We start from the raw sequence: 576,716 nt of genomic DNA on the forward strand, positions 1-576,716 counted from the left end.
TGTCAAATTCAATTCTCCTGGGAACTAGCAAAATGTCAGGGACTCTTAACATCTATAGAGTTTATAGTTATCAAAATGCACATATACACCACCCTTGAAGGCATATTGATAAATACCATTTCAGATCTTAGCCTTACTACTTCTTAAAAAGCTCCCAGATTTATCCTTTTGAATAATGGACCAGTTGTTGCTTAATAATAATCTAAAAACTAAAAAGTTTGCCAAGTCTATTAAAAGCCTTAATTTTTGACTACTACATCACTTTCACTAACTGCAATGAAAACTCTGGAAGATTGAGAAGCCTGTTCTAATAAGTAAGTTTAAATTCCTTCAATCATGAAAAAGACGCACGCACTAAACTCATAGGGCATTCCAAACATTTTCTTTCTCCAGTTATTGTTTCAATAAGATAACACAAGTAAACATCTTACTCATATCCAGTATGAGTTGTTGCCTTCATTAATATAAATTCTACTTATGTAGCTGATAACTCCTTTGGCTTAAATATCAAATGCTAATAAGATATTTCCTTGATGGAAAAAAATCAAAGTCAATGGACTTGACTAATCCCAGAAGCAGAGGTCTAAAGCTCACCCATGGTGCTGAGCTCAAGTTTGTGTTCCTCAACGTACTCCTTGAGCTCATGACCTTGCATCTATTTTCAGAATATGGTATTCCTGTTTTCAAGATCCTCAGTGATGAGATTTACGGGGAAATTGGGAATTTGCATCTCAACTGAAAGGCCTCTACTTGTTAAGGCATAACATGCCCCATGGAGGAATAGAATTTATCATCCTCTAGAGAGTCTTAATTATTTGGCCACTACATCATTTTCATTAACTGGAATGAAAAACTCGGGGTGATTTTGAGAACCCAGTCATAATCACACAGGATATACTGACATCTGGTGGCACTGATTAAACAAATACTTGAAAACTAATAGGCAGTCTTGTGACTTGAATTACTGCCTGAATTGTTTTTAAATATTCAGAACTCTCTTGGTGCTTTTCTAAACTCCAAGAGCCTTTGATTTTCCTCCTATAATATTTATCATCTGACCTAGTCCGTTCATTTAAACATTCAGTGAGAAGCTATATTTAATTCGATTTTTTAATTCTACATTAATAATGATAAGTGTGAACTCTTAACTAAATTAGGACTTCAGTTTTAATAATATGATCTTAATGATAATCAATTTGTATGGGGTTATTTTAATATTTTTTGGTTTTGTTTTCAAAGAGTACTTTAACATGAAGTAGACTGGATTCTTCCAGTTTCCTGCTTAGAAGCCAAGAGCAGAGAGCTGCTTACAGTAACAATGGGGTGTGGTGTGTGCAATTTCATGCTACTAAATCATTTGACTTTTCAAAAACACATCTAATCAAATCTAGGAGAGAATTACCACTGTCTCCTTATTAGCATGACTCTCTCCAGGGTTGTCCATCTAGAGAAGTAAAACAATAGTTTCCACCCTGCTTTCATACTGAAAGATGAAGACAGATTTTGACTTGTCCGAAGTCAGCATCAAGTACACAAATAGAATCCGGGAGTTGCTCACCCTTGGTTCTTGCCACCTTTTGATGTGTGTTTCCATTTAAGATGAGTGACGTGTAGTCAGTTGTCATGGTTTTAAAAAGATCTCTGTAAGGTCTGGCTTTTGCATCAAATTCTGGACTAAAATTATGTTTAAACTTTGTTTCCTCTCATCTTTCCCTGGTTTTGATTATTTTTAAGAATAGTTGATGGTCTCATGACACAAGCCTTCTATTTTGTATTTTGCGTCCCATGTTTTGAATTTTATGTGAAATTGTGGATTTGATCTTTGACCTCTGTTTACTATAATACTGATTTGCCACTAATTTGATAGCAAGCCATAGGGATCTACTGTAAACATGCTGCTCACTTTACATAGCTCTGTTTTACTCTTAAGTGAAGAAATATGTGTGTAGAATATAATTGAGAGGCTCTTGCAGAAGTAATAAGAGCCACATAAGTTTTCAACTTCCCAGGTAGCACTTAGATTAATATAATCACTTTCTGTGATGGAAGGACCTAGTAAATTGAGAGGAAGTCATCAATGTAAATAGGCATAACCTACCATTTAGTTTTTGCTCGGTCAATACACTCATCCAGAAACATGGAAATATGGTGTAGACCACACAGCTCTGTCTGAATTGGCTGGGGCTCTGAACCCAGAGAACTCTGATCACAGGTGTGGTCAGCGTGGGAGGCCAGATCAGCCCTGAATCATTTCATGTACAGATCATGGAGGACCAGGGCCACTGGGAAGGGGAACACACAACTCAGAGACACAAGGTTGTGGGCGTGTTGGCACCAAGTGACTGAAAGTGAGTGTGTAGCCCATTCTGCAGGAGGCACCAGACCTGTGAGGTGATGCTTCCATGATTTTTATTTCCCATTTACCAGACTTTCCAAAGGCAACTGTGTTTAACTCTCAGTCCAAAAAGAGATGAGAAGGCGACCTTGGAGAAGCTCCAGGCAGGGTTTGCCTCATTACAGCTGCACCTCTGGCATGGGCCAGGAAAGTAAGGAGCAGCACTGATCTCAGGAAGGTGGAATATGGCCAGGTCAGTGCTTGGCAGTTAGGGAAATACTGTCTTTCTCCTTCTCCATGTTATGCCAACTGCCTGTGAGTTGCTGGCCTGAGAAGTAAAAGGCACAAGAGGCTTGTCTTATCAGTATATATTCCAAGTCTTAGTTTCCTAAGGGCTGGTTTACGTTATGCCCAGTTTAAGATTGGTCAGCTCTTATGACTCTGGGTCTCAGCTAAACATGGAGCCTTGGTTGTTGCCCTTGGAACACTTTGATTCAATAGAAAAGAATGTGCTATTAAAAACACATTTGTCATATTCAACCTGGTCCACTTTCTCAGTTTCGTCTAATTTCTCTTAATCATATTCAGAGATAGCATGAGAATAGAATCATTTGTTTGTCCAACAAATATGTATCGAATCCCTGCTTTCTTTATGCATCGTGCAAGATGTTGTGGAAGAGAAAAGAAATATATGGTACATAAACACACCCTCCAAGAGCTGCATTTCCATTGCAGATGTAGGACATATGCAAAGTTAAAGAGCATTTCAAGAGCCTCACTGTGCAATACAAATATCCAACAAGATGCCACAAAGCTTGTCAGGCTTCTAAGGAAAAGTAGTGATGTCAACAACAATAACAAAAGCGTGAATTTAGAGAAGAAAAGGAGCACTAGGAATGGGGACTCAGGAAGGGTTTGACTAGAGACAAATTAAACTAGAACTTAAAATGTGACTTTTCACATGGAGAAGGGACAGATGTGTTTTGGGAACAAATGTAACTTAGAGAAAAACCTTTGTGTACATGTTGTATGGTACAAGAGACACAAAACTCCAGTCCTGACTTCAGTCACTTACTGATGTACGACTTTTAGCCAATCCATTCAATCAACCATTCCTCAGCTTGTGGATCTGTAAAATGGGAATGCTAACAGTGCCTATGACTTGCATGAGGGACACTGTACTGATACAATGAGGTAATAGGCATAATGGGCATGAAAATTCTGTGTGATACCAGCATAAGGGACAGATTAAAGCACACCAGAACTGCCAGCCCAGTTTGATTGTAATTCTTTAAGTAATAAGAAGTCACTGAAAATCTTTGAAGAAAGGAGCGAATGACATGATGAACAAGGTGTAAGGAACTTTAATTCCCTTCTCCAACTCCCTCCCATAGCCTGGCAATCAGTCTCTCTTCTCTGCTGACAATTCCCTGTGATGTCAATTCAATATCTCCTGCAGGCGCTGGGAGGAAAATCCATCCCAGCTCTGGGGAAGGGCTGTGTGTGCCTTGAAATAATCATGCTATGTAAATCAAAAGATTTGCTGCAACTCCATCCTCCCATTCACTTGAGCATATCTATCGTTTTTGGAACTTCTTCCAATTTATTCACATTTCAAGATGCTTCATGCTGTGTACAGAGCATTTTTGTACTGTATCACCAGAAAACATCGTTGTTTTATGATGTGCTGTCTTTGGCTGGGTAGCCATGAAGATCACCAGCCCTTTCCTCCTCATACTGCCTTGCTGAATTCAAACACAACTCTAAACCCCTATCATCTTTCTAATATTACTCACCTTTTGAGATGAATGTTTCTGAATCTGTTTACTTCTTCTCATATTTGAATTTCACTGTAATCATGGAACACTAAGTTTATGATATCACATAGAGTACAGAGCTGAACTTAGTGCTGAATTATTTTGCTGCAATGAGTTGGAGCATCATTAAATCTCCAAAATCATCATCAAATAGTCAATTTAAAAATATATATTATCTGATGGGTGCAGTGGCACATGCCTGTAATCCCAGTGGCTCAGGAGGCTGAGGCAGGAGAATTGCTAGTTCCAAGCCAGCCTCAGCAACAGCAAGGTGCTAAGCAACTCAGTGAGACCCTGTCTCTAAATAAAACACAAAATAGGACTGGGAATGTGACTCAGTGGTTGAGTGCCCCATTCAATTCCCCAGTATCAAAAAAAGAAAATTACATATATAAAATCCAATTTTATCATTCTTTTATTTGTTTGAAATAATTGAAAGATTTGAAGAAAATTAAAGGCAATATCTAAAGTCCTGCTTAACCCCAAGAGCATATCTGTGATTTTTAGTTCCTGTTTCTCAGAGTGAAGCTGCTGACTGAGTCTGAACTTAGACTTGCAATCCTGTCTCAGTCTCCAGAGTCCTGTGATTATAGGCATGCATCGCTGTGCCTGGTCCCCAAGTGATTCAGATGCAACAAAATTTGAGAACATCTGCTCTTTTCTCCTCAACAAATGCAGCTCCAAAATCTATCAACTGCTGAAATTTTGATAACAGACTCATAAGAGGCAGATTTAGACAAGAAAATCAAAGTTGAACCAATGAAGATAAGCATATTTTAAATGGAAAAAATAAATCAATTTCTGAATTTCAAGGTCCAGTCATTTTGTTCCATTATTCTAGCATCAATTTCTGTAAAACATCTAGATGGTGATATTTAAGTTAATTGCACAACAATAAGTAGAGCCAAATAATATCTTGGCATTAGTCTTTAAGGTGTAAATTGAATTTAAGTAATCCAAACTGATTTTAAAGGTTTATTAGCCTTCCAACCTCTATGATAGTTTACTACTATCATTATTAAAATTATCGTAACCAAAAAATTATTTAATAATAAGAGCTTTACAGCCCATAAAATACCACATTGTTTTAGCATAGCATCAGTTGATACTTTATAAATCTGGATCCCTACTTTTTCCAAAAGCTTGTTGAAAGCTACTCAGCAAAGCAATGAAAAGATAGAAAATATTTTTTTCCATATAGAAACTGAGAGGAGCATGGGTCCCACCCTGTACAAAAGCATTTCTCATACCAAGAAAAGACACTCAAATTATAAACAGATGGACAATCACATGGCCATCAATTAATATATATCAGGTGAGGTCTGCTTCCAAATTTGAATTCCATTTTTGTTGGCTAACCTCACGGTTTCCTTAACAGTGGGTTGAGCTGCTATGTGGAACCATGAGCTTCAGGCCACTCCCTGTCCTCCCCTTCCTGGATGGCAGGAACAAAGACCACTGCCTAAGTAAAGAGCCTGGCATCTACAGAGCTTTCCATGTCTCCCCAGCCCATCTGCCAGCTGGTAGTGATGGATGGGAGAGTGGAGTGAAGCTCTTCTTGGCTATTGGATGAATTTTCACTTGGTGCTCCTTTGTTATTCAACTCAAAGCTCTTAATTTTTTAGTTTTATTGTTTTCCCCTTTTTTCTCTTAGGAGCATGCTGCCTGCCCATCACATTGTATAAATACAGAGTAGTTTCGAAAAAATCAGTTTAATTATTTTAAACAGTGAATCACTGAATATATTTAACCATGAATTGCCTCATTTCCCTGCACTTGAATTTTGGATAAATGGGAAAAAATATTAATTTAATTATGAGACAACAAACAGGTTAATCCTGGCTGTGAGGCAGTTGGACAGAGGAAATTCAATAATCTGACATTTTGTTTTTGTAAGGGATACAAAACTGTTTTAAATATGTGGTTAATGATGCAAGACTTTAATGCCTGTATAATTAAGAAATGATTTTTATATTTGCATTTGGCAAATATAAAATAACTTATAAATGCATACTTAATAACTTAATAACATAATAATGATCCTTGTATGTGTCCAAATCCTCTTAAAACCCAGAGCACCACCTCCCAATGATGACACATTTAGTACTCCTTGGTTTTTATTTGAAAAAGCTGCTAATCCTCGCTTGTCCTCACTAATGTGAATACTGATGAGCTCATTGGCTTTGTTCAAAGCTAGGTGAACTACTCTGAGACCATCTGTGAAGCACTGCTGATGTGAGTGTCCACAAGGCCACCACTGCCAGTCCTGTTCCAACACAGGGCTAGCAATGCCACAGTATTCTGGAACTCATTCTTAGAGGTCAATCTCATAAATGGTATTTTTCCCCAAAATTGTGGAATATGATAACTTTCTTTGACTTCATTTTTTTCCCCTAAAGAACAGCATCATGGCCCCAAAATGTTGGTTTACTACCAAACATAGTTCATCTTTACAGTCAGTATTCTGAACAGTTACATTCCTCTAGATTGTATTCTCTGTGTCTTTCTTCATTGAAACCAACTTCTGCATTTCTTTCCTGTTGTGATCCAAGATGCACATTCATATCACATCTAATCTACACCTCCCAAACCTCCTCAGTTTCACTTTTGATTTCTAAGCTGAACAAAGAAATTGCTTATTTGTACCTCCTACCTATAAAGTGGAGGGTGCGGATTTAAGTGGTTGCTTAGCTTTCTACTTAAGAGCCTACTAAGATCCTTAAGAATAACGTTAAGAAGAATCTTTTTTTTTTTTTTAAACAGATAAAGCTTGTTTTTATTTCAAGGAGTGAGACCACTATGTACAGACACAAGAGGGGAGCTTTATTTCTTGGTCTCTTCTTCCTTGAACAGTCTTGATGATCTTTTCCTTCTTGGCCTGGAGGCGCTCCTTGGGCACTTGCGTACCTCCTTGGTCTTAGACCTGCCGGCCTCAGCCTGGTCAGCCAGGAGCTTCTTGAGGGCCTTATCTGCCTTCAACTTGTGGATGTGTTCCATGAGAATCCGCTTGTTTTTGAACACATTCCCCTTTACCTTCAGGTAGAGACTGTGATGCACGTGATGGTCAATCTTCTTAGATTCACGGTGCCTCCTAAGCAGCCTCCGCAGAATCCTCATCCTCCTCATCCAGGTTACTTCTCGGATTGGAGCATTAGCCGTGCCCTTTCGCTTACCTGTGCCCGGGGAGCCAATGTTGTACTTTTTTGGCATCAAGCCCTGGAATGGACAGTCACTGGATTGCGGATGATCAGCCCATCTTTGATCACTTCCGGATCTGCTGATGAGAGTTGGCATTGGCGATTTCCTTGGTCTCACTGGGATCCAACCAGACCTTTTCCGCACAGCGGAGGACGCTGAGGCAAGCCTCTGCTGAACCCTGAGCACACTCATGGCGCGGGCGCGGCTGCGGCTGCGGCAGCCAAAGGAAAGCTAAGAAGACTCTTGCTGAAAACTTTTGGAGTATATTTCTAAAATGAAAGTGAATAAAGAAAAACATTTTACGAGTCATTTACCCTAACGGAAGACTCTTCATATAAGTGCATACTTTCCCCCCTTTTTTTTCTTTTTTTCCACCAAGAATCAAACTGTAGCACATCAACATCTCAAAATAAACAAGTCCTTTTTCCATTTCAAAATAAGGAAAAGGGAAACACAAAGATTCTTCTCTCAGGGGAATTTATACTTCAATTCTGTCTTCTTCAGATGAGGAGTCATCTTTTTTTTAGAGCGATGATTTCTCCCTCACTGTGTATCTGTCTAATTCCTTAGGCACTCTCTTCAAGTTCTGCATGCCCAGTCGTTTTCTCAAATGTCCTTTATCCAGGCAACTGCCCTTTTTCTGACTTGATATATCTCTGACTGTCTGCTGCACACAGATTAGACACCCATGAAAGTCCATGGTTGCTGGTTGCAGATTCTCTGATCTTTCTTTTCACACCTTACATCTCTTTGACCATCATTCTGATATTTGCTTAGAAGGAGGTAGAGGTTGTCCTTTCCCCAAAGATCTGTACCTTAGTACTTCATGAACTGCCAAACTAATATGCCTCTCTATGAGTTACATTTTTCTTACTGGTTCTGATCCTTGGATTTTTCCTTCTTTATCTCCTCCATAGGAGTTTCTCCAAGTTTATTACCAGTTTTCTTTTTCTTCGTGTTCTCTAATCAATGACTTCATTTATGCCCAGGAGTTTAACAACAGCCTTAGCCAGTTTAGACTACTTAGTTCAAGACTCCAGACCAGGTTCCACTACAATATATTCTGGTGCCTGAATAACATTGACAATATGTTTTAGAGGACAAACTCATCATTCCTGTAACAGCTTCTCATCCTACTTTACCAAGTTCATCCAAGTTAAAATGTCAAAGCCCTCTTTTCCCTCATGTATCCCCACTCCAATCATTAGCCTAATCTTCCCCATTCCTAGTGACATCTCCCTGACTCAGGTCCTTGTCATCTCTCTTCTGAACAACAGCTCTAGATACCTCTTTTTTTCACTTCCAGTTGTCTCCTGCATTGACTCTTCTACATATCACTTGAAGTCAGAAATGGAAATGATAGCAAAGCAAAGGAGGTAGGGCTAGGCAAGTACCTTGGCCTTCAAAGAGGAAAAACCAATGTTTTAAGGATCAAGGCAGAATCGTTTTTGAAAAATATTGGAAAATACAAGTAAGAAGAGAAAAGGGGAGGGAGAGAGATCCTGTAGTGATATCCTGAAAGCCACAGAGAAGTAGAAAGTGGCCAAAGACTGAAGAGGGAAAAGGACATATTTCTCTATCTCTGATACATTCTATTTTTTTAGCATCTATCTTCTTATCTTATCAACAATAAGAAATATCACCTAACTCTAAAGCCAAAACCCAAAATGGTTAGCCATTTTGTTTTGTCTTTTGCAACTAGTATCTGTCAGAGGAATGGTTCTCCAAGTACTGGCACAGCAGGAAATCATAAGAGCAAACAGAACATAAATTTAACTTCAGTGAATACAGTAAAGTTCTTTTAATGAGAATAATAATTACTACAGTACCAGACTCAACATAGCCTCCTTTATAAGGTTTTATTGTGTGTATCTATCCATAATGTTGAAGAAAGAGCATCAGATTTTATAAACTCTAGGTAAACATTTAGACTTTCTTGGAGGAAATAAAATCACAGAGATATTTCATAATAATATACACATTGCATCTTTGAAACAAAATATTTTTCATTTGACTACACTTTAAAATTATTTGCAACTGAATCAAGAAATGGCACTATAAGTCACCCAAAATTCCTGGGTACATTTAGTTTCAAACCGAAAGTAATTAGACTTTAGAAGGATTTATCTATTACAAAACGAAAGTATCTTTATTTAGAACAGGTTTATTTTTATTTATTTATTTATTTATTTACTTATTCATTTATTTATTTCCAGCCATGGTTTCCATGTAGTTTCCAAACTATTAGTGATTTGTAAAATCACTTTAGTGGGTCATGACTAACATTTTTAATGAAATAGATTAAAATATTTTTAAATGCTAGAATGCATCACAAATTATAAGGGTATTATTCCTCATAAACTTTTATTTCAATAAACATATTTGTATGTACAGATGTATACCACATCAGAATGTAATAGATATTTCTTCTTGTGTGTTAAAGCCAAAAGAGTTTGGAAAACTGATTTAAGACTCTGTCAGTCAACTTTTTGTTGCTATGATCAAGATACCTGACAATAATAACTTAGAGGAGGAAAAGTTTATTTTGGGATCATGGTTTCGAACTTCAGTCCTTGATCGACTGACTGCATTTCCCTGGGCTTGAGTGAGGCAGAACATCATGGCAGAATGGCTTGGCAGAGGAAAGTTTCTCAGCTCATGGCAACCAGGAAGCAGAGAGAGAGCGAGGAGCCTGGGACAAAATATAAACCTGTTTTAGTCAGCTTTTTTGCTGCTGTGACCAAAGGACTGGAGCAGAACAATTTTAGAGGAACAAAAGTTAATTTGGGGCTCACAGTTTCAGAGGTCTAGATCTATAGAGAGTTGACTCGATTTCTTGGGGCTCCAAGTGAGGAAGAACATCATGGTGGAAGGATGTGGCAGAGGAAAGCACCTCAGGACATCACACAGGGAAGCAGAAAGAGATTCCCCTCTCCACAGACAAAATTACCTCAAAGTCACAGCCCCAGTGACCCACCTCCTCCAGCCACACTCTACCTGGTGACAGTGACCACCCAGTTAATCCTTATCAGGAGATTAAGTCACTTATTAGGTTAGGATTCTCATAACCCCACCATTTCACTTCTAAACTTTCTTGCATTGTCTCACACATGAGCTTTTGGAGGACGTCTAATATCTAAACCACAAAAAATCCCCAAGGGTATGCCTCCAGGGCCCTACTTCCTCCAGCCACACCCCACCTGCCTACAATTACTACCCAGTAGTCCATTCAGATTATTAATCCAGCAAATGGACTAATCCATTGATTAGGTTACAACTCTCATCATCTAGTCATTTCACCTCTGAACATTTCTGCATTGCCACATGAGCTTTTCAGGGAACACCACATATTCAAACCATACCAAGGACAATCTAATTTGCTTCCTGCTCCTTAAAAAAAAAAAAAAAAAAAAACAGCTAATAATTGCATTAAATTATATTGCCTTAATTGTCCTACACATAGCTGAAATAACCTCTTTAAAATGATATCCTACCTTCTCCTGTGCTCTACTTTCCGGACATTTCTTATGCCAGTGGTTCTCAAAGTATTGTCAGTGACACCTGGGCGTCCCCAAGAGCCTTTCAAGGAAGTCTACAAGTTCATACTATTTTCATAATAAAATAGGATATTATTTGCTTTTTCACTGTGCTGACGTTTGCATTGGTGGTACAAATGCAAAAAAAAAAAAAAAAAAAAAAAGTGTAAAATTCCTGGGTAACATGAATAAAACAGCACCACCTAAGACAGTGGCATGAAATTGCACTAGCAGTTGAGTGTACATGTCACTTCCATGCACCCACAGACTTTTCTTTCAAAGTGCCAATTCACTTAACAGTGACATTGATTAAAAAGTAAAAAGTATTCATTTTATTAAAATGTTGACTCTTGAGCACATATCATTTTGATATGCTGTGTAAGGAAATGAGAACCTCTCAAAAAGACCTCAATGAATACTGGTTATGATTTTGATTTAAGGACAATCATGTGTGTGATTATTTGAGTTGTGTGCTGAACTAGTTGCTCTTTTTTAAAAAAAATGAAATTCCATTTTTACTTGAAAACAAACTATGGTTATTCAGATGTGGGTATTTGGCAGACACTTTCCCTACAATGAACAAAGTAAGGCTATCACTTCAAGGAAAACAATTGAAAGTATTTATTGCCAATAATAAAATTCCAGCTTTCAAGTGAAAATGAGAATTTGAGAAAACTTGACAACATACCAATACTTAAAGAATTTATGATGAAATCAGTGGTGATATTAATGAAAGTGATTATTTGATATTGAAATGTGTCAACATTTGGAAGATCTGCATAACTCAACGAATTGATATTTTCCAAATGACCAATGCTTGATACCAGTACAAGAGAGACCAAAAGATTTTAATGCAGTGGAGGACAAAAAGTCTTCCATATGGTTTCAGAAACCAACCATTAAGAAACTACTTCTTGTCAAGTTTTGGTGTCAAATCAGAAAGGAGTAACCACAATTATCTAAAAAGGCTGTTAAAATACTCTTCTCTGTTCCAGTTACAGATTTATGTGAGGCCAAATTTTCTTCATCTACTTCAACCAAAACAATGTATCCCATCAGATTGGATGCTGGAGCAGACTTGGAACCACAGCTGTTTTCCATTAAGCCAGACATTAAAGAAACTTATAAAAATGTAAAACAATGCCACTCTTCTCACTAAAAATTTCATTAGAAGTATCTTATTCATGGTCTTAAGCCATGACTCATTATTTTCATGAAGAAATACATTTTAAATTTATTTCATAAGTGTAATTAGAATTCAACAAACTTTACTTAGATATAACCCATGAAAACAAAAGCTCTTTGGAGTCTTCAATAATTTTTGAGATTATTAGGGGGTCCTGAGACCAAAATGTTTGAAAAAGGCCTTGTTCTCTCTCAAAAATCACCATAACTGAACTCCTGAGTCAACAATCAATTGTATTATTTAAGAAATGCTTACTACAAGGTATGGCTTGGGAATATTTGAAACCATTTCTGGGTTTAAAACAATGAATTTTCTAACTGAAGAACATTTAAAGTATGTGTCATATGGTAGGCAAGGATGACTTACAGCCCTAAAACAGAAACTTAATGTTTTTTCCCCTGCTGATCTGGAGGTTAAAGTCTTCTCTTCTAATTACTATACTGTCAGGCTAGATAATAATGTACAAACATAACCTTTATTTGTCAATAGAAGCCACAACTCTAATCTGACACTTTAAATGCCTCATCCTGCCCAAGATGTATATCATGAATGATGCAAAATGCCTGCCACCAAGAGCTCTTCTTGATGAAATGCCAATGTGAGAACCCAGGCGCCCATACCCCAGAACATTCCCCAACAGACGGTATCCTGCAGTGAGAGTCCGTATGAAATCAACATGACTTAATTACATTCATCACACTGAAAATCAAGTTCTATGCCAATGATACATGGCACTTGGAGCTTATTTTACAAACATTAACTAATTAATCTGCAAAACATCCCTGAGAGGCAAGGCATAATGATATATGAGCTGACAACCTCATTATGTCTAATTATTCCTAAGATTTCCCCCTTCTAAGTGTTTTCTATTGCCAGTTCAAAGAAGTGGGTCTGCTAAGTTCTTAAGTCAGATGTGGAAATTGACTATCTGTTATTCCCCTCTGGAATTCTCTAGCTACAGAGCACCCACATTTCCCTTGTGAAACAGATCAAGCTGTCCCATTACCCAGAGAACAGAGCATAGAAGCTCTGAAGCCTCCAAACCTTAATCTAGTGCTGAACTAACAGTTCTATGTCTTAACTACATTCTTTGCTCCTTTTTTACCCCCAATTAGTTTTGATGGTTACCCCCCACTGCTTTTGCCAGTCTTATTCTACTGTGCTCTTTCTTTCTAGAGTATCTTTTCAATGTGAAGATACGCTCAGGCACAGGGCCTACTATGCATGCAGTTTCTTTTGCCCAGATTCTAAAGTCAAAAGACCAGAATTGCTTTCCCTATGCTTTCTTTCCTGCTGTCTCCCTCTCTTAAGTCCTTCTTAAGTTTCCTCACACTCTGAGCATTGCCTCATTTCTCATTCCACCAGAAAGTCAATTTGATTTCATTTGATAAATCCATATGGGCTCCTAAATTCTCTCTTGTGCAGCAAGGTGGACTTTCAAAGTGCAAGCCAAGCATTCACAAACATTGCTAGAGGGCATATTGGTAAGTGGAATGTTACCATTTGTGAAAAAAGATATTAGATATTGATGTTTAAAATGCATAGATTAACTGGTTGCGGTGGTGCCCGCCTGTAATCCCAGTGACTCTGGAGGCTGAAACAGGAGGATCATGAGTTCAAAGCCAACCTCAGCACCAGTGAGGCACTAAGCAATTCAATGAGACCCTATATCTAAATAAAATACAAAAAGGACTGGGGATGTGGCTCAGTGGTTGAGTGTCCCTGAGTTTAATCCCCGGTACTCCCAAAAAATAAATAAAATAAAATCAGATGCATACATTATGTCCAAAATGGGAAATAAATACCAATTCCTATGTGAGCTGTGTTAGGGTTCTCTGGAGAAACAAAACCAACAGGGTGTGTGTGTGTGTGTGTGTGCATGCACACTTCTGTATTAGAGAGAGGTTTATCTTATGGAATTAGCGCATCAGATTGTGGGGGGACTTCAAAGGTCTAAAATCTGGAGGACAGGCCAGTGGCTGGAAATTCTGAGCATATATTGTGGCTTTGAGTCCAAAGGCAATCCGGAGGCAGAATTCTCTTTTCTAGGGGAAACTCAGTCTCAGCTTTTAAGGCATAGATAGAATGAGGCCCACCCATGTGATGGAGAGTAGTCTGCTTTACTCAAAGTCTACTGGCTTCTATGTTAATCTCAACTTTAAAAGAATAAAACCAAAGGCTGAATGTTTTCCCTGATAGTGGATGATGATATAAAATGGGGGAGGGGGTGAGGTAAGGGGGTGAGAGAAGAATAGAGGAACTTTAGATTACATAGAGGGAAATAAGGGGGGGCTATGAAAAATGGTGGAATGAGTCAGACATCATGACCCTATGTACATGTATAGTTACACAAATGGTATGAATCTACATTGTGCACATAGAAATGAAAAGATGTACCCCATTTGTGTACAATGAAACAAAATGCAGTCTGTAAAAATAAAAAAATAATTTTAAAAAAAGTATCCAAAAATACTAAAAAAAAAAAAAAAAAAAAAAAAAAAGATACCTTTAGCAGCATCTACACTGGTGTTGGACCAAACAACTGGGCCCCATGAACTTGCCAAGGTCACAGATAAAACTGGTCATCACAAGGGCCTACCGTATTTGAGAAAGTATTTAGATCATTGTATTTTCTTTTTCATTTTTGTAATCTTCCCACCTAACAAAGTGCCTCCTCTACTAGGAATTTGCTCAGTATTTACTTGGTGGTAAAGTTAATGAAAGTGTGCTAGGCTTGTGTTTGCAATAAAGTTATGAGCTTGAGGGACAATATTTCTTTGCATTTCCTGTAACTATGGCAATCACATAGCCCAAATTTTCCAGGATAATACCGATCTCAAGTGCTCTGTCCCACTGGAACACCATCATGTGTCTTGGCTTTTAGTTTTGGGAAGTAGGGTTACCATACATTTAACAAGTGGTTGCATGCTGAACACGGTCCATAAATCTCAATAAACACTTACTGATTGAAATGGAATTTCCAGCCAGTGAATATTTTGTTTAAAATATGACAAAATACAACTGGGGGAAATTATCATTTATTCCTGAGACACAAAATGCAATCTGGTTCTTGTGTTCTAAATGTTCCATGTCCAGTTTTCAGGGTGTGGTTATAATGAATTGCTGAGCCAATATGAGGTAAGATACATGGTAATCAAGGGCAAGTTTAAACAATGTTGAACTTTTTTTTTTTTTTTTTTTAGGGTGAGTCAACTTGCAGGTAATGTATCCAGGGAATACAAAGAAAGGGTGAGACCCAACTAGAGAAAGACAAGCCCTTGTTTATGGTTTTTGTATGCAGGTACTAAAATAATATGCCTTCAGGAGGAGGGTGGAACTAACTTTCTACTACCTAAGAAGACAGTAGAATCTAAGAATAAACACAACATTAAGAATTATCTTTTTTCCCAATAAAAAATTACTTGGGACTTCTCTGAATCATGGAAATTATTTCCCTACTTTATAATCTGGTGTGATTTTTCAAACTGCTGGTTTGTTCCAAACTGATATCTCAAAAGAGTACAAATTATACCACTTGGAATTTTGATAGCCCTGGTGAAAATTTCAAGTTATTATTTAAAAATGAGTGATGAATTATTTTCAGGGAAGCCAAAAAGTATCTGAACCAAAAGCTTTCAGATACTCAGATAATTTTTTTCAGTCAAAAAATTAACAAGATTTAGTGACAGTGGGTGACATATGGGAGGGATGAAAGATGTCTTAACTGTGATAGGAGTCTGAGATGATGCTGATCCCACTATTAGAGGCACAAAAATCAAGACAGCATCAGTTTGGAATATGTAATAGAGGAGTGAAGGTGCTGAGTGATATTGAACAAGTCAAATTTACCCTGGAACAGGGTAAACAGCTAGAAATGCAGAACAAAAATGCAGGTGAGAAATCAGAACTAGAACTGACGTTTCCAGGACCTTCATTATAGAATTTAAATATTTCCAGACTATTGACCATGATTATCCCTGGCCACCCTCACTCATTCCCTAAGTCACAGATTTCCTCTTCTTGGACTCCAGTTGGATTTAGTGGTTTGCAGTCCCCTCCTGGGACACGTGCATGCTCTTCCCTGACCTGGGATGCTGTCCTCCTTTCCCCACCCCATGTCCACAGCCCACACTCCAACTTAAACTCAGTCTTCAGGTCTCACATTAGATGTTGCTTCCCTGAATGTCTCCTTACGTGTGTGCATGAACACACACACACACACACACACACACACACACACACACACGTCTGCAAATAACACTTGCATGCATACACGCACGCCCCACTGCTGCACACACTCCTGGACTAGGTTATCCCCCACCCAAACATCTAGTATTTACTTTCCCCATTACACTGTGTTATAAGGTCCTGCCCAACCCACTTGAGTTTAAGTTTGCCCAGGGCAGAAGATTGTATCCTTTCTGTGCCCTTATTGTTTTTTTAAACTCTATTTCATATATTGAATGAACAAATGAATTAGCAGAGAAGGTTCAATGCAAGCAAAATCACCTTGGATAAAGCTCTCCAAAGGTATATTAGGAAAAGAGAGAGGTGATAGTGGCCTACTTCAGATAATGAGCTTGAAAGTGTTTGGAAATGTTAATCCCTTGTTGTGTCTGTGTACCTTGTCTAATGAATGTTGATATTTTGATGTTCCATTCTGATGTGTTTTTTTCTGGCAAGGTGAGGAAGGTAAAGCACATCCATGTGGGCAGTGGACGTATCTTCCAAGAAGCCAGAAGCTATTCTCCAGAGCAGCCACCTGGGAAAAAAGTGGGTCCTCATACAGAAGTGAGCTGAGTGGTGTGCTTTCTTGGCCTGGAGCTGTGGTTCCTCACAGATCTAGACCCATGTGGCTACTGAGCACTTGAAATGTGCTCATCTGAATTAAAATGAGTTCCAAGAGTGAAATTCATACCAGATTTCGAACTTAGTACAAAAAAATTAAGTTTTATATTGATTACAAGTCAAAATGAGAATATTTTAAATATAACGGGTAAAATAAAATCCATTATTAAAATTAAGTTCAACTCTTTCTTTTTGCCTTTTTCATTATGTGCCTTTTTCATTAGTTACAAAAATGTTTAAAATCACATGATTTGCTTTGTATTTCTAGTTGACTGCACTGATCTAGACTTAGGAGGAGGTCTGTTGGGAAATTGCTATGGTTTGGATCTGAAACATCCCCCAAAGTCTCTGTGTGGAAGATGTGGTCCCCAGTGCAGCAATGCTCAGAAGTGGAGCTGTTGAGAAATAATTGGATAGTAAGGGCCCTATCCTCATCAGTGGATTAACCAATTTATGAATTTATAATTTATTGGCATTATTAGGGAGTGGTGGAAACTGTAGGAGGTGTGACCTAGTTGAAGGGAATAGTTCCTTGAGGCATGACCTTGGGGACTATTCCTTATCCCTGGGTCTTACTTTCTCTTTCCTCTCTCTTCTCTCCTCCTCCTCCTCCTCCTTGTTCTCTTTCTCTTTTCCTCTCTCTCTCTCTGGCTCCCCCAGCCCACCTCTTCCTCTCTGCTTCCCAGCTGCCATGAGCTGACAGTTTTCCTTTGCCACACCCTTCTGCTGTGATGTTCTGCCTCACCTTGGGCCCAAAGCAATGGAGCCCATAGACTATGGACTGAAACCTCTGAAACTGTGAGCCAAAATAAATCTTTCCTCCTTTAAATTGTTTTTCTCTAACATGTTGTCTTAGTGATGGAAAACTTACTAACATGGAGGTAGTGAGATCTTTAATAGGTAAGGCCTAGTGAGAGATCTGCAGGTCCTTGGGGCATGCGCTTAAAAAGGATTTCAGGATCTCAACCCTTTCCTTCTTCTTTGCTTCCTGGTTCATGATATAACCAGTTTCACTCCACAACATGCTCCCACTATGATGTGCAGTCTTGCTACAGGCCTAAAAGCAATAGGGTCAATCAATCATGGACTGTAACCTCCAAACCTGTAAGCCTTTTCTTTTCAGAAGTTAATTATCTCAAGCATTTTGCTAAAATAATGAACATTATTTTAATTTTGTTGTTGTTGTTGTTGTTGTTTACTGTGATTAAATGCATTGTATGTTGACTCTGGGTCAGGCATGGCTAAGTACTTTTAATTGTCTTGTGGAATCCTCATTAATCACCCTACAAAGCAAGAACTATTACCATTCCCATAAAGAGGAGGAAACTGGGACTTGGGGGAAGTAAAATAATTTGCCCAAGGTCACAGACCTGGTCAGGGACAAAGCCTGAGTTGAAGCCCAGGTCTGCCTGAAAACCATGTGCCACAGCTAATCACCATGCACTTCACTGTATTTCCATGCAAATAATAATAATCACACTCCAGTGTTTTGAAATTTAGTAACTTCTAGAATCATCCCCGTGGATGCAGATTAACAGGACAAACAGGACAAAAAACATTAACTCAGTGCATGAGGACAAGGAGAGGGATTTTCTTCTCTTGCTGGTCTTTGTTTTAAGCATGTGCACCACAAGAAGGACTTTTCCCAGGGAGCCTGTGTGAGCTGGTGGAGTAGCTATGGTACTTGACTGGCTAGACAGGTTTAGGAAGCTGTGTTTGGAAGGGGAAGCCTGCTGAAGATGCAGATGACACTCCATGCTGATCCTGGAAAACTTCACACACAGTAAAGAATTCTAATTAGCAATCTGGGCCTAAAGCTGTTCCTGGAGGCTGCTCTCCAGGCATCAAGCTGTTCAGTGGTGCAGGTGCCGCCCAAGCTACCACTCACCATCCCTGCACACATATTTGTACTTTCTGCTTTCATCAGGGGTGTTTGGTATTCCTTCCATATTCTCCCTGTCCCTACACTTGTTTCCGTCACTCCTTATCTCAGTCCCTTCCCGGGCCCTGATCTCTTTGAAGTTTTTCTAGACCATGTCTTCTCTGGACAATGTCTACTTGGGGCATTCTCTCATCAGGAGGAGTACAGAGCAATCAGAGACAGCAATGCCTCTGAAGGTTTTGGCCCAGAATTGTCACGCTGTCACTCCATCCACTTTGCACTGACCAAAGCAAGCATGTAGTTAAACCCGACATCACTGGGAAGATGCATCTAGTGGGAGGAATTGGCAGTCACTGAGCAATGGGTGGGGATTATCATGCAGAAATCTCTGCAAGTCTGGGCATGAAAAGCTGGGACTCCTTTTACCTTTCTGAACCCAGGAGGTAAAGACAGACACCAGGAGCTGCTGTGACTATGATCTCACAATGTGAATCTGATCTGAGGATGAAGCCTAATCCCCACAATCGTGTTCTCACATCCCATGGCCAAGATCACTCCACCTTCACAGGTTTTAAGCATAACTTATTGAATTTCCCTTTGAACTGGGATCCTGTTATTCAAATGTCATGAAACCTAGCAAGTATATTCTCTTACCTCTCAAGTGTTGGATTTTCTTTTTGCTTTGTTGTTGTTGTGGTGGTGGTGGTTTTTTTTGTTTTTGTTTTTGTTTTTGTTTTTGTTTTGGTCTTTTGTTCTATGCTTGACTCTTCTCTTTCTAGAATAGGAGTGGCAAACTGTGACCAGTGGGCCAAATCCAACCTGCTTCCTCTTATTGTAAATGAAGTTTTATTGGAGCACAGCAACATCTATCTAGTCACATGTCATCTGTGACTACTTCCACATGGCAATGGCAGCACAATTGTGACAGAGATGATATGGTCCACAAAACCTAAAATATTTATTACCTAGTCCTTTACAGGAGAAGTTTGGTAAACACTGCTTTAGAGCAGAAGTTGGACTTATGATTTCTCTGGTGTAGGTGACTTCCATATCTGTTTCCTGGACCCTGCTCTTACTGGAGCACCTTTGTATAACTCTGCACATCTATTTCTGCTTGAATACTCCACAAGCTCCTCAAATTCAGAGTATCAAACACACTGAAGTCACCCTTTGTGGGATTCATGCACTGGGTAGCTCAGGTTCAGACAGTTTTTATCACTATATAGTATCCTATCACCTAAATATATCAAAATTCATTTGCCTACTATTCCTGCTGGTGGATGCTTGAGCTGCTTCCAGGTTTCTTTCTATTATAAAAGTGCTTTTATCCTTGTATGACTTCCTTTCTGTCCATGTGCAGATGTTTCTTTGGGGACGTACCTAAGAGTGAAATTGACATACACATCTGTATCTTTACAAGAGATTGCCAAGTTTCAACATCAGTAGCATCAGCATTGAATAAGAATTTCTATTGCTCTTTATCTTTACCAATGCATGGTATATAAATTTTAAAATTTTCTTTTTGCCAATCGGTGGGTATAAAATTAGTTCTCATTGGGGGTATTAATTTGTATTTTTCTGGTTATTGGTGAGAGAGAAGTATTTTTATATTTTTTCCTTTTGTGGGGGTACTGGGGATTGAACTCAGGGGCACTGGACCACTGAGCCACATCCCCAGTCCTATTTTATATTTTATTTGGAGACAGGGTCTCACTAAGTTGCTTGGTGCCTCACTTTTGCTGAGGCTGGCTTTGAACCCAAGATCTTCCTGTCTCAGCCTCCCCAGCTGCTGGGATTATAGGCGTGTGCCACCGCACCTGGCTTACATTTTTTCTTATTTAAAAAATGACCATGTATGTTTTTGCCCATTTTTCTAGGGTTGTATGATTTTTTTTCCTTTTTATTTCTTTCTTTATTTTCTTGCCCCTCCCTTTCTGGTGCTGGAACTAGAACACAGGGCTTCATGTATGCTGAACAAGCACTCTACCACTGAGTTATGTCCCCAGCCCTGATATTTTTTCTTATTGACCCGTAAGAATTATTCATACATTCTGGATGTAAATTGTCAGTCATATGAGTGACAAATAAATCTTTTCGGTTTGTGACTTATTTTTTCCCACTTTATGCTATCTATTGATTTATAGCAGTTCTTAATTTTATTTGCATTTCTCAATCTTTTCTTCTGTGGTTTGTATTTTTGTATCTGTTTAAAGAATCCTTCCCTCTTCTAAGGTTATAAATAGTAATGGCCCACACTCATCCAGCACTTTTAAGTGTTTGGTACTCAATATTTCCCTTTTACAGATAAATGAATGGAAGTTTCAGAGAAATTAAGCATCTAGATCAAAGTCACCCAGCAAATAAGCAGTGGAGTCAGGATTTGAACACAGTAATCTGACTTTATTATTTCCATTCTTTAACAACTGCCAAACTATCTTTTGTAGGGATTACCTCATAATGTTATTCTAAAAGATATCAAGTTTTGCTTTTCTCATTAAAGTCACTAATCAGGAATTGACTTTGTATATGATGTGAGAGTTTTAAATTAATCTTTATCTTAGATTGTTACACAGTCAATAACTAGGGTTGACTGATTCTTGCCAAATATAATTTTTTTTAAAGAAATTCATCTTTTTTTCATCTTTTATGTTGCAAGTAGAAGATCCTAAGCATGGTGGGCAAATTTGATCCTGCTCTCCAAGTTCATGGCAAAGTGCCACTTCAAATGATGTGGTACCTGAATAGAATTCTTCAAATTAATCAAGGAAGATAGACCTCCAGGTTGCAGCACTGAGGACGGGAGGCTGATCAAACACTTTTAGCATCCTGTAAAGTGAACAGGATATCCCCTGCAGAACCCTGCAAGAGGCAGAGGCCACCACAAAGCACAGAACAGTCTCCACAGCTCTGCCTACACAGCTGGGACCAAAATAGTTCACACGGCATTCCTGCCGCCTCCCTGTGAACTGTGTGGGAAGGAACTCTGGTCACGAATTCTTCATTTCAACCACCCACACACACTAGGACAGCAGCAGCAATGGCAATGGCATCTTGGAATCCGCTGAACACCAACGTCATAGGCTATACATCATATATTCCTGCAGCAAATACTGTTTTCCTCCAAAATTAGGGTTTTAAACAAATATAAAGAATCTGAAAGTGATTTTTTAAGTTAAAAAGAATAAAGTGAGAACGAGTCGAGTGCAGCAGAGAATAGGAGCCGGATCATAAAGGATTTCATGCCAGGTTTAAAACATGAACTTTATTGTGTCAAAGGTGAGAATTCGAGGCATTTTAAACTGGAAGGGAACATGATGTGTTTAGTATTTTGCTTGTTAGAGACTGCAAGAATACTTACATACTGGCTGATAAAAAATACTTAAAAAAAAAGTGATAATGCCAGGCTCTGCTGGTTCCCTCTGCCATCCCCACTCTTGTTCTTCCTGGCTGGCAAAGTTCACCTACTCTCAAGGCTGGAAAAGCCCCAGAATCACTTTCCCAACCTCCCTTTAGTGTAGAATACAGGCATGTGACCCCTTCTGACCAATGGGATCTCGGGGGCGGAGAGTCTGGGGGGGTGGGGTTCTGGGGAAAGCTAAACTTTTTAAAAGGACTAGGCCAGTATCTCATGACAGAGCAGAAAAATCCAAGTGGCAACATCATAGAACCATGCGTAGAGAAACATTCCTTTTAATACAAAAGATGCTTATTGCTTAAGTCACTTTTATTTGGATCTTCTGTTATTTGCACCCTAAAGCATACGAAGAGAAGGAGGCATTTAATAAAGTCAGCCAAGATGAATTAATGTGGTTATTAAAAAAAAGAGAGAGACTTTTCCTTCAGATATTTATTTCAGATATTTATTTGAGATGAATTGGGCTCTTTGAATTAGGAATAGTTAACTATCATTATTAACTGTTCATTGAATGTTTTTGTTGCTGGAGCAAGAAACTACACAACTTCTGAGATGATTCGTCTTGTTTTTTGTTTTTTTGTTTTGTTTTGTTTTGTTTTGTTTCTGTATCTGAAATGACTGTTCTCTCATTTGCACATTTCCCCTAAGAAATAGTCACGACCTTCACTATTCCCTGCTAAGGCGCAGTTATCTTTCTCCAAGGTCTCTTTCATGAAACAGCACATTATTTAAGTATATTACGTAGGAAGAATCTCAGCATTGTGTTAATGAAAGAATTCCAAGTCCCAACGCTTCAGGCAACAATGTAGAATCATGGAATTCTTAAAGTGAGAGATACCTTACCGATCACTGCAGTAACACAGAATTTGACAACAGGTAAAACCAGAACATCTGGTTAGAGTTCTTAACATCATTCCTTTCTCATTTCACATTTCTGCCCTGTCCTAAAATTTTATATGGAGCAGCTGGCAACTTTTCAGCCATTCCTTCTGGTCCTTTCTGAAACAAACCCCATTCAGTCATCAAATACATGTTAGGTCCTCCAGTTACCACTGGGGATTCCGTCTTCATTCCAGGAACAGTTAGTAAGAATCTCGCAAGTGCTGGCACTAAGATTTAATTGCTGAGATCTTTATTCGCACATCGTTCACAATATTTTGAGGAACTCTTGACTTTTCCATATGCAAACAATTTAAAATCCATATATGCGAATCCCTGCACATGTAATAAAGAACTGAAATTGCCAGGTGCCATCCGGCTAAGGTAGCGCTTTGGATTATTAGCCAATGGTTCCTTTCTCTCCCATTCACTCAGAGAGATATTTGCAGAAGGGTATTGGAGACCAAATTCTCGCCCGACAAGGGCAGGTTCTGCCCCGCGGCGTGGCGCCGGCCGCTGCGGGCTGGAGGCCGCAGAGCGCGGGGCTCCGGCAGGGGCGCGGGAGGCGGCGGCGGCGCGGGGCAGGGCTGGCGGAAGGGCGCCGCACCTGCCGCCGCGCGGGGGCGGGAGCCAGGTGGCCGCGGCGTGCCAGCTCGCAGGGCCACCCAGCAGGAAGTGGCTGCGGCGCGGCCTGCTGGCGGGGCGGCCCCGCGGGGAGACGGCCGTAGCCCGGAGCCCGGCGCGGGGAGCAAGACCTAATGGCGGCGCTGGCGCCCGCGGGCCCCGGGGACGCCGCCTCGGCAGCCCTGGACGAGCTGTCCAGCAACTTCACATACTGGGCGCCGGACGCGGGCAACGGCTCGCTGTCAGGCGAGTGGTACCGCAGGAACCAGGTAAGGGCAGCCGCCCGCGCCGCCCGCCATCCGCGCGCAGGCCGGGCGGAGGCTGCGGGCGCCGGTGCAGCTCGGCCGCCCTCCTGCCCACTCTCGGAGCGAGGCCGGCCCTGCGAGTGGGACGAGCTGACACGCGTGATGCCACACCTGACTTGACTGCCTGTCGTCTGGAAGGGAGGGGGACCCCCCTTCCCCACCAGGCGTCTCACTGGGAGAGGAGGCCAGTATGTGGCCTTGACCTCCGAGGCTCCTCGCAGGGCCCAGCGATCCCGCCTCCCCCGCCCAAGTGCACACCCTTCTCCTAGAAGGATCCCCAGGGTGTGGGTGAATCTTCACTCATTTTCACCCCAGAACCCTTGTACAGTCAAAAAAAAAAAAAAAAAAAATGTGACACCGGGTTCATTAGGGGCATCCAACTGTCAACCCTCTACACAGATGCTCAGGTGGTGTGTCCCCAAGGACCACAGCATAGTGCTTCCGTTTCCACTGATATTCTCAGGTCGTAGTTGCATGGGTCTCTCTTTCATCAAGGACCCTTTGGGAAAACATCAGCATAAACAACGCCGGTTTACGCTAGAAACACATACATTTAACAGTATCAACGGGGACTGGAGCTGCCTTTTTGAGGGGGGAGGGACTGAGTCTGATTAAAAAAAAAAAAAAAAAGAAAGAAAGAAAAGAAAATAGAGCCCTGGCCAGCCCTCAGGCCTGCCTCTTGCAGCATTTATATTCTTTTACGTGGGGGCAAGTGAGTTTGATGCAGTGGGTTCCAAGTTGCCTTCTCTTTTCCTAAGTGTTACTTTATTATTCTTTAACAAAACCACGAATCTTTTTATTTTACAAATTTTAACCATAAAATATTTGTTGCTGTTGGAGTAAGTGTGGGATTTTAACCAATATCAAAGGTCTAGGTTCCTTTTATGCTTGAATGGTGTTTTGGATGTTTCTGAACTCAGATGATAATTTATTTATATAAAGACTAAATACGCATGTCCACCTTATAGGTTTTCAACAGACGGAAGAGTATTGTTTCAAGTCTGCTTTGTCACAGGAGGTATTAAAATGGGAAACCTGGGGGGACTGAAAGATTTATTCTGTCCCCTGCCTTACACCCACAGGAGTTACAAAGAAAAGAGTCACTTTTTACAGAAATTTCTTGGAATCTGGTATACTACGCTTATACTAGAAGCATTTCCAGTGAAAGTTTAGGGATGAATTACCCACTCTTGGTGAAGAAATTAGAGTTTAGTAGATATGACCTACCATGGTATCATCCAGAATAGAAGAAAACATTGTTTTCACAGTGGAATCATCTGCAGTCATTAATGTTCTTTAACATTTCCTGGAATTCTTGATTGTCTTGGCTCCTGTTACCCAAACACAGATTGTCATGTGACATTAAATGTAAGGCAAATAATGTTTGCAAAGCTTTTAACTTGCCTTTGACAGTTCATGTTTGTACATGTTAGAAAGGGTGTGACCTCCATATGCTAAGTGAAATTACTGAGCTGACATCTAAACTATTGGTTTGAAATAAGACTGTATCAGCTTTTTCCCTTATTGTGCAAATTTAGACTGTCTAATACTACCGTAGTATTTTTTCCTTTCAGTAATTGCTGAAAGGATAATTACTTTTGTGTTAAGCAAGAATAAAAATTGATTTTTTAAAATCCATTCAACACACATTTTAGTGTGTGCCCCTAGTGTTGATCAGGCCAGTAAAAATTAAATGGAGTCCAATTTTTCTTTCTTTTCTTTTTTGACACTAACTAATTAGAGATGGCTGAACATGGGTGCAGCTCCAGAAAAAAAAAAAAAAAAGCGTGAGATATAAGTTTCTCACTCTGGCGATCACAATTATCCTTGGTTGCTGGCTAGCCAAGGTTTAGTGATCCTTTTTAGGGTTCATTGGTTTTATCACGTCTGAAATATTTGCACAGTGTCTGTTTGCTGATAGTCCAGTTCTCTGTACCGTTCACAGTGATTACCATCAGATCTGATTAATTAATCTTACTCTATGGAGAAAGACGACTCCCCTGAAATGCTTTCTTGTAGGACATGGATATTTAACAGTAACTGCTTAGAAACAAAGTCTGAGTCAGAAACATGAGTGCTTCTGGAGGAGGAAATCTCAAAGCAAGTAGGAAGTGATAACTCAGTAAGGGAGGATGTCTTGGGGAGCCAGGAAGGTGAAGTGGTCATCCTTTTGCATGCAAGACCCTGTCTACTTGATAAAAGCCCCGCTATAGAAGTATGGATGTGACAGTTCTGCACAGCTGGATCCACAAGTTTTCAGTACACAAGGAGTGTTCCTAAGATGTTTATTGAACGTACTATGGGGATATTCAGTATTATCCAAGACCCAAACCTTTCCTTCCAGGAATGTTACTAGGTGACTGGGAAGATGTAAGTAACTCCAAGACAAGGGGTATATGGTAGTGTGTGTAAGTGATAATAAAGTCCTGTGGAAATTCTGAGCAAGGTGGCTTTCAACAGAAGTCATTCGGGATGTGTTCATGGAGAATAGTTTTGGAACTGGACATTTAAGGATAGGCAGGGTTTTGTGATAGAAATGCACAGGTGGAGAAAGCCTAGAGACCAAGGAGTAGGCCTGGAGAACTGGGCAAGTGCCTTTCTGCACATTTTTATATGTAAAGGACAATACATTGGTGGTTGTGGCTGCAGCAGAAGACAGAAACGGACTACAAGGTAGAAGTAGGACTTGGGACCTTGGCTGTGGTCCTGGATTGCCATAAAGGACTGGTGGGGGAGTTTAGACTTTATCTACAATCAGGAGCCCTTGAAGATTTTTGAGCAGGGTGTGCAAGAATCAAAGCAAATAAAATACAATAAATTTAAATTAGGCTGAGTAGCAGACAGAGCCCTCCACTGGCCAGCTGTGGACTAATTCCCATGCATAGATCTGTCTTATTTTACCTGAAGAGACATTTTCAAATGTTTAATATATTGTCAACATTTGCAAATGAAATTAACCATAAAATTTCAAGTTTCCATCACCTCCTTAACTATTAGAAGTCCTAGCAATACAGAGCCCTCTTTCCTAGAAGATCACTGTAAACTGGATGGAGCTCATGTTCAGAATGACCCAAACACCCCCTGCCCCCCTCCCCGCTTCGACCCCTACCTTTGCTCTCTCTCTCTTTTTTTTTTTTTTGTGGTACTGGGGATTGAACCCAGGGCCTTGTGCTTGCAAGGCAAGCACTCTACCAACCGTGTTATATCCCCAGCCCTGCTCTCATTTCTTTTACCTGCTGACCCTGTGGGCATCTGATTTGTAACCAGTAAGGATGAGCAGGATTTTGTATTAGGAATGACCAAGGAGTAGCCCTGATGAGGCTGTTGTCTTCACCATTAATTAGCTGAGTGTACCTGAGCAAGTCACTTCCTTTCTCTGGGCCTCAGTTTCCTTACCAATAAAGTTAGGTTTGGAGTGGAAGCGCTCCAGGCCCCCTTGTGCTACATGGTCGAACAAATAAAGACTAACCCAGAGAGGTGGTAGAGGGAACAGAGGGAACAGGCAGGAGAGGTGGAAGGCAGAAAATACTGCAAAGGACGGTTTTTGTTGTTGGTTCTTCAAGTTTATGCCCAGTGCGAAATAGCTCAATTCATGAGGACATTGTCAGAAAGGATTATTCTGCATAGGGTGAGATGAAAACTCAGAATTTTTTATGTCCTTTCTTTGAACTTTTGATTGTCAATGGCTTGAATTTTTAAAGTCAATGGTTTGAAAGAAAATTGATAGAAGTTAGCAGGGAAGAGGCAAAGCGAAGAGACTGACATTTGTTATGCATTTACTATGTGACACTGTGTAGCTATTATCTCATTTGAGCCCCCAACAACTTCGTAAGGTACATTTTATCCTCACTGTTCATGTAGGGAAGCCTGTGTTGAATAACTTGCCCCAAGATCTTAGAGCAAGTAGGTTTAATGGCAAAGTTATTTTTATTCCATGCCCGAAGGCCACTGCTAGAGACTGGGGTTTGAAAAGAATGTGGTGGTGAGAGTGAATGCAGAGGGAGAAATGGGTATGGCTTGTCTCGCTGTACTTAAGAAAAATCAGCAGTTTTGATTTTGCTTTGATGTCATATGTATTTTCTGCCAGTAGCTGCATAAGACTACCTCTTAAAGAAATAAAAGTGCCAAAATGTTCAGTTAATTGAAGGGTTGGATAGAAGTTGCTGGTCATTTTCATTTTCTCCCTAAGGAAAACATCCCTTTTTTGTTTTTTGTTTTTTGTTTATACTTATTGATTTCTTTGCCTGCCTTATATATCCAATGTGGCATTTTTCCATTACCAGATTTTCTTGGAAATGAATGTATAAGGCATCAGTAAGAAAGAAAGAGGCAGGTTACCTCAAAGCAACTGTATCCAAGCTATGTTAAAAAAAAAAAAAAAAAAAGAGCAACATTTTGTTAGAGGAACTGAGTTTTAATGTACTTATGAATTTGGCAGAACAGGTGTTTGCATTTAAATCTACCTGACACCCTCCTTATGACTTGATTTTTACTAACTAGTTATAATATTTGCATTGATACACTCAGCCAAATCCAGGCTATGGAAAACTGCCAGTTTACAGGTTTGCAAGGTCTGGTTTATTCAAAAATCTTTTTTTACAAGGGGAAGTGGAGAGAGAAAGAAGCTGTAGACTAAAATAGACTTGAAAGACATAGTAGAAAAAATGGACAACATTGAGCTACAGTCTTCGGGAATACACATTTGGGTGACAAACCTATAAGGAAAAAGAAAGGATTGTCAAAATCAGGCCTGTGGTTCTTTGGCACGAGGGAGGTCACTGTGGTGGAATGGGGCAGAGAGGCTTGGTGGAGGCCCAATTTCCCTTTCTTTATCTGAATAGTGGTTTTAAGAGTGTTTGCCTTGTAAGAATTTATTGTAGTAATTTATTCATCTAGATAATTCTATTTGCAGTTATATATTCTATGATTTTTAAAGGTTTAAGAGCATTAGCATTACTATGACTATTCAATTTACATGTCTCACTTAGGTAGTTTGAAAAGTGTATGCCTTTTGCTTGCCTAAAAGAATTCTTTAAACAATTTCTTTTGAATATGTGACTGATGTTCCAGTTGACCTTGAAAGTTCACCGTGGAAAGGATGACATTCTCAAAACTTATTTTTTGTTCCTATATAGTACAGTTTTTAAAACTCAACCTCTTTGCTCTGTGTTGACTAGTTTCTTGATTTCTCCATTTCTTGGCATTCTCTATTGAAATAGAAATAACATTTCATGCATACACACATTCATACAAGGTATGTATGTGAGGTTATAAGAATAAAATAATAGATGTCAAAGAGCAAAGTGCCAGACACACAGAAAGTGCCCAATAAGTACTACCTATTATTAGTAATATTATAATCCACCTATATTATATGAAATTTCATAAAATATAGATTTCTAATAATTTTTGGACATAGCTCCTTGCAAATGGAAATCAGAAAAATCATGTCAGTTATTTGATGTCACTTTGCTTTCTTTAACCCACTGTTTCTCTATACTTAGTGTCTTCCTCATGCCCTTTGATGTTCACTTCCTCTTTATTCTCCAAGAGTCACATTCCAGAAAACTTCCTAGTTAGAGTAGTTTTCTAATTGGAACACTTGGTATCTTGATGTGCTAAGCCAAGAATTCTTCTCAGGTCTTCTGCCATTTTCCAGACTTCTAGGTTGGGGAGACAGGATGTATAGCATTGGTAACAGCTTACAGAGGTGTTTGGTGGCAGTAGTGTGATCATATTTCATAGACCCTGACCATATTTTAACCAACCAGGAGACCAATACTCTGAGAAGGCTTATTCAGAATTAAGGTAAGACTTTGTGCCTTTTATTTTAGCTTAGGTTTTTGTTGGGTTTTTTGTTTTGTTTAGGTCGGTTTTGTTTTTTTCCTGAAGAACCTGTATTCCTCTACTCAGTTTATTTCTTTTATTAACCTCCCTTTCCCTTGCTCTGTGTTCCAGCTGACTTAGGTTTTACATAAAGTCAAAGCTCTTTACTTGGTCTTTCATGGACCACCAGTGTCCTGATTGCCAGGGGGCTATCAAGTAACACTCAATTTCCCTTCACAAAGCTCTCAGAAAATGTATACCCATACTATCTTTCCCCCCAGTATGGGGGATAGAATCCAGGTGTGCTCTACCATGAAGCTACACCCCCACCCCTTTTTTATTTTTTATTTTGAGACAGTGTCTCACTAAGTTGCTCAGGCTGGCCTCCATCTTGCCTTCCTCCTGCCTCACTTTCCAAGTAGCTGGGGTTAGAGGTGTGCACAGCCACATCCAGCTACAGCTGTACCTTTGCCTCACCTTGTCTCTTGCCTGGCCTATGGTCACTCTCACCATGGTCTCCTGTCATCGCTGGCACACATCAGGAGGTGCTGGCTGATGAGTCCTAATGTTAATACAAGTAGATATATGTTTAGCCATGTGCTCCATGCCTCATTGAGGATTGGGTTTCATCATGATTCCTTCCAGACCCACCCTGAGCTTGGCAGGTCATACCAGATCTACATAAAGTGAATGTCCTGCTGCCTGCCTATGACCTCAGCACTGTTTTCCTAAATCACCAGACCTTCCTTTCTTTGCGGCTTTAAACTTGTTTCCCTCTTTCAAGAACTTGAACCACTGGCCTTATTTCTTTATCTTACCGTAATGGTCAATCTTTCCTCTGTCTTCTGATTGAACCTTTCCTACCAAGAATGCTTTGAAAGTTAAGAGACTTTAGATTGCGCATTATACAAAACTTAACTTTAACTTGCTTGAATAATACAGGTAGTTAATCCATTGGATACAGAACAAAGCTAGAAGAATTCAAGCTCAGACCGGCCTTGATCCAGGGAATCAAATTGTGAGCACTATTTCTCACTCTCAGTTTCAGCTTTTGTTCTTCAGGGTTGTTTCCTGCTTTAGCAGACTTACCTCTAGGTTACATGCTTCTTGACTTCCAGGAGAGAAGAGCTTGGTCTTCTCTACCACTAATGAGAAAACATGGACTTTACTCTGGTTGGATGAGTTTTGGAGAATGTTCTGTCCCATGTAAGTGGCCATGGTCAGAATAACTGGGATTAGAGTACCTGAAGCATATGGGTGCCCTTGGAAAGGACTGGATGCCCCTACAAACTAGGGGGTTCTATAACTAAGAGAAGGGGATACTGTATGCCCCAAACAGCAGTTCCTACTAGTGGACTCAAGTCCTCCTACTGTGAATCATTGTCTTAGTGGGAAAACCTCAGGCTAATGCCTGTCTTAGTTTCTTCAGGACATTCCCTTTCTGTATCCCGGCTCACATGATTGTCCCCCACAAAACAACTCCCCATTTGGGCTGTCTTGACTTTGTGGGTAGGACCTAGGCAGTAATCTCTTTAAAAGCTTAGATTACAGGATTACTTTCTGAAACATTTTCATTAGCATCATCTCCAGGCAGTGACTTATTTCTAAGTTCTAGACTTATCCCCTCCCCATCAAAGAAATTCTAGAAAGGCCTCTGGTCTTTCCTATTGATGGGAAAATCAGAGGGAGAAATCATGATTAACTAATCAACAACAAGGTTCAGAAATGCAACCAATAGGTCATCTGATACAAATCATGAGCAGAAAGCCCTTCTCAATAGGGCAGTATGGGCAGTGATCAAATAAGTGAGAAAACATGGACTAGGTCTTCACAATGTACCTGCATTTTTATGCTACCTGGGGCCGGGGGAAGAATACTTTAGATATACTTGAGAAACTGCCTCAGAAAAACTAAAAATAGATCTACCACGTGATCCAGCAATCCCACTCCAGGATGTTTACCCAAAAGATTTGAAATCAGTATGTTGAAGAGATGTCTGCACCCCCATGTTCATTGCTATACTCGAAATTCATAATAGTCAATAAAGAGAATCAACCTACGTGTCCATTGAGAGATAACCGGAAAAAGAATATGTGGTATATATACACAAAGTAATACTATTGAGTCTTAAAGAGGAAGGAAATTCTGTCATTTTCAACAATATTGAATTAGAGAACATTATGCTAAGTGAAATAAGCCAAGCACGAAAAGGGAAATACCACCTATTCTCACTTCTATATGGAATCTAAAACAATCAGTCTCATAGAGACAGAGTAGATTGGTGGTATACCAACTGAGAGGTGGGAGGCCTGGAAGACATGGTCAAGGAGTAAAGTCTCAAGGGGAATAGGGTGAGGTTAGTTTTAGGTCTGTTGCACAGGTGGCGAATAGAGTGTATTATACATTTCAAAATTGCTAAAAGTAAATTTAAAATGTTCTCACCATAAAAAATGATAAACACTTGAGGCAATACCTATATTAATTAGCTTGATTTAATTATTCCACTTTATTCACAAATCATAACATCACTTTGTTACCCCATAAATATACATAATTCTAAATTATCAATTTATAATAAGAATTTTAAATTTATTAAAAGAACACTGGAAAAACAACTTTTGAAGTGGCGCTTTCAAGTGAAGTCATCCTTATTTATATAATTTGATGGACTCTTTAAACTCATAGGACTAACATAATATTGATGTGTGAGGAAATATTATAACATGCCTTTGCCTGTGACTGCCTGAGTCACTGTAGTAGAAAAGTAGGCAGGCCATTCTTTGTGAGCAAGATTTAAGCAGACCTGTGTTATAAGCCACTGCCACTGCCATAAAGTAGAAGGAAATTGTGATTTATATTCTGAACATTTACGAGTCTTTTGACCCAAATAACAATTAGCATTGACGAGACCTATGGGTATTATGTGTGTGCGGACCATGAGGTGTGTTGGGACCTGACTACCGGGCAAGTGGGATGTGAGAGTTTTGCTGGGAGAGGGTTTGGAGGTAGGGGAATTTAGCTCAGCTGTGAGGGCTGGTCCTCTGGAGGCAGCAAAGAGCCCAGGTCATAATGTCCAAGACTTGTAGCAAACTTGAACTTGATTCTTGCCTTGATTTCAGATAGATTTGGTCTGGTGGGTGGCCTCAGGAGTCTGCCAGAGGTCAGTCATTAAGTGGCAACCTATGAACCCTCTTACCTTAAGGTAGAAACTCAGGCAGTGGCTAGCACCTGATAGAGACCATAGAGTTCCATCTTCCTGGGAAGTTGCTGGCAAACTACAGTCGGATTTCAAGGCAGACACTGTTTGCCAAAGGGGAGTGTCCGCTGGAAACGCAGGCAGGTGTGGAGGAAAGCAAGGCAGCTGAGTGAGCTCACAGCTTTAGCGGGGGAGCCTCATCCCGAACCCTGGGCTGGGCCTGCATAAAGCAACCTAATTCCTGTTCCACTGGAAACAAAGAATTGCATGTTTAAAAATTTATGATTATAAATAGGTTCTTGCAAAATATGAAAATTATAGGACCCTTTATTGATCTGAATGCAAACAATAGCATACTTTGTGTTCAGTACATCTGTCCTTGTTTCAAAGATTCCCTTTCCGATATTATACAGAAGTAATTTGTTTTGGAATGGAACCGATTAAGACCTTCTCAACTGCAATTTCTCCTTTTCTCCACTATTGTTTTCCTTTTAACAAAGTGTTAAAAATTCCCAAAGGATGTGGCTATTAAATATGCTCCTTTTCCCATAAATTGGTCCTGCTGAAACTTAAATTTCTCAGAAACAAAAAACAGAGTGGCCTCTTAAACTAGAGCTTATCCTTAGTAGAATTTCACTTTTAAAAATAAGGAATATAAAATTATGTAAGTAAATGTGTTCCCAGTTTTTAGAAAAAAGGAAGAAGAAAGTAATAGTTCTTAATTGTATGGGGAAGCATTATGTTGGGTTTTTCTGCCTAAGTTTTAAGGTTGATTAGAAATTGGCACAGAACAACTTGTAGAATAGCAACAATATATGGTGTTACATAACCTTGACCTTTTCTTTTGGCTTTTAATCACCAGACTTGGATCCAATGTCATGAAACTTTCTCAGGATAGGAATGCAATAACCTTATAGCATGCAATAACCAAGATAACAAATTAAAAATCTGTTCCTGACTGAAAATTTTTCTTTCTTCTTTTTCACATATGGGATTATAGTTTTAACTCTGGATTAGTATTGCAGACAACTCAATTATCTACAAGAATGAAGAAGATTAGTGATAAGAATGGTCCAATGCATCTAGTAATCTAAAAGGCATTACCATATTTCAGGTTGTTGCCAACATTTACTGCTATTAATATAACTTCTTTATAGCCTGTTGTAATGGCCTGTCCTCATTGCACTTATTTTTTTTATAATTTTTTAGATGTTGATGGACCTTTATTTTATTCATTTATTTATATGTGGTGCTGAGACTTGAACCCAGTGCCCCACACATGCTAGGCAAGTGCTCTACCACTGAGCCACAACCCCAGCCCATGCACTTATTTTTTGTGTGAGCCCCCAAAGCAGTCTCCTAATTGACCTCCCTCTCTGCTGTCAATCTTCCACATTTGCTGAAATTTGTATCTCAAATGTCCCCCAAAGGCCTGAGTGTTGAAGGCTTGGTTGCCAGCCTGTGGTGGGTAGAATCTTTAGGCTGTGGGTCTAGTAGGGGAAAGTTAGGTCATTGGGGACATGCCCTTGAAGGGGATGTTGGGATCCTGGCCCCTCCACTTCTCTCTTTGCTTCAGGCCACCATGAAGCAAACAGGTATCCTCTATCATGCACTCCCACCATGATGTACTTTGCTGCCATAGGCCCAAAGCAAAGGGGGTCATTCAATCATGGACTGAAACTTCTGAAATTGTACACCAAAATTAACCTTTCCTCCTATTAAGCCCATAATCTTAGGTATTTTGCCACATATTGGAAAGCTGCTTAACAGTACTACCAGAAGTAGGAGTCTCTTCAAATCCAAAGCTGGGCCTGTCTTTCTTTAGTTTAGAGCCCTTCATGTCTTAGCACTGCTCGCAGATCTTTGGCCCAACAAGGCTTCCACCTGCCTCCTCAACTGTGCTGTGGTCCTCCATTGCAAACCTCTTTAGGACATCTTGTTACTGCACCTTTTGCCCTTGTACTTGCTCTACCCATTGCCAGAATGCACTCACCCTGGTGAGGTACCTGTGAGGTTTCCCTAATTCCATCCCTCAGGTAGGCTGAATAATGATCTCCCAAAGGACATCCATCTTAATCCCAGGGTCACCAGTGAATGTTACCTTGCAGAGCATAAAAGAACTTTGCAGATGTAATTAAGGAAAGGATCTTGAGATGGAGAGATTATCCTGGATCACTCAGGTGGACCTAAATGCCATCACATGTAGGCATTAGGGAGCACAGGGCGATTTGACACAGAGCAGGAGAGTGATGTGAACACAGAGGCAGAGATTGAACTGATGCTGCCACAGGTCATGGAAGCCAACAAAAGCTGAGAGAGCAAGGGATGGATTCTCCCCTAGAGGCTCTCGGGGAGCACGGCTCTTCCAACAAAACTGATCTTGGACTTATGGCCTCCAGAACTGTAAGAGGGTAAATTATGTTGTTTTAAGCCAGCAAGAGGAGTGACCACAGGATATGAGAACACTCCCCAACCTTGGTAGATTTGCACTGTCCTCCATTCCTGTAGGTTTTGAGGAACATGGTTGTATTACAGGCTTGGAAACATGGTTCTATTTGACATACTGTGGTCCGTTTGTTATTGGTTGCTTTCTTTACTTCTTCTGAGCTTTCTTCATGTCCTTGATTCCTGATAAGATCTAATATTTAGATCTGGATAAATGTTGAATAGATGCATGAATGAATGAATAACATCTGATGTGCCCTTCCCTGCTGTCTCCTGTATCTACCATCTCTCTGATCACTTTCATTTCATGTCCTTTTCCTCCACATTGTATGTTTTTTTCAAGCAGTATCTACATGTGGTTTTAAATTGTGCAGTGGTTTTGTTTTTCTCCTTTGCATCTTTTCTTGTTATCATCTCCCCTTTAAACTTTATTTTTAAGTAAATACTTATTCTTTTTAATTTCATCAAACCTGCAGAGCAGTTTTTTCAACTTCTTGGTTTGAAAATTTTCAAACCTATAAAAAAGTAAAACAAAACAAAACACAGTATTTTTCACCTAGGCATTCATTAATTGTTAACAATGTGAGCTATTTCTTAGTTCTATGTATAGATATAGGTAATAGTTTGAAAGTCAGTTGCACACATTGCTAAATATTAATGAACTCATTTCTAAGAATTTGGCTGTCCTCCTTTCCCCTCATAACTGTTTTGGAGATGGGCAGTATATGTACGTGTTTACTACATACAAATCCAGAACAACCCCAGCTCCTTACCATGAGTTCACTATGGAATGGGCTGAGCTAAATGCCTGTTTGGCAGATGTACCCCCTCATCATGCACACCTTTTTTTTTTTTTTATTAAAATCTTTTTTATTTTTACAGACACACACCTTTAAGATCATTCCTGCAGCAGTTCACTGACTCCCTGTATTGGAGATACTCAAGATTAGAGCTCTCATTTCAGTTACATTTTACTGTCTAGAACAGGAGGTAGCATTATTCCGCTCAGGAGTTGAATAGAACTGTTACTGTATTCAGAACCAGCTCTCACTCTCTGGTTCTTTTGAGCCATGTACTAGCTCCATATTGGTCTGATTCTGAGTTTCTGTTTTGAAGGTAGGGCCTGGAATATGGTTGAGTTCAAAGCCAGAACTGACACAAACTATTACCAGCTTCATACATTCCTATGTTATCATATCCCATCTCCATCTAGCCAAACTGCCCACTCACAGATTATAGGTCATAACATAATAGCACAGGTCAATATAAAGTATCTAAAGAACACTGGCTCCCAAGAGTAGGATAGAAGATTGTTATTTCAAATAAAATTAAGATGTAATACTTATTGGTGCTGACATTCTGAACCTCATTCTAGATAAATTGTTTGCTGGGGCTGCCACCATCTGTTTGTCCTGAAAAAGCCAGAGACTAAGCTACAGTGGTGACAGCAAAGATCACTAAAAATCAAGGGCATCCTCCTGTGTTGCTGGCCTCTTCTTATAACCATACTATCAAGATGTAAAGCAGCCTTTTCTAACTCTTGTTGTTTTATTTTATTTGCACTGAGAACAAGAAATAAATTCTACCATTTAAGAAAATGGTGCATTGCCACTGAATAGTCAGAAGGTTACCTATTGCTGTCCGTGAAAAGTGATTTAGACCTGGCCTGGGTACCTTGGGGCCAAAATGTGGCTACTGTCTACCTGTGTGACTTTGCTTAAGTCACCTTCTTTGTCTGGTTCTCTCTTCTTTCTCTTGACTTGTCCCTAGATTAGTAAAGGGGTAAGTGTGAGAAAAGAAAGTGGGGGCGGGGGACCTAAGCCTCCACTAATTCTAAAATTTTAGAAAACACATTGTTTTTAGAATTAAAAAGCATATTGTTTTTCTAATGTGCTGAATAAGTAATGATGTAAAGTAGACATCTTTAATCTAATTGGATAAAAAATGTGTAAGCGCCTGCTTGCCGTACACAGATGATATTTCTGATTGCAGTTGAGGATTTTTGTAGTCATTAAAGCAAATTTACCAGAGACTCCAATTGGAAGCAATATTTAATAGTGGTGACGACAGTTCCTGTATGTCCTTTGAATGTAATCAAAACACCTCCCTTATTTTTTGAATCTTGCCTCTCCAACAATTAAGAGCATTGTGTTCGTTTTCTGTCACTAACAAAATACCCAAGATGATTAACTTATAAAAAGAAGTTTGTTTTGGCTCACGGTTTAGAGGTTCCAGTTCATGACTGGGCAGATCTTTTGCTTTAGGCCTCTGATGGGGTGCTGGGTGACAATGGCTGAGTCCACCTGGTGGAGCAGACTGCTTGCACAGTCACCTTCAGGGGCATGCCTCCAATGACCTAGGACCTGCCACGAGACCCTCCCCCAAAAAGGTCCAAAGAACCTCCCAGATCCTACCTGAGAACCAAACCTTTACTCTATGGACCTTTGGGAGACATTCAACATCCCAACCATGGCAGGCATCAGTGAGGCCGCCTGTATTACTGCTCCTCACAGGTACATGTTGAATGAATTTAATGGGGATATAATCAACCCTTAATTAAATTAGGGAAAATCTCAGGAAAATAAAGAATTACATATACCAGTTTATATTGAGTATTATCCAGAAACTGTTTCTAATACCTGCCTTGTACCTATATTTTTCTTCTTCTTTCAGTGTACTGAAAATTCACTAGATGTTAAAAGTCAGCAAGCAAGACTGGGATTAGAATACGATACATTCCATGCTTGTATAAATATATCAAAATAGAGTCTTCTGTCATATATAACTAAAAAGAACAAATAAATTTTTTTTAAGTCAGCAAGCAGTTTTTTATTGTACACTTTTGGCCCCTCTTAATTGTTGAAATCTGAATTCTGGAAGAAATTTTTGTTTTCACAAAAACTGGTAGATGCAAACTCCAGTTAATTATAAAATAGTTACTCCCTTCAGTATCCTTCTATAGCCAATGGTCAAAATTTACCATTTCTAGATGGTTTATAATAAGTATGATAGTATTTCAATTCAAATGGTATTTAATAAACTTTCGGTGTCAGCTCTTATACTAGTTATTAAGGTTATAAAGAAGATTTCTTGAGGCGATCACAGCTCTGCCCTCTCAAGAGCTCATGGTGTAGAGGGAAAATGGACTTGTGAAAAAGTTGTGTTTCAGTATAATATGTGTACTGACCTAATAGAAGTACCTAAGACTCAATTCAGGGGAGGGAGGTCACTGATGGAAAGCAAACTAGAACATAGATCTGAGGAAATAATCCAGATTTTAGCATAAAGAGATAAACAAATGGAAAATATGATATATACTGAGAAACAAGAAGGATAGAATGAAAAGGTCTAATGTACTAATAGGAAGAGTTCAATATGGAGAAAATAGAGGATAAATTGCATTCAAAGAGATAGTGGTTGAGAACTTAACAAAATTAGTAAAAGACATGAATCATTTAATTGAAGAAGCATGAGCTCCAAGGGAAAAAAAAAATCCACACAAAGAGAAATTGTGGTAAAACAAAAGAGAGAGAAAGAAAATTTTAGCATCCTGACAAAAATGACAGAGCAACAATTAGACTAACTACTTTAACTTCTCAACCACAGTTGTAAGGGCCAGAAGATAATAGGATGATATTGTCAAAGCATTGCATGAAACAACCGTCAGCCTGTTCTTTCTGTACTTGAAAGATAACAAGATATTTGCTAAGTGACAGAATTTGACTTCAAAGAATTTCATTGAAATAACTACTAAAGTTTCTTCAAGAAGAACACTGAACCCAGAAAAAAGTAAGATACAAGAAAATAATATCCAAAAAGTAGAAACAACCCATGTATCTATCAGTTGACAAATGGATAAATAAAATATGGTATGTCCATAAAATGGAATATTACATAGCTTTAAAAAGGAATGATACATGCTATTGTGTGTTAAATGCTGATACAATGTATAGCTTGAGGAACTTCAAAAACATTATACCAAGTGAAATAAACCAAACATTAAAAGGCAATGTCAAACAGAGAAACAAGATGTATCCCATTTGTTTACAATAAAAATTAATAAAAAAAAAAAAGGCAATGTACTAGGACTGGGGTTGTGGCTCAGTGGCAGAGCACTCGTCTAGCACACGTGAGGCACTGGGTTCAATCTTCAGCACCACATAAAAAATGAAATAAAGGTATTGTGTTCACCTACAGCTAAGATATATATATATACATATATATATGTATATATATATATATGTACACACACATACATATGTTTTAATAATAATATATATATAGATATTTTAAAGACAATGTACTGTCTTATCCATTTATATAAAATGTTTAAAGTAGGTGAATTCATACCAACAGCAGAATTGGTTGCCAGGGACTTCAGGGAATGAAAGTTACTGCTAATGGTTGAGTTTCTTTTTTAGGGTGATGAAAATATCTGAAATTAGATAGTGGGATGACTGTACAACTCAGTGAACATACTAAAAATAATTGAAATTTAGACTTTAAAAGGGTGTACAGTGATGAGAAAAGAATTGGGTAAACATGAATAAGTAAGACAAGTATTGTATTAAAAATAGTAACAATGACAGGAATTTTCATTCATTGCTAGTGGGAATGCAAAATGGCATAGTCATTTTCAAAGATAGTTTGGCAGTTTCTTATAAAACTGAACACAGTCTGACCGTACAATCCAGCAGTCATACTTTTTGGTATCTACCCAAAGCAATTGAAAACTTAGGTCTATACAAAAACCTGAATAAGAATGTTAATAGCTTTATTCATAATTGTCCAAAACTTGATGGCAACCAAGATACCTGTAAGTAGGTGAATTGTTAAATAAGCTGTGACACGTCCAGAAGATGGAAGTTAATTCCATGATCCACAAAGGCATGAAAAGACATGGAGGAACCTTAAAATCATATTGCTAAGGGAAAGAAGCCAATCTGAAATGGCTGTGTACTGTATGATTCCAACCATATGACATCCTGGAAAAGTGGGGTTGGGGTGAGGGAGGGATGAATAGGCTTAGCAAAGGAGATTCTCAGGGCAGCAAAACTACCCTGTATAATTCTATGACAGTGGATACATGTCTTCATACATTTGCCAAAACCCAGCAGAATGTGACACTCAAGGGTGAAACCTAACATAAACTAAGGATTTCATGTGATGATCATGTGTCCGTGCAGGTTCATGAAATGTAACAAACATACCATTCTTGAGATGGAGACAGTGTTGAAAATGGAGGAAGCTGTGCTCTTGTGGGGGTGGAAGGTAAATGGGAAATCTCCATGCCTTCTGCTTAATTTTGCTGTGAACCTAAAATCGCTCTAAACATAAATTTTTATTTAAAAAATAGTAACAATGATTAATTTGAGAATATTGAAACAAGGCAGAACTAGTCAGTAAGCTAATATACTAGTGAACACCATCTAATATAGGAGAGAACAGATAGTAGTTAATGCAAATGGAAGTTTTTATAGTGCTCAGGAGGATGGGAATATTGATTATAGAATTTATGTCAAGAATGCATGATAAATTTGTGGAGAAACTAGATCTCTCATACATCACTGATGGGAATGTAGAATTATAAAACAGTCTTGCAGTTCCTTTCAGAACTAAAAATGGACTTACCCACAACCCAGCAATTATATTCTTGGGCATTTATCCCAGAGAAATGAAAATGTATTTTCAGGAAGAATTTGTACATGAATGCTTATAGCAGCTCTATTCATAACAGCCCCAAACTGGAAACTACTCAAATGCCATTCAATGACTGAATGGTTAAATGAACTATAATATATCCATACCATGGAATACTACTCAACAATTAGAAGAATGAACTATTGATACAGTAACCTTGGATGAACCTGAAGAAAATTATGCTGAGTAGGGAAAAAAAGTTAACTTCAAAGTATACATACTTCATGATTCTACTTATATAACATTTGTGAAATAATATGCAGATGGAGAACAGATTAGTGGTTGCTGTGGTTTAGGAATGGGGAGAAGAGAGGGTAGTGTATCTCTAAAAGGGTAACGTCAGGGAGTCTTATGGTGCAGATGAGTATCTTGATTGTGATAGCTACACACTCACACACACAGATGAGTGTGTGTATGAATGAAGAAGATGAATTTGTTGGGTTTCCTATTTACTCTAGTTACATAAGATGTTCACATGTGGATGTGGCTAGAAGGATGTGTGGGACCTACTTGTGGAATTCCTTGCAACCTATTCTGAATCCATAACTATTTCAAGATAAAAAGGTTTTAAGTTAATAGTAATTACTAAAAGAGTAGACATAAGATATACAGCTTTCTAAACAGAAGAGTAGGGAGAAAAGAGAATAAAGAGAACCCAACTAATTCTAACAGAATGTAAGAAAGAAGAAAGGAGAAGTCTCTTTTTTTAATTAATTAATTTTTTTATTTTTATAGACTGCATTTTGTTTCATTGCACACAAATGGGGTACAACTTTTCATTTCTGTGGTTGTGCATGATGTAGATTCACACCATTCGTGTAATCATAAATGTACATAGGGTAATGATGTCTGTCTCATTCCACCATCTTTCATACCCCCGCCCCCTCCTCCCTCTCATTTCCCTCTATGTAATCTAAAGTTTCTACATTCTAAGGAGAAGTCTCTTGCAAAGAATAATCAAGATACCCTGAGTTCAATCTCTGGTACAAAAAAAAAAAAAAAAAAAAAAAGAAGAAGAAGAAGAAGAGAAAAGTAAAAAAGAAAAGAAGGATAACTACAAACACACACACACACACACACACACACACCACACACTAGTAGAAATAAATGAAAATATATTGATAGTCCCTTGGCAATTGAGAGACAAAGCATCCAAAATTTAGTGAGGATTCTGAAGATTTGAGCATGGGGTTAATGGAAGTAGAATAGATATAGAAAACACAGATAGAATATCTATAATCTTAACAATGAAATACTTAGCTTTTCAAGCATACCTTGGGTGCTTACAAAACGTGACCACACATTACTAAGTAACAAAATGAATTTTACTTTATACTATGTAGTAGACCATAAAACCAATGCTGATTTAAATGCAGCATGTTTTCTAACCACAATCCTATAAAATTAGACATTAGTAAAAAAAAAAAAAAAAGTGATAACTAACACCTCATTCATTTAGAATTTTAAAAAACACCCTCCAAATAAATAAATCCCAGGTAAAAGCCATCAGATATTTAGAAGTGAATGGCAATGATTGTACGTGTCAAAACTAGGCATGCAGCTAAAACAGAAGGTGTATTTACAGGGAAAGTATAGCTATACTTGCACATACTTTTTATTTAAAATTTTTTTCATACATGTATGTAGGGTAATAAAGTCTGTCTCATTCTACTGTCCTTCCCATCCCCGCCACCCCAGCCTTCCCCTCACTTTTCTCTGCACAATCCACAGTTCCTCCATTCTTCCCTACCACCCCATGAACCAGCATCTGTTTATCAGAGAATTGCACAGATTATTAGATAAGAAGAAATAAATAAAAATAAAATGTAGTAAAACTCTGGAAATGAAAGAATTGTATGTTTATCAACTGTAGAAAAAAGTTATTTTTCTCATGGAGGATGAAGAGACTGGAATAAACCTAACTACATTCATGGTATTTTTATTTCCTTGAGTAAAAACATTATATTTATTTATAATTTATATGCATAAATTTATTTTACATAGCAACTTTATTTAAACATGATTCACACATCATACAATTCACTCATTTAAAATGGACAATTTGTTGGTTTTTAGCATATCCACAGAATTATGCAACTATCAGCACAATGAACTTTAGAACAGTTTATCTCCTTATAAGGAGACCCCCCATTCGTTAGCTGTCATCCCTAAGTCTCTCATCTTCACCCACCTTAACAAGCCACTAACGTCTTTGTAAATTTGCCTGTTCTGGAAATTTCATATAAATGCCTTCCTGTAACGTGAACTTTTGTAACTGGTTTCTTTGACATAGCACAGACTTTTTAAGACTCATCCATTTTATAGCATGTATTAGTACTTCATTCCTTTTTATAGATAAATAAGATTTCTTGTTTTACGTAATTGTTTATTTGTTCTTTTTAGACATAGATGACAGTAGAGTGTATTTTGACATATTGTACAAACGTGGAGTATAACTTAATCTATCTGAGATTCCATTCTTGTGGTTGTACATGATGTGGAGTTTCATTGGTCACGTATTCATATATGAACATAGGAAAGTTAAGTCCAACTTATTCTACTGTCTTTCCTAGTCCCATCTAAATAAGATTTCATAGTATGATCATACCAATTTTGTTTATTCACTTATCAGTTAACAAACATTTAGGTCATTTCTACTTTTGGCTATTTTGAATAACACAACTACTACGGAAATTTCTGTACAAGTTTTGCATTTACATATGTTTTCATTTCTCTTGGGTATATAGCTGGGTGTGAAATTGCTGAATCAGATGAAAATTCCATGATTACTTTTTGAGGAAGAACCGAACTGTGTTTCCAAGTTGTACTGCTTTACATTCCCACTAGTAGCGTATGAGGGCTCCCAATTTTTCTACTCCTTGCTAAGATTTGTTATTATCTGATCTTTTGATTATTATCATCTTACTTGGAATACCATTATAGATTTTGATTTGCAACTCCCAATGGTTACTGATATTGAGCATCTTTTCATGTGCTTTTTGGCCATTCATGTCCTCTTTGTTGAAATATCTGTTCATACATGTCCTTTGCCCATTTAAAAATCAGGTTGTTGATTTTTTGTTGTTGAGTTGTAGGTGTTTTGTATGTACTATATTCTGGATATCAGTCTTTACTGGTTTATATGATTTGCAGGTACTCTCTCCCATTCCATTGGTTTCCTTTTCACTCTGTTGATAGTGTCCTTTGATGCACAAGTTTTTAATCTTGACAACGTCCAACGTACCTATTTTTTTCTTTCGGTATCATAGCCAGGAAGTCATTGGCAAATCCTGCCACCAATTTTTAAACACCCAGCCTGATGTCATTGGAACTGTTCAGAGAATGATTTAAAGAATTTTGAAGTCAGTTATTTCTATTCAGCAATTTATTTTAGGATTATGGAAGATTTTCATAATTATCCATTCGATGCCAAATTTCTTTTGAATCTTTATTTTCCTGATTACTGCCAAATGCATTAGATTGTAAATAGAAAGCATGGAAATAGCACATTGTATCATGATACAATTGTTCCCCATGAGGAGTAGTGATCAAAATTATTGCCAAGTGCCTTTATTAGGAAAAGAAAATTCTTAACTGATTAAAGACCATGGATATTATATATCAACTATAAAATGAGTTTTCAACTTTTCTGCTTCAGTGTTTTTAAACGCCGAATTTCATTTCAGCTTATATAATAGAGCTCTAAGACTTCAAAGACATTTTGCATTCTGCAAAGGATTTCTTGTGGTTGTAATGTTCATTTGAAATGCAAATAGCTTCTTGGGATTTGAAGCCCGTAGAAGTTACATACTGTAGAAAAAAAGAGGGAAAGATCCCTTGTATCACTGCTAATTTATGCTTACAGAAGATATTTTACCTGTGTACTGAGATGGGAGTAGCAAATCCATCTTTTGAAGTCGTCAAATAATGCATGAGCTATCTATGATAAACATCTTAGGCAATGTGTAAGAACTTATTTTTCTAACCTCATAGTTCTTATTTAAACCATTATATAATACTAACTTGAAGTTAGTATTTGTTGAACTTCTTATTTTGTATAGTAGATTGACGGGGTTTCCGGGACCCCCAGCCTTGGGCACGGTCAAGATGGCGCCTGGCGCTGAGCCAAAAGCGGCCAGCTATACAGTAAACAACCAGCGAATTCCAATGATTGGCTAGTTAACGATGTGATTAGAGCATGCCCCCCTCGTGTACCTATTCTATGCCTGCAGCTGTCCGGGCGTTTACCTCGTGTGCTCTCCCCTGATTGGTTGAAGTGTATATAAGCTTGGTGGGTGGGGGAGTAGAAGGAAGCTGAAGCGGAAGCTGGGAGTAAGAAGAAGCTGAGAGAAGAAGAAGCTGAGAGTAGGAGAAGAAGCGAGGAAGAAGAGTGCGAGCGAGGACGTGAGCCGAGCGGGAGAAGCGGTGCGGCTGAAGTAGGTGTGAGCCGAGCGGGAGGAGCGGAGCGACCGGAGCAGGCGAGAGTTAAGCAGAGGGAAAGAGAGCGAGAGAAAGAAAAGAGAGAAGGGGATAGAAAAGAGGGAAAGAAAGGAAGACTGTGCACAATAAACTTCCAAAGCTTCAGACGTTTGTCGTGTCTCTCTCTGCGGCCAGAGGGAACGCGATAGTAGATGATGTAGAAGACTCAGCAGAAGCATAAGAATTGGTTCTTCTCCTTCAGAGAATTTGCCTTCTCTTTGTAGAGCCTAATGACACTCTGACAATATCAAAGAAGCGAGGGTATTTACCATGTAGAGTCCACAAAAGTAAAAATGAGTCAAGGTGGCCTAAGAAGGTCTCAAGGAGGCAGGTTAGGAGGGTGAAGTTCAGTTGGAGTGGGCTGAGGAAGGGAGCTTCACCAACCCGGTGAGTAGAGTGGCATGAAGTATCCCACCTGACCAGAGTGGGGCAGGCGAGGCCAGTCAACTATGCCATAAACAGCTGGAGGGTCAGGGAGAGGGCAGATGATGGGAGCTAAGTAGTAGTTTTGTATTTTATGTAGTCAACTACAGAGAGAGATTGACCAGGGAAATGGTGGGAAAATACAGTGTCTCTCTAGTGGAGCTCCTGGAACTTCAGAGGTAAAGGGTTTTCTGTAAACATCCAACATCACCTTTTCACTGAGTGAAATAACTTGTTCAAGGTCACCTGTACAGAAAATAGCAGGTCTATATCTCAGATTTTTCCTTTATTTACAAGTCCTATGGTCTTTCTTTCATTCTACAGTCCTTCAGAATATATTTAGAGAATAGAAAATGAACGGAAAGGATAAGAAAGAAGTATTAGTGGGAAAAAGTTGCAATTGAGAACTCTTTTCTTTATTTAGTGAATGAGGCAGATAAATACCTATAGAATTCAGAGAAGGACCAAATTACTTCTCAAAAATAATATTTGATTAATATGAAAAACTAATCCTAATTAACCATATTTACATCCAAACCTACCCTGGCAAATGGATTCTAAGTGAAGCTGAAATGTTTGAGTGAGTGAATGAATGAATAAATGAATGAATACATCAATTTAAATGTCTATTTTTTTAGTAAATATTTTACAAGTGCTACTCAAAATATCATTTAAGGAAAATATTTTCTCTTACAGGTTCACCTTTTTGGAGTTTTGCTGGCCATTTTAGGAAACTTCATAATCAGCATTTCCCTAAATATTCAGGTAAGAAACTTTTTCTAACTTTGTAGTTTGATCTAGGAACATTCTCTGACTTTCATTAGATTTGGTCTCTTTAGCCTTTATAGCTCTTTCTTCCTTAAACACTATAGGAAAAAATTGTATTTTTCAAACTCATTGGTATAAAGACAAATATAATTTAGGCTGGATTGCACTAACATTTTTTTCTTTTTCTGATTTTAAAAGAACTTAAATGTTTTTTGTTGGTCCCTAGTAGTATTGTGGACTTTAAACATGGTGCCTACTATGTCTAATGGATGAATCATCTGGTTTGATTTTTGGTGTCTTGATTTCTTTCATAGACTTCACTGCCAAGTGGGATACAAATATTTTTTAGAAACAGTTTATAGGAGTACAGAGCTTTTTTTTATTTCTTTAAAATACTTTTAAGTATGTCTGTGTGGAATAAAGTTCTGAGAAAGAATATAGAATATAAAGTAGGAACTTCACCTAAAACATGAATCAAAATCCTGGAAGAATTGCTGATTTATTAAACTGAAAACTGAATGAAATATTAATTTTGAATCAAATCATGAATGAAATAAAATTTTTTTGACTTAGTTTAAAACAGAATCAAACTAATACAGTTTCTGGACTTTTGAATCAAATAAACCTGAACATTGAATTATCTCCCAGATCATTATATAATTTTATACAAATGTTTGCTAGAAAATGGCCTAATATAACTGTCAATAATTACTAAGAAATTATTTGTTACTGGAAAAAATTACAAAAATAAATGATTTTCCCTATCGTGTTAATCAGATTTCCATCACTTGGGGAAAATCAAGTAATAAAGAAAAGGTTTCAGAAGTTTTATCTTTGTCATTTGGCTCTGTTGCTTTGGGCCTGTGGCAGCACAGTACATCATGGTGGGAGTACATGGAGGAGGTCTGTTCACCTCCTGGTTGTGGGGAAGCAGGGAGAGGAAGACAGGAAGGGGCCAAGTCCTGTATCCCCTTCAGTGGCACATCCTAGTAACCTAACTTCCTGTGAATAGGCCCCATGTTTCAAAGGTTCCACCACCTCCTGACAGCACCATAAACTGGCAGCCAAGCCTTTAATACCTGGACCTTTGGGGACATTTCAGACCTGAACTATAGCACTTATTTAAAAAAAAAGAAGAAGGAGGAGGAGGAGAAGGAGGAGGAGAATCTAAAGCATATAAAAGAAAAACTACCTCAGAAGTAACCACTATTGAGTATGTGTTTTTTCCAAATTGATTTCTATGTATAAACAGCATACATACATTTGAGTGGGTATTCCAAAATGTATATAACCATCTCTTACTAAAGGATGCACTACAGGACACACAAATTGGCTTTTCTTATTATAAGTAATAATAAAATGAATATCTGTTTACATAAAGATACATGTACTTTATGTACTTACGTGACTATTCTGTAAGTCAAAGTGTGTTTTCATTTTAAATATTGCTAGGATCATACAAATTGTTTTCTGTAGGGGTCATACCATATTACACTCACATAGCAGTTTGACTGTGACCATTTCCCATATTCTCAATATGACGTATCATTAGTTATTAGGTGAGGGCAGGGAATGATGTCTGACAGAGGAAAATGATATTTTATTGTCTCAAATTATTTGCATTTCTTTGTTCATTAGGTTAAAATCTTTTTGCACTTGTAATTTTACTTCTATAAATTACTGTTTCATATCCTTCATATATTATCTCTTGTATTCCCTGGGGGTGGGGGGTTTCCATTTACTTGTAGGAATTCTCTTTGTATTAGTGATATTAAACCTTTGTCATTTATGTGTTGTAAATGTTTTCTCCCCCTCTGTTCTATTGTTTGTGCCTTAAATTTGTTTTTAGTATTTTTCTACATAGAAGTTTATTTTTTGCCTCTGTTTATTTTTTTTAATTGGTTCCTAATAATTGTACAGAATAGTGGGTTTTTCTGTGGCATATTCATATGTGCACATAACACAATTTGATCAATTTCAGTCACAGAACCTTCCCTTGGCCTCCCCTCTGCCCTTTCCCTGTTTCCTTTTCTCTACTTAACTGGAGAGAAGATTTTGTTAATACAGTAAAATATTTGCTTTTCTGGCTTATAGATTTTGTATCATACTTACAAAGGTGTTCCTTATGCCAAGGACTTTTTTGTTAATGTTTCATGTTTTCTTCTAGTACTTTCATTTTTGTGTTCTTTTAAAAAATTATGTAATCTAGAATTACAATTCTCATAAGAAATCATCTTAGTTATCATAAAATCATTAGGGAAAATGTCTTCATTTAATGACCCATCTTTCATGAATTTATATTTGGTTTGGTTTTGGTTTTGCAGTACTGGGGATCAAATCCAAGGACTTGAGCATACTAAGTAAGCATTCTACTTCCAAGCTACATCCCTAGCCTGTTATGTTTTTTAAATACAAAGAAATATTCAAATCAGACATAAATAGGAGTCAGACTATATCCATTCACAATTCCCTGCTGCTAAAGTATTCTGCCCTGCTGTACTAATTGTGGTGGGTACTTTGACCCATAAATCTGAATTCCTTTCAAAAAGTTTCTCTTTAGTAATTTATTTTAGTAATATTTATTTTGGCATCTGGACTTACTTAACATTCTAAAAAAAATGTTTTTGTTGTACTATTCTAGAAGGTCCCTTGACATCTTAACATACATCTCACTTTTAAATAGTAATAATGATATATATTTTACACAGTTGTTATGAAAAGAAAGCAATGTGCATATGTTAAAAGGCCATTCAGACTATAAAATACTATATGAATATGAATTACTTCTGCCACTAATATGTTTGGGACAAATAAGGAATCGTAATTGCTCTCTAATCTGCAAATAAATTTAAAAGCCATAATGTAAATTTAGGGGACCCAAAATTTCAAAGCAAATTTTAGTTGGGTGGAAGTGTTTTCTTATTTGCATTCTGATTTACTTCCAGAAATATTCTCATCTTCAGTTGGCACAACAAGAACACTCAAGGCCATACTTCAAGAGCATGATTTGGTGGGGTGGAGTCTTCCTGATGGCTGTCGGGGAGACAGGGAACTTTGCTGCCTATGGACTTGCCCCCATTACCCTGATTGCACCATTAGGCTGTATGTCTGTTGCAGGTGGGCCATTTTTCTGTATTGTGACAAATAGAAATGTTAAGAGTTTGGAATAATTGGAAAAAAACATAAAGCACAGAAGAAGAAAATCTATCCTCTGTTTTCTTAGTGTATTAACATTGAATTATGCTTCAGATCATATTTACCCTCTCAAGCTGATATATTAACCATAAAGAAACTTGTGTTTTGTAGCTATCCCATTTACATTTAAAAGACTAATCCTCAATGTCTGCATCTTATAAGTTAATGGTAGTAACTGAAAATATTATACTATGTTTTTAATCATTAATGGATTCTTTTTAATCATTAATGGATTAGCTAAAAGCATTTATAATGTGGCTATATTTTATTCAGATGTTAAGTTTACATTTAGAGTCTGATGTTTGATCTTGACTCCATAGTTTAGCATCTCTTTGACACTAAAAATTAAATATTGCTTATTCTCTATTGCCATAAAAATGTACAATTTTATAGTATTGTCACAATTTTCTACCTTCAAGATTTGTATGATTTACTAAATACATTCAGAAGAGAGTATAATGAGATGTTGCTGAAAAGACTTGTTTTATAAAAGAGCAAAAATCACTGCAAGAAAAGAGAACAAATTCTCTAAGCCCGGTTAAAATCAATAAAATCTTTTTGGTTTTACTCTTTATCTGTTGCCATGGAAATAGCATGTTTTTAAATTTCTGTGAATTTAGATCCTTCATTGAAATAGAAACAAGTTGATAGTCATTGTGAACAACTATAGCAAGCAGATCATATCTCACATATCCCAATTTTAATACAGCTCTTAAAATATGATATTCCTAAAGAAAGCATAGCTTAAACTGAAATAATGCATATCCAAAGAGAATTTCATTTTATTTTGAAAGTGGCTTCCCTTATTAATCTTTTAAAATATTTTAAAATACTTCCCTGGTGTATGATAGAATATTTTACAAAGAACATGCATTTCACTTTCTAGAAATTTAGTTAAAATCCCCATACTGATATTACCCTAAAGAGACAAAAATTGATGTAGTCTCTTCCCATTTTTGACTCCCAATGAAATGTGCAAATTGCTTATGCCATTTTCTATTTACTGCTTATAACACATTCTTGGGCAGTCTAGATTATTTTTCTTCCCAAAATCTAGGAAATATGGGGCTGGGGTTGTAACTCAGAGGGAGAGTGCTTGCCTAGCACATGCAAGGCACTGGGTTCGATCCTCAGCACCACATAAAAATAAATAAATAAAATAAAGGTAATGTGTACATCTATAACTAATTTTAAAAATACAAGAAATAACAGATAAAACAGCCTGTTAGATTGTCATCTTGGTATTTTTCCAGTTGTTTTGAAAATCTATTATTCTTCAGATTGTGCATTTAGTGCTGGTCTTTACTTTTGTTTCTTACTCTTTGTTCAGTTTCTGTGAAATAGGTGAAGGAAAAAAGCATCTGGGCATATCAGAAAGACACCTAGGAGTGGGTTGAGTGCACCACATTGTATTGAAATTCTCCATTTAGCTCATGTCTTCTGGTCTGGGTTAACTGGGTTTTTGTTTTTGTTTTTGTTTTGTTTTGTTTTTGTTTTGCAGGAGTGGGGTAGAGAGGAGAATTTGGAAATTGCTAGATCTGAGGGTCGACAGTAATAACCCTCGAAGTCCTTCAGTTACATTATGAATCTGCCCAGCCTTCCCTGATTTGATCAAAGCTCTCACAAATAACCAGAATCAGGACAGGCATGGTGGCACATGCCTATAATCCCAGCAGCTCAGGAGGCTGAGTCAGGAGGATTGAGTTCAAAGCCAGCCTCAGCAACAGTGAGGTGCTAAGCAACTCAGTGAGACGCTGTCTCTAAATAAAATACAAAATTTATTTAATATGGCTAAATGATGTGGCTCAGTGGTTGAATGCCTCTGAGTTCAATCCCTGGTACCTCCCCCAAAAGAAATAAAGAATCTGTTGTTCCTTTCCAAAAAAGAAAATTAAATGTTCAAGGGGAAAAAATTAACCAGAATCTTGAGTTTTCCAACCTGATCAGAAAATGTCTTGTTCTCCAGAGTCCTCTGCAGGGCCAGTCCCCACCTTCAATCTTGGAGTCCGCTGCTTTGACACATGGGTTTTCTTAATGCTGCAGTCATTCTTCCTGTGTGCTCTTAGTTCCAATAAATGTTCCAGCTTCAGGACATGTTTAGTTACCCACTTCTCTGACCATTTAAAATGTTTAAAAAATGTGAATTTATAGCTTCAAACCCAAATCATTCCTCCTTGACAATCTTTGCAAACAGTTAATATATGCTCATAAGTAGTATTCCCACAGCACTGCAGAGCTGAATCTGAGGTTATTGTGAGGTGCTATGGAAGGAAAGAGACCACTGGTGATGGAGGATTGCTCTAGAACACCCCCTTGATACCCTTTATAAAGATTCTGGAAACTTTAGAAAACTTGAAACAAAAGGGAAAGCATTGTTAAAAGAAAGGCCTGCAAATGCCATAATATTATTATTCTTTATGACAATAATATTCCATTGTCATGCTAAATGAAATAAGCCAATCCCAAAAAACCAAAGGCCAAATGTTTTCCCCGATAAGTGGATTATGATATATATAAAGGGGGCAGCGGGGATGGGGGTAAGAAAAGAATGGAGAAACTTTAGATTACATAGAGGGAAATGAGAAGGGGGGTATGAAAAATGGTAGAATGAGACAGACATCATTACCCTATGTACATGTACGATTACACAGATGGTATGAATCTACATCATGTACAACCATAGAAATGAAAAGATGTACCCCATTTGTGTACAATAAATCAAAATGCAGTCTGTAAAAATAAAAAAAAAAATTAAAAAAAAGAAAAGAAAGTGCTGTGTCTACAGTTCAGCAGAATGAATAGTGTCCACACTTCTATGCTAGAACCCTGCCTCCATTATTTCTTGGGAGCTTTAAGAAAGAAATCAAGGTTCCCGCTAAGTGAGATAAGCCAATCTCAAAAAACTAAAGGACGAATGATCTCGCTGATAAGCGGATGAGGACATATAATGGGGGGTGGGATGGGCTAGCATTAGGTTTAGGGTTAGGTTTAGAGTTAGGCTAAGGAGAGCGGTAAGAATGAAGGAAAGAAGGACTGTGTAGAGGGAAAAGAGGGGTGGGAGGGGTGGGGGGGAGGGGAAAAATAAAATAAACATCATTACCCTATGTAAACGTAAAAAAATAAAAAATATATATATATGTGTGTACACACATGTGCATACATACATAGTAATTTTGAAGCATTCAATTTCATATGCTTTAAATAAAAAAAAAAAAAAGAAATCAAGGTTCCCTTTGAATTTATAGAAGGGAATAATATCTTGAACTTTCACATGGGAAATTGTATATTTTCTGATTTTTTTTCTGTCTTTTGCTTTACAAATTAAAAAAGACAGCTAAAATTCAGATTCTTCAAAAACTTTTAGACCTTAAATTGAAATGAAAGGTGCTTTCTTCCATTTGCTACTCTTGCCATAGATGATCTGATTCACATCAGTACCAACATACTGTGTTCCTTTTGTTCATTCTAGAAGTAAGGAGATATTGTGTGGGTAGACGTGTGCACCAGTCTTATGTGTGTAAGATGGCTAATATGTCAGATCTGCTCTTTTGTCTTACATAATCACATTCCTGCTTATTTTTTGCATATGTTAACAGATAAATATATATACACAATATATATATATATATTGTGTGTGTATATATATATATATATATATCAGCCCTGAAAAAAATATATACATATATATGTGTGTGTGTATGTATATATGTGTGTATATATATATATATATATCATAAGGACTGGTACATAAGAAGCATCATGGGGATTTTAGTTTGCTTTTTCCTCACATTTTCCCGACTTGGGCCATCATCCTTTCTATCCTCCCTTTCCCTCTCTGTGTCCTTCTGTTCCTCACTGACATGTTACCCTCAGGTAACATTTCTCAAACATTAGTTTTACAGGCTGATTCATAGGTGTTCTACGAAACAAGGAATTCTATAATTGAACAAGTTTCTGCAGTTTTGGATTTAGAAAGTTATACAGGTTCATTAATATAAGGGCTTCTCCGGGCCCTGGAAAGGGCCCCTGGCACAGTGAATCCTTCAGAGGCAGATGCAGTGAATCAAGTCTCCAAAACCTATTGACCACAAATACTTTTATGTGGAGCATCTCAAAGGCCAACAGTTTCTGCAGAAAACCTCTAGGCAATGATCACAAGTAGTTACATCATGCTAGAGATTCAGCCTAAATGCCAATGCTGAGCAATGGAGATTGTACAATAGGGAATAATTATAGCACGTAGGTGGGTCTCAGTGTCCAGGTCTGGCTCCGCCGGTTTGAAAGGAGTGTCCGGAACCTTTATATCTTTATGTTATCCCTTTACTTTTCTTGCTAAAGATCTTTCTCAATGAGTCATAGCTTATTCTGACTAAAATGCTAGCTATACTGGCAGTGTGGTTAGTTCTAGGTGTTGATTTGTGTTTGTATTTCCATGAAGAAAGCTCCCTGGCTTCCAGTTTCATCTAAAACCTAGGCTGACTATTCCTCAATAAGCCAGTCAGTGGAATGGTTAAGGGACACCGTGCCAGGGTTCAGTTCTCATTTCTGCTCAGTTCTATCACTTCTTGCAAGTTGTTTTAACCAATGTAAGCCTCACATCACTAATCTGTAAAATGGGAGTAAGAATAACTCCTGTGTCTGAGGTTGTTCAGAAGCGCTGAGTAAACACAACCACCTAAGAAAAGTATTTGACATAATGACAACACTACCTATTGTCACTGAGATTTATCATTATTATTATTACACAAAGTACAGTATTCTTTCTAATGGAGTTTACTCCTGTGCCCCCAAAATGACTAATGGTTACATCCTCTCAAATGGATGAACCAATTCAGGAAATGCTTTTTTATTGTTCATATCCATGCAGTGATTCATTTATAGGGAGCAGAAAAGTAAGATCCTTTCAACTCATTTGTTCAGCTTAATTACCTTTCAACTCTTCCACACTGTCTGTACAGAAACACGTTGGAAAATACCAGCATTCCCAAATAACAAACTAAAATGAGACACATTTGAAGAAACAGGAATGGCGTTCGTGTAGCAGTCCAGCCGGCTGCCACAGGCCATCTTCTCCCCCTGCCTTCATAACACTTTTATTCACTTGCAAATTAACTCGAGGCTGAAGGGCAGATTTCTTTCAAGTCCAACTGTGATTTGAGAATGTATTTTCTCCGAAACTGTCGTACCAGAAATTCACTGAAAGGATATTCTGTAATGCAGTTTTAAATGGCCAGTCCTTCTTGTTTCAGGTAACCCCACTTCCTCAGGAGGCCTTCCCTGGCACCTGGACTGTGTTAAACAGCCAAATCCCCTGCACTCGGCCTACACAGGCCCTCCTCTCATTTATGTGGTACCATTTTTTGAATTAGAAAAAGACAAGCCCTTCCTCAGGATACCTTTATTTCTGTCTAGAAATTATTGTGATACATTGATTTTATTAGAGCAGGTCACTCTAGTGCCATCTGTCAGAAAACTGTCCTGAGAAATATTTGAGTTGACAAGGTCTAAGAGACAGGTGGTGACTCATGGAATGTGGAGCCCGTGTGCACCACACCTGCACGGCCTGCACTGTGACCCAGTGGCCTTGAGCTATGCTTCCCTCCAGCAGTGCTCGCCTGCTAATGATGATCCTTCAGTGTTTGTCCTCACCGCTCAGCTAAGATGCAGGAGATGGGAGGCTGTACGTCATTTGTGACGTCTGCTCTCTCCTGGAGAACACAGCACAGGAAGTCACACAACCCAACCTGTAGAACTGGTGTGAATTTGAATTTTGATAAAACAGAGATAAGATGTTCTGTCCTAGGGTGTAGAAAGAGCAAAACCCTTGCATAAAAGATTGCAATTCCTGATGAAACATGGTGGTTAAACAGTTCATTGCAAGGCACTCATGAATATTCACTCTCGTGAATACTTAAAGGTTTCTGAGCCTGTCCCTTGGGTGTTGAGTTGGACTATGTGTGCATCTGCAAAGTGTGGCCTTTTATTTAACGTCTGTTTTCCATTTATCCCTATGACTGTGATCTACATTCTGCCTCAACATTTAGAGACAATTAAAAATAATGAAGCTATCAATAATCCAAAGAACTGAAGCCCATGGAATTAAGGTGTTCCATGATAGACCTCAATCAGTATAAAATTTACTTGTCTGGGGGTGGTAAAGGAGTAGAGAAGGAGAAAGACTGCTGCTGCAGGGACCAGGAGCACAGGAGGAAGACAGGAAGCACCAATGACATTTTTCACTTCTGTTCCTCTGACTATACTGATTTAAAGTCACTAGGAAAGAATTCATCAGACACACTAACCTTTCCAAGTTAAATTTAGTTGAAGTAGTTAAAGGTAAGAAACTAATACTGAATGAACCTCTACTATACCAGGTGCTACGTGGGACACATAAACTTGTTACCTTATTAATATGGCCAAGCTTAATAGGAGTAATAAGAAGATTAAATTTAGGATGAATGATATGAAATTAAACCCTTGGTATTTTATGTGGAAAGATAAAATTAATAGCAGTAAGTTCTCCTTGGCCCTAAAATAATTTCCTAAGAGAAGTAGACATCCTGATACTGGGTTAATTGGGATTGAGGATGGAGAGTGAACTTCACTGAGAAAATGAGGGGAGAGTAAGACCAGCAATCAACAAGTCTTCTCCATCTCTAATTTTCTCTAACATGCTAACTGTTGCCCAAACTGAAATTCAGGGTATAGAATACATGCTGTTTCATATATTTCTGTTCTGCTGCTCTGAAGCCCTAAGCTGAAAAGTATCTGCAATCCATTAGATGATGGTCATAGTGTAGCCAGAAAGCCCTAGTGAGGCCTTTTGGAATTTCAAAGAGGTTGTGTCAAGCAGAAACTTTGGTCTCCAAGATTTTTATTAGAAACAAATGAAAGGAAACACAAACAGACCAAAGAGCAAGTGACCTGTAGTGTTACACAAACCTAGATGCCACAAATGCTCTGTTCTTTGCAGCAGTGAGCTTAGAGCCAGCCTGGACCAAGTCGCTGCATCTCCAAAACCTCCCGGATGCTTGTGATACTGGCAGTTCACATGGACGTTGATTTTAATGCTTGAAACATGCAGAAAATATTCCTTCACTAAGTGGCTTGCTGAATTGTCTCTTCAGCACTTCTGTCCAAAAACCAGCCTACATAAACTGTGGAATAAAACTCTGACGTTTTAATTTTATGTCTGCTCATACACTCTAGGCAGAAAGCATTCCTGAAGCCTAAAACTTTATTTGAAACATCTTTTCCACCCATCTTTATTTTTTGAGAATGCCACAAAGTATTTCTAGAGAAATTGCTAATGATGAAGTAATGTGCTATTACACTTATAATATACTATTAATCTTGTCAGTGGTGGTATTTTTACTTTTTTGGAGTCTTTTCAAGTTTAATCATTAGTGCATGCCAAGAAAAAAATGTAGAAAAGAAAGGATTATTGTTCTTAATCCAGGTAAATTTCCTCATCTGTATTTATGTAAATTTTCTCCCAATAATCGTTATGTCTTCTTTATCTTCAGTAACTGACAAAAGCATTTTTTTAATCAACGTGAGTTTCTCGACTCTTTTCTTCTTGCCAACGTGGATGGTAGAACAACTTTTCTTTCTGTAAGCAGACATTTTTCAAACTGTCACATCCTCAGAGCTTCAAATCCTGACTCCATGGATTACATTGTAATTGACATACTCTTCCCCTAAAATTCTACAACTAATGGGGAATGATAATTATAGAGCCATACCTCATATGGTTAGAGTTGGTGGAGCCTGTGAGCACGCTCAGTATGCCCACGTGCTTGAAGCTTGATTGTGACTGACATGAAAGGGTTTTTGTGGTCTGCTTTTTAGCAATACAATAAAGTTGCCATTATAAGTGGTCAGAAACCACAAGCCAGATATTTACATGTGAGGTTCTGTTTGTAGCATTATTATGTAAATATGTTTCTTTTCATGTCATCTTTTTTTTTTTTAATAAAAGAAAGGTTTTTTTGGTTTTGTTTAAACTATTTTGTCTTCTACTTTCCTATATTCTAAACATATATCCTGGTTTCTCCTAAGATCATAGAGGTTAAGCACTAAATGGAATGTCCTGAAAATAAAAGTTGATGGAATTTTTATTTGCAGATTAGATCAGAATTCACACACTGGTGGCCTGTAAACTGTCACTGGTCACTGCTGTGTGTTGTTTAGCTCAAACAATACTTTTAAAGAATAGAAATTAATTTACCAGGTTTAAAAATGAGCCCATGTTACACAGCCTGGATTTTTGTCTTGCAGAATCAGATTTGGTACACTGGACTTGCAGTTGGCTAGGCCTGAATCATGACTGCCACTTTTCACGAATCTTGCTTAGTTCACCAAGGCCACCAAGGCCTCATGACCACATCCCACCATTCCTCATTGTTTTACCTCTTTAGAGGTTACCTAACTGGCCCCTACAGGCATCTGGCTTGTAACATTTTGACAAAGGACTTTTTCCCTCCCCACAAAATCAGATAAGAATCATATTCATAATCACATCTGAGTAAAATATAATCAATAGATGTTTTAACTTTGGGTTAGATTTGTCTCTAAAAGTGGTATTAGTAAGGCTGGGGATGTAGCTCAGTGGCAAAGCACTGGCCTTGTAAGCACAAAGCCTTGAATTTCATTCCCAGTACCACCAAGAAAAAAGAAAAAGGTAAAAAAGGGCAAAAAGCAGAGAGAAATGAATAAAAGCAATCAAAATCACTTTAAAAAAGCCATGTCACAGACATTTAAATACTTCTTATAACTCTCTTCTGTATTATTAAAATGTTAAAGATCACTATGGGAAGGAGAGAGTTTAAGTAAAAAATACATGTCATGATGTTACAAATTGAAAAAGGGAATGCCCACATCTATTATTTCACAGACATAAAGATCTAAACTAATATGTTAAGATTTGACTTTGAGCTTTACTACTAAGAGAAATGTGGTGCTTAGGTTCTCATTTCTTAATCCCCATTAGTAGCAATGACAGAAGAAAACCCAAAACAAGTTTCTACAGCCTTTCTGAACTCCAATGCACCAGATTAATCTATAGTGTTTTTGTTTCTCTCTCTCTCTCTCTTCTGTGACCCGCTGTGGATTTAAAGCATCAACTCTTGACCACATTAAGCTAAATAACTTCCAGGATAACAGCTGGTCTTAGAACCACATAAACTGATATCAAAGTGGAGGTAAATGAAGGACAAACTCAGGGTTGATTCTTTTTTTTGTTTATTCTAACTAGTTATACATGATAGTAGAATGCATTTTGACACATCATACATAAATGGAGTATAACTTCTCATTCTTCTGGTTGTATATGATGTAGAATTAACCCTGGTCATGCAATCATACATGCACATCGGGTAATGATATCCCATCCATTCTACTATTCTTCCTACCCCCCATAACCCCTCCCCTCCCTTCACTCCCCTCTGTCTAATCCAAAGTACCTCTATTCTTCCCTAGCCACTCCTGCCCCACTTTATGTGAATTAGTATCCACATATCAGAGAAAATGTTCTTTGAGTTTGGATTATTTTGCTTAGCATGATATTCTCTAGCTCCATCCATTATTCGCAAATGCCATAATTTCATTCTTCTTTAAGGCTGAGTAATATTCCTCATTTTCTTTATCCATTCATCTGTTGAAGGGCACCTAGGTTGGTTCCATAGTTTAGATATTGTGAGTTGAACTATAAACATTGATGTGACTGTGTCACTGTAGTATGCTGATTTTAAGTTCTTTGGGTATAAAGGAGGAGTGGGATAGCTGGGTCAAATGGCAGTTCCATTCCAAGTTTCCTGAGGAATCTCCATACTGCTTTCCAGAGTGGTTTCACCAATTTCCAGTTCTACTAGCAATGTATGAGTGGACCTTTTCCCCCACATCCTCACCAAGATTATTGTTGCTTGAATTCTTGATAATTACCATTCTGACTGGAGTGAGATGAAATCTTAGTGTAATTTTGATTTGCATTTCTCCAATTAGAGATGTTGAACATTTTTTCATACATTTGTTGATCAATTGTATTTCTACTGTGAGTGTCTGTTCAGTTCCTTAGATTGGGGTTGATTCTTAAGGAATCAACACCTAGCACCAGGGCACATCCCTACGCTTGCGACCAGCTCCCCTACATAGAGACTTGGTTTGCCTGCAGCCTTGGAACTTGCTTGACCTTTATTTTCTCTATTTTCACTTGGAAATCTGAATCAGAATATCCACGTATAGGTTATCTTATGTCAGTCTTGATCAGAGTGACTCTCTGTTCTGATTGCTAATCAGAGTGACACTTGATGGCCAAAAAGAGAACAGATGACTCACCGAGAGAAGTTAATCTATTATAATTGTTGCTGAGCTTTTTCCTGAACATAAAGCATTAGAACCTCAGGGCTAAGTAAATACATTAAAAGAATACCCTTGCCCCAGCACCGCAAAAAAAAAAAAAAAAAACAACAGCAACAACAACAAAAAAACCCTTGTTTTGTACCAGAGAAAATACTAGAAGATAATATATTATGTCTTTTACCCTATGCATAGTATTTGTGTTGTCTTTTATACTCCACCCCCATGTTGTACAGAACTACTGTTTGAATTTTGGTGTAATATTTTTTTAATTTTTACTTTTAGTTTTTAAATTTAATTAATTTTAAAATTTTTGATTGACAATAATTGTATATTTCATAGGATAGGATACAAATAAGTATTTTGATATACATTATATATTATAGAAAGATCAAATCAAAGAAATTAGCATATCTGTGGCAAGAAGGCTTAAAAATCTATTTTAGCAATTTGAAATATACAATACAAATGAACTATAGTCACCATACTGCAATAGACCACTAAAATGTATTTCTAGTGTCTAATATAAATTTCTTACCCATTTTGTATGACCTTTCATCTTTTTTAAAAAAACGTATTATGGCATCTGTGGTTCAGTGCCTGGCTCTGGAATTACTGTGTGACTTCTTTGAGCCTCAGCTTTCTTATTTATAAAATGAATATAATGATACCTATCTCCCAGGAAAGATAGAGTTAATTATTCTATGCCAAACTCTCAGTAAACTATTTAGCCACTATTATTTTATATACATTTTTATATATCATTGTATAAACATAATTTCCTACCTTAATATTACAGCATAAGCTTTTTTATGTCACTAGGTAATTTTGCATCCTAATCTTTATTGACTACTTAATATTCTATCCATTATTGCTGAGCATTTAGATTGTTCAGTTTTCCACTATGAAGAATAATTTTGTAGTGATAGGCTTGAGCCTCTTTTCTGCTTTTTGGAACACTTCCTTAGGACAGATTCCCAGATGCATAATTACTAGGTCAAACAATTTGAATAGTTTGATGCTCTTGAGAGGCATTGTGAAATCACTCTTTAGAAGGGTTGTATCAATTTACAATGACACTAACAATTGGAGGAGGACTGAGTCCTTGTCAGCACTCAGCCTTGCAATCGTGTGTGAAATAGCACCTGGCTTTATCTAGCCTGTTATTACTGGTGAAATTGGACTTAGTTGGGCTTTTTCTTCTTTGTCTCCTCTTATTTGTGAACTATTTGTATTCTTAACCGTTCACTCTCCACTGGGGTTGTTTTTTCTTTCCTTACTGGTGGGTATACCTGGTGTATCACTTAGTAAGGAAAGGGCAATGTCCCATACCTTGGTGCTTCAAGTCACACCTGCACACACAGAACCTGGCTATCCTGGAACACAGAGGACCTGACTCTTGCTTATCCCTCAGATACTGCAAGCTGCTTGAAAAACACAAAGGGTACAGCTTGATCTATGTGCTCTTAAATAACTGGCTGTTTATAACATATCAAACAAAATGGGTAATTGGAAACCATAGAACACATGTGCTTCATCTCACCTGTTTAAGAAATAAAATCCAGCAGATAAGAAGTTAATTGTGTGCTATTTCATAGCTTATTCTTGAGAGTCAACTCGAGCTGGTGTTCACCCCTCCCAGCTCAGTGCCTTGCCTCTTCTGCAGTCTCTTGGCTCCAGAGTCCTTCAGTGGGACATTTAGCTTTTCACCCACAGTGTTAGTTTGAGTAACAAGAGAAAGGACATCTTTTTGGTTAATTCCTGTCCTTACTCCACTTCACAGCATTCTCATGACTCAAACTTGTCTTTTCCAACTGAGCATTTTCTTAAGGATAATAAAATAAGGAGTTGAAGACAGGTCAACTCAAATTAGGCCCCTGTCACAAATTTTTACATCGGCCCTAAGATAAGATGATTCTTGGGGCACCATCAGTTTTGATAAGCTTGCAGGGAAAGGGTGTCAGTTTTTGTAAACATTTCTCACTTGCCAAGAATAACAGTTTATTAACTGAGGGCAGCGAGTTTTGCCTGGGAAAATAGCCTTTATGAGTGGAGAAACATATTATTGGTTAATAAGAGTTAACCAATAACAACCAATTCCAACACTATTGAGTACGCATTTTCCTCCTGGTTTTCTTTATTCATTTTTAATTTTTTTCATTGTAGATGGACACAATACCTTTATTTTATTTATTTTTATGTGGTGCTGAGGATCCAGCCCAGTGCCTCACATGCACTAGGGAAGCTGCCCTATCACTGAGCTACAACCCCAGCCCCTCCTCCTAGTTTTCATTACACCCATCTTTTCTCATAAAGGTACTTAGCAATTAAGCACCAAGGTCAATGAGCATTTCATGTTTTTTTACTTTAGTCAACTTTTTCACGGCTATAACCAAAAGACCTGACACAAACACTTTTAGAGGACAAAAAGCTTATTTTCAGACCATAGTTTCAGAGGCCTAAGTCCATAGATGGCTATATCCATTGCTCTGGGTCCAAGGTATAGTAGAACATATGGCAGAGGAGTGTGGTAGAGGAAAGCAACTCAGGAAATGGCATAGGAAACAGAGAGAGACTAAGCTCAGCTCACAAAATATATTCCCCAAAGGAATGCCCCCAATGACCCAGCTCCTCCAGCCAAACCCTACCTGCCTGCAGTCACTCAGTTAATCCCTATCAGGGTATTAATGCACTGATTAATTAGGTTAAGGCTCTCATAACTCAATCATTTCACCTCTGAACTCTCTTGCATTGTCTCACATATGAGCTTTTGGGGGACGTCTAATATTGAAACCATAACACTTCTGAAGGCCACATGGAAAAACATGCATGAGCTTCTGCCCAAACATGCCTTGAATTAAAAAGCTACACAGAACTGAACGCTGAAGTAAACCTCAGTAATAACTATAGTTTAATAATACCTATTGCACATCTGTTATTTTGCAGATGTGTTCCACTTTAGTGCTTTTTAAACTGCTGATTGTGAAATGCTCTATTTTTGAATATTGAATTTTGCTATAGTAATACCTTCCTAGTTGTTCATCAGGCAGTGGTTATTGTTATAGCAACTACTCAAGAGGGTTGAGTTGGACAGGTATCTGAATGCAAAGATGTATGGGAGTACTTTGGTTTAATTTTTTCTCATTTAAAAAATTTACTACTCTACTTAGAAGCCATGCTATTAGCTGTTGCTCAGATATTCTCTTTTTGCTCAGCACAGTTCCTATTTTACCACAATTTGCAAGAAATGAGTTATAAGTAAATGTCATGGTAGAGTGTTCTTTTTTATTATTTTTACTAGGTAAATCAAACTAAAAATCTTATTCTCTTACCTAAAAACTTTAGAGAAGGTCGTGGTCTCTTTAAAAAAAAAAAGAGGAAAATGTCATTAGATCGGTGTATAAGTACATTAGACTTAAATTCAGAAAAAAGGGGTAGCATATTTATGTTTCATAAAACTTTTAATTATTTAATAAAAATTGATACAGTTAAATAAATGTAGTATATTTCAAGTTTTCTGTTTACAATCATGTCCTCTGTGCTCTAAGCAAGGAATTTATTTCCCATGTTACATTTTTCCCTCTTCCTTCTGAAAGTAAAATGGTTTATGAAACTGTGGCTTAGCAACAAAAGGAAAAGAAAATGCTGTTTTTTCTGACTTCAAGGGAAGTAATGGCATGCAGTGTACTAGAAAGAGCTCTGCATTATGTTAAGCAAAGTAAGTCAGACTCAGAAAGTCAAGGGTCATATGTTTTCTCTCATATGTGGAAGCTGGAGAGAAAAATGGATCTCATGAAGGGAGCCAATAGGGTAAAGGAAAGGGGCCGAGGAGGGAGGAGCGGAGTTACTGGGGAATGAAATTGATCAAAGTGTGTTATGTGCATGTACAGATATACCACCATGAAAACCATATTCTGCATAATTATTATGTAGCAATAAATATTTTTTAAAAAATGAGCAAGGTCTGGACTGGGAAAAGGCAGATATGGATGCTGGGCTCCAGCTCTGCTGTAAAATAAATGTTTGTTAGATGAGTGGATCAGAGAGTGAATACACAAACTACCTCTTTGGACCCAATTATGAATTTTAAGATGTGGAGCAGATATTTCCATGTCTCTAAAAGTTCTTCATTCCATCTAAACAATGTCTCCCATCTTATTGGACTCAATCACTGTAAAAGCCATCTCAAGGATTGCTATAATGGAATGCATTGGTATGTTTTAGTGTAATGATACATCATCTATTTTTTATTGATAAGCTACCTCTTTCCACTTGGAAACCTTCCTTACCTAATTAAGAAAGAAGTCAGTGATGGAACTGGTTTCCAGGGGGGTTGGGTCTCTTCTAATACCCTGATATGTAAATTAGGTTCCCTGAATTATTTTTGTCCAAATCTGAAATGGAAGCTTTTTGTATGCTTTTTGTACCTGTCCCAAACTCAATTTTTCATTTAATAAGATACATAGCCATACCTTAATCTACAAAAATCCTGCTTAAATGTTTTAGAACCATGTCACCCAGTTAAACACATGCTTGGTGAACATTTCCCATGCTCAGTTTACTTTGTGTGAAACTTCCATTTCTATAAATAACCTGCCCAGGAAAAGTTTGCCGGGACAAAGATCAATTCAAATGAGAAAGAGCTAGGCTGAGGGGGAAAAAATGGAAAAAAGCATATGAGCATCCCAACTTATCTTTTTTAAAGTTTTATTTGTTCTTTTTTAGATATACATGACAGCAGAGTATATTTTGACATATTTCTACAAACATGGAGTATATCTAATATACTCTTATTCTAATTGGGATCCCAGTCTTGAGGTTGTACATGATGTGGAGACTCATTGTGGTGGATTCAGATATGTACATGGGAAAGCTGTGTCAGACCCTTCCACTGTCTTTACCATTCCCATTCCCCTCACTTCCCCTTACTCCCCTCTGTCCAGTCCATTGAACTTCTATTTTCCCCCCTCCCCTGCCATACACCTTGTTGTGTGTTAGCATTCACATATCAGAGAGAATATTCAGCCTTTGGTTTTTTGAGATTGGCTCATTTCACTTAGCATGATAGTCTCCAGATCCATTCATTTACTGGATTTACATAAAGTCATTCTTTTTTATGGCTAATATTCCATTGTGTGTGTATGTATGTATGTATGTGAATAAATATATACAAAACATTTTCTTTATCCATTCATCTGTTGAAGGGCATCTAGGTTGGTTCCATACCTTAGCTATTGTGAATTGAGCTGCTATAAACATCTATATGGCTGTGTCACTGTAGTCTGCTGATTTTAAGTCCTTTAAACCAAGGAGTGTATAACTGGGCTCAAACAGTGGTTCCATTCCTAGTTTTTTGAAGGGATCTACATACTTCTTTCTAGAGTGGTTGCACCAATTTGCAGTCCTGCCAGCAACGTATGAGTGGACCTTTCTCCCATATCCTCACCAACATTTATTGTTACTTGTGTTCTTGATTGTTGCCATTCTGACTGGAGTGAGATGAAATGTCAGTGTAGTGTTAATTTGCAGTTCTGAAATTGCTAGAGAAGTTGAATATTTTTTCATATATTTGTTGACCATTCATATTTCTTCTTCTGTGAAATGCCTGTTCAGTTTCTTTGAGCATTTATTGATTGGAAATTTTGGGTTTTTTTGGTTCCAGCTTATCGTAAATGAAGGTTTCTTGTGTAAACTTGTTATTTTGTTTTAAATAAATTGCCAGAATACCAGACATAGTCATACTCAAATTTAACTACAGCATCCATTTAATGGATTATTATGCAAACATTAAAATTATGTCTGTGAAGAATTCTTAATGACATGGCAAATTATTTCTAATATGGTAACTGAGAAGACAGAAAATTATGTATTATAGTTTAATCCCAGCTAGATAAAAATAAAAACATCAACAATTAACTATAGTTTTCTCTAGATAATGATATTATTTAATGATTTTTCCCTCTATTTTTACTTTAAAAATTGCCAGCTGAAATCCCAGAGGCTAGCTGATATCTTCTGCATGTAAAATATCCTGTCACAGTCCTGATAAGCCCTTCTAGGCCTCCTGAATAGTTATGAGATAGCCCCAAACTAGGTAGAAAGACATAGAAAGCCTAAAGGGTAAAATAATTTATAAATTATAATCATCCCTCATATAAGTAAAAATGGATAGTTTTAAAATAATGTATTTATTGACATTCCATAGTATATTTATTGAGCTACCTTTATAACTAGTGAAAACATAAAAAATGAATAAAATACAGATTCTAGAGTGTATTGACTCAGTTGAACATAAGAATAATGTGATTTATGTTTTTTATTTTTTTCTTTTTCATTCTAATATCCTTTTTTAAAAAATCCCAGCTAGTAATTTTTGGTAAAATTTTAAAAGACAAATTATGTTGTGCATTTTTTTTATTATTGCAATTCTGAGTTATCTTATGCCTTTATTCATAAAGGAACAGCCCCAGATGGGGAGCAACACAAAGAGGTTCAACTTAGTCCTGGTCCCTGAGACCATAGCAGTAGGCCATGTCTCAGGTATAGGGATGCAAGTTCAGCAGCATTGGTCGTGGCAAAAAAAGGTCAAAAACATGACAAGAGTCAGCAACTGCAGGGCTGGGAATCTACTTATAGTTGTTCATTTCATGCAGTAAACATTTATTGAACTTATGATATGCTAGATCTTAAATGAGTAAGACATCTCAGGCTAAAAGGAACTGATAATCTTTAGGCAAAAACTAGAAACTAAATCTTAGTTATCATGAAAAACTATATGTGGGGGTCATCCCAGCATAAGGGTAGAGTGATCCACTCTGCTGGGAGATTCTGGAAGTGATGCTTGAGAACAGAATTGATCACAGAATGGGGACAGAGTTGCATGTGTCAAAACCTCCTGAAGGAGTTTGAACACAAAACTACACAGAGGGTCCTGGGAATTATGGTTGCATATTTCCCTCCCTGTCGTTCTTCCTTTCCATTCACTTAGTAGTCATTCAGGACTTTATCAAGCTCTCCTTTTATACCAGGCATTATCTCAGCCACACTCTCCTAGATCTCCTGTAAACCAGGCCAGTTTATATGTATCTTCAGCCATCAGGGAGAAGAAAGTGACTTTTACAGCCATAACTGCTGGGTGTCTCTGCACAGGACATAGCTAGTCAGGCCTAAGACAAAATATGCTTAACTTCTTTCAAATGGAATTGCACAGTGCATGTTTTTGAATTGGAACTAGCACTAATGGCCATTTTCTTTATAGGTAGTGCCATTATTTCTGTTATGTTTCTGAAAGAAAATTTGAGAGCCTCAGATTTACTAGGTGAGTAATTTTTTAAATTCTTGTAATTATAACATTGCTTGACCAGGAAATAAATAATACTATCCATAAAAATGTGTGCTTTAAAACTGGGGAAAAATTATGTAATGGCTGCAGATCTCATTTAGAGGTGAATGTCATTCTGCCCTGGAGCTGCCATCCCTTCTCACATGAAGTACTCCTGTTTTCATTGTGACCATTGCTCATGCTATTGGCCACAGCAAGTTATCATTTTGTAATATTGTTATTAGTAATGTTGTGAAATTTTATGAATGTAAAATTCAATGAAAATTCCTGTGTTACCTAATAGACTATTCCACTGCAAAGGACATGCTTTCTATATTGTTATATCTGTGTGGTATAAAAATGAAAATCACACAAAATGAGATGCACAAAGCAATTACCTATAATATTTAACTCCTTGCAAAAGTAACACAGAAGGTTGCTTTTCCAAATTTTGGAAATACAGTTGTTAATGGAAAACAAAGAGAGTAATGGAGGAAGGAGTAACTAGGTCTAAAGTCAGTGAAAAAATAAATAACTACGGTGAATGATGAATAGAAAATGAAAAGAAAATAACAGTAGTTTTCCTGGCTGTAAGGGAGATTTCTTTTATATTGCGAAGCTATCATTTATTCATTGTGTCTTCTTGCTTTTGTTGGAAATATCATTGGTGAGAAGAATTATAGAGTTTCATATTTTCTTCCTTGACAAAATTCTGCTTGAATTGCTGCTGACATATGATAATGAATACAGATACTTTAGGCACTTTAAATAAAACAATGCCTGCCCTCTTCCAGGGAGATCATATTTTTCGAAAAATGTGAGCTCTAAATGTGACACCAGTGTTGGTATGTTGAGTATTTGTTCTCCCAGATCATGTTTCCCTTGAGCCTGATGTCTTGAAAGTGTTTTTACTTTTTCTTTTCCTTCTTGGTTTGATTCTGCTAGTAGAGTTTTTAGTCAACATTGTCAAATTTTTCATGGTTAAAATGTTTTTTAAAATGTATTCATATGTGAATTGTATCTTTTCCAGCATGTTATTTTTTCTATATTCTTTTTTTTATATGTTGTGGTTTATAGAATCATTTGGGAAAGTCATAGGAAATCAGGAATAAGAATGACCAAAAAAAAAAAAAAAAAAAAAAAAAGAGGAATGACCAATGCCTGAGTTAATAAATTAAAAAAGCAGGTCCTATGTTGTTTTTGTCATTTATCAAATGTCTTAAGGAAACATTGAATACTTTAATATCTTTTGTAGTGTATAACCATACCAATTAAATTAATATGACTTAATGAGATAATGTAGATGGATATAATGGACGATTTGCTAATTATCTTGAATATTGTAAGTAAAATGACAATTATGGCTGAATCCCTGCCCTTAAATAATTTACAGTCCATAATAAAACACATAAAAGCCAAGTGCTGTGCGATAGCTCAGAAGACTGAGGCAGGAGTATTGCAAGTTTAAAGCCAGCCTCAGCAACTTAGTGAGGTCCTAAACAACTTAGTGAGACCCTGCCTCAAAATCAAAAGTAAGAAAGGCCTGGGGATGTGGCTCAGTGGTTAAGCACTCCTGGGTTCAATACTGGTAACAAAAAAAAAAAAAAAAATATATATATATATATACACACACACACACACACACACACACACACACAGATAACATTTTTTAGAAGTAGAAAATACTGTATATTATACTGTTGTGAGCCATTAGTTTAGAATAGTGTTTCTGAACCTCAGTTCTACTGACATTTCAGGCTTGCTAATTTTTTGCTGTAGGGGGTTATCCACTGTGTTGCTGGGTGTTTATCACCCTACAGTCCTTTACGTACTAGATGTCTCTAGCACCCTCCACCCCACTTACTACAACCAAAAATGTCTCTAGATATTACCAAAGGCCCCCAGTTGAGAACCACTAATTTAGAAAGAAAAATTATTCTGGGAAGATCAGAGAAATTTTTTTATATCAACATTGGGATCAGTCCTGACTACTAAATAGGACAGGCATAGGCCACACCCAAGGATATGAAGGGGACATATAGAGGGACCAACCCAGGGGGTGTCAACAAAGTACAGCAATGGCAAAGTAAGTGTCTGTTTACTACTGTACTACAACTGCTGCCTGTGAGGGTTAGGAGAAAAATAAGAAAACTCATAACTATGGAAAAGGAAAAGATGGAAATAGCAGTAGGTACAGATGGCTTGCTTATGTACTTAAAAAAAATCCAAGATCAGCTAAACATTACTAGAAACAATAACTAAACAAATTAAAGAATTTAATTTAACTCACTCTTTTTTTTTAATTTAACTCACTCTTATGGATTCAAATCTGGATTCAACTTCTGCTTTCTACTATATGGTCAACCTAGTATTACTTAATCTCTCTAAGCTTCAGTTTGCTAACAAATATATGACTGTTTTGAGAATCAAATTGGATCATTCACATAAAAGCACTTTGAGAAATGTAAAACTCTCATTGTAATTGTTATAATTACTATGATCACCTTCATTCCAAAGAGATTCCCAAGAGTAATACTAAAACAAATGAAATGGGGAAACACACACAAACACACACACACACACAAACAAAACAGAACCTCAAATTAATTCTTTGATAATTTTTATATGTTAATAACAACTAATATCTCTTAAACATTTATTCTTACCAGGTACTATGTTGTGCTGTTTATTGGATTATCTCATTTAAATGTAGGAATGCCCCATTTCTAGAAGCAAAATCCAAAACTTAGGTTAAAGAACTTGTCCAAGGTTATCTAACTAGTACACATGATGGGCCAGCATTCTAACAGTGGCCACCTGGAGCATAATGGTTTGGGGTGAGTCTTTAGTATCAGGAAGCTGTGTGGCCTTTGCAGAGTTAATAAAATAAGTTCTATAAGCCTCAATTTCCTCATCTTTAAAAGGAAGGTGAATATTACCTGCCTCACAGGATTGAATGAGTTCATGTATTAAAACTCTTAGAACAGGGCTTATCCCATAAGAGCTCAAAATGTTAGCTGTTCCTATTACCACTTTTACAACCAGCAGCACCCACCACTGTGCTCTGCTAGTAAATCAGAGGAAACCTGGATTAGAATAGTTTTCAAACTTTAGTAGCCCAGGTAACATTTCCCAGAACTCCGGGAATTTTTTCGCCCTTCTAACTGAATGTTTTTGGAGTGTGGCTTCGTTACTGGTGTCACATTTGTTTCATACCACAACTAAAAATGATCAGTTCTTGCCTTTAATCAGTGACATACACTAAAACGAATTTAGTCACATATTCCACACACTTTCCTCCAACAAGCAATATCATAAGATCACTTTATCCTTACAGAAGTCCAGGGAAGGACTTTTCCCCAACTGTATTCAGTAATGTGTTAAGTCACATGTATTTCCTTTGGTTCTTTATTGCTGTTGCCTTGAGAAAATTAAACTTTTTCTGTTAAAATAAAAAATTTATTTTTTTTCCCTTTACAGGCACTAAAACCAAACAGGGAAAAAAGAGTAGTTACTGGTGTTTATTAAAGATTAACATATGAGTATGCTAAAAATTAAATTGTCAAAATGTAAGAAGAAAAATCATTTATTTTTCCCTGCTTCAAGCAAATGAAAGTTTGTTTTTCATGATGGAACAAATAAAGATTTTTTGGGGCCATGTGGAAACAAGATGAACTAATTTATTGCCAAATGTTACTCTGTGGCTATGAAGCTTTTCACCACTAGCCTCAAAAAATGACCTCACAAAAGCTATGTCTGAAAGGAATCGCCAACAATTATTAACTCAATGACAAGCATTGGACTCTGCTCTGATTCTTAGTGGATTAATAATTTTAAATTATTTTAATGATTATTTTTCCTTTTTAAAAGCACCAGATTTCTCTCCCCTTTGACCAGCCAAAAACTATAGTATTTTCCTCTCTCTTCTCCCAGTCATCAAAAGTATCAAATCTAATAGTCTGTGAGATCCTTGTTGATTTGAGCCCAGATAATGTCATCATAGAAATAAAAACTTCAGTCAACTAACTCATCAGCACTCCCCAGAGACCAGTAACTGGATTACTTCAAGTCACCTACAAAGGGTTTCCCCAGATGGGAAGCCAGGGAATTAATAGTGAGATGAAGGCCACCTCCTTCCTTCCTTCTCACACACCCGAGGTCAGTGTGGTTTGGGTCCAGTATCTAGAAGAGTATTCCAGCCAAATGAAGCATCATTTCCAATTGAAAGAACAGATTGGACATTTTGGTTTCAGACTGCCTCAAAAATGGGAGCCTTTCTAATGGCAGCACCAGGACCATTTGGATTCCCTGCATCACTGAGACTTCCCAGTCTAGGGCTCCATCAAGGTTCGGCTGCATGGGCCTGAGGAGTCTGGAATGACTGCACTTGTAGAGTAGTCCCAAATGTCTGGTGTTAAGCAGTCCAGTTGATTCTCTGACTCCTGGTGTCCCACAGAGCAATGACTGGTTCCTGTTAATCAAGAAACATCTCTCTAGCACTGAAGTAATCAGATAGTTAAATATTTGAAAACTCTGAAGGCTCCCAAAAGCCAGGTCAAGTCATAAAATAGACTGTTAATACTAGTTGGCATCCTACTGGGGAATGAGTTCAAGATTCAAGGAGATTCCAAGTTTTAGTGAAGGGGAAGATTAGTCTGGAAAACAGGATGTTAATTGAGGAAGAAGTGCGTATCGTTGATCCTGAATGCTCGGCAAATGCTATACCACTGAGCTATACCCCCAGCTCTGCACATCAGTCTTGAAATGCAAGACTCCTCTGGGGGAGGAATTCAGCTCATTGGAGGTGCCAGCAAACAGCAGCACCAGGAGGAACCCAATTCTACACTTGGTTCCCTCGATCACATTTGTACTTCATTTCTGTCCACAGGTGTCTCCAGGAGACTCTTGCAATAGGAGACCAGGCCCCTCCTGAAACAAGGGGCTGCATTCTCACAGCCAGGCCAGTTACATGTCAAGTATTTCCCACAGTAGAAAATATTCCCTAAAGCACTACTTCAGGGAAATACAAATGGTCAAACAATTTGGAAATAAGCAAATCCTTGGTGAACATTAACACATTAGTGGATCTGAGAGGTCTTCCAGTGAAAGAACTATGCAAATTCATTTAACTTTCCTCTTCCCAAATATATTTGACTTACTTGGGGCTTTTTTGGTGGAACCTCCACCTTTTGAAAACTGGTTTCAGCTAACACCAATTTGGGAATGCTCTTCTAAATGAACTTAAGAGCCCCAGAAATTACGTGAGACTAGTCAGGGACCCCAGAGACCTCTGCCAGAAGGAATTGGTTCCTTCCATCCAGCCGGTTCCAATCCAAGTTCTCAACTTATTAGTTGGAAAACTCCAGGCAAAATAATTATTCTCTTTGTGATTCAATTTCCTAATTTGTCAAATGTAGATAGTAATAGTTAAAGATTATACATTAAATATCTTGTATGTTATGTATTATATACTGTATGACATATATGATATATGTTGTAATAATATAATTACACAATAGTGAACAATAGTCCTCCCCTTATCCAGTTTTGCTTTCTGTGGTTTTAGTTACCCATGGTAAACTGCAACCTGAAAATATTAAATGGAATATTGCAGAAATAAACACTTCATAGTTTTAAACAACTTTTATTAAAGCATATTATAATTATTAGATTATATTTTTAGTTATTATGGTTCATCTCTTACTTTGCCTAATTTATAAATTAAACTTTTTTATAAGTAAGTAGACACAGGAATAAAACATAGTGTACATAGGGTTCAGTACTATGTGAGATTTCAGGCACCAACTGGGGATCCCTGTGGATAAGGGGGGACTACTGTAATAGTTTTTCATAGATTTGTTGTAAGGATTAAATTAGTTATGTATAAGGCATATAGAATCATGCTTATTAGTATTAGCTATGTAGTTTCTATTGTATTTTAATATGTTGCTGATCATAATACAACAATCGTGTCAGCTATGAAATCAATAGCTTTAAGAACATCACCTTTAAAAAAAAAGATTACCTTGCCTTAGTACATCCTCTCCCAGGATACCTAGTCCATCTACTGTAAAGAGTAGGTATTAGCTTGTATACCTGTTTTGCACATAGGCAAAGTTTATAGGAGGAGGTTTCATCATTTGTATATTGTGTCAAGCTAATGTTAAACTTCCACTGTAAACTTTTACATGACTTGCTTTATATTTGATCAGAAAACATAATTGATGCAGGTTTGAGCATGAGAGAGGAGGATGAGGCACAACCCAGCATGCAGACATGGATTCCCACCTGAAGTTTACCCCAGCTGCCAGCTGCTGTGTTTTAGGCCACCTCCAATATCCAAATTTTGGTGCACCAATTCCCAAAGCTAGCTGTGGATAGCAAACATAGTTTTGCCATATTTGCTTCTCTGTATTGTGTTAAGTAGATCATTTCCTTCCTTGTGTTTCCTTTTAAGACCAAGTTTTCACTAAGCAATCAGAAGATGCCCACTGATTCCTTCCTGCCCATACCTTCCACTGTCAAACGGGGTTGTTGCCTCATTATAAACAGCTCCAGTGACAGTTCCTGATCATCCTGAAGTATACCATTAGGGATAATATTTTAGACTAATTTTTATGTTGAACTTAGATGACCTTTAACTCAACATCCTGAGTGGATCAATTCCAGGTTCTCTGTTGCATCAGGCCTTCAGGTGAGCTTTCAAGCATTTTCAGCTGCCCAGAATGACCTCTTGGGATCTAGAAGATATGATGACTTAATTCATACCTAGAGATCAGGGAGACTCGTTCAGTTACAGCCAGATCAATAAATTATCAGACCTCTTCTGGCTAACAAGTCACAATGAAATTTGAATTTTTCAGAGACAGTTTCAGCTTTGATTAGACTTGCAGGAATCCAAGTCCTGAACAGAAATGTAACCACTCCTGTGAGCCAGAAACGTATGTCCACACTGCCTGCTTCCTTGGGATCTTACAAATCCATATCACTCCTTTGGGTAACTGGACCAAAGAAGATCAACTAGCAAGTTTTCTCAATCGGAAATCTGTGTCCTCCATAAGAGTATTTGTGGTTTCATTGAAATAAAGATAGCAGGAACTGACATCCCATGCTGCTTTTAGTGAAATATAGATATAAATAAATTTTAAGGAAATTTATTTAAGGAAGTGCAAATGACTATCTTCAACACTTTTAAGTACCTTTGAAAAATATGCACATGACTTAAAAGGAGACAGTAAATTACATTTAAAAATGCAAATGGCACGAAATAAACAAGCATACAACTGTTAGCAGCTATCTTGAATGCTTTTGCAAGTGTCGTGGGTAGCTGAAATTAAAATTATCAAGAAAGAATGGGTCTCGAAGAGTTACTAGACTCACAGTGATGTGAGGCTCAAATGAAATAATGTATGTGAAAAGTAGCTTTGAAAGTATAAAATTGCAAAATCATCAGAAATGTTTTTAGTTTCAAAATGCAGTGAACATTGGTGGAGATGTGCATATGTGTAAATCAAAGACAATATAGAAAGTTAAGTTAAATACTGCTGCCATCATATCATATAATGGAATACTATGCAAGCCTCAAAGAATGAGACTGCCCTGCATCTCCTCCAAGGTGTTCTGTTAAATGGAAATAAAAGGCAGCAAGTTGCAAAACAGTGTATATAATATGCCATTATTTGTATAAAAAGATAAAACTCATGCACATTCACACACTTATGCATAAGACATCTCTGAAAAGAAAGCCTAAGGACCTAGTGGTGGTTAATGTTGGGGAGGAGAACAGATGACCTCAGGGTATAGGAGAGATTTAACTTTTCACTGATCACCTTTATGTATCTGGAATTTTGTATCACATACCTGTGATTCCAACTCAAAATGAAATTAAAACACAGGAAAGTTTATTGATGCTAGATTCTCTTGGAGGAGATCAAATCTGATAAAGGAGCTTAAAATAAATAAGAAATATGGATTTCCCAAAAGAAACAGGTGGAAGACTCTGAGACTAATTAAAGTATATTAAATTGATTGATTCCACTTTACCACGTTTAGAAAATTGTTTTTTAAAATCCCTTCCTTCTTGGAACCTAATTTGGAATAATTACCTTACATAATCTTTTTTTTTTTTTTAAGAAAGAACATGACTGACCAATAATTTTCCTCCAAGTTCTTATGTATGGATCTTATTATTTTGCTTTTATTACAATATTTAATATTATATATTGTTTTCATTTTAAAAGTTCTCATTAGGAGTAGCTTTTAAAATTATGTATATAATATCTGTCTTCACAAAGTATTACAGAATAGATTAGAGGAAACTTATTTGTAGCTCCTACAAATAAGTGTTGTCTACCTGTATGAAAAATCAAACACTGTTCTCAGAAACTGGAGTTCAAAACTTAAATCATGTGGTTAAGAGAAATGGGAAATTAGTGCCTTCAAACCATGAGATTTTATACAAAACCAAATTGTCTCAGGTTGGCATCAATGTTGTCTGTAAATTATATCCACAGTGTTAATCTCAGTGATGAAACAAGCTGAATTTTGTGTAAGTGTGGTATCTGAAAAATGCTACTTTTATCAGTTTTTCTTAGGAGGCTATTTATACATTAAAAAGCTGTTTTCAGTGTTATTGGGAAAGACAAGTCCTGACCCTGCTCCTGTGGCCACCAATTCCATGCCTCCCTCTCTCCTCCTTCTTGTTAAGAACGGTGACAGAAACACACTCCTGTCATTGGGTTGGTGTTGTGATGCATTTTTACTAAGCTAACCTTGGAACCCTGGGTCCTAGATTAGAATAATTAAAATTCTACAACAAGGTCAGCAGCCCCGTTGTCATTTCTGCTGAACCGACCCCAACAGATGGCAGTGATGAAGGCTCTCTTTATGAGTTTCACAGTGTGAAATCACTGGAGTGAGCGTAGGGGCTCCAGAGATGCTCATGTGCAGAGCAGATCATCATATAGTGGACTTGCCTGCCCTCTGGGTTCTGAGATCCAGATCTAGGTGGATCAAGGTTGGGTATGTTTTCCCATCCCCATGTGCACAAGTTCTGGTCTTCTCTACTGTGGGACGCCATCCATGTTTAGCAGAATCAGGCTTGGCTGAGCCCTGGAATACAGAGGTCTGACGCCCAGGAACTGGCAGTCATGAGAAACTGTTTCAGACAGCTGGGGAGTAGTTGGCTCACCATCTGAGGAAATGCTAATTCTCTAAGCAAATGGCTTCCCTAACTCCACCCCATCCTGTTCCTCACGGAAGAGGCCCCTCCCAGTCTTGGCCCCTTCACCTATGTGATTATAAATAAAAGTGAAGGTGGGCTTCTTCATCCTGTTGGAGGCCAGATCTGGCATGGCCTGATCCATCACACCCCCTTCCATTTGAAAAGATTATTGACTCTTGTGTTTATTGATTAGATAAGTTTATTAGTAATTAATTGATAGCCAGCACCATCCTCCAACAGAAATTCCTTCCCTCATCCATGCTGGACATGGCTGAACCGCCCCACCGTACTCTACCTTTGGGGAAAGCTCCAAAGAGGCCAGGATTCATCTGGAACAAAGAAAAATCAGAAGTTATTTTCTGGTCCATCTGTTCCCTAGATGTTATGTCTCTGTAAAGGTCATGCCATTTGGTGAACATGTGATATTACAGGATGGCTTGATGAATCATATTTTAATAGGGAGGAGCTGCCAGCACTTTTACAAGTAATGTTCTGTCTCTAGGTAATATTTGAGTCAACAAAAAGTTTTAAGTGTCCCTTTTCAACTGGCTTTGTCTTTTCTGTTTTATTTAAAGGTATGACATTGGCATTTGCAGGAACATATTTATTGGTGAATTTTGCTCCAAATATAACTCAGGCTGTCTCAGCAAGAACAGTACAGTATTACATTGTTGGCTTGCAGTTCCTGGTATATGTGGTAAGAATTCTAAAATTCCACTATTCCTGAAGTGATATTATCTAGACCACATGTCTGCAGATGTTAGAGAGCTAATACAACTTTTTCTTCTCAGTGCTGATAACTTATTAAAATTAAAATCTTTTTGACCAATACCAAAGTATTTGAAATTCTAAGTCAACAGTAGAAGCCTCTTCCAAAAAGTCCTCATTGAGATCAACAGGTTGTCTGAGCAGGTATGATCCTGAGAGACATGTTAAAAAGAATGAAAAGAGCTGATACAGGCATTTGAAACCATTAATCGGGATGCTTATTTGGTACAGTGATTATAAAGGTGAGTGTAAAGAGAGAACATGATTGAAATGGTTGATATGTAGCTTGTTACAGAATTTGGCAAAGATTGGAGAGTAAGAATACGCTAGAACAGGCAGATAGTAAGAAGACAATTGGGATAGTATTGCTGAGCATTTAACCATGATTTGGATTGGTAAAATAGTTGTAAATTCAATAAAAAAGAGTCAAAGTATACAGAATCATGTAGTCTTAGAATTAGAAATGACCTCAAAAAGTTGTCCCGTGTAGTCCTCTGCTACTAAAAAAAGCAAAACAGTGTGATCCTAATTTATATGCCTAGTATTTAAAAGTGTGACATTGGCACTTACAAGAATATGTTTACTAGTTTTGATCTAAGTGCAACCCAGAACAGTATAGCAGCAGTTCCTGAACTATGAATTCTGTTTATCTTACCATCTCTGACATATAATTTGGACCACTGGGACACAAATATTCATAGGTCTTTCCTATTTATAGTCCCCCTCTTTACTCCTTTCACTTTCTCTTACCCTGTAAAGATACTTAACTTTACCTGTTTTTAAAACATACCATTTAATAATCTTTCCTATTTCCCTTCTTCCCTTCACCACCAGAAACTGTATTCATATAGTCCACTCTTGCCAACCCTGTCCACTCTCTGAGCTCCATCTGCTCCTCTCCTTACAACCTTGTAGATTAGTCCCCACATTTTGCCATGTGGAATTGCTTTTTTTGCTCCTGACACCCTTGAACCTTGTGCTGCATCTGCTGTCTGCCTCTTCTAGAATCCCCTCCTTCCAAATCCAGACTTATCTGTCCTTCCCAGGCCTCTGCTAAGCGCCAGGTCTGCATTCTCTTTTGTCCACTTATTACTCATCCCTGTTTGGATATTCCATGGGTTTCTCAAATGTCAACTATCTGAAATTGACCCAGTGCCCCCAAAACTCACTCCAATATTTTGTGTGTCAGTCTCCCATACTGGAAATTTGAGCTACACGTAACTTCTCTCACACCCTCATTCCCCACTCTACCTCCCATCCTATTGGAAGTTTTAAAGTTTCTTGAACTTAACCCTTCTTTTATATTCCCATTGCCTTTTCATCAGTTCAGGCTGTCATCATCCCTTGCTCAGACTATACCAGCTGCCTCTTAATGAATCTGATTCCCTTGCTGCTCATCATCAACACTGTGGCTGGAAGTATTCTCCAAAAAGAGAGATCTGCTGAGTTAGTACACTCCAGCCACATATCCCAGTGCCACTCTGTCTGCAGTTCCCTCTGCCAGCAGAGTCCTAGCTCCTTGGATCCACATCTCCATGTCCTTGCAAATCCCTCCAAACTAGCCCTCATGGGCACAGCTCAGATGGGGTATCTTCTGTGAAAGAGCATATTACCAAGTAAATTGCTCCATTTTCTGAGCTTTCTAAATGATACATTATGTTTTAATCACCTGTTTTCCTTTCTATTCTATTCCAGTAGACTCTGCACACCCTCTTGGAAGAATCATTATTGGTTTATAAATAGGTCAGCTATCAGTCATAATGCCCTGCCTATCGAAACACCCGTTCTTGATATGTTATGGCCCTGATTTTTATTCTCAGGACTTTGATTTTACCCTAGCTCTGTCACTTCTCACCTCCTCCCCTAGCCCCTGCTCCCCACCCCAACCTTTAGTACTGGGCTCTTCCCAACTCAGATTAGCCTTCCCAAGGTCATTTGGACTTCATATCTTCCACCCACTCATTCATTTTCCTGTCTGTCCACCAAACTCAGTCCTTTAACTATCAGATTTCATCCATCAGCTATACACACTAGAAGTTTTAATCCCTGTGATTTACTTCTGTTCTTTAAACTCTGTTGAATATTTCATGACAGTCCAGGCTTGAAGTCCTACCAACGCATTACTACTTTCTGCCTACAGGCAAAACAGTCTTCATCCAGTAAGAAAAGAGTGACATAACCTGTGATCAGAAAATTAATAGCCCGAGTCAAATCCTTTGGAGATTAAAGAATAAAGATCAAGTCTTATTTCTGGAATAATTTGCATTGCTTCATGATGATGTGTCTTGTATTAACACCAGAGAAAATATTTGAAAAGAACAAAGCCTCATTTTATTAAACCTTATATTTCCACAAAAATACTCTGAAATTAATTACATTTTGTCATTTTCCAGAGTCAACTCTTAAATTCATTCATTTATTTATTCACTCATCCATTCAACTGACTAGATACCTTGGTTACAGAGAGGAATTCCTGTAGCAGGAATTTTATAGTACCAGGAGAGACCTATACTCCAGGAAAATCCTATAAGAAAGTATATTTGAAAATAAATGCCACACAGAAAAAAATGTAGCTAATTCTAGGTATTTATAAAATAGCACAAAATAAGTCTTTAATAAGGTCACATTTGAACAGCACTGGATGTTGGATTAGACTCTAAGGGGAATAGGTTCATGTTATATTAATGTGGAATTTAATCCATTATATATAGTTTCATCTCTAAAGACTTTGGGAGTGATCAATTATAGAGGAAGTTTCACTTAAGAGGAAGTTTGGTTTAAATCTGTTAAACATCTAAGTAATTAACATTTAATCATCAGGTGTGACAGATTCAGTGCTCTTTCTGCAAAGTGTGACTACAAAGATCATAATTACGCAATCAAGACTACTCTTTGACAAACATTCATCTGTTTATGTATTACACTGCATATAAATACAGCACCAGAATTGCTTTTCAGGACTGATCAAATACCTTATAAAATTAATTAAGATATTTAATATTTTAATAAGTTTTGCATTCCTCAAAACAGGAATTGTAAAATGGCGTTGCAGGCTGGGTCATACCATCCCCTTACCTTACATGTTACCTGGACAGATGGGTGTCTGTTTTATCTTCAAGGTTTCCATTAAGTGGAAACCTCACAGCAGCAAGTCCCAGGAACTTGTCCTCTAGTCTAGCACTCTTTTGCAAGAGGATTTGAGAAGGCTGGTGTAGGCTAGTAGCAGAAGAATGAAGTGCCCTTTGTTCACCACTAACATAACTTCTCCCCACCTGTCTGCCTCATATGGGTAGCTCCCCTCATTGATACCTGCCAAAAATAAAAAAAAAAATGAGTGGGGATTCAAGCCCAGACTGGCTTGGAGAGAAATGGCATAACAGGGCCCTCTGTGGAATCCATCATCTCTGTCAGCAGGTTAAAAGCCAGAAGTCTTTGAGGAAAGAGATAGGTTTAATTTTGTTAGTCTTGTATGCCCTAAGTTTATTTGACCAAAGAGTCCTTTTCCAAAGGATCTTTTTTGAGTAATTCATATTAGCATGTTCTGCAGAGTCCACGTGAGGAAATGCAGCCCTAAGCCCCAGTTACTTCATGTTCTTTGGCAGGCTTGATCATAGCCATTTTGCCCACCCAGATTTTCCAAGAGACTATTCAAATTGAAACCTCTGTAGTGAACATAAAATCCTTCACAAAACAATCTGCATGGTGCTCATTTTAACTCCTCTGGACAAAAAATTAAATGAGCAGAAGCAAGGACCAAACCTGTCATTTGGGGTAATCCTATTCCTCAAAGCTGATTATTAAGTCAAACTTTCTGGCAATGTTCCTTCACAACCCACTGTCAGGTGTTAAAAACCTGAAAGGAGAAAACTGCATGGTTTTATAAGACATCAGTGTTGCTTTGTTTTCTGGATGCAAACAGCACCCGCGTGCCTGCAGTGCAGTATACCATACTCATGGAGCACCTGAGCTGTGCATAGCTTGGGCTGCAGCCTGTGCTTTACCTGCTTAATGACCCTATATTTGGGGCACCATTATCCTCTCCATCTCACGGATGGGGAACCTAAGGCTTAGAGAGATCCAGTAACTTGCCCGAGGTCATATAAATGTGAAATGGGAGAGCCAGAATTCAAAACCAAACTGTCCTCCACGGGTGGAGGTAGGGACACACTTCTCTAAACCCCTCTCTATGCAGAATTAACAAAGCTGATTACCAGGGATCAAATCTTTGTCCAAACTTGACCTAGGAGAGAATATGCAGGGCCTATTCTTTTGGACAAAGATGCTGTATCAAAGGCTATGCTTCCAAGAAACATCTTGGTGAGAGAAAAGGAGGTAAACTCATGCTTGGATTTTTGTACCGGAAGTGGAGCATCCAACAGGGGAAGCATATCTGTCTTTGCCACATCACCCCTGAACTGCCAGTGCCCTTTAAACCACTGAAAACAAGGTGACTAGTGCCTCTAAATCTGAATAGACTAGAGAACCAATCCAGAAAACCTGAAGTCCTGGAGGGAGAAAGTCAATTCAGAAAACTCATCCCAAATATTCCATTCCTCTGGAAAGATTTCAGGTAACAGAACCTGAATTCATTTTCTGTTATTCTATAACAAATTGTCATAAACTTAGTGACTTAAAATAACACAAATTTATGACTGTAGTTTTCTAGCTCAGAAGTCTTACTCAGGTCTCACTGGGCTAGGTAGGCTATGCTCCTTGCCAGAGCCTCCAAGGGAGAGTTTGTCTCCTTGCCTTTTCCAACTATTAGAGGTCACCAGTGTTCCTTGGCTCGGGTCTTTCCTATGTGGCAGCTCTCTGACTGCAGCAGGGAAGGTTCTCTGCTGTCATGGACTTGTGTAATTATGTTGGACCACTTAAATCATCCAGGATCATCTCCCCCATCTCAAGGTCCATAACCTTAAATCTGCAAAGCCTCTTTGCCATATAATAGCATGTGGCCACAGGTTTTGGAGATTAGGACCTGGACTTCTTTGGGGAGCCATTATGCTGCCTACTGGGGCTGCATCCATTTAACCCCCAAGCCTCAATTTCTTCACCTGTAAAGTGGGGATAACTATAGTTTATACCACCTAAAGTGGTTGTCAGGATTCCATGAATTAGTACAAGTAGAGAACAGTTTGCAGCATGCAGTGGATGCACAGTAGGACCTGCTAACCTCAGAGATAGCAGTCAGCAAGGCAGCTCCTTCTTGGGGCACAACAACCATGAAATTCCATCTTCTTTAATATTGATATTTTGAAAAAAGTTATTTAAAAAATTAACATTAGTTCATACAGTTTGAATATTATATTCCTGGGACTTGGCACAGGTAGAACCCAAGTCAACTATAGTTATTCTGTGAAAAATGAGAACTCATGCTTTATTTATCTGAAGCCACAAATATAAAATTTGCAAAAACAAAAGAAAGAAAGAAAAAGGTCATACATGATCTTTAGAACTTAGAACCAATACCCTCATTACGCCACCCCCCAAATTAACAGCTGGCATGCAACTAGATATAGCTACCATGCTCCATGCTTTAGTGCAGGAAGAGCTTTCTGGCTTCCAGCAACGAATACAGCACTGCTGTGAATAATCCATGAAAGCATCAGTGTGAAATGGAAGCCTGTGCCTGAGGACACCAGGCCAAGAGGGGCCTTTTAACTGGTAGTGAGGAGCACAGAGATTGGGACACCCAATGTTTTGATGGAAGCTTTAGGGAAGACAAAGAGATGGTACTCTAACAACTTTTGCAGCGCCACTCAGTTGAATTAAAGGCCCAGCAAATGAGTCCTACAAGGAAAATGAAAATAATTGGCTTACTTTACTAGGAGAAGAAAAGTCCAAAGGATGATTTAATCTTCCATATTAGATGAGAAGCTTTTTAGAATGAGGAAGATATGGTCCTATGGCTTCCCATGCCCATACAGGATTAAAGGAAAACACAAATCAATAAGTAAAACCTTGAATTCAGACAGATTTTAATTGATTTTTGGAGGGCTCTGTCAGTAAAATGCGATCCTGGTAACAGTAAAGTCCTTAACTCCAGTGATTTTTAAGAAAAAAATGTAATGATGTACTTGTCTGCTATCAGAAAATAAGACTTCACATTTGATTTCAATCTAGGGATTCCCATCTATTATCAAAAAATAATAATAGCCTGGCTTCTGGTTATCTTAAAGGCTACCAAAAAATGTTTTTAGTGTTAAAACAAAAATAAGGGGCCTGTGGTTATGGCATGCACGAGGCACTAGGTTTGACCCTCGGCCCCACATAAAAATGAATAAATAAAATAAAGGTATTATGTCCATCTACAACTAAAAAGAAATATCTAAAAAAATTTAAAAAAAAAACATTTTCAAAACTACACTGGAGTTTTTTCTTCTTAAGGGTAGGAAAATTTCAGAATTTCAATTACTACTTATTGAACACTGTTTATTAGACAATGTTTTATTTATTTGCAAGTTGTTTATAATAAATTTAAGGTGTGTTTTACTTATTAATTTCATAAATATTTGTTAAGAGACTGTGTACCAGGTCCTGGAGATAGAGTGGCAAACAGGACAGATAAGGTCCCTCTTTTCATTGAGCTGGCATTCCAGTGGAAGAGGTAGGCAAGAAATATAGAGTATATGAACGAGAAATATACCAGGCGATGGCATAGCGGCCACAGCAACCTAAAACTGTGGGTGTGACAGGATGAATGACTGGCTCTTTTAGATCAGAGTAGTGAGGAAAGACCTCTCAGAAGAGATGATATTCTGAGAGCTAAGTGACTAGAAGGAGCCATTGTGCCAAGATCAAGGAAAAGAGTCTTTTAGGCAGAATATAGTTAGTACAAAGGCCCAAAGGCAGGAGCAATCTGAGGATTTCAGAGAACAAGAAAGGAAAGAAAGGAGGGAGGGAGGAGCAAAAAGGAGGAAGAGAAAAATAAGGAAAAAAGAAAACAGGGTCCTTGCAACTGGCCTTAGTGGACCATCCCAAAGCAAGTGGTACAAACTTGGGTCCAAGAAGTTGGTTGGGGCTTTGTGATCCAAGAAAAAATTTGGATCTTAATCTAAATGGGATAGAAAAACCAAAAGAAGTTTAAGCAAAGGAATAACTGGATCTAATTTTTATTTTTACTTCCTGTGTCATCCTGGATGAATTTCATTAGCATAATGCATAGTGAAAAAGCAAACAAGGGAAATGATCCCACATGGATAAAATCCAAGCACATATGAAAATAAACATGGTGTTTGGGAATATATAAAAATGTGGTAAACAATAAAGAAAGTGAATGGTAAATGCAAAGTGCAGTGTAGTGGTTCCTGGGGTGCTAGAAGACTTCCAAGGTATTGGTAGTTTCTGTTTCTTAGATTGGGCAGAAGGCACATGAATTCTTGATATATTGCTACATATACCCAAAATGTATGTCATACATATTCTCCTCTGCAATTTAAATATTTCATTATCCCACTTGTATGTTTAAATGAATCTTCGGGCTGCCAAATGACTGGCTTCTTGAGAAGCAAGAGTAAAATCAGAGACAAATTGGAAGATTATTGCAGTAGTCCAGAGAGAGCATGGCGGAGGGTGAAGAATGACAGAGGAGTTTCTGGCTTGTACAACAGAATGTATGGTGAGGTCATTTACTGAGGGGCAAAGGCCCCAGGAGGAACAAATTGAAAAGTAGGGAAATCGAAATTTAAGTGTTGCCCATATCCATGTGGTATGTCTACTAAACACACACATGGACATGTCTAGTAGTCACAGCATGGTGAGTCCCGGAGAGCTAGATTTGGGTGTCACTGGTGGATTGGTCGTGTGAAAACTCTGAATCTGGATGGCTGGGCTCCTTATATTGTTCTATGTTTATAATTGTCCCTGGGAACATCAGTCACCCTCAGCTCTCATGAAAACTGTTGGGAAATCAAAAGAGAAAGAAGTGTGACATTGTGAAGATTTTGTATAGAATAACTTACTTGCATTTTTTTCATTTCTAGATTTTAGAAATGTTAATTTTCTGCATTCTTCTATATTTCCTTAAAAGAAAAGGAATGACACATATTGTGATTCTGCTTACTCTGGTGGCACTTTTAGGTAAGGGGATATATTGTATTCTTATTCTAATTAACCCATGTTAAGTCATAAATAAGTTTGAAGGAAATACTTGGGCATTCTATTACTTTCATACTGTTTCTATTTTTCAACTCTGATCAATAGAAAGAAATTGAGTCTAAAGTATACAGAGTATGCTTTGCACACCCATTATACTCACTTGGGACATATTTAATTCTTTATAAAATATACTTAAAGACTTTTACTCCTTGGTAATTTTATGTACTGTATAAAAACTTGCAAATTTTTTAAAGCAAATAATCAAAAAAGATTAAAAGAATAAACTAATGAACCTAATTTAAACTTTTGGGTCAGGAATCAGTTAACAAGATCTACCTTGTTTATGTATTTTTTAAAAACTTTAAAATATAGCTAAAACGAAGCATAAACATAAGCAGTATGATTTTATAAATACCATATTTCTTTCATTCATTTTTTGCCAACACTTTTACTTCTTTTACCAGAGACTTCTTATAGGATTTGAAATCTGATACTTAGATAACCCAACATATTTTAATTTATCATCCCTCCTTTCACCCTCTCCCCAACACATATTCACATATACCAACACAAGGAGATATTGCTAAACATTTGGGAAATTCCTTTTCCAAATTTTATTTAAAACCCTTTCTTTACCTCTTCTTTGCCAATAAGATGACCCATATATCCTGTATTGTTGGCTATAACTGTACATTATACTTATACCATTGGACAGGCTATAGCCCTATGTAAATGAGGTACTGGGGTTTTCATTTTTCCATCTCATCAACTAGTTCTCTCCTTTGTATTGGAGGATTTGTGTTTAAGATGGTTACTTTTAGAAACAAATTCAAGTATGGTGTTGATCAAGAGAACAGAAAGGGAAATTTATTTCTTTCCAAATTACCAACTAGGGAGAACAAAAGCAAATAACAGAAAGAAAATGTACATTAAATAGGAAATATTGAAAATAAATCTTAAATAGGACAAAATTAGAAAATTAAGATCATACATTATCAATCATGAGCATAAATGTAAATGGCCTAAGTTTACCTAGTTAAAAAAGAAAGATTCTCAAATTGCACTTCAGAGAAACTCTTGGATAGATATTGAAAAAGATTCTGAAATTGAATTCAGCCCATTGCCCTGGGTACAGCTCTGTGAGAGTTATTGAAATAGACACCGCCCAAGCCTTTGGGGTGCTTCCTTCACCAATACCTCTTCCTCTAACCCTAACCCTGCCATGATTAGTCACTGAGCATTAATGCAGGGAGCCTCAGGCCTGTACCCTTTCTGATTGGCCTTATTGGTTGTGAAACATTTTGGCTGTATTCATCAATTTTTTCTAAAACAAGGTAGCTCAGGTTGAAAAGAGAAGAAATCAGGGATTAAGACATTACTATCTAAGTTAAAACAAAGATAGAAAACATTAAACATAACAAATGGGAGTAATCAATTCAGAACATCATACATAAGATGCTATGAAAAATCTGCAGAGACATTCAAAACTACATTAATAGAAATATAAGGAGAGTAGAGACTTAGCACAGGGAAGATAAGTAGATGTACAAATACATCAAGATAGGGGATCTGTATACTTAAAGTCATACTAATATCTAATATTGAACTCCACATCCCGAAAATAGAGAATATGCCTTCTTTCCACTGCCCGTATATCATTTACAAAAGTTGATTATATAATTGGTCACACACACACACACAAAAATCCTTGATCAATTCCAGGAAATTGAAAGAGTACAGACCACATTCTCAAGTCACAGTGAAATAAAAACAGAAAATAATAACAAAAATAAAAACCAGTAAAATCTTCCCACCTGGAAATGTTAACAGTACTCTTAAACTGCAGCTGGGCAATGTAGAAACCAAGACTTAATTGCAGCACATTCTTTTTAAATTACTGTGAAAACACTTGATATTAAAACTTACAGTTAATGACTAATGCTGTATTCAGAGGAAATTAATTGCTTTTGATGCAAAGTGTTCAGTTCAAGAAGTTAGAAAAAAAAAACACTGAAATAAAGCTAAGAAAGGCAGAAAGGAGCAATTGATAAAGGCAAAAACAAATGAAATAGAAAACAGAAAAACAGTGGGTTGAAAAAAACACCCAAAACCAGTTCTTAAAAGACAGTTAATAAAATAGATCCTCCATCAGGAAAAAAATTTACAAATACTCGAAAAATAGAAATGAGAGATGAAGGGAAAGATAGGTGTATACACATACATTTAATACAACTTAAATTACTCATTTAACTTATGTAAAACTTAAATAAACTGTATTTTTTAAGCAAAATAACCATGAAGAAATAAATGAGTTGTTAAAAAATCACATTCTAAAAAAAGAACCAGGTCTAGACAGTTCCAAAGGTTCAAATCTTTAAGGAACAGATTATTCTGATGTTGGTGGAACTATTTGAGGACTTCAAGAAGAAAGCCTTCCCTCTTTAAAATATAATCAGATAAATACTGATTCCAAATCTGAAGAAGATAATACAAATATAGAACACCCTGAACTAATTTCACTGCCAACTATTGGTGGAAAAATCCCAAATGAAATATATTAGCAAGTGGAATCCAGAGCAAATCACACTTCATGACCAAGTGATCTTAATGAAACTGGTTCTTTTTCTTTGTAACACAGCAACTTGGTATTTACATTCTACATGTATGTTTAATGCATCGTTTTTGAGCTTATCTTCCTTGCCAGGTTCAACTCATGAAGATAGAACATGTCTTTTATTTGTACTATATATACTCTACCTAGAACTAAGCCAGTGAGCACACAATAAGCATTTGAATTAATTAACTAAAAAAGTATGAGTCTTTAAGAAATCCTCATGTTAATGAATCAAAAGGGAAATATTAAGATGTCGGTCAGATGGTACAAACTTGCAGTCATAAGACAAATACATTCTGTAGATCTGATATATAACATGGTGCTATGGTTATCAATACTATATCACATATTTGAAATTTGCTGAGTGTATATATTAAATGTTCTCACCATATACACAAAAAGATGGTGGCTGTGTAAAGCAATAAATGTATTTTCCAACTCAATTGTAATAATCATTTCACTAGATATGTATAGCAGATCAAATATACAGCACCGTACACCTTAAATTTATCAATTTTATTTTTCAATGATGCCACAATAAACCTGGGAAAATGCATAAAAAATGGAAATGTGAAATGATCTCAATAGGTGCTGAAAAGTCGTGTTGAAGTTTATTCATTCCTAATTAAAAAAAAAAAAACCTTAATAGTGAATACCAAAAGTGTCCTCATTACCATAAGAAATGAGAAAGAAAGATGTCCACTCTTCACAGTGCTCATCTTGCTCCTTGAGTATTTTACAGTGGTCATTAAGGACTTTTACAAGGAAAAACAATTATGAAAACCATGTGGCAACTTTGAAGAAACTATGTATAGTATCATATAAAATGGAAGAAGTAGCCCATGACATTACTCACCTGTGGTGTGATTGAAAGTACACACAAGGCAAAATCTGGGAATAGACTAGAGAAAGGGAAGCACATACATGGGAGGTTTTCTTTATCGCTGCTATAATATTGGTTGTGTGACAGATGTAAAAAAAAAGAACTGAAAAAGAAATAGAGTAATCAGGAAGAAAGAAATCTGGCTTCTAGTGAGTTCCTTTCTCTATATATACACTATACACATACATATATTTCATATATTTGTTTAATTATAAATTGAAACATAATTCTGTGTATTTATGGAATATAAAGTGCTGCTATGATTTATGACTATCATGTGGAATAATTTAATTGGCTAACGTATTCATCACCTCAAATGCTTACCATATTTTGTGATGAGAACATTTGAAATTTACTTTCTCAGCAACTTAAAAAATGTAGACAAAATCTCAGTTAGACAGGAGAAATACAGTGAGGAGACTTGGGTGTGTGGGTGGTTGTTCTCTCGTGTGCTGGAAGTTCTATTGCAGTCTCATGACCTCCTTTTTTAAAGGAATCTGAAGCCTCTTAGCACAGCTCTTCTGGCAGGGCAGAAAGCTGCAAAAGCTGGGAAGTCCTGCTCTGTCCTTAACATATTCTGGTTGTCAAAGCACAATAAATAAATGAAATATTGATGAATCTAAGAAGACATTGATCTAGGATCTGGTCATCTAGGAAGTCCTTGGAACAGGATGAGGAACTAAGAAAAGACTGAAAGGGCCAAATATCAAAGACTGGGCCAGCGTATGTTGGAGGAAAATGGTGATGTTATGTTGATGAAAGCAATATGTTTATTGATGAAAATTAAGAAAATAGAGAAAGATACAAAGAAAAACATTAAAAAGCATGTCATGGGGCACAGCAGCACAGTACAACAGTATGCCTGGTATTCTCTGCAAGGCAGTTTATCAGGATATTTTAGAAGCCTTCTCAGTGACTGTCAACACAGTAATTCCCCTTCAGGTAATTTTCCAAAGGAAATAGGCAGAGTGATAGACAGATTTATGTTCAAGAATATTCACTGTGGCCTCATTTTAATAGTAAAAGAAAATGGATTCAATTCAAATATCAAAAAAAAATAGGGAATGGTCAAAATAAATTGTACATTCACACAAAAGCATTCTTTACAGCAAATAAAGTCAGGCTTTAGAAGAATACTTCATGGCACAGAAAATATTTAATTGTAATGGAAAATAGATTCTAAGTAGTGTATACCATATGATTCGCATGTTATGATACATTAATACTTACGAATAGAAAAAATAATGGTGAGTCCAAATGTTAAAAATGATTTGGGAGCAAGTGTTGAAATTACAGATTATTTTAATTTTTTTCCCCCAGGCTTTTCTGCACTTCCCACTTTTTAAAAAATGAACATGTACACTTTTACAGATATTCCCAGTGCTATAGATAACAACCAACAGTATCTTAATGTGGTTTTTTAGCCATTTTCTCTGCATACATAAGTACTTTCTATTTATATGTATATAACATTAGAATTGCATGTTTCAAAATTGCATTACAATTTTTTTATTTCCACCTATCCACATCAGTCCCCCTACAAAAAAATCTTCAAAGTGCCTGACACCGTCCTAGAAACAACTTGCAGTTACAATAGTGATTAATCACTTGGTGACTATGTGCTTTGACAACATAAGGATTATAGAAATTGATAGTTTATCAGTTGAATAAATAATTTTAGTTTTGCTTTTGTTTTGTGTTCAAGTATAATTTAAAATCAGATTGTGGTTAAATCAGATGACCTTTAAGGTTCTTTGAAATCCCAAGGTTCTGAAGCTAATGGAACAGTGTGTTCAACTCCTTCTCGGTTAATTATCCCTTTGGGAGACCTGGCTATTCAGACCACGAGACTATAGCCATGTTATGCTCCAATTTCAGGCAAAGTATTTTAGGAGGAAATCAAGGTCCCTGGAGAGCTGACCTACAAACTTAAGCCTCAAGTGACACACAGATCTCTATAGATATTTAAAATTCCTAGATTAGCTAAGACATGACTATTGTCACAATTAATCAGATATAACATCTGAAATATGTAAGAAGACTAGGTCAAAAGACATTTGAAGATAGAGAGGGAACTGTTTTTTTTAAGGCCTCTTTGTTCTGATTGGGAGGGTTGCTTTTAGAATTTATCACCTGGTCTCCTCTGCTTATTAAGACTTTTAACTGGAAGAAAATGCCTAATTTTGAGTGTATCCTAGAGTCCTTCAAGTTAAAGTACATTCTCAGGTTTAGAAAAGAAAATTATGGGAGGCTTTTTATGGTTGACCTTCACCTGCTATTTTAAACACATTCCTTATATATATCTAAAAAGAAATAATACCTTTCCAAAAACTAAAAGGAAGAAAGTCAGCTATATTGTGACCAGGTAGCTCAACAGCAACAAAGGGAATATTTCTCCTTCACTTGCCTTTGCCTTATAATTATTTGTTTTCATCTAAAAATTATTTTTGAATTTTCTATGGATTTCAGTTAAACCAAGGAATTATTTTCAACAGTAACTTCAGAAAGAAAGAAAAGCACTAGGTTCCTCCTACAGAAAGAATCGTGGGGAGAAGATGCTCATTGCTTTCACAATGATAGAACCTGGTCATTTGTCTTAATTGATATTCAGAACCTATGAAAAATGTGTTTGTGTAAGGATGGGTCCCTCTTTAGCACAGAAAATAAATGGATATTGTTTATGGAAGTCTCAGATTTATGGTTCACTCTGAGAAATGACACTTCAGCTGTGGTCCTGCTTCCAATTATTGTCTTTGTCAAAACCCATTTTTAATGTAACCTCTAGGCGTGTCCTAACAGAAAGGCTCACACATATACTTCAGGCAAGTCTCAGGAAATGAGACTTCCCACTTCCCTGTCTTCGCATCTATTTGGCCTTAAATTTTTCCTATAGTTTGATAGTTATTTCCCCACGAATGTCAGATGGACAGTCTGAACCTTCTCACCTCCTCCCCTCCCTGTTCTTACCCTTCCCGTCCACTAGTGAGCATAATCTTTGCAGCACCCTTTCAACAGAGCTGAAAAATAAGCATCTTGTTCCAAAGATAAAAAGCACCCCGTCCACAGATCTTTAGCTGATTTAAACACATTTAAAGGCTGACACAACCTGAGCGACAAGAGGGGCTCCTTGGTGAGTTTCACGCCTTCCCCTGCCCCTCTCACCACCGTTTTCATTCTTAAAACACAATTGGCACATATGCTACTCCACCACACAAACTCAAGATATGTATCTGTAATTCTGTCTCAAATATGTTCTTTATTCGTGTTTGTGTTTTCTTTTCCAGCCTCATTGACTGTTATTTCAGTAAAAGCTGTCTCAGGCATGATCACTTTTTCTGTGACGAATAAAATGCAGCTAACTTATCCCATCTTCTATATCATGTTTATCATCATGATAGCATCTTGTGTTTTCCAAGTCAAGTAAGTTAGCTTCTACATACTCACTAATCTTTCAACATTCCTGTGCTGCTTTCTCCAAGCGTTGATCTTTATTGGCTTCAGATGATAATTAAGATGAGCTGCCATGGGTTTCTAAGGGTGAAGGACCCGCAGGTTACCCACAGCCAACATGCCTTGCTTTGTCCTTTGCATATAATAAGAAGTTTTTACTGAGCATCGCCTTCATGTTCTGTGCTTTCTAAAATGTGGTCATAATCCAGCTAAGTGCGCTTTGATGCTTTCCTGATGCTCTTCTGCTTGTAATTAATATCCATCGTACACAGGTTGTCATTAGCAATAAATCAAAGGGGCAGGTCCACGTCCAGGATTTCATTCTAAATATAGGAAAGACGTGAACCCTTCACCTTCATTTCTTAGCTCATGCTCATTAATTGCCCAGAGATGGACAAAACCAGACGTTTGGCCGGGAGGAAAATCCTTTCCCCAGAACTCTGCATCTTTGGCCAGAATTTTCTTTGCACCCATGGGATTGCAGAATGATTGTTTTATGTTTCTCTTGGGTCCTAATAGTGGTGACATGGAACATTTTTAATTTCTGCTTTTCTCTGCCCCCACTTCCCTCTGCTCTAATCAATCCCCCTCCATTTCACGTTGTGCTTATGTCTTTGTCTGCTAGGCCCTCTTGAGTTGGCCAGAGAGTTTTCTATTCACCCCCGAATGCTACACAAAAGCATCACCCGGTGCCAGTCAGTAAATCAGAGCTCTGAACATGACTGATGCCTTCTGTATGTGGGAGATGTAAAGTCTAACTGTTATGGGCTGGATATAGCCCCAGTGCAAGGCCTCTGGAGGGTTGCTGGAGAAGCCCAGCACTCTGTCACTGTTTTGTCGTTTCCTTACAAGACTGATTATGTTTATAATATTGAATCTTGCTATTTTGATTCTTCTCTCTTTCTTCTGAATTAATCGGTACTGCTACAGTATCTTAGGGGATTTAGTGGTTAGTGTCATTATCCTTATCCTTAGCTTCTGTGACTTTAAAAGGCACACACGGTGGAAGGTAAACTCCATCCTTTTGCTCCTGCTGCAGTCCCTGTGCCTGTCGCACTGTAGAACCTTGGTTCTCAGCCTGGTTTCCCATTAAAATTACCCAGATTGCTGTGTTTGGATGTGTACGTGAACATGAACGTGTACACACACACACATTCCTGCAGTTATGTGGCCCTCCATACATATATGTGTGTACAACACCTCAGTTCTACCCACAAAGGGTTTTTTTTTTTTTTTTATTTTAATTGCTCTAGAGTAGAACCTAAGCATTAGTGCTTTTTTAAAGCACCCAGGTGATATCTATGCAATTCACTGCTTTAGAAAAGCCTAGTCCTTGGCAAGGCAGCACAGCACAGAGTGGGAACCTGAATTCCTGTTGGTGGCCAAAGCTGAGCTCCCACATGTGCTCTGCAGCTGGAGCACTGAGCATTGTTTTTGAAACATTAAACATTCCTTTACTTTTCCATCTTCTTTCTTGGCACGTGGCCTGTCAATGGATAGCTATAGTATTCCCCAGATATGATATTTAACAGATTCAAGGGTCTATCCTAATGAATCAGCCCCAGTATGATACTGGGTCCAGCAGCTTGAATCGCTTCCAACTCAAACTTCTGTGGCCTCAGAATATGATTAATTGCTTTTCATTGTTACTGTTGTTGGTTTAAACAGACCATAAAACCTGACATCTGATCTCATACATCAGATGCACATAAGCTATGACTGCTGATTGGAAATGCCCTTTCGCTGCACTTCCTTTCCCTTTGTAGTTGTAGCTACAGAACATGCATCTCTTGAAGTTATTGTTAACTTATTGCTGAGCTTCTCGAAGCCCAAGCTCTAGTAAGTGCCTTCTGCTCTAGGTTCCTGAATCAAGCCACGAAGCTCTACAACACGACAGCGGTGGTGCCCGTTAACCATGTTTTCTTTACCACCAGTGCCATCATCGCAGGTGAGTTTTGACTTTCCATACGTAGGGGGTTCCACCCCCACCTGCATAAGTGAAGCTTCTCTCAGGGTAAATAAGAGAATCAAGGGATGTTGAGGTCATAGGAAACTGAGGAACCCATGTCCCCCCAGCCTGCACCCAGTGCCTGAATTTCCCCCATGACATCCTCCAGGACAGGCTATTCTTGGTGTGAATGCTTCCCGATACCGTCTCCTGAGACAGCTCAGTCCTGTTTTGTATCTCTCGTTATTCAGAGAGTTCTAATTATTAGAAAGTTTTTCCTCATACTAGAACTGAAATCAGTTTCATTGGAATTCAAGACAATCATCTTTGTTCTGCTTCCGGAAGTCTTCCCCTTAATAGCCCTGCCAATAATCAAAGAACCAAAAACTCCTCTTGAATCTTGTCTCTGGGCCAGACTTGGCCAATTTCATGAACTCTTCCCTATATGCCCCTCACTAGCTTGATCGAGTGGGGTCTCAAAACCAATTCAGCATATTAGGCAAGGAGAGACAGAGAAGCATGGGAACTACTGCCTTCACTGTTCTGGCCTCTATTTTCTTCTGTTACAGTTTTTATGTTTTGATGGACAGTTTTTTAACATTACAGACATAATAGTGTTCAAAAGTACAAATTTAAAACTTGGTCCAAATCAAATATAGTAGATTCAAATAGATTACTTCTAAATGTAGTACTGGTACGCCCTAGTCCTTGGCTTATCTGATATGTTTACCACCTTCTTATCTTGGGAGTTTATCTCTCAATGTAATTTTTTTGTATTTTGGAAGTAATTGGGGATTATCCACTTCTGAATTGGTGCATCTCTATTTTTTTTTTTAATCTCATGGCAAACAGTGGACAGGTTTCTTTTTTAAATATTCTTTTAGTTGTCAATGGACCTTTATTTTATTTATATGAGGTGCTGAGAATCAAACCCAATGCCTCACACATGCTAGGCAAGTGCTCTACCACTGAGTTACAAACCCAGCCCGACAGGTTTCTTTTATTAAGTAATAATGTATTTTCTGTTTCCCAAAATTGAACCTTTTTTTAAAGAAAAAGATTATATTCCAAGACATCTAAATTTTTTTTCAGTATTTTACACTTTCTGATAAAAGAAAGTGAGAAAAGATTGTATACTGTTACGTCCTAGAATCACTAGAAAGTGAAAATTAAACCCAAAAGAGTTATAGGAATGATATCCAACCTATAATTAATATAAATATGCAGAAAGATGTGTAGAGAATGTAGTTCCCTGGGCATAGGGTTTTCTAGGAGGATGACAGGGCTGGGTCTTAATACTCAACACATGGAGTAATCGATGAGTCAGAGAGGCTGGGGCTCTGGGAGTGTTAACAGTTCATCTTATGTTACGGGTGGAATGGAAGTGAAGCTTCTCAATTAACTTCTCTCCGCTTCTGTCACAGAGCATAGCTTAAAGTTAAATATTTGCCTACTAAAGTAGTCAAGTTTTGCCTGTTCCTTTTACTGCTAGAGCCAGTGCAGATGAGGCTACACTATCAGAGGCACCCTCATGAGTTTGGGTAGGTGACCCCAGCCCCCTAGAACTGAGGTCCATAGTTTTTATCAAGGCCTTACAAATGTTTCTACTCTACAGTTCTACAACTCAACAATAAAGACACAAATGACCTGATTTTAAAATGCACAAAGGATTTAAATAGATGTTTCTGCAAAGAAAATATAAAATGGCCAACAAACATCTGAAAATATGTTCGACATCACTAATCACCAAGGAAATGTAAATCAAAACACAGTTGGATATCAGTTCACATCCATTAGGATAGCTGCTATTGAAAACAGAAAATAGCAAGCATTGGAGAAGATGTGGAGAAATTGGAACTCTCATGCATCTTTGGTAGAATATAAAATGGTGCATCTGTTATGGAAAACAGTATGGCAGTTCCTCAAAAATATTTAAAAATTGAATTCCCATATAATCATCATTTCCACGTGTGGGCACATACCCAGAAGAATTGAAAGCAGGGTCTTAAAGAGATTTGTAATATCTATGTTCATAGCAGCAGTATTCAGAATAGCCAAAAGGTAGAGGTAGCCCAAGTGCCCATTGACAGATGAATGGATAAACAAAATTTGGTTTATATATATAATAGAATATTATTCAGCCTTTCAAAGGAGGAAATTCTGATACATTCAAACCACAAATGAATCTTGAGGACATTATTCTATGTGAAGTAAGTCACAAAAGAAAAATACTGTACTATTCACTTATCTGAGGTATCTAAAAGAGTCAAATTCCTAGAAACAGAAGGTAGAATGGTAGTTACCAGGGACTGGAGGGAGAGGAAATGGGGAGTTGTTTAATGGGAACAGAATTTCAATTGTTCGAGAGGATAAGTTCTGGAAATTGGTTGTGTACCAATGTGAATATACTTAACACTATGGATCCATATATTTAAAAATGATTAAGATGATAAATTTTACATTATTTACATTTCACTATATTTTTTTGTTTGTTTGGGATGGAGTCTCACTGTGTTGCCTTGCCTGATCTTGAACTCACAATCCTCCCATCTCAACCTCCCAAGTAGCTGGGATTATGTGCATGTGCCACTGCGCCTGGCTTACTTGTCTATAATTTTTTTAAATAAAATGTGTTTCTACTCTTTGAAATGGAAATTCCACTTCTAGAAACCCATTCTAATGCAAAAAAAACCCACAAAACTCTGGGGAAAACATGTAAGAGAAGTTCATTGCTACTTTACTAAAGAATAAGCATTTAGAAACAACTTAAAATGTCCTCAGAAATGAATATTATGGTGCATCAGTTTAGAATAATATGGACACAATAAAATGATCATGAAGAAGTATATAATAATATGGAAAATGTTCAGAAATATTCATTCAATCAATGAATACTCATTAGAACTGGATGTGGCTTCTTCCTGGAAGAAGTCCATTCTCAGAGTGAGGAGGTAAAGTTGAGGCTGAGGAAGCTTTGTCTCCTGTGGGTGGGACTCCTCTCGTTCACAGTGGGGTCTCCATCACCGAGTCAGTCATGCACAGGAGACACTTGGTGAGTATTCTTTGACTGGCTCCCGAAAGGAAAACTCTAATTCCAGGTGCTTCATAAGTTAAGAATATCTTGTTTAACAAAAACCCTACGAAGACTTGAGGACCTTAAACCAACAAGAAATCATTGAGACCAACAGGGAGAAGAAAAGCTCCTCAAAGCAAATGCTGCATGCTTGCTTTCCACTACCTAGAAGGGGAGGCCGGAGAAGGAGATGGGAGCAGTCGGCAGAGGAGAATGGAGCTGGGGCAACACCCCGTTAACAGTGTCCTCCTGTGCCTGCATGGGCATATGGCCAAGCTGGCAGATCACAGGGCATAGCCAAGAGTGACAGAAGGGGCTGCAGCAGCTGGCCTGAGGTGGGCCTGCCGTGTCAACGACCCCATGGTTCATCCAGACTCAGACCAGATGCTGACCCTGGTCTAAAATCGTAGGTGGGAAATAATCACTAGGGTTTTGTTCTCTTGCATATTCTGGTGAGGAATTCTTGGACTAGGTAAGAAATTTCTGCTTGCAAAAGTTATGTCAAGCTAGGCACAGTGGGCAATACCTGTAATCCCAGCAACTTGAGAGGCTAAGGCAGGAGGATTGCAAGTTCAAAGCCAGCCTCGGAAACTCAGCAACTTAGCAAGACTTTGTCTCAAAATTAAAAGAAATTAAAAAGGACAGAAGATGTAGCTCAGTGGTAAGCACCCCTGGGTTCAGTCCCCAGTATCAAAAAAAATTTTTATGTCTATTGTGTTGATTTTATAATGTTGATGATCTATTACATAAAATCTGTCTCTATTCCTTTGGAATAATGTAAAATGTAAGTGTAGCATGCAATTTTTTAAAAAAATAAACTACTGAATGTGCATTTTAAGAGTAACCATATTTAGAAAAAATATATTTACATAATTCTAGAAATAATATGTAACTATTGTAAATACTCCTACCCTAAAATTAATTTTGCCTTCTATTCCTATATAGGTATCGTATTTTACCAGGAATTCCGTGGTGCTGCTTTTCTCACTGTATTTATATATCTTTTTGGGTAAGTAAATGTCTCAGAGGTAAGGTATGTGAAATTCTATTACTTTTATATAGGATTTTTGGCATTGCACCTAAAATATAGAAAATTGGAAAATAATGTAAGAAACACCAGTTTCCTTCACTCTTAAAAGAAACATATTTTTCAACTTAACACCCTACACAGGGCTTGGTGTCTTTGGCTTTTGATTTAGGTATCCCTCTGAGTCCTGAAGCTTTGGGGATTTTCAGTCCCAGCCAAATTCGAGATAAATCCATTGGTCTTCGTAGTTACTGCACAGCCTTTTACTACTGTACCAAACCTACCTCTTGCCCCAAGATTAGATCTCAATTAGAGAACCAAGATGCTTCTAGGATCACCCAGAATAAAAGACCAAGACTGGAATAGATCCCTAGATTTGGACCTAGGAACATGAGGTTGGCCCATTCCTCTCTTGTGTTAGAGTGCCCAGCTTAACACCTCCTAGAGATTTGATGGACACCATCACTAGCATTGCTGACAGAGAGCAGAACCTTGACAAGATATGGACAACATATAGAAGCTCCCATTGGCTTCAACTGGCAGTCCATTAATGCTTCCTCCTTCTTGATCTGGTGTTCAGCATGACCATTGTTATGCAAACTTGAGCCTAAACTATTTTCAGCATAGGAAACCATCTATCTTGAAAATTCAATTTCATAAGACATTTGGGCGAGGCCAAACTTCTGGGGTCTGGAAACTATGACTACTCTTATGGCCAAGGACAATGAGATTTCTTAGAAAATTAAAGAATAAATTGTTTTTGCACTTGTGTTTGCATGCCAGTAATGGGTCTGGGCATGCATGGATAGAAAACGAGACCTAGTGTCTACCCAAAGGGTTTAGAGACTGAATTAGCCTCCAGATGGTAAAAACCTGGGGCAGAGATTTTTTGGAAGCTGCCCAAGTCTTGGTTCTGGGTACAAATATTATTGGCTCCAACAATTAAGACAACTTCTAGGCAGCTTACCATGAGAAACAGGATAAACAAAACTGATGGAATTTATGTCATCATGTAGGATATGGAACTTGGTTATTTAATAGCATGAGCTGTTCCAGTGTTCCTGTGTTCTTTATTAATATTTTTCTTACAGGTGCTTTCTGTCATTCCTTGGTGTGTTTTTGGTCACAAGAAATCGAGAGAAGGAACATCTGCAACAGAGCTATATTGATTTTGGAAATATTCCTGGTAAAAAAAAAAACAAAACATATATATATATATATATATATGTATATATATTCTCTCATTTATATTAGAAGCTTTTATCCTTATAAATTAACAATTTTGGACATTATTTTGGGGGTATTGAGTTAACATAAAACATAATTTTTACCCCCCAAAAAAAATACATTTAATGATGAAGCAAAAATGATGTTTTCAGTGTAAATGTTAATAATGATTTATGGGATGTCAGAACACTGGAGTTAAAAAATTGTGTTTTCTTGATCTGGGAGATTTGGGGATTTTTTTTTTTTTTTTTTTTTTATCTCTTTAAAGCGTAAAAGGATAGGGGAACGTGTGGGGAATGGCGACCAACAGCATATCCCTGCCACTTGAGAGACTTTGGAGGTACAAATAAGGACTGAAGGTTAGACTGCTAAGGAACATCACTCCTGGAGGACACTGAGCTGGCCTTTGAATCATGTGCCAAGAGTGACATCATCACAGTCACCAGAACACAAGTGGCTTCTTCCCTTCCTCCTTCTCTCACGTCTAGGTTCGGTCAACATGCATCCACTTTCCAGTTCTTATTCCCTCTGAGAAATAACTCTCCAGTCATCTAGACAACAGAAAAAAAAATCCAGAGCAAAGGAAACAGCCACCCACACACTCACCACTTTGCTAGGGATTTGGGGTGACCTCTTCCTAGTTTGCTTCCCCTGATTTCCAGGAAGGAAGTGGAGAGATTTTCAGAACCTCCTCCACCATTCAGTTAGTACCATGCCTTTGAAGCAAAACCCACTAAAGCCTCGTCCCTAAGACTGAGAAATTATGGCCCTAGGAAATGAATTCCGCGTTCTCTTTCACATGTGAGCCATCTAATCAGCTAAGGGCATTCTGTGCAAGAATAGGCATTTGTGGCAAGGGTTGCATTAGAGACAGCTTGGGAACCAACATGTGGTAGGAAGTCAACTTCACTGAAAAATGAAGTTTACTTATTTTTAACTCTGTTTTCCACTTCATAAAGCCCCATATACAGAGGCAGCTTTTGAAGCCTCAATTAAAGTCTGATTTTCTGTGTTGTCATATGCCTTAGACTAGACATAGAAAAGAAGACAAAGCCCTTGGGAGAAAGGTTTGGAGATGAGTGACTGTTTCACAGGAAGCTCCTGACTGGCCAACCTGACTTCCATGTCCAGTCAGGAGACAGCCCTCTCGCATGGAAGTGCGTGACCACACACCCAGTGATGTGGAATTCCTCGGGCCTTTCTTCCTTGACGTTATCTTTTCCGTTTAGAGAGTGACCACATAGTACCTTTTTTAAAAGGGAATAAAATGTGGCCTAGACTGAAGAGAAATTATTAGGACTTTTTCTTCTGCAAGAGCTCAAAAGATTTTTTTTATGATTATTATCTCCACAGGGAAACAAATGTTGGACAAAATACAACCAGATTCAAATGGCTTATCCTATGGAACCTTGCCTGATGGAAGTGACTCAACAAAGAGCCAAAGTGGAGAGAAGAAAGAGGTCTGAAGTGCCGAGAGGGACGGCTGTTGGCCTGTTATTTGATACCACCTTTTTAAAAAATTGCACATGTTCAATTTGTGTCAGCAGCTATTTCATGCTGACATGTGCTCACATTCGTTTCAGTCCTTCCCCACTGTGGACAATCAGAGCCTTCCTACGCATTGACAGTCTAATGTTTTCATGGAATGTAATTTGAAGTGTTCCCCACACCCTGGAACTCTCCCTAGTGACCATCTAACCCGTTAGATCTTAATTAGAGCCTGACTGCTCAGGCAGGAATGTCACACAAAAATGTGCATTCGCAATTTGGTCATAGAAGGCATAGGTTGCTTCTCCCATGTGGCTTGTAGGCAGTTGCTTGGCTTCAAAGAGACCCCTTAGCCCTGCAACCTCTGTCCTGAAAGACAGTTCTAGGGCACCTTTTATGAGCCTCCCGTAAAGAGCTCCCCTTTTCATTCCTGAACTAGAATGGCAACTCATCTTTTCAGAAAACTAACACTATTAAAATCCTCCTTTGAAAATAAAGGGCCTCTTTATAATGAGAATTTACAGGTGGCATTCTGCAATGGGACATACCAGAATTCAAAGACTGGGACAGTGTACTTTTTTAAGCCTAAAAGGAAAATTAAAAAAAATAGGACTGTGCTCATTTCCAAAACACATATACTAAAATTGGAACAGGACAGAGAAGATTAGCATGGCCCCTGGGCAGGGATGACAAGCAAATATGTGTAATGTTAAGGGGAGAAAATGAATTAGGTCTAATGTTCATTTATTTTTAGTAAAAATATAGAATGGTGGTATTTTCTTCAGCTGTATGGTCCTATTATACTTGAATTGAAAATGAAGAAAAACTTCATATTCTATGCCTTTAATTGTTACAGATCTCATAATTTATCAGGTGGGTTTATGTTTTAACTTTCAACACAAGTCTCAAAAATCACATTTAGATTCAAAGTGATGTTTGCATTATATGCCATTTCTTCCTCAAGTCATTGTCTCAAACCTAGTAGATTCTTCTAGAAGGGTTATGACCAAAGATGTGGGTTTCAGCCTTTTGGGGGAAGGAATTTAACCCAGGGGCAATTTACCACTGAGCCACATCCCCAGCCCTTTTTATTTTTTATTTTGAGACAGGATCTCACAAAGTGGCTGAGACTGGCCTCAAACTTGTCATCCTCCTGGCTTAACCTCCCAAGCCGTTGTGCCTGGCTGGATCTCAGCCATTTGAATCTGCCCAGTAGTGCTCCTGTGTCCTTAATGGCTCTCTGCTGCTATTAATCCTGGGTCTACTGACATAGGTCTGCAGATTGACTCCATTGTAATATCTGTTGTTTATAATCTACCTAACATTTAAATGAGAAGAAAAGAGGAAGTCTTAATTGTAATCAAATGATAAAGCCCTATCCTTAATGGCATTTCAAAGCCTTCAGATCACTCCTGACCTGTCAGTCTGATATTGTTCTGGTCAATGGTCTCTCACTAGTGTAGGGGTTCAACTCAGAGCTATTGAGATTGTGATCTTAACTGCTTCAGGTCTTTCAGTTTTGTTCTTCATCCTAACATTTTTTTTTTAAGCTTAAGATATTGCCACTTGTTATTATAAAATAAAGGTCTGCTAAAATATAGAAATGGATCTAAAGGATATAAAATTAAACTTAATTTCCTTATTCCAAAACAGATTTGTGTGAATAATTCCAGAAAATTTCTGTGCTAACCTATACTCTTGACTAGACTGGCCAAAATTAGCCACAAAGGAGAGAGAGCTAAATCTATCAGCAATGTACAAAAAATAATCTCGAGTCCATGTCTGGCTTCTGAACTCCTGGTAACAATTTCTGCCATTGTGGGAAGTGTCCCATTGGTTCACATACAGCAGTCATCTAATTTATAGCATGTTACACTGAACAGGTACAGCATGTTGACACTGGGAGGCTCAGCTGAGAACTGTGTCTGAGGCCTTAAACTACAGATTTCCGGTGAATCTTGAAACTGGTTTCTAAGATTGGGAAACAATTAGACTGAAAAGTTTTACAGGAAGTAGGACTGCATTTATAGCTAGAGTGCATAGTTTTGAATATTGTGGAATTTTGCAGACAAAAGCACAACACCATTATTTTACTGGCTGCCAACATTTGCATCTATTAAAAGTACCAAAAAATGACATTGACTTATATAATCCAGCGATGCTTTAGAAATCCAGATTACATATGAAATACACTCAAATCTAATTTTGTTTTCCATATTCTGCCCCAAAGTAAGGTGAATAGTAGGAATTTTAGTATACTGACTTGTAGGATTTTTAAAAAGTACTAGTGTATAACAACCACCAAAGCCAACGCAGTCCTTGTCTTGGCATTGTGAGTTGGGGACCTTTAGCCAACATTTGGCTCATTTGACTATTTGTCTAGACAAGTGATTGGCAAACTTTTTCAGTAGAGACTTAGAGAGTAAATATTTTGGGGTCTGTGTTGTCCATACGGTATCTATCCCAACTACTCAACTCTGCCATTGTAGCACAAAAGCATCCGCAGACAATATGTAAACATATGAGCATGGCTGAGCTCCAGTAGAACTTTATTTACCAAAATACACCAATCCCTGGACTGTATTTGCCAACCCCTGATCTAGATTCTTCTACCCTTGCTATGCACCTTTTTCTATTTCTTGGGCATTGAAGATTTTAAAAAATAACATTTCATTGTTCATGATAAATCAGATACTATGGGAGTGTCTTGATAGTTACATTAGGGTCTTTTTGCTCATTTAAGAAATAAATGAGAGCATGAGTTTACTCTTAGAGTTCAAATTTCTCACTTTGGAAAGCAGTGATTATTTTGTGAACGCCACTCATTGTACTTGGAGAGCCTCTCCGATCCCACACCCCAAGTTGATATCTTTGTAAATTACCTCTTGTGTAGTGTAAACTAAAGCAGAGATCTTTACCATCTGATTGTTTTTCAGTTTAAATGTTTGTTTTCACTCTAATACTTTCATTACCAGAATTCCTTGAAAACTAATACAAGAAAAAATTTCTCAGGCAGCAACTCAGAATGTATTCTTCATCCCCCTACAGACACACACACACACACACACACACACACACACAGAGTCCTGGAGATTTCATCCATGGCAGAAAAAGAGAAGAGACAGATTTCACAGATGAGTGCAATTTCAGTGCTATTAAAGAGCAATGGTGGTAATGTGTAAGTCTGGCTCCAAAGGAAGCAGGTGCAATGGTGGACATGACTCAAATGGATAGAAATGTTGAGCCAAGTTCCTAAAGCCAAGAGTCCTCTTTGCACTCCTTGTTCCAGAGCACAGCGCATCCAGGAATGGTGACGGTACACACTCAGCCACTCTGAAGGCTGCCTCATGCCTGCCAATTTAACAGTGATATGATGGACATAAATATAGCAGTTACTAAAATGAACCTTTCCAACACCCTTCCAAACTGCTTTACGTAAACTCCGTTACTTTGACTGGTTACTGAGCCAATCCTTGATCGGGGCAGCTGCAAACCTAATGCACGTGTTTGGCACCAGTGAATATGAGTTCTTTAGTGAGGTTGCTAGATAAACACCACACATTTTGAACTATTAGAACAAGATCCTAAAATTGAACCCAACATGATTGTGCAGGGAATTTCGAGGCTGCTTCTAATCATTAGACTCATCAACAATGGTCTGGCTCTTATTATGGCCATCTTGAAGTATAAAAAGTAAAATAAAATAAAATTCCACACATACAGTTTCCATGCAAATATAGACCAGTCTTGGACTATTAAATATAGTATTTTAGCAATTGTGGTAAATGCAAGGAAGAGCCCTTCCCACCCAAGAATTCTTGAGTCTGTCCCCTTTCTCACCAGCCTCAGGGTACCACACAACATGCTGTCCCTGTGCCAGGAGAACAAATCAGTTACAGGAGCTGTGACCCAACCTAGGAGATGTTTTTTGCTAGAAAGGGAGGCAGCTCCTTCAGTGTGGATCCTTGTTGAGAGTTAATGAGTCTCAACCACAATGTAAAAGAGAAATATCAATCCCAATATCAAGTGTGGTGTTTCAGGGTACACCCAGCTGGGCCAGGCATTGCTGAGAGTTTCAGAGAGTTCCAGGCAAGATGCAAGATAGTCTTGGTGTTCCAGGAAAGAATCTCCTTCCCAGGGAGCTGGCAAGGGAGACCGGGAAGGAACCGGTCCGTTCCTGATGGGACCAGTTCACATGGACAAAAGCCACTTTGCACATTTGAGCTGCTGTTAGCCAGACGTGAGCCAGTCCTTCCAGCACGCATGCAACCTACTTCCAGAGCCTTTTCCCTCATGGTTCTAATTTGAAAACCAACCTCAGAAATTTTCTGAGGTTTGGGCTCTACTCCCTTTGTCCAAAGCGCCTCACCTAAACCTTCTAAACACATGCACGAACAAGGGGATGAATCAGCTCAAGAGCTCTTGATCCACAGACTCCCCGAGCTTAGGTTATTTGCCTGATTATAGACTACTCACCCAATGACCAAATGTCTCACACTTAGCAAATATTCATGGATTCATAATAGTCTTAGGCATTATTGATTACCTGCTGTTTTTAATGTAATGCATTTGGTTTGGGTTTTTGGTGTTAGAACCATTTCAGTTTTGCTTCTGCAAAGTTAAGCAGAAGGTACAGAGATTTCCCGTACACTCCCTGTCCCCACACTTGCGTAATCTCCCCCACTATCAATAACCCCCATCAGAGTGGTAAATTTGTTACAATTGATGGACCTAGGTTGACACACCACTGTCACTCAAAGTCCCCACTCCACGTTAGGGTTCACTCTTGCTGTTGTGCATTCTCTAGGTTTGGACAATGTACAATGACATGTGTCCATCATTATAGTTCTCCTTGGTGTCCTGTGTGTCCATTTTTTCCTCCTCCCAGCCCCGGATCTTTTTACTGTCTCTGACATCTTGCCCTTACCAGATGTTATATTGTTGGGATCATACAGTGTAGTCTTTTTAGATGGGCTTCTTTCATTTGGTGATGTGCACCTCACTTCCCTCATGACTTTTCACAGCTTGCTGGTTCTTTCTGCTTAGTGCTGAATAATATTCCATTGTCCAGATGTGCCACAAATTATTTATCCATTCTTCTACCAAAGGTCACCTTGTTTGCTTCCAAATTCATGGTTATTAGGAATATAAAAAGTCTTAAACATGAAGACCAGCTTTTCAGGAGCTAGTCAGAGAAGCAATGGCTCATTTACTGCATCCTTGCCGTGTGTAGGCACTGTGCTTCGTCCTTTATTATTCATTTAATCTTTATAATTTCTCTGTCAGAGAGGTCCTTGTCTCCACTTTACATATTAGAAAATCAAGACAAGAGACAGGGCAGGGAATAGATTAGAGTAAGTCAAGAGAGGCACCTAAGGCACAACATTTGAGGAAGTTCATGAAAATCTTACATTCAGGTGATAAGAGTAAGTAGTTCCGTAAATCTTGTGATCTAGGCACCTCACGTGTCCTGGACCTAGCAAGAGGGGCTAGATGATGTGACCAGTGTCATTCAGCTGGCAAATAGCAGCTGGGATTTGAACTTGGGACATCTAACTCTTACTCTGGTGTCAAAGTACCTACAGTGCACAGCAGAATGTCACAAGGACCTAAGAAAGGACACAGGAGTTAAGAGATCTAGGTCACTTTAGGCTAGAAGACAGTCTTCAAAGGAATTGCAATTATAGTGGTTAAACGGTGGCCTCAAAATAGTATGTTCACCTTCTAACCTAAACCACAGGAACATGGCCTTATTTGGAAAAAGATTCTTTGCCAAAGTAGTGAAATCTCCAGAGATGACATCAACCTGGATTACCTGGGTGACCCCTAAATCCAGTAAGTGTTCTTTTAAGAGAGAGAAGAGGGGAAGACCCAGACACATAGAGATGGTCCCATGAAGGAGGAAGACACTAGAGTCATGAAGCCACAAGTCAAAGAATTCCTGTACCCCCCAGAGACTGGAAGAAACAAGGAAGGATTCTTTGGAGATTTCAGAAGGATAACTGCCCTACCAACACCTTGATCCTGGACTTTTGGCCTCCAGAAGAGAATAAATTCCTGTTTTTTTCAAGTATCAAGTATGTGGTAATTTGTTGTGGTGACCCTAGGAAAGAAAAACAGGGGTTGAGCTGGTCTTTGAAGCACAGGTAGAATTTAGATACAAGAGAAAGTCCTGTGAGCAAGGAAGAATCGGAGCAGCAAGCCTAGTGAACATCTGACGTGCGGTCACATGGAGAGGAAGGTGGCTAGGTGAGACCAGAAAGAGCTCAGAAGCCCCCGAGCAGCAGCTCTGGTATAGATCAAGAGTCTGGCTGTGATTGGGAAAATAAATTATGGCATTTACTTCATTTCTGGGGGTGCAGAATGAACATCAGAGCCTAATCAGTATCTTTTCAGAAACTCACCTATCAGTATTAAATGACGTTTCCCTGTATCCTTAGTCTTCACTGTCAATATAAGATGGCATAATAAGTGTTCATGAAGTAAAAATCGAATTCAAAGTGTGCATTTGTGGTCCCTCACATCCTACCAAAAATGACCATGTATAGTTGGGCCTTGGGCTGAACAGGGACCTCTGGGATGGCCTTGGGAAACAGCTGTGCCCAGAGAAGAACGTGCTGCATCAATCAGAACTTGCTTTTCAGAATTTGAATCAGTAGGAGAGGGACAATCAAGGAGTGAGGAGTGGGTGGTAACTCTGGAAGTCTCCCTGGAGAGTTCTGAAGGTACGGGGTCAACAAAGGCCCTGCTCAGCCAAGGGCATTGGTAAACAGAAGTTACAGGGAAGAGGGAAACATGAGAGCAAAAGAATCAAGAGCCAAACCTGTCAGCAGAGGAAGGAGAAGATGAATATGGCAAGAGAAGCAGAGACTACGTGAAGGGGCAAGCAGTACCACTGTGCGTTAGAGAGCCATCTGGCACAACAGGACCTGTCTCCAGGAGGCACAGGTGTCTGCAATTCACCCCCAACTCAAGGGCACACTTTCAGCAACCACAAAGCCCTCCTCTAGCTGGCCAACACGCTACCCCTGCCCACCAAAAGGGCCTGATGTTCACAGGATTTGCTGGGCCAGAAGACAGTAGTCACATGGGGCTGCAGGCACCAGAACAGGAAAGGACAAGCCCATGAGATGTGCTTCACGAAAACCCAGAGGACAGTCTTTCCAACTTCAGGGCAGAAATTCTCAATGGGAGTCCATGAGAGGTAGGGAACCGTCTTCAGATAGGAGACAGGGAAAGGGGAGCCAAGAGAACGAACAGAAGTCTCAGCAGACCCTGGGCCTAGTCTCAAATGAGCATTCCAACTTCGTTGCTTTTTAAAGATATAGTGATCCCAATGAGCGGTCATTTAATGATGACTTAGGCATTGCCAAGTGAGAAAAGGAAGATAGAAAGGGACATTGAGTGAGCAGGAGACAGAATGAGAACCCATTTTTTATATGGAAAGAAAGGTCGGTCTCCTAGGCAAGAAGAACCCAGTGCACAACAGCAAAGACCTTTAAACACCTCATTCCTAAACTCGGTCCACCAGGGAGTGCAAATCTGAGTAGGTGGGTCTTACAGCTAAACCAGAGAAATGAACAAGGACAAGAGGAGGCCCTCCAAGCCCTGCTCAATCCCCAGGCTCTTGTCACCCCAAGCCAACCTAGGAATTCCTGTACCCAATTAAGGCTTGGCCACTCTGCCTTCAGGAACTAGGCGGGCACCCTCTGGAAGCCTGGCACTGTAGGCCCTCTTCATCCCTCAGCATCAGACCTCAGGGTGGCAGCCTGGGACACTGCCGATACCCAGGACATGACAGAGCCAACCCCTCTTCCCAGCTGCTGATGGGAAAACAGGTTCCTGTGGAAGAGGATAGACATCTGTCACCAGGGCATGGGGCTGGCCTCGCTGGCCGTTCCACCAGCCCGCTCTAAAGCAAACCACCTGTTTCCTGCTCGGGCTCAAGCCGGAGCCTTCCAAGGTCTCCACAAGGAGGAAACGCGTCCAAGCCACGGCTGAGGAATGATGGCCTTGGCACCGACTCCAGTGAGATTTGTTGTTCGCTAAGGAGTTTTGTGGAATCCAGACTCATTTTCCAATGAAACTAGGGAAAGTAAAGACGGCACCAAATAAAAATAGCTTCCCCGAGCTTCCTGTTTACTCCACTCCGCTGCTTCTCCGCAGCCCAGGGGCTTCACTGGATGTCTGGGGACAAAGTCCCTCTGCAAAGACCTCTGAAAACGATGAGTCTTTTTTTCTTTCACATTTCTATTTCCCTCCCTTTTGTTCCATGGAAGTTTATTTTGGGGGTCTTTTGGGGATTAATTCCCAAATCTCTCTTTTCTAGTCCCATTTAGAGGGACACAGGTTACTGGGTGCTGTCTGCCTCCGATGACCCCATTATCTCATTTATAAAGTTGAGTAACTATGTCTGACCTGCTGGGTCACAAAAGGAAGAAGTCGGAGAACAGTAGGTGACGCAGGGCTTGGAAAGAGGGGTCTGTGCTTGGCACCAAGACTCCACATTCTCCTTCAGAATAATGCACATGCATGAGAGATCAGAGTGGACAAAAAGTGACAGGCAGAGAGTCTCATCCAAAAGAAATGAGCAGGACTGCCCAAGACATCAGGCCTCACAACACACCTGTGGCTGTAAAGCCCTTTTCTAAAACCATCAGGACATCAAGCATGTTTGGGGAGAAGGTCTGACCAATGAACAAGACATTCCTTGGGTGGGCTGCGGGTGACAGGTCTTTGCTGCAAACTGGTATTTGGCCGCTTCGCACGACCCACGTGCTGAACATGTTCTCTTGGTCCAAAGGCAAACGGGAACAGTTCACTTTCCTGACTGATTCTTGCACCACAACAATAAAAGTTCATAATGGAAAAAACATTTATCCCACGGCCAGGGACACTCTAGGCAAGCAGAGTATTGGATCTACATTCTATCAACAGAAATTGCTGAGAGCAAACCAAAGCTTGTTAACTGATTTTTATGAATGATTGAAACAGCAAAGCAGATTTATTTAATTTTCATAATTTAAAAATTGACAGTTGCATAAATATCTTTCTAAACCCATCAGGATGAAAACCATCATGTTTTTGAGAAGAAGAGAAGTGGAATAAAGTCACAAAAAAAGCCAAACTAACATGGGAACTGTCCCTAGAGAAAGAAGCAGTGAAGTCTTAACCCCACTCTCTCAGGTGTGATCTTATTTGTAAATAGGATCTTTAAAGAGGCTCTGATCCAGTATGACTAGTGTCCTTACAGAAAGGAGAAGTTTGGACATGGACCGAAGGCCATGTGAAGACACAGGGAGCCTGCCATCAGTAAGTCAAGGAATGCCTATGGCCACCAGAAGCCTGCAGAGAGGTGAGGTACTGATTGTCCCCTGCAGCCCTCAGCAGGAACCAACCCCAATGACACCCTGATTTTGGACTTCTAGACTTCAGACCACAAGATGGTAAATTTCTGTTCTTAAATCCCTCAGACTGTGGTCCTTTGTCATAGCGGATGAGGCAAATTAATACAAGGACTTTTGTGTTCTGTAGCTCCCAACAGCTATGATTCTGTGCTGTGTTTGAGGACTCTACTGTAGTGTATATCTTACTGGGAAGCAAAAATTCCCCAACCCCTTCTACTGTGAAAGTCAAAAAGGCAAGACTCCCTGTCCCCCACCCTGACAAACTGATGCTTTATCCCAGAACATAGAAACTGGAGCGTGGGCCATATAAAATGTATTCTTCAGTCACCAGCAGGGGTGACAACCAGTGTGCACCACCCAGCACTTGCTAGAGGCCTGACCTTGGTCACAGGTCCAGCCATTCAATTTCCCATGGTTCCTGCCCCTTTTTTACACCTAATCGTACAGGCTTTGCATTGATTCTGTGAACATCCCAAAAAATAGTCAAATCACAGTCATCAACAGAGAGCTCAGCAGGACCAGCTTTCCACCCTCTGCTTAACCTCTGCCTCTGGACATCTAACCTCAGTACTATATGTCCAAAGCCAAACTCATCACCTTTATCCTCCCTCTTTTCTGCACATGCCCCCGCCACCACCTGACATTTGCTAGTGGTGCCTCTGTGCTCCCTGACCATCACGTAACAGGCGACACACAACCCACCTCCCCAGCATCTATTCACATTCCCCTCCTTCCCAGTCCTCCAGCCCTCGTCAGAGGATCTCCTTGCCTCCCACCTGAAATACCCCCACTAGTGTGACCCACTGTCAACTCCCCAGATTCCTGTGCTCCCTGTGGGTTGGGGAAGCATCCTGGGTAGGAAAAGTCCAGGTCCTACCCCTCCCTGTGCCACCTACATTTCTGCTGCACCCAGGCTGCCCTCCCTCCTGTCCTAATTACCCTACTGCCCTCCTCTCTGTTGGAATATACCCAAACCGTAAAGCTCATCTCTAATATAGATGACAGTTTGGTCCGGGGGGGCGGGGAGGGGATGACACTGAGAACCCAGGGGTGCTTAACCACTAAGCCACATCCCCAGCCCTTCTTATTTTTTTTACTTCAAGACAGGGTCTTGCTAAATTGCTGAGGCTGGCTTTGAACTTGCCATCCTTCTGCCTCAGCCTCCTCAGCTGCTGGGATTACAGGCATGAGCCACTGCACCCAGGATAGATAATGATCCTATCAGCCAAAGGAGCTCCCTCCTTCTTTCGAATCCCTCCCACATTTGAGGCTCCAACACTTAGTTCTTCCCACCTTGAATTACAGTAATCTGCGCGCTCATCTGGTTCCTGTTAAACGCAGTTGCTGCTGTTTGTGGATCAGCAAGTGGCTGGAACTCATCTCTCCACCTCCAACATCACCACCATCCTCCCTACCTGGATTATTGCTTTAGCTCCTAATGGGCCATTTGGTAGAAAAGCCCAAGAAAAAAGATCCATAGTGAGCTGACCTCCATCACCTCTCCATCCTAAAAACCAACACCTCCCTCCCTTGCTCTCTCTCCTCTCCAGCCCCACTGCCTCCTCCCTGTTCCTGGAAAGCATCAGGCCTCAGGGCTTTTGCAGAGGCTGTTCTATCAAACTAAACCCCTCAACTTCTTTAAGTCTTATCTCAAATATCACCTTCCCAAGGAGGCTCACCCTGACCCCCTTATTTGAAACCCATCCCACGTCTACGCAGCATCCTCAATCCCCATCACCCTGCTTTTTGCCCTCTATCCATAGCACAGACTGGCTCCTGAAATACTGTTTAATTATGTATTTATGATGGGTACAGTTCATTGTCTTCAGCTCCATCCCCACTTGCCACAAGGTCAGACTCTCAAGAACAGGGATCTCATCTCTACACTCACTGATGTATTCCATTAACCTTGCACATGGAAGGTGCTCAATACAGGCATACCTCAGAGATATTGTAGGTTTGGTTCCTGGCCACTACAATAAAGTAAATGTCACAATAAACTGATTAATCTGAGGTTTTTTTCCCCCTTTGGTTTCCCAGTGCATACAAAAGTTCTATAGTTAACTAAGTGTACAATACCATAATGTCTAAAGAGCAATGTATATGACTTCATTAAAAATACTTTGTTTCTAAAAACTGTTAATGATCCTCTGAGCCTTTGGTGGGCCATCATCTTTTTGGTGGTGGAAGGTCTTGCCATGACGTGGATACTGCTGACTGATCAGGGTGGTTGGTGGCTGTTGAAGGTTGGGTAGCTGTAGCAAGTTCTTAAAAAACAGCAGTGATGTGTACTGCATTGGTAGACTTTTCTTTCACAGGGGATTTTCTGTAGTGCACAATGCTGTTTGACAGCATCTTACCTGTGGTACAATTTCTTTCAAAATTGAAGTCAGTTCTCTCAAAACCTGATGCTACTTTACCAACTAAGTTTATGGAATATTCAAGATCCTCGTTTACAGCATCTTCACTGGGATAGATTCTGTCTTAAGAAACCATTTCCTTTGCTCATTCAGAAGAAACAGCTCTTCTCCCATCAAGGTTCGTCATGAGATGCAGCAATTCAGTCACATCTTTAGGCACCACTTCTAATTCTAATCGTCTAGCTATTTCCATCACACTTGCAATTACTTCCTCCACTGCAGTCTTGGACCACTCAAAGTCATTCAGGAGGGTTGGGATCAAATTCCTTCAAACTCCTGTTAATGTTGATTTTTTTTCTTTTTTAAATATATTTAGTTGTAGGTGGACACAATACACTTATTTTATTTTTATGTGGTGCTGAGGATCGAACCCAGGGTCTCACGCATGCCAGGCGAGCACTCTAGAACTGAGCCACAACCCCAGCCCTGATTGTTTTTTATACTGGAAATTGAGCCCAGGAGTGCTCTATCACTGAACTACATCCCCAGCACCACCCCCTTTTTTAAAAATTTTGAGACAGGGCCTCACTAAGTTGCTTAGGGTCTTGCTAAGTTGATTAGACTGACCTCCAACTTGTGATCCTCTTGCCTCAACCTCCTGATTTTCTGGGATTGTAAGTATGTGCCACCTTACCCAGAAATAAGATTTGACCTTCTATGAATCAAAAAATGTTTTTAGTAGCTTCTAGAATGGTGAATCCTTTCCAGAAGGTTTTCAATTTACGTTGCCCAGATCCATCAAAGGAATCACTATCTATGGCAGCTATGACCTTACAAAATATTTTTTTCCTAAAGAATAAGACCTAAAAGTCAAAATTACTCCTTAATCCATGGGCTGCAGAATGGCTGTTGTGCCAGCAGGCAAGAAAGCAACATTACTTTCATTGTGTACCTCCATCAGAGCTCTTGAGCGACCAGGTGCATCGTCAGCACGGTAATACTTTGAAAGGAAGCTTTTATGCTGAGCAGTAGGTCTCAACAGTGGACTTACAATATTCAGTAAACCATGTTGTAAACAGATGTGCTGTCATCCAGGCTTTGTTATTCCATTTATAGAGCACAGGCGGGATAGATTAAGTATAATTCTTAAGGGCCCTAGCATTTTTGGAATGGTAAATGAACATTGGCTTCAACTGAAATCACCAGCTGCACTAGCCCTGAACAGGAGAATCAGCCCATCCTTTGAAACTCTGGAGCCAGGCACTGACTTCTCCTCTCTAGCTATGAAAGTCCAACATGGCATCTTCTTCCAAGAGAAGGCTGTTCTGTCTGCACTGAAAATCTGTCAAAGGCAGTGCAGCCAGCTTCATCGACGATCTTAGCTCGATCTTCTGGGTAACTTGCTGTGGCTTCCCCCTCAGCACTTGCTGCTTCTTTCCCTTGCACTTCTATGTTATAGGGACAGCTTCTTGCCCTCAACCTCAGGAACCAACCTCCACCAGCATCAAACTTTTCTTCTGCAGCTTCCTCACTTCTCTCAGCCTTCCTAGAGTTGAAAGAGTTGAGGCCTTGCTCTGGATTCGGCTTTGGCTTACAGGACATTAGCATTTGTGTGTCCATTTTTAGTTTCCTTCAAGCACTTTTCCTTTCCTTTCCCAACTTGGCTAATCTTTGGTGGAAGAGGCTCAGCTTTTAGCCTGTCCGGGCTTTCCACACGTCTTCCTCACTAAGCTTAATCATTTCCAGCTTCTGATTTCAAGTGAAAGATGTGAAACTCTTCCTTTCACTTGCACACTTAGAAGCTTACTGCAGGGTGATTAATTGGTCTAATTTTACTATCACTGTGTCTCAGGGTATATTGCGGCTCAGGTTGAGGGAGCGATGCAGGGGTAGGGGTCGGGTAGCCTGTGAGTAGAGCAGCCAGAATTCAAATGACAGTTTTGGACTAAGTTCACCGTCTTCTGTGGGCAACATTCATGGCATCCCAGAATAATTACAACAGTAACATCAGAGATCACAGCTCACAGGTCATCACAGCAGATACAATAATGATGAAAAAGTTTGGAATATTTGCAAAAATTGCCAAAACGTGACAAAGACACGAAGTGAACCCATGCAGGATTGCCACGAGCCTTCAATTTATAAAAACACAATATCTGAGAAGTGCAATAAAATGAGGTATGCTTGTAAATATTTGTTATATAAATGAACCTCTCTGATTTCTGTATACACGTAGTCATGACAGTCACTAGGTTCCCAAATCATGCTCCCTTTTTTAAAAAGCATAACTGCCTGGCTGCTTGGCTGCTCTTCCCTATGCTGCCATGGAAACCAACAGCCCGGGGACAGGTTGCTTTTCATCAAGTCAGGCAATGTATACCACACCCCACAGAACACAGGACGCATACAGGTGCCCCCTGCAGCCCGAGGGCAGGAGGCACCAGCCAGTCAGCTGAAGCATTGGGGTGCAATAGCCCAGGGACCAGCACTCCTTTCTGCTCAGTTGGCCTCGGGATCTCCCCAGGAGCCTCTCGCGGTGAGCAGCAGAGGCCCACAGGAGATCCGCCCCTGCCATACATTTGCCCACACAGACCACACATTCTGTTCTCAGGAGACTCTCAAGTCAAAATGTTCCCAGTGCCTCCCACGTGCATTTCTTTCTCTATCCCCAATAATAGCCGGCATTTATGGAGTACCTACTACGAATGAGGCACTTCACATACATCCTCACCAGTCCTGGTAGCACTGCAAAGTCAGCATCATCCCCACTTTCACAGTCAAGGAAACAGAGGCCCAAGGAGACAGTAAGCCTTGCCTTCGGTCAAAGAGCGACCCTGCAGGGGAGGTGGGTTTGCATCCAGCTACCCAAGGGTGACCTTGCCACAGGCTGCGGAGTTCCACGGAATCTGCTACTCTGCATCTCCTGGCAATTGTCTCTGCCCCTCCCTGGGCCTGGAGAAGGAGGGAGAGGGAAGGCAAAGGAGGGCAGACATCTCAGAAATCCTGGAGTGTGCACTTCACAGGCATGCACACACGTGTGCACACCTACACACCTGATCAACCATGAGCCACAGGAACATTGTAACACTGGAGTTGATCTCTGAAGGAGGCTGAGCTCTGAGCTGTCTCTGGAGATCTTTAAAAAATAATAAGTAAAAGATAATCCCATCTTTCTGGAATGACGTAGGTGTGGTTGTGCCTAAAAGCAGAGATTAGCTGACCCCTAATGGACCTGTTTAGCTTTATGAGTATGATGAACCGTTACTGGACAGGCAGGCTAACTGGAGCATTACTAAATCTGTTTTTAATAATGTCACCATCCCAGGACCAAACCCTGACCCGTCGCTGCAATAAAGGTTCATCATTGCTGGAGAGAGCACTGGGTCACTCAGGGTGGAGGTGAGAAGTGGGGACGGCCTGTTTGTTCTCAAGCGTGGGGCTCTGTGAGTCATAGAGTAGCTCGGGGAGGGGTGGAGAGCTTGAAGATTTATCTCAGAGGAGGTCCACAGAATAAAGAAGAAAATGATGGCAAGGAGGCTACAGTGCATCAGGGACAGCACCCCAGCTCGGAAACTGCTTAGCAAAGGGACACTGAGACTTTGTTGTTGTGGGTGTGCACATAACATGTACAGTGTGCAAATCTCAAGCACTCCTAAGACATCTAAGATTACCAGACAACATTTGTCCTGGGCAGAAGTCACCCAGCACCTATTACATGACTCATATATTTAATGTTAAGCTGAAGGTCCACCATAGGCAAAATTCTAGTAGGCACTGGAGATGCAAAAAAAAAAGGGCCAATGGAGGAGAATAGAATTGCTGGTCCCTTGAGGACCAGCAAACCAGGTGGTGCTGGGAGATGTGACCAGAGGAGATGAGAGCAAATGAAATATCAGCAAACAGCGACACCAGTGGCCAAACATGAGCATCCAGGGCATTTGACCAGCTGGCCTGGGGCCTCTGACCCTGCCGGTATTGACAGCCCCTGTGGCCTCTTGCCCCTGTAGAATCTAGGCCCCTCTGTATCAAATAAGTTCATGGCAGGAAAAGATTGGCCCAGTGCTGGGGAAGGCCTGGGCCCCCAGGTTGAGTTATCAGATGGGGGGAGTCAACTCTGGGGTGCTGCTTGGCAGAGAGATGGGATTAACTGGGTCCCACAGCAGTGTGCTTGGGCACAGAAGAGGTGCCACAGATGTCACAGAGCTGCGGGGACATGGTCTCTTTCCCTCCTGCACAGAATCTGTACTTCAGTTCCAAGGGATAAGTAAGCATGGAGCACCCACACTGGTGCTCCCATAGGGACTTAAGTAGCAGGGCCACCATGGGGCTGCTCCAAGTGGCCCCTTGGAGAATGGGTGTCAGACATTAGAGCAGGAGAGGCTCCATTTGCACACCTGCACACCTGTGTATCTGTTACCTGCAACCCTATCCCGGGGCCGTGGGCATAAATACACCTGCCTCATGAGCAGATGGGGACTGGAGCTTTAGATTCCCGCCTCCATCTACCAGGAGACCATGAGGAAAAGGAGACACGGGCTGAGTGTCATGGCAATAAGACACTCTGGTGCTCAAGACCCGACTACCATTGTCCCGCTCCCAGTTCACTTCAAGTAAAAGCCCAAGTACTTAATCTTCCCCTCTGGCCCTGTCACCTCAACCCTTTACTCTGGTGCTTGCTCACTCTGCTCCAGCCACATGTCTTCCTGCTGTCCCTTTTTTTTGGGGGGAGGCGGGGGCCATACCAAGGATTGAACTCAGGGACACTCGACCGCTGAGCCACATCCCCAGCTCTATTTTGTATTTTATTTAGAGACAGGGTCTCGCTGAGTTGCTCAGTGCCTTGCTTTTGCTGAGGCTTGTTTTGAATTCTTGATCCTCCTGCCTCAACCTCCCCAGCCACTGGGATTACAGGGAGCAACACCGCACCCAGCTTCCTGCTTGTCTCTTGACAGTTCCTGGATGCTCCCACCTCTGGGCCTCTGCACTGGGACATTCTTCCCTTAGCATTCACAAGCCTCAGTTTTCCCTCTCACCAGCCTTTACTCTGAGGTTACCTGCTCATCAGGATAAACTGCTGACTCACTAAAAATGGCAACCACCTTCCAACACTTACTCTCCCCCCATCTTTTTTTCCCACAGTAGCCCTTGCTATTAAATATCCAGCTGAGTGTATTTTACTTTTTGTATTGTCTGTTTCCTCAACCAGAACATCAGCTCCCTAAGGATAGGAATTATACTGTTGCTACCTCCAGTACTTAGCCCTGTGCCTGGAAAAAGGGGTCATTTGTGCATTGCTGAATGAATGAATGTATGAATGGACACTCAGTTCCTGTCCTGAAGGCCCTTGCTATCCGGTTGAGCAGTTCCTTTTGCTTAGAACAACTTAGGAACAACACAAGCTCATTCCTCTTAGAAGATTTGAAATTCTTCAGCATTTTCAGCTTTTCCTTTCAAAACCCAAGCACAAAATTCCACCTGTTCCGGTCCTTTTCTCCTGGAACAATCATAGTGCATGACTGGGTATCTGAAAGGATTCGGGAAGAAAGTCATCTGTGGCATTGTGGTCTTCACCCAAGCCAGCTGGGCCTGGGGACCAAGGCAGGATCCTGAAAGCAAGCAGAAAGACCATACCAATGGTGCTGAGTGCCTGGGCAGATGCTGGAAAGTTCTGGTGACACCCAGGAGTGGGGAGCAGACATCTAGGCAGCCAAAGGGAAGGGCTGGCGTGGAGGCAACAACATGAAGCGTGAATGGCACTGAGATGATTTTAACGTGCTCTCGGATCACGTAACCAGCCTTACTCCATGGGTGGGCAGCTCAATTCTGGAAGGGTCTTGCTGTCTGAAGTTCTACCATTTGTATCTCTGTCTGTGTTAGTTAACTAAAGCTGCATAACAAATTGCCCCAAACCATAGAGACTTAACAGTAGCCATTGATTATCCCATATTGTTTCTGTGGGTCAGAAATTGAGGGACAGTTTGGCCAGGCAATTCTGGCTCAAAGTCCCTCTGAAGTTGTAGCTAAATACCAGCTAAGGTTGTCATCACATAAAGGCTGGACTGGAGTTGAAGGGTCCCCTTCCAAGGTGGCTCACTCCCATAGCTGGCAAATTGGTGCTGGCTCTTGGCCAGGGGGCCTCTGCTCCTGTCCATGCAGGCCTCTCCACAGGGCTCTGGAGTATCTTTGTGGCATGGCAGCTGACTTCCTCCAGAGCAGGTGATCCAAGGACCAAGGCAAAAGCCACAACACTCTTTTTAGCTAGCTTTGGAAGTCACCACCTTCACTTCTTCAATATCCTATTCATCACTCGGGCTGCCCCTGGCTTAGGAGGAAAGGGGATACTCAGTGGTGGGAACAGCCCTAGAGGAGGTCACTGGGAGCTTGCTTGGAAGTCAGTTACCACACTGTCTTTCGTGACATCAAGTCACTGCCCATGGTTGGGGTACAGAAGCCTCTGGGCAAGGCAGCAACTAAATCTTAGCAACCCACTCCATGTCTTACTGGGAATGACTTTATGAGGTCCCTTCCAAGCAGATTTAATTCCCACCTCCATGGAGAAAGGAAGTCTAAGAGAGGATAAGAGGACATGGCAATGATCGGTAATCTATGACTGGAAAGGGAAGTAAGAGGAAAAGTGGAACTCAGGTCTCTTCTCCTCCATGTCTAGGGCTCCCTGTTCACCATTCACCTACTTTGGGTGCTGGGGATCGAACTCAGGGCCTTGTGCTTACAAGGCAAGCACTCTACCAACTAAGCTATCTCCCCAGCCCCTGAACAAACAAACATAGTTGAATTGCACCAGTAATGAATGTGCTAGAGACCCAGCAGTGACCCAGAACTCCCGTCCAAAATGTGGTTCACTCTCTCCTGGGTGTATGGGTGTATGTTCAAGGTCCACCAGGAGCACCGAGGAGGAACCGAGTGATGTTCATGCTGGGCAAGACCAGGAGGGCTTCACAGAAGAGGTGTCACTCCATGCACAAATGAAGGCAGATTCCCCAGACCTTGAACAGTTGGAAAAACACATCAGTGTTTATCAAAGTGTTGAGCTGCTGGGGTAAAACCTAAAGTTCCCAGGGACTCTCATCATTACCTGGGCAGAACCCAAAAGGCCCCAGTGAAAGGACGCTTGTGTCCCAGATACTGATGAGCCTCCCAGGAGATGGTGAAGAAAATCAACCCAGGGTTTCAAATCTTGGCTTTTTACTGTTTTGCTTTTAAGGCATGTTTATTGTTACAATTGACTCAAATATTTGAATTCCTACAAAGATGTGTCAACCCCAGTCTCTGCCGTGTCAAAATGTCATCAGGTGAGCTCCCCCAAATTGCAATTCACCTCAGTGGCAGCATCGACACCCACGCAGGGTGGCACCGTGAAGCCCAGCTGCAGTGATAGGTGCTGTCGCCCCCTCTGCTGCCTCTTGAGAGCTGTTTCCATAAATACTCAAACTCATTATAAGACGTGAAACAATGGCCTCCACCACACAAGCTAAATCTTGCAAAGATTATGTCTCACTGTGAGCCACCCAAGAACGGCTTGTCTCCAGAACTTCATTATCCTCAGAAACAGTGGGAACATGAGCATCTCCCCTTTGTCATCAAATGCTGTGCCTCTCCCAAAACATCTTTTTTTTTTTTTCAGTCCTAAGCATAATACTTTGCTAAATAACGGAGGAAGGAGGTTCTTTTTTTTTTTTTTTTTTGTGGTGCTGAGGATTGAACCCAGGGCTTGCAAGGCAAGCACTCTACCAACTGAGCTATCTCCCCAGCCCAGAAGGAGGTTCTTTAAGGAATTCAGCCCTTACAATTGCAGCCTGAGGATTATTTCACCCATGTCCTTCTCTGTGGCACATGATGCTCTGCAGGCTCTGCGTGTCTCTGCAGGTGGTTTCATGTTCATTGCTGTGTTGGAACATGAGTCATAGGTGTGTACACTCGTGCTCACACACACGTACATGGGTGTGTGTGCATTGGTGGCTGTGTGTATGTAGGTGCAGGTGTGGTGGTTTTGCATCTGACTTGGACAGAGCCTGCTGAGTGTGTATCTTCTCCTCATGTTTCTCAGTCCCTCCTGCTTTTATGCCTGACCAACATGGCTAGTGTTGCAAACAGAAGTGACTTCTAGACCAGGGCAGCTCAGTGTCTATGTGCCCTTGAAGGGGCAGTGATTATGGACTGAATATTTGTGTCCCCCAAAAATGCATATGCTGAAGGCCTGACCCCAGTATGATGGTGCAGGGAGGTGGGATCTTTAGGAGGTGATTGGATTTAGGGAAGGCCATGAGGGCGAGGGGCCCCATGATGGGATCACTGCCCCTATAAGAGGAAAAGAGACCAGAGTTCTCTTTCAACCATGTGAGGATGCACATAAGCCAGGAACAGGACCCTCGCCAGGAACCAAAACTGCAGGCACCTTGATTTTCAACTTCCCAGTCTCCAGAACTGTGAGCAATATTTGTTATTGCCACCCAGTGTGGAGCTGTTATGTTATGGCAGCCAAGCTGACTAAAGCAACAGCCTGGAAAGATGTATTCTTGGTGAAGTGGAATCAAGATGGAAGAACTGTGAGGCAAGTGTGCCTCGGTGTGTTGGGATTTCAGACTTTATCTGTCATAGCAACTCTTATGGCCTTGGCTATAAAATAATGCAGGTAATACCCAGGATGCAGGGTTGTTGTTAGGATTGAATTAGAGAATAACTTCAAAATCACATGTGATTTCCTCTCAAGTTACTCAATCAAATGAAACAAGTTCCTGAGGAGTGTATCACTTGCCTGGCACTGTGCCAGGTGCTGAACACAGGGACCCTGACATTTTAGTCTAGCAGGACAGATGTGGAAACAGACATATTACTACATAACTTGGTAAATGGACAATTACAGAGAGGTCATGGTCAGGAGGGAGGAGCTAATTCTGGAGGATTCAAGAAAAGAACTACTATGTCGGGCACAGTGGTGCACGACTGTGATCCCAGCAACTCGGGAGGCTGAGACAGGAGGATCGCAAGTTCAAAGCCAGCCTTAGCAACTTAGCAAGGCCCTAGATAACTTAGTGAGAGCCTGTCTCAAAATAAAGAAATAAAAAGGGCTGGGGATGTAGCTCAATGGTGAAGTACCTCTGGTTCAATCCCTGGTACCAAAAAAAGAAAATAAAAAGTAACGGTATAAAAGGGGGAAGTGGGCAGCATTTTAAGGAAGAAAGAAAGCTTGTAGGTTAAGTGAGTAAGGGGTCAGCCCAGGTGAGAGGGAGACCTGGTTAGGGATGATGGCATATGCGTGAGAAAGTTCACGAAGGCCATGACTTCTAGACCAGGGCAGCCAAATATCCATGTGCCCATGGAGTGGCAGTGGTTATGGACTGAATGTTTGTGTCCCCCAAAAATGCATATGCTGAAGGCCTGACCCCAGTGTGATGGCACTGGGAGGGATGGCCTTTAAGAGGTGATCTTTAGAATATTCAGGAAGGCCTAGAATACTAAGATTTACTCTCTACTGGAAAGGGTCCCTCAAGTAAGCAGCCAGGGATGGGTGAAGGTCTGTTTTAGTCAACTTTTTCATCACTGTGGCCAAAAGACCTGACAAGAACAAGAGGAAAGGTTTATTGGGTTCATGTTCTCAGAGATCTCTGTTGACAGACAGCCTACTCCATTGCTCTGGGCTTGAAGTAAGGCAGAACAACGTGGCAGAAGGGTGTGGCAGAGGAAAGCAGTTCAGAACATGAAATCAGAAAGCAGAGATACCTGCATGGGGAACAAAATGTAAACCCCAAAGGCACTCCTCCTTTGGCCCACCTCCTCCAGTCACACCCTACCTGCCTACAGCTGCCACCCAGTTAATCCGTATTGTTTTATTAACTCATTGATTCGGTTAAGGCTCTCATAACCCAATCATTTCACCTCTGAATGTTCTTGCATTCTCACATATGAGCTTTTGGGGGACAACAACTCATATCTAAACCATAACAGGGTCTTATTTACCCTTGGTAAAGCAAACTCAAGTTTTAATTTCTTTAAGCCTATGCCATAACGTCCCACTTTCTTCATATTCATTTGGAAGCGGATGTTAATGTCAGTGTCTGCCTCCTCAGACATACTGTGAGGTCTTAGGGCAGGGACATTTCTGGTTCTGTATCCCTCTGGGTTCCCCAAGCCTAGGCCCTGATCTGCAGCCGGAGCTGCACAAACGCCTGTTGAATCAAAATGAACCTAAGCCCCAGCCCATTCCCTAACTGCAGCACTGAACAAACAGAACTGAACATCCCTCCAGGAGCGGAATGCACGTCAGGCCCAGGGCTGAACTGGGGGTTTCCTGCCTGCGGACTCTGGAGCGTGTGTGTGGTCCGCTGCGCCACCCTGCGGTCACTCCTGGGAACTGCACGTTCTCAGACTGCTCCCAGTATCGTCTTACCGTTGGTCCCAGAGTGGGAGGAAAACTGGGCTCTGGAGATGTTCAGGCTCCGTCCCACCCCTTCTTTCCATAAGTCCCAGGGGATAACCATGGTTATTTTGGCCTTGATGTCTTAAGCCCTGTTTTACAAGGGATTATTAATGGGAAGTCAGATGTGAGAGAGAAAGGGCCAGTTAGATTGTGGTAAACCCTTACTAGAGAGCTTTGGTTAAGACGCTGGCAGATGGGTGTTTGATGCCTCTTTACCACTTCCTAGTTCTGTGACCCTGGGCAATGACCTCATCTCACTGAGCCTGTTTCTTTCTCCATAGAAAGGGGGTGACCCAACTTGAAGAATTACTACAAGGATTAAAATAACTGATATAAATTAAGCTATAACTCCATGACTAGCACCTAGTAAGCATTCAACTGTATCAGCATAGGCACTTGGGTTCATTTGAGACTCACTTCAAGAAGGCAAGGTAGACATACTGCCATTTTGAGGACAAGAACACTGAGGGTCAAGAGAGTTTAAGCCACTTGTCTTTCAGCAAGGGAATGACAGAACTGGAAGCCATGCCTTCCCATTCCGACTTGCATTCCAGGAAGCCCCTGAAGAAAGAGATGCGGAGGGCAACTTTGCTGAAGAAAAGTTGCCAAGTTCAGAAGAGGGAAGATAGAGGAGAAGCAGAACTGGAATCCAGCACAGCAAACTGCTTGCTTCGTTTGTGGATGTGAGATCCTTTCTGGAAAAGGGCTCCATTCAAAACGCTGGTCCTGAGAAGCACCCAGTGCTGTCAGGAGACCTGGGCTCTGGCCCACGAAGCTATTGTGAGGACTTCGCCTCTCTGATGTTCAGTTTCCTCCTTGGCAAAATGAGGCAGAGGGCAGTCAAGACACCTGCTCAGGAGCCTTTCAACCCCACATCCCATCATTCCACGGTCTGTGCCTTTCCGATACCCTGCAGATGTTCATGGGGGTGGGGGGCAGTGTCACTATTTGCCCTCAGAGACCTCTGGGTGGGACGTAGAAAGAACCCAGAACCCTGCCCTGGGGGGGGGGGGGTGACAGATGGAAAGAATAACTCTTTATTTGGTCACATGAACAAGAGATTAACATTAATCCCCAGTTGGGACTGAATAATTCTGCCCACAAAGGCCCTGCACAGTGGGGCCAGAGAGCTTCAGGCGCAGACAGTGGGTCCAGGAGCCAGGCGGGTGATTTACGGGCAAGATTAAAAGAATTCAAGGAGCGGGACCCGGAAGACCTACACGGGGCAGAGCAGCAGCGGCAACTGCTCCAGAGTGCCCTAAATTCGGAAAGAGAACGCATGCAGTGCCCCACTCCTCTTGGATGGGGGACGGCGTGTGTGTGTGTGTGTGTGTGTGTGTGTGTGTGTGTGTGTGTGTAATTGTTTGGCTCTGGGCTGATGTTTTCAACATGAGCAGGCCACTTGGGACATGTAATCGTGGTCCTTTCATACACGCCTAACGAGGGCAAGATGAATGGTGTGGGTGGTGCTCAGGTCATAAATATCAGTGGCATATCAGGGCAAAATTAGAAAGAGAAAAGCAAGTGAAATAAATCTCTCAGGACTCCAGGGCCATCTTTCCGAGAAAAACATCAAGATGAGAAAGACCAGATTCCTGTGACAGACCCAGAGCCAGAATCCCTGATACTCTTCACATGGCACCAGAGTGAGGAATTGTTGACCTTGAACTGCTTACGAACAAGGCCATGTCTGATGCATCTGTGCATCTGACCCCTCCAGTGCCCAGCACAGAACAACAGGCCCGACTCCGGTCCTGAGTAGCGACAGAATGGGAAGAAGCACGTGAATGTGGTGAGGAGCTCAGACTCTGCTGCCAGCCGGCTTGGGCCCCAACCCTCAAGGCTCTGTTTTACCAGCAAATCATTGAAATTCTCTAACTCAGTTTCCTCATCTGTAAAATGGAGATAATAGGAAGACTGACTCAGAGTGTTGCTGTAACTATTAAGTGGAATATTGTTCATAAAGCAATGGTGATGGCTCTGTGTCCCCCATTTTACATTACCAAGGACTGAATGAAGTGGCGGGGAGTTTTACAGGGCCATTCCACATGCCAAGCTGATTGGCCTGGTGTTTTTGTTTTGTTTTCTCGCTCAGGGATATAGAGGCTGAGGAACCCTGGTGGCTATGATGGCGATTTTATACTGGGATTTAGGGGCACCCTAGCTGTCCCTGTTCTGCCTTGATTCTGTGGTCACCACAGTAGGGGTGGACACTCCCCTCTGCCCATTCTGACTTGGGTAAGTGTGATGGGAACATGGTGGAGGCCCAGAATGCCCTCACCCCCAGACTCCGGGTGGGTATGGAGGCGCAGAGCCAGGCAGCTGTCTGTGAATGACGCTGACCCTGGAGGAGTAAGCCCCACACACCAACCTTATTGGCCCGTGCTAAAGGCCAGCTTCCCCTGGTTGCCACTTGCTTCCCCATGGGGGGCCCCAGCTTGAGTGACAAGCCTGTTGGGGAGCCGAGCTCTGCCCTTGATAAGGATCAGTTCCTGTTGCCCCTGCTCTGCCTATTCCAGAGGGCCCTACAGACCACTCACAGGCAGAAAATGGTGCCCCAAATGAAGTTGAGGAACGGGTCTCTAGACCTGGATGACAGCCCAAGGCCCAGGAGGACCCTGTGAGGGAATCTTTCTTTTGGTTTGGAGCCTCCTGTCACTTCTTAGCCTCTGGCCTGGCAGGGGTACTTTGAGGTCTTTGGCCTCCCCCTCACCTTCAATTGCTCTACATGCTTGGGGCCAATTAGCGCCGAGCCTGCTGGGTTTTTCTCCCCTCATGAGGGTGGATGACTCTGCAGACACCCAGACAGGGCTCCCAGGCAGAGGTCTGGAGTTGCTCCTGGAGGGCCACTCTGGATTCTGTGGACATGATGATGATGGACAGGCATGACTCCTCAACACTGCATGAAACCAGATGCAAGTAGACGCTCTGGCCTCTCTCGGCGGCTGCCTGGGGCCCCAGCTCTCTCAGCTCTCCATCTCTCAACAGCAGCACCAGGGCATGGGGACCTTGGCGCTCAGACACAACCCCTCCAGTACCTAATGGCTGAGGAACAGAGGCCTCCACCAGTCCAGCTCCACCAGAGCTTCCGTCAGCCAGGTCCCCGAAGCATGAAGCTATAGGAGCTTTTAGGACGTGGTAAAGTACCCATAGGTTATAATTGCTAGATATTGAAGAAAGACAAGTTCCTGGCCAAGATAGTTAATAGTTCACACCAGAAACCAGGCCTCACTATTAAAAAAGATAATAATTAATAAATTAAATTAAATTAAGTTAAAAAGCCCACAGTGGCCCAGAAACTAAGTCTTACTGTTTAAAAATCTAACAAACAAAAAGCCCTGTAGGTCCCAAATATAACATCGCAAAAAAAGTGATATTCAAATTGGCAAAAAAAGTCAATGGCAAAAACAGAATTTCGGAGTGGATGAAGACGACCTGGTGATTCTTAGACATGAGCTGGTGAAATTGCATAAAAGCTAAATAAAACCACAGATTGCAGGGTCACACCACAGATCTGGTGGAGCTGTACCCTCCAGGGACTGATGACCAGAAATGTGCATATTTGGCCAGCACCCGAAGTGCTCTGATGACACCTGGATTTGGAGACCTCTGGTTCTCCACAGCTCCTGAACCTCCCTGGGTGTGGGATCGCCCAGTGCTCCTGTTCACGTGCAGTCGACCCCAGGTCTGGGGCAGGGCCCGAGCTGCTGCATTCCTATTGCTGAGGTTGCTGGTCCTAGGACCACAAATCAGTCAGACCATTCTCCAGCCTCCCCCATTTCACTGAGAAACAGAGATCAACTGAGGGCAGGTGTGGGGGAAGTCCAGAGGGAAAATCCTGAGTTTAGAAGGGAAAAAAAAATTGAGATGGCTAGGAGGAAAGCAAAAGGGAATACGCAAGGTAGTTGAGTAAGAATGAGGTTGAAGTGGGTCCCCAAATCAGTGGAGTGTCTCTACTTGGTTAGTTTCTCACCAGGCAGCAGTCCTGGGGATTGTTTCCTAAGGGAGGCATAGAATGGGAACTTGTCAGAGGGCACAGGTCCCTGGTCTGAGAGTTTGCTAGGCAGCTGGACACGGCTGCCCCACATTTTGGCAAGATCAGCATTAGCGTCCACAAACCAACTTCTGGCACTTGTTCCAGAATGTTCTTCAGGAACGCCCTGACACCTATACCATCTCCCCAACTACATCCAAATGCGCACATGTACATAACCACAGACATGGCTCTGCAAAATTTGCAATAGGAAACTGTTACCCTGTCTCCAGAGGGCCCCATGCTAGACATCTTTTATCCAGCTTCACGTTTTCCTGACCCAACTTAGCTCAACCCCTACTGCAGCAACCTGCTGGGAGCAGATGAAGCCCAACGGCCCCTGGCCTTAGCTGCCCCTCTAATTTCCTGCCCTTGGGGCTGCTTGGCTGGCCTTCCCAGAATACTCAGGGACAGCCCGTGCCAGCACTTGTGCAAACCAGGAAGTGCCAGGAAATGAACACTCCCTGAAATAACCCTTGGCCAGTAGGCATGGGAGATGGTAAAGATTTCCCCTTTCTGGGACTCACATAAATAACATGGAGGTACACTTAACTCCTCAGTGTGTCCCTTGTGGGAGGGAGCCCTAGTAGTCCCAGAGAGTAGCCAGCTTCTAATGCATACATGGATCATATTTCAATTCTTCCCTGACCTCCACACTCCTGGTCCCTTAGGTCACTTCCTAAAATAAACTCTCTGCATGTAAGGGTGCAGCTCTGCTTTTAAGAGAAACCAAATTAACACATGCAATAGCAGCTAAATCCTATAGATCATGGAAGAAGGAGGCTGGAAATACAGAGGGCTCATCATTACCCAGAACATTCCACGTTGTCCCTCACACCTGCAGCCCCTGCCCAAGGTTCACACAGCTGTGCATGACTGTGAGAACAAGTCTTGTCCAAAAAACAATTTAAGATTCTCTGTGAGACACTGGAAAAAATCAGAAGGAAAGCTAAAGAAATGTGGTTTGTTTAGCTTGAAGAAAGAAAGGATAAAAGGTTAACAACTGATTTCATGAAAATAAAGGGATGGTGTTTTAGTCAGCTTTTTTTTCACTGCTGTTAATAAAAGGACCCAACCAGAACAATTACAGAGGAGGAAAGTGTATTTAGGGGCTCACAGTTTCAGAGATCTCAATCCATAGACAGTAGGCTCCATTCCTTAAGGCTGGAGGTGAGGCAGAACATCATGGTGGAAGAATGTGGCAGAGGGAAGCAGCTTACATGATGATCAAGAAACAGAGTGAAAGGTCTCCACTTGCCAGATACAAATATATACCCCAAAGACACGCCCCAATTCCCACCTCCTCCAGCCACACCCCACCACTTCAGTTACCACTCAGTTAATCCCTATCAGGGGATTAATTCACTGATTGGGTTATGACTCTCACAACCCAATCATTTCTCCTCTGAACCTTGAACACATGAGATTTGGGGGACACTTCACATCCAAACCGTAACAGATGGTTCCCAATGTTAGTTGTAGTAAGACTGCAGGGAGGTAGAATTAAACTGGGGTTGAGGGGACATTTTAACCATGTTAGCTGTCAAGGGAGAGATTGGCATCTCCTAGTGAAGTCGTGAGTTCTCACTGTAGTCATTCAGCTCGTGGGACGATATGATTGGGATTCATTCTTTAAAGAAAAGCTTTTGAAATTGTCTCTTCTCTAGATACTGTTTGAAAAGTCATGGAGTCTTGGACTTGGGTGTAGCTCAGTGGTAGAATGCTTGCCTAACACGCATGAGGCATTGGGTTTGATTCCCCAAGCACTACAAAAAAAAGGGCGGGAAGTCACAGAGCCTTTGGAAACTAGGATTTTGCTAGTATAGATCTTCCCCCTAAGGAGGGAATATTGACTGTTCTGTGACCTCATCCTCCACCCACCAAACCCCAGTGATGCAGTGATGTATGCAACTGAATCGTGTTTTAATTCCGATGCTTTTCCCAGAGTGGGCTGTTTACTCATGAGGTCTTGGCACCACCTAGTGGTTAATTTGTTCAATACAACATGTGCCCAGCCCACAACAGTTTATTACTCTTAATGATTTTTTTGTCAATTCCACAAAAAAGCATTCAACACAGTTATGGGTTAAACACTGTGCTAGAACGTGGAGTTAAAGAGTAAACAAATAAGACATGGTCTCGCCTTCATGAAGTTCACAGTCTAATGGAGTAGATGAATAAGCAAACAACAAAAAAATTAATGATCATGCATTGTAATGTCATCAGGAAATAAACCCACTGTGGGATAGAGGATAATGTAGGCAGAAGGAGCATATTTTGAATTGGGTAGTCAGAGAAGTTCTCCCCCAAGAAACACTGCTCAAGCTGGGAAGGATGGGATGAGATGGGGTAGCTGAGAACATTCCATGAAGGCAGAACGTACAGAACCATGGAGGGGCCCGGCGCAGCTGTGGGAAGAGCTGAAAGATCAATGCATTTACAGCACAGTGAGGGAGGCACAGGGGAACACAATGGGCCTGGAAACTGGGAGAGTCTCTGCCTGTAAACATTTCCTCGGGAAGGTGGGATAATACCTTCACGTGATCTCAGCCATTTGCTCAGCTCCAGCAGGATCCCAACTGGGAACATCAATAACAGCTGCTCTGCTTTCATGATTCCCATTCCTGATAAGCTGTATCTTTGGTTGATAACAGGGGAATCTCCTTTTAAAAGTCAGGACAGTGGTTCTCAACCTGGGATGCAAGTTACTGGAGAGATCTTAAGAATCCCAATGTCCAGGCCACAGCCCCGACCAGTTTAAGCTGCATTCCTGGGCTCCAAGGGTGATTCCAATGTGCTGCTGAATTTGAGGAAAACTGACCTGGAAGGATGCTTGTGAAGAGAAAAAAAGAAAAGAAAACAAAACAAAACAAAACAACTCGTTTGGTACTCTCAAGTAGTGAAAGCCATATACAAATAATGAGCCAGGCTGTTTTGCTTGTTTGTTTGGGGTTTTTTCCCCCCAGGAGTAGGCCCACTTCCCATCCAGCCCTCTGCTTGACGCTCTCATTAAGTTCCACCTGGACACTTCACACTGCAGTCAAGAGCCCCTGGGGGCTGATGTTACAGGAAGGTCAATTTCAGTGGCAAGCAGGTCTGCTAAGGGCACAGAGTTATGAGGTTTCCATGGCCTTCAATCTCACTTCCCCACAGTCAGAGGGTTCAAATAGCCAGACCTCCTACAGCAGCACGTCCTAGCCCCAGCTGCACATCAGTGGCCTAAGGGGCTTTTTAAACATACTGATGCTTAGACCCAGTTCAGATTGATCTGGCTGAGGTTTGTGCTATCAGGTGATTCTAACATGCAGCTGAGATTGAAAGCCACTGTTGCCAAAGAAAAGACAGCACCTGTGGTCCCTCATGTTTGGGGAGACCTGCAATAACTAGAACCTCTGTCACTGGGGTTGCTTCCCCAAGTGATCTACAGATGGTACTATTTTTTGCTATGGGCTGAATATTCCTTATCCAGAAGACTTGGTACCAGAAATGTTTCAGATTCTGGATTTTTTAAAATTTGGGAATATTTGCATATGTATATGAGGTATCTTGGGGAGGAGACCCAAGTCTAAAAATGAAATCCATTTATGTCTCATACACACCTTATATAGCCAAAAGCTCATTTTATACAGTATTTTTAGTGCATATGTGTTTTGACAGTGACATATCACTTGAGATCAGATGTGAAACTTTCCAACTTAGCAATGTCAAATCAGTATTCAAAATGTTTTGGATTATGGGACACTGCAGATTTGGGATTTTTGGATTTTGGATGCTTAACCTGTATCTGCTAAGCAGCCCAGTCCTGAATCTAGCTCTGTACTCCCCAGGCCTCAAATTGGCTATAAGCACTTAAGACTACTTCCCACAGGCTGGGGAGAAAGAACTCACCCTAGGCATGTGGCATGGAGACAGCAATGCTACCTTTATACATAAAGCACAATTTCCCATTAACTGATTTTCAATAAAAGGACAATTAACATCAGGGTTCATGCTAATCAAGTTCCATAAGGAACTGGCAACATGAACACTTGTATATGATTTATTTAAGCAATTGCTTTTTTGTTGTTCTTTTCGGATACACATGACAGTAGTGTGACATATTATACATACATGGAGTATAACTTGTTCTAATTAGGATCCCATTCTTGTGACTGAACATGATGTGGAGTTACACCGGTTGTGTATTCATATATGAACATAGGAAAGTTATGTCCAATTCATTTTGCTGTGTTTCCTATTCCTATCCTTCCTTCCTTCCTTCCCTTTATTCCCCTTTAACTAACACTTTTTTCTTAAGAGATTAATTACCCACATCGATCTTTGCACCAAATGGATATGCACCAGAAAGGTTAATTGTGATTACATCTGGGTGGTGAAATCCAGGTGATTTAAATTTTGTTATTGTTGCTTGTCTCCACTATTTTTCTATGATGAATATGGATGATTGATATAACATTACTTAAGTAAAACCAAAAAGAAAAAAATTAAAAGCTAAGCATAGAAAGAATTATGTGTAACTGGTCTGAGTATTCAGCTCACAACTCTGCCTATTAGGATACTTTCTGACTGAGTGGAACCTCAAACCACTGTCCCCTCAACAAGAGAACAGGGGTCAAATTGTATTAAGTGACTATGTGACTCTAGTAAAGTGTAGCAGGCACCTGACAAGATCAAAATAAACATGTTAATCAATTCAGTGGCTATAGAAAATAAAGTCAGTACCAACCATCATTTTTGGTCAGGGATATGGATTCTTTATAGCATGTGTGCAGATTCTATTAGACTTTCAAATTATATTCCACAAAATTAGTGTTTCCTGGACAATAAGTACAAAAATAAGAGTGTGTAGAGGAGTCTCAAAAAGATTTCTTTCCTACAGAGATAGAGAACCTTGACTGCAAATATTCATTGTGGATCTGCAACAGGAGGACACCTTATCCCTCTTTCCAAGTTTATTTAGTCATGAAACACCTTTTTCCAGAGACCAGCTATCCTTTCAGCGCATGACTCTTTGACCTTCCACCCACAAACCAGAGTAACTGAAATGTGACCTGTCCCCTGTAACCAGGGCAGAGCAGCAGGCCCCAGGCAGGGTGCTGTACAGGACGCTGTCAGGTGACACACAGCACACTCAGACTTCTGTCATCAAGAAAGCTAAGCCACTGACGAAGTGGCTCAGAGCCTAGAAAGCAATGAGAAATGGGCCAAAAAATATTCACAGCTGAATATCAGGTGATATTTTAATTTATTCTGTTTACAGACAGCACTTAGATACACTATTTTCCTTGATCTCATTTGGGTTGGACACAAAGACGCTGAGAGGCACAGTGAGAGGAGAAACCTCAGTCATTTATTGGCTCAAGGGCTTTCCAACTACTGAAAGGCTTGCTGGGTTGTCCCCAACTCATCACCCCCAAAGACCTTTTCAGCCAAATGCTACTGCAAAAACACAATGCATTTATTTACATGAAATGATGCCTAACTGCACATGTAAATTCAAAACATCTCACTCAGACTCTGCTAGAAAAAGGACGGCAGGAAAGGGCCAAGGCAGCTAAAGGTTAATGAGTTTCTCCAGGTGAAAAAAGCAATCATGAGCCTGCTATGGATGACAGGTTTCTTTTATGCCTTGCTCAAGACCTGCAGTGGATGATGTGACTGCATTGGTGGTGGTTCAAAAGCAGATGGTCACTTCAGTCATCACTTTGCAGAGGTAGCTATTGCACCACACAGCCACGCTGACCAAAGCGTGTTCCTAAGGATGCTGATCCCACCAAGTGCTCCTCACAAAAGGAATTCGGGGATCAAAAAGATTTTCAAAAAAACACTATACACTATTATCTACTTTTGAAATCTCTCTCTTCTTTTAGATAACATATTCCATAGAACATGCTTTAAGAATGCTCCTTTATGGCTTTGAGAAATTCTTTACAGAAACAAAAATAAAAATTTTTTACTTAAAAAAATTAACTTCTAGGTTCACATGTTGGTCAACAACAGAGAGGTCAAGGTCATAAAGTCATAGACCCTCATTTAAATTCCAACCCAACACTTTTATCATAAACAGGCAGCAATAAATTGTCCATGATTTCTTTCTTTATGACACAAGGTGTTAGGCATACTGATTACAGTACAGGTTTGAGCACAGCTCACACAGGGCCTGTGTCTCAGGCACAGAAGCCCGATGTTTATAGTCTTTTCCTCTTCATTAAACAGCTACTGTTGCTTATCACATGACTATGAAGTCAAACTTTGCTCCTAACAAAAAAGGGACAATAAGAGGTACAGCTTTAATAATACTTTTCAGCAAGAATTATGCAGACCAAGAGATCATAATAAAAAGCTTTTGGCCACATGTGCCAGACAATTTCACAGCAAGGACAGGGAGGGACAAAATGATGTAAATATTTCATCATTTGCATAATATATATTTTTTTAATTCTTTTCAAGGAATTTCAGGTGATTTTAAAACAGAGGACAGAGAAAGCAAGACTCCAACTACGGGACTTGGCAAACAAAATCACCTGCCGTGCTAGGCAGTGAACCAGCATTCACACCTCAATGGCAATCCTGGCAAATCGGTACTGCAGCGAGGCAGCAGACCTCAGCAGCACCAAGCCCCTTCCAGCCTCAGGCTGGCTGAGCAGCATGTCCAGCAAGCCTGTCAGACTCACGAACCCCAGGGCTTCTCCACAGCCAACAGCCATGGAAAAATCTCCCTGGGTGACAAAGCCTAGGAGGACTCTGGAGCAGTGGGAGATCACACCCGGGAGGGGACCTGACCACAACCCCCGAGTCAGAGCTCCCTGCCCAGCAGCAGGGGACCCCACTGCCACACCCGTGGAAGCAGCAAGCCCTCGGTTCTGCCTCCTCTTCATTTTCTTCTTCTCTTTCTGTTTCAGGATCATGCTCTTGAATGGGTCGCTGTGTCTGGCTTCCTGAGGCCCAGAGTAGTGGTGATCCTGGCTGAGTTGGAGGAAGTCCTCCTCGGTTGGGACACAGATCATGGTAAGTGGCTCTGGGCTGCCCTTCCTGAGCAGGGACAGGCTGACCCATACCAGGGCCCTAGGAAAGCGGTCCAAGATGGACAGGCGGGCCTCTGTGGTCAATTCTTGCTGGCCTCTGCTGGCAGCCTGCCGGACCACCCGACTATTCTCAACACTGGGCCCACACCAGGCTGACAGCTGCTTCAATAATTTCCTACTCCTACAAGAAGTCAAGAGACACACATTTGAGTATATTCTGTTCAAAGAAAAAATATGCAACTAGAAGATTAAGCATCACTAGAGTTAAAGTATCAAAACTCTGATTTTTTTAAAATTTAAAATACACATTAAATTACATCAGTAACAATATTTTTCTTTTTATGTACCTGCCATTCTGAAACTGAAGGTCTAAAGGCTTAAGAAGTTGAAGGCTAAGAAATATCAGATAGTGGGATAGAAAATACTAAGGCTGTAATCACAGTGAGAAGATGAGAATAAAGAGGAGCTGGTATTTTGATAAGAAAAATCTGAAGAGACAGTATATGTAAAGTAAGAAAGAAGATTATGAAATCATGAGATTACCACACAGAAAAATAAGTATGAGCCAAGAGATGTGAGTACTTTTTAAAATCAGAGCATATTGCACAGGGCATCTGATAAGCAGAACTTTATCTGCAGAAGTACAGAGGGCAGAACACATTTCATATGGAAGCTGCTGTAAGAGCACGTTCCACTGAAGAGGCTGCTAACATCCCACAAACCCATATAATTGGAAAGAAGCTAGAAGAGTGCTAATCAGTGATATCAAGCAAAGCAAGCCACTCTGTGCACAGAGTACCTTGTTACCTAGAGTCATGTAGTGAGGGTACTTCTTTGTGAGCAAAGACTAAATGCAGTAGGTCACAGGAAAAAACTCTCTTGGTTTAGGACTGTGGATGACAACATTTTCAATCAGGTCATCAGTTAGCATCATGCCTCAACTGAGTATCATGAAGGTGACTTCCTGGGCCCTCTATGAAACATCAAAAGACTGGCTTTCCTTTCCAGGAAGTCCCTAAATTCACTGGGTTTTGCATAAAGGAACAATAACATTCACACCGTGTAGCCTGTTCAACACGAAAATAAGCAATCCAAAACGTATCTAGAAGTCACTTACACTCACCTGAGAACGCAGAATTGACTATTGGTGGCAGCAACATGGTTCTCACCAGCACCCTGGTCCATTACCATCTTAGCTCCTGCCTGGTCCTGACAGTCTGTGTCCATGACTTCTGGCTCCCCCGGGTCATTTACTGATGTGCCCACTTCATCAGATGACTGATGAGATTTTTCAGGAGCAGGAGGCATCCAGTGTCTTTTCAGGTCACCCTCCTCACCACTTGGAGATGATGCTACTGAAGACACATCTTGGGCCTGTACTCTGGACTCCCAGTCCCGAGTTAACTGCTCCCAGGGACAGCAGAAAGGTGCCAGTGTGCCAAGTTTAACATAGTTAGGCCGTTTGGCAGGAGGGCGTCTAATGAAAAATGAAGAGGAGAACTGATTTTGAACAATTGAGAAAAGGACAATTAAAATAATCATCACCATTATAATGCATTTTTATTTAAACAACAATCACACAAAAAAAGTTTTCCAAGAAATGTATGACAAAGAATAACAGCCAACTCTACTGGTCAAGTTCTTTTGTTTTCTTTGTTCTTTAACAGATACTGCACCCACAAAGCAGCCCCATGTGGCTACTGAACAACCCCAGGGAGGACCATTCCTGAGAGCTCCAATTACATGGTGCACCTGGAGTTATGCAGTGTTCCTGTACATTTCAAGACTCTAAGTTCAAGGTTATAGTGAAGTTTTCCTCTCACTCCTCACCTCTAGTGACCCTGCTTCCCTCCAGGAAGACAGCATCATTATCAGTTTATGTACATACAAGCACATATGTACATATTTTTGTTTACTTATCTTTATACAAATGGTGGCACACTAGATATGGTACTCTTTGCTTAACTTCACTTCTTACATTTAACAAACTTTGTCTTGGAGACTGTTTTATATCAATACATCAAGCTCCCTCATTCTTTTGTAAAAGGCCATGTATCTTTTCGACCCTAATCTATTTAGACAGTCCTCTTTTGAAATGCTTTTGGTTATTTTCACGCTTTTGCTTCTACAAACATTGCAGCAATGAATGACTGTGAATATGTTGTACACACTCAAGGTTTATCCATAGGATAAGTTCCTGGCAATGGAACTAAGGCAAAGAATAAAAGCACTTTAAAATTTTGATAGATGTTTCCAAACTGCTTTCCACAAGGGTTATACCAATTGACCTTTCTAACAATGTATGAATGAGGAAGAGCCTTTGAAAAATACTATAAGCTAATGAAAACCAGGCCTGACCCAAGAAGTAGTAGATCAGCCTGCGGCTGGCTATACTGGCCTGGGCACTCTTAAGACTGATCCTTAGGCTGACTGATGATCTACTCTGGGACAAGTCCACACAATCCTCCCCTCATTTACTTCTCATTATGTGCTACATCCTTATTCTCACCTGGAAATGATCCTGTAGGCATAATGGGACCCACTGAGCCTAGGCTCTCAAGGTTGAACCAAATGTGTACTGGCCTCCTAAGAGAAGCACCTGACCTACCCAGACACCTCTTAACGTGGTTATCCAGAGGGATAACCACAGCTGCCTCTCTCAATTCCTCCCATAAGAAGCCCATCTATACAGCATATGTAGTGCTACAACTTGGTTAAGAAGAACATGATATTCGAGTTTCATAAATCCATATGAAATATACACAAATTTTGATTAGGTTTTTTAAAGAAAAAAAATGTCCTTGGCTGGGGATATAACTCAGTGTTAGAGTGTCTGCCTAGCATTCGAGAGGTCCTAGGTTTGGGTTTGAGCTTAACACCATGCATACACACACACACACACACACACACACACACACACACTCCTTCATCCCATGAAAAGGGTATTTAAAGGATTTCTCCCCAAATTTCATATTAAGTAAACAGACACAAGGTCATGAGATAGAGGGGGTTCATGCCTGACTCATTACCTCTGCTCTCAGTGCACAGCAATACTGGATAAAGAAGAAAAATACAGAATGTAGGAATAAAGGGTGGCATTTGAGTCAGAAATGGCTTCCTTGGGGCTGGAGTTGTGACTCAGTGGTACAGTGCTTGCCTCACATATAAATAAATAAAAATAAAGATCCATCAACAACTAAAATAATATTTTTTAAAAAATGGAATGGTTTCCTGTTTGGCAATACCATCCTGTTTTAACTAACATAAATTCAGGAAAGGCTGGAATGATAACAATAACAATAGCTAATACCTACTGAACACTTAGCATGCTGTTCCAAGTGTTTTGTACATCCTAACTTATTCAACCGTGTGCAGCCATTACCTAGGGTTTTCACTGAACACATTTTCTCTTCCTCCTGAACACTGCTAGTTTGCACATCCTAACCTTCCTGTGGCCAAATGACCAGGACAATAGAATGTGACCTGCCCACCTCTCCTAGGCCTAGCCCATATTCCTGCATACTCTTTCCCCCTGCCAGCTGTATGCAAAGACCCTGTGTCCCTAGGCAAATGGTAAAACCACAGGATGGAAGCTCCCCAGATCTCTGGAACTCCATCCCTTGATCAAGAACATTATATTCAATTATTCCATGAGTAAGAAATAAAATGTCTTTGTGTTAAGCTTCTGACATGTGGGGTTTGTTTGTGCTAGCAATTAGCACTGCCCTCATTTATACAATTCTCACAGCTACCCATGGGGTAAGGTTCCTATCTAAACCAAGACCCCAGAGCTATTAGTGGCTGAACAAAGATATAAACCTAGGTAGTATGGTTTTGTTAACCACTGCTTTATGTTTAACACTGTTTAATGTCTTTTAAACAGGTAAATCTTTTCATAATCTTGCAGATGGAAAGCAGAATATTGAAGTCTAAAACCACATAAAAAATATGTTAATATACACACAAATTCAAAATTGTAAGGTAAATAAAGCAGGGAATAGTATTTGCAATGCATATGAGAAAGGAGAAACCAAGAAAACTCTTAAAAATCAATAAAACAGGGCTGGGAATGTAACTCAGTGGTAGAACACACACCTAGCATGTGTGAGGCTCCGAATTCAATCCCTAGCACAGGTGGATGGATGGATAGAAGGAAGGAAGGAAGGAAGAAAAGAAGGGAGGGAGGAAGTGAGGGCAGATAAATGCCAACAGAAAAAGAAGCAAAATAAATAAACTAGCAATTTGCAAGAAAAGAAGCATAAAATGATGAAAAACATAAAAATAACCTCACTAGTAAAAAAAAAAAAATTTAAAAAATGATTAAAAACTTAAAAATATCTAACCTCACTTGTAAAAAAACAAAACATTTAAAAAATCATTTCTCACCTATCTTAGTTGGCCAATATTAACGGACAGACAACAGCCCACACGGGTGAAAGTGACAAGAGCTATTCCCCTCACTACGGGTGAAATTCTAAAGTCAGTATACAGGCAATGGGCATGTAGACCAAAAGCCTTAATGTGCACAATTTTTTTTTAAAACCAGATATGTCGCTTACAGGCATTTAGCACAAGGTCTTTTCTGCTGTCCTATAGCCCCTTTCCAACAATGGCTGTTTCTTTCTCACTGCCCATGGTCCTTGATGGGCAGATGATCTTGATGTGCTCAGGACATTTCTCTCCTCCCTCTTCCTCCAGATTCTTATTTCCCTGAAGCATGCGCCATCAGGCAAGCCACAGGCTTTCCCTCCAGCAACTTCCCGGGTGCCCCATTCACCTGCTACACCACCTTCCCCTCTGCCTCTTGGCCTCAGCATCTACAGTCATATCCTTCCAATGCCCTGGCCTACGTACTTCACAGTTTTTACTTTACCTCACCTCAAGCACCCACACCCCTGGTCATTCCGTAGGTTTGGTCATTGCCAACACTTTCTCCATCTTAAAATCTCAATTTCTTGCATGCTACTCCTCTAGTTTTCAGCCCACTTACCCTCCCCACATTCCTCAACCATGGAGCCTCCCATTCATCTTTGCTACCTCACTGTTCACCACATCCCCTTCATCACCCTCATCCCTCTCTATCAGCCTGGACTCCAGGGTTCACAGGACAATCCCTCCCTTACATGTGCGCTCAACCCTCTCCACCTGGCAAAGCCCATCCCTGTTAAGTGACGCTCCAGTGTCCCCAGTTCTCAACTGGGAGAACACAGCTGAAGAAGAACACGTGATAGTCCTGAATCTTAATAAATAAACACAAAACTCAAGTGAATGCTCTCTTACCCTTCCTCTGAATCGCCTATTTCTCCAGTCAATTCAATCTTCCACTCTCCCAGAAACCTGGTTACAATTCCTCTCTCCTTACATCTCCGACAGCCCTACTCCCCTTCTTTCACCTCCCCTCTTTGTTCACTGAGAAGACAGTCACAATCCAACGAGTGCCATCTAACCCCCCCACACAGAGTCTAAGGTACCTAGATCTGTGGTCAGACTTCAGAGTCCACCCTCCAACCTATTAAAATGGAAGAACTGAGCCCAATCCTATCAGATACCACCCTGCCCTGCTCCCTGCTCAAGGACTCTGCTCTCAAATTTTAGCCTCCCTGCCCTCTCCAGGATCCTCCCACTAGCCCAGAAATATGTGATCCCACTAAGAATAGAGGCTCCACAGGATCACGAGTCCACAAAGTCAGGAACAGACTGCCTTGTCCTTGCTGTAGTCTAGAACAATGCTGGGCCCACAGAGGCTCTAAGTAAATATGTGTGAAATGAGTAAGTCACCAGATAAATATAGACATACACAGAGAGATGTTCACAGAAGCACACAGCAAGAAATCAGAAATAACCTAAAGGGCCACTGATAAAATATTACCAGGTTACAATCCTATGGAATCACTCAAGCTCTATTCTGAGTGAGAGCTAGAAAACGATAGGACTCACAGATCAAATCTGGCCCACTGTCTGTTTTTGTACAACCCATGAGCTAAGAACAGTTATTACATTTTTAAATGTTTGCAAAAAGCAAAAGAATATTTTACAACACATGAAGGTTATATGAAATTCAAATTCAAGTTTCCATAAAGGAAGTCTGATTGGAACACAACCACACTCATTCATTTTTATGTCATCCATGGCTGCTTTCATGCCAATATGGCAGAGCTTAGTTGTCATGGAGACAAAGGGTCCACAAAGCCAAAAATATTTACCATCTGGCCCACTATCAAAAAAGTACTAAAAAAAAAGTTTGCCCACATTTGGTCTGGAGTCATATTTATCAAAATGGGTGTGGTGGTGCATGCCTGTAATTCCAGCAGCTTGGGAGGCTGAGACAGGAGGATCACAAGTTTGCCAGCCTCAGCAAAAAGCAAGGCACTTAAGCAACTCAGTGAGACCCTGTCTCTAAATAAAATACAAAATAGGACTAGGGATGTGGCTCAGTGGTTAAGTGCCCCTGAGTTCAATCCCCAGTACCAAAAAACAAAAAACAAAAAACAAAAAAAAAGAAGGAAACGATCCACAATATATGTTAAATGAAAAAGGCAGATTTCAAAATAATATGTATAGTACAATCCTTTTATTAAAAAAATGGTACCAATGGAAAATGTACATGAACTAAAAAGTCTATATGGTGAAAAATAGTAATGTCATCAATTATTATTTCACAAACACATAGAGGACCTCCACTATGTATTATGGGGGGGGCACAAGGACATACAAGTGGCCACTGCCCTCAAAGAGCTGGTGACCTAGCAATCCAGGAATGTATTGTATCACCATTTGTCCTCTCAGTCACTCACCTGTCCATCAGTCAAGGAACTACAACATTCAATTATTCCCTTGTTCATCAGACAAAAAAAATGAAAGCTGTTTCTTTTTAAATGAAAACTATTAAGGCCTACCATGCACCTGCACTGGCTAGACATGGCAGATGCCACAAGAAACGAGAAAGAGAGAGAGAAAGAGAAAGAGAGGGAGAGAAAATGGGTGCACACACAAGTGCTTTTCTGTGCTAGAGCCTACAATTAGTGGGAACACAGGCTCCTAATGTTCATACGTACTTCCCTACATAAATGAAATAAAAGCCCTCATTTGCTCATCTCCAATGAAGGACAGAAAAGGAAAAAGTTTAGAAAAATAGATACTAAATATAAAACAGTGTTTACTTCTCTGGATGGCAAGACTACATCAATTTATAAGGAATTTTTACCTATTTCAATAGTTTCCTTAAAATTTTATAAATAAAGCTGGGCGCAGTGGCACAAACCGGTAATCCTAGCAGTTCAGGAGGCTGACGCAGGAAGACTGCAAGTTCAAAGTTAGCCTCAGAACTTAGCAAGGCCTTAAGCAACTCAGTGAGACCCTGTCTCTAAATAAAATACTAAACAGAGCTGCGGATGTAGCTCAGTGGTAAGCACCTCTGGGTTCAATCCCTGGTACAAAAAAAAAAAATTATAAATAAGTATTGTTTTTATAATCAGTTCTTAGAAAACACAGCTTCCATGGGGTGAGGGGAGGATGTGATAATCTATTGGCAAGTGTCTGAAACCCATGTCCACAGTTCAGGTGTTAACTAATAACCAAGAGGAGGATGGTAACCCAGATGGGCCAATAAAAGTCATTTAGATATAAAACAATCTTGTGATTTAAGTAATGTCTTCTTGCTTACTTCATTTTTCTGGGGGTGCAGGTACCAGGGATTGAACTCAGGGGCACTCGACCACTGAGCCACATCCCCAGCCCTATTTTGTGCTTTATTTAGAGACAGGCTCTCACGGAGTTGCTTAGTGCCTCACTGTTGCTGAGGCTGGCTTGAACTCTCAATCTTCCTGCCCCAGTCTCCCAAGCTGCTGGGATTACAGGCGTGCACCACCACGCCCAGCTCCTCCTTACTTCTTGGTAACACAGAAGTCAAGGGCAAGCCTATGAAGACTCCACATCACATATCAAGAGTTACTGTAGCCTCCCCCAACTACCAGTTGAGGAGCTCAGGCACTTCTCATGCCCTTACCATTACCAGACTAGAGAGGGCAGCTCTTTACCTTTTGTACTTTTCAAGAAGATTCTTGGCTTGTTCTTCAGCAAACAGAGCCCCTGCAGGACAGTCTGGGAAGTCACCTGGGATGTTAGGTGACCTTTTATACTGAGAGTGCACCACAGCCTCTTTTAATCCTCCAACTCTTGCACCTCGGTAAATCTAAAAGAAATGTCAAAAGCTATTTTCAATTTAACCAACTTAGTGAAATTGCTTAATTGTTTGGGGGTGGGAAATGGGAAACAACAAAAATGTACATCAAGAAGAAAATGGATAAACATGGGTCAGAAAATTCTAAAAACTGATGGCCATACAATAGTAAAAATGAATGAAATCGAACTTCTTCAACCAATGTGGATAAAGCTCAATATCAGGAAAACATACCAAGAAAGAAAAGCATAAGTACAATGAGGTATGCAGTTTAAAAACATGTCACATATACTTATTTTACTATGGGACACAAATATTTACAATGCTATAATAATAAGCTTGGTGGTGACAAACACCAAAATCAGAATGGTGATTATTTTAGGAGGAGGGGGAGAATGAGACTGGAGAAAAGGACACAGAGTACTTCCAGGATATCTGTACGTTTTATTCTTCAGCTGGATGGCAGGTGGGGTCCTTCATTATATCAGTATCTTTTCTTTTTTGTATGCTTGAATTTCACAATAAAAAAATTAAGTGGACTTACTTTAAAGTATTCCCACTTCTGAATGATTTAATTAAATGAATGTCCCTTGTACTAGGCATACTTGCTAAAAAATTAACTACCTACATGAATCTAACATTCTGACATGCCTTTTAATATTCTGACATAGCATCAAAGTATATTTAAACTAACGAGAAAAAAAAAAACCAACAGATTTTAAAAAAAGATTTTAGCTGCACTGAATAAATAAGAGTACTACATGGTAATAGGTAACAAAAAAGTATATTCCATATATCTGTGAAAGTTGTCTTTTGCTTTTAAACTATAATGGATTTCTTCAAGTTAAAAACACAACATTTTGTTGCTACTAATAAAAAAAAATCAGGCCACCTTTTAAATGCCTCAAAAACTCATGATATGTCAGCACAGGTCTTAGTAAGGAGAATGTGGCTCCAAGAACAGTTTGCATGAAGTATCCACATCCTAGATTACAGCTCTAAGGGCAGAAATATACCACTCAGATTCTAAATTGTACCCCAAGTCTGTAACATTTTTGGCATTTGGTATTTATTAGGTATGTATTTAAAATGTTGCAACTGTTAGAATCAAAGAGTAACTTACAAATGGAATCCAGAAAGCCATGCCCCAGCCCTTGGGGAGTAGGACATCCCAGCCACTTCCCCAGCCCAGTCGCTCTTCACCAGTCACTTTTCCTGGCTGCTGAATCAAAAGGATAGGTATCTTGGATTCATGGGGACCTAAAACAAGCTGTGACCCAGGCACCAGCAATTCACTTCTCATCCGGTTCAAATCCTAAAGTGGAAGAAAACAATTCAAGACAAACAAGTAAAAGAAGTAAAAAGTAAAAGAAGATACAATTAATGACATCTTCTCAAGGATGAACAATTGGAAAAATACTCTGGCTCTTGAGAAAATTTCTCACCAGCCTGAATGATTTGAAATAGAAGATGCTATAAATGATTTGTTAAGTGGAATGTCAGGAGTGGAAAAAATATCCTTTCATCATTTCAAATATTTGCTGAGCAAATATAGTGACAGGCAATTTTCTTGAACCTGGGGAAAGCAGTGAATAAGTTAAACATGGTTCTGGCTCTCTTTTAGTTGAAATTCTAAATTCAAGCTAAAATGTGAGAAGCTACTCTACAAGTCTCCTTTCCTATTTTCCACCTTCCAGTCAACCACCAAGTCTTCTCAAATTCACCTTCTAGATGGTGTCTTAAAAACCCCAGCCCTACTCCAGCCTCACTGCCACAATTCAGACTTCTGTCATGTCATATCCAGATTATTTCAAGGCTCTCTTCTGCAGCCATCCAACCCATAGACCTTCCTCCAGATCCCACCAACTCCCATTCCTTCCCTGTCTAATCCACTTGCAGCATGGCTGCCAGGGTGAAATCCCATCATGTCATGGCCAAAATCTTAAAAGGTTCAAAGTCTTTTATGCTGTGATCTCTATTTATCATTTCAGTTTCATCTCCTAACCTCCTACTGACTCCTAGCTCCTGACCTGCTTGGAGATATATGAACACAACATTCCATCTTGGCCTGGGTCATTGCACACACTGTTCTCATTTCCTGAAATCCTTTCTCCACTACAGCCTCAACCCTACCTGGCAAGAAGTCTGGTTAATTCAATTCTGACTTCTGATTGAGAGTAAGTGCAAATACCAGCTCCTCCATCCTGGAAGCAGGCCTCAATTTCCCTATTCTGGGAAATTTTGTAGGCTTCCCTCAATATCCTATGCCTCAGCCACATCACAGTCCTCTATCCCAGTATCTAATACAATGCCAGGCTTTGGTGAGAGCTCAATAGTTGTGAAATTAGAGACAGAGATCATTTAAGGGGACAAAAATGATTAAAGAACAATGTATTTAAACCATAGGATTATCACTTTGGAAAAAAAAAAAGCATACATTTTCTAGAGATCATTCTTCCCTAAGAACAGAAAAAATATCACAGTATATATCACAAATCCACAAAATGTTTGAAAATATAGTCTGTGAGCCTCTGTAAGGTACAAAATCACTTTTTATGGTGTCTAGAATGTGAGTTTCACCTGTCATTCATGATTTTACCAGTAATCCTTACACTATTAGTTACCTGATCCGAGATTTTATTCTCTGTGACACTCTTACAGATATCTTGGTTCCAGATAAAGCTATGCGTACACTCCACAGGCACACCCTCCAGAAGCAGCTGTCTAACTTTCTCATTATCTAAGAGGGAAAAGAAATATCCTTCAAACCACATCCTAAATCAATGAATCAAACTCTAAATGCTGGTAATAGACCTTTTATGACAAGAAAATATTTGATAGGCTTTTTTCTTATTTATATATTTTTTTGGGTACTGGGGTGTTTTACCCAGAGGTGTTTTACCAGTGATCCACATCCCCAGTCCTTTTTATTTTTCATTTTGAGACAGGGTTTCACTATGTTGCTGAGGTTGACCTCAAACTTGTGATCCTCCTGCCTCAGCCCCCCAAGCCACTGGGATTATAGGTGTGTGCTACCACACCTGGCTTGATAGGCATTTATTTAATTACAGAACTTACTTGATGAGAAATTAAGTATTCTTATCAGTTGGTTTCAAAGACTATGAAGCAGCAAAGACTGCTAAGCTCTTTAATAGTGATTTTCATGCATTGGATGCAAATATCACATTAAATTACCTCTAACTACCTAGTTCCACGTTTAAGATAATGCTAAGAGATGCCTTCTTCTGCCCCTTATCTCAAGTCTCTCATAACCTATTTTTATGAAACTATTTTTGTGAAAAAACATATTTCTCCATTCCTTTACAATGAGCATATTTTCTGGGAAACATAGTTTTGTCCCTTTAAGAAAGGCATGCCACTCTAGAATTCTCTCCTGGAGAAGGGGGAGTTTCAGTGATAAACACCTATATTGGTAGAGGATACTTCCTACATGCAGTCACTTAATCACTAGGGGGAAAAAAATCTTTTAAGCCTAATCTTGTTGAACTGAAGAATTTTTTTAAAAATGGTTAGACAACTCATGAGTTTTGGCTATGATTCTAAAGTGCCAACAGAAAAACATCACTCAAAAGCACATACCTGTGTGGGTCTGATGGCTGGGAAAAAAATAAATTGGAAGTGACCAGGCCACAGGGTGAGAGATTTCAGGGGAAAACAAAGTTGGAGAAAATTAAATTAACGAACAGCTCTGAGATCTAAATTACTTGTAAGCAGCAACTGCTTCCATACGCTGCTCTTCCTCATACAGACACTAAACAACCGAGTCTCCAGCACCAGTGCTATGTGCTTCAAAGGTTCACATCCTGTCTAGGAGTGGCACGATCCCTTCCCAACAGCCCTGGTGTACCCAGAATGCTTTGCTGTGGAACTGACACAGATCTGAATGATAGAACTGGGATGTTGTTCAGACTGAGTTGCAGATAAAAGAGATGGCTGATACTTAGGGTGTAAAGGCACAGGCAAACACTACCTCATCTTCATGATATTCATATATCATGATATATGATGGAATACTATCCAGTACCAAAAAGGAAATAAGCAATCAAGTCATGAAAAGGCAGGAAGGAAACTTAGGTGCATATTTATATAAGAAAAAGGGGCAAACCTGAAAAGATAATATACTGTAAGACATTCTGAAAAAAGGCAAAATTATGAACACAGTAAAAAGATCAGGGGTTGCCACAGGGTGGCAGGTAGAAGGCTACTGCCTTCAAATTCAGTCTGTTTTATAAATTTGCAGACAAGTTTACGTTGCCCAGCTGAAGTTATTGGGTATTTTCCATTCAAAAGCAGAAACAGAGAAGTTGTGGTAAAATGACATTAACTGGGCACTCCCAGAGGTCAAGTGCAGCTCTGTGCTCTAAAAGTGTTTGTAAGAGCTGTAAAAAGTAAAGGAATGATCTCCCACCTACCATTCTAGACTCTTCCCATGCTTTGGGTAGCAAAGTCATATAGCCAAAGAGTGTTTAAAGAGAAGGATTAAAATAATTTCACAAGCACAGTGTAAATTCAATATTTTCTTCTCCCCCCGGCCTTTTTCTTAAAGGGAGGAGGGTGATGAGGATTGAACTCAGGGCCTCACTCTGCATGCTACCACCGAGTACATTCTACACCCCATGATCAATGTTATTGTGAACTCTTCTCTGGCAGACAGGACTAGTTAAAATAATCTATCAAAGCAAATCAGCAAATGCTTAGGAAAGCAAATAGGGTAATGGATAATAATACACAGATTTGGGTTTCTGGTAGTTTTTTTTTCACCCTACATTGCTGGGTGTTGAGCCCAGGGTCTTGTACATGCTAGGCAAGTGCTCTACCACTAAGCTACACTCCCATTAACAGATTTATATTTTTAAATCTCACCAACAAAGTCAATTACTTACATAGTGAAATGCTATGGTAATGAAATTGAAAAGATTTGCAAAACACATTATTAATACTAAATTTGAACTTAGGAACTCAATGATTAATTAAACTTTTTCAAAGCCTCCAAGAATATCTGACATCACCTCAGGTTCTTCATGTACCTTCTCTTTGAAAAGCTCTAATTTCCAATACAACACAAGAAAATAGTCTGTCATCCAAAGCAGGCAACCCCTTTTCTTTATGGCTTAAGTCACACCAGAAATGATCTTCACCAGAACTGATCTTTTTGATCTAAGTCAACATAAGCAAATATACAGATAGACTGAAACTATATTAGAGAACTAAGTTTAAAATTCTTCAAGGATTAATATTTTAATTGACCCAGGCTATCAAAGTACCCCTCATTTTGACTTGTTTTTCTAGATGAGATGTTATACTTACTAATAATATTGATATAATACTAAACCCTTAAAAAGGGTTTAGTATTATATCAATAATACTACTTCTTTATATAGCTCATGTTTCTTCAAAGGAATTATAGTACTTAAACAGGTTCTAATGGAACACCACAATGACTAACTAGATGGTTAGCTTTTATAGTGGAATTAAATCATGTTTTTCAAGGCAGACTTTAATATTCCTTGAACTAATTCATATTAAAATAAAAGTCTTAGGAAGATATTAACATAGGATTGCCTCATTCCAAAAAAGGATTTGGGGTAGCAAGAAAAACAAAGTAGAGCTTAACTACAGCTTTAAGGTGGTTATGATAGCATTTAATAGCACAGCAAATGCTGCAGCTTTTATTGTTGTATTGGACCACACTGGCATTAAAAAAAGAAAGAGGCAGTGACTCACTGATTATAAAGTCTTAGGCTCCATAATTAACTAACTTACCTATGCATCTTCAAACTCCACTCTCATGCTATCCACCTTTTATGTGAAGTTCTGACAGGGTAGTTTATTATCCCCTTAATAAGTTATCTAACTACATGTGGAGAAGTTAAAAAAAAAATTCTGAAGTTGTTATGAACACACACCTGTATTTTTTTCTCCCCAAATTCACAAGCTAATTTGAATTATTCTTCCAATTAATGGTGTTTAAATGACAGTAAATACAAGAAGACATTATCACGATTGTTGCAAATCCCAGATTAAACTAAAATTTTAGATAGCCCCACCCACACAACTACTCCCTCCTCCAGTCAATGAGCTTTCTCAGGCCTCTCTACTCAGTCAAAACAAGAAATCTGATACTTCAGCACCTGGGATGGCCTTGCCAGGATTCGAACCTGGATCATCTGTATGGTCAAACAGAGGCTTCCAATGAGCACAAGACCAGCTGCGGGTGCAGATCCCTTCCTCACAATTAAAATTCTGAAACACCAGGCATTTGAGAGAATTCAGTTTACAAAGAGATAGGTTTTACTAGATACTAAGAAATAGAGAACTCAGAAAAAAAAATTAAAAATGAACATAACCTAATGGTTTATAACTGAAAGACACACTCACCATGTCTTCTGATCATAAATGCCTTATAACAGAGCTAGGTAAAGATCCCCAATTTTTTAAAAGAATTCTTCTAACAGGACTGGACTGCTCAACATAATGAGGAAAACCAGGGGTGCTGCAATCACTTTACCTTGGCACTTTTCTGGATTGGACAAAGCTCTGGATCGCTTTGGAGGCAAATTTATTCGTGGATCCCCAACTGTCAGTCCCAGAATAGTACCTGCTGGAATTTCTGCCGGTGATGTTATTCCTTGAAACAAAACAAAAACAAAGTAAACAAGCAAAAAAGCAAGCTTATAGAGGGTAATTCACAATACATACAGATTTGCTTGTATTTTCAAATCTTCCAAATTTTCTAATAAAACTTTTTTCTTGGACTAATTATTTAAAAACATGTATTCCCTTCCCCCCCCCATTGATAATATTAGAGTATATCCTTTTTTTAAAAAAAATGGAGTTTTTTGCAAAAAAAAAAATTTCAACCAACATAGAATAAGGTTATTTTACAATGTGAACACGGAGGCTTCTCTCCATTATGACTGCAATATCTACGAGGACAAGTGAACATGGGCAGTAAGCAAAGATTGTACGTCAGAACCCGATATATGCACTTACTTATAATATCGGAATGTCAATTATTTAGACATTACTACTATCTCATTGGTTTGTTGTTTCATGAGCAAACATGAATGCTATGCTTTATTCATCGAGTCAAAGTACCTCTCTACTTGCTTCTCTTGTTGTAACACTAACAGTAGCAAGATAAAAAACAAGACCACTCATCAGAGACTCAGTTGCAAAATGCTCTCTCAACCCACATGCCTCGCCTTCCTTCCTCCCCAGTACAACCCAGTATTTCCTCCATGTACCTCCCAACAATTCAAAAACAGCTTCTTGTCTGTGATGAAGGGAAACGCTATCAGGGTTTTTACACATATCACTCCACCAACGGTGAGGTGTCTCCTCTGTGTCCTCTTCCCCCTGAAAAAAAAGAGCTCCTCTTCACCAGGTGCATAATGAATCAGACTTAATAATTATGGTTATGGTTTCAGCCCTCACCCCTTTTGTTTCTGTGTGTGGGAATGACTATTTCATGAGGGGTAGCAGGCAAGTTGCTACTATATGTTAAATAGTAATTACAGCCAGACTAAGTACTCTTCTAGTTAGGAGCATGGACACGGTATTAACAATCCTCTCAGAATTTCACACACTAGAAAACACAGCCATAATTTTCAGAAAGACTGCCTACCTAAGCTACTTCACACTCCCAGTCTCTCTGGAGCAAGTCCCAACAAGAGAGGCCTTGTCCTCTTCCCATCACCACCTTCATTATCTCCAACTTAAGAAAAAAACATTCCTCACCAAAGGAAAAACAAACCTGTACCTTTAGATGACCTCTTCAAGTAAAGGATATATTACTACTATAACATTCTTAGAAATGTTGATAAAATGCACAAGCACCTCACTTTTATGGACACAACAAGGATATGAGCAAGGTTTCAAGTACTGGGTGCATGCTAAGAGAACTATCATCTGTGATTCATTTGGAGGTTCACTGAAGAGGACATGTTCCTACAGATCCTACAGAAGCAACCTGTAAGACAAGCACCATTCACCTCATAGAACTCAGGTAGCAAAGCTGAGCAGTCTGGAGTACAGGTTGTGGAACCACACTTTTGAGATTCAAAGTTTCGCTCCAAAATTTATGAGCTACTGTGGAGCACCTTCTCCATCTGGGCACTATGCTAAGAACCTAGGACAGACTAAATAATAGGACCAGCTTGTCCTTGCTATCATGAAGCTTACTCTAATGAGAGAAGCAGATGTTACATAAATATACAAACATCTGAGCAGATAAATTAAGGAAACACACAAGATGCTATGAAAACAGAAGGGACATAATTTAACTTGAAGGATCAGGAAAGGATTACAAAGGGAAATAATACAAACTGAGTGAGACACTGACACTTAAAGAATGAGGAAGGTTTAGCCAAGCAGAGTGGTGGAGGCAGCATGCTCAACAGGCAGAAAAAAAAAGGTGCAAAGGCTCTGAAGGAGATGAGAAGTGACACATTCTAGGACCTGAAAGGCCAGCATGGCTAAAGTGCAGAAGATGAGGGAAGGTGAGGCCACAGAAGCAAGAAGGCCCAAGATTATACAGGTCACATTTAAAGCTTTGGATTTCACCTTAAATATCATGAGAAGTTACTGAAGAACTTTTAATCAGGAAGCAACAAGAAATGAATAAATTCCTAATCTAGTCTCTATGCCTCAGACCTGTACTGTCCAACACTATAGCCATGAGCCACAAGAAGCCACTTAAAATAATTATTAATTAAAATTAAATAAAGGTACAAATTCAGTCCCTCAGTCACGCCAGTCACAGCTCATATTCAACAGCCTTATATGGCTCATGGCAATAATATTGGAATGCACAAAGGAACATCATCCTTGTAGAAAGTTCTACTGGAAGAAAGGTTACTATACATAAACTTTCTGAGAATCAAAGAAACTGATCCCAGAAAATATGCATCACATAAGTCAAACACTTAAAAACTGGCATACACTTTCAGGGATTTTCAGGGACGCCCTATTACCCACCTATGGAGCTGAGTTTAAGACCCTTCTACAAGACACAGCCATGAGGACAGTTGGTATGTAAGAAAGAAATCAGTTTACTATCATATCCATTTAGATTTGGTCTTTTAGAAGTAAAAGATTTTTTTTTTAAAACTTTGATAACAAGTAGGGAAAAAGCCAGGCACAGTGGCACATACCACTATAATCTAGTCTGTCAGGAGGCTGAGGCAAGAGATTCACAAGTTTAAGGTCAACCCGGGCAGCCTGCCTTAAAAAATAAAAGGGCTGGGGATGTAGCTCAGTGGTAGAGTGCCCCTGGGTTCAATCATACCCCCCAAAAAAGAACAAGGAAATGAATGTTTAAGAGCCATGGCCCAAAATGTTATGAACTGATATATTAGACTTCACAAATTTGCCAGGAAAAACATGACAGTCACATTTGCTCTTACATTGTGTACAGAAGCAACTTTCAGCGTCTCAGTTAGGATACAGTGAGAAAGGGGACCGATCAGCCGGAATCTGTTCATCTCCATGGTCAAATCACTGAAAGAGAGAAAAATCTTGGAATGGCAACTTCCACCATGCCAGTCTATGCCACTGGCAAAAAGGGGGTGACTCTTTACTGAAAAAGTTCAGTAGGTTCACAATGAATTCAACTCGTACCTGATCACAATACCTGTGGTTGGAGAGATCCAAGAATATGGTTGACATGAATCTCTGGTTCCATCACCAATGACTTTTTTAATTGATTTAGCATTATCTCCATCATCTTTCCTTTTTCTTTTCTTGCCAATTTTATCATCAGCCAGTTCATGTTGACTTTCTTCTTGGGATGGTATCAGAAGTGGGTTAGGAGTGCAGATATTTGATTTGACAGGTTCCATACACTGGCATGCTGTTTTTATTTCTTCTAAGATATCCTAAGGATATAAACATTTACTTTAAATTTTGAAACTTAATATAGTATTACAAATTTGACTGGTTTAATTTACTCTTTTTTTTATTTTTTTATTTTTTTTTGTGGTGCTGGGGATCAAACCCAGGGCCTTGTGCAAGCACTCTACCGACTGAGCTATCTCCCCAGTCCATAATTTATTCTTTATACCTTTAAAATTTCACATTTTTATCTCTTCACAAACTAAACCAAATTTATCATCATCAAAAAACTTTTTGATAGTGCCTTGAACAGAAAAAAGAAATGCCAAATATGAAAACAACATAACCACTAACATCAAATTTTTAAAGTTTAAAGAAAAAAACTGGGAAAAGTTTACAGCATATGGTATAAAAGCAATGAGAATGCTTTAAAAAAGGAAGCTAAGCTAAATGAAGATTTAAAAAAGCTAAATGAAGATTAAAAATCATCAGAATTACTGGAAACGGTTTCTCATTATCAAATAGGCTCTCACAAGCAGCAAGCCCTCTGAAAATCAATGCAAACAGGTAGAAGTATTAATCCAAACGCAGCATCTCCTATCTTTAGCATAATAAGGTTGGTTTTCATCTCTAATTCTGCTTATGAGTTACTGCAAAATGAGAGTTCAAGATTTGCCTGATCTAATGGACAATGCTGGGGGTCTAATGTATAGCACGAGTGCACTAATTAATTTGACAGTGGTAATATTTTTACAATGTGTACACATATCAAATCATCACTTTGTATACCCTGAATATATCTACACTTGTCAGTTAAATGTTTTTAAATAAAAAAATTTCAAATAAAAAATAAAAATAAATTTGCTTCTTTCAGAATTCACATACCTTTCCCCCACTATATCCTATCAGCCAAAACTATCAGCCAAACTTTTATACTATTTAAATTTCTGTACTATTGACTTCCAATGGTAATTTAAAATGTAGTGACAGAATGATGGGGAAATGATTTAAAGGACTATACCTGCTTAAGAGTTGGATGAAGCCAGATCCACAACTGCCTGCTCTCAGAAGTGTTGCCAGGGGTCCTCTCAGACTTCCAAATAAATGTAACAGGCCCAAGCATTTCTCTGGGATACTTATTTGCTCGGTAAAGCATGAGGCTCCCTTGGCGCTTTCCAGACAAGCAGTGAATTGCTGCAAATGTCAATCCTGACATAAACACAAGCAAAGACGGAGATTTCAAGTGTCGGCACTGTGATATCACCTCCTTCTAGCCACTGTTACTTACTGTCTGCCCAGGAGGGAAGAAGTTTCAGTTTTGATCTTGGTTTAGATGATATGTAAGTTCTCAGTTGATATTTATTAAATGAATATTGAATAAGAGTTTCAAGTTGTTTCCTAAGTTCATTCCACAGAATCATGACTCATTTTATACTTAACAATGTTATAAAAAATTTAAATGCCACCCCAACTCTTCTTAAATTAACAAGCTCACTGGGAACAAGAACTGTCTCCCACATTTTTTATGTTTAAATTCTAAAATGTTTACAGCATACACTCAGTTCATGAAATGAATAGATATCTAAGACTAAAATAGGACCCAGCTTTGAAACAAGATTACCTGTGTCTAAGTTACACATTTGAGAAACTGCCTTTAGTATTTCTTCCTCTTTGCCCTTCAGCTCCAAACAACAGTAGTAGGATAAATCCTGCATACAGAGAGAAGCACAATTAAATTCCTTAGAATTTACATGGGACAAAACCGCTGAGAAGGAAAAAGCCACATCAGTCCAAGAGACAGAAAAAAATATCAGAACTAGCTTTCTAATACTTCAAAAACTGAAACCTGCCCATTCCTATTCCATTAGTAAATATTCTTAAACCAATCAAAACCAAAGTGAATCTCCATTTAAAATGTACATTACTGTGTCCTACTTTTAGTAAGCAAATTTGTTTTATCTCATAATATTAATCAAGTTCAAAGTAGTTCAAACTACTGCTTCTAAGTAAAGGCTTATTCATCCCCCAAACCTATATAAGGTAAGAAGCTAGAACAAGCAAGACAGTAATAAACTGCAAAATTAGGCTCAGATTGCTTATTTTGGTTAGCTAACGCAAGACTCCAAGATTATATAACACTGAGTCTAGAGACACAACATTATAATTAATTTTATACCATCTTCATTTTTGGCCATAATATACAATTCTGACTATCCAATATATAAGGAAAACTGAGGATAAAGAGAGTGTGACCTTACCAATTTAAATACAAAAGAGAAATTGGATTGAGTCAGTAAAATCAACATATTAAAGGGTAACAATATTTAATTGTCACTGAAAAGTTACCAGGTGCCAGGTAATGGGCTAACTCCTTACATGGATTGTCATTTAGTCCTCCCAACACCCCAACAAACCAGGTATTACTGTTCGTATTTCACAGATGAGGATATCAAGGCACAGAGATGGTTACTTGTGCAAAGTCACATGGTCAAGGGCAGTCAACATTCAAATCAGGTTCCCTGACCACAAACCAAGTCCTCTGCCAGAACATCTGTAAGCAATTTCCGTACGCTCAGCAACTGGTCCTAAAAGGTGAATTACAGCTATAATTCTGGCAAATTCTGACTAATTGACATCATCACTAACACAGAGGAATCTTCCTACCAACAGTCCCTTACTCTCAGTTAACAGTGGCCAAAGGAATCTCACCAGAATTTGTACAACTGGGTGACAGCAGAGAATAAAGTTTAAAGAGTGTGGAACTCTGAAGTCTGACGATCTGGGCTCAAAGTTCAACTTTACCCCTCAGTGTATGGTCAGAAGTAAATTACCTCACCTTTGTGTACCTTATGTTTCTTCATCTGTAAAACAGAAATAATGATAACTATCTACCTTGTGCTGTTGTTGTAAGAATTAAATGAACAAACACATATAAATCGTTTAAAATAGGGCTGGGCATATATTAAGCACTCGAAAGTATTTGTTATTATTAGCTATCACTTTCATTACTTAGGGTTGATCAAATGTGAGGAAAATATTTGATAACTTCAGTCAAAAATTCTGCCCCAAATTAGAAGTAACTCATTCGGAAATAACACTGTCTTAAAACTTGAGAGGTGGCAGAAAATACTAGAAAAACCACAGGTCAGGTGAATCAGGTGCTCAGGTGCTATCCAGGCCACCAACAAGCTGGGGGGCCCTGGGTAAGTCACTTCATTTAAAACTCAATTTCTTCAATGTAAATGAGGAATTTGACTATAATCTATGATTTCTGCTGCTGAGTTCTCAAATCAAAGGTTCTTAAAAGTTTTTTGTGTTCACTTCACCCCCATTAAAATGGTTATCATAAAATAACCAGTGCTGACATGGATATGGAGAAATCTGAACCCTTGAGCACTGCTGGCAGGAATGTGAAAGGATGTAGCTGCTATGGAAAATGGGGCAAAACCTCAAAAAATCAAACACAGAACAATCACATGATCCAGCAATTCCACTTCTGGTAGACATCCAAAACAGCTGAAACCAGAGACCTGAATGATATTTGTACACCCACGTTCATAGCAGAAGAGCCAAAAGGTTAGAAGCAAACCAAATGTCCAGACAGTTGGATAAACAAGATGCACACACAGAATATTATGCAGCCTTAACAAGGAAGGAAAGTCTGATGTGTGCTACAATATGGATGAACTTTGAAGAACTTTATTAAGTGAAATAAGCCAGACACAAAAGGACAAATATTATATGATTCCACTCATAAGAGGTATGTAACAGAGTCCAATTAAAAGAAAGTAGAACAGTGGTTGCCACAGCAAAGGGAGGAATAGAGAATTAGGGTCTAGTGGGTAGGGAATTTCAGTTTGGGAAAATAAGAAAGTTTTGGAGGCAGACGATGGTGACACAATTAGAAAGTCCCAATGCCCAAATCTATACACTTAAAAATGGTTACAATGCTGTAAATTTCATGCTGTATATTTTACCACAATTTTCAAAAAAAGTTTCTTATATTGGTTATTCTACTATACTGCTCTCAAGAGATATCAGAGGACATCAAAACCAATGGCTTTCAAAACTTAGCCAAGGCCATTCTGCTAGGAGCAAATTTATAAATATGTACTGAAAGAGAGAGAAAGTAACCGAATTGGCAACTGGGGAGAACGACAACAGATAAACAGGACTATGAGGCTCGAGAACAAATTGTCCTCTCAAGGACACCAAATCACACACACCTAGAACAGCACTGTGAATGTTGTACAGAGTATCTCAAATACTTGCTATTGATGAATAACTGCTAATCAGTACTGAGTAAATCTTTACATGACCATAAGACCTGCATGAGCTGATTCCTACTTATTTCTCCAACCTATCTTCACCCTAATGGTAGACCCACTCTTATTCTTTCCACCTTTGTCACAAAGCATACATTTCAATTTTTCATGCATCTGGTTTCCTTCTGACTCCCTCACTCTCCCATCTTTTTATCCATAAAGCTCAGCTCAAACATTGCTGCCAAGAAAAGGCTTCCTGTTTCTGTTAGGAATGTTCACAGTACTGGATACTTTTCCTTTACTACCACATATATGGCTAAAAGTTTAAGTCTTCCTCACTTATTTATATGTATTTATTTATTTATTTATTTTTCCCAGTGCTGAAGATTGAACCTAATGGTGCTTTACCACTAAGCTACACCCCTAGTCCTTTCATTAATTTTTATTTTCAGACAGGTCTTTCTAAGTTGCCTAGGCTGGCCTTGAACTTGTGATCCTCCTGCCTCATTCTCCCAAACAGCTTGGATTTTAAGTGTGCACCACTGCATGCAACTTCCCAGTTAATTTAAGACTGTTAATCTCTAGCACCCAGCAAAGCACCTGAGTAATAATTTTTAAGATGGGTAACTTCACAGATAGCATTTGGAATAACATGAACTAGTCAAAAGGTCAACATTGTGGCAGGCACAGTAGTACACACCTGTAATCCCAGAGGCTCAGGAGGCTAAGGCAGGAGAATCACAAGTTCAAAGCCAGCCTCAACAACTTAGCAAGGCCCTAAGCAACTTAGCAAGACTCTGTCTCAAATTTTAAAATAATAATAAAAAAGAGATGGGGTTGTGGCTCAGTGGTTAAGTGCGCCTGGGTTCAATCACCAGTACCAAAAAAAAAAAAAAAAATCCATCATCATAAAGGGACTAAATAGGAAGAAACCCCACTGGAAAAGCATACCTGGAGGAGGCAAAGGTTTGTCATGGCTCGGTAGCAGGCTCTGTGGCTCTTGACTGTTGGCTTCTCCCCAAGGCAGTAGCCCCACTTCTTCACCATGTGAAACCGTTTGGCATGCCAGATGTGAGTTTCTAACCATATGTTCTTCTTTTGTCTACGATTAAATTCTTGTATCCGGTTTATGTGACATCTTCGAGCCTTATGGCATTTATTTTTGGAATGTTCTTTTTTCTGATGTACAGCCTTCTCTGCCTATAGGTTCAAGAGAGGCAGATCCTAGTTTGCAAGCATCTTAGAACAAAGTTAAATGTCAGGAATTCAAACAACTACCTTTAGATTAAGTAGAGTACTTTACAGATCCCATTCATTTCCCTAATTTGATTAACTCAGAGGTTTCTCTAGTTTTTGTAGAGAATGAAGACCACAGAAAGAGTAAAGGTTTTAGAGACAGGCACAGATCTAATGCTCACTAATTAGACAACCTTCTTGGACTACGAAGATAAGAGTATAACATGTTTAACATAATACCACTAGCTTAATGTGGCTATAGCAGAGAGCAAGAAAGAGTAAATCAAATGCTAGCTCATTGGGTTTGGGTTTTTGGGTTTTTTTTTTAGTTGTAGGTGGACACAATACCTTTTATTTTCATGTGGTGCTGAGGATAGGACCCAGTGCCTCATCCATGCTAGGTGAGCACTCTACCACTGAGCCACAATGCCAGTCATAGCTCATTGGTTCTGTTGCTGCTGTTGTTGTTTTAACCTGTACAACTGTAACTAAAACCAAAAACTTAAGACCAAAACTACTAAAGTGGGGGAAATCCACTCATTTTAATTAAGTTACACTACAGATAAAAACTAAGTGCTACTGCTGGGAAAAGAGACCTTACATTAAATTTAGAAAGTACAAAATTACTGCTGGGCATGGTGGTGCATGCCTGTAATCCCAGCAGCTCGGGAGGCTGAGGCAGGAGGATTGCAAGTTCAAAGTCAGACTCAGCAAAACCAAGGTGCTAAGCAACTCAGTGAGACCCTATCTCTAAAAAAAATACAAAATAGGGCTGGGGATATGGTCCAGTGGCTGAGTGCCTCTGAATTCAATCCCCAGTAAACCCCAACCCCCAGAAAAAAAAAGGAAAAATTACTGGTTAGTCTTCACTCTTAAAATCTCTTCCATAGTCAAGCTAAACTTCTGGGAAAACAATACTCTATTAGTTTGTGATCCTATTAAGGATAAGGACTTTAGCTTGTTGAACTATAATCCCAGCACCAGGAGAGTACCAGTACAAAAAAGGTCACTCAATAAATCAATCTGGAATTGATAGGTAAAGATATGAGCAGCTTAAACAATCTTAGAATGTTCCAAGTCCAGAATTCTGGTAAAACCAGTTAGTTCAAGCCGGGTGCAATGGCACACACCTGTAATCACAGAGACTTGGGAGGCAGAGGCAGGAGGATCATAAATTCAAGGCCAGTCTCAGCAATTTAGTGAGGTCCTACACAAGTTATGTGAGACTCCATCTTGAAACAAAACATTTTAAAAAGGGCAGAAGACTTAGCTTAGTGGTAAAGTGCCTCTGGGTTCAATTCCCAGTACAAAAAAAAAACGAAGTTCAAGTTTTCATTTTTGAAATAGCAAATGACAACAGATGATGCTGCTTAAAAAAAAATTAAATCTACAAGGGGAACCTCAACTATTTTAACAGTATTAAAAAAGAGAGGTTCCAAATGCTACATTTTAAAAGCATCTATAATACCCAACTGCCTAATTGGTTTAGGGAGGGTACAGAGGGCTGGAAAGGATTAAACCAAAAATATGCCAAGAAGAAAAGGATGCCATGATGACTATGTTGTACTCTGGTTTTCCTTTTAATAAATTCTTTTAGGCCACTACATCTCAATTCCTTTCAGGAACTACTGGCCTGAAGCTCTACCCTGAACATTTACCTCTTTCTGGGCCATCTCCTGTAACCGCCTAGGGAGGCGTTTGACGTTGTGGCTCATGGCTCTTCGTCTCATGTGTCGTGGCAGAGTCTGGAAAACCAGCGAATTAGAAGACTTCTGGGTCACAGCTTTTAACATAGCACTGATTTCAGCAGCTCGTGCTTGAGCAAAAGTAGAAGCTGTCGAAGGAAAGGACGTCATTAAAAACAGCACCTTTTCTGGTGGATTTCAAAAGACAGGTTTGAGGAGTGTGCACGTTCAGTTCACCGACTACTCAGACCACAAACTAGACGCAAACGCTGACAGTGGTTATTCTGTTAAACCTCTGTGAGAAGATTCTTCTTCAACTTTCAGACTTTTCAAGTTTTCCATTATAATTGTTTTGCTTTTTCAGTCAGAAAAAAGAGTTTAAAAATAACTTACAAAGAATTTTTTTAAATAAGAATCTACATACAGTGTATGTGTGTAATAAAATCACAACCATTTTCGTTGGGGTTTTTGTTTATTTTTAAAGACAGGTCTTGTTGAGTTGACCAGACTGGCTTTGAATTTCTGGGTTCAAGTGATCCCCCTGCCTCAGTCTCCTGAATAGCTGGGACTACAGGCACATTTCACAATCATTTTTAAGTGCAATAATCACACAAGAAAACAAAAGAAGAACACAAAATTTTAACAGAAGTTTTAACTCCAAGGGGTTCTTTCCTAAAACGTTCTGCTTTTTCCAAACATATAACAATTATTGGTTTTCTTTATTATGAAATTCTTTACTGCAGATTCTTTTTTTGAAGACTAAACAGGGTACTGGAGAAATTCAAGTGAATTCATTCAAGAAGGTATGGAGAGAGCAAGTATGTGCAAGGAATACAGGGTTTATATGGTAGTGGAGATGGGGATGATAAAAAGACAACGGGAGATGAGTTTGGGAAGGCTGGTGACAGGCCTTTAAATTAAAGTCTTGGTTGCTGTTAGGAATATTAAATTTGGTTTTATCTTTGGAGAATAAGAGTCTTTGCCATGCTGAAGAGTGTGGACAGCACATTTACAGGAGTTAAGAGTTCACAAATAAAGGCTTATGAGATAGGTAAGAAAAAGGAGAGAAAATGAAGGAGGGAGAGTCATCAGGCCTAAGAATGTTGTTGCCAAAGTCCAGGCTGGAGGTGAGAAGGGCCCGAGTGGGTACAACAGAGGGGGAGGCAAGGGAGGCAGAGCCAAGGCAGTGCAGGGGGCAATGTGTCGGCCTAACTGCTGCAGTAGGAACACGCTCCCAACACAATCGAATGGTACTTCCTTCAATACCCACCGGTTATATACTTCGGGATCTCTTGGGTAGTGCCATCGGAACCTGCTTTCCAGCCTCCCTTTTTTTTAAACATGATTTTGGAGGAAGACTGCTCATTCACATCAGGCTCATGCAGTGAATGAGGGATCATCTTGGTTTGCCGCTGTTGTGAAGTTCCAGAATGAGGTTCTAGTACGTTTTCAAAAAGAAAACAAAAAGAAATACATCACTCTTACCAGGGATAAAGATTACAGTGCAGAAGTAACATCTGTTGGGTTGTGACACTGATTAGGGCTTTATCTGAAAACTACTCCATAAGATGACTATTACCATTTCTTTTTTAAAAAGGAGGGACTTAAGTAAGGAGGTGAAGTAACTTGTCAAGGTCAGAAAGCTGCAGGTGGCACAGCAGAGAATCAAGTCAGCATGATAAAAACCTTGAATATAAGAGATACAAGAAAATTTTCTCTACCAAATATTACATTACAACATGCACTTTCAATCTAGGCTCCTTGCTATGGTCTGAACGCTTGTGTCCCCACAAATTCACATGTTAAAGTCCTGAAGGTGATGCTCTTAAGAAGTATGGCCTTTGGGATGATTAGATCATGGGAAGAGAGTCCTCATGAAGGGACTACGGCCCTTACAACAGCGGTTCCATAGAGACCCCACACCAACACTGAGGACACTAGGAGAAGATGCCATCTATGAACCAGACAAATAGCCCTCACCAGACACTGAGTTGTTGCTTGATCTTGGACTTCTTAGCTTCCAGAACTGTGAGAAATAAATCTGTTATTTAGAAGCTACTTAGTTTATGATATTCTATTATAGCCACCTGAATGATGCTCCCTTAAATACTATAATCCACATGTTTTGTATATTTGGTCTTATCCTAATTATCTGGCACAACACAGAAGCTATTACAGAAGGAATGAAAAGTAAAGACCCTACACAAATGACAAGGCATTAGAACCATTCTGACTTTAACGTAATATCAGACATCTGTCTGTGAAGTGGGGGAGGGCTCAGGGGAGAATTTTATGGTGTTCCTGCTTATTTCCACTGGGCTGTGAATTAGTACATCATGTAATCTTGAATATGTTACATGTTTGTCATTCTGCAATTTAACTGAAATAATATGTATCAAAGGCTTATCACATGTCATGGCAGTCCTCAACTACTGGGCCTGAGTCTAGATCTTGTGAATTTAGATCTAAAATTTATTTAATCAGACCTAATACACCAGCTTTTTTTTTTTTTTGCCCAGGGGCACTTAACCACTGAGCCACATCCCCAGCCCTATTTTGTATTTTATTTAGAAACAGGGTCTCACTGAGTTGCTTAGGGCCTCGCTAAGTTGCTGAGGTTGGCTTTGAACTCGTGATCCTCCTGCCTCAGCCTCTGGAGCCACTGGGATTATAGGTATGCACCACAGCACATGGCTTGTGCCAGCTTTTGCTGTCTTCCCAAGATAGCATTTTCTACTGCTATCCTCATGAATAACTATCATCTTCCTATCACCTCATAAGGTTCTAAACTCAGCACACAAGTTAAATACAAATATGAAGATTACTGTATTTCTCTTAGGAAACAGAAGAATAAATAATAATAAATTTTAAGGTAGTAATGAAATATATCAGCTTCAAAACATGCATAGTCATACTATAGTTGTCATGTTCTATAAAGTCAGTGAATACTGAAACTCTGTTCCAAGAGGGAATAGATAGACGACAGATGGATAATCTCACATACCCTATAATTTTAAATGCTACAAACAACTCATTCTGTAGATTCTATTTCTTTTCTTTTACAAGAGAAAATGAAGTTCAAAAGGGTTAAGTGACTTGCATGAAGCCACCCCACAGATGAGATTCAAGCCCCAGGCTGAGCTCGAGCTTCTTTCTCCACACTCTACTGACGGATGAACCCCACCCTCTGGCCATCTCTGTGTGAGAGCTGAAACACGAAGGCAGCTGGGAACTTATGCATAGGGCAACCTGAATTTCTTCCTGTTCTGTGCTGTCCAGGAATGACAGCCAAAGCTCCATAAATGTTGATTTGAGGGTTACAAATAAACTTCACCAACTTGGCAAATTTGCCAATATAAAATTTGAGAATAATGAGAGTCTGTTGTATCTGGTTTTAATTCAGTCCATTTACTATTTAGGTAATGACTATCAAAGATCTGGAGGAAGCATTTGGAAGTGGAGAGAACATGTCATCTTACCTTGCTGTTGAGCTTGGAAAGGTTTCCCCCCACCATTATGGAGCTTTATACCTCTCTCAGCCGCAAAGCCAGAGGATAAAGTCACATTAGTGGGCTGGTTTCTCATTTTCTTAGCATGTTTTCTTTCTTTTGCATTAGACATTTCTGGAATGGAAGAGATAAATTTAGTACAAGGAAAGGAAACTCCCATTCAAAAATAATAAATTCAACAAATATTTATGTAACTCAGAGTTGGATTCTTCAATATGTCTTCATTTACTATGGTTAGATGGATGGTACCAAAATGTTGCCATATTGATCTACAGCAGGGACTCCTATAGGGAGATTTAAAGGAGGTTGTGAATGGCTTCAACATCAAACACTGGTTTCGAAAGAAAAAAAATGAGTTTATTGATGGAAGACTCCCTATTGGAACATTCCAAGTTGGGCTGCCAAGTAATTAAATCTTATACAAATGTTGATACTGCATAAAGTCTGTGGGACGAATAAGATAGGAAATGAGATCACTACGCATGATAAAAAATTGAAATTAGTTAAAACATTTCATATTGATTCTTAGGTGAAAAAAGTCACCCAAATCAATGAAATTTAGAACACTCTATTCCAAACTGAACATAAGTTATTGATGTTTTCAGTTTTACTGCTGAGACAAGAGTTTAAGAGTTATGTTTAATCTACAACAGCAATAGAAAATGATTTCAACTTGAAGTAAAAAAGGATAAAGGATAAAAGCCTAGGGGAGTCTGATTGATTCACTCAGTGGTTCCCAATTCTCAAACACAACAGGTCCCTTTTTCCACTGAGTCAGTCTGAAACACTTTTTACTTTGAAATGAAATTCACTAATAATAACCTATTGGTGACATAACTATTATCAACACATACCCTATAACACATGCCCCAACTATAACAGAAAGAGCTAAAAAGTAATTTTAATAAAACAATATGCATTTCTATATGTAACTACTTCACCACTATACTAGATGACATGAAGAAACAGAAATTTTGAATCCAGAGAATAATCACATCAACACAGACACTGGCAGCACAGGCACTAGAACAAGCCATAAAGCTAGGTCCTGAAAGCTCCCACCCCAAGCAAGTCATTAACTCTTTCATTGCTGACTGTAGGGAAGTGCAAAAGGTCCTGCAGGTGACACTAGGAGGTAGGGAAGCTCAGAGTAGCAGATACTTACCAAGTTGTTCTCAATGCATTTAAATATTCTAATACTATTTCTACCTATACATAGAACGACCATGGAGGCAACAGCCTCAAAAAGAACAGTGCCACTGGTGATATAGTTTTCCACGCTGGTGAATACTCCTTGGTACAGTACCCTCCTCAAAAGTACAACCTGCCTTTGACTTATTTCATCCCTGCAAAATTCAGTACACATTAAAAGTGTGCAACCAATACTCTTACATAAAACAGATTTTGGCACTGCATTACTGTGGGACTTTTTTGCATACACAAGGTGTCTAACATCCCTGACCCTGGCCAACAAATACCAGGAGTGTTACCCCAATCATTATGCTAACCAAAATATTGTACTAACTTCCAAAATCCCATATCAGGATTTAAACCACTCCTACAGAGAGCTACTCGATTAGCTACCACCCCATTCATTACCCACTTTTCCAGTGCAATACACATACAAAATCAAGAGTTGCCTGAGTGGCGTAGTGTTTAGAAAGTTTTGGATTCAAAGACCTGCTTAACAATTTTTAGTTTACATAATTGTAGGAAAATTACTTTCCTTCTTTGAATCTCAATCTTCTCCTATACAAATGGGAATGATCACAAGGTAGTTGTGAGAATTAAATAAGTCACATATACATATATGTACTGGCTTTACAAAATGCATATACATAACTCAGCATAGGGCTTTGTACAAACTAAATGATCATAGTTGCTATCATTCTTAAATAATATATCTACACTCTGAAATATTTTTTAAATTAAACAATATGTAGAATGTAGAGTTCTGCATAACTGGTTGGCTAATGAAACACATGATTCAGAGTTTGTATTAAGAACCATTCAAAATAGTTTACAAAACAATTTAGTCCACCGACTGTTACCTACTTGAATCCAGAACTTACCCAAGAAGACAAAACACCACAATAGGATCCCTGGATCAGGATTAGAATGGGCCAAAGGCAGGCTGGTGTTGGGACATTACAGTAACCTTGGGATACAACATCTCTGAACTTTGGTTCTAGACTAAAAAATGAGCACACTAGCTAGCAGCAGTCCTCAAACAGTTCTAACAGCAGAAGAGAATGAATAAAGAATATCCTCTGAGGTCTGAGATTTCACTTAAAACAGCTTCCAGAAGGAATCTTAATGCTTATAACACTCAAGTGAATTTTACATCTATTCTTAATATTCATAATCTATCTGTTTTCATGTTCATTCATTTCTTTTTTCTATTTTGCCTTTTTTCTCATATTCATTCAGTCAAAACTTTATTGAGTATTAAATATGTCAGCTTTACAAAAATGCTTTCCCCAAGCAGTATGTAGATTCCTTAGAAAATGTGGAATGAAACCACCATTTGATCCAGTTATTCCACTCCTCATTCTATACCCAAAAGACTTTAAAACAGCATATTACAGTGACACAGCCACATCCATTTTATAGCAGCTCAACTCAAAACAGCCAAGCTATGGAAACCTAGGTGTCCTTCAACAGATAAATGGATAAAGAAAATGTAATATATACACAATGGAATATTACTTAGCTATAAAGAATGAAACTATGGCATCTGCTGATAAATGGATGGAAATGAAGAATACCATGCTAAGGTGGAATAAGCCAATCCCAAAAACTCAAAGGCCAAATGTTCTCTCTGGTTTGTGGATGCTAACCCAAAATAAGGGAGACTGGGGAGAGGAATAAAAGAAATAGATTGGACTAGACAAAGGGAAACCAAGGGAGCAGGAAGGGGAACAGGAAAGACAGTAGAATTATCTGGTCATAACTTTCCAAGCCTTGTATTCGTATGCACTGCATGACTTGGATAACTTTATATCATGTATGATCACAAGAGTGGGAACCTAAATAGAATAAGTTATGCTTTATGTATACATATTCTGCCAAAATACACTGTACATTCTACTGTCATGTATAACTAAAAATAAAAAATTTAAAAATTAAAAATAAAATTCAAGTATTCAAAAAAATGCTTTCCTCAAATCTTCAAATAAAATGGACATGTTATGTTTTCACATAGAGCTTAGAATCTCAGGTTGAACAGATACACCCACGTACGGTGTACTCCAGTTTGAGAATATAGGAACAAACCAAATAATCTCCATTCTTCTTCCAGATCTAAAAAGTTGGATATTCCTACTTGATATAAAATCTGCCTTAAGCACCTTGTTTCGCAAGTAATATTTTACACAAATTATTTGTAATGCTCCAAGAGCTCCTTATTTAAAGAATCATATAGTGAATTATTTTATAAATAAAAATCGTCTCCTAATTATACAGTTTAACCAATATAACAAGCTTTGGGGTACCTACAATGTGTCTAATAGTTTCAGGTCATGTGTAACACCACAGTAGTATCATGATGTGGTCTTTTTCCTTAAAGAATTGTCATCTTAAATAGACAACATTAACAGAATTCTGTGCCAGGCACTGTTCTACATGCCTTATTTTCATTTAATCTTCTCAACTGTATGAGAGATTCTAGAGTTATCTCATTTGTAAATGAAGAAATTTAAAACCAAAGCAGTTATAATCCACCCACATCCACTAAGCTTATGACTGTCCTGGGATTCAAACCAGGCAGTCTGGGTCTCTTCACCATTTTTTGAACACAAAATAATTAGAAAATAAGACCACATATAATAAAATACTCTATTTTGCAGTATAGCAAAACAGGAAACTGGAAATGAGAAAGAAAACAATGTATGTCAGCAGAAAAAGTCAGTAAGAACATAGAATTTCAGTTAGTTGGAATTTGGGCAGATGGGAAGAAAGAGTATTCAGGAATCTACTGTGTGAACACAGGATTCAGAAAGGATGACAAGAGTGGGAAGACAGAGGAGAAGAGGATGAAATTGAATAGGCTAGGGAAGGTCAGACTCTAAGATCTCGTCTTCCAGGCTGGAGATCTAAACCTATGAAAAAGATTTGAAGGTTCCTGAGCCAGAAGTAGGAAAGTAAAACCTTGTAGGCCAAATGAGAGGAATAAAGGGGATTTTCTTATAGAATATTTTGAAAGCAGGGAGGACAGAGTGCTCACCTTTTTTTAGTTTTATATAAATATATGTTTATACACTATAAATATATATATATATAATGTACATATATATAATGTACATATATATAATGTATATATATAATGTACACATGCATTTCATAAATGAAATGGAGCGTGCCTGTAATACATATATTAACAAGATAGGAGATATTTAACGCAGTACCATTCCTTTTTGACAAAGAATGACCTGTTCAGAGACCAATTCTGGGGCTGCTAGCCACAGCAAGATCGCTCTTTTTTTTTTTTTTTTTTTCCAGTCAGATCCCAGATCCTACAGCTCTGTTCAGATCGAAGGAAACCCTTTAAAGTATGAGAAGCACTAGAGAATTTGGGAGGGGTGGGAAGAAGAACAACGCCAGTCGGCGTTCTCCCCTGAATGACTCATCCTTTAGGGTGGCCCTTGGGGTGCAAGCCCATTGATTCTCAGGACGGCTTCCACCTGCAGGGGCAATGCGGGGAAATAACCAGACGTGGTGCACGAGAAGGTTCGGGACAGGGAAGAGGGGTCCCGGGCGCAGGCAGGGAGGAAATAAAAGGTCTGCACTGAGAGAGAGACCACGCGCAGGGAAGCCGGGGCGGGGACAGGCACACACACTACCCCCAAATTCGAGTACCCTGGCAGCAAGCACCAATGCTTCACGACCTACCTACCCGACGTTCTGAGGGCTCCTGGGGTCAGAATGACAAGCCTCTGCGACAGTCCCCTCAAGAGGCGACCTGCGCGGCGAGCGAGCTGGAGGGCGCATGCGCCGGCCCGGCCGCTTCCTCCACGTGGCGCGGAGTCGCGCGCAGACTACAGCTCCCAGGATACCCAGCGGGCCCGCTCCCGCAGGCCCTCGGGCAGAGTCTGCCCGGGGCTGGTCAGTTGTGGGACAAGTAGCAGGCAGGGCTGGTGAAGGGGTTTCTTCTCCTGGAGGGACGTGAGGAGAAAAAGGACTAGATATGTCGTCCCTGATCAGAAAAGTGATCAGCACCGCGAAAGCCCCAGGGGCCATTGGTCCCTACAGGTAAAGTGGCTTGTAGGAGCATTGAGGGACAAGAGGCTTGCGAGGTGGTGGGGACGGAGCTGGGGCCCCGGGCAGGCTTCCAGGATTCCGACAGACCCCATCAGTCGCGCGAGAAAGCTGAGCCCAGAAAAGGGGCAGCGCTCCCGCAGCCCCTTTAAGAGTTTGGAGCCCCCGTGAGACCGCAACTTGCTCTTTAGGGACTTTGCCCTCACCTGGGGCTGCCTCGCTTGGGAGCTCAGCCTGCCAGAACGCTTTCTTTAGTTAGATGTGGTCTGACCCGGGTTTTTACTTTAGCAGTTTCTATTTTGCGGGGTTTTTTTGTTTGTTTGTTTGTTTAGTCTTCGGTAACAGCTTTATTGAGATAGAATTCATAAGCCACAAAATTCATCGCTTTAACGTGTACAATTCAGTGGTTTTTACCATATTCCAAAAGTTCTGCAGTCCTAATGGCTTTCTAGTCTCAGAACATTTGCATCACCCCCAAAGAAACATTAGCATTTCTCTTTCCATTCTCCCCCGCCCCCAGCCCCTGACAGTCATGCATCGTTCTCCATCTCTGGATTTACCTGTTCTGGACTTTTCCTACAGATGAATCAATCATACAATGTGTAGTCCTCTGTGACTGGCTTCTTCACTTAGCCTAATGTTTGAGTGTTGGTTTAACCTTTTTCTTCCCCCAAACTCCCATGCTGAGGATTGAACCCAGGAGTGCTCTATCACTGACCTATAGCCTCAGCCCTTTTCCTTCTCCATTTTGAGACAAGGTCTAGCTAAATTGCCCAGGCAGGCCTGGAACTTGTGATCCTCCTGCCTCAACGTTCCTAAGAAGCTGGGATTATAGGCACGTACCACCACTCCCTACTCATATAACCCTCTTAATCTGAAGGAGTAAATCCCGTCCCAGATGTGGTTATCTTTTATAGGGACAGCTGAGACCTTAGAAATGCTTTGCAAATCCCTGCACACCTACCCAAGCCCCTGGCTTTTACAACATACTAGGAGTGCTTTGTGATATTTATGAATTCATTGTGCAAATAAATGCAAATCACAACAAAGATAACCATTGGATCTTATCCTATGCATTCTTGGATTCTTTTTTTCCAACATAATTGTTGTTATTTTAAATTCTTCACTAAAGTATAACCTATAACCATTTTTCTTTTTTAAAATATAGTGTCTGGACTGGGGTTGAGGCTCAGTGGTACAGCATTTACCTAGCATGTGTGAGGCACAGGGTTCGATTCTCAGTATTGCATATAAATAAGTGAATAAAATAAAGGTCCATCAACAACTAAAAAATTTTTTAAATATGTATATAGTGTCTGTTCACTGTTAAAAGAAGCAAAACTAGAAAATTTCTATAGCTGGAACATTTTGAACTATGACCGACATATGTTGAAGAGGTATGTTGAGGGATACAAAAATGCATAAGAAGCAATCCATTGTGAAAGGCCTTCACACATATGGGGGAAAGAAAAAGAAAAGTTAGTTTAGTGCAGGCTTTACTGCAGTCACTGAGGCAACCACCTTTTTCTATTCATTCCTACCATATTTTACAAAAAGAAAACTGAAGCTTGACAAAGTCAAATTGTCCAAGGTCAGTTAATCTGTAAGTGACAACTTGCTTTGAACTCAAGCCTTAGCTCCCTTCTCTCTACCACACTGCCATGAGAAATAGCTGTCATGTGGCAGAAAAGTAATTATTATAGTAAGGTTGAAATAAAATGTATTGGTAAAGGAATAAATGGGGAAGAGGAGAAAAAGACAAAATAATTCTAATGGGCAAAGAAAGAAAAAGATTTAGGGATGCTCCTTATGAGAAGTAGTCCCTCAGTTGGGTTTTGAAGATTGGTTTTGTCACATATAGTAGTGTCGTAAAGTTTGATTTTTAAGTTAAAGACATCAACAAGATGTTATGAAGTGCAGAGCATTCCAAATAGAAGACCACTGAGAAGTGGCCTAACAATTTGAATTTTAGGCAGTGGGCTCCAGAAATTGATCTTAATCATTTAGTTTGCTATCCTCAGCATAGAAGAATTGAAAGAGAATTGAAAGGGGAATAATTTTCATTTCACTGTGTGTGACTGACCCTTTGGGAAATAACTCCTTAAGGATCGAATTATAGCTGGGCACAGTGGCACACACCTGTAATCCCAGCGGCTGGGGAGGCTGAGGCAGGAGGATCAAGAATTCAAAGCTAGCCTCAGCAAAAATCAAGGTGTTAAGCAACTCAGTGAAACCCTGTCTCTAAATAAAATACAAAATAGGGCTGGGGATGTGGCTCAGTGGTCGAGTGTGCCTGAGTTCAACCCCCAGTACCCAAAGAAAAGTCAGATTTCAGATTTGAATTTTTTGTTTTACATGTCTTTAATTGTATGACCTTGCTAGTCTGACTAACCTTTCTTAGTTTTCTTAGTCTTCTAAATGGACATAACTATAACATTATTTCATAATATTACTGTAGGGATTAAATAGGAAATGGCAGAAATTAGATTTTATCAGAGAGTTCAGTTTATGATGGTTTCCATTGCTAATAGAAGAGTTTATTTTGTATGTAGTGAGAAGCCATAGGTGTTTCTGAGCCGGAAGTAACATAACCAGATATCTCTATCTCTCTCTCTCTCTCTCTCTCTCTCTCTCTTTTTTTTTTTTTTTTTTGTGGGGGTGAGGTACCAGGGTTTGAACTCAGGGGCACTCAACCACTGAACCACCTCCGCAGCCTTATTTTGTATTTTATTTAAGAGACAGGGTCTCACTGAGTTGCTTAGTGCCTCGCTTTTTGCTGAGGCTGACTTTGAACTTGTGATCCTCCTGCCTCAGCCTCCCAAGCCTCTGGGATTACAGACATGTACCACCACGCCTGGCAACCAGATCTCTTCTAAGAAGAGAATTCTGAGAATAATTTGGATAGAGATAGTGAGGAAAAAAGAGAGTATAGTTAGGAGATATTTCAATATAACCAAAAATCAATAATCTTTTTTCTTCTTCTGCCCTAAACTCTCTCATAGTGATAGCATTTAGAGTAACACTTTTTTACCTCAGAACAAAAGTGACCCTTAACAAAAACCAAAGTGATTATAAAAGACACTTTGTCCCAGAACTTGCTAAAAAAGCATTCACCTCTGTTGACCTATTTAGAAATACTGTGTTCTTTGTTGAAGAAAGAAAACACATCATTAATATTCTTCATTGACTTGGAGGTGGTGGTGGTGAACTGTCTTTATAAAGCTGCTAACAGAACAGAGGGGAATCTATGAGTGTGCCCGTGTGACTGAAAGGCCATTAGCTTCATGATAAAGACTTTCCAGGACCTTGTCTCCAAATACAAACACAGATCACTAAAAACGGACCTTATTTTCAGTATTTTATGTTGAAGAAAAACACACTCCAACTGTTTATCTTAATAAAGTTAATTGGACATATTTTAAGAACCATTTGGAAAGAAGAGTTTTTCTGCATGAAGTTTGTAGCAAGTACAGTTTTTGAAAATTCTGGGTCCTCTCCAGAAAGAATTCGAGTGTGTTGAACAGTCAGTGCCTGACCTTGAGATGGATGGGGTGCTGTCATTAATTAGCTAATAAGTTCAACACGTTCTGAAATACTTCAGGACAGAACCTTGAGATATTGCAACATCATGATGCTATTGCGTTGCTTTCCATTTTGCTATCACACCCCCAAGCAATCATAATGCGACATAGATTACGACATGAGAGTTAATGGTTTTGAAAGTGCTATTACCCTTTGACCTGGAAGTAGAACAACATACTTTTAAATTTTTGGAACCTAACAACTTATCTATGTGAATAGTAGGATTCTTATACTCAGATAGTATCAAGTAAGCTGGGGGTGTTTCAGAGTACAGTGGTATACTCCCAGCATTTGCCTAGCGTGCACTAGGCTCTTGGTTCCATCCCAGCATCACGAAAAAAAAAAAAAAAAAATCAAGTTTCTAATTTTTGTGAACAAAACCTCTTTAAGTCTCTAAGAGATGACTCACAAAACTCAGATAGTCTGAATTCCAGTTCTTGTAATATTCTGGAAATAAGTGGATTTCTTACAAAGTTTTTGATAAATGATAATACATACAGGCTTATAGTATGTTTCAGATATGGGGAGAACTGAAAGTACTTTGCAAAGGGCCTAGAGCATATGGCCTAATTTTACATAAGAGTTAACAGACATGTTAGTTAATGGTACTGTTCAACCTGAGAAAAGGTTACAAATTAACAAGCTCAAAGTTATTTATTTGGGAATTAGACTGAGAGCCAAATAGTTGAAAAGACTTCCTTGACTATTTTAATCCTATTACTAAATTTAAGTCTATCTTCTCAGCTCTCCAAAGCCCACCCACATCATGAACCAACAGATACTCCTAAAAAGATATTGATAGCCAAAATTGTTTATGCTACTACGTAGTGAGAAAGCACAATATCAGCAAGTAGTTATAGCATGCCTGCTATGTATGTGCAAGGGATCAACTAGTTCCTGCACAGCTACAGAAACATTACCAGACACTAGCCCCACCCTCAAGGAGTTTAGAGTCTAGGATACCCTGGGATATAGGAACTATGAGACAATTTACTGTACTGGTGTAAGAAAGACTCAACCAGAGGATCCCTGGGATATGGGCTTGGTTACTTGCTTAGTGGAAGTGTGTGTTTATGTGATAGTTTTGAGTGTAGCTTGATTTGTAATAAAATATTGGATGTAAAGTTGACCAGGTAAACAAAGTATACATAGTGAAGTATTATGTAGCTGTTTTTAAAAAATCAAGGAAAAATTCTACATATAATTATAGAAAGATCTTTGTGATATATTGTCGAGTGTAAAAAACAAGTGTTCAGTAGTGTTTACTATATTTTGTGTAAAAGGAGGGAGAAAATACATATTTGTTTTATTCATATATGCATGAAGAAACTTGGGAAGCATACTTTTTTGAGTGCTCTTGGCATTGCATTTTTCTGTTTTACAGCTTAACTGATGTGTAAGTTACTTATAAAAATAACACTTTTAGGTATAGAGTTTCATGAGTTTGGGTAAACATATAGAGTCATATCCACTACTGCAATCAAATTTTAGAACATTTTCATCATACACACCCCGCCAAAGAAAATTCCTTCAAACTTGTTTGTGGTCAGTCCTCACCCTTGGACCCAGCCAACAACTAATCTACTTTTTGCTACCATTTTGTCTTTTCAAAAATTTCATATAGGGGCTTGGATGTAACTCAGTAATAGAGCACTTGCCTAGCACATCTGAGGCCCTGGCCTCAGCCCCTAGTAATGGAGGTGAGGAGAAAGAAAGTCTAAAATTCCTGTAATTGAAATCAAACAATTGGATCTTAGTGATTTTTTTTCCCATCATGAACAATGCTGCTCTAAACATTCATGTAAAGGCTTTGGATGTACATTTTCATTTCATTTGGAAATTTAGTTGCCTAGGAAAGAAACTACTAAGTTGTGTGTTAAGTGTATGTTTAAATTTTTAAGATAATGCCCAAATTTTCCCAAGTGGATACTATTTTGCATTCCTACAAGCAATATATGAGGTTCTTATTGTTCCACATCCTCACCAACCTGTGTTATTATGAGTGAAGTGTATACATTTATTGTTATGGTTTGCTCTGCTTACATACCTCTAGTGACTGATGTTGAACATCTTTTACGTACTTCTTAGCTCTTCATGTCTTCTTTTGTGAAGTGTCTAAATCATTTGCCCATTTTTTTAAATTGGGTTGTTCATCTTAATACTATTGAATTTAAAGAGTCCTTCACAAATTAAAAAAAAAAATTGAACAAGAAAAAAAAGAGTTCTTCATATACTCTACCTACAAGTCATTTATTAGATGGATGTTTTGCAAATATTTTTCTCCCAGTCTTTGATTTGTCTTTTCATTATCTCAAAGATGTCTAATGATAATTTTTTAAAATTTTAATGAAGTCTTATTTATCATGTTTTATTTTATAGTTTGTACATTTTGTGTCCTAGCAAAGGATTCTTTTAGCAATGCATTTTATGTTTATATTTTATATATACATCAGCTTTCTGTTCATTGCAGTCAAGCAGTGTTAGTGGACAGGACCATTTACATCTCTGGACAGATAGGCATGGACCCTTCTAGTGGACAGCTTGTACCAGGAGGGATAGCAGCAGAAACTAAACAAGTAAGTCATTTTCCACCTTTGAATTTTCCTTGCTGCTACTTTTTAATATCAAAAAATATTAATAACCCCCCACCTGACTTGTGTTACAGACATTAACAGATAAATGCCTTTTAAGCTGTTCACTACTTGACTTAAGCCAGATTTTGATTGAAGAGCTTTGGAAATTTAGTGAACCATTTAACAACCAAAAAAGAATATTCCATCTCCTGCCAAGATGCAGTGGCACACACCTGTAATCCCAGTTACTCAATAGGCTGAGGCATGAGGATCACAAGTTTCAGGCCAGCCTCAGCAACTTAAGGAGGCCCTCAGCAATTTAGCGACACCCTGTCTCAAAATTATAAAAAGCCTGGACATGTGGCTCGGTGTAAAGTGCCCATGGGTTAAATCCCCAGTACCAAAAAGGAAAAAAAGTATCCCATCTCCTAATCTCTAAGGTGACTTTAAACCAGAATTATCAAAATCAAGTAACATGTTGCCACTTCCATGTGAATTGGGAAATTTTCTTTTCAGGGCCACTGATCACCAACGCACACAAAGTAAAGCCACCATCACAGAAGTAAAAAGTCAGATTTGTTACTAAGGAAAAAATATTAACAATTACACACACTGTGTTTGGTTGGGTTGGTTGGGTTGGGTTGGGTTGGGTTTTTTGATACCAGGGATTAAACCCAGGAGTGTTTAATTACTGAGCCCTTTTACTTTTTATTTTGAGCCAGGGTCTTGCTAAGCTGCTGAGGCTGGCTTTGAACTTGCAATCCTCCTTCCTCAGGCTCTCAAGTCACTGGGATTATAAGTGTGCACCACCGCACCTGGCTACGCACAGTGTGTTTTATAAAAAGAATGAGGAATCCAATTATATTTTAATAACAGAATTAAGTTATAATTTAATATTTTCACTAAGTTGTTTGTAATAACCAAAGATAGAAAATAACCTAAGAGTTCTTCCATAAAGAACTGGTTGATTAAATCATGCTAGATCCATACAAATAAATTGCTAAGGAAAGATCTCAAAGATAATTTGTTACATGATAAAAACCAACCAAGAGGGACTGGGGTTGTGGCTTAGTGGTACAGCTTGCCTAGCATGTGTGAGGCACTGGGTTCAGTTCTCAGTACTGCATATAAATAAATGAATAAAATAAAGGTATATCAATATCTAAAAAAATTTTTTAAAAATATCCAACCAAGAGCAGGACAGCATGCACAATATGGTGCCAAGTGTGCATGTTTGTGTGTTTAAGAATAGGCTGAGGCAGGAGGATGGTGAGTTCAAAGCCAGCCTCAACAACTTAGCAAGGCACCTAGCAACTTGGCAAAATGCCGTTTCTAATAAAATATAACAAAAGGGCTGGGGATGTGGCTCAGTGGTTAAGTACATCAAGTTTCAATTCCCAGTACCAAAAAAAAAAAGAGTATATTCATTTATGCTGGCATAAGCATGAACTCTCTAAAAGGATGCATAAGAAACTAAAAACAGTTTATTACCCTGGGTAACAGGAAAGTAAGGAGAGGATACATTATTTCACTGAATGTGCTTTTTCATAGCTTTTAGACTTTTGTCTTATTCATGTAGTACCTATTTAGATTAATTATTATTTTAAAACACAAAAATGGGGGCAGGGGTTGCAGCTCAGTGGTAGAGCGCTTGCATAGCATGTGTGAGTCACGGGATTGATTCTCAGCACTACCTAAAAGAAATAAATAAAATAAAGTTATTGTGTCTATCTACAACTAAAAAATTTTTTTTAAAAACACACAAAAATGTAATTTATTTTCAACAGTAAAGGAGAAGGAAGAATAAATTGAAAAGAATAAGTTAAGGATATAGTAACATACTGATGTTTTTCCAGAAGCCAAAGAGTCAAACATACATAATTCACAAATACTGTTTTTTTGAGAAAAAGAAAAAGGAGCCCTCTAACACCAAATATTACTTTAACAAGAAAACTTTTTAATACTTGCAAGTTCCTTAAAGTATGCAGAATCATATAAAGTAGTGATATAGAATGAGGAATCCCAGAAATTATTTCTGTTTCAGCTTGGTAGATGTTGACTGAAAACTTGACACACTTTAACCCTGAGGAAGGGACTTCCTTCTAGTCTTTTCACTACATTTCATAAAGATTCATTCCACTAAAGGAAAACCAAGAAGGATTTGACTTTATAGAAGCATTCTAGAAAGAGTGGGGGAGAATTTTTCTGCAACATGAGCTACTCAGGGAGGTACTAGTAAAAGATGATTAACTGAATTTAATTAAAATTTAAGTATAACACCAGTGTCTTAGGCCTTTCTGTCTTGGTTTACAGGCTCTCACAAACATGGGTGAAATTCTGAAAGCTGCAGGCTGTGACTTCACTAATGGTGAGCAACTTGGTTTTACTTCACTGTTAATTTATTTGATATTTCCTTGGTCTTTTTGAAAAACAGCATTTAGTAGTGTCATACCATGTTGTTTTTTAAAGTTGTTCTAATAGTCTAGGAAATAACACAGTTCTAACTTCACTTATTCAGACCCATTTCAGTCCCATTTTAATCAAGACAGAATTATATATTGTTTTTCTAAGTAATGTTTAAATAGGACCAAGTTGCTTAACCTGATGAGAATGTACATATCTTCTAGTGGTCAAAGCAACTGTTTTGCTGGCTGACATGAATGACTTCAATACTGTCAATGAAATCTACAAACAATGTAAGTTATTTATCTTTTTTTCTTATTTACAGTTTTAAAGAGAAATTAATTGTTAACAAGTAAATGCCCATTATCAATTAAAATTGAGAGGAGATGCTAAAGAAATGGCATCTAGCTCTTAAAAATTAAGTCTAGCCAGGCACCATGGCACACACCTGTAATCCCAGTGATTTGGGAGGCTGAGGCAGGAGGTTTGCAAGTCCAAGGCCAGCCTCAGCAACTTAGCAAGGCCGTAAGTACCTTAGCAAGATCCTGTCTCAAAATAAAAAGGGCTGGGGATGTGACTCAGTGCCTCCAGGTTCAATCCCTGGTACCCCCACAAAAAAGAAAGTCTAGGGCTGGGGTTGATTTAGGGAGCCATTCCCTATTAAGATTAACGGGTTTTTAAATATCACTTCAAAGACAAATCCCATTCCCATCAAACAAGATCAAAATGTCAGAGTATGTATTTCATTTTTTTTTTTCAGAAAGCTAAGACATTTAGGAAAGCATTAAAAATCATAGCCATCATATGTCAAAATATTTTATCAAACAAATCTGACTGTGAGCTTCTTTCTAACAGTACAGTGTCTGGGAACTAAAATGAAATTCTTTTAAATTCAGATTTCAAGAGTAATTTTCCTGCTAGAGCTGCTTACCAGGTTGCTGCTTTACCCAAAGTAAGTACACTTTAAAATGAATAATATACATAGTTTTAAATTGCTATGTTGTTTCCTGACTATACCAAAGTTAAGTGCTTTGAAAGGAAATTAAGAATAAAGGCAAGGATATAGTCCCTGCTTCCCAGGAACTTAAAGTCTTAAAGTAAACACCCCATATTACATGAAGGGGAAAAACATTAAGAAACCTTATAATGCATGAGCATAACAGAATCAGTACTTAAATTGTGAGGAAAAGCACAAAAGCAGCTGTATTGTGGTAATGTTACTTAGAGAACGATAAATTTGAGTCAGGTTTTTAATTCTACAATAAAAATTTCATTTGGCTGTTGCATGATAAAGATTCCAGATCTACCACTAGAAAAATGCTCTCTAAACTAGGGCACACATATTTCACCATTCTGGTTCGGTATTCTTTTCTTTCTTTCTTTTTTTTTTTTTTAATTTTTTTTTAGTTGTAAATGGACAAGATGCCTTTATTTTATGTGGTGCTGAGGATCGAACCTGGTGCCTCACACATGCTAGGCAAATGCTCTACCACTGAGCTACAGCCCCAGCCCCCTGGTTTGGTATTCTCATTTCACTAGAAGCTCTTTTTCCTATGCCTTTTAACCACACAATATTACTTCCCATGAAGAAGCAGCCCTTACTGACTTACACTTGTAACTTTACGCTGAATAGAATTTAAGAGAGATATTTTTATTGTTTTAATTAATTGTTACTTGTAGTGATCATTATCATCAAACTTATAAGTTATTAGGTATAGTAAAAGGATCCCTGAACTTGGAATCACAAGACAAGGATCAAACCTGTGCTATTTACCTTTTTGATTTGGAAACAGCTAATCAGCCTCAAATTCAGCATATGATCATCTGAGTTGAAGATCCTCTATCTAATAGCACTGCCTATGAGAATCAAATAAGCTGATGTATGTGAAAGTGGGAAGCATGGTAACCTGGCCTGTTGTAGGTTCTTGGTGAATATTTCCTCTTCCTTTCCTGCTTTGAAAAGTTTAATTTAAAATATACTATGTTGCTGTTAGTTTCCTATGTTTTCAGCAAGTATTGCTGAACTCTCTTTAATTTGTACAAAATAATGAAAACATTGTTTGATGATTTAACTTTCAGGGAGCACGCATTGAGATTGAAGCAGTAGCTATCCAAGGACCTCTCACAACAGCGAGTCTATAAGTGGGCGGTGTTACTCTCATCACGTCTTTAAAATTAACATCTTGATTTTTTGTAATTGATGTTGAAAGTATACGTGTGACTAAAATATCTGCAGTTATCATGGAAATACCATATCAGAGGGATTTGATATAAATCGAATATAGATAATGAATCTAGTTATAAATTACACGTATGTATACTCATTGCTGAATATGGGAGAAGGGACACTCATTACATAGTCACTCAAGTAAACTGAAGTACAGAGAAAATAACACATAGGATAGATGAGTTGTTGTTCCTGAAAAATAATAAAGAGCAAGCCTAATTCAGCTAAATCCTATTAATTTAATGATTGAAATATTTAGTTCTCTTGTTAGATATGTGATTCTGCTTTTACTTATAACATACTCAATCTTGAATGGTTGAAGTAAAGAAGAAAGTGGACCAAAATTTTATATAGACAATATTTTTCAATGGAAATAAAATACACATGCAGATTGCCCTAAGTGTGATTTTGTTCACTTATTTTTTAACAGTTTAATTTATACATGAAAACATACTTACCAAATAAAAGTGGGGAGGAAACCATGAAGTTAAATCTCCAACTATTTCACTTCTCTACGTTTGTATGTTTTTACAGTGTTGTATTCAAGTTATATATAATCATCTTGTATTTGTTCTTTAAAGTCGTTCTTTTTCTTGGGAATGGAGATGAGTCTTGCTGTGTTGTCCTGGATTCAAGCAGTCCTCCTGCCTCAGCCTCCCATGTAGCTAGGACTATAGACACACATCACTGTTCCTGGCTCTTTAAAGTCTTTCAAATAGTTGTTTTGAGACAACTATTACATAAATACTTCCCCACTGTAGAATAAATCCCAATACAGAATTATGTAGATGGAAAAGGAAAATTCCCTGCATTCACTCTCCAGTCCACTTACCTCCCCAAAGAGAATCATCCACTGTTAGAAATAAAAAGCCATTGACTTTTTATTTGTTAAATACTTGATTATCTGGAGGTTTTGTTTGTTTATGTAAATGGGACTTTGCTATACACATTATTCCACAGATCATTTTCCATCTTAAATCTCTTTCCATATACATGTGTATAAATCTACTTTGTTTTTAAAACTATTATAGGGCATTCTTTTGTGTGGATATATCTTAGATGATATAACAACCCCTCCAAACAATTCAGTTTTCAAAATTGCCATATTATGGCAGTGCCGTCATAACATTCTTATTCATACAAATAACACAACATTAGGTTTGTAAGAGTCAGGGAAAAACAAAGCAAAGGATTTGGACAGTATTTTTTTGGGTGTGTGGAATTACTCTTTTAAGCTCAGTGAGAAGGGAAAGCTTCCCTGAGATGACACTGGAGTTAAAAATGTTTGTTGAAATTTATTGAACTTTTTTCTGTACCTGTGGTAAAGTTGCTACTATGGTAAAATACAATAATTTTGTAATGTGGAATACACTGTGCATTCCAACTTAGTCATTATAAGTATTTACATATACATTTTATATATATGTATATATACATGTATATACTTTTAAAAATATTTTTAGTTGTAGATGGGCACAATACCTTTTACTTGTTTATTTTTAAGTGGTGCTGAAGGTTGAAACCAGTGCCTCACACATGCTAAGCAAGCACTCTACCCCTGAGCTGCAACACCAGCCCCCATATATAATTTTTATACATTCTTAAAATCAGATTGGTAGGCTGGGGTTGTGGCTCAGTGGTAGAGCTCTTGCCTGGCATGTGTGAGGCACTGGGTTCAATCCTCAGCACCACATAATAATAAATAAAAGTATTTTTTAAAAAATCAGATTGGTGATAGTTTGAATATTTGTTTTTATGTTCATCTATGAGATTTGGCTTTTCACTTCTATAAAAGACTTTATGGGACTGGGGGCGTAGTTCAGTGGCAGAGCTCTTGCCTAACACAAGTGAGACACTGGGTTCTATCCTCGGCACCATAAAAATAAACAAACAAATAAATAAATGGGTTGATTTAAAAAAAATTTTTTTTTTTTTTGTGGCTATAAATATCTGCCCTGGAATGCTAGATAGAGTTTGCCCAGAAAACTGAGCTTTATGTTTTCTTTAGGGGAAATGTTTAAGCTGATTCCATTTCTTTCATGGTAACAGAAACATTCAGATTTTCTAGTATTTTCTTTAGTCAGTTTGGTCACTTAATGTTGCAGAATTTGCTCATTGCTTCCAAACTTTCATGTTGTAGGCACCTTTTAATCCTGCTGTTTCTAGTAAAAGTGCCTATTTTTCCATCTCTTTTTTCCTTTATCAATCTCCCAGAAGTGTACCAATTTTAATAACCTTTTTAAAGAATCACTTTTTAGCTTTGTTGATCCTTTTCTATTCTCTCCCTGCCTCTCTCTCTCTCTCTCTCTCTCTCTCTGTCTCTGTCTCTGTCTCTCTCTCTCTCTCTCTGGCGGTGCTAGGGATTAAATCCAGGGACTTAGGCGTGTAGTAGTCAAGCACTCTCCCACTAAGCTACACCCTCAGCCCCTATATCTTATTTTACCATTAATTTCTGCTCATATTTTTATTATCTCCAGCATATTTATAGGATGCCTCTTTCTACTTTTAACATGCAGATTCTTACATGTTACATGTAAATGATGGAAACTCAACCCAAACTAGTGTAAGTGGAACAAAAGAGGAACTCAGGCTCAGATCACCCAGAATTCCAAATCATAGCTGACTTCAGACACATGTGGTCCAGAAACCTCATGGTTCTGTCTCTTGGGAAAGATGCTACAGGTCTACACATACAAACCCAGCTCAAAGATATCATTTCCTAGTATCTGGCAGGAGACTCTCAGGGAAGCCTCTGATTGGTCCAGTTCAAATCAGGAAAGACCCATTCCAAAACTGATAATCATAGTGAGGGAAATAGATACTCCAGCCATGTTGGATCTAAGGGAATTGGTTGTTTATTAGTCATAACTTAAAAATCAAACCCTAGAATGAAAAAGCTGGAAGGAAATAAGGTACTAGCATCCAGGTTAATTTACTTAATGACTGTCAAGATTTTTATTCTTTTTTCCACTAAATCAGAACAGAATCATTAGATTTTATAAAATGTGAAAAAGAACAGTTGCTCATGTTGGCCTTTCAAACACAGAGCAAGCTCTTTACAGTATGAGGTATCTAAAAGAGTCACCCATATTTCCTTATTGTTGCCATATTCCTACCTTTGATTGGTATGTATTTTTAAAGTTTGCTTTTTTCTGAAGAACACCATGAGCCAAAAGAAATTTTATATATGTTCCTGTAATAACATTTTAGATAAATATACCAAGAGAGGATTCAAACACTTTATTAGTTCTAATGATGTATTTATTCAATCAAAATTATAAATGAAGAATACAAAACAATTTTATAAAAACTTTGCCCATAATTTCCTCTACAGCCAATTATAATTAATTATAAGGAAGTTGCCTTGATTGTATAATAAAGAGCATTTGTTATCAACAAATATTTACAAAATATTAAATTTGTACTAAGGCCCATAGGAAAAGTGAAGAAATATGAGATGCTTTTCCTGCCCTAAAAAGAACTTACAGTCTTCTTACTTCTACCATGTGTTCAGCAATTGGAAAGCATTAAAAATAATTTCAAGAATCCATTTCAGTGAACTATTCATCTATCCTAAGTCATAAATCATGGTCGGCTAAGTGCTAATATACTTAAGCACATTTTTTTCCTCTATACCACTAATCAATGTTTACTAATACAGCAACTATAATTGGACCCTTCTCTGTAACCTATTTTCTCCAATGAATTCCAGTAAAGGAAATCTTTAATTACTGTGCTTATTCAATAGTCTAAACATTCCATTAATAGTTGTACCTAGGCTGACATGTTACAAATTCTGCAACTAAAATTATAACCCCACATATTATCAGCATGCTAACAATGATGGTTTTTGACTGACTGAATTACAGGTGATATTTAGATTCCATCTTCAAAAGTTCATAGTTTCTGAAATTTTTACTGGTAATTTTTACTAAGAGAAGAAAAAATTTTAATAAGCCTTTCCCTGCAATTATTACATAAATAATCATTTTGTCACATTTAAGTACCTAAACTAAAACAGTGTACATACTTGACAAATGCTTTACCACTAAGCTACACCTCCAGCCTTTTTTTTTTTTTTTTTTTTGAGACAGGGTCTCACTAAGTTGCTGAGGGTCTTGCTTAAGTTTCTGAGGCTGACCTCAAACTTCTGATCTTCCTGCTGCTACCTCCAGAGTCTCTTGAGATTGCCCAAAAAGTTTTTAAATAACTCTGATATCCAGAAAACTTGAAAATAATCCCATACTGATCCATTAACTACTAGTTGAAATCAACTACTAGTTTATCCTCCCACTAAAACTGTTAGGAGTATGGTTATGGTTTTAGGTCTGTGACATCCTTGTGAGGTGCTGGGGCCCAAACAATCTATAAAAATGGGATGGTTGTAATCTCTAACAAGTGATTATGTACACCAAAAGAATACAAATGTAAACCCTAGTAAGGTAATCTGATTATGGCCATCCAAGATTCTCTAATTAGCTAAATGTGGGGGAAATTTTTTTCCTTTAAAAGCAATTCTTAATTTTAGGCCAAGTTTGGAATAAAAAAGTTGTTAAGAGTGATGTGTGTGTGTTGACTGCTCAAAAGCTATTGCTGTGTTAGCATCTCTTACTCCAAAGTCTAAATGGAAAAAACAATAAGATCACAGGTTGACCATACTTTTCTATCCTGTGGATTCCCAGCAGGTGGCACTTCTAGCCAAGAATTTGGGATCTGGCCTGAGTATTTCCTAGATTTGTTACTGGCAAATGTTCATTCCCTATTGGTGATGCTAGTTAGAAAATCATTTGTTCACCATTTCCCTCTTAGTTAGGCCTAGAAAACAATGAAAGTAAGATTAGTAGGACACAACCTAGACTACAAACTGGTCATAACTTTTTATCTGAAAGAATCAAAAGCAAAGTTTCTAAAGATGTCTTAGTAGTCACATTACAGACTACAGATGAAAGAACAAAGTACTAAAAATTGCCAGGCATGGTGGCGCATGCCTATAATCCCAGCGGCTCAGGAGACTGAGATGGGAGGATCAGGAATTCAAAACCAGCCTCAGCAACTTAGTGCAGCCCTAAGGAACTTGGTGAGACCCTAAAATAAAAAAATAAAAAACAGACTGGGGATGTGGCTCAGTGTTGAAAAACCACCCTGCACCCTGGGTTCCATTCCTGTTACCGGAAAAAAAAAAAATACAAATTTCCAAAACTTTGAGAATTAGTTGACACACTAATGGAAAAAAATGGAATTTATTAACACTTTGGAAAAGTATTTTTTAATAAGTTACCAAAAGAATGGACTTTTATGCCTATTAATTAATCCTTCTATTTCAGTACTTGATGGAAAGAATGATTCCATTTATTAAGGTAACCATTTATATTTTATACTAAGTTTTGACCTTTTGCAAATTCTATTTTAATTGACAAGTAGTAACCATAAATATTCATGAAGTACAATGACATCGATGTATGTGTGTGCATTCTGTAGCGATTGAATCAAGCTAATTAACATATTAATTATCTCACATACTTATCTGCCTTGATGTTTTCTACTTACTAAATACCTGTATGAAAATATCTTCTGGTCAGGAAAAAAAAAGATTTTTGAATGAAAATATGTAGCTCAAAACATAAGTTTTATCAGTTCTTGATTAATATAACTTTCTGACCTAAATATTCTGCTGTTTTTGGAACTACACCAAACATAAAACTATTCATTTTGAGCTTGAGCATTCATGACGTGAAAATGGATTTTCCTGTTTCCCAGACAGGAATTAGATAGTGTCACACAAATTCATATTTTAAATGTTTTATTTTCTAATGAATTCAGTGTAAATAGGAACCCTCCATAAATGAATATTTATTGAGTTAATGTAAGTTTAGAGTACCATTAAGGGAGCTAAATGCCTAAAATCAAAGACAGATAAAACAAAGTTTTATCTCAATGAAATCACAATACAGCTTCTTTATTTTGCAGATAGGATGACATCCTTGAGTTCCACTCAAGGAACTCCTCTTTTGTCTCTTTTGAACACTTTAAAGTCAAAAGCATAAACTAATACTAAAATCAGAACCACAATGATATGCTCTTCCCTGTATCCTGTATTCTTTCCACAGATCCTCTCAGTAGTCATTTTAATGTAGACACTAAAGAGTAGCTAATTCATCTTAGCAGTTACCTTAAAATATACATATATATACAAATAATAGAAACCAAATATTTCCAGAATTCTACCAATATTCATAAACACCAGGTACTTGGTGGACAAATTAGCAATCATATTATTATTCATGTACAATCATTTACCAAATCCCTTTCCAACTTTGGAAGAATTCTTGAAAAGTGATTTTCTGTGCTGCCTAATGTTTACACTAACAAAATATTATAAATATTTGGATTTCTTAACTTCTTCCCACCTCTAAAACCTAATATTAAGCTTCAATCATCTAAAAAAGAATAGGGCCCAGGAAGACACCACATAAGCAATAAATCTAGAATTTAATCCTTGGAGTTTGTTGCCTCTGAAATATATTAAATGTCAATTAATTTAAAATGCTTTTAATGTTAGTCCAACCCCTCACATAAGTGTAAAAATCAGCTGCTGATTCAAAATGGCACATGGAAAATGTGGAACCTTCATTGCAAAAAAATGACTAATCTTGTAATAGTACCAATGCTGCATTCCTTTGAAAAGCATTTTGTTAACATACTATATCATGATAAATAAGGCTCTTGGTAGTAGAGAGACAAGGTGACAAGGTAATTAGATGGTATGCCTTCTAAGGTTCCTACCAGCTCTATGATAGGAGAGAAATACTAGTTCTACTTTGTCCTATTTTTGTGGTGTTTTTTCTTATTCCATCATAATTAAACTATGTGACCTTATTATCATGAAGGCTCCTAAAATTTGCTACCTTCTTTCTCCAGTCTTCTGTGTCTAAAGGTCTATACCTTATATTTAGGTATAGGGCACCTAATTTAGGGTCTCATTTCCTGTACTGAGTGAACCCATTGCCTAATGAAGAAAGGCACCCTCACACTCTTAAATGGTCATATACCCCAGTGTTTATTGACTCTGACTATTATGATTTTAAATGTGAGACTGTCCTAAGTAGCTAAGAAAACCGTTCCCAGCTTAGCCGTTTTATGGAACAATACAGTCAAGAACATGGCATCACTCTCATGATTCCAACAGTCTACCTACAACCACATGCCTTGGGCAAAACATGTAGCTGTAGAGAGTTAAGAACCATAACCACACTCACAAAATGATGCACAACCACAAACTTCACCTCTCTACTGAAACAGGCTGTGTCTGTTCACCCTTCTGTCGCCATCCCTAGTTCTGTGGCTGCTGAAAGATCCACAGCTTCTCCTGTTTCTTCTTCTTTTGTTTCAGCCCTTTCACTTACTTTCTCATTCTCTATCTCTGTTTCCATCTTTTCTCCTGTCTCACCTGGAAAAGTAACCAAAAGAGATAATAAGAAACACTCACTTAGCATTAACAACAGATTCCCTCCACAGTTTGTTTCCAGTGGGGCAGTGCTTGCTCTTTAGGTCTATGCAGAAAGTTTCTTTGGTGGTATCAACAAAGGCAGTTGTGGCCAATGTCAAGTCACTTAACATCTCTGTGTCTTGGCATTCTAAATAAAATCAGGGTGCAAAATTACCCAAGAAATGGCAGTAGAACATATTAGAAAGTTTCATCTCTATCTAAATCAAAAAATGGTCCAGGGTTGCCCAAAAATCTGTCTCATTTGATCATTATGGTATTTAAAGAAAACATTCATTAACATTCATTGCTAACATTTAAAAGTCTAGACATTGCACCTGTAACTCTGTTTACCCTGAAATCAGTTTGGGCAACAGTTCCCATGACTGGAGCCAAGCAGCAGCTTCCTGAGAATTTCTAGGACTCCCCATGGAATCTCACGTGCCCCACTTCACTCATTTTCAGCATCCTAAGCCCTAAAATCTTTTGACTTTCCTAAGGATGGTCTAAAAATTTTTGTTTCTACTTGCTTCTCCCTTCTTATTCTGAGAGCACTTTTTGCATTTTTATTAAAACATCTGCCTCAATAAACTATAGTAATTTGTTTACATTCTGCCTTCCTCCAGTAGACTGAGGGCCCCCTGAGGCCAGGGACTATCTCTTACTCATTCTGCATTCCCAGCACCTAGCACATGCTTAGGCATTCAAAAAATACTCAGTTGGGTCAGGTGTGATGGCATACACCTGTAATGCCAGCAACCCGGGAGGCTGAGGCAGGAGCATCACAAGTTCAAGACCAGCCTCAGCAACTTAGCAAGACCGGATCTCAAAATAAAATATAAAAAGGAATGGAGATGTAGCTCAGTGGTAAGGTACCCCTGGGTTCAATCCCCAATAGCAAAACAATACTACTACTACTACTACTACTAATAATAATAATAATAATAATAACAACAACTGAGTTAGGTTGGGGGTGTATTTCAGTGGTAGAGCACTTGCTTAGCATATGCAAGGTGCAAGGTACAAAGTGCAAGGTTTGTTTTCCAGTACCACAAAAACAAAAACCTGGTCTGGGGATATAGCTCAGTTGGTAGAGTGTTTGCCTTGCAAGCACAAGGCCCTGGGTTCAATCCCCACCACTGCAAAAAAAACAAACAAACAAAAAACCTGAGTTAGTAAATGAAAGAATTAAGAAACAGATGGTTATAATTAATGCTTCACTTAATTATACTATACTGTGAAGCTAACAGTTATCAAAATGTAAATCATGTCCCAGAAGAAAGTGTTACTTTTAGTAGCTTGGGAGGCTGAGGCAGGAGGATTGCTTGCTCAAAGTCAGCCTCAGCAACTTAGCAAGACCCTGAGCAACTTAGAGTGACCATGTTTCAAAATTTTAAAAAATAATAAATGAATGAGCTGAGGATATGGTTCAGTGGTTAAGTGCCCCTGGGTTCAATCCCTGGTTTAAAAAAAAAAAATCATCCCTTGAAGGCAACATGTTAAAATTTCTGAATTTTTCCAAGTTCACTTTTCATTAGGCTCTATATATGGTATGAGGATCCAGAATTAAGTTCAACAAATGATTAGTGGAGGATTTGACCTTCTAATGAAAGAACACACAGAGAATATAGCCTTAGAATATAATTTTCATCTTGATCGACCATGTCCTTAGGAAATTACTATCATTCCACTCCTGTCCTGTTTTCATTTGCTTGTTTATTTTTGGTGCTGGTGATTGGACCCAGGGCTTTACACATGCCAAGCACCTGGCAAAGAAATGATTCTATTTAACCTTCAGACTCTTAAGTTAAAAAATTGAACACTATAAAGAAAGACTATGCTTTAGAAGAGATTTTCTGAGAAGCTGAACTGAGACTGGATGGAATACTTGTTTCCCAGGGTTGAAGCCTCTTTGGGTTCAATGAACTTCAGCCACCTAAAAGACTTAAGTGACTATGTGTCAGGCAACGCTCCCCCTGGTTTATGTAACTCATCTTAATAAACATTCTGAATCTCTAACAGCCTCTCTTTTACCTTCAGTGTGTTGGTCTGCTTTGTTAGTGTGAATTTTTCCAGACATTTCCATATTGGCCACCATCTCTGTAATTCCTTCTGGATGCTCCATGCTTTCAACTGTTCTTTCAGGTTGAATCTGCTCGGTGTTTCCAGGACCTTCAGAAGTTTTATGGAGTAAATCATTCACAACAGGAGTTTGCACAAGCTGACTTCTGTCCAGTATTTCTGATGTTACATTCTCTTTGGGAATTGTTTCTAGAAGCTGGGACTGCTCATCTTTTCCCACTGTTTCTCGAAGTTGCTGCTCTTCACCAGTTTCAACCAACTGATTCCCTTCCAATATTTCTGGAGACTTGTTTTCTTTGGGAATCATTTCTGGAAGCTGGGACTGTTCATCTTTTTCCACTGTTTCTTGAAGTTGCTGCTCTTCAACAGTTTCCACAAACTGACTTCCTTCCAACATTTCTGGAGATTTGTTCTCTTTGGGAATTGCTTCTAGAAGTTGGGACCGTTCATCTTTTCCCATTGCTCCTGGAGATTGCAGCTCTCCATCTGTTTCCAGAGGCTGAATGTTCTCCATTGTTCCTAGAGGTTTCATCACGCTAACAGTTGGTGGATTTTCAGCATCTTCCCCTGCTCTAGGGGAGTTCCTCACTCCTGCTGTCCCTGAAGATCCATCTTTGGCTTCTGAAAGTTCAGTCTGAGCATTTCCGTTTATAGCCTGAACCTCTGTCACTGTTTCCACATCTTTCTTCTTTTCTTCTACTCCTGGGGTATCCTCTTTGCTGTCCAGCTGAGGTGCCTCAGACTCCTCTGGTCCCTGGAGAGGCTGAGTCTTCTCTGTAGGTCCTGACTGGTCTATGGCATCCTTTCCAGGGGCTACCTCCTTTGCCAGGGGCTGTTCACGGAGCGATATAACACCATTAGCTGTAGGCACCACTGATGCCTTGGGCTTCTCCAGAGGAGGAAGGCCTTCCCTTTGTATGTTGCCATAAAATATGGATTCTTTTCCTGGTGTACGAGGTACAGGTTGGGCAACACAGGACTCATTTCTTTCTGTGGTAGATAAACACTCATTTGAAGTTACTTTTTGGTCATTCCGTTGAGGGGAAAAAAAAAGAGAGAGAAAACACAAAATGTTATTTGGTTTTTGTTTTGAAAAAGTGAACAGATATCAAGTAGTAGATTTAACAGTTCAAGATATAACGTGGCCATCTCTCCAAGTCAAAGGCCTTTCTGTCTACACCTCAAACACCTCACCTCAGACTTCACTGTTTGCTCCTTGTGCACCTTCTCATGGTTCCTATTCCATATTCTAATTTAGCACAGTCCACTGTTTTGCATGTTCTTTTCCCTGTCTCACCCTTTCTCCTCTTTAGGCTTAGGAAGTTTCCCAGTGGCCCTTGGGCTGTTAGGAAGGCCTCACTTTCCTTCTAACAAAGAATGGTCCCCAGTGAATGGAAAGGCCCCATGGTGGAGAAAATCTAGTAGGTGAAGGTTAGGATGTCTGAGAAGGGGAGTGACAGAGATTGCTTGACCCAAGTTTCCTGTCATTTTAGGGGCACAGTAAGAAGAGAAATGGAAGGAAAGTTGGGAAACATGCATTTTACTTCCTGGCTCTTCTGGCTCCTCCTGCATCTGTTGTGGCCTTGGGAACATAGTTCCCAGTGATCTCATGGGTCTCTCTCTCCCACCCATCTCAGAGTTGCATGAGGATCCTGTCTCACAAACAGTGAGTGCAAAAGTGCTCTGGACAGTTTACAATAAGCAATTTTGTAACTCATTTATAATCATTGGCCCAGTAATCTTACTTCCAGAAATTTATCCTAAAAACATAAAATTTAGAAAATGCTTCAAGGACAAAAAATTTATCATTCAAGTGTTCTTTATAATAGCAAAAGCTGAAAAACAAAAATCGAACAAGTTGGGGGAACATAAATGGTATACTAGATGAAATATTATACCACAAAAAAGATATTATAAAGACAATATGCTAAAATAAGAAAATAATTATGACATAAGTTTTAAAAATTGGCATTCACAGTTGGGTTGACCAAATGAAATAATGCGTATAAAGCATTTATTAGCTTGAGGTCTGCAGTGCAACTAAGAGCTCAATAAGTGAGTTATCAGTTTAAATTATAGTATGATTACAATAATGTCAAAGGAGGGGAGGAGAGAGGGAAAAAATTTACAAATGGAGAGGGGAAAGACTAGAAAAAAAGAAACCAAAATGTTAAAATGGGTCTCTAGATGGTATTTTCTTCTTCTCTTTTTCCCCCAAAGTTTTTTTTTCCTTTTTTCTTTTTACCACAAGTTATATATACATATAGTTTAAAAAGTTATCTTCTGATTCAGTGTTAAGACTTTGATCTCCTCTCCCATTTCCCCTTCTCTAGGGGCTAACATCTTAATTCTTCTAGCTGTTTTAGAGGGATATTAGATATTACATATCTAACCTATATATTGTATATATAATTGAATTACACTTTAGAATGTCTTGGTTCAGAGCATTTCAATGAACTCCTATTATGAAAGATAAAGACTTAGCTCTTTTTCCACCTACCTTCACCCCTTCTCCCTTTCCCATTAAATGTTCACATTTCCTTTCAATTCAGTAATTGCTTGTTAGCAATGAAATCATTACTTAAAATAATATTATGTTATGATTTAGATTGCACAAATGAGATCCATATCTTCAGTCTGCCACTTTGACCAATGCCTCCGTTGGTGCTTTAATGAGTATGATTTTTGATGAAAAAAGAAAAATTTTCAAATGAACACATAAAATATATAAAAGTAATTTACATAAAAAGATGAAAAACCACAGACTCTGCTGTCTGATATCATAGAATCATGTGAAGCCATTGGAAGTAGTAAACTAACAAAAACAATGCCATATGGAAAGTGCTGTGATAGCCAGGTACACAGAGTGGCAAGAGACCCTGCAAGAGTTGAGTGTTATCAAATAGCTTCTGCGGACATTATTACCCTATGTATGTGTGATTACACGACTGGGGTGACCCTGCATCGTGTACAGCCAGCGGAATGAGAAGTTGTGCTCCATTTTTGTACAATGAGTCAAAATGCATTCTGTTATCATGTATAACTAAATAGAACAAATTTTTAAAAATAGCTTCTGCAAGTTCCCAGAGAAGGTACAGGGGAGCGTGGAAGACACCAGAAAGGATAGCAGGGCTAGAGGGTAGGGCAGGAGAGAGATCACGGAGGACCCTGTAAGTGATGCTAATGAGTTTAAATTTTACCTTAAAAGTATGAAGAACAAGAATTGTGAACAACAGGAAACAATATCAAGTATTAATCAATGGGATGGTATCAAATTAAAAAGTTTTTGCAACCACAAAGGAAACAAAAGCATGAAGCAAAGAACCTACAGAATGGGAGAAAACCTTTGCCACCTACTCTTCTGACAGAACATACCAAAAAAAAAAAAAAAAAAAAACTCAAAAAACTTACCACAAAAAAATAATAATAACCCAACCGGTAAATGAGCAAATGAACTAAACAGACGCTTTTCAAAAGAAGAAATACAAATGGCCAACAAATATATAAAAACAATGTTCAACATCTTTAGCAATCAGGGAAATGCAAATCAAAACTACACTGAGATCTCATTTGACTCCAGGTAGAATGGCAGCTGTCAAGAATACAAAAAATGATAAGTGCTAGAGAGGATGTGGGAAAAAGGAAACTCTATTACACTGTTGGTGGGATTATAAATTAGTATATCCATATTGGAAATCAGTATGGTGATTCCTCAGAAGACCAGTAATAGAACCACCATATGACCCAGCTACACCACTCCTCAATATTTATCCTGAAGAATTAAAGTCATCCTATACTACAATGATACATGCATAGCCATGTTTATAGCAGTACAATTCACAACAGCGAAATTATAGAACCAGTCTAGGTGCATGTCAGTGAATGAATGGATAAAGAAAATGTGGTGTATATACACCATGTGGTTTTATTCACCACAAAAAGAAGAAATTATGCTATTTGCAGGAAAATGGATGGAACTTGAGAACATTATGTTAAGTAAATAAGCCAGATTCAGAAAGTTAAGGATTGTATGTTTTCCCTCATATATGAAAGTTACAGAGAAAAAAGGGGAGATGGAATCTCATGAAATGAGAAGGGGGAACCAGCAGAGCAGAAGAAAGGAACCTGGGGTGCAGGGAGGTGGGAGGAAAGGGGATATACTGGGGAATGTAGTTCATCAAACTATGTTGTTTGCACGTACAAATACATCACAATGAATTCCACTATTATTTACAATTATAATGCATCAATAAAAATTAAATGAATAAAAAAGAAAATAAGATTAAATTAAAAGATTAAATTAAAATCCTTTAATAGTCTGATACTGATCTGAAAATAATTGTGAGTAGGGCTTTATTAAACAATTAAATAAATACACATGCCCAGGACTGGAGGCTTAGTTTAGTCACTGATAGAGCATGTGTGCTTAGCACGTGCAAATCCCTGGGTTCAATCTCCAGCACCAAATTTTATACACACACACAAATGAACTATGTGGCTCAGCCATTTTACTCCTAGACATTTTCCCATGAGTAAAGAAAAGAATATCTATACAAAAACTTGTGCACAAAAGTTCATAGCAGCTTGATTTGTAATAACCCCAAACTGGAAACAACCTAAATTTCCATCAACAGATGAATGAGTAAACTAACTGAGATATGTTCACACAGTGGAATACTACACAACAATAAAAAGAAATGACCAACTGGTAAGTGCAACAACAAGGGTGATTTTCAAAATAATTACACTGAGTAAAAGAAGATGAAAAGATTACATACTATATGATCCCATTTTTATAAACTAGAAAGTGCCAACTTATCTAATAGTGACAGAAAGCAAAAGAGTGTCTGGGGACTGGGATTGGGATGAGACAATGTATTCAAAGAAACATAAGGAAATGTAGGAGGTTAATGGGAACTTTCAATATCTGGATTGTGTTGATGTTTCCATGGATACACACATATGCCAAGCTTACCAAAAGGTGCTCTATAGAATATATGCAGTTCACTGTATATCAACTAACTGTACCTCCCCCTAAACTGCTTATTTTTAATATAAAAATAAATGAAATTAAAAAATAATTATGAGTAAGAGAGAGAAATGATCTGATTTGGATTTTTAAAACCTCCCTCTCTTGTGGCTGGGATTATAGCTCAGGGTAGTTTAGCAAGCATGGGGCTCAATCCTCAGCACCAAAAATACATACATACATGCATGCATGCACACGTACTCCTGAAGAATGAAATAGAGATGGGCAGCGCAGACATCAAGGTTACCAGTGACTTCTGAGAGAAAATGGGACACAGTTATAAGAAGTTAAAATGGCTGAACATAATGATTGATCCATGGGGTGAGGGAAGGGAGGAAGAAGAAGGGTCTTGGGTAACACTGGTTCATAGCTTGGATGCTGGAGACAGAAAACAAGGATGAAAGAACTTGGGCTGGAGGGAGACGTGACTTATCTTGGGGCATGGTGTGTTAGAGATGGCTGTAGATTGTGCATTCTAGTGGTGAACTCTGGAGGACAACTTGACATATGGACCTGTTCAAAAATATATGTAACAGCCTAGAACTGAGCTCTCTATTTTACTTACGCATTTGCTATGTGTCTGGACAAGGGCAGTTTTTGCATAGAGGCAAAATGAAGAGGAAAGTCTTGGGGTGGAGGAGAGAAGAGGGAAACAACATTTGTATCTTTCTCCTGCCTCCAGTCTGGGTGTGAATCCTACAGAGAGAGCTAGAAATAAAGAAGCAGAACTCAGGAACAATTATATGAGATTCCGGGCATCAGCTGTCAGTTTTGGGGGACTGTATGACAGAACTAGGGAGAGGGCTGTCCTTCACCTCCTCCTCCCACCTCATCATGATGGAAGACTTCGGATTAACAGAAGCAAAGCAAATTAATAAAAAAGATCTCTCAGGTCTATAAAGAATCCCATATGACAAGCCAAGTCATTCAAATGCCAAACAAAGGATGTTTTGGTAATAATTGCCTTAGGGAATTAACAAGGAAATGTATTAAAGTACTAATCACAGATGTCTGCCAAATTACATTTTCTCATCAAATAGTGATGACAGTGATTAGCTCTGTCAGTGAAATGAGATGAAGCATTTGCATCCACCTGTGCCAGGTGTGGGTGAATTCCAAAGGCAGCATTCTTCCAGAGCACAAAAATTTATACTTTGAAAAATACACGATACTGTCAGTCTAAGTCAAGTCCTCCCCCAATAAAAGAAAACTTGATGAGAATTTATTTCACCACAAATGGGGTCACAAGTGTCCAAGTGATCTGTCAATTGTTGCCCTAGCTAGAGCACTTATGCCCATGATCACAGTGTCACTTTGCTTTGTATGTACTTCTCCCAACCTCGCCGGCACACTGGAATTAGGCAAATGTCCTAACATATGATTTTATAGAATACAACCTGAAAATAATCAACCAAGCTGGGAAACAGTACAAAAGAATGTCATCATCTTTCATATTTTTCAAGGATAGTTTCAAGGGATAAAGGATTCTTAAAATGATCACACACACACACACACACACACACAAAGAAATTGCTAGAGGTATAGTGACATGTTAATTTTGTAATTTATTTTGATTAACAGTGCTCTAAATACATTTTGAAATGACTATTTGTAAGGTAGTACCTTCCTAACAAATAGCTCAAATATTCTTTTTCCTAGGTGATAGAAAAAAAAAAAAAAAAACAGTCTGCTCTAAAAGGAAGGACAGAGATCTTATGACCTTGAAGATGACACCTATAATGTACATAGTGGGTTTGAATTCTGGTTTCTCCACCTGGCTCCAAAGAGCCTTATTAAGGCTCCCTGTGCCTCAATTCACCTTCTACAAAGCAGGACTCAAGTCGGCACTTGACCAGGGAGCTGTGGTGAGGACGCATGAGTTAATACTTAGAAGGCACCTGCACAGGGACTCTCACCCACTGAGTGCCAATCAGTAACATTGCTCTCTCAATGATCTAGCAAAGATAAAATTATAATGGACAAACATAGAAGTAAAGTGATTTCATTATTTTAATACTGGTACCTTTTCATAAACTACTCCAAAGGAAGAAAGATTAGAGGAAATAAATGAAAAGTTGGAAAATAAACAATGTTTTCAAACTGTCTCTTAACACAACAATTAAGTCTATAATAACCACTAAAACTTCCTTTCTTGCTCCAGGTTTCATATCCTTCAGATTGTTTTTACCCCCATGCTGCTGAGAGAAGTATAGTATTTCTTTTTTTTTTCCCCATCTCTTTTTTTTTTTTTTTGATCACTCTCTCTTCCCTTCAACTAAAGCAGGCCATTCCAGACTGTTCTTAGGCTGAGTATGAATCCTGATTTCAGAAGATACTTAGCTGTGCAATATAGACAAATTCCTAAAATCTCTGGACCTTGATTTCCTTATCTGTAAAATGGTGATAGTTTGCTTTGAGGGATTTTAGGAAAATTAACTGAGGCGCTAAAGTGTGTCTGATGTGAGAAGACAGTCAGTAAATGGGGACGCTGCACACAGGTTTCTCATACACGGAGATACCCTGTTGCAGGGCAGAGGGGTTGGTGCACCTGCAAGGCAGCATGTGTTGGCAGTGACTGGGGAGGGCTTCTTCCAATTTTACAAGGCTCCCTTGACAGCTAGGGGTGGCCTATCAATAAATTATAGGTAGAAATTAACAAAAGAATGAATGAACTGCAACATTAAAGGGCTTGGATAAACAGTCCCCTAACACAGTGCCGTTGTCAATGATGACCTACAACAATGTGTTATTATGGTTAGTGTTAAAATGTGATTGATAGATAGTGGAACAGTATTGTAATATCAGTGATGATTTGACCAGACTTTACTGGCATTAATAAAGGCCACTGATAGCTTTCATATATTTTTTTAAAAAAATTTTTGTTCTATTTGCTGGCTTTGATTTCATTTACTCATCAAGTATCACCAAGTGCCTATGACAGGCCAACTCTGGGCTGGGCACAGGGGTTACGGCAGGTAACAAGGAAGATCGGTCCCTGTTATCCTAGAACTTACCGTCTGCAGGGAATTCAAATCATTTCTACTTCCTCATTAAGTACAATGTGGTAGCTATATATTACCTTTTTAGGGGGGCGGGGATACAGGGGATTGAACTCAGGGGCACTCAACCAGTGAGCCATATCCCCAGCCCTATTTTGTATTTTATTTAGAGACAGGGTCTCACTGAGTTGCTTAGTGCCTCACTTTTGCTGAGGCTGCCTTAGAACTCACGATCCTCCTGCCTTAGCTTCCAAAACCACTGGGATTACAGGCGTGTGCCACCACACCCAGACAATGCATCCCCACACACTCTGTCCTCAGGTTTTTATGAATTCCCAACATACCTTCTCAAGGCAGAAGAAGATAATGCATCATTTCTTCTGGCATCCTTACTTAGAAAACAGTAAGATACATTTTTGTCCACAGATAGGAGATAATCTGTGCCTAATCTGTGTTATTATGTAATAAATATTTTGGACACATGCATTGTTTCCACATCCAAAGTTGTTTAAAGATGTGTCTGTTTTCTGAACCCTACAGTTCATCAAATTGTGCACTGCCATGGGCCTAATCCTTTCATGCACATTTTCTTTCTTCATTCTCTTGAAAATTGATCCATGCACAAATTTGTTGTGACAGCTGAACTAACAGAACTCTGGTCATAAGCACCGTTGTGATAGACACACAAAGAAACTAAATACTAGGCAACATTACAGAAGGGATTAGAACTAAAGCTAACATACCTGAAATTCACATTACAGAGGAAACTTTTCAACTCAGCCTGTTGCCCTAATCAGAAATGAAAAGCTTTACCCAACAAGGAGAAAAACTTGAGGCCAATATTTCTTAAGACTATGCCATATCAGATATCACAAAGGCCTCATTGTGCCGTCTGCTAGGTTTTCTAGATTCAGTGAGGAAGAGGGATCCTGGTCCCTGCTGCCGTCATATCTAGTTCTTGTAACTTTTGAGCTTTGGAACCCAGGGATGCAGCATGAGTCTACTGTCAAAAAGAAGTCTACTCATCCTTCTTACATCCTTACCTTGCTTTCTCCTCAGTTCCGTTCTATCATTTTGCATCCATCCAATGGACTACTAGCCATGCTATTCTGGATGGTTCTGCCTCTTTCTTACACAGCATGTTTTAAGTACTGTTCTGTGTACCATGACACAAATTCTAATCCCCAAGTGCACATTTCATTAGCTGGGAGATATGAACAGGGCACTTATTTTGAGGAGAGGCCAACTTAAGCAACATTTCATGTAACTGAAGTATAAAATCATTAGCCAAAAAATTCTATAGAGGGCAAATAAAAATCAGACAGACTACTTTTCTTTTTTAATAGAACTACCTGAATTTGTATATCCAAAACTCCTTTTGATCATCACAAAGTATATGAGATAAAGTGTGAAGGCAAACCTAATGTTGATATTTAACTAAGGAGAAACTAGAGTATGTAGTTGGAAAGGTGCTTTGGAACACTTGATCGAGCTCATATGGGGCTCCTGTCTATGAGAGAGGCTGACATGTGAGAGCTACAGAACTTGTCATCAAACCATGACAAAGATCTTCTTCCTTCAGATATATTTTTCCCATTTTATTTGATTTGTTTTAGTTTCCTACAAGAGAAACTCTCATTTCAAACATGCTGTAATATAAAATATCACTTTTGAAATGATCAATAGCATTTTCCACTGAAAAAGATGGATGGTCATTACCAGCATAGGAAATCTAACATTTGGGTAGAAATCTAGACTATAAAACCAAAACCATCTCACTGAACAAGGAAACAAGAGGACATCATGTCTCTGGCATGTACTTATTAGACGCTTAATCGACCAAAACAGCTTTGCCTACAAGGTGCCTCTAGGAAGAAGAGTATTTGTTATGTACTGAGATACCATAAAATATGGGTTATCTCATCCAATCCTCCCGACAACTCCACAGGGTAGATCTATTGTTATATCATTACACAATGCGGGAAATTTTGGCATCTTTATCTGGGAGGGGCAAATAGCTAGTAGATGGCAGAGTTCACGTTTAAGCCCAAGGAAGTTTCATTTCACCTTGAAGATTCAGGTGCTTTTAAAGGCCAACTATGGTCCCAGACCTTGCACCATCAGCATTACCTTGGAATATTTGTTAATGCTGAATCTCAAGCCCTACTCCCAGAGCCACAGAACCAGAAAACAAGATCCCCACCCAAACAGATTATCTATGGGGTCAACAAGGGAAGTCAAAGGGAGCTAATTAGGAGAGCCTGAAGTGTCTGATGAGTACACAGAATTACTGGGTGGGGGGTGCAAGTCGATGGGTCTTGCCCACCTACCAACATCTGGTGTGCTCTGCATCCTCAAGGTAGCATGCCACTGTCAGCCTGAGGGACAACATACGAATATTGATGTACCAATGAATCAAGAGACTGAATCGGTCCAAGTGGGCTCCACACTGGGAGGGAGATGGCCTTAACTTTCTCACCTTGTTCAGTGAGAAAGCAGCCATGACAAGATGTAAAAGAATAGGCAAGTCAGTCTATGTTCCAAAAAATTTTATTTACAAAAACAGTTGGTAGGCTGGATTTGGCTAGCAGGCCAGTTTGTCAATCACTGTTCGCAACATTTATATCCTAGAAGTGCTATATATAGATGGATAGATATTTATATCCTAGATATCATATATATCTACTATATATGTATATAGTATATATACAGTATACATATATACAGTATACATACTATATATATCTACATATATATAATAGTATCTAGGATATAAATATACATAGATAAAATATAGAGAGATATATATGTGTGCATATGTGTGAATATATGTGTGTCATATATACACACACTTCAACTTCTTTATTCCTCAGAACAACTTTATGAAATAGGTGGTTTTGGTAATCTTATTTTACAGATGTGGTCACTGAAGCATAGACAGGTGGAGTAATTGGCTCAAAGTCACACAACTAATAAATGATCCTAAACTAAGACTTGAGCCCAGACAGTCTAACTCCAAACCCACATACCCCACCCCCAGTGCTGGGGATAGAACCCTGAGCCTTGCACAGTCATCTACCATTGAGCTACATCCCCAATCTGAGATCCATGTTCTTAATCAGCACTCTATGTTGTCTCTCAGTGTATTGGATTCACACGCACACATACATATACACACACACAAATGCAAGGTGTACAGGTCACTAGAGCCTCGCATAACCATCTCATCTACAGACACTACACCAAGGCAAGCAAAAGAAAGGGAAACTAACCAAAAGAAACTCTGGCTTTTGTCAGTTTAGGAAAATGGAAAAGGACAAAAATAGGCACACACAAAAAACAGAAAACAAGGAACACATCCCTTCTCATTAGCAATGACAGTGAGGGAAAAAGAAACCAAGAGAATGGTATGGGGAGGACATTGCAACAGGTCCCTGCTGGGGTGGCTGAAGGCAGGTGCTGTCTCTCAGCAAGAGAAACTACAAGTAAAAATGATAGACATTTGGAAAGCACGTCCCAGAGCTTCCCAGTCTCTTTCGTGTCCTGGCACATGGAGAATATGATATCCATGCAGCACACTGAGACAAGAGGAGGCTGTTCCCAGAAGAGTCAGCTGTCAGGACCCTGCCCAGCTGCCCTGAAATCTGTAGAAACACCAACACCATAACCCATTCTCACAAGCTGGGAAACTGTGACACACACACAATGCAGGCAGAGCTAGAAACGCACGCCAGTGTTGCCTAACTTATTTTACTCACCTTCATAACACTTCATTCCCAGAGGTTTTAGCTATAAAAACAATGTGGAATTATTTTTATCCTTAGAGAACAAAGCTTGGACATCCTTGGATATATACAAAAGAATGTACTCTAGTTAATGGATCAGTATGGGATTAGTTTCAAGTTTTCTGGATATCAGAGTTATTTAAAAACTTTTTGGGCCAGCCACCTGGCAATCTCAAGAGACTCTGGAGGCAGCAGCAGGAAGATCAGAAGTTTGAGGTCAGCCTCAGAAACTTAAGCAAGACCCTCAGCAACTTAGTGAGACTCTGTCTCAAAAAAGAAAAAAAATGGCTGGAGGTGTAGCTTAGTGGTAAAGCATTTGTCAAGGGATGTGAGCAACAGCAACAACCTGAAATGAGTGCTGAAGCTTCTGAGGTCATCATGGCACTGTAAAGGCACTAACACTCACTTGGAGACCTATAGTTTGTTTAAAAAAAAAAAAGTATTTATGTATTTATTTTTCATTATCTTTTTTTGACACTGATAGATATTTAATTTTTTTTTCATACATGTATGTAGGGTAATAATATCTGGCTCATTCTGCTGTCCTATACTTTGCTTTAAAAACACCTAACCTGGTACAACCCACACACATCTACACCAGGACTCCAAGCATAGCCAAAACTGTGTCCATGAGTGTTGGGGTATCTTTTCAAACTTAATATTGTAAAACATTAACAGAAGTGAAATCACCCATCAGTTGGGATGTGTGGCAGCCTTAGAGAAGCATGATTTAACACTACACAATCAAGCTTTGTTTTGCCGTGTTTACCTTTCCTGCATGACTAGGAGACTGTTCTCAACCCAGCACTCTATTCCCAAGCCCAGCTTGGCCAGTGTTACCTTTCAATTTCTGCTATCTGCTGGGTCCTGAGTCTCTCTTATCTCCCCAAATTCCCAATTCTGTCAACCCATCCATTCACCCATCTATCCATTCAATAGTTAACTTTTTTTTTTTTTTTTTTTTTTTTTTTTTTTTTTTTGGTGCTGGGGATCGAACCCAGGACCCTGTGCTTACAAGGCAAGCACTTTACCAACTGAGCTATCTCCCCAGCCCCAATAGTTAACTATTGACTGCATTTTTCCTATGTGTAAGATGAAGATATAAGTTTCTGGCAGAATCAGGACTAGACCCCAGATGGAAGTGGAAGTTGTTAAAACAGCAAGGGCTTTGAAATCATACAGATGGGACTTAAGCCCCAGCTCCATCACTTCCTGCCTCAGAGATCCTGGACAAGTTACTTATGCTCACTAAGCTTTAGTTTTCTACTTGAATTTGGTGTTACTAACTTTTGCTCTACAAGGCTACTGTGAGCACTGAGATCAAGAAGGTAACCCCGATCTTTTCTCATCCTTCTCTCTCTCCTACTCACTTTCTCTATCCTCCTTGCTTTCACACTCTTTCTTGCGTGCCCTCTCTCTTCCCCTTCTTTCCCTCTCATTTTCTCTCTTACCCTGCAGGGAGACACTCTGTTTGCTTAATAAACTCCTTTATGTGAAAAAAAAAAAAAAAAGAAGGTAACCCCTACCTAATCTCCTGACTTCTGCTCCATGCTCCTATTTTGACATGGCTGCATAAACCTCTGAAAAGTTTTGTCTTTTCTTTCTTTTTTGCAGTACTAGGGATTGAATCCAGGGGTGCTCTATCACTGAGCTATATTCAAACAATATCTTCACATGGAGACAATTCAGTCCTAACCAGACAAACATTTTCCCCTTGTAGTTGAAGAACAAACATCTTTAACACTTAAATCAATTTGTATAGGCTTTTCTTGTATACAGGAATTACATAAATGGGATTTTTTCAAATGCTGTAAGTCTCCAGAATGAGTCTTGAGTGCTTGGTATATCTTTGTGGTAGGCCTAGTTATGGCATACAGTAAGTTAAAACAGAATATAAGAACTGCAGGCATAGTTCAAAAATGTGAAAATGTTTGAAAAAGGCATGCAGTAAAAAGTACATCTCCCACTCCATCCCCACCATCTGCTGAGTTCCAATCACACATGGAAACATTTATTAGTTTGGGATTTTTCTGTATTGTCTTCTAAAGTTTCTATATGTATTGCAAATATTATTTCTTTCCCTTTCTCATTTGTATTTAAAATGTATTATACTCTACTCACTGTTCTTCACCTTGATTTTTTACCTAACAAGATGAAGATTTTTCCATATTTATATATAAAGAACTTATTTCTCCTTTTCTACACCTACAAAATACTCTGTTGTGTGATTTATTTAACCAGCCCCCTACCAAGGGACATTTGATTTGTTTCCAGTCTTTTCCTGTTACAACAATGTTGCTGTGAATTCCTTTGTGAATATGTCATTTTCGGTGTGTACAATTATTTCTCTAGGGAGATTTCCCCAAAAAGCATTACTAGATCAAAGTGGTATTACTAGACATCAATGATGTTGATAGAAAACTGCCCAAATACCTTCTGTAAGAGTTGTACCAGTTTACATCCTCATCAACAATAAAATAAATCTTTTTCCAAAAATTGAAAATTGAGCTATATCCTCAGCCCCTTTTACTTATTAATTTTTTAAATTTTGAGACAGGGTCTTGCTAAGTTGCCAAGGCTGACTTCCAATTTGTGATCCTCCTGCTTCAGTCTCCACAGCAGCTGGGATTACAGGCATGCTACACCATGCTTGGCTGAAAATTTTCAATTTTTGGAAAAAGATTTATTTATTGTTGATGAGGATGTAAACTGGTACAACTCTTACAGAAGGTATTTGGGCAGTTTTCTATCAACATCATTGATGTCTAGTAATACCACTTTGATCTAGTAATGCTTTTTGGGGAAATCTCCCTAGAGAAATAATTGTACACACCGAAAATGACATATTCACAAAGGAATTCACAGCAACATTGTTGTAACAGGAAAAGACTGGAAACAAATCAAATGTCCCTTGGTAGGGGGCTGGTTAAATAAATCACACAACAGAGTATTTTGTAGGTGTAGAAAAGGAGAAATAAGTTCTTTATATATAAATATGGAAAAATCTTCATCTTGTTAGGTAAAAAATCAAGGTGAAGAACAGTGAGTAGAGTATAATACATTTTAAATACAAATGAGAAAGGGAAAGAAATAATATTTGCAATACATATAGAAACTTTAGAAGACAATACAGAAAAATCCCAAACTAATAAATGTTTCCATGTGTGATTGGAACTCAGCAGATGGTGGGGATGGAGTGGGAGATGTACTTTTTACTGCATGCCTTTTTCAAACATTTTCACATTTTTGAACTATGCCTGCAGTTCTTATATTCTGTTTTAACTTACTGTATGCCATAACTAGGCCTACCACAAAGATATACCAAGCACTCAAGACTCATTCTGGAGACTTACAGCATTTGAAAAAATCCCATTTATGTAATTCCTGTATACAAGAAAAGCCTATACAAATTGATTTAAGTGTTAAAGATGTTTGTTCTTCAACTACAAGGGGAAAATGTTTGTCTGGTTAGGACTGAATTGTCTCCATGTGAAGATATTGTTTGAAGCCCAAAAGTGTGCTCATGGTACAAAGAACAATTTGCCTAACTGTGAAATTCAAGCCTCCTGCTATTACCTAGGTCGCAGAGACCACACATCTCATGAAAGTTCAGGTTAAAACAAAGCAGTAAGTCCAGCCATCAGTGGCCATGTGCACATTAACCTAGCAATGAAATTTGCCAATGATTACCATCTATTTACTCTGGTGGTGCTTAAAATGTAAAGTCTCAGGAAGGAGAATCCTACCAGAAAGGAATAGCATTTGCATTAGGAAAGAAGGGAGCATTATTCATGTTAGCAGGGGCTAATGGAGCCAAGGAGGGATCCCATGCAAAGATCTAAAGACCCCAGGGGACATTAAAGTCTGTGCAGTCAACACAATCTTTGTGTTCAATCTAATTGTCCTTCTGGAAAGAAAGGCCCCTTTCTTCACACTTTCAGGCACTTAGTTGAAATCTAAGCACCTAGTATCAGGCACTGTTCTTCACTCTGAGTAGCACTGGATAATTCTCTACAACCAGAGGCCAATCTCTACCTCTGATGCCAGGATGAGTATACCTGGGCTTTGGAAGTAAAGGGGCAGGGGTTCAGTATCTGGTAGGTCAAAGCAAACATCCACACGTTATTAGAATAGATTATTTCTATGTCACCTAAGGGCTACCTAACAAGTAATTGCTGATTTAAATTCAAACCTAGAAAATAAGTACCTTTTGATTTTAATGTCACAAGATTTTAGAGATCCAAGAGAGAACCTAGCCCCATTACTTAACGATTCTTTTGCTTGTAGGTCAATATTGCATCATGTACAACACTTTTTTAAAAAATAGTTTTTAGTTGTCAATGGACGTTTATTTTATTTATAGGCAGTGCTGAGAATCAAACCCAGTGCCTCACACATGCTAGGCAATTGCTCTACCACTGAGCTACAAACCCAGCCCAATGTACAATACTTTTAAAACTAGAAATTTCTTACAGAAAATTCAGTAAGGCAGGTCTATTGACAAAAACCCAGTATTCAGGATAGTTCATATATTTTAGTTCAACCCATGGAGTTCTAAGGTTGCTAGTGTGAATTTTTAAAAATCTCTTATGGAATGAAGAGTATCTGGAAGTTTCTTTACAACTACCTACACACTTTGCTTGAAATATCACTAAAGTTAAATGTCCTCCAACTATTCTTAGTTTAAATTTGGAAGCAAATGTGAACCTCATATTTTACCAACTCTAATTTAAGAATTTAAATGTTTTTCATGTTATCAAATGTATTATATTTATTTATGTCATATGCCTCAAATCACTGACTCCCCATCAGAGATGTGGTCATCCACAAAACAAATATGATAAAAACATTCACATATTAACAATATTAATATTGTACAACTGGGCTGAGGTGGCTCAGTGGCGCAGCCCTTACCTTGCATGTGTGAGGCACTGGGTTCAAGTCTTATAAATAAATGAATAAAATAAAGGTTCATCAACAAGAACAACAAAAAATTTTTGAAAATTGTACAATGATATTTTATGTACTCTATGTACATATTACTATTATAAATTAATACATTAATGTTTTAATGTGTAATATGCTATAATAGTTGTATGACATGTTTTATTTATATGTAATATATAAATATGTTATGTGTTTAAATATTATATATCTTATTTGTATAACACCTAAATAGTAAATATCTCATTTAGGGATTAGAATAAATACTCTTTATTATATTTGTTTTACAGTTTTCATGGTGGGTGATCACCATGGTGGGTGATACCTAATGGGGACCCAGAGTGAGGGAAAACCAGATTTAAATCTAGCTAACACAAATTGATTCAAAGCTCAGATCTGACTTTTAGGAGCCCTGTGACTTGTGATAAATTATTTATTCCTTATCTGTAAAACTGGGATAATCATAATACCTAGCCATAGCATGTTATAAGGATTAAATAAACTAATTCATTCAACAAATAATTACTGAGGATCTCTTATGTGCCTAGCATTGCTAGGCACTGGGGGTGTAGTGAATGAATGCATGTATAGGATGGTCAATGAAAATGGACTGTTTTATTAGTTTTTGATTGTTGGTCCTGGGGATTGAATCCAAGGGCATTTCACCACTGAGTTATGTCCACAGTCCTTTTAATTATTTTATTTTATTTTTTGGGATGAGGTCTCATTAGGTTGCTAAGTCTGGGCTCAAACTTGTGATCCCACTGCTTCAGCCTCCCAAGCCCCTGGGATTACAGCCATGTGCCACCACACCCAGCTTGGACTGTTTTATCTAAAAGTACATTTACACAGGTTTGGATTTAAAGAAGTTTTAAACATGAATGAATTATTTATCAGACCTCCAAGATCATGGAGTTGAAATGCCGCTGAACATACAATAGTATCCAGTTACAAGAGAGTATTGTCTGATAGAGGATCAGAAGCAATACACCTGTTGATTGATTCACTATGTGTTGAACAATTTATGCAGCATGTTATTAATTTTCTATGCACTAAAACTGGTTGTCAAGAGTTTTAACATTCCTTCTAGAACAATAGCCATGAAAACTTAGAATAGCAATGAAAGGAAGAATAAAAAACAAGAGTGTAACTCACGTGAATGGATATTAATGCTGATGATGTTTTTCAAATGAGAGGATTAAAAACCCCATCCCACCAATTGGATACTTCTGCCCCTCCCCAAGAGTTACATTTCCTGAAATATATATTTCTCAGTTTAAAATTTTATAATGATTTACTTTTTTTTTTATGTTGAAGACTGAAGCCAGGGCCTTGCACATACTATTCCTGCACTCTGTCATTGAGCTACACACCCAGCCCCTCTAATTACTCCTGAATCACTTTTTTTTTTTCAGTTTTTTATACCAAAACTAATAAGATTTTTTTTTGGGGGGGGGGGTGCTGGGGATCGAACCCAGGGCCTTGTGCTTACAAGGCAAGAACTCTACTGACTGAGCTATCTCCCCAGCCCCTAATAAGATTATTAAGGAATAGAATGCAAAAATCCACTTGCTTTCATAAAATAAAACATGAAACATCAAAGCCATTGTTCCTTGAACTAGCTTCTTCAAGGCATGCTGGGGTGTGGAGGTGCTGGCCTGTTTAGGAGAACAGTTAGCAAGCACTGTGCATTAGGAATGGACTTTCTGGGCTTTAGTGATATCAGTGAGAAGGGGTTTGGAATCACTTTCAGACATGCTTTTAATTTTTTTCAGACATACTTCTTAACTTTTATTGCTTTCTGATTTCTACTAAACATAGAAATACAAATTATCACACACCATGAAAATAACAGCAGTGCAATTCAACTAGGACATAGTGGCTGAGCTTCTAAACAGTATTCATAACAATCCTGTGCTCTTTATCACAAAATCAAACACGAAGATACTTTCTGCTATTGCAATAACACAAGGTGCTAACAGAAGATCTTGTTAAGTGAAGTATTAAGTGTTAAGTGAAAATGACAACTAGAGAATAAAATTCCCCCTAAAGTTAGTCTTGAAGATTGTAAACAGGCAGAACATTCAAATTTTGTCCAAAATGGTAACCATTCAAAATCTAAGAACTGAAGTCATTCTTTAGTTCATTGATCTGCTTTAATTCTTGTCACAGTGTTTATAGCTATCAAAAACTATCTTCATCACTTGTCTTTTGTATTTATTTTATCTTTTCCACTCTCTATCTCATAAGTAGGGTACCTCTAGCATCCAGTCAAACACTGAGCTACTTACTATACAGTAGACGCTCAAAATAGACCCGGTTGAATTTCTTTGTAAGATTCAGGAATGACCACCTTTTACCACAAACCTATTTCTCAAGAAATACAGAAGCCAAGAATAAGAGAAAGTATTTGACCTCTTCAAAAGTGCAGGAGGAACCTATTTGATGAAGTGAATGCTGGTCCATATTCTCTGCGTCCTTTGCCATCTCCAATGCAGTAACTCTCACGGAGCAAAGGGGAAGTCTCCACGGTCATTTCTCATGTGTTTAAGGGAATGTGGTAACCTCCTTAGGGATTTGACCCTAGTACCTCGCAATCACATCAACCGACAAGGTAAGCCAGCTCCGGGCCTTTGGCCCTGCGCGTGGGACCGCGCGCACAGAGTAGCACACCAGAACCGTTGCGCCCTGGGTAGCAGCCGCTGGTTCAGATTTTGGGGGTGTTAGGGGGAGAAGGTGTAGCGCTTGGTTTAGGGGTTCCCGCTCTCATCCTCCAGGAACGAGCTCGCCCCCTGCTGGGTGGGCCGTGCTCAGCTGCATCTTTTGGAACTCCGGGGGAGACAGCCCAAGCAAATTCCCACCCCAGGTTGGGGTGTGACCCGGACCCCTGCTCACCGCTGCGGAACCTGCTGCTGTCTCCGGCCTTGTTGAGGGCGCTGCTGGAGCAGCCCATCGCGGGTAGCGCAACCACCTGTCCCAGCCCTGTGCGGGCTTTGGTCCTGGAGCCTGGATCCTATGCTCACCGCACCAGGAGCGGCAGAAAGTTCCCCAACTCCGCAGTCCGCAGGCTCAGAGCGCAAGCGCACGGCCCAGCCCCGGGGAAGGAGTGCGCACCCGGAGGAGAAAGTGAGCTGGGAGCAGGTGGAAGAAGCCAGGGAGCGCAGAGCCGCAGAGCTGGAGGGCAGGGAAGTAGAAGGCAGTAGGGATACGTAGACTTGAGGTCCAGGTGAGGAAAAGGTGGAGGGTATGGTAAAGGTAGAAAGAAAAAGCCCTGAAGCAGGATAGGGATGCTGTCTGGGGGCTAGGGCGAAGCGCTGGAAGGGATCGTCTGAATCATCACTAAATAACCAGAGAGGAGAGGAGGCGGCCGTGGCCAGTAGCTATTGATTGGTAGACTAGATGAGTGATAGCGGTGTTATTCTTACATAACTCTAGTACAGTTACTACAAGGAAGTTTAACGCGGATACCGGACTATTTAATCTCCCCTCGGTATTCAACTTGTGCCAACTGTCCCATCCAGGACTACACTTATCATTTTGTTGTCCAGCCTCTCTTTAGTTTGGTTTAATCTGAAGTAGCCCCCCACCCCCCGTATTTGTCTTTTAGGACTTTGACGTTTCTTAAAAATAGAACAGACCATTTGTTTGTAGATTATTCAACTTGGATTCGTCTGATTTCCTTGTGATTGTTTGCAGGTGATGCAGTTTGGGCTGCAACGCCTGTGTGTTCTCACAGAGGCACAGGATGTCAGTTTGTCTTAACTTTGTTGAGTTAGGTAAGGTGGCATCTGCCAGGTTTCTCCACTGTGGTATCACTATTTTACCCTTTGTCATTTATGGGAAGCGACTATTAGGCTAACTATCGGTTTCTCATCAAATTATGTGCACTCTTAACAAGGCAAGGGGAAGGGGGTTTCAGGGAAGATGAACCCTTTTAAGGCACACTCCCAATGACCAACCTCTTCCAGCTATGCCTTACCTGCCTAGAGTTACCACCTAGCTTGTCCATTCAAACTAGGATGGACCAATTAGGTTACAACCCTCATAATCTAATCATTTCTCCTCCTGCATTAACACAGGTGTGTGTGTGTGGGGGGGCAGTTTTAGTTGCTTTTGCATCCCTGTGACCAAATGACCTGACAAGAACAACTTAAGAGGTGGAAAAGTTTATTTTGGATCATGGTTTCAAAGGGTTAGTCCACAGTCAGCTAACTCTGTAGCTTTGGACCTGAGTAAGGCGGAAGGGTACATCAGAGGAAAGCAGCTCAGGACATGGTAATCAGAGACTGGCAAGCTGTGCTCAGTAGGGACAAAATAAACTGTAAAGCATACTCCCAGTTACTTACTTCCTCTAGCCACACCCTACTTGCCTACAGTTACCACCCAGTTAATCCATATCAGTTGATTAATCCACGGATTATACCTCTGAAAATTCTTGATAAAAAAAATCAAAAGCAAGTTATATACATCAAATATATAATGGCACCAAGTAAAAATTCCATTCCAAAAGGGAGGAATAGGGGCATAGAAAGAAGGGACAGGACCAAAACAAGACAAAAACCCAGTTGGGCAAACATTTGATCCTGTAGCTCCAAGTCCAGCATCCAGGGCACATGGTGGCAGGATGTGATCTCCAAAGGACTTAGGCAGCTCTGCTGCCTTTGACCCTGCTAGTTGCAGCCCATGTGGCCTCTTTAAGCCTGCCCTCTGTCTGCAGCCAGCAGCTCTCCTCAGCAGATGTTCCATGTTACTGGCATTTCTAAATTCCTGGGTTCTTCATTCCAGCTTTGGCTTCACCTTCACAGCTTTATACATCACCCTCTCAGGGGCATCCTATAGGGATTCCAACCCTGCTACATTTTGCCTGATTTCCCAGGTCTTCCTTTGAAACCTTGAGAAGTCTCCATGACCCTCTAACTCCAAGATCCTGCTTTCTGCAGTACCATGTGAATGAAGCCAAAGTCTGCTGCCACCTCAAGCTGGCTAAGTCCCCCTCAGACCATGGCTGCAGGGGCCTTAGAGTTCTTGGGCATCTGGTCATGGTGAGTCAATTTCCTAGGATCCTCATGCAGGCAGGGTGCCCCCATGGTCTCTAAAATAAGATTTTACTATTATACCCTTGACCCTGTGATGGGTGTGGTCTGGCAAATTTCTGAATACCCTCAAGTCATTTTTCCTGTTTCCTCTGTGCAAAGCATTAAACTTTTTTTTTTAGGATAGACATTTATTTAAAGTAATATATATTCAGATGAAATAATTTTTAAGTTGTGTGTTTCAGGTTTAACAGACTTCCTAAAAATATTATGACGACAGCTATATCCACAGATTTCAATTACATGACTACTTCTTTTCCCATTCTTCTCTTTCTTTTCTTTCCTGAACAGCCTCTTTGAGATACAATTCAAGATAGAATTTATCCTCCTCATATTTTGTCCACTGCTCTTTAGGCAAGATCTGTTGCCTCATGGTCAGGTCCCGGGCTCTCCTAATGAGAAACATCCTGTCATTATGAAGGTTCTCAGGAAGCCTTCTTGTGGCTTCTTGTACATCTTCATCCTCATATATTGTATCATCTCGCATTAATCCTAGCTTATTGAATCCTGCAGCATACCATTTTCGAATACCATCTAACCACCGGCCTGATGCTGCAATAGCAGACCTGGTCACCATTTTGACCTGGGAGCTTTAACTTCTTTTTAGTGGTGGTAATCTCTCACTAACCACACTTTCTTCAGCTCCAGTGTTACATGCACTTTTCTGTTCAAACTGCAAGCTTTCAAAATCTTCCTTTTTTGCTTTCTGCTCCAATTCTCTCAGCAAACCTGTCTAAAATCTAATAGCAATATTCATGCCACCACTTGCTATGCTGCCTTGAAATTTTCTCTGCCAGATTAATTAGTACATCACCTTTAAATCTGGCCTCACATAGTCTTAGAACATGGGTTAAGTGTAGCCAAGTTATTTGCCAGACTACTACATGAATGGTTTCTAGTCCAATTCCAATTGACTCCTCCTTCTCCTCTGAATTCCTATTGGCATTCTGGCCTTCGGAGCTCCCACTCAAATTATCCATTTAGCTATGCTTACAACTGAGGCTTCTCCAGTCTGCATCACCAAACATTTCCAAACTTCTCCTGCAAACCAGTACTGAAGGCTTCTAAATAACCTAGTCAGTTTAGTTACAGCAATGACCCTACTCTCAGTACAAATTTCTCTGTTAGTCAGCTTTACATTGCTGAGACCAAAATACCTGACAAGACCAACTTAGAGAAGGAAAAGTTTATTTGGGCTCATGGTTTCAGAGGTTCAGCCCATGGTTGTCTGACTCTGTTGCTTTGGGCCCAAGGTGATGCAGAATATCATGGCTGAAGGGTGTGGCAGAGGAGTGCTGCTTCTCATGGCAGCCAGGAAGCAGACAGAGAAAGGGGAAGGGGGCCAAAAGGAAGATGAAAACTTCCAGGGAACACTTTCAGTGACCCATCTCTTCCAGCCATGCCACACCTACCTATAGTTACCACTCAATCCATTCAAAATAGTTCTTTCAAGCTGATTAGGTTATAGCTTTCATAATCTAATCATTTTACCTCCTGCATTAACACAGAAGCTTTGGGGGGACACCTCGTATCCAAACCATAACAACTTAGTATCCATGTGCTCTAACAACAAATGCAGTCTGTCACTTTTCTCATGGCAAGTAAAACCCAGAAAAAACAAGAAATGCAGGTGCCACCAGAGTGTTAAGACATGGGGTGGGGCAGTTTTGTTAAAGGAGAGCCTTGTGTTAATTTTGTCCTTTCACAGTAACCTCTTGGTATTTTTCAAAAATATTCTGAAATGCTACAGGCTAACATCCAGAAGTTATAACATCCAAATGGCAGTCTTTTCTCAAAGCATATGCATTTACCAACATTTTAGTATGATGATTTTCAAACTTACAGAAAGTTGAATAGAACAATGAATGCCTGTATACCCTCCACCTAAATTCAACAATTGTTAACACTGTGCTGCATTTTCTCTACCTACCTATCCTCTAGGTCTACATATATTTGAACCATTTGAAAATGAGTTAAAGACATCGTGACATTTCACCACCAAATACTTCAACATACAGTTCTTTGGAGTGAGAACATTCTCTATGAGACATAAAGTAACTTTTTTTTTTTTTTTTTCAGGGCAGAGGACCAAACTCAGGGCCTTGCACGTGCTAGGCAAGCACTCTGCCACTGAGCTAAATCCCCAACCCCATAAAGTAACTATTTTTAATAACAGTAGTAGTAATTTTCTAACACAGGAGTCAGCAAAATATGGCCCACCAGTGAAATCTGGCCAGCTAACTAATTTTGTAAACAAGATTTTTTTTTTTTTTTTAACATACCCATGCCATGGTAAGAACTTGGGAAGAAAGCAATCCGTTCTTTAAAGTATAGCAAGGACAGAAACTTCGTATTACATAACAAAGAGCATCTCAGAAAAGTTGTCTCAAGTGCTTTAATAATTCTCTAAAATGCAGGTAATAGCTGTTCTGATTTTTTTAGAAGAAAGTGAATTATTAAAACACAACTTGTGTCCATCAACAGATATATGGATAAAAAAATGTGACACACACACACACAGACACACACTAGGATATCATTGTGCTGTAAAGAAAGAATTAACAATTGTCATGTGGAACAACATGGATTAGCCTAAATATATTATGCTAAGTGGAATAGACAGATACATAAAGATAAATACTGTATACTCACATATAGATAGTATCTTAAAATGTTAAACTCAGAAGAGAGTAGAATAGTGGTCAAAAAAGCTGGCAGGTGAGAGGGAATGGAGAGAGATGTTGGTCAAAGGGTACAATGTTCAGTGACACAAGAGGAATACATTTTTGTGATCTGTTGCACAATGCAGTTATTATAACTAGTAATGTATATTTCAAAATTGCTAACAGATTAAGTTAAATATTCTTAGCACAAAAAAGATGATGAGCATGTGAGGCAATGTTAATTAGCTAGATTTGATTATTCCACAATGCATACATATATCAAAATATCAGGGGTTGGGGATTTAGCTCAGTGGCAGAGCGCTTGCATAGCACATGCAAGGCCCTGAGTTCAGTCCTCGGCCCTGAAAAAAAAAAAAAAAAAAAAAAAAAAAAACACATAGTAACCCATAAGTAAATGCAATTTTTTGCCAATTAAAATTAAAATATTGAAAATAAATATTAAGAGTTCTTTAAAATTTTTTTGTTTGTATTTGGACAGCATGCTTTTGCTTTTTTTTTTTTTTTTTTTTTTTTTTTTTTAAATGCAGTGCTAAGGATCAGATCCATTGTAGTGCCTCACACGTGCTAGGCAAGAGATCTGCCACTGAGCTACAGCCCCGGCCCCTATAAAATGTTTTGAAAGTCCAAAGCTCAATACAAAAGTGCAAGGCATCATTATTACTTAGTTTGTATCTGTCTAAGCAAGCATGCCTCAGAAACATCTTATCTCATTCTTTAGGTCTTCTCAAATTTTAGGATTCCTATGAGTCTTCTAGGCTGCTTATTAAATTGATTCCAAGATCCCACACACATACATCTCTTCCATAGACAAATGTGACCCTAGAAGTGAGTTCTGGGTGGTTTTGATTCCTGTGACCTGGAAACCAGACTGAGAAATACTGCTTTGAGATATAATTCATGTTTTGCAAGACACCAATTCAAAAATACAATATTAAAAAAAGAACATTATTAAAAGGGAACTCTCAATGTACTAACAGTTAATATATACTGTAAAACAATTTAAGCAGTATTGAAATACATAGGAAAAAGAAAAGGTCCTTTCTTCTCCCCTTTATCTTCTAATTTCTCTCCCAGTTAAGTTTTGATGATTAGCTTTCCAGACTTTTTTCTAAGCCTATGCAAATATATATACTGGTTAAGAATGATGAGCATTTGATATTGTTTCTAAGATACTTTTGCTAGTAAAATAATGGTGAAATAAAATATCCTTTTTTATATGTTTTTGAGCAATAGTGTGAACATTTTTGTAGGATAGGTTTCTAAAAGTCCAATTACTGGGCCAAAATATTTGAATACATAGAAGGGAATAAGATTTTCCCTTTCTCCTTCCAACCTCTAATCATTGTCCAGAGAAGTCACTGAGATTCTGTGTCTCCTTATATAAAATGCTTATATATGTTCATTTTGTTTTGTCACACCGTCAATCCTTCATTCAAAAGAACCAATTTCCCTAACTCTATCTAATTTTAATCTTTCTGGTGACAAAAACTATTAGTGTCTTCATTGTTTTCAACTTCTACTGGCAATGGAATCATTGACCAGCATGTTGCTTCTAATAATGCTGAAAATCAAGGGAGTATCCCTGAAAGGTTCTGAAGCAATGGAAAAGGCATCTCCTGGGATTTAAATAAATTGCTGGGAAAAGTCTAGAATAAGATTTTGAGCATAAAATTATTTTTTAAAAAATTTACTGTAAATTGAACTCACATAATTATTACATTTAAATTTGTGTGTGTGTTGCTGAGCATCAAACCCAGGGTTTTGTGCATTCTAGGCAAATACTGTACCACTGAGCTCTACCCCAAGCTGCTATCATTACAACATTTAAGTCTTCTTTTTTTGTATTCTTATTCCTTCTCACAAATGCTGTACTCCAGCCACGCTATACTAGCTACTCTCTTAATTATGTCCTTTCAGCTTTGCTTTTGTTCTTATCTGGCTAGGAAACATCCTGTCTTGATTTAAATGAATTCAAATCTCAGCCCTGGCCTAACTTTGATAAATTATTTAATCAATTTTCTTTGTAGTTTTATCCTCTGTAAAATAAGATTAATAATGCCTGATGTATTGTAATCATGAGTTAAAGTTTGTAAGAAGCACACTAAAGTCTATACAAAAGTTCATTATTCTTAGTATTTCTGTCCTTCAAGGTCTAGTTTGATTAATGGACTCTTTAATGTCTTTCATCTATATATTCTTAGTTCCTAAAGTGAGGCTGAATTTGTCAAATATATTTGTTAAATTGAATAAACATGTTATTGCTATTCAGACATAGACTACAAGATTTCTGAAGCCATCTTAAGGGACCAGTACCTAACACAGGACTTGGTACCGTGGTATCATTTGTGAAACAAACACAGAACGCCTGTAATAATGATTTCATATTATGCATGGCAATTAAAATTATACTGTCTACTTATAGGTTTGTCTTATCAACAGGACTATTAGTCCCTTGAGAGTAGTGTATAGATTTTTGCGATTCAAGCACTGAACAAGAATGTTTGATGGTAATGGGGGGGAAGATACAAAGCTGAATGTATAAAAAGAATGGAAGACTCTAAACATTCCCAAACTATACCTGAACTGAATTGTAAAGGAAAGTGCTCTCAAGTGGATGATTCCATTTTTCATAATAAGATGACAATCACAAGAAATATCAGAAAAGAAAAAGAGTACAGGATTTAAAAAGTTGGAGCAAGGGTGGAGTTTTAGCCTTTATCAGGTAGCACCTAAGTCCTAAATCAGAGGACTAGTTATCTGTTAGTTTTAGAAATAATAAAAAACAAAAAGTTTAGTATGCTTATAGAAATAGATGAGGAAAAATATGGGGATGTGCACAAAATTACAGTAATTAATGTCTTAAATATTAAAGCAAATAGTATGATAATCTAACTTTACCGTTAGGTTAAATTCACCTCAAAGTGGCCACATACCTGAATAAACTTAAAGATCTAAGTTACAGACCCGGGTTCTGGTCTTAGCTCTGACAATACACTAGAATGTAAACTTGAGATTAAAAAGGTTACTGTCTCATACCATTTCATAGGGTGTGTGTGTGTGTGTGTGTGTGTGTGTGTGTGTGTGTGTTCCTTCCCTCTCCCATCCTCCAGGGCAAAATAACACAAATTGCTTACCTACAGGTCTGATTTTGCGAGTTTTTTTTTTGTTTTTTTTTTGTTTTTTTTTTTTTTTTACCCAGGGGCGCTTTACCACTGAGCTACATCCCAGTCCTTTTTATTGCTTATTTGAGATAGGGTCTTGCTGAATTGCTGAGGATCTACAACCTGCAATTTTCCTGCCTCAGTCTCCCCGAGTCGCTGGGATTACAGGTGGTCCCCGCCTTCGCACCAGGCAGATTTTACTTTTTATTTATTTACTTTGATGTCTGTGAGAAGGTGGGAACGTTCAGTGCCTAATATCTTGAATAATCAGTCACTGGACATTTATAACAAGCTCCAAGGTTCACGGCAAAAATCTATTTTTTTTTTTAAGTAGATCTCTTTATCGCTCTCTGTGCAAATTCGGTTCCGAAAGTCATTCTAACATAGCCACAAAAAGTCTTGGGAAGTCTGTGCGTGAAGCCTCCGTTCTCCGAAGGACCGGCAACCTGGGTGAACGCAGAGGAGTAGACCCAGCCCCTTGGGCTCGGCGAAGGGTAGAGGCTGGAAAGGCGGCTCACCGGAGTCCTCCGGGAGCCTCCCCAGGAGCCACGCTTACGCGCAAAAATGAGCTCAGCTGCTTTAAGACGGTGGTCGTAGCCGCCGCTGCCTCTTCTCCGCGACCCTTCTACCACACTCTCAGTGGGTTTCGCCAGTCCTTGCCAGGTTCGACACTTCTCCTTTCCAAAACTCGCAGTTCGTAGCCTAAATCCAATAACAAGGCAGAAAACTTAAGGACACAGATGTAAGTGAACAGCCTGCCTAGTATTAGAACTGGTGGTATCCGTAGCAACCTACGGCGGCCAGCCGCCTCCAGCTCCACCCCTTCCGTTTGCTATTGTTTCCGCTTCCGGTCCTAGCGTCCGGGCTCTGCTGTAAAGAACTTTGCATTGTGGGAACTCCTTCCTTTCTAGCTCTCCGGCCATCTTGACGGCTGATCTTGGTGAGTGAGCTCCACAGTGCCCGCAGGGTTAGTTAGTTCGGGAAACCCTGCTGGTTGCCGGTTAAAATATGGGATCTTAAGTCTCCTGTATTGTCCTCTGTGTGTTCTAGGTTGGGGGCCGTCCCACATCTAAGGCAGGAAGATGGTGGCCGCAAAGAAGACGGTGAGTGATTCGGACCGGAACCAGAAGCCGATTCACGTGGAGAGACGAGTCTGGGCCGGGGCGGGCAGATCTGAGCATACTGGGGAGGCAGCATGCCCACTGGCATTGGAAGGGTACCGAGGGGAACCTGAGAGCCCCTCGGTGACTTAAAAGGTTTTATTAAGAGGCTCGATTCCGGAAAGTTAGATCTGGTTTTGAAGTGGTTGTAAATGAGGCCTTCACGTTCGTACTAAATGTTTGCTTTGTAGAAAAAGTCTCTGGAGTCGATCAACTCTAGGCTCCAACTTGTTATGAAAAGTGGAAAGTATGTGCTGGGGTACAAACAGACTCTGAAGATGATCAGACAGGGCAAAGCGAAATTGGTCATCCTCGCCAACAACTGTCCAGCTTTAAGGTAATGGAGGGAACTTCAGGATGTTCCCGATTGCAAATTCATCATGAACGAATGTCCAGACATGTAATCTGAGCAGCATAAATTTGGTTTTGTGTAAAAGTTTATTTTTCAAGCAAACAATAACTGCGGAGTAATTATTACAGTTGCTGTTTTGATGTTTGGCCCTTAATTTTTGCCCCATTGTCATGTGCTTGCTTTGGGGAGAAAGGTGTGAAGGAGGCTAATACCACAAAATGTCAAAGTTTGAAGGAAGCACAGATGTATAATTTGTTTTTCCATCTACTTTATATTCTGCCATTTTTCATCGTTCTTTAAGCTTTGAGATGCTTCATCATATTTGTTGTAGTATGGGAAACCAGGTAAAAAAGTTCAGGCTGGACAACAAAGTTGGAGGGTATCATAGATATCATAAATACCCAGATTCATTTTGGACTCACTATTTTGAAAGTGAATCTGGTAGGTATTGTAAATAAGCTAAAGGAACTTGCAGAGTATTAACCATATGATTAATCTCCCACTGTCTTGATTTTCCATGCTAATGCATAACCTGCTCAGAGAATCTCATGTAGCGTCTGGTTATTGGCAGAACCTGGAATGTTGGGTCTTATTCCATATATTTTCAAGAGTAGTAAGTTTAATTAGAACGTCTCACCAACATTACAACTAATAAGATAAGGAGTAGCTTTTATTCTGTTAGTCACTTGTTACTGATTTGCCTTTTTTTGGTTCCTAAAGGAAATCTGAAATAGAGTACTATGCCATGTTGGCCAAAACTGGTGTCCACCACTACAGTGGCAATAATATTGAATTGGGCACAGCATGCGGAAAATACTACAGAGTGTGCACACTGTCTATCATTGATCCAGGTATATTTTAAAATCAAAATCATTTTTTCTTTGTAATCAAGTATTTATTGTGATATAAATGTCTTTGGTTCCTGAGTTCAGGTTGTGAGAATTTGGCTATAGCAAGGGATAATTGTAATTTTATTTTGCAGAGAATTGGTAGTGAATGACAGTTCATTGCAATTTTTGTTATAAATTAATTTTTTTTTTTTTTTTTTTACTTTGAGATTGAGTTTCACTTGATAAAGCATCAAAAGAATAATGACTTGGGAAGTTGGTAAAAACTGAAACTATATGGGGGAAATAATCAGGTGAAATAGTAAAAGAAAGTAATCTTTATTTGTTGCCTGAGAACGGACAGGTAAAATTAGGTTGAGGAGAAAAAAAGTGTTATGTTTTGAACCAGTAAATTTTTAGCTAACTCATAAAATACTGCGAATATTCTCGCTGTTCTGATTTTGTAATAATCAGGACAGGCTAAACATTCGCTATATTAAGACCATGCATGTGTCCCCAGATCTAGTTCTTTCCCTGGGTCTGGTTTTATAAATGCTGGTGATAAACCCAATCTGATTTATTATATGATCATTTTGTGGGACCATATAATGGCTATGATTCTAGATTATCTTGATCCACCTTAAGAAAAATGATAGTACAGGTAGTATAATAACTTGAAAATATTCAATGCTAAGTTGCAGGTTTGTCTAAAGAACGTGTAACTGAAATAGGGGGAATTTTTGTTTCTATCAGTGCCATTAAATGTATTGTAAAATTACTGTTTTTATTTTCTAGGTGATTCTGATATCATTAGAAGCATGCCAGAACAGACTGGTGAAAAGTAAAACACACAACATTTTTCTTTAATAAAACATGGCAGAGCTTGTTTTAAAAATTGCATCCATTTTGGTTATTTTCTTTGTGTCTTTTTGTTTCCTTACACTTTCCTGAAAGTAGGATTAGAGAGGCAGAGCGGGAAATTGGATATGGCAAGAGTTTGGGGGTAAAGACTTATACATGATAGTTTCCATTTTCTTGTTTTTCTAAAGGGAAAGCATTGAGTATCCCTTACCTGAAATGCAGGGGACTAGAAATGTTTTACAGATTTTGGAATATTTGCATATACATAATGAGATCTTGGAATAGGACCTGAGTCTAAATACAAAAATTCATTTGTGTGTTACATACAGCATTTTTAATAATTTTATACATAAATAGTTTGAAGTGATGGAAGATTCTACTTATGGCAACTTCAGATTTTAGACCATGTCTCATTTCAGATTAAGGATGTTCATGTACTATTTTTTTTTTTTAAATATAGTTTTTAGTTGTTGACAGACTTTTTATTTATTTTTATGTCGTGCTGCGAATCAAACCCAGTGCTTCATACATGCTAGGCAAGCACTCTTATCACTGAGCGACAACCTCAGCCTATGTACTAGATTGTTAAAGAGACTTAGTTTTCATAATTCTAGTCTTAGGACAGACATTATTTGGGTTTTTACATTTGAACGTGTTTGAGAGGCCTTGAGGTTAAACAGCTAGAATTAAAATTTACCAAATCTGAGTAGTAAAAGGATTAAGTGAAATGTTTCCCCATCTATAGTGTAGTCATAGGCTGAGAAACTATTGAATTTCAATGAAGATCCATCTTTCCTGAGGTGCTTCAATGATTGGCATAGAAGAAATGTATGTGGATGACTTAAGAATAAGCCCAGATCTTCAGAAGTGTCAGATTGCTGAGGTGTGTTTTATATCATTTAGTCCTGAAAAACATGAAGTATGTTTGCTGTTGAGATTTTGGGGAAAATGTATACCATATCTCCCAAAATTATGTCCCATGGCACCCCTTCCCCACATAATGTTAATCTACTTTGGAACGTTAAGAGGAATTAATTTGGGGGGAAATATTGACATCTTGATTTACCTACCAGTTGAATGGTGCTAATAGAATATATACCCTATGCAGTCTGCTGGACTTTGAGGGAGACTATAGAAGTGTCAAATGACAATGACTTGGCTTTTAGAATTAGTCTCCATCTTGGCTGTAGGCATTCTGAAATGATGGTTAAGTGTGATTTCTAGGGTCTTCTATGTAATGATAATGTGCTATTAAGATTATTTGATTTCGGGGCTGGGGAGATAGCTCAGTCGGTAGAGTGCTTGCCTTGTAAGCACAAGGCCCTGGGTTCGGTCCCCAGCACCCAAAAAAAAAAAAAAAAAGATTATTTGATTTCTACATTTACATGTGCTTTTTTGTACAATCACATTCTGCAAAGAAAAGTTTAAAACTTGATAGGAAACATTTCACTCTTCCCTGACCTGAGATAAAGTGCCACTAAACTGCTGCTGGAGGAAATGCCATCAGGAAGGTCTAAAGTGGCATTTTCTTTTTTGGTTGCAATAAAAATAATGTGTTTGGTTCTAAAACAAAAGGAAATGCAGAAAATTCCAGCCAGTTAAATTTACTCCATACCTCTACTTTTGTTAGGTGTAGAGATAGATGTACCAATTAAGAGATTGGCTGTCGTGTAACAATTGGAGTTGGTATGGGATGGTGGCAGGAGCAAAAGGCTATAGAGAAGAAACCAAATTTGAGGCTGGTTACGAATGCAGTTAGCTGGGTAATCTGGAAGATGATCATCTGTAATTTTCCATTTGCTCTCAGATATACAACTACCAGCTTCCCTTAGACTTACTGCCCCTTTTGCATGCACTAGCATCAGGTTTCCTGTTTTCTTTTCTGGGCCTACCTGTACTTGTTCTGAAGACAAGCTCAACATCATCTTCCAGTCTAGGTTAGGTGACTGAGTTACCTTAAAAACTTATATGGCATTAATATCTGCCTCTCACTAAGCTAAGGTCTTAAGAGGGCAGGGACTCAACTTTGTCATTTATCAAAAACTAGAGTGAATAATGTTTTCTAGGGCTTAAGCAATTTTATTAAGCTTGTGCCTGTCCAGAATTTTATCTTCATCTGATAGTACTTTTTCAGTAGTTTTGTGTGTTTACCATTAAATTTACTGCCTCCTGTTTTGTTCAAAAGAAAATACAGGGGAGGGAATCTTAACAGCACAAAAGCTGAAACAATTTCATTCTCAGCATACACTTAAAAGTACCATCTCTGGGTCAGATACTGTTGACTGCTGAAGAATAAAAACATAATAGCTAATATTGAGCATTTGAAAGGCTTGGGTCCTTTTACTAAGTGTATATACAATTAATCCTTTGACAACACATGACAGTACTATTACCTCCATCTTAACAGATGAAATCAAGGTGATAAATGATGGGAAAGTGGAATGCAAAACCCTTCATGTAAAAGTGGCAAAAACAAATTTTTCATATTTTAGTCATTATCTAAGTTAAATGTCTTGAATTAATCTGCACATTTTGATGGTTTTGTTGGAAACCTTTGTTTTCCAGTTTTCCATGAAGCTGTGCTTCCTGCCTCCACCAAGTTGTAGAAATATTTAATACTTAAAAGGGGGAGGAACAGTTTTGAACCACTAGAGGGAGCTTGAATACAATAGAATGTAAAGTCGAACTGAGCAAACAGTATAGTGCCTGAACTGGTTATATCAAAATGTCAACCCAAATCAATACAATTTCCTAATGAAAATGTCTATTTTTAGGGTCAAATGGGTTAGTCAGATATAAACTCAAGGTTTTAGTATTTTGAGTTACAATATTTATACCTGGAAAGAATCATGGGTTTTTCAGATAAAGATGGAGACCTTAGGAGAAGTTCTTCCCACTCTGCCACACTGCCCTTTGGGTGGTCATTCTGATGTAAACACTTGTCTTGAGATACTTCAGTGTAAGTAATCAAGGTGTTTTGTTTATAAGCCATCACTTGGACTCAAGTACAGTGGTTTCCTTGCGGAAGGATGACGTTTTTTCCTGAAGTTGTTAAACAGTGTTTCTTGCTCAATGTCTTGTCTTCTTGAGCTGACATGGTTGACTCTTTTGACTGTTCTCACTTCCTTATTTTCCTAATTTGATGTATATCACTCCGGAATATTTTCTGTACTTAAATATACATGTTAATATGTTATATCCGTTCCCCTTCTGATAATGTTTAGGTTGTTGCTAGTTTGTGGCTTTTACAAACTCTTATAGCAAATTCTTATACAGGTCTCCTTGTATGTATGTGCTGAAATCATCGAGTAATAAACCTATGAGTGCTGCTGCAGTTACAGGGGTGTGTGCATTTTCATTTTCATTTAGCATAGGCAGATTTATTCTCCAAAGGAGACTGCCAGTTTGCACTCTTCCTAGCAGTGTATAAGACTTGTTTTGTAGTTCCACATCCTTACTAATGCTTGCCAAACATTCATCTTTGCCCCACTAGTGGAATAAAAATTGGTTTTGTTTTACCATGCATTTTCCTAATCACTGAGATCAAACTTTTTTTAATGTATATATTGGCCATTTTCATGTATACATATTTTGCATTTAAAGTTAAATTACAGAATTTTGCACAGGATGCTATTCTCTGAAGTAAATTTTAATATTGTATAAAAAATTCAACTTGTTACACAAGTACATATGTCCTATCATTTTGGGCATACATCCATATACATATATCAAGGTCAAGTCCAATACAAAAAAGTTAGCATTTCCTGTGGCCAGTGTTCTAAGAAATAAGACTGCAAAATATTTTGAAGTCAACGAGATTGCAACACTAAGGCAGGATGAGGCAGAAGCAAATTATATCCACAGAACATTACAAAATACCTTGCATAGCTTATTCTCATGGTAAATTCATTTTAAAATTCTGAAGTTTTTTCCCCCCCCTAAATAAATTTATACAAGTTGGTATTTTATTGTCTTCGTATAGCAAACCAGCTTCCTCTACTGGTTGTGTTTTACTTCACCACATTATAGACCTAACAGCCTGAGCTTTGGAGCTCTGTGCTGTTCCATTGTAATCCTCGGTACAATGACATAAGGATACGTGGAGTGTGTCTAGTCTTCATCTGTATCTCAGGCGATTTTCCAAGGCTTCCATTCTCTGTGTCATTTCTTCTAGTAAATCTCAAATTAAGGAAGAGGAGTTTGAATGGCATATGTTCATTTACATTCTAATACAACAATTTATCTAAATAAAGATTTGTTTGAAATATAAAAGGCTTTGAGTTTTAAAAAAAGAATTCTGTCAAGTATTTAAACACCCTGACCTACAAGTTAAATAAATTCATTTAACATACTTTCAGGACAATTATAGTTCAAGTTAAGTTCACTTCTAAAAACATAGCCATCCCACTACTATATATAATCATTATACACACAAACAAAAACTCAAGAGATAGTTTAAAATTGTTTTTAACTGATTCATATTTTTAATTCCATTCATACCCCTGTTGCTTGTAAATGAGTTTGCTATAGCACACTTCTGGGAACCAGAAATGATAATGTTGGGGATGTTGTAAAGAAGAATATGAAAGGATAAGGCCTTGAAAAGTAAAATATAAAGTCAAAAGAGAAGAAAGGGAGTTTTCACCCATGATTTCACCAAGGAATTTGACTTACGCTCTTTTTATACATAACTTCTTTAGTCTTTTGTGAAGCACACCTTAAGAGATGGAGTGGAAAAAGAAGAGGCATTAAAATCAAGTATCTTCTCGGTAAGCTCCTTAATGCCCTCTACCTTCCCCTTTGGCAGAATGGGAACCTAGATTCATTGTCCACTGTCAAAAAGATTGTTCTGTTTTACTTAGGGAAGCCTGTTTGTAGCTTTTAGAAGGGGAATTGCTATGTACTGTTGTTCTTTATACAAGCCCCTTGGCCCAGAGGTAGTTCAGGATTAAACCATTTCCCTATAGACTGGTTGATGCATGCCGAGATACATATCAGCCAGCTTTAGTAAGCTTACTGTAATTTTAAGTTCAGAGCAGTTGGCAATGTGATCAATGTATTAAAGCACAGAATCCTTATTTCTCTATTATCCCAAAGCATTCCTTTTATTTATAATATTGTTTTAATGAATCATTGGATCTGGCTGTTCCCTTGGTAGAATGTTTCATCTTCTAGAGTGCTGATATAAAGGTATCTGCTGCCAAAAAATGAGGGGAAAAAGCCCAATAAAAAAAAAATCCTTCAGAAACTACACATTGAATCCAAATGTGGCTGCTGTGCTGTTCAGGACTAAAGAAAAGGTTTGGGTTTAGATTGAGTTTGAAACCTCTTCAGTCTACTACATTCTTTATCTAAAGATACTGTACCTTTGGTGCACTTCAGATCCAGTACATATCTTTGTAGCCATGAGGGAATTAAGTTCTTTATTTTATTTTCTTATATATTGACTGACTGACTAACATTTCTGCTAATCCTTCTAGAACAGCAGATGGCAACTAAATGCCTGCCTGACTATTGTCACTAAGCTTGGCTTGACCTTGTGCTGGCATGGCAAGCTTTTTTAAAAAAAAAAGAAAGAAAGAAAGAAAAGAAAAAGCTTTTCCTGAGTTCACTATTCTTGACTTCCTGGGAATAATTTCACCTGATAAAAGCCATACAGAGCATTTGTAAGTTTTGGGTAATATTCTTTGCATTCTATACAGAGCATAATATTAGAAAAGGATATAGCGCTGTGTTAATTTTTTTACTTCTTCATTTGCAAGGTTCTGGAACATTATGAGGTTTTCACATTTGCATTGATCGTGTTTTTCTTCCAAAGGGCTTCCTGAGAAAGCAGATGGAAAGTGTTCACCTCTGTCATCCACCAAATGTCCAGACAAAATAATAGGACTAAATCAGCATATATAGGAAACCATGGTGAAAGACATGTTCCAATTTTCCACACAGCCAGATCCAGTGAAGTAAATATCAGGAAAGGGCTATATATGCTTCTAGCACTGGAATAGGCCTTAATTGTGGGTTAGTGTATAAGACTACTGGTTTTTTTTGTTGTTGTTGTTGTTTTGTTTTTTCAGTTCTCATTCTACTTAAGTTCTTCTCTTTTCCTCTTTCCTAGTTCCTTTAAGCCAAGTTTGTTGGCAAACTGAAATGCCTTATCAAATTGTAGTCATTATTTTACTTGGAATTACCTGAAGATTTTGTTGAGTGGAAAAGTTTTTGTGTAGACCGTGAAAGATTGTCTTCTTCAAATAGATATCTATGTTGCACTGCAAAATTAGAACAGGAAAGTAGGTCTCGGATATTTATGGTGACTGGCTCAGATTCTGTAAAGAGAAAGAAAAGTGAAGTCAAACCTGCTTAACACCATTATGGTCTAAAGTAGCCAGCAGCACAATAAGGCACTTGCTATTCCTACCACTTAGTTCCTGAGACATTGAGGCAAAATCTGTCAGCAGAGCTACTTGTTACCAAGTATGACTTAAAAGTATAGAGCAAATCTCTCCAGTCTGTTATAGGAAAAAAGGCCTCAGTTAACATAGTTTACTTTAATTTCTTTACATCTTTTATCAGAAGGGAAACCATGGCAGAAACACCCACCAAAGATTCTGAAAACATTTGTTTCAAAAAATTACCTGTTGGCTGGTGGACCCTCTTTGGCAGTTCCCCTGCTGGGGAGTCCTGTCTTCCATCAGAGTCTTCTAGAGCTGAGTGGAAAGAGGTGACCAAAAGGGATGACAGTTTTCCACACCCATGCACGTGCTCAAGGAAGCTGGTCTCAGACCAACTCCTTACCTACCTGCCATAACCCAGGTTTGGTTTGGTTTGGTTTTATTTGGTAATACCAGATTCCCAGAAAAACAGTTGTTTACTGTGATAATCTATGACCACTTTGGGGCAGTAGAGAAGCCTGCTCCCCTTAAATACAGCTTCTAAAGAATGCTCCCCCACCTTCTCCCAAAAAACAAAAAACTCATATCTAGAATGAAGGGTAGAAGAAATGGTTAAATTTGTTGAAGAATCAATTTGAAATACCAGCAACCCAACTCAAGGCATTTCAATGTGAACAAAATGGCCAAGAGGCAACACGTGATCTACTCACAGGAATCTGAAAGGCCTTCCCTCCCTGGTCCCCCTTCATCTCAGAGATTTTTCCTTTAGAGGATTAAGACACATCACTTAGACTGGATTTTTAAGGTGACTGAACCTAGGGCACGAGTGGAAGGAAAAATGGACAGAACTGCTGTGTGCAAGCCTACTTGGCACAATTAGTGGATTGGACAAAAGGATACAAAACAACATTTGAATTCGAAGGGGCAGTCTAATGTTCTGTACGCACCAGTAGTCCACGTAAAAAGGCATTCTTTAAATTTCCAACAGTGAGCTTGCAAGGACAACCATCCCTTTCCACTCCAAATTACAGGCATATTTTGAAATTGCATCTCTTCTCTCCTGGTTTATATAATGATTGTTTCCTGCTTACACGATCACTTTTCTAGGGTTTTGGTGAGGATTAAATATGCCAGAACCTCCGAACATTTATCACACCACTCTGCACAGAGCAAGTGCTCAAGCAGTGGTAGTTATCACTTTTGTCTTTCCCTCTCTTTTTTCTGTTCCCTTTTTGTGATTACTGATTCCAAGTACCACTGGCCCTGACCACCAGAAGGCACTTTCTTGAACATGCTGAAAGAATGGGTTGAGAAATCCTCTCTCAAGGGTTCATGCGGGCCTTTCCTAGATCTGCTATAGTACCTTCACAGATGCCTTTCTTGAGTTTTTCGCTTATCTCGCCCATTGTACTGAAGTCCTCCGCATAGAAGAGATGCTTGTCAGTGGGCTCAGAGGCAATCTCCTGTAGTTCTTCCTCAATGGCTTTTCCTACCCCAACAGCATACATAGTGATACCTAGGGAGCAGAACAGGTAAGAACGAAGTAGTTAGGGATGGGCATCTCCGATCTGGAAGTTGTGTGTACTACATCCAAAGTCAGCTAAATATTAAGTGATGTGATTGAGGGGTCCATACCAACACCTCTTTCTTTGTATTTTCCCACCAATTTGCCTTGGCCCTATGAACAAAAGAGAGGGACCCTAAAGAGAAGTGAGACATCTGGGAGAGGTTAGGGAGCTAAGGTACCCAAGATATTGCTCAGCTTTGGGGAGAGTTATTTAATAAATCTGCAACTTTTCCCTGAATTAGCCTTCTGGGTAAGTAGAAAAGAGCACCTATTATTGCTGGCTAAAATGGGAATCTCTTCTGGAAGAATTATAAGAAGCATGATAATTTTTGATCTTATAACCTAGTTTCTACTTCTCAAAGGTACAGAATAGGAACCTTAAGTGATGTAGGGCCAAGTGAAACTGCTTTCTGCCTGGTTTTTCTTGGGAGGACACAATCTTGCGAGCAGATAGTAAGCCGAAGAGGAGAATCTGCAAATCACTGGAAATCTCCCAGTCAAGAGAATCAACCTAAATGTCAACATTAGATTTCTTTTTTTGTTTTTTGGTATTTTACCACTGAGCTACATCCCCAGCCATTTTTTTTTTTGTTTTGAGAAAGGGTTTTGTTAAGTTGCTAAGGCTGAACTCAAACTTGCAATGCTGCCTCAGCCTCCCAAGTTGCTGGGATTACATGCATGCACCTGGCTCAACATTAGATTTCAAAACGGATATGAATTTGTTCCAAAAGCTTTTATAAAACATTAATCATTCTACTCCCTTCCCTCCTGTACTCTTCATTTGAAAGTAAAATACAACAAGAATTAAGCTCTGTTTTCAGCACTGATAATCTTATTCTGGCTAATTTATTATACAATATTTCTTAAATGCATGTAAAAGTGGTCCTGAGATGCAAGAGGTGAGAGTTGTGACTTGTTCTAAGTCTGTGTAACTTCAGCAGCCACGGTCAGCATATTTATCTAGGAGCCCAATGACTTTATATATAACTTCCTAAAAAGGGTAACTATTTTAAGATTGTGTTAACTATATATAGAAGTAATTAAATTCATGTGAGGATGTCACTTCTGATAAACCTTGTTTGAAAAACCAAACATCTCCTGCCACCTGCCTTTGGGTAATGTGTGGAGATTTGGGGGGCAAGTGTAAGATGAGTCTCAATGAGTCAAATGAAAGGGTTAATCATTGTTTCTAACCACATGCTTTGCCCAAATACATTTTAAGAATGCAGGCTCTAAAGGAGCCGATGGGTTAGACATTAATTCTAGTAATCAAGTCTAATGTGAACAGCCAGTTTTACAGTCCACCCAGATGATTCAGAGCTGGACACTTTTTCTGGCTCCCTCTCTCTTAGGCAAGGAAAAAAAGGAGTGGATAGTGCAGTAAGCAATGTCAATAAAATGGCCTCCTTCACAAAGAGAGTGGTTGAGATCAGTGTGAACCGGCCTTGCTATAGGAGGACTGGGGCTCACCAGTGCAGCTGGGAGCACTTTCACTACTGAGCAAGTGTTTGTCACACATCTTCTACATGCTGAGTCCCACCTAGGCACTGGGCCCACAAAGTCTTGGGCGAGGCAGTGTTCTGTGCATCCCATTTATCCCATCAGGGGACCTGCTGTGCCCTCAGAAGTACTTACAGGAGGTGGCTTGCAAGCACACAGCTTCACAACCTCAAGTTTCCTCATCTTCCCAGAGGAATCCACACCCTTCATTATAAACTGTCTCTACCAATCATCCTAGCTTCTGGGTTGTCTTTTGCCAAGGGCCACACTCTTCTACACTTCACATCTACACAACTGAAGAAACGCTCAAGTCCCTGCCTGCATTATACATGAGATCAGGAAAACCTCAAGAGAAGAGACTGAGCTTTACTGAGCAACAATAGCTTACTCATCATCACCTTCCCCAACATTTTGATTTTCTCAAAAGCTAACTATGCTTCCTGCAAATACAAAAGTATTCTCTATCCTAAGGTGACTGCACTTTTCAGAGCATTGGTATTTTTAAAAATGTATGTAGATGAACACATTTTTTAAATAAGCTCTTCAGATGCTTCTAAAGCAACAATCCCAGTGCAGTCCCAGTGCACTGTTGTATGTTTGTCTGTGTTACATAGCAAGTACAGGGTGAGTCTATCTGGAGCTCACAGATTGGGTAGTAAATCACATTACTGGGTGTGGGCTGGGTAGACTCCCAGCATGGGAGACTCTCATACTTCTTGAACATTTTAACACCTCTGGGATCCCATTAAGGTCTCTAGGTGGCAGTTTGGTAAAGGTATGTGATGGTGGTTGTCAGGAAGCCTTACTGAAATCAAGAAATTTCAATGTAATGGCCAGCTGTGACCACGTAGAATTTAAGAAACTTGAAACCTGAGTGGTGTAAAGCATCTCCATTCTGATTACCGTTGGCCTTGGCTTTGCTGGCCCACTCGGAGACGTCATCCTGAGCCCGTCCATCTGTGAATACGATGGCTACCCTGGGCACCCGGGTGGAGAGGGGCCTGGCCCCTTCGACTTGGGTGAAGCTTCTCTCGAACATGTGTTTCAGGGCCAGCCCTGTCATAGAGCCCTTGCCCATGTACTTCACGTGGGCCACAGCTTTCTTCATGTCTTTGGCTGAGTTGAAGTTTCTCAGGGTAAACTCTGTGCGGACCTGCGTGGAGTACTGGAGCAGCCCCACGCGAGCTGCTTTGGGAGAAACTGCCAAGGAATCTATAATTCCAGTGACAAACTGCTTCACGATCTCAAAATTCTCTTCTCCAAGGCTCTTGGATCCATCGATCACAAAGACCAGGTCAATTGGGCCTTCAGTGCACCCTATAGGAACAAAAGGAAAACTGATCTGGTTAAATAATTAAAAATCATTTATGTAGAAGCATAGGAATTGTGCTGTAAATGGAGACATGACTACTTCGGAGAACCACCTTAGTTTTTATTTTTTATTTTATTTTATTTTATTTTTTGCAGTGCTGGGGATAGAACCCAGGGCCTTGCACATGCAAAGCAAGCACTCTACCAACTGAGCTATCTCCCCAGCCCCACCTTGGTTTTTAGTTAGACAATACACAGGACACGGAGCTCCAGTTGTGCAATCAGTTAGCGCGTGGTACTTATAAGACAAGGACAGACAAGAAGTGTTGGGAATGTCACAAGCGACAATTACGTTCACATATACCTTTATGTTTGGCTTGTCAAATCGCTAAAAATAGTGATTTTCATAAGCAAAAACACACAGTCCCACATTGTACCCTGATGGGTGACAGCCAGGTCTGAGAGACACTGTGTAAGGGTCTGACTACACCCTGGCCATTCCTATCACTTCATGCTGGGAGGATGACATCACACAAGTGCTGTCATGCTGAGTGACAAAGGAGAAGGAGAGTCTTAAAATACTGCTCAGTCATCATTTCTTCCAAGAATGGTTTCCTAGTAACCCAGATTGCATTAGCTACTCTCTGAATACCCGTAATACTATCAATTTACTCAACCAAAAATTTATTGAGTATTTGCCTTGTGCAAAACAGCAGACACAGCAGGATTGTGGTTGTGACAAAGACAAAATGTCTGGTGCCGAGTTGCTTAGAGTCCAACATGCTCCATGTAGCATTCCACGTTGAACAATAATTTTGAATTACATGCCTGTCTCCTCCTTTAGTCTGTGAGTTCTTCCTCAGTAGGAGCTGCATTTCATTCATTTCTGTGCCCCTAATGCCTGGCACACAATAGGTGTTCAATATATGTTGACTGACAGAATGAAAGAATGAGTCAGTGTCTGTTGGGTAGTGGGTTGCACACCCTACTGATCTGTTAAAACTTAGAAATGAAGCTCACTGTGAATTCTGTATCTACACACCAAAGATTTTTGAGCAATGCAGATGGTTGACAGTAAAAGAGAGAAAAACTTTTATGTGAATACTTAAGCAATTTGGGTATGGGGAGGGTTTTGTTGTTGATGTTATTTAGGACTGCAGAAGAAAAAAATTTGCAGATCCCAAATGGATGAGCTCATTTCAAACAGACTACTGTATATTATTATAACATTCTCTTTTATATATCAAGCTGTTGTCTAATCTTTCAAAGTGAAGCACAACAATACCAGCAGTAAAGACACATTTCTGTGCCTGGCTGGTATAACATGCTAATGTAATAGTGTATGTGTGGACCTTGGGGAGTGGGGGGTTGGGGTTCTTCTCTTTCTCCATTAAGTGCTTGTCTTCGTTACTCAACCTATTGATTCTTTATTAGCAAAAGAGGAAAAGTCTAATTCAAAGCTTCATTTATATTCATAACTTGTTTTCTGAGTCAACCAGAAAAAGACTCAGCTGGCATGCACATGCCTCTCCAGCAGATTTCAGAAATACTGGTGCAATTTACCAGCAGCAAAAATTCCTTTCTGCTCCTCCCTTTGTACCCTTTTCTTACAGAACAGAACAAGTGCTTGCAGCCTCCACCGAGGACTACACAGAAGGCTTCTCAGAGAGACAGGAATGCCAGGGAGAGTGGAAAAGCATCAGGGCGAGAAGCACCCAGATCCTTCTTTGCTTTCAGTCCCACTTGCTGGGTACTTGTTTGCAGGATGGTCAGTCATACTTTCTTTGCATTTTCTTTTTGGTAGTTAATTTGTGACTGTACTAGAAGAGTGATTTGCTTTCAGAACATAATTTTCACAGGGTTCTAGAATTTCAGGGTTGGATAAGACCTTAGCAGGTCATCTACTCTAGGCCTGCTGTGGCCTGAACCCCATCCCACCCCCTGCCGCCTCTCTCTCTCTTTTTTTTTTTGTAGTAGTAAATGGACAGCATGACTTTATTTTGTTTCATTTTTATGTGGTGCTAAGGATCAAACCCAGTGCCTCACACACGCTAGGCAAGCACTCTGCCACTGAGCTACAGCCCCAGCCCTGAACCCCTCTCTTGATGAGAACTCATTACCCCACCACCGAAACCCTGTCTTCAGACTACTTTGCTTGTGATGACTGCCACAGTAATCATTCACTGAGCACTTTCTGTATACCAGCACTGGAACACAGGGTCTCATGTATTCCTCATTCTAGCTCTGTGGGCTGGAATCCTCATTTTACAGATGAGGAAACTGAGACTGAGAGAAGTTAAATAATTTGACCAAGGTCACACACATAGTACGAGTGGGCATTCTACCCCAAAGTTCACTCTCTGAACTAAATGCATCTTCCCCAATAGAAAGTTTCTTTGTCCTCATGCTGAGCTGTAGCTTCTCGCTCATGTCTGTCCCTGGAGTAGGGGTGTCAGCTAAATCATGAACAAGGAGATAGTTATTTTGGTGTTTGAATGGTAACTCATATCTTTTTATTTTCTATAAAGTTTCCCAGTTTCATCCTTTATTTATTGCTAGATATGGAACTGAATTCCCTCACCATGGTGCTTATTTTTTCTGTCATGTTTATCTTATTCCTTTAAATTTTCTGAAAAACAATATATGTGCATGGGAAAAAACTCGAAAATTTCAAAAGGACATATATATGTATGTTAGAGTCTTTCACAACATACAGCAAAGGTAACATAATAAAAACTATTGATTCCTATACTTTTTTCATTTATAATATCTCAGCAGTATATCTAGAGCTTTGTAAGAGCTACATCAAATCCTAGTGTATAGATGTACCATAATTTATTTAACCCAGGGATTGAACCTAGGAGTGCTTAACCACTGAGCCACATTCCCCATTTCTATTTTGAGACAGGTCTCACTAAGTTGCTTAGGGCCTCACTAAATTGCTGAGACTGGCCTCGAACCTGCAATACTTGAGCCTTAGCCTCCCGAGTTGCTAGGATTATAGGCATACTTCCCATATCCAGCCCTTAATGAAACTCTTAAGAGTGGACATTTAGCTTTTTTCCAGTTTGCTTGCTGCTACAAGTAATGCTGTACAAAATATTCATATGTATATGCCTTGGTGAACACATGCACATCTGTAGGATTAATTCCTAGAGGTAGAACTGCATTTAAAATATGCTAAATTGCCCTCCTAACAGTTGTACTAATTCAGACATCCACTGATCTGTTTATAATTGCCTTTTACAACCTACCTTTGCCAACATAGGAACCATCACACTTTGTGAAATCTGATAACTAATAGGTTAAAAAAAAAGTATCGTAGTTGTAATCTCTTAATATGTATTTTCCCTGTTTTCTTTTATGATCTTTAGGTTGCATGCCATGTTTAAAAAGAGCTTCTCTGGGATTATCAAATAATTCTCTCAAGACTTCCTTTGCTGTTTGGTGGTTTTATTTATTTATGTTCCAAACTTTGATCCATCTCATCTCTCTTTTCCTAAAGTACCATTCACAGAACTAGCAGAGTCCTACCTCTCCCAGCCAGATACTTTTCCTCAGCCAAAGATCACTCTAGCCTTTGGCTGATAATGAACTGTCGGCTAAGACCGAAAGTGCTTTCGCAGGTGCTGCTACAGTTACACCCATCCCCACTCTGGGCACACACACGCTTCTTTATGGGGGAAGCAGAGGTGCCTGAAAATACTCCAAAAAGCAGATGCTCCAAAACCAAGAGAAAGCAGAGCCAAGTTCTCATCACTTACTCTTGCACCGCCTTCCATCCTCAGCTAGAACAAATCCCTCTGAGCACTTGCAGATGTAGGAATTGCCACTGTTGACACAAATGTGTTCACAGCCGTGATGGGTGGATTTGCAGACGTCCTTCCCTGAGGAAAATATGGGGAGGTGCAGAGACGAGCTGGCATGAACAGTCACATGAGGAGAGGGTGAGGAAATAAACCACTTGAAAAAAATAAATCTGTGCAAATCCACTTTATGGCATCGTTTTTAGTCTCACACTTGGATAGGCCAAGATCAGAGAGAAGATCCTCCCAGGAAAATCCAGTTCCCAGAAGTCTGAATGGAAAGACAGGTGACTGGGTGTCTTAGATTTACTATCAAATTGGAATTGTTTGATGAGTGAGTTTTAACTTCTGATTTCTCTCCATGGAGATCCTAAATGCTCCATTTTTTTTTTTAATCTAATGAACATTGTCATGTGTGAGGTTATTCTGAAATTTTAAAATAGTTACAGCCCTTTGATTCTCACCACCTCCTGGGAAGGGAGAAAGGTGGGGATAGTTCTACCCAAGGGATAAATGAAGAAATGGATCCCCAAAGAGTTTCACTGAGCTGCCTGAGGTCATTCAGCAAGCCAGTGTCCCAGCTGAGGCAGTGTCTCCTGAGTCCTCCTCGGTTGATCCATAGCATATAACCCTTTGACTCTTTCCTGTCATTAGCCCTTTAAAAGGAGAAGCCCGACACAAAATTGGAATCAACAACTACAGAGCCCTTTAGGAAACAGGAATGGTGGGATATGACTTAGTGATCAAATTCCAGAGGTAGAAGCTGTGCCCTGTGCAAAACAGCTCAACTTACTGAGCAATCAGTGTGCTGAGTGAATAGATGGTGCGTGTATATGTGTGTGTGTGTGTGTGTGTGTGTGTGTGTGTGTGTGTGGTGGTGGTGGTGGTGGCGGGAGGTATTATGCACATGTTCACAGAAGTAAAAGCAGGAACAAATGGATCAGGCAGACATAATGGGCAGAAGTGCGGACATGGTCTCCAAAGAAGGGAAACTTCAGTGTGAGCTAATACCCAGGATGCTGGGGAGATGCCTACAGTCGGGCCAGGGCTCCACGGCCTGTGAGGAGCTGGTTGTCCACACAACTTGTTGCTACGGGTAGGAGCCCTCTTCCTGAGGCAAGAATGAGGGCAATGAGTTCCACCCCAACCCAGCTGTGTTGACATGGGGAATGCTTCTACAGGAAATCCCCCCAAATCATCCTCAAAAGCAAATGGACTGACTTTGCCTTACCTAAGAAAGGACCCTTCTGTCCACCGAGCACAGTGTTACCAAATCAAGTAGACATTGTTAAAACCCGACAAGGGCTGCCTGTAATCCCAGTGGCTGGGCAGGTTGAGACAGGAGGATCAAGAGTTCAAAGCCAGCCTCAGCAACCAGCAAGGGCCTAAGTAACTTAGTGAGACCCTGGCTCAAAATAAAAAATAAAAAGGGCTGGGGATGTGGCTCAATGGTGAAGTGCCCCTGGGTTCAATCCCTGGTACCACAAAAAACAAACACAAAAAAGGAAGACTAACAGCCAGAATCTCATGGTGGAGACAAATACCTGCTGGGTGCTCTTCTAATGCCTCATTGAGTTAGTGTGTCCTCATCTCTCTCTTCCTCGAGGATTGTGATGGCTACTTTCATGTGCCATCTTAGCTAGGGTTTATTAGCAGGTCTTTTGGTCAAACACCAGTCTAAATGTTACTGTGAAGGTAATTTTTAGATGACACTGATATTTAAATTGGTAGACTGAGTAAAGCAGACTACCCTCCACAATGTGGGTGGGCTTCATCCAATCAGTTGAAGATCTTAAGAGAAAAAGACTAAGGTTCCCTGAGAGAGAGAAGATTCTGCATCCAGACTACCTTCAGACCCTGGTTGCAACATCCGCTCTTCCTGGGTCTCCCAGCCTGCTCTGCGTACATCATACTTGCCATCCCCCACACTCCCATGAGCCTATTCCTTCCGTCAGTCTCTCTTCTTCCTTCCCCTCCTGTCTCCCTCACACGCAATTGTCTGTTTCTTTTGAGAACCTAATACACTTTCTAGCTAAACTCTAAGAGTCTGTTCTAAGTCATCTATAGAAGCAAATGATAGAAAGAACAGATTTTTCAAAAACCCACAAAAAACTCCCTCAGCCCCTCTCTCACCCTTTACCCTTACTTATAAATTCTGCAGAGAAGAAAAAAGAACTGTAATTATCCTTTGGTCCTTATAGTGATTGCTGGTAGAGATTCTAATTCTTCCCGATGACTAGCAGGCACTGTGCTGGACTCTGGGCATCCACACATTGATAGTGGGAAAGGCTGACAGCCGAGAGAAGGAGAGAAGCAGAGAGCCTGACAACTCAGGATCCACTTAGAAGTTCCCAAAGAACCAAGGTCTGAATGACCCAATCTCTAGCCGAACACTTTGAGAGCAACCAAGACAGGAACTTCTATGCGTGACACTGGTTAAATTTTCTTAAAAGGCAGATTTTAAAGATTAAATGAAGATCTGTAGCTGCCTGAGTACCACAGATGGGGAAGCTCGCCATCCCGAGGCTACTTACTTCTGCAGCGCTTCCCATCCTCCGCCAGCCTGAACCCCTCCAAGCACCTGCAGATGTACGATTCCTCACTGCTCACACAAATGTGCTCGCAGCCATGGTCCCCATCTTGGCAGACGTCTTTCCCTGAGGAAGGCAGAGCCAGTTAAAACAACTGCACCAACAATATTTTACATTGTCTTGTATGATCCAGCCCTCTCAGCCACTGTACCCCAGAGCCACTTGAGCAGATGGTAAAATGGGGGGAAGAAGTTTAGGGGCTTTCATTTGGGCTAACTCTTCAAAGTTTCTCACTGTCATCACCTTCATCCTTTGCCAGCACCTACTTCAGTGTCTTACTGCAATGCAGTCCATCATGAGCTTTCTGCAGACGTTGCTTCTGATACCCGAATGGAAACACTGTTGGTCTGATTACTTAGGAGATTAAACTTCAATTTAGATTAGCAGCACTGAAATCTAATTTTGGCTTCATCCCTGACATAATATATGACTTAGGAGAATCACTTAACCTCCTGGAGTCTCAGCTTTCCTGTCTGAAAAATGAGAGTAATAATTCCAGTTACTCATCTTTTCTTCAAATAATGTCAACCAAGTTGCTCTCTGGAAAGGGCTTCGAGAAGCTGGAGGAAGAAATGACTGATAGGGATGGGAATCATCTGTCCAGGGTTATACCACCCCCTTTGATCATACCAAGATGTGTTTGGAGATTTATACCAGTAGTTAAGGTACTCTAGTGCTATTTGTCCTGGTCATGCCCTGTGTCATGCCATGCTCTGCTTTCCAAAACAAGAATGACCTCAAGACAAGGTGGCCTCCATGAGGGATGTGTGCTACCAGAAATGACAACAACAACAAATTTATTAAAGATAGATAAGCAGGGCGGGCTGGGTTGTGGCTCAGTGGTACGGTGCTTGCCTAGCATGTGTGAGGCACTGGGTTCAATCCTCAGCTCTGCATAAAAATAAATAAATAGAATAAAAGTATTGTGTCCATCAACAGTTAAAAATATTTTTAAAAAAAGATAAATAAGCAGAGGCTCAGAGAAGTTAAACAACTTTCCCAGCTAATAAATGACAGAGAAAAAAATAGATTAAGAGTTAGGGATGTAGCTCAGAGGTAGAGTGCCTTACATGCACAAATGCACAAGGCCTGGAGGCCTGGGGTTTAATCTCCACCACCACCAAAAAAAAAAAAAAAAAAAAAAAAATTAAATCTTGGATTTCTTTTTCTTTTTTTTAATTTTCACTGGGGATGGAACCCAGGACACTTAAATAGTAAGTCACATCCCTGACTCATTTTTACATTTTATTTAGAGTCAGGGTCTCACTGAGTTGCTTAGGGCCTTCCTAAGTTGCTGAGGCTGGCTTTAAACTGACAATCCTCCTGCCTCAGCCTCCTGAGCTACTGGGATTACAGGCGTGTGCCACCACACCAAGTTTAAACTTGGATTTCTTGACTGTACATCTTTTCACAAGAGGACACTGCTAAAGCACTTGTTATGCTTTGGATCTTAAATGTCCCTCCTAAAGTTCATGTGTTGAAGGTTTGGTCTCCAGCTGATGATGCTGTCTGGGGGTGGTGGAACCTTGAAGTAGGTTATTAGGAGTGTGACCTTGAAGGGTACATTGGGACCCTAGTCCTTTCCTCTCTCTGCGTGAGCAGCTTTGCCTCACCGTGGGCTCCTCACCATGATGCTCTTTCTTATCACAGGCCTAAAAACAATGGAGCCAACTGACATGGACTGAAACCTCTGAAACCAAGAGACAAAATAAATCTTTCCTCCTTTTAAGTTGTTTATCCTCAGGTATTTTGTCACAGTGACAGAAAGCTGACTAACACACTTCTCTTTTTTGCCACAGAGCATATAATAAGCAACTTCAGTTACAGCTCTGGCAGTGATTTCTTTTTTTCCTCACTTGTTCATATTTCTTTGATAGACTTACTCACTTACTTAGGTGCTGGGAATTGAATCCAGAACCTCATGCATGCTAAACACATGCTCTACACTGAGCCATAACCCCAGTCCTAGACTTTATTTTTCAGAACAGTTTTAGATTTACAGAAAAATTGAAAAACAGTACAGATGATTCCCATATGCCCCACAACCAGTTTATTATTAACATCTTAAATTATGATGGCATAGTTTTTATGATAAATGAACCCACATGAATACATTAGTATTAACTAAAGTCCATAGTTTATTTACATTCACTTAGTGTTTACCTAGTATCCTTTTTCTGTTTTAGGATCCACAGTGGATCCTAAAACAGAAACACAGTGGATCCTGGAGGATCCCACAGTGACTTTTGAAAGTAACTCATTTATATGGAGATCAAAACAGTGGATTGCATGCAGCAGTCTGACTCAGAGTGATGTGAGCCAACACCAGTAAAACTTACTTTTGCAGGTTTTCCCATCATCACGGAGTATATACCCTTCAAAGCACTGGCACACAAATGAGTCTTCACTGCTTACACACGAATGTTCACAACCGTGGTCCCCCAAAGCACAAGAGTCCAGTTCTGAGAATCAAATTGGAATTGCAGAAACAGAAGAAAATGATTCAGACATTAATAACTTATTCATTCATAAAACACATTGCAGACACCTCCAATTAAAACAGTCCCTTTTCCCACAGTGCACATTTCAGAACAGAATGTGTGACTATGAGCAAAAATGCTTTTTTAAAAATATTTTTTAAGATGTTGATAGACCTTTATTTCATTCACTTATTTGTATGTGGTGCTGAGAATCAAACCCAGTGCCTCACACATAGTAGGCAAGTGCTCTACCACTGAGCCACAACTCCAGCCCGAGCAAAAATTCTTAATATATACAGCGCACATGCAAACAAAAAAATATGATTATCTCCACAGGAAAAATGAACAAACAATACGAAAAGACAGTTTACAAAATGAGAGATATACATGGCCTAGAAATATTAGAAAATAAGTGTAACTTCAATGGCTATCCTATAATACCAACTTGTTTACTTTTCTATGTAAGCATCTTTGACTCACACTTAGGTAATCCATTCATTCATTTATTCAGTCAGCAAACAGGGGTACTAGGCTCTGGGGGTAGAATAATGAATACAACAGAGTTTCTGCTTTGGGGAGGCTTTATGCCTGGTAGTGGGCATCAGTGGAAAGTGTAGGTGGGTTGTGTGGAAGACCAATAGACAAACACGTGTGTGATATCTCTATCAGGAGGGGGAAAGTGCTCTAGAGAAAAAGCAGGATATAGAGAGGGGCTGGTAGGTCAGGGCTTGCCATTTTACATGTAGCCAGATAAGAGGACACTGAGCAGAGCCCTGAAGAAGGAGAGGAAGTGAGGGGTGGTACCTGGGAAAGAGCATCGCCAGCAGGGAAGAAGAGCATTTGCACAGTGCAGAGCCAGGAGCAAGCTTAGCACATTGTGGGAAAGGCAAGGAGACCAGTGTGACCCCAGGGCAAGGGAGGGAGGTCAGGGAGGGCAGAGCATGTGGGATTCACAGTCGGGGCAGGTCTGAGCGAGAAGCACAGTCACTGGAGCAGTGGAGTGACAAGTCATGACTTCCTTTGGAAAGGACTGATCTGCCTGTAATGGAGTGTGGGTGAGGATGGTGGCGAGCGGAGCCCTGGGAATGGCCAATGGCAGTCATCCTGGCGGCCTAGACCAGACTGGTGAGAAGTGGTCAGGCTTGGCTATGCTTCGAAGGCAGAGCCTCTATTTGCTGATGGATTGACAGTGCATATTTTCACATGGAGGGGGCAGAAGAGTCAAGGATGACTCCAAGGCTGCCGGATCCAGCCATTGAAAGATGACATTGCTATCTATATGACTGGGAGGTTTCTGGAGAACCAGAAGATTGGTGCACCTGTTAAAACCAGGCTGATATTTTAAAATCCTGATGCTGAGGACAGTGACTTTTTATAAGAAACACACAAATTTCAGAGAGTTAACTCAATCCTTTCAGAGTGAGTAGCGTTTCTACATGGATATGCTTTGAAGTCATTAAGTAAAGGCTCCAAATCACATGTTGACTTTTATAATTAAGCACGAACCATATATATATTTTTTTGTCAAGCATTTTTGCTCCAAATCACATGATGACTTTTATAATTAAGCACGAACCATATACTTTTTTTTTTTTTTGTCAAGCATTTTTGCAGTATTTCTCCTTGGAGGGGCATCCTCAGAACCACCCTGGGGGTTGGTTAAGGCAGAGACTCTTATTTTCACTTACCACCGAGGAAAAATAAAGTTTGGGAAAGCAGATACAGGCTTGCCAAGACCGATTGTTATTAAGTGGAAGAACCAAACTAAAAATGTTATCTTATGATAATAAATCTCATGTTTTTCCCGACTATATTGCATTGGTATATTCTAAAGTAAGCTTTCCAGTGAGAGAGGAATTGTGCCTGTCTTTTCTCTGGGCAGAAGTGCTGCCAAAATCTGTGAACAATGGGAAAATGTTGTTAACTGAATTTATAACGGCAGAAGAGATTCAAAACAGAGTCGGAGTCCCTCGTTTGCTCTGGACACGACTTACTTCTCTGGGCACATTCTGAATTCATTATTAATGCAGAACATTTCCCCCACGGCTTAGGGTAGTTCCTCACGTAGTGGAAAGTACAATTGAATGATCCATAACACAGATGGCTGGCTGACTTGCGGTGGAGGCAAGCTTCCCGCACCCCCCCCATGCATTTATAATAAGAATACTCTATTTTCCAAGGTAATAAAATAGCTCTAGTTCTTCCAGGCCAGCTGGCCCTGCCAAACCATAATCCAGACAGACCCCTCTGAGCATGCCCTTCCTTCCCGGAGCTTCCCTGTACTCTGCCTTCTTAGCTTCAGCTCAGTTATTCCTCTTGAAGAGCGGTGGAGCCTCCCCCAACAGGTCCAAGGGCCGCTGAAGCCCAGGCTTTCCTGAGCCTGGTGACCCCAGTCTGCATCTAGCAGATGGGTACTACTTTCCCTTATCAGGGGCAGCAGAGGGAGAAGCCATGTGCCCACGGAGCACGTCTTCACCCTTGGTTATAGGCCAAGGAGCTCCCAGGCTGGTTGCTCGGTTCTCCTGGGCTTTCAGACTAGTAGCTCTTCGGAATTATTTTAAAAATATTTTTTTGTTAATAAAAATATTTTTTTTATTTTTTTTATTTTTATTTTTAATTTATTCATATGTGGTGCTGAGGATCAAACCCAGTGCCTCGCACACGCCAGCAAGTGCTCTACCATTGAGCTGCAGCCCCAGCCCCTGTTGGGAATTTTTGTTGTGGGCATGCTTTAAAAGCATGTGGAGAGGCCTAGGGGGTACAGCTTAGAGGCAGAGCACTTGCCTAAAGTGCACAAAGCCCTGGATTTGATCCCCAGCACCCACCCTCCTGCCCGCCGCCACCATCCCCTCAGAGCACCTGATTAAGAGAGTAGAGAGGGTGAGTTCTCACTCTCAGACAATCAGAATCTCCTGCAGAGACAATTGTTTAAGGCATAACAGGCACACAGGCACACAGTTCCAAAGTCAAATTTACTAAAAGGCATATTTCCGGACTGTCTGGCAGTACCTACCAAAGTTCCAAAATGCACCTTTAACCTAGTAGCTTCACTTCTGGAACTCTCTCCTACAGATACCCTTGCATCATGTGAAGGGATGTTTCCCAAGGCATTTGTGGTAACACTGTTTGTAATAGTGAAAACGGGAAATAGTCCAAGGGCCCAGCAACAGGGGACGGACTCAGTAAATATTCCAAGTAACAGAACATTATGTAGCTACAAAAAGAACATGTGATGACAATAAGAGATCTCTAGAAAATAGTATTGAGGGGAGAAAAAGCTAGAATAGGGTACATAGTACAGTATTTTGTTTGTGTATAAGAAAAAAAGAAGAAAATACATATTTGTATTTGCTTTTATTCACCTAAAGAAGCCCTGGAAGTTTTAATAAATTAATAGAAAATGGTGTCACATAGCTGTCTATTCCTGTGTGACAAGTTGTTTCCAAATTTTGCAATTTAAATATGTGTGGCATGGTGGCACATGCCAAGAATCCCAGCTACTTGGGAAGCTGAGGCAGGAGGAGTGTAAACTCAAGGCCAGCCTGGGCAACATAGTGAGATCCTGTCTCAAAATTTAAAAAGGTTCTGAGTGTTTTTAAACCCTAGCATAAAAAACAAATAATGTCTTGCACAGTTTCTGATAGTTTGGAATCTGGGAGTGGCTAAGTTGCTTCTAGCCTCAGGTCTCTCCCAGGCTGCAGGTCTCTCAAGTCTTATGGGAGATGGAGACTCTGCTTCCAGCCTCACTCATGTATTCTCACTGGCTGTTCGCAGGAGGTTTCAGTTCCTCACCATGTGGGTTTTCCCACAGGGCTACTCATGGCATGGCTTCCACCCCTGTAAATGATCAAAGAAGTGGGAGAGAGAACCCAAGACAGAAGACATGCATAGCTTAGTTTGAGAAATGACCTTGTTCTTGCCATATGTTATTGGTCACACAGACAAACAGTGAGGATGGGACTGTACAAATGTGTGAATACCAGGAGTGGAATCACCAGTGGGCACCATAGTTATCGATAGCATAGTTATTGATAGGAGGTAGAGGGAGGGAAGTGATGGAAAGACAAGACAGGGAGCAAACTTCTTAACATTTTTTTTTGTATTGTTTTGGATTTTGAACCATGTAAACTTCTTATTTATTCTAAAAGTAAATAAAATGTAAACAAAAATTAATTCTATGGGAAACAAAGGGGTTTGAGTCAAAATACTCTGACTTTCAACATCCAACATCATGGGAGAAAATCTTTACCATCTGCACCTCAGAAAGAGCATTGATTCCAGGATATACAAAGAACTCAAAAAACTTGACATCAAAAAATAAATAAGGGGCTGGGGATACAGCTCAGTTGGTAGAGTGCTTGCCTTGCATGCACAAGGCCCTGGATTCAATCCCCAGCTCCACAAAAATAAATAAACAACCCAATCAATAAATGGGCAAAGGAACTGAATAGGCACTTCACAGACGAATAAATATAAATGGTCAACAAATACATGAAAAAATGTTCAACATCTCCAGCAATCAGAGAAATGTAAATAAAAACTGCACTGAGATTCCATCTCACTCCAGTCAGAATGGCAATTATCAAGAATACAAGTAACAATAAATGTTGGTGAGGATTTGAGGGACAGGGTACACTCACACATTGCTGGCGAGACAGCAAATTGGTGCAATCACGCGAAAGCGGTGTGGAGATTCCTCAGAACACCTGAACCAGAACCAACATTTGACCCATTTATCCCACTCCTTGGTTTTACCTCAAGAACTTAAAATCAGCATACTACAGTGACACAGCCACATCAATGTTTACAAGCAGCTCAACTCACAATAGCTAAGCTATGGAACCAACCTAGGTGCTCTTCAACAGATGAATGAATAAAGAAAATGTGGTATGTATACAAAATAGAATATTACTTAGTCATAAACAAAAGAATGGAATTATAGCATTTGCCAGTAAATGGATGGAACTGGAGATAATTATGCTAAGTGAAATAAGTCAATTCCCCAAAACCAAAGACTGAATGTTCTCTCTCATATATGGATGCTAACACACAATAAGGGAGTAGGGTGAAGAATAGAAGTTCAGTGGATTAGACAAAGGGGAATGAAGGGAAAGAAGCGGGAATGGGAACAGGAAAGACAGTAGAATGAATGGGACATAACTTTGCTATGTTCATATATGAATACACAACCAGTGAAACTCCACATCATGTACAATCACAAGAATAGGATCCGAAGTTATACTTCATGTATGTATAATATGTCAAAATATATTCTACTATATGTATTTGTAAAAAGAATAAATAAAAAAATCCAACATTATCATTTTTAAAGATTGCATTGTAATTCATTTAACCAGTCTCTTAATTGATAGACATTTAGGTGGTTCCTAGTCTTTTGCTATTATAAACACTATTGAAATGAATATTTTCGCACATATAGTTTTGCATACAACATGAAGATATATCCGAAAAATACACCCCAAAGTGGACTTGCCTGGCTAGAGTCTGAACATTAAAAACTGATAAATATTTCTAAGGTATTCTTCAAAGAAATTATTTCAATCTCTACTCCCACCAACAATATGAGAGATAGTCTGTCATGGTTTCCAACTCAGGGTGTCTGAGGTACTGTCTGAGTCTTTGAATTTTTTAAAAAATCCCACTAATGATTCTGTTAAACCCCAAGGGGTAAGATGTTCCCAGTGGACCCAAAACTTATATTTAGTGACCTTCTCGAGTGCCCCAATTATTCTGCCTCTACCAAAAGCCCTCATCTTTCTCTTGGGCTGTTACATCAACTACTAGCTGGCCTCCACATCTCAACTTTGAGCCTCTCTAGTCGGTCCTCCCCATGGAGGCTTGGGTGTTCTTTGTAAGATGCAAATCTGCTCACATCACTCTTCCCCCTGCCTAAGATCCTTGAATGCTTCCTGAGTTCCAATAAGACAGAAAATCCTCGGCAGGGCTGGTATGAACTGCCTTCCAGCCTCACCCCCCAACCCTGTTCCCTTGGCTTTAGAGTTTCACACAGGCTTTCCCCTCCCTAGAAGGCTCTTTCTCCTCCACTGTCTCCTCTCCTGAGTCACCTCTTACTCTTCTTCCAGCTCACTACCCTAGTTTCTCCATAAAGGTCTCAAAGTTCCAAGTGTTTGGCCTATTTGGTTAGTATCAAGTTGTAGTTGAACATCTATTTATGTGATTTGGGGTAGTTTGTGTCCACTCCCCAGGGGGCTATGTTATGGCTTAGATATGAGGTGTCTCCCCTTGAAAGCTCATGTATAAGACAATGCAAGAAGGTTCAGAGGTGAAATGATTAGATTATGAGTCTTAACTTAATCAGTAGATTAATCCACTGATATGGACTAGCTGGGTGGTAACGATAGGCAGGTAGAATGTGGTCACCAGGGGCATGCCTTTGGGGGTTGTATTTTTCCTCTGAGCAGAACTCTCTCTCTCTCTCTCTCTCTCTCTCTCTCTCTGCTTATTGATTGACAAGTCTTCCACCATGATATGATGATCTGCCTAAACCTTGGGCCCAGAGATATGAATCAACCGACCATATTCTGAATTTCTGAAAACCTGAGCCAAAATAAACTTTTCCTCCTCTAATTGTTCTTGTCAGGTCTTTTGGTCACGGTGACGCAAAAGCTGACTAAAACAGGCTCTGACTACGTGGGCTATGATGCCCTGACAGACCACAGACTCTATTTGTCCTTCTCTCCATCCCCAGAATAGAAAAGGAAATAGAGAATAGAGAAGGCCTGGCACACAACAGCCCCCAGGAAAGATGTGTTGAATAAAAGAAAACGTTTCTTCAATTTTCTACTCCAAAACCAAGGGTAATTAAGTCCAGGTCACAGGGTTTTGTGCAGATGTTCCCAGTGAAATTCCATGGGGTGTGGATGCTGGCGGTCAGCTGGGGGCCCCACTCTTTCCCACACAACAGCCTTGCAGAATGCACAATTCTCATTTATTCAGCAAAATGTTCAGTTTCTGCATGCTGGGGACATTCTGGGTCACTTACAAATTCAGAGAACCACATGTAGAAAATGAGAGACGGCCAGAGGTGCCCTAGGTCCCAATGCTTTCTACCAAGTCTGGAAACAAACTTGAGGTCAGTTTCTCCACAAATACTCCCCTGTGAGACAGTGCTTGAGGGGTTCCCTACCAGGTGGAGGAAGAGAACCACCATCTCACTACCATGGGAGTCCTCAGCCTGGGGACGATGGTGGGCACTCCGAGGATGGCTACATGCATTCAGCAAGTGTTTCTGGAACACTTACCCCATGCCAGGTACTATTTTTATTTGGGAACTGGAAGGGATCTTGGAAATGCATTGGTCCAGCCACCCCGCCACCCCGCTTTCTAAATCACAGGTTTATTGAAGGCTGCTACTGGCCAGGTGTTGTACTACAGTTAGGTGATGCTGGGGCTCAGTGTCTGGAGCTGGCAGGTAAGCATTTCCACTCACCTCATGGGTGGGAGAGGCAGGGCTAACAGAGTTCATCTCTCCTGTATCCGCCATTTTGATGCACCCTCTTCTCCTCAATTGCTCCCCTTAGTCACTAAGGCGCTGAGCACCAGAGGCTGCCCGGTCACATTCCTGGCTTAAAGACTGCAGCACTACACCTGGTCCTTTCAATGTAGCTGGGGCTCTGCAGTCCATGTAACGTGCCACTATGATGGTCCAGAGCAGGCCAGGGTAACAGCGGTTGGGTAAGAGTGACCTGAGATTTTAGCAAAAGAGCTGCTGGGCCAGAGAGGCTGCTGGGGGTGAGTGTGAAGTGTCTGGTGCTAAATCCCAACAGCTGAATACCACTGAAGGTTTCAAAACCCTTCCACTGCTGTTCTCTTACTGTGATCCATGAGGTAGCTATTATCCCCTTAAGAGATGAGGAAGCTGAGACTCAGAGAGGGCAAGTTCTTGGTCCATCTGCTCATTGCCTGCTCCTTGGCCCAGGGGTCTTCAGGGGAGCTGAAAGTCGGGGTTGGCCCACTCAAAAAGCAGAAGGTGGCCTCTGGGTCTTGCTCACTGAGTTTGTGATACAAAGTGCAATTCCTATCACGCTAAGTACCATGCCAGTGACTGCTCGTTCTCCGCCAATATCTTCTCCACGGACTTTCCCAACAGTCAGCGTGAAGACAATGGCCAGAGAGTTACAGCTGGGCACAGCTAGGGTCAGATATGTTGATGCCAGGGTGAAGTAGTAAAGGGAGCCACACTGGTTGGGGAGAAAGGGCACCAGGTACTCAAAGTTCAAGAAAAGGTTCTTCATCTCCTGGAGCAACTGCTGGACCCAGGTCCGCTCATGAACCTGCTGAAGGCCAGCGGAGGCCTCTTCAGCAGAGGCTGCGTGCCACCCAACAGAGTGGCCACCTCGCCAGAGCCAGCACCTGCCCCAGAGACGCCGCCATGGCAACACCGTTCTCCAGCCCCGTTTTATTAGAAATGAGAAAACTGACGGTCAGGGAACGGAGTGACTTTTCCGAGGCCCCTGAATCTACATGGGTGACTCGTCCTGGCTATACTAGGGGTAGAAGGGAGAGTAGACCACAAATCTATCAATTCCGTATTTCCTGGTCCAGCTGCACATCCTCTGGTCATCCTGCACAACAGGTCTGCTGAGACCACCTGGTAGATTCCCAGGAGATAAGCTAAAAGTTTGCTCAAGGGAGGCCTGTTTCCAGAAAGCTTCCTGTAACTCTCAGCACTCTAGGTAATGTGTCCTACCTGTGTCTGATGGCTCCCTCTTGCAATACTCAGTACTGAGTACTCGAATGCTCATCTCCCTGCAGTGCATACCTGGACCCTGGGTCTGCACGTGCTGGTCAGTTCTTCTACTCCACCTCTGGTTAACTTCTCCACGCAATCTCTAGTGTTGGATTAAATGCCTTTCTCTAGACCTGGGGAAGGTCCCCTGCTTCAGGCTCCTATGGTGCTTCTCCTACACACATTTCTAATTCTCACTGCCCGAATAGATGCTATGTCTTTAACATCCCTCCTCCCAGAGAAACTTTAAACTTGAACAGGGCAGAAAATGAATCCAGGGCAGAAAACAAATCCGTGTCAATATCAGGGGTCTCCAGCAATGAGCACACTGCAGGTGCACAGGTGCACTTGTAGAGAATAAAAATTTTAAAAACCAGCCAGGCAGAGTGGCATACATCTGTAATCCCAGTGGGTCGGGAGGCTGAGGCAGGAGGATCTCATGTTCAAAGTCAGCCCCAGCAACTTAGTGAGGCCCTAAGCAACTCAGTGAGACCCTGTCTCTAAACAAAATGCCAAAAAGGGCTGGGGATGTGGCTCAGGGGGTAAGCACCCCTGGGTTCAATCCCTAGTGCCAAAAAACAAAAGAAAAGAATAAAATACCAAGAGCTTAAGAAAGTACCCAGACTCCAGTTCAGAGAGGGGAGTGAGACAGGCTCAATTAGGAACCATGACTTAAGTGGAACAGGTAAGGGGGCTTACAAGAGGTCTTAGGAGATGGGAAGAAAACATTTGCCAAAGAACAGATCCTCTTCCTTTCCCACATGAGGAGGCAGCTCACACTTTTAAATTAAAGCCAAATTCTGCAATTTGTGATCAGGATAATGCAGGTTTCAGGTCGTAGCTCAGGTTTTTGGGGTTGACGCACACTGCTGCCCACATCTGGATTACACATCTGGTGAGTTTCACAGGTCTGTGGGGCAGCAATTGTGGGGCCACATGTTCCATGCACTAGCACCTCTGGTGACGACAGACCCTGGCTCTGGGCTCCAGCTCAATCCCAGAGGGAGACGGCCCCGGCGGCCACCTGCCAAGAAGGTAACCAAAGGCCAATGGATGGCATGACTGCTTCCTGGCTTTTCTTATGATAAAACTAGGAGCAGCCAATCCTTTGCTACCTCTGTATGAACTTTTCTCAGACTGAGAAGCAGCTAAACTGAGATGTCCTTTTTTGTGAGCATCTCACAATGGACAAAAGATCTGAAACCAGAGGACCCAGGTTCTAGTCCTGGTTCTGCTACTGACCCCCAGACAGCTTGGGGCCATCAGTTTCCTCCCTGTGCTTGCTTCCCACAAAAACAAGGGAAGGCCTCTAACGTTCCTTCTGTAGTATCAAGCCTATACACAAGGGTGAGGGAGATCCTCCTCCCTCACCCCTGCTTCCTACTGAACTGTGGTCTATGCCCAAACTCCCGTGCTGAGGTCCTAACCCCGGATGCAGTGGTATTTGGAGGAGGCACCTTTAGAAGGTGCTTAGACTTAGACGAGGAGATGAGGCCAGGGTTCAGTTCCAGTGGGATTAGTGCCCTAATACCATGTAAGAGCTCACTTTTTCTCTTCTTTGCCCACACTTTTCTGCCCACTGACATGTGAGGACACGACCAGAGATGCTGGCTGTCTGCAGGAAAGGAGGAACGCTCTCACCACGACCTGACCATGCTGGCACCCTGATCTCAGACTTCCAGACTCCAGAACTGTGAGAAATACATTTCTGTGGTTAAGAAACAATACCCTGTCTGTGGCATTTTGTCATGGCAGCCTGAGAAGACTAAGACACTCCCATACTTGCTCAGGGCTGCATCAGCCCTGAAAGGCCAAGCGAGGTGCCTCAGGCCTAAACAAGCCTTTGCAGATCAGCCTGTGGGAGCTGTACTGGGAGTATGGCCAACCAAATCCCTAGGGCCCTGCGGCTTGGGCTTAGATCTCCATTACCATCCTCCACAGCCAGAGGGAGGGTCTCCCCTAGGGCAGCCCATGGACTCCAGAGTCCACCCCCTTCCAGCATGGTGGATTTCTAGAGCCTCTCCAAGGAAGGCAGGCTTGGACCTGAGAGATGGGCCTCCAGGAAGCAATTCAGGGAGCTTCCTCTGGCCTCCCCTCAGTGCTGGGCAGTCTGATGGTGAGGAGTTCAGATCCTAGCAAGAGCACTTATGTTATGGGTTTGCATCACTCTACAAGTTCATAAAGCATTCTGATGAATTGCTCTCCCTGTGCCACAGGTGCCCGGGAGGCAGCGGGGTGGGGATGGGGGTGGGGTGGGGAGAGACAAACTGACAGGAATGATCACTTCTAGTTTACAGATGAGCAATCAGACCCAGAGGGCCAACTACCTTGCCCAGGGTAAAAGTGAGGGCCAACTACCTTGCCCAGGGTCCCAGTTCAATACTCTTTATGTTCTGCCATGCTATTTCTCAGATGTCTGCAGAGAGCCACAGGTGAGGCTAGGTAGGAGAGCAGGCAGGGAGGTCTCTACTGAGTTTGTGATGGGAGGAGGAGAGTCTCACTCAGTGGGTGAGGAGGGCGAAGAAGTTCCCAACTCAGGGCTATCACTGGTGATGGTGACACTGGGTTTCCATGGTAGGGTTGGGTAGGGAGACAGAATAGACTGGAAGGTACAGGGTCTGCTCAGAGAACAGACTTGCCACTGTGGCTGAAACACAGGAAGGCAGTGCTAACGAGGTAAAGGAGGGGATCTTCCATACAGCCAAATCAAGGCATGCAATTGGAAATTCATCCCAGAAGACAGTGGGGAGTCACTGAAGGTTATTGAGCAGGTAGTGAACCATGTACCAGGGTCAGGGGTTGAAAGACAGCTGGTCTTTCTGTCTGTTCACTTGCCCACCTGTTTCACTTTATTAAGTCCTTGGGAACTCTGACTCCAGATGAGTCTGAGCCTTCCAATCTCTAATCTCAAAGGCCAATAGGCTATGCACTCCATGCACATCCGGTCCATGGAGTCTTTCTTGGTGCTGGGAGGCCCTTGTACAAAGTCTATCTCAGGGAAACTCCTAGTAAAAGGCGGGGGGACCTCTCAGCTGCAGCTGGTAGAAGAGACCACCCCACTGCCCTCCCCAAGTCTGAATATTCAGAGCTTGGGGGTCAGAGGGCTGACAGGAAGGAAGGACAGGCTTCACTCCAAACCCAGAGAGCCAAGGTACCCACAGGGGTCTGAGGACCATAGTATCCACTTCTACCCAAGGGCCCAAGGACTTAGGCCTTAGTTCCATGTTTCAGAGAACTTTCTGAAAGGCTAGTGGAGGGCTCTTCAGCTGGGGTTGACCTGCTGTCAAGGGTCTGAGTGGAAGCTGCCTTTATAAAGGACAAGGCGGCTCTCGGCTATGGAGACAGGTCAATCCCAGCTGGCTCCCATCCACTGCCCAGCCATCTTTACCAAAAAGGCATAGCCATGTCATCTGTCTCTAGGTCACCTGGCATAGGGCTGGGGAACAGACATCCCCATCCCCATCAGCTGTGCCACAGTGAAAACCTAGCCCACCATTAGAGGACAGGGCAGTCAGACCGGATCATTCCAAAGCAGGTGGAAAGTCTGCCATCAGGGGAACCTCTGGTGGATAAAGCGTCTCTCCTGTGCTGCTCCCGAGGACAGTGCTAACCCACATGATTATCACATGAGTTCTCATTTGGATCCAACCATATGTAAGCATCAAAATTCACTTTTAATTACTCATATGGATGATGTCACTGTGCTATAAGTTATGAACACACGTTAAATAAGAAAATGGGCAACATTTCAAAGTGGTGAAGGCAGAACACAGATGTGGGGAAGGCAAGAGATTGAAAGAAGGGGCGGCACGTGCCTGGAAGGGTCTGTGAGGATTTTTTAGAAGTCCTGCAACCATCTTATGCTCAGCCCTTGATGATCACAGAGGAGGACAATGAAGGGCATGCATCATCTAAGATTATGGTGGGGAATTAAGCCCACAAATCCCCTGTGTCGGCCTTTGGCCTGCAGTCAAGTCAAGATGCTCTTTCACACACTCACCCTTTTCTACACCCCCAGTGCCCAGTCCCTCCCTGAGCTGGCTGTGGTAGCAGTCTGGGAGGCAACTAGGCAGGAAGCCACACGCAAGCCATGACACGGAGAACCCATTTACCGAGATCCAAGACTCTATCCCGGACTGCATGGGCAGACATGCCTCGCTCTGCTGGCAGCTCCTCTGCCCTTGTGAATGGATGATACAAAAAGGTGGATACAGTTGTGGCCACAATTGTACTAGTGTTCAAGGACCTTGGCCTTATAATCAGAAAGACCAGAAGGACAGGGGAGGGTAAATCATGGTTCTTTCTCTCCATTTTTTATTGCTTTTCTCAAAATGACCATTTTTTCAATTCATTGTCATGGTCCACTTGGAAAGGGGACGGCAGGACAGCAAACCAGTTGCATCCTTGAGTGAAGGAGAAAAGGCTATCTGGGATCATGAATATATACATATTTTTAAAATGGAGACAGGGGTTAGGAGCAGCAGCAGGGAAACATGTACCCAGGCAACATCACTGCTAACCCCTCCATATGCTGTGAGACCATCAGGGAGGGGACAAAGCGTTTCTCAGGAGCCTCTCCTCCTCCCAGAACTGACTGGGCCCACACAGAGCAGAGTGCAAACCCCCACTTCATAGCGGGGAACCTTGGTCTCTTTCCTTAATCTGAGCTGCAGTTTCCTCATCTGTCCGAGAAAAGACAATGCACGAGCCAGCACAGTGCTCAGAGTGCAGCCAGCTGGCAGCCAGCAGGTGGCCCACATTATTATTCATGTGCAAGGCTGGCTGGCTGTGGGTGGAGCAGAGAAAGCATCTCAGTCCATTTTCTGTTGCTATATAACTGAATACTGCAGAATGAAAGATTAGAAGGGACAGAGGTTTAGCAAGTTCATGGTTCTGGAGGCTGCCAAGTTCAAGAGGGAGCATGGCACCAGCCTCTGGTGAGGATCTCATTCTGCTTTATTTCATGGTGGAAAAGTGCAAGAGAGCACATGCAAAAGAGGGGACAAAGGGGCCAGACCTGCTTTATAACAACTGTTCTTTCCCTAACTAACCCAGTCCCTCGAGAATTAACCCTCTCCTCTGAAAAAGGCATTCAGCCCTTGTGACAACCTAATCACCTCTGAAGGTCTCCAACTCTCAAAACTGCTGCCATGGCAGTGGAATTTCAACATGGATTTTGGAGGGGACACATTCAAAGCATAGGAGAGGGCTTGGAACTAGGATTATGTTCCATTTCAAAATAACAGTGAGGCAGACTGGAAAGAGCAAGAGCTGTGTCAAGGAGTCGGGAAGGAAACCTGTGGACAGGGGGAGAAGCAGGGCTCAGAAGGCGAAGAGATGTAGTCACACACATTCACAAGGGCCCAGTGGAGCCAGGAAAGAGGATGCACAGGCACATGCACATGTCGACAGTGCACGCACACCAACAGAAGGCTTGTGCCAAGTCCTGCCTGTCTCAGGACATCAAGCATGATGGGACTCACTTGCACAGGTCTTCCCATCGCTGCGGAGTACGTGACCCTCGGGACATTGACAGGCGAAGGATCTGTCCATGTTGATGCAAGAGTATTCACAACCATGGTCACTTAGCAGGCAGTAATCCACCCCTGCAAAACCAAGAGCCAGGTGAGGTCACTGAGGCCCTGTCAGTGAGGCCTTTGAGTCACACTGACAGAAATCAAGTGACCATCATGCTTACCACCCCTGAAGGCATGCAGTCCCCAACAGACCATCCCACAAGGGCCACGTCCGACCTGCTGTCTCTGCAGTGGTTGCACATTTCACTCCTGTCACGAACCCTTTCCTACCAAGGAGGGGCAGAGGGGGACTTACTGGAGCAGGTCTTGAGGTCCTCGTTGATGAGGAAGCCTTCTGAGCACTGGCAGACGAAGGACTCCTCCGTGTTCAGGCACAGCTGCTCACAGCCATGGTCCTGCTGCGCACAGTGGTCCACCCCTGCATTATGTCACACACAGAGACATAAAGGGACCGAGAGGGCAGTGCCCCACCAGCCAAGGGGATGGACGACCAAAGCCCTCTCGGTGGCCAAACGAGCCTCGGGGGCGGTTCCCTTCTACCCAATACCACAGGCCTCCTGGGAGAACCAGCCCTGCTTGTTTTCCTCTCCATCTCTTGGTCTGATGAGTAAAGTGCACACAACTGAACGCCTGGGAATTGCTGTCCCTGAAGATGAAGGCAGCAGCACTCTGGGCCAGGGCCTTGGCCTGCCAAGTCTGCCATCCGTGTTGGTGTTACCGAGAACAGGAGTGATTTCCTTTTCAGAGAGTAAAGGGAGGCCTAGTAATGACAAAGTGCCTGCCCAAAGTCACACTGCCAATGCAGTAGCACTTAAGAACGAGGGTTCTGGCATCAAACCACTTGGGCCCAAGTCCCACTTCAACCATTCCCTCGTGGTGGACGCTGGGCAATGACCTGACCTCTCTGTGCCATCATCTTCTGACTTGAGGAATGGGATGGTGATAGAAACGCGGGGAGAATCAGAGGAGGCGAGCCATGGAAAGCCCTCAGAATGGTAGCTGGCACACAGCGGCCACGTAACGAACATTTGTTATTATCACATCAAGTAGCGATGAGTAAGAATTAATTACGTAGTTTCATTTCTACTTGAAAATGAGAAAGAAAATGTGATTTTAAACAAAAAAAATTCCTCATCATCGGGATGTCCAAATTCAGAAAACAAACCAAAGCCTGGGCCTGCCTGTGTGGCCCATCCTGGCACCCAAACATCGCGCATCTGGTCCCTGGGCAGCGAGGGCCGAAGGCCAGGAAACACACAGCTGTGGCGGACAGCTCCCACAGAGTCCTGCAGGCTTGCCTCCCAGATTTCCTGGATGGAGAAAGTTCCCCCTGAGACTGGACAAACACTGAAGGCCTTGTGGAGGGCCACCAAGTGAGCCTCTTCACTCCCGCAGAGCCTGGAACCAGTGCCTTCTGGAACATTCCCCTGGTGGTGTGCCTCCTGCAAGTGCTTGCAGGATCTCAGGAGCTACATGCCCATGTGCACATCCTGGTTCTGCCATTAACCAGTCATGGGACCCCAGGAAAGAGACTTAATTTGGGGGGCCACAGTTTCCCCCTCCTTGAATAGGCTAAGAATGCTAACGCTCAGAGAGGTGTTGGGAGGATGGAGAGAGTTGTGCATGGAAAGTGCTCATGAACCTACCTACACAGAGCAAGTGTCCTCTAAGGGCTTGCTGTCATTATGGCCTAGGGTTCCCTGAGCCTTGGGGGAGTGGAAGACCAGGGCTTTCCCTGGGGACTCCTGGACAGAAATGGCTTCATTTATACTTTCTTCAAGTTGACTAGATCCCAGAGAGAAAGGTCCATCCTCTGAGCTCTTCTAAGTTCCCCAAGGCATGCAGGGAGAGAAAGGCAGGCAGGTCTGGACCCCCAATGGCCTAGGTGGGCGTCAGCCAAGTCATGCACAGTCTTATCTAGGAAATGAGCCAGGACCAGCAGCTGGAAGATCCCAGACTCCAGGAGAAAGGTAAGAGTTGCACAAGGTATCTTCTGATTGAATGGAAGACCTCCTGCTCCCCACTGCCTTCTCAGAAGGACTCAGATATTGTTATGGTTTGGATGTGAGATAAAGCTCACATGTGAGACAATGCAAGAGGGTTCAGAGGGGAAATGATTGGGTTGTGAGAGCCTTAACCCACTCAGAGAATTAATCACCTGATGCGATTAGTTGAGTGGTCACCGAAGGCAGATGTGGCTGGAGGAGGTAGGGCACTAGGGGGTGTGGCTTTGGGGTATATATTTGTATTTGGCAAGCGGAGTCTCTCTCTCCCTCTCCTCCTCTCCCCCTCTCCTTGCTGATCATCATGTGAGCTGCTTCCCTCCACCATACCACCTCTTCCACCATGCTGTTCAGCCTCACCTTCAGCCCTGAGGAATGCAGCCTGCCATCTAGTGGATTGAGACCTCTGAAACCGTAAGTTCCCAAATAAACTTTTTCTCCTCTACAGTTGTTCTGGTTGGGTCTTTTAGTCACAGCAGCAACAAAGCTGACTGAAGCAGAAATTCAGAGGCAAATGTACAGCAACAGGGCAGGTTTTTACACCAACTTCCTCATTCAAAACTCTCTGGCCTCTGAGGTCAGTCCTTAGAAAGCCTAATCAAGGCGCTTTGTTCCCTCTGAAGACTGAAAGGGAACAAGTTTCCCTGAGGATGGCTCTGGACCTCATACTTCAGCTGCAAAACTTCCCCTCCTGGCAGTTGAGGGTCCAAATGTTCAACAGCTGCACTGTTCTCATTCACAATCTATCTCTGTCTCCAAAGCTGCAGCAGATGTGTGGCTTGCTGGGTGGAAAGCCACACAAAGGGCCCCTTCTACGCTGGCCATGTCACTGAGCTCCAGCTCTCAGTGTGCCAGGGTCATAGGGATCTACCACAGCACCCATGTGCTCCCACCCTGCTGGCCTGGGCTGGTGGAGACTGTGCCTCATAAAAAATGGTGGACCCATCCAGCTGGCAAGGCCAGCAAGTTCCCATGTGTTTACATCACCAAATGAAGCTTTGTTGTGGCTCTGACACAAGAAAATTAAGAAAAGGCTTCACAAAAGTCCCATGTTTCTCAATTCTGCCCTGAGATCAGCCAGGGTAACCTGTGGCTTTCTGAGGTCTATCCCTTCCAGCCTCTTGTCCCAACCTGGTCCTGGACACTGGTCCTTTTCACGAGCCCCATGATATGAACTATTGTCCTGGGCTGGATGTTTACCTAGCACCAGGCTCTGAACTAAGAGACTGAAAAGGTTCCAATCATTCCCATAACACCACTGGGGGATCAATACTATTTTGTTTGTTTTTTGTTTTTGTTTTTGCTTATTTTATTTCAATGCCATTTTTTTGTTCACTTTTTTAAATAGATGGGAAATCAAAACTTGGAGTAGTTAAATACAAGGTCACCATGTAGTGTGTGTGGCAGACCTTAGATTTGAATTCATGCCCAGCCAACTTAGTAAATGCTTTTTTGTGTGTGTGCAGGGTGCCAGGGATTGAATTCAGGCGCACTCAACTCTCTGTTGCTGAGACTGGCTTTGAACTCACGATCCTCCTGCCTCAGCCTCCTGAGTCACTGGGAAGTAAATGCTTTTAATAGCAAATAGTAATGTTAGTTAATATTTATTGAGTACTGTGTCCAATAACACTGTTCTAAGTATTTTACACATATTGATTCTTTCAATTCTCATAACCCACCCTATGAGGTAGGTAGCACTTACAGTTCCATTTTATGGATGATAAAACCCAGGCAAGGAAATGCATGAAAGTTGGACCATCAGGCCCACAGGAAACCCAGGAGCTTCAGCAGAGCCTGGCTGCTAGTGAGTGTGGGGGCCACCCTCCATTTGCATCTGCACCCCTGGGATACTCACGGCTGCAGGTCTTGCCATTGGGGTCCAGGGTGTAGCCCCGGCGGCAGCGGCAGTAGTAGCCCTCCTCCGTGTTGACACATTCATGCTCACAACCTGGTTTGTTCAGTGCACAGTAGTTGATCCCTGAGGGGAGAGAGGAAAGACCCTCGTTCAGACTCTGGGCTCCTCCCGGGCTGTGAGATGAGCCCTGGGGGCTCTGGTAGGTGAGGACCCGTGGGTTCTGCCTGCAGAGGTGAGCCAGGATCATTCATTCATTCATGTGCCAATCAAGTGTCAGGTCCTGAGCTAGATGTGGGGGAGGTGATGGCAAGTAAGACCAAGGCCCCTGTCCTCCAAGGCTTCATGCTTTCATGAGGCGGCAGACAAGGAAACGGAGGAGGCCCTCACAGCATCCGGGGGATCAGCAGCATCTTCTCTGAAGAGGTGACCGCCAGATGGAGTCCTTAAGGAGGAGAGGAGTCAGACAGGTAAATGGAGCCAGAGCAAGCAGAGGGTAATAACTCAGGAACGGCACGCTCAAGACCTGGGGGCGAAGGGCAGGGGGCACATTTAGGGAACTTTGAGTATGACTGGAGCATGAGGACTGGAGACGAGGCTGGGTAGAAAGGGGAGCTGGTCACACAGGGCCTTGCAAGCCACAGGATGGAGCCATGAAGGTTCAAATAGGTGGCTGGAGGTGGGAGTGTTGATGGAGGCCTGGAAGAGGAAGATTTTGCAGTGGAGAGGGAAAGACAGGTGAACTTCAATAAATAGTGAATAAATACGTTGCTCCATAGGACACAGAAAACAGCGCCTGCTTCCCAGGAACACGTGTGAAAGAGAACTTAATATGGGGAGTGTGCCTCTGGATTCTCCACCACTGTTTCTTTTCCCCTTTGATGACCAAAGATCAAATCAAGGTTCAATTGAATTAAGTTGAACTAAATTGATGTCAAAGAACTGAAAATAGCCAGGTGTGCTAGTAACACACCTGTAATCCCAGTGGCTCAGGAGGCTAAGGCAGGAAGATCATGAGTTCAAAGCCAGCCTCAGCAAAAGTGAGGTGCTAAGCATCTCGGTGAGACCCTGTCTGTAAATAAAATACAAAATAGAGCTGGGGATGTGGCTCAGTGATCCAGTGCCTCTTAGTTCAATCCCCGGCACTCCCCCCCCAACAAAAAAAGAACTGAAAACAGGGGTGAAAGCCACATTTCCCAAACCATCCCCTTCTGAATAAGATGGAAAAGTTCATGAAATCCAATCAGCAGCCTCTTCCTTGACTTAACCAGTTTACTAAGGCTCAAAGCATATAGGGAGCCTCTGTCTGCAGAGACACGTGACAGTGACATCGCATGGCATGAGGCAGGATAAACAAAAGGCAATCCAGCTACTTAGGGGAGTCAGGAAATGGCGGTTACATTGAGAAGGCTCCAAGTGCTTCACCTTGCTCCAATCTTGATAGCATCTGTATCACGAAACCAGGAATTCATATGTCTGATGCTGCCCCAGGTTACTGTCCTATGGCAAATTCACTCCCATCCAAACCACTTTTCGGCCAGCAGGTGGGAGTTGCCTCCTAACTGGTGGACAATTAGTAATTGGTTTTCTGGTAGAAAAAAGCTAAAACCACAAGACCCCATGCTTAAGAGATTACAAAGGAGGTGAAGGATTGTAAAAGGAACTAAAATGAGCTTACACAGGGCCTTTATGAGACTGGTGTAGGGGGAAAAGGCCACCACCAACCTCATTGGTGGAGCTGGTTCAGTTGAACTGACAGCATTGTTCTCCTTTTGGGTATGTGGCAGACACTGTTGGTTGACTTGCCAACAACTATTATTGCTCTGTGGTTCCCCAGGGCATGAATCATGACTGGTGTAAGTGAGCCAGGCAACTATGTTCTCCTTTGTCAGGGATTGGTTTTAGTTCTGGCCAGAAAGACATAAGAAGTTTACTAGGGGCCCCTGGAATGACTGCAGACTGAGCACATGAAGAGAAGTCCATGACACACAAGGGTTGACCTAAAAGAAATATCCCCTTCTTGTGTCCTGGACCCTTAGTGTTCTCTCTGTGGTTCATTCTTTTTGTATAAGGAGAAGTGGAATATCCTTAGCTACATGCAGTTTCAGGTCATGTGCTTGGAACTTGTCAACAACCTTACCTGTGCAGGACAGAACAGAGTATCAGGAAACAAGCAAAGTGTTTTGATGGAGGGAAACTAGCCTGGCAACAAAACACCAGCCACAAACAGACGAACACACAGAACATGAAGGCCCCATGGTCTGGGGCCATGTAGTGCAGGGCCTGTGGGAATCATTTCATTACTCCATCAGGGAAAGGGGAAATGATCTTCAGTAAACTCAGTCTTCAAAAGTCAGCATTTGTCCACTGTGGAAAACAATATGGCGGCTCCTCAAAAAATTAAACATTGAATTGACCAGATGATGCAGCAATTTCACTTGTAGGTATATAAACGCAGGTTCATAGCAGTGTTCTCCACCATAACCAAGAGGTGGGAGCAGCCCAAGTGTCTACTGATGGATGAACGGATAAACAAAAAGTGAAGTAGACATACACTAGAAGAGGATTCAGCCTTACAGGAGAAGGAAATTCTGACATGCTACAAATGGTTGAACCCAGTCACAAATAGATAAATATTATATGATTCCACTTATATGTGGTACCCAGAACAGGAAAATTATAGGGATAGAGCAGACTGGTGATTGCCAGGGAGTGAAGAAAGGAGGAGAGGGGGAATTCTTACTTAATGAGTACAGGGTTTCAGTTTGGGGCAATAAAAAAGTTCCAGAGATGGACTGTAGGAATAGTTGTACAATAATGTGAATGTACTTGATGCCACTGAGGTGTACACTTTAAAAATGGTTAAAATAGTAAATTTTGTGTTATGTATAGCTACCACAACAAAAACCATCATTGTCTCTTTGCTTGCTTGCCTTCCTTCCTTCCTTTCCTTTTTTTTTTTTTTTTTTGTACTGGAGATTGAACCCAGGGGCACTTAACCACTGAGTCACAGCCCCAGCCCTTTTTATTTTGAGACAGGGTCTTGCTAAGTTGCTTAGGACCCTGCTAAGTTGCTGAGGCTGGCCTCAAACTTGCAATCCTCCTGCCTCCGCCTCCTGAGGTAGTGGGATTGCAGCCATGCACCACAGTGCCTGGCTCTCTTGGCTTTCTTTACACACGTGAGTCATAGTGCCTTGAGGATGTTACTTACATAATCATTCACTCATTTATTCATTCAATAAATATTTCTTGAGTACCTCCTATGCACCCAATATCTGGTTATGTGAACCTCATAAACTGTGAAGTGGTGCACACAAGCCAGTCTTGGATGTAACTTTATCTGGTAAACCCAGTGTGTCCAGTAAATCTGAGGTCAGATGGCAACACTGTCAGATAACAAGTTAAATTGTCATTATGCATGTCAATTCATAAAAGAGTTGGAGACCTGAAAGGGTAAGACTAGAAGCACGAAAGATTAGCAACCTCGGGCTGTAAGTTATCATGCCAGCTAATGGAACAGAGAGTTTCAGAAAAACTAAACAGGTGAAAAAGATGTTGAAACAGGAAGTCCTCTTCCTTTGCTTAGGAAATCCAGGGCCAGAGAAGTAGAAAGTACCTGGCCCAAGGTGACAAAGCTGGTATGAGCGGCACTGCTTGACCCTCACATTTCCTGGCTCAGTCCAGCCTGGGCACTTACGGGGGCTTTTTAGGTGTGTGCGGGGAGCCCTCACCATGGTACCAGAATCAGGAACCCTGGAGCCCACAAACTCAGCAGCACCCACAGCTGCTTCAGCCCCAGGGCTCCCCTTGGACAGCCAGCCCAGCCCTGGTCATAATTCAAGTCTTCCATCACCGACGACACTCTTCAGGAGGAGCAACTGTGTCCAGATGAGGAAGAAGACAAGCCCTGGCCAAGAGTCTTCAGTAAGATTCTTCCTTGAACCCTTTTTTTCCTTGCAGTTTAATTGGATGACATCAAATTCCTTTGAAACACACATTTCTTATTAATTCTGAAAATAGCCCACATCCATCAGCCTCTATTAAATATAAATGGCCACATCCCGAGTTGGATGGACATTTGTAAGGCTCAAATCACTCAAGAGACATCAGACTCCTAATAACACGCCCCAGAGTTTAAGCCCAATTTCTTCACTTCCTTCTGCCACGTAATGCTCCGGAGAGACCATGAGCACTCGCTTCCGTGTCCAGCTGTCTGCCATGATTGACCCAGTGTGGCTGAGAGGCTGACCTCGGGAGTCCAGGGCTGGGCTCATAGCAAAGACAATGGAAAATGTCACGGTGGGGCAGGACATGCAAAGGGCTGATGAGGACACCGGCTTTTAGGAACACATTCTATTTTTCCTGGATGAAAAAGTAGGGCACCTGGCTAAAGAGAAAGTGAAGCTGTTACCACTAAATATACAGGAAATAGCATTAGGAACTCTGGCCAGTGCCATGGTCGGCAAAGGGGCCCAACTGCAGCCAATTTGTGGTGGTCAAACTGCCGCTCCCAGCCTCCCTCCTCCTTGGTGATGATGTATACATGGCCTCTACAGCTTCTCTTCCTCCCAGTCCCGCTCCAGGCAGGGTGTGGAGGGTGTGGCAGAGCTCCAGGGAATCTTAGACCATTGGTAAGAGAAGCACAGCCTCAAGAAAAGTCTCCACCAATGGCTGCATGCCTAATTTGTTTCCTTTTCTCTCTCCATTAGTAACACAGAGGAAGTCTGTGACCATAATGAGACTCTGTGGTGAATCTACTTATTCCTCACATCAGAGCTCTGAGTTCACATAGGAGCCCACCTGTGACTCCCTGCTCCCTGGGTGCAGTCAGCCCCTGACACACTCACCCCTAGCAAAAGGTACAAACGATGCAGAGGGGAGCAGCCAGGCCAGAAGAGTTGGTCCTCTGACACACCGTAGGCATGTGTGGTCTAATGGAAAATATTCCATCTAATTGTTTTCACATTTTGAATGCTCTCAATTAAAGTTCCCCTTTACTACTTGAACGTTTCCAGGTTTTCTATCCAGGCAGGGCAATGGGGATTATCTCCTTTAAGACAGGCTTGGTTTCAAAATATGGGCTCTGCAACCATCTGCCAAGGGTTAACAAGCTTTAACCCTTATGAGAACGAGCATGAAAGTTAGTCTGTGCTTACAAGCAGAATGTGACTCGCCTGGATTCAGTTATACATACAACCCACAGTGCTGTTCAGAAGAGGGAGACAGTGAAAGTTTTGAAAACATAGTCCTGCCATGCAGACCATTGCTGTACCTGTTGCCAGGAAGAGGTGAGGGTGGTAGCATAGAGAATACATCCTTAAATGGAAGTTCCAGAGAGTTCTGCAAATGACATGGTCAGGTGACCACAAACAACCCAGCATGCATAACTAGACAGACAAAGGGAAGGTTTTTTGGAAAAAGTTTACAATTTGCATGCCTCAAAAAGGCCATCTTTTGTGGCACTGGCCTGTAATCCCAGCTACTCGGGAGGCTAAGGCAGGAGGATTGCAAGTTTGAGGCCAACCTAGGCAACATACTGAGGCAACTCAGTAAGATCCTGTCTCAATATAAAAAGTAAAAATGGTTGGGTTCAATACCTAGTACCACAAGCAAACGAACAAAAAAGTCATCTTTCTAACAAGGTAGAGGAATTTAAATAATAGTTGCAATGGTTTTTTCAGGATGATAGGTCTCAGAAAGATTCCCTTACTCATGCATCATCCATTCAACAAACATGTGCTGCACCCCCGTGTGCCAACCCTGAGTTGCTGAGGGCTTGGCAGTGAGAAAGACAGCCACCTGGGTCCTCGAGGTGTCTCTCGGGGACAGTCTGGTTTAAAGAACTCCTGTTTGGGGTCCACAGCTCTGACGTGCTGGGCCACAGACATTGAGTCACTCAGCATACCCTACTCTCACCCTGCTGGCGCCCTGTACCCCTCGAGAGCTGTGGGGTGCTCCAGAGGCTTATGGTCCTTCTTTCCTGTCAAAGAGGACAGAGTCGCCATTTGCCCTCTCTTAGCAGCGATCAAGGGTCTACCTGGTAGCACTGGAGGCCACCAGCACCTCTGACATGCCATCTCTGGGTCCAGCCTTTTCTTTCTGAGGTTCCCAAATACATATTGTGGTATAAGGATGAGGGAGAGAGTGAGCCCTCATTTCAGACAGGTGGAACTTCAGCTTGGACCCCGACTTTGTTCAACAAATCCAATGGCCAGACCCAGACTATCCAAGCTCTTTTAAAAGTCCCACAAATAGGATTTAGTAAACCAAAAAGTAAAATAAGGGCAGAATAACGTTAATCAACACAAACACTGAGTGCGAGAATAACTTGCACCCAGAATAGCCAAAGCAATCCTGGGCAGGAAGAGTGATGCAGGACATATCACAATACCAGACCTTAAACTATACTATAGAGCAATAGTAACAAAAACAGCATGGTATTGGCACCAAAATAGACAGGTAGACCAATGGTTCAGGATAGAAGACACAGAGACAAACCCACATAAGTACAGTTATCTTATACTAGACAAAGGTGCCAAAAACATACAATGGAGTAAAGATAGCCTCTTCAATAAATGGTGCTGGGAAAACTAGAAATCCATATGCAGTAAAATGAAATTAAACAAAACTTAACTCAAAATGGATCAAGGATCAAAGAATTAGACCGAGATCCTTCAGCCAATAGTAGAAAAAGTAGGCCTGAATTTTCATTATGTTGGCTTAGGACCAGACTTCCTTAACCCCCAGAGTGCAAGAAATAAAAGCAAGGATCAATAAATGGGATAGATTCAAACTAAAAAGCTTTTTCTCAGCAAAGGAAACAATCAATAATGTGAAAAGAGAGCCTATAGAGTGGGAGAAAATCTTTTCCACACTCACTTCAGACAGAGCACTCATCTCCAAAATTTATAAAGAACTTAAAAAACTCCACACCAAAAATACAAAGAACCCAATCAATAAATGGGCCCAGGAACTGGGTATACACTAAACAGAAGAAGATATACAGGTGATCAACAAATATATGAAAAAGTGCTCATCATCTCTAGTAATGAGAGAAATGCAAATTAAAACCACCCTAACATTTCATCTAACTCCAATTAGAATGGCTATTATCAAGAACACAAGCAATAAAAAGTGTTGGCGTGGTTGTGGGGAAAAAGGCACACTTTTACATTACTGGTGGAGTTGCAAATTGGTGGAGTTACATTACTGGTGGAGTTGTAAAACTCTGGAAAGCAGCATGGAGATTCCTCAGAAAACTTGGAATGGACCCACCATTTGACCCAGCTATCCCACTCCTCAGTTTATACCCAAAGGACTTAAAATCAGCACACTACAGTGATGCAGCCACATCAATGTTCATAGCTGCTCAATTTACAATTTACCTAGATTATGGAACCAATCTAGATGCCCTTCAGTTGATGAATGGATAAAGAAACTATGGTATACATACATGATGGAATATTACTCAGCCATAAAGAAGAATAAAATTATGGCATTTGCAGGTAAATGAATGGAGTTGGAGAATATCATGCTATGTGAAATAAGTCAAGCCCAAATAACCAAAGGCCAAATATTTTCTCTGATAAGTGGATGATGATACATAATGGGGGTGGGGGGCAAGAGAAGAATGGAGGAACTTTGGATGGTGTAGTGGAAAATGTAGCGGAAGAGAGTGGGAGAAGGAAAGACAGTAGACTGAAACAGACATCATTACCTTATATACATGTATGATTATATGAACGGTGTGAATCTACATTGTATACAACCTTAGAAATGAAAAGTTGGACCCCATTTGTGTACAATGAATAGAAATGTAGGCTGCAAAAATAAAAATTAAAAAAAAAGAGTAACTCGCTTAAAACTTACAAGGGAAGGAAAACGAATAAGCCCTTACCCAGTGCCCAGCGAGACTTACTTCTGCATGTCTTCTTGTCTGGATTCAGGGTGAAGCCTTTCAGGCAGCGGCAGGAGTAGGAATTATCAGTGCTAACACACTGGTGCTCACAGCCATGGTTAGGAGAAGCACAGTAGTCTATCTCTGGGAAGAAAGAAGATCACAAGAATGACACCCCGAACAGTATGATGCAGCTAATGTGCGGAAACCAGGGCTTTTCTGTCTTCATTTTTCCTAAATGGTTAAAATCCATGCCTCAAAGACTTAGGTCATGGATAAGACTCAATAAAGCTATCTCCATGTCTAGGGATTCAGCCTGTAGGAGAATCTTCTTGACAGTACAAAATGCTTTTGTAACGAATCAGTGTGTGAACCTGATTCATGTAAGAGCCACTGTGATTAAAATTGGGTGTTGTTTTTGGATGACAGGCTGGGAAGAGAGAGTTTAGCTGAGTGTTTTATGGAATGCAATGAAACAATTGAACCTTCCCCAAATCAAACTTTAAGCCACTTAAACTCCTCTAACCCTGAGCCAAACAATAGGGCACAAAATCAGATCCTGGGAAATATAAGGCCTCGCAGGGAAGGTCACAAATGAGTTTGAAATTCCTCCCTCACTACCTCAGTGGACTCAACTGACATAAATAGGAGTTTTCATCTCAAGATTCACAGTCAGAGAATGTGATCTCTAGAGATACTCATTTAAACAAAAATATTCAGAAACAAAGGGTTTCAAGGAATTTGTTAAAAAGGAATTTTATTTGTATTGAAGGGTCTGAGTGAAATGTTTTGCTGTAGTGGATCTTGGACACATTGTTCAAAATTGCTGGAAATGAGTGGCCGCTGATGGGTTTAAAAGAAGTCTTTGTTTCAATGAGGATTTTTATTGTTTTAAGAAACATTTGAACTATGTATATAATTTTCATAATGAAGAATTTGGTTTTCCAAGTCCATGCCAAAGGAAACATACCAAGTAAGAGAAAAGCATACAATATCCTTGAAAGAAAAAATAGTAAGATGCCAATTCTTCCTGATTTAAAGTCATGGAAATCTTAAATGTATGCAAAAATGGACACGAGCATGTCACCCAGCTCCAAGAGAATCAATCTATGGCTGCTCTTCTTCCATCTATGCTTCCATCCCCATAAGATTCCATATTGCTTTGAGGCAAACCCCAGACATTTTATGTTATCCACAAATATTTCATGATTATCTTTAAAAGACTGGGATGCTTTTTAAAGAATATATAAGTAGCTGAGCGTGGTGGTGCACACTTGTCATCCCAGCAACTCATGGCTGAGGCAGGAGGATTGCAAGTTCAAGGCCAGCCTCAGCAACTTTAGGCCCTAAGCAACTTAAGGAGATCCTTTCTCAAAAATAAATAAATAAATTGCTGGGGCTGTGGCTCAGTGATTAAGTGCCCTGGGTTCAATCCCCAGCACCAAAATAAATAAACAAATAAAAAATAAATGAATAAATGAATGCATAGGCACATAGATAATTGCAATACTGTAGTCACTCATATAAAGATATTTTAAAAACTTATTTGGAAATTCCATAAGATGTGCAAAAAGTTTCAACATAAAAATAGTACCAGAAACACCTTTATAATCTTTACCCAGATTCATCTGTTGTTAACATTTTACACCATTTGACTGATCATTTGGTCTTCTCTCTGAACTATTTGTTATAGGGTAAGTTATGTACCTCCTGGTTCTATTCCCTTAAATTCAGTATATGCTTCCTAAGAAGAAGGATATTCTTCTATTTAACTACAGTGTGATTATAAAATTCACAAACTTACATTGATAAAATACTTTTATTTAACCTGCCACCCATATTCTAATTTTCCCAGTTGATCTACTGATTCTCCTTATAGTATTTTCACCCTCCAATACAGGATCCAGTTTAGGATCAGAGACAGTATTTAGTTTTCACATCTGTTCAGGCCTCCTTTAATCTGGAACCATGAAGTCTAATGTGGCTATATAATTAAAATTTAAATTGATTAAAATTAAACAAAATTAAAATTTCAGTTCTTTGGTTGTGCCAATTGCATCTCAAGGGCCCCATGGTTACATGTGGCTCCTGGCCACTATATTGCATGGTGCGGACACAAAACATTCCCATCATCACTGAATGGTAGTGATGGTCTAGAACATTACCACGGCCTCTCTTTGAGTTTTATGACATTAACATTTTTTAATAAAGCAGTCTCCTCTACTTGTTCTTAGGTGGTTTTTTTTTTGAGGTATAATTGACAAAAATAAACTATATGTATTTAAGAGAGATAATTTAATGACTTTTGACCTACTTCCATAAAATCATAACCATAATCAAGATAATGATTATTTGTTGAAGATGTTAACCTTTCCCCATTGAATTGCCTTGGTATATTTGTTGAAAATCATTTCACCATATATGTGTGGTCTATTTCTGAATTCTATTCTGTTCTATTAATACATATGTTCATATTTGCACAAACACCACACTTCCCTGATTACTGTTGTTTTATAATTAATCTTAAAGTCAGGTAGTTTCAAGTTCTCCAACTTTGTTCATCTTTTTCAGTTTATTTGACTATCTTAGTACTTTGCATATCCATACATATTTTAGAATTGGTTTATCAATTTCTACAAAATCCTGTTAGGATTGTTATAGAGATTGCTTGAATCTATAAATTAATTTGAAAAGACCTGATGTTAAACACTGAATCTTCTGGTCCATGAACGTGGTATATCTATTTAAGTCTTACTTAATTTCCCTCAGCAATACTGTGTGATTTTCAGCATACAGGTCTTTCACATCTTTTGTCAAATATGTCAATAGGCATATGTTATGCTATTGAAAAGTGTTTTTTAATTTCAAAATTTGATTGTATATTGAAAGTTATATAAAATAGTTGATTTTTGTATATTGGTCTTTTCTTCAACCTTGTTGCATTCACTTAATTGTTCCATTAGCTTTTTTGTAGATTCCATTGAATTCTACATAGATAATAATGTTGTCTGATGATAAAAATGGTTTATTCCTTTCCAATCTTCATACAATCTAATTTTTAAAAAATTTTCTCTTCCTTATTGCGCTAGCTAGAAATTTTACTACAATGTTAAATAGAAGTGATGAGAGTGGACATACTTTTGTTCCTGATCCCATAAAGAAAGTGTTAAGTATTTCATCATTAAGTATAATGTTAGCTGATGGCTTTTTATTGATGCACTTTACCAGACTAAGGCAGTTGTCAGTTATCTTAGTTTCTAGTTTATGGAAAGTTGATTTTTTTAAGTCACAAATGCATGTCATATCTTGTCCAGTGCTTTTTAAAAAAATCTATTGAGATAGCTCATGTGTTTTCTGCTTTTTAATATGTTAATATGATAAATTACACTGAATGAATTTTGAATGTTGAATGTTAAGTCAACCTTGAATTCCTAGGATAAATCCCATTTGGTCATGATGTATTTATCATTTTTACATAGTTAGATTTCATTGCTAAAAAATACTGGAAGAACTTTGGTATGTATTTCATGAGGGATGTCTGTGTGTAGATTTTCTTTCTTATGCCTTATTCTGGTTTGAATATCAGAGTAATGCTGGCCTTACTGAATGAGTTGAAATAAGTTCCCTAATCTTCAATTTTCAGGAAGAATTTATGTAGAATTCATATTAGTATTTCTCAAATGTTTGGTACACTTCACCACGTAAGCCAACTAGATCTAGAGTTTTCTTTGGGAGAAGGCTTACAGCACAAATTCAGTTTCTTTTAACACCCACAGGCCTTTTCCAATTATCTATTTGTTCTTGAGTAAACTTTAGTAGTTTGTATCTTTCAAGGAATTTGTTCATTTCATGAGTTGTTGAAGTTACTGGCATACATTTATTTGTTCATTATTTTCCTTTCAGTGTTAGTAGGATATATAGAGATATCCATTTTTTCATTCCCATTATTGATAATTTGTGTCTTCTCTTTATTTTTTAATATTTCTATTAATAAACCCCTAGACTTACTAATTTGAATCTCACAAAACTACCTTTTAATTTTACCAACTATCTCTATTATTTGTTTCTATTTATTTTACTTCAGTTGAATTCTTTACTATTTTCTGTCTTTTGAATGTCTAATGAAAGTGTTAACCTCACTATATATTCATTCATTCACTCATTTATTCAATAAATATTTTATGAACATCTATCATGGAGTAAGCACTGGATCATCAGTGAACAAAAAGGCAATCTTTTGACTGCCAAAGCTTATAGGAGTCCCTTATAATCTACTATATTGAAAAAGACTATTGATTAATCAAATAATGACACCAATAAACATATTCACAAATTAGACATATGTAACAGAATAATTTTATGAAGAATGGTATTAAAAACATATAAAGCAATAAGAAGAAAATTTCTCCTAGCAAATTAGCAGGTTTTAAAAATTGCTTCTTCAAACCATTTAAGGTAGAACATAAGAGATGAGAGATAATTTTGAAAAATTATCATCAAAAACCTCAAAGAGACCAATAACCTTTGACTCAATAAATTTCCCTTTATGTTTTGTTTCTAAGAAAATGATCAAAAATATGAGAATCTTATTACTCAGCCATAAAGAATGATAAAATTATGGCATTTGCAGGCAAATGGACGAAATTGGAGAATATCATGCTAAGTGAGATAAGCCAATCTCAAAAAACCAAAGGAAGAATGATCTCGCTGATAAGTGGATGATGATACATAATGGGGCATGGGAAGGGTTAGTTTTAGGGTTAGAGTGAGGGTTAGGGAGGGGGGCAAGAATGGGGGAAAGAAGGACTGTATAGAGGGAAAAGAGGGATGGGAGGGGTGGGGGGAAGGGGAAAAATAACAGAATGAATCAACCAACATCACCCTATGTAAATTTATGATTACACAAATGGTATGCCTTTACTCTATGTACAAACAGAGAAACAACATGTATCCCATTTGTTTACAATTAAAAAAAAAGAAAAAAAAATACGAGAATCTATGTGTAAGAATGTCTATCAAAATCCATTTTGAGCGGTCAAAAAAAACCTGTTAGATAAAATATGACACATACATCTGACAAATTTTAATAACATCAAAATGGTCATAAGTTTATGTTATACTGAATGATCTCAATTCTATAAAAATATATCCATACATATGAATACATTATAAAAAAAAAAGACTGGAGGGAAATACACCAAATTACTACTAACTATAGTTATCTCTGGGTAATAAATCAGATTATTTCATTGTATGCAATTTCATTCCTATATGAACCACTATTCTACAATAAGCCTGTATTACTTTTGTAATCAAAAAAGTATTAAAAATAAATATACACATTCATAATTATGAAACTAGTTGCCATGGAAAACAGCAGAAATAATATAAAAAAGAGAAGAGTGTAGGAGGTGCTCAGAGATTTGAAGAAGAAAATAATTAGGGAATATTGCTGAGGACAATATGTATGGTTATGGATGTCTCTATGCAAATCACAAAACACAGACGAGTTCAACAGAGCAGAGGAACCGCAAACTCACAGGTATTACTGGACTAGAGGGAGACAGGAAGTAAGTGTAGACTATGGAGAAAGCAGGTCAAATGCTCTAGGAATCATGGCGTCCACATCCCTGTCTCGCCTTCTATTCCTGTCACACGGGCTTCCTTGCTGCCCCTCAGAGTGTCTCACAGTTCATTGTTCAGGGTCTTCACACTAGTGCTGTATTCTCTCTGCCTCAGAGGTCCTTCCTCGCTCATCTCCTTTGAGTACTTCATCAAATGTTACTTTCTTTTTGAGACCTGTAGTCTTCCCTCACCCTACTCCAATACAATGTAAGCTCCATAAGAAGAGAGATTTTTTTTGTTTTATTTACTGCTATAAGCCTTGTGTCTACAACTACAATTGTATCTGGTACATAGTAGCTACTCAACATATATTTGTTGAATGAATAGATGGTTCTTTTTTAAAATACTTTTTTGAGTTTTATTTATTTATTTATTTTATTTATTTATTTTTATGTGGTACCGAGGATTGAACTCAATGCCTCATATGTGCTAGGCAAGCCCTCTGCCACTGAACTACAACCTCAGCCTGAATAAATGGTTTCTTGATATTAGTGGATTGTTTTGTCAGGCTTTAGGTGCATAAACATTGTACATCAAGAACCAATAAGGGAGGGAAGGGGATGGGAATAGGAAAGGCAGTAGAATAAATCAGACATAACTTTCCTATGTTCATATATGAATACATGACCAGTGTAACTCTGCATCACATATAACCGCAAGAATGAGAAGTTATATTCCATTTATGTGTGTCAAAATACACTCTGTTGTTATGTATATCTAAAAAGAACAACAACAACAAAAAAAAAACCAACAAGGGGTCACTAATAATGGAAGATGGCTCTCATCCCCTTCTGAAGGCTTCTTCCTGCTGGGTTGTTTAAAAACCCTCTTCTATGAGTGAGGATCTCATCTCAGCCAGTTACAAACTCCATCTATCATTCTTTCATCCAGAACACATTTCTCCCTTTGGTCCACAGGGCAGGAAGGGTCTTTTTAGTAAATTGGTCAAATGTCTATTAAATTCTAGAGAGTTGCTCCGGTATTTTCCATGGCTGACTAGTCTATTAAATGAGATAAATTTATTCTGATATGACTCATTCTTAGTAACCACAAAGAATGTGAGAAATTCAGTTTGTTCTCTTGGTCTCTATGTGCAAAGGAGATATCAGCTCAGTCTGGGGAAATGCTTTTTAAAATTTAGAACTGAAGAGAGCTGAACATAAATTACCCTAGAGCAGAGTGGGTGTCCTGCCAGGAGGGGCATTCAAGTGCAGGCTGGACAGTGCACAGTGAGGGCATTGTGGGATGGGTGGCTGGGCAAGGACTGGCTGAACTTGGAGTCCCTTCTCCACTGAGAGTCTTTGATTCACATACACAGGCCCTTGCAACAGTAAGTGGTTTATTGTGGCTGTAGGAAGGTATTGGGGTGCAGCAGGTTAATTACATCCTGGCTGGGAAGCCTGGCACCCAACTCTTTCTAGTTCTTTTATTGCTGATTCAGCATAAAATTATGACATTCTTCTATGTTTCCCTTTGAAAGAAAACATCATCAGATTCATTCAGTGCTTTGCCTTCCTATTTGAAAAACAAGGTGGCGTTATCTACCCAGTTATCAGCGGAGTCTGGAAAACAATGAACCTAATAATCCTAAAGTGAGAAAATAAGGAACAGCAACATGAAAACTATGGTATCCACAATTGCCTCTATTCATCAATACGGCATTAGATGATTCAGTGATAGGCTTGAAACCCACAGTCTGTTTGATCCTGAAGACAAGAATCCCTGTCCCGTGGGCTGAATTCCTCTATTGATCTTACAGTAAAAATATTCTGAACGGGTGGGAGAAGGGGATGGAGGGGGCAAGTGCTGGGGAGTGATACGGGCCAAATTATATTGTTACACTGTGTGCATGTGTGAATAGGCAACAACAAATTCCACTATGATGTACAACTGTAATGCACCCAAAAAAATGTGGGAAAAAATACCCTGAACTCGAAAGTGTTCTTTCTCAAGCTTGGCTCAAGAGTAAGGGCTTCAAATTGGACCTCGCAAAGTCTTGCCATCATATGATACAATTCTAGGTACACACCCAAAGGAATGAGAGGCAGGGACTCAAACTGACACTTGAACACCCAAGAGTATAGCAGTCACAATAATCAATAGGTGGAAGTAAGCAAAGTGTTCATGAATAAACAAAAGAGGGCACACACATACAAGAGAATGCCATTCAGTCTCAAAAAGGAAGGAAATTCTGACACATGCTACAACATGGATGAAACCTGAGGACACCGTGCTAAGTGAAATAAGCCGGTCACAGAAGGGCAAATATCATACCATCCTACTTCACTGGAGTACCTAGAATAGTCAAATTCGTAGACCCAGAAAGTGGAACAGAGGTTGCTAGGGACTAGGGTGTGTGTGTGTCCAGGAACAGGGGGCTATTGTTTAATGAGTACAGAGTTTCAGTTTTGGGTGAGGAGAAAGTTCTGGAGGGGCTGGGGCTGTAGCTTAGTGTAGAGCGCTTGCCTAGCACATGTGAGACACTGAGTTTGCTTCTCAGTGCCACATAAAAATAAATAAACAAAATAAAAGTATTCTGCCCATCTACAACAACAGTAAATTTAAAAAAAAAAAAAAAAAGGAGAAAGTTTTGGAGATGGATGAAGGTGATGGTTATGCAAGGTGATGTACCTAACCGCCACTGAACTGTATGCTTACAAATGGCTGCAGTGGCCACATCAATGTTTATAGCAGTTCAATTCACGATAGCAAAACTATGGAACCAACCTAGATGCCCTTTAACAGATGAATGGATAGAGAAAATGTGGTACCTATACATAATGGAATATTACTTAGTCTTAAAGAAGAATGAAATTATGGCACTTGCAGGTAAGTGGATAAAACTAGAGAATATCACGCTAAGTGAAATAAGCCAATCCCAAAAAATCAAAGGCCGAATGTTTTCTCTGATAAGTGATGCTGATCCATAGTGCAGAGTGGTTAGGGAAGAATGAAGGAACATTGGATTGTACAGAGGGGAGTGCAGGTAGGGGTGGTGAGGCAGGTGGGGATGGGAAGGATGGTGGATTGAGACAGATATTGTTACCCTATATACATGTATGAAAAAATTTTTTAATAAGTAAAATAAAATATAAAAAAATGACTTCTGTGATAAATTTTATGTTATGCCATATAAATATTATGTTATGACAATAAATAAATCTTGCCAATATTTTTCAAATTGTCAGTACCTATGCATTTCTACTCATCTCTCTGGAAAATGTTCAGACTGATTTGCATGGGTTGCTTTAGCATAAAGAACTGATATAAAAGGTGATGCTTTTTTGAATACCACTTATTCTAAATTATCTTGCTTATTCAGGAATATAGAGTTCAATTATGTATATTTGGGCCTGATTACAAATTAATTAGGCTTGATATTTTAACGAGTGCACACTTACTAATTGAATTAGCATTCAATGATACTTTTGGTTGAAAATAGAGATTGAAATGTAAGAAACTGAGTATCTCTTATTTTATTATGTTTTGGAGAGCTTTAAAAAAGTAAGAAAAAAATTTTTTTAAATCTTTCAACATCACAGCAGCAGCCAGGCTGCCTTGGCTGGAAGCTGTGATGGCCTGGTAATTGCTAACAGGAAGGCTGCCATGATTCTGTTTCTACCTCCACGCTGTGTTTCCGTCCTTGTCACGGGTTCCTATTTTTCAGTCCTCGCTCTCATCCCTGCCACAGATCTGGAGTGCTTGCTTGAGTGTCTCAGTTCCCAAAAGTGGGCCTTCGGCTTACTTCCTCCCCTCAATTTTTCAAGCTCCCAGAGTGTCTCCTTTCTCTGACCAGCCCTCTTCCAGCTCTAGCTCCTGCCCACCCACAAGCATGGTGGGAAAATGTCCCCTCTAGAAGTCAGATGGCCCTGGTGCTGCCTGTCCGGACCTCCAGATTTCCCAGCACTCTGCTCTGCCCACACATTGGGGTGGCCAACTTCTGGGTCTCGACAGGGCCCAGAGATAGCCGAAGTGCTGGCTCTGAGCCTCACTGGTGAGACCTCCCAGCTGGATCAGTCCTGCCCTGACTCCTCGCCAAACCTCCTCTCCCAGGCCCCTCCGCTGCGGTATCTACTTGCATGGTCTGACTCCAGGACTCAGACCTCCTCCCTGCCTGCACCATCCTGAGACTTGGAATTCTCCATATCCTAAGGAATTCTGGGATAGGAGACAGGCTGAACCACAGTGATGGTGCAGCTCCGGGCGGTGGCCGGGCGGGGTGGGGGGGTGTGCAGGGGCATGGAAATCAGGTGACTCCAGCCAGGGATGATATTCTGAAGACTGGATAGGATGTGTTTTCCTCCATTCCTTACCCCAGTGAGACAGCAATCCACCTGTTCTGGTTCAACTTGCCTCCTTCCCTTAACTCCTTCAGGGAGGGAGTCTTCTCTGCCTCACTCTGTGGTCCCTCAGTCACACCCCTCTTGGCATTGTGACTGAACGGAGATGACTTGTGTCCCCGCCAACTTTGAAGTCAGTATCATCTTTCACAAGAACTTTACTTAGCACCAAGCAATTTGCTAAATGCTGTCTGAATTATCTCATTTAGTCTTCAAGATAATTCCAGAAAGTAGGCAGTTGAAGAAACTGAGGCATAAAATTACTTGCCCAAGATGGCCCCGAGAAAAGGCAGAGGAGCTGGGGTTTGAACCAGCAGCACACACCCCCCCTTTGATGGGGAGTAGTGACTCATCAGCCCAGCAACCACAACTCCCAGGCCATTACCACAGCCGACTGCTGTTTCAGAGTCCAGAGTGTTCAGAAGGGAGTAGGGCCTGGGCAGAGAGCAGTCCACTCATTCATTCACTCATTTCTCCACAAACAAAACAAACCACCAAAGGCCAATCATGTGCGCGTATGCAGATCCAGACTCCCCTGTCTGCTTCCCATCCCGGCACAGGTTTCCTTCCTCAGAGCCCCATCTCATCCTTCTTTGCCTGCTGAACGAAGGTCTTACCTTGTTCACTCTTGTTGGCTCAGAAATGTACATTTTTGATGTAATGTGTCCCTTACTTTTCTATATGCCTCCTGCCTCTAGCTCCAGTGTTTAGAAGCTGCTGATATTAAGGGATTGAAGAACAGAAGATTAATTTATGTTAAGGAGGTCTGGGTGGCTGCTTTCTTAAAAAACTGTGTAGGTCTATACTGCTTTGTATAGTAGAAGCATTTTAGAAAGGTTGAAGGCACATGAACTTTTTTATAAATTAAAATCCTACTTTCTCATTGACATGTTTCAGAGATGACTTATCTTATTTTAATTACTATTAAACTTCACTTTTTTAAAATGTTGGGCCCCAATACTTTAAAAATAAGCTTCTCTCAAGCAACCCTCCACATAGCAGGATAATAATCCACACACACCCACTGAAGGGCTACCATATATCTTTTTGTTTAACATAACACATTTGTAATCCTTTTGTAAAGCGAGTGATCACCTTTAGTTTATAGATTTTTAGGTTCCAATTTGGGGAGCTAAAAAAGTCAAAGAGAACAAAATAGCTCAAACAAACAAAAAAAAATAAGCATTTCTCTGCAAAATGCCCTCCACCTATTCTTACCCGCCACCCCCCCCCCCCAAAGAAACTGTGCTCAGTTCTCTTGGGCTCAGCGATTTTCTGGTACTTGTGTAGAGTCAGAGTTGGAGACCACAAGCCACAATGCTTCAGTGAAAATATTCCTCAAGCCCTGTTAATACTGATGGACACAGCCAGGCAGAGGCAGCGTGGAGGACAGTGGTCTGACAAGCAACACACTCAGCAGATGCTGGAAGAACACACCCACATGTGGTCTTCAACAAAAGATACCCTCATCAAATACGCTGAATGGTGACGTTGAGAAAGAGTAGGCGATGGTCTCAGGACAATTTGGAAAGGCCTGACAGAGAAGGAATAGGGGCAGACATAATCCTATGCTAATCTATGCGTGGGAGATTTCCACAGCCACAATCCCCATAGCAATAGCATTGTGTGTGTGTGTGTGTGTGTGTGTGTGTGTGTGTGTGTGTGTGTAACTTACTTGCACATGTTTTTTTATCTGGGTTCAGAGAAAATCCTTCACGGCATCGGCACAAGTAGGAGTTATCAGCATTTACACACTCGTGTTCACACCCGGGGTTTTCAGAAGCACAGTAGTCCACAGCTGCAGAAAATAAAACACGTTCAGAGTTGAATTAGAAATACAGAAGGAAAAAGAATGGCAGAATGGACGCATAACTCCAACAGATATAAATCAGGATTAATTGTCACCTTCCCCCAAAGAACGAATAAGAAAATATGCATCGAAGGCCTCTGACCCCTTAAAAAAACTTTAGGAGTTTAGAGCAGACAATTCATATCAGAAGTTAAACTAAAGAATATATGAACAATTTAAGAATAGTTAAAGAAATGCAAACCAGCCGGGTGTGGAGCACCCCTGCAATTTCAGCAACTCGGAAGCTGAGGCAAGTTCAAGGCCAGTCTCAGCACCTTAGAGAGGCCTTAAGTAACTTAGTGTGAGTCTATCTTGAAATAAAACATAAAAAGGGTTGGGGATATAGTTCAGTGGCAAAGCCCCTCTGGGTTCTATCTCCAGTACCCCCCCCCAAAAAAATGCAAATCAAAGTCAAAATGATCACAAGGCATACTTATATCTATTAAACTGGCAAAAATAAGGTGAGATTAAAACCCAGTAGGGACAAGGCAGCATGAACACAGAGTTTTTCATGGTGGGTAGCATAAAAAAACCTATGGAAGTCAATTTGACGATGTTTATCCTGCAAATGCATCCCCAGTGAAATAACTGAAAAAGGTCAGGGAGCGGGTAGATAAATTATATGCAATAAGCTATTTATTGCAGCATTACTTACAATGACCAAATATGTCTGGAAAGTAGGATGAACATATAATAATAAATATAAATGGTTTACTAATGTATGAGAAAATGCACTGGCCTTCTTCTCATTAATTCCACAAATACTGAGCATTTTCTATGGGTCAGGCCCTGTTTTAGGTGCCTGGTATAAAGCAAATAACAAATGAGATGAATATTCCAGTCCTCAAGGTGCTTATATTTGGATGGTGGTGGTGGTAGGAACAGACAGAATATAAAATAAAGCAGTTAAGAAAACCATCCCTTAGAAGGTGGAGAATGTTCTGGAAAAAATAAAACAGCAAAGGGAAATAGGGACTGTGGAGAAGGGGGCAGGTGGGAGGGAGGATGGGATGTGGTGGAAGTGGTCAGGAAAGGCCTCTCCAGGAAGGTGGCAGTCAGGCAGAGATTTGAATAAGGTGTCAGCCATGAGGACATCTGGGAGAGAGCATCCTGGGCATGGGAACAGCAAGTGCAAAGGCCAGGAGGTGGGAGTATGCCTGGCATGCTGAATATCTGGGAAGAGGCCAGGTGGAGTGGGGAGAAAGGCAAGGGACAAGAAGAGTACACTCAGGAGGGACCTGTGGGCCACTGCAAGGACTTTGGTTTCTGTCTTAGTGAGTTGGCAGTCATTGGAAGATTCTGAACAAAGGAATCAAGAATAGACGATGGAGTCAGGCATGGTGGCACATGCCTATAATCCCATCAGCTCAGGAGGCTGAGGCAGGAGGATCACAAGTCAAAGCCAGCCTCAACAACTTAACAAGGACTTAAGCAACTCAGCAAGACCCTGTCTCAAAATAAAAATTTAAAATAAGACTAGGGTTGTGGCTCAGTGGTTAGGCAACCCTGGGTTCAATCTCTGGTACCCAAAAAGAGACCAGGCAATGGAAGGTAAATGAGAGCGAAAAACTAGCCAGGAGGCTTCCACCATGAGAAGCATGAGGCTTATGCCAGGACAAGGCAGGGGAGAGTGTTTGGAGGTCAGGGGTTGAATTATGCCCCCCCCAAAACATATGTTGTAGTCCTAACCCCCGATACCTGAGGTGGCCTTATTGGAATAGGTCTTTACAGTGGTAACAAGTTAAGATAGGTCATAGGGTAGGCCCTAATCCATTATGGCTAATGTCTTATAAGAGATACCGTGTGAAGACAGACACCAGATAATGTTTCACAAGGACAGACCCTGATACTGGAGTCAGGCAGTTGCAAGCTGAAGACGCCAAGGACTAACAGCCACCACTAGGGCTAGGAAGAAGCAGGGAAGGATTCCCCTCCTCAAGTGTCAGAGGCAGCAGGACCTGGATGCACCCTGATTTTAGATTTCTAGTCATTTGTACTGTGACGCTGCTGCTGTTTTAAGTTGTCCAGTTCATAGAGCTTTGTTATAGCATCCCAAGGAAACTTATACTTGAGGTGTATGTTGAAGATGGGTTCAACAGGGTTATTGAATAAGAGGCAAAGCAAGAGAAAGAAAAGAGGCATTAAGCTGATTCGGGCGATTTTGGAGTGAGCAATGGAAAAGATAGTGTTGCCATTAACCGGGATAGTGAAGGTGCAGGTGAGCAGGTTTTGTGGGGAAAGGAGAGGAACTATATTTTGGACATTAGGTAGACATTAGCATTATGACATGGCGACCTAATTGTAAATAGGAAAACAAATAAAAGCTAGTGAATAAAGCAGATCTCAAAATTGCATATGCATAGTGATTATATCCTTTTTAAAAGGAAAGTCTAGAAATTAGAAATAAAAATGCTTTTGGTGTTAAGGTGGTAGGATTATGGATAACTTTTTTCTCTTAAAAAACTGTTGTCACCCCCAAAAATGTTGCCCTCTATAATGTTTGAAGATATACTAATATTAAAAAATTGGAAATAAGAACCAGGAAATAGAATCTACAAAATTAATACACAGGTGTCATTTTTAAAAATCATAACACATGTTACACAATAATTAAAAGATGCAAAGGGAAAAGCTAGAGATTTTTTTTTTTCCTTTTTTTTTTTGTGGTGCTGGGGGTTGAACCCAGGGTCTTGTGCTTGCAAGGGAAGCACTCTACCAACTGAGCTATATCCCCAGCCCAAGCTAGAGATTTTTAAGAAGTAAGAGCCTGAGTGGTGTTTATTCTTTTGAGTCCAAATCTCATTAGGTTTTAGTCTAAAGTATTGTTTTTGTAACTTCACCTCTCTAAACAGTTCAAATTTCACCTAATATTTGTGGGTTTAATACCTAAGTTGTTATGGTGGGAACAAGATATTCACATTGTCTCAGGGTCTGAATGTCATGGGACATGAGCCAATTGCTGGAATTGAATCATAATATAAATACTGAGTTAGTTCCAAATCCTTCTGGATCATCTTTCAAGAATCATTTGTCATCTTTCAAGAATCAATGGATTGTTAAACAATTTAATAGTCATGTTGGGGACACTGAGATTAAGGAGAATCAAGCCCTGGCAGATGCTCCAGTCTATGTGTCCCAGGAATTGACCATGCTGTGGCTCACATGGGCCTGTGTTGGCTGTTGGCAATCCCCACCTTCAACCTCCTCATGCTGGGCCTGGCCCACCATCTTGAAAACCTCCCAACCCCTGATATGGGTGTCAGCCATCAATCAGTCAGTCCTATCTCTGGCCACCCGCTTCTTAGTACCCCTTCCAAAAGAGGTGATGTCATCTGAATTCTAGGTTCTAGGATATTGGCAGTGCTACAATGATAAGCGGTCACCAAAAAGACAGAAACTCAGAGTCCTACCTCTCTCTTGAGCTTCTCTTTCTCACCATATGGTATAATCTCTGAGCCCAGCAATTTCTGTTCCATTTTTATGCTGGTACCATAATTTAGAATGGGGAGAAACTGGAGGTTTTGTTTATGCCTTAAGTCTAAGCCACACACTCCAAACTCACCTTTTCCCAGAATGCTACAGAATAAAGTATCTAATGTTGGCCCAAGTGTTAAAAAAAAATCTTGTTCAGAAGCAGCTCTTTTAACTGCCCTTCACTTAGCCAACTCTTGATCAATCCATGCTTTCCTTCCTTCCTACCATCTAGAACCTGAGGTCTAGGACATGCCAAAAGTCCAGGCAGTTGGGATGTCTGTGCTTTAGAACATCCATGCATGTCTCTCATTGCATAACTTTTTGGTTGCAAAATGCTTAAAAAGTAGCCGTGGTGGCACACCTGTGCTCTCAAACACCTGTGTCATTTTCCACTGTTCTAGTTTTATGTTTATAAAGCATCGGTTCTCAAAGTATGGCATGGAAAACCCATCTGCACCAAACAAACATTTGAAAACTTGTCAATAATGTTAATTCTAAGGCTCTACCCCAGAACAGGTGAACCAGAAACTCTGGGTACAGGGCCAGGAATATGTTTTTTGTTTTCGAGTTTTTGTTTTTTGTTTTGTACTGGGGATTGAACTCAGAGGCACTTAACCGCTGAGTCACATCCCCAGCCCTTTTTATTTTTTATTTTAAGACAGGGTCTCACTAAGTTGCTTAGGGCCTCACTAAGTTACTGACACTGGCCTTGAACTTGCAATCCTCCTACCTCAGCTTCCCGAGGTGGTGTTACAGGCATGCATTACTGGTCAGGAATACAGAAATACCTTCTAACAAGCCCTCCAGCGGATTCTTATGGATGCTAAAATTTGAGAGCCTCCGTTAAAAAGAGACAAATTGGTTTTTGTTTCCACGTCTACATATGCCACTTGTCAATATTATTATAACTAATTTAAATACAACAAAACTCAATAAACTACAAGTACCAAGAGAAACTGAGGTGGGGTGTTTTTTTTTGGTTTTGGTTTTGGGTTTTGTTTTTTTTTTCTGGTACGGGGGATTGAACTCAACCACTGAGTCACATCCCCAGTCCTATTTTGTATTTTATTTAGACACAGGGGCTTGCTAAGTTGCTTAGGGCCTCGCTTTTGCCGAGGCTGGTTTTTAACTTGTGCTCCTCCTGCCTCAGCCTCCTGAGCGGCTCTCAAATTAGGTTGGACACCTAATTTGATTACAGGAGTGCACCACCATGCCTGGCTAGAAACTGAGTTTCTAAAAAATAAAAATTAAATTGATAGTTTTGGAAAGACTTGAGGCAATCTGCTATCTAAAACTGCAGAAGGACCAGGCACAGAGAAACAAGTCTAAAACACTGGGAAATTTTTTATTAATATTTATAAGCATTCTGCCCTTATATTGGTTTAGAGGTCTTCAAATGCTTGTTCCAAATTAAAGAGCCCAAAACTAAAGGTTGTAGATGACAGATTGTGGGTATGATTTATATGACAAAGATTTTTAAATATATTTTTTCTTCAACCTGACTAGTATTTTTCAAATACTTATTAATGGTAATTGCTATTACACGTACATTTACATGTTTTAAACAAAAATAACTAAGGTAGATTTAGATATATAATTTATTGTAGTTTATGTGTTATTGTTTGTTTTGTGTTGCTGAAGGTTGAACCCAAGGTGCAGCATATGCTAGACAAGCACTCTGCCACTGAGCTACAAACCCAGTTCTAGGAATAATGTTTCCCAATCAGCACTATAGATCTGATTGTATGAGACAAGATGGTTTCTCCCAAACTTTGATTTGATTCTTTTTTTTTAAATTTTTTTTTTAATTTTAGTTGTAGATGGACACAATACCTTTATTTTACTTATTTATTTTTTATGTGGTGCTGAAGATTGAACCAGTGCCTCACAAGTGCTAGGCAAGTGCTCTACCACTGAGCCACAACTCCAGCCCCTTGATTTGATTCCTAAGCAGCTTTTGTCTTTGTATGCACAGCTCTCTGTGGAACTAAGGGGAGAAAGGCAGGATTCAGGCACTGTTGGATTCCAAGACTCCTGTCTATAAAATTCCAAGGTGTCCAATCTAATTTGAGAGCCACACATTGATTCACTGCCAGGCTGCTGAGGACAGCAGATGAGGCCACCAGTGCAGCAGCTGAACATGAAGGAATCCCTTTCCAGGCACATGAAACTCTCTAAGTGTCTTAAGGTCAAGAGAGATCTACTCCATTCATCTCTGACACTCTTAACCAAATGCTTTGTGTTGCTGCATAACTTCCTTGGTTGCAAAATTGTATTTTTGGAAAAAAAGGAAGGCCAAGGATAGGGGGCAGAGGTGTGGAGGGGTCCTTTGTGTGTACACTTAGCAATGCCCCTGTTGTTCCAAGTCCATTCAAGAAAATCCTTTTTCAGTCATTTTAACCTGAAATTTTTACATTCTCCTCTACAAATGGAAAGAGTATAGTAATTTCCTGGCTGTCATTCCTTGGCCCTCCAGATCACCAAGTGCTAAGATCCTAGAGCCGGAAGTCAGTTTTGCCACATTCAGAGTCTGCCCAATATGTGAGAAAGTACTTAGCTGTCTTCAAGGATAAACGACACTTTGATGCAAAGTAATAAAAATTAAGATCGACATTTCTGATTTATAATCTGTTCACATCCCAAGGTTTTCTCAGCAGGGATCAGTCTGTGGAAACAGGATATTTTTAAAAGGAGCATTTGGATTTGAAAGTTTATTGATGACACAGTAAGAAAAACTGAATGTGTCATTTAGAGGATCGTAGAATCAATTTATTTGCTGAGCACATCTTGGACACACACTTAGAGGCAGACTCACAAATCCTCCCTTACCCAAGGCACAACTGAATTTCCGTATGCAGGATTTAAAAACTCAGAGGTTTCTAATTGATTTTGATAATAATAAGGGAGTGTTACAGGCTGAAGTGTGTCCTCCCACAGATTCATGTATTGGAGCCTTGACCTTAATGCCTCAGAATAGTGACTGTATTTAGAGATAGGACTTTAAAGAGGCAATTAAGTTAAAATGAGGCTGCTAGGATGGCCTTTACCCAATAGGACTGGCGACCTTATAAGAGGAAATTCAGGTCTGGCATGGTGGTGCATGCCTGTAATCCCAGTGGCTCTGGAGGCTGAGGTAGGAAGATCGCAAGTTCAAACCCAGCCTCAGCAACTTAGCAAGCCTCTAAGCAATTCAGCGAGACTCTGTCTCTAAATAAAATACAAAAAAGGATTGGGGATAAGGCTCAGTGATTGAGTGCCCCTGGGTTCAATCCCTGATACCAAAAAAAAAGAGGAAATTCAAACACAACAAAGGCACCAGGGATGCATGAACACAGAGGAAAGACCACGTGAAGATGTAGTAAGAAGGCAGCCATCAACAAGCTAAGGACAGAGATCCCAAAAGAAACCAACACACTAACACCTTGATTTTGGACTTTCAGCCTCCAGAATTATGAGAGAATGCATTTCCGTTGTTTAGGTCACACAGCCTGTTGCATATTGTTATGGCGGTCCTAGCAAACACAGGGAGAAATTCAATACTTAACATCTTAGGGGTGTGGGGGTCACGTTTCAAACATGAGGCATTAGCTAATTAATTAAAATCTGATTTTTCAATTCAACCATTCATCTTCCTTTGTCCCCTGAAAAAACAGCAACCACACCTTCTTCACTGAGGGTAACTGACACAGAAGAAAGTTGGAAAAAGTTGAAAAGACTGCATTAATATCATGCTAAATCCCCAAGCTAACCACCATCATCATTCTGGGGATGTAGGAACCTCAATGTGATGTTTTAAATGCACCATATTTTAGATACATTATCAAATGCAGGAATTCATAAGAAGACAAGAATTCATAAAGAAGATATAAATTAAGATTCAACTAATGTTTATCAGTTGACTCTCAGACATTGTAACAATAATGTTAACGAGCACTTAACACTCTACTAATTGTTTCACACACAGATTTTTTAAGCCTTGCAATGACTCTTTAAGGTAAGTATTATTATCCTTAATTTACAGATGAAGTAACTGAAATATAGAAAGGTTAAGAGACATAAAATGTAGAGAGCAATAGTACCTGTCTCATAGGGTCTTAAAAGATTTCAAACAGGTCCTAGGACTTAATAACACTCAATTAATGTAGTTTATATCTTCATCATGCAAGCTCTCCAATCAGGACAGAACTGGAGAGCAAAGAGTACCTAACTGTCCTTCACTCATTTTATAACAATTTACCCACTAGTTATTGTGTAAGGCATTGTGCTAAACCATGCACGACAAGCAAATATCACACATAAGTTTTCTTAGAAGAAGGGCAGGAAGGGTAAGCTGAACTTTTATCAATGATTGTTTATAGGAAGTGAAATTGGGAGACGCAATTTTCAGGTTTTAACTTTATATACATCTGTACTTAAAAAAAAAAGTGATGATTTCAATGTTTGTGTCCCTACAAAAATTGATGTTGAAAATTAATCTCCAAAGCAACAATATTAACAGGTAGGGCCTTAGGAGGTGATTAGGTCATGAGGGCTCTTCCCTTGCTAATGGGAGTAAGCCTTCATAAAAGAGGCTTCACAGAGCATTTGGCTAGTTTTTGCCCCTCCACCTTCCACGGAGCAAGAACAGTGTTCAAGGCACCATCTTGGAAGCAGAGAGAAGCCCTCATCAGGCACTGAATCCATCAGATCCTTGATCTTGGACTTTTCAGCCTCAAGAACTGTGAGAAATAAATTCCTATTATTTATAAACTACTCAGTTTGGGGTATTTTGTTATAGCAGCATGAATGGACTAAGACAAAAAGCAAAAAAATGATTATGTACTTTAAAAACCAATCAAGAGCAAATATTTTTTATACAAATGTTTGAGATTGTGGTCAGTCATTTAATCTCAGTCAATAATTCAAGAAAAATGTATTGCAAGTTTGCTTTGAAAGATGAAAAGTACAAGTGGCTTCTCTCCTCAAGGGCTTACAATCTGCTTGGGCAGATAAGAAAATAGGATCAAAATTACCACAAAATACAAGGCAGTCAGTAACCATCAGGTAAGCAAGTGCAGCAGAAAATTTACCTCAAAGATACGGATAAACAGTCTTTGAAAAATGCACAATTTCAGATGGCAGTTAATAAAGCTTTGGTGGTTGTTAATGAATTACAAATTCAGACTTCCCTAAAGCAAATGAAGGATCACAGTCAGTAATCCACCACTAATCAACTAAATCTGGGAAAGCATTCAGTACTGTCAATAGCGAAATGAGTGGTCAGGGAGATGCGGCTCTGGTACTCAAATTTAACGTTCCATTAACTCAAATGTATGGAAATTCTGAATAAAAAATCCTGAGTCAGTCGCTGAGAATTGAATTTTCATGGAAGTCACAGTCATCACTCTGGGATGGATCGATCCATGTACTAGAACCACTGCTATGGAAGTGTTGAAGTCGAAAAACCACGGCACAGGTTCACCTGTAGCTGGCCATGGTTAACTTCTACCAAACTTCTTTAATTGAATAGGTTAGACCCGCTACCGCTGCTTTATCACTTACTTCCTATCTCTGATATCTGCCTTTACCACACCCCTCTTGATTATTATTTTATTTATTTATTTATTTTTTGGTACTGGGGATTGAACTCAGGGGCACTCAACCACTGAGCCACATCCCCAGTCCTAGTTTGTATTTTATTTAGAGACAGGGTCTCACTGAGTTACTTAGTGCCTCGCCATGGCTGAGACCGGCTTTGAACTCATGATCCTCCTGCCTCAGCCTCCTGAGCTGCTGGGATTACAGGTGTGTGCTATTGTACCTGGCCCCTCTTGATTATTAATGGCTTCCTGGTCATCTTTGCATCCCTCGTGCCTAGCAGAGAACAGAACAGGGGGTTCTGAAATGCTTGCTGAGGGAAGTCAGTGATTCAACTCTATGACTTTTTCTCCATATTCTGTTCACTTTGGCCCTGCTGAAGCAAGACAGTAATACCGACTTGGCCTAGACAGTCTCTTCCCCATTACATGTCACGGCTCTTCTGATTTAGTCTGTCTGTCTGTCTGTCTGTCTCTCTCCCCACCCAGTCCTCTCTTCCCTACTTCCTCTTCCCCAGGCTTAGTCCATCCCCTTGTAGATACTTTTCCCACCCTCATACATGGCTGCAATCCAAGGCTACATCCTCCACTTTCTTTCCACTTTGGCCTTCACTGATATCCAGGAAATGATGATTATCACAGGTGTTATGATAATAACAGTCAGTGCCTAGTGTGTATTGGGAACTTCTCTCAATATCTTACACCCCACAATTCCATGTGGTAGGTATTGTTACTCTACATTAGGGGAGAGAAAACTGAGGCTCAGAAATTAAATGACTTAAAACACATGCCTAGGAAATTCTAGAACAGGGATTCTAGAATAGGGCCTTCCTGACTTGAAGGTCCTGATGCCCTCAAAACAAGTAAACAAACACTTAAAAATTAAAAAATTTAAAATGGGGAAAGAAAAAACCATGCTGCTTCCTGACTGCATCATTGGTTCTAAGCTGTCTCTGTCACGTTGTTGCCTGTTTTCTGCTTCCTCTGACATGTCCTCGTTGGTGACCCACCTTAACTCCAAGTTCACCTTGCCTAAAACTGCTCATTGTTTTCTTTCTTTCTTTTTTTTTTTTTTTTTTGGTACTGGGGATTGAACCCAGGGGCACTTAACCACTGAGCCACATCCCTAGCCCTTTTTTTCATACTTTATTTAGAGACAGGGTCTTGCTAAGTTGTCTAGAGCCTCACTAAGTTGCTGAGGCTGACTTTGCATTTGAGATCCTCCTGCCCCCGAGTTGCTGGGGCTCATTCGGTTTTCTAAACCCGTTCCTATCATTCTTCCATCACATTGGCTATCACTCTCAGAGTCCGGGAAGCTCAAGTTCATGGAGCCCCTTTTGGCTTTTCCTTCTCTCTGTATTCACAGCAGCTTCCTGTATGTCCTGCTCTCTCCCTCTCCATTCCTCACTCACCACTCAAATCCCAGCTGGCTCTTCTCTCCTCTTGTCTGATAATTGCCGTAGTCTCCTAAATGGCCTGTCCATTCTTCCCATCTTCCTCCTGGAATCTATCTTACAGTTTCCCATGAGATTAAGTTTCCTAAAATGAGGTTTTACATTTGTTACCCCTAATTATAAACCCTTAAGTGGCCCTTTTTCAGGAATAAAACCCAGACTCTCTAGCCAGATTTTCAAAGTGCTGAACAATCTGGTTTCTCTTGATAGCCTCATCTTTGTTTCCTACTCATACCTACAGGAATGCTCGATGCAACAGGGCTAGTCTCCCTAACTGTTCAAGTCGAGATGGCCTCCTTATCCAGGGGGATGGTGTCATTTAGCAACCAAAATGGAATGCCGTTAGAAGTGAAAAAGAGTGCTATTAAGAACCACACAGGGCTGGGGTTGTGGCTTAGTGGTAGAGCGTTTGCCAAGCATGTGTGAGGCTCTGGGTTCAATTCTCAGCACCACATATAAATAGATGAATTAAAAAAAAAAAAAAAAAGGCATAAACAGGTATCATCCTGGACTAACTCAGATGTATGGTCACTCTTTTCTTAATATCCCCCCACACACACACACCCAGAGGTCACCCAGAGCAGTTGCAAATGGAATATGCCCAGGATCCTTACCAGCCTCTGCTCTTCTCTAAATTTCCTCTCTCCAGCTGGTACCAGGAGTCTCCATCTTCGACAAGACCCTCCAGATGGATGCCCTCAGTTAAGGCTGCCTGACTCACCTTCGATTTGATGTTCTCACTGTGAAAGTCTCTTCCTGACCTGCCGGCTCCAGAATCAAGTCCGACCCCTCCCAGGCCAACCTCAGCCTTCATGCTTTGAGAGCACTTTCATCTACATGCTGTCACTGCCCTTGCCTTGGACACCTGTCCAATTGCTTCCCTTCCTTCCTCACCCAGATGTTCCAGCAGAGCCACTGGGATGTCTCTCTCCTCTGACCTTTGTAGCCTCTATAATCTCTTTCATTTCTGGGTACTCAGCAGAGCCCCATGGAGCAGCAACTAGACTTGTGAGAATTGTTCAGACATGCTAGCCAAGGATACTGGCTACAATGTCCTACTTAATCTTCTCATGCTCAGCCTCTCACAGATCAGCTACTTGGCCAATGGCTATCCAAGACAATGGCTGTCCAGGAAGATGGTCAAGGACATACATCACAGCTAAGCACCTGATCTGTGATGGTGGTGAGGATGGTGATGATAGGATCATCTGTGGGACCTGGGTCACACCGGGATGTGGGTCTTTCCCATTTTCCCACTCTACTGCTAGGACGTCCCCCAACCAAAGGAAAGGCAGACATTTTTACATGCTCATAAACACAGAAGAAGAAGAACCCATCTCTAATAAGCACAGCATACCACAGCTTCCTGGCAACCATAGCATCTATCTGCTAATGCTTGTCACTTCTCAATAAATGTCAAAATCCAGAAGTTACCACAAAGTCCTTAGAGATACAAAGGTGCTCCACTACACTAGGAAGATTAGGCAATTATTTGGCAACACTCAGAGAACTGGGCTTTTCCACCATCCTCAGTCTCCCAGGGGCCCAGACAGCCTTCCTGGTCCAACCACTCCTGGGGACCCAAACAGGCTCAGGATTCTCCCTGTTCCTTCCCTCAGCCATCAATCAGACCTGCTTCCCCTGCTGCCTGAAGGTCATGCACTGACCCTCCTCACAATGGCCTGATTTCCTTCTGACCCAACAGCACCAAAAGTTCCTACCCAATGAAAAACTAGTCAAGGAAAGAAGAGCAGGTGATAAAACAAAAATAGACAGTATGACTTCATTGTGTTAAACATTAACAATGTTTTGAAGTAGATATTTCTATGGAGAAAAGCATGGTAGGAAACAATGGACAGTGATTTTTCTCTCTGGTTAAGTTCATTTATGAAATATATTATTTGTATAATAAAAATTAATGAAGCAAAAATAATAAGAATTGGTGTTTACATGTTGGCTTCTTTTTCTTAGTGTTAGCAAACATGATACTATGCCCCTCTTGCCATGGTTACCACCAGCAAATTAGGAAACAAACAAAAAACAATCCTAAGATTCAGGAGACCAATGCCACTCGATGACCTCCAATGAGGGTATTTTTCAACCCCACCAGTGTATAAAAACAAAGCTATGATATTCTCATTGCTCACCTAAAAGAGCAGGTGACCAGCTTTTCATTTGTGCCCCACGTCACACCTTTCATATCACTTGCTGAGAATCAAGGTAGGTTGGAAAAAGTAAACCCTATGTGCAAAAAAATAAGCACACACTGTTTGTGGGACCTAAGATAAAACCGGAATCCTGAAGGAAATGGGATATGGAATAGAAAACACCAGATTTAGTCAGAAAACCTACGTTCCAGTTTGATTGCCAGTCATGTCCTTTTCTTTGCAGATGTTCATCCTCATAAGATCCAGTTCAGCTTTCTAAACACCTGCTATTCGTGAGGCACTGTTCATTGGTGTAAGGATGAATGAGACCATGTGAGGGCCTTGTAGACAAATAGGGAGGTGCCACACACATATTAGGAATTTGTTGGCCTGCTCTGCAGGTGCTCAGGAGAGCGGTTATCCATCTCTGAACAAATCGGATGTCATCCCTCTCTCTCCCACCTCTTACCTGCTCACTCAATATGGAGTTGATCAAATTGGAAGGTGCTCAGCTGACTAAGTTTGAGCTGCAGTTCCAAGTACTGCCTTTAAGACCCCTTTCCTGGGCCATTGTCCAAGGTCACTTTTTGTTTCTCTGTCTTAATATATACAGGTAGGCTTACACCTGGTGGTCCCTTGGGCCTCTTGCTGTGGGAGGAAGGCTGCCAATGATTTTGAGGTACCACACAGCACCCCTGCCCACCACCAAGTGAATTTCATATATAACACCGGAGCTATATTTAAGTCAGACCATCCAAAACATACGCTCCAAATCTGAAGAAAATCTATAGAGTCCTTTCCAAGCAATGAAGTAATAGATGATTATATTCACATAGATTATCATAAATATGTCTTTTGCTGAATGAGCAAATGCTTGCCTTAGCCATAAATGAAGTCTTTAATGTTCAAATTCTGCCTAAGAACCAGACCAAAGAACTGAGTACTTCGTTGAAACCCAAAGGAGAGTAACTGGGTATGTAGGAGGTACATGCCGAGCCTTCCCCAACCCTCCCTCCCACACTTAGCTTGTCCTTCCTCACCAAGTGAGGCTGCAGGGATACTCACCCACACACTTTTTCCCATCCTCGGCCAGGGTATAGCCACTGTAGCACTGGCAGACGAAGGAGCCTGGCACATTCACACAGAGCTGCTCACAGGCATGGTCCTCTGTGGCACACAGATCCTGGACTGAGGCAAAGTTGCACGGTTAGAACACAGCTCTGGAGAAGGACCCAGGGTTATGACCAACTCTACGGCACTTGCGAAAACAACTTTCCAGAAATATAATTATAAACGTGATCATAGTAGAAAATTTGGAAAACAAAAAATGCTTAAAAAGCAATCCATCTATACTCCTACCAGTCAGAGGTAACCACTAATGATATTTTGGTGAGTTTTATGTGTATGCAGGAACATATTTTTCAAAGTTGGAATTATTTCTCACCTCTATAAAATACATTAAATAATTTTAAATTAACATCAATTTGTATTTTCTGATGCCAGTGGAAAGTACTTTGAAAATATTCCAAGGGCTCTTGAAAACTGTATGTTATCACGGGCAGACATTTGTGCTTGTTCACATCAAGCTCCATTCCTATCCTTTAAGTCCTTAAAGTGCTCCACAATCCCAGTGTCACCAATTTACACTAGATAATTTGGCACTGTCTTTGACATTTTGCAGATGGGGCAGGTGAGGGAGGGTACAGTTAAAGGCCTGATACTCACCAAAACTATGGCAAGTCTAAGAATAGCATCTAATTCCCACATTCCCATCCCATTTGTCTACAGGAAAGATCCTTGCAAATCCTCTTTGTGTTCTATTTGTCTATCCCAGTAACTAAGGAGGAAAATGGAGAAGACAAAAGAAGATAGATAGAGGTAAGAAAAATGACCAGGGAGATATGGATGCATGGCTACTCAGGTCTTATTTTGGGCCAGTATTTATTATATGTCCACCAAGTGCGGAGCCCTGGCTATTCATTCACATGCACATACAGGCACACATTTACTGGCATTCAAGAATGTATCCGAGGATGAGAAGGTTAAAGGAATATCCAGTCCACACTGATTCAGTCTGTCCTTGGCACAAACAGGCAGACATACTGGCACTTTATCCCAGTAAGGAGATGACTTGGATGCCACAAAACAGTTAGCTCTTTCAGTGATTTTGCCATTAAAATTGGAGAAAATCAGAGTGTATTAAAGGGATTGAATATATTATAAAAGAATTTTCTCTGGTTTAAAGGTATCATTATGACAGTTATAATAAAAATTCAAATATCTAGAAAACTTGATCAGTCCCTGAATCCAATGGTTACACTTTTAATAGCACCTCCTGGATCTTTGAGTTTCATAATTTATTGTGCTTTTAAATACAAAATATTAAAATGATTGAAAAAATAAAATCTATATGATTCAGCATCTCTATTAAATGTATTGAACGATTTTTAAAAATAAAACCTACATTATCACATTTTTAAAATGCTTAGGATTACGATTCCATTAATCAAGATTCTTTCTGGTTTTAAAATGCTAAAAAAAAATATATTGTCACCCCCAAATCTCTAAAGTAGATGAAAGAAAAAATGATAGACTCAAATTATTTTGCCTCTTACCAGTAGGTTTATATCTTATATTTCCATTTGGGAACTCCAGTTAGGATTTTCCATGTAGATTTCCAATGGATTTAGATATAAGGGAAACACTAATAACCAGAAAAAGAACTCCAGCTGGTATAAAAATCATGGTGAAAATTCAGGAAAGGACAAAAACTACCGTCAGTTATAAACCTAAGCCAGAGTTATAAGCAGCATCTGAATCATAGGGTATTCATTCATTTATTCAATAAGCATGTGTTGAGCATCTACTATGTCCCAGACTCTGGGGATATGTTGGTGAACAAAGCAAAAAAGGAGTTCATACAGCTGTCACACAGATTGTATTCTACTAAAAATAGTAACTTGAAGACCTCGGAAATGTGTTTCTGGCTGAAAGAATAGCAAATGCAAAGGTCCTGAGGTGGAACAAACTGACTCCATTTGAGGAAATGAAAGCCAGAGTGGCTGTTAGAGTTTTGCATCTAGATTGCCCTGCAAGGTCTATGTGTCCAGAGGTGGGTGTTTGGGGAAGTGACTGGACCAAGAGGGCTCTGACCTCAGTGGATTAATCCATGATGGCTGAATGGACTACCAGGAGGTGGGATCTAACTGGAGGAAGTAGGTCACTGAGGATGTGCCCTGGAAAGGTTTATTTTCTGGGCAGCTCCTCCCTCTCCCTCCCTCCCTTTGTCTCTCTCTCTCTTTCCTGGTTGCCTTGAGCTGCAACATCCTTTCACCGTGATGTTCTCTCTCTCTCCCTCCTTCCCTCCTTCCCCCCATCCCTCTCCTCCTCCTCCCTCCCCCTGCTTCCTGGCTGCCAAGAGCTGAGCAGCTTTCATCTGCTACGACCTTCCACCATGGTGCTCTGCCTCATCCTGGGCCCAGAGCAATGGCGCCAGCTGACCTCAGACTGAACCTTTGAAACCAAGAGTCAAAATAAATGTTTCCTCCTCTAAGTTGTTCTTGTCATGTGTTTCAGTCACAGCGATGAAGAGCTGACTAACACAGTGGCTATCATCAGATGTAACCTAAATAATAAATACAGGAGGTGGACTATGATGAAATCCCTGAGCCATGCTGACGACGTGGGAGCCTCAGAGTGGGGCTGCAAGAACAGTGTGAGTTAAGGTGCAGAAGAGAAGGAAAGCAAGCCAGGCCTGGCAGCCGGATTTCCCTCAGGGAATTCCAGGGGAAGTAGCAGGAGAAGATGGGAAAGGCCACAGACAACAGATTGCAGAGGACTGTGGACACACAGGCTGAGTTGTCTGAACTCCACTCAGCAGGCAAGGGACCGCTCAAGGTGAAAACCTTACAAAGGAGACGGTGATTGCACCGGAGCTGTGTTGGGAAGGATCAGTCTGGCAGCACCACAGATTCTCTCAGTTCTGGGAACACCTCGTGCAGCTCAATGAAAACCATTGCCTTGCTCAGCATCAGTGGTAGGTTCCTGAATTCCAGGCTGAGTAGCTCTGCTTTGCCTGCAAGCTGATGAGAAGACCACCTCTTGCTATGAGGACCTGGATTCGTTCAGGGATCTGACCTCATTCATCAGCTGTCAGGGCATCCCTGCCCTTTCCCTCCTGGCATGTATCCTGATGCTAACTGCATAAGTCTTTTTGCAGTGCTGTATTCCTGCGTCTCCTTTACTAGACTCTAAGCTTCCAACACCGGTGTGTGGCATCCCTGCACAAAGTCCTGATGCCTGGGAAGTGAGGTTCCAACCAGCTGTCCCCCAGCAGCCCAAGTCCATCTCTGGAGGGAGGCAGGAGCTTCTGCACCTGGACACACCCACTCTCTGCTCTCCAGGTGCTGCCTGCCTCCCTCAGGATGCAGCAGGAACCCCGCCTAACTGCAGTGACCAAGGCGCTGCAGGAACATAGGTGATTTTTATTGCCGATTTACAACTGTCTGACTTCAAATTTTCTAACAAAATTTTCACAATAATGGGGAGAAATCAACATATTCCAAAAGAACTCTTTTGAAAGTATTTTAAAATTAGTGAATCAGGACCTCACAGCAACAATCCCTGCCCCTCAAGACTTCCCCCTAGGTAGAGGGAGAGACAAGGAAAAGCTCATTTCTTTCCAGACAGCCTAAGAACCTTCAGGAGAGCCTAAGGAAGGTGCTGTCTACAGGAGCAGCAGTGCATGTCTCAGATGCCCAGCAGAACATCCTGGAGACTTTCTGACAATCCTGATGCCAAGATATCTACCTTGCATTAAACCAGACTGAACGGGGATGGAATTCAGGCAGTGGTGTTTATTGAGGTTCCCCAGCGCTCGAGTGTGCAGCCAGATGAGAGTCTTTGAGCCCAAGGGATAAAAACGTCCCTGCAGACCTTCAGAGGGAAGGTGCCCAAACCTGGGAGTCAGTCTCCCCTTTATTATGAGATCCCCCTGCAAAGGTTCAGTTTCCTCTTTCAAACAAATCTCAGAGCGATTGCTCCCCTTGCTTCCCTCTCAGAGCAGCTCAAGGAAAACCAGATGCCTGCGAGGGTGCAAAGAGTGGTAGGACCAGGAAGGAATACTGCTAGCATTCCAGAAGAACCGTCCCATGAACGGTGAGCATGCCAGTTGGCTCCAAGTGCAGTAGTGTCCTTTCATACCGTTTTTAGAATGTTGGGGATTTATGGCCAGGAGTGATTTGTATGGACCCAAGGGAAACCATTGAGGGATTAATCTAATTAAACAAAGACAAAGGAATAAATACAGACCGGGTTCTGACAAAACAACTTTGTTGTTTTCCTGGCAGTGGTTGCTTCCATTTGAAACAAGGACAGATGTTTTTGGATGATTCCTTATGTTTTTGAAAAACAGCGTTTTTTGTTTTGTTTTGTTTTGTTTTCTCACAGACTGAGAGGATTTCACTGGGGGTGATAAAACAAGCCAAGGGGGATGGGGAAGGCTTTGGCTTCAGTTCCCATTACTCCAGCATGGCCTTCCTCCTTCTCCTCCTGGTGTCCACTGACGTTACTCCAGCATGGCCTTCCTCCTTCTCCTCCTGGTGTCCACTGACGTTACTCCAGCATGGCCTTCCTTCTTCTCCTCCTGGTGTCCACTGACGGCTCATGGCTTCAGTCAGATGTGACCTCCTTTAGGAGCTTTCTCCAAGCTAACAGGGCTTAAATCTCCTTCCTCCAGGTTCCCATAGACTAGACACATGGCTCGCTCTAGCACATATACATTTAACCGTTATTGGAAGACTGGATCTCATGTCTGCCTGCCCCAGTACAGTAGGAGCGGGTCTACTTGGTTTTGATCCCCAGATCCTAGGGCCATGTTCTGGTGCATGCAGTTAGTGCTCCATAAGTGTTCATTAGCTGAAGGAACAGAGACAAAGGCTCATATGCCCTGTCTCCCAACAGGGCTGTTCCGAAAGTCCTAAAAACACTCTCTTCCTTCTGAAACCGGGTCCTGAGAAGATGAGTGAGATGGGAACACAACTCTCTTTAAGTCTCTGTGCCTCTGTTCATCTGCAGCAGGGGGTGTTCCCGCACTGGAAGCAGGTTTGGAGTATAGTGACATCCGGGCACCAAGCCCCAACTGTGTAGGGAACCTGTGCGTCTTTCCTGGGAAGCTGGTTGCTAAGCATTTCCCAGCTCATCACTGTGGAGAGACTGACAAGAAACAAGACGAAGAGGTAAAAATATATGGTCCGTCTTATAAATAGGAAAGGGCATTCAGGAGTATTGAGAGGAGGTCTTCCATTTTAAATAGCATGATCAGAAAGTTGCTTTGCTGAAATGATTTTGTGAAAGGACCTGGGGAGGTGACGTGGAGCCATGACGGAGGCCTGGCTGGAGCAGGGCAGTTATGTCTCTTCGGGAAGGGTGGGGTGAGGCCGGCAGGTAAAACTGTTTCAACTTTAGAGTCAGACCTGGCCCCATCTGGGTGACTTCTGTTAACTTCAAGTAAGTGACTTTGGTGAGATTCAATTTTCACTAAGAGGTTAAATAATTAAGTGGAGAAAACTCCTTATTTGCCAAGTTAAAAGAGAAAATTCTAGATGGAAGAGCACCTGGTCTATATTAGTCTCCTCCTTTCCTAAAACTGGGGGGAGGGGGAAGAAAGGCCTTAAGTTTGGGGGCAGGAAGGAGAAAGGTCTCTGTGGTACAGGCCTAGGAGAAAAAGAGCCTTACCAGATTTTGCCCACATCACAATTCTAACAATAATTTCATTTTATTGGTTACCTAGGAAAACTACAAACACCGATATTAAATTCAAAAAATGTTTTAAAAGTACCTTTGGCTAAGTTTTGTTTGCTAAATTGATCTGTTATAGCTAAGTAGGCAATTTTGAAGTTTATAACAAAAGATCTGGCCAAATTCACGCTCTACCTTGCCAGAGGCAACTGTCAGCACGCAACAGATGGTCCATACTATTCACTCCTCCCTTAGTTCCTCGAGAATCTCACAGGGGATGGTGGCTGTAACTGCTTGGGCTCCATAGGTGAAATTAATTAGTAAGGACGGGCTCGCTCAGGGTCCCCGAGCTGTGCTGAAATCCACCCCAGTATTTCCCCAGAAGTTCGCAGGCACCTTTGAATCCAGAGTCTTCCTTTATTCGTCATCTTAGCCCCTGGCATTGGGTCCCAGCCTAGAGAACTTGGGAAACTTTCATCAGACTATGCTGGAGGAGGGGAGCACGGGACAAAGACTGCGGCTGCCTGGTTGACATCATCCAGAGCTAAATCAAAGGTTTTTTTTTTCCTATGGACTTTTCAGAATTTTAGACAAGCCACACTGCGTGTGGTTTAAACCAATAGCAGTTTAATTCCTCCTTTGGAGTTAAAGCAAATGAACACCTTTACCAGTCGCTCTCCACTTTTTATAGCTCCTGGTGTTATTTAACCCAAGATGTAGACATCAGAAATAGTTTACCACAGCAAAAGCAGAGAGAGGTGTGTTATTAGGGCTGCAATTTCACTCAACTGGAAATGCTGGGGTCTCTGCCCACCCCAACCCAAAAACTTGCCCAGGAGTTAGGGACCCACCAAGGCAGGCAAAACCCAGGCCTGCATTTGGGGGACCATCCTCTTTCTTTCATCGTATCTGAAAGCACTAATCTTATTTTGACAGCTGCAGTTTGGATTTAAAGACTTTCAACAGTAAATGTGAGTCATCAGCCTTGTGCTGAGAGAAACAAAACGAACCCAAAATCACAGAGAAAAACAAACCTGGCCTTGCAGGCAAACTCCAGCTGGGACTTCTCCCCTTTCCCTCAAGGTCCAATTCTTTTTCAATCAATTCTTCTCTTCACTAACAAGATTTTGGTTTTCTTTGGGGAAGGAAAAAGGAGGAAGGGGAGAGGAATTCCCCAAACAAAGCCTTAAAACATAAGTAAATCTGACTGAATGAGGTTGATCAAAACAATAAATAAATGTGAACAGTGTCCTAATTATGCTTTTCCATTTCCAAATGGGTGGCGCATCATTATGTTCTTAATATAAACCCCCTCCCAAGTGGACTCCCCCAGGGAGAAATCTGGTTTAAAACATCTAGGTCAATGGCTCCAAGCTAGAGTAGACATCAGATGCCCGCTGGGAGCTTGTGAAAACACAGGGTCCTGGGGTCCTCCCCCAGAGGGCCCAGTCAGTAGGTCTAAAGCAGGCCTGGGAACTTGCATTTTAACAAGGTCCCTGCAAAGCAGATGCAGCAGTCCTGCGGATGGCACTTCTGGAACCGTTTGTCTAGGTGCTTATGAAAATAGTGAAGGAGAGGAGAAGCCATTCAAGCTCGTCTCCCCTACGTATGTAATTCTTTCTTAACTGGCATTTGTCCACTCACATTTAGTCCATTGTTCTCCCCCAGGACTCTGTTCAGCCCAGATTCCCGTTTTTCTTTTTTTTTTTTTTAAATCCCGTACCCTGGCACATCCTGATCTCTAAGCTACTGAGCTCAGCAGCCAGGGTCAGGAGGGAGCTGGAAACAGGATCTCCTTCGCTCACTAGGTCCCCACATCTGCTCGTGTGCTCCTGGCAGCAGCCGGGTCATTGCTCTTGATTCTGCAGCAGAGGCAGCTGCTCTGTGCGTGAGGGTCGCTTGTTCGCCTTTCCACTCTTGCTCTGCCTGTGAGCTGCCCCAGCGCTCACACCCTGATCTTCACTTTCCACACTCCCTTCTTCCCCAAGATTTCCTGCCCTTTCAGGGTCAATGACCACCACCGAGCACGTCCAGCCCAGGCTTTTCCTTGAACTGGAATCTTCCATCTCAGCTGCATCCAGCCGCTTGTGTGACTTCCCTCCTGGACCCTGCAGTTTACCCTTAAATCCCGGTTTCCTCTCTGAAATAATCTGTCAGTGTCCACACTAGTCCCACCCACCGTCCCCATCTTATGTCATCAACTCCTCCCTGGGGGCTGTGATTGTTGCTGTGGTCTCCTTAATTAATTCTATGAGCCTGAGAAGCACACACACAGTCAAAGGAACCAGTCTGAGAAGCACGCACTGATTTGCAAACTGATTGCCCCTTTTATATTCTGTTCTGCAGGTGTGGGGAACAAGGGAAGCCGAAGTCTGAGTGTTTCTTGGGTCTCAAATACATAAGAGAAATGCACCATTAGAATGTCTGACCACAGAGGGGAATCCACAGGGAATGAATGATATCTATGCTCCACTCTGCCTCCTTCTAGCCCAAACATAGATTATTGTGAGTCCCCAAAACTGGTTTTGCCCTTGACCCCTGTGTTCAACTCCTCCTAGTCACCAAAGAACACCGTTGGGACTCAGCTGGAGAATCTAATCACTCCACCATTTGTCTCAACTCCCATTCCTTCCCTGACCCCTCTAAAGTTATGCCTGCAGGTAGTCCAGTCTAGTTCCAGGACTCCTTCTTTGATCTCTTTTCTTACAGCATGTTATCTGAGTGCCGCTTACCTTCCCAAACCTTCTGATTCATATGTGCTAGCTTTGATGAGTTACAATGAGCATACCATGAACTGCACATGTTTAAGGCATCTAATTTGATAAGCTGGACAGATCAACATGTCATTGCCACAATTAAGATAATGAACATAGTCATCACTCTCAAGTTCTCTCATTTGGCTTTGTAATCCCTCCCCCTGTTCTGCCCCTCAGCCCCAAGCAACCACTGGTGGGCTCTTTGTCATTGATTAGGTGCCATTTGCCAATGGAATTATGAAGTAGTTATTTTTTTTCCATCTAGTTTTTCATTCAATATAGCTATTTTTTTTCCTTTCTTTCTTTCTTTTTTTGAGGAATGAGGCTGCTGCTTGGGTCAGTAGTTCCCTCCTTTCACTGCTAAGAATCCCACACTGCATGCGTGTGTCACAGTGTGTCATCCATTCACCTGCTGATAAACATGTGCATTGTTCCCAGTTTGGGACTATGATGAGTAAAGTGGGAATGAACATTTGTGTTCAAATCTTTGGACAGAAACTTTCACTTCCTTGGAGCAAACACTAAAAAGTGGAATGGCTGGGTCATGCGGTAGGTAACATTTAACTTTGTAAGAAACTGCTAAACTGTTTTCCAAAGTGGTAGAAGCTTTCCACATTCCCACCAGTAGTGCAGGAGAGTTCCGCTTCCTGACTTTGCCAACACTTGGTATGGCCAGTGTTTTACAATTGATCTCTTCTGGTGCACGTGTAGTGGTATTTCATTGTGGTTTTAGTTTGCATTTTTCTACTATCTAATAAAACGTTGAGCATCTCCTCATGGGCTTCTTTGCAATACCCATGTCTCCTTTGGCTTAATGTCTGCTCAAAACTTTTGCCTATTTTTTTTTGGGGGGGGTCCTCTTGTTACTGAATTCTGAGAATCCTTTATATAATCTAAAATCCTTTGTTGGATATATGTTTTGCAAATATTTTACCCCACTGTATGACCTGCCTTTCCTTTTTAGTGGAAGTGTAAAAGAGCAAAAGTTTTAATTTTGATGCAGTCATTGCATTTTTCCTTTGTTTTGCAGCTTTGCGTGTATTCTAAGAAATCTTTGCCAAACCTGAGGTCACTAAGAGTTTTTCTCCTACATTTTCATTTGGATATTTAATAGTATCCACTCTTACATTTAGCCTTGAAATCCATTTCAAATTAACTTTTTTACATGGTGTGAGATAAGGTCAAGGAGATTTTTTTTTTCCTCTTTTGCGTATGATGATCCATTGTGGCAGCACCATTGTTGAAGGTCCCTCTCACTGAACTACCTTTGACCCTTGTCAAAAATCATTTCACCATATACACAGGGTTACCTCTGGACTGTCTTCTCTTCCAAAGATCTGAATGTCCATCTTTACATCAATACTACGCTGTCTTGATAATATTGTTGCTTTATAATTAGTCTTGAAAACAGCTATAACAGCTATAGCTTCTTAAAAGTTTGAGTTGATCTTCATAATTGTGAATTTGCTACTTGCTAAAAATTTGCTTATAACTCCCAATCAGTGCTTGCAGCATTTTTTTAGCCAACTGTAGATAAGAGAAGGCTGGAAATAAAATTCGAGTCGCCAACACATCTGTTCCCAACAGAGGTCGAATAAGGCAATGCTCAGACTTCTTGTTTCAACTCTCATCCTGTGAAGGAGCAACTTTTTTGTAGTATGGCTAGTGCCACTGTTCTTTTGTACTTTTTCATGGTGATATTGATGGCACCCGAGAGTAGTGCTGCAGTGCTATCTGGTGTTGCCAAATGCAAGAAGGCAGTGACGTACTTTATGCAGAAAACAACATGTTAGATAAACTTCATTCAGGCCTAAATAGTGCTTCTGTTGGTTGCATGTTCAATGTTAACGAGTCAACAACACAGACTCAATAAAACTTGCTTAAATGGAAACATGAGCTACTCTTCTGACAGGGGATTAACATTCAGAATATATTCTTTAAAAAACTGAGAAAATTTACCACACACACACACACACACCCCACCAAACTCAATCAATAAATGGGCAAATGAACTAAATGGACACTTCTCAAAAGAAGAAATATAAATGGTCAACGAATACATGAAAAAATGTTCAACATCTTTAGCAATTAGGGCGATGCAAATGAACTACTGAGCCACTATATTGAGATTTCATCTCCCACTAGTCAGAATAGCAGCCATAAAGAATACAAACAATAATAAAAGCTGGAGAGGATGTGGAGAAAGAACACTTTTACACTGTTGATGGGACTGTAAATTAGTATAACCATTATGGAAATCAGTATGGCATTTCCTCAAAACACTGGGAATGGAACCACCATGTGACCCAGCTCACTGCTTGGTATTTATCCTAAAGAATTAGTCATCACACTATAGTGATACATACATGCCCATGTTTACAGAAGCACAATTCACAATAGAATCTCCATGTCCATCAATGGATAAATGGATAAAGAAAATGTAGTATAGATACACAGTAGAGTTTTATTCAGCCATAAAGAAGCGTGAAATTATGTCATTTGCTGGTAAATGGATAGAACTAGAGAACACTATGCTGGGTAAAATAGGCCAAGCTCAGAAAGTCAAGGGTAGAATGTTTTCTCTCATATGTGGAAGTTAGAAAGGAAAAGGGGGGAAAAATGAGAAAGATTTCATGAAAATAGAAGGCAGACAATGGAGTAGAGGGAGAAGAATGTGGGAGGAAGAGAGGGCGTGGGGTGCTGATGAATTAAATGGATCAAATTATACTGTTAAATTATGTGTATGGACAAATATGTAACAATGAATCCCACTGTTGTGTATAATTGTAATGCACCAAAAAAAGGCAAACATGGAAACACATAAAGCAAGGTTGTGTACTGACTGACGAATATTGTGATTAGAATCTCATAGGAACCTAACTCTGTACTTTCCCTAGAAGTATCTGCTAACTCAATATTTGTGAATTAACATGAGAAATAATGAGAAGTGATTATGTTTGGCTATTCCAGGTTTTTTGTATTTTCATATATACTTTAAAATCAAGTTATAAATTTATTTTTATTAAAAAACCTGAATCTGCTAGGATTTTGATGGGAATTGCTTTGACTCTACAGTTCAATTTGAAAAGAACTGACATTTTAGCCATATAGTCTTTCAATGTATGATATAAGATATACCTCCATTCCTTTAGGTCTTCTCTTATTTATTTCAGTGTATAAATCATGCATATATTTAAAATTCATACTTAATTTAGATAGTTAATGCTATTATAAAGGTATTTTTAAATATCGATTTCTTATTTTGTTGCCAGTATGCAGAAATAAAATAATTTTATAGATTGACTTTTTATCTTACCATTTTAATAAATTAATTTATTAGTTTGGGTAGATTTTTTTTGAAGAGTCCATTTGTTTTTCTACAAAGGCAATCACATAATTTAATAGTAGATAGCTTTACTATTTCCTTTGCAATCTGTATGACTTCTAATTTCTTTTTCTTTCATTATTATTCCAATTAGACCCTTCAATACAATGTTGATAGAAGTAACGAGTCTTGTTCTTTATGTTGTTTTGTTTCTTATTTTAGAAGGAGAGAATTTAGTCTTTCACATTTCAATACAATATTAACTGTAGATTTTTCTTATAGATGCCGTTTATCAAGTTGAGACACTTCCCTTTCATTCCTACTTTATTAAGAGGTTTGCTTGTTTCTTAAAATTTGTATTTTTTAGTTCTATGTGGACACAATGCCTTTATTTTATTTTTATGTGGTGCTGAGGATCGAACCTAGGGCCTCATGCATGCTAGGCAAGCGCTCAACTACTGAGCCACAACCCCAACCCCTATTGAGAGTTTTTATCATGAATGAACATTAAATATTCTACATCTACAGAGATTATTTTTCCCCTTTTAAAAATTTGTTACTATGGTGAATTACATTGATTTCTGAATGCTAAGCCAGAATTGCATTCATGGAATGGATTGCATGTAGTGTTGATATATTATTCTTTTTAGATACAGTATTGTTAGATTTTACTTGCTACAATTTTGTTAAGAATCATTGCATCTAAATTCATTAAGGATGTTGGTTATAGTTTTCTTTTCTTTCTCTAATAATGTGATTGTGTTTCTGGCTCAGGCTCCTTGTTAAACTTTAACATAAAAGCTATCAAATCACTTATATAGCTTGGGAAAAATAATGTGAGGAACATTTCCACAGAATAAGAGTACACTGCATGTGGTATGGTTCTTGAGATAGAAGGAGAGAGAGAGAAATCTGTACAAGAAAGTTTACATTTTTTGCCAAATGAAATTTTATACATGTTGCATTTTCATTAGCTTACAGATAAATCAAGTGTTCCAGAAGGGAGGGGAAATATCTTATTTAAAAAATATATATATAAAGAAAAAGAAACAAGATAAGGTTCTTTCTTGTTAGTGAGAAAGGAATACCAGGGAAGGGAAATGATAAAGGAAATATTCACATAGGGAGGGGCCCACTCCGTGAGATTTCTTCTCTTCCATTTTTTCAAATGGGGAAAAGGAAGGACCTAAATCTTTATTGTTCTAGCACTATGCTAATGCTTTTGATATGCAAAACATGATCTCATATAATGTTATTTGAAAGGCAAAAGGAATCTATAATGTTGAACTTCAATAAGTTCTAAATCGCCCTGTGAGATCCTGGAAGGTGAGATTCTTAAATGCACTTGAGCTAGTCTTTGAATGGAAAAGTACTTTGAAGACAGCTGGTTTTTCACTCAGAACGGTTACCTGAATAGCAAAGAGACCCAACACCAGGTCACCTAACGATGGATTTATGCCACCCCTGAAAAAGAGAAAATTAGTGAGGTGGGTAGAATGGGTGGGAATAACACTTCAATAATTGAAGGACTTTCTTTGGGGAAGGAAATAGCTTTCTGACAGATGGCTTCAGAAGGCAGAAACAGGATCAAAGGTGGAGAGTAGGATTTCAGTTCAGCCACTAATCCAAGCTGTTTGGATGTAGGATCCACATGCTTTGCAATGACCCAGTTCTCAAGAGCCATGGCCCATCTGGGATACTGGGAGGGAATAGAATTCTGGGGTTATATGGAAAAGGGAGTTAGAAGTCTGAGAGTCAGCATCCATTACTCATCACCACTCAAAGGATCTATGAATCGGCTGTGTCTGCCTCCTTTCTCCACCAGACAAAGAATAAATAAGTGTGTGTGTGTGTGTGTGTGTGTGTGTGTGTGTGTGTGTGCATGCACATGCACATATGTGCTTTTTTCTCCCTCTTTCTTATGTAATATTTTATTGGAGGTTGATGGGCAAACAGAAAGAGCATCCAAGAGGCTTCCTGCTGTGAACATTCCCAAACCTCACAGCACTCAGGCTGCATCCACAGCAGTCCTGGGGAGCCCAGAGGGCAGCCGCACAGAGACAGGGTGACCCTCTGTCACAGTTACTCAAAGAGACCTGTCAAGCAACCGTCTGTCACCCTGCCTGGAGCTCCAGCAGAGTCCCAATCTGGGTCCTCCCAGCAGGGCAGACTCCTCACCAGCCACAGCATTAGCAGCCTCAATGGCCCAACAGCAAGTCCTGAAACCACATCCAGGACCACTGCTTTTGAAGGCAGTTGCCTTAGTGGCCCTCCCATTATCATTTTGTGCAATGACAGATTACAGCAGTTGGCAGTGAACTTGGGGAATTATCAGTTGAATGTTAGTCCTGGTGAATTAGTTCTGAGTCTCTTCAGGACCAGCGAGCTGTGGAACCTGTCTGTCCGGGGCTTGGAGAAGGTTCTCTGGGTTGCAGGGATGCCCTATTGCCATCTGGGGGCCCTCGAGTATCATGGGAACGTATCAAACGGTGGCTCAGAGCTAGGCCATAGAAGGATTTGGATTCTGGTTTGGTCACACTGCTAGCCATGTGACCTTGAGTAAACTGTCTAACATGTTCCTTATTTTTCTTATCTGTAAAATGATAAAATCAACTTTAAGAGCTCATTGTGAGAACTAAATGAGAAGACAGAGGTAAAGAAAGCATTCAGGGAGCCGGGCACACAGTTAGGCCCAACTGTGCCCTACACACTGAGCTCCATATGGCCTGCAGTCCCTGTTCGTCACAAGTCCGGTGCTTGTTTATTTGATTCACCCATGCAAGAACGGGAGCTCCAAAATGAAAGCAGCATGGCTGTTTTATTCACTGTTTTATTTCCACCGTTTTACATGCTGCCTGGTGTGTCGTCTTTGCTCAAATGCGTGTCGTAAAAGAAAAAAATAAATGAACCAATCCATGAGGGTCTGAAAGAATGAATGGCAAGCACTTCTTAGGGAGTAAGAGGTGTTTGGGATGAGGAGGTGTAACCCACATTCCTTTCCACCTAGGAGATTGTCCTGCTACGGCCAGGACAGAAAACAAACATGGAAATAGCCGGGTCTCCTTCCTCTTCAGGCCCACCTGAGTTTTGCAGGGATAGGTTCCTGACAGCAGTTGGTAAACAAAGGTTGGTGGATGGCATAGCTCTCCCTCGCCAAGTTTTAACTACTCACTAGACCAATTAAAGGGACTAACAAAGTCTGTCAATGAGGTCAGTATTAGTTTGTTGCCACCCTTCCCATTTTATGGATAAGGAAATTGAGAGTGAAGAAGTTTAAATTACCAGCTCAGGGTGATACAGCCCCAGGCGGTAAACAAAATGTCAGGATTCAAAGGAGACCTATAGGCCCTGTTCTTCCCACAAGGGCACTGTTATACCAATTTCAGAAATGCAAAAAAAGGACTCACGAGTATGATCTTTTTCTGACAGAGAGAGAGAGTCATACATAATCATACAGCTAAGTCTGAAGCTGCAGGTAGCGATAGCTTACCTCCCTCAGATGACTGGCAGGCAGGTCAGATGGGCAGCTGAGCCCTGCTTCAGCTCTCCTCTCCTGGAGGGCGATGCCCCTCCCAAAGTCCCCTCGCTGCAGCCATATTCTTTGCAAATCCAGACCAGTTAACCCAATCTCTGAGTGTGAACCCAGGAGTCACTTCCTGACTGATTTGTAGCTATCGAAGTGTGAGAGCCACAACCCTGGGCCCCTATCACACCTCCTGCATGCTTTTCCTCCTTGGTGCCCCACCTCAGGGTCTGTCAGAGGCCCCAGTGCAGCCCCCGGCAGGAAGTAGTCCAGGGACATCAGGAGCATGGAGGGCTCAGACGGCGGGGCTGGCAACCCTGCTCATAAAATCAGAGGGAGGACCTTCTGGTTTATTATTAGTTGGTGTCAGAAATCCTCTGCCTGCTGCCTAAGCCAGTCCATGGGAAATGGACATTGGCAGCTTCCCAGATCCCTACTGAACACTGGGACATCAGACAAGGAGAAGAATCTTCATGACCCTGAGAAAGGCAGGGCAGCAAGGGAGTGGGCAAATGGAGGGAGGCAGAGCACACCTGAAGAGGTCAGAGGATGAATAGGAGATGCTTAGGTTGCTTGCTAAGCGATGTGTGAGACAGTGTAAGATGACCTTTCCCAGGCTCTCCCCGTTCTTCAGTAAATTCTCTTAAACCCCAGGAGTGTTTTCTGTGAGTGATTTGTGTTGTGGATCCTGAATCGGATCTTGGAGCGGAAGATGAGAATTATTCCAACCACACATAACAAATGGGGTGCTGGGGTCTGAGAGGAGCCTAAGAGTACAGACTCCCTGACCCTCAGAGTCCAGAGAGCTCCGGAGAAACAGAACTGGAGGGACTCAAGCAGATGTTCCCTAATCTTGGGGAGCCTCCAGCCATGCACTCAACTTTTTAACTGAAAAGTGAGAAGAAAAATGGAAAATGTGGTTTGGCTGTATAAATGCGATACTAATTACAGCCATTCGTGTAAACTGTTTTCCATTAATGCTTAATTGCTTACCATGTGGTATAGGAACAATTATGCATTGCAAGATGTACTTGTCAGCTTGGCTGAGTTCTGCTTCCCTCCATGGGTGCTGGTCTTCCTCAGGCTTTGCTTTCGTAGCCTGGTTGTCTGTGGGTTAGGACAGCCCCTTCACTCAAGCGGGGAGAAAGTAAGTGTACATATGTAGGGGTAATTCTGTCCTGTAAGGGCTGGTTACCTGGTGCCGGCTCAGTATGCCATTCAGCCTCTGGGATTTGGCCAAAAAAGGGAAATGTGAGTTCTAACACTTATGTCTGTTTACCCTTTTTAAATTTAGGAGACCAAGAAAGTGTCCCTCACCAAAGCAACCAGATCCCTGCATACCTCTAAAACAGAACTTAAGTAATCATTCCCAGCTGAGGTTAATAACTCATCTTAAGTCCATGCTTTAGAGGAGAGAATAAAATATGGAAACAATTCCTCAGGGTATAGTTAATAAAGACAGCAGATAAAAAGGTTCTTCAGTAGCTGCCCCTAAAGAAGTTTAGAGGTAAAGGGGACCAGCTCACATATACCAAGAGACTTTTCTGAGAAGGTGCCTCCACTAGCCTTTCACATTCTGCCTGATAACCTACTCTATGCCACGGTCTGGCTTAGGCACCGTGATGGGCAGAGTGGGGGTAGGGTCAGTACAAAATATGAAACCTTATTTCTGTCCTCAGGGAGATGGTAGGTGAATTGGGAGAGGGACAGATGAATAAAATAAATTAAATAAGCCCACATGAAAGAAGAGAGAGCAATATAGATACATCAGCAAAGCAATCTTACTTCTGCAAGTCTTCTGATCCGAGTTGAGAATGTACCCTTGTTTGCACCTGCAGACGTATGAGCCAGGGGTGTTGATGCAAAAGTGGGCACAGTTGTGCTCCAGGATGCTGCACATGTGGACCACTGAAAGGGAAGACACAAGCAGTTCAGTCAACAGTGACACTGTCCCTAACTTATTCCATCCAACAAACATTTATTCTAAGCCTACTCTGTAAAGGAGAGGGCAGGACCAAAGAGAAGTGAGCTGCAGTCCCCAGTCTCAAGGGGCTTTATGGTCTAAGGTACACAGTGCGGGTGCAGATAGGTGGCATCGAGATACAGTCCCATGTAGGGTCACTGGGCAATGGTGTTAGGCTGAACCATATGAAATTGCTGACATCCAGTTGTTTTTTGACCTACAAAACAAGCAATTTCCAGTTTAACTTAATACCATTCAGCAGGCAGGGACATCAGAAAGTTTACTGACTACCAGAAGATGCCTTAGCTAATGTGAATTTTCCATAGGTAGAGTTGGAGTTGGAGGAAAAGCTATTAGTTAAAGGAGGATGTGTTAAAGAGTCAAAAGTTTCAAGTCCTAAGAATAATACAAGTTTTTAAAAATGCAAAAGTACACAAAAATTTGGAGTAACAATGCATTCACAGGTTTCATATTGCCATGATTTTTATATCTCAATTTAAAATATTTGTGCATTTAGATTCTGAAGTACTTCAGCAGCTCTTAGATGCATAGATTCTTGCATAAGTCTATCTGGAGCTCATAAAATTCTCATTTTTTTTACATATTAATTTATGACTTTACTCAACATAATGCAACTCAAGCATATTTAAAATTAACAATTGTCTCAGACACAAAAGATGTCTATATGTAGCATATAATTCCGTGAAGTTAAAGTAAAAGGGGCAATCAAAACAATCCCATTCATCTACCACTTAGAAAAACTCAGCTACTGATGAAATCCATCTTAAGCATATGTCTCTTTATGTCTAAGTAAGAAATATGATAGGCAATAAATGGAATAGGGGAGTAAAACTGTTTTATTTCATGACAGTACAATATAGGATGTATCGTTCTGAGTTCATTCTTGTGTTTTAGCTCCTGTTAGGATATAAATAACATTAGGAAAGTTCATAGATTAAATGCAATCTGTCATTTTTACTACCTGGTGAAATAATCATCTTTTTTGTGATGCTGGATAATTTCTTAACTTCTTTATATAAAATGGGAATACAAATAGCAATGGCTCACATGGGACTTGGTGAGGGTTAAATTATCCAAGATGGTAAAGTGGTTAGAAGAATGCCCAGTAGGGGGGAATGCTCCATACCATTCGATAACTGCCAAAGTAAAATATAATGGTGGGCAATAATAATAATAGACATGTTTAGGTTCATCCTATAAGTATTGATCTTTGACTTGGATTTTCATTCCACATTAATCAAGGTTCTATCTATACTGATACGTGTACTGTATTTCATAGAATCTAAAATGTACCCCAATTTCAGAGATGTTCAAGTGTGAGGACATGTACAGTCGATCGTCATTACTTGTAGATTTCGTATTTCCAAATTTGCCCACTCACTAAAATTTATTTGTAGCTCCAAATCAATAGTCACAGCACTTGTGCAGTCATTTGTGGACACACTCTGAGAGGTGAAAAATTTGTCATCGGATGCAGATGTTCCCAGCGGAGGTCGAACAAGGCTATGTTCTATTTTCTTGTTTAAGCTGTCATATTTCATACTGCAAACAAGTCTTTCTTCCATTCTATTTAGTGCCATGTTTGGGGCATTTCTGAGTTTTTCATAGGTGATTTTGCTGTTTGAAAGGGTGAAAAGCTGTCTGGTGTTCCCCAGTGCAAAAAGGTTATGATGTGCCTTTGGGGGAAGATATGTGTATTAAAATAAGCTTCATTCTTGCACAAGTTATACTTTTATTCATAGAGAGTTCAATGTTAATGAATTAACAATATACATATAGTAAATATGTTGTGTTTAAACAGAAACACAGATCAAGATAATTTATTGGTCAGTTGACAAAAACGTCGAATGACCAAGGGTCACAGAACCCACATATTTACCTGGGATGCTTTGCATCCTGCAAGCCTCTCCTCTCTCTCTGGATTGCTGGCATCAAGTCACACCTGGGCATAAGGCCACTCCTGAGAATCACATAGCATGTCACCATTCCTTCATAATGAAGGAAGTCTAGAATTTAGGCAGTCACCCCTGGTGGAGGCCCCAGTAATGGGCCTGGTGGCTGCCTCCTTATTTGGACCCTGACAGACAAAGTAAGAAGAGGTGTGAGTCAGGGAAAATCCCAGGTGGGCAGCAGGCAGCCCTGTGGGGAGGAGGATGGTGTTTGGAAAGAGACCACCCAAAACTCAGATTGGCCACCTATTATGACCTCAAAGAATTACTTAATTTCTTTAAACTCCATTTTCTTCCCCTGCCAAATAGGGACATTAAAAGAACTATTGCATAGGGTTTTGGAGGAGCAGCTTGTAACTAAGGCTTATTTTGGTCATGTACCATTAAAACACACACACACACACAAATTGGAATCAGGAGTTTGTAACTGGGCACAATGGAGAGCACCGTATTAGGAACCACATGTGTCCTCATCTCCTCTACTTGCAGAACAAGTGGAGGAAGAGAAGGTGTGCAGGGAGCTCTTGTGAGGCCTGTTTCTTCACCTATAGAACAAGGCATGGGTGGGATCTAGGGACCCTCAGTACAGACCCCCGCATTTAGTCTGTGTAGCATCCCCTTCTGTAGAAACTACCCTTCCCTCTCATTCCAAATGCCTGGCGACCGTGGGAGCTGCCTGGTGGTCTGAGGTGGCTCCACTCCTGGTGCTACAGGTTGGTACAGTGCTTGACAATCAGTCTTTAACTGGCATTCAGAAACTAGAGCTTAGTAAAGGGGGCTCGAAGGAAGGGTGGGTAAACGGGGGCCCACGGGGCCATGATTCCTGCCCCACGGACCAGAGAAGAAGGGGAGCAGATGAAAGCAGGTCACTCATTTCTCTTGTCCTTGTTTCCACCAGTAATGACACAATTCTCTCCCTCTCTCCCTTTCTTTTTTCTTTTTCTTTACTTTTCCTTTCTTTCTTTCCCTCCTTCCTTCTCCTTCTCTCTCTCTCTCTCTCTCTCTCTAGAGTAATAGAACGCAAGCAGACCTCCCAAAGAGGGAGGAGTCCCAAGAAAGGGGTACCCAATCCCCTCCTTTTCAAATCTAGTTCAAGTCCAGTTTACAATACTTTCAACCCCCCCAAATCCCAATTTTACTATAAAGAATAAGGTTTTTCCATCTCCAGAATCCTATGGATGAGTGCTGAGTGACCTGAGGAGTTTCTGGGCCTCGTGCCCTCCTGTGGGTGGGTCTTTGCAGGACGATTCACGGGGAGAAGACATCCTGGCTCCTGGTCTGCCAGAAGGGGCCCCATTAGCCCCTTTCCCCAGAAGATCTGGGTTTAAACTCAGTCAAGGCTTCACATTCAGAGGGAGAAATAACTAATCAGCCATCTAATCATTGGCAGGATTGGATTTTTTGTTCAGAAAACATTAAGAGAAATCTTTTTTGACAACTATATCAATGACCAGAAGAGTGTTCAACATGGTGGGGTTGACTTGAAAGGAACAATTGCTGGGTATGTAAAACCGACATCCATCAGCCTGGCCTCCCCGCTTCACAATGGGGCCTCAAGGGGGTACAATAAGCATAGACTTTGCCCAGGCCAGTCCCTGAAGGGTGTGTCTTCAGAACACTATTATGACTTTAAATCATGCCTGCTCTAGCTGGGACAGGGCTATTAGGGTTGGAACAGCCTCGCTTTGGCTCTAAAATGCCAGGCCACATTGATAAAGCCGGCACTGAGAGATTAATTAAAAACAGCCCTGCCCAGGTTACAGGGAACCAAAAGGACAGACATGCATTTTTCAGCCCCCGAAAATGCACGTTCTCTCTCACTGGGCAGCAAAAATGGTGGCCCCCAGGATGTGTGGGTTTTGGTCACCTTGTAGACAGGACTTCAATTCACAGGACAGATGGCCTCCAAGCCTATCTGGCAGTCTCAGGCGTTGCCTAAGTATGGGACCTCAGGATTTTCCTTGGCTAGTATGGGAAGTCACTGCCCCACCAGTATGAAGCTACTGCTGAACCCAGGTTCATGGCCACACAGTCAGCAAGAGCTAAAACCATGGCTCTTGCCCAGGGGAGTGTGGCTATAGAGCCTAATCAATTCCTAGCTGCAGGATAAAGGTTCCTCCTCTGATCACATCTGGACACTGCCTGTCTCCTGCAGTCTGCAGATCCAGCACCACTTTCTGCTCTGCCTGTAGTATAGGTGCCATTAGCCCTTCCCCCACTAAAATCCTGTCCTTCCTAAGTGCACAGTGTACTCCACTCCCCTGCCTGGACCTTCATGGGCTCTTTTCAAACTGGGTCATGACCCCTGATTGGGTAGTGAAAGCTGAGAGAATTGAGACTAGCATTTACATTTCTTTTTAAAATAAAATTGAGCCAGACAGCGCACACCTGTAATCCCAGTGGCTCAGGAGACTGAGGGAGGAGGACTGCAGGTTCAAAGTCAGCCTCAGTAATTTAGCAAGGCCTTAAGGAACTTGGTGAGACCCTGTCTCAAAATAAAACATAAAAAGGGCTGGGGATGTGGTTTAGGGGTTGAGTGCCACTGGATCTAATCCCTGGAATCAATCGATCAATCAATAGAATAAAATAGAAATGAAACTGAAAATATCATCATTCTTTGCCTGGATTACTGTATTCACCCTTCCCATGCAACTCTGACCAGCCAGCTCCTACTCCTCTTTCAAGTCTGTGTAGCACATAATGGTTAGGATGGAGCTCCTGACCAGAGTGCCTGGGCTCCCATTTCAACTCTTTCACTTAGAGCTATGTGACTCTGGGCAAGTTATTTAACCTCTCTGAGTCTCAGTTCCCTCTACTGTAAAATGGGAATTTTAAAAGCACCTACTTCACTGGTTAGTCAAGTGAATAAAATGATCAATAAAATTCAAATAGCTCAAAAAAACATATACACATGTTAATAACAATAAATGTTAGTAAATAATATTATTACTTCCTCTTAAGGCTCTCCTGGAATACCTAGCCAGAAACAGGCATTCTGTGACCCAAGTTCCCCACTTCCAGATGACTCTCTGAAGCCTCCACAGTGTATGCTTTGGGTTATCAACGATTCCATTTTTCCTGAATAAGAGCATCTTCCCCCCAATCTGGAACCCTTGGACATGGTGTGCAGAGGTACGAACTTAGGCTCTGCATCTCCAACTCTGTTACTTGAAGTTGCTTAACCTTTGTAAGCCTCAGTTTCCACTTCTGCAAAATGTGGATAATAATAGTGCCTGTCTCATGGGGCTGTTCAAAATATATTAATTGGAATCAGGTATGGATAGTGCCTAGCACAGGACACGATTAGCTGTTACCCTCAGGATGCAGCCCAATCAATGTTCCAAAGACTCTCAAAATTCAGAGATGCCATCTGTAATTAGAAGATGCTCTTTGCTATCATCTGACCACTGGAGTGCAAATCGAAACTCAGTGTATTCAATTGTAATAACACACAATGCGTGTATACTGAGCAGGGCACTAACGTCTGTTCACACATCTACTGTGCGTATAAAATCCCCATTCTAAAGATGAGGCAGTGGAGGCTCAAATGGGGACCCTAAAGGATTTGCTCAGCATCCTACAGCTGCAGTCTCCTCACCCTGCAGCCTTTTGCCTAGCTTTGAATGCCAGTCACAAAGCAGGTTTACCAGGCAAAGTGGGGCTGTTAGGGCTGCTGTGGGAAAATGGTGCCAATAAGTAAAGAAGTGAAATGAGCAAAAGGTTTGCAATCAGAGCCTTACTACCATCTCCTGGCTGTTCTTGGCTGGTTTACTTGACAAGCTTGATAACCTATAAGAAGACAAAGGGGTCATGGGGCCACCTGCCTGTTTCCATGAGGCTCAAAAGCAAAAACCTAAGGGAAAGTGCTTAATACACGTTGGCTACTGCGATCTTGATAAAGAGACTCAGGCCTCTTCAATACCTTCAGTACAGCAGCTGAGGTGGCTGAGCAGCTTGGCCGAGCCTGGCGGGACCTAAAAGCGCAGCTGTACCTCCCGCAGGGTGGATGGGGGCGGGGCCTGGTCTGGGGGTTTGGGGGATTGTTTCTCCAGTCACAGGAATGAATGGGACAGTACCAATGTTCTCTTAGAGTTTCCAGCTTGCAAGAAAGATAACAGAGGGGGAAAATCCAAAAGGCCTTTTAATTTTGCTGCTGAACCTTAAAGCACACAGAGAAGGATCTTCCACGGACAAGTTCACATTCACCAACACTGGGCTCAGCTTCGTTGTAGCTCCTTCACCTTATCAAATTATCTTTCCATTTGCTGATTAATCCCAAAGCAACTTTCCATTAAAATTTTCCAATACATACAGATAAACTGTCAAAAGAGTTACAGAACCAATTTCTTTTTTAAATATTTCCAGGAAAGGGGGAACATAAATTCTGCAGAAGTCATTTAAAGTCATAAACCTTAAAAATGTTTGCAGCGTGTTCTACTGATTGAAGTTTTCCAGTTGACTTAGGCCACGCCACGCCACAATAACATGGCCTCTCTTTGGCGCCAGGGAAATGGCACTTCTGAACATTGTCCAAGTGACATTGCAACGAAAAAGGTTATTTTTCCTTCATGGCATTGATTTTTAAAGTAAATCTTTTGATTCCAGAGTCAAGGAAAAAAAGGGGTCTCTGCTTTTTGAGATTTACTCTCGGCAAGAGGATTTTTTTTTAAAAAGATACATCAAATGTTCCTCCTTTTCTTTCTCCCTGAGGCTTATATTATGCAGATCATGAGTTTATCACATTCTTTTTTTTTTTGAGGGAGGGGTGGGTATCAGGGATTAACCCACGGGTGCTTAACCATTGAGTCACATCCCCAGACCTTTATTAGCCCTTTTTTATATTTTATTTAGAGACAGGGTCTCTGAGTTGCTTAGGGCCTTGCTAAAAAATTGCTGAGGCTGGCTTTGAATTTGCGATCCTCCTGCTTCAGCCTCCCTAGCCACTGGGATTACAGGCATGTGCCACTGCACTGGGCTGGGTTTGTCACATTTCGAGAACTGGTCCTCAGAGCCCTTCCGGGAGCAGTCCCCCTCTGAGGGAGTTAGTGAATAGTCTGCTCCTTAAGATCATTCTCCACTCATACTTCAGGGAAGAGTTGTCATTTCAAAACAGATATTTCCTTTTATTTCCCCATCAAAGAATCATGGTGGTTGGAAGGGACAGGGGCTGCTGTGGTGGACAAGACAGGACAGGGCACTGTTTGCCAGGTCAGACGCATGTTTCCGGTTGTCAAGAATGAGAGTGGAGTCTGTATGAAAAAGGGACCTTGGCCCCCTGTCCTCCCGGAGAAGGAAGAGGCAGCTGTAGAGGTAGGAAACTGGGGCAAGAGCAAGTTGACCTGCTGAGCAAAGTGAAGGCTGAGCTGGGGTTGGAGGTCACTGGGAGGAATGTGGGAAGGAGGAGAGAAGCAGCGTGGAGAAGAGGATTAGAAAGCAAGAGAGGGAAGAAAAACGTCTTAACACAGAAGAATGCAGCTCAAGGACATGGGGAGGTATCTTCTTGCAGAAGGAGTGGTGGGTGAGAAGTACCTGCCATCCTAACGGGTAGGAATATGCCAGGACCACATCTTGCCCACATCCCCAGGCACTGAGTCTTTTTGTCAATTGAAAAAACATCCACAGCTAGCACCATTATGGGACAAAAATACCTTGGTACTCTACAGCATACAAGAGAAAACCAAATTATGATTTCTGCGTTCCGTTCCCATTCTTGCTCCAGTGCATGAATTTCAATTTAGGGAATGCCAGGACAGCCCAATATGTTGGAGAAAATCTTTGTTTTAACCCCTGGCCTAGGTTAGGTCCTGCACCCTCATCCCCTGAATTACACTGTTAAAACTGCTCTTACTTATTTGTGTAATTACATGCTTCACATCTGTCTCCCTTGGCCAAAATGTAAGCCCCCAAAGGACACGGTGTCTCCCCTGTCCTTTGCTGAACACCTATTGCCAGCATAGCCCCCGGGCCATGGTAGCACAGGATGAGCCCTAAGGATTCCCCTAGAAGAGTCTAAGAAAGGTAGGACTTACCACACAGCTTGTTCTGGAACACTGAGGTCAGCGACTCGATCTGGCTGAAGTTGGCCACCAGGAAGACATGGTCCTCATGGGGTTCACTCCCAATGGCCTTCAGTGTGTTAAAGTCCACTTGGCCCACACCAATGGCAAAGATCAAGATGCCTGTGTCCCGTGCCTTTGCAGCCACCTCAGCCACCGAGTCCTGGGGCCTCCCATCTGTTACAATCATTATGACTCGAGGCACATTCTCCCTCAGGGGTCGGGCCCCCTCTGCTTCTGAGAATGCGATGTTCAGGGCATACTGGATGGCCAGTCCTGTCATGGTGCCTGTGGACAGATGCCTCATCCTCTTGACAGCTCGTTCCACCTCAGACTTCCTCTTGAAGGTCTTGAGGGAGAACTCGTTCTTGACTGTGCTGCCATATTGGAGCAGACCCACCCGGGTGACATCTGGACCAATGTCCAAGAACTGCAAGATATCCACAATGAACTCCTTGACCTTCGCATAGTCATGGGTGTTGACACTGCGGGAGCTGTCAATGATGAAGACCAGGTCTGCCCGCTTATTGTCACAGGAGCTCTCTGGGGAAAGAGGAGCGGTCAAACACTTTAGAAAAGAGTTAAGGACCTAGTGCAGGTTGGCTGTTGTTGGAAATCCTGGAACTGATGATCAACTTTCAAACCTCCAGAATTCATCAGTTTCCTCCCTGCTTGGGGAAGTCACATGACTGTATGATGGTGACCCTTGGCTACAATCATTTTTTTTTTTTACAAGATAAGTAAACATATTCATTTCTAGAAAGTTGCCAAAGTAGTTTTTAGGTGGGAAAACATCTGATCAGGGTCACATTTATTTTATTATTTTCTGCATGGCACATAAGCTTAGCAGGGAACTTCAGAGAATATAAAAGAAGATTAAGATAGGGTCCAGTGTCAAATAGTTATCAGTCTACCTGGTTAATAATGGAACAACGAAAGAGTAAGTAGCATGGAACCATGGTCTTGACAAAAGACATTAAGAGAACAGGGATATTAGTGGGCTGGGGTCAAGGAGATGAGACGTGAGTGAACCGTGGGTTCTTGTGGGTGAACCGTGATTGGATTGGAGAGAAGGAACATATGTAAAGGGACATGTGAACAAAAGCCAACAATGAAATGAATGTGGTGGATAAAAGAGTAAGTGATGAGACCTGGTAGTAGAGGGAATACTAGGAGTTGTAGGCAGGAATTAGTTGGAGGAGTACACTGAGGCCAGTTATAAAGACTTTTGTGGGGGCAGTGGGGTACTGGGGATTGAACCCAGGAGCCCTTAACCACTGAGCCACATTCCCAGCCCTTTTTAAATATTTTATTTAGAGACAGGGTATTGCTGAGTTGCTTAGGGCCTTGCTAAGTTGCTGAGGCTGGCTTTGAGCTTACAATCCTCCTGCCTCGGCCTCCTTGAGCAGCTGGGATTACAGGTGTGCACCACCTCATTGGACCAGTTGGACATTTAAATTCAGAAATCTGTAGGTGATGCCACAGGTGATCACGTACGTAGCTTCTGTTTCCTGTAGGGAGATTACATGATGAAAGTCAACTGAGTCAGAGGTTGGGGATGTAGCTCAGTGGTAGGGCATGTGCTCACCCTGCGAGGCCCTGGGTTTGATCCCCAGCACCAAACAGACAAAAAGTCACTTGAGTCTGGCAGTGGTTCGTAAGGTGAATGATTCATACTACTGTTGCACAAATCTGGTTGAGAAAGGGACTCAGACCTCAATTTGGGAGGCAGTAGTAAACACAGAGGAGGGACCCAATCCAGCAACATGTCAAAAAGGGCACAGTTAAATTGAAAAGAGGCAAATAGGACGTTTCTCCCTCGCCATGACTACTGTTCTATGCCTTGAGCTCCTAAGCAAGGTCTGAGTTCATAGATGAAATTCAGTCCCTTCCATGTTCCTGGGACAAGTATGGCATTCGATAAGAGATGAGGTCTCACCTCAGCAGGTGGAGCTGGGCGTTCCTGTTGGATTTTCTCAGATGTCATGCGCTAAGGCTTGCTATGATATGGATATAGTTTGAGTGTCTTCACCAAAGGTTTCTATGTTGAAGCTTAATTGCAATTGCAAGGGATTATGTGGGTAGAAACTTAATCAACTATGAATTTAGAAACGGGGCTTTTGGGGGTGATTAGAATTAGACTAATTAGAATTAGTCCTTAGGATAAAGCCCCCAGGATCGAATACCGGTAACTTGATAAGAAGAGGGAGAGAGACCAGAAGACACAGAGCCACACACGTGCTCCCTATTTCTTGCTATGTGATGCCCTGTACAGCCTTGGGACTCTGCCAGCAAGAAGGTCATTACTAGCTGAAGCTCCCTGACCTTGGCACAGAAGGATGAGTCAAAATATACATACTTCCTTTACAAAGCTATTCAGCCACAGGCATTTTCTTATAGTAACAGAAAATAGAGCAACACTGTCTTCATCTGGGCTAGTCCTCGCCCCCACTTTCTCCAGCCCCTTCCCGGACTTTGCAGCTAAATGGGGATTTGAAAGGGATTTGAAAAAGGATCCCGAATGCTTGCCCTAAATCCCAATCACCACAGCTGCAAGAAACAGAGAGAAAGCCAAAAATGAAACAGTGAAGCCAGTCATAAAAATGAGAAGTGGGAAAGGCCCATGAAGTCATCCTGTCCAAGTCAGCTTGCCAGGCTGTGACTCGTCCCTGAGTGCCTGCACACACCTCGTCACTGCAACCTCACAATTCTAACCACTTTAGAAGAGGAGGCGCCCCAAATACCAGTAGCCTGGCAGGAGACCAACCTCTGCCACATCCACATGTCCACCAGGGGCTGGAGGAATCTAAGGTGAGTTTTTCACCTTATTGCCTTTGAGGAATAAGATCAATATGAAACCTGACATTTGTAGGATTTTTTTTTTTTTTTTTTTTGTGGTGCTGGGGTTTGAACCCAGGGCCTTATGCATATGAAGCAGGCTCTCTACCAACTGAGCTATATCCCCAGCTATAGGATGTTTTAACAACATCCCCCCCCCCCCCCCCGCTCCCCGCAGATCACTGATAATCACAACAGCCTCATTTCACTTTTAGAATCATCTGTTGAGAAAAGGGCTGGTGCCAGGCACGGGGGCAAATACCTGTAATCCCAGCAGCTTGGGAGGTTGAGGCAGGAGGATCACAAGTTCAAAGCCAGCCTCAGCAACAGCAAGGCCCTAATAAGCAATTCAGTGAGATGCTGTCTCTAAATAAAATACAAAACAGGGCTGGGGATGTGGCTCAGTGGTCAAGTGCCCCTTAGTTCAATTCCCAGTATCCCCCCCGACACAAAAAAGAGAAAAGAACTAGTAAAATCATGTCCATCAGATAGATGAAAAAAATGGAGGTCCTGAGAATCTGAACATTTTTCATAATTCAGAAGAAGAAGAAGAAATATATGGAGGGCTGGGGTTGTAGCTCAGTGATAGAATGCTTGCCTAGCATGCATGAGGCACTGGATTTGATTCTCAGCACCACATATAAATAAACGAATAAATAAAGGTCTATCAACATCTAAAAAAAAATTTTTAAAAAACAAAAAAAAATATGGAAATGACACTAAAGACCCCTTCATGGGGTAGTTGTGAGAATTAAGGAAGTGATGTGAGTAAAGAGCCAACGTATGCTAGCTGCACATGCAGACTGTCCTTCCTCAACTCCCCAAGGCTAGGTAAGAGCAGGGCTACAGCTGTAACTGTGCAGTTGATGCTGCACACAGGCACCTGCCCAAGGAGACAGGAGAACTGAGAGCCAGGTGAGACCTGAGTCCCACAGACTAAGTCTACCCTGAAAGCCTGAAGTGTGCATTTCTAATTTTCATGAAGTTGCCCATGGTCTAGCATTGGCCCCGGGCTGGAGCAATGCATGACAGAGTCACAGGTCCCAGGAAGAAAGGGAAGAGTCAGGCACTCCCAGGAACCAGGCTGGTCCCTCTCAGGAAGCCACATGTGGGGCTGGGATTGTGGCTCAGTGGTACAGCGCTCACCTAGCATATGTGAGGCACTGGGTTCAACCCTCAGCACCACATTTAAAAAAATAAAGTAAAGGTATTGTGTCCACTGACAACTAAAAAATAAAAATAAAAATGAATTTTAAAAAAAGAAGCCACATCTTCCCAGCCTTCTCGTCTGAACTTACTGCTGGGATAATATAGCCCCATGATTTTCACTTGCTGAGGAACAAGGACACAGTTTAGACGGTGCCAAAAAGGATGATATTAAGTAAAGGCTCTTTTCTTTTTTTTTTTTGGTATTGGAGATTGAACCCAGGGGTACTTAACCACGGAGTCACATCCCCAGTCCTTTTTTCAAAATTTTTATTTTGAGACAGGGTCTCACTAAGTTACTTAGGACCTCGTTACTGGGATTATAGGTATGTGCCACTATGCTTGGCTTAAAGGCTCCTTTGAGTGAATCAAAGACTTAGACACTAGAACAGAGACCCTGTGCCTAAAAGAAGAAAAAGTAGGCTCAAGTCTTCATCATGTCGGCTTAGGATCTGACTTCCTTAACAAGACTCCTAAAGCACAAGAAGTAAAATTAAGAATCAATAAGTGGGATGGATTCAAACTAAAAACTTCTTCTCAGCAAAGGAAACAATCAATATAGTGAAGAGAAAGCCTACAGAATGGGAGAAAATCTTTCTCACAGGCACCTCAGATACAGCACTAATCTCCAGATATATAAAGAACTCAAAAAACTTAACACCAAAAAAAACAAATAACCCAATCAATAAATGGGGAAAGGAACTGAACAGACACTTCACAGAAGAGATACAATTGATCAACAAACATGAAAAATGTTCATCATCTCTTGCAATTAGAGAAATATAAATCGAAACTACTCTAAGATTTCATCTCACTCCAATCAGAATGGCAATTGTCAAAAATACAAGCAATAATAAGTGTTGGCGAGGATGTGGGGGAAAAGGGACACTCATACATTGCTGGTGGGTCTGCAAATTGGTGCAGCCACTCTGGAAAGCAGTATGGAGATTCCTTAGAAAACTTAGGAATGGAACCACCATTTGACTCAGCTATCCCATTCATCAGTTTTTACCCAAGGGACTTAAAGTCAGCATACTACAGTGATGCAGCCACATCAATGTTCATAGCAGCTCAATTCATAATAGCTAAAACTATGGAACCAACATAGATGCCCTTCAAGAGATGAATGGTACATATACACAATGGATTATTACTCAGCCTTAAAGAAGAATGAAATTATGGCATTTGCAGGGAAATGGATAAAACTAGAGAATATCATACAAAGTGAAATAAGCCAATCCCCGCCCCCACAAAAAAAAACAAGGGCCATATGTTTTCTCTGATAACCAGATGCTGATCCATAGTGGAGTGTGGGTAGGAAAGAATGAAGGAACTTTGGATTATGCAGAGGGGAAGGAGAGGAGGGATGGGATGGTGGAGATGGGAAGGACAGTAGAATGAGACAGACATTATTACCCTATATACATGTATGATTACACTACTGATATGACTCTGCACCATGTACAACCAGAGGAATGAGAAGTTATGTTCCATTTGTGTACAATGTGTCAAAATGCATTCTACTGTCATATATTATCAATTAGAACAAATTTTTTTTTAAATTTTTAATATTTTTTAAAAAGGTTCCTTTGAAAGGAGGAAGGTATACAGAGGTCCAGCCCCCTGAGAACCCTTTTCTTCTGGAGATCTTTGGAAGCAGGAAGTTCTCCCCAAAATGGGATTTTTATTACAGATTTTAGTCATGGTATCAGTATTCCACCAAGCATCACAACTGATTTAAAGGGAAGCCTGGAAAGTCCACATGGAATTATGTGCTAAACTGGATTAGTTCCCATGAAAACAAATGGGCAGTTTCCACAATGTCTGGACATTTACAAAAAATACCACAAAGGTTCAAAATGTTGTTGGAGGTTCCAAGCAAGTTTTTCCCAGATGGTTCTGAGTTGAGACCATCAAGTCCTGGCAGCCCAAGTGACCGAGTTTTCATCAAGAAAACTTTAGGTCCCTGGAGGGCTCAGAGCCACACGTCAACTTGTCCCTGGAAGGGCTGATTCAGTGATTTTCAAACTGGAGTGTTCATCTCAAGCCCCTGGAGGACTTTTTAAAAGTTAAGATCAGTGGGCCACACCTCCAGAACTTCTGATTCAGTAGGTCTTGGATGGCAACTAAAAATTTGCACTTCTAACACAAATTATGGTGTGAAGTGAATGCTGTTGATTCAGAGAACACACTCTGAAGGAAATAGAGATCTCTGGGAAAAAAAAAAAAAGAAGTTCTGAGAATTCTTGACCTCACTATCTCATTGTGAATTTCCCAAAGACAGAAACTAGCCTCATTTATCTTTTTAGTCCTATGGTTGGAAGCACAGCTAAGTCTTCAGTCAATGTTTCTAGAATTAAATGGAATTCTGGGTGATAGAAAAAGTTTTAGGTAGAAGGGATTGAGTCAAAGCGGTCAGTCTGAGGAAACAATGACAATCACAAAGTCAAAAAGTTCTAGGTGTAAGTCCTGCTAATGTGATCATAGACTTTAGGACCCAAATATTTACCATTTTATGAGCATAATCATTTTAAAACTTTTGGTTCCTGAAATCATAGACTAATAAAATCTCAGAGCTGGAGGAGTTCAAATAGAGTCTAACTCATTCACTTTACTGAGGCTCAAAGTGGTAACTGTACCTCTGCAAGTCCTCATGGCTTATTATGTCAGATCTGGGGCTTAGAGAAGTGTCTTTTCCACCATTCATGGCAGGTGCCTTTGGATAATTCTCAATGTAATTAGCATTATGATATAAAATTTCCAAATATTTGGGAGCACTCTGAAATATTTTCTGTGAAGAGTCTTACAGGGCAAGGAATGTCTCTTGCCCTTCCAGAGAAGGGGCACTTGAGCCAGGACAATTTATCTGAGCCTTAGTAAAGTGAATGAGTTGGGCTTTATTTGAATCCCTCCAGCTCTAAGACAATTTTTAAATATATTTCAGTTGTTCACTTAGTTTATTATGTGGTGCTGGGGATTGAATCCAGGGCTTCACATGTGCTAGGCAATTGCTCTACCACTGAGCTACAATCCCAGCCCTCTAAGACAATTTTAAGCAAAATTTCTACTCTAGCTGGATGACAATGTGCAACCTCAGAACTATTTCTTCCTCTCAGGGCTGCAGCTTGTCACCAATCAGCCTCCCCCACTCTGGCTAAATTCACTCATGACTATGTGGTAGCATAGTAAATATTTGGTTTCATCTGCCTGGGGAGATCAGGGCATGTGTGGAGTAGAAAGGGATCAGAATCTCCATGATGAGAGTAAAATAATTTCATTTGGAGGAGACTCCGAAGTCCTAAGTGAAATATCAGTGGAATCCTGTGATCTCAGTACAATTTCAACTTCTGCCACTTTCTGTGCAAATAGTCTTGAGCATTTCCTTAACCTCTTTGACCTTCAGTCTCTTCCTCTGTAAAACGGAGAATAACAACTCATAAGACTGAGAGAGACTTGAAGAGAATACAGTACTAATGTATAGATCATATTTATTGAGTATTTGATAGGTGCTAGAACTTGTCTGAAAGGCATTATGTGTGTTGGCTTATTTATTGTTTGCATCCACCTTAGGGAGTAGGTTGTTACTGTCCCCACTTTACATTGGGACTCAGTGAGTGTAGAGGGTGAAATAACTTAACCCAAGGTCTCCTGCCTAGGAGCTTGGATCTGAACCCATCTTGTCTGGCTCTGCTAGTGTGAATGGCTAATGGGTCACATTCTTACCTACTAAGCCACACTCATACTGGATGTGAAAGATTTTCTCTTTTTTTTTTTTTTTCTTTTTTTTTTTTAAATACTGGGACTTGAACTCAGGGGCACTTTACCATTGAGCCACATCCTTAGCCCCTTTTTATATTTTTTCATTTAGAGACAGAGCCTCACTAAGTTGCTTAAGGTCTCACTAAGTTGCTGAGGCTGGTTTTGAACTCGCAATCCTCCTGCCTCAGCCTCCTGAGCTACTGAGATTACAGGCGTGCACCACCATGGCTGGCAGGTTTTGTTTAGACCTTCCATTCCCAGAATCCTCAAGATGCAGCAGGATTGCCTTGGCTCTCTGGGGTCAGTTCTCTCCTTGCCTGGAATCAGGACCTGAGAGATGTGGCCTAAACTCACCTCCTTCCCACAAAGTGTTTTTCCCCTCGCTAAATGCCTATTTGTGTTTCTTTTAACTTAAAATGATGAAAACAGATGCTTGCCTCCCTGAATACCAGCAGCCCAGTAACGCAGGCTGCTAGCTGTTCACATCCTCACTCACTTGACAACAGCTGATTGAGAACTTACCAGTGGGGTGCAAGTTCCCATGGGAGACTGAAGATGGAACAGGTGTGATGGAAAGACAGGGGTCACCGATCTTTGAAAGATTGTGGAGAAGCAGAGGAATACAATCCGGACAATGGGTAATGCCTAGGGAAATGGACCTCAGAAAATGTGATGCTTCATATCAGTTCCTAGTCAGTTCCCACCAGCAGATGGTTTGTGGGCGCTCACCAAGAGAACCGTGAAAAATGTAATGATACAAGTAAAAAAACCAACAGTGTCTGGAACAGTGGTAGAGTGAGTGGATTAGGAACTAGAGTGTGATTTCCAGGCAGCATTAATGGCCTGCTTGAAGGTGGTGATTGTGAGACATGTGCATTGTGTTTTGTTGCGGAGACATTTAGCTGCACAGGGACTGGGTGGGTGGGTAGAGGGACAGCAGGCAAAAAGTTGTATTTAACCGGGTTATCAAGATGAACCAGAAAGGTCTGTAGTTGACAGAATGACTTCAGTGGTTTTCCATGGTATTTAAGCTGCAGAGGGGCTGGGGTTGTGGCTCAGTGGTGGAGCACTCGCCTGGCACATGTGAGACACTGGGTTGGATCCTCAGCACCACAAAAACATAAATAAATAAAATAAAGGTATGCATCCATCTACTACTAAAATAAAACAATAAAAAGCTGGGGAAGTGGGGATTAGAGGAAACAAGGGATCAAAGGGAGGTGGAAAGATAGCAGGATAAATGGATCCAAAGTCCAGATAAGGTCACAGAATTATTAGAGTTGATAGACCGGGTGGGCTAGAAAGATAAGAGGTTCCAATTGAGATTAGGAAGAGATTGCAGTCACTGTAATCGCAGGGTCAAGGTAAGAGAAGTAAACAGCTGAGATCAGGTGGGGGGCAAGGATATTGCAGAAAAGAAAGTCAAAGCTATTGCAGGATGATTCATATGGGTATTGAGATCACCAGCAATGAGGACAGGCATACCGCTGCAGAAAGTGGGGTTGAGCCAAGAGCAACAAACGTTCTTATAACCAGGAATAACCAGAGGGATTTTTTAATTACTTAAGATTGACCGGATACTCTGTGTAACTTGATTAAAAATATGATTAAATTTCATAAAGGGAAATTTTTTCTCTAAAAAGCTACCTTATTAGAGTTTCAAAGGGACACTGGGAAGAAAAGTTAAAGCTGCTTTATGATGAAAGAGAGAGAGACACACACACAAAGAAAGAGAGAGAATCATTACAAACCAGCAGGAGTTTAAGGAGCTGGGGGTAGGGGACATGAAAAAATTGTTATTCCTGGATGGAACAGAGAAGGAAAATCCAGGGAGATGTATACTTTGGATCTCAACAAGGCACATGATTGACTGGTGAGACAGAAATGTAGGTTCCACATCCGTAGAACAACTAGGCAGAGTGCTATGGAGAGCCTGTCATTGAAAAAATGACACCTACTGTGTGTCAGGCTCTGGGGTGCAGGAAAAGACTCAATTGTGACAGTCATACAGACAAATAATAACAGGACACAATGAAGCAGACAGACTAGAGAGATCAACACAGTGTGCTGTTATTGGTAAATTTAAATATATCAAGCCAACCTGGAAAGAGGTCTCCAGGGAGAAGTGGAGGAGAGGTTGGAAGGGAGGGAAGAAAGAAGAGAGGGAGAAAAGATGACTGGTTCATGGTACAGGGACTCAGGCTTTAGGACAAGCTTAGCAATGCCCCTTTTGTTTGTTGATTTTTGCACCTAGCAAACATTATTATTTAGTTCTGGCCTTTCTCACTCAGCTTGGACTCTGCCTGAGGATCCTTTCAACACTACACACCAGGTACCTTCAGGAAATCTATCAGAGTTGGCACATGAGATGGAATCATTTTGCCAAACTTGCTTTAGAGTCTTTTACTCTACAAACAAAACTAAAGTATTCAATTTTACCCATTTTTACGAAACCAAATACAAGTAAATTAGCTCATCATACATCTGAGACACTAAGTGGTAAATTACTTCTTCAATGAGATATAAGAAGGGCAGGCAGACAAGACGGGCCATGTCAACAGTCTACACATGAGCTTCCAGAAAAAGCCACACTTAATGACAGAGGGCTGCTAGGTGGGCACAGAGTCAGACAAACAGAAACACTGCAAGGAAATGTTCTCCTTTAAGTGTGAAAGTGGTATGGATCCTCTATCATAAGAATCTAAATAAGGGGAAATTGTACCTTAGGAGCATTTGACTTGCATGCATTGACTATATGGGCTTGTCAAAGATAGATGGAGAGACAGACAGGCTGACAGCAAAGACGACCACATAACATAGCACCGTGACCCTACCCACTATTGTACTTTGAACATGTACCCACAGATGCTTGGGATATGGATCCTGCTGCCATCTCCCCAACCCCATGCCACCATGTGGTTCTGTCCCCATGTGCCTTCGGACCGTAACTAGCTATCAGGACTTATAAATGATTTAAAGGATATTTCAGAGGTAATTTGGACCGTCTTTGATTTTTGTCCCCAGTGCCACCTGAGCTACAATTCCCCTGTAGTTAGGGCACTTGATTAGGGTGTTATGGACCTTGGCCAGGCCTGGAAAGCTCATAATCAATTCTTCCCTCTCCAATTCCCTTATTAGTCAGTCACCAGCTGCTGCGTTACATCACACCCTACACTGTACAATGAGTTGAGGAGCTGTGGCTTTCTTTGAATCAGCTCATGCTCTGTTCACATCTTCCAAAAGAACCACTGGGGAATATCCTGAAAACTTGGTTATATTATATTAGGGAGACACCCTGAACTACTTAATGGGTCTAGGACATATCTTGGACTTATTAGCAAATCATTTCCTACTGGGTAACACTTTCCAAATGTCTTTCCAAATTCTAGGGTAGGCATTTGTGCTTCTCTCTATGTACAATGCTGGGAGGAATCGTTAATAGACCGAATAATAGAATCAGAATGAGAAGGCATTTCTGAGGGCTGGAATAATGAGCCAAAACTAACGAGATAAAATCCAGTTGGTATAAATGGCAAGCACTGCAACAAGGTCAAAAATCAACTGTGTGAACCTCAGGAAGGGAGTATCTGGATTGACAGCTGGACACAAGATAAAATCAGGAGCCAAGATGGTCAATCCAAGCCTATACGTAGCTCCTCGCACCCGCAGCCCTGCACTAACGGAAGTCACCTCAATCAATACTGGCTCTAAGATCAAAGTTTATCCACAGGATTTCCACCACCCACAGACTGGAAGGGCTATGGAAAGAAAACAGTGACATCCAGATGACGTTTTCCAATCATGTTATTAGACCCCTCCCAATCTCAATGCCCCAATTTTCTCATCAATGGCCCTCCTGGCCCAGAAGAAAGAGACTCTCTTGACAAAAGAGGCCTTAGTCTTCCTACCTTCATATTAGAACTTTCCTGTCAATGACTATTTTGATGAGTATCATTGATCCAAATCCAACAGCTGGATCTGATAGCTGTAAGTCCCCAGGACAAATAAGACTCAGGAAACTGTTTGATCAAAGCCACCATCAGGGCTGGGGATATAGCTCAGTTGGTAGAGTGTCATGGGTTTAAGGTCACTAATGTTCAGAGGAGGATGAATTCAGGAACTTATCAGCGCCCTTGAACAGTCCATGCTCCCTGCCCTCTACCTCCTACCCCATAATGCCCAACTGCCTGCCTATAGCTCCCTGCACTTCATCCTCTCTGCTCAGGATGCCCTCAACTGCCTTTTCAGTTTAAGACTTAGCCCTGTGTTTACCTATCTTGAACACCTTTTCCAGTGAACCTCTGATAACCTAAACGACCCTCCTCTGAGCCCTCTGTACCTGCTGTCCACCTCTGCTGAGCATTCCCCCAGTATCTCATGCATGGAGTTACCTAGCTACATGCCACGTCTTCTATGAATCCCTAGTACCCAGCATGGCACCAGGTACCTAAAAACCCTAATCTGGGTCTTTGCTTATTCCCTTTGGTGTTATATGTTAGTATGAAGAGACGGGAGGCAAGGAAGAGGGAAGCTGCAGAAAGCCCTCCATGAACTGGGATAGATTGAGAAAGTGGATCGCTGGAAGTACAATCAAGAACAGACTATGCCAGGGATCCTCAATAGCTTAATGCACCAGAAACACCTGGTGTACTTATGTAAAATGTGGAATCCTGGCCAGTACACTAGACCCAGTGAATCAGAATCCCTGGGGGTGAGGCCCAGAAATCTGCACTGGTAATTTCTCCAGGTGTTTCTTAGGCATAAGAAATCTGAGAACTCTGTCCCTAGGGACATGTGAACCTGAAAGACCACCCACCAAGAGTCTAAAAGAAAAGACAGTGGCAGGATGCCCCATTCCTGTGTCTCAGCAACCTGTCCTCATAACCAGGAATGGAATGACCCAAATCCTGGAATTTCTCATGTCCCCCAATGTGAACATTCTGTTCCATGGTGGGATCATGTGCATGAAAGATATGTCTGGTATCCAGTTAAGTTCAGACAATAAAGAAATTAGGCACCATTATTGCCCTGCAATTACAGATGAGAAATCTGAGACGCAGGTTAAATAGCAAGTCCATGGTCAAGAGGCTGATGGAAGATGATGGGAAAGGAACTTAAAACCCAAGTCAGTCTGACTCTAACACCTCCATTTTTAGCATTTGCTCTGTAGTAAGTGACCTTGCTGGAAGCATTTCTTTAAAATATAGCAATGTTCAAGAGAAGAGCCTCCTTATCCTCCCAGTTACCAGACAGCATATTAATTGGCATCTAGGACTGGAATGAGATCCAGGAGATCAAGAGTACCTCAAGACACAAACTCCCAAGGGCAAATGTCCCCACTTCACCCTCTGTCCCAGGTCAGTGCCTGGAAGGAATCACTGGGCCTTAGGCCCCAGAGACTCACCTGCGGCACCTTCAAGAGCCCCAAAATGCCTGCTAATCACTTGGTAGTGATTTAATATACAGTTTTGTCATCCCACAAATGTTTATGGTATTCACTGTCTATAAGCCCCACCCAACCAGATGAGGTCCCAACTGGGCCTAATTCATCTTTGTTTCATGGATGCCTGGCACATAGAAGGTAATGAACTGAAGGCACTATGGACAGAACACCGTGCCTGGTGATGTGGGGTGTTGACATTTCAAAGACACAGCCCTCGGCCTCAGGAGGCTCTTAGTCCAGGGAGTCACTGAGACAAGTATACAGGTGATGGCAGAGGAAGGGAGGGTGAGATGAATTATCATTCAATACATATAATACATGCTTAACCAGAACAGTCTAACCCTACATCACAAAGAACAGTCACTAAAGATAGTACTCCTGAGTGAGGGCACATGACCCAACACAGACACACAGCAAACACACTCTACTTTTGTAGAGTTTTTGTAGCTGAGGCTACAAGCAGTAATACACATCCAGAAGGAGGTGATTTCCATGGTCAGCCCCACACACACCCTGCTTCCAAGGCTGGATGGAGGAAAGAAAAGGAGGAAGACAGCTGGGGAAGGGGAAGTTGTGGCAGCCAGGCTCCTTGTCCTGCCAGACTCCCCAGTTTTCTTCTCCATGCTCAGGGTGCTTGCTATCACAGGCCCTTTGTCCCACTGAGCTGTGTAAGCAGCTGTAAATGACATTCAAGGTGCCACAGCCCATGTGCTTCCCTCAAGAACCCCTGAGAAGGGGTTTGAATGTCAACCTTTATTAAGTTCTTTCTGACATCTACAAGTGGAAAACAAGTTCACAGACAAAAGTTGAGATTTCAGAATTGCCAAGTTTTCTCTGTGTGAACTTGAACCAGTTATTACCAACAACAGCTGGTGCAGAGAGATGAGCTTGTCAGGAGAGATTCCCCCCAGATGGACCTTCTTGGTCATGGAGATACGCATAGGAAGTTTCTATGCAAAATACGCTTAGCGATGTCATGGATTGTTTTTGTTATTGTTTTATGAAGGTTCTCACAAATGGGCCCATGTTCTTTGAGTAGCAATGAAGCTCCATAAAGCAGAGACATGGGCCAGAGGGGCCCTGAGGGATCCAGGGTTGACACCAGCTCATATTTCAGTTGTCCCTCCTGACTGTCATAAATTCCTTCCAAGGCCCTCAGGGAGTGTGCACCAATAAGCCAGCAAAATGGAAAAGGAAAAAAAAAAAAAAAAAAGGAAAAACATGCCACATCACACCAGTCTCCTCTAGTAACTGTTACATGAGCTGAAAGAAAAGAGGCATCGTATGAGGCTCAACAACTGTGGTTTCCAGAACCCTGGAGAATTTTCTTTACAAGACAGCCAGAGAGAAGACTGCCCCAGTTTAGCCCTGGAGAAAACAGTTTCCAATGAATTGAATTTCCTCACAAGGTAAAGCAGTTTGCTCAAGCCTAAAAATGCCCCTTGTGTCCTCTTCTCAGAGTTTGCTACACAAACAGGCTCTCTCTGAATCGATAAAGAGAAGTATAAAAGAGCTCTGAAATAGCCAATGTGAGCTTTCCACATACTGAAAACGTTAGTACTCCCTAACCAAACCCTTCACCATTTCTCTTCCTTTTTCAAATTGAGAAATGACATGTATTCAAATTGCAATAGCCATACATGCACAAACACCATCCCCTAAAAAGAGATGGTACAGAAGGCACTAGGAAACAATTAGGTGACTTTTGCTCTCTGCAAACTAAAAAACAGAGTAAGTGCTTTTCAAAAGCAAACTGGCATTTAACCCACAGGAGTGTTTTAACTTAATAAATTGAGCAATTGCCTCATCTGCTTTCTGAGAGTTCAGCAAATGGAAGCCAGAAGCAGAGTAGAGAACTCCTGTGAACAGCAATGCAGGGCGGAGAGGTGACAGGCAGGAAGAGGGAACCCGAATTATCCCACCTCACTGGATGCAAAGTCTTGGTGTCCCTTCCCTGCAAGAAGGGGGTGCAGGTGTGCACAGAAGTATGTTATATGGGGCAGAAGCTTCCACACCCCTGTACCAGCAAAAACAAAGTATGTCTTTGGAGACATTACGCTCATCATTTCCATCTGATTACATTGAACAAAGAGTACAAAATCCCCCCTCTTTGTGCCAGGTGCTGGGAATACAGCATGAGGACAGTCTCACGCAGGGAGGAGTCCACTGCCTACTAGAGAAGATAGACTCGAAGACTCATAAAAGGTGTGAACAACTAGGGTTCAAAGCAATGCACTGACCCTGAATCGGGTTCAGGCAGGGGCGTGGGGGTGTCCTGAACAAGGTGAGAGTATCATATTGCAACATTCTATTATGATAGAATGAGCAGGCATTGACCAGACAGAGTCTTGGGTGGGCATTTTAGGCAAAAGACCTTATGAGGAGAGGCCTATAGGACAAAGGAGAGTGGGACACACAAGGACATGGGTGGCTGCAACCAGTGTGGTACACTGGATCCTGAGGCACAAGATGGGGATGGTAGAGTTGTGTGGGGAGGAGTGCAGGCACCTTCTATGTCCACTTAGACTTCATTAAGGAGCACATGGGGAGCCGTGAAGGGTTTTAAATCAACCTCGGGGGCTGGGGTTATGGCTCAGGGGTAGAGTGCTTGCCTGGCATGTGCGGAGTCCTGGGTTCGATCCTCAACACTGCATATAAATAAATAAAATAAAAGATCCATCAACAACTAAAAAATATTTTTTAAAAAAATCAGCCTCCTTTGGAGCAGATTCCAGCGGCTCCTGACTCAGCCCACCGACTCCAGTCTTCTCCACACCTGCCCACCTCCAGGCCTGCCTGCCCCTACCACACTACCCTGGCATTCCCTCCCATCCAGGTCCTCGGTCTTGTGTCAGGTGCAAATTAACATCTCCCTGGGTACAAACTCCTAGAGAAGGCACCAGAGAGAATTTAAAGAAAACTCTTCAGGAGTGAGACGTCTGTTCTTGGTTATCTCACCCCAAAGTGAGCCTACCCGACAGACAGGGGCAGACAGACACAACAGGGCATGCTCAGTCCTCTTCGTGAATCTCACCTGAAGACCTCGTCCCCCCCAAGCCTTGTGAAGCAGGGCCAACCGTCTTCTGATCCCCTAAACCCTCTGCATGCCTACCTACACCCACCCCTCTCTCTACGGGGCCCCTGGGTGCCTAGCTTGCACGTATACCCCAATTTATTTGAAACTTGTTCTCTCTCCACTTTGATACAGTGCTTCATTTCCTCCCTCCTTGCTTAACTTGGCTTTGGTTTCAACTCCCTAAACACACTGGGACCGTAGATCATACAGAAGGAGAACGACCGAGCCAGCGATTTGTTCCCGCATCACTCAGTGCTTGAGCAAGCTTGCCATCGTGGACTCCAGTAAGCTTGACGCCCAATGCTGGGGTTACCATGGAAGCCAGAAACAACATTTCAGGAATCCCCACAGCCCTGGTGACTTTGGTTTCTAAGTTGTTCCACAAAAAAGACTTTCTTGCAACTAATCATTAAGTTGAAAATTAGTTAACAAGATAGCAAATTAATGAGCTGAAATGGTATTTCTTCAAGACTCAAGAATTATAAAGCACTCAGGATTTGCAAGTTTTAAAGCTGAAAAGGGACTTTAAAGACTAGATTCCGTTTCCCTATGCTACAAATGGAGAACGCAGGTCATGCTGGGTTATGATGGTACAACTCCCAATCCCCAGCCTGCCACATGTCCCCCATGCCACAGATTCTCTACCCTGGGCAAGTCACTTGTTCTCTCCAGTCTTCAGTTTCTTCTTTTGCAAGATAGGGACAATAATTGCACCTGCCTCATAAAGTTTTCACAAGAATTAAATGAGATGACATGTGTAAAGTACTTAGAATGGTGCTTGGCACAAAGTAGGGGTTAATCATTTATTATTGTTATTATTTCCACATGGTATTGCATTATTTTAGTCAGCTTTTTCCCTGCTGTGACTAAAGGACCTGACCAGAACAATTGTGGAGAAGGAAAAGTTTATTTAAAGGCTCATGGTTTCAGAGGTCTCAGCTCCATCATGGTGGAAGAATATGGTGGAGGGAAGCAGCTCACCTGATCATCAGGAAGCAGAGAGAGTCTCCATTTGCCAGATACAAATATACACCCAAAGCCACGCCCCAATTCCCACCTCCTCCAGCCACACCCCACTACTTCAGTTACCACTCAGTTAATCCCTCTCAGGGGATTAATTCACTGATCGAGTTAAGACTTTCACAACCCAATCATTTCTCCTCTGAACCTTCTTACATTGTCTCCATGTGAGCTTTTGGGGGACACCTCATATCTAAACCATAACATGTATTAAGGATCCTAAGGAATAATATTTGGAAGAGACATTTCCAGAATAGGAGTCAGATTATTCATTCTGATTCTCGCCCTGCCACCAACTAGGTAACATTGGCCACATTTTTTTTTTTTTTGGCTATATCATTTTTTATTTCTGGTTTTCATTCTCCTTTCCTATAAAATGAGAGAGTTGGATTAAATGTGCCATGGTTCTTTTTTTTTAGCTTAGAACGTATAATTCTAAATAAGTTCAAGAGAGAGTTGTTTCTCAAACTTTACAAATGGTTATATTCATATTTATAATGATAGCTAATATTTAGCAAGTAATGGATATGTATCACCTGAATACTAAGTGCTGTATATGCACCAACTCGGTGCTCCTCATGACAACCTAGTGTCCCCATTTCACAGGTGGGAAACTGAAGCTCTGAGAGGGTAATTTGCCTAAGGTCACCCAGTAAGTGGTGGAGGCAGATTTGAATCCAGGGAACTGACTCTAGAATTCATTCGCATCTACAGGAAACAAGAGACACACACGCACAGCTAGGCAGAGTACAACTTGCAGAACTTTAGATATGTTAACGTTCCCCAGTTGTAACTAGGATACTCTGCAGGCTGTATCCATAAATTCCAAGCAACCTGGTACTGTTCAGGTACCGGGGGAACGTTCTCCACCACGCTCCAGAGGTTATTCGACTCCACCTTCGTCCCTCACCTGGCAACAGCATCCGCCTCCTCCCCAGTGTTTGCCTCCCTCACTTGATATAAAGCCCCTCGGCTCCATAGCATGCTAAGTAAAATAAGAGCCATTCAGAAGGAAAGGCAGCACCATCTCACTAATATGTGGATCTAAGACATCAAACTTGGGAACAGTGAATGGCTCATGTGATCAGTTTCATAAAGAACTGATTCAAAGACTGGTACTTTCTTTAAGATTGAAAAAGAAAAACTACTCATATTCGAATTTGAAAAATAGTAATATTTTTAGTACGTGCCATCTCTTCATTCATTCAGTACATATTTATTGAGAGGCTACTATGCCAAAGTCTTTGATCCAGAAATGAAATGACCTAATTCCCAGTTTAAAAAAATCTCACAATAGAGTGAGATTTGTTAACATTACTTTGCAACTTTCCAACTGTTTTGATTGGTTTGGTTTTTTAATAACAGCACTAGCATCTGGTGAGTGCTGCCTCTGTGCTAGGCCCTTTATATGCATTATCTCATCGCATCCTCATCACTATGCTGGGAGGTAGGTCCCATTACCAACCCCATTTTACAAATGAAATGATGGTAAGTTCAGAGTGGTTAAGCTACTTACTCATGGTCACACAGCAGACAGCCAGAATTCAATCTTGTCAAAAGTTAGCCATGTCCATTTTAAAAACCAAGCTAACCAGTGTGGTGGCAGGTATGGAAAAGTTCAAGAGCCAGGGCTGACTGAAAGCTCAGTGAGAAAATAGGGTAATGAGACTCTCAGGAAAAAGGAAGCCAGCGGAGGCTTCCCTGTGGAACCAAAGGATCTCTACTGAGAAAGAACAGTTCAGGACACCTTTCTGTATTTACATGAAATGAACACAGGGCCATGTCTGCCTGCTGAACTTTAAACCTGTAAATCAAGCTGCCAGGAGCGTCTTTAAGTGTCCCGCAGGCAATGCAACTGAACAGAGTTTGCTCTGCACACAAGGCACTCAGTGAAAGATTGTTGGAATGAATAAAGATTCTGCTGCTGTGGTTGTGTGTGGCGTTTTATGTTGCAAACAGGGATAGTGTCCATCTCATTGGGTCTGGTGCTGGCCTCGGCCAGGCGGATGACTTTGCTCCAGCCCTGCCTAAGATCTGCCACTGGCTGTGGTGGATCATCCACGTGAGGACAGACCATGTGATAGGAGGAGAAAGGGGCTCCTTGGGACCTGGGAGACTCGGTCTAAGCCCTGGGCTGCTGCTAGACCTTCACTTCACCTTGGACAGGTAACAACATCTCTGGGCACTGACTCCTTCATCCTAGCTTCCTAACCTTTATTTGTAACAGGGACTCCGATGGCAGTCTGGCAAATCCCATGACACCTTCTCAGAAGAAAACATTAGAATACCTAAGATAATATTCAACACCCACTAGGATGGCTATTTTTTTAAAAATGCAAAATAACAAGTATTGGTGAGGATGTGGAGAACCTGGAAACCGTGTGCATTGCTAATAAGAATGAAAAATGGCACTCAGTCACTCTAAAAAAGTTTGGTAGTTCCTCAAAAAGTTAAACATAGAATTGCCACATTTCCCAGTAATTCTTCACCTTGGCATATATCCCTAAAAGCAGGGCCCCCAAACGATACTTGAACCCCATTGTTCATAACGGCATTATTCATGATTGCTGGATGCTGAAAGCAACCCAGGTGTCCCCAGGTTAGATGAATGGGTGAGCAAAACATGACATGTACATACAATGGAATGTTATTCAGCCATAAAAAGAGTGAAATTATGGTACATGCTACAACATGGATGAACCCTGAAAATATCACACTACATGAAAAGAGCTACACACTAAAGGCAAATGTTATACAAGTCCATTTATACGAGGTATTTAGAATCAGCAAATTCATAGAGATGGAAAGTAGAATAGAAGTTACCAGGGGAAAGAGGTTGGGAAAATGGGGGGGGTCAATGTTTATTAGGTATGAAGTTTCAGTTTCAGATGATGAAAAAATTCCGGAAAACAGACAGTAATGTTAGTTATACAACACTGAACGTACTTAACAAGGTCAAACATACAGTTATAAATGTTAAAACGATCAATTTTATGTTATGCATATCTTACCACAATAAATGAGCAAATAAATAAATGCAAATGATTAGAAAGGAGGCCAATTATTTAAGCTACAGTAATCAAGATATTGAAAAAAGCAAATCTGGGATATAGTAATATATGTACTTTTTTAAATGACATAATAGGATCAAAAGGTGTGTCTTCTAAGCTGGGCATGGTGGTCCACACCTAAAATACCAGCAACTCGGGAGGCTGAGGCAGGAGGTTCACCAAGTTCAAGGCCAGCCTGGGACTGAGCAAGGCCCTCAGCAACTTAATGAGAACTTGTCTCAAGATGAAAAATAAAAAATAACAATAAAAAGGCCTGTGATGTGGCTCAGTGGTAAAGCACCTCTGGGTTCAATCCCCAATACAAAAAAAAAAAAAAAAGAAAGAAAGAAAGAAAGAAAAAGAGATAGAGAGAGAGATGAATCTGCTAACTAGTAGAATTTTGAAGTAGTGGTGAGTATAAACAGTATTCTGCATTATCTCTGATACCTGTAATGTGCCATGACAATGCATGTGATTTTTTTTTAATCAAAAAAAAAAATTTTTGTTATTGATGGACCTTTATTTTTTATTTTTATGTGACTGAGAATCAAACCCAGTGCCTCACACATGCTAGGCAAGGGCTCTACCATTGAGCTATAGCCCCAGCCAACACGTGCAATCTTTACTGGTGACTAAGTACTGCTAATACCTCTGAAGTTTGTTGCTTACAATTTAACAGAAGGAGTACTAAAATGCATTTAGAGGTTAGTGAAAATTATGTAATTTTTCCCATCTAAATTATGGACCTACTAAAGTCTACCAAGGGCTCTCTGGGTCTTGGGTTAAGAATTTCTCAACTCAGGCTGGGGTTGTGGCTCAGTGGCAGAGCAATTGCCTATCATGTGTGAGGCACCAGGTTCACTCCTCAGCACCACATAAAAATAAATAAATTAAAATAAAGGTATTGTGTCCAACTACAACTAAAAATATTAAATAAAGAATCTCTCAACTGAATGATCTCTGAACTTTGTTCTCATTAAAATGATGAGATCTAGGAGTGACTTATGGTTTCATTTATATGTCATGGGTAAATAATCACCTCTGATCAGATTTTTCTTATCTATAAAATACAGATCATTATAAAATCTACTTCTCAAGGACTTTGTGAGTATGAGAAAGATAAGATAGCCAACAGGTGCTTTGAAAACTGTAGTCTTTAATAAATGCCAGGAATTATCTGGGAAACCCAATAGTCCATAGAGACTTCTCTTCCCCCAACACACACATCTATCCTCCAGGACTTGATGTTTCTTCAGAATTTTTGCTAAGAGTTCTGTGATCTATGGGGAAAAAACATTGGGCACTTTTTGTTAAAAAAAATACCACATCACCTATTAAAATATAGCTTAGCTGGGCGCACTGGCACACACCACTAACCCCAGCAACTTGGGAAGCTGAGGCAGGAAGTTTGCAAGTTCAAGTACAGCCTCAGCAACTTAGCAAGGCCCTAAGCAACTTAGCAAGAGCCTCTCTCATAGTAAAAAATAAAAAGAGTTGGGGATGTAGCTCAGTTGTAGAGCACTCCTGGGCTGTTCAATCCCCAGTAACAGAAAAAAAAAGTAAAAAATATGGCTATGTTATGGACTGCAATTTACGCCAACAGATTTGAAAATGCAGATAAATGAGACAATTTTTAAGGAAAACACCAATTACCAAAATAGACTCAAAAAGAAATAGAAAAGTCAAATAGACTGATGGTTTTTAAAAAAATGAAATTAGGAGTCAAACATTCACCCTTACAGAAGCCATCAATCCCAGATGGTTTTCTGAGTTCACCAGCTCTTTAAGGACTCCTGTAACTGATACTAGGCAAAATTTTCCCCAAAAGATTATTTCTCAACCCACGGTGCCTGTGACTAAAATTTATAGCAAACCCTAGCACTGACAGGTAGAGAGCCACAGGTTGCCCTGGAATGACCCTGCAGGACCCTTGGCACCCAGAACAATGCCTTGCACACAATAGGTACTCAGGATATCATGAAACAAAGAGTGTATCAGAACTAAGCCCTACTGGTTAATGTAAAATCAAAGGATTTCCTATTTCTCCTCATTTTGGAGATAAATCCAAGTTTGAGTGGTAGAAGACAGTGGAGAGATGCTTAGTGAGATGCTTTCATGGGTGGGACAATCATATGGGACAGCCACAGGGACACCAGCATTTGGGTACATACAGGTGAAGGGCAATCCCATCAAGTCCCAAAGACATGAGGGTTCTTCATCTTTGACTGGGTTTAGTTCAGCCTTCGAATAAGAGGGTTCCCACATACATATTTATTCAGCAAATGGGTGGAGCCGGCTGGCACAATCCCTGGTGTCAGGGTGGGGAATTAGGAACTGGAGAGGAAAGCAGCTCCTCACAGCCTTTGCCAGGTCTGAGCCCGCTGGGTGGGATTCCTCTGCAGCTTACTTCATGGTCCAGCCTCACCGTCAGGCCCTCTGGGCTCATCCTCCACGTCTTCTCATGACCCAATGCCCCACTCTGCACATAATCCCTCGTGCCTCTCCTAAGGTGCCTCCTGACTCTGAGCCCCAGAGGTCCCACATACAGTCATCTTGTTTCCTATAGACCCTTCCCATGCCTCAGCTCTTGGCACATCTGGCCTTCCAGCTTCCTCTTTGATGTTTTAACTTACTGACTGGCTGTGGGCTTATGAGAACTTCTCCCTCCTCCCTCCCCAGCCCCATCATCATTGGAGCAGCCAAAATACACACACCCTGCCCTCCTTTCATCTTTCTCTACAAATCGGCCTCCCCTGGATGTATTGGAAGAGGACTTTTCTGAGCTAGTGGTTCTAATTCCTGGCTTTTGGAAAAATCTCACGTGGACTGATTCCACACTCTGGCTAGATTGCGCTCATTTCCCATCTGCAGTCCAAGGATGCTGGCTGTGCCACCCATTGCGATTGTAATTACTCAAATATGTGACACCGTTGAAGTCTTTGAATACACTTCCTCATTCTGTCAGTCAGTGACCATTATATCACCCTGAAGTGGGAATATAAAGTGAATCAGAAAGGAAAACCAGGCAATTTAAGAACATGTCAAAAGATGACATATTGTCCCACAGACGTGAAAGGGGGAAGCAAAGCAACTTGCTCGGGACTGAACTGCACCCCACTAAATTCCCGTGCTGAAATCCCAACACTTTATAATGTGACCATATTTGGAGATAGTCTTTAAGAGGTGATTAAGTTAAAATGAGGTCATTAGGTTGGGCCCTAATTTAGTGTGACTGGTGTCCTTAGAGGAAGTTTGGGTACAAGTACAGAGGGAAGGGATCATGTGAAGACAAAGGGAGAAGATGACAGCCTACAAGTCAAGGACAGTGGCCTCAGAAGAAAGCCATCCTGCCAACGGCTTGATCTCAGACTTCTAGCCTCCACAATTATGAGACAATGAATTTCTGTTACAAAGGCCACCCTGTCTGTGGCTCACCGTCATGGCGGCCTTAACAAACTAATACACAACCCAAATCTCTATCATATTTTCTATCAAGAATACATTAAATATTTATAGATTGTTCAGGCAACTTTTTGAACTAGCTCTTCTTGCAATTTCAGCATTTAATAATCATTAAATATTTAGACATGAACTTTTAGAAGTAAAGATGATTATTTTTATAGACATTATGAAAGAATATGAAATAGTCTTTAAATAGTTTTGATGGTGGCTTGGAGAAAAGTTCAGAAAGCATTTTATCATATTTGCAAATGATTCTAAATTGCTAATTTAAGGGGGGAAAGATCTCAAAACACAAGAATAATGAACCTAAATGAAGAAGATAAGTATTTTTAATGTTTTTATTACTGCATTATATTTTTGCATAACAGTGGAATTCATGTTGACATATTCATATATGGATGGAATATAATTTGCTCCATTTCAACCCCCAAAGAAGATAAAATTTGATACAAATAAATTTAATAGCATGTGTGAGGCCCTGGTTTCATCCTAAATACTAGAAAATAAACAAACGAGTAAATTGAAAACTTTCCACTTATGTTAAGAAAAAAGCAGCTACAAAGTCCTGGGGAGGGATTTTGACCAAATTATATTGTTATATTGTGGCATGTATGAAAACGTGACAACAAATTCCATCATTATGTACAACTATAATGCACCAACAAAAAATATGGAAAAAATAAATTAAAAAGCAGTTACATGAGAGCTGCTAAGCTGAGGAAAATAAATGTCATGATTTTCATGAATGGCAAGTTCTCCATGAATTAACCAAAAAGCCTAATGCAGTTTACCTGTAATCATCCACTCATCCAATTAACATATTCAGAAGTGTAACATCGCCAGAGTGCAACATGCATAACCAATTACGATCATGCACCAAGATGATGTTTTGGTCACCAAAGGACCACATATACAACAGTGGTTATTTCACACAGCTTAGGTGTGAGGTAGCTGTGCCAGCTAGGTTTGTGTACTCACACTCTGATGTTTGTAACATGATGAAATCATCTTCTGACACATCTTTTAGAATGTATCCCTATTGCTGTATAATGCATGGCTACATATATTGTCAACCGTCTAAGTTTCTCTCATGATTAAAAAACATTCACTCAAGGGCTGGGGCTGTAGCTCAGTGGCAGTGTGTGCACTTGCCTAGCATGTGTGGGGCACTGGGTTTGATCCTTAGCACCACATTAAAAATAAACGAATAAAATAAAGGCATTTTGTCCGTCTACAACTACAAAAAAAAAAATTAAAAACAAACAAACAAAAAACATTCACTCAAAAACTCCCAATGCAAATTTTTCTTGGAATGCAAAAATGTAGCTTTTTTTTTTCAGCAGGGAGGAAAGTTCTTATCTCCCAATTCCTTCCATAATTCTGTAGATACTTAGATACTTCCACAAAATTCTAGAAAATGAGGTTTATAGATTAGAGGTGTTCAATATCTCTACTGCATGAAGAGGGATCCATTTCCTTTGTGGAATGATTCAGTGGCTATATGAATAGAAACATAATTGTTTTCCTTGAAAAAACAGGTATTTTTCCTGTCCTTCCTCCTAAAGGTCTTAATAACAATTCTAAATTCTTTCATTGCACAGCCTTCAGAGAGTTCCTATGTCTTCTGTTTTTCAAGCTAAACATCCTTAGTTCTTTCGATTATTTTCCACATGCCCTGACTTTGGAAACTTTCACCAGCCTGGCAGCTTCTCTCTAGATATGTTCCTCTCTGCTCATCTGTTAGTTCGTTTACTGCATCTATCGGTATTTATCAAATGTCTGTTGTGTACCAGGCTCATTGCTAAGCTCTGCCAATACAATGATCAGCTGCAGAGGCAATTAAGCAGGCAATCACTGCACAAGCTAATGCAGTGACAGAGACATAAGGCATGCTGGGGGAATGCACAGAGGGTACTGAATCCCAACCTAAAACATTAGAAATGCTTCCACTGAGACCTGAAAGACCAGTCCAATTCAGGTGTATGAAACAGGGGGGCAGGGGTGTAGAAAAGAGTTTGAGCAGGGGAAGCAGCAAGCTGGCTTCTAGAATTCTACCTCTGGCTACTCAGTGACTTGCATGACCTTGAATGAGGCTTTTAACTTCTCTGAGCCTCAATTCCTCCATCTGCAAAATGGAGACAAAGTACCCTACAGAGTGAAGTGTGACCAGTACAGCACAGTGCTAGGCAGGTAGTAGATTTAAAAAAAAAAAAAAGGCAGCCATCATTACCATTATTATTATCAGTTAAGGACACTAGGGACATGGTTGGCTCCTGAGGGGCAAGGTTGTATGCCTTGTCCCTACAGCCACCAGCCACCGGATAGAAATGAAAAGTGGTTTTGTCACCCATGACACACAGACACATAGACACTGCAGGTACAACACACTTGGGCAAGATGAAGCTAGAGCATCTTGGAAGTAAGGAAAGGAGGAAAGGAGAGAGAAATTTAAGAGGAAGAGATGAAGGTTATAGAAAAGGAAGGGGATGAAGAAAGTTTAATCGAAAGAGAAATGGGATAAGAAAGAGCATCTGTAGGAAAAAAAATCAAGTTATTTATCCACTGGTTAGGAAAGCTTTTAACTTTGTGCTTTTTTGGATTCTCCCAGCATTAATCACAAGATAGGAATGAGGAATTCGTAGAGTTTATAAAAATGAATGATAACAGGTCGGTTTATACATTAAACAGAGCAGAGGCACAAAAAATGCATTTGATGGGGAACAGAAGGTCTGCTGAGATGCAGCCACGATCGTCCCGCCTTGGGTCCCCAGGTTCCCATCTCCTGCTGTGATTCTGCTGCTGCAGATGATGCACAGTGGGTGGGCATGAAAGAAAGAGGGGATTTTACTCCAAAAGTCTTTGCCATATTTAAAGCAATTCCATAGACTCTATGCATCAACCTTCATTTTTATAATCAGTTCTGACAATAAAGACACACGCCAACCACTTGATTCTGAAGATGTCCCTTGTGACCGGCTGTGCTGTAAGAGGTTGGCTCCCTATCCAGGCTTGGGGTTCACCTTTTGCCAACTCTCCCTGGGTAGGAAAATGCTAGTAGTTCATTTTCTAAGTTTCAGAAGGGTGGGCCCAGCCTGCAGCTAGTTCATTCCCCAGCTGCAGCTTTCCCTGCAGATGTTATTCATCTCGAATTGTCTTTCTGGCTCACACTCCGCAGCATCTCCTCCTAAGATCCTTTCCTCCTTCCCATTCCCATCCTACCTCCGAAGATTTCTCTTCTGCAATGGTTCTCAAGCCGAGGCCTCTAGAATTGCAGCTTGTTGAGCCCCCAACCCAGACCTGCTCAATCAGATCCTCCTCAGCAAGAGGCCTAATAATTTTGTGCTCTAACAAGTCTTCCAGTTCTGATGAACAGTGAGTTTGAGAATCACAGTTCCACTGCCTGGTCCTACTATGCCACCACTTCTGTCCCAATATTTCTCCTTCCTTGTTCTCCAGAATATGGCACTGCCTTGGCTGTCCCATCTGGAGAGAATGAAAGCAAGCTGAGGATTGCCTTAGGTGTCCCACACAGGAGTGTGAGGAAGGCAGGGGAATTAGTGATATCACCACAGGATTACCTAGATGAGACCTGAGGGATCTCTGACTTCAACCTCTGCCTTCCAAAAAATATAAAAATTGAGTCCTGGAGAAGAAAACCATTTGCCTGTCTCTTGCTGAGAAGTCAAATCAAAATGAGAATCAATTTGGATACAGTGGCACACAGCCGTAATCCCAGCCACTCAGGAGGCTGAGGCAGGAGGATCTCAAGCTCAGGTCTAGCCTCAGCAACTTAGGGAGTCCCTAAGCAACTTAGCAAGACCCTGTCTCAAAACAAAAGTGAAAAAAAAAAAAAAAAAAAAAAGACTGGGGATATGGCTCAGCAGTAAATGCTCTCTGGGTTCAATGCCTCACACCAAAAGAAAAAAAATTAGAATCACCCAAATGAGGACAAAAATCAACCGTCTGTATGTAGCTTCCACTCAAATATTCAATACACACTAAGCTACGTGGGTAGGACCAGAGTCAGGGCTGGAGGTCAGCAGAACCCAGGTGTGACTGGCAACAGCAGCACCTGTTTTAGTCAGCTTTTTGGCTGCTGTGACTTAAAGACCCCCACCAGAACAACTGTAGAGGAGGAAAAGTTTATTTGAGGGCTCACGGTTTCAGAGGCCTTAGTCCACAGAAGGCCAGCTCCATTCCTCAGGGCTCAAGTGAAGCTGAACATCATGGTGGAAGAGTGTGGCAGAAGAGTGTAGTGGAAGGGAGCAGCTCACATGATAATCAGGAAGCAGAGAGACGCCATTCTCCAGATACAAAAATATGTACCCCAAAGTCATGCCCCACCATGAACCACTTCCTCCAGCCACATCCCACCTGCCTCCAGTCACCACTCAGTTAATCCCATCAGGGATTAATGCACTGATTAGGTCAGGTTATAATCAGATCATTTCTCCTACAAACCTTCTTGCATTGTCTCACATGTCAGCTTTTGGGGGACACCTCACATCCAAACCATAACCCCTTGACCAAATCAGTGAATTAATACCTGATGGAATTAACTGAGTGGTAACTGGAGGCAGGGAGGTCGTGGCAAGCAGAAGGGTTCATTGGGGGGGCGTGGTTATGAGAGTATCTGGAGAGTAGAGTCTCTGACTCCTGATCACCATATAAGCTGCTTCCCTCTGTCACGCTCTTCTGCCATGATGTTCTGCCTCACCTTGAGCCCCGAGGAATGGAGTTGGTCTTCTGTGGACTAAGACCTCTGAAACCGTGAGCCCTCAAATAAACCTTTTCTCTTCTACAATTAAGCTAGTCAGATCACTTAGTCACAGCAGTGAAGAAAAACTGATTAAAACAAACTCCAAATACTGACAGTCATTTCATGGACTGCACAAAAACTCCTGGTCAAGAGGGAGTTGAAAACAGTACACTCAAGAGTATGAGGTGCCTTTTTCTTCACTCCCAAGCCACGCATCCTTTCCATAAAAGGCTGGACACATCTTCTGCCTAGCTTCACAGAATCCTTCATGAATTTGACAAATTGCTTCCCCTCTCTGAGCCTCAGCTTCCCAGTTTGAGTACAGGATCTAATGATAATCACCTTGCAATATTTCCCCTGCAGATTAAAATGAGATAACATCCCTACTCACAGCAAGGGCTCTCCATATGAGGGTTGCCCTCCATTGGTGTTATGGAAAATAAAAAATAGTCCCATCTTCAAGGGATTTACAGACTAGTGGTTAAAATAAAGCAAGTACAAAAATAACGAGAATACAAATCCCTCTGAGGGAGGTACCACTATTACCCTTGCAGTGGAAGGTAGAGAGGGTGGACATTGGGACAAAGGACCTGCAGCATATAGGGACTGCTGAAGGACAGTCTGGCCTGGTTGGGAGGCATAAGGCAGCCTTTGACTTGACCCTGGCCAGGGATGGGTCTTGGTTGAGGTAGGATACTCTTGGTGGTAGGAAGAGGATAAAAAATGTCCCAGAAAGCTCAGGGAAGGAGGAAAAATTTCTAATCATGAAAAAGTGGCTTCAGGGGATGTAAGGCTGATGGCAGAGTCAGAGATTCTGAGGGCTTCTAGCCTCTGTTTTCTGCCATCACTGAGGGTGCCAACAAATCTCAATTAGGGGTATTGTTTCAGGATGCGGGAAATCTGGAAATCCTACCAGCAGCCAGTGCTTGAAAATGTTAATAATGCCCAAGCCGGGTGAAAACCTGCACGGGCACCCAAGCAGGAGGTTGAAATTCTCCAGCCAGCCAACTCCTCCCATTATGTTGCTAATTCAGGAGATTTCAAAAGGCACCTCAAAGCCTCAAAGGCAATGTATCACAATTTTACTAATATTTTGGTGTCAGGTTTAATTACAGATATATGCACAAATGGAAACAAGTGTTTCATAATGTACTATAATTTCCAAAGAGCAGAACTGGGGGCTGTATATGGTAAATTCTTAGATTTTCTTCATTAGTCTCATCTTAAAGAAGTAATGAATTAACAATTATGAAAAAGTTTCACTAAATTTTGTTGCCTCTCCCTGAATACCTCTGGAATTTTTCCCTGCTGTGTGTGTGTGTGTGTGTGTGTGTGTGTGTGTGTGTGTTGGGGCCTCAGCTCTCACCAGCTCCTAACAAGGTTATAGGGCCAGATTCCTTTTAAATCTTTGCCACCCATTTCTTGAATCTACTGCCATATTGCTACAAAAAAAGTATGCTCTCATACAACACAAAACATGAATTCTGACTGGGTGGTACTGATCCTATTCTAGGGAAGGGGAAAGGTCTCAAAGTTCATAGAAAAAAAAAAAAAAAAGCTAGGAGGTAAATTTAGAAAAGAACATGCATATCAATAAGACCTGATAAGAGACAACCAGGAGAGCAAGCTGGCAGAAGGCCAGAGTGGTCTGTGTACTCTCAGTCTTAGGAATGATGGGAGTTAAGAATACAGTGGGTGTTTGAGGAAGGATTGTTTTCCAAAAAGGCTGATATGTCCCAGTGGTTGCCCTGGTAACAGGTCCACCCCCAAATGACAGTGATGTAACAAGGAGAATAAAATGCACACAAATAACACAGGCAGTAATTACTGGTGGGGCCACACGTCTTGTAGTTGGCATCCCCTGGAAGGGTTCAGGGAGGGTCTTGGAAGGGGACATGTGTACCGCTGCCAAAGATGGGGCAAGCGGGGAAGAATCCCAAGGGTTCTGGGAACAGCACAGCCTGCCGATCCAACTCCACCTGCCAGTGCCTTCACCTGGAAGGGACTTCGGGCTGGAGAATGTGCTCCTTCATTCTCCTGTTGGCCTGAGAGCATAGCTCCAGTAGCATTTTCTAGTTAGATGGACTAGTTAGAGCCTGGCTTTGCCAAGGCCCAGAAAGGTTGATTCTGTCCCAAGGGTACCAGGGGAGCAGAGTCTAAGTGATCACCATCACGTTGGCTCTAAGTAACCCCCAGGGCTCCCACCCTTGCAAAATGAGATTTGAGGTCTTTGTTGGAGCCTCAGATGCCCTAAATGACCAGTTCCTGACTCTTCCAGGCTTATCTCTAGCTCAGACCCCCATCCTACAGATGACCCACTATTCCCAGGGCCATATCTAGTTCCATCCTCATCCTTCTGCTGCCTGCTCATCCCTGCAGGCTCCACATGGCCATGACCCTCAGGAGGAATAAGATTGGTCAAATTATGTTATGGCATAACAAAAATGCCATAATGAATTCCATTATTAAGTATAATGAAAATGTACCAATTTTTTTTTAAGAAGACTTTTGTTTACAAAGGGGGTCGGGGAGAGAGGACCCATTCCCTTAAGCCAGCCATTTTCAAAGTATAGTTTAAGGGCCTCTAGGTGTCCCTAAAACCCTTTCAGAGGATCTACAAGGTCATCAGACTTTCACAATAGAACTAATTTTGCTTTTCTACTCTATTCATGAATACACAGAGATAAAAAGTTTTAGATTCCACATTGTAATCAATTCTAAGATATCACTTGTCAAGTTTAGCATAGTATCAAGAAAGAATATCCATGAGTAAATGACAAGGCTACTAAAAATGCTCCTCCTTTTTCCAACTGCGTATCTGTGTGAAGTCACATATTTGTTCTTTAGTCAGATTGAATGGGTGAGAAATAAGAAACCAGGGGTCTTTTATTAAACCAGACATGATATAGAGTGACAAAACTATAAGACAGAGCCACTCTTCTCACTAATTTCTTTATTACTGAGAAAATATAGTTTTAATACAAATAATTCATGTTAGCATACCACAGTTTATTATTGTTATTCTTTAATGAGTATTTTTAAAGTTCTCCATTTTAATTTCTGATCTAGTAAATCTTTTTTTGGGGGGGTGGGGCGTGGGTACCAGGGATTGAACTCAGGGGCACTTAACCACTGAACCACATCCCCAGCCCTATTTTGTATTTTATTTAGAGACAGGGTCTCACTGAGTTGCTTAGCATCTTGCTTTTGCTGAGGCTGGCCTTGAACTCCAGATCCTCCCACCTCAGCCTCCCTAGCCACCTGGCCTGATCTAGTAAATCTTGATAGATATAAACTCCCATGAAGCTCTTTGGGTGACTCAGGAGGCTGAGGCAGGAGAATCACAAGTTTCAGGCCAGGCTCAGCAATTTAGTGAGACCCTAAGTAACTCAGTGAGATCCTGTCTCAAAAAAAAATATAAAAAGGGCTGGGGATGTGGCTCAGGGGTTAAGCATCCCTAGGTTCAATCTCCAAGAGCGCAAAAAAAAAAAAAAAAAAAGCTCTTTGGGATCCTCAATAATTTTCAAGTGAATAAGGAAGGATCCTGACACCGAAAAGACAGAGTCACCGCCTTAAACTGAGCAGCCTTAGCAGGCAGAGTGGAGCTGTACTTGGATATGTCTCTACTCCTGCACACTGATTCCACCAAATTAATGATCTTTCTACATGCCTGTCTCCTCCACTACACTGTGTACTTCCTAGTGGCGGCTGTTCATCTTAAAGCTTCCACCCCACACCACCCCCATGTCTGGCAAAAAGTAGAAATTCCAGATGAATGAACGAGGTAAAAGAAGCCCACGTGGACAGACTGCACAGGCTGCTGGGTGAGCGGCTGACCATTCACAGGAGGGTGGACAGAAACACGCTTCTTTGTTTGTTTTTAATTGGTCCAAGTTGTTACTAAGATTCTGATTTGAAATGAGGCATAAATAGAAACATACTTAAAAACCAAAAAGTCAGATAAAAATTTAACCTAAGAAACAATTCTGCCATTTCTACTCTGCTAGACTTTCAGAGCCACATGCAAGCACATAACCTGTGAAATCCCCCTGGCTGTCCCTGACACGTTCCCCAGGAAAGCGAGGAAAAGGAGGCAGTGCTGGTGTGGCGACTGATGCCTTTGGTAAAACAGGTTTCCACCTCCTATCTCAGAAGCCGAGGGGTTACCACGTTAGAGAATGACGTGCGTGTGTGTGTGTGTGTGTGTGTGTGTGTGTGTGTGACAAAAAGAGAGGGAAAGAGAGATCCAGAGAGCAGCCCCATAAGAAATGCAACTGTGCAATCACTGCTGAGGAGTTAGGAATCCATCGACATTTTCAGTTTTCTATATATATATCTATATATACTTACTGTCTTGAAATTTGCTTTTCTTGTCTTTCTTTTTTTTTTCTTTTTTTTTTTTTTGGTACTGGGGATTGAGCCCAGGCCGCCTTACCACTAAGTCACATTCCTGGCCTTTTTAATTTTAATTTTGAGACAGGGTCTTGCTAAATTGCTTAGGGCCTCCTTAAATTGCTGCGGCTGGCCTTGAGCTTGCAATCCTCCTGTCTCAGCCTCCCAAATCACTGGGATTACAATCCTGTGCTGGTATACCTGTCTTGAAATTTGCGTTTAAAAGACCCTTTAGGGCTGGGGAGATAGTTCAGTCGGTAGAGTGCCTGCCTTGCAAGCACGAGGCCCTGGGTTCAATCCCCAGCACCGCAAAAAAAAAAAAAAAAAAGACCCTTTAATCAATGTGATAAACATCCCCTAGTCCTTTTTACATGTGCAGAAGTGTTATGTTTACATCACTTTGGAAGAAGGACACTCAGCAGATGGGAGACATGGTGGACCTAGTATCACTGGGGTCATTATTCAGTCAGTGTCAGTAAAGATTCTGACCTCTCAAGACAAGGCCCTTTGATCCCTTTAGTCCCCGATTGTAATTTTGGATGCTGAGGCTACCAGGTTGCTGGGTAGTTCCCTAGGTGTACTTCACAGGGGTCTGACTCTAATGACTGGCCAAGAAGTTATACATGTAAAGTACAGCTTCAAAGATCTTCACAGACTGAAAGTTGTGATAAAGGTATCACTTGCTGCATGCTTACAATTTATGTATATTCCCTAATTCACTCTTCACAAAAGTGTTCCAAAGTTGGCATTCAAGTTCCCATTTTGTAGATGAGAAAACTGAGCCTATGGCCCAAGTATGCATACCTGGTAAGTAACAAAGGCAGGACTTGGGCCCTGGTCTAAACCACAATCAGTTCTTTTCCATTGGCCAACCTGCCTATTACCTCCATATCCTGGGCATCCTGGCACCCATGTTGAGACCAGCCAATTTATGTTCTGTGCATTTCAGGACATTTCCTTTTTCTTGAAGAAAACGTTCACATTCTAAATGTGATGTTCTCCTCTGTGTCTCTTTTCCCTGTTCTACTATGAATGGAAGCATCATTCATAGACTTATCTGGGCAAGTTTAATAAAAAAATTTCTCATGGACTGGGGATATAGCTCGGTTGGTAGAGTGCTTGCCTTGCAAGCACAAGGCTCTGGGTTCAATCCCCAGCACCACAAAAATAAGTCCAACAAGGACCTATTCAGATGAAAAATCTTGCCCTGCGTGTAGAGAAAAGTCATGAGCCTCAGATTAAACTGAAGACTTTAAAGAGGTTCAATTATATTTTGAAAACTCTGGATGCATTCAACACTGCTAAGATCCCCCTTCCCCCAACATAAGCAAGAGAGGACCCAGGGATAGAGAAACTCCAGGACCCCATCCCTGGTCCAGGGCCCTCCCTCAACCTGTGGTTCTGTCACTCACCCAAGAGGGCCGTCTGGGGGTGGGTCCGCGCATGTCTGCCTCTGGAGAAGGACCTGGTATGTGGGCGCTCTCTGGCTGCAGAGGAGAGGAAGAAGCTCTGTCCCAAGAGCAGCAGCAGGCAGCCCACCAGCATCGATTCCATTTTCAAGAGGAAGAAGAAGGGCAAGGCTGTGTGTGACACACAACGAGAGGGGTGGGTGAGATTTCTGGGTGTTTCTGAACTCTGGGTGCTACACACCCACCACCCTGCCTTTTCAGGTCCCAAACACACCACTTTCGTTCAAAATGCCATTTGAACAGGGTCTTCTTGAATACTCTGGGCAGAGCATGCACAGTGGGAATTTTTGGTCACTTAGGGCACCATAAGATGAAAGGGGGAAAAAAAACTATCCTGAAGGGTTTTTTTTATCAATTAAGTTTGTTACCAGCCTGTCATAGGCACATTCTATATCTTAGGAAAAAAATTGACAATTCTAATTAACAATATTCCTTCAGTAGATTAATAGCAGATGGCACAATTAATATACATAAATTTCCCAAGAAATGCACATGTAGCTGACAAAATGTAGCATCACATAGCCAATAGGCCTCCCAGCCTCCCTGCCTCCCACACACATTTATCAAGAGGGAGCACAGTGATTAAGGGACACAGTGATTAAGGGCTTGGACTCTGAACTAGACTGAGTCCTTGTGCCAGGCACTATTCTAAATGCTTCACATCTATTAACTCAATCAATTCACTAGTATTCATCCCAAATCCTCATAAGGCTCATGGAGGTTAAGCAGCTTGCCCAAGGTCACATACGGTTAGCAAGGGTCAGGGCCAAGACTCTATTCCAGGGTGAGCAGGCCAATTTGCCAATGCATTGATCAGCAGAAAACTCAATTAAATTAAAGTCAAATCCCTAGAGGGCAATTCATAAAAGGCCATAGCTGTTTTCATTGTCAGAGACAGAGGTGGGGCAAAGACCAGTTCCCAAAACTTAACAGAAAGTACTGAATAATTCAGTAAGCTGTTCAGCCAGTTGCTTTCAGGAACTCACCTGGTAATGGCCTGTTGACTCTCAAAGTCCCACCATTTTTCACACTTCCTGTATAAAGTCAGCTCATTTTTTACTATGCATTTATATTATATTAAAAATAGTGAATGTTTATTCAGCACTTACTATGTGCCAGGCACCAGGCCAAGTGCTTTAAAAGTACTAAGTGATTTAATTCTTACAGTAACTCAGAAAAGTAATTCACTCACAGTCACATGCCTCATCAGGGGTGAAACCAGAGCGCACTTACTCCTTCCCTCCCTTAAATAACCCTGCCCACTGGACCCGTCCCTTAACTCTGAGATTCCGAGAAAAGGAAGAACACTTAGAATATTCTGCCTCTTTCTCTAATCGTAAACCTATTTTTTATTTTTAAATTTCCTTGGCATTTCCTTTTTTACTTTTAAATTTCCTTTAATGACCTGATTTTTTATATGACACTATAAGTGTGTGACATCATCAATATGTGATGTATTATTTTAATGCCATCCCCCTTCCTCTAAATGGAGCAAATACGAAGTCCATGTTTATTCATCCAAATTGTATCCAATAGGCTCTCAAGGCCCTCTTCCCTCCCGACACAGCAGCACTTTTAAAGTCAATTCCACGACTCCTGCTCCTCCTCGCTCCTGGTTCACTGTGGATTTCAAGAATGTCTGTGATTCCTAGTCACCATGGTTCACCAAAAGGCGCCGAGGAGGAGTGAGGATAGGGAGCTAAAAGTAAACATCCAAGTACTGGATGTCTAACCTGAGCAGGTGATTTCTCTCTCTCTGCTTCAGTTTTCTCCATCTTTAAATTGGGGATAACAACAGACCTTCTTTTAAAAATTACATATCTACATACATGAGTATATACACACGTGTGTATGTGTGTGTATTTATCTGCATATATATGTATGTACACACACACACACACACACACACACACACACATATATGTATCACTTAAGCCAGTGCCTGATACATAGTATGTGTGGAATAAGTGCTAGCTATTTACTATTATTACCATCACCATCATTCTGCATGCAAGCCAATTAACAGGAAGTATACATTAAGTTTGTCATATCGAGCCTTTTCATGTTCATTAAATAAACTTTTATGCTTACTTATGAACAGTCTTATAATAAAACAATGACACAAAATGCATAACTTTAAAATATACATTTTACCTGAAAAACATTTAAAACCCCTTTTTCACAATGCAATAGCATGGCAAGCTACAAACTGATGGAAAATATTTGCAAAGCATATATATCTGATCAATTATTTATGTTCAAACTGTATAGACTCTTGTAACTGAAAAAAGAAAAAAGACAAAAAATCCACTTAAAAAGGTGCAACCGATTTGAAGAGCCCCATCACCAAAGAAGATATTTGGGGGATGTTTATTTGTTGCTTTTGGAAACAAGTATTGAACCCAGGAGCTCTTTACCGCTGAGCCACATCCCCAGCCTGTTTTTTATTTTGAGACAGGGTCTCACTAAGTTCCTTAGGGCTTTATTAAGTTGCTGACACTGACTTTGTGATCCTCCTGCTTCAGCCTCCAGAACGGCTGGGATTATAGGCATGCACACTGTACCAGGCCAAAGAAGACATTTGGATAACAAACATATGAAAATATGTTTGAGACTCTTAGTCATTAGAAAAAAATAAATTAAACCACAATAAGTTGTCACAACAAATCCAATAGAATAGCAAAAAAAGAATTCAGCAACTTCATTTTTTTTAATTTTTAAAAATTTATTTTTATTGTAAACAAATGGGATACATGTTGTTTCTCTGTTTGTACATGAAGTAGAGGCATACCATTTCTGTAATCACACATTTACATAGGGTAATAGCGTTTGATTTATTCTATTATTTTTTCCTTCCCCCCACCCCTCCCACCCCTCTTTTCCCTCTATACAGTCCCTCCTTCCTCCATTCTTGCCCCCCTCCTACCCCCCACTATGTGTCATCATCCACTTATCAGCGAGATCATTCATCCTTTGGTTTTTTGAGATTGGCTTATCTCACTTAGCATGATATTCTCCAATTTCATCCATCTGCCTGCAAATGCCAAAATTTTATTTATATATATATACCACAGTTTCTTTATCCATTCATCAATTGAAGGGCTTCTAGGTTGGTTCCACATCTGGCTATTTTCAGCAACTTCTTGTAAGGTTAAACATACGCTTTCCAAATGACACAGCCCAGGGTGACCAACTGTCCCTGTTCACCCAGGACTAGTCCTGCTTTAGCACTGAAAGTTCCCGCACCCTAAGTACTCAATCTTAGGCAAATCAGATGTTTTGTCCCCTGCCAGCAACCTTGAACCTAGGGATTTGCCCAAAGGATAAGACTACACATTCACACAAAAGACTTATACTCAGAAGCTCACAGAAGTTTTATTTGTAAAAGCTAAAAACTGGAAACAGGGCTGGGGATATAGATCAGTTGGTAAAACACTTGCCTTGCATGCACAAGATCCTGGGTTCAATCCCCAGCATCACCACCACCACCAAAAAAAAAAAAAAAAAAAAACCACTGTAAACAACCCAAAAGTCCACCAACAGGTCAATAAAGTATGGCACATCCACACAGTGGAATCCTTCCCAGCAATTAAAGGAATGACCTACTGGATGAATCTCAAAATAATTATGTTGAGTGAAAGCAGCCAAACACAAAAAGATTACATACTGAACCATTCTATTTACATGACCTTCGATCAAGGGCAAAACTCCATAACAAAAGGCAGGTCAGTGACTTCCAACCTGAAGACAGGAGTGCAAAAGGGGATCAGATGTGAGGGACGTTTGGGAGGAGATGGAAACGCTTACACCATGGTCACAGTGGAGCTATGCATTCGTCCAAACCCATGAAACTGTACACTTAAAATTGATGAATTTTATGGTATAGAAGGGTGCTAACGCTGGATGTGGTGGTGAAAACCTGTAATCCCAGCGGCTTGGGAGGTCGAGGCAGAAGAATCATGTTCAAAGCCAGTCTCAGCAATTTAGCGAGGTCCTGAGCAACTTGGCAGGACCCTGTCTCTAATAAAATAAAAGAAAAAAATGGCTGGAGATGCGGTTCAGTGGTTTAACACTGAGTTCAATCCCCGGTACCAAAAAGGAAAAGGATGCTAACATAAAACCAATATGGTAATATTATCAGACAAGATAGGTTTTCCTTAAAAGCATACTGGCAGGGAAACAAGAGAAAAATAAGTCAGTGCATGCACCCATCTCAGAGATTGTCTCCGTTTGGCATTCACAGCTGTCAGCATTTGAAGAACAGGAACCACCTCTAACTGGAAAACAGAATGATGTTTGAGAACAGTTCCTTTCAAAGATGAGCATATGAGAAGAATTGTTGTTCTGAGAAATAGAAGTTAATTCAATCTGAACAGATTCCATGAAGCATTTTGTGAGCATGGAAAGAATATTTTAAAATAATACAAAGGCTATGACTTTTGTTTCAGCAATTTTTCTCCCTTCAGCGGAACAATGAGTCTTTTCATTTCACTTTACCATGGAGCTGGGGGAAAAGAGAGGAGATTGTTCTGATTGGCTTAAGCTAGGAGTTCTTCTAAGCATCACTTGAGACTCGACAGGCGGGTAGAAACCCACCAGAGCCAACACTATGTTGGCTGTGGGCCTTGAGATGAGAGGCCTGGCTCTGGATACTGTGTGACCTCACATCAGTGATGTAACTCTCTGGGCTTTAATCAGTCAGTTGTAAAATAAGAGCCAGGACCCAGAAGCAATGTCTCTCAACCTAAACCAGGTACGAGACCAGAAGACTCTGCTATCTTGAAGGAGGTGGCAAGACACCCTCCTGGGTGCTAAACCCTGCTCAGACAAGAAGAAAAAGCAGAAAGGGCACTAATATTTATTATGTGTCTATGGTGAACCAGGTAGTGAACTGGACATTTTGCAAATTATCATCTCATTTGATCTCCACAATCATTCTGCAAGGTGGATGGGACCCTAATTTTATGGATGGAACACTAAGATTTATGGATAGTCCAAGGCCTCAGAACTAGTTAACTGGCAAAACCAAGACTCTGTACTTGCCATGTAACAGGCAGTCAGTTCACTTACTAAAACAAGGAGTAGGAGGAGGAAGAGGAGTAGGAAGAGGAGGAGGAAATAAAAGAAAAAAGAAATTTCCCTACTTTGTAAGTTTTTAGATGTCAGTTTCAATAATTTTGTCCCTTTCGGACCTCTCTGTCACATGTCGAGTGTACATCCCACTACTCAGTGCATTCACCAAGAACCACACAATGCTGGAGTTGGGTGAACACAGAAGGCCCTACCTTCCTGCCTGTCACCTATTGCTGAATTCCCATCTCCCAAGTGACCACCAATGGGAAGCCAATCTCTGCTATGACTCAAAGTCATCCATGGTTTCCAGGCAGCTCTAGATATTAGACCTTGGTTTTCATTGAGGCTGACCTGACATGGCCATCTTTAACTTCTACCCAGGGGTGAAGGCCTGCTTGCCACCTCTGCCTGTCCAAGCATGAACTCATCTTCTCCTACTCAAGTCCTTTCATGGTCAAGGTAACATCATCTGCTCATCCATCTAACGTCCTGACCAGAAACTTGGAGCCAGCCTCCTTGTGTCTTCTGCATCCCCACCACAATCACGGGTGCACAAACTCCTTTTCCTGCCTGTGTGTGCCTTCCCATCCAGGCCCCAACAGTTCCCATGGGATAGCCAAGGCTGCACTCCCACCCTTCTTCACCCAGACTTTTACATCAGCCTCTGAACTGCCCTCCCTGTGCTGGTCTTTCACCTACTGTCCCTGTCCCCACTGTCTGGAATCTTCCTTTGGCCTTACTATACAGCATTACCACTCAGGGCCCTTTATGACTGATCACTGGTCACCTCTGCAGCATGGTGGCTCCCACATCTACTCAAGGATCCCCATCTGAGTCTGGGGAGCTCATGTTCTTTCACACTGAGTGCCTTTGTTCATGCTGGTGTCTTGGCCTGTAAAGTCTGCATTCTATGGGTTTCAGCCAGCGCTGAATGTTCTGCCCACGTTCACCCAACCGGTCAACGTCCTTGAGTTTTCCCAAAGACTGGCTTTCCCACCCTCCCCAGTTGGTTGTCTGCTCTAGGACTTCCTTTATTTTTCTTGCTACCGTGTCTGCCTTCCAGCCTCAATCGTGAGTTGCTCCTTGGGATTATGCCTTGTCACCTTTGTGTCCCCCATGTGCTGGGTGCCAAATTTTGTAAATAAATTTTTAGAAAAATCAATAAATGTTAAACACTCATCCAGTAGAAGATCAATAAATGTCAAAAACATTGGCCATTGTTCTGTACAAAGCTCAGCCTCCTGCCTTCCTCCACGTACTATAGTTGTCTGAAAAAAGGGTCTAATAAAAGGCTCTCTCCCATTTTCCTGGTGCAAGGATCCCCATACAATTTCTTGGCAAACTTGAATTTGTAAATTGTTTTTTAGTTGTAGATGGACACAATACCTTTTATTTTGTTTTTTATTTAGATTTTTATGTGGTGCTGAGGATCAAACCCAGTGCCTCATACAAGATAGGCAAATGCTGTACCACTGAGCCACAACCCCAGCCTGAATTTATAATTTTTAAAGAATATAGATGAAATAGCAAACATCTACTTTCAATAATGTATTAGTTTAGTCACAAATACATATTTAAGACATTAAATTATAATACACTGATATTATATTATGCCTAATATATAACTAATATATTAATTTAGATATAATGCTTCATTGCTTAAAAATTACTTATAAAACAAGGTTTTTCCTCTCTTGTTTCATAAAAGAATGTTCTCACATGATTTTCTTGCTTTGCTAACATTGGTATTTTGTTAACACCAAAGATGCCTTTTGAATGATATTTCAGAAGTGAAGATATTGCATTTTTTGAATCCAAAAAAGTGAATATAATGCTGTCACTAGCAATTTTATCCCAGGTCACCAGTCCCCATTTATATAGCATAAGGATAGCTAGATTTCTAATCTGTCCTGAAACAAATTCATAATCCCTACAACTTGACCATGTATTATGTTGTTCTTTAAAATGACTTTAAAAGTATGAGATAAACTGTTATCCAACACTTGCAGTCATGAAGTTGCACCCTTAAGACTAATTACTAAATCTGAATTGAAACTTCTGCCAGTTTTGGTCGGTTGGTTTCTATAAGTATGCCAAACTACCATGATTGAGGTCATTTTTGGCTAATGTGTCTTCCCCAAGCAGTACTTTGTTTAAAATAGTTGACAGAGCTCCCTGTACTTTGGAAGACTTTGCAAGGACTTAGATATAAGGCAATTTCCTCTCTTCCAATGAATAATGCCTTGGAAAATCCTCACTTCATGCTACATGGGGTAATTCCTCCCATGTCTTTTTCCCTCTCACCCAATCATGCTGAGTCCTGTCTGGTTTTTCACACATGGTGTCTCTCACATCCCGTTCACTGTCTATCCCTCCCATAGTCACAGCCCTAGGCCTGGTTGTACTCACATAGGAGAGACTGCAAAGGCTTATGCAGAGCTTTCCAGTCGTCCCCCAACTCCTCCCTTGTCATTCTTCTTTAGTGGTGGAACCCCTACTTTCCTATGGGATGCATGATGTGCTAGATAAAGGCCATGAATCTTGGTCCTCCTCTTCTCCCCTCCAGGTGACTAAGTGTTGACATGGTGCATACAACTCCTGAAAAGTGTCCTAAACAGTTGGGGTGGGCAGATGACCTTCCTAGCTTACTCATTCCTAAAATAAGAACATCCTGGCTGAAGGCAGAGCAATTGTCTTCAACCATGAGGCACCACAGAAAAGGAAGCCAGGCCTGGAAAAAGCAACGAGGCACTAGAGTGTGGGTCTCTAACTCAACACAAGCTTTGGACTCCCTGCCTCCAGGCTTCTGGACTCTGAGACAGAAATAAGCTTCCTCCTCTAAACCATCGTTAATGTTGGCCTTTTTCTGCACTGTTATTCTGGTCTTTGAAGCTGAACCTAATCCTAATAAACTGTTTATAAGTCTCTCTTATTGAACTCATCTGGCACCAGTGCTAAGTTCCATCTTGCCAACACAATACCATGCTTATTATGCTCCTGTTCAACAATGGTCAGTGACTTCCACATACCAGTAGGATCAAATCTAGACTGCTCAGCTCAGCATGTGAAGACCCATAATCTGGTCCTATGTTACAATGTTAACAACCCCCCCCATTAACACCACACACACACACACACACACACACACACACTCCTCATCATCAACCCTCCACTGCAAGCTGGTAGCTCTAACACAATATCTCTTCAGGTTTTGTTCTGTTTTTGTTTGTTTGTTTGTTTGTTTGTTTGGTACCAGGGCACTTAATCACTGGGCCACATCTCCAGAGCCCTTTTTATTTTTTTTATTTTGAGACAGAGTCTCACTAGGTTGCTTACAGCCTCACTAAATTGCTAAGGCTGGCTTCAATCATGGGATCTTCCTGCCTCAGCCTCCTGAGCTGCTGGGATTATAGGAGTGTGCCACCACACTTGGCGGATCTCTTCATTTCTGCTGGTTGAACTGAATTTATGATAACTGAAATAGTCACTCCCTTTCAAAATGGAGTCTGAAGGACTGGGATGTAGCTCCGTGGTAGGGTGATTGCCTAGCATGCACAGGTCCTAGGTTGGACCCCCAAGCACCACAAAAAAGGAGGGGAATGAAAACAACATAAATGGTATTTAGCAATAGAACAGATAAATTGTATATGATAATATGAAGTTATATATTATGAATATATAATATTGCTAATATTACAATGCAATAAAAAGAATGAATTACTTCTTCATACATAACATGATAAATTTATAAATATAATATTGAAAAGTAAAATCTCAAAAGGACAAAACTAATCTACAATCATAAAGCAGAATAGTGGCTACATTTGGGATGTTAGTGCATGAAATGGAGTGAACAGGGGACTGTTCTCTTTATAGATCTGATTGCTAATAATACATGTGTTCACATCATGGAAATCAATCCAGCTTCATCCTTGATTTGTGCACTTTTCTGTATACATACTTCAATTGTTTCATTTTAAAAACAGTAAAACTAATCAGTGTATGATGACAGAATTTAGAACAGTAGTTACCTTTAGGGGTAGTCAATAATTGGGGATCAAAGAGGGGCTTCAGTGGCTGGGCTTAGTGGTGCATGCCTGTAATCCCAACAGCTCAGGAGGCTGAGGCAGGAGAACCATGAGTTCAAAGCCAGCCTCAGCAACTTAGTGAGGCCCTGAGCCACTCAGTGAGACCCTAAATAAAATATTTAAAAGAGATGGGGATATGTCTCAGTAGTAAAGCTCCCTTAGGTTCAATCCCTGGTGCCAAAAAAAAAAAAAAAAGAGGGGCTTTGTGCTACAAACCTGGGAGGCAGTTACAGAGAATTGTAAAGTTTCACTGAGCTATTCCCTGTGGTTAGGGTACCTTTTAATACATTCTTTCAATAAAAAAATCTGCTTAATAAATGAGTGTGCAGTACTACTTCAGGCTCCATTCTCAGATCCTGTCACGCATTGAGGGAAAGAAAGCAATTAGTTAAAGCAGGGAATTTGGAGAGCCTTTCAAAATAGTTCTCTTGAGTGGGGTATCATGCACCTTCTAGAAGGGAATGGTTGCTAAAATGAGGCTTCATGGTGGGTCACTGCTTGGAACTCCCTTTCAGGCCCTCTCAGGGTAATGGCCCTCCAAAAGTGTCCATGTCCTAATCCCCCACAACTGTAAATGTGTGGTGACATGACAAAAGGAATTCAGGTTGCTGATTAGAGGACTTTAAAAATAGGGAGATAACCCTGGATTATCCAGGTAAATCCAACATAATCACAAAGGTCCTTAAAAGCAGAGCAGAAGAGAGAAACAGAAGTTTCAGTGTGAGGACTCAACCTGGTGTCAACAGGCTTCAAAGATGGGAGCAGCAATACACCCACTGATGTGGGCAGCTTCTAGAAGCAGGAAAAAGGAAAGAAACAAATTCTCCTCAAGAATCTCCAGAGGGCTTCAGCCTTGCCAACACCTGGATTTTAGCCCAGTGAGAATCATTTCAGAAGTCTGAACTTCAAAACTGCAAGAAAATTAATTTGTGAAGTTTTAAGCTTCTAAGTTTAGAGTAACTTGTTACAGCAGCAACAGAAAACTAATACAGACTGGTTGGGGATCTCAGGGAAGTCAAACATCATTAGATGGGGATTTTCTTAGCAGAGACCTTGACTTGGGGATGGGGGCATTTTTTCTGTTTCTCTGGAAATAGAGAAGGAGAAAAAGCTAGATGATTTTGAGCCGGAAAAGTCAGTAAATGCTATTGATGGGGAACAATTGTCCTGAGAAGTTAAGGCCAAAAGTTAAGGTTAGTCAAGGAAAGGGGAAAGTAGCAACTTCTGATTTGAGTTCAAAGAAGCCTCAGGTTTGCAAAGGGACTCTGCAAATGTGACTCAGTTAAGGATTTTTTTTTTGGGGGGGAGGGGTGCTGGGGATCAAACCCAGTGCCTTGTGCTTGCAAGGCAAGCACTCTACCAACTGAGCTATCTCCCCAGCCCCAGTCAAGGATCTTGAGATGGGGAATTAGTGGGGGTTTTTTCCAGGTGGACCCAATGTTATCACAAGAGTCTTTGTATGAGGGAAACAATAATGAGGAAGAGGGTTAGAGAGAGAGAAGTGAAGCAGGAGAGACAGTGAGAGAGAGAGAGAGGCAAGAGACAGAAGGGAAGAGAGAAAGACACACACAGAGGGAGAGACACAGAGAGAGAGGTTGAAAATGCTGTTGTTGGCTTCGAAGATAGAGGGACCAGGAGCCAAGAAAAGCAGTCAGCTTTTAGAAGTCAGAAAACAAGGGAACAGGTTTTTCCTAGAGCCTACAGAGGAGATGCAGCCCTACTGATCCTTGATTTTAGCCCTATGTGTCCTATTCCAGACTTTTTTCCCCCAAGTATGGAACCCAGGACCTTGTGCAGGCTAGGCAACTGCTCTACTACCGAGCTACTTCCCCATCCATTTTTATTTTTCATTTTGAGAAATAGTCTCACTAAGTTGCTAAGAGCCTCACTAAATTGCTGAGGTGGCCTCAAAATTGCAATCCTCCTGCCCCAGCCCTCCAAGTAGCTGGGATTACAGAGGTATACTGCTGAGTGCTGCCCCATTTCAGATTTCTGGCCTCCAGGACTGCAAGATAATAAATTTGTTTTAGGCCACTAAGCTCTTTTGTTATAGTAGCTATAGGAAACTATACAGGAACCTAAAATAGCAACAAGTATTCCAAGGGGTGTGAGCCATGCTTTCCACAATTAGACAACCCTCTTAGAAAAACTTTCAAAAAAATGTTAACTTATTCATCTGATAAGTCACTGGTTTTTATGTGCAGGTATTCTGTGAAAAGTTCCCTTTCAAGCAACTCATTCTGAATATTTACAACATCTACACACTATCTTGGATAATAAATTAATGCAAACTGCTTTATTTGACCCTTAAAACACCTTATGACAGTATCACATTCATCTGGTGGATGATATAATTGAAACAAAGGTAATAGCAATAAGTAAAACCAATAAATATTGAACATTTATTCTTCATGTGTTCTAAGTAGTTTAATTTTCTCAACAGTCCTATTCCTTATCTATAGATGAGGAAACTGAGGCATGGAGTCTTAAGTAATTCTTTAAAATCCTTACAGCCATGAAAGACTATAACTGGAGACCTGGTCCCTCAGGTGCCAAGGGCAGTGTGCTTTAGGCTATACTTCCACTACCTCTCATCACTGTCAAAGTTGCTGTCATAGTCATTACCAATTACTCATAATAGCCGAAGCCTCTGGAATTCAGCCCAGACCTGCCTTTGAGCCCCTTCAGGCAGTAGTGGCTGTCTGCTGAGCCACATGGCAGGGTTCAAGGATGACCTCACAGGCTGAAGCTCCAAGTGGCAACTGGTCCCTTGGAAGGGCCTCCCTGGCACTGTTTACTAGCAACTGTAATGACATCCCCTGCTCTCTCCTGGAGAGCCTCCCTCTTCCCCTGAACCTCCTGAGTCACTGCCACATGTGTCTTACACAGGGGTCCTCCTTACCTTCTCTAGAAGATGGGACTTCTAGGAAAGGATTGTACATGAGGGCAGCGAGTCTGTGCAGTCACCTTGCTTGCTAACCACTGGCCTTAGCATCTCCATCATTGCTGCCACCCAGTCTGCTTTCCTGGCACCTGGGCCTATCTCCCTCTCTTCTCCTTCCCTACCCCCACCTCACTTAGGTTCAGGTGAGAACTGCTTCTAGGTAACAATGGGATTTTTTTTCCCCAGATCTTCCAAAGACTCTCTTTTTCCTTCTCCATCTTTCAAAAAGCAATCATCTCTTTCCTCTTCTTCAAACTAGGGCCTCATTTCCACTGTATTTTGCTGACAGAGATGCGTGGTGCTAGCTGATAGGAGCTTAGGGCCTAATTATTGTCTAAGGGTGTTTCGGGTTTGAACTTTACCACGACTCTACCTTCAGTAATGAGCTCAAGCCTGGATGGTTCTGGCATGTCTGAGTTCGGATTCTGGGAGCCAGGGCCCCAGAATCCTGATTTGTAGAAAAGAGAGGCCTGGCAAGTTGGGACCCTAAGATTGAATTCTATTGTCCAGAACAGAAGTGTGGATGGATAGGGAAATGAAAGGTGAAGAGCCACAGGTATCTGTCTTTTCAGGGGACTATAAGGGGCCAAGCTACAGGGGCTGAGAGGAACTTTTCTAGGCCACAAACCCACCTTGGTATCTTGACAGGGCTTTGTGAAGCCCCGTGCTTCACAGTGCAAGAGTAGACTTCTGGGTGGAAAACTCCAGTTAAATACATATGGATTATCTGCCACCGTTGTGTACCCACCAAGAGCCTTTCTTGGCGAACTAGAGAGGAGGCAAATTCACTGCTCATACAAACTCTTTACTTTGTGTGGAAAGACAGGTGATGGAGCTCACCACCTAATCTTAGAATGCTCCTGGAACTGGTTTCAGGATTTGATTGTCACATCTCTTAATCCTCACGGTCCTGCAGTATTATCATCCCCATTAGAAGAGGAAACTAAGGCTAAGAATAATCACCTGCAAGTAGTCCAGCATGTAAGCTTCACAGCTGGAGTTTGAATCAGGCGGGCTGGCCCCGCGTCTGTGTTCTTGACCACAGCCCCTGGAGTCTGACTGCCCCATTCCTCAAAGGTCCATGGATGGTACTCGCACTTTGATGCGGGTGCATTGCGGCTTCCTGATTTATGACCATTTGGAACTCCGTTAATTCAGTTTGTTCTGGAAGTGTGTCCCGAAGGAGGGTATCTTCCTGTGCACCCAGTCCTGGACGCCCTACCAGGGATGCTCACCATTTTTCTGTCCCATTCTCGAGCTGTACCCCCCCCCCCCCCGCCTCGTTTCTAGCCACTACCACACAATGCACTCCCTTTTCTCTCCCTCTTCCACAATAAGGGAAGCTGGAGCTCTGGCCGCCCTTGAGAAGGAGGAAATCCAGGTGATAATGGGTATTGAGATACCAGGAAGGTCAATCGCAATCATTTCTTGCCAACTGAATAGGAATCTCACTGGATACCCGCTCAACAAGTCCCATTCTTCAGGTCGGTGTAGACCCGGTCTAGGTGTCCCCGCCGCGGAGACAGCGCCCCCACCCGGCACTCTCGGGCTGCTACCGCTCTGTGAGTCCTGCGCAGGGAGCGCGCCCAGCCCGCCCCTCCCGGTGTGGCGGGACTTCTCCCGGCCGTGGGGTCTGGGCAGTGACGCCTCCTTGTCCCGCTCTCCCCAGAGAGGTCAGAAGCTCCGGCCCAGCCGGGGCGCTCGGGGCCGCGGGGCCGCGGGGTCGCGGCGCGGCCGTGGAGAGAGCGCCCGCGTGCGTCCGTCAGCCCGGGCTTGATCTGCCTGCGCCCCGGGGCAGCAGGGTCGTGCAAGCCCCGCCGACCGCGCGCCGCGCTCACCTGCAGCCACCGCCGCTGGCGCCTGCGAAGCGAGGCAGAGGCGCAGCCCCGCGGGTCTCCCTCGCTGGCCTCCTCGTCCCGCCGAGGGCAGCGGCTCTCCTCGGGGATCGCTCGTGGGAGCCGAGAAAGGAGCCCGAGCCGCTGCCGCCGTCTCCTGCGTCGCCGCCTCCTCCAAGTCCCATTCCAGAGCGCTCCGCTCGCTCGCTGGCTGCCTGGGAGGCTCCGGGCAAGGGCGGGCGCGGGGGAGGCGGCGCCGCGGCGAGGGTGGGGAGCGGGCCGGCGGGAGGAGGGGTGTCCTTTTGGGGACCTGAAGGCGTGGAGAGGGAGCGGCCGCGAGCGCGGCCCCACCCTGTAGGCAGCCCCCGGAGCTGGGCACCCCGGCCGCGCGTCCTGCCTGCTGCCACCTCTCCGCTCTGTCAGTCAGCCAACCCAAGTGGGTTCTGACTCCAGGGGTCGGGAGCCACCGGCTCAGAATAACAGGGAGCTTCAGGGTCTTCTCAGAGTGGGGATAAGGATGGGAAGGTATCTCCTGGGGATGAGAGATATGGCAGGAATCTTATAACCTGAACTTGGGGATTATTTTCTGCAGGAGGCATCCATCGACGACAATGATGAAGAAAAAAGTGGTGGAAATCTGGATAATCAGTGACAAGTGCCAGGAACTGCCCAGGCAGGGCCCAGATCACCTCACTGGCGCAAGTTCATATTCACAGAGCTTCCACTGGTCAGACATCAGACCCCGAAGTGGGGAGGGGGTAAGGACGCCAGGAGGTAGAGGAGACAAGATTCCTACCCTGAAGGAACAGTGAAAGTCTAGTTCAAACAAGACTTCAGAAATTATGGGAAAGACATTTGTAACTTTGTCAAGTGGGAAAACCTTACTTTGGAGGTACCCACCGAAAATTGGAGGGAGGCAGACAGCAGGAATGGCCAGTGACTCTCTCACAGCTTTCCCGCTCCTAGCCAACCAGGGTGAGTGTGCTCCACAGGCCAGGACATCTCCTAATAAAGCTCCAAAATTCTATCCCCAAACGACTAACCCAAAACACCCAGTTCAGGTTTTGACAAGCTACTGGGAGAGGCAGCAGAACTAACCAGTTTCAAATCCTCTGGATGTGCCAGAGTGCGATCATTTAAGTGCTTTTGGTTGCCCGTGTTTTATAACTAACCATCACCCCTATTTGATGCCATTTAGTTTCTGGAATGAGAATAAGTGCCATGTACAAAATCAATTCTTCAGAAAAGCTTCAGGGGTGGATAATTAGAATCCCAGAAGTAAAGCAAGGGGTTAATGCTCTGGTCATTAGGCAACCCAGTAGCACCATAACAGCCAAGAAAAAATCTTGGATTCAGGTCCCTTATTCCGTTAGTCTGCAGCTCACAGGGTGCTCTTGGCTGCCTGCACTGATCAGAAATAGTTTCTTTGTATGTCTTGGGGAGGAGGAAGGTGGAGGTCAGAAAGCAGAGAAAAGTCTTCAGGAAATGTTTGGTTTCTGAAGCCTTGGATCCCACAGAAGAAAATTCTTCCTGAGTCCGGGCCAGTGAAAATCCCCTAGGAGCTGGGGAAATTGAGTTACAGTTTGTGGAAACTTACAGTTAAAATGTGTAGCCCTATTCCAAGACACCAGTATGACCTAGTAATTTACCAGGAAAACAATAGCAATCTGGAAATCCTTCCAATTTTTTAAGGAAATTGTGATTAATAACTGATTCCAATGATTCTGGTGCATGCCAACCAAAATGGGTGTTCTTTCCTCAGGGAGTTCTGTCAGAATTTAGAATAGGAAATCTCTGTATGGAGCATGACTGGGGCCAAGTCAAATAGGTCAAATCAGTTGTTCTACCTTATGGGATGATATTCTGTTTTTCTGCCAAAAAAATAATAAAGCAAAAGCAAGTTCAGTTTCCTGAAATATGAAGGCAGAACAAATGATTATTTAATTTCCAGGTTACCTTGTCCTTGTAGCAAGGGGTTATGGGATGCAACTGCAAGTTGATAATAAAGGCTGCTGGGAAAAAGTCAAATTCGCCTTTTCAGCAGCCCTGCTATCTGCTGGATGTAGAGAACCTTACTCAGAAGTGTGGGGTTTCACACAAATTGGATACAATTGGTAACTACTTAATAGTATGTGGGTAGCTATGTGTGAAATAATGCCTCAATTCCCCATCTCCACTTAGGGTTCCAGAGTAAAGGTTTGTTGGGGGTGGGGGTCATTTAACCCAGGTTTCATATTCATGAAGAGCCTCAAATGTGAACTTTTGACATAGGAATCCATTTGTTTCTTGTAAACATTAGAACTTTTTGTTTTTCTTTAGAATTACCCTTATTTGAGACCCAGCTATCTGGCCTAGAGGACTGACTTGAAATGAGACTAGACACACAAACAGGATCAGAGTACAAGGAAAATAAAGAATAGACAGGTTGGCTCACAGACCAATTGCCTAAAATAAATCTTGTACTGAATGCCTGAGCAGAAGTGTAAAATTGCAATGTGCCTCACTTGTACTACTGTATCTAGGTGACCGATGATGTCCCAGTTCCCTGTAAACTGTTGGTGCTCCCCTCCTTGTCCCCCAAATAGAAGTGCTGATGTCACCTCTGGGAGGGGACACACTGGCCTGTCAGGCAGCTGCTCATCTGTTGGAGCTGGAGATGTGGTGTTGCAAGAGGAGTGACTGAGTTTCCACTGTGGTTCAGGTTTGGAAAGCTTTCTAGAAGGCCAGTGCTCCTTTCTGGATATTCTATCAGCATGAACTGCTGATACCATGTCCACAGGGTCCCTTGGATGGGATAACTGATGGCACTATTGTATTGGGTGAGATAATTTCTAAATAAACATATCGTCCCACCTTGGAAAGTCAGAATGATAGAGATCAGGAAAAAAATTATAGCAAGTAAAAAAACTTGTTCAAGAAAACAAAATGCATTTCAAAGAAGACTCATGTTTTTATGTTATCTTGAACTTCACTATGAGATCATGAGGACAGAGACCAGGTCTTTGCCTGTTTATGGATCTTATCCTATGCTATGCTTGGAAGGAACTGAGCTGCTCTAGCTTTTAATCTGGTGTTTACAGCCTTGTAGTTTTTATGCAAATAGGTCGATGATGCTACCTCTCAAGAATGAGACAACAGTAATCCCAGCAACACAGGAGGCTGAGTCAGGAGGGTGGCGAGTTCAAAGCCAGCCTCAGCAACTTAGCAAGGCCCTAAGCAACTCAGCTAGAGTCTCTAACTAAAATACAAAAAAGGACTGGGGATGTGGCTCAGTGGTTAAGTACCCCTAAATTCAAGCCTTGGAACCAAAAAACAAACAAAAAAGAATGAGACAACAGAATATAGTGGAGAGCCTTTAAGTATAGGCTAGAGTGAGTGGACAGATTATTGTCTCCTTAACTATCGACAAGGCTGAATGAACCAGGCATGCGTGGATGCACCACTCAGCAGTGCAGATTACTGCTCTTTTCATCCTTAAACCTAGGAACTGGCACAAAGTGGTCTGTGATTAGAAGCCAATAGACTCTTCCCTGTGACACTCCATTAATTACCCTCACTCAAGGACATTAATGAGTCCACATCTGCATTGGTTGCCTGGTTGCAATCAGGTTGCAAGATATTTGGGCAATGACTATGTGCATCTGTCCTATAAGATCCCCCAGCACGCTGGCAGAGCTCAATAAGAGGGACTTGAGAATAACAAAAATATCAGAAGTTAGGACTTTTCCACATTTTCCCTTGCCAAAGAAAACAACCAGGACATGGATATTAACAAAGTCCAACAGAAGGGGAAACACTACAAATGGTTAGTGGAAAGAATAATGTGACAGACTGCTGAGAGTCACACATAAATCACAAAATGGAGAAAAATAGGAAGCAGTGCAATAAAGCAAACAATTTCAGTGGTAGAGGAGTCTCTGAGAAGAAGCAAAAGAAATGTCTTGACTCATTTAAAACAAGAATTGACAAAGCAATTTCCAATTATAGAAAGTGCCAGAAAATCACTGGCTCCATGCACACCATCTGTGAATATTTTTTTTTTTTAAAGAATGATGTTGAGAAGAGGATGCACTAATCAAAGTTTTAGAAAAGTTGAAAGTTTCTTTCTCTTACAGAAAAGTTTCTAAGGTAGCCCAGCCTCCTGACCAGATCTAACAAGAGGGTACCAAGTAACACTACTTCCCCCTGATGGCCAGCCTACACATGGGGCAGAATAGAATGTCTGAGTAATGTTTTAAAATCAGTTAATATAGCAATGGAATAAAGGACAAAACCCACCTGATATAAAATGTAATTTGACAAAGTTCAACACCTTTTCATAACAAAAACACTCCACAAACTAGAAATAGAAAGGAACTTCCTCAACCTAATAAAGGGCACCTATGAAAAACCCACAACCAACTTTATCTTTTTCTTCTTTTTTTTTTTTTTTTTTTTTTTTTGGTACCAGGGATTGAACTTAGGGGCACTCAGCCACTGAGCCACATCCCCAGTCGTATTTCGTATTTTGTTTAAAGACAGAGTCTCACTGAGTTGCTTAGTGCCTCGCCTTTGCTGAGGCTGGCTTTGAACTCACAATCCTCCTGCCTCAGCCTTCTGAACCGCTGGGATTACAGGCATGCGCCACCATGTCCAGCCCAACTTTATCTTTTTAAAAAAATATTTTTGTTTTAGATGGACATAATACCTTTATTTTATTTATTTATTTCTATGTGGTGCTGAGGATCGAACCCAGTGACTCACACATGCTAGGCTAGCACTCTACCACTGAGCTACAGCCCCAGCCCCCCAACTTTATCTTTTTTTTTTTTTTTTTTTTTTTTTTGGTGCTGGGGATTGAACCCAGGGCCTTGTGCTTACAAGGCAAGCATCTACCGATGGAGCTATCTCCCCAGCCCCCAACTTTATCTTAATGGTGAAAGGCTGAAACTCTCCCTCTAGGATCAGGAGCAAGATACCTTCTCACTACTTGCATTCTACATTGTACTAGAAGTTCTAATCAAGGCCAGAAAATGAGATGACAGACATCCAGATGGGAAAGAAAGAAGTAAAACTATTTGCAGATGACATGATCTGGTATAAAATAATTCTAAGGCACATACTAAAAAACTGTTGAATTAATACATGAGTTTGGTAAGATTTCAGGATGCAAAATATCTTAAAAGTCATATGTATTTCTATACACTTGCAACAAACAATTAAAAATGAATCAAGGCTGGGCATGGTGGGGCATACCTGTAATCCCAGCAGCTTGGGAGTCTGAAGCAGAAGGATCAGGAGTTCAAAGCCAACTTCAGCAATTTAGCGAGGCTGTAAGAAACTTAGAGAGACCCTGTCTCAAAAGAAAAAAATTAAAAAGGGCTGGGGATGTGGCTCAGGGGTTAAGCACCCCTGGTACCAAAAAAAAAAAGAAAAAGAAATTAAGAAAACAACAATTCCATTTTCAATAGCCCCCCAAAGAACAAATCACTTAGAAATAAATTTTAAAGTGCAAACCCTATACAGTCATCTCTTGATATGGGTTTGATTCTAGAGGATACCAAAATTCTCAGAAGCTCAAATCCCTCATATGAAGTAGTGTAGTATTTGCTTATAACTTACATACATCCTCCCTTGTAATTTAAATAATATCTAGATTACTTAAAATATCTAATACAATGCAAATGCTATGTAAATAGATTCTTTAGGGAATCATGACAAGAAAAAATCCATTTGTTTTTAGTATAGGTGATTTTTTTTTCCAGATATTTTCAATCTGCAGTTGGTTGACTTCATGGATGCTGAACCCAGATATAAAGAACAAGGTTGGAGAACTCACACAACAGTCAAAAGGTGACCAGAAACTGATACTTAGTAAAATGTGACCTATCCATACCATAGAATATTGTTCTATAATAACAAAGAAATAAAATCCTGATACATACTACAAAACAGAAGAACCTTGAAAACAAGCTAAGTGAAAGGCCAGTCATAAGGGACCACATGTCTGATTCCATGTTCAAAATCACTGAGACAGAAAGTAAGCTAGTGATCGCCTACAATGGGAAAGTTGGGAAGAAATAAAGAATAACTGTTTACAGGTGTGTCTGAGAGGTGATGAAAATGTTCCAGAACTGATTGTGATGGTTGCACAACTCTGAATAGTATTAAAAACCATTAACTTGTATACTTAAAATGGGTGAATAGTATGGTACATGAATTCTATCTCAGTAAAGGTTTTGTTTTAGGCAGACGGTAAGTTTTAAATTCTGAGCCATCATGCAAATATTTTAGTCTCACTTCCTGCATTGCTTACCGTCCTTTGGATCCTTCCTGGAAGACTCTTACCCATAGGCAGGAAAGGCTTCCTACGCTTGTTGGCATCTGCTCGTGTTCTTTTGCATGCATACCTTTTCTGGATTTTGTACTCCCTCCTCTTATGAGCACTTTCCACTGCAAGATATATCTCCTGGTGGAAATTTCTGTCCTAGTGTCTGTAGTACCTGACACAGAGCAATTCACATTGCTTGACTACTGGAATTCTGTGTATTTTTGTAAAGAATAAAGAACAAACTCACTTTACCATGAATAGTTTCACATAGATTTTATCTAAATCTTAAGTGCTCAGAAGTGTGTAAACATGGTACTGTATTGGAGTTGCACGCTAGCTGTTCAGAATTCTCCTCTGTATTATCTAAGACTTCAGGATTCCACAGGGTTTAGATGTGGTCATTTATTGTTTTAATGATGCGATGATTTACGAGAAAAGAGGAAAACTCTTAAGAGAAGGCACATGTAGTTAAGTTTTCATTCAGAACTGTACTGAAATAAGCTCACATTTTAAAAAAATGGATCACAAGAACAGTAAGAGCCAAGAATAACATTTCCTTTTGATTTCAAATTTAAACATTAGCTAGCCTCTCATCTCAGTGGTCCTTTAATCTTTCTTGGAATCAAACCTTTCATTATGGTGTTACTGTTCTTTCCCTATCAGCTACCTTTATGACCCTCTTTTAGTCAAGATGCATACGTAGGATAAACAGGACTCTGGCTGTGGCTGTCAGGGTCTGCTGGAGGAGTGCCCTTCCCTTTGCATGGTCTATAGCAATAATCCGCCCCCCCCCCCAGTGGGCTCTTCTGAGATATGGTCTCTGTGGGACTCAAGCAGAATTTGTCATCACTGAGGGTGGGATTCCAGCTGGCTTTAATTTTTCTCATGTACTTATTTTATTTTTCATCTAGTAAATGTTTTTTGGTTCCTATTTGCCAGATGTGCTAGGCACCGATAGAACAATAAATAACACAGACTCTATGAGTTTCTTACTGGGGGATTACAGATAAGAAGCTGGGGGATTAAAGATAAGACGTGACAATAACTACAGAACGTTAAGATGTGCCTTGTTTGGAGATGCCGATTCTGCTACGGGAGAACATTAAAATAAATGCCTTCCAGATTTGTGGTTCATAGACCTCTAAAAGGAAATCACTTTCAGGTTCAGATCCAAAGTTGAGCTGCTGGACTTATTTTCTACTTCATTTTATTAAAACATGTAAGTTTGCAGAGTTTCCCTATGCCTAAGTCACACCTGATCTTCCATAAAGATGTTGAGGGACCTTAACTCCAAGGGATACAGGTGATACAGTGCACTAACTTCAATAGGGTAGAATAAAGCCTACATCCCCATGGGAAATGACTGCTTTATTCTGCCTTTATGTGGTACAGGCTTTCTGGGGCAAGAAAGTTGGGTCTCAAGGTTTCCTACTATTTCTCCAAGACAGTACAAATTACATCACTGTCTTTATTAGCCTGAATGATGACGCTGGAAATCTTAATGTATATAATCTGCTTGACAAGATAGATCACTGCAGTTTACAAGTTTCCTCAGAAGGAAATTGCTTAAAACAATTAATTACTAAAAAACGTCCACCTCAATTGATCTCTTTCCCTGACTAAATAAATTCTTTTAGTAAGAATGAAAAGCTGGTATTTGCAGAGCATTTTTCCAGTGTAAATTAAAGAGGAAAGTGACAACTTTACTTGTATAAACTTCAAGCTAAACACCCACCCTAAGTTTACACGGCTTTGCCCAACTTGATTTCCACCTCAGGATGTGTTACTTCAATGAGTAGTGATCAATCACTGTTAGTATGAAGTGAGTTTGTATGTGCAGAATTCTGAATTCTAGGAGTCTCAAATTCACCCACTTGGATATATTTGAACTGCATTTAAGTCCTGGCTCTGCTGCTCACTGTTTAACTTTGGACCAGTTATTTTCTTCTAAAATGAAAATGGAGACAAAAGAGTTAATATGTGTCATATGCTCAGTAGCACACATGGCACAAGAGAAGGGCACAGAAAATGGTAAATGTCACTCTACTTTTTAATAAAGTAGTTAATAAAGAAACCACAGGATTGGATACTGATTAGATGAGGGACAAGAGAGAAAGAGAGGCAGGCAAGGAGGACCATGACTTAAGTCAGTAAAAGCAGTGAAGGGGAAGGCATCACTGAGACAGAGAAACACACGCGTCAACAGGGCCAGATATGGGAGAAAAGAAGGACAATTTTCCATTTGGGGCAAAATATGTATAAAATGTCAATAAAAAGACTGGGATATATTGATAAAAACCAGGATTAGAGCTGCCACTGTTATTTATTGAAGGGAACTATATGTAGGAGACATGTTGAATGAAAAAGACCTAGAGTTAAAAACAAATAAAAGAACAGCCTTTGAAAGTAAGACAGTGGAACAGGAATTACAAATACATGACACAAGTCACTGCACTGGGTGTCCCCTCCACAAAGGACAACAGGGTCCTTGGTGCTGTTGCTAGCCCCTTGTTCCTTATCTTCCCAGAGCCAGGGCTTTCTTCAGGAAGAGACCACAGGTGGAAGCCTCATCTGTCCTTTATAAGGATTAGATTGGAAGTTCCTAATCTAGGCATAAGGGGGACCAAGACACCAGACCTCCAGATGCAACTTATGAGTAGCAGCCAAAATGACCACACATCAATCCTAGCATTTTAAAAATTTTTAGTTGTCAATGGACTTTACTTATATGCTGTGCTGAGAATTGAACCCAGTGCTTCACACATGCTAGGCATGTGCTCTGCCACTGAGTCACAACCCCAGCCCAATCCTAGTTTAAATCCTCAATGCCCGTAAATTATGCCCAACCTACTCTTGGTTACACAATTCCTTTCAAAATCATCTTTTTGGTCTATTGGACATCTTGATACATACCAAGAAAGACTTTATTTTCTGGATGCTATAGCTTGGATCTTAAATGTCTCCCAAAGGTCCATGTGCTAAAGGCCTGGCACCATTAAGGAAGAAGTAAAAGCTTTAAGAAGTGGGGCCTGGTGGGAGGTGTTTGGGTCACTGGAGTTGTGCCATGAAGGGGACAGCAGGACCCTAGCCTTCTCTTCTCCCCCTCTTTTGCTGCCTGGTCATGAGGTGAGCAGTTCTATTCCACCATGAGCTCCTGTTATGCTGTGTTGCTTTGTCACAGACCTCAAGTGACAGAACCAACTGATCATGGACTTAAACCTCTAACTGTGAGCCAGAATAAACCGACTTTAAGTTGATTATCTCCACATAGTGATGGAAAGCTAAATACCAGGTTAAAGAGGTTCCCATCTTAATAAGATAAAAACTGTATAGTTAATGGCTTTTTTGTAAAGCATATATGTTAGATAAAATAGAATAAAACAAAACTTGAGTCCATCATACTGTTGTTTAAAGTCAAAATCTTCATCCTGAAGTGGCAGCTGTTCTTGCTAATGAGGATCCCAATGATGGGTCTACTGGGCTCAGACTTTCACTTTGACGTAACTTTTTCTGAATTGGCCAGGCGACAGCTTCTGTCTTCTGCTGTCTTGGTGCTCTCCTCAGCAGAAGGTGTGCACAGGCTGTGGGCAGAGGGTGCAGATCTGGCTGGCTTCCACACACTGCCAGCCATTTAGCAGAAAACTTGGCCGGTGGGCAGAAACACTTGAAGTGAATTCCACGGGTGTGGAGACATCCCTGCAATGCCTCCTTTTTCCTTCCCCTCCAGAACATGTATCTGAGCTGCCAAAAACCATTTCACACAGCCCCAGGCACTATTTTTGGTGCTTTGTTAGGTCTGAAGGTAGAGAACCCTGAAATGGCTTCGCCTGAGCTTTATACGCTAGCAGTTCTTTTCCATGAGCTGCTCTTTTAATACCTTGGCAAAGACACCGACCCTCTCCCCTCCTGAACCTGGGGCTGCTTACATGATCGGCAGCATTACAATGTAATGATGTTTAAGTCAGTTTCCAGACTGGCTGCAAAAACTAATGCATCTTTAAAAACAAAAAGGAAATAAATGTTTTTAAAGTCACATTGGTTTTCCTCTATCATGAATGCTCAGTTTGCACAGCAGGATTTTCTCTCAAAAGATGAACATTTCAAATACAATACATTCCTCTTTAATGGCTATTGTCTTAGAGACAGTCTATTGAGATCATTAATAATAAGTATTACTGGTTAGCGATCTAAGGGTAGAGAAGCAAGATAAATGAAATAAGACGTGTTTCGTTAAGCAAATTAAACATGGATTTAGGTCCAGAACAGAGTGAAGAAAAAAAAAAAAGATGGGAGGGGGTGAGTTGTTTTTGCATTCTCGAGGACAATAGAATAGGAAGGGAACGGGGACAAAGACTGGGGAGGTGCTGCACCAAATATTTATGTAGGAAGAAGTGCAGGAAGCAGAGAGCCCATTGGCCTTTAACCTTGTCTTGTCGACTTGGTACCCTGGAAGTCCAATTAGCTTGTTCAATGGAGGCCTATTTTTTTTTTTTTTTTGGGGGGGGCCTATTTTTCAGGGTGGACAGACCATACTTTAGTCAAAAGGTTGCCGGGTGTGGTGACACGTTGTACTCCCAGTTACGCAGAAGGCTGAGGCCGGCCTGACAAAACCCCCAAAACTCGGTGTTCTACAAGAGCTGGTACCGGTGGATTCATTTGCAAACCTGGTTCCTGCCTCAATGTCATGATCTTTAAATGAGGGACAGGGAGTCAAGAAAAAAAAAACTGGGGCTGCTGGATGTGTAGTTCAGTTTGGTAGAGCACTTGCCTAGCATGCTCCAAGCTGTGGGTTCCATTCCTAGCACCACCAAAAAATAATAACTTAAAAATCTAAAAAAATAATTTTTAAAAAATTTAAAACAACTGAAGGGTGCCCAAGAAATATACGGACATGAGCAACAGTGAAGTAATGGCTGTTCTTTCTCTGTGGACAATAAGAGGTAGGATACCAAAATGGAAATTTAAAATACACTTAAAACTAAGGTGAACTCAGGGAGGACAGAAACTCCTATGGAGCAGAAGGGCAAAAGCTCGCTTGATCTTGATTTTCACTACAAATACAGACTGTGAAAGTGGGGTCTCAAAAAAATTAAATTAAATACACTTCAAAGAGAAGCTATTTATCTGTTAGTAATGAGACAAATATGCACTAGAAACTTGCTAGTGCATGTAGAATGTTCTACAAGGTCATTTTAACACACCTCTCCATAGTGGAGGCAAAAAGACAAGGCCTACTCTGCAGAGGTAAATATGGAGGGCTGCTCTTGAGTTTAGCCTCAGAACTGTTAAGAATCAAGAAAAACCAGCAACACCAGCTCCTTATGAGCTCTCTGAGAAGGCAGTGATAACCCAGAGTCCACGGTCTGCATGAAAAAGAAGAGCAGTCTGTTTCTGTCCAAGGATGCCACAGAGGGCCTCAAGATCAGAACTCTTCTCCACTCAACCATGAATCATTTGCAAAAATTATTAGGCAAAGAGATGGAAAATCATAAGGAACAACATGCAAGTAACTGTTAATTTCCTCCCTGCCTTCCACAGGGATGATGACACTGATAGGGTTTTTCTGTCAAAATACGGCTTAATGTGTCTAATTTTGTGTGAATCTTCTGCACTTATTTTTGTGGTGCTAGAGATCTGAGATTCTTACACATGCCACGCAAGCCCTCGACCACTGAGCCGTACCCCCAGCCCAGCATATAGCTTCAAGGAACAGAATTTCTTAGGTTAAGTTTGTAAAGAATACCCAATGAGATTTAAAAACAACCAAGGCTGACCATCAGGGCTAAAAACTCCTTCCCACCTCTTATTTTAATCTCCTTGGAATGTGGTAATATCTTACCTGCTTATGAACAGTGCACTGCACATAAAGTGATCCCGCAACAGCTGGCACCTGGGGCCTAAACCTAAAGGCTGGTTTAGGAAGGCTGGAAGCTGGGGTTTATTTGTCCCCCATTCTTCTTGGTCTAAGAAGTCTGATTTTATTAATATTAAAATATTTTAAATATTTGTGTATGAAACAAGCTATAAAGCCCACTCCTTTGACTGAGCTGTGTGCATCGTACGGCTCTCCATGGGCACGAAGGGTCCTCAGGCACCATCACCACAGAAGCAAATGGTTATTTCTTGAATATGGGCAAATCTCACTTTAATTGCAAAAGCCTTCATTTACAGCACATCCAATAATGAACAAGCAGGACAGCCACTGATTTTTGAACATATGAACATATAAAAGTCCTTTGCTATTCAGGTAGTAGAGATAAGAGCATTCCACCAGGGAAACAACGCTCCTCACTTTTATGAAGACTGCTTAACATTTTAAAGGATGACGAGGCATACTCAGAAATTCACAGTAGTAGGATGGGCCTCACAGGGAAAGAAAACCTTTCTTCATATTTTTTAGGCAAACATATATCAGTAATTTTACTTGATAAAGCAAATGGTCACCCTCCTTGGATCAGGCCAGGTAGGACACATGGTAAAAGGGGGTCCTGGGAAGGATGGAAACCAGGAGCACCAGGTACCCCTGTGGTGCCAAACCAATCAGTTCCTCCTCTAACCAAAAGGAGGTGCACCAGCATATGACCCAGGACCCAAGATGCAGAGGAGCAGTTTCTGATCTACTGCCTGGTGTTGCCTAATGGTCTCCATTTAGCCAGGGGGGAAATCTTTGACCAGCAAATTCCAATTGTTACTGAAGTCATAAGGGACAGTAGAGAAAGTATTATAACACACACATGAGGACTCCTGTTTATCTAATAAGGACAATGATCACACAATTAACATTCCTGTTTCCATAAGTTTTTTCTAAATACCAAATGGTTTAAGAAAGGTGTCATCTAATTTTGAGTTTATATTTTCAAGAGAGAAGAAATAGAAAAAAGTGTGACTAATTGCCCATGTTGAGGGTCAAGCAGGTACAAAACCAGACTTGGGGGACTCAGGGTCCATTTGTATTTTGGGGAAAGATAATATGGATCTGTTTATGTCCCCCCTCACCCCACTGAAAGAGTTCTACAGCAATACTACCGCAGTGCTCTAGCTAAAAGCATGTGTTCAAAACTACAGAGGGATTCAACTTAACATCTAAATTGTAAAATGTGGCATTTCATCAACAAATAAGCTTCAGAGAGCTCATCTCAGAATTGAAATTACAGAACTATTGCTCAGGTGTCAACAGTCAAGCTGCTGCTCTCAGCTCCATCCACTCTCAGACTCAGGCAGACACGTAGGGTGGCGGTGGCTCCTTGGCAGCCCCGTTCACACTGGCGTCATCATACGGGGGTAACAGCACCTGAGAAGAATAGGGAAGATGAAAGTTATGGCCACTCCACCGAGGTTCAGCTTTTTTTTTTTTTTTTTTTCTAATTTTTTCTTTTTAATTGTAGGTGTTCACAGTACCTTTCTTTTATTTATTTACATGTGGTGCTAAGGAACGAATCCAGTGCCTCACACATGCTAGGCGAGCGCTCTACTGCTAAGCTACAACCCCAGCCCCAAGGTTCAGCTTTAATTAAACTTGCAGGCAATTAAACATTTTTCATATCTAGTACCACATTCAATTTTTCACCAGGTGGACACATTTTCATGAGATTTTTTTTTTGAATCCCTAAAGAGGGGAGAGACTTTCAACTCCCTCTGAGTTTTCTGAGCCCTTTCTACATGTGCCTGTCTAGGAACAAGGAAGCAAGGGTAGCTCTGAAGAGGTGAGTGTGCACAGAACAGGGCAGGTGCCTGATCCACCACAGGAACCACCCACGGTGAGGCCCACATAGCCCGGTGGGAATTGCAGGGGCTTTGGTATCAACATGGATTTGCAGCCTGGCTAAGCCACAATTTTATCAGCACAATCTGGGTAAGTGATTCAAGCTGTTGCTACATCTGTGAATTAGGGGTATCTGAAAACTAGAGGTATATAAAATACCTAATTCTACTTGATGCACACCTGCATGAGCAATATTATTTACAGATGGCTGGAGAGGAATGAGAACAAGCACTGAACTGACTGATAACCACCACGTTCACATTTCAAGTACAGAAAAGCCTGCACATCATTGTTTCTGAGCTGTCCTGAAGACACTGGTAATACGGCTTTGGTGGATAAAGACAAAACAGTACCATCAACTCAGTGCGCTTTGGTCAATGACACTTACTACCTATCTAACACGTGGCAGGTAAGGTCGGTGCAAAAGGTAAGTTCCTGCCCTTTATGAGTTCGGAGAGGAGATGATGAAATAAAGTCTTATTTACCCTCAAGTGCTGTGTGGAAAGAGAAAGATTATTAAGGGACAAAAACTGTACTTAGTTATGTTTCCTATTATGGACATCATTGGATGCTTGAAGTGGTAAACGTTCATTGATTTTGTGAATTTTCACATATCTGTCCCTTAAGCTCCCAGAGGAACGACATCGAGTTTCCGACACCCCTCTCTCGCAACCTTACACACACACATAACACCCCCACCCCTCTCTAATGGAAAACACTTCACCTCTGACTTTTAGGTCCCAACCAGAAGGCAGAAGCCAAAGTATAATTAGAACAAAATTTAACAAGTTTCTAACAGGGGATTGGAGAAATAGGGAATTGATTATAAGGGTATGGATCAAAACCAATGGATGGCAGACAAGCTTTCCATTTAGAATTAGGTTGGAGTGGTCCACAGTCATCAGGTCGGGGTTGTATGTGTCGAGAAGTACCTGCTACCAGAAGCCTCTCTGTTAACAGCCCAGAGAGTTGTCTGAAAGCAGATGTGTGATGCAGGACAGAAGAGGCTGGACACTGGAGGAATTTTCAGGAAGCAAGTTTATTTAAGCTGCAGCAGTCCAGAGGGGCTAATGCCTAAAAATCTCTGGATCCCAGGTCTGGAAATTCTTTTAGATTCATACTCAGTCGGGTGTTCACATGACAGCGGGTGGTATGTAGCACTTACTTTTTGTCCTGTATTCTTAGGATAGACAGAGGTTTCACGAGTTTTTACCACAGAAAACAGAAATAGTAACTTTTGCACAGCAAGTTTTCTTGAAGCAAGTCCATGACACCATCTAGTTGCAAACCTGGCTTTTACAACAAAGAGGAAGCTTCAAACTACAATGAGCTCTCTGCAGAAATCCTGCTGACATAAGGAGAAGTCTAATTATGGTAGGGGTTCTTTAAGGAGCTTAATTATGGGGGGGGGGGTATGTGGTGGCTGAATCCGTGTGTACAGGATAAGCATGCCATTGCTGCTGTGCCCACTCCCACACCCTGCAGGAGTGCACAGAAACCAGGACTCCTACTGTGACATGGCTGACAGGGTCAGCCAGTAAGGGAGCAATATGGACAGCTCCAGTCAGGCTTTGGAGCTGCAAAGCAGTAAGTGGATTACCTGGCACAGTATCCCACAGGCAATGGCAACAGGCCAGAATCGTGGCTTTTGTTCTGGAAAGTAAGATTGTGCTTGTGTCCCAGACCCTGTATGCTTCAGGGAGAAGAGTCTGGGGCAAATGTTCAAATACTGACTGTGCCAACAGGAAACAGAGCCCCTAAGACATAGTCAGGACAGGACGCCAATCTGAGGCAAGAAGGCACATGCAGTGTTCTCCCCAAAAGGAACCAGCCACTCTCATCCCACACATGCAGAGCACCCCGGGTATGGGCTCTTGACGGCAGCAGCACAAACCCAAGAACACACCCTGTCTGCTGAGGAGCCCTCAGTCCAGCAGGAGGCAGAGCAGGCAAAACGTGGCGTGCTCGATGGAGAAGTGTCACGGGTGTTAAAGAAGGTCAGACAGGGACAACCAATTCAGGCTGGGGAGTCATGGAAGGCCTCCCACTGGGCTAAGTCGAAGATGATCAGCAGAATAAAGAGGAGGAGGATGGTTCTGGTAGACAGGTGAGAGGACAGGTGAGGGAAGGAAGCAGACAACGGTCCAGGAACTGAGGGATGCTATGGTAGCTACTTCGGGGAGAAGTTGGGGAGCTGAAGTTAGGAAGATGGGAGGGTGGAGCTGGAAAGCGCCTTGGGTACCACCTCAAGGAGCTGTGTCCCCCAGCCAGCAGCCGCATGTCCACTAGAAATACCAAATCTCAGCTTGAGCCAAGGGGAAAATGTGCTGTGTTCTCTAAAACAAAGCAGGGGCTCTCTCTGCCTCTACACACTTTAGGATCGTGTGCACATGTGTTAGATATAGTAACTTCAGATACAGAAACAGCTGGGACCAGTGCTAGAAATATTAAATTTGGCATGATGGAGCTTCAACACTAGGCTCCAAACCCTCATTAAACAAGTAATGGGTTCATATCTATCATTATCTTTGGAGAAATTATCTTAAAATAGTGGAGCTACTTAAAAAGAACTGAAATCAGCCATCGTATCCAACTTTTTTTTTTCTCAACAGAGCAAAATGCAACACTCAACCCAAATTCTTCAAATTCTCCAAGATTAAACACAAAATTTTCTTTGAAAAATTTATCTGATGCACATTTTCCCTCTGCTTATCAAAGTAAAACTTTCACATGGAGTTTGGTAATCTATCCCTGTTCCTTGCTATTCAACTCCAATCGTGTTTTAAAGTTTCCTCGATCCAAAGTCAAGATGCCTGGAGAAGAATTTCTCCTTCTACTAAAGTTGCTGACATCTCCCCCATCACACATACTAAATGCTGACTGTAAAATATTCTTCACACAACACCTCTTTTGCTATCAGCCTACTTTGAAAAGTTCTTCAGATGGAACTGACTTTAAATCTTTGAAGGGACAGCATCGTCTCCTGAGCTCAGTGATGTGGACACCAGACTGACTTAAGGAAGGGTTGGCAAGGTAAGGGTTCCCCCCATTCTGCTTCTACCCTATCTGCTAACACTGAAAACATTTGCTGTGTTCCTCTCCTACAAGGGTCAGTGAAGTACTAGGAAATCTGAGAGGAAAATCCTCAGGTCAATTAATATAAAATATGCCAATTAAGATGCCATACAAAAAATGGTAAAAACATAACCATTTTGACATTTTTATAAGTTGGCATTTAGTTAAATGACTTAGAAATTTAATGATTCGTAATAAATGACCAAGGAATAATCTCTGAGGACTGAGACTATGTCATTCTAAAACCACTGCTGGCAAGCAGCAGCTACTCAGTGATCATATACACACAGATTCTTTTTAACAATGTCCAGTGACATTCAACACAGTCTGGCCACATTCAGTACAACCAGATTCCAACCTGAGTGGGTGCCTGAAGCTGTCTCAGCATGACCTTAACTACAGAGTGAGTGATGACAGAGTGAGTCTTCCACACAGATGGACGAAGTGGTGGATGGAAGATACCTGGGGTTCCCTAGGAAAATCACCATCCCTCATTACAGAAGGTCCCTTCCGCTGGAGTTGCCAAGTGAGGTGACAGGTAGTGAAGAAGCTCAAGCAGATTTAACTGTAGTGTGACTCACAAGAGTGTTACCAGAGCAAACCACATTCTTTTTTAGCTATATCAACATATAAAAACATTTGAAAAGCAAAATATTAAAGGTTGCAAAAAGTCTGACTTCCTGGAATAGAGGCAATTCCAATTGGACATAAATTCACAAGCCATTAAAATTTGGGAAACTAACTCACTTCATCAACTAATAAGAAATGACAAAATTCTCAAAGGGAAGAACTAGTGCCATTCCTTCACTCAACAAGAGACGCCTTCTGAGAAATGTGTCTTCCTGTATCAACTTCACTGCATGCTGCTAAACTACAGTAGACTGAAACATCGTTATGTAGTGCATGACTATTTACTGGTAAAACTAGGAAATATTTAGGTATTAGGGTAAAACTGGATTTTTACTGTAATATTAGAGATCTGCTTATTTAGAATTCCACAGTTGGTAAGATGATATTCCCAAAGGTACTATATCCATATAAATGTCTTCAGACATTCACAAAAACAGATTATAAATGTTAAAAGACATGCTGATCATGCTCACCAGCTCTTGGGGATCCACAGGTGGATTGCTAGTAACTGAGGAGTCTCCTGTAAGCACACACCAAATTTCGTGTCTATGCATTTATTTTCCTGAAAGGTGTCCAGAGCTTTCACTAGGCAAGAGGTAGATTGCCTATGAGTTTCTGCAGGGCCTGGAAAATGCGTCACTCACTGAGAGAAGCAAATCTCAGCATAAGGAAGGGCAACGGGGACTGGCCATGTGTAGCACGGACACTAAACAAAGCAACCAGGGACCACTGTGCTGTTTCAAGCTATCTCAGAGGTAACATGCTGTCACAGGGAAGAGCCCCACCACCACCCTGTGAAGCCCAACCTCCACGTACAACAATCCAGAAGTACCCAAAACATGCGAGGAACCAGAGAACTAGGATGCCATGAGGTGCCAAGGAAGCACACGTGTGCAAGGGTAGAAGAACAACTCCCCTCGTTCAACACCGGTCCCTCCTGGCCCTTGTGCAGCCCAGTGTCTGTGTCACAATCCAAGTTCTAGAAGTCCCAGAACAGCATACTTCTTACCAACCCAATCCTGTCCCCCAATTTTTTCTCTCCTGGGGTGTTTTTCTTTCTTATGTCACTCTACATAGAGTCCAAACAGCCAGAGAGTTGAAAAATTCCAGTCCTGGTTTCTTTGCTCTTAATTACACTATGGAACCATGTACAATAAACTTTCTGGAAATTAAAAAAAGCACAACGATGATACATTTTCATATTCTCTATAGATAATATAAAGTCACAAGAGTAACACTGGAAATGGCAATAATCTGAATATTTGGCCCTCCAAAACAGCACACTGTATTGCTCTCCTGAAACACATTACTTATACTATATACTACCTTGGGCTATTAACTGTCATGTGTACCTTTCTCTTCTCCAAAACGTTTCTGAAGGGCAACAGTCTCATATTTCAGTGCCCCTTTTTCAGTGCTGTTTGTTAGAGGTGTGTTCATCTTTTGAATTCCATCACTCAGTAGAATGACAGCTGTGGTCGATCAATATGGTAGTGGATAGTTAAACATGAACATGAAATCAGGCTGGGGTTCAACCTCCAGCTTCAAGATTTATGAACCCTGGGGTCCTGAGTAAGTTACTGAATCTATATTAAAGTCAGTTTCAAGATCTATAAAATCAGATCTATGGTAGTTACCCCTCAACAGGCTACGTAAGGTCATAAGTGAGGGAACACAACTAACAATGAACATACTGAACACAGGCTCAGCATTTGGGTGCTCAATAAATAGTAACAACTCTCCAACTGTACCAAGATACTCCCTGTGGTGTTGCCTATACCAGTTCAATTGTATATCTTCCTTAAAGTGAAAATAAATAGTAAGCACTCTACTCACTAGGATTATCAAAGAAATTCTTTTCCTTCCTCAGCGCTAGTGGTTGCAGAAAGTGCTGGAAGCTAATTTGAATAGCTATACTGAGCCACGCACATTGAAGCAAGTAGGTGGTAGATAAAGACCTACCCGTGAACCCTGGCAATGCAACAAGCAATACCATACACGGGATGCTGAGTCACACCACATGTAGACTTATGGAAAACCTTGCCCCGGGGCTCCAAAGCGGGCTAGCATTCTAAGTGTGTCTTCAAAAGGCCACTGTTACATCAGGTCAGTAGCTTCCGGATAACGGGGAACTTGGTAAGACTACTGAACCCATGACCCTAAACACAATGCCCCAAAGTAACTGAACAATAAGGAAAACGAAAGGGATCCCACTTTTCCATGGGCTGCAAGTCTGCGAGAGTTGTGGGGCACAGAGCCTTAACTAAAATCAAAAGTGACATTTGGTTAAAACTCCACCTCCAGTCATTCACCCTGTAAACACATGTAGCTAAGCACCTACCTGAGGCCAGGCATTGACTAGGTGCCGCTGGAGGAAGATGTCCTGTGTAACCTAGCAGTGCTCATCACAGGAGGGAAGAGCACATGGAAACTGTGGTCACAAAGAATTTAAGTGCAAAGATACGGGCAGTTTGTTACTGTTGGCAAGCCGGGTGCAAGCAATGGGTTACAAGAGATGAGTCTGAACAACAGGCAGGATCCAACTGGCCTTGTTAGCAAAGAAAGGAAAGCAAAAGTTGTGTGATTGTGGCTTTCATTATTTGGGGTGGATGGAGCTTAGGTAACAGTCACACATAAGAAACTCTCACAGGCATGAGTTTTTGTTTATATGAAATCACTCCTCTTTCCCATTCAAATGTGGAAAAAAATAAGAATATATCACTAAAAATGGATTTCACACACACACACCCTTTTCCCTTTCCGTGCTCCTCTGGAAGGTGGTGGGTAGAAAGCAAGGGAATAGGTATTCATAAAAGGATGACGTGGGCTCCGAGAGCCTCAACTGTTGACAACACAGCCCCTCAAACCTGCCTCACAAAGGCGCACAGACATGGCGGGATGGAGTCGAAACTTCCCTCACTCCTCCAGCTTCAAGCAAATATCAGGATGCAAGCAGCTGAGGTGGTTGTTATTGGAGGGCTGATCTTGAATCTACTCCCATTTACTAAAAGAGGGAAAAAAACCAAACCATTGGCAAACTTAAGATTTTAAATACTAGTCATAAGTGACTCTCACATAGCAAAGCAGAACCACCCACAACTGAGAAATGCTGCAGTGAGAAATGGCAGAACCCAAGGCTTTGAAATAGAAGCACAGAAGTGGAGAAGAACCCGTTTTCCTATACAGTCACAATGTTCAGTCCCACTAACGTGTGGGGTCACCGCCCCCACCGCCCTCCCTGGGTTTCTCCCTCTCTCTGGCCGTCTCAGTTCCATGAGACAGCCCCAATTTCAAATGCCAACTCCAAGTGTGGTCCCAGTTACCCACATTTCTGTCTGCCTCGGCTACAAATTGGGGGTGCCCATGACCTTCTCTCCTCAGGTTCCATCAACTATTAGGGAATTCACAGAGCTCAAGAAAACACACTTCAGGCTTATTATAAAGGCTATATGATAAAAGACAAATGATGAGCCAGATGAAGAGGTCCACAGGATGAGGCCTGGCAGAGCCCTGAGGGTAAGTGTTTCTGTCCCCCTGGAGTTAGGGGGTGCACATGGATGCGTTCCCCCACTCTGAAACCCTCCAAAGCCAATCCGATAGGATTTTTACGGAGGTTTCATCACATAGGCATGATAGATAATTAATTCAAGCTCTGGAGCTCCCCAGAGGATGAGGGTGGGGCTGGAAGTTCAAATCAATGTTTGGTCTTCCCGGTGACCAGCCCCTGCTCTTGAAGCTATCCAGAAGACTATTAAGAGTTGCCTAATTAGAGTGAAAGACACTCCTAAATCACTCAAGAAATTCCACGGATTTTAGGAATCCTATGCTAGGATTCAGGAGCAGAAACCAAACCATAATCTGTTAAATACAAGCTTGATTTAGATTTGTAAGCCAAATACTAAACGGGAGAATTAACACTTTCTCAGGAAAAAGATATCCTTATAAAGAACCAAAGATTAGGTGGCTCTATTTGCCAACATTCTTGCAGGAGGGGAAAATTATCCAGGCCAAATGCTGTAGTTAATAAGTTCCCTGGGATGGTTCAAATTGTCCTACAGTTACCTAGAAAACAGCTTAATGTCAACGAACTATGTACCAAATATAGCCTGCCACCTGTTTTTGTGTGGGGGGCCTGGGAGCTGGGAATGATTTTTGTATTATCTAATGGTTGGAAAAAACATGTACAAGTGAAAATTATATGAGATTCAAATTTTAGCATCTTTAAATAAAATTTCACCAGATACAGTCACCCAAATTTGCTTACCCCTTGTCTGCAGCTGCTTTCGCGCTGCTACGGCAGCACTGAATAGTTATGACAGAGGTCATGGGGTCCAAAAGCCTGAAGTATGACCCACAAAGTCAAAACATTCACTACCTGGTCCTTAAAAGAAAAGGTGCACCCTTGCCTGACCTAAGGGGAAGCATTATCCCAAATTCTGACTTTGGAAGATATGACAATTTCAGCTGGGAATTACACAGCCCCCAAAATAGTCCCACTCTTTAGAGGCACTGAAGTCTTCCAAAGTCCATTTAAGTTAATCCCAAGTAGCCAAAGCACTGATTTTCTCTTTTGCACCATGTGTTGTACCCAACCCATGAGTCTTCAATAATGTGTTTAAAACAGGCAGAGTTTACATTAAATGCCTGTGTTATGGTTTAAAATAGTAAGTGTCCCCCAAAAGTTCATGTGTGAGACAATGCAGAAGGCTCAGAGGTGAAATGACTGGGTTACAAGAGTCTTAGCCTAATCAGTAAATTAATCCCCTGATAGAGATTAACTGAGTGGTAACTGTAGGCTGGTATGGTAACTGCAGGCTGGTAGGGTGTGGCTCGAGGAGGTGGATCCCTGGGGAGTATTCTTTGGAACATATATTTGGTTAGTTGAGCTTACTCTAGTCTCTCTGCTTCCTGGTCATCATGTGAGTTGCTTCCCTCTGCCACACTTTTCTGCCATGATGTTCTGCCTCATCTCGAGCCCTAAGGAATGGAGCTGGCTGTGTATGGAACAAAACCTCTGAAACCGCAAGGCCCCCTCTAAAATTGCTCTTGTCAGGTCTTTTAGTAACAGCAGCGAAAAGCTGACTAAAACAGCTTGTATTAAACTGGCCATGTCAACTTGCCCTTTTAGATAAGCCTTTCCAATATTAAATGAAATAACCACCTGGCATTTGGGATGGCCTCACCACAAAGGGTAAGTCTGGGCTTATTTTTAAGAACTAAAGTAACTATTTCCGAATGTTCTGAAAGCCTCCACCTGTAACATAAGTAAATAAACATAGATGCATAACTGCTTCTTTTTTATTCTAAGGCACACATTTTTGTACATTTTAACATCTCTGAACTTAGGTTATGTCTTATCACTGGTAGTATCCACAGCTCCTAAAATAATGGTACAGGAGCTCTGGTGGCACAGTGGGTCAGGTCAAGGCAGACCTGATAAAATAATGGTGCCATTTAACAACTGATGGCATCCTGTATTCATGAATCTAACATAGCAAGAGATAGGGAGAACATTAGAACAAATCCTAATGAAAAACTTTCTTCCCACCTATAGGAACCATTTCTAAAGGCAAATAAAATAAAAGTTGATTTTATCTTCAAGTCACTGCAAAAACTACTGTAATCTGTTCTCTCCTGATGTTACAGGAAAGTTACAAGTTATTTCCATTAATTCTCAGCGGAGAAGTTATTCAAAAATTTTATAGATTATGCTCATACTACAGAATTAGTACTTTGAATCTTCTAAATTGGGGGTCCAGAAATTCTCTCTGGTAAAATATTTAGTCAGGTAACACCAAAATAATATGGTAATCTAGAATGAAAATGGCTTCACACATTTAAATACTTATATAAATATTAGATATTTAAATGCTGAGACAATAGAAGGAATGCGCAGTGAGTTATCACCATAGTAACCCCCTCAGAGGCATCAACTGCTCCCTCTCTGTACCCCCTAAGTCTGAATGTGCTACGCCATCTACTGTACACATCTCCCTCACGACACACCATTCCTGCCAGAATGCCTGGCTCTGCTCAGCTGGTGCCTCAGGCTTGGGCAGGAAAAGGAGGGCTGCTCAGAAGCTCAGATTCCCATTTTGCTAGTTTCCACTTCCCACCAACTTCCTGTCTCCCTCTTTTGCATCAATGAGAACAGAGAAACTTCTCCTACTTCCCCTCCCCAACAAATCAACTGTTGAATTTTCTATTATTTCTTCGTATCTGTAGTCACAATACAAACTTCTATATTCTGTTTTTTAAATCATCATAATCTTTTCTGCTGCTATTATCCTGCCTGTAATCATTTTAATAACAATAAATACATTTTACTAAGTGGATATATCCTTATTTAACCAAATCATTCCCCAATTATTAGACAATTAGGCTGGATGCTATTGCTACTAAAAGCAATGCTGCATGAACAGCTTCTACATTTTTTATTACTTCCTTAAGATATATTCCCAGAAACCCTTCCTAGAATGTAAAAAAAATAAAATAAAATGAAATCCAATGCCTCATCTGTCCCTACAGTAAAATCAATATGGACTCTATTTGGGGCATGTGTAATTAAATCAGAAATCAAATTGTGTATTATAATTTCCAGCAAAACAGATGTTTTTAAAAATCTGTATTTTACTGATGGAAGAAAATTAGAATATTGTACAGAAGGAAAGAAATTTGAGCCAAGCAAATGTCATAAACTGTCCCCTCAATGTAACTACATAAAAGCTGAAGAAATCTCAGGGGGCATCTAGTCCAGCCTCACCCAAGATGCTTTCGTGTTAGAATTAACAGAAAGTATATCCGAGGCCATGTGCACATCTGCTGGGTCATGAGCAGCAACTGGGTTAAAAGAAGCAGGACTATCCAGCATAGCTTTAGATAAGGCTGCTGCTGCTTTGTTGTTACAAAGTTTGCTTTTTAACCTTTCAGTTTCTTCTACCTCTTTCCTGAGTCAGTGCCAATCATAATCCCCAAAGATGCCATTCATTCCAAATGCCATAATCCTGAATGTTGAAATCTCAAAAAAAAAAAAATCAAAAGCCCTAAAAATCATAATCCCAAATGCTGAAGTCCTGAAAACCATAACTCGTATTGATTAAAAAAAAAATAATAATAATAATAAAGGCTGTATAAGAGGGGTAGAAAGTCAAGTCCTGGAGAAGGGATTAGTGTAATTCCCATTGCACACAGAGAGATGGATCATTTTAGGTGGAAAAAATACCTAGAAACCTGGTAAAGCAATATATTGAATCACAGAAGAATTTTAAAAAGAGCAATATCATGTAGACAGACCAGGAATATGAATGTCTTCTCTGAGGAGAGTCAGGCCCTTAAAGAAAAAGTGGCTGTTCCTCACAATGCAAAACTTGATTAATGTAATTGGTGATCGGGATCGTCACTCAGCTCTGTGGACCAGCTCTGTGCAGTTGCCTGCAATCCACCCTGGTGATATACTTTTTCACATGTTGCATTTTCTTTTTAGGTCATTTCTCTTTCTAAGTTTTATTCCCCACACTGTCTTAAATTGTCAACATTATTTTTGCAAATTACTGTTATGTATTTCATCTTTGCATCATTTCTGATACTAGAGGTATAAATGAATAGGAGAGTTCTGATTCCTTTTATGCCTATTTTGCAAGTTTGACTCCACAAAAGTACATTGTCTCAATGCTGATTTTGTGCATAAGCATTGTATGTGCATGTAAAAACAATCAAACTTCCTCAGAAAATGAGGACATGTCCTTTTTTTTTTTTTTTTTAACATGTCCTTTTTTGTACATCTGTTTGATAAAGATAAAATATCTTTGAACCTCAGCTCTCTGGGCAACTGCATATGCAGTGGTGACCCACAGTGGTTTTTAATTGATCTCAAAGGACTTATGTTTCTATCCCGATATTTCAAATGATTATGAAGTTGTACGCACACAATTACCAACCACAGTGACATGATTTATACATCTTGCATTTGGACCTTTTTTTAAATGAATACCGTTCATGTCATAACAGTGACATCTACGTGACTAGTGTACCTCTCAGTGTTTGTAAAAGTGTTATTATTGTCTATTTTATTATGTGGCCTATGAAGTATTCCATAGTTTTTTAAAGTAAATTCCCATTTAAAATGTAAATAAATGTCTTTTAGAGAATTTAAAATTTTTTTTCCAGAATCATATTTTTATAATTTTTATCTTTAGGAATTTTAAACTTCACAGATTTTGATCTTTTGGGATTTTAACCTTTCGGATTATGGTGTTCGGGATTGTGTCTTTCAGGATTATGATCAAAAACCCTGAGTCACCTTCCTCTCCTTCCCACTGTGCTAAAAAAAACCAAAAACTAACCATCCCCCAAAGCAAACTAGCAAGTGCTGTTGACAGTAAGTAAGCAAGTACTTAACTGTCTTGGACCTGACCTCCAAACACCTTAACTCTGGAAATAGCCTACCTCCTGCTCTCTCTGCTTCACTGGGATTTTATCAAGTCAATATCAACCCCTCCCACTTGTCTTGGTCTTTTAACATTAAATGGGGGAAGTGGGTAGAAATCTTGGCGAGGTCATACACACTATTAAAATCATCACTAAGGGCTAGGGATACAGCTCAGTTGGTAGAGTGCTTGCCTCACAAGCACAAGGCCCTGGGTTCAATCCCCAGCACCACAAAAAAAAAAAAAAAAAAAAAAAAAAAAAAACCTCACACACACTAAAATTGAAATGTCACAAATAAAAGGTGTCTTTTATGTTGTAGTGTTTAAAAGGACAGAAGTTTCCAAACCAACACATTGCAGGATTGCAGGCCAAGGTTTCAAAATCCTAGAACTTTCCACTACTCTAAGTCCTGTGCTTTGAGACTTCTTTCCTCCCCTCCCCATCCCTGGACCCTCTGGCTCAGGACCATGACAGATGACCATGTGGAAAGTCAGTTTTGTGGGAGGTATTTTTCATGTCTGTGAATCTGACAGTACAGGGCTGCGAGAGATCTTAGGAGCCAGCCTGCTCACTGTCCTATAGACAAAGCCTTCCCCAGTCATTCCAGAGAGTGAGTTTTGGCCTTTCTGAAAAACCTGCAAGAGGGCTGCATCTGTGCCCCAGGCTGTTGCTCAGGTAGGAAGCACCTTCTGAAGAAGACTCTCCCCTGCTGCCAGTTCAGTGCCCTCCCTCCCCTTTTCTCTCTATATGGTGGGGAAAAAACACATGGAACTCATGCTGCTCAGTGAAGAACTTGCTTCTAACTGAAACTAATTTACATTAAGAAGCAAAGAATAACCTGAGTTTTAAGAAGCTTGAGAAAAAAAAATGTGGAAATTTTTGTGCTCAGTTTTTTTGAAAGTCAATGAGACCACTCATTACTAAGTGCCACCACCAAAACCTGCTAATCAACCAAGAACTGGTTTTGTGGTTTTTGGTTTTTGGTTTTGACAGCTCAAGTCAAACTTTATTTCTAGTGCCTCACAGAGAACTTATTGGGAAATGGTTGTAGGGAGGCCACTAAATTTTTTCAAGTAGTCTCACTCAAAACAATGCTCCACATAGCAAAATACTTTCTGAAGTCAAAACAATAAACATGCATATAATGTTCATCTGCATTAGCACCTGGATTAGCAGACTCCATGAAGTTCACAGTATTCCTACTTGGCCTTAAATAGGAATTTTTCTACAGTTCCGGAGATTATAATTCTTTTATCTGGAATCAGAATTTCAGACACCATTTTGGCTAAATATTAATCTCACTGCCAAACCCAGGGGTACTTTACACCTGTGAGCTATAACCTCACTCCTTTTTGTTTTTATTTTGAGACAGGGTCTCACTCAGTTTATTAGGGCCTCTATAAGTTGCTGAGGCTTTCCTTGAACTTATGATCCACCTGTCTCAGCCTCCCAAGCCACTGATTACAGGTGTGCACCATCATGCCCAGCTAATCTGTTTTGATGTACCCTGATTCCACTGGAATCGAATTGCCTTTTATGTTTATTTATTATTATTTTTGGCACTGAGAATCGAACCCAGGGGTGCTTTACAACCGAACCACATCCCCATCCCTTTTATACTCTTTATTTTGAGTCAGGGTCTCTCTAAATTGCCAAGGCTGGTCTCAAACTTGAGATTCTCCTGTCTCAGTCTTCTGATTTGCTGGGATTACAAGCATGTGCCACCGTGCCCAGCAAATTCCATACTTTAAGATTTAACAAAATATTGGGGACTACCATGGCTTAAGACTTAGTATTAGAAAAACAAGGCTGCATAGATTAAAATTGTTTTTAAGACCCTGATTTACACACAGTGTAGTGTGAAAGAAATTTGTTGTTAAAACCTACATGCAATGCGTTTTTCCTCTTAGGGCCACAGCTGGATGGTAGATTATGTAATATGTATCTACCACATGATTTCTACAAAAGAGGGTGCATAACCCAAGGCAGGAACACTGCTGGGGCCCCAGAAAGCTGCAGTGACTCAAAGGGGCATCTCAGGATATTTTAAACTTGTAAAGGAAACACAGCAATACCTCTTACACACTGCACTGACTACTACTATGTCATTTAGACATGACTATTTAAAACAATTAACAGTTAAGTAACTATTTTCATGGCTTAAGAGTGCTGCGGGAGGGGGGTGGGGGGGTCTCAAATCCTAAAGTATCATAAACTCAAGAGTTTGCAACCCCCGAAATCCCCTTCAAGGTTTTTGCTTTGCTTTGGTTTGGACACTGGAGGAGAGATTAACACTGGGAATCATCTCTAATATCTAATAACTCTGATTTATCCTCCCTCTGAGCCGAATTTGGGAAAGTACATATCTGGATAATAACATGTGTACTGTTTTAGAGAAGGATAAAAAGCACATTTATTTTCTACCAGCAAGAGTCCCAGTATCGTTCCACAGAGGTCAATGTGAATCTATTTAGCCTGGGAGAAGAGCCATCTGGTGTAATATTTGGAAGGAAGTGAAAGCCAGGCATGACGTTAGTAAGTCAATGTGGCTTCCCTATAAAGATAGGGACAAAAGAGAAACATACATTATTATGTGTGATGAGATTCTTAACGTGGCTATGAGTCCAGGGAAAATAACTGAACTAGATCATTCCAATACCCAATAGGGTCTCCGAGGGAGGCTTCAGTACATTTGGTTTTCTTCAGTTAGTATGCTAACATTAACTCCTTTAGTTCTGGCCAAAACAACCATTAAACAAGCAGTATTCTGCTTAAAAAAAAAAAAAAAGTGTCCTCCAACCCTAAACATCCAGATTAGTCTCCAGATATCATCTCCCACCAAAAGGAAGTAAGACTCCTGAGAAATGGTTGATTCCAGGTCTGGAGAAAGAAAATAGTAGCTATTTAGAGAAAGTTTTAATTTCTCCCCTTTGAAAGATACAAAAGAGGCAAGGAATAAATATGTTTCACTTAGGCTTACTTATAAAATTTATAAAAATAATTTTATTTTTCAACTAGATATTAGCTCTTCATCAGTTCATTACTTATAAATAACCTCAAAGGTCACTGCCAGAGAATTACAGACCAACCTATTTTGGAAACTGATCAATGAAGAGAACAATTCATATCACAAGTACTAATGGTTAGCCAAATAGCACATGAAAGAAAGCTTCTCTTTATAAAAGTATTCTAGTTGGTCAAGGAAAAAGGAAAGACAGGAATAATACCATATTATAACCCCAAAGTATCTAGGAATTAAAAGCCTATAGGTTTGCTTCCCTCTCCCAAAGATGCCAAAGATTGCCTCTTCATGCAAGAACAAATTGTCATCTGTAAGTAGTCTTGCCAAAAAAAAAGAAAAAAAAGGCAACAAACTCTGAACATGGAAAGCCTCCAGATCCAATTGCTAATTGACAGGAAACACCTGGTATGCAGTAAGAAACATCTAGACTGTGGGGAAACTCATTTCTTCTTCAAAAACTTAAGCGTCTTCAACCACATACTGACCCACAGACCCAATCTCTACTAACCTGCTAGAAAATTATGACATTATGAAAAATAAGTGGAAATCTGGGGGCTTACTAAATATTTTATGATACTAAGGAACTATAGCTATAATAATGATTCTTTTTAAAAATAATAACTTCTTTTTATAAAAATCTTTTTCAAAAGGAAAAAGAGACTCAGGAAATTGAGACTCGGTTGGTGATCTAGTCAAACATTTTGGAGTGCACTACCAATATGGGAAAGTTAAAAGATAAATCTCCCTTTCCCATAAACGCAAATCTTTAAGAATGACCAAAAAAAAAAAAAAAAAAAGTTCACTGGGAATTTTGGAAACACAGTGACATTACCAGCAACTCCATTTCCTCACCTTAAAAATGGCAAGCTAATACAGAATGACCAAGAGAAGGAGGACCAACAACCATCAGCAAGCAATTCCTCAGCTCCTGTGCCAGCATGCCAGGGAACAGTCATAGGAGTCCAAATCCTACTTAGCACAAACGGTGTCCAGTTAGAAGACTTTCTGAGAGAGCAGGCCTGTTAGTAGAACTGGGGACACCCAACTGAAAATTACAACCAGTTTGATTTAAAAAAAAGGGGGGGGGGGCAGGGAGTACTAGGGAGTTGAACACAGGGGTGCTTTACCACTGAGTTACATCCCCAGTTCTTTTCATATTGAGAGAGGGTCTCGGTAAATTGCTGAGGCTGGCCTGGAACTTGTGGTCCTCCTGCCTCAGCCTCCTGAGTCACTGGGATTAGAGGCATGCACCACCATGCCGAGGCTTTATAAATTTTTTTATAAGTAAGCCTAAATAAAACTTGTTACTCCATACCAATTTGTATCTTACTCATGGTTCTTTAATTCTTTAAGCACCCAATTTCTACACAATTTCTACTTAGAGGGGAAAAAAAAAACCCCAAAAGCATAACAAAACAAGCACGTGCAATATGGGGATCATCTTCTCTGATGTGCTTCTAAAAGATGAAACCACCACACACCATGAAAGTCAGGCTGAGGTTTTGACATACCTGTGTAACAACTTTACAGTTCCTCAAACTCTGCTTGGAATTTTCATTTACTCAATGGGACAATAATTGTATTGAGATTTTTTTTTTAAAGAAAAAGTGGGAAATTTATTTATAACTAAATGCCCAACAATTCAGAGAAGGAAAAAAATTTTTGAGCAGTCATTTTATCAAAATCACAATAATTCTGAACAGTTAATTCTTTAAAAAACTTCCTAGCTGGGTGTGGTGGCACACGCCTGTAATCCCAGCGGTTTGGGAGGCTGAGACAGGAGGACAGAGAGTTCAAAGCCAGCCTCAGCAAGAGTGAGGCACTAAGCAACTCAGTGGGACCCTGTCTCTAAATAAAATACAAAATAGAACAGGGGATATGGTTCTGAGGTCGAGTGCCCATGAGTTTAATGTCCGGTATCCAGAAAAAAAAAAGACTTACTGACCCAAAAGAAATTCTTGTGAATAGCACATGTGCTGACTGTATTCAGTACAGAGGATTTTTCCGACTCCTAAGAAGGGCCTCCTCAGCCTCTAGGTTTGCTGGGTCTCGTGCAGCCACATCTGATCACAAAGTCTACTTTTTTTTTTTTTTTTTTTTTTGGGGGTGCTGGGGATCAAACCCAGGGCCTTATGCTTACAAGGCAAGCACTCTACTGACTGAGTTATCTCCCCAGCCCCCACAAAGTCTACTCTTAAACCAGTGCTCGTGCATATCTGATTCACCCCAAGAAATGTTTGGTGAGAACATGGGTGAACTATTAATGCAAACAGGTTCTTGACAGTCCACAGGATTTTCAGTAATATCAGCTCATACCCACATATTTAATGCAAAGTGTGATAATGTTTCGTTCCCATTTTACACACAAGGAAGTAAAGAAAGGCACAGGCTAAATTACTTTAGTAAGATCACAGAGTGAGAAAGGCACCAGAATTTACAAAACAAAACACAAAAACTCTGCCCTAGTTTAGATTCAACCTAACATTTACGCTTACTCTTCTACGTGTCCTGTCCATTCTATCCATCCAGTTCCGTTGATCCTGCTGCATCCCACATATTCATGTGATCCACCCTGTCCTTCTCACTGGCCACTCACTGAGCCCTTACTTGTACAGGGCATCACATCAGTTTGAACACAAAGATGAAGACAGACTGCTTACCACCTGCAGGACTTAGGTTTTCATCTTGCTGAGCCAGGCAGTTTCAAGACAATTTACATGAATTACAAAATGGTTTCAAGGATGCTTCCAATGAAAACATTTCTTTCTCAAAGGTACTGTCAGGAAGTTGAGACTCGGTTGGTGATCTAGTCAGGTTGGTGATCTAGTCAAACATTTTGGAGTGCACTACCAATATGGAAAGTTAAAAGATAAAGCTCCCTTTCCCATAAACACAAATCTTTAAGAATGACCAAAAAAAAAAAGGTTTAAATTTTTGGGATGTGAACAAGTAGTAGCAAAAGAGAAGTCACTCAAATCTTTTAGTAAGGGTTTCATACACAGAGCAAGTTAAAAACACACAGTAACCTCTATCATTCTTATATATCTACCTATAAAATCACAGTTACTGGTTCAATTTCACATGTAAAGTGATGCTATGCAGAATTAACCTCTAAAATTATATTCCATGGCTTAATAATTTAGGTACACATATCTAATATTTTAAAAAATGATCCACAAGTTAAGCCACGAAGGTTTTAATACTCTCTAAGGAAAACAAAATACATTTAACTGAATCCTTTGATGACTGAACAGCTGATAGATATGTTTCAACAATAAAAAGTGGCAAACACTAGAAAGATTAGAAGCCGTGGTACAGTAGAGGGCGGGGGGAGGGGATCTCTACCTCAAGTGACATCACACCTACCGTAGTGTCATTGCTGGTAACATAAACCAGGACATCTGAGGAGTTCCTGCCATTGATGTATCGGTAGCAGTTCCAAACACAGCTAATCAAGTAACCCTGAAAGCGAGTAGTGGTTATTAGATTTTTAATTTTCAAACTGCAAACAATTTAAAATATCACATATATTAAAACTGTATAAAATTTTTTACTACACAAAACTAAATGCACATGTAACCTCTATTAAACCAAAGGCCTTCAAAAATTACAAATGCTGGGTACAGTGACTCTCTGGCAAAGGGTGCTCTTGTACCCTTTCTATGACACTGTGGGGACAAGAAGGAGGTATTGGTTAGGAAAGGGAGGGGCTGAGAATAGAATAAGAAATTTCTAAGAAAAGGTGGTCAGAAATAACAATCACCACAAACACTTATTGTCCTCAAACTCACAGTAGAAATTTATTAACCTATTCATCACAACACTTTACCTCTGTTTCTTTGAGAATTTTTATTCTACACAATTGTCTATAATTTAATCACAAGTCATTTTTTTAAAAAAAAAGGTTCACAGACTATAAAGTTACCTCAGTCATCAAAATTCACTAAAACATTTCCATTTTCATAGTGAGATGCCCAAAAAATACTTAAAATTAATGACCAGAATAAAGACATATTATAGATAAAGCATGAGTTCATGGTGGGGGGAAGTTTAGGGTACTGAGGGTCGAACCCAAGGGCACTCTACCACTAGTCCATATCCCCAGCCCTTCTCATTTTGAGACAGGGTCTTGCAAGGCTGCCCAGGCTGGCCTCTAACTTGCGATCTTCCTGCCTCGTAGCTGGGATTACAGGCATGGACCACCTCGCCTGGTTATAATGGGAGATGTTTAAGCAATGAATGCTATACACTTTCATTCTAATCATTCATAATTTGATTAGAATGAAATTACTTCAAATTTCCTTTCCTTGCTTTAAAATCTATTATTAAAAAAAGTTTATACTGAGAAACTGGAAACCTCCCACACAGCTAATATAAAATGGTATACTTGCTTTCAAAAAAGTCTGGCAGATCTTCAGAAAAAGTACGGAGTTACCATATGACCCAGCAATTCCGCTCTTAAGTATGTAGCCAAGAGAAATCACTTACAAATGAATGCGTATAGCAGCATAATTCCACAGAATTCTCCCAGCATTAGTCACAACAGCCCAAAACTGAAAGTAACCCAAATGTCAACTGATGAAGAGACACACAAAATGTGGTGTGTATCCATTTGAGTGAAGGTCATTCTTTGATAAATGGAGGGAAACTCTGATACATGGTACAACACACAGGATCCTTGAAAACATGATGGCAAGTGACGGTCAGCCACAAAGAAGACCATATTGTATGAATGTGTTCATATGAATTATCCAAAATAGGTAAATCTATCAGAAAGTACCCAAGTGATTACCAAGGGGTATAGAGTGGGCATAAGAGTAAATGGTGAGTGATAAAAATGTTCTAATATTACATTGTGTAACCACAGAGCAGAGAATGCACAATTCTGTAAACATACTAAAAGACTGCTTGTACACTTTAAATGGGTGGGTGCATTATTTTTTGTGAACTATATTTCAATTTGTTTGCAAAAAAATTTAAGCATAAAAATGGGTAAATTTTCTGTAGAATACTCAGAATGCTGCCTTGAACTACATTCATATTTGAGGTGATTCTTTCTTACATTCAATTTCTGATAATGTTACACTGAAAATGAATGATGCTATTTTTAAAAATGTGTCTTGAATGGCTATAATCTCAAATTATGGATCAAGAACAAAAAAGATGGAAAGAGCACACTTTATTGAACAATGTACACAATATCTGCACTCAAACTTTCAGTTTAGCCTACAATGTTACCACTTCTTTGTTCCCTAGGAACCCCTGGGGTTTTTAAGAATTTTAATGCTTGGATGTATTAGTTATATGTTCTGTAAAAAGACTATTCATTCAGCATTTTAGCAGTGAACGCTGGATGCCCGAATGCAAGAACTCTTTCAGATGTGAGGTCCTTATTACACAAATCTATAACAGAGGCTAAACAGCAGACAAATATGAAGTGCCTGTTGTCTGGGATTCCACAAGCCCACAGTCAGTGCTCTCAAGGGCCCCTTGGTGACACACCATTCACTCACTCTCACTCCAGTAGGGGAAAACCTCTGCCTATTGTCTCTAAACAGCCAGTGACTTATTACAGTGACCTTATTTTTCATCTGACATTTCTGTAATCTTGAATGAAATATTTAATATACTTTCCAAACTCACACTAAATAAAATATTCTTTCCCTCATCTCTTTTATATATTCATGGATGGAATTTAGCCAAATCCTTGACCATAGAATATAAAAAAATTCAGAGTGGTGTTTTATGGGGGGAAAACTGACTTGATTGTCTCTGTCTCTTTCACTTGCTGGGACTGAACACAGATCCTTAAGCTGCCAAGCATATGCTCTAATACTGAGCTAAACTCCTGGCCCCTCAAATTTATTTTCATTGAATAATTTTCTCTCTACTCCTCTTATACTATTTAAAATGATTTTCTCCCTAAATGTACTTCCTTAAGCTTACTGAGGCTTGACTTTTGAAGAACAGGGTAATTTTATGCCAAAATAAAGACAATGAAAGATAATGAGATTAAAAGTTCAAAGCCTAAGAACCATTTGAGAATTTCCTACCTGTTAGCACATAAATATGGATTCTAATAATATAATCTGATTATAATTACAATGACATTGACAGAAATGAAAAAGAACAGGTAGTATCTGATTGAAAAGGGTAGGGGACATTGTTGATGGGAGTGACAAGTCATTTAACTTTCAGGGAGTTCAATCTGTCAACATATCAAAGGCATTCAAACTTTGCCTGCCCTCTGATTTTAAGAAAATATATCTCAAGGACATAAATACCTAAGTATTATTATAGCACTACTAATAAATGAAAAATCAGACACCACCTCAATGTCCAACAATTACTAATTAAATAATGATACTCATAATGGATTGATACAGAGCAATGTTTAGAACAAATATTCTAGAAATGACAAGAATGTCTAATCCCAGTGGCTTAGGAGGCTGAGATAGGAGGATTCTAAGTTCAAAGCCAGCCTCATCAACTTAAAGCACTAAGTTTTCAATTCCTGGTACCAAAAAAAAAAGACAATGTCTATTACACAGACATTGTAATGCATGTTGCAGTGTTGTTAATATATACTATGTAATGTATAATTTATTTCCATCCAAACATATTTTGGAATAATCCTTAACTGGCCTGTGGAATTCTGGTTAGGGTTTATTTCTCATATAATTAATCAAAGGAACTATAATGTTAGGAAACCAAACAGCAGTCAGACAATGAACTGATCACACTGTTTATTTCTTTGGCATATAGAAATACTCTTAATAATATTTAGACTAAGTAAAACCTTTATGCTTACCTTGAATGTCAAGATAATGCTGATGAACAGAAGAATAATAAGGACCAAACAGGTAGGATTCACCGACATGATATCATCTCTGTATGGAAAATTAGGCGGCTGCAAAAGAAAAGGGCCTCATTAGCAAATCTCTTTAATCATTCAAGATATATTCCTTAGGCAGCAGTTCAGACGTGCTCATCAGAAACCAACAGGTAAAAGCAGACAGTTTCCACTTAGAACAATGCAAAATTTCTCACTCACCTCTGCTCACAAAAAAGTTACAAAAGGTGTGACATGGGGAGAGACTAGTCTGTTCTTAATCCAGGCAATAACTCCAGAAAAGGAAAAATCAAGGGAAGAGTCATGAGTGAGACCTGAAAATACCACATGGCTTGCCTACTACACAAATTTAGAAGTTAGTAGTACCAGGGGATATTTTGTGCACCTGGAATTTCTGGGAGTTCCGGACATTCTAAAGAGCATGTACAGGGTAGGGGGTTGGATTTAAAGATGTTTTCTTTACGTAAGGTATTCTTGCTGATGTTATGTCTTTTTTTTTTTTTTTTCATGCCAATTTGATTTGATGTTACTTCTTTCTAGGGAACAGATTCTCTTATACTAACAAGAATTTACAGTATCTAAAAAAAAAAAAAATCAGGGGATGAGGATACAGCTCAGCGGTAGAGTGCTCGCCTAGCATGAGGCCCTGGGTTTGATCCCCAGCACCTGAAAACAAACAAAAAGAAAGTCCTACCATCTGACTTCATTGATGAACTACCAGATCAAAGGAAACCCTTTTCATTTAGGAGGGTCTAAGTCTGCTATGGTTAGCAGGAGCAGGGGACTGGACTCCTCCAGAACACATGCACCCTCCTGGTGACAGCCTGGGTGAGGACATGGGGAAGGAGCGCTGCGAGCCACCCCGCCTTTCATCTCTTTACCACCCAATACCGTATGTTTGGATTTCCCATGAGCAGTGCTCTGAGACAATGAGGAAGTTTCAAATAGGTACACAGAGAAGCCCTGAGAGTTATGTGCCTGGCTCCTATTGCTCAGGGTGAACAGCATGTAATGGTTTTCAGATCTTTCACTCTGGGAAAAATCTAGGAAATAAAATCAAAGTCATTCATTGAGATCATTCACAGAAAGAGATTTTTTTTGTAGTAGTGATGTTTTTCTTTTCTTTTCTTTTCTTTTTTTTTTTTTTGGTACTTGGGATTGAGCCTAGGGGTACTTAACTCCTGAGCTGCAGCCTCGGCCCCCCCTTTTTATTTTGAGACAGGGTCTTACTAAATTGCTGAGTCTGTTTTGAACTTGCAATCCTCCTGCCTCAGTCTCCCAAATTGCTGGGATTACAGGTGTGCACCACCTCGCCCAATTGTAGTAGTGATCTTAAAGGGTAAGAATAACATAGTGTTGTTCACAAGACCAACAAGAAATCATATTGTTTCTGTGGTTTAATTACAGGAATGAATTAAAGAAGCATGGGATCTCTTCCACAAAATTTTGACACACTTCCCCCAGAAAAATGGACCTGGTTTCTACAGTTAGGATCTATAAAAAGATACGCATAACTTATTTCAACTATGTTTGACAGGACTCCACATAAATAAACTGAACAGGCATTAGAATTAAGTGGGGGGCTTGCCTCCAGACTTCTCAGATAACAGCCTCTCTGGACTCACTCTATCTCAATCTGTCAACAGAGCCTCCATTATCAGAGGAACTTCAACGCTGCCATTCATTACTGTCTTTAAGGCATTGCTGATAACATGTAGGCCTCACTCCTTCAGCCTAGACTAATCTTTAAGTAGAACATAGAGAAGATATTCACTTGCATTAGTTGTAATTACAAATAAAAGTAAATGTTGGATGGCTTTTAACTGATATTTTAATTACTATCAGCTCTAAAAAACAAACCAGGAGGGAGTGACAAAACAATATAGAGCTCAAAAGGAAGTCGAGGTAGATTCTGAGCATTCTACATGCTTGCCTTGCATTTTAGGCTTTATGCTCCTTATTAAATCTCTGTAGCATACAGAATGCAGCACAAGATCTACTACTCAAATGTCTCAGGGCTGGCATATAGTTCATCTTCGTGTCTCCATCACCATCACCATCCTGTCCCAACTCCTCCCATGCCAGATCATTCTAAGATGGCCTTTCTTCCTCTCTTCAGGATGATTTTGGTAGCCCAGAACCAGAAGTCATCATCACAGAGTTTAAAAAAAAAAAAAAATCCTTCAACACCAAGGTAACTCTACACCCTGCTAATTCTATTATAACCCCTTATGCAGGACTACTCAGCTATAATACAACTAGCATGCTATACCAGAACATGGACCTGTTTTCTAAAACAAAGCTATTACTAGTAAGAATGGCAGCCACAGCAAATGACAAAGGAGAGCCTCTTTTAAAATTATATTTTATTTTTATTTAAATTTTTTGTGGTGATAGGGATCTAACCCAAGGCCTTACACATATTCTAGAACTAAGCCATACCCCTGGCCTGACAATGTACTTTTAAGAAGCAAAACACTAGGTGCTCTTTGTGCTATGTCTGCTGGGTACCAGTTATGGGACTGGGGCATGACTGTCATCAGGATCACAAACTTGGGCTGAGCATGGTGGTGCATGCCTGGAATCCCAACAACTTGGGAGGGTGATGGGAGGATTGCAAGTTTAAGACCCTCCTGAGTGGGGCTGGGGCTGGGGTTCAGCGGTAGAGCGCTCGCCTAATATGCATGAGGCATTGGGTTCTATCCTCAGCACCACGTAAATAAATAATATAAAGGTATTGTGACCATCTACAACTAAATATATATTAAAAAACAACAACAACAACAACAACAGATCACAAACTTCTCTTGCCTCATTTCCTCCTTTCTTCCCTCCAGCCTACCCGCTGCTCCACTGCTCTCATTTCCCCTGAACTTTTTGGTTCCCAATTTTCACATCACATCCCCCAGACTTATCTCTTCCATCTCATAAGAACTCTGCTCCTTACCCAGTGCTCAGACACTACCTAAAAAAAAAAAAAAAAAAAAAAACCCTAAGAATGAATATTCTCACCTTTAAAATATTCCAAGATTTTGAAGAAATTAAATTTTAAGACAAATTCACAATTTAAAAAGCAAAGGTTTTAAGATGTGAATGAACATACATTCCAACCTCTGTTATATGTTTTATGATCTAATAAGTTTAGGAAACAGTATACAGCAGAGTTCCAGTTCTCGCATACAACAGCAGAGGCAAAAAGCTACGCTTTGTTCATATCTAAGCAAACGGTTATTTCACAAAACAGAATTATCAGCAATTAGACTGTAATTTAGGTAGGTTCATCAAATGCCACTACCAATGCCACCAACTTATCTCCCTCAAGCTCAGGGAGATTTTTAATTTCACAAAAGGTATCTTAAGAAACCAAAACTTTTTTTTTTTTTGCGGTGCTGGGGATCAAAACCAGGGCCTTGTGTTTGCAAGGCAAGCACTCTACCAACTGAGTTATCTCCCCAGGCCCCCAAAAGTCTTTTTAAGATTACATTTAAAAATCTCTGATCAGACCAGGCATGGTTGAGCATGCCTGTAATCCCAGCAGTGTGGGATGCTGAGGCAGAACAATCACAATTTGGAGGCCAGTCTTAGCAACTTAGTGAGATCCTGTCTCAAAAATAAGGGGGCTGCGGGGAGCTGGTAATGTAGCTCTGTGATAGAGCAACCCTGGGTTCAAATCCCAATACTAGCACCAAAAAAAAAAAAAAAATTAGTCATTCAAATGCAAGCTAAGACTCCACAAATGAATGTATGTAAGCCCATCTCTATAATCCTATGTCTCTTACTTAACCAGGTTTCTCTCAGGACAAGAAATAGTCATTGGGAGGGCCACGTACCAGCTGGCGTATATATTCCTGAATGGAGTTTGGATAAACAAGCACAGTGACTGCAACCAAGGTGTTCAGGGCAAAATCAAAGATCTGGTAACAGAAGAACGGGATGATCCAGGCAGCATGTTGCTAAATGTAAGAGAAAATAGCACATTAATACACTTGGAGTGACAAAACATTATTTTCTTGAGTTCAAAGAAATTTTTTTAATCTAAAGGGACATGGTAGAATTCATTAAATCAGGTCATGAGAGCAACTGGCATGCCAAATGGAAGTAGCTAAAAAACACGACTCTGCAAATAAGTCTGTGATTATAATATTGGTTTTATTGGATTTCCTAGTAACATATGATATCAGTGAAAGATCTAAACTTCCAAAAATTCTGAAAAAGAAAACTGGGAATAATTACTTCACACTTACTATGGCTAAATACAGAGATTACACATGCAAGAGACAGAGAAAAAGGCCCAGCATCTTCTTACGGCTACTGACCTTGTATGCTCCGTAAGTCGCCATTGCACATATCAGGATCATGAGGAGAGAAACTGCGATAGCGATGCACATGTCTGTCAAAGAGTCAAGACAATTAGTAGCAAATCCACTGTTCAAACACTGGAGTCTCTCCTCCAAGGTATTTTGTTTATAAACCAATCACAAGTAACAACTTTATGCAAAACAAACCACCAGGTTTGTTTTAACAAGTAGATGATAGCTAAAAGAGGTAAATAAAGTGACAATGATGTTCTCCCTGAATTATAAATGAAGGTAGATACAAGATTTAAAAAACGAGAAAGAGATATAGGTTACAGATATCAAAAAAAATCTGTTTTTTTGGTCCACTGAACTATGTATATAATGAGTTAGGTGTTCTTTTATAGTCACATAGATGTCTAACTTGTATTTTATAAACTTGAGTGCCTCATGACTCAAATTAAAATTTTCCATAGCTTGCTAATTCACTTAAAATCTCAATTTCTTTTCATGGCCTTGATTCTATAGTGTGCCTACCTCTCTACTTTTACCTCATCTTTCTTGCTCACTATAACCCAGTCACACCGTTTGGTTTGTTAAACACAAGATCGCATTATCATTTGCAGTTCGCACCGACTAGAAGCTGCTCGGTTGTATTTCCGCATCATCAGCACCCCCTTTTTAATCATTCAGGTCTCAGCTCCGATATCTACACTGCAGAGAGCTTCCCTGAATTCTCTAGTTAAGACAGCCCTCCAGTCACTATCACGTTACTGTGATATCATCTTTAGAGCACACTCACCATTATCTTATTTCTATTTGTCACTAGTGTGATATCTGCTTCCCTTTGAAGTAACCTTCCTAATGAAAAGAACCATGTCCACCATTATAACCATACCCTCCAGGTGGGCAATGCCCACTCTAGCAGCCATTAGCTACACGTGGGAATTGAACACTTGAAAAGAGGTTAATCTGAACCTACATGTGTTATGAGATTAACATACACTCCAGATTTCAAGGACTTGGTACAAAGAAAAAGAATGAAAAATATTTCATAAGTAATTTTTACATGGGTTGGGGATATAGCTTAGTTGGTAGAGTGCTTGCCTTGCATGCACAAGGCCCTGGGTTCAATCCCGGGCACCACAAAGAAATAAAATTATGCTAAGTAATTTTTACACTGATTACATGATTATATTTTTATGTACGGAGTTAAAAATAAAACAATTAGAGGAGGCGGAGTTTAACGTCCGGAGTATCTCCTACCTCTGTTGCCCCAGACATGGCAACTCCTAGCCCTGTGACTCCGGAGACACCCTTTGAACCATCGAAGCCCCCAGTCATTGAGGGCTTTAGCCCCAGTGTTTACAGCAATCCGGAAGGCTTCAAGGAAAACTTCCTTCGCAAGACTCGTGAAAACCCAATGGTACCCATAGGCTGCCTGGGCACAGCGGCCGCCCTCTCCTGCGGCCTCTACTGCTTCCATCGAGGCCATAGCCAGCGCTCACAGCTCATGATGCGTACCCGGATCGCCGCCCAGGGCTTCACCGTCGCAGCTATCTTGTTGGGTTTAGCTGCATCGGCTATTAAGTCTCGACCCTGATTCCACTGCCAGCTCGTGAAAGCTCTGCGGAAGATCATTCCAAACCCCAGGAGCAACCACCAGCCCTGCCAAGAGACTCATTCCCTCATCGCCTCCACAGGCCCCAAACCCCTATGTTTGGAGAGGAAGTGGCCAATTGTGTGATCGACAGATTATTTTTTTCCCCCCCAGAAATCCCAGAGTTGATGGTTTGGGTGTAGCATATGTCTATTTGCGCTGCCCTCCCTCCCTACTTAATAAACTCTAATCCAGTAGTAGTATGGTGAAAATAAATAAATAAATAAATAAATAAATAAATAAATAAAACAATTAAATTAATCTCACCTGTTTGTCTTTCTCAGGGTGGCCAGCAGAAAATTTATTATTATGTATGAGGTCATATTATATTCCTATTGAACAGTGCTAATCTAGAATGATACATCGTAATAGGTACTACATGAACATTTACAAGGTCCCTATCTTTAGGCAATTCTGATGAGAAGCCTGGCAAAACTAAGTTTCTAAGGACAATATATGGGGTCATCATCTGGCTGAGAGCACAAAACCCTGCTTGACAGTTTTGAAGGCATTTTCACAAATGTTTTAATCTTCTTGACTGAGGTAGATGTTATTGTTCCTACTGAACAGATTATAGAACTAGGGCTCAGAGGTTATATAACTGAGATAGTGTTTGCATCAAAAGGATAAGCTATGACTAATTCTGTTACGATTTCAAATCTCTGGTTCTTTCTACCTTATCATACCACACCATGCTGCTTCTACTTAAGCTATGAACACTGACCAACGACCAACCTGGGCTGCCAAGTCCTCTAGGTTTTTCTCTAATGCAAAACATTCTAGTGTTAGAGGCATCCTCTGTATCCTCGCTTCAGGTGAGAAATTTTAAGAAGGAGGTTTACGAAGTACTTTCTAGGCCAGAAATGAAGATATGGCAACAAAGGCCTTAAGAAAGTTAAGGTTCTGGCCAGCATAGAGGTACACACACTGTAATTCCAGTTAACTTGGAAGGCTGAGGCAGGATGAGCCCAAGTTCAAGAACAACCTGGACAACTTAATAAAATCCTATCTCAAAATGCACAATAAAAAGGGTTAGAGATGTAGCTCAGCGGTAAAGTGCCCCTGAGTTCAATTCCCAATACCAAAAACAAAAAAAGGTGAAGAGGTAATTCTCAAAAAGAAGAAAAATCAGGCACAGTGGCGCACACCTGTAATCCCAGCAGTTTAGGAGGCTGAGGCAGGAGGATCTTGAGTTCAACGCCAGCCTCAGCAACAGCGAGGTGCTAAGCAACTCAGTGAGACCCTATTCCTAAATAAAATACAAAATAGGGCTGGGGGTGTGGCTCGGTGGTTGAGTGCCCCTGAGTTCAAGCCCCAGTACCAAAAAAAAAAAAAGTGATGAAAACAGAGGACAATCAGTAGTACTCGCTACTTAAGAGTCTGATTTCCTTGAAGATGTACACAAGCTTTTAGTTTATTTTGTAACTCTAATGTTTACATTTTACTTTTGGAAGGGAAGATAGTCCTACAAGAAAACTTCACGTATGCCTCATAGTATCATTGTGGGTTAATAGGGAGAATACACTTGAGTGCATTTAACATGCAAAATCTTTTTTCAAAGACTATAAAACCCAGAGAAATTTAAAAGGCATAAATAAAAGTCATCAAGTATCTGATTACCACTCTCGATAAGACGCTCTTTTTTTTGTACTGGAGACTGAACCCAGAAGCATTCTATCACTGCGCCACATCCCCATCCCTTGTCTTCTCCTCTTTTGTTTTGAGACAGGGTCTCCCTCAGTTGCTTAGGGCCTCACTAAGCTGCTGAAGCTGACCTCAAACTTGTGATCCTCCTGCTTCAGCCTCGCAAGTAACTGGGATTATAGGCCTGTACCACAGCACCCAGCAATAAAAGGGTATTTATCATAATAATGTTACTAATGTGAAGAAAGTCTCAAAATTCTATGTATAAATGATTTTGTCAACCACACTGCACAGACTGAATATATACCAAGTGTGTACAATAGCTTAGGTAGACCTAAAGTATCAATCAAAAACACAGAGCAGATAAAACAGATAATACATTCTATCTCCAAGCAATCTACAGTACCTGCTCACCACTCTGAAAGAATGTATAGTATACATAGTAAATAGGAGGAATTAAAATTCATTCTCTGTAATGATGTAAAGGCAAATAAGGAAACAATCCTGATAATACAGGGGTCTTGGGCTGGGGATATAGCTCAGTGGGTAGAGTGATTGCCTTGCAAGCAGTAAGGCCCCGGGTTCAATCCCCAGCACCGCAAAAAGAAAAAATACAGGGGTCTTTGCAATTGATAATAGTTCTGGCCACCCACAGGAGTGTCCTTTACTTATACTTTGCACAGTAGCCAGTCCAGCCCGACATCAGAGCACACAGATAACACATTGTTCCTGCCTTAGTAATGCAGTTCTAATCCAAAAAGAATTCTACCAAAGTTATACCACAGGTCACAAAAGGCGTAATGAGAAAATGTTTCCTGATACTCAATTATCCTTGAAAAGAGAAAAGGTTTATACAAGTTACCTCAAATGCCTCTGTTCAAATATTCTATTTCTGACTCTACTTTCTGTAATATCTCAGATTTGTTTACTTCTCATAAAACTCATAGCTAGCTTGCAAACTAGCTAATTTATTCTCACACATTTTGTCTAGTCAGAAACCAATCTTCCACATAGATTTCCTCTAATTTCATCACATTTCTGGCACTGCAGTACATGAAAACGAACAGTATTGAGGGTATACTGTCACCCCATGAAGTATAGAGAACAACTATTTTCAGCTGAGTTCATAATAGTATGTAACTACTCTGAGCAAAATACAAAGACCTTGATCCCACAGGGGCAAACGGAACACCCAGAGTTCCAAAACTATGCTAAGGGGTCCTACACTCTAAGGCTGAAAGCTTGGAGAAGAATAACAAGGCACTAATTCTATTGCTCTAAAACAGAAGGAATAATCTAACATGCTTCTTTTGCTTGTGTGGTGACTTTTTGTTTTGTACTACACAAGAAGAGGATTTTCTTGTAATGTGCTTATTTATAGTTTTATGCTTAAACCCAAAATTTATTTCATAAATACTCAATAGATATAAGATAGGATAAACACTACAGAAAGCAGCTACAAAAACTAACAGAATAGAGTCTATTCTCAAGGAGCTTAGGAAGAGGGAGGAATTCAGAAGATAAATGAAGGGAGGAGGGGAGCTTAGAGGCAATCATATTATTTTCAGTCAAAAGGAAGAACAAGTCAGGGCTGAAATTGTGGTTCAGTGGTGGAGCACCTGCGTAGCACACGTGAGGCCCTGCGTGAGGCCCTGGGTTCAACCCAGAGCACCACATAAAAGTAAAACAAAGTTATTGTGTCCACCTACAACTAAAATATATAGATATATTTTTTAAAAGTTTAAAAAAAAAGAATGAGCAGAATAGAGTACTTGTTCAAGTCCTCTTTTTTCCCTCATAATTTTTTCAACAGAGATATAGTTCACATACCATAAAATTCACTCTTCTCGCATGTACAATTCAGTGGCTTTTTTTTTTTTTTTTAGTATATTCACAAGGTTGCACCACCATCACCAGAGCACTTTTATCCTCCCCCCCCCAAAAAAAAAAATTCCCTAACACCAGTTATCAATCACTTTCCACTCCCTACTCCCCAGCACCCGGTACCCCTTGTCTGTGTTGCCCACTATCAGTGTTGCAGGAATCAGACAAGAAGTGGCAGAGGGCACTTGAGTCAGAGTGGGAGAACTTCATTTTATGCCAGCGGGCCCAGAGGACATCAGTCAGACTCCAAATTCTGAGCCCCCATCTCCAGTTTCTCACATCATGTAGAAGCTCTCGTGCCATCAAATTTCTGCCTACATGATATATGGTGATATATGGTCGGGCAGTTGTGTTTCTCGTGGGAAGCATGTTCATAGAAGCAGAGTGTGAATTGGCTCCTCTCACAAGGCCCAGAGATAAATCTCGTGGGGGCCTTTACACTCCAAAGGGGAGTAGTTATTCCTAGGGGTAGTTATTTACAATCCAAAAGGTAGGGGTCCCTGGTGTTAATCAGGTTTCCAGAAGAAGAGCTGACTAGAAAGGGGAGGGGAACTCTCCCTTTCCCAGGCACTGATTCTCATGACAGTGATCACATAGTTTATTTTACATCCAGGCCTGCATTTGTCACCCATTACGTTTACTTTCTGTCTCTGCGGATCTGCCTACTCTGCGCATCATATAAATGAATCACACAGTATGTGGTCTCACGTGTCTGGCTTCATTCATTTAGCATCGTGTTTTTAAGATTCACACATGGTATAAGACACGAAGATTTAAAATAACCTATAAAAAGTTAGGATTTGTTTATTAAATAATGTACTTAAATACCAACTTCAGAGAATCTCTCAATTCACCGTTCCCTAAAATAAAGAGATCAATTCCTGCCAGCCAATATTACACTGAGAAATTAAATGCACTTGATTCTCTTAAGGTTGCTTATGGAACAATAGACAATCCAATAAACATTTACATTGTTTTGTGATTATGGTCACTGGAGAACCAACCTGTGTGACGGGACCTCAAGAAAATAAATTTAATAAAAAGAAGCATGATCTAGACAGGACAGGGCTGCACGCCTATAATCTCAGCTACTTGGGAAGCCGAGGCAGGAGTGTTAGGGGACATACAGATGAGGATGGTGGGAAAATGAGGTTAAGAGAATAATTCTATAATATGGGCCCACTGTGCTGGCACCCACATGCTTTCTTTGCCAAAAAAGCAATATACCTGCAGCCCTACCTAGCCTAAGTGGACAGGATATGTCACTTCCTACTTGCAAACTACCTGTTATCTTCAAGGAAATGCAGGCAGGAAATAACCGTGATAAGAAGAACCCACGTTACTTTGAAGGGAGACATTTGGTCTTTCCACAGACCAGATTCTGGAAGATAATAACACCTCCTAACCACAAAACCTGTAAAAATGATTAAGAATCCAGTTAGAACTGCTCAGCATGGGCCAAGGGAACCTAGCATTGTCATGGCAATGGGTACTTGAAAGTCTGATATCCCTGCTGTCAAAAGTCAAGAGGTGGACCTAGGCAGGACTCTGGAAACTTCCTTAAGACCCCCAACAAAACTTGAGGGCAGGAGAGGCACTTGGCTTCTCTCCTCTGAGAGGACCCACTCTCTTCCTTGACTGTCCCCTTTCCCTTTTCCTATCCCTTCAATAAACTCATTCTTGCTACTCTGGACGTGTCTAAAATCTCTCTAACTTAATCACAAGAACTGAGGTTTGAAGAGGGGGGTCTTTGTACTTCCTCAGTTTCCCAGAAGGCCCCAGCTCTGTAACAGGAGGATCTCAAGTTTGAAGCCAGCCTGGGCAACTTAGGGAGACCCGTCTCAAAATAAAATTTTAAAAAATGAGGCTGGGGATGTAGCTCAGTGGTAGAGTACCTAGCATGTGCAAGGACCTGGGTTCAATTCCCAGTACTTTTCATTTAAAAAATGAGGCTGGGGATGTAGCTCAGTGGTAGAGTACCTAGCATGTGCAAGGACCTGGGTTCAATTCCCAGTACTTTTCAATGAGGCCTCCATTAGTACCAAGATTCCTATAGGGTCAGTTTAGACAAACCCTCATCTTTGGCACCCATCACCCTCAATATCTGATCACACTCTTAACCTTAATCTCTTTATCACTCTGGCCTGCTTTCAAAAAGAATCCTGCTGAGTCAGTCTACCAACAATTCCTCTCAGTAATTTTCCATCCACTGACCCCCACCCTGCTCCTTAGCTATAAATCTCCACCAATCTTTGCAGGAATGGGAGTTGGGCTGGATCTCTCTTACTCTGGGCAAAACCTCACTGCAGTAGTCCCTCTTGAATAAGTCTTCTTCACCACTTTTAACAAGAGCCTAAATGATCTTTGACACAGTAAAACAGAAACAACAAGTCGTGGGAGAATGCATATGCTATGTAAATACTCTCCAAAGTTCAAGCTGTGAGAGTTAAAGAATAGATCAATTCCAGATAAAAACGCATGTGGTTATCTACAAAGAACAAAGGAATGAATGCCTTGAAGAGTGGTTCTCTGGACACAGGAAACGTGGAATCAAGAAGGGGCAGACAAGACTCTGAAAGTTAAGGTAAAATTCAGTTTTTTAAAACAAACTGCCAGGTACACAAGTATAGTATGATGATTTGGTGTATTTTATAAATATTTTATAATATTGTTTTGTACCTACTCAATATTTAATAAGATAATTTTAGAAAAAACCAAGGAACTCCAAATTGTTAATGAAAAATACTGGTGTTCACTGTATGTGCAACTTTTCTGAAAGGTTTCAAGTTTCTCAACATAAAGTGTGGGCTCCTGGCAGTGGCACATGCCTATAATCCCTGCGACTCAGGAGGCTGAGGCAGTATGATCACAAGTTCAAAGTCAGCCTCAGTAACTTAGCAAGGTCCTACGCAACTCAGAGAGAGACTCTTGTCTCCAATAAAATATAAAAAAGGGCTGGGGTTGTGGTTCAGTGGTAGAGCACTTGCCTAGCATGTGTGAGGCACTGGGTTTGATTCTCAGCACCACATATGAATAAAAAAATAAAGGTCTGCCTACATCTAAAAAAAATTTTTTTAAAGGGGGGGGATATAGCTCAGTTGGTAGAGTGCTTGCCTTGCATGCACAAGGCCCCTGGTTCAATTCCCAGCATCACAAAAAATAAAATAATAAAATTAAAATTAAAAAAGGGGTGGGCTGGAGAGGTGGCTCAGTAGTTAAGTGCCCCTGAGTTCGATCCCTAATACAAAACAAAAAAAAAGTGGAGGGGGATAGCAAACGGTTCTCACATTAAATCCATGCTAAATGATAAATGAAGTACTGATTTCAAAATTTTTAAAATGTAAACAACAACAATAAAATGAATCAGAGAAGCAGCAGGTGAGGGGAAACACAGGAGGGACACTGGGCACCTGGGTTACTCCGTTCCTGCGCAAGCAAGGGCAATCGCACGACCTCAAACCAAGCAGATTCTGTGGGCTCCATGTATTTTAAGAGTTTAAGATATTTAGCAAAGTTTTTTTTTTTTTTTTTTAACTTACTTATTATGTGCTGCTGAGGATCGAACCCAGTGGCTCACGTGTACCAGGCAAGCACTCCACCAGAGCCACAACCCCACCCAGCCCTTTTTCTTCTTTCTTAAGTAGGGTTCTTCTAGGTAAAGCAAGAAAATTGGCACCAAGTTAAAAGGCTGGTGAAGTAGAACACCCAAGATTAAGCATGTGAATGACTGCAGGAGGCCTTCAATCTGCCTTTTCAAATCCACTCTCTGACCATGGGAGGTTACCAGGAGGTTACGATGGGGCCCTCTTTGTCCTCTGGTTTTGGGTGCAATTGGCCAAGTTGAGCTCATCTAGAAGATCAGATGGAAGAAAAGTCAGACTGTCCCCTGCTGAGGTCACCCTGGGTTGACTGTGGCCCTAGTACAAATGTCTCTGCCCCTTATGAAGATGTTAACTCCAGGTGACTCTCTTACTCCCAGCCCCAGTAACTACAACCTCTTGTCCTTCCTTGAGTTCTGGGAATAATAGGTGTGATTATACAAAGGACTCCACCATCCCTAGTGCTCTTCTTATACCTAACACACCTTTACAAAAAGTTTCCTGGAAAATAAACATTTATTGAATTATCTTTAGAAACGTCAAGAAAAAGAGCAGTGGAATACAGTCAAGGTGCAGAGTACGTGCCCTGTTAAATCACGTGATTTAAAAGATGAACAACAGATGAAGGATGGAACAATGGTAGAGTGGATGGAATAGAACAAAGGGCTGGGATGGTTACCTTAGCTCAGCTTCTGCTGCCATTAATTGTCTTTCTTGAAGGCTGTTGGAATCCGTGTGAAAAGAGCAGGTAGGAAGCCTGGGGCCCTTCCCCCATGCCAGAGCAAGGTACAGGGAAAGCCCCAGTTCTGCTCAGAAGAATCATCCCCTCTCCCCCCCCCACACACACACCTTGCACAGGCACATGCTCACACACTATTTCTGAGTTCTTTTTTTTTTTTTTTTTTTTTGCGGTGCTAGGGATTGAACCCAGGGCCTTGTGCTTGCAAGGCAAGCACTCTACCAACTGAGCTATATCCCCAGCCTTATTTCTGAGTTCTTAATCATCAACACTTTCAAACATATTAGAAGAATATGATGAATTTCCATCACCCATTCTGCCTGTATTGTTTCATCTCTCACCACTGCATTTCTGACCATTCTACCATTGGCAGAAATATGGGCTGTTTCCAGTTTTCGGTTATTATGAATAAAGTCATGTTTATACAAAGCTTAAAATGCACATGAGCAGGGCTGGGGTGGCAGCTCAGTAGGAGAGTGCTTGTCTAACGTATGTGAGGCATGTGTTCGGTTATCAGCACCATATGTAAATAAAATAGAGGTCCACTGACAACTAAAAAAATATTTTAAAAAAAAGCACATGAGCACTCATTTCATTTTTTAAAATATTTTTTTAGGATGTTGATATATCTTTTATTTCTTTATTTATATGTGGTGCTGAGAATCGAGAAGCTAGGCAAGCACTCTACCACTGGGCCAAAACCCCAGTCCAAGCACCCATTTCTGTAGGGCATATATCAAGGAGTCGAATTACAAGGTCATCGGGTTGGTGTATATTTAGTTTTAGTTTTCCCAAAGTGGTTGCGCAATTCATATTCCCAGCAGCAGTTTGAGAATTCCACTTGTTCCACATCCACACCAACAGGGGTATGGTCATCTCAATTAATAATGCCTGCCTGCCACTTTGAATGGGTGTGGTGATTCACTATGTGGTTGTAATTTTCATCCTTCTTTATAATGAATAACATGGAGAACAGTTCATATGCTTAGTGGACATATGGGTATCTTATCTTCTTTTGTAAGGTATTTCCTATTGATTTCACTCAGAACCATTTATTAAAAAGACCAACCTATTTCCAATAAATGTAATGGTGTCTTTATCTTAAATCAAGAGACCATTTTCCATAAGGTTAACCAACAATTCTTGATTACTTTTCTGGCCATTTCCTTTTTCAGACCAGTTGGTTGACCCAGGGAATAAGTTTGACTGGAAAGACAAATCTGATGCAAAAGCAATCAGACATTAATTTGGACAATCTGCTGCCTGGTATTGTGAGTATAGTTCTGACCCTTGCTGTTACGGTTGACTGCCACATCATTAAAATCTCGCAAATAAAATCCTGAGTCTATTCTCAGAAAGTTCTGAGTGTGTAATACAATATGCCACACATTCACACCTTCTCAATTTTATTCTTTGGTCTTCTAAGTCAGTAGGCCAAATGATTTTTTCCTTTAACCTTTTGTTCTGAAGTCATTTCAGACACATATAAAAGTTGCAAACACAGAAGAGATCTCATATATACCGTGCTCCATGCTTCCTCTAATGTTAATTTTTTTTTTAACGCTAGTATAATGATCAAAACAAGAAGTCACCAGGTGCAATGGGGCACCCCTGTACTCCCAGTGGCTTGGGAGGTTGAGGCAGGAGGATTTCAAATTCAAAGCTAGCCTCAGCAACTTAGTGAGGTCCTAAGCAACTCAGTGAGACCCTGTCTCTAATAAAATATAAAAAAGGGCTGGGGACATGGCTCAATGGTTAAGAGCCCTTGAGTTCAATCCCTAGTACCAAAAAAAAAATAATAATAATAATAATCCCAAGAAGTCAGCACTGCTACAATGTTGTTAAACTATACACTAACTACAGATTTTATTTGCATTTCACCGATAGGTCCACTGTTTCCCCTTCATGTCCTTATTCTGTTCCAGAATCTAATCTCGAATCCCATACTTCACTGAGTTATGTTTCATTAGTCTCCAACCTATGTCAGTTTCTTACCATTTCGAGCCTAGTCAATTTGTCGTAAATAAAAAAAAAGTATTTATAAATTACCACTATAACTATATTGCCACTATTCCTGTATTAGAAATGGTAAAGGGCTAGATTTATTGTTGGATTTCATTTTTTTTAAAGGACTAGATTTAAAAGTGAGGAGAATTTCCTTTATTTTTTTTCTTTATCCCACTTTGATGTAAACAGGAAATAGGTTTCCTTCTACCAGATCATTTTAGGAAAAGAGCACATGGGAAAGTGAGATAAATTCCTGCTCTTCCTGGATAAAGTCTTCAAATAGCTGCCATCATTCAAAAAGATAGTAACATAAAATTGCTATATTAACTTGCATCATTTTCTAGCAAAGATTAAAACAATTGATTGTACCAGTCTCAAGGACTACTCAATTCTATCCACATGAATTAAATATTTAAAGGCTTGTCCACTGCAGTGACCTCTGACCTACAAGCTTATTAAAAGAGATCAAAACATATGGAAAGGAAATGTAAGAGGGAAGAAGTTTCAAAAATAGATTCACTCAAATGAACATCTACTCTTCCGTACCTTCGTAACTGGGTGATTTAAATGATCATCTTAAAAGTAATTACAAACTATTCTTTTAATCTTTTCAGACATATGAAACACAAGAGAAACATCAAATGCACTGGAATATCCAGGACATCACAAAACAATTACTATTTTAAAGTCTTAAGCACCAGCAAGCCTTTGAAGGCAGCTAAATTAAGCTTATCCTGTCACATAGTCATTCCCCAGCTTACTCTCCCCCAGTTAGAATAAGACATGCAGTGTTATCATTTGATCCAGATAGAACCACAGTGGTCTCATTTAAAACTTATTTTTCTAACCTCAATTACCTCAGAAGGGGAATCCTCCTCCTGGAAACAGCACAAGAGAATTTATTTTTAAATATCAATCAAATGTTTCATATGTAGTTTATATCGTCTTTAAACTCAGAAAGAAGGAAAGCAGAGAGATTATTTTAATATTAATGGAACTGGAAGAATTCCTAAGAGTAATGGAGTTATTCAGAATTAAGGGAATAAATATTATAGCATAAGTCATGTCTCTGGCAAAGTCCCAAGCTCCAGGACAGTATAATGCCCCTGACTTCTTAACCCTTGCTATGAAACAAGTGACTCCTGTTTTTCGTTTATTTGCCACCTATTGCTATGGCTCCTCCTCCTGACCTTACAGTTGGGGCCCCTCCAGAGCTTGTCCTGGGACTCCTTCCATTTTCTCTTTCCTCTCTCCTTAATACAAATGCCTTTGGAGCTGATGTCCTCCACTTTAGGACAGCTAATATGTTTCAATCCCAACGGAGCTAAATGACAGTGAAATGTACCGAGTTCTTAACTATGGGACAGACCCCCATTCCGAGCACTTTGTTTCCTTTTCTTTTTTCTTTTAATATGGTACCTTCATGAGGAATTTGCATGTCCTCTTGGCTCAGGAGCCATGCTAATCTTGGCTATATTGGTCCAATATTGGTATATGTGCTGCTGAAGTGCTTGCTTAGCACTTTGCATGTAGTTTCACCCACAATCCCATTAAGTAGGTAGATACTTCGATTAGTTCCTTCAGGAGGAAACTAAGGCACACAGAGATAAGTGATAAACTCAAGGTTAGCAAATTTAACACATGGCAGGATCAGGATTCAAACTGGCTTCTAGCTAGAGTCTACATGACTAAGAAGGATACTTGGTTGAGTCCCTTAAGTCAAAGTCTAGTTTTCTCCCCCAGCTATGTTCCCATCTCCTGACCCGACTTCCTCACCTCAGTGAAGACTCACATCATCTCTTCAAGCTGGGGAGTAAGTCATCTTTGATTTCTCCCTTTCCCTCACTGCCCAGACCACCAAGTTCGGTCTCTCCTCCATCTGCAGTCTAGACTCTAGAAGCGGCCCCAAAACCAAACTCCCAGGCTCTGCGCTTGCAATCAGTCTCTACATGCACTCTCCACTTGGCAAAAAAAAGCGATTTTCTGAAGATACACATTAGTTTGTACGTTTACTTAAAAGTACTGAATAGCTTTTTCTCATTCTGAAAATAAAATCCACAATCCTGGCTGTCTTTCAAATGTTCCCATTGTCTCTTAAACTCTTATCTTTGCACCTTGGGCCACATTCTCTCCTCTTTAATTTGCCTCCCAGCGACTTCTTCCAACTCACGTGAATTTCCCAAAGCCAATGATAAATACATTTGCACAATCTCCTGTCTAGGATTCTGCACAGCTTTGCCCCTGAGGTAACTAGGATGCAGCATGACCATGAGTAGTCAATGCTCAGGTTGCAGATTCCTGGGAGCTGGTGCCTTCTCCCCACTTACCCCACACCCACAGTCCATTTGCCAGAAAGAGGCCCCAAATTCACCAAATGAAACAGCAACATAGTTTCTAGAATGGAAGCTCATCACCTCCTGGAAGAGAGGTAAATTTTGAAATGCATAATGGGATAGCCATGATCCTTTTAATCTTCCTTCCTGCCATTGACTCCTCCCAAAGTCACCAAAAGGCCAGAGGTGAAAAGTCTGTAACAAAGTAATAACTTTAAAAAAAAAGAATAAATTAATGTAGAACAGAGATAAAACATAGGCAGCACAAAAATATTCGCTGATCTCATTTTTTAACAAAGAAAAAAGTTAAAGTATCAGTTCAAATGGACCTGTGAATCGATATCTGTAACCTAATAGGAAGGACAAGCAGCTGGCTTCCCTGCCCTTGAAAATCCCAAAATATCTACAATTGCTATCTGATGTACTTACTGGCATCATCCATGAACTCAAAGTCCCCTCCTAGTTCAGAACTTGAAAAATGGTACTGATCTGGATCAGCCAGGGCACTCAGTAAAATCAAAAGTACCACCGCATTGATGATCTGCAATAAGAAAAAAAAAAATTAAAACTTAGAGCAATCACATGAAGTTTAATTTCAACAGTGGCTTTACTCTCAACTTTGATGTTGAGGGAGCTGACACAGATCCCCAAGAAAGAAGCACCACCAGCCCTTTCAGCCACTGACAAGAGCACAAGGTTTGGTGTGCAGATGATGGGCTCCCGCTGCGCCCCATCCTGGGCCCAGCACCCACAGCTGTGAACCACCTGCACAACACAGACTGACAACAATGGCTGGAAAACAAAATAACTCTCCAGTTGGCAAAGCACTAATGAGCTAAGGGAGAGCAACCCAAGCTTCTTCAGGCGACCAAACATTTTTCACAGGATCAAAGCATTGAGACCTTCCAGGAAACATGTTCAGAGAACAAATGGACAGCTATGTGCAGAGCAGGCCCACTTCCATCTTCTGGATTCTGCAGAGTATATATATCGCCCTCAGCTCATCCAGGTGGAAATCCTGTTCCTTACCATCTCCCTGCTCTGCTCTTCTTTTCTGTTCTCTATAGTATCACCATTAATAACCGAAATGGACAACACTCAGGCACCATGCTGAGCACTATGAGAGGGTTCTCCCTCTTAAGCTCTACAGTAATGGAATGAAGTAGGTACTAAACCAGGCACACTCCTGTAATCCCAGGTACTCAAGAGGCTAAGGCAGAAGGATCCCAAGTTTGAGGTCAATCTGGCCAACTTGGAGAAACCCTGTCTGGAATAAAATTAAAAGGGCTGGGGATGTGTTGGGGGCTATGCCACGCGGACTACACCAAGATGGCGCCCGGCAGCCAGCCAGAAGTTGTTTTGATCACATGGCGGTGAGGAGGTCAGTTAACATAAACACACCCAGGTGATTTGTCATTGGCCGTGTTCAAATGAGTCCACACACACAACGCATGCACAGGTGTTCCCGAGTGCTCCTGCTCGGGCCTGCTCGTTTTGACCTTGCCGTGATTGGGCAGCTGGCTCTTCGCCTGATCTTTGCTTAACTGGCGTGGCCCTGCCCTCCGCCTCCTGGAGGGAATATAAGCAGGCAGTAGGCGGAAGGCAAGAAGCAGCAGCAAGCAGAAAGCAGCAGCAGTAAGAAGCAAGCAGGAGGCAGCAGGCAGAAGGCAGATGGCAGATCGCTGGGCGGAGAACTGAGAACACACCTCTAGGTTGCAGATCACAGACCGCAGTACGCGGGACACATCACTAAGAAGCACCTCAGATAGACAGCACCTTTAGTACGCACCTCTAGTATGCACCTTTAGATCACAGGATGCAGGACACACCTCTAAGAAGAAGCAGAACTCTAAGAAGAAACAGATCTCTGATAAGCATAGAAGCCTGTCTTTCTCTAAAACTTCCTCTATAAGCAAAGCCTATCTTCCTCTCAAAGCCTCTATTCCTCTAAAATCAAGTAAGCCTCTTTTCCTCTATAAGCTAGAGAATAAGCAAGCAAGCAAGGAAGCAGCACAGGAATAGAAGTAGTTTATTTCCAGTCCACCTCCGATAAATACCCGTGCAATTGTTGCTGCAGGCGGTAACAAATATCCGCGGGATAGTTGCTGCGGGCGGTGACAGGGATGTAGCTCAGTGGTAGAGTGCTTGCCTAGCATGGATTCAATCCCTAGTATAGCCAAAAAACCACCAAGAACAAAGTAGGTGCTAAGTGATTCCTATTTTATAGGAATAGAGAAAACTGAGGTTGAGGTGAAGAATACTGCCCAAACCAAGATTGGGTAGCTAACAAACTGCAGACACAGGATTTGAATCTAGGAATTTAAATTTCACAACTGAACCTCTTATAAAATCTCCTATTTATACTTTGCAAGCTGATTATCTTTGGGCTCATTATCTTCCTCATCCACATCCAACCAACTGCAAAATCCTGACGATTTCAACCTCTATATTTCTATTTCTCTATTTTTCCTAACTGTCCTTGCTGAGAAACACTCAAGTATATCAACTTCGATGGGGCTTTGGAAGTAAGCATTCTAGAATTTAAGCAAGGTGCTGACTGAAACTGGTTATTTTTCTTTTTCTCTAAATGATCCAGCTCCATTTTACCCATGGAGAGGAAAAAAAGTGAATAACCTTCATACATTTGGAAGAGCTGTTTATTAACAACATTAACTAGCAGTGCACATTTGGAAACACCTATTTCCAGAAGAGGTTCACATGGAGAGTCAGGTTACTGGATAAAGCATCCATTCCAGAACCTATTTTAAAATGGAAATCCCAAATGGCTATTTCACGAGTGTTGTAGAATTTGAAATTTTTTCCCTTCATTTTCCACACTGTCTTGTATACAGCCTGATTGGTTTTTTTTAAAATATAGTAATAAAAATAGCAATCCCCCAGAGTACACATATGTGTATGATTACTTTAAAAAGATACTAAAGCATGTGTTTAAACTTTTTTAAAATGTGAAGTCAGTCACCCTTCCCACAGTAGTTTTTAGAATTATCCCATCTTGTCTCTCTCCAAAGACAGACAACACCTCAGAGCACACTTTGAACAGAGTATGATTAGCAAACTACTTAGAAAATTGTAGAGGCTGAATATGGTGGCACACAACTGTAATCCGAGCAATTCGGGAGGCTGAGGCAGGAGGATCACAAGTTCAAAGTCAGCCTCAGCAACTTAGCAAGGCCCTAAGCAACTCAGCAAGACCCAGGGCTAGGGATGTGGCCCAGTGGTAGAGTGCCCCTAGGTTCAATCCCTGGTACCAAAAGAAAAGCAAAAAACTGTTCAGAACACACATAAGGCTTAAAGATATAGGCTAGTCCTCTGGCAGCATGGTAGTTAGCAAAGGCGTTATTTGACAAACTGTCAGGTTTTCTTGGCATTTCATTCCCTCTATTCGCTTATCTTTGAAAAAGATGTGAAAGATATCAGAAAGTAAGATCAGATGAAATTTCATAGGAATGTGCTTTGGAAAACACAAATTTGGAATCCATGGGTGAAACTTTAAAGGAGGGGTAGAGTAAGGAAGTTAAGAAGAAAAGACAGAGCCAGACTCGCATGCCTGTTATCCTAACGATTCAGGAGGCTGAGACAGGATAGCAAGTTTAAAGCCAGCCTCAGAACTCAGCAAGGCCCTAAGCAACTCAGTGAGACCCTGCCTCTAAATAAGGGCTGGTGATGAGCTAGTGGTCAAGCACCCCTGGGTTCAATCCCTGGTACCAAAAAAAAAAAAAAAGAAGATGAAAAGGTGAAGAGGTAGTGAGTGCCATGCTAGCCTAGCTAAGGAAATAGAGGCCCACTTCAGATCCTGTAGGGCTATCTGCAGAATTTGGATTTCATTCAAAGTATAACATCTGCCCAGAGGGAATGAATGAACATATGTAAAATAACCCTAAAGCCAGTGACTGGCACACAATAGCCACTCCAATGAGTTTCCTTAACCTGTCACACTTCAACAAGAACTGTGAATGCTCTTGTCTGAAAATTATCTGTTTTCCAGATCCAGCCAGTTATTATGCAGCTGTTTTCCTGTCCTTTCAGTTCCAAGGAACCTGTCACCTCTTAATCAGCAAGTTATTATCCCCCTGCTTGGCTTACTCATCACAACAGTTACTAATTGCCTACAACATATCAGGTACCTTGCTAAGTGCTTAGGAAGATCTCCAAGGACTAAGAATATGAGGTGAAAAAGTCATGTACCCAAATAACACAAAGTGCAACAGAGAGTAAGCATAATAAGAGTTCAGAGAAAGAATTAAAGTTCAAGGAGAAAGAAATTCTGAAACCTAGGGCTGAGGCAGGTGACAGGAAGTTGTAAAGGAAATGGCCGTACCTGGGCAGGTACTGAGTGATGAGCAGGATTTGGAAAAGAAGAGTTCCAAGCGTGAGCAAGGTCATGGAAGGAGGGACTAAAAATAGCAAGCTCAGTTTGGCTGGAACCCAGGAGGTGTGGGGTGGGGGTGTGTTCATGAAGGAAATTTAGTATATGAAGCTGGAGATGCAGGATGGGGGCCAGATAGTGAGGAGCCCTCAAAACAAGGATAGGGATATGGGACTTTGTTCTACTAGTTCCTAAGATGCCTTAAAGGCTTTCAGGTGGGATATGATGTATTCAGAGCTATGTGGTTAGGAAGCTAAAACTGACAGCAGTGGAGAGCCTAAAAGGAAGGAAGGGACCTACTTTGGGGACTCCTGTTGAGAGGTGATAATGGCTTTATCCACTTCATCTACACTTCCTCCATAACCCTGTAAGACAACCCTGTGAGACTGTTATCTCCCTTGTTAGCTGGAGAAGTTAAGTGCCTTGATCTTGGGTCCATGTGCAGCAGAGTCAAGGTTGGGACCCCAAGAGTTTGGAGGTAGAATCTATAGAGATGCAGTAACTGACCAGATGCAAAGATGAAGGATAAGGGAAGCAAACAAAACTGAGACTTCAAGCCTGGGAGCAAGAAGTGGTCGTGTCATTAACAGAAATGGGAAGGTTGCTAGGGGGGCCATGAGGAAGTTGATTTTAGATTCCCTGTGCTACACCTACCTGTGGGAGAGTCACATGATCATGCTGTTAGCTGCTCCACCTGTCCTTGGACCCGCCTCACTATTCAGTTCTGGTCCTCATGCCCGAGTTGTGACAGCCTAGAACATTTCTGCTTCCCCTGCTCAGTCTCTGTAGCACTTGATATGAGTCTGACAACAGAGTTCTGCCTGCTGGTCCGCTGTGTGTCCTTCTCTCTCCAGGGAGGGTCCTGGTGCCCCTGCCTGCCTGCCTGACAGCCCTACTCTACTTGGACCAAGATTCCACCCCAAATCTCAGCCTTGTGGCTTTCTGTGTTCACAGCCATAATCGGTCCTGGGGCCAAGGCTCTCCCAGTTGCCCCCCACCCCCCACACTTTGTAAGGTATCCAAATAAAGGAGACAGTGCTAGAACACCAAGAAAGATGGTAAGCTCCTTTGCTGCCACGAATGACTCACCACTGTGCTCTCTACTCACAAGGAGGGATTTTCCAAACGGAAGATCTACGGTGATGACTCTTTCCTGTGTTATTATGTAAAACCTCAACAGTGGGGTGGATAAAGTAGATCCAGAGGAGTGACCCATGAGGACTTGGGGGTAGGGTTAGTCATGGCAGGTACTAAATGTGGTCAGATGGAAAAGTTCGAATACAAGTAAAAGGTCCAGGAACATTGGGTAAGGAGAATTTCCCAAAATGAGAAAAGAGAAATCACCCGATCATCAATTCTGACCAAGAATGAAACAGCACCACAAATGAGAACCAGGAAGATGGCCAGGAGCAGTTACATAATGACCACAGTTAATCTCAATGTAGAAGACAGGAGAGGGCATGTTATGCTCTCCACTTACTGCTCACATGCACTTGGTTTCCTTTGTCTGTTTTGAACACACTGTTCCCTGTGGTGTCACAAGTTTTTCCTTGTTCTTGACAATGATTACTCCCACATGTAAACAAACTCAACTTCTGTACAATTACTTAAGTGGTATTAGGCCCTTCTATGTTCTCCAGAGATCCAAAGGGCTGTTCACCCTTAAATCATGTAATAGTTCCCAAATGAAGAGATTTGCAGCTTGAAAGAAGATCGTGGCTGGTACTTTTTTTAAAAAGCCTCCACAAAAGAACCTTAAGAACACTCCAAACCCAGGCAGATAGTAATTAACACAAAGTTCAAATCCAAAAGCTATCACCGCAGATTTATTTATAATGAAAACTTGAAAGAAACGTAGAATGGCTAAATAACATTACAGTGAGTATCTGAATCCTATGCAAGCATTAAAATCGTATTTTTAAAAATGTCAACGACAAGGAAGTGTTCACAAGATGGATGCTGTAGCACATGCCTATAATCCCAGTGGCCCTGGAAGTTGAGGTAGAAAGATCGCAACTCCAAGGTCAGCCTCAGCAATTTAGTGAGACCCTGTCTCAAAATAAAAAATAACAAGAGCTGGAAATGTGGAGATGTGACTCACTGGTAAAGTACCCCGGGTTCAAACCCCAGAACCAACAAATGAAAAAAGAAAAAAAAAAAAATCTAAATTTTAGAATTTAATACATTTGGATGTATGTCTTATTTTATATAAGACCCTCAACACAGTCCTGTTCTGACATTTGCTATTTCAACTCAATCATGGTAAACATGATTGCTATTTCAACTCAACCATGGTATTTGGGCAGGGGGAGGCTGAATTTACATAATCCTATTTGCCTAAGAAATTGACTAAATTAACTCCAGTTCTATGCTGATCTCTCTGCTGGAAATTGGGTTATATGGAGATGATTAAGATATGATCCCTGCCCTTAAGGATTAGTAGTCCACTGGGAAAAACACACTTCAACTGCCAAGTAAAATGCAGAATAAATGCTCTAACACTCATTAACTCATTCATTCAACTGTGCAAAAAATTAAGCATCACATGTATGCCAGGGATTATGCTAAGCATCACATGTATATTATGGCAAACCCCCAAGGTAGCCCATTATCTAGTGGGGGAAAGAATTAAATAAACCTGATGCTCCATTCAGAGGGAAAATGAACTCTGCTATACTAGCAGGGAAGTGGGGTGGTGTGTGGTTGAAAGAATTCACAGGAAGATGACGTTATTAACACCAGAAAGTAACAGACTTGGAACTCTTGAGACAAAAATTACAGCAAATTTTAAGGTATCAGACTAAGTGACTAAGAACTGCTAAGAAAAACTCCAAGTAACACAAACATGAAAACGAGCCACTCCAGGTGGTCTTTTGAGCTGGATAATAATGGTACCCATGTTTCAAACTGCTGAAGCCAAAAATAAAAAACTCTAGGTTACAGACTGTGAGGAAAGTTTAAGCAATAGAGTCATGCTTTATTAGTACCATATTTCAATAAGCAAATATTAAAAATTTGGAGTCTTTTTTCCAGTAAATTCAATCAGGTCCTTGGGTTTCACTGTGTAGCTGGCAGCTTCATCCTTCTGGCTTGTCTTCTTCGTGGGTGGTAAATGGAATCAAGAAACCACCATCCCCCTACACACTTAGATGATAAAGCAGCTGTGCTCCCTATGAAGTGGGATTACTCGTACACCATTCTACAGGTGAGCACTGACTCCAGAGGAAACCTGCACCTTCTGAGACTCAACTGTTGACTTTCTGATCACAAGTGTAATACACTTTCCTCTAAGAAGCCACCACGCCCCATTGTTCACAAGCCCTGGCCAACCCTGCTAACCGATCTCTGGCAATAGGCGCAGGATTCCTCTCCAGGGAGTGCCAGTAAGTCAGTCGCTCAGAGAGTCGTGTGCAAAATGAATCCAGTCTGCCAACGCAGCAGAAGCACTCCCTGTTTCTCTGAATGGATGTGGTTGGGCTCTGGTCTCCATTCTCAGGCCAAGACGCCACTGTATACTCTCAGAACACAAGTCCACATAAATTAATGAGGACCGTGTCTGGACAGTGGGCGAAGGCAAAGGATGGTCCCCTTGCGGAGGCAACGGCTAGGCTGTCAGAAGAGTGAGTGGGAGACACAGGAGAGCAGAATGTGGGAGTAAAGTTGTGAGAGAACATTTTGAACCTCCAAAGAGAAAGAGGCAGGCCCAGCCCAGAGCCTAGTCTGGAATGGGAAAGGAAGAGCTAAGCTCTGTACATAAAAATATGTCAAGTACTAGGGGATTCAAGAGGCCAGGATGTAGAAAAAATATAAAGTACAAAATGGCAAAATTAATTTTTCGCCGCTACAAACAAGGTGTCCTTTGTGTTCTAACACGCTGTGCCCAGCAGGCCTGTGAGTCCTGTTTGTAGCAGCCCACTGCAACAACTTGGATGAGCCCAAAATATGCTGTCAAACACTGAAGTCACATTTTTTAACTCCCTGTTAGTTTTAACATATAAAGAGTGCTTTCTTCCTGTAGATGTTTACCAAAGACAAAAGTGAAACTCATAAAACAGAATGAAAGCAAAGAGAGAGTAACAGGCTTAACCAATTTGATATAATTTTTTTAAAAATTCTATTCAAGAACAGGGCACGCCTGTAATCCCAGCCACCCGGGAGCCTGGGGCAGGAGGATTACAAATTCTAGACCAGCCAGGGCAATTAAGTGAGACCCTCTTTCAAAATGAAATAATTAGGGGGCTGGGGAAGTAGCTCAATGGTACTGCCTTCCCACCCCCACCCCCCAAAAACAACCTGTTGTTATACTGTGCTTTATAGTTAATTTTTTCTAATGGCAACCCTTTCAAATATATCCAAAACCAATTTTTAAAATTAAAGTCAAAAATGGAAACTTCTTTCCAGAATTGCAAGAAAAAGCTAACTTGACTGCTAACTTTTTTGAAAAGTCTTAATCATCAAACTACATCAAATACAATTATATATAATCCAGCCATGTCTTAAACAAAGAAATGTTTTGTAATCATAATGCTGAACTGTTGAATATGCTTTTTCCTTAACCATACATAAAGTGTATGCCATAAATATTCATCACTATGAATCTAGGTAATGGAACATTTTTCAAGGTAATGTCAATATTTGATAAGTTACTTCTACAAAAAACACTATCAGATTACTTCAAAAATCCATGGGCCTTTATAGATCTTTGTTCTTAGATATTCTCAAAGCAAATTCTAAAAAGATTATCTAGTAAATTATCTGTTGCTAATATAAATTTGGAATCTTTTAAGATTCTATCCTTACTTTCATACTAATTTTGGAATATTAAGATATTTTGCTTTGTTCAGTACATTTTGAAGGAATAAAAACTAACCAAGTTTTAACTACAAAGTAAACAGTCTAAGAAAAGGAGTTCTGCTTCAGAAATGTATGTGTCTGCTGAACCACTGCTGTCCAAAGTGTGCTCTCCAGACCATGATCTTGAAGAAGGTAGAACCAGGAGACCCACACCCATCAGCTCAAATCACAAATCCATGTCAGGAAGACTAACAGATGCAGCCTCAGCAACAAAACAGAGGTCAAAAGACAGTAGGACAGCTTCAGGGTGCAGAGACAATAACTCTCAACCTAGACTTGGACATCCAGCAAAAATACCTCTTAAGAAAAGGGCCAAATAAAAACATTTCCAAAGAACAGGTGTCAGAATTCACCACCTATAGATACTCACTAAAGGAAATTCTAAAGTACTTCTGACAGGACAGTGATCCTAGACAGCAGGTCTGAAGTGTAAGAGTATGATGGACCCTATACTTTCATTATCTTGGGGGTTAAAATTAGACAATATCAGACAAAGAAAGATATAAATATGTGTATAATTCTAAACAATATAAATATGTGTATAATTCTAAACACTGTACAATCGATGTTCTGAAGAACTTTTTCAAAAGACACTAAGCCAGGTGTGGTGGCACATGCCTGTTATCCCAGCTATTTGGGAGGCTGAGGCAGGAGGATCACAAGTTCAAGGACAGCCTCTATGATTAAGTGAAACCCTGTCTCAAAATAAAAAAGGGCTGGGGACGTAGCACACCTGGGTTAATCCTCAATACCACCAAAAAGTAAAAAATAAAAATAAACAAAAAGAGTATACTAAAAATGTAAACTATAATTGACTGGAGTTAAAGAACTTGAATTACTCAAATGAAAGGCAAAGCTGTTAACTCTGGACTTTGATAAGTGTACATATTAAAAATCTTTGGAGTAATAAAGGCTGGGAATGTAGTTCAGCAGTAGAGTACTTGCCTAGTATGTATGAGGACCTGGGTTCAATCCAGTACTAGGGAAAAGGATATCAGAAATGAACCACTCAAATAATGGAAATAAGTGTAATTTCCAATATAGAAAATAAGAAAAAACGGATAAGAAAAAATTCAAGTCTATCTGAAAGACAGCAACAAAAGAGAAAAAACAAACAATGAAGTAAATCCTCATATATTAGTAATCAATGTTAATATAAGTGGACTACTTTTTCCAGTTAAAGATACACTGTCAAAAAAAAGATACACTGTCAGAGAGGAGGATGTGACAGCACACACTTGTAATCCCAGTAACTCGGGAGGCTGAGGCAGGAGGATCACAAGTTCTAGGCCAGCCTCAGCAATCTAACAAGCCTGAGGCAACTCAGTGAGACTGTCTCAAAACAATAAAATAAATAAAAAGGGCTGGGGATGTGGCTTAGTGGTAAAGCACCTCTGGGTTCAATTTCCAGTACCAAAAAAAAAAAAAAACTCGTCATACTGACCAACATTCTTGCCTCCATCTTCAAACCCTCTTTTATGTCCTATCAAAGTGCCACACATCCTTCTTTGTACCATTTATCACAACTGTGTTCCTAGCGATTTGTGTTACTACCAGTATATATTAATTACTTACATGTTGGCAAGGACTGGGTCTATTGTGAATCACCACTGTGTGTATTGCCAGCACCTGTCAGTTTCTAACACACAGGAAGTCCTCCACAAAACCTGCTAAAGGAAGAGGAATGAAGAAAAGAAGGAGGGAAGAAAGAAACCAAATATACCAGGTGCGGTGGCATACACCTGTGATCCCAGCTGCCTGGGAGGCTAAGGCAGGAGGATCACAAGTTTGAGGCCAGCCTGGGCAACTTAGATCTTGTCTAAAAATAAAAAATAAAATGGCTGGAGAAGTAGCTCAGTGGTAGAGAACCCCTGGGGTCAATCCCCAGTACAAAATTTTTTTTTAAATAAACTGCCTAGCTGTAGATAACATCGTTTGGTCTTCCTGGTGGCTAAGTTGCTCCTCCTTTTTTGGCACTGGTATATGAGTGAAAGAGAGGTGTGCAATTTCCATTTCACTTTTAAAATAAATAATAAAGTCGCTGGCTGACCAGGTGTCCTTTTGCCTTCCAGCAGGCCAGAATGCAAACACGTGCCGGTGAGCTGTCTCCAAGTGTGCAGGCAGATGAAGCACCCTCCTAAGAACCCAAGAAGGAAACCTCATATTTAGGATGGCAGAGTGCCCCACCAGCCCAGGTCTCTGGACGGCCTCCTGGAACGAAGCCAGTCAGTCCTCCAGAAACTTTAAACCAGAGAGGGGAATAACTTCTTTCTTAAGTACTGCACTTTTGTACCCCTTTTGCAGCTCACTAAATACAGAGGGTAAAGTAAACAAACATTAGTATCAAAGAAAAAAGAAAGAAAGATACCAGAGAAGCCAATACTACCTTAAAAAGGGAAAAAAGACTCTTAGACCAGCAAAACCAGATCAAGGGTAGAGGAACCAAAAATGAGAGCTTAACAAAGAGCTATCAAGAGAGGCAAGACTCTCTTTTTAAGTATAGTTGAAGAACAGACTATCCTGGCCTAGAGACTTGTTCCTTTTAGTCCTGAATACTTGTTATCCCTTGTGCAGAAAGGACAGAAAGAAAAATCTGTAAATCTTAAAGCTATTGTAAATTCACTCACTTATGAGAATTGCTGTGAGCTTATGTAACGTACTAACACATGTACTTTTGGAGTACATTAAATAAACAAATTGAGAAACAATATTTTAGGAAGTCTATAATAAAGGGTACATTCCAATAGTTATCTACATAGAAGAGACAATGTCACCCCAAGATTCTGAAAGACCAGATCACCATAAACTTCTTGTGATCCATGACCAAAAGAACTGAGTTCACCAGAATGATGTGCTGTCATTCCCACATGCATTCCTGTGACCACCCCTCATATGGTTTCCTTTAAAAAGAAAAGCCCAGGGCTGGGGTTGTGGTTTAGTGGTACAGCGCTTGCCTAGCACTTGTGAGGCACTGGATTTGATCCCCCGCACCACATTAAAAAAAAAAAAAAAAAAAAAAACTAAATAAACAAAATACAGGTTTTGTGCCTATCTACAATTAAAAATATTTTTTAAATAAATAAATAAAGAGCTCAAGCCAGGCACAGTGGCGTGCACCTGTAATTCCAGCAACTCTGGAGGCTGAGGCAGGAGGATCACAAATTTGAGACCAGCCTCGACAATTTATCAAGACTCTGCCTCAAAACAAAAAATAAAAAGGACTAGGAACGTACAGCAGAGATAAAGTGCCCCTGAGTTCAATCCCAGTACTAAAAAAGAAAAGTCCAAGACCCTAAAAGCACTTCTCACTCTTGAGATAGCCCACATTCTCAGTGTGTATTGTCAGTTTTTTCACTTTCCAATAAAGCTCTTCCCCTTTGCTAAAACCTGATGGGTCTTTAAATTCTTTTCTCCCAGCTGTCAAGAGCCTGGAGCGTCCAATAAGAGTGGAGGTGCCCTCTGCTTCCAGAGAAACCTCCTAGAACCCCCTCTCCCCTGACAGACTCACCAGGCTGTCTAGATGAAAAGTTATTAAGTATTCAAATCATTCCACAGTCATAATTAGTGTCCTCTAAAGGAAAAGAACACACAGCCCTAAGAATAGGAGTATTCATCTCAATGACAATTATGTTTCCCCACTGCATATTAACCAATTGGCATCCTGGTTTTATATACTAGTCTACTATGAATTCAGTCATGATGAAACTAGGCACTAGTCTACTATGAATTCAGTCATGATGAAACTAGGCACTCAATTCCAAACACTGATAAAATCCTACTGGAGGGCTGGGGATGTGCTCAGTGGTTAAGCACCCCTGGGTTCAATCCCTGGAACAACAACAACAACAAAAAACCCCAAAGGTTCAACTAATGAAGGATCAGTTTTGATCAGCCCGTCTAGCCTTGCCTAGTGGCTTCTTTTTTTCCAACCCATAAAAACTCCTTGTTTGCAGCCCCAAGCCCTCCGCTATGGGCCACCACAGGTATCAGTATGACTCCATGCTAGTCATGCAATTTTAGCATCTCAAAGTTAGTTTAAAAAGGAAAAGAAAGTTCAACCTTATTTTTACTAATAATCTGCAATAATATTTCCACTGCTAAATGACAATTGCAGGAGGTTTTGATCTAAACTCCTGCACTAGCTAGGTCCCAACACACAAGGCTGAAAACCAGAAGGGAGTCACCCATGACTCCCAAAGGAATCTAAGTTGTTTTATCTGGCATTCCAAGAAATCAGGATTAGAGAGGGTGCAGCCAAATTTCCCAAACCAGCCAGTTTCAATTGGCAAGATAATGAAGTTCCTTCTGCTTTAATCCTTACACATAAAGAAAGGTAACTGAAGAAACCTGACACCAGTTATTTTCTTGTTCTATTTCCCTGTCCAGCCTCACAAGGCGAGTAACTTTGAAATGATCAATTAATTTGCTTTTTATTCTTTGGTTCTGCTTTCTTCAGCTCTTTCCATTCTATAACACCTTTATTTTACAGAATGAAGCATTGCCCAACTCTATGATGCAAAAATAAAGCCAATTAACAGTTAAATTGTTGAAATTATGGTTTTTGACCGCAAAGCCTGCGTCCTTTTTCCCTCTCAGAAATGTGGAACCAGGGGCTGGGGAGATAGCTCAGTCGGTAGAGTGCTTCCTTGCAAGCACAAAGCTCTGGGTTCGAACCCCAGCACTGAAAAAAAAAAAAAAAAAAAAAAAAAAAAATTGTGGAACCAATAACAAGACCTAGCACTGATTAAGCAGTGGAGACTTCTACCAGTCAATATTTTATTGCTTTTGGTCCATTATTTCTAGGTGGCAGGGGCAGGGAGGAAGGAACCTGTACTTAAAAAAAAAAAAAAAAAAATCAGTATTCTTCACTATCCAAATGGAGTCCATTCCTTAAATCAGATGTCTGGGTGGCAAGAGACACATGATTCACTAACTGACAAAAACCTCCATCTATATTATTCTCACCATTAGCAAATGGAGACCTGGGCTGGAAAGAACTGGTATCTGCTATATTTCATGCCAAGATGATTATAACACACCCTGATCTGGTTTTCCAGCCATCTAAAACAGCCTACATTTTTATCTTCCTTAAAAGCTGCTTTATCATATCACCCTGTTCCTAATTCAATGACTTAATGATTCCCCACTACCTAAATAAATAAATCCAAACTTTTTAAAAAAATTTTTTAGTTATATATGGACACAATACCTTAAATTATTTATTTTTCTGTGGTGCTGAGAATCGAACCCAGTGCTGCAATCGTGCTAGGCAAGCACTCTACCACTGAGCCACAACCCCAGCCCCTAAATCCAAACTATTTTGCCTGGTATTTTAGTCTTTTATAATCTAATATAGTGAGGAAAACACTAGGCCTAAAATAGGGGACTATGTAAGTACCATGAATTCTTGTCCATTGTCATGGAATTGAGATAGGGATTTAGGATGAGAAATATGGAATCTTAAGGGAAATACTCTCGACCCACTGAAATGCAGTATCAAGCCACTGATGAAGAAAACATAGTTGCAAACTTTGGCTCATGCCCTTATAAAATCAGAGACACAAGCACAGGAAAATTGGCCCCAAATTGTGTGGCTCCACCTGCATTCACCCCCAGACCCACCCCTGATATAAAAATTGAACCCCAACCCATGGTAGGGCTTCTCACTCTTGAGACAGCCCACATTTTCCCTTGAATGTGTACCTACCTTCCTACATAAACCTCTACGTGTTTGTCTGGCTCATGTTGATCTACCTCATATGCCAAGAACCCAGCAGATTCTGAGCTGAGTTCCCTCTCTCTCTCTCTGGGAAACCCTCAGACCCTTCTCCAGAAACATCTCTTCTGTGACAGAATTACAGGACAGCTCATTGAATCAAACAGCTGGAAAAACTATTAATCTTAAGTGCACCTATCACTACCTATCAAGCCTGACCCAAGGTTGCTTTGAGGTCTAAATAAGAACAAATGTGAAAACCCACTAAAAGCTATCAATCACTCTACAAATACAGAATGCCGGTTTCACTCTTCTGTACCCACACAAAAATCAATAGCTCTAACACCAGAACTTCTCGGGATACAAAGAGAACCCACCAGGCTTGGGTACACAAGCCAGCCACACCTTCAAAGTGAAGGGCTTTCAAAGTGAACTGATCTGAAAGGCTGGGTCACAAAGCAAATGAGGCCAGCTATCCTGACCTCTTTCATCCTTTGCAAACCAATACAATGCCAATTACTTTAAAAGAAATAGTGTTTGATTCAAAGAGGCATTTGGTATGTATTTGCTGGAACTAAACTCCTAAAACACAATTATGAAAAAGGATGATATGCGTGCAAAAGGGGACTCAGCCCAGGTGTCAATGTTGGTAGTGTCCAACTACCAGTACTGAAATGACAAAGGAGAAAGAATGTTTGTGTGTGTAGTGAGAAAATCATGTCCTGATGGTAAAGATATTCCTAAGAAATGGGGACTTTACCCTTAGGAGTGTCACAGGCAACTTTCACAGTCTTCCAAACATTCTCCCCTCCACCCAGTAATTGTCTGACTCTTTGGGAAAGGAATTGTCTCTTAGCTCTCAGGCTGGCTGTTTCAGATAAAGCTAATCCCACCCCCAGTTCACATTCCTCCTAATCTATTGTTCAAGAGAAGACACTATCCCAGGCTTAAATTCATCAGCATATTCCAGTGATATATCCCTGTCCCTGATGTTTGGCTCAGTAATGGACAGAAAAGTTAAGCTTATCAAACCAGAAAGAACCTCGGGGTTTAGAGCCAAAGTACTGGCTTACTATCTAAAAGGACCTGGAAAGGGAGGGGTGGGACAGGAGCGGGTAAGATGTGGCCGTCACTACTAGGTTAACGTGTAAAGAGGAAGACCAGGGGCTGGGGAGATAGCTCAGTCGGTAGAGTGCTTGCCTTGTAAGCACAAGGCCCTGAGTTCGATCCCCAGCACCCAAAAAAAAAAAAAAAAGAGGAAGACCAGTCATCATTACAGTAGCCAAGTGAGAAAGGAGAGCCTAAACTAGGAAAATGGGGGGCTGGGGTTGTGGCTCAGTGGTAGAGCACTCACCCAGACAGTATGTGTGAGGCACTGGGTAAGATCCTCAGCACCACATAAAAATAAATAAATAAAATAGAGGTATTATGTCCATCTACAACTAAAAAACTTAAAAAAAAAAATGAGAACAGAACAGAATAAGGAGATAATCAAAGCAGGGCAAAAAATCAGGGCAAAAAATCAAGAGGACACAAAGATACAAGAAGAACGAGATCTTGGTGCAAGAGGAACAGAGGCACCTAGCTGGGGAGTCTTAAGGAATGGTCAGAAAGACTAAAGTATGGGCAAATTTGGCCAAGTTAGTAGACTAAGGTTTAGAGAAGTTCAGCCTCAGTGTCTGCAGGGGATTAGGTTCAGGACACACATTGAATGTCAGAATCCTGGGACACTCAAGTGGCATGGTATTTGCATATAACCTGGCACATCTTCCCTACACTTGAACTTGGCTAGTTTACTTATAATAGCTAATCCAATGTAAATGTGATATAAATTGTTGTCATACTAGTTGTATTGTTTAGGAAATAACTGAGACATAATAGAAGAAATAAACATAGGGAGAAAGGGGACAAAAGGGAAGGAAAATGAGACTGTGGTTATAAATCTAAAAGTCCCGTTGTTATGGAGCTGGGACCTTCCAAGAAACTGAGGAAGCATGGAGACCCATCCTTCAAACCTCCGATTCTTGTGATCAAGTCAGAAAGATTTCAGACATGTCATTCAGAGTAATAGGAATGAGTTTATTGAAGGGACAGGAAAAGGGAAGGGGACACTCTCAAAGGTTCTCTCTAGACCTGTTTCCCTCCAGACTGGTCCCTCCCAAGCTTCTGAAAAAGCTAATCTTATAGTTGCTGTAAATGTAATCATTTATAAAAATGATTGATTAAATCATTCTTTTGATAAAGCTTCTGTACACTGTTCATCTACACAGTGCACTTTCAGATTAAACAAAGATGTATTTTAAGAGACCTATTACAAGTCAGGCCTGGTGGCACACACCTGTAATCCCAGCAGTTCTTCAGGCTGACAAAGGAGGATCACCAGTTCAAAGCCAGCCTCAGCAATTTAGCGAGAGGCACTCTCAAAATAAAACATAATAAACAGTGGCTCAGTAGTTAAGTGCCCCTGGGTTCAATCCCTGGTACTTAAATAAATAAATAAATAAATAAATAAAAGAAGAAGAAGAAGAAGAAACCTATAACATAGGACACGATGAGGCCAACCTGAAGATCCTGGAGAAGACCATGCTCCATAAACTCCTATGATCCAAGATTTAAGAACTGTGTTGACCAGGCTGGTGTGAATTCTCCCATGCCCCACCCCCACAGTTCCCTTTAAAACAGGTGCTCCTCCAGAACCCCACCTCCACCCGACCCTGAAGAATGCAGGTCTTCCCCTTTCACATTCTAATAAAGGTCTTCCTCTTTGTTAAAAACCTGAAGCTTCCTCAAATTCTTTTCTGCCCAGTGTCAGGAGCCTGGAAGGTTCCAGTACAGGAATCCTCTGCCACTGGGATACCCCCTCGACCTCCCTTCAGTGACATTATGACAAAGGGAAAAAGCCTATACATACTCAGAGTAAACTCCCCTCCCCATTTTTCTATTAGACATTGGTTGAATGTGCGGATGCAGAGCTCTCAGAAACAGAGGGCTGGTTCTGCTAAGTTTTGTTGGTGTAAAACAGGATTCCTCTGGAAACCAGGGCAAGTTGCTCTTCGCTCTCTGTGAAAATAGATAAGCATCTTACTTGTCTTTTCAAAGATGTTTGTAGTTATTAAAGTTATATAATAATTCTACTTTTTAAAGTAATTAAACTGCCTTTTAAATTAAAAAAACTACAAGTTCCTATTGCCCATCATACACAAAAATTAATCTGACAAATATAAAAGCTAAAGTTAGAAAGCTTCTAGAAGAAAATGTAAGAGTATCTTTACAACCTTGGGATAAGTAGAGATTTCTTGGAACATAGAAAATATCAACCATAGCAGGGCACAGTGGCACACACCTGTCATCCCAGTGACTCAAGAGGCTGGGGCAGGAGAATCAAAAGTTTGAGGTCTTAGCAACTTAGTAAGACTCTGTCTCAAAATAAAAATAAAAAAGGGCTGGGAGTACAGCTCAGTGATAGTGCACCTCTGTGCTAAATTCCTAGTAACTCCCACACACATACAAACAAAAAAAGAACAGAAGAAAGTACTAACCATAAAAAGAAAAAGACTGACAACCTGAACTTAGACAAAGTTAAAACCTACTCATTAAAATACACCATTATGAAAATGAGTATACAAGCCACATATTGGGGAAATTATTTACAAAATAAATATTTAACAAAGAACTGCTATCCAAAATATATAGAGTTCTTACAAATCAATATGAAAAGAGATCAAAGACCAATTAAAACTGGATGATAACCAATATTTCATAAGGGGAGATATTTGATCAATGAGTAAAAATAAACTCCTCCACATCATTATTCATTAGGGAAATGCAAACCAAAGTCAGTATGAACTACAACTGTCCAGCATTAGGATGCCTATAGTTTAAAAGACAACACCAAATATTGGCAAGAAAGTGGAGCAACTGATGTCGTAGGATTGTTATTTCTAGCTACTCCACTCAGGAGGCTGAGGCAAGAGGATCACAGGTTCATTCCAAGCCTGCCTGAACAATTTAGTAAGATCCCATCTCAAAATAGAATAAAAAGGTTCAGAGATGTAGCTCAGTGATAGAGCACTTACCTAGCATGTGTAAGGTCCTGGGTTCATCCCCAGTACTGGGGGGGCAGTTTACAAAGGAATGTGGAACATCTAGAACCTCATTCATTGTTAGAATAAAATGACAGACCCACTTTAGAAAACTGGTTAGCAGTGTCTTATAAACAATATATTTTACCCAATGACTAATGATTCCATTCCTAGGCCTTTACTGAAGTGCAATAAAAAACCCTAGGTCCACAAAGAGCTTTGTTCACAGCAGGTGTATACATGACAGCCCCAAACTGGGAACACCTTAAAAGTCCAACCTATGGCAAATGGAGAAACAGTCACCCAAGGTGACAGATGGAATGGGAATGTGAGAGGTGTAATTAGGAAGAGGCACAGAGAACTTGGAGCGGGTGTTAGAAAATATTCCCTAGGGATGTGGGTTCCACAGACATTGCAGTGTCAACTCAGTGACTGTACGCATAACAACCAAATTTCATTATATGGCAATTAAAGCTCAAGTAAAGAAAGGAAAAAATACAAGAAAAAAATGATCTCTGTTATACATACCTGAAATCAACATTATATTACTAGACAGTAGAAAATCTCTGTCATCCCAAGTCAAAAGCAAAACACACACAAAACTTTTAAAGGTTTAAGGGAAAAAACAAAAAAACAACGGAGAACAGGACAGACTAAAACATCAATGAGACCACAAACCAAGGTCTTCAGTAAATTACCTAAAACTCTGCCTCAGTTTTCATCTATAAAATGGGAAAAATAAAGAATGACCTCTCTAGGAATGTGCAAAAATTAAGCTATGCAAGGGATCTAATATAACACCTAGTACATGAAAACCACCTCTGACAACTTACCCATACCACCCAGGAGACTGGTGAGCAGGATGTAGAAAGGTGCTGTGTCCTTCTGTAGCCATGCTCCCTAGCCACAGGGTTATCTTACAAAGGTTCATAGAAATTTAGTTTGGGATAACCAAATTATATTAAGTATGAGGGAAACTCACTTGTGCTGTGAAATGCAAAAGACTTTCTAAAAAGATTATCTATTCTTAATCCAGGTTTCTCACTTATACTGTTTACCTACAGCCACATTCTTATACACATCTGCTAGAAAGCTTTCTAATTATCTTTCAGAAGGCCATAAATTTTCAAATGCTAAGTAAATGCACACACACCAACTACTTCCCACAAAGAGCATGCTCAAACAGACAAAGCATGTTGAGTACTCTCCTTTTATCACACCAATACTGTCTGGTTGGATTACAGCCAACAACAGAGCTCAAGTAGATTTATCTTTCCTGTAGATCATGTAGTACATTTGCCTAATGCAGTGCCCTAGATTTTACAAATTACATTCACTGCTGTACTTGCAAGTCTGCAGATTTGAACATTTTCAAGGAGGACACTAGACATTTATATAAATAGTCTGCTTTGATGATCAATAAAATAACTATTTTGAAGCCACTTACCATCCTTTCACTACGATTTTAAATTTCTGTAAATAATTCCATGGTTTTTATAAAAGTCGAGGTTGAACCAATACAATAAAGCTTAATCTGCATTCACACTGCTCGATAAGAACCCACACATACCAAAGATCAGTTTGAAAGCTTTTAAGGCCAAAAATTTCTATTGTGTAGTCTTGCTAGCCAAAGAACTAAAGGAAAGTTGAAACTATAAATAGCACGGTGAACAACATATGGGGGCGGAGGGGGGGGGGTCCGAAAAGCGGCACAATTCGACATAATGTCCCTATTATATAAAAAAAGACCAAGTATTAACTATGAGCCATAAAATATTGATTTATGCTTTAGTAGATAGAATGCAATTCTCACTGAAAAGTTCCATACTGTCATTTGACTCCTTTTTGGGGGGGTCAGAACCCGGGGGCGGTTGGGGACAGGGCGCTCTACCACTAAGCTACATCCCCAGCCTTTAAAATTATTTATTTATTTATTTATTTATTTTAAATTTCGAGGATAGCACTTAAGTTGCTGGGGCTGGCCTCGAACTTGCGATACTCCTGCTTCGGGCTCATGAGTTGCTGGGATTACAAGCGTGCGCCACCGTGCTTGGATCTTAACTACCGTTTTTTAGGCATTTGATCGTGCTGCAGAGCTATTCACTGCAAAGCAGCTCGGGTCTAACTCTATCATGATGTCACAAAATTCAAAATGCAGAGGAATCCGACTCAGTTGGTGCAGTCTAGGGTTGCCAACAATCACCCAACGGTGGCACAGGACAGATTCCATCAGGTTTCCTCACGCTCCCTAGAATCACAGCTTCCCATGGAAATAAAATCTTTATAGCGCCTACCTAAAAACAAATACAAAACAAAATAAACAAAAAACCAATTCTGCCTACTGTGCCTATTAAGAAAAGGTAAAGGTATCACCTATCCATGGGAATGAAAGAAAGAAGTGGGTGGGTAAAATGGCTTCCCCCGCAGACTGAAACGCTGTAAATTACATGCAAATGCCTTCCCAGAGCAAGGGCTTTAAAACAAAGTGTCAGGATCCCATTCACAAGGAGGATAAGAACCCCCAACCGTTTCAACTCGGATCCGGACATGCAAAAGAGTGAACGTACTGCAAACCCGAGGCGTTGCGCGCAGGGAGTGTGGCTGTACGGAATTTGCACCCTTCCCCAGAGGGAGCAAAACAGTCCCAGGACCCCCGCCCCGCCTCCACTGTGGGTCCTGACCCAAAACAAACCCTGCGGGTTTTAGGACGAAAGAAAGAGAAGGAAGCACCAGCCAAGCATATCAGATCAGAGTTTTCTGTCCCCGAGCGCACTTTTCTCCTCACCGCGGCGCACCGTGGAGCCCCGCGCGCAGAAGCCAGGCTCACAGCACCACCTCCCCGCGCCCGGGCCCAGCCACCGCGCCGCCCCCAGGACCCCTAACCGCGAGCCCGCTGCCCCCGGCCGTCTCGGCCTCCCCCGCCACAGGTTGACCGAGCCCGGGGAACTGCAGCCAGGCGGGCCGAAGAATTAAGTTTCTAATAATATAACTTTAGGCGGATGAGCGCCGGCGTCACCCAACCCCGAGGCCGACCTAGAAGCCAACTTGGGGGTGTGCAAAGCGAGGTGAGGGCGCGGGCCGGGGTCCAGGTGCTGCCTCCCCGCCGCCCGCGTCCGGCCCTGGCAGGTGCGTCCCGTCGCGTGGCCGCGCTCACCAGGTACCAGACGCCGAGAAGGATGGTGCCTGTGCGGACATGGCAGCACAGACAGCAGCTGTTGGAGTAGAACCGCGTCCACGGCGCGACCATCTTCATCGCTCGGCCGGCGGGAGCAGTGACGCGAGCGCACCACCAAGTTTGGGAAAGGGTCGGCCGCGTTGCTCCCGGCCCTCGGCTCTGCTGCTGCCGACTCCTCCGCGGCTCAGGCTCCCGGCCAGCTAGCCCACTCGCCTGGCTCCAAGCTGCCCAGAGAGCTCCGAGAGGCTGCCGCGGCGGGACCGAGCGCTCTAAGGCGGCGGCGCGGGCCGTAGGAAAGAGGGAGGGGAGGGAGGGGAGGGAGGGGAGGGAGAGGCGGGCCGCGGGCCACGTGACCCCGCCCGGGTTCGTGACGTCACCGCGGGTTTGTGCCAGCTGCGGGCGCTGAGATCCCCGAGTAAATAAATACATCATTGCTGCACCCTCGGCCGGTTCCAGAGTCCGCTGCAGTGGAGTTCCGGGCGTTGCGTCTTTGATCCGGCAGTGGGTGTAACTCTTGTTAGGAATTCTAGATTCTAGTTTGTTGCGTTCCTTTCCTTCAACTTCTATCTTGCGGATAATCTATAGGTGCAGGGCTATCATTGTGGTTATGAACGAGACTAGGAAGGAAAACCGCGCAGTGTGATTCCAGTCAACTGCAGTACTTTGAACCACTACCGAACCCGCTGAGAGCAATTTGTCTCCACTTCCCAGCTCAATTACCATGGTAGTAATCTTTTCCCAGAAAATAGAATGTGTGTCAAGGGCATCCTCGCTGTGCTTTGGTAGCATTTTTAATCATGACTGCAGCTCTAAAGAAACAATCATCAAGCCAATTACTGCCTTGAGGTCTCTGCAAGACACAACAGAGTGTTGAGAGAACTGATAGGACTACAATTCGGGGTTTATTTCCTCCCAGCTGGTTTTTGTTTGCCTTTTTTGTTGCTGCTGTTTTTATCTTGAAGGCCGTCATCCAAGGTTAGCCTCTGACGACTGCCAAAGTCAAGAATCTCAAATAGGTTTTTAGCACGTGCAAAAATTTAATTTCAGACTAGGAGCAAGGGGGGAAAATCCTGGTTCAGTTTAAATTTCGTAAGGGCAGATTATGTAGGAAGAGAGATGATAACAGATAAGGCTGTTAAGTGTTATGCTGGTGAATTTTACAAAGTTGTGAAGCTGCCACATTCTTACTTAAACCTGGACCTAAGGGAATCAAAAGCCATCCCCGCGGGATAGGAATAATAAGTAACATTATTGTGAACATGAAAGCATTTGTTTCACTCTCCTTAAAGTCTTGTTTTCTTTAACATTAGAGATAATTTTCTTTCCAGGATCTTATAACATTTAATATTTAATTATGGGCTGGGGATGTAGCTCAGTGGTAGAGAACTTGCCTGGCATACCCAAAGCCTTGGATTCAGTCTCCAACAATGCAAAAATACAAAACAAAACAAAACAAAAAACCCAAAATTAAATTAGTATTTAATGATGCACACAGCCACTTTTAAACAGATGCAGGACAAGCATTAGTGTTTTGAGAATGAATGGAAATATAAAATCAGAATGGGAAATGCTGAGGCTGGTTTGTGACTCAGTGGTAGAGCACTTGCCTGGCACATGGGAGGCACTGCGTTTGATCTCAGCACCACATAAAAATAAATAAATAAAGGTATTATGTCCATCTATAACTGAAAAATAAAAAATAAAAAGAATGGGGAATGCTGCCTTGAAAGAGGCTTTCAAGATTCCAACTCCCAGAAAATTCCCAAACATCCCTCTTCCTTCCCCACCAGAATTTCAGATTCATTAGACAAAGGACTCATTGATTCAAAGGAATTTTATATTTCAGAAATCTTACTACTGGAGATCTGAAGTCACAGTTAACAAATTGCTATAGATAAAGAGACAAAGAATTGAGAGAATTTAACTGAAGAAGTCCTGAAGAAAGAAATAATACATGGGGAGGTGAAGTGTAGTAAATAAAACTTAGCATCAGTGTCTTTGGAGTTGTATTTTTTAGGATACAATGGGGATTGCCCTCAAAACAAGGACTGAGGCTTCCCAAGGAACTTAGACACACCTGGGTTTCTCCTTTTCAAAAAATGACATTGGGGGCTGGGGAGATAGCTCAGTTGGTAGAGTGCTTGCCTTGCATTCACAAGGCCCTGGGTTCAATCCCCAGCACCTAAAAAAAAAAAAAAAGACATTGGTATTACCAAGTGCAGTAATGCAGTTATTTGGGAAAGCCACTTTGCTTTCATCCCTCTGAGCCTGAACTCTGGGCCATGCTTGCTCTTTTCCTGCCTGAGCCAAGGATAGCAGCTTCTATAAACTGGTCGGGTTGCTGTGCAACTGACTCATGTCTCCTCTCCCATTCTGCAGTGTCTCCATGGAGCCTTTCTTACCCTGTTTTAAACGCTTCTTACCTTAAAGACTTGCAACTTCTTTGATACCCAGAGTCTTTCCCTTTTCTTCTTTTCTTTTCTCCAATTTTTCTCCCCTTATGTTATCCCCTTCCTCCAAGTTCAGATATTCTTCAGTAAAATGAGGGAAACTTTTCCTTCCATCAGATAATAGTCCCTCTCACCAGGCAGGGTGGCACATGCCTGTAATCCCAGCAATTTGGGAGGTGGAGGCAGGAGGATTGTAAGTTCAAAGCCAGCCTCAGCAATTTAGGGAGACCCTAAGCAACTCAGTGAGACTGTCTCTAAATAAAATATAAAAAGAGCTGGGGATGTGGGTCAGTGGTTAAGTGCCCCTGAGTTCAATCCCTGACACAACAAAACAAAAACAAAAAACAGATAATAGTTATAATATAAAGCTGCTCCCCCACCCTTTACGCTGCAGTCATGGGAGGTGGCCGGTGTGGAGGGAGTAACCAGCCCAACAGTCAGAGGCATGTCCCAGTAAGGAGTATGATATACCAGCCCCATTCCTCAAAAGTAGTGGGAGATTTCTTGTCAGTCTGTGAACATCCTAGCTAGCTATTGGTTCATCAGTCAGCTTGCAAGTGTCCTTCTCTGTTACTGTTCCCGTTAACCCACAGAATTCAACTGCTTAAGGATAGCTTCCCGCCATTTTCTCTCTCTCTTCTCCTCACATTCATGCTTTCTCTCTCCTCCTCCTCGCTTTTCACACTCTGTCTTGCGCACGCTCTCTCTTTTCCTCTCATTTTCTCTCTTACCCTGCAGGGAGACACTCTGCTTAATAAACCCTCTTATGTGAGTTCCCGTGTCCAGAGTGGTTTCTGGGTTCTTACAGTAGTCCCTCTCCTTTCTTTTTCAAATCTGGTTCCTGTGACCAGTTGTATTTCAATCCATCTGTGAGAAATCCAGCTGACTACCTGATAGTCATTTGTGTGTCTACTCTCTGTAAGGCATAAAGACTTTGAGGTCACAAAGATTAGAAACATTCAGTTCCTGCTGTCAAAGTTGGTCATGTAGTCCAGTGGCACAAGTCACTGTGTGCTAGCCAGAATGTGTGCCAAGTAACATCACAGGTAAAAACAAATTGCAGTGGGAAAGCACAGAGGGTTTAGCCACAGGAAACTCATATTAGTTCACCCACAGGGTGAACAGACCGGGAAAGGTGAAGGAAAGACACTAACGCCAGGAGTCAGGTAGGGCCAGTGGGTCTTGGGGTAGGGAGGGTTTCACTTAAACTACCTCCATCACTGGGCAAGGATGTTCCCCAAAAGAGAGGTCAGGAGCTCTCCAAAGGAGGACTACCATCTTGGTTTCCTGGAAAGGAAAAAGGGAGGCAATGCCTCCACTAGATGTGTTAGGAAAGAGATCCATGTACCTATGCTAGGGGTGTTGTTGAATGGCTTCTGCAGTATTGAAAGTATTACTCTCCTCCAAGGTAAGGCAAAAGAAAACCTTGGAGGCCCCCCTTGCATTCTCCAAATAAGCCAGGGATTTATTCATTCGTTTATTTAGTGAACGGGAACTTACTGGGTATTCCTTGGATCTGAGCATGGCTGCCGCTTCAGAGAACAAGAGCTAGCCTCTACACACAAGGAGCTCACAATTTAATTACTGAGGAAGACACAAAAGAACATAACAGCAAGATAGGTGCTTTTATGTATTCTGCACAGGTTACTTCCCATTTATCAGCTTTGAGAAGGTCAGGAAGGGTTGACATCTAAATTCAGGTTTGAAGAATAAGTTGGAGTTGGCCAGGGATAAAGAGAGACTGAGGATGTCCCCAGGCAGGAAGGAAACAGGATATGCAAGGGCTGGCAGGGAGCAGACCTGCAAGTTTAGAAACAGCAAGTCGTACAGAGACTGAGAATTTACATTTGAAGGGGAGAGGGGCAGAGTCTGGAGAGGTAGGCTAAGGAAGTTCTAGGAATGTCATCGTGGGTGGGGGAAGTAATCAGATGAAAAGCTTTTCATGTCATGCTACACTGAGCATATTTTCTGAGGAAAAAGCAGGAATTAAAGAACTACTGATGGTTTCATAAATATTAAATGTCACCCAGTTAAGTTATATGCAAAAGAGACATGCAAGACCATCTACATAATTTGTGGGGTACAGTGCAAAATGAAAATGTGAGGCCTCTTGTTTTAAAAGTATTAAGAATTTCAAGATGGCGACAGCAGAACATTAACCCAAGCAGGAGGTCCTCCTAAGGGCGGAGCCTTGTGCTACTGTCCTGCTCACACACCCATGAAGCTGGCCCTGCAGATAGGTCCCATATCTCTGTTAGAAATTAAAAACAAAACTAAACGAAAATACATTTTTTGAGAACTGTCTCTTGTTTCTGTCAATAACAAGGAACTGCTTCTTGGAGGTTATAATAAATGTCAATTTTATAGGAGTGTGTGGAAGAAAATAAGTAGTATGCCAGATGATTCATTAAAGAATCTGGATCTTGTCCCAGTCAGGGTCAGGACTATGAAGGTCAGAATGTGGGGCTGGCTCCAGTCCTGAACTGCAGCCAAGGTGGAAGTCAAGAATCACGATTGATACGCTCTCAGAGGCCTATGTAATTAATCACATTTTATTAAATCTCACATTTGGACTTTGGCTAAGTCTGCACAGTGAAGGACATGGAAAACAACAACCCCCAGGGAGAAAAGGAGGACAATGGGTCCCAGGGAGAGAAGGAAAACAGTGGGCTCTGGACTTTCACAATTTCCCTTTCTACAACTGTTTCCCTGATTGCCCGACCAATACACTCTGCTATGATTAAGTCTCACTAGACCCTATAAAAGTCAGACCCCTATTGAACCAGTTGTCAAAATGTGCCACTTTGCCGCTTAATTAAACATCGCTCATCCATTGAGGTCTGCCTCCATTTTTTTGGGGGGGGGCTGGGGACCGAACCCAGGGCCTTGTGCTTACAAGGTAAGTACTCTACCAACTGAGCTATCTCCCCAGCCCCTTCATTTCTTTTACTTTCTCTTTTATGTGCTTTCACATAGGAGTGTGAAAGACAGAACATGTAGGACACAATCTCTGTCTCCAAAACACTCAAAATAAGTGTTCCCAGACTCCTTGAGCCAAGCCCCTACCCCAGTCATCCAACAAACTAGATTATATGAACAAAGAGACAACAGTGGTGAAGGGCAGGAGGAACTTTTCAACAGCGTGGCCACACCAGGAAGAAATAGAGGGGTATAGTGACCAAAGATTTATCTTCAAGGGACTAAGGGTTTTCCCCACTTTCCTTCCTCTCTTCCCTCCTCCTGGAACTTTGAGATACAGAAAAGGAGGACAAAGTCAAGGGTTGGGAGCTTGCATGACTGGGGGATTGGTACACCTGATAGAGTAAGTAATCCTGGTCAGACCATGGTCTGGTTGATCATTATCTCAGGACGGTCCTGTGAAGCTCTAGGAAGGTTATCATTGCCTGAGGGGTTGATTTGGTTCCCAGCATGAGATGATTGCTCCTGCTTCGGGGGGCAGCCTAAATTCCCTCATGGAGTAATTGATCCCATTTAGGGGGAATCTCATCATGGGGTTATGTGTTCTACAAGGAGAGGCTCTAGTAGTTTCTTCAGTCCCTGGTCATAAAGATTCTTATCAACCAGACCTGTAGCTCCTGGAATCCAAGGTAACTATAGAAGAAAGTGGCTCAGAAGAGATAAAAGTTCAAAAAGCAAATGGAGCCAGAAAGAGACGAGATGGAGTTGGTTAGATCCATGCCAGGGCCCTCCCTCATAATGAGAGAGACAAAGGCAAGTAGATGGGGAGTCATTAGGAGGTAGGTAGGGGCTAACAATAAAATAACATATTCTGGGGCTGGGGATATAGCTCAGTTGATAGAATGCCTGCCTTGCATGCACAAGGCCAAGGGTTCAATTCCCAGCACCAAAAAAAAAAAAAAAAAAATCTGATTAATAATGATCTTATTATGGCACTGTGTAGTTAGCAATGTTTAAAGATTTGGAATGCAACCAAATACATCTGAATTGGTCAGAATCCAATCAGGAAAATAGAAACCATTCTAGATAGTTCAGATGGAGGGAAGGTAATAATAGGGAATTGGTGGCTGTAATAAAATATTTCACAAAGGGTTGGGGTTGTAGCCCCAACCTCGCATGTGTGAGGCACTGGGTTTGATTCTTGGCATCACATAAAAATAAATGTCTATTAACATCTAAAAAAATATTTTAAAATAAAATATTTCACAATTGTCTTCTTGACTCAGTTTTGACGTCATGGCTGACAACTTTCAATTCCCTTTCACAGGCAGTTCACTAAGCCCTGACTCCAACTGCCTTCTTTATCAAACTCTTTCACACTCTGATTATGATACACACATACACAAGGCCAGAGGCTTCTGATACCTAACTCCCAGGGATGGCCCTTTCTTTCCTGGATCCTGGGAATTTTTCAAAATGCCCAATTCCTGGGAAGCATATAAAACCAAGCTTGCCCTACAGAAGTCGCTTCCTACAGTTCCAACTTGCTTTTACCTTGTTCCCCTGCGTGGCCCCGTGTGGCAGCTTTCTCTCATGTAGAACTGTGCTTATCAGACTTCTACCTTTTATCTATTGAAGTGTTATTGTGTTGTGTCTCACCATCAAAAGAATCCTTAGATCTTTTTTTATTTTTATTTTTATTTTTAGTTGTAGATAGACACAATACCTTTATTTTATTTATTCATGTGGTACTGAGAATCAAACCCAGTGCCTCACACATTCAAGGCAAGCGCTCTACCACTGAGTTACAACCCCAGCCCAAGAATCCTTAAATCTTGTGCCATACTTACACAGAGATGGAAAAGCAGGAAGAGATAGTCAGGTGATGCAGAGATTGACAAGAGTAGAAAGGAAGTTGCCACTGCCTGGTTGGAGCTGAAACCATGAGGGGGAGGGCTATCCAGAACCCTCCAGAAGCAGAGAGAGAAGAGCAGAAAGACCTTCCACTCTTCCCACCACTCTCCTTCTGGTCTTCTCTCAGAGGCTTCCACTGGTCAAATTCCTAGAAACCAAGGGGGCCTGGAAGACATATTTCCATCAAACAAGAGCAGCGGATGAACACACCCATGTTCATGGCAGAACTCTAGACAAGAGTCAAAAGGTGGAAGCAAGCCAAGTGTCCAGTGATGGATGAATGGACAAAATGTGATATACGTGATGTGATATATACAAACTACAATATACAAAATGTGATATATACAATTGAATATCATTCAGCCACAGAAACAAAGGAAAATTCTGACATAAGCTATGACATGGAAGAATTTTGAGGACCTTATGCTAAATGAAAGGACCAGTCACTGCAGGATTCTACTTATCTGAGGAACTGAGCATGGTCAAAATCACAGAGAGAAAGTAGAAGGGTTATTGCCTTGGGCCAGGAGGAGGGGAAATTTTTTAATAATAATGTTTCAGATTTGCAAGATGAAAAAGTTCTGGAGATCTGTTTCACAACTGTGGAATACACTAAACACAGCTGAACTGTACAATTGAAATGGTTAAGATTTTTTATCACAATAAAAAATAAAATAAGTGATGAAATTGAGATGCATGTTACAATATGGATAAACCTGAAAAACACTGTTAAGTGAAATGAGCCAGATATAAATGGACAAATATATGATTTCACTTGCATGAAGCACATAGAGTAGGCAAATTCATAGAGACAGGAAGTAGAATAGAAGTTACCAGAGGTTGTGGGGAGAGTGGGAAATGATTGCTTAATGGGTACAGAGTTTCTGTTTGGGATGATGAAAAACATCTGCAAATGGGTAGTGGTGACGGTTACACAACCTTGTAAATGTACTTAATGTCACTGAATTGTAGAATTAAAAATGGTTAAGTGCAAAACTGGTAATTTTTATGCTATATGTATTTTACTCAATTAAAAAAAGAAAACAGCAGGGGAAAGGGGAGATGGATTTGAAAACAAGCAGACACATAATCTAGGCAATGCACCATCTAACCCTCAAGTGATAGCAAGCACCATTTATCTGCTCTGTTGATGTAGAAAGACAGACTCTTGTAATGCCTAAGGCTGTGAAGCGGGAAGGCCAGATAACCTCCTCTTTCTCAGTTTGTAGAATATTTTAATAAAAAGCATGAGCTCAGTTACATAATTTGCCAATGATTGTGTCCTTGAGAAAATCACTGTTCTCTCTGAATTTCATAAAATGGGAATGATAATCCTGCAGTTGTGATTGCTGAGAGGATTACAATGTAAACCATGTTAAGTGCTTGGCACGTAGAAAGTGTAGTGAATCATACATTTTAACAAAATTGACATTATGGAGTGCTGCTAGTATTTTACGTGTGCAACTGGCCCTCTGAACCGCAGGGTTCCAAGTCCTTGGATTCAACCAACTGGTAATAGAAAATCCTGAGAAAAAAAGAAGTATGTCTGTACTGAGTATGAAAATACTTTCTTGTCATTATTCTCTAAATAATACAGTATAACAACAATTTGTTACGTAGTAGCTAGCAATGAGCAGTGAAATGCATGGTAAGGTCATAAAGTGTTCTTTAAATGAGGGTCCTTTTTAAAACTATCTTAAGAAATCAAATGTTGGCAGTTAATCTGTAGAAAACAAACAGAAGCAAGGGAGCTATTTGTAAAACACATCAAGAGGAAAAGATTAACGGACCTAACTCTTGACAGGGTCCACTGAGGTTGGTGTGAAGTTAGGAATTACCGTCATAAGTGTCTCCAATTGTTTGGGAAGGAAGACTCCTTTAGTAGCACAGGCGCACCAAGGTAACTTCTGACCAGTAACCAACCCCAGTGCCCACATTCACATGGAATTGACTTGTAGATGAAGCCACAACCGAAAGAGGATGGCCATCATGATAGTTCCAGAGAGGACCAACTAAGGTCGAAAACTCTACTGCCTGCTGTGAAGGAGGAGTTGAACACCTGATTGGGGAAGTTTCGTGAAGGAGGACTCCAGTTTTCAAGTCAACCATAAAACAGTAATAAACTTGGAGACAGTGTTGTCTCCTTTGTGGTTTTCTGCTTGGAGGTGGCCCACTCTCTCTTGGGGGTGCTCTCTGCTTGAGCCTCACTTTGCTTTTACTTTACTTTCACCTATAATGAAGTTCTCTTGTGTGACTTTTGGTGTTTGATTTTAAATTATCTTTGGTCAGAACACAAGAAACGAGGTTTGGAGTTTCAGCTCCCTGCTTTCCTGTGACAAATTTACTTAGAATTCACATTGAATTAGGTATTATAAGTAAAATAGAGGTGATCTAAAGTGTAGAGAAGGATGTATGTAGGTTATATGCAACTACTATACCATATATAAAGTACTTGATTATCAGAGGGATCCTAGAACAAACTACCTTTGGAGACCAAAAGAGAACTGTATTTAATAAGGATCGCAACAAACCTGTAAAGTAGGCATTTAAAAAATCTCCATTTTTCAGGTGAGAAAAATGAGGCTCAGAGACCTTCGGTCACTTGCCTAGTGTCCCCCTCCTAGACAGTGTCAGACTGGGATTGGGTTCAGGAGGGTCTCACTACATTCTGCTCTTTGTGCTGCCTCTTAGATTCTGTCCTCAGGAATTTACAATCTGAGGCAGCTGTATAAAGAACTAATTTAAAATGTCAGCCAAATACAGATAACCTTGTGCATAAAATATATACAGAGCTAGAATTTCTACCTATTAACACCATAGAGTTTCTACTCCCAGAGACTTAAAAACATTTAATTATATCTCAACTTTTGTGTGTGTGTGTGTGTGTGTGGTGCTGGGGATTGAAGCCAGGGCCTTGTGCATGCAAGGCAAGCACTCTGCCAACTGAGCTATATCCCCAGCCCTATCTCAACTTTTAAAGAACAAGCTTTAGTATTTTTTTCCTGAACCAATGCATGTCTTATAGTAGCAGGTGTCTTTGTGCTTTCTGATGATCATAGTAATAATGTACTACCTATAAATACATTTTTCTATTTTTGTTAAGAAAAAAAAAAAAAAAAGAGCAAGCTTTAGAAACATTGATTTATCTTTTACATTTCTTAATTTGTTTCCTTCCCAGCTGAGCAGAGTCGGCTCGTAATGTCTGGGGATCCTCTTATTGAAATAGTCACAGCTTCCACATTCCCAGGGATTTGTGTTCAGGGCTTTAAGTTTATGAGACCTGTGTTTCTTCTGAGTCCCATCAGCACTGCAATTTTTCACTTTCGATCCCTAGTTGTGAATTAAGAAGGGTTAAGATGCAATAAAATATTAAAATGTTTGTACAAATAGTTCCTTAAGAGGGCCAATAATATTTTGTTGCCTATAATTCCAGCTACTCAGGAGGCTGAGGCAGGAGGATCACATGTTCAAGGTCAGCATGAGAAATTTGGTGAGACCATATTTCAAAATAAAAGAAAGAAAGACTGGGGATGTAACTCAGTGATGTGGTGCTTGCCTGGCATGCCCGAGGCCCTAGTGCTGAGGAAGAAGAAAAGAGAGCATCATTCAAATTGATAACACCAGAAGGTGAGGTCATGGAACTGTTGCTCGTTAGCTGAGAGATGAAAGTTCAAATTCAGCAAAAGTAACTTGCCCTATGTGTGTGTGGTAGATGGTATTACTGCCCTGTTCACTAAATGATCTGGTGCCCCTCAAGAATATTCAGAGGGACTGGGGAGATAGCTCAGTGGGTAGAGAGCTTGCCTTGCAAGCACAAGGCCCTGGGTTCAATCCCCAGCATTGCAAAAAAAAAGTCACAAAAATATTCAGAATAATAGAATGAACAGTTTCTTATTCCATCACTCAGATCTCATCACACCTAAGATTTTGCCATTTTTGCTTCATATTCATTTTATTTTAAGGAAATAAAACATTAAAGACATACTAAATTCAAGTTTCCTGCATAGCATTCCCTATTATATTCCTCTCCTTTAAAAACTCATTGACCTAGGCAACTTAGACCAAAGATAAAAAAGGGCTGGGGATATGGCTCAGTGGTTAAGCATCCCAAGTTCAATCCCTGGTACCAAAACAAACAAGCCAACCAAAAAAAAAAAAAAAAAATTGAAAAGCTAGAAACCAGCAAAATAAAAATCCCACTTTGAAAAATTACACTTTTTTCCAGCTATCCCACTCCTCAATCTATATCCAAAGGACTTAAAATCAGCATACTACAGTGATGCAGCCACATCAATGTTCATAGCAGCTCAATTCACAATAGCTAGATTGTGGAACCAACCTAGATGCCCTTCAATTGACGAATGGATAAAGAAACTGTGGTATATATACACAATGCAATATTACTCAGCCATAAAGAAGAATAAAATTATGGCATTTGCTGGTAAATGGATGAAGTTGGAAAATATCATGCTAAGTGAAATAGGCCAAGCCCAAAAAACCAAAGGCCAAATGTTTTCTCTGATAAGTGCATGACGATATATAACGAGGGGGGTGATGGGGGAAGAGAAGAATGAAGGAACTTTGGATGGTGTAGAGGAAAAAGGAGTGGGAGGGGTTGGGGATGGAAAAACAGTAGAATGAAACAGACAGTATTACCCTATGTATATGTATGATTACATGAATGGTGTGAATCTACATTGTGTACAACCATAGAAATGAAAAGTTGTACCCCATTTGTGTACAATGAACCAAAATGTGTCTGTAAAAATAAAAAATATTTTAATTAAAAAATAAAAATAGGGCTGGGGAGATAGCTCAGTTGGTAAAGTGCTTGCCTTACAAGCACAGGGCCCTGGGTTCGATCCCCAGCACCGCAAAAATAAATAAATAAATAAATAAAATAAAATAAAAATAAGTCACACAGAAAAAAGAGAAAATACACTTTTTTGTATGTGTAAATTGAGTTTTTTTTTTAAATGAAACACAATTTCTTTTATTTAGGTCTAAATACCAGATAATCATTAAAAATGCCAGACTGTGAGAGGAAAGAATTTTAAAAAGATAGGATATTTAATGACTACATTGTTGTGTTATCCATTGTTATATTTGCAGAATATTATAAAACAGTATTATCCCAGTCTTTAAGGATTAACAGAGTCATGAAATTTCAGAGCTGGAAATCATTTGAAGCCGACTTGAACCAGGGTCTTCATTTTACATTTGAGACCCAGAAAGACTAACCAACCTGCCCAGAGCCACCCAGGAAATTCATGGCAGAGCTAGAGCTTTGCCCTGCATAGCATTCCTTCCTGGACTCGTAAGAAAGAGAGATGTCGGGCCAGCCCAGGTTTCCATCAGTGTGAAGTACAGGGCAGCTATTAGAGGTGGGAGAAGAGCAATCCTGAGGTGTCGGTAGTGGTGGTAGAACAGGGAACCAGGTGGTGCCATGATGAGTTCTTGTCTCCTTTCCACGGAGGCTGAGACCTTAGGAAGTCAGAAAGTGCCTCTTGGCTGAACCCAAAGACCATGGCCCACTGTGGTTGCTGCCTGTGAGGGTCATGTTCACAACCAGCAGCTTCCCTACCAGACAAAGCTGGCCTTAGGACTTGGTTAGGGTACAGTTGGAGTTCAGGGGCTTTGGGCTGCTGAGGTCTGCGAGGTGCCAAGGATGTTGCTCCTTCTTTGCCCTTTTTCTCAGATCAAATCACCCATGGGTATTGTTCAAGCATTCTGTTTGGTTCTTACAATCTAAGGCATGGTCTATGTTCTTTTCGCATTGGTTCAAAGACCATTCTCTTGGCTATGATTTAAATAACTGGAAACAAAGACTACATTTAAATTTTGTTTCCTTCTTCGAATGAGGGATTAGATTAGATGAAGCAAATCCCAGGAAGTTTCTGCAAGAGTCTTTTCCGTGTGGCAGTCCACCATTTTAGATTGCATGAAGCAGTCCCTGGTTCCTGTGCCAAGTCCCTGCCACACAGAGGATTTAACACTCTCCTGAGACGAGCTTGAAGCAAGGCCTAGAGCACTGTGTTCATGGAAGTGTTTGGCAGCCTTTCCTGTTTTCCCTACAGGGAAAAAAAAAAAAAAAAAAAAATTGCTCTTTTAAAAATGAACTGCTCTAACATCCGGAAGTCCATACTGATATAAATAAATGAGTGAATAAATAAATGTGGGAGAAGAGGCAAATTCTCCATGTAGAAAAATTCCGAATAATTTATGTAGATACTTTGCTCTCAAAGAAGCACAATTCCTGACTCCTTAGGTGTGGCTGTGTATAGTGACTGCCACTCCAAGAGCTTGGTATGGCAAGAGGGTATAAGGAGAGTGACTTTAGGGGTGCGGGTGTAGCTCAGTGGTACAGTGCTTGCTCAGCATATATGAAGCCCTGGGTTCAGTCCCAGCATCTCCAAGAAACAACGACAAAAACAAAACAAGTGTGATTTTATGGTGGAGAAATTTGCTGTATTAGTTTCCCCTCACTGTAATGAAATACCCAAGATAACTAGTTTATAAAGGGAAAAGGTTTATTTTGGCTCATGATTTGGGAGGTTTCAGTTCATGATCAACTGGCCCATTGCTTTGGGCCTATGGCAAGGCAGCACATCATGGTGGGAGTACATGGTATAGAGCAAAATTACCTATAGACCAGGAAGTAAAAGAGAGAAAGAAGGGAGTCGGGACTCACAATTCCCTTTGAGGAATTTACCCTCAATGACCTAAGGACCTCCCAAAGGCCCCCCATCTCAATAGTTCCACCACCTCCCAACAGCATCACACTGGGAACAAACTTTTAACACATGGGTCTTTGAAGGACATTCCAGATCTAAACTACAGCATCTGCTTTCCTTTAAAAAGAGTCACATGCTGGTGCTGGGTGTAGCTCAGTGGTAGAGCGAGCACTTGGCTAGCATGTGCAAGGCCCCATAAATTATAATACAACCAAAAAATTCCAGTTGCCTAGTTCTATCATAGCCATGGTAGTATAGCACAACATCACATAATACAACACAATAATAGCTTAGGATGTTTACTATGCTACCCTTTCTATCATTATTTTATTTTAAAAAATGTTTTTATTAGTTGTTGATGAATCTTTATTTATTTATTTGTATGTGGTGCTAAAAATCAAACCCAGTGCCTCATGCATGCTAGGCAAGCGCTCTACCACTGGGCCACAACCCCAGCCCCCGAACAAGCAGGTTTATCAGCAACATCTCATGCATTAATCCACGTGTTAATTATAGTTCTCAAAAAGTTTTTTTTTGTTTTTGTTTTTGCAGTGCTGGGATCAAACCCAAGGTATCAATCATGCTTAGCAAGGGGTCTATCATTGAGTACACCTCTAGCCCCACACACATTTTTACATGTCCGTATCCATATTGCGAATCTAATTTAAATCAATTTCAATTTGAAAATTCATATGGGAATCCAAAGCTAAACTAACTCTCCTTATTTGTTTATTTATTTATTTTCCTTGCAGTACTAATGAGTTCACCCAGGGCTTTAAGCATGCTAGGCAAGTGCTTTGCTCCTGAGCTACACTCCTGGTCCTTTCTAAGTTTTATTTTGACACAGTGCTTCACTAAATTGCCTAGGCTGGCCTTGAACTTGTGATCCTCCTGCCTCAGCTTCCTGAGTAGCTGGAATTACAGGTGTGCACCACCATGCCTGGCTAAGCTAATTTCCTTCCTCCTTTCCTCCCCTTCCCTCCCCTCTCCTCCTCTCCTCTTCATCTCTTTTTTTGCAGTAGAGGGAAGCAAACCCAGCCGTGCTTTATCACTGAGCTACACTCCCAGATTTTTTATTTTTTATTTTGAGACAGTGTCCCACTAAGTTGCCCAGACTGGCTTCAAACTTTCAATCCTCTTGCCTCAGTCTCCTGCATCACTGGGAGTCTGGGTATCTGCCACCGTGCCTGGTTGAAACATCCTTTACCACAGTGAAGGATCTCCATTGACAGCGGGCCTCTTGCCCTCTGGCTTTGCACATGTTGTCCTCTGCCTGCTCTCTACCTTCTCTCCTCCTTATGCAACTCTTTTTTTAAAAAAAAAATATTTTTAATATATTTTTTATTCTAATTAGTTATACATGACTAACTAGAATAGAATAGTATAACATGTAGAATGCATTTTGACACATCAGACATAAATGGAGTATAACTTCTCATTCTTCTGGTTGTACATAATGTAGAATTAACACTGGTCATGTAATCATATATGCACAAGAGTAATAATGTTCAATTCATTCTACTATCATTCTTTCCCCCATGTCCCCTCTCCTTCCTTCACTCCCTTCTGTCTAGTCCAAAACACCTCTATCCTTCATCCCCACACCCCATTGTGAATTAGCATTCACATAGCAGAGAAAACGTTCGAATCTTGGTTCTCTGGGATTGATTTATTTCACTTAGCATGATATTTTCCGGTTCCATCCATTTACTGGCAAATGCCACAATTTCACAATTTCATTCTTCTTTAGGGCTGAGTAATATTCCATATGTTTATAGACCACAGTGTCTTTATCCATTCACCTGTTGAAGGGCACCTAGGTTGGTTCCATAGTTTAGTTATTGTAAATTGAACTGCTATAAATGTCGATGGTTACACAACTCTTTATAGGGCTCAGAATCCTCCTCATTTAACTTCTGTGTTCCTTATATAAAAGATTAGCACCAAGCATAACATGTCATATTCTCTAATTGATTTTGCAAGGTTTACAAGTGTGCTACTAAGTTACCTCTTCCTCTCCATGCTTTGTTATCTACACATGCGGATTGGTAGAGGAGCAGCTGGCATGGCAAATGGAAAGATGTCGTACTGCCAGTTCCAGCACCTGGCTCTGGGACCTCAGTAACCATCCATGGACTATTTAGCACGTGCCAGGTGCTCTGCGGGATGTGGATTGAACAGGAAGTCACCAAAGCACATCCCCTTCCTTACGCACACTCCCATAAACCATGCTTCCCAGATTTTCTTGCCAAGAAAAACTTGCAAGGCTGTGAGCCTGAGTTTGGGTTAGTGGAACATGGGTAAAAGTGATGTAGGCCTCTTCCAGGCCCAGACTATAAACACCCCCTTACAAGCATCCACTTTCCCTCTTTCTTGACCAAAAACCATCTTAAAGTTCAGAAATTCTGGCTAATGGATCATAGGAGGTATTAAACAAATACTTGGTAACTGGTTCATTTGCCTCTGTGATTTCAAAATGCTAATATTTGGAAGAGATCTATTGGCTAACAGTTGCTGAAAAACTGAGTTAGCACCTTTTAGACTGAGTTCCTTCCAAAACACACCATTCACGTTTGTTTGACCAACTGAGTGATGATTGAATTAAAATTCCTAAATATCATCCATCCCCTATTAAATCAACTCTTTGTTTTGTTATGTGTTCTATTTCTAGCTACACAATTCCAAAGTGGTTTAACTTGAAGTCATAGTCCAATCTTATTTTTTAAATTTTTTTTATAATTAGTGGGCCAATTCTTATTTTAAACATTCCTTCTGAGTTGTGGTGCATGTATTTGGTTACTTGACAGTCAACCATTGTTATTCTCATAAAAATTTTGCTGAATAGCACAATGGCCTAGATTCTGAGGTCTTAAGCCATTTTTTCCTAAGCTATAATTTCCAGATCATTATTGCAGTAACTTTTCCTGGATTCCAGGGAATGTATAAAACTTGTAATAAAAATGATAATTGAACACTTGGCATCTTGACACAGCTTTCCTCAAGATGTCCAGCAACTCCAGGGAAGGGTTATAAAGTTTGAGATGAGAACCAGATAAATAGCAGCTGTTGGCAGACAGAATTCCTAAGTGCTTGGAAGCTTGTATACCCACATCTATCTTAGTTAAAAGCTGGCCCCATAGCCGTGATATTAGACTAAGGGGTCCAAATCCAACTGTGCTTCACTTAGTTCTCAGTGTTCTGCCCAGTGCAGGTCAAATAATATCAACCAGCAAACAAGGATAATTGTTTTTGTTTGTTTTCGGTACTGGGGATTGAACCCAGGAGCACTTAACCACAGAGCCATGTCCGCAACCCTTTTTTATATTTTATCTAGAGACAGGGTCTTGCTAAATTGCTTAGGGCCTTGCTGATTTGTTGAGCCTGGCTTTGAACTTTAGATCCTCCTGCCTCAGCCTCCCAAGCTGCTGGGATTACAGACATGTGCCACCGTGTCTGGCAAGAGACCAATGATGTTTTGACACATGTATGTATTGTGCAATAATCAAATCAGGGTATTTATTAATCATATCCATCACCTCATACCTTTATCATTTCTTGGTTGCAAAAACATTCCAAATCTTCTCTTTAGTTATTTTGAAATACTCAATATCATATTGTTAACCATAGTTGACCTACTGTGCAATAGAAGGCCAGACCTTATTCTTCTATTCTAACTGTAACTTTGTACCTATTGACCAATCTCTTTAAACCCCTCACCCCACAACTCTCTCCAGCCTCTGGTAACCACTATTTTACTCTCTGCCTCCATGATATCACTTTATTTAATTCCATGTAGGAGTCAGATCATGCAATTTTTGTCTTGCTGTGTGCCTACTTTATCTCACTTACCATAATGTCACCCAGTGTTATGGTTTGGATATGAGGTGTCCCCCAAAAGCTCCTGTGTTAAGGCAGGAATGTTCAGAGGTGAAATGAGTGGATTTTGACATCTGTAACCTGATCAGTCCATCCTAGTTTGAATGATTTGGCTGGGCGGTAACTGCAGGCAGTTGGGCAGCTGGAGAAGGTGAGTCACAGGAGGCATGCTCTAGAAGGGTCCATCCTCCCTGCAGCCATTTCACCTCTTTCTCTGCTTCCTAGGTACCCTGAGCTGAGCAGCTTTCCTCTGCCCCACCCTACTGCCATGATGTACTGCTTCATCTTGGGCCCAGAGCAATGGACTTGGCTGACCATAGACTGATCCTCTGAAACCATTAGCCCAAATAAACTTTTCTTCCTCTAAGTTGTTCTTGTTGGATATTTTGGTCCCAAGAATGATAAACCTAATTCACCCACGTTCATCCATATTGCCTCAAATAATAGGACTTCATCATTGTTTAAGGCTGAATAGTTTTCCAGTGTGTGTGTGTGTGTGTGTGTGTGTGTGAGTGAGTGTGTGTGTCCTTTACTCATTCATTCATTGATGGACACGTAGGTTGATTCCATATCTTGGCACTTGTGATAGCACTGCAATAAACAAGGGAGCAAGCTCAGTGCCTTGAACGTTGTAAGTACTCAGTACAGCAAACCAAGTGTATCTTTCTGGTCCTTAAGAACAGAGGCAACACATGTCCACACTGTTAGGTTAAATGCATTGTCTTTATAAGATGGGTGACATGTAGACATGGATCCATCTACTCAAGCATTAGTGTCTACATCTGGCTAGTCACAGGTACTGGGGACTGGAGATAAAGAGGCAAGCTCAACAGACACACTCTCTTATACAGAGTTGTGTACAGAATAAATTCCTGGCATGCCAGGTATGGTGTGCATGCCCATAATCCCAGTGACTGAGATGAGGCAGGAGGATTGAGGACAGCCTCCACAATTTAGTGAGACCCTAAGCAACTTAGTGAGAACCTGTCTCCAAGTAAAAAATAAAAATAAAAAAGACTGGGGATGTAGCTCCGTGGTAAGGTAGCTCCGTGGTTAAGTACCTCTGGGTTCAGTCTCTGGTGAAAAGAAAAGAAAAGAATCAAGTCCTGGCAGCAGATATGAACCTTGCTGGGTTCACCTTCCTTTTTCCTTCAGGGGAGTTTTAATTCTGTGCATTTCATGCTAAGTATTCAATAAATCTCAATTGAGCTGTGGGTTGAAACAAGAAGGACAGAATGGGAGATTTTAAATGTCCTCATTATCATCCCAATTTCCTCTTTAAAAAGTCACTTGGTCATTCTTCCCTTTTAAGTTTTATAGCCCCAAAGACATGAACAATTGGATAATACATGTTGGATATAAAAATTCTAATACCCTTTCTGAGAATGTATCTTGGTAACACTCTGTACTATTTTCCTTTGAACTTTGGATGGTGTAGAAATATATGCAGAAGGTTTTCAGAGGCAGCAGAGTCACATAGCATCACCTAATGCCCCTGGCTCAAGTCCTTAATATAAAGTTATGGTGGGCATGAAAGCCCCCAGCTACTGTCATGTCTTCTGTGCAGACTCTTTAGAGACATCTTTCCCTAAGTCTGATTCTTGAGAAGATAAGTTCACTTCCAATTAGTCGTTAGAGTAAAAATAACATTTTTATATTTTAAATCATATTCATAATTTAAAAAAATTCTTTTTTCCCCAAGGGCATAGACAGAGGTTTATTTAGGAAAGTAAATATATATTCAATGGAGAATGTAGGCTGTCTCCAGAAAGAGAGACAGTCTTAAAAAACACTTCTCAGCTCATCCATCTTTCTTCTGGTCAGGTTGATAGAAGTGAATTAAAGCAGGTATTTCAGATCAGGGGTCTCTCAAACAGTCTATTGCCAGTTTTTTAGCGTTAATGAAACTGGGTATAAAATTGGGCTCTCCCAAACACATTGCCATTTTTAAAGTGTTTTTTAAAAATACTAACTTTATTTAATTTTGTATGTGGTGCTGAGGATCGAACCCAATGCCTCACGCATGCTAGGCAAGCGCTCCACCACTGAGCCACAATCTCAGCCCCCACTGCCATTTTTATTAATTGATGTAAGTTCAGTGGGGTTCAAACACAAATGGTTTACTCTTCTGCATCAGCACCTTCAATCATTTTCTGATGATTAGAGACATCCTGGAAGATACTCTTACTCCCCATTTTATAATTAAGAATCCAGTCTGGTTTATAACTCCAGTGTAATCCTCATCCCTTGTCCTACCCCAGCCCTTGCTAGGCTGTGGTTTAGGGACTTAGAGATGGGTGGTGTTTGCTCTGTACCTCCATTTCTCTCCCTCTTTCACCTTGGAGTGGGATTTGGGACTTTGGGACTAACTCTGAGCTTTTATGAGCATCTGAGTTAACATGTACCTGCTATGGAATGGAGGTCCCTCAGAGGATGGCTATTAATTAAAACTATCCATGGATCATGGACCTAGAATCAAACCATTACTCATTCCACCTTTATTAAGTATATTTCACCAACAGCTCATTGGCTGTAGGAACAACAAATGTCTGTATGTGATGTGTTGTTAAGGAAAAAGTCCAAATTTCAAGTTGTATTTTATTTTATTTTTGGTACCGGGGCTTGAACCCATGGGTGCTTAACCACTGAACCACATCCCCAACTCTTTTTGAGATAGGGCCTTGCCAAGTTGCTAAGGCTGACCTTGAACTTGATCCTCCTGCCTCAGCCTCTGGAGCCACTGGGATACAGGCGTGTGCCACCGTGCCTGGCTCAAATTGTGTTTTAAATGCATTTCTACTCTAATCACTCTTAATCATTCCATGTTCAAATTTGACATGTAGAGGAAAACTAAGGCATTTTTCCAAACTTCAAGAAGATCTGAACATTTTTTTAGATTGGTCAACTGAACTTCAAAGAACTGGGTGGGGTCATAGAATATGGAATGAATATTAGAAAACTCAATTTCCTATTACAAACATAAAATGAATAGGGCTGGGGATATAGCTCAGTTGGTAGAGTGCTTCCCTTGCAAGCACAAGGCCCTGGGTTCAATCCCCAGCACTGCAAAAAAACAACATAAAATGAATGAATACAATTTCTTCCAGCAAACAAGTACACCCAAGACATGGCATTTCTGAGAAATCGGGGTATAATGAGGTTGCTTCTGGGCTCTTCCAGCCCCTGATCAAGGGAAGGAAGGAAGTCTTTCCTTCCTGTGGGGCAGATTAAGTGACTGCCTTGTGATCATTCTGAACCTTCCTGAACCACAGTTTGGGTAGATGTGATAAGTTCTGTTATCTTTAGTTTGTGCTTTACGACACAGTACAGATGGGCTGGGAAATAGGGGTTTTTGTTACTGTGCAAAAACTCCACTTCGTATTTTATGTGAACTTACATGAATAAAAGTTTTGGATTGTATATACACGTTATAGTGTGATGTCTGCTGTATATCACAGCTTTGAAGTTAAAGGCTATAACACTTAGCTATTGGAAAGGTTGCAGATTGACAGCTTCTTGTGAACAAATTATTTAAATTTATGGTGATAATATTCTGAGCACATAGACATTTTCCAGGAAGGACTATCACTTGGAACTGACCACAGTCTATATTGTTGTGTCTTCAAGGTACCTGACTTGTGATTTCTCCAGCGCTTTGCCCATACCTCTACACCAAAAGCACTGGCTGGGTTACAGCATTCTCTTCCCAAAGTCCAGGATCAACTCAAAGATGCTTAGCTGTCTCCAGGATGTTGCTATTACAGCCTTGTATTCTCTAGCTTGAACATTGATTTTATTTTATTTTTTAAAAAACTTATTTATTAGTGCATTATAGTTACACATAGTAGCAGGGTTCATTTTGACATAATTATGTATGCATGGAGTCAGACTGTTTTAAAAAAATACTGATTACTTTCAAAAATGTATCCCTTTAATGAACCTGACCAGTTCGGAATTCATGGGCCTCACTATATTTTTATCAGCTACCCATAGTGCCAGAGAGGCAATGACTACTCAGAGCTTTATGTTCACTTCAGTTATTTCTGATGTGCTCAAGCTCCTGGTGACAACAAACCAAACCATTCCCAGTTGGTGCCCATGATCTGTCATACAGCAGCAGAATCTAACATGGAGAGATTCCAGAGCTTACCTGGGCCAGAGGCACACTTATTTTAATAAAGACTCGATATCAATAAGATTTGAACTTATTTTTGAATTGGCCCTCATTTATCTATTTTTAGTTGTAGTTGTTGATGTTCCTTTATTTTATTTATTTCCCTATATGTGGTGCTGAGGATCGAACCCAGTGCCTCACATGTCAGCAGCAGGTGCTCTCTCTACCACTGAGCCACAACCAGAGCCCCAGGTCCTTATTTTTGATGACTTCTTTTTAAGAGTGTGAAATGGAACTATACAACATGGAGGCGGAGGTTGATAAGCTCAAACTGATGTTCCAGAAACCTGACTCTGATCTGGATTACATTCAGTATAGGCTAGAATATGAACTCAAGACAAATCATCCTGATTCAGCAGGCCAGAAAAATCCAGTTAGAGTCTTAAAGGATTTGTCTGATAAAATCTCACTATCGAACTTTATATGGACGTTTTAAACCAGTTGCTGTTGAGCAGAAAGAGCCACAATTATGCTACTTGGAATAAGACTATGACCATCATACAAGAACTACAAAAGCAATCAGACTTGGAGCTGTCACCACTGACTGAAGAAGAGAAAACTGTGATAGAGCAATTAAAATCTCACATAACAGACTTAGGAAGAAATGGACTTGCAAAAGGAAACTAATGAAGAGATCTGTTCCAGAGAAATTTAGGATGAAGTCTTGTTAACACTTGATTATTAGAGGTGAGGGACTGGTAAAGGAGAAGGAGGTTTGGCTTGAGTGACAGGGTATGATGCCTTTAATCTGAGTAGCAATTAAAAGAGTAGATATTATTTGTATAAAATTTAGCTGAAAAAAAAATAAAAGGAATGGGATTGCAGGGATTTAAATATATATTTACATATATATACTTAGTTTTGTAGTTTTAACTAAGGAAGTCCCTTAATATTATTTTGGACCTGTTTTCTTTTTGTGTAGTTGAGATAATGTAGATATTCTGTCTTGTCATAAAATAATGTTTATATATATTTCAGGAGTCAATGTGTGAATAAGTATGATTTAGAAAGAACAAGCAACATTTTTAAAAAAAGTGTGAAATGGTACTGTCACTCTGCAAAATAAGTTTACATTTTTTATAAAATTATTTAAGCAATAGCCATACAATAGATAGCACTCCTGGGCATGTACTGCAGATTATTGGAAATTTTTGTCCACACAAAAACATGTACAGACGTTTTATTCATAAAAACCCAAAGGTGGAAACAACTCAAATGTGCTTTAATAGATGAATATTTAAACCAACTGTGGTACGTCTATACTGTATCAGCAAAAAAACAGTGAACTATTGATATACCATCTGAATCTTTCTCAAGGGAATTATGCTGAGTGCAAAAAGTCAATCTCCACAGAAATCTACCATATGATTCCATTTGTACAACACTGTTTTTTAAAAAAATTTAAATGTATTATTCACAAGTTTTTAATTTATAGATTTTACTTCAGGACAATGTGATTTAAATCCCAGAGGTTACCTACCCACTGGATGATATCCATAATAATCTATACTTTTTAACCTATTCGATTAATCATAACAATGGGGTAAAGAAGAATGTGAGACAGGCAAAAAGACTGACTCAAAGTTTCTTCTCTATAATGTTGAGTATCTAATAATTCTTTCTTCTTTTCTTTCAATTTTGAAACAGGTTTTCCAGATCCTTCTCTTCCCTTTTTTTCTTTTTCCTCCTCCTCCTTTTTCTTTTCCCTCTTCCTTCTTCTCTTCCTCCACTTCAGCCTCCCCTCCTTCTGCCTCTCCTCCTCTTTTTATTCCTCCCCCTTTGTACAACATTTTTGAAATGGCAAAATTACAGAAAATAGATTACAGGTTGCCACCGGTTAGTGACAGGGGTTGAGGAAGGTGGGTGTGGTTATAAAAGGGCAGCACAGGGATTCAGGTGGTGATGGGAGTCCGTGTCCCGTGTGCTCATTGCATGAATCTACACATGGTAAAATCTTGCAGTATTAAACACACACACACAGAAGTACATCTAACACTGAAGAACTTTGAATATGGTGGCGGATCACATCAGTGTCAGTTTCCTGGTTGTGATATGGTACTATATATAGTTTTATATGACTTAGGGTGTGATGGAGCATGTCTACAATCCCAGCTGCTTGGGAGGCTGATGCAGGGGGATTGCATGTTTGAGACCAGCCTGGGCAACTTAGCAAAACTTATCTCAAAATAAAAAATAAAAAAGGTTTGAGAATGTAGCTCAGTGGTAGAGCACTCCTGAGTTCAATCCTCGGTACTGAAAAAAAAAATTAAGTTAAATACAATTAAGTTATAAACCTAGTTCCTAAGTTAACTAGGCACATTTAACTAGGCACAATCAGCCACAAGTGGAGAGTGGCAGCATGAATGTAGGACAATTCCATCACTGCAGGAGGTCTTCCAGGGTTGTGCTGCCTTGGAACTGGACTATGCAGGGATGGGCGAGGGTATCCTAGCCTAGGTGGAGTGGATTATCAGAACAGGCAGGAAGGAGCATGCAAAGGAGATCAGTGGAAAATGGAGGTGAACGGTCCATTGGAATCAGATTGAGGAGACTTGAATGGAAGATTTAGAAGTGTGGAAAGCAGCCCCTTTCTTTTTTCATCCAACTACATGTCCTGGGGATTAAGACATATCAGTAGATATTTTCTTTATTCCTTTCTCCAGCTGCCAAGAACATTATCATGAATATAATGTAACTTATTCCAGCAGCACCTCTTGAGGGATATTTGGGTTGTTTCCAGTCTTTTACTAGTAAACATGATGCCTTATGCAGTAGACAATTTAGATTTTAAGTAATGTTATCTTGGACCCAGTGGATCCAGCAGTGGCCCCCCAGGGGCTCCCGCATAGAATCCACTTCTAGCCCTTCAAGCAACTTTGCAAGTAACGACAGGAAATCCTAGCTTCCTTCCGTAGATTCAATGATCAACCTTACCCAGAGGACATGTAAGCATAGGCAGAGGGGGTCATGCAAACTGCCTCTCTCCGGCCACTACAGATACCACACTTATCACTGTAGCTTATCACTCACAAGAAAGTGATAAGTTTCCCTCTGGGGTTTTCAAATTCCTGAAAACTGCCCTGTTGACAGTCTCAGTTCAAAATCATTTTATTTTTATTTTTATTTTTGTGGGGATTGAACCCAGGGACACTCTACCACCGAGTTACATCCCAGTCCTTTTAAAATTAAAAAAAAATTTTTGAAACAGGATCTCGCTAGGCTAGTCTTGAACTTGCTATCCTCCTGCCTCAGTCTGTTGAGTCACTGGGAATATGGGTGTGTACCACCATACCTGGTTCAAAATCATTTTAATCAAATAGGGGAGCATATGGGGAAAAAATGAAGTTGTCTTTACTTTACAGAAGGATGATTCCCCAAGTTACAATAATGTTTTCACGCCTAAAAATGAAACCAGAAAAGCACTAGAAAAAATTGTAGGAAAACTATTTAACAATCTAAATAAGGAAAGCTTTTCTAACTACAAAAACAGAGGAGAGTCTTTGAGATCTGTGGTTGCATAAAGAGTTCTTAGACATGATACTGAAGACAAGATTCATAGAAGAAAAAGTCAATAATCTGAACTTTTTCAAAATTTAAAACTTGTGCAAAAGACAAACTACAGAAACACAAGCTACAGAATGGGGAAAAATAATTGTAAAGCACATATGTGACAAATAGGCTTTATCTAGAAAATGTAAAGAAATCTCAAAATCTGTGGAAAACCAACAACCAATTAGAAAATGAGCAAGAGACATCAGCAGGCATTTCATCCAAGATGATACAGGGATGGCAAAGATGGTGAAGATGTTCAGTAATATGACTAGATATAAGGGAAATATCAATCAAAACCACAATGAAATATCCCTTTTTATCTATTAGAGTCTAAAGGGGGGAAAAAGAAAAGCAATACCAAATGCCAGTAAGGTGAGAAGAACCTTACTGAACCTTTCATCTATTACTAGTGGGAACGAAGTGGTAGAGAGACTCTGGAAAATAATTTGGCACTTTCTTATAAAATGAAACACGTACTCACTACAGGATCTCAACTCACATTTCTGAGCATTTATCTCAAGAGAAATGAAAACTTATGAACTTCCAAAACTCTGTAAAAGCACTTTGTTTTTATTTATTTTTATTCATCTATTTATTGATGTATTATATGTAATTGTGGGATTTGTTGTTATGTTCTGGTATACTTGAACACAATATAACAATAAAATTTGGTCAATTTAATTCCCTAGTACCGCCCCTTTTTCTTCCCTTCTCCCTTCCCTCTGGTCCCTGTCCTCTATTGTACAGGTCTCCCTTCTATTTTCATGAGACCACCCTCTTTCCTCACCTTCCCTTTTTTTTTCTAGCTTCCACAGAGGAGAGAAAGAATATGACTCTGATTGTGACTTATTTTGCTTAACATACTGTTCTCAAGAAAATGTAAAGAAATCTGAAAATGACATAATTTCATTCTTCTAAGTTGAAAAAAACTTTGCTTATATGCCACCCTTCCTCCCTCCCTTCTGTACTGGGGATTGAATCCAGAGATGCTTTACCACTGAACTATACCCCCAGCAATTTTTTTTTTTCAGTTGCTTAGGGCCTTGCTAAACTGTGGAGGCTGGCTTCAATCTTCCTGCCCCAGTCTTTCGAGTTGCTGCGATTATAGTCATGCACCACTAATCCATATATTCTTTATCCATTCATCTGTTGACAGATACCTAGGCTGGTTTCATAATCTGCCTAACGTGAATTGACGAAACTATTTGCAATAGCCCAAAACTGAAAAAAATTCAAATGTCTTTCAAGAGGTGAATGGTTTAACAAACTGGGGTATATATCTGCAATGGGATACAACTTGGCAATAAAACGGAATGAACTATTGATATTTGGAGCAACTTGGATGGATCCCAATGAGATTATGCTGGGTAAAAGAAAGTTACCTCCCCACCCCAAAAAGATACACTATCTGATTCCATTTATATAACATCCCCAAAATGACAAAATAGAGACAAGCAACAGATTAGCAACTGTGGAGAGACAGGGAGGAGGGCCATGTCAGGCTGGGTAGTGGGTGTGTGTGACTATAACAAATAGGTAGCTCAGGGAGTTCCCTTAAGGCGATGGGCAGGTCTGTGTCCTGATCCAAGTGGTGATTACCCCAAAGCACATGGGGTAAAAGTGCATGGATAGCATATGTATTTAGACCTAAACAAGTACAAACTGGAGACATCTGAATGAGCTCTGTGTCCCAATGTTTGTTTCCTGGTTTGGATGTGCTACTACAGTTATGAAAGATGGTACAATTGAGGGAAGTTGGGTAAAGGATACACGGGACCTTCTGGGAATATTTTCGCAACATGCTGTCAGTCTATATTGTTTCAAAAATTTTTGTTTTATTTTGTGGTACTGGGGAGTCAACCCAGGGGCACTGGTACCACTCTACCACTCTATATTCCCAGCCCTTTTTTATTTTCTGAGACAGGCTCTTGCTAAGTTCAGAGCCTGGCTTCAAACTTGTGATCCTCCTGCCTCAGCCTCCTGAGTCACTGGGATTATAGTGGAGCACCAACCACTGCACTTGGGTCTCAAAAAATAGTTTTATTTTTCAAGAAAAATACTGTATAGAATATTTAAAAAATATTTTTGGAGTTTCCAGTCTTGGTTAAGAATCACTATTTTTACTATTCTTTTTTATACCTTTATTTATCTATTCATTTTTTATGTGGTGCTGAGAATTGAACCCAGTGCCTCACACATGCTAGGCAAGTGCTGTACCACTGAGTCACATCCCCAGCCCAAAGAATCACTTTTTCTGTATAAATGCATTCTGATGTCATATACAACAAATTAGAATTTAAAAAATCAAAGAATCACTGTTTCATTTCTAGGTTACACATAGTTTCCTGTGTTGCCTTTTAAAAGATACTTTTTAAACTTTTCAGTCTTTGTGTGTGTGTGTGTGTGTGTGTGTGTGTGTGTGCACGCGTGCGCGCGTGTGTGGCAGGGGTGTGGTTAAACCCACAGGTGCTTAATAACTGGACTAAATCCCCAACACTTAAAAAAAAACTTTTTTGAAACAAAGTTGATGAGGCTGGCCTTGAACTTGTGATCCTCCTGCCTCAGCCTCCCAAGTTGCTAAGATTACAAGGCATGTGACACCACACTTCAGCTAACTTTTCAGCCTTTAATTGATCCATTTATTTTTATATATGCTAAGATAGGGGTCCAATTTATTTTCTTCCAGATAAATTATGCTGATGCCTTCTGTTAAGTCATCTTTTTTTTTACTATACAACTAAAACAACTTAAATTGGATACAAAATTTCACCTATTTTTGGATTCCCTACCCTATTCTTCTAACCTATTTGTGACTACCCCTTTTGTTGATAATTCATTAGATTAAATTAATGTAGTAGACATGAATCAGATTTTAGTTGCATAATATATTGAATATCCTTTCTATTTGGAGTTTCCCAAATAACACTACTCTCAGTATCCTTTGCTGCTTGGCACAAACATGGGTGTGACATGGCCACTACCAAACACCAATTAAGAAAGGAGCAAGGTCAGGGTGGGGGTCTGGGCAGAATTTAGGATGGAAAGCCTGTTTAGAGTGACACTTAGCTACTCGGAAGCAGTGGTAGGGAACTGGGAGTGTAGCTTAGGGGATGCTTAGCACACAAGGGGCCCTAGTCTCAAGCCCCCACACACAAGGGAGGGGAGAGGGAGTACTGAGCCTGAGCACCCTCAGAAGTTGCAGATTAGTGGATTGCCTTTCTTTGTAAGAACAGTCTTTGAAAATTGCTAGATGTTATTACTGATGGTGTTAGGGCCCACATCTCTGGTCCTAGATTCCTTTATAGTCTCAACTAGTCAGAATGAATTCTGGGTTTAACAACTTACAGTACTTACAGATTCAAGCTGTTTTATATTTTATTCATAAGTCTAGTTCCCTATTCCTCCCCACTACCACTACTCAATTTCCTTACTTGAGCTTTGTAAAATTCTTTATATAATTTGTTCTAATTAGTTGTACATAACAGTAGAATGCATTTTGACACATCATACATAAATGGAGAAGTATAACTTATTTGTCTGGTTGTAAATGATGTAAATTAATGGTTTTTGTTATCTTTGAAGTACTTTTCCTGGTGCATTCTTTTAAAAAAAATTTTTTTTTTTTTAGTTGTCAGTGCATCTTTTATTTATTTATATGTGGTGCTGATATTAAACCCAGGACCTCACACATGCCAGGCAAGTGCTCTACCACTGAGCCACAACTCCAAGCCCTTTCCTGGTGCATTCTAATTGAAACTTCAATTTGTTATTAATTTCAAAACTATTTTTTTTCCAAACAAATACAGTCAAGTATGACAGCTCATGCCTGTAATCCCAGAGACTAGGGAGGCTGAGACATGAGAATCACAAGTTCAAGGCCAGATTAGCACTTAGCGAGATCTTAAGCAACTTTGTGAGACCCTGTCTCAGAATAATAAAACAAAAACAGGGGCTAGGAATGTAGCTCAGGGTGGTAAACCATCCCTGGGGTCAATCCCTATAACGAAAAAAAAGTTTCAGATTGTTTTCATTTGGTTGTGTCTTTTTGAATTTTATTTCTAGATATTGTAGTTTTAGCTGTGATATAACTGGGATTTTTCTATTTCCTTATTTCGGAGGGGCGGGCAGTACTGGGGATTGAATCCAGGGCCTTAGGCATCTAGGAAAGTGCTCTTCCACAGAGCTACATCTCCAGTCCTTTTAATTACTTCCTCTTTCATTTTTTTCTCTGGTACCCCCAAATTTCCATTTTAAAGGTACTTATCTTGGTATAGGGAAATCTATTGATTTTTTGTATACTTGCTATTTAAGTGGATTCTCTTAGTGTTAGATTTTTATTAGGGTTTTTTTGTTTTGTTTTGTTTTAGATTTTTCTTGTTATAAAATCAAGAAAAAAGTATTTCGTTTCCTCAGTGTTATACAATTCCCCCCTCCCTTACTGCATGTTATACTAAGAATGTTGATAAGTAGTAAATCGGTCTTGTTCTGATCATTTTACTTAAAAAAACAACAAAAAATTTTAAACTAAGTTGGGTGTGGTGGTATACACCTGTAATTCCAGCAACTTCAGAGGCGAGGCAGGAGGACCACAAATTTGAGGCAGCTACAGCAACTCAAGAGACCTTGTCTCAAAATAAACAAGGGGATAAGAATAGCCTAATGGTGGGTTCAATCCCCAGTTCTGTGAAAAACAACAAAAAACCCTAAATTGGGAATGTCTATTGAATTTTGTTAGACATCTTCAACATGTCATGATCTATACCTTTCCTGCTTTCATTTTGTAACGTAACCATGCATGTTAGATTTCCTGTTATCAACTCACACTTGCATCCCTGGTCGGTAGCTATTAACAGAAATGTCAAGTTCCTGGCATTTGGATGCTTCCTTTCCTAGTTTCAGGCAGATTTTCTCCCATGTTTCATTATTTTGGCTATTTCAATTTTGACTAGGCAGGAAAACAATTACATTTTTTCCAGTAATCTAAAACTTTTTAATTATTAAAGACAACTCAAAAGAGAAATAAATCATACTATAATTCTATTTTCTATTATCTTTTTTGTTGTCTTGTTTTGGGTACTGAATGAATTCAGGGGTGCTCAACCACTGAGCCACATCCCCAGCCCTATTTGTATTTTATTTAAAGACAGGGTCTCACTGAGTTGCTCAGTGCCTCCACTGTTGCTGAGGCTGGCTTTGAACTCTCTATCCTCCTAAGTCTCTGGGATTACAGGCCTGCACCACCACAGCACTTCTATTATCTTAACAGAACAGTGCTATTATCTTAATAGAACCAAACGGTGCTTGCTAATTTGCCACAAACTTCCTTTGGTGTTTGTCACTATATTCTCAGTCCTATAAAAATCTCAGTTACCCAAGTGGAGCACTTAATGTTTTTATGGATTCTGGGGGACTACTGTAAGAAAGCTTTGCTGCCAATTCTTTCATGGAAAAGCTGCCACTGAAAGAGTATGCATGAAACCAGGTGGCGATGCCACTCACATTCAGCCATGTGTCTATGCATATTACTACAATTTCAGTGGAAGGGATGGCAATAAGGCCAGCTAGATCTTACCTGGAACTCTTCGTCACTTCTGGAACCAAAAATGACCTGTGCCTAGTTAGGTTTTTGACAACAGTCATTTTCATTCATACCTTTCCCCCTTATTCCTGCTATCAAATAACAAAAGTCGTTTGCTCCCAATATTTAGTTACAGGTTATATTCTATTTCTTAAGCAGAATGGTGGTTTCAGAGGTGCTCATTTTATTATGCTTTATGTACATGATACATATATTCATTTTGAATGCCTTGATACAAATAATAAAGAAAAGCACATTTATACAAATAAGAATGCTACTACTATAGAATGACCTTGATTCTGCTTAAAACTTTCAATTAACTTATTCATAAACCTCAGTATTAGCAAATTTAACAACTCATATACATGTCTTGATGCTAGTTAGAAATCATTGTACTATTAAAAGTAGGAAAAATAGTCAACAATTACATAATTTTTAAAGATTATGTGGCAGGGTAATTATTCTATTAACACTTGTTATAGAGCTGGGTGCATGCCTGTAATCCCAGTGACTTAGAAAGTTGCGATAGGAGGATCGAAAGTTCAAAGCCAGCCTCATCAACTCAGTGAGGCCCTGTCTTAAAATAATTTTAAAAAGGACTGGAGATATGGCTCTGTGGCAAGCATCCCTAGGTACCCAAAGTACCCACAAAACAAAAACAAAAAAACTTGTTACAATCCATACTTGCAGTGAGAGAAACAATCCAGAATTGTTTCTCTCATCCTGTCTCTAGAGTTTAAAGCAGTTTCTGAGTGGCACACATTTCTTCCAGAATCTATCATATAGAAATTGGGACATTATTAGCTGCACTGAGCAGCAAAAAAGAGCCATCAAAATTCTGGTCAGCTGAAAAAGCTAAAATTTGACCTTAAAAAGGTTGGGGTGCAGCAGATCATTTTACTGTGTGTTAGCAGATGCTAGCACTGTTCAATAGCCAATTCTCTTTTCCCTCGGCAATAGATCCTTAAAAGTTATTTGGTGCAGGACAACTCAAAATAAAGACAAATTTCTCATTCTCCTTTGTAGAAAGTGGGACCAAGCAACTAAATTTGGAATGTCAGTCTCTGTATAAATTAATTTCTAGGAATGGTCTTAGAGGATAGGGGCTGCCCTCTTCCAGGGGGCTCAGATGCTGAATAGAAGTTTCTAAAAGGAGCAGTTGTCCTGACCATGACACGAAAGCCACATGTTGAAATGGGGAGGGAGCAATATGTAAGGAACTGGATTCCTAGCACTGCAGTATCATACTTGCCCTGAACTGTTTCCCAGACTTTTATAAGCAAGAAAAACAAACATCTACCTTGTATAAGTCACTACTGCCGGGGTGAAACCACCACATAAAAAAACTAACCCATGTCGAGTTTTGGTTTAATTTCCTTAACCTACAGAGTCTATACAAGTGACACATTATACACCTTGCTGGTAGATAAATCTACTGCTGAGATGATCTAAAATAAAAGATGTTTCCCATGGATAACACTGTGTAAACAAATAGACATTTTCAGAAGGGCTTAATTCCAAATATATGGTTCCCCAGGGCAAAGTCTGAACCTATGGTTTTGGCGGGTAGAGGTGGGAATCAAGAACAAAAAGTACCTGCCTTTTGACTAGCTTAGGATGTAAAAATGAAGTCCCTTCCCAAAAGAGAACTGTAACAAGCAATTTAAACAAAACAAAATGGTTTGTTTTATTTACAATACTCAATGCATCTTACAAATGATATTTTCATTCCCTAAGCCTTTTGGAAAGTAATTCCAGTTTGTGCAATGAGTTTACAGGAAAATCTTAAGATATCTATTAGACATCTTAAACCTAAATCCTAAATTCTGAAAGATAATTCACACTATATTAATAAAGGACTATTTTTAATTAAGAAAAACTAAACTCTGTAGTTAAATATTGCCCTCTGGCATCTTTAGCCCAAATACAAACTGGATTAGCCTATGAAATAATAATAATACCATTAGATTTGGATAAATTATTCTGACCTCCCCATCCCAACAAAATGCATGCACAAAGTAAACATGGTAAATTACATTAATCACATTTTATTTCAATACTTTCTTTTTGGACTCTCTCAACTGTTGTTTTGCTCAATTCAAGGTACAGATAGGTAGGATTCCAGTCTGGAGAAATCTGAAACCAGTATTTCCTGCTTCAGAATAGGGAAGAAAGAGTTCAATTAGGATGCCCAGACAGGCCAGGATTAGGGAGACATGGGAGTAATTTCTTGGGGTGGGGGGACAGGAGGGCTTGCTTGCTAATAGGAATTCCCTCCAGGACTGGCAAAACCTGAAGAGGTCAGTTAGTTGCCTACAAGCAGTCTGGGGAGCTTCTAATCCATTCTTCCATAGAACAGGCTCCTCTTTCTACCTGAATCACTACCCACAGTTTGGTGTCTTCTGAGTTGATGGAAGCCAGCTCTTCTGTTCAGATACCAGAAACTGCTTTGATGTCACATAAACATTTTATGGAACAGGCAAGGAGCAATGAGTAACACTTTAGTTGTGCAAGGGTTTACACCTCATGCATGTAAAAGAGACTAGGAGTAATTTTTATCACTCATATAGTTGCCACCTTTAATTTTTTTATTTTTTAGTTGCAGGTGGACACAATATCTTTATTTTATCTATGTGGTGCTGAGGATTAAATCCAATGCCTTGCACATGCGAGGCAAGTGCTCTACCACTGAGCTACAGTCTCAGCCCACTGCCACCTCTTTTTTTTCTGTGTGTGGTGTTGGGGACTGAACTCAGGGCCTTGTGCTTGCAAGGCAAGCACTCTTATCAACTGAGCTACATCCCCAGACCCCCAACTGCCACCTCTTAACACATAAAATGATGGTTTAGCTGAGAGAAGGGACAGAGATTATCTCCATACTGGATCCATTCCAATTTAGCAATGTGTTTCTCCACCTCTACAATCATCTCTCCTCAATCTTTTTTTTTTTTTTTTTGTAGTGCTGAGTCTTGAACTCAGGGCCTTGTGCATACTAGGCAAACACGCTACCACTGAGTTACCTTTCCAGCACTCTCCTCAATCTTTAACACCTGGCAAGGTGGCTGAACGGGTGAGATACTGAACTGTTGTTTGAAAGTCAACAGAATTTTAAGATTTAAAAAAATAGTGAGGTAGAGTTGAGAGAGTTCAATTAAAATTTTAAGCATAGATGTTTTGGCACATTCTAAAATTAGACTCCCTATCAAATTCTCCTTTTGATACCTTTACAAAGTGCTGACAACTTAGGAACCTTCAGATCTATTTAGGAACTATGTAAGTAAAGCTAACAAAATAAAGTTATTTGAAGAAATCCATTCCTGGCACTTATCTAATATTTACCCCCATATTGAAGCAAATAAAAACAATGCTATCCATTTGCTGAATTTATTTAAACAAATCAATTTAGAAATACCATAGAATTAAACAAAACTTCTGACATGTAAACATACTGCCATGTTCCTGAAACAGATGTTAACACCTGATGAAAGTTAATAATTGCCTGTTAGGAAAGCTGTCCATTAATAAGGCCAGTCTTAAGCAAAACTAAAACCAAACTGTTTCTTTAGCTTTCCTAGACTGACAATGCAATACTATCAAACCACAATCAAATATAATAAAGACAACATTGGATGGATAGATCAGTACCATTGGTTACAGCTGTTAAACAGTTTCATTCTTGGTGCCACATAAAAACAAGCCAATCACATCAAATAAATCATGGCTTTTTTCTTTATCACAATTTACTAAGTGATGTTAATTATGGTCCTTGTCAAACACATCTGGTAAAGGCTATTTACAGTGTACATGGCCAAGCATGCACTATTTATAGTTACAAAGATACCTGCCAGTTTATTACAATAGAATTACACAGTGCCTGAAAATGATGAAACATCTCACACATCATTTAAATCAATATTTCAAGCAGAAAATGTTCCTTATTTGACCACAATTGCAATAATTACATGAAAATTCTTATAAAAACATGAATCCCCTTCAAGAAATTGATGCATATTCTACACACTACAGGTTAAGGCAGTAAAAAAATGTATTCCTGATAACTGGAGGTCTTGACAATGTCAATTAAAGCTGTCTGACTCTAGTTTTTCATTCTCCATCACATACTCAAAGTTTGTGAATGATTTCATTTTTTAAGTCAAAAAATTAGCAACTAAGTTGACACTGGAAAAAAGTAATTGCTAGGGAAAGGAAAAATTCTAAGCTGAATTTGCTTGAAAGTTTTCAAATCATAAACAAGAGCATTATTTGTTAGTTTGAACCTTAAGTGTATAAAATGAATACATATAGTTTACTTTTTTAATTTAAAATATACTGTACTTTGAACAATTCAAGTAAGACTATCAAAAATAACTTCGTAAGCCATACAAGTGTCAATTGCATTTGCAATGTTTTAATTAAGAACTTTTTAAAAATTGTAAACTAAACCATGACAGTTTAGTTAAACAAATGGTATATGATTTTTTATTTGCACTTGTGATTCCTTTAATACAAATTGCTACCAACAAATATGTAAAGATATGGCAGATTATGCATTTGATCAAAGCACTTTCATTTAAGCATAGAACAGATTCAAATGGTACAAGTTCGTGCATAAGATCCAAGGAGTTGCCTACTAACTTATAGGCAGTCCTCTCTCTAATCAGAATCCATTATTCCACAGCTGCAGATGAGACAGGGCACAATCTGTTGTAAACAGGGAACTGTTGTAAAACTAGGATAATATTCTTAAATTAAGATCATTCTTGTTCAATTGAAAAGACTTTTCCAAGTGTCTTCCAGCACTGTAGTATGTTCTGCTGACCTCTTAATTTCATAAATTAACTTTCCTTTGATTCCATTTTTACGGTGGTTGTGTTCACAGTTTTGTTTTAAAAATTGGTTTAAATTTATATAAAACTCTGTACATGTTCACAAATTATTGCATAAACAGCATAATCTTCAAGACAGTGTTTGCAAACACATGTCCAATTCAGGAAAAAAAAAATATTCACGTTTCCCGTCTGGCTTTTTTCTTCTTTTTTATTTGTTTGGGAGATTCCCAGTTAGTTTCAGACTTGGCTAGAGGTGGGAGGGGAGAGGGTGGAGAGAGAAAAAAAGTCAGGAGGATAAGTATTGTTATGTCTCAATAATACAAAAAATAGTAACTAAAAAAATGTTTTGAAATTCTCAAGTTTTTTGTTTAGGTTTTCAAGTCCTAATCGAATATTCTGAAGTTGAGTCTATATTTGGTTTCCCCCTTTCCTTTTAATCCCAATGTATTATTAGATATGACCATATGGAAATAAAATATTCAACCAGTTTTGACCTAGAGAAAGCGCCACTTTTTGGGAGATGGGGGTCTGGCTGTGTTGCACAGACTGTTCTTAAACTCCTGGACTTCAGTGATCTTCCTGCCTCAACTTCTCCAGTAGGTGGAACTATAGGTGTGTGCCATGGCACTCAGTCACCATTTAAAATGGCTCAGCTTAACTAATACAAGAGAAAAAAGGGTACTATGGACACCAGCGGTAGCAGAAGAGAGAGAGGGAGGAGAAAAAGTATGAAACAATTTGAAGCCTCAACACATATGCAAAGAAAAAGGGAGATGGACCAGACAGGTAGGCAGGAACCCAATCTTCCTCTGTTCTTGGCCTCTTGCTTTCTCCTTCAGTTATTTTAGCAACTTGGCTCTCACAACTGAAGTTCACAAGAGTCAAAGGAATCCAGCATTTGCAGAAGGAAGGGTTGCTCAATTACTCCATTAAACTTCTAAGATCAGAATCCTCACACTTGTATACAAGAAAAACAGAGTACAGAAGTACACAAAAGAACCAAAATAGAGAATTTCTTACTCTGTGAAGGAGGCACACTATTTTGCTTGGTGTTTGACTTGGATTTTTCTGTCTCTTGTAGCATTGGTGGCACTTGGGAAGAGCTTTTGTCAGAATCACTTTTTGATAAGATAACAGATGGCTCGGTAGGAACAGCAGGTGGAAGGGTCTTGATAGGCTATTTTGGATAAAATTACCTCAGATGTTTATAAAATTTTCAAATAAAATTAAGTATCATATTAATATCAAGAAGCTATTTGGCAGAAGTAAACACTACGATGGTTTCTAAGTTATCAGTAGAAGCACCGCAACTCATGTCTGCCCTCTAGTGATGTGACCGAATAACCAAGACTTATTTATAGAGGTTAAGATAAAAACAGAAGGTATAAAATTATAAAATGTCTAATGACATTCACTCGAATCCAAGGGAATGATCCCATTTTCATTAACTTTTATATTTCAATGTCATTATAAATAGCACTTTTAAAAAAAAATTTATTTTTATTGTAAACAAATGGGATACGTTTCTGTTTGTACATGGAGTAACAGCATACCATTTGCATATTCATACATTTACATAGAGTAATGATGTTTGATTCATTCCGTTAATAAATAGCACTTTTTAATATTCTTTAGCCATTCAATGGTTCTGCTGACTTCCCATCAACTCTTAACTCTTCATAACTTATGAAAGATAAAGTAGTGAACTTTTGACTAACAGTAGTTGATACTTGCTTCTTCTCTGTTATCTACAAGCTGGCTGTGGGTACCAGTCCTACTGATTCAAGCAACTAGTAACACTTAGGTTCAAATCTTCAGACTTATCCAGTCTGGCAGTAAAATAAGAATGTTAAAGGAGGGCCTGGATATATATATATATATCCACTGAAGTACATTCCAGTGCTTTCAAACTCTCAATCCTCCTGCTGCCTCAGTCTCTTGAGTAACTGGCACTACAGGTGTGTGTCACCATCTGTGGCAGGGCCTAAATTCTTGAGACTTGCTGTTTCTTACCTTACTGAGGCATAACCATTAATGAATAGTCAGGACCAGTTAATACTAAAAATCCTAGTATTTGGAGTGTCTTGAGGCTGTGAGAGATCAGATTATTTCACTGGCTAGCTCTACCTGTGATCATTATTCTGAACTTCCTATAGAAACAAGGGTAAGTAATGTTTCTATTGCTCTTCTTCTTCCAGTCTCCATGGGTTCAGGAATGTCCAACAGTAAAAGGACATTAGAAAAGCGGTATGAATAAAGGCAAATATTAGTATTCCTTAATTCTATTTCAGGTATCTGAAGTTATACTGTCACTGCTTGGTTTATCTTTCATAATGTTACCTGTATCTATTCCATATCCAAAATTAATTGCATATTTTCAATCATTTTCCCCTCTATCTTACCACTTATTTACAGTAAATCATAGAAGGGCTCAAATATTCTTTACAAGATGGCTTTTGAAAAGGATTTAAATACAACACCAAAATGCCTCAGTCTCCCAAGCTGCTAAGATCACAGGCATTTGCCACCATGCCCAGCTAAGGGGCCATTATTATCTAAAATAAAAATAAGGGTTATTTAAACACAGCACTGTGATATTAATAAAGTAAATATGATAATTGAGAGGGCTATTATAAGATTAAAGAGAAGGTAACATATATGGCATGAATGGGCTGAAAAAAGGGATGACTCATCCAGGGTAGGGTGAAAACAAATGAGATTTCACCATACTATTCAGAATGGCAAGCACTTATAATATGTCACTTATATTATTTCAGAAATAATATTTCTGAAAATTACCATTTAATATTTTCAGATTACATGTGATCATGGAAAGCAAAACTGGACAAGGGGGAACTGCTGTGTAGATTTTACTACTGACAGATATGGCTATGGGCAAATTATTCAACTTCTCAGCATCATTTATATGATGGGTCCTACCTTCTCTTGAGGTTGTTTGTGGATTAGTCTGTGTATTTAAAGTACTTAGCACAGTGCTTCAATGAAATTTTAATTATGACACAATTCTTGAGTCAATGCCTTAAAAATTACCTGGCTATTTTTGATGAGAACTTCAACTGGATCACTAGTGCTTGTGGTCTTCAAGGAAAAAGCTTTTTCTTGTTTTGGACGGGCTTTAGAGGTATTCACTGGAAGCTCTTCTCTAATCTCTTTTTCTAATTCTTCTGTGTCCTACAGAGAAAAGTAATTTATTAGGTGATAGAAATCATTCATTCTTTACTAATTAAAATCTATTTTGTTTCTTGTCCTGAAGATGCCAAAAGAAAATAATTTCATTTCAGAAGTTGTCCAAGCAACTTCTGAAACATACTGATCACTTCTGCTTTTTCCAGGGAGTTACATCAATTGTGAATGGGGAAGGGAAAAAAAAAAAAAAAAGACATAAAAGCTGGACATGGTCATGCATGTCTGTAATCCCAGCTACTTGGGAGGCTGAGGTAAAAGGATTACAAGATGGAGGATGGCTTCAGCAACATAGAAAAACCTTGTTTCAAAATTAAAAATAAAGGGTTGGGGATGTAGCTTGAACGTAAAACAATACTGGAGTTCAATCTTCAGTACAAGGGAAAAAAAATAAAGAAAAAAAAATTTTCACTTAATGACTTTTTCAGAGAACAAAATATTTATACATATATAGTAAAAAGGACAAACAGCAAATTCAAATTTTGGCCATACCACAGTCTAGGTATTTAATCTTAGGGACAAATCAGTTGTTTCCCCAGAGTCTCAGTTTCTTCAACTGCATTAAATAAAGTTTGCCTAGAAAATTCTTTTTTCATAAAAATGCATTTTTTATTCAGTAAGCATTAAAGAAAAAAAAAAAACAGAACACTGTTTCATATTCCTTCCCCTCATGCAAATGGTTCTCAAACAAGATTCTTCAAATTTTATGTTTTTTCCATTGTAGTTCATTCTTTTGCTTCTTCATCATCAGATTCAACTTGGGCAAACATGATTTTGGGCCGAGTCTTGGAATAAGCTGGAGAAACCCAATACAGGTTGTCTTCTGCTGCTCTGGCATGATGCAAAATGGCTTCCCTGGGATTATTGTCATCCGTCTTGTCCAGAGTGATGTTCTTCACAATGTAGGATGAAAGAGTTCCCCCATGGGTTCCAACTTGGCCACTACGACCTGGGCCTGCTACAGGAGGTTCAGGTTTGTGCGACTTTAGGGGGTCCAGTCTGTCCTCTAGCTGTTTCCTGGTACTCCACTGGCAGAGCTTGTGGAACACAGGCGAGGCATGAGGGGTAATGATGTAGTCCTGGGTTAGAGTCTCAGCTTGTTTTCCCTTCTGCTGGGTTTTAACCACGCATAATTTTGCTCCCCTCTGACTCTTATTGGGGTCATAACAGACTTTCACCAATCCATTTCCAGTTCCAACCATGATCTGGTTCAGCTTTGGATGCCACAGACAGTGCACAACACTTGCATCAGTGACGTCTATTTCATACACTCTTTGGAAAGTTCTGTGCTCAAAGAAAATGTGTTTGCCACTGCCATACCCCCTTTGAACAGAGGTACCAGTGACTATGAGTTTATCATCTGGACCGAAACAGCAGTCAGTCATTGGGAACATGGTGGGAAGACCCAAGGCTGAAAACAGTGGCTTATTAAATTGTTGGATGTCCCATAATTTTATTTATTTATTTTTTATTTATTTATTTATTTTTTTTGCTGTACTAGGGATTTGAACCCAGGGCCTACCAACTAAGCTATATCCCCAGTCCTGTCCCATAATTTTAATGTATCATCACCTCCACGAGAGGCAAGCACATTACCATCATAGGAAAAAGTAACACAAGAAGTGTCTGTGCCTGGGTCATGAGCCTGTTTATAGTGGAATTTAGGATGAACAGTTAAATTGTGATCCCATATCTGTATGCTTCCATTCTGGCAGGCAGCTGCTATGAGGTTTCCATCTCTACTATATGTGCATGTAGTAGAAATCAATTTTTTACCCTGCATTGTCCGTGGTTTAAACACACTTTTTTGCTTCCCTGGATTTTCAACTTCCCATATCCTAACAGTCGCATCATTTGAGCAAGTCATAAATTCTCCCTTTATTTTGGGATGCCATGAGCCAGTATGAAGCACTGCTGTATGACCCTTTGTGTTGGCCATGTCCACAATATACTGGTCTCCCATTATACATCCCATTACTTCAAAACCATCTCTATCAATCACCTTGGCCTGTGAGCTTCCAGATACAATAAGAATCATGTCTCCTGTGTTACTGTACTGTAATGACTTGATCTGATGACATTTATAGGGCTGAAGGGATCAAAATGCCTTAAAAGAAGCGTCCATTCCAGCAAAGTCCCAAAATTTAACACTGATCATATCCTCCAGTCACCAAATGGGCACCTGAGGGATCCAGACCCAAAGCAGAAACTGTTTTAGCTTCAGTGTTATCTCATGTGAGTCAGGAATCTTTTGGACAGGATTTTCCTCTTCTCCTTCATCATCATCATCCTCTTCTTCAAAAAGTGGTGGGTTAAAGGCCCAAGGATATCTTCCTCCATAAGATTAACTGATTCTTCTAACATTTTAGGGGGTAAAGGAGGGCCAATTCACTCATCAGAAGAAGAATCAGACCTGCCTTCACTTTCACTGCTGCTGGTGTCCCTGGATAATGATTTTGAGCAATCTCTGGCCATATTGGAGCCTGATGGTCTGGGTTCAATATCTTCATTTTGTCTTTTTAACTCTTTCTCTCTGTTCATTTCTTCTTCTTCTTCTCTTGCTTCCAGTGTCTTCTGACTTCTTTCCACAGCTGTTCTTCGAGTTTGCTCAAACACAGCTTCCAAGTCAAAGGTGCGGGCTTTTTTTCTGAACCCCATGAAGCCCATGGTAACCACCAGCTCTGGGTCGGGTCCTGACACATCTGAGCCTGTCACTTAGCTGGGCCCCGAGCGCTCCATAGCCCGAACACTGGGAAATGTCCTGCAGCTGCAGCCCACACCAGTGCTGCACACAGCCTGCAACTGGAGAGGAAGTATCTCCTCCTGCCTAGAAAATTTCTAAGCCCTATCTAAATTTTAATATGTTTCCATTCTTGTCCTTTAGGCTTTCAAAAAGTTGCAACGAAATAATACTAAATCATAGTATATGCTTAGTTATACAAAATAAATATGAATATATTAAGTATGACGATTACTGTGAATTATACTATTCTTCAGCTAACATGTACTGTAAATGGTGGTTCTTTCTTTTTTTTTAAAAACATGCAAATTTGTTCAGCATAAAAGGTTTAGACAGTAATCCAACACTGTGATATGAATTTAAGCTTAGCAGGTAACTTTATAAGTGTGCATCAGAAGACAATGATTTATTTCTATCCTAAGTAGAATTCCAACAGTGAAAGACCAACAACTGAAAACAACTACCAAAAAAAGAAAAATTCCAAAATGTAGTGATCTTTTATGAATAGGATACTATGAACTATGTTCTCTGTGTACAATTTTATGGCTATTTCATTTAAATTTTTTTTTTTTTTGGTACTGGGGATAAAACCCAGGGGCACTTAACCACTGAGCCACATACCCAACCCTTTTTATATTTTATTTTGAGACAGGGTCTTGCTGGGTTGCAGAGACTGGCTTTGAACTTGAGATCATCCTGCCTCAGCCTCCCAAGCCTCTGGGATTACAGGCGTGGGACACTGCACCCAGCTGATATTTCGTTTAATTCTTAAAACCTCCTAGGCAGTTAAATAACTTCTGCAAAGCAAAACCCCAACAAAAACCAAGTAAAAGGCAGAATGGGAACCTGAATACAGATCTGACTCTAAACCCAGAAAACTTTACTCAATATATTTTAAAAAACAGATCAGCTGGGCACAGTGGTGCACACCTGTAATTCCAGCAGCTCAGAAGGCTTAGGCAGGAGGATTTCAAGTTCAAAGCTAGCATCAGCAAAGTGAGGCGCTAAGCAACTCAGTGAGACCCTATCCCTAAATAAAATACAAAACTGGACTGGGGATGTGACTCAGTGGCTGAGTGCCCCTGAGTTCAATCCCTGGTCCACCTAACCTCCACCCCAGAGACAGGCGGTGGAAAAAAACAAAAATACCAGATCAGATAATTCTAAAAATAGTGTATTCCTTATTCAAATTGCTTGGTACTAGAAGTGTGTAATCTCAGAATTTTTGGATTTTGGAACTTACGTAGACAATGGTGGTCAAAAGTACCCAAGAAACTTTCATATGTTAATGATGCTTGCCGTAAGTTGAGCATTTCAGAATACAACTATTCTACAAAATTTGTTTTTTTTTTTTTTTGGGTGCTGGGGATCGAACCCAGGGCCTTGTGCTTACAAGGCAAACACTCTACCAACTGAGCTATCTCCCCAGTCCCCAAAATTTCTTCCAAAAGGAACTCAACAAAGCCACAATTCAAAAACACTGTTTAAAAAAAAAAAAGCCATAAATAGAAAGAGAAACTTAGAAAAAACCTGGCTAAGAAGGATTTCACATAGTATTACGAACAAAGAATATGTCAATAAATTGTTATCAGAGAGTCCTGGTTAAGAAGAAAACCACACCTATTATGTAGTTTTAATTTTTCATAGTCATTGGTTAACTTTAATGCTTATTCATTCTTACTATTGGAAAATAAACAAAACACGCAAAACTAGTATTAAGAAGATATTGATATCATTTATGAAGGTTGTGCTTCCAAGATAAAAAAGAACTGAACACATACTTAATTCCTTAAGAAGTCATGCAGAAAAATTTTCCACCAAATGGAATAATAAGAAAAATCACTAAGGAGGTTATGCTGTAGAAATTGTTTCCTTATCACCTACATTTAAAGGAATGAAACCAATAAGTCACATGGTTATAGTTAAAAATAAAGTTACACTCACAAGTTGTAATAAAATAAAATAATGTTTTCAAAAATAAATACATGTGTATTAGCAATCTGGTATGTTTTTTCTTAATTTAAATTTTTATTTTTACAGACTGCATTTTGATTCATTGTACACAAATGGGGTGTAATTTTTCATTTCTATGTTGTACACAATGTAGATTCACACCATTCATGTAATCATACATATACATACTGTCTCAATTCTACTATCTTTCCTTCCCCTACCACCTAATCTGGTATGTTTGAAATTAAAATATCTTAAAAACTTTTTTGGTACTGGGGATTGATCCCACGGTGCTCTACCACTGAGCTATACATCTCTAGCCCTTTTTATTTTTTTACTTTATTTTCAGACAGTCTCTCCATAAATTGCCTAGTCTGGCCTTGAATTTGAGAGCCTCTTGCCTTAGCCTTCCAAGTAGCTGGGATTTAAGGTGTGTGCTATCATGCTCAGCTGAAATAACATCTTTGATTTCATCTTTATTATAATCTAAATTTTTTCCCTAATAGGAGAGAGAAAAGAAATGTAGGAGTGAAGCAAAGAGAAACTTTCTTATGATTAGAAACCAAAAAAGCAGGAACACTAAGTGAAATAACCAGCAAAGTGGAAGACTCCATTTGTTATGCACATGATTTTCTAATTGTCCTAAATATTAAGCTTGCAGTTACTCCAAGGACAGTTTTTTTTTGGGGGGGCGGTACTAGGAATTTAACCCCAGGGGGTTAACCACTGAGCTATGTCCCTAATCCTTTTTATTTTTTATTTTGAGACATGGTTCTGCTAAGTTGTTTAGGGCCTCACTAAGTTGTTGGGATTACAGGGGTTTGAAATGAAGCCCAGCTCAAAGTGACTTTTTTTTGTGTGTGAAATAATGTATTTCCTTTTCCATTTTACCATTTTATAAAATGCATTTGAGGGCTGGGATTGTGACTCAGTGGTAGAGCACTCACCTAGCATGTGTGAGGTACTGGGTTCAATCTTCAGCACTACATATAAATAAATAAAATAATTTTATTACACTATAATGTACTCATTCTTTAAAAGTCAGATCTTTCAAATCAAATGCTTTTCAAGTAACTATCTGATATTTTGTCATTTATCTCTGCATTTTTATAGCATCTTAACACCCTCTTTTCACATTTTCAGCAACAGGTATATAAAGAATGCATATTGTTTTGGTACTTTACCTGTGCAAGAGAGTTATCTTCACCTTGCTTCTTCTTTTTCTTTTTTTTCTTTTTAGATTTCCCAGTTGGAAGAGCTCCCTCTCCCTTTTCTTTATCATCATCTGAAACCTGATATTAAAAGCAAAAATACTAAGTGAACCAATAGATTAAATTTCCATTATACAGAAAACTATTATTAAATAATTTCTTTCATTAGGTTCAGACTTTATCCTCCAAATCTAAATAATAATTAGTAATGAATGATAAAACTGACCAAAAAAATCACGTATTTAAAAAGTAATGAAGTACACAGAATTTTATTCTCCTGTTGTCCAGGATAGACTCCTTTTTATTGTCTTTCATTGCTCGCTACAAAACAATTAGAGAGCTGTATAAACCTTCATGTTTTAAAAACTCATTTGACAGGTAATTCAAACAGAATTTTGGAAAGAAAATGCAGAGCCACTTGCATTAAAATTTAATTTGACCCTGTTAAGAGAATGAAATGACAAGTTTTAGTGGCAGAAAATATTTGCAAAACCATACAACAGTTCCAACAAACTAGGATCTACACTATATGAAGAACAAAGTAAATCAGTAAAGAAAAATCAATAAAATATATCGGTAGTAAAGAAAAAAAAAACAATTCAAAGAGAAAATATGCAAAAAATGTGGATACTTCAAAGAATTAATAAGAAGCACATGGGAAATTGTTCAACAACATTAGTTATAAGGAAGTGCAAATTAAAACCACATTTTGATAGTTAGCCACTAGAATGGCTAAAATAAGACAGTGGCAACTGCGAATACTGGTGAGGATGCAGAAAAACAAGATCACACAAACACAGTCCATGGGAATTTAAAGTGATACAGTCATCATAGAAAACAGTTGGAAAGTTTCTTAAAATATTAAATATGCAACTACCATACCACCAGTGGTTACACTCCTGGTTATTCATTCCAGAGAAATGAAAACTTATATTCATACAACTCCTGAGCAATATGCTTAGCAGCTTTATTTTTAACACCTTGAAAGTTTTTCAGGAGAATGGTTAAATAAACTGAGGTACATTTAGATCCTGACATATCACTCAGCAGTAAAATGGTACAAATTACTGATAAATACAACAAACTGGAGAATTCTGCTGGGTGGAAAAAAATGAACAGACATACAAGAAAGTAAAAAACCAATACCAAACGTCCACATGCTATATAATACCATTAATATATATATATTATATATATATTTTTTTGTGGTGCTTGCCTTGTGCATGTGAGACAAGTACTCTACCAAATGAACTATATTCCCAGGCGGCCTTGAACTTCTGATCTCAAGCAATCTTTCTGCCTCAGCCAGAGTAGCTGGGACTACAGGCATGTGCCACCACACCAGGGTAATTTAACATTCTTGTAATGACAAAATTATAGAGATGGAGAAGGGAATATGGAGGGGACAAGATCAGAAGGGAAGTAAGGGAGGTTATACAGAAGGTTAATATGAGGCATCCTAACATGATGATGATAGAAAATGTTCTGCATCTTGACTACATTAATGTCAACATACTGGTTACAATGCTGTATAGTAGTTTTTCTAGATGTTACCACTGATGGAAACTGGGTAAAGGGTACAGGAGATTGCTCAACATCATTATTTGTTCTTTTGTTTTCTGTTCCTTATGTTTTTCTTTAAAAATATTTTTAAAAATTTTGCTATTACTCTATACAATTGTATGTGACTCTATATCTCAAAAATAAAAGGCCGGGCTGGTGATATAGCTCAGCTGGTAGAGTGCTTGCCTCACATGCACAAGGCCCTGGGTTCAACACCCAGAACCGTGCTTGGGAAAAAACACCATTGAAAAAAACATTCTGCATGCCAAAATGCTGTCAAATCAGAATTGTTAACTTAGTATTCACATATACCACGCAGCTGAAGTTTCTATGGAAAATGTTTCTTGCTTATTCTCAGAGATGACAACCTAGGTTCCTATACTATCCTTATAGCAAGAGATGATCTGGGTAACTGCTATTTTTCTGTTCAGCATCATAGTCAGTCATTAGAATGATTTTGGTGAGGTCATGAACTACCAAATAGATTTTAGAAATTACTAACAGATGAAAAAACAAAATAAAAAAACATGACTAACCAATCTTTAACTCAAGCTAACTGCCAGTTGTGTAGAAACTTCACTAAAAGTTGTAACCAGAAAGCATTTCATAAGCTTGAAAGGATTAAAATACCATTGCAACGCCTGTGACCCCAGCAACTCAGAAAGTTAAGGCAGGAGGATATCAAGTTTGAGGCCAGCCTGAATAACTTAGGAAGATTCTGTCTCAAAATAAAAAAATAAAAAGGGCTAGAGGTATAGAGTTCAGTGGCAGTGTGTCCCTGGTTTCATCCTCAGTACTGCAAAGACAAAACCCACATAAATTTATGCATAAAATGGAGATATTCAGGTCATAAGAACTGAGTTCAGTTTGTTTCTCAGAATATTACAATCCAGCTATATAATAAATGTAGTTCCCCAAAACAAAATGCTAGTTTTGTTAATGAGAAGGTCAAAATCAACTCTATACCATATTTTAACTCATCTAAAAGAGCTGATGCTTTAACATATTTAGACTGGGACTGGGGGCGGGGTGGGAGCGGAAGAGGAAGAGAAGTGCCAGACATGGTGGTACATGCCTGTAATCCCAGTTATTTGGGAGGATGAGCAAGGAAGACCACAAGTTTGAGACTGACCTGGGCAACTTAGCAAGACTGTCTCAAAACTTAAAAATATCCTTAAAATTTTATATAAATTTTCTATCTAAAAGGGGTAGTCATGTAGCTCAGTGGTAGAGCTTGCCCAGTTTGCACAATGCCCTGGTACCAGATAAATAATATTACTGATAAATTTTATACTTCTTTCTGATCCCATTCTCACATTACCTCTCCCAAAGGGTAACCATGATTTTAACTTGTTTTGTGTCCATCCAATTTTTCTATATAAATTATGTGTATCTACATATAAAAATTTTACATAAGGGCTGGGGATATAGTTCAGTTGGCAGAGTGCTTGCCTTACATACACAAGGCCCTGGGTTCAATCCTCAGCACTAAAAAAAAAGAAAAATTTTTTTTACATAAGTGATATTACTATATCTTTCAATAATTTGCTCATTATTCAGCATGTTTTTGAGACTGTGATTATATTGCTTTTATCTATTAATTTTTACCATCTCTTTAATATGTCACTGGATGAACATAATACTTTTATTTACTCTCTAATTAGAGGCTTTCAGACGACATCCTATGTTTGCTTAGAAATATAAAAGATGATCTCTAAATATATTCAGAAAAAGAAAGGTCATGATCTGTGATAAAGTCATTACTCAACTCATTGAATTTTGGCTAATTCTAGTGATTAAGTACAGGGAAATCCAGTTGGAGAAATAAAGTCTTTTGGTTACACATTCACTAAACATCCAACAAATGTATGAATGATTTCTGTGTGCAAAGGTAGTGTATAAGCAAGGTTTTTGCAGACCCAGTCTAAATCTCACTTTTCTTTCCACCTCATATTTCATATTGCTTACTAACTGGCCCCCTTTACATTTAACTTGCCAACCCTACCTACCGTTAGTACCTCTCCCTTTCTCTGGTCACCAAAGCCAAGTGGCACTCCATCCTATTAAAGGCCAATCCATTCACTTGTGCCTATGGCTTCCCTACCCGCTACTGCTTCTTCTAGATATTACTCTATTAGCCAAATTTACTCTTTAATTGATGTTTAAGTTTTTACTTTATTCCAGATTCTTTCCCCTTTTGTTTACAAAGCAGGAATTGGCAAACTACAAATTTATTCCAACACCAGCCTGACAAAGTTCACTGCCATACTGGATGACTGTTTGCAGTATAGCTGAATGGTTGCAAAAGATTGTATGGTTTCTTTCATAACAAGTGTGCCCACCTTGCACTAAAACCTTTACTTATTATTAAAAAAACTAACAACCCTCTTCCCCACTACAAAATCCCAATATCATTTAATGTTGTCATTTACTCTCTCCTCCATTCCATTCCAAATTAATTTTTAAAATTTTTTTGGCACCAGGAATTGAACGCAGGGGTCCTTAAACACAAAGCCACATCCCCAGTCCCTTTTTGTATTTCATTAGAGACAGGGTCTTGCGGAGTTGCTTGAGACCTTGCTAAGTTGCCGAGGCTGGCTTTGAACTAGTGATCCTCCTGCCTCAGCCTCCAAACCACTGGGATTTTGGGAGCACACCACCATGCCCAGTTCCAAATTTATTTTTTAAAAATTTGTTACTACTACTTTTTATCCTTTAATCACTCAACATTCTGAAATATGACTTCTGGGCTGGAGATATAACTCAGTTGGTAGAGTGCTTGCCTCACAAGTACATGGCCCTGGGTTCAAATCCCCAGCACCGCAAAAAGAAAAAAAAAAAAAAAAAAAAAAAAAAAAAAAAAAAAAAAAGACTTCTATTTCAAGATTTCTTTTCTTTCTCTCTCTCTCTCTCTCTCTCTCTCTCTCTCTCTCTCTCTTTTGGTTGTGGTTGTGGGATTGAACCCAGGGTCTCATGTATGCTAAGTACCACTGCACTACACACCGATCTCTATTTCAAGATTTATAATGATGCTACTCTAAATTACCAGGAAGGAAATTCAATCACATTTTTTCAATCCTAATGTTACTGACTACTTGCTGTTTCTGATGTTGTTATTACTGCCTTCTTTTTTTTGGTACTGGAGACTGATCTTAGGGGTGCTTAACCACTGAGTTGCATCTCCCAACCCTTCTTGAGACAGGGTCTCACTAAATTGCTGGGGCTGGTTTTGAACTTGTGATCCTCTTGTCTTAGCCTCTTGAGTCACTGGAATTACAGGCATGTGCCACCACGCCCAGCACTGCCTTTATAATACTCTCAACTGTCTCAGCCTCTGGGTTACAACCCAGAACTCTCTTCCCTTAGTCTTTTTCAATAACAAACACCCACTAATCCCTCATACTTACCTTCTGATCATCAGGAATTGGTTCCTGGGACTTCAGAAGTGAAGCTCTTTCTTCATCTACCCAATTCCCCCACTCTTCTGCTGGTGCATTCCAATCAGAACTGGGATCAGCAGAAGACAGACCATCTAAAATTTAACAGTGTAAATTAGCTATCATTTCTGCCATAAACTAAAATGCAAAAACCAAAAATTCCTTATGTTGAACTAAACTGTAATTTAAAATTATTGTTCTTCTTTTTCCCAAGCACATTTAAGAGCTGGCGGGGGGGGGGGGGGAACCAGCATAATAGCATAAATTTTACCAAATTTTGCTAGCTATATGGTTCAGTGGAATTTCTAAGATACTCCAGAAAACTTATTAACCACTTAATTTTATCCTCCCTACTTCCTTTATCCATCTCCTGAATTTGTACTTTCTCCTATTTTAACTCAGTCTAGGATTTGGTAATTTTTTTTTGCCTTAATAATCACATTTTTGGAACTGATTTATTTTTCTATGGCATAGAATTAATCTTTAACACCAGTATCAAAATTATACTCTCCCATCTATTATTTTACATTATATCTCTCTTATTCTTGTGGTCTTTTCAAGATGAAGTTCTCCAAATTCACCAAGTCATGATAAAACATGTAACTTCTTCTCTATTAATACTTGGTAATCTGGACATTTTTCAGATTATTCAGTGCTTCCTAACTTGATGATTCACATAAGTATTTGAGTCACTTACAGGGATTCAATCATCCTAGTCTCACAAGTTATTTTTATTACAGATTTCTAAATTCTTTTCTTTCACTGTAGGAGGCACTGAATTTTTGCTGTGTGGGTGGGTGGGGACTGAACCCAGAGGTGCTCTACAAATGAGCTATACCCCCAACCCCTTTATTTTATTTTGAGATACAGTTTTGCAAAGTTGCCCAGGCTGGCCTTGAATTTGAGATCCTTCTGCTTCAGACTCCTGAGTAGCTGAGACTACAGTTGTGTGCTATGGCACATGTCTGGATTTTTATATTATATTTATTTTGCAAAGCTGGTCATTGAACCCAAGGCTTCCTGCATGCTAGACAAGGGCTCTACCCCTGAGTTACACCCCAGGGCTGAATTTTGCTTTCTTTAGGAAGTTTACTGACTTACTGTAAAAGAGGAAAACATTCTTTGGCTTTTCCCTGGAAATATGCAGTTCTCAAAGTTAATTTTTCCCTTCTTTCTCTGCACATCATACATTCTCATACATTTCTGTTATATGTACTTACAGTTAGGTTTTATTTACAATGGTTTAAGATGACAAAATAATAGACTTTATTTCCAAATGGTCAATAAGTTATCTTAACATTGCTTAAATTTAAAAAATTTAGTCCTACCCCACTACTTTTTATCAAATACTAATTTCTTTCATATGCACTTGGGTCTGTTCCTGGAATTTCTATTTCACTAACCTATTCTTGGGATAGTGCCATACATAATATAACTCTGTAATACATTTTAGCATTTTGGAAGGACAAACCTGCTTATGTTACTCTTATTTTGCTATTCTTACTTTTCTAGATGAACTCTATTATTTTTGTTAAAAAGAGAGAGATGGTTTTGAGACCACATAATAATCTGAGAAAGTGCTCACGGAAAAACAAAAAAAGGATAGACAAAACTGTTTGCTCTGTATGATCCCCAAATTTATGTTAGGAAGAGGCAGAAGAAATAACACAATAATAAAAATATATATTAATAGTGGAATTACAGGAATTTCATCTATTCGACCCTCATTAAGCACTTACTATGTACCAGAACTGGAGGTTTGAGAGACACAAAAATGAGTGAGATAGAAATCCCTGTCCACAAGCAGTTCAGTCACTCTATTCAGGGATGGAGCATAACAGACAATTGTAAGCATAACAGACAAATAAGAACAGAGCAATAGATACATCAGGGGGCTGTGGAAACAGAAGGGAAGCAAAACCAGTACAGGATAGGAAGAGAGGCAAGCAAAATTTATAGTCTAGTGGAGGACAAACATGGAACAAGTGATTTTTAAGTGTGAAATGTGTTACAAAAACGGAAGTTCCTTCCTATATTTCTAAATTCACTACCATAAGGGGGTATCTAGAGTCAGTATTATGTAGTATTAACTAGAAGTTAAGAAAATGGGTCTTACAAACAGATCTACATTTGAATACTTCTTTGCCACTTAATAACAATGTGATTTTGGTCAAGTTTTTTAATCATGATTGGCTATAAATCAACTTCAAGGAGTACTGACAGGATTATGAGATACATGTTAAGGTAGTTCATAGCAATGCAGTTAAGTGCTCAATAAATAAATGGTAGCTATTTTTAAAATTATTACTGACGACATTAAAGCCATTTCTGAGCTATCAGGCACATATAATTAACACTTGATTTCTCATAATTCTAATATCCCAGTAAGATATACTTGACGTGTCCTTATTTTTTTGGAGGGGTACTGGAGACTGAACACAGGGGTGCTTTACCACTGAGCTATTCTCTTAGTCCTTTTTATTTTGTATATTTTGAGATAGGGTCTTGCTGAGTTGTTGAGGCTAGCCTTAAATCTGGCAATCCCGCCTCAGCCTCCTGAGTTACTATGATTACAAGTGTGCGCCACCACACCTGGCAATATTTTAAATGTAGAATAATTTATAAGCACAAAGGGATCTAGCAGATGTCAAGAACTAATTGCTTACCTTACCCAAGCATTTATTAACCATACTGTTTGGAGATTCAAATGCCAGAGCTGTCAATGGTTTTGTTTAAACCTCATAAATAAGAAACCCAGATTGAGAATATTGCTGCCTACTAGTCTTGTCTCTAAGACTGACTGCCAGGAAAAAAAAACCAATCAAGTATAAAAAAGTTTAAAGAGTTGAATGGACAATATGACTAACATATTATCTATTAATAAATATGGTAGGGGATGAAGGTGAGGGATAAAAATCTATTAGAGTACTTAGTGAAAAGTATTTTTTAAAAAGGCTTAGGTGGACTTGAAGTTTGGGTAACAACTGTAGCCTATGGAGTAACTTCTATATGAGATTATTAACAGAAACATAATTTCAGATTTTTTTTTTTCATTACTGGGATCAAATAAAACTGCTTTAAAACAACAGCTCAAACACCTAAACCTAAAAATTATTATCAGGACACTTTTCAATGAATAATTCTTATGATTCCTGGGCCTAATGAGCTAATAAACTTGTTAGATGTAGTTCCCTTAAAAATGATTCATAAGGGGTTGAGGATATAGCTCAGTTGGTAGAGTGCTTGCCTCACAAGCATAAGGCCCTGGTTCAAATTCCCAGCACGGCAAAAAAAAAAAAAAAAAAAAAATCCTAAGTATAATCTCCATTAGTAATTTCCCATCTCAAAATTCTTTCATGAGTTTTCCAAAATTTTCAAAAAAAATTTTTTAGTTGTCAATGGACCTTTATTTTATTTATTTTTATTTATTTTTTATGTGGTGCTAAGGATTGAACCCAGTCGCTCACACATGTTAGGTAAGCACTCTCCACTGAGTTACAACCCCAGCCCAGGGATGACTATCTTTACAGATGAGGAAACCAAGGCATTTTAGAAGGATTATGCAACCTGTAAGAGCAAAGGCAAAAAACCTAAGATTCGAACCTAGGTAGCAGGTCTTCAAAGCTTAACCACCTCAATACCCTACAGCTAATTCATTCACTCCTGTGCTGTGTGCCAAAAAAATAAAAAGTCCTATTCTACATCTACTTTCTTTGGGGGTTATAATAATGTTGGTCCCCTATGGTCAAAATAAATGGCAGATTAACATCTGGCTTTAAAAAAAATGTTACTTTCTACACTTTGGCATCTTAAATACTTAATATTAAGAACTTAATATTCAAGAACTTGGGTGAATTCAATGTCCCTCTTTTTTTTTTTTTTTTTTTTGAGATAATGGCATCTACATCTCAAACCAGAGAAATAATATATCGATCATATACCATAAATGTAAAGCCCATATAATATGCTTTGTGGATTAATCTCAAGTTACTAAATCACACACTGTATAAATTCTGAAGTAATAAATCCACTGAAAAATAGCCACACTAAAGATAGTAACACACAAAAAAAATATTCACAGAGAAAATGAGGTTAAAGAAAAATTCTGAACTTAAAAGACTGCTAATAACAGCATGACAAACTTGAAGCACATCATCTCCCTCAAGTACAGGATGCTGTGATACATGTTTTTAAAAATCTTTCAGTTTAGTAGCCAATCATGTTTTTTCATATTTAAAGAATCCTAACAGAGAAATAAAAGTGGAGCTAGTCTGCTCAGCAGGGAAGCCTGGAGCCCTGTTTGCTCAATTTTCCTCAGTGTCAACCCTCAGCAGCCCAAGACATCTTACTGCTGTTTTCCTAGTCACTCCTTAATTCTGCTCTGCAAATAGCTGATAATTCTTCCTAAAGCACATGTAAGACTATTTTTCCCCTAAACTAGTGTTTTCGCATCCTTAAAATATCTTGAAATCAGATGATACTTTATAATTTATAGAGCTTTTATGTTCATCCAGTAACTCACTGAAACGTCAAAACTTATGAAAATAGGTATGATAGATTATTTTATAGCTTGATTAATCTAGATTCTAAGATAAGTGACAAAAGTTCAAGTCATATGTGATACTGTATCCTATTACATTTATCTTAGAAGTTAAACAAAAGCAGTCAGGCAATCAACTTTTTTTTTTTCCTTCACTATAATTGCTTCAATACAAGAAAAAGTGATTACTGTGAGATACTATATTTTAAAGTCAGGACTAAAATTCAGCTCTACCTTTTAAACTAGTACTCCAACACTGACCTCCCTAATTTTCATACAGCAATTCAAGTCATTTCAAAATATGGCCCTCCCTTGTCTACCTTTCCAACCTCTTCTCCCTTAATCTGTAATTACTGTGCTTCAACTATGGTGTTGCAAACTTACCTTTGTGATTACTATCATCACTAAGACTAGCAAGTTTGTATACTACCCTCCACCATTTACCAAGTTATATGGCCTGGGGAAAATCAGATAACTTTTCTTTGCCTCAGTTTCTTCAACTGGAAAGTGTGGAGGGAAAATATCTATTTTATAGAATTGGTACAAGTATTAAATGAGTTAATAATATACAAAAGATTTAGACTAATGCCTGGTACATAGTTCAGTGTTTTCTTTTATCATCGATATCAATACTACTAAATACCTATATACCATACTATACTAGGTACTGAGTACATAAAAGAAGTAATAGTTCCTTCTTCAGAGGATTTCAACCCTACTTGGAAAAATAAAAACATAAAATGTATTTATTAACATGCCAAAGAGAATATATTTTACTTATATTACTTCATAAGAGGCTTTAATCTTTTTTCTGGTACAGGGAATTGAACACAGGGGTGCTCAGAAACTAAGCCACATCCCTAGCCTTTTTTATATTTTGAGAGAGGGCAAACTTGCTAAATTGTTGAGGATGGCCTCAAACTTGCAGTGCTCCTGTCTCAGTCTTCCAAGTTACTAGGATTACAGGCATGCACAACAGTGCCCAGCAATTTTATCCAATTTTTAAATTAATTTCTTAACTGATACACAAAAATGTAAAAGTTGTCCTTTTTTAAAAAACCAAAGACAAAAATGGTGGAAAATCCTACAGGGTAGAATTGCTTTAAAAACAAAAACAAAACAAAAAAACATTGAAAGTAAAAAGGAATGTGATATAAAAATTCAGGAAAAGGAGTAAAGTTCTAAAATTTGGGTTATGGAGGAAAAATAATCTCAGATACTTTTATTTTTAAATGAAGATGATATGGGTGATGTGGGCTTTCTGAACACGAACATATGAAAACTGTATCTTTCCATTCTTCTTTATTTCCTCTTCATTGTTTTTTTGAGACACGGTCTCGCTAAGTTGCCTAGGCTTGACCCCAAACTTTGACCATCCTGCTTTAGCCTCCTGGGAGTAGCTAGAATTAAAGGTGTATGACACTGCACCTGGTTTCCCGCATCTTTTAAAAATGATTTTTATTTTTAGCCTTCCCTGTGCTCCTACTGGAAATCATGCTAAAAGTTGTTTTTAACCAGCACAAAAATGTGTATACTTCACAAATTCAAAGCCATTACTGTATAGTCTAGTCCTTCTTTTATGTTAAAACTAAAAGAAACGTAATTTATTTAAAACAAAAATTTTAAACTAGAAATACTATAAAGCAACTATAAAAAAACATGTTTAAATATTGCCTCAATCATTATGAAAACTTAGTTTTAACTACATGTATTCAATAATCAGCTTTCAGGTAATACATTTGATACTGAATTATATCAATATGACCTTTAAAGGTGAGAATTTAGGATTATAAATTAAATCATAAAGCATGAATTCAGGGTGCTAGAAAGAAAATTCTGAGAAAAAAAACAAACCAAACCAAAACAAAAACTGATAATTTTTAAAAGGACATACTTAACCCAGACCATTCATCATCGATATAGGGTTGATTACGGCTAACATCCCACTGATAATCAGAAGTGGTAGACTGAGAAACTGGCTCAGCAGTAGACCCTTAAATGAAAAACGAATGCAATAAAATTAAAAATGGAATTTCCTAATGATGTTTCATAACAATAGATCTATATTTTGCACATGTAGAACTTTACTTTTTTTGTTTTTCCTAAAAGGAAAAAAATTCAGACATTAGAAAAAGAGTTAAATTAAAAGGAAAAGTAATATTGAGGGTATTTTAAATTAAATATGATGATCACTAAACCTAATTTATTGATCAGAAACACTTTCCCTAGTTCCAATTCTTTAGATTTCGTTTTTTTGTAATAGATACTTCCAACTAGTTACCTACAAATTTCAAGAACTTAAATTATTTTATTTTTCTTTCTAATGAAAAGTAATAAAACTCAAAGAAAATCTTGATCTTTGATCATTTTGGTCCTAGATGTTTCAGGGTATATCTATATCCTTAGAACCCTGAAAAAGAGGACTAAAAAAAAAAGTCTGGAGTTAGCTATACCTTTCAGGTCAAGGAAAGTAAAGAAACAGATGATTATATAGAGAGGTGAGACAGAGAAAAGCCAAAGAGATGAGAATTGTTGAAGGTTTGGAGAGTTAAGTTTAGGTGCATTTAAAAGAACAGAATATTTTAAGTTTTGTCTCATTCTTCTGTTTTTGTTTTATGGGAAGTGGGGATGGAGTAGTTGGGATAACAGTACCATGTCACAAGGTACTTTTGGAACCCAATGAGAGCCATGGTAGCCTAGCATTTAGAACTCAACACAAAATTGGACATATAGCTTTAGGAGCATATAAGTTTACAGATACCAGGTCAAATTCCTTGTTCTATGGCCATAAATTCATTTTATAATGTAAACAGTGGTTCTTCACCAGGTGTGTGTATATGTATATATATATGTATGTATGTATATACAGATAAATACAAAAATATATATGTATTCCAGACATTCAGAATAATAATTTCCATGTCTATCGGAGTTCTTAGGTGACTCTTGATACTCACTTTAGATTCAGAGTCACTATCACAAAGAAATAGTTAAAGAAAGATTCCTAATAGTATAAAAGACTAATATACAATTATTTCTTCCCCTCACAGAATCCTAATTTATAAATTTTCACTTGGTTATAAATGATCTTGCTAGTATTTCACTAACATGACAACTGCCTGATATATACTCAAAATAGTTAAATATTTTAATGTAAAATTTAACCCTAAGTAACCCTATAAAAGTAGTATACATTTAGCACATTGGATACTAAGAAGCATTACTGTAACCCTGGTGCTATTACTTTAATAGCTCATGCTTCTTTCTCCTAATATATAAAGAGAATAGCATCTTTGTTGTATAGTCATCAAATGAGGGAAACAATTAACTAGCACCTAAGGATCTAAAAGGTGGTCTATGAGATCAGGGTTTGGCATATTGAAACCCGTAGGCCAAATCCATCTACCCTATTTTCATATGGTCCAGGAGTCAAAAATAGCTTTTAAATTTTTAAATGGCTGGAAAAAAATGTATAAAGAATATTATTTTGGAACCAGACACAATTATTTGCTTGTACATTATTTCTGGCTGCTTTTCTGTTACCATGGCAGAGTTAAGTACCTGCAACAAAAAAAGTACAGCCAACAAAGACTAAAATACTATTTGCTCCATTACAGAAAAAGTTTGATGAGTCTTATTCTAGGGTCAGTGATTCTAGACACTATGTAACTACACAATTAGTAAACTGGGTCCGTGAATTCTGATGTGAACTAAGCACTGTAAAGAGTATTTCCCACATTTATATAATATTTGTCTTTTAAAATTTTTAAGTGGTGCATAACATTTATACATAATGGTGGGCTTTGTTGTTGCATATTTGTACATACACGTAACTTTAATTTAGTCAATATGTAATATCTGTTAAATATATGTAGCTTCTAGGTGATTACTAAAAGGCATATCCACTTAAGTTATGATGAGTCAATAGTTTTAAAATAGTGTATATTCTAAAGCAATAGGTATTGAAAGCAAAATATATGGGGGGGTCCACATAATCTGAAAGGCTTCCCTATATACTCATGATAAAGAAAAGGGAACAGAAAAAAAACAAAAACAAACAAAGCCAATATGCAACCAGAAGTATAGTAAAAGTAGACTAGTAACTGAAGATCATGACCCTAACCTAAAAGGAAGGCCTTCCACGAGTATTTGTCTGTGTGCTAACACACTGTCAGTGTTGTCTGGTCACAGAATCATCCTTATTTACCTAAAGAAAGGAACTAAGCCACTTGCACATAGAAGGATTTAGATCTTTCTCTACCCAACTCCATCCCCTTTTAAAGATCCCTGACATTCTATTTATCTATTTTTTTTATGTTGATAGCATTATGTTGATGCTGATTAATTTTTCAAATAACAAGTGCTAAAATTTATTTAAACAGAATCTTTTTTTTTTGTTAACTAAATGAAAGACTGTTTTCACATACCAGAAACAGCAGAGTTAAGTGTGAGAGATGCAAAAGAAGCAGAATTCTGTTCAGAGGTATTCATTCCCCTATCCACACTAGACCAAGCAGCTGTTAAAATAAAGAACGTCACTTGGAACCTTCAATTTGCAATGAAACTTGAAAGATATGTACAGATTTTAAAACTATGATAACAATATTTAAAGAGAACTGCAGAAATCACAACCAATAATACAACAATAGCTACTATTTATGTCTGTCTATGGCTGGGCCCCATTCCACCAGCCATTTCTAATCCTTATGGTAACCCCACTAGGCAGTTTCAGAGCAGTTAAAAAATTGGCTGACAGAAAACAACAGAGCTATGACTGGAACTTAGTTTCCAAAGCTTATGCTCTTTCCACTATATCAAACTATCCTATTATTATCATAATTAAGCAACCACCTGGGGTCAGGTACTGATCTTGATACTTGACATTCATTATAACTAAATCCTCACAACTATAACATGAGGCCAATACGGATGAAATAACTAATCTAATGTACATAAAAACTAGAGTGGTTATTCACACCTAATACATGTGACTGAACTAGTCTCATGCTACTATACCATGCTATCAAATCAATATTTTAAAGACATTTCTTTCGTATACTTGGGTATAATCATGCACCACAAAATGATACTTTGGTCAACGGCAGACTATGTGTTCCCATAAGATAGTTATCACTTTGTGATGTCACAGCCATCTTAATTTAAGTATATGCTATGACGTTCCCATGGTTATGAAATAAGCTAAGAATGCATCTTTAGAATGTGTCCCTGTTGTTATGTGATATTTGACCATATTTTAAGGAGATATACTTCCATGTGATCAATCACACTTGTCTCCTTTTAGTGACCCACTGCAAACCCAATTTAATATAGATCCTTTTCAATTTCAACAAGTCTTAATCCAAGTAGGGAGGAACTCTAATGTGCTGCTTTATTTTAACTGTAGCATCACTGAAGAAGGACTAACTAATCTATGTCCTAATTATGGAATGCTACATAGTTTTTAAAAATAAATTACAATTACCTTAAAAGGTCACAGTACCCAACATTACTCCATAAAATCTGACCATTTGTTTTTATTAAATATGTAAGGATGCTTTTAAGCACAGAAATCTGTGCTTTCTTCTCTGTTGAAAATGAGGGTAGGTATTTACAGAATATCTTCTTCAAACTAATTTTGATATTTCTACAGTTTTTGGACATGGCAGGGGAGGAGAGGAGAGCAAGCTTAAGAACAATATTAGTAAATGATCTATGAGTTTGTTTTGAAAAAAGTGACGGGAAAGCTAACAGCAAAGAAAGAAATCTTTCTCCATTTACAAACTAAAAACTTTCTGGTGTCTATTGCTCCCCTGATTAAAAGAAATAAAGTATTAAAAATACCTGCCATAAGAACAAGAGAAAAAAATGTACACTTAATGCACAAGAAATAATTTGATTTAAAAAATAAAACAATAAGAGGCCATTAGACAAATGGCAAAGAACACAAACATAATTCACACACAAAAAAATAGAAATAGAAATGTCAAGAAAGTTGTGGAAAAATATTCAACCTCATTAGTGATTTTAAAAATGTTACCAAAACATTTTATGTATTTTTCCTTATCAAATAATAAAAGATTTAAAAAATTAAAATAATACACAACCTTGGTAAGTATATGATAAATGGGCAGTTATACTGATGCTGAGAGTATAAGCAGAATAACTCTCTTAGAAAATACTTTGATAAAATGTAATGTAGCATTATTAACATTCATATTCCCTTTAGCCCTAATCATTCCCAGAAATCTATACTAAAGAAATAACCCCAAAAGAAACATTCAATATAACATTACATAAAACAGTTAAAAAAGAAAAAGAAAAATTATTTTTCCAATAATATGGCAATAGTTAACTATGCTATGCATACACAATATACCATAGGGTCATTAAATAAAAATACGAAGAGAAAGGTAAATGTTTGTTACAATGGTAAGGGTGAGGGCAAAAACGAACATAAAAATGCATATTTGATTTGAGTCATATCAAAAACAAAAAAAAAAATTATACACTACTGGGAGTAATTCTTAAAAATTTAAAATAAAAACAAAAGCAAAAAACTGATAGTAGTTCTCACTGGGTGGTGAGACAACAGTGGACTTTTCCCTTTATCTTTATGTGGTTTTCCATATTAAACATGGATTTCTTTTCTATACTACGAATACACACCTAAAGTTGTTTTTAACTTAATGGCTCTCGCGGAAATAAACTTCTCAACTACTAGTCTTTATCAACAAAATTTGGGAAAAATTTAGACATAAGCATTATTCACATTATAGAATACTCAAAAATAGATGCTATATGCTGTACTTCCACTTACTATTTTCACTTAGACTCAACAGGACTACTAAAATTAATTAAAAAGTTTGCTAACACATTACATTTGCCACATCACTAAGAAAACACAAATATACCAGTTATCTACATTGATAATCAAATATAATAACATTTTTGAAAGCACGTAAAAGAGCGAATAATAAATGCTGTATTCACTTTGTGTCATGCAGAGGATCTGAGATGAGTTAATTATTTCTATTATTCCTGTGTGGAAGGACTAACTTGTCTGTAGAGAGATTTTTTCCTCTTTTCTGAAAAATTCAAAATGTATAAGGTTAGCAATTTTAAATTAACTTAATTTTTTCTAATGGTTCTTACCAATGCCAGAAAATATTGAACGGTCACTCCAGCTCCTTCCCCAGTCTTTTCCATTTGCATTAGCATCGCCAGTGTCTTGAGTCCAAGCAGATGGTTCTGTTTTCCTCTTTCCTGCAGAAGCAGATGGAACAGAGTTCCACTTCTCCTCACTTGCACTGATCTGTGAGGAGAGTTTTACAGACTTCTCATTCCAGCCTCCTCCATTGACAGTAAGGTTTTCATTCAATCCTGAAGAAACTTAAAGAAAAGAAAATTTTAAGATTAAAAACAGGTATACAACATCTTGTTAAACAAGGGGTATTTTCAAATTTCTACAATTGTTTGGCTTATAGTGATCATTCCTTTTTTTCACTTAATGATCTTTAAATAGTTTGAATCTTAAAGATAAAAATGAATTTTAAAGTGACATGGTCACCACACACCCTTTTAATTTAAAAATAGGAGGTTTGAATATAACATTTTCTAGTGATGTTTTCAATGGCAGAATTACTGCCTCAAAGGAATGTACAACAAAGAGGAAAATGACGTATGTTCTAGGTTACTCAGAATACTCACCCAACTCATATTAAGACTTCTCCCTAGACATTATTTTAAAAATATTTTGTTTATCATAGGTAGCAATTCTAAAACCTGGCTACACATTAAAATCAACTGATATTTTTCTTAAAAATAGACTTTGGAACTTCAGGTCAGACAAATTAAAAGTTAGGTTCTCTTGGGGTGGAGCCCAGGTATTATGAGTATGCATGCAAATACACATAGGTGATTGTGAATATGTAAGGACATGTTTCTTCATACGTATGTGTGCGTGTTGTTTTTTTAAGCTTCCTAGATGACTGTAATATGTAGCCAGGACTGAGATTCATGGACACGAAGGAAGTTGACAGTGATTAAGAACAAGCCTGAAATAAGAAGGTGCTTTTCTCTTTTATGAATTTATGTTTTATTATAACACTAACACTTTTGTTCTCTCATCAGGTGTATCACTCTGCTTGATTCAATCATCATCATAAATGAGTAAATAAAATGTATTTTGTTTGTGATACTCAAGAGTAAATTGTAGTTCATTTATTGTGAAATATTAGATACTATCAAAGAGGCAGTTAAACATAATAACTAAGGCTTTTTTCTTAATATATGGGGAAAAGTTTTTATTTCACATATGCCTGTATTATACTCACATTCAATAAAAATCCTCTACTGGCTTAAGCAATGCAAGCAAGAAACAAAATTGCATACAAATGATTACTAAAAGAATGTTTTCTGTATGGGGAGGACAGAAAGCTAGGACATATCAAAGGCTGTTAGAAGTGGGAGTAATTTTTATCTATTTTCCAAAATTTTTGGATTATGTTACTTTAGTAATAAAAAATCATTTAAAGCCTTTTATTTTCCTGATCATTCATGTGAAAGAGACATGTATATAAGTTTCTATTTTGATGGGCCTTCAATTTAATTTACATGTAATTTCTCTCACCCTGAAGTGTAGAATCTCCTTTTCCAGACTTAAAGTTGCTAACTTGAACATTTAGATGAGAATCACCTGGTTGAAACAGAAATAAAATTTATTTAACACTAAATAGGCCACTGTGCACATTAAATTAGGAGTAATATACAAATTAATTTTTACTTATTATCTATAATAAATTGTTTCTTCAAGTGCCATATTCTTACACACGAAACAAGTCAATTTTACAACACATTTCACATGTCCATAAGTAACTGATTCTCTAATTGCCATATCCTTAGCCAACTAACATACCAATAAAGGAAATTATCCAAGCATAAATAGGGTTTGCTATTCTGCAATGGTAATCCAGATTCTTTTAAGAAGGAACTGGAGAAATTGGCTCCAAAACTGGATTCAACTTTGCCATCGCTCAATAATACCAGATGCCTTTTCAACAATCCTAGAAGCAAACACATCAAGCTCTTAAGAACTTCACCAGTATTTGGGACTAGAACTTAGGAAATAAGGCAAAAGGTAAAAATGCATGTTTTAAAACAAAATTACTGTTTCTCTGTCATTAAAAAGCATAATGATCATAATGTATCCAAACAAACAAAAAACAATCCAGCATGTAACAATTGTGTGAGAAAGGCACATGTACAAGACAGTGAAAAGGGTCATCAACTGAATTACTAAAGCACAGCTAATATGTGATAGTGAAAACGCATAAATAGAAGTAAGTCACTGCTATATCATGGCAATAAATTCCAACAAGTTACCAAACAAAAAAGTAAAGAGAGAGTAATAAAGCTAAGAAAGTGATCTGGAAACAACTGAGTGATGGGAAGATGAGAAGGTCAGTTTAACAAAAGACAAGAGTAAGTTACGTCAATGCTTTGAAGCAAATAGAACTGTATCACTTTGCAAACTGGTGTCACTGGCAAAAAATGATGGCAATATATGTAAAGTGCTACCAATAAACCATCAATATTGGATAGTCTGAACATCTGAAATACTAGGAAGAACATTAGTTTAATAACCTTTCAAGTTCTGGTCTAGCTTTATCAAATATCTCTGACATTCTCAAAAAGCTGGGGTGATAAGAAATCCAGATAGAACCTGCACTAACCAGAACACGTCTGTTTCATCTTGGAATGAAAGCATCCAACATGCATAATGGTGATAAATAATTTCATTTAGTAAATGTCTTATCCACTGTAAGAAATGAAGATGCAAGAGTTGGGGCAAAGCGATACATATGAAGAAAAGGAGTAACATCATTTTCTCATGTGATTCAAGGCAGAAAGGCAAACTTTAATAAGCCATTCATTAGACAATATGAAACAAGTAATACTGCTATTTATTAGGTAAACCATGCTATTTACATGGTTCACAATACTCTCATGAAGAAGAAAGGGTATATCAGCACAATGATATTAGCAATTCAAATTAGATTATGACATAATATTTTGTAAATCTGATTTAAAGGAGTTTGATTTGATGTACCACTCTTATCTTCCACTAATATACCTTTATTCTTCTTGGAACCAACAGGAAATGATGCAGTTGTAAGTTGCTCGGAGGTAACTGTGATGATATTTTCTATCCCAGGGATAGTTGAATCCAATGAACCAGAATCAGGCAGCACCTTATCACGTTTACGCTGTTGTCGTTTCTCTCTGTGACTAATTTTAGTTTCCCAGGCTCCTGACATAGCCCCAGAAAAAAAATGTTATTCAGTGGGGGGGGGGGGGACGACGACGACAAAAGTAGTTTTGAGGAAAAAAATGGGGTAGGGCACACAAGGACGGTATCAGGATAATGTACATATTAAACTAAAAACCCAGTGTTGATTTTATTAATTTATCCTAAGAATTTATTCTAATCTTACTGTTATAGGCAACAAACCACTATTATTTATTCTAGCATTATTCTTAATCAAACCTGTCATCTAAAGTTTAGAAAAAGTGATAGAAATAAATTACCATGTATCTTTTTATTTTGCTGGGTAGAAGTGATGAGTGTCATACATAATCACTAATAAATGGGTTTATTAGGTGATGATGATAAATGGCCTATTCAAGAATTTTCACACAGCCTTTCTGGGATGGTATATTAAAAAAAAAAGGTGGGGGGGACTTCCAAACCATACTTTTAGGAAACAGACAAGATGAATGGCTTTTTAACTGTTCAAAATATTGAGGTAGACCTAGATTTCAAGGTAGTTTTTCTCAGGAAAAACACTATTGAATTCTAGAATAATTAGAGAACAAGTTGTTTCCTAACAATGTCATAGTTCTGAATTTTAAAATATACAGTAATTAAAAAGAAGAGCTAGATACAAGACTAAGACAAATGCAGCTTTTACACAATATACCTTGCTTTAAAAAAGGGGGGGGGAAGGGGAGGATTTAAAAAATTTCTATAGTCCTTTCCCTTGCTCAAATACCTTCATCAACTTCCTTTCCATCATGGCGTGAACTGTTTTGCACTGCTTTAGCATCTGACTTTGATTTCTTCTTATTTTTCTTTGACTGAAAGTAAAATAGAACGTAACTTATTATTTTGTTATGTTTTTGAAAAGGTAGTAGTCAGTAAAATACATAATGAAATGTATCATGCTGACACTAAAAATTTTAAGTCTGATTTTAAAAACAATGTATTAGTTGGAAATAATACGAAGTTACCATTTATTGTGTGGTTACTATGTACTAAGTACTTTGAACTTATTTTCTTATTTATTCCTTAAAAGAAACTCACTGGAAAAGGCATTGCCCCATTTTAAAGATGAGAAAATGGAGACTTAGAGAAATATTTGTTGATATTTAATAGGCACTACTAGGTCATATTAAATTAGTAAATAAAGTTATAACTAGAAACAAGGTCTGTCTGGCTCCAAAGCCTGTGCTTGTAGACATGTTATTCTTCTCCCTTAAGGTACAAATAATGTACTGTAATATGCTGCTTTCAGTGCAATAAAACTCACTGCCTATGTTCAGAAGGAAAATTATGTACCAACTATTGGTTTTTGGACTGCATAAAGCATATTGCTGATAAACCCTATATACAACAAATAAATGAATCAACTGTATACTGCAAATAATATTTTGTTAGCTTCAAAGCAACATGAAAATACCGAAGACTTATATAGATGTTTAACAATTCAATAAAGATAAAATACCTACACAGTACAAGATATGGATGGACATTTGGGAATGGCCTTTCTGCTAACATTATATTCTCCTCTCAAAAGCTTGCCAAAAATTCCATAAAGCCATGACTTCTATACTTAGTACTTACAGAAAAGAATATGCATAGAAATTTTTATATATACTTTGTACCCACTCATTTAGCTATACATTTATATTGGTCATATATGTATTATTGAGCACTACCGTTAAGTCTAGAGCTAAATAAGAGATTGTATCTTAAATTATAAGCCTTTTGTATGAGTAAGCAATGACAGCTAAGCACTTTTCCTGTTAATAAACAACTTTTAAGTATGGTCAGTCCTCCATATTTGTGGGGAAAATGCATCTGTACTGAACATGTAGTCTTTTTTTCTCATCACTATTCCCTGAATAATACAGTATTAAAACTACTTATAGGCTGGAGATGTGGATCATCCAGCATTTGCCTAGCATGCATAAGTACTGGGTTTGACCCCTGGCACAACAAAAAAAGAAAAAAAAATTTTTTTTTTTTTTTTTTAAGCTGGATGTGGTATTGGTATCTCATACCTGTAATCCCAGAGACTTAGGAGGCTGAGGTAGGAGGATTACAAATTTGAGGCCAGGCTCAGCAACTTAATGAGACCCTGTCTCAAAATAAAATATAAAAAGAACTAGGGATATAGCTCAGTGATAAAGCACTCCTGGGTTCAATACCAGTACAAAAAAGAAAAAAAAATCTGTTTACACAGTGTTTACATTATATTAAATATTATAATTAATCTAGACATCATTTAAAGTATATTAGAAGATGTGTGTAAGGTATACGGCAAATATAATGCCATTTTGCAGTATAAGAGACTTGGGCATCTGCAAGATCTCCTGGAGATCCCCACAGACACCAATGGACAACTTATTTTCAAGTAACTTAAGCTTTTAAAGGTGATAAAAAGCTATTTGTAACAAGGGAGTATATAAAAACTATTTCTAAAATATTTTTATTGTCCTCTTAATTGATTTTCATAGTTCTTTGCATGTTCTCATTATCATTAACATGTATCATGTTTAATATATTGCTTTATTATATCTAAAATGAGGCTTTTAAAAAGTTGAGGTATTATCCACACACCATAATATTGACCCTTTTAAAGTACAAAATTCAGCTGTTTTAGTATATTCAAAGTAGTCTATCACCATTATTTTCTTAGACCATAAAAGAAGATTTGCAACCATTATCAGTCACTCTCTATTCTCTCTTCTTTTCCCTGGCACCCGCTAATCTGCTTTTTATCTCTGTATCAAAACCACTCTTAACATAGTGAATGTTTGTTAACTATAGTCTAGAGCAGAAGCAGCAAACTTATTTTCTAGTCACTATTTTAGGCTTTATAGGCCATCTGGTTTTGTAGCAACCACACAACTCTGTAGCATAAAAGCAAGCATACACAAATATATAAATGAGTGAATGGGATTATGTTCCAATACAACTGTTAATAAAAAGAGGTATCTGGCTGGAACTTGGGAGCTAGAGTTTGCTATCTGTAGCCTAGAGTATAGTTGTTCAATAGAAATATAATGCAAGTCAAATATACAGTTTACCATTTCATAGTAGACATATTTTTTAAAAAAGTTAAAATAGGTGACATTATGGGCTGGGATCGTGGCTCAGTGGTAGAGTGTTTGCCTAGCATGTGTGAGGCACTGGGTTCAATTCTCAGCATCGCATACAAATAAAAAAAGGTTCATCAACAACTAATAAAAATATTTAAAAAATAGGTGACATTAATTTTAATAATATATGAATACTATCATTTAACCATGTAAACACTATAAAAACTATCAATAAAGAAAAATAAGATAATATAAAAATAAGATACACTAAAATTATACAAAATGTCTAAGACCGTAGAGCAATTAAGAAATAATACCAGGACTAAAGTCCAGTTCTGACTCCAGACCCTACCCTTGCAAACACTCTGCTATTCTGTCTCCCTATACATAACTCCAAAAGCAAATTTAATCATGCATTAAATACATGGCTTTGAGCTAAGTCACTCTAAACCCTTTCCTTCAACTGTCACACAGGACAAAAACTTCTACTAACCTCAGATAAGGTTCTTTTACCGATTTCAAAAAAAAAAAAGTGAAAACAGATTACTAACTAAAAGCAGTGTACATAAATACGATTTTTAAAAAGAGGGAAACTGAAAAAAATTACAGAAATCAGTCACAAATATACCGAGATTTGTCACTAAACACTGTAGAAAAAGATTATCTTGGTTGAAGCTTAAATATTGTTGAAATTTACTATTACTTTAAAAAGTTGTTTTTTTTTTTTTTTTTTGGTTTTTTTTTAGGGGGGTGCTGGGGATCGAACCCAGGGCCTTGTGCTTACAAGGCAAGCACTCTAGTGACTGAGCTATCTCCCCAGCCCCTATTACTTTAAAAAGTAACTACCAAAAACTAATGCTCATTCAGATGAGACTTAATAATATACTATAAAAAGTTTTAAGATAAATATGAGATACATACAGCTACTTGCCCTGGCCATGACTGAATTGAATGTCTTTTCTAAGCAGTTCTACTTCAGCTAAGTCTTCTGAAGGAAATTTGTAGCACAAAGTTCTGGCTTCTTTGTTATTTTACTGTCTTTCCCCCCATTTGTTGTCAGGCTCTGCCAAGGAACTGAGTAGATTATTAAAACTACCCTTCAACCAAACAAGAACCAAAAAAACACAATATGACTTAAAAATGGGTAAATGATCAGAATAGACATTTCTCAAAGAGATGCAAATGGCCAAGAAGTATATGAAGAAATGCTCAACATCACTAATCATCAGGGAAATACAAATCAAAACAATAAAATACCATCTCATTCTAGTTAGAATGGCAATTATCAAAAAGGCAAAAAATAACAAATGCTAGTAAGGCTTCTGAGGGGAAATCTTATACACTGTTATAGGAATGTAAACTAGTATAACCATTATGGAAAACAGCATGGATGCTCCTCAAAAAACTGAAAATTCATCTAATCACATGACCCAGTAATCCCATCACTGGGTACATAAATCCACAGGAAATGAAATCATTGTATCAAAGAGATATTTGCAAGCACATGTTTATTGAAGCACTATTCATAATACCCAAGAAATGGAATCAACTAATGGATTTTAAAAATCTGGTAGTATCAATAGTGGAATATCATTCAAAAAGGATGAAATTCTGTAATTTGTGGCAACATAGACAGAACTGGAGGACATTATGTTAAATTAAATAGGCCAGGCACATAAAGACAAATACTGTACACTCTCATTTATGGAAACTTAAAAAGCTGGTGACGTAGAAGTAGGAAGTAGAATAGAAGCTGCTAAAGCCAGGAAGGGTAGAGGGAATGAGGGAGATAGAAGGTGGATAATAGGTACCAAAACAGAATTAGAGTCAGAGGACATAGTTTGGATGTTCTGTAGCACAGAAGGGTACACCAATTAAGTATGCATTTCAAAATAACTAGTTATTTTGAAGGTTCCCAAATGGACCTTCAAAAGAGTTTGAAGGTTCCCAAGGGACAGAAATGATAATATCTGAAGAGATGAAAATGCTAATTACCTGGATTTGATCATTACACATTGTATACATGTTATTCATATTATAATAATGCACCCCATAAGTAGAAATATTATATGTCAATTATAAAAAAGCAAGGCTTTCTTGCATGGTCTTCATGTTATTAATCTTTATGAAATGTTTACTATGTGCCAGACATTGTTTTAGGAGCTAAGTATTTAGAACTGAATAAATCTCTGCTTATAGCAACTGTGCTATATGTATCTATGCAGAGATGTGTAATTGCTATTAGAGGTTCTTGTCAAGAGTTCCCTTCCTAATGTTTACCTCCAAGAGATCTATACCAATTCAATTAATTTTCTTTCCCAATTTTTAAAACAACTACAGGTATTTCCTATCACTTATAAAGTCTAACAACTTATAACTTATTTACATTACATGTAAGGTCTCCTACAAATTAATTTCAACCTCCTTTATTCATACATAAAACTATTTGTTTTCTATATAACTGATCATCTCTTACAACATTCCTGCTTTGCCTAAGTTGCAGACTATGGACTTTTGCTTTATCCCTGTCATGTTTCTTCATTCCTCTCCCCTAAAAATTTAAAATTTGATATTTATGAACATTTAAAATTGTCACAAACTTTTTAAATTTGTCACAAACTTCCTTGTGATATTTCCAGTATTGTTTAAATTTCTGTATGTGCAAGCACTCAGTTTTTAAAATAAATTTTTCTAAATATGTTCTTCTTAAAAGCAAGAGAGTAAAAGGTATTTCAGTACATTCTCAACAGAATCTCTACTTTGAATGCTTTATGATCAGCACTGATATACAAGATGAAGAAAATAAATTTGTACTTTAGGAAGTCTGTTGAGCATTAGAAATGAAAGATATTACGTGAAGCAAATTACCCTTAATCAAAACTTACAACATTATTTGAAACATGTATCATTTAATACATCAAAAATAACCCTAAAAATCTGTGTATAAAGCAAGACTTTTAGTACTGGCTTCCAGTAGAATTTCATATTTTGTCTTATCTCATTTTATATATATGGTACAGATATTATAAAAATTTTATACTATACTAGTCCATTAAAAAAGAAATGTGTCCATATTATATGTTAAATATGTGTATACATATATGATCATGTATATGTATGTACACAAAACATACAAAACTCCTAAAAGAATTAGTTAAATCGACAATGAATGCACATCTATACAATACATATTTGGTGGCTTGGGACTTAATATTTGTACCTTGAATAGCAAATGGTTCCATTCTTTTAAAGCTAAACTATGAAAACCTTTGATAATAATTAGATCCATTACTGGTACTTTCTAAAACCTGTGAAGAATATACACAAAATGAGGTGCATTGATAATTCCTTATGAAATTATGATGAAAATGAAGTAAATCTGGAGAATTATAAAATCTCATTAGAAGGAGCACCAGTACTCAGTTGAGAATCCACGTCTGGGATATACATAACATACTTAATTACTTGAGGAAGTATGCCAAATACAAAGATGTGGATTAAATAAGCTGCTTGCTTTTTTTTTTTCCTTTTGCTTTGTTTTGTTTTTGGGGTCCTGGAGAGTAAATTCAGGGGTGCTTAACCACTGAGTTACATTCCCAGCCCTTTTTTATACTTTAATATTTAGAAACAGGGTCTCACCGAATCGGTTAGGGCCTTGCTAAGTTACTGAGTGAGGCTGGCTTTGAACTTGGGATCCTCCTGCCTCAGCCTTATGCATGTCAAGCAAGCACTCTACCATTAAGTCACATCCCCAGCCCACCTAGAAAGATTCTTGCAGAAATTAAAATAGTAGATTTTAATCTCCCTCAACATCAGCAAGTCCTTCTGCAAATCAGTCAGAAGATTCTACACTTTTGGGGGTATTTTGAACAAATGGATTCACAAGAAAGACTTAAAAAATTTTTTTAAAAACTGGTTTATAGCTATCTCTTACATAGTTCTTAGTAATTAACTCATTTAATTGTCAAAATAACCCTGGAAGATGCTATTCTCTCCACTTTGTAGATGAGAAAAGGGAGGCACAAATGATTTCTAACCAACCTAAGTTCATATAACTAATGCTAGAGCTGGAATTAGACCTCGGACACTTGTGTTTCAGAATCTGGGTTGCTAAGCTTTTTTTTTTTTTTCTCTTTCTCTTAGAAAACTGTTTCCAACACTGTGAAGATATAAGAACTTTCACATCCAATAAAAAATGATTCTTAATAATATAACAGTCATGTAAAAATTTAAGAATATACTCTTCATTGCATGAGTTTCCTTCAAGAACCAGGTTATCTTCTGATATCCTGTTAAACATTCCTTAACCCTGATGGAATGGATGAAGTCTAACTTTTCCCCCAAATTATCTGCTAAATAGACAATTTGTCATAATAATAAAAAATAAATAGATTAAGAACATTTAATTTTTAGTAGAAGAAAAATGTGAAGCTCAATTGTAAAAGTTGGTTTACTTTAGGGTTAGGGATGTAGCTTAGTGGTAGAGTGCTTCCCTGGCATGCATGAGGTCCTGGATTTGATTACCCCTCTCCAAAGTTGGTCTACTTTATAAATATTTTGCTACAATATAATCGATGAATTTTCTTTATAGAATAAAATGTGATTACCACCTTGCCCTTCCTGAAATGGAAACATATGGTTTTTCAATCTGCAAGTGGTTTTAACTGCTCATTATCAGTTTTCTTGAAATAATAATGAATGAATTTCAAGCATGGTACTATGTCTACAACTTTGTCTTCCTAACTCCCCAATTTTATTTATTTTTTGGTTTTCCTAATCAAAGCAGCCCCCTCCATTAGCATTTTCTCCTGTTACACATATTTAATTACACAGAATACTGGGCTAATTTACTATAGCATATTATTACATGCATATAATTTGATTAAATTCAATCCCTGGTATTGCCCTCATCCTCCCCTCTTCTCTTCTCCTAACCTCCTTTCTCAACGCTACTGATCTACTGATTCTATTTTCATAGGATTCCCCTTTTTTCTTCCCTTCTTTTTCTCTAGTTTCTACTTATGAGAGAAAACATATTTGTCTTTCTGAGCCTGGCTTATTTTAACTTGATGCACTCCAGTTTCATTCATTTTTCTGTAAATGTCCTAATTCTGTTCTTCCTTATGACTGAATAAAACTCCACTCTATGTATGTATGTATGTATAAATGTGTTTGTGTGTGTGTATGCTGGTTCAATAATTTGGCTACTCTGAATTGTGCTACTATAAACATGGAAATGTATGCATCTCTAAAGTACACTCTAATTTTTTTGGATAGATACCATTTTTAGTTTTTTGAGGAAACTCCATACTGATTTCCACTGGCTGTACTACTTTACACTCTCACCAACAGAAAAGTTCCATTTTCCCTGGATCTTCGCCAGCATTGTTATTTGCATTATTAAAAAAAAATTCATTGGTGCATTACAATTATATATAGTAGTGGGAATCATTGTTATGTATTCATACAGGCACACAAATGTTATTGTATTCTTATTTTTTTGGGGGGGGGGTACTGTGGGTAGTGGGTATTAAACTTGGGGCACTCAAACACTGAGCCACATCCCCAGACCTGTTTTTGTATTTTATTTAGAGGCAGGGTCTCATTGAGCTGCTTAGCACCTCGCTTTTGCTGAGGCTGGCTTTGAATTTGCAATCCTACTGCCTCAGCCTTCAGAGCCCCTGGGATTACAGGCATGTGCCATGGCACATGGCTGTTATTGTATTCTTGAAAATTGCTATTCTGATTGGAATGAAATGGAATCTCAGTGTAGTTTTGATTTGAATTTCCCTAGTGGGGGAGATGTTAAACATTTTTTCATATAATTCTTGGCCATTTATATTTCTTCTTTTGTGGAGCAGTTCATTCACTATTTAATAAACATTTTTTTTTTTTAAACTGGTGTTGAGTTTTTTTGAGTTCTTTAAATATTCTAGATGTTAATTCTCTGTCAGAAGAGTACCTGCCAAAGATTTTTCTCTCATTCTGTAGGTTCTCTCTTCATGTTGTTATTTTCTTTGCTGTGCAGAAACTTTTTAATTTGATGTGATCCCCTTTATTGATTCTTGGTATTATTTCCTGAGCCACAGGAGTCCTATTGAGGAAGTTGCTGCCTACACCTATGTTGGAGTGTTTTCCCTATGTTCTCTTCTAGCAGTTCTAGTGGTGGTTTTTATTCATTTTTTTCCATATTAAAAAAAATTACAAATAGATCTGTGTGAATAGCATTTATCATTAGTTGCTCACAAAAATAGTTATGTATTTCACTACTGAAAGAGAATCTACTAAGTTCCCCACGTTGTAATGTTAGAAACACTGGTACTTTATCCCTCCCAGACAGTGTAATTTGCTCTGCTACTGATTTATTTATATCATCAGCAATGTTTTTTATGTTGCATCCAACTGTATGTGCTGATGAAGGATTATGTTTGTTTTTTTGTCATATTGTTTTCTGCTAATCTTACCACGGCAGAAAGAACAAAAGTTTCCCCACAGTATGTCCCTTCCTATTTAAACAAGAAACCTTAAGAGAGGCATCTAAGCACTTGTAATATTTAGAAAAATGTCACAGAGAATACCACATAAATAAGCATTTCTAAAAGAGCTATAAACTTTATCTTCATATTCTGGATGCTCAGAAATTTTGTTAAATGGAATAGTTTCAGAATACCATTAGCTAATATTTCAAGGCATGGTATAATTATGCCTTAATGAAAGTAGAAATATATTTCTATTTAAAAATCTTTCTTGTTTTCAAATTTTTTGGACCAATTAATCAGATCTAATTAAATCATCATAGCCTCACGATGATGTAGCTGATGTTTTTTTCTATAGAAACAGTATTCACTCTCATTTTTCAGTTGTTATACTTGCATTATTATCATTTGCCATCTGCAGCTTCTTTGCAGTCTATTTATAAAGGTCAGTTTAGCATAAATGGGGTAATACAATCAGTTAACCCACTGAATTAAGCACACAAAAATCACAATCTGTCACAATATGCTATTGAACAAATGAGCAGAAAAGGGCACCACTGTAAACCTTTTTAATTGTAGCTTCCCATTTTTCTCAGGGTACCTCCCACACAACATCTTATTACCACCTCTAACATCCTAAGTGAGGGTGCCAACGAGTAGACCTATATAAATATGCATAAAGCTTATTTTTTGATAAAAAATTAAGTACCAATAAAAAGCCCAATATTTTTTTCCTTCATTCCAATGGATCTTTTGTGCATTCCATTTTAGAGACTATAGCCTTAAAGCACATGCTGAAGAAGTCAGTTCTAGGATTATTAAGTAATTTGAATTCATAACATTTAAATATAAGAAAATTATGAGATTTTTTTTTTTTTTTGCGGCACTGGGGATCGAACTCAGGGCCTTGTGCTTGCAAGGCAAGCACCCTACCAGCTGAGCTATCTCCCCAGCCCATGAGATGGTTTTTTACAGGGAAAAAAAAAAAAAAAAAAAAAAAAGAAGCCAGGTAGGTGGTGCACATCTATAATACCAATTATTCAGGTGGCTGAGGTAGGAGGATAGCAAGTTTGAGGCTAGATTGGGCAGCTTAACAAGACTGTTTCAAAATAAAAAATTAAGGACTGGGTATGTACCCAGTGGCAGAGCAATTCCCTGAGTTCAATATCCAGTACCATTAAGTATTTGACAAAATTAAATGGTTAGTGCAACTTATTTTGAAAACTTTTAACAACTGCCATTTGACAATGAGAATCACTGCTTTAGACTGAATTTCATCCACTTTCTGCCCAAATAAACATGGCATATTTTACTCCCTATTTTACATTGCTCCATGTTTTGGCATTTTTTTCCCTCACTTATCTCCAACATATACACAAATTGGGATTGGTTAAATGATAGTATGGATGGTTCAATATAACATGCTATTTATATTTCTCCACCAGCAGTTCTCAATCTTGTTAACTTGTGACACAATGTCAGAAGGTAATTGTGAAAAATGTCACAAATACATCTTTTTATAGTAAAAAGGTTTGCTGGACATAGTAGTACATGCCTGTAATCCCAGCAACCCAGGAGGTTAAGGCAGACAATTATCGAGTTCAAAGCCAGCCTCAGCAGCCTGGAAAGACCCTGACTTAAGATAAAAAAATAAGAACTGGGATTTAGCTCATTGGTAAAGTGTCCCTGGGTTCAATGCCCAGCACACACACACCCCACCGAAAAGCATAAAGGTTTATAAACCTCCCCATGCTCCGCCTTTTTGGGTGGGGGACAGTAGTGTGTGCTTTAAACTAGATTCAAGATTATTTTATTCAACGATACTACTTTGATATTTCCCAGAACAGAAGTAGTAGTAGTAGAGTTGCAGGTAAAGGGAAGTAACCACATTTTGCACTGTATCTCCTGCTCTGTTTTTTTCATAGTACTTACTACTGACATTAGAGATTATGCTTGTTTTTTAGTTTCTCCACTAAGCTTCACTAGAGTAGAGAATCTTGTTTAACTAACCACTGCATTCCTGGTGTCTGGAACAGAACCTTGCATAAAGGTTTTCAATCAGTGTTAGGTTAATTGTGAGTGTTGACTGCATTACACACAGTGCTGGCTAGCTCTCACTCTGACCCCTTCACTCAAAGATTAAGTCTATATTTGCATATCTGACCCATCATTCAAGCCACTGAATCACTTCAACATGTCTGCTGAGGGCTCATAGAGCATGGCATACCATATAAACAACACAACTATCAATTCATAATCTTAAAAAATTGCCAGAGCATATCAAAACACCCCAAATAATGAAACATTTGAATAAATCCAAAGACTATTGTACAGTTTAAACCAGGGGTAGCAAAAAACTATGATAGTAAATATTTTAGGCTTTGTAAATTAAAAGGCCTGTGTTGCAACTAACTTTTAAAAAAATTTTTAGTTGTAGATGGACACAATACCTTTATTTTGTTTATTTAGTTTTTTTATGTGGTGCTGGGGGGTTGAACCCAGTGCCTCACACATGCTAGGCAAATGCTTTAACCACTGAGCTACAACCCCAGCCCTGTTGCAACTAATTTAACTCTTTTTTTTTTGGGGGGGGGGGGTGTGCTGGGGATAGAACCCAGGGCCTTGTGCTTACAAGGCAAGCACTCTACCAACTGAGCTATCTCCCCAGCCCCTAATTTAACTTTTTTTATGGAGTAAAAAGCAGTCGCAGATAATAAAGTGTGGCTGTGTTCCAATAAAACTATTTACAAAAACATCCAGAGAACCATATTTGTACATAGTTTGTGAAGTCCTGGTTTTAAACTATACTTTCTAAGATGTATTATGGAAGGTAAAACAGAAATGTATGTAAGCCCTCTGAGCATATCAGTTTTGCTAAGAGTAGCTCTAGTAGTTGACACTTGTTTCAAAGTATGCTGCCTTGGAATTATTTTGGTTTTGACCTTCCAGACTCCCTCCTGGAGCAACAATTCTTCAACTTCTTGGTTACAGCCCAGTCATCTTTTTTTTTGTTGTTGTTAATTTTCCTTTTTACTTGTACCTATATTATAATTTTTCTTTAACATATATGTTACAGACCAGTCTTTTAGACTTTTAAAATGTATTGAGAAAGTAGAGAGCCTTTGATCATGTGGGTTATAATTATCATTTTTAATCTAAAAAATTGAGACGTATTAATGTATTTCAAAATAATCATAATAAACTAGTTATATATTATGTAACTAAACCTATACAAATGTAAGCTATATTTTCTAAAACAAATTCTGGCTATGTGTTCCTGTGAGTATACACGTGCGTGTACAAACACACACACTCTTACACTTTTCTGTAGTGCTGAGTTTGAACCCAGGACCTTGGGCATGCTAGGCAAGCAATCTACCACCAAGCTATATCCATCCACAGCTGACACAGATATACAACTGGAAAAGGGAGGAGTATTTTAGTATTTTCAGATAATAATGGGTATTCTTCCTTGATATCACAAGAGAGATTAGTGGTGTCCAGGGTTGGAGATGAGTGGGTAGAGGGGAAAATGGGGACTGACTGCCTATGGGCACAGATTTCTTTTTCAAGTAAGGAAAATGTTCTAAATGTTCTATTAGATTGTAATGGCTATATAATCCTGTAAATATTTTAAAATTATACACTTTAGAAAACTTTATGAGATATCTCAGAATAAATCTGCTTAGCAAAAAGGAAAGAAAAACAATGTGGCTGGTGCTGAGAAGGGGTTAAGAAGTAAGAGATCAGACTGGTGTTCAAGTTCAAGACTGTGGAGTGTTTTCTAAGAGCAATGGGAAGGTATAAAGAGTTTTAAAGTAAGGGAAGGAAAAAAATATTACATCAAAACTAGTTTTAAGTTATTCCAACATGGAATCTGAAAATGCATCAATGCACTTTCCATGCTCTACCACATTAAAATCCATTGGTCCATCTTGCACTTTCAATCTTTTATGCATGATTTTGTAATATGCAAGTTGCATTGATTAGTTAGAAAATATTGGTTCACTGAGTTATGCAGATCTTCCAAAATTTAAGACATTCCATTATAAATTCTTTTTTTTTTTAAGTCACATTTGTAATATCACATTTGTAATTTCTGATGACACCTTTAAGTACTGAGAAGTTGTCAAGGTCATGGCAGCAGATACAAGTCTTCCATATTTCTAATTTTCACTCAGAAACAAATCATTTTATTATTTGCAACAAATACTATCTGTTCTTCTCCTTGAAGTGACAGAATAACTGTTGTTTATTCTGAAGAAAATGTACGCAAATACCCAAGTTTGCATACCCAGGGCTATTAATCATTCTTTTAAGTATAAACGGAGTAACATGAAATAAGTGCTAATTCAGTTTACAACTCACTGTACAAGTGTTTTTGCTTAACCACTTTCCTTCAGTATGCATCATATTCTACACATATATTCCACTTTATCATATAGAATAGTTAAAAACCATTGTATTTAACAATCAAGATTTAATAAAATCAATCAGCTGTATTGCTTTCTTAGTAACAACTCTTAAAGTCTCCCTTTAAACTGTGAATAAATGGCAGTAAAGAATACAATGATGGGCTGGGGAGATAGCTCAGTTAGCAGTAGTTTGGTATCACTGCCTTGATTCAGAGTAAAGAGTTAGCAGCTTTATCTGCTAATCCTTTTGTACCATTAATTAATGTAAGACATCAATACTGTAAAAAAAGGCAAATAACATCTTAATTATTATGAAAATAATTCTGTTCTGGGGATCCAACAAAAGGCTTACTGGGGCCCCTTCCCAGGGGTTCACTGAGACTGCATGAGAGAAACTAAAAGAGCATTACTTACTAGATCTTGGGCAATTTTCTCCAGCCCACACTGGGGATTGAAACCAGGGGCACTCTACCACTGAGGTACATCCCAGACCTTTTTATTTTTAAATTCTGATAGGAGACAGGGTCCTGCTAAGTTGTCAAAGCTGGTTTCAAACTTCTATCCTCTCGCCTCAGCCTCCCAAGTAGCTGGGATTATAGTAATGCACCACCATACCTGGCTGATTTTGGGCAATTTGCTAAACTCTTTTTACTAAGCTATATAGGGGAAAAATGATATTCTTTTCTTCCAGAGTTGTTCATCAGAATTAAGGGATAGAAAAGTATTTTGTACATTGTATAGCATCATAAAATTTGTAGCATATATTTAATAATGCAAGATATTAGGATTTCAGTGGATACTACTGACTTCATCTTAAACAACCTTGTAGTAACAAATTTTATACATTTTGCTTCTGCTGTTTTCCTTACTAGCCATATTTCTACTTCTACCTTAATAATCACAGATGCAAAACTGACTCTTAATCACAAATGTTGCTACCAGCTGAACATTTCTGTGTTTATCATATCCCCATCCCACCCTGACCTGTTAAGGTTTTCCCATATGTTTGAATATGCTCATTTGTTTTATCTGCAAAAAGTCTAATTGACCTCCCTTGTTTCCCTTCTAAAATTGGCCTCCCCACTTCTACTTACTGAAATCCTATCATCCTTAAGAGTCCAAGTCAGTCCATCTTTTCTGGCTATCCAAGTAGAATAACTTTTCTTCTCTGAATACCTAGAGCTTAATGTCTTATGTTATCAGATATCTTCCTTTTGTTTGCCTTTCCTTACCAAGACTGTAATGTCTCTGAGGGTAAGAGCATCTTACATTTCTCTTTATTCCTTTCAGCATCCAGTGGCACAATGCATTCTGCCTGGCTAATGAACTTGTGTGACCTCCTCTACTAGAAACTAGCATCAAAGAGGCACTTACCTTCATATCCAAATAAAGATTTTGAAAACAATGAAAGTTTAATCTGCTTTATAGACTTAAGCTCTCTGGCTCTTCTCGTATACAGTTTCTGAACCAAGTTTTATCTACAGGCTTACTAAAATGACAAGGCAAGGTAATAATATAGCACAAGATGCAATTTTTACTCTCTGGGCAAATATCATACTTTTCAAAGTGCCCAAGATGTGGCTCTGAGAAGAAAATGAAGATATGATAATGTATATTAAGGTGTATGTATGAAACCTAAAATATTTCTTTATAAAGAATGGGAACAAGTCTAAAAAGCATCATCTATGTAAAACATACAGTGTAGCAATGAACTGAAATGAATTACTTGGGCTGAACCAAGTTGAAAGCATAGATGCAGGATGGCAAAAAAGGAACACTACCCATTTTTATTATTGGTCAACAAGTGAAATAAAATACATAACAAACCAAGATAGAAGCTTTGTACTAAAAAACAAACAAACAAAAAAACTCCCAGCAACTGAAAGGCAGTACTGTGCAATGATAAAAAGAACATGGGTCCTGGCATTAGAACTAGCTGGGTTCAAATCCTAGTTCAAAAACGGTATGAAACTAATAAAAATACAAAACTGCTCTACTTCGAGGCTTTGGAGTCCTTATTTGTAATGGGACTGTTACTATCTGGAAGTTGTGAGGATTAGATAGGGCAGTAAAAATACAGACACTGAACTTAGATGGGTCTGGGTTAGAAATGATCACCTTTCATAGTTTAGGTGACTTATGTTTCAGGTTTCTCATAAGTTTGATACCATCTCTTCGCATTGTTGTGAGGATAAATAATGAATATAAATCATTTAAAAATGTCTACAAAGTCTAAAAGTACACCTACCAAGTGCTCAATAAATTGTGCCTACTAGGGGCTGGGGAGATAGCTCAGTCGGTAGAGTGCTTGCCTTGTAAGCACAAGGCCCTGGGTTCGATTCCCAGCACAAAAAAAAAAAAAAATGTGCCTACTAGATATACAGGTAAATATATTCATACATATCTCACTTTGCATAGTCCCTGCTGTATTACACTTAATAAATGTCCACTATTATAATTATTTCCCAAAATAAATTTTAGAATTACAAACTTTAAATTGAATTTTATATCCTGTTATAGCCAATCTGTTTATAATTAATCAGATTAATGATAGCTCAATAATTAAACTATAAAATTTTCAGGACAATTCAGGGAGAAGCAGAATTAAATAGAAATGCTTACTAATAGAGAAAAAGCGTAGGAACAAGAAAATAGTAGGGGGGAGACATGTAAATCTACACTAGGAATATCTATTCAGTGTAAACACAATCTGTAAGTTATGCTCTTATTTGTTAGAGCAAATAATTTATTATTCACTTTTCTGCCAAAAGCAAAATCAGACATAAATTTAATTATTTCCCACAACTATCCTTCATTTCAAAGTCATTCTACTTGCAGCTATCTTGGCTCTATACCAATTTTACTGGGTTACAGTGGGAGAACTGATGTCACCAATTCTTCAAAGACATTCTTGAAACTGCAAGTATTAAGAAATGGTAGCAACAATGTTATACTACTATTCCATGGGGCTGGGAGCTGTTGCATTCTGGCTTCTTAAAACACTTACCCTCCTGCAGTTGTCACTAACCCAAATGGGTAATGAACGGTTGAAAAAAAGGGGGTGGGTGGAATAATGGCAATTCAATGTACAAAAAGAAATTCCCTCACCTCAAAAGTAACCACGTTAAGATTGTTGGTATCAGACCTGCTATTATTCTCCCTCTCCCACACCATTTTACAACCCAGACTGTCAGTCTGTAAATATCCCAACCAGCTATTGGTCCACTCGTCAGCCTGTGAACATTCTCGGCAGTCATTGGTCCACTCATCAGCCTGTGAACATTCTTGGCAGTCATTGGTCCAGATTGTCAGTCTTCGAACATCCTAGCCAGTCACTGGTCCACTCATCAGCCTGTGAACATTCTTAGCAGTCCTTGGTCCAGATTGTCAGCCTGTGAACATTCTCATCAGTCACTGGTCTTTTATTAGCCTGCGAACTACTTAAGAATAGCTCCCCCGCCATTTTCTCTCTCTCTCCTCCTCGCTTTGATGCTCTCTCCTCCTGGCTTTCTCTCTCTCTCTTATATGCCCAGGCTCTCTCTCTATTCCTCTCACTTTCTCTCTCTCTCTCTCTTCCTGCAAGGAGACACTCTGCCTGTTTGCTTAATAAACTCTCTTACATGAGTTTTCTTGTCTGAAATGGTTTGGGTGCTTTAAAAGATCTTATTTATTTTGCCTAATTCCAAACTAGAATAAGTCAAGTAAATTTGGGCCAGTTCTAACACCAGCTGCTAGAAAATAAGATTTCAGGCAGGTACCATTTATGGGTATTACACTGCCTATTTTGGAAAACTTCACATCCAAAATGATATGTTCATCCAAATGTTTTAATAACTTATTGTCCTGTGCACTGAACATTTGTTAAATAAAGCCAAACTGTCCAATAAATGAAACGATTAAGTTTCCATCATGACAGAAATCTACTTTAACATTTAATACCACTGGACAAGTCTCAAGTTTTTTTTTAATACTACAAGTACAATATCAATAAAGGGAATACAACTCTAGTTTTGAAAAAGAAATAACATAAGTCTGGAACCTTACTCATACAAAAGGTGTTCGTCATAAATTATGTTTGGCATGATGAATAGTTACTAATACCGTGGCAATATTTAAATATTTAGTGACACATCCTTTAAAACAAAAAACCAAAAACAGAACCCAATAAACTTTCACCACCCATCCAATATGATTCACATTTACAGAGTTTTCCTTAAATGGAAGATACACATATAATCTTGTGAAACAGTAAAGCATCATTTTCATATGTAACTCTCCTTATTAAAACCTTGCATCTAATTTCATACATTTCCAAACTTACCTTTTCATTTTTTTTGTCTGTCTCTGGTGGCTGCTTTGTTGTTACACTTCTAGGAGTTCGCACAATTTCATCCTCACCCACTTCCACAGTTCGTCCATTTGGCTGCACACGCAACAAGAAAACATCATGTATCAAACTGGTTGGCAGATCAAACCACACTTAGGAAACAATGTATCAATGTATACTCCAATCAAAATCTAGCCGCTTACCTAAATTAACAAGGTTGCTTTGTATAGTAACATTATTTAAGACTTGACAGACCAGCTGTTCCTAGTGACAGTGTTTAAGGATAATGAACTTATAAACAAAATTCTATACCCCGAGTTTTTTGATCTCACCTAGGTATCAGTCCCTCTAAACTACAAAGTAGAGGCACTGAAAAGATCTAAACTATACTTGCACCATGACCACCAATTAGCCATGTAATCAGAACATTTCATAATCTGACTCTTATTTCTACTTCTATAAAATGACAGGTTTGTTCTAATAAAAAGTTACCCAACTTTTTTTGTTTTGTACTTTGGTACTGGGGATTGAACTCACAGTACTAACCCTAACCCTGACCCTGACCCTGACCCTAACTCTAACCACTGAACTAAGTACCATACCCCCACTACACTTTTTGAGACAGGGTCTCTCTAAATTACTTAGGGCCTAAGTTACTGAGTCTGGTCACAGACTTTGCACTCCTCCTGCCTCAGACTCCTGAGTTGCTGGGATTACAGGCATGTGCCAACCAGCTCAAAAACATTTTAAAGGGCCAGAGAGAAAATATTTTAGGTTTTGTAGACCACACAGTCTCTATTGCAATAGAGTTCAATAACTCTTCCACTGTAGCACAAAAAATAGCCTCAGATGATATTTAAAGGAATGTTAGATGATCTCTAAAAGTACCTGTACAATTTAATGGCTCTACTGTTCTGGAATTACGTAGCTTTACCAATTCATTGCCAAAGCCTAAAAAGGTTACCTCAGGTTTCCTAACATTCCTAAAGTCATAGATAGTACTTTTAGAGGTGTTCATGAGTAGAATAATGTGTGTGATGTCCAAATTTGGCTTTTATCCAGAATTTTTTTTTCTTTTCAAATAAATATTTCTGAGTCCCATCAATGGAAACGTACATAGACTGGTAAATCTGAAGAATGGGGCCCAGGTATTCCTATTCTAACCTTCTTTCTGAATCCTATCACTTCTTTCCACTTGTGCACTCCCCTCATATTCAACACAATAAAGTTAATAAATCAATATGCTAGTTTTAAAAGCTTTACTTCCAGTTTTTTCAGAATAGAATTTGCTAGAATGCCTACTCATTATAATACAGCTACACTCAAGAAAAGAGTATGAATGTTCAAAGTTTCTATAAAGTGATTTTATATGGATTTGTTAAAAAAAAAAATGGATGTGGTTGCAAAGAGACCATTTATATTTTGAAACTCAATTTGTAGGCTTTCCGAAGATTTGTGACATAAAAACCAAAACAAAAGCAGTCTTTTAGGTGATTTAATTCCTAATTAATCAAAATTTAATCTGCGGGTCTTGAGCAATTTGTTAAACCAGACTGCTAACACCACAATCAGATTTCCTCACTCTTGATTTAGTTTTCTTTCTTTTGTGCTGTTTTGCCACTTTTTAGTGTTACCTCTTCTAATCTTCCTTTCTGTATTTGTGTATATCCATGCGGTGGAGGGAGATAGTACATGAAGAAACCTCAGTAAGACAAGTGGACTTATGGATGGATCTGTATTAGGAATTTAAAACTGTTTAACTCTACTTTGTGATATCATCATCTTACTTGTCTAGTCTCAGGTGTTTTTTTTTTTTTTTTTTTCCCTGTTCAACAGAGATGGATCTTACAGTGTTGCCCAGGCTGGCCTCAAACAATCCTCTTCCTCACTCTCCCAAATAGCCGGGACTATAGGTGTACACTGTCACATCTAGCTGTCAGGCTACTTCTTAGTTCACACTATCCTCTCTAGCCAAACTTACCTTTTCTGATATACTTTGGTTAGCCTCATCTACGTAAGCCTTAAACTAACTGAATGATTTTGTAGCTTCAATACCACAACTTATTTCTTCAACTGACAACTCACAAGGGTTACAACTGCAAAATTTCATTTAATTAATCCCTTCAGTAAACCGTCCGTCACGGTCACTTATATACCATCTCCATTTAACTCATGTAAATGACTAGTGAGTTATTTAAATTTATTTACTAAGGGATAAATGATGAGAAATTATATGGTCAAAGATGTCTTTAAAATTTGTTGATGGAGTTCCCCAAATGAAAGATAAAGCCACCTTTCCTTTCCAAAAAATACAAGTCTGAAGTCCTCCATCAGTGACCAACAATACTCTTACAATTTGGGACAGTCAGCTTCCATTTCATACTCTGAAACAATCAGTGTGCCAGAGGTGCTCATGTGCTCCTACAATGTGCCAAGTTTAATTCTGTCTTGTCTTTGTAACATCAACCTATGCAATGTCTACAACTGCAGCTGTTTTCTCTGGTCTTATTATAAACCTCTGTTTTCACTAACCCTGGGGATTTATATAGTTCTCACCACTACTGGGACTCCAAAAGTCATTAACAACCCACCCCCAACACACCTGATACCATGAAACAATAAGCCTCTTATCCCAAGAGTGAAGCCCATGGAATTCTTGGGTAGCAGGAACAAATAACACAGTACAGTGGCTGTCCTATCCAACAGCAGCACCAATCATGTTCAATCAATTCTGTCACTAGCTGGTCTAAAGAACCCTGTCTTGGAAATTAACCATACTAAATTGGCAGATCTCTAAATCAGAACATATTATGCAGATCTACTCAAATGAAAAGGAAATAACTGCAAACCAACACTTATCTAATGTGTCTGCCCTCGTGCCTGTCGATATGAGTTTTATATGAAAATATTGTTTTCTCTTATTATGGAGCTTTGTATTTATTTACTGGATTTCTACAGATTAGCAGAACATGGGCCTCTCTTTAAAACCCAGTTTTAAATTCTCTGGAGAGCTTTAAGGTGTTCCCTTCCAGAGCCAAAATTAATTCATATGTGGTAAACAATCTATATATTTAAGACCAAAGAGGTCTTTCAAATTTTGTGAGGTTCAACTAGTAACAGTAAAATGATAGAATCATTTCATTTGTATGGATAAACTCCTTACAGGCATCATAATATACCTTATTGTTATAATCCCTCAACTCCCTCCTTGAATTCTTTTTTCAAATTCATGCACAGAAGAACAGATTGTGTGTGTACTGGCAGGGGTGGTAGTAAATCAGAACAAGGATATCTAGCTGACAATCAGAATGGAATGGACAAGGGGACCACTCAGCAGGAGAACTTTATTTCATGATTCCCATTTTCGAGGAAACAAAATTGTTTGTGTTAGTCAATCACTAGTTTATTAATTCCAATTCCAATTTCATAAATATTATTAAGTACTAAGCATTGGACTAGGGACTGTGGGAATAGGAACATACGAAAGCAATCTACCTTGAAGGAGTTAAAGGTTCAAGATGACAAGGTAAAATATAGACTGTTACTTCATCTCAGCAGACTTTACTTGTTAAACTGATTTTAAATTGCAAAAGAATCTATACATGAGGTAAGCATTTAAAAGGTTTAACAATCGACTTGTAAAATGAAACCGTGTGGAACCCTATTTTCACTCAGGTAAGTAAATTCTATTTCTAGCCACAAAATGTAAAGAGCATAAATTACTTGAAACTTTTTAGGTTTAAAATTAGAAGGGTAGTCTACCAACTACCCCCCGTCGCCCCCCTCCCCCCAAAAGGGAATATGAAAAGACCAGGGGTTTTAGAATTGGACAAATCTGGAATGAGGCCCAATACCTACAGTTGGTCACTGTGATTTTAAGCACTTCCCTTGCTTAATCCTCAATTTCAACATTTAGCAAATACGAGATATACTTGCCATACAGGTTTCTCACCAAATGAGAGAGCACGTGAAAGCATACTTGCTCAAGAAATAGTTTCTTCCCTTCTAATATCCTTTCTTTTGCAAAGCTATTATGGTCCACATCCTCTAACCTCAGGTTCAAGTGTTAAGGTCACTTTTATACTAGCAAGCTCAAAATAAATGTTAAGTCCTGGTGGTTAAAAGGGCCTGGATAATCACCCGTCAGGCTCAATGTTCCAGAAACAAATTCTTTTGGTAAGTTAATAGATTACAAATGATAAGAAAATATATCCTCTCAGAGGCTAAAAATAGTTAGGCTTGTTCTACAGACAGCACTCTTATCTTTCTTTTAAAAACACTACTTAGAATCTGTTGCAGTGGCATGTGCCTGTAATCCCAGTGTCTTGGGTCACTGAAGTAGGAGAATTGCAAGTCTGAGACCAGCCTCAGCAACTTAGCAAGGCCTTAAACAACTTAGGAAGATCCTGTCTCAAAAAAAATTAAATAAATAAATAGGACTAAAAACATAGTTCAGTGGTAAAGTACCTATGGGTTCAATCCCCCAGTACCCAGTAAAAAACAAACAAACAAACAAACAAAAAAACCAACAACAGAAAAACCACTGCTTATAGTTCCACTGTTTTCTTAAAAAAAAAAAAAAAAATCACTGACTATTCAATCACATGTTTATTCACCATATACTCAGTAAGCTAACACCACAGTAGGGCAACACGTAGAACCCTTAAAAAAGAAAGAAAAGGCATAATTTCTGCCCTCAAGAAGCTTAGAACCCAGCAAGGGAAGACACGTATACAATAGAACATACTAAAATTAAAGACAAAAAGCATATTCCCCCTTTCTCCCTCTTTTAAAGAGTTTGGGATTTAAAGAAAAGTTGTGAGACCAGGACTGAGATCCCAAATGTGTATTACTAGGCACTGGAGACATAGCTCAGTTGGTAAAGTGATTGCCTTGCATGCACAAGTCCCTGAGTTCAATTCCTGGCTCCACCAAGGGAAAAAAAAAAAAAAAAAAAAACACAACAAACCAAAAATATCAGAGCTGAATGGCTGAATGTGTATTACTGTGGACAAGTTACTACTTCATTAGAATCTTGATTTGCTTAGCTGAAAGTTGTGCATACAGGAGGCAAAGTGTGTATGTGTGTAAAGCTTTGAATATATACATATTCAATATGCATATATACACATATATAATATAATGTATACGTACATAATATTCATTATAAAAAAAAAGCAAGTCATTATGGAAATTCAAAATAGATATTATTACCAGCTGACAAGTAAAACAGTCTAACAATAAATAATAGTTTCTGAGAACTTCCCATGGGCCAGACACCTGTTAGATGCTCCAAATGTATCATTAAAGGACAAGACCAAGTCTTGGTCAATTTCTTTGTTTAGTTGTGAAGAGTTCTGATACCAGATAGAATAATTAGTCATTTTGTTTTAAAATACAAATTATGTATTTCTCTTCTGCCAAACTACATAAAGTACACTTTCAGACATATTTTAAAATTCAACCCCAATTTTAAATTCTTCAGAACTGAAAGAACAATCTTTCAAATAATATCTACAACTAAAATTTTTCTGAATCTTGCTATACATCCTGAGATAGTTGTGAAGATCTTTGTGTTCCCAAACACCCGGCCAAAAGTTTAACTCTTTTTGGGATTCCACACTATCTCTTTGTTTGTTAACAGCATCAAGGATGTTCAGGGCTACTTTTATGGCATGGGGAGATGAAAATCCTGTCATGTGACTGAATTATGTTAAGGATGATTTCTAAATAATGAAACCCAATCATTGGTTTTCACAGTTTTACATTTGATGGGTACTGATGTAAGGACTACAGGTGATACAGCAGACACATCATCCAGACACTTCTTTCTTGGATCCTGACAGATATATTCTAGACGGCCAGCATTCTATGGAATAGTTTGAAAACTACAAGGAGAGTTGGAAAGAAAACAGCAAATTTTAAAACGGTCAAATGAACACCAATCGCTCACTTAGATCCTTGTTTTTTGCTTGAATAATAATTAAAAAATGCTTTCAAGGCTGCTATAACCTTGAGTAGTAGTACATTAACAAGGCCAAAGCACAACAAAAACGAGTGTTCACAGGGTTTACTACTGGTTTTGGTATCTAAAGATGAATATTAACTATTAAAAAGGTCTTTTATGTTAGGTTTCTGATGGAATACAGAAGGTGAAAAAGTTCTGTCACATAACTAAACAAATGGAGCCAAAATCTTGAGCTTTTGTAAATTATAATTGTCAGTGTAAACTTCTGACTACTGTATAAATAAAATTTAAATGCAAGAAAATTGTAACTCACTGGGTAAACTGGATTTGTTCTCTGAGTACAATTCAATATACTACAATGTGCCATTGAAACCAGAGAGGTATAGTGGAAATAATGCAAAGTTCTAAGAGTAAAAATTAGGATATTATTTTGCTTTTGAAACTCCTTTACTCTATCACCCTGAGTAAGTCACTCAATCTCTCTAAATCTCAATTCCTCTTTTGTGAAATCAGGAATATTTGCTTTCCTTATCACTTGGGAAATTCTTAAGCAAATGATTATTCTTTTATGAATTAAAACAAAGAGGGATAGTGATTTAAAGGTTAAAAAAAAAAAACTATTCAGCAAGTGATTTAACTTACTTTTAATATTTATCAGCAAAAACCACTACCTAAAAATAAAGAAACCCAACAATTCTACTGGGAATATACTAAGAGATAAATTTATTTAGGTTAATAACAGATCACCCAATTAAACCATGAGATGTCATTTTAGCCACTTCATTCAGCATTTAGTTCAACAAATAATTAACGAAGGCTCTCATATATCAGGCACTGTTTGCCACTGGCTTACAATCTAAGAATAGTCTAGTAAAAGACCTCAAAAAAAAAAAAAAAAAAAAAAAGGGTAAGTAAATAAGTAAGTTGCAAACTGATCATTATGAAGGAAATATAAGAGTCTGCTATTTCAAATAGGGTTATCAGGAAAATATTTTCAGGGAAGTTGTTAAGTTTTTTTTTTTTTTTTTTTTTTTTAAACACATTACCAGGGAATGAAACCAGGGATGCTCTACCACAAAGCTAAAGTCCAAACACTTTCTTTAATTTTTTTGAGACAGAGTCTCACTAAAGTGCCAACGCTGGCCTTGAATTTGCAATCCTCCTGCGTCACTGGGATTATAAGTATCAGCTGGGAAGGTAATTTTTAAAGGTGAGACCTAAAGGTTGATTAGAACAGTGGGGGAGAGACTTTCAGAAACATAAGCTCATATAAAAGCCATGGACTGTGAAAGAGTTCGAAGAACTGAAAAAAGATGACCATAGTTAGAAGTCATAAATGAGAAGAAACTAACTCCATCAGCTTGGGGAAAAAAAGCAGGTGCTGGGCTATATAAGATAAGGAAAGAGGTTTTGATTTTGAATGAAAAAGTTGTTCTAGTGTTGGTTTTAGGCAGGATGTTTTTTAAAAAACTACTTAGTGGGCTTGGGGGTGTGGCTCACTAGTACAGATATCACCTAGCATCTGCTTAGACCCTAGATTAGATCCTCAGCATTAAAAAAAAAAAAGAATTCTTAGTAAGATGTTAAGAACTGGAGGCAGTCAAGGGATGGTTACTACAGAAGCTGATGAGCTAAGGTGACAGTAGTAAGACAGAGGAGTCAGACTGAACGTATTATGGAGTTAAAACTGATGGTACTTTGCTTATAGAGATGAGGTTAAAAAAAAAGTTAAAATCAAGGATGAGTCAAAAGGCTTAAATAACTGAATAGATATCATTCACCATTTACAGAAATGGGGAAGACTTGGAGAGGGCAGGAAACAGCTGTTATGGAGATGTTAAAGTTTGAGATAAATGTCAAATTTTGAACTACAGAAAAGTATACGTTAGGCATGAAGTTCTGGAGACAAGAGAAACAGTTCAAATACAGATAGAGACTAATATATGTTGAACTTCATTATTTGTAGATTCTGCATTGGTGATTTTTGCCTACTTACTAAAATTTGTAACTACAAAAACCAATACTTGAGGTACTTCTGCTGTCATTTGAGCACAGGCACAGAGCTGCAAATAATTTGCATTGCCCGACAGGCAGTTCCCAGCTAAGGTCAAGGTAATACTCTGCCTTCAAATATCAATTCTCATAATTATAAACAAGAGTCCTTTTTGAGGTCTATTTAAAGTCATATATTTTATATTTTTATGCTTTTTGTTGGTGATTTCTATGTTTAAAATGGCCCTCAACCATATGCTGAAGTGCTGTCTAGTGTTCCTAAGTGATTTACAAGAAGACTGCAATGTACCTTACAGAAAATATGCACAAGTTCTGGTACTGCAGGCCATGAGTTCAATGTTAATGAATCAATTTTATTAAATAAGGTGTATTTAAACACAAGAATACATAAAGCAAGACTATGTAATTGGTCATTGAAAATATTGTGATATAAGGCTTCAGGAACCTAACCGTGCATTTTCCCTAGAAGTTCTAGTCAGAATGAGTACTATGTTTGCAGAGACTTTATTGAACATAACTATGTAAATAATAAGATTTGACTACATTGATCTATTCCATTACTGATTATAAAGTACCTTCTGTGTGTGTAATCACTAGCAACATGCTCTATGCTGCCAAAATGCACAATGAGCAGATGTTTAGTTACTTGCTGAATGACTATTAGACAGATAAACGTGAAATGGGGATTTCAGGACATTTTGACTTAAAAACATGGCAACAGCTTTCACTAAATATGGAATATTTTGCTATATGTTCCAGGAACTGTAGCTGGAAAGCTGGAAGACTTGAAAGTTGAGGTAGCACTGCAGCTGGGTCTTGAAGGAAGGGTAAAAATTGGGAGAAAGGGGGTTTTTAACAGACAAAAATAATATGAACAGATATAGAAGTCTAGTTAAGCAAAATTACTTCTTGTTTTAGGAATAATAGTGAGAGAAAAACCTAAATAGGGTTAGATCACGAAGAACTTGTGTGCCACATCAAGAACTGGATTTTATTCAACATGATAGAGGAACTTACTGAAAAGATGTGAACATGAAAGTCAAATGGTTAGGACTGGACTTCAAAAGATTCAACTAGCACGAGTAGGTAGAAAAGTTTGGCAATAAAGACTGGAAGCAGCAAAACCAGTTAGGATACTGTTAAAACAGTCTAGGCAAAAGGCAATAAAAGTCCTAAAGTAGGGCAGTGTCATTAAAACTGAAACAGAATTAATGACTAAAAGACACCGCATTCCATTAGAATAATTTATTGAATGTAGAAGGATGGACCTTACAAAATCATAGCTAGATTAGCCAAATCACCATCTTTAATGTAAAAATAAAAAGGTAGCTTACATGACTAATTAACCTGGCATGATTAAAAGTTGTATAAATACTCTGGTGGGGCATCTTACTATATTATGCAAGGAATAATAATTTTTTCAGTGCCAAGTACTGTGCAAGGTTGTACAGTAGCAAACAAGACAAAATACTACTACTTATTCATTAAGCTTCAAGATATTGACAATTACACTACAGCAAATCTTCCTACATTTATAACTTGCTCACTAAAGTGGAATATTTTTTTTTTTTTGCGGTGCTGGGGTTTGAACCCAGGGCCTTATGCTTGCAAGGCAAGCACTCTACCAACTGAGCTATGTCCCCAGCCCTAATGAATTTTTCTTTGAAGTAGATCTTGTGATAAAAAAGTCATGTGAAAAAAATATTTACTGAGAATCTACTTAAAATCCACATTAAACTAGGCATCATGGAAAATTAATTTAAAAAAAAATTTCTAAATATACCAAGAACTAACCCAGTGAAAAGTGTCCCCCCTTTCTCACTTTAAAAAGTGACAACACCTGCAATTCATACACTAAAAAGCCTATGGTAAGATTTAATTAGGGGATAAAAACCAAATTGATAAAGAATTTTAAAAAATGTTCAAGAATAGATTAAAATAAATATAGATTTAGAAAGCTAAATACTACCTACTCTACAAATGAAGACAAACTATTACAAATTTTGAAAAGGATTAAAAAATCTGGAATGACTTAAAAGAAAACTAAAAATGGCCTTATTCCAAGTGAGTAATTTTGTGGGTGGGGGAAAGAGTACTGGAATCAAGGAACTCAGGGGTACTCACCACTGAGCTAACACCCCCAGTCCTTTTTATTTTTTCAAGGGAGCCCCCTACCCGCCCAAGAGCCTCTCTAAGTAGCCCAGGCTGGCCTCAAACTTGCAATCCTACCATACTCTGCAAATCAAAGACCAGTTGGGCCAATACAACCAGATCCAATCTCAAAACAAAACAAAACAAAACAAAAACAAAACACAAAAACAACAACAAAAGCAGATTCCCTAGACCCAGTTTCAGAGATTTTGAATTTTTAAGATCTGTGGTAAGGCTCAGGGATCTATAAATTTTTACAAGTATACTAAGCGACTCTATTACAAATAGCTGAGATACTCTGAGGACTCCTGCAGTGTTTTAACTCAACTAAAATCTTCAATTTATAAACAAGATAAGCTAAATAGATAAAGTTAAATGTGTTACTTAAGTTTAGAGTTTCCCATTCCTGCCAGGTTGGCAGATTGTCTTCCTCCAACCCTGGGCCTTTGTGATATCTCAGGCCCCTCCCACTACCTTGCTCCTACCTCTTTTACCCACTTTAAAAGCCAACTTTGTGATTAGGTATTTAGTGCCTAAATGGAACAATAGGGTTGTATGGTTAATTTTTTTTTTTAGTACAGTAGTGCCTTGCTATCGATGGGGAACTGGTTGGGATCCCCAAGGATACCAAAATCTTCAGATGCCCATATAAAATGATGTAGTATTGCATATTGCCTACACATATCCTCATATTCTTTAAATCATCCTTAGATTACATGTATTGCTTAATACAATGTAAATGCTAAGTAAAGAGTATTATACTATATTGTTTAGGGAATAATGATAAGAAAAAAAGTCTGTAGGTATTTAGTGCAGATAGAATTTAAAAAAAAAAATACTTTTGAACCTCAATTAGTTGAATTCATACATGCAGAACCCAAAGATAGGGAGGCTCACTGAGTATCTCCTCTTTTCCCTTTTTTTAAAAAATATTTTTGATTGTAGATGGACATGATGATACCTTTATTTATTTTTATTTATTTAGTTTTATGTGGTGCTGAGAATCGAACCCAGTGCATCACACATGCTAGGCAAGTGCTTTACCACTGAGCTACAACTCCAGCCCTGTATCTTTTCTACAACTGGAATAAAGCTGGAGAAACAGCTTTTACTTTTGTATCCCCTTCACAGAGTGACACAGAATATTGTATCTCTTTTTACTGACTTTGATTTGAAGGTAGTACCTTGCTTTTTCTTTAAGTAAATATGTAGTACAGTGCAAGATATGTGTACTAAATAAAGGTGGCTTACAGATAACCACATACAGCAGTGTTTCTCTGTGGATCATGCCTCACAATCAAACGTGAAATCAATTTAGTGGGTCAAAAATAATTTTAAAGAAAAAGTTAGCTGGGCACCGTGGTGCAAGCCTGTAATCTCAGCAGCTCAGGAGGCTTAAGGCAGGAGGATCGGGAGTTCAAGGCCAGACCAAGTAATGGCGAGGCGCTAAGCAACTCCATGAGACCCTGTCTCTAAATAAAATATAAAATAGGGCTGGGGATGCAGCTCAGTGGTCAAGTGCCCCTGAGTTCAATGCCTAGTACCCACAAAAAAAAAAAAAAAAAAAAAAAAAAAAAAAAAAAAAAGTTTTGTGTGTGTTGCAATGTAAAATATATTTCTTACTACCGTTGTAGTTGAAAAGTTTCAAGAGTACGATTTTATGAATACTGATTAGGTTAAACCTCTCCAATACATCTTCAACGTTTGGTAAGTGAACATTTACTTTCTCACCTAATTAACATTTCACTATCCAGTCTGTCTCCCCATTCTTCACTCCTCAAAGCCAATACTGGGTTTATTTACTTATTCATTTCTCCCTTTCCTAACTCAAATTAAAAGAGACGGTAAGTCCTAAATCTAATGTGCATTTTTCATAGTGTAAGTATTCACCAGTCTGTTCCTTCTTCAGATGAGTCATCTGAATGTTATGATGCACTTCAGATGGGCTCTTTGGAGCACCTGTCTCTCGCTTCAAGTCCATCTGAAATTCTAGATGTCCCAAATAGGGTTTTGAAATTTTCACAACCTGCCACATCCACACAGGGTTCAGGATTAATATGTGGTTTTTTCAAGATCACCATCTTTACCCTAGAGTCAGATTCTTTAATTCCATCATAACATTACTTTCTGGTAATCCTTGGTGCTCTCTGCATTTTTTATAATACATGTTCCAAGTCAGTTCTATTTCTTTCTTCTCCTAACTTAAATTGTGCCCTTTTCTAGCTTTCATGTATATCTTGCAACTTCCTAATCATCATGCAAAACGTGAATGTTTAACCAGGTCTAATAATACACTGACTGTGACCTGTCATATCTCTAATAGTCTTATTTTTTACCGTTACCAACAATATTCTCATTGTTTGAAGTCGAACTCCGCTTCCTTCAATAACTTCCCTAAATTCCTTCAATGGAGTGAGTCTCCTATCCTCCGAACCTCATTAACCTCTATTCACACATCTATTAGCACCTATCAGTTTGCAATATTATACTTATTTATGAATCTGTCTACTGTGATTGACTCTTAACTCCAATGTGCATACCTCACTTTGCCCACAAAACACACTAGAGTGCACTTTTCATAGTAAGGCCTTGGTATTAGCTCACTGAATTATATCGAAAGGTGAAATTTTAATTAGGTGGATATAAAAATAGGTTAGGAGATGTTTCTAATTCTACACGACCTCCATATTCTCAACGTGCTCAACTGCAAAGCATTTTGAAAATATATAAAACTATAAAAGATGTAAAGGGGAAACCGCCAGGGAAATGGCAATAAAGAATGTAGATGTAAAACATGGAGGCATGATAAAAGGGATGTGGTGCCCTCTGAATTTCCACACGTGGTTCAGTAAATTGGTGCCTCAAACCTTCAACCCTCACCATTCTGCCCCGTCATCCCCTTTTACCCTGTTTCAAAAACCTCCCACGTCATGAAGTGCACAACAGTCCACTTCGCTCTTTCTCATTAGGGACGTATACCACCCCCCCCCGAAGAATACTGGGTAGCTGACTCTCATTGGCCTTGTTCCTGTTCTGCCCTCCCTTGGTCCCCCATTCACCAAGAGTGGGCAACCATTTCCCTTTAAAGTCCCAACTAAAATGGAAGCGGGTCTAGACCTGGGACACCTTTAATTCTCTGTAAGCCCGAGTTTTTAGGTCACTGTATTTCTTTCTGGCTGTCTCAATGTGACTTGAGAGCGATGTCTTCCACGCGCAGTCTTTTCACAACTTCCCAACACCACCTTTAAGGTCCCATTACCCTCTACGTGCAGCCCGTAAGGTATGTTATTCCAGGGTCAAGGTTCCTGAAGGTGGTTTGACCTCTGGGTACTCTTATCGATACTTAACCCAGAGCACCTAACTTCCTTCCTGGAAACGGGGCTTCACTATCCGCCCTTATACCTCCTGAGTTTCCCCTACTCCCAAGTAACAAGTCCACCTATCACCTCCTCTTGCACTTGGGAAGATCTGCGCCTCGGTTCTCGCCTACCCACACTCTCTTCGCTCCAGGCTGGGGCTCGGCCCTCCCCTCCCTCGAAGGTCGCCGCGCCGGCACGCCGTACCTGCCCCTCGCTCCTACTCACTTTGGGCTTCTCGGGCAGCTTCTTCCGGTTCTTCTTCTTTTGCTCCTCGCTGCGGAGATTCTTCAGCAGGGTGAGGTCGTCAGGGGCTTGGGTTGGGGCGGCCGCCGCCTCCTCTCGTTTGCGGGGCGGGCTCCTCCGCTTCTTGCGGGCGCCGGCGCAAGCTGCGGCCCAGCCGTAGCCCAGCAGGAAGAGCAGCAGCAGCCCGAGTGCGCCGGTGCCCACCAGGATCACCCAGCCCGGGTATCGCTTCGGCTCCAGCCCCAGGTCGAGGCCCAGCTCCGTACGCAGGAAGCCTAGGCCGACCGACAGCATTTCCCGAAGCCGGGCCGAGCCCTCCTCGGCCTGCTGGGCCAGCTCCTCCTGCCAGCTCCGTGCAGCCATCTTCCCTCCCGTCAGGGGGACTCGCAGGATGACGCTGGGCGCAGAGACGCCGTGGAAGAGTCAAGGGAAGCGACGAGTGTCGGGCCACCTCAGGCCGAGCGCATCGCGGCCGCCCCTCGCGCCGGAGCCGGCGGTCGGCCGCTGCCGCCGCGGGGAGGGCAGGGGGGCTCCCAGGTTCCCCCTATCAGCCTCACTCCGCCGCCGCCGCCAGGAGGAGAGCGGGGCGAAGGGAGGGAGTGTCTCCAGTGGCGGCCGCTAAGCGGCGTCTCGGCGCTAGCGCCAGGCCCCGCTGTCCTCCCTCGGCGGAACAATGGCGGCTCCGGCCGCGATCCACGCCGCGCGCAGGGATGGCTGCGGGTCACGTGGGCGCGGTGGGCGGGGTGTGGGTGTCACGTGGGCGAGGGCGGGGCCGGGCGGGAAGAGAGCCGTGGCGCGAAGGCGTTGCGGTGGCAATGGCCGTGGCCGGTGACGAGCGGGTGGAGACGCGGAGCGTGGGGACTGGGACCCCGGATGGGGGCTGGGACCCCGGATTGGGGCTGGGAGACTTAACGGGTGGAAGCCGCGCAGATAGACGGTGGCGCGGAGATAGACGGATGCTTTGGATGAGTGCAATGGAAGGCGGGGTGGGGGAGAATGATGAGGAGCCAGGAACCCGCACACCGGGTCGTGGTCAAGTAGAGGTGTAGGGCTTTTCATTCTTTTTTCTGAGTGATGTTGAAATGAAAGTGCCTTTTTCTTCCTTAGGTTACCCGGTCAGCTAGATGCTTCCAGAGTGGATTCAGTGGAGTCTGAAGCCAGGCACTCCTCCAGGGCCTAGGTTTAATTCACGAGTTGGATGTTTATCTTCGGGGCCAACTGTTAAGTTTTGAGTTGCCTGCCCTTTGCCAGCCGGTCTAGGGCGCGTTTGCGTTGTTGTTCTCATTCAGTTGTGCTGTTTTTAATACCCAGAATTCAAAATTCTGAAAGCCCGTGAGTCGTAGTCTTATTTTGCTGCTAATTTGTAGCTTTAATAAGAAATAATAAGAGGAAGCACATTAGATTGTGTTTACATGTAGAGGTAGACTCCTTGTTGCGTTTTATTTTAAGCTTTTATACAACACGGTAAAAGAAGTTTTAAAAAATTCTATTTTTATTTGCTGTATTGACCAACTGTTTGATGTCGAATTAGGAAGAAATGAATTGCCTTCTCAGATTTTAATTACAAAGATGTTTGGGAACTGCCTTATGGTGTTTAAATTTCATTTTGCTGTAAGAAAACTTAAGTGTTTTAGCATTAAATGATCATTAGTATGTAAGCAAGTGAATTAAGTGCAAGCACCCAGTGCCAAAAATGTGTTAAGTATTTTGACCTACTTTTCAGCGTGTTGTAATGCATGTTGTGATTAGTGGGTGAAAGGGAGTTTTGTAATAAGAAATAAAAATAAACTACTCCTGCTAAACTTCGTGTAGACTTATAATTAAATGCTACAAATTATAAGACTAGAAACAGAAGGTGTCATTGGAATCTGCTTAAGCTCTAAAAGTTAACAAATTCCATTCATATTTTAAATAAGATTTACAGTCTTACATATTTGTTATGGTTCCAGACACAAAGGGTCATGATTTCCTGAGACGTTCTGCTGAACAGTCTACATTTAACTCCTGTGGGGTTATGAATTAAACTATTACAGTAATTGTAGTGGGGGTATGCCAGTCCTAAATCATATTACTTATTTTTTTCTGTAACTGTAATCTTAAAATTAGGAAACACATATGTTTACTATATTTGGTAAGACAGATATACTCATTTTTAAGTTTCTCCTCATCTTTCCATGTATTTATATTTTAAAAGCAAAAAAGGGGATCATCTGCTGCTGTTTTGCATCTAACGTAGATATAAGCATTCATGTTAATTAATAAAACTCATCTGATAAAGGCTACCAAGACCACTTGCTGCAGTCCCACAAAGTTATGTTTTTTGATTTGCAGCAGGATGAAGTTTAGGTAAAATTTAAATGAAACCAGGTTTTGAAAGACTGAAAGCAAAGCAGAGTTGTGTGTAATGAAGTTAATACCAACTCTGGTCTAAATAGACTGGTAATCTTAATTCCTTCTGAATGGCAAAATTGAGGTAAATGTAGAATGTTGTGTCTGAAACCAAACCTGGTTTGGAAATAAGGACTGCTTTTTCTGGAAGTGGCCCATAAAAGGAAATACCACTCAGACTTAAAAAGGAATGAACTATAAATACATGGAACAACATGAATGAATCTCAAATATGCTGAGTGAAAGAAGGTAGAACCTCTCCCCCTCTAAAAGAACATATTGTATGAGTCCATTTATGTAAAATTAGAACTTGAAAACTAATCTTTGGTGACAGAAAGCCAAAGATGGGGATTTGTAATGAGAGCAAATAGGTGGGAGGGGGAGGTATTAGAGAGGAGTACCAGCAAACTTGGGATTATTAATAATTAGTTCATTATCTTGATAGTGGTGATGATTTTACAGATGTATATGTATTTTAAGACTTAATCAAATTGTGTACCTTAAGTATTGTAGTTTAATTTATATTAACAATACTTAAATAAAGCAGTTCAAAAAAATTTTTAAAGTGATTTGTATGGCTTGGATCCTAGTAAGAGTGGGATGTACCAGTCTTACTGATGGGATTTCAAACAAATTTTTTTTTGGCAAATATATGACTTTAAAGAACATGATTTCTCAATAACCTTGATGTTACTTTTAACCAAAGCTGGTTTTTTTTTTTTTTTTTTTTTTACAGGTTTTCTCAATAAATACAGTATCCTTTTTTTAAAAAAAAAATTAAAATTTGTTTTAATTAGTTATACATGACAGTAGAATGCACTTTGATACATTGTATATAATGGAGTATAATTTCTCATTCTTCTGGTTATACATGATGTAGAATACTACCAGTGGTATAGTTTTATATGAACACGGGGTAATAATGTCTGGTACATTCTACTATCCTTCCTACCCCCATACCCCCCTTCCCTTCACTCCCCTCTACCTAAAGTACCTCTATTTTCCCCTAGTCGCCCCCCATTGTGAATTAGCATCTGCATATCAGAGAAAAAATTCGACTTGGTGTTTTGGGATTGTCTTATTTTGTATATTGTGATATTCTCCACCTCCATCCATTTGCTGGCTGGAGAATGATTTCATTCTTCTTTAAGGCTGAGTAGTATTTCATCATATATATAATATTTCATCATATATAGATATTACATTTTTTTATTCATTCATCTGTTGAAGGGCACCTAGGTAGGTTCCATAGTTTAGCTATTGTGAATTGAGCTGCTATAAACATTGATGTGGCTGCATCACAGTAGTATGCTGATTTTAAGTCCTTTGGGTATAAATGGAGAAGTGGGATAACTGGGTCAAATGGTTCCATTCCAAGTTTTCTGAGGAACCTCCATACTGCTTTCCATATCGGTTGCACCAATGTGCAATCCCACCAGCAACGTATGAATGTACCTTTTTCCCCAGTATCATTTTTAATGCCAAGATACTTCATGTCTGTCTCTGCTATAATTTAACATACTTTATTGTTGGATAGTTAGATTTTTTTTTTTTTTTTTGCAGGTTTCGTTTTGCCATCTAATGTAATTCTGTCATGAATATTCTGTAACTAAATCCTTGACCATCATTCATTATTTCTTCAAGATAGAATTCTGGTACTAATGCCTAAGCCATAACCCACAATTCGTGTGTTAAATGCTTTCAGCTTGAACGTTTTAAGAGACCTGAAAAAAGTGCTACTTAATGCATTTTATAGATAAGTGTCATACCCCAGAGTCAGAATGATTGAGCTTAGACTAGAATCCAGTCCTTTTATTGCTTCCTCCTCTTTTTCAGTATACAATCAGGTCTTGGAGTTGGTGCATGTATTAGTTTGCTAGGACTGTCAAAACAAAATACTACAGAATAAGCCAGGCTCTGTGGTACACATGGGTAATCCTAGATACTTGGGAGCTGAGGCAGGAGGATTCTAAGTTTTAGGCCATCCTGGGCAATTTATAGAGACTTGATCAAAAGAAAGGACTGGTGATGTAGCTCAGTGGTAGAATGCCCCTGGTTTCAGTTCTCAGTATTGACTAAAAATAAAATAAAATTTAAAAAGGGACCATGGATATTGCTCAGTGGCAGAGTGCTCTGGGTTCAATCTCTAGTACTGTAAAGGAAACAAAGGAATCAGATTGCTTAAACAGCTAAAATTTATTTTCTCTCAGTTCTGAAAGTCCAATATCAAGCAGCATGGTTGGCAGCAAGTGAGTTTTCATTTTTTCTTCTCATGAAGACACCAATCTTATCACATCAGGACCCCATTTAACCTTAATTATTTCCATAAAGGTTCTCTCTCCAAATATAATCATATTGGAATTAGGGATTCAGCATACAAATTTTGTGGGAGATAGAAACATTCTGACCATAGCAGTGTGGGAAGCCAACTTCCACTCAAGCAGTCTTTGTTTGAAAACTGATGGATGAAAATTGTTGACTTGCAGTGTCTTCAAAATATAGATTCTTGTCATCATAAACTGCTGGATCACTGAATTAAATACCTAGAAGAATAATTTTACAGCAAAGCAGGGGTCTATAGTTTAGTGCACCAAGAATTTAGAGGTACTGTTAGGAAAGGATCATCCTGAAATAAATCTAGTAAGCATCAGTAAATAAGGAAATTATCTGCAGAAGTATCCTAAGAACCCTAACCTAACCTATAGTTGATAGATGTTTTTAAGTTTTTTAAAGAGATCAGAATATGGTTAGAACTTGCATGGAACTTAAAAACTGGAATTTTCTTAATCATACTTCACTAGAATGGGAAGAAAGGAGTCTATCAAAGTGATGTTGAGGAAAAGTTGTGGTACATTCATTCAAGGGAATGCCATACAGCAATAACCATGCCAAAGAATGTTTACATTCTGGTACCATGCTTTGAAATTTTAAAAAAACAAGTTTTACATATAATGTGTGAAAATGTAAAATCGTACACAGAAGTGACACCAAATGGGGATGGTGATTATTTCTAGCGAGGATGGGAGAGAAATGGGATTGGTGTGAAGTATACAGGGGGCTACAAATGTTTCTGTAATGTTTTCTCCGTCAAGCTAGGTTATGAGCACAAAAGTGCTTATATGACTGACAAAAAACAAACAAAACAGCAGACACAGTAAGTTGTGTGGAAGCTAGGCAAAGTGATGGAATCTCTCTTGGCTATACAGTTGCTGGGTTACTATAATCTTACAGTGAGGAAAAGTGTTCTGAGTAATCTTAACTCAATAATTAACATCTTAAGATCATTTAACCCCATTAGACCTGATTTCATTCTCAACATATCACATTCAGTAATATGAATTCTCACATAGATTTTGCTACATAAGAAAATGGGGGCTAGGGTTGTGGCTCAGTGGTAGAGCACTTTCCTAGCATGTGTGAGGCACTGGGTTCAATCCTCAGCACCACATAAAAATAAATAAATAAAGGCATTGTGTTCATCTATAACTAAAAAAGAAAAAGAAAAAAGAAAATGGGTCAAAGAGGTGACTTCTAGGAAATCAGATCCTCTTAGCAGTTATTATGTAAATCTTGCATTCTCAACTGAGCTGTATGGTTTTCATGTTGAAAACTGCTGGTTCTTGGAGGCAAAACAAAAACTGTATAAAGTTGACATACAGTGTATATACTGATATCCAGGATACCTGTGGCATTAAAAATTCAGGTGTGGTATTAAGGAAAAAAAAGTCTAAAGAGCCTCTTCCAGAGTTTGAAAACCAAAAGAAAAACTTTCTAAAATAAAAAAAAAAAAAAAAAAAGAAGAAGCAAAAATCACAGAATTTAGTGAAGTATAGCTAAAGTCAATTGATTTGAGCTTGGGAATTGTAATGGTTGCTGTGATCCCCTCCATCCCACTTCAGAAACTGTGCTTATTGCCAGAAGACATCTCTTAGCTGTCATACTTTTGGGGACATTATTGAGAAAACTTCCTCATCCAAGGTCATGTTTCCTTCAGGGAGACCTGGCATTCACTGACTCTTCTGCCCAGGGGATAGGGTATAAGTCCTAGCCTTGCTCACTTGGAATAATTCTAAGGATGTTCCTCACCCTAGAGCACTGTAATGGACTTGAATGAGGAAGGTTGGTACTGTATCTCAACTCAGTTTGTCATCTGTCCAATCCTGCAACCTCCTTCTACTGGATTGTTTCCAAGAGCACTTCCCAAAAGATGTCCTCATGCTGATCTGTCTCAAAGTCGGCTTCCCAGATGACCAATGTATAATATGGATGATGATGAGGTATCTACAAAGTATTTGATATTAAGGAAGGAAAGATTATTTCTGCATAGGCATAGTGGAACACTAAGTGTATTTTGTTTAGGTCAAGTCTTAAAGAATGAGTTAGGATGTTGCTAAGAAGAGAGGTTCATGAGGATGGAGAGGAATTTGTAGGCATGAGGACCAGCAAAGTGGAGGATCGGGGACGTGATAGAACATGGTATATGCTTGCTGTCTCTGCTTCTTGGTGGCTGTGTTCCCAATTGCTTTCCTCCACCACATCCTCCCACCATTATGTTCTGTCACCTCAGAGCAATGGAGTTAGCTGTCTATGGACTAAGACCTCCGAAACCACATTTTGACTGTTTTATCAGGACTAGATCTCCTAAGAATGAGCAAGTAAAGAGTGAATGACTCTTTTGCTTGGAGAGAAAACTCATGTCCTTGCCTCTGTCCTTCTGGAACAAAATGAAATCTCCAACAACAACAGCCACAGGAACCACACCATTGAAAACTTGAGAAATTTGCCCAATCATATACCTGATAATATTGTCCGGGGAGCCTTGGGAAATGGCTTACCCACATATGTTTTTTCCTGCAGACTTATAAAAAATCCACATGGGGAATGTCTACATGTTCCACCTAGGCATTTCAGATCACCTGTTCACAAGCACTGTGCCCTTCAGAGCTGACCACTATTTCAGAAGCTCCAACTGGATGCTTGGGGACCTGGCCTGCAGAATTATGTCATATTCCTTATATGTCAACATCCACACCAGCATTTATTTCCTAATAGTGCTGAGCATTGTGCATTTCCTGGCTACTGTTCACTCCTGGCTTCTCCATCTCACCAACATTAGGAGTGCTTGGGTCCTATGTGGGATCATATGGGTCTTTTTGGTTTGTTTTTTGTTGTTGTTGTTTTGTTTTGTTTTGGTACCAGGCATTGAACTCAGAGGCACTTGACCTCTGAGCCACATCCCCAGCCCTATTTTGTATTTTATTTAGAGACAGGGTCTCACTGAATTGCTTAGTGCCTCACTTTTGCTGAGGTTGGCTTTGAACTTGAGCTCCTCCTGCTTCAGCCTCCTGAGCCACTGGGATTACAGGTGTGTGCCATCTCACCTGGCTTGAATCTTTATCATGGCTTCCTCAATAATGCTTCTGAAGAGTGGCTCTGAGCAAAAAGGCAACCTCACAGCATGCTTGGAGCTGGATCCTCCAAAAATTAATAAGTCACATGAACCGCATTGCCTTGGTGCTAGGCTTCCTGATGCCATTCTTCATGTTCAGCATCTGTTAAAAAGGTGGAGCTCCCAGAATTGAGTCTGCAGGCTTCCCCCAAGGAGGTGATGACCATTATGATCATTGCCGTGAGCATCTTCCTCTTGTGTTTCCTGCCTTTTCACTCACTGAGGACTTTCCACCAGGTCACGTGAATTGTGAATTTGTTCAGAGACTGACTGCAAAAAGCTGTGGTCATCACACTGGCTTTGGTGGCAATCAATAGCTGCTTCATTCCTTTTCTCTATTACTTTGCTGGGAAGAACTTGAAGGATAAATTAAGGGTCATATTCAGAAAATATCATCTACAGAAGGCAAAGGTGAAGGGTAGCTTTCCTATTTGTGGCCAAAAACAGAACAGAGGGTGTAACAGAGGCTTGTTCATGTACCTTTGTGTCCACCTTCATTTCCTCATAGACTCCAAAGTGTAATGGTTAATTTGAATTGTCAACTTGATTGGATTAAAAGATGCTGGGTGTGTCAATGAGAGCGTGTCTAGGAATGATTGGAATATGGGATAGTGAACTTAAGTGGATACCCTCCCTAAGCATGGGCAGCACCACCCAATAGGATGGTGGCTTGGATGGAATAAAAGTCAGAAAAATAGGGAAGCAGATGCAGATGCAAGCTCAACTCTTCTTGAAAGGGTTCTTGATTGTTGCTTTAGTCGACTGAGGATGTCAGACTCTTGCTTCTTCCCTCTTCCAAAGTGGATTCTGCCAGTGATTCTCCAGAGAGTTTCCAGAAGCCTTGGTCTCGGACTAGAGTAGCACTGTTAATCCCTCTTTTTCTGAGGCTTCCGCCTCTTGGACTGCATAGCTACTGGTTCTTCCTGCTCTTTTTCAGTTTGCAGACAGCCTTTGTGGACTCTCCAGCTTCTGGTTGTGTAAGCCAATCTAATAAGTTCCCTTTTTATAATCATACTTCCTGTTGATTATGTTCCTCTAGAGAACCCTAATACACCAAGTGACTTTCTAATCATACCACTCTCGACAAATCTTGATGCCCAACCTTTAATTGACCATGACATTTATTAACAAGACCTACTTCAGACATTTCACTGGGTGTATGTATATTCAGTGTTTGAGTCCAAATGAGGATGTAGGAGGAAAAACTCCCTAGTAGAGTCTTATAGACAAAATGTCAGATTAGAGGGGAAAATGTCAAGCACAGTGGATCCTGCTTTTTTTCATCAGATTCTGTACCAGATCTCTGGCCCATCAGTCATTCTAAATTCTTAATTTCAAGACATCTCTAACTTTCCCTGCATAGCCAGTTCCCCTTCTCTATTAATCCCTTGAGATACAGCTCATTAACAAAAATACTGGAGGCCCCTGCACAGAGAAGTGCATTCTCAGAATTCAGGCAAAGGCATTGTGAAGAGAAGACTGCTCTGTAACAAAGCAAGTCAAGGCCCCAAACAAAAACAGTGAGATAAAAGGAGGGGGAAGGATTGAGGTCAGAGAGAGCTAATGATAAGGAGAGGGAAAGAGGAATTTCATTTTGCCCTGGGAGACGGGCTTTAGCACCTTGAAAGCAAAAATGTTTCCTTTGCCTCTTGCTTGCCACAGAGTTAGGAAGGACAGGAGGAGTAGGAGGGGAACCTGGGGCATTGCTTCGCGTGACGTAGAAATTAGGCATGGGATAGGGGAGAAGGAGGGGCCACGGACGTGTACCTCAGTTTTGCTTTGAGGCTTGGGTTTGGGCTGATGTCACCACAGTCATCACGCCTGCCATTAATTCACTGGGATGGGAGCCAGAGCAAAGGAGGTGATGCGAGGGGTTTGAGCTGGGCACCCAGGGAAGGAAGGAGTGGAAAGCAAGGTGCAAAGGTTGCTGGACCCCTGAAATTATCTTTACATTTCAGCAGAACATAGTAGGCGGAAAAAGCACTGGGCAGTGAAAGGAGATCCTTTCCGTCCACTGAAACAAAGTTACTGCCAATGACTACCAACATGACCACTGTATCGCCGACAATTGAGTGCCCTCCCCACGCTAGACAAACTGTGCCAGGCACTTCACATTCATTAATCCCACACCAAGGATCCTCACACCAAGGTTCTGGGGGAGTTTTCCTTTCACAAATGAAGAAATGGAAGCTCAAAGAAATTAAGTCCAAGTTTAAACAGCTAGTAAGCGTTTTAAAAACCTCCCTTTAGGAGTGTTGACTGGGTGCTTTCCATATGTATCCTTGCAAACCTCCAGGAACACTGGTTGAAAGTCTGAATAAGAACTTTCCTCTCCCACCAGAAATAGGCCACTTCTCATTCTCACTAGAAATGAAGTTTTTGTCTTTGGAGTTGACCCCTGTCACAGTGAAGGGCTGGAGGGAGGTGATGTTCTGAAGCTAGGGAGAGACTAAATTAGCCTTCATACTAAGTGAGGACCCCCATGCCTTTCCCTTATTCAGCTACCAGTAAGATGACAGATGCCCACCAAGACAGGACTTCGGAGCTTCTGCCTATGGGGAAACTGCCCAATCCTAGAAGAAAGACTGACAGATGCTTGGGAATCCTCCAACCCGAAAGCTGGGCATCTGCCCTCTTTTCTACCTGACAGTGAAACCCACAATGTAGGAAATCCCTTCTATACACAAAAGCATCAAATCAACTTGTTACATCATCACTCATGATTATAAACAACCATCAACGACCACTGCACACTTGAGAAAAAGTTCCTAATGCAAAAGACACCAATGAATAAATGGGAGGGTAGATAGAGGCCTTTTCAGAATGAGAGGTCTCAATATTTGTATCACCATTGCACTTTTATCAGAAAGCTACTAGAGAACTGGTTTCTCTAAAATAAGAGATTAAATCAAGAGGAAGGAAAACATGGCTGCTAAGAAAGAAGGAATCCAAAATAAAGGGGAAGAGAATTCCCAGATGTGGATGTGTATCAGGGTTGGAAACCAACTCAGACAGGTTAGAGCAGGAATTCCAAGGACTCTAGGAAGACTATCTCCAAGAAAAACAAGAAACCAATTGACTCACTATTATACTCTACCCTATACTTAGTATAAGGCCTAGCCCATAATAGGTGCTCAGAATATTTAAGAGAATAGTTTATATTAATGTTGAATGACTAAAAAGACTGATAACTACTTACATATGGAACAAAGATATGTCACTAATTGAAGGCATCAGTATTTTGTGGAAGAAAAATCAAGATGCCACCTCGTGATCCCTGCCTCCTAATAGTCACACCTTTGTATAATCCCCTCCCCTTGAGAATGAGGAACCTGTGACTTCCTTCTAATCAACAGGAGATGGCAAAAGGGGATGGGATCACCTCCATGGTTTTGCTGCATATGTGTATAACCTCCATCTGGCTTGTAGACTATTTTTTCCTTCCCTTGCTGGCTTTGATGAGGTAAGCTTCTGTGAGGAGAGACCTATGTAGCAAGAAACTCATGGTGGCCTCCTGCCAGTTGCCTGCAAGAAAGCAAGACCCCTCAGTCTGAAGAACAGATGGAAGGGATATTTTTGTTACGTAATGGCAGAAAACTTAGTCAAACGTCTCCTGCAATTAGGTAAAAAGCAGAACATGTAATGTGATGAACTTGGATTTGTGATAATGGATATTTCTAATAAGTGTTGAAGGTGGCACTGGGTTTCTTCTCAATATTTATAGTAAAAAAAATGCAAGAGGAGGGAAATAAATTAAGGGAACAATGAAATAAAGGGAACTGGGACTTGATAATTCTGAAAATTCCAGTATCTTCCAATGGGGGAAGATGCTAGGACAGAAATGGCTTCTAAGCACCATCAGGATAAATGACATAGAGATAAACTGAGAGTGGTATATAAACTTTTATATATAAACTGTACAAACTTTCCTTAAACTCTCAGAAACATCAAAGGATAAGAGAATTTATTCACACAAAGGCACTCCTCCAAAGATAGTAAGAGGGGGCCTCAAAGAACTTTCATTCTGGTCTGGGCTTGTGACTCAGTGGTAGAGTGCTTGCCTAGCATGCCTAGATTCGATTTTCAGCACCACATATAAGTCAATCAATCAATAAAATTAAGGTCCATCAAAAACTAAAAAAATATTTTTTTAAAAAAAGAACTTTCATTTATATCTAGGTAATATAAGGGCATTGTTTCTCCTAAAACCAAAAGAAACCAAAAGTAGAGAAGGTCTTACCTAGAAGTGACTTTTGAATGTGTCTCTTATCCAATGTAATGAACTCCAATGAAGTTCACAGAAGACCCACAAAGTTTTTGAGAAAACTGTATCACCAAAACACTGCCAATTTGGACTGAAAGGAACAGAGTGTAAAAAATGATAAGGGGTTAGACTTTCAAAATTCTAAGACAGAGACAGAATAAAATCAAAACACAAAACAATACCTCCTCCCACCTCAGTCCTATCAGGAAGCAACATGAGAAAACTCAACTTTACATTTGTACCACCTTTCATGAAAAAGGAAGGGAGACTTAGAAGGCTGATCCAAGAGTCCAGAGAGTGAAGCCAAGACCCACAGAAAATTTTTGCCAGACCTTAAGCCCGATCAAGGAACTTTCAACATTGGCCTGATTGTGTTTTGGAATAGATATAGACCACTGATGCCTTTGTCCCGCTCATCTCCCTCTCTTTTAAATGGTAATATCTATAGTTGCTTTCCTTTTCCTGTAGCACCATCATATGTTGGGTATCTAGAAGAAAGAAAACTCTCTAGTTTTGCTGGTCCATAAATTGTGAGGGATTGTGCCACAGGAGATGTAGTTAAACTACATGCAAGGTGCCTCAACCGTACCTGGGCTTGCTTCCTTGATTTTGAGACAGGGTTTCCCTACCCCTGTTGCCTATGTTGCCTAAACTGACCTCAGTGATAAGGCAACTTATCTGATCAAAACCATCAAGGATGAATGTCTGCTAGCCACACAGAATCTTTTGTAATCTGATCACACAAGTAATATTCCCTCGATGTCGAGGTATTCTATTGGATAAAAGCAAGTTACTTCAGGGAATAGAATTGTACCAGACTGTACATACTACCAGAAGGCAGCAATCATTGGGGGCCATTTTGGAAAAACCTACCAGTCTGTGCTTTGGTCTTCAATGATTCACATCACTTCGAATACAAAACACATTCACCCTCTCCTGAAATCCCCATCCTATTACAACATCTGTTCAAATTCCAGGTGTTTCATCATCTAAATCAAGTCCAAGATGGACATGGTGGCACATGTCTGTAGTCCCAGTTCATTGGGTGGCTAAATCCGTGAGGCAGATAGACCACACATAGGCAGCCAGGAAAAGGGTTTCAGAGAAGGGAAAGGTGGAAGAGAGGCTTAGGAAATCAAGCTTTTGATTCTATCTGGTCCTAGCCACAAGGACGGTTCCTTAACAACCCCTAGAAATGACAAATCACAAAAAGTACTTCCTCCGCTGCCAACAGACCCTAACCCCAACCCTTGTGCTAATAATTCTTGGAAATCACTTTTCTCTGATCTGCTGAAGAAGACAAAATATAGAGAGTTGATTGACCCCTTTATGAATCCTATCAATCAACTATAGGGACAGATTAAGCCCATAAAATCCCCTAGAAAAGAGACACCAATTGGTACCTTCTCCCTCCCATTCAGGAGCTCTGCTTTTTTTCTTTCTATTACTCTAAAAGTAAATCTTGTTACTTTGCTCTTACCCTTGTGTCCGTGGTTTTCATTCTTCAAATTCTTGAGACAAAGAACCCACTCATCCATGCTCCGTGTTACAGCAGGGTGTTGAGGCAGAGAACAGATGCAGACCTTGAAGTAGAGACACAAACAGAAATTGTAAGAAAGTGTGTTTTAACTTACTTAGTTTGTGGTAATTTGTTACACAGCAATAAAACTAATTATGAAAAGATGAATGACACTTTGTGTTTTCAAGGTTATGGGGATACAGGCACTTTTAGACAGTTTTATTAAGAGTAAATTGGTAGAAAACTTTCTGAAGCAATTAATATAGATTTTTAAAAATTGAACCTCAAAATGTGGTTAAATACTTTTTGATCCAGTAAAGTTCCTTGCTAGGAAATTATTCAAAAAATAATTGGACAAAATATACCAAAAAGAAAAATCACATAGTCAGTATATTGTGGTTTATAATATAAGGGAAAAAAAACTGAAAGAAAAGTAAAGGGGTGATTGAAGATATTGTGACATGTAAGGATAAGAATATTATGCAGCCTTTAAAGAACTTGATATATACTCATGCATCTCTATTATTCAGTGATACAGAAGGCCATAATGATAAGTGAATAAAATCAAGTTATAACATAGCAGGATTGATTAAAAATTAATTAACATTTTAGAGTACATATGTGTATACGTGGATAGACAGCTAGAAGGAGATTACTCAAAATCTTTATAACAGGTTACAATAGTCATATTTAGGAGTTAAGATTTTTGAGTAGATTTTATTTTTTCTATATTGTCTTTTAAATTGCTTGAAATTTTAATTTTTTCTTTCTTCTCCTTACTAAGACAAGGTCTTGCCTTGTTGTCCAGGTTGGTCTTGAATTTGTGGGCTCAAACAATCCTTTGACTCAGTCTCCTGAGTAGCTAAATTTGAATATTTAATGTGACTATAATTATCATTTTAATCAGATAATGTTTTCATTTATCTTTAAAAATCAGCAAGTAGCTCATTATTAGGCTATAGAAAAATTTCTTCCAAGAGAATTATCATTTTTTGAGTAATATATACTAATATAATTTAAATTTAAAATGCCTCCTTAGGAAAAACTTCCTAGGGTAGTGTTATTTGGGTGTGTTTCATTGAGGCCCACTTTGCTGAATAATCCTACCATGAAGTTTTAAGATACATCAACCTAAGTCATTTATTAATTTACCCAGTGACTTCTAAGGTTCCAGTTAAAATTTTTTATTAGAGCTTTATAGTTATACTATAACTATCCTGACAAACTCATCCATGCATGGACATTGATTTCAGTTCATGATCCTGTCCTCCCTCTCCTCTCCCATTCTCCTTCCTCTTCTCTTAGATTTCCTTTTGCTCATCTATCTTGTATTTGATTGATTCTTTTTACTCATGCATAAAGGTGAACTTCCCTATGGTATATTTATATATGCACATAACATCATTTTTTAAGAATTCATTCTGGGGGCTGGGGTTGTGGCTCAGTGGTAGAGCGCTTGCCTAGCATGTGTGAGGCACTGGATTCCAGTATCAGCACCACATATAAATAAATGAATAAAATAAAGGTCTATCAACATCTGAAAAAAAAATTTTTTTTAATGAATTCATTCTGCATTGTTTCTCCTTTCCCATCCCTCCACTCTGCCTTCTAGCTCCTTCTTATACATTACTGATCTTCCCTTTATCTTTAAGATATCCTAACCTTCCTTCCCCCTTTATTTTATTCGAACTTTCACATGTGAGAGAAAACATTCGACCTTTGAGTTTCTAACTTTCACTTAGCATGACATTCTCCATTTTCATCCATTTACCTGCAAATGCCATAATTTAATTCTATTTTATGACTGAGTGGAACTCTACTGTGTGTATATATATATACCCCAATTTCTTTATTCATTCATCTATTTATGGGGGTTTTCTAAAGTTATGAAATCTTTATTATTGAAAGGCAAAGCTTCTTTTGGAGGTGCTCAGTGGCCTCCCCTGGAAGCAAGAGAAAAAAATAACATCTCAAACCTCACTGGAGAACTAACGGTCTTAAAAATGAGTAGTTATTCTGGAGGCTGAGCAGAAAGGAAAGAAACAGCTGTCCCTGCTGGGAAAGACCCAAGTGTTTATGTAAATTAAGCACCTTAGGCATTCAGAAACTGGCAAAAGAACTAAAAGTGTAATCTAAAAACTAAGGTTTGGCATAATTAGTAAGTTTACAGCATTAATGTGGCCTTGCTATATAAATTCTACATTTGATGACCCAGTGAGCTTCTTTCTTTATTTCTTTCTCTCTTTCTGCTTAGTATATGGCATGAGTGAATTGCAAATGTGGTTATCAATTTGGATAAACTAATTTTGTCTCTGTTGTGACCCTTAATCCTGCTCAACTTTTTTTTTTTATTGTAGATGGTGGTGCTGAGGATCGAACCCAATGCCTCACACATGCCAGGCAAGTGCTCTATCACTGAGCCACAACCCTAGCGTCTGCACAATCATTTATAGGTCTATGTGAGAATTTTTTTGTTTTGTTTTGTTTTGTTTTTTTGGTACTAGGGGATTGAACCCAGGGGGCACTAACCACTGACATACATCCCCATTCCTTTTAATTTTTTTTTTTTTTATGACCAAGTATGGTTTATTATGGACAGATGGTAGAAAAAATATCACAGATAAGTTCCCTAAGTCATGTGTAAAGAAAGACTATTATTAAAATTCACTTTATTTTCTATGGAATCAAGCACTAGCTACCAGTTTCAGCAAGATTTTTGTGTGTGTGTGTGCCTTCCAAATGTTAGCACAGCTAGCAATGCCTTAAAATAATCAAATACTAAGCTAGGTCCCAGTGGTTATGTCCACATCTAGATTTAGGTGATCAGGAACTCTTATTTGATTGCTTTAGCTTTTAGTTCTTGGTTATACCTCCAAATGCGCAAGAGCTGAGAGGCTCCTGCTGCCCCCACGAAGAAATTAACAGCAAACAGACTCCAATTTTTTGGTATAATTACAAGTGAGAATCTTGACCAAATAAACCCTGTGGCCATCAAAACAGCAGATTGAGCTGTGCTGAGTTTTTCTGCAGGTCTGGCCATATCAGCCAACCCAGCACACACCAACCCCCATTTCATAATTGGAGCCCAGAAAAAAACTGTTCTGGGGCCTGCCGGGTGGTTGTACAGCGGCCGCAGCTTCTCCGGCACCATCAGCTCCACCTTATCCAAGAGCCGGTGGTAGCTGGCCCGCAGGCCGCGGGCGCCGGCGGCTGCCATCTCCTGCGCTCAGCGATCGCGGGCGGCGGGCTGGAGCGCCGCGTGTCCTGGTCTCCGGCTGGCGGCGAAAGCTCCTTTTAATTTTTTTTTTTTTTTTTTTTTTTTGACACAGGGTCTCACTAAGTTGCTGAGTCTGGCTTTGAACTTGCAAACCTCCTACCTCAGCTTCCAAGCTGGTGGGATTATAAGCATGTGCCACTGTGCCCAGCATATGTGAGAGTTTTATTGCTTCAATACAAACCTATTGCCATTACCAAAAAGAAAGAAAGAAAGAAAAAAGAAAAAGAAAAAAAGTATCATTGATAGGTAACACATATTTTTAGATTAACACGTTAGGATATCACTTTTTAGGAAAAAACAAAGACAAAAAACTGTAATATGGAATGCCTAATCACTTTAAAATAGAATTTCATAATTGTACCCAGGTTTGGCCAAGATGATTGTCAACTTTCTACTCTTTTGTGAGTATCAAATGAACTCAATGAATAGCTTTAGTCATAGCCTCTTTTTCTAAATACTCAAACTTTGATTATAGGCCAGAAAATCTGAGAGAACTTACACAAACTTTGCCTATAGTTATGCTCAAGAAATAATGAGATTCTTTGTTGAAACAGTGGGGTTCAGTGAATGGTGGTGAGTAACTTGAGCAAATGTTTGGAATAGAAAAGAAGTGGTGTGTCTTTGGGGCATTTACCTAACTGGAGCTTAGGGGTGAAATTAGAGAACTGTGCCTAAGTCCAGTGGGAACAGGAGTAACGGAATGTATTACTCAGTTCTCTTATGATGTCATACCAGGATAAGACAGACTGGGTGGCTTAAACAATAGACATTTATTTTCTCACACAGTTTCTGGAGATTGAAAGTGCAAAATGAAGGTGCTGTCAGGATGTTTCTCCTGAGGTCTCTCTCCTAGACTTCTAGATGACTGTCTTCTTGTTATGTCCTTACCTGGCCTTTCCTTTGTATGTTCTTGGGGAATGAGGTCTCTGATGTTTCTTCCTCTTCTTATAAGGACATCAGTTCTGTCAAATTAGGGCACTACCCTCATGACCTCATTTAATCTTAATTACCTCCTTAAAGTACCTATCTCTAAATACAGTCCTATTAGGGGTAAGAGCTTCAACATATGAATTTGGTTGTGGGACACACAATTTGGTTCTAATACAGGATATGGTCTGGGATTATTCTGTAGTCCTTGAGAAGAAGAATGTCATAAAATTGATTTGCCAGTATGCCTTGCTAGAACAGAAACTTCTCAGGAGTGGGGCCAGGGGAGGTGTCTACCTTGCATACCGTGTACTCCTAGCAATCACTGCTGTGCCTGTGAGTATACATATTTGTTGAATGAACGAATTAATGATTGTGATTGGAAAGTGAGAGCAAGGTGGTTTTTCAATGGTCTAAGAAAGATGTGAGGAACCAAGTGCATAAACTCAGTGGTGGGGGGAATGAAGAGGAAGGGGGACAACAAATAACAATAAGACAGTGGGATAATGTGGAGGGAAGAGTCATGAATAAGTGATGTTCTGTGATCAAGTGACATGGTGATCACTGTCCCATTAGTGAACATTGAGAAGTGAGAGAAGTTGGTTCATTACTATCATCTTCATTCCGAAATGAGATGACCGTTAGGACTAACTCATAATTTGTGAAACTGAAAGTCCTTAGTCCCAGATGTTTCCTGATAGTTCTCTGAAGACATGTGATTTCTTTCTTCTAGCAACATTCAGGACTCCTATTTTCTTAACATTATTACCTTACTTCGGTAGCCCAAAGAGAATTATAAGGACTAGAAATACACATTTTCCCTTTTAATAATACTACTACTTTTATTTGTGGTAGAAATAGAAATTATGGTCATGCTGCACATCACCCTTCTAGGCACCAGAAGAACTTTATTTCAGTCATTTCTCTTTTCCTGACCTTTTTTTTTTGGTCTTTAGAATTCTAAGAGGGGCTGAGGAGAGAGCTCAGTCAGTAGAGTGCTTGCCTTGTAAGCATGAAGCCCTGGGTTCGATCCCCAGCACTGCAAAAAATCACAAAACAAACAAACAAACGAACAAAAAAACAATATAATTCTAAGAGGAATGACTCAAAACTTTCTTTCCCAGTTTGCTTGCTGAATTACTTATGAATGGAAATTTGCATCGAATAGCAATCTACTTGCTGAAAGAATTCAGTCACAACACTCTGTTTACGTCAGAAAATTTTGAGCTTATCCGTGCTCTCTTCTGTATAAATTATTCTTAACCAACTTTAAAACCGAAACTCAAAAGGTGGTTAAATATAGATTTAGAGTAATTGGATCACATCTGGTAATTGGGTTTAGTACCAGGAAATTACTTGTTGTGGATAACTAGAATGTTTTTTCTTTGCTTTTGTCTTAGCCACTCTGCAAGGTCAAGAACCACATTCAATTTTCTCTCTTCTCTAACAAACTGTGTTATTGTCCTTTATTGAATAGACAGTATTTTTTATAATCCTGAGTATGGAATTGTCTACCGGATTTGGACTTTTATAATGAGCTGATAAAATGCCAATGCCAATGCCATTAATTTTTGAAAGTTTACCACCCAGCTTTGTACAGAAATTTGTGCAATTCTTTAAATGCTTTATTGCTACTTGCTTTAAATACTCTGTAATGATTAGCAAAAATTAAAGATCAACTAATAACAAAAACATCAATTCTTTTTTGTTAAATGTTTTTTAGTTGTTAATGAATCTTTTATTTATTTGTATGTGGTGCTGAGTATAAAACCCAGGGCCTCACACATACCAGATAAGCACTCTACCACTGAGCCACAACTCCAGCCCCAATTCTTAAGTGTAATACAATTGAGATAGAAAGTGGAAGATATTTTAATTAGGATAAAATTTCAGCTAGAACAAAGATCAACAGGAATTTAAAGAAGAACAAAATTTTCTCATTAATTTTCTGATTTATTTTTCATTTAATGCTGATACACTGGATGGATCCTTATATCCAGCAGTTTAAGTGCCCCTAAAATATTAACTTCATCTGTTTGGTCCTAGATGGCTCAAGTCCAAATTCTGGGCAGCAAGGTGGGAAAGCACAGAATAGAAAAAAAGGAATAAAAGTCACACATGTCACTTCTGTTTAAATTCAGTTGGCCAAAACCTAGTTACATGTTCACCCTCAGCTACAAAGGGGGCTGGGGAATAAAAAGTCTAAAACTCAGACTCTATTTCTCAAGGGAACATGAAAAGTATAGAAATAGCATGCCAAAAGTTGACTTCAGTCTCAGATGAATGCTCACTGGACTAAGCTGATTGACTGCATGTCCAACTGTGAAGAAAATAAAAAAGTAAAATTATGGATTGTCAGTAAAATGCTGAAAAATATGTTGTCAAAAAACAAGTCTAAAAGGCGAGTGTAATTGACTTTTATATATCTTACGGGTCTTGGCAACAGAAGCTCATATCGCTTGCAAGTCTGTTGTTTGACTTTCAAAGATTTAGTCTTTGAATTCATTTAAGGGTCACATGCTTTTAAAGAAAATCATGTACAAACTAGTGGTATGGAAATTTCTGGATTGTCCTTTGTTCTGAAATTTTATGGTAGAATCAGCATTACTGAGAAAGCTAGATGCTTGGAGTAGTCAAATAACACATTGTAATGGGTTTCAATATTTTCTAAAGAATTCTGCTCTGTTGAGCCCTAAAAAGTGCAGCCATCCCTTTGTCTCCTTGGGGGATTAGTTTTAACAGCCTTTCAGATACCCAAATCCAAGGATGCTCAAAACCCTTCTATAAAATGGCAGAGTTTTAAACCATAGACAGAATTATGCACAATCCTACCTTATATGTTAAATAATCTCTTGATTACTTATAATAATACAATGTAAATGCTATGCAAATAGTTGTTATGCTGTATTGTTTAGGGAATGATGTCAAGAAAAGAAGTCTTTACATGTTCAGTGGAGACAATTTTTTTCTCAAAAAAAAAAAAAAATTTTTTTTTTACAGTCCTGAGAATCGAACCCAGGACCTCACACATGCTAGGCAGCACACTACCATTGAGCAATACCACTGTTCTTTGAATATTTATTGCCAGTGGTTGGTTGAAACCACAGGTGTGAAACCCTTAGTTATGGAGGGTCAACTGTATTTGGCTTTGTGCACAGGGGAGACTCTGTCGTAGGGCATCAGCAATGTCCTCCTTTACCAGAGCTGCTCTGGAAGAGAGCAGAATTCGTCAGTCTCCTGGTTGGTGCTCTGTTTTGCCACTATTGGCCTTGCCTGGGGAGGAAAAGAAGAGTGCATCCTGTGGGCAAATGAAATGCCAGGAAGTAGAGAGGGGTGCCCCAACCTGGGTCAAGGTGGACTGGAAAAAAAGATGATCAGAAAGGCCAGCAGTCCCAACTCAGCAGGGAAAAGAAGTCTCATGATGCTTCTCTGCTGGGGTCCGTTTTGGAGCATCAGAGCGTCAGCAGGTGGCAAGGGAAGTTACTGGGGGTAGCCATCTACTGTATACTAGACTCACTGTGGTTTAAGATGTTTAATTCCAAACCAGGATCAAGTGTCCTAAGCTTGGCCTTCTTTGAGAAGCCTTTCAAGTCTCACTCAGTGTTTTAGTTAACTTTTTGTTGCTGTGACCAAAATACTCAATAAGAACAACCTAGAGAAGAAAGTTTATCTGGGGATCACTGTTTCAGCTGTCTCCAGTCCATCCATATTTGTTTTCATTGCTCTGGGCCCAAGGTAAGGTAGCATATCATGGGAGAAAGACCCAGTAAAGGAAAGCTGCTCAGTTTATGGTGGGATCGGGAAGCAGAGAGAGAGAAGAGGAAGAGGAGACAGGACCACAGGGAAGATGCACCCTTACAGGGCATGCCCCCCAGTGATTCTCCTCCAGTCACGCACTACCCATCTACAATTATCACCCAGTATGACCAGTCAAATTAGGGTGGGCTGATTAGGTTGCAGATCTCATAATCCAATCATTTATCACTGACTATTCTAGTATTAATAGGAGTTTTTTTGGGGATACCTCATATACCAGCTGATTATATTTCACTTAGTAGTTTATGATATTCCTAGGATACCTCTGACAAATATGAGATGCCACAGCTTCCATCTGGCATGAATTTTCTACCATTGAAAGCATTCCTTTCTTTAGGTTAAGCAATGAAAATGAAAACATTGTCTCTGAAAGTCTATCTCATCTATAATTCCTGGGAGGGCAAGGAAGGAGAATGCTGTACCACTAGTCTTCTTTATTTCTTAATGATTTATTACTACCTGTTTATTTGGTTAACTGGCCACCACATGGGAAATAAGAGATTTGAATTAATGGCCTCTGGATTTTAGGCTGGAATAGCGTGGTAAGTATGTCAACAACCGTGCAGTCTGCATAACCAGCGGCTCTTTGTGAGTGTTGAGCTAAGGAGGTCAGGGTTTGGGTGCTGTGTGGCATGGAGGTCAGTGCCTGGTGACTTTGCACCAGAAAAATAGGAGCAGTATAGATTTTATCCAATGAAACTTATTCTCCAAAATGGCTCTTTCTCTGAGTTCTTTTAATCTTAGAATGTCTGGGTTGGAAGCAACATACATTATGATAGTACAAGTCACTGTGGACTGATGTAAAATATTTTTTCCTCTAAGATTTCATAATTTTTTTTGAGCAAGTACCACATTTTTGGTAATGTGATTTTCAAATAGATACATTATGATGAATTATGAATTTAGCTTAAAACTTTAATACCAAGAGAATGAACAAAGGCATGCCTTTGATGAGCTTTGTGTATCTCTGTGGGAGACCCATATCTTATGAGTAGTTTGGATATTTAATGATAAGTCTCTTTATTTAATGTAAACAAGTTTTTTTTAAAAGCCCAATTATTTTTCTTTTTATTTTACATTTATTTATATATAAACATTTTTATAAGTCTTCATGGGATTGAAGATATTTTCTTTAGTAATATGAGAAGCTGTCAATTAACAAAGTATGCTGGACCTAGATTCAGAGATGTTAGGTTGTTGTCACAGGCCCCCATAAAATGATTTTGTCGTGTGTGTAATAAATCGGACACCTTGTTAATAATTTATAAGAAACAGCTCCTTCCTAATGATCCGAATATATCCATTGACCAAAATCTAATTCCATTATCAGGAATAAGAATTCCAGCATTAGGAAGCAGATTTTGTTTCTGATTCTCATGATCCCTTTTAAAAAAATCTATCTCCTTTTAAAAAAATATTTCTTTTAAGTTGTTGATGGACCTTTGTTTTATTCATTTTTTTATATGTAGTGCTGAGAATCAAACCCAGTGCCTCACACACAGCAAGGTAAGTGCTCTACCCCTGAACCATAACCTCAGCTCTTTCATGATCTTAATTCTTCTTTTGTCATGTTAGATGCTTGGATCAGAAAACCTTTAAGGCACTCTTTCTTCCTTCTTTCTTCCTTCCTTCCTTCCTTCCTTCCTTCCTTCCTTCTTTCTTTCTTTCTTTCTTTCTTTCTTTCTTTCTTTCTTTCTTTCTTTCTTTCTTTCCTTTCTTTCTCCTCTCTCTCCTTCTTTCTTTCCCTTCCTTCCTTCCTTTTTTTCTTATTTCCTTCTCTTTATCTCTCTGTCCTGGGGATTGAACCTACCTGTGCTCTACCACTGAGCTATGTCTCCAACCCTGTCAATATCTTTTAACTGTTTTGCAGTAGCAGTTTTGAGATATGTTAACTACCCAAGGGCAACAAACAGTCTGAGCAAGAATTTTTATTTTTTAATATACTATGTATTGGTAATAATTCTCTAGGTGTTTTCTGTCCATACATTATTAAAAATACTTATGATTTGAAAGTAGAATAAGAGACCTCTAAATATAAATGGTAAGATAAAGCCAGATTAAATAATCTTCCTCCAAATCTAAAGAAATGAGCAGAAGTAGTGGAGGGACTGGGAAGGAAAAGATTATTCATGAACAACATCCAAAGGAAAGCAAAAGAGAACAATTTTCCATCATAAACTTCCAAAAGGGATGGCGGCTGTGGGTATAGATTAGTGGTAGAGTACTTTGCTTGCCTAGCATGCACAAAGCACTGGGTTTGATCCCCAGCACCAAACAAACAAAACAAACAAAACAGTGATAGTCAAGGAAAATAGCAAAGGGTATGGCATAGCCTTTTCCTTTAAACTCACCCTGCAGGACTAGTATTGAGAATTCTGATAATTCATATTAATGTCTTTCAATTGGAAGAGGTAGTCTGAGGTAGTGAGTGGGCGGGCCCTGGGAAAAATAAAGAAAAATGCCTTATGTGAAGGGTCCTGCTTATCCTTGTGGGATCTTGACACAGGCAGAAGGGCCTCCATGGCTTCTGATCTTCTAGGTCCCTGGGCTGAGTTTAAGAATGAGAGGGATATAATACACTAGGTGGGGTAGGCACTAAGCAAGATGTTTAATTGGACTTGGGAAGAGAAATTAGAGGCTCCTCTCTATCTCGTGTGGGTCTCCCCTCACCTACTTGCCGCCATGGCTGAAGGCTGAAGATAAGAGAATTGAAAGGAACTGGAAGATAATAAACTTGCTGCAACTGGGGCAGACAGGCTGGTCCTAAATGAAGCAGAAACATTGTATGAGACCAAATAAAAAGTCAGGGCAAATCTGTGTAACGTAAACTGAGAAAAATGAGACAAAATGGCCTGGCAACTAAGCAGACACGTTGGAGTGGGAAGAACAAGAGAGGAAGAGGAGAGAAAAGGAAGGGAGAGAAAGAGAGGGAGGACGGAAAGGGAAAGCAAAACATGATGTAGGACAGATGTTTTAAGGGGGAAAATGGCTTTTAAGATAATGAAAGTGTACACCCTCCAGCTGGGCACAGTGGCACACACCTATAACCCCAGCTAACAGGACTGCAAGTTCAAGGACAGTCTGGGCAGCTGAGTGAGACCTTGCCTCATCCTCAAAATATATCTATTTTTTAAAGCTGGGGATGTAGCTCACTGGTAGAGCACTTGTCTACCATGTGCAAGACCCTGGGTTCAATCTCCAGCACCACAAAAAAGAAAAAAAAAAAAAAAGTATACCCCCTCCAAACCAACAAGAGATTCTCTTTATGGTATAGCAGAACTTTGTGATACCATTATTGCATAAACTAAGGCCCCCAAATGAGGTGATAAAACAACAGAATTAAATGAATGGGAAAAATTTCAGAGTTAAGGAAATTGAAACCCCAAAGAGAGCCAGGATAGATTTAATAAATAATATAGGACCAGTGTAGACATGGCTGAAAATAGAATTTGTAGCATAAAGGAAATGCTTGTGATTATCAGTGAATGTAGAGAAAAGGGACAAAGAGATTAAAATAAATAGAAGGCAACCAATGTGGAGGACAGAGACTGAAATAAAAAGAAATATATATATTTCTGCCTCCAGCTCCTAAAATCCTTGCAATTTCCTGAGTATAGGGGTGTTAGAAGAATCTTGTGTTCTAATCTTTGGCTTTTGACCTTGGTTCCTGATATAGAACTCTTGAGATGTTTGTAATTTCCTGAGTGGTAGGAGTGGCTTCACAGGGCATCTGGGGGCTTGGAGCGTCTTTTGTTCTGTGCAGCTTTGTGGGCTCCTGTTTAGGGGTTAGTCATCAGAAACATCAAGCCATGATTAGAAACTTTCAGTCTCATTGCCCACCCTCCAGAGAGGGGAGAGTGGCAGAAGTGGAGCTAATTCCTACCTGACGGAGACTCCATGAAAATTCCTTGACTGTGGGTTTAGAGAGCTTCTGGGTTGGCAATGATGCTGAAACAGTGGTCCACTTTATGCCTTGAATATAGCCCTTGCTGCTCTGCTGCTGCAATATGTTTAAAATGGACACATTTCAGGCTGGACTGTGGTTCAGTGGTAGAATGCTTGCCTAGCACGTGTGAGGCCCTGGGTTCGATCCTCAGCACCACATTAAAAAAACAAAACAAAAACAAAAACAAAAAACAATGCAAAGGTATTGTGTCCATCTACAATAACAACAACAAAAAAATGGACATATTTCTTTCTCTTCTCTCCCTGCTCCTCCCTAATCTCTCCCCCTTCATAATCTTGGGGGAAACAGGATTACCTTTCTTCCCCATTCATTTTAGGCAGATTTATCTGTCCTTGAGAACACAGCCACCATAGGAACAAAGTAATCCAGACTTTGGGGATGGCACCAGAAGATCTCAGAAATGACTATCTCCCAAATCAAAAAAGTGAATTACAACTCCAAAACAGAGTGCATGTGGAATGTAGCCTTTGAATCACCTCTTTAAAAGTCCCCTGTTCCTGCTGATGGGCAGAATCATAGCCTCTGGGAAAGGAGTCCTCTGTGTTTCTCCTTTGCTAGCAAAGCAATAAACCTTCTTTTTCCTTTTTCTCAAAATTGTGTCCCATTATGGAATTGGCATCCAGGGCAAGGACCAAGCTTTCAGCAACAATACTGCCAGTGATGAGAGTCAATCAGGGTTGAGTTCTGTTTCCCCAGATGTGAAGACTGAACACCTGAGAAATGCCGAGGCAAGCATAGAAAGCAAGTTTTATTTAAAGGCTAGAAAAGTGACAGCTTCTCTTGGGAGGAAGAAAGGGATCCAGAGTTGGTATCCAAACAAGTGGGGGTGTCCTGCCCCTTTTATACATTTTAGAATTCCTCTGTTCTCATGCTCACTTCCTCCTCCCATCCTGGGCAAGTGACAAGTGACTCAAAAGGTGGGCCAAATGTGGAGTGATCCTGGGCAGGAAAGGAACAGCCCAGGAGGCATTAATTAACAGCCCCTTGTAGGGAGGAACAATTCCTGGGGGCAGGTTACCTTGGCAACAGGTTAAGGAGGAGGGGAAGGGCTCTGGAGGTATTAGCCTTTGATTTCCTTTCCTTTCAGCCAGTCCATCTACCCTAACGGAGCCATTATTTATTATCTACACTAACTGCCTTTTGTCCCCTGGCTTCAGCAAACATCTGTGTGCCAGGAGGGTGGTACATCCCAACTCCACAGGAACTAAAGCTCCTATGCTCAGGAACATTCCAGGCTTCATTCTATATATAACTTCATTTTGCTTTTCATTTGTACCCCTTATTAATAAATTAACAAACATAAGCAAAGTGTTTCCCTGAGTTCTGTGAACCACTCTAGGAAATTAATTGAACCTTAGAAAGGGGTTATGGGAGCCCTGATTTATAACTGGTCAGTTAGAAGCACAGGTCACACACTGTAAGGCTTGGGAGTGGAATCTGAAGGGGATACATCTTGTGGAGCTGAGTCCTTAACTTGTGGGATCTGATGCTATCTCCAGATGACAGTGTGAAAATTGTGAATTTTAGGGCACCTAGCTGATGTCCACCAGAGAATTCTTGGTCAGTATGGAGGGAAAGAATCTGCATATTTTGATGATCAGAGGTGAAATGTTCTGTACTGAGAAGGGTAGAGAGAAAAATTTCGTTTTTTCTTTGGGAAGATGATCCAACATAGAATCTGATATGTAATAAAGGAAAAATTTGAAATTAGCAAACAAAATCCTTAGATAAAAGGACATATTGTGTACCTGAAAAAGAAATTGATAAATCACAATAAACACTGAGACATATTCTGATCATGTTACTGATATTGGAGGATGACAAAAGCAATCTTCACCTATTTAGGTAGAAAAAGTAAGCCACCTGTAGGGAGGAAAATTAGGCATGCTGGAGACATCTCAGCAGATTTGAAAGCTGAAGGCAGTGGAAAAAGCTCCACAAATTTCGGGGATAAGAGTGTGACCAAGCAGAATCACACAGTTATAAAGTCAACTAGCAAAAACACTTATCCTTCCCTCCCTTCAAACATGAACACAGGAAACATAGGAATCAGAATCTTCTGTGCAAAAGATATAGAAACGAAATGATGTACCTACCCCATTTGTGTATGATGGATCAAAATGCAGTCTGTAAAACAACAACAACAAAAAGATATAGGACCTGAAAGCCCTTCTCAAAGACCATCATTTGATGTTGAAATGCAATCAAAGACATAAATGAAGACCAAGAATTTAGGAATGGTAGAAAAACCAGAAATGAACATTGGGTCTATTTTGAAGTAGACCAAAAACTAAATGACTTGGAATGGCATTGAAGATATTTTCTCTGAAGAAGAGTCTGAGGCGTTCCCTGAGAGAAAGAGACTTGACCAGTGAGGTTCTTGGCATATGTGTTGGAAAAGAATTTCAGTACGTGCTAGTCAGAGACATAGACAGAGGCTTTTTTTTTTTTTTTTTTTTTTTTTAGGAAAGTAGGTACGCATTCAAGGGAGAATGTAGGCCATCTCCAGAGGGGGAGATGCCCTTTGGGGGTTCCCAGCTCTTCTTTTAAAGGAACTTAAGGTTGGTTGTGGGAAGGAATGCAGAATGACACCAGTCCAGCGATCTCAAGATGGTTTCTGGAGTTCTGGTCAATCTCTGGATCCTTAGGCTGACATGGTCTTTGTTATCTGATCAATAGATAGTGCTGGAAAGTCTCCTAAATTATAGTGTCCTCAAGATATCGTATCTCTCTTTGCTTAATCTATTTAGTGGGGGTTAATTAACAGTGAACAGGGGGATTTATAGATTTACCAGGAATCTGGGAGTAACAGGCCTTCAAAAGAGACAGACTTAGGGAAGGACATGCCTGGAAAAGTATGAGGAAATTCTGAATTAAGCTCTTATTTCCTTGTCCTTCCGTTTTGTCTCCTTTCTACCCATTAAAAAAAATTTCTTCTATTCTACCTCAGGAATATCATAATTACAGAACATAATGTGATGGTTTGTAACTTGGAAAGATAAAATATAAATAATGAAAAAAAAAGAGAAAGGGATAAGATGTAGGTAGGAGAAATTGAATATTTCATCTCAAATATACATTCTTTTAGTGATAATATTTTTAATAATATTATGATCTCATCTTTCATAGGGGGAAGTCAATCCATAGCCTCTAAAATTAAACTACACAGTTGGTGGGGGGCAGTTTTTCCAAAGCTTTGAGGTTTGTATTTACTTAACCTGAGAGCCAGAGAGGCCAGCCCAGCTGTGTGTGCCAGATTTGCCTGCAGCTGTGTTTTGTTTTTGTAAGGTCAGTGGATGTTTTTAAATATTAAAAAATGGAAATATCCTTAGATAGGGGTGCCCTGGCCAGTTAATCCTTTTTATTTTACACATTAAAGGGCCTGCCTGGTCTTGTCTTTGGATGACTCTTTAGGAATTAATATGTTGCTGCGGCGAAGAATCATTCAGCTGAAGTTAATTCCTAGTATCAAATGAAATACTGATTGCCCAACAGATATGTTCCTCTCCTTTGTTTTGTAAACTGTGTTTTTCTCTGACATAACAAATATTTCCCCATACATTGTCATAACAGAAACATGCTACCTCTAACTCTTTCTGGACTTGGTTGTGACCTAGACTTGGACCACAGTGCAAGCTTGAGGGATACGGAGAGTGACTTTGTTGACAGAGCTCTCTCACCTCAGCAGCAGAGGAGGACTGGGGAAGTTTCTCCTCAGGCAGCGTCTTGCTCTATTTAAAGCCTTAGGGGCTTAGCTGCTCTCACCTCCTAGCTATTTCTTTGGCTCAAATTTAACTACCATCCTTTAAATAGAGTGCGGATTGGGACTGAAAGGAAGCCAGAAGAAACAGCTGATTGGCTGTGAAGTCCCCGTTGGGAGGTTCTGATACTGGCTGGAGAGGCTGAGCTGGTCACTCTAAGACAACCGGATGGGCAGCCCTAGGGTTGAATTTAACTTGTGGCTTGGGTAGGGCTTTAGGAGGTACAGTTGATGTACACTGGAAGGACTGGTATTACAGCAGGAGACCTGAGGTTAGATACAGCACAAAGATTTGCAGAATTGTTAAGTTGTTGTTTCCACATAGAGCCACTGACTTGGCTCTTTTTTAGAGGATTAGTTGTAGATGGAAATAATACTTTTATTTATTTTTAGGTGGTGCCGAGGATTGAACCCAGTGCCTCACCTGTGTGAGGCAAGCGCTCTACCACTGAGCTATAACTCCAGCCCCTGTCTTAGCTCTTTAGTGATCTGCTAAAGATAAAATAGAGACCACCTTAGAAAAGCAAGCTAGATTTTTATTTGATTTAAATGTTGTAATATCAAGAAAGAGATACCTCTCACACATGGGTTTTGAGCTTCTAAATGTTTCCATATTTGAAAGGTGTTTCAAGGGAAAGAATAAAGTCTGAACTGTGTGACGGTGGCAGGAAGGGTAGGTATGAACCACAAGAAAGGAAGAATCACAGTTTAGTTCCTGATTAGATATGGGAACAGAAGATGGCAAGCTTGAAGACTTGAATGGCAGGTAATATTAACCACAGGTGAGTTGAGGGGTTTATACACAGGTGTTCTCACTTGCAGGTTCATTGCTTATGTAGGCAAAACCATTCCAGTCAGAGTGTTTCCACAAGTGAGGTGACTCATTTCCAGCTTAGCAGTGCTTACAGTGATAATTCTCAGAGGAAAAACTCTCCCAGAGGGTCTCACTAGATTGTTTAGGGCCTTACTAAGTTGCTAAGGCTGGCCTCAAACTTGCAATCCTCCAGTCTCAGCCTCCCAAGTTGCTGGAATTATAGATGTGCACCACCACACCTGGTCCAAAGAACTTTTGCTTATGCAAGTCATGACTATCAATATTTACCACAGTAGAAATTAAATCTGAGAAATTTAAAAACTACTTTTATTGATTCATTTAAAATAATAATAAACACATTATGTTAACATAAATAATATAGTTTATGAAAAAGGCTATTTTTTCCAAAGCAGAAACATTAGTTAAAAATTCAATGATAAAATGGCATTTACATTTTTGCAAATTATTATGTGTTCCTTAATTAAAGGGATTTGTATTCTCATGTCTGCTTTTGCATTCTCTCTGTGGTGATATCCCAGGTTATATAGCCATTAAAAAAAAAAAAAAAACTCCAGTATATATTAGTGAGAGAATTAGAGAAGAATAGCAATAATTTCTTAGTATTATGATGAAAATAGTTGATATCATGGTCGTAGATGCATAAGCTCTGGATCACACTTTGAGAACCACTGAGTTAGACAATCAGGCCAGGACCTGGATGCTCCAAACCAGGATAATTCTACCCATGCGGTAGATTAACATACTCCCTTACGGCTGATTTGTCTGCTGGACCAATGTGAGTAAATTTATGCCTGCCATCATTTTTCTCCTAGGCATCTTTAGATTTCATCCTTACTTATTTTTTTTAACATTTTATCTTCTGATTTAATAAGATGAAAATCCTTTTTTCTGCAATAATTAGAACTTATCAAATTCTGCACTCTCTTATTTAGATCCTAATATTACCCTTTGCTATCTAATTGGAATGCATGCTGATTTTATATTTAATTTTTGGTGCTTGATCACAATTCTGTAGTCAGTATATTGATAGGATTGTAAGTCCTCATATCCTGCTTGTAATAGTCCAGCGATCAAACATTGATACCTTGTCTGTATTCAGCAATAAGTTGGGTGACCCTTTGTTAGAGAAGTTGTAAAAGAAAATCCTTCATTAGGCAGGAAATTGGAACAGACTAATGATCACAAAGTTTTCTTTTCATTCTCACATTCTATGCTCCTTCCAACCCTGAAAAAGTCCAGGCTTCTCTGAGGACCAATGGAGAGGCAGACTCTAGTGCTTCCTTTCTCTATATTTGGTCTCTCCTTTCACCTTCATAACAGAGACCCAATTGTGTTCAGATCATTAATGTGTCCATTTAAAAAGACATAATTCCCTGGACCCCTTGCAACTCTGGGCTACCTTGTGACCTAGTTCTGGTCCATGAGGTAGAAGCAAGAATCCACAGGATTGAGAGTCCTGGGAAAGCAATTATTTTCCTTATATAAAAAAAAAGGAGCATGCTTAGTAGATATATGTCTTTTTACTTCTTTCTGCCAGGAATATAGACGCAATGCCTGGAGATGAGGTAGCACTCTCATGACCATGAAGAAAGCCATATGCTCAAAAACTGATGATCAGGAAGTGACAGGAGCCTCCTTCTGGATATCTTGTTACATGAGGAAAAGAATCTTTCATTAAGACACTGTAATTGAGGTTCTGTTACATGCAGGCTAACACAGACTTAAGTAGGATAATGGAAAAAAAATGTTTCAATTTAATCCGAACCAAAAATTCCAATATATGTATTACTACCAAGGTGTGGCAGCCAGGGGGTTCTTATATTGTTTTATCCTGTCATCTCATCCCTAAAGTATTCTTGATAGGGTTGATACTGTGGTGTAGTGTCTTTGCAATCAGTTAGAAGAATCCTGGCTCTGTATTCTCAGCAGCTGTGCGACCTCAGTGAGTTTCTTAACCCCTTTACCAAAATGTTAGCACAAAAAAGACCGGGCAGGACACAAACCTCACGCGTCATCTCAGTTCTTTATTCAGGGGCATGAAATGGTACCGTGCACCCACTCTCCTGGTGGAAAATGAGCCACCAAACAAAGAAAGGGCCTGGGTTTATATGGGTTATTTTGAGGGGTGATCTAGTGAACATATCAGTTTCCTTAGGCACTTGGGAATTTGAGCTCGTTTGGTCAAGATCTGTGGGCAGTGTCTGAAGAGGATTAACTTGGGAGGAGATGAACACTTCCTAGAGATTGTCTCTTTTGAGGATGATAAAACACCTCCTCTCTGCCTGCAACCAACCAGCATCTGGAAAACATTTGTCTTGGGAGATGAAGGTTGTCAGTGCATGGACTTGATTTTTACTCCCTTTTTCATTCTCCATATCCATTACTTTGAGTCTTAGTTTTCTCATGCATGGAAGTGTTGTGGTGAGACTTAAATGAGATAACGGAAAACTCTCTAGCAATAAGTCTGTGCATCACCAATTAGTTACTCAACAAATGGCAGGTTCGGTTTCTCTTCCTATTATGCAAGTAAGTTAGTTCCATTCATTCTCAGTGACAAATATTTCAGACCTGTCTCCTACCAGTTTGAAGTTGAGTAGCAAAAGCATAATAGATTTTTAATGCTAATGCTTATGCAAATATCTATACAACTGGCAGGCCAAGCAGATGGGGAAGATGGTGTTTGTGGTTATATGGAAGCCACTGAATGGCAGTGACTGTGGAAGTAGGATGTTAATAAAGACGATGATGATCATGGCAAGTATTTCTTAAGCATGTACTATGTACTAGTCAATTCGATAAGTACATTATATGTACAATCTCATTTAACACTTACGAGGTAGCAACTCTTATCCCCAGATTGCAAATAATAAAAAAAAAAAGGAAACAGATTAAGTTGTCTAAAGTTACATAGTGGTAGACTTGGGACTGGACTGCAGCTCTCTCCAACTCCAAGGTCATGCTGGTGACCTGTGCCTATTGATAAGATGTAAAAAGATGGTGGGCTGAAGTGGGGTTGTGTGTTAACTTTCTGACACTGTAACAAACACCCAAGATAAATTAACTTCTAGAGAGAAAGATTTTGGCTCACAGTTTTGGAAGTTTCAGTTCATGATTGAGAGGTTCTGTGGCTTTTGGGCTTGTGGTGAAGAGCAGTGCATGGCAAAACCATTTACCTCATGGTTGGGACAGGAGAGAGGAAGGAAAATGGGCTGGGGTCCTACAATCCCCTTTGAGGGCACACCCCTGGGGACCAGAGGACCTCTCAGGAGGCCCCATCTCTTAAAGATTCCACCACCTCCCAATAGCACCATGGGCTGGGAACCAAGACTTTGACCTTATCCAAATGATAGCAGGTTGTGAGAGTCTACTTGTGCAATTCTTCTCAAATCTATGTTCAGTGAAGTCACATTGGTAGCTTGAAATTCGCCATTGTGAGAGTATTTACACCACAATTCCAGTGCCACAAATCAGGTCTCTCTTGCATGGGACTGTCCTAAGAGCTGTTTTACCAGCACACCATTGGAAGAAACATAGATGCTTTAGCGAAGTCATAGATGGAGAAATGGTGAATCTGGCTCATAGAAGAAATGGTTGGAAAAGTGATTGCAAAGAAGACTCTGGAACATTTATTGTGAGTTGTCACTAGTAAGTTAGGCTCCTATGAGCAGGGAAAAAGGAGCACTATTCATGAACCTCTGGAGAGAAGGGACTCAAGAGCAAGAGACTGAGGACCTTAAACAAAAAAGAGAGGTCTCATGTACATTTCTCCACTAATTCCAAGATATTTTGAGTTTTTTCTTTGTGTTAGGTACTTCAATGTATTATGCATAGAAAAATAACTAAAATGGAATCTCTTCTAAATTAGCTCAACCTGCCATAACAAAATGTCACAAACTGGGTGACTTTGTAAGCAGAAATTTATTTCTCACAATTTAGGAGGCCAGAAAGTCCAAGATCAAGGTGCTGGCCAGTTTGGTTCTGGGGCCCCCTCCTGACTTGCAGATGGCGACCTTCTTGCTCCATCCTCCTATGGCAGAGTGAGCAAGAGAGCTCTCTGGGCCTCTTCTTACAAGGACACTAATTCAATCAGATCAGCCCTTATGCCCTCATTTAACCTTAATTACTTCCTTACTCAAAATACAGCCACAATGGGAGTTAGAGCTTCAACATAGGAATTTAGAGAGGACACAATTCAGAAAAGAATTTTGCTTTCCTTGGGGGAAGCAAACATATACATAAGTACTTACAATGTAATGAAAAAAGAAATAAACTATGCATATTTTATTTTATTTTATTTTTTAGTGAGGTAAGAATTCATTTGATATAGCTAGTGTAAGTGATCCTTCAGGTGATTCATGGATCTTCTGTGGCAGCTCCTTTATTATAATGTATTATAACCAACTGTGGAAATAAAAGCTCAGGTTGTGGAGAGGTTTTTATTGTCATGTCTCAAGCCATGACGTAAATGTGCACAGCTATAGAGACTAAAGTTACCCCCATTAACACCTTCTCTTTGTCCAAGTAAGTTTGTAAACAGGGCCGATTTTAGTTCTCTGACATTAGCTTTCTTCCTGCACTGGGTGGTCTTTGTGCTTCCTGATTTTCTCATCAAGTTGTCAAGTGGGAACGAACCCATGTGTCACTTAACTGCTTCCTGATGACTGCAGGCCTGTCCCTGTGTAGCTGTGTTGCTCGAACACATTGTTAGTCTTGCAACTTCCATTTTAGAATGAAAGGATCTTTCTGCTGTTAGAGGGATTTCAACAAGGTGATAAGAGGCGAGAGAAGGGTAATCTGAAATTTACTCCATGTTAAAGATCTTGATTTAGATATTTTAAGGAGAATGAGGAGATCATAAAAGGACGCTGGGGAGAAGATGATTTTAGAGATATTTTGTTGTGGTGGGGAGAGGGTAAGGGAAGAATGGAGGAAGGATGGATTGTGTAGAGGGATATGAGGGGAGAGGAGGGGGTGGGGGAAGGAAAGATAATGGAATGAGACAAACACCATCACCCTATGTACATGTATGATTACACAAATGGTGGGACTCTACTTCATGTACAGCCAGAGAATTGAAAGGTTGTGCTCCATTTGTGTACATTGAATTAAAAAAAAAAAAGAAATACTTTGTTGTTGGTCTGTACAGCCCTTTCTTTACTCTGGAGGAGAAACCAAGGAGCTACATTTGGCATCAGCGGGCTTCTGTCCCACCATTACTGGTTCTTCCATGACACCCAGCCCTCCCTGTCCAGGATTTGTGTGTACAGCCCTTCTTTTTTGAGATACTCCCCATCCACTTGTCCTTTTTCTAATCCTTGAGGGGTTCAGTTCATAGCACAAGACCTACTTGTTATATATCAAGAATTTTGTGGGGACAGTTGTTAAAGCTAGCAATAATTAAAAATTAAATTATATATGTTTATAATCAAATATATCATAGTAATAGTAAAGACAAATACTCAAAGCTTCTTTCTCCCCCATTATTTTACTACAGTTTATTATTACTTGGGCTCCTGGGGTTGTTTATTTTCTTTATATGGCAGAATACTACATAATACTACACTTACGCAACTTTCTTTTCAATTCTGTTCTCCATCTCCTGTACTGTCACCTTGGTAGCTTGAAAGTGGCCAGGGTGCTCCCATGGACATTTTCACTATGGAAAAATCTGCAAATGCTATAAATCTGGGATTGATTTATTGTTTTGTTGAGTGTTTATTCTTAAGAAAGTGATGAGAAAATATTAGTAATGCAGATTAAACTTAAAGTTGTAGTCCTAAGTTGTAGCTATACATTGGCTATAGATAGAAAAGCTCAGAAATGCAAATAAAAACTAAGGCTTCATTTCACTCCAGTGAGAATGGCAATTATCAAGAATACAAGCAACAATAAATGTTGGCAAGGATGTGGGGAAAAAGGCACACTCACACATTGCTGGTAGGACTGCAAATTGGTGCAACCACTGTGGAAAGTGGTATGGAGATTCCTCCAAAAGTTTGGAATGGACCCACCTTTTATCCCATTCCCTCAATTTATACCCAAACAACTTAAGATCAGCGTGCTACAGTGATGCAGCCACATCAATGTTTATAGCAGCTCAATTCACAATAGCTAAACTACAGAACCAGCCTAGGTACCTTTCAACAGATGAATGGATAAAGAAAATGTGGTACATATACATAATGAAATATTACTCAGCCTTAAAGAAGAATGAAGTGATGGCATTTGTCAGTAAATGGATGGAGCCGAAGAATATCATGCTAAGCAAAATAAGCCCAATTCCAAAGAACCAAAGGCTGAATGTTTCTCTGATATGCGGATGCTGATTCACAATAAGGGGGGGTGGGGCTAGGGAAGAATAGAGGTACTTTGGATTAGGCAGAGAGGAGTGAAGGGAGGGGAGGGAGTAAGCCGGTAGGTAGGATAGTAGAATGAACCAGAATTATTATCCTATGTACATATATGACTACATGACCAGTGGGATTCTACATCATGTACAATCAGAAGAATCAGAAATTATAGTCCATTTATGTATGATGAGTCCAAGTGCATTCTACTGTCATGTATAACTAATTAGAACAAATAAAAGAAATCTATGAAAGTATTCCATGAGAATAAATTGTCTGTATTAAAAGTACAATAAAGTATTGTGTATTATTATTGTGTGCTACATATCCTTTATGTCAGAAAAATTGATAGAAGACAGAGGTACCTAAATATACACAAGAAATTTTTCCTTGCAGAGCAGATTGTTAATCATTTACCAGCACACAGCTGCATTCAGGGCTTTATCTATCTCAGCACTCACTGCAGTCACAGCTCAATAATTAAATGTATATTTAAAAAATCCAATGTCTATCTCTCCTGCCTAGAATATGAGCTCCATAAGGGCAGAGAACATTTCTATCAATTCACAGACATTTTCTCAGAGCCTAATTTAATGTCTGACACATGGCAGGTGCTCCATGAATATTTTTTAAATGTATGAATGGATGGTTGAGTGAATCCAAATCCTAAACTTTATCTTCCTGCTGTCCAAGATTCACTTACTTTTTTTTTTTTTAGGTAAACTATTTAATATTTAATAGCAGTTTTGTAGTTTTCTTGACCTTTTAGAATGAGTCCATAATTATTCTTACACTCATACTTCTGACCAAATGGTAACAAAGCAAAGTACATTTGTTTCATGAATATTCTTATGTTACTTCATTTAAATGACTCTCACTGAAAAAATGACTTTATCTAAATGACTCCTATTGTGCAGTCTAATGCAATATTTCTCAAACTTTTCATCCATGACAGTGAGAAATGCATGTGGCATGGTGACTAATGTGTACTTAAATTATATGCATATACATAATGCAATATAATGTGTGTGCATTTTAAAAATAAAAGTTGCCTAAAATAATACTCAGTAAAGTGCACTGTGCTCTTATGTTCTATCCCAGGCTAGTGTGTCCTAATTTATCTTTTGAAAATTTCCAATTGTGACACAGTAAATTAATTTTAAAATTAGTGGGTCTCAACCTGCTTTTGTAAAGTTCTTGTGCTTTGGACACAGCTCTTGCCCAAAGGCAGGATATCCTATTTCACTATCGACTAATTTTAGGTAACTCACTAAGCATTCCTGTGTCATCATTTCTCCATTAGTAAAATGGAGAGATGTCATGAGAATAAAATGTGATTCCTGTGAGAAGATAGTCGAGGAAGAATAGGGCATGTTGTGGTGATTAATTAACCTCTACAATGAAAACTACAGAACACCAAAGAAAGAAATCGGAGAAGACCTTAGAAGATGGAAAGACCTCCATGTTCTTGGATAGGCAGAATTAACATTGTCAACATGGCCATACTACCAAATGCATTATACAGATTTAATGCAATTCCTATTAAAATACCAATGACATTCTTCATAGAAATTGAAAAAGCAATCATGAAGTTCATTCGGAAAAAATAAGAGACCCAGAATAGCCAAAACTATCCTTAGCAAAAAAAAAATGAAGCAAGAGGCATCACAATACCAGACCTTAAATTATACTACAGAGTCATAGTAACAAAAACGTCATGGTATTGGCACCAAAACAGACATGAAGACCAATGGTACAGAATAGAAACG

The 576,716-nt window shown here is 39.9% G+C and overlaps 12 protein-coding genes, 3 non-coding genes and 6 pseudogenes across 23 annotated transcripts; 8 read left to right on the top strand and 13 right to left on the bottom strand.

The window, feature by feature from the left end:
• Positions 1-6,895: 6,895 nt before the first annotated feature.
• LOC124958981 (60S ribosomal protein L19-like) lies at positions 6,896-7,542 on the bottom strand (annotated as a pseudogene).
• Positions 7,543-23,641: 16,099 nt separating this feature from the next.
• Nipal2 (NIPA like domain containing 2) lies at positions 23,642-104,342 on the top strand. The gene is made up of 11 exons (XM_047563436.1): positions 23,642-23,989; positions 46,791-46,859; positions 49,808-49,979; positions 67,672-67,731; positions 77,533-77,654; positions 85,708-85,804; positions 92,604-92,739; positions 94,629-94,717; positions 98,736-98,799; positions 99,909-100,003; positions 101,398-104,342. Exons 1-11 carry the CDS (start codon positions 23,855-23,857, stop codon positions 101,508-101,510), a joined length of 1,152 nt encoding a protein of 383 aa, XP_047419392.1. The 5' UTR covers positions 23,642-23,854; the 3' UTR covers positions 101,511-104,342.
• Positions 102,147-102,253, top strand: LOC124968411 (U6 spliceosomal RNA). The gene has a single exon (XR_007105709.1). It is a non-coding gene; the product is annotated as a U6 spliceosomal RNA (small nuclear RNA).
• Positions 104,343-113,078: 8,736 nt separating the features above from the next.
• On the bottom strand, positions 113,079-123,795 carry LOC124980076 (tigger transposable element-derived protein 1-like; annotated as a pseudogene).
• A 9,210-nt stretch (positions 123,796-133,005) lies between these two features.
• Positions 133,006-168,493, bottom strand: Pop1 (POP1 homolog, ribonuclease P/MRP subunit). 2 transcript variants are annotated; one of them, XM_047528692.1, is made up of 16 exons: positions 168,416-168,493; positions 163,492-163,635; positions 161,283-161,450; positions 159,986-160,161; positions 158,043-158,291; positions 154,448-154,535; positions 153,848-154,035; positions 152,614-152,870; positions 152,400-152,493; positions 150,240-150,351; positions 149,501-149,620; positions 145,596-145,711; positions 144,095-144,286; positions 142,829-142,983; positions 135,916-136,269; positions 133,006-134,973 (listed from the first exon to the last, which is right to left on the bottom strand). In XM_047528692.1, exons 2-16 carry the CDS (start codon positions 163,631-163,633, stop codon positions 134,319-134,321), a joined length of 3,066 nt encoding a protein of 1,021 aa, XP_047384648.1. In that variant the 5' UTR covers positions 163,634-163,635; positions 168,416-168,493; the 3' UTR covers positions 133,006-134,318. The 2 variants fall into 2 exon arrangements, with proteins under 2 accessions (XP_047384648.1, XP_047384656.1); XM_047528700.1 differs by having other exon boundaries at positions 168,412-168,479.
• An 80-nt stretch (positions 168,494-168,573) lies between these two features.
• Positions 168,574-179,962, top strand: Rida (reactive intermediate imine deaminase A homolog). The gene is made up of 6 exons (XM_047561260.1): positions 168,574-168,771; positions 174,830-174,935; positions 177,246-177,300; positions 177,560-177,628; positions 178,232-178,287; positions 179,415-179,962. Exons 1-6 carry the CDS (start codon positions 168,707-168,709, stop codon positions 179,475-179,477), a joined length of 414 nt encoding a protein of 137 aa, XP_047417216.1. The 5' UTR covers positions 168,574-168,706; the 3' UTR covers positions 179,478-179,962.
• A 4,816-nt stretch (positions 179,963-184,778) lies between these two features.
• Erich5 (glutamate rich 5) lies at positions 184,779-208,837 on the bottom strand. The gene is made up of 2 exons (XM_047533895.1): positions 208,780-208,837; positions 184,779-187,009 (listed from the first exon to the last, which is right to left on the bottom strand). The coding sequence occupies exons 1-2, from the start codon at positions 208,835-208,837 to the stop codon at positions 186,873-186,875; spliced, it is 195 nt and encodes a 64-aa protein (XP_047389851.1). The 3' UTR covers positions 184,779-186,872.
• A 1,566-nt stretch (positions 208,838-210,403) lies between these two features.
• LOC124963228 (cytochrome b-c1 complex subunit 7-like) lies at positions 210,404-212,088 on the bottom strand. Its single transcript, XM_047522829.1, has one exon. It carries the CDS (start codon positions 211,552-211,554, stop codon positions 211,225-211,227), a length of 330 nt encoding a protein of 109 aa, XP_047378785.1. The 5' UTR covers positions 211,555-212,088; the 3' UTR covers positions 210,404-211,224.
• A 5,655-nt stretch (positions 212,089-217,743) lies between these two features.
• Positions 217,744-220,061, top strand: Rpl30 (ribosomal protein L30). Its single transcript, XM_047555744.1, has 5 exons — positions 217,744-217,762; positions 217,873-217,925; positions 218,174-218,319; positions 219,055-219,185; positions 219,957-220,061. The coding sequence occupies exons 2-5, from the start codon at positions 217,905-217,907 to the stop codon at positions 220,004-220,006; spliced, it is 348 nt and encodes a 115-aa protein (XP_047411700.1). The 5' UTR covers positions 217,744-217,762; positions 217,873-217,904; the 3' UTR covers positions 220,007-220,061.
• On the top strand, positions 219,597-219,728 carry LOC124968586 (small nucleolar RNA SNORA72). The gene has a single exon (XR_007105778.1). It is a non-coding gene; the product is annotated as a small nucleolar RNA SNORA72 (small nucleolar RNA).
• A 341-nt stretch (positions 220,062-220,402) lies between the features above and the next one.
• Positions 220,403-365,178, bottom strand: Matn2 (matrilin 2). 2 transcript variants are annotated; one of them, XM_047555740.1, is made up of 19 exons: positions 364,939-365,178; positions 350,939-351,106; positions 316,495-317,064; positions 308,318-308,440; positions 291,256-291,378; positions 277,366-277,488; positions 265,747-265,869; positions 257,832-257,954; positions 254,269-254,391; positions 253,920-254,042; positions 239,526-239,648; positions 237,130-237,252; positions 234,554-234,676; positions 230,382-230,795; positions 227,775-227,927; positions 226,655-226,726; positions 226,211-226,288; positions 225,748-225,846; positions 220,403-224,195 (listed from the first exon to the last, which is right to left on the bottom strand). In XM_047555740.1, the coding sequence occupies exons 2-19, from the start codon at positions 351,078-351,080 to the stop codon at positions 224,140-224,142; spliced, it is 2,814 nt and encodes a 937-aa protein (XP_047411696.1). In that variant the 5' UTR covers positions 351,081-351,106; positions 364,939-365,178; the 3' UTR covers positions 220,403-224,139. The 2 variants fall into 2 exon arrangements, with proteins under 2 accessions (XP_047411696.1, XP_047411687.1); XM_047555731.1 differs by having other exon boundaries at positions 226,211-226,345; positions 364,939-365,177.
• On the bottom strand, positions 247,664-248,081 carry LOC124988072 (transmembrane protein 234-like; annotated as a pseudogene).
• Positions 365,179-377,373: 12,195 nt separating the features above from the next.
• On the bottom strand, positions 377,374-441,695 carry Laptm4b (lysosomal protein transmembrane 4 beta). Its single transcript, XM_047552976.1, has 7 exons — positions 441,369-441,695; positions 419,605-419,716; positions 405,331-405,404; positions 404,845-404,967; positions 400,973-401,071; positions 397,528-397,623; positions 377,374-378,536 (listed from the first exon to the last, which is right to left on the bottom strand). The coding sequence occupies exons 1-7, from the start codon at positions 441,465-441,467 to the stop codon at positions 378,459-378,461; spliced, it is 681 nt and encodes a 226-aa protein (XP_047408932.1). The 5' UTR covers positions 441,468-441,695; the 3' UTR covers positions 377,374-378,458.
• On the top strand, positions 406,559-406,997 carry LOC124984880 (HIG1 domain family member 2A-like). Its single transcript, XM_047552988.1, has one exon. The coding sequence runs from the start codon at positions 406,592-406,594 to the stop codon at positions 406,910-406,912; it is 321 nt and encodes a 106-aa protein (XP_047408944.1). The 5' UTR covers positions 406,559-406,591; the 3' UTR covers positions 406,913-406,997.
• Positions 418,251-418,353, bottom strand: LOC124968545 (U6 spliceosomal RNA). The gene has a single exon (XR_007105761.1). It is a non-coding gene; the product is annotated as a U6 spliceosomal RNA (small nuclear RNA).
• A 22,005-nt stretch (positions 441,696-463,700) lies between the features above and the next one.
• On the top strand, positions 463,701-464,083 carry LOC124980129 (spindle and kinetochore-associated protein 2-like; annotated as a pseudogene).
• An 11,873-nt stretch (positions 464,084-475,956) lies between these two features.
• Mtdh (metadherin) lies at positions 475,957-539,112 on the bottom strand. 7 transcript variants are annotated; one of them, XM_047541132.1, is made up of 13 exons: positions 538,360-539,109; positions 524,659-524,760; positions 507,115-507,199; positions 506,196-506,372; positions 504,693-504,758; positions 503,216-503,452; positions 500,491-500,580; positions 497,958-498,056; positions 491,494-491,618; positions 486,497-486,604; positions 480,467-480,607; positions 478,436-478,592; positions 475,957-477,662 (listed from the first exon to the last, which is right to left on the bottom strand). In XM_047541132.1, the coding sequence occupies exons 1-13, from the start codon at positions 538,759-538,761 to the stop codon at positions 477,592-477,594; spliced, it is 1,860 nt and encodes a 619-aa protein (XP_047397088.1). In that variant the 5' UTR covers positions 538,762-539,109; the 3' UTR covers positions 475,957-477,591. The 7 variants fall into 7 exon arrangements, with proteins under 7 accessions (XP_047397088.1, XP_047397097.1, XP_047397118.1 ...); XM_047541141.1 differs by having other exon boundaries at positions 538,381-539,107; XM_047541162.1 differs by lacking the exon at positions 478,436-478,592 and having other exon boundaries at positions 538,360-539,112.
• LOC124977567 (WD repeat-containing protein 70-like) lies at positions 480,952-482,013 on the bottom strand. Its single transcript, XM_047541191.1, has one exon. It carries the CDS (start codon positions 482,011-482,013, stop codon positions 481,345-481,347), a length of 669 nt encoding a protein of 222 aa, XP_047397147.1. The 3' UTR covers positions 480,952-481,344.
• On the bottom strand, positions 482,145-483,286 carry LOC124977559 (WD repeat-containing protein 70-like; annotated as a pseudogene).
• A 101-nt stretch (positions 539,113-539,213) lies between the features above and the next one.
• LOC124980184 (cysteinyl leukotriene receptor 2-like) lies at positions 539,214-546,757 on the top strand (annotated as a pseudogene).
• A 7,982-nt stretch (positions 546,758-554,739) lies between these two features.
• Positions 554,740-555,287, bottom strand: LOC124959792 (mitochondrial pyruvate carrier 2-like). Its single transcript, XM_047518194.1, has one exon. The coding sequence runs from the start codon at positions 555,233-555,235 to the stop codon at positions 554,852-554,854; it is 384 nt and encodes a 127-aa protein (XP_047374150.1). The 5' UTR covers positions 555,236-555,287; the 3' UTR covers positions 554,740-554,851.
• Positions 555,288-576,716: the final 21,429 nt, after the last annotated feature.

This window comes from Sciurus carolinensis, chromosome 1 (assembly GCF_902686445.1).
Source record: "Sciurus carolinensis chromosome 1, mSciCar1.2, whole genome shotgun sequence".
NCBI classification, from domain to species: domain Eukaryota; kingdom Metazoa; phylum Chordata; class Mammalia; order Rodentia; family Sciuridae; genus Sciurus; species Sciurus carolinensis.

Excerpts from the sequence above, each read along its gene's own strand:
- Nipal2 (XM_047563436.1), top strand. The coding sequence starts at position 23,855 with ATGGCGGCGCTGGCGCCCGCGGGCCCCGGGGACGCCGCCTCGGCAGCC. Across the intron at positions 46,860-49,807 it reads GCATTTCCCTAAATATTCAG|AAATATTCTCATCTTCAGTT; the intron begins GTAAGAAACTTT and ends ATTTACTTCCAG. Across the intron at positions 98,800-99,908 it reads GTATTTATATATCTTTTTGG|GTGCTTTCTGTCATTCCTTG; the intron begins GTAAGTAAATGT and ends TTTTTCTTACAG.
- Pop1 (XM_047528692.1), bottom strand. The coding sequence starts at position 163,633 with ATGTCTAATGCAAAAGAAAGAAAACATGCTAAGAAAATGAGAAACCAG. Across the intron at positions 154,536-158,042 it reads CAAACCTTTGCCTCCTCCAG|GATTTATCCTACTACTGTTG; the intron begins GTATGCTTTTCC and ends CTCTGTATGCAG. Across the intron at positions 154,036-154,447 it reads AATGTGTAACTTAGACACAG|GATTGACATTTGCAGCAATT; the intron begins GTAATCTTGTTT and ends TGTTTATGTCAG.
- Rida (XM_047561260.1), top strand. The coding sequence starts at position 168,707 with ATGTCGTCCCTGATCAGAAAAGTGATCAGCACCGCGAAAGCCCCAGGG. Across the intron at positions 168,772-174,829 it reads GGGGCCATTGGTCCCTACAG|TCAAGCAGTGTTAGTGGACA; the intron begins GTAAAGTGGCTT and ends TGTTCATTGCAG. Across the intron at positions 177,629-178,231 it reads CAATGAAATCTACAAACAAT|ATTTCAAGAGTAATTTTCCT; the intron begins GTAAGTTATTTA and ends TTTTAAATTCAG.
- Erich5 (XM_047533895.1), bottom strand. The coding sequence starts at position 208,837 with ATGGGCTGCTCCAGCAGCGCCCTCAACAAGGCCGGAGACAGCAGCAGG. Across the intron at positions 187,010-208,779 it reads CAGCAGCAGGTTCCGCAGCG|GTGAGACAGGAGAAAAGATG; the intron begins GTGAGCAGGGGT and ends TTACTTTTCCAG.
- LOC124963228 (XM_047522829.1), bottom strand. The coding sequence starts at position 211,554 with ATGGTGACCAGGTCTGCTATTGCAGCATCAGGCCGGTGGTTAGATGGT.
- Rpl30 (XM_047555744.1), top strand. The coding sequence starts at position 217,905 with ATGGTGGCCGCAAAGAAGACG. Across the intron at positions 217,926-218,173 it reads TGGTGGCCGCAAAGAAGACG|AAAAAGTCTCTGGAGTCGAT; the intron begins GTGAGTGATTCG and ends TTTGCTTTGTAG. Across the intron at positions 219,186-219,956 it reads ACTGTCTATCATTGATCCAG|GTGATTCTGATATCATTAGA; the intron begins GTATATTTTAAA and ends TTTATTTTCTAG.
- Matn2 (XM_047555731.1), bottom strand. The coding sequence starts at position 351,080 with ATGGAATCGATGCTGGTGGGCTGCCTGCTGCTGCTCTTGGGACAGAGC. Across the intron at positions 254,043-254,268 it reads GGACCTCAAGACCTGCTCCA|GGGTGGATTACTGCCTGCTA; the intron begins GTAAGTCCCCCT and ends TTGGTTTTGCAG. Across the intron at positions 225,847-226,210 it reads CCACTCAACAAAATCTTCAG|GAAGCCCTTTGGAAGAAAAA; the intron begins GTAATTCCAAGT and ends CTGCTTTCTCAG.
- LOC124984880 (XM_047552988.1), top strand. The coding sequence starts at position 406,592 with ATGGCAACTCCTAGCCCTGTGACTCCGGAGACACCCTTTGAACCATCG.
- Laptm4b (XM_047552976.1), bottom strand. The coding sequence starts at position 441,467 with ATGAAGATGGTCGCGCCGTGGACGCGGTTCTACTCCAACAGCTGCTGT. Across the intron at positions 397,624-400,972 it reads GCATTATCTTGACATTCAAG|GGTTACTTGATTAGCTGTGT; the intron begins GTAAGCATAAAG and ends ACTCGCTTTCAG. Across the intron at positions 378,537-397,527 it reads TTACCAGCAATGACACTACG|GTGCTGTTACCCCCGTATGA; the intron begins GTAGGTGTGATG and ends TATTCTTCTCAG.
- LOC124977567 (XM_047541191.1), bottom strand. The coding sequence starts at position 482,013 with ATGTTCCCAATGACTGACTGCTGTTTCGGTCCAGATGATAAACTCATA.
- Mtdh (XM_047541132.1), bottom strand. The coding sequence starts at position 538,761 with ATGGCTGCACGGAGCTGGCAGGAGGAGCTGGCCCAGCAGGCCGAGGAG. Across the intron at positions 500,581-503,215 it reads TTCAATATTTTCTGGCATTG|CTGCTTGGTCTAGTGTGGAT; the intron begins GTAAGAACCATT and ends TTATTTTAACAG. Across the intron at positions 498,057-500,490 it reads ACTTAACTCTGCTGTTTCTG|GGTCTACTGCTGAGCCAGTT; the intron begins GTATGTGAAAAC and ends TTTTCATTTAAG.
- LOC124959792 (XM_047518194.1), bottom strand. The coding sequence starts at position 555,235 with ATGGCAGCCGCCGGCGCCCGCGGCCTGCGGGCCAGCTACCACCGGCTC.